Genomic DNA, 525,566 nt, shown 5'->3' with positions numbered 1-525,566 from the left:
CTATTTTACCATGAAGGCCTGCTGCACAAAGTCTCTTAACAGTTGTTGTAGAGATGTGTCTGCTGCTAGAACTCTGTGTGGCATTGACCTGGTCTCTAATCTGAGCTGCTGTTATCCTGCGATTTCTGAGGCTGGTGACTCGGATAAACTTATCCTCAGAAGCAGAGGTGACTCTTGGTCTTCCTTTCCTGGGGTGGTCCTCATGTGAGCCAGTTTCTTTGTAGCACTTGATGGTTTTTGCCACTGCACTTGGGGACACTTTCAAAGTTTTCCAAATTTTTCACACTGACTGACCTTCATTTCTTAAAGTAGTGATGGCCACTCGTTTTTCTTTACTTAGCTGCTTTTTTCTTGCCATAATACAAATTCTAACAGTCTATTCAGTAGGACTATCAGCTGTGTATCCACCAGACTTCTGCACAACAGAACTGATGGCCCCAACCCCATTCATAAGGCAAGAAATCCCACTTATTAAACCTGACAGGGCACATCTGTGAAGTGAAAACCATTCCCGGTGACTACCTCTTGAAGCTCATCAAGAGAATGCCAAGAGTGTGCAAAGCAGTCATCAAAGCAAATGGTGGCTACTTTGAAGAACCTAGAATATGACAATTTCAGTTGTTTCACACTTTTTTGTTAGTATGTATTAATTCATAGTTCTGATGCCTTCAGTGTGATTGTACAATTTTCATAGTCATGAAAATACAGAAAAATCTTTAAATGAGGTGTGTCCAAACTTTTGGTCTGTACTGTGTGTGTGTGTGTGTGTGTGTGTGTGTGTGTATATATATATATATTACATAGTCTCCTATATTATGTATATTGCTGTCCCTTATACAGTGCCATCTCTTATTATGTACAGTACTGTCTCTTACATACTGGATTATATAGAGCCCTGATTTTTATTTCATACCGTCCTGTCTTGTAAGATGTATAATGCAATGATGGCTGATGGAGCATGGGAAAGCTTTTCTAATGGAGGAGCTGATGGACTGGTCGTCTGGTCACCGGCTGCTCCATCAGCAGTCATTTTATATCTAAAAAGAGAGGGGACTATGTAATAAAAGAGGGCACTGTGAATAACAAAAATAACAAGAATACACTATGTAAAAGACAGTACTGTACATAACAGCAGAGGAAGCTATATAATAAGGGATGGCACCATATATAAAGAGGATGGTATGTAATATAGGGATTTTTGTGTACTCACCGTAAAATCCTTTTCTCCGAGCCATTCATTGGGGGACACAGACCATGGGTGTATGCTGCTGCCACCAGGAGGCTGACACTAATACAAAGAAAAAGTTAGCTCCTCCCCTGCAGTATACACCCTCCTGCTGGCTCCTAGCTAACCAGTTCGGTGCAAAAGCAGTAGGAGATCAATAACGACATATAAGCGTAAAGCATGTCACATTATATATGAGTATAACATATCAAAAGATAAAAACAAAGCATAAGCCAATAACAGGGTGGGAGCTGTGTCCCCCAATGAATGGCTCGGAGAAAAGGATTTTACGGTGAGTACACAAAAATCCCTATTTCTCCTTCGCCTCATTGGGGGACACAGACCATGGGACGTCCCAAAGCAGTCCCTGGGTGGGGGCAACATCACTTCAGGCCGTGTAGCCGCTACTTACAAGTGCGCCACCGCGGCCTGCAAAGTCTACCTGCCCAGACTCACATCTGTGGAAGTGAGTGAATTATAGTGCTTCAAGAATGCATGCGGCCTGGAGGAATTCGCAAGCCTGCGGTCGTGCTTGCCGACGTCTGGCGCCTAGAGCCCTCAGACAGGGAGATAGGCTGGCATCTAGCGCGAAAGGACTCCTGGATGGAGAAAAGAATCCACCAGGCTAACGTGGCCGAAGAAAAAACGGCTAAACCCTTCCTGCAACCGTCAGGAAGCCTACTTACCATCGAAAAACCCGAGTAAAATATCCAACCTTTGGAAGTACGTCGTCCTCGATACGTACCCACTCGGAGCACTCGCTTCTTCCAGATTATGGAGAACCCATTCCGCTTTGTGGACTAGAGCCGAAGGAGATGAGAGGACGATGCCCCTGCAACAGTGGAGATATAATACCCCTTGGCAACGAGGGAAGGGGATGGCTAGAGGGCAACCTTGCCTTGAAGGTAATAAGGAAAAAAGATAAAGAACAGAGCGTCGAGATCTGAAGACTCATCAGGAGGACAAGAACGCAGAGAAAGAAGGGGAGAGACCCTCCCTGATAGAAAAGTCTATCCGGATCAGAAAAGGAGTCCACTGTAAGATGCCCAGGACCATTAAGGTCCCACGGATTTAACGGTACGCGGTAGGGAAGAATTACAGGTTGAGGCCTGCAAGAAAGACCATATTTCCAGCTTGAGACAATAAGCCGGAAAAATACTAGTACCGCAAGCGAGAAAAAAAAACCTGACATGGTCAGTGCGGGTCTCCCGGGATCACTGGGGCCCTACCCACTTCCGAAAAGGTTTCAGACGTAGTGGAAGAGGGGTTATGGAAATTGGTACTATGGAAGAATAGATCATGCACTGCAATGGTCTTGGATCGCGAGGCCAAACCATGAACTGGAGTACATTGGTGTTCAGCTTGGACGCCATCCGAACTACCTCTGGAGTACTCCAGTGAAGGCAGGTCCGATGGAAGATTTCCGAGTGAAGTTCCCACTCAGCTGAGGAAAAACCCGGACGGCTGAATGTCTGCCGCCCAGTGTTCTACTCCAGGGAATGTACTGTTGAGATCACCGAAGATAGAACTCGGCCCATCAGAGAGTGCGAGGTACCTTAGCCATGGCGCTTGACTGAGGGTACTTGCTAGATGGCTAACTTGGGGCACAGCCGAGGCATTATCCAACTGAAGACCCGCCAGAAGGCAGAGGGCCTGCTGAAGGAATAGCCGTACCGTTCGGATCTACAGAGAGATGATCGGGAGAAGAAAACTGGCAATGGTATCTCCCAATAGCCCTTGGGCCAGGAGAAGGCTCTGGAAGAGAAAGGAGCTCAGAGACTACCCCTTGAGAGCCTGATTGACTTGCAGAAAACGAGCGCAGCGAAGGAAACTGCTTCCGTAGACGTCCTTTCCCTCAGAACCCTCCTAGCGAATTGAAAGAACCGAGGGAATGAGAGCTTGAGTGCGCAAGCTCCCTGTAGAAGGGCCACGACCTAGACCCGAGAGAGAATAACCATCCTCCTTGGGCAGGATCATCCTCAAAGAGGATCTGCTGGGCTGAGAATGAGGGAAAAAAACTTGTCTAAGTTTAGCTGCTAGCCCAATAGAGAGGTAATTGCAAGTGATATGGACGACTCAGCGTAGTCCTAGGAGAGCGGCTACAAAGTCGACCAAATAGGGCAGGACGACCATGCTTCTAAGGTGCAAGAAGAACATGACAACCGTCATGACCCTTGCGACCACTCTGGTGTGGTAGCCAGGCAGAAGGGCCAGGTCGTGAAAATACTGTTCGCGAATGGAAAGGCGAAGAGATTATAGTAGAGAGGAGAAATAGGTATGTGAGGGTAAGAATCCCGAATGACGATGGATGCCAGAAAACAACCACGTTTCTCTGTTGAAGTAGTGGCTGAGCGGAGGAACTCCATCCGAAAAAAGAAAGGGCCCTGTCAAAGGTTGTTAGAAGTTTGGGGTCCAGGAATGGAGATACTTTTCATTCCCTCCATTTTGGAACCAAGATCCCTTAGATCTAGACTGTCCTGGCCAATGCTTCCACTGCTGGTTGAGCCTGAAGAAGAGATACGATCCCTTGCTAGTCTCCCGCTCAGAAGATTTGATTGGCCAGCTATACTGTGGAACGAAGTAGATAAGGTCTGGGACCCGGAGACTTTCATTCTCTCCCTTTGGTCAAGCAACCCATGTGGCGGCTAAGGAAGGGTAGAGCGCTGAACCCGAAAACACAAGACGGAACGAACTAGATTTGCTATCCGACCGTCTGTGGAATCTTAATTGATGATACACCGGCCAGGATACTGGTAGGAATACCGCAAGAAATTCTGCCCAGCGAGTCTGCCAAGTGACAGAATGCGGGACTGTAACCAGCAGGTCTCTGCCATCGTCGTGCAGAGAAGAAAATAAGGAAAAACCTCGATCCACCATCTTCTTAACAGGGAAGTGGAGAGGAATCGTCCACTTTCTTGCATCTGATACAAAGGGGGGAAAACCTCCTGGTTGGGACGCCACAAATGTGGACGCCACATCCCCAGAATTGAGGTTTCCGAGTGGACAGGGCAGGTTGTGGCGATAGACCTGGATGCAGAAGAAGATACATGGAGGCGACACTCCGTGTGCTCGTCTGTTGAAGGTGTGGGGGGAAATCGGAGCCCTTTAAGGGACCCGTCGCCCATAAAATTCCGACCAGGTATGGTATCCTACTTAGAGGTCTTCCAGTGCATCACCGTCAAATGTTGATGGAGATTTTCTAGAACCTGTACGTTTTTCTAGAATACTTGCGGCCCCTGCTAGCCGACGGCTCCCATTGTAGGAGAGGGAGCATGTGAGTGCTCCAGAGCTCAGTTAGGGTGACCAGGGAATGAGTCATGAGAGCTTTATTGCTGGGAACGCACAGCTCTCTGTTTGCAAGCCTGCACACTGTACTATACATTCTGTAGTGTGCAGGAGCACCAGAGATTGCAGCCTTAAGTATATAAAAAACAGGGAAAGCTAGTCCCTTAATGCTGCCGGGATGCGTGCCGGGGGGGGGGGAGATATTGGGGCGATTCACCTTACTCAGATTCTGAGTCCCCCGTCTGGAATAGCGCTGACTTCAGCGCTGAAAAACCGCCGGCCGCAGCCCCCTCCAGAAGAAATAGTGACCGCAATGGAGGAGGAAGAAGATGGCCGCCGAGATCTCGTCTGGAACGAGAAGCGCCTGAATAGGGGGGCGGAGCCGCTAGAAGGGAGCAAGCGGTGGGTGGGGCTTCCCGGGATGCGGCCTAAACAGGGCCGAAGCCGGGGACTAAATTTATGGCTTCGGCCAGCGCGCACCCGCAGACTGAGGGGAAAAGTGCCGCAAAGCTCTGTGGGGACCCAGTCGCTATTGAGCCCTCCTCTGACCGCCGGAAAAACCCAAATCTCACGGAGCACTTACCCCAATATGGAGGGGGTGGCAGATGCTGCAGGTAGGAGCTGTGCCCGGGTAGATAGGACGGTGCAGGGTTGGGGAGCCTCCATCCACCCTCCCTGCAGAAGAGGGGTGGAGAGGAACCGTCTGCCTCCTTCCATCATCCGCTTTTTCAGTGGTGATGCAGTGGGGGCTGCTTGGACGCCACGCTGGAAGGTGCCTCTGTACAGCCGAGGGTAAAACCTGGTGGACAGGGCTGAATGTCCGGCAATAGGCCTGGCTGCAGAAGAGGATACTGAAGGAGAAACTCCAGTGCTCGTCTGATAAGGGAGAGGGGAGATCGGTGCCCTTGAAGGGGCCCGTCGCCCCTAAAATCAGCTCAGGCAGTGGCTTCCCACGTCGCAGGAGAGGATACGGAGAGGTAAAACTCCCGTGCTCGCCTGTTGATGGTTCGAGGAGATCGGAACATGAAAGAATCCGTCGCCCCATTCGACCGTAGTAAAAAGTAAAAAACGGTAAAAAAGAGTTCTTTGGGTCTGAATAGCAGACCCGTCCGTGTGCCTCCTACGGACACTAAGCAAGAACTGGTTAGCTAGGAGCCAGCAGGAGGGTGTATACTGCAGGGGAGGAGCTAACTTTTTCTTTGTATTACTCCCCCCCGCATCCTATTATTGTCCTCCCACTCCATCATTGCCCTTTTCACCACCTCCATCATTGCCTTCACCACCACTATCATTGCCCATTCCACCACCTCCATCATTTCTTTTCCCCCACTACCCCATCATTGCCCATTCCACTTGCGTAAAACTAGGATGAGTCTCGCATGTTAATACTCGGTGCTGCTGCCGGCACTCAGATCAGCGTGCGGCTGCATAGAAATACATGCAGCCGCACACTCCATACCTCTGTGCCAGGGGCAGTGCTGGGTATTGCCGTGCGAGACTCATCCGAGTTTCGCGCAAGTGAGTATGAGCCCTTAGATGCAGGTCCTGAAGTCTGCTTCCAGGCTGTAGACCAGTAATCTGCAGGTCCTGAAGCAGTCTTCAGGACCTGTAGATTACTGGTCTATAGCCTGGAAGCAGACCATAGGACCTGCATCTTACTGTGAGTAGCTCTGCTCTGCAGACTGACACTCTCTCCTCAGCATATATCTTTCTGTCCCCTAACCTTCTGGCATTAGTTAGCAGAGGTCCCCAACTCCAGTCCTCAAGGCCCACCAACAGGTCATGTTTTCAGGATTTCCTTAGTCTTGCCCAGGTAATAATTGCATCACCTGTGCAATGCAAAGGAAATCCTGAAAACACGACCTGTTGGTGGGCCTTGAGGACTGGAGTTGGGGACCTCTGAGTTAGTGGGTCTGCTGTCTATCATGAAGGCTGTAGAAGAGAAACAAGCAGGGCGATTGTAGGAGGAGATAAGAATTCCCTGCAGAGAGCTGCCACCTTCTGGGTCCAGATGTTGGCAAATGGTGATCAGAGGGAGGAAAAGGAGAGCCAACAAAGAAAGAAAGAGTACAGAATACATGCCACGATGTAGAAAGAAGGGCATGACCCAAAGCGACCCGCTCAATTAGGCTGGGTGTGGGGGCTAAACTAACCGCCGGAGCAAAGAGGAGGGGGCATGACAGCGGAGGCGGGAGAAAAATGCACACAAAATTGCCGGGAGGAGGCGGAGCTAACTGCCAGAAAAGCCCATTGAAGATCTCTGGAAAAGGGGGCACAGCTAATGGCCGGAGACAAGAGGAGGTGGGCCAGAGATTGGGCGGGAGAAAAGTCCGCTGATGTTTGGAAGAGGGGGCGGAGTTAACCACAGAATAGCCGGGGCCTAGATTTAGAAAAGGTGGCCGCCGAGGCAGAGGATGGAAGTGCAGAGGCCCAAAAAATACCTGTAAGGTAACCCTGCACACCCAATGTAGCTAGAAATAAGAGGTAAACGGGCCCCATATAGATCAAAAAAGTGTAGTTACTCACCGATAACGGTGTTTCTCAGAGCCCATGACAGCACTACCAGAGAGAGAGGGGATCCGCCCTTCAGGGACAGGAAACCTACAGGATAAAAAGGGCGGTACCTCTCCCCTGCATCAGTTTTGTTTACAGAGCATCGGAGGTCCTCCAGGTTAGTCACAACAACATAAAATATGCAATTTAATCATAATGCTTAACAAGTGAACACCGTGTCTATATGGAAAAACTACTTCACACAAATAATGTGCTCACCGCACACGTGATGAGGGGGGGAATAAGCAGGTGCTGTCATGGGCTCTGAGAAACACCGTTATCGGTGAGTAACTACACTTTTCTCAGTCGCCCATGACAGCACTACCAGAGAGAATTACAGAGATCATTGCTTAGGGAGGGACCACAGCCTGCAGAACCCTTCTCCCAAAGGTTAGGTCAGACGAAGAGGCTAGGTCTAAGCGGTAGTGTCTGAAGAAGGTTGAAGGTGAAGACCAGGTGGCCGCCTTACAAATCTGAACTAATGGTACCTCTGACCTTTCGGCCCAGGAGGTCGCCATAGCTCTTGAAGAATGTGCCTTCAGTCCTTGCGGAACGGCGTTCCCGGAGGATGAGTATGCCAAGGCTATTGCGTCTGTGACCCATCGAGCTATAGTGCCCTTAGAAGCTTTAAGTCCTTTTCTGGGCCCCTGGAAGCAGATAAAAAGAGACCCTTCCTTCCTATACTGCTGGGTGGTTTTAATGTATTGGACCAGGCACCTTTTAACGTCTAGTGTATGGAATTTCTCTTCCTTCTTATTTTTAGGGTTTTGACAGATGGAAGGAAGGATTATTTCCTGAGATCTATGGAATGTAGACGCAACTTTTGGTAGATAGGCAGGGTCTGTTTTAAGTATAACCTTATCATCCAGAATCTGTGTAAATGGAGGGTTTGCAGACAGGGCTTGGAGGTCACTTATTCTACGGGCCGAAGTCAGGGCTATTAGGAGGGTCGTTTTAAGAGAAAGAATCCTAAGGGGTACCGGATCTATAGGCTCAAACGGGGATTCTGTTAGGGCTGACAAAACCAAGTTCAGATCCCAGGTTGGCAATCTACTTATAGATACAGGTTTAGATCTTGCGGCTGCTCTGATGAACCGTATAACCCAAGGATTGGCCGCTATGTTCTCACAATATAATGCTCCTAGAGCTGCTATCTGTACCTTTAAGGTACTTACTGAGAGACCTAAGTCTAAGCCCTTCTGTAGGAATTCCAGTATTTGAGACACTGGAACCCCATCTTGCAATCTTACCCCTGAGGAGGACAGAAATTTTTTCCATGTTTTACCGTATATTTTTGTGGTCACAGGTTTCCTACTTTTCATTAGTGTGGACACCAGTTTGTCAGAAAACCCTCTTTCCCTCAATAGTGACCTTTCAAATGCCACGCTGTCAGATGGAGGTTCTCTGACTGAGGGTGGAACACCGGTCCCTGAGACAGGAGGTCCGGAAGATCCGGAAGTACCCAGGGATCGGTGGTCGATAGCATCCTCAGCCACGAAAACCAGGCTCTCTTGGGTCAGAAGGGAGCTATTAAGATGAGTCTGAATTTGTCCTGCCTGATCTTCCTCAGAACTGCTGGAATGAGAATAGTAGGGGGAAATGCATACGCTAGGGTCTGTGTCCAGGGTATTGTGAACGCATCCACGGCCTGAGGGTTCCCCCTGGGATCTAGGGAACAGAAAATTTCCACTTTCTTGTGCATATTTGCAAAGAGGTCTATTACAGGGGTTCCCCATAGATCTGTAATTCTGTTGAATATGTCCTGATTTAGAGACCACTCCCCCTGCTTTAGTTGGGTACGACTTAGGAAGTCCGCTTTCTGGTTTTCTACCCCCTTTATGTGTAGGGCTGATAGGGACAGGAAGTTGTTTTGTACCAGGCTGAAAATTTCGAAGGTGGTTTCCATTAATGATTGAGACCTGGTTCCCCCCTGGTGGTTTAAGTAAGCTACTACTACTTTGTTGTCCGAGAATATTCGGACATGATGGCCCTGTAGTTGGTCTAAGAAGTACAGTAGTGCGTGATTTACTGCCCTCAACTCTTTTTGATTTGAGGAAGATCTGAGCTCCTGAAATGTCCATATCCCCTTTGTTGTCCAGGTGAGCCCCCCACCCTGTGGGACTTGCGTCTGTGGTGACTATCTGAGACGCCTCTATCACCCAGGGAATCCCTTTTGATAAGTTGCTGGGATCTAACCACCAGACTAGGGAATGAATAGTGGGTAAACTTAGTCATTCGACTTTCTAACCGCCCCCCTAGTATTTTTTGGTTTCTTAAAATATCCCACTGAAGTGTCCTCGTGTGGAGCTGTGCCCACTGGACCGCTGGGAGACAGGCAGAGAGGGACCCCAATAATGACATTGCCTTCCTTAGAGTCATGGTAGGGTTTGCACGCGCTTCTGACACTAAGTGGATTATATTTTGTTTCTTCTTGTCTGGTAGGTAACAGACCTGAGAATTTGAGTCCAAGGTGAGACCCAAGAATTCTTGAACCTTGGTTGGTTCCAGTTTTGATTTTTGGAGGTTCACCAGCCAGCCCAATTCTGTTAAGGTGTCTATCACTCTGTCGCATTGTTGACGGCAGAGTTCGGCCGAGTTGCTCACAATCAGAAAGTCGTCTAGATATGGAATAATCAAGATACGATACGATACGATACGATACACTTTATTGATCCCGTGGGAAATTATGGTATCACAGCAGCACAACTTAAATCATAAAAATCATAAAGGAATTCCATAGTTGACGTCTTCCTCTCTCAGATGTGCCATCATCTCCGCTATCAACTTCGTGAAGACGCGGGGAGCAATTGATATGCCAAAGGGAAGAGCCCTGTATTGGTATTCCCTTATCTGTCCTTTTATGACTACTGCCAGTCTGAGGAATTTCTGAGAGGTCTTGTGAATGGGGACGTGATAATATGCGTCGCTGAGATCTAGAACTATCATAAAACAGTTGGGAAACAGATTTTTTACCGTTGACTTTATTGACTCCATTTTGAATCGGTGATTTTTTACATAAGTATTCAACTTCCGTAAGTTTATTATAGTTCGGAAGGTTCCGTCCGGTTTGGGAACCAGGAACAATGGAGAGTAGAAACCCTTTCCTCTCTCTAGAGGGGGGACTTCTTGGATGACAGACTTGTTTACTAGTTTTACGATTTCTAGTTCTAGAGCTTCTTGTTGATGAGGAGATTATCTCAGCGGTGTTACCACATAATTCCGTGGGGGTAGGGATAAAAATTCTATGCGAAGCCCTTCTCCTATTAATTTCAATATCCAAGGGCTGGTTGAAATTTTCTCCCAGGCCGGGAGGAATTGAGTCAATCTCCCTCCCACCCTGGGGAAGATGTCACTTGGGGGGGGGGGGGGTTTCTATCTCGAGGGGAGTTACCAAAGAGGAAACCTCTGTCTTTCCTTCTCCCGTCATCCCATCGGTTTTGCTCCCTCGGTGGTCTCCTTCTAAAAAATTTTCTGTTCCGAAAGGGCCGTTTATTATATGATGGGGCTAGGATGGGAAAACCTTTCTTTTTATCACCCGCTTTTTGCAGGATATCGTCCAAAGTCTCTCCAAAGAGAAATTTACCTTCACAGGGGATTGAGCACAGTTTTTGTTTGGTTTGTAAATCCCCCGGCCAGCTCTTTAACCATAAGGTTCTACGTGCCGCATTTCAGAGAGCTGCAGATTTGGATGTTAATTTAATGGAGTCGGCCGATGAGTCTGCCAAGAATGCCGCGGCTCCTCTAATCATAGGGATGGACTCTAAAATTTTATCCCTAGGGACCCCATCTCTAAGCTGTTTCTCTAGGTTATCAACCCAAATCATTAAGGAACGTGACGTACAGGTCGCTGCTATAGTTGGCCTTAAGCATCCTCCTGCTGACTCCCAGGCCCCTTTAAGAAAAGTGTCTGCTCTTTTGTCAAGAGGATCTTTCAAGGTTTCCATATCTTCGAATGGCAATGCGAACTTTTTTGAGGCCTTAGCTACCGCGACTTCTAGTTTGGGGGCTTTATCCCACGAGACCGAAGCCTCTTCATCAAAGGGGTATTTCCTTTTAATAGAGGGAACCGATGCATTTTTCCTTTCAGGTTTCTCCCACTCCTTTTTAATTAATGTTTGAATATTTTCATTAAGGGGAAACACTTTACGCTTTTTTTGGGATAGCCCGCCAAACATAATGTCCTGCACCGTTTTATCAGGACGAGGATCCAACACCCCCATCGTTGATCTAACAGCCTTTACAAGGCCGTCAACCTCATCTAGGGGGAAGCAATGATGACCTCCACTTTCACTGTCTGAAGAGGAGAGGGATGAATCTTGCGTATCCGAGTTTTTACTCTCGGAGCTGGAAGAGTCGGAATTCCTATCAGGAACTGATTTCTTAGTAGATTTCCTTTCACCTTTAAGGGAGTTAAATACCGTCTCAACCACCGCTTTAATTACAGAACGTAACTCAGAGGCGAAGTTCGGGGTCTCCTCACAGAGGATTCGCTCAATACAGGAGTCACATAATCTCTTCTCCCAGGACTGTGGTAATGCTTTCTCACATAAGGGGCAGGTCCTATTTTTCATCTTCCCCGTTCTCTTCCTTGCCTAAGATAAGGGAGAAGGGGAACCCCGATTACAAAAAATGAGCTTTCACGAAGATCACTCACCAATCTGACGCAGCCATAGGTACCGGCTCTGGAGGAGGGGTCGGATCCTGAGGCGTAAGATCCGTGGCCGGCCGCAGGTTTACCACACTGGAATCCTTACTCCGTTGTGTGGAATGGCTACTGGATCGAGAACTCCGGTTGCTTGCAGAAGTTTTCTTCCCTTGGCCATCTGTCTTCTGGCGTGGACGATGGCGCTGCTGCTGCTGCGGTGGCGGCGGTGGCTGGAGCTGCTGATCGCTGTCTTCCATGGCCTTTGGAACAGCATGCAGCAAGAGTTCTGCTAAGCGCTCCTTCTTTTAAGGATGGCGCTTATCCCCTCCCCTCGTGGCTGCGTTGTTTGGAGGAAGCGCTTACTTTTTTTTTCCTTTTCAGTCACTGCGCATGCGCACGCAGCTGTTGACCCGGAAATGAAGGATTCCGGTTCCGGGGCAGCGCCATCTTGGTGTAGTCATTCACCTCACTGCCCCCGAACCAGAAATTCCTCCACTGCTTCCGGTGCGGCGCCATCTTGGAATCCCTGGCGTCCTGCGGCAGTGTGCTAGAGCGCTCCAACCCCTATCCGGAGTGGCGGCGGCGCTTCCCCCCCGCTCACGCTTACAGACCCTTCGGTCGAAGTCGTGGCGGCTTCAGATACCGGACCAGCCGTGGCAGGGGCCTCCCCGCTGCCAGAACCCGGACTGGCCGGCTCCGGATCTTCACCAGGTAGTCTTTTCGTTCCGGTCGGTCATGACAGGTACCGTCCGAGAAGGTTCCCCGTCAGGGACAGGAAACCAAACTGATGCAGGGGAGAGGTACCGCCCTTTTTATCCTGTAGGTTTCCTGTCCCTGAAGGGCGGATCCCCTCTCTCTCTGGTAGTGCTGTCATGGGCGACTGAGAAAGGGTCTATACCCAGAATAAAGCCATAGGGATAACGCCCATACACAATTCAAGAAAGATTTTTAAGGGGGGCAGAAAGATCTCATCCTTCCATTCTCCGTCTTCGTTTCCTCTGTATCGGAGTCTTCTCCTCTGTCACCTCTGGACCAGAAACGTGTTGGATAGAAGAAAGGAGATGTACCTTGCCATCCTAAAGAGACCTTACTTAGACTCCCGATATTCTTGTGAGACATACGTGCCTCCTGAAACCGACAGGCTCTGGTGGGCGAGTGGGTAGGAGAGGGGGGCCAGGACCAATGATCAGATCACATAAACACACTTCATGTGTTAGGGGGTTAGGGTCCTGCCGGATAGACGTATGAGGATATGGGGAGGCAGTACACACCGTACTCAGTCTCTACATGGGAGTACAGTATGACTGTTCACATTGTATTCCTCCAGAGGTAAGAAGATTCATCTGAAAAAGACATTACAGGAAACGAAAATGAGGTAGATATGGGTCTAGTGAAAGGCCCGTGTCCACCTTTTACTGACCCTAAGCTAAAATGATTAACCTAGCGCCAGTCGGTGGGGCGCACACTGCTGAGGAGCTAACTTTTTATGCATAGTGTCAGCCTCGTGGTGGCAGAAGCATACACCCATGGTTTCCTATGTCCCTCAATGAAGGGATAAACAAAACCCCACTGCCTAGGATGGGCAAATGTGTCAGGAGGGGTTGGAAGAGATTTCATCTTTTGGTCTTGTGCTTTACTTTCAATTAGGGCTTGATGCTGGTCAGATTTGACTTAAGTCATATGTGACATCATTTGAAGTGACATCTTTTAAGTGTATTGTCAGAAATATGCCAGAATGGTAACCCATGGCATACTCTCCTTCACACTGTTATGCCCTGACCCATCTGCTTCCATCCACAGGTACGTTTGAACTGTCTGCTAACCTGGAATACCCACTGCACCCCTGAATCCATGCACCTCTCTCCCCGGTACGCTGTTACTTTTTCCCTGACTTTAATTCCACGAATCATACTTCTAATTTATTGCATGCTGATTGATATATCCATGCCTTTCACACCTAACACTATCCTCCTGTCTTATCCGGACTGCTCTCCTTCACCCACCTGCTTTCCCTTTTTATTTTTGCCTCATTATCACTACTGGCGACATATCTCCCAATCCTGCGCCCCCCCCCTCCTCATACATGAAACTACCACAATCCCTCACACTTAAAACCTGTGCAACTGAACCCCACCCCACTGCTTCCTCTCTCTGGGGCACTTTGGAATGCCCGCTCTATCTGCAACAAGATCCACAATCTCTTTACTTCCCGCAACCTTTCCTTCCTGGCCCTGAGACCTGGCTGACGCCCCCTGACCCGGCCTCCCCTGCTGCACTGAGTTATGGTGGCCTCCACTTTACCCACACTCCTCGCTCTGGCAACCGACATGGTGGGAGAGTGGGTTTCCTTTCCAAAAACTGATAATTCAACCCTATCCAACCCCCACCCTCACTTATCCTCCCTTCTTTTGAGGTTCACTCTGTCCGTATCTACTCTCCCTCTAATCTCCAAATGGCTGTCATATACCGACCACCGGGCTCAGCTACTGCCTTCATTGACCAATTCTCCACCTGGCTTCTTCACTTTCTGCTGACATCCCCACCATCATAATGGGTGACTTTAATATCCCTACTGACACCCGCCAGCAAGCCGCCTCCAGGCCCTTACCTCATCCTTTGGACTTACTCAGTGGTCCTCCACAGCCACCCACACAGACGGACATACACTAGACCTCATCTTCACCAGCCTCTGTTGCTTATCTAATCTCACAACCTCTCCCTTCCCCCTATCTGACCACCATCTAACTTCCCTCTCCAACATGACTGAAAGAGAACTTACTCGCCTCCTTTCCAAAATCACACTCGCCTGTGCACTTGACCCCATCCCTTCCCACCTGCTCCCCAACCTCACTAGCACGCTCATTCCAGCCCTAACCCATCTCTTCAACCTATCGCTATCTTCTGGTACTTTCCCCTCTGCCTTTAAACATGCCACCATCACACCCATCCTCAAAAAAAGCTAACCTTGACCCAACTGCTATGCCCAGCTATCGCCCCATATCACTGCTCCCGTTTGCTTCCAAACTCCTTGAGCAGCATGTCCATGGTCAACTTTCCTCATACCTCTCATCTAACTCTCTCCTTGACAACCTCCAATCTGTCTTCCGCCCCCACCACTCCACCGAAACGGCTTTGACCAAAATTACTAATGACTTACGGCCAAAGCTAAGAGACAGTTCTCCATCCTTCTCGACCTGTCCTCTGCTTTCGACACAGTTGACCACTGCCTACTGCTACAGATTCTTCCCTCGGCATCAAAGGCCTTGCCCTGTCCTAGATTGCCTCATACCTTTCCGACCACACATTTAGCTTTTCCCACTCCCACACTAGCTCCTCACCCCACCCCCTCTCTGTTGGAGTCCCTCAAGGCTCTGTCCTAGGGCCTCTACTTTTTTCCCATCTATACCCTTGGCCTAGGAAAACTCAAAGTCCCATGGCTTCCAGTACCACCTGTATGCGGACGACACTCAGAGCTACTTCTCTGGCCCAGATGTCGCCTCTCTTCTGTCCAGAATCCCGGAGTGTCTGTCAGCCATATCCTCCTTCTTGAACTCTCGCTTCCTATAACTCAATGTAGACGAAACCGCACTCATCATCTTTCCCTCATCTTGCGTATCCCCCCTACCTGATCTATCTATTAACGGCATCACGCTCTCTCCCACACCTGAAATCTGCTGCCTCAGGGTACCTCTCTATTCTGCCCTGTCCTTCAAACCGCACATCCAAACTCTTGCCACCTCCTGTCGCCTCCAACTCAAAAATATTGCCAGAATCCATCCCTTCCTCAGCCCACAATCTACTAAAACTCTTGTGCATGCCCTCATCATCTCCTGCCTCTATTACTGCAACACCCTCCTCTGTAGTCTCCCTAACTCCCTTGCACCACTCCAGTCTCCTCAACTCTGCTGCTCGGCTAATCCACCTCCTCGCTACTCCCCTGCTTCACCCCTCTGCAAATCCCTCCACTGGCTCCTAATTCCCCAACGAATCCAGCTCAAACTACTAACACTGATCTACAAAGCCATCCACAACCTGTCCCCTCCCTATATCTTTGAATTAATCTCCCAATATCTTCCCTCACGTAATCTCCGATCCTCCCAAGATCTCCTACTCTCCTCCACACTTATTCGTTCCTCACACAACTGCCTCCAAGATTTCTCCCGAATGTCCCCCATTCTCTGGCATTCCACGCCTCAACGTCCGATTATCCACGACCCTCGGATCCTTCAGACGGAACCTGAAAACCCAACTCTTCAGGAAAGCCTACAATAACCGTTCTACCGCCTCACCAACCACCCGAGCCGCTGCCACCCCACCAACCACCTAGCTAACGCGTCACCACAGCCAGAGCTGCCGCCTCGCCAACCACCAGAGCTGCAGCACACCGACTTCCTGTATCTTCCCCTTTATCCCAAAGAATGTAAGTCTGCAAGGACAGGGTTCTCTCCCCTCTGTACCAGTGTCATTGTAAATTTGTTTACTGTTAACGATGTCTACAACCCTGTAACCCCCTTTTCACATGTACAGCACTATGAAATTAATGGTGCTATATAAATAATAATAATGGGCTTGAGAAGCAGCAAAAAACGGTAATTAGACCTACCGTTAATTGCGTTTCCAGGAATCCATCCTGACATCACCATGGAGGATGTCCTTCTTATCCACAGTGGGGCAGGAAACCACTTAAAAGGACCCTCCCCCTACCACCCTTCAGTGATTTTCCAAAGTAACACATCTGGATGGATGCAAGAAGAGAATTTTATTTAAATAAATTGTCATACAAATGTTACATCACATTAGGATGAGGTGCTTTGCAATAGGGAACTAATAGTGCTGTCAGGACGGATTCCTGGAAACACAATTACTGGTAGGTCTAATTACGGCTTTCCAGGTCACCACCTGACAGCACCATGAAGAAGTACCAAAAGAATAATGGTCCTAGGGTGGGACTACTGCATGAAGCACCTTTCTGCCAAACGCTAATTGTGTCGACACCACATCTAGTATATAATACTTGGAAAAGGTACTGAGACTGGACCAGGATGTAGCCCTGCAGATCTGTTCTGCTGAAGCCCCCCTTTTTCTGCCCAAGAAGCGGCCATAGCCCTAGTTGAATGGGCCCCGAGACCCCCTGGGGGCTCTTACCTTGTGCATCATAGGCTAAGCTTACTGTGGTTCTGATCCATCTAGCAATAGTGGACTTTGATGCCTTCTTCCCCTTATTTGGACCCCTGTACTGAATAAATAATTATTACCCTGCCTTCAGGCCCTGGTCGCTTCCAGGTACCTGAGTAATGTCTCCCTGACATCTAAATTATGGTAGGATCTTTCCTTTTGGTTTTTAGGGAGTTGGCAAAATGAAGGAAGCATCACCTCCTGATTCATATTTGAATCTGAGATGACCTTTGGGAGAAAAGCTGGATCTAGTCTCAAGACTAATCAATCGAACACCTGGAGATAAGGGTTCTGAATAGATAGGGCCTTAAGTTCTAGCCTTTTTGCTGATGTGATGGCCACGAGAAACACTGTCTTAAGCGAAAGTTTACTGATCTCTCGGTCTTCTGCCAGATCGTATGGGTGCCTGTATAACATGTTAAGTACTAAAGTAAAGGTCCCAAGGAGGGATGTTTTTCCGTATTAAGGGTCTTAGCCTCTGAACAGCTTTGGAGAAATGGGCTATCCTAGGGTGTGATAAGGAGGAGTCGTAATATACACTGAGGGCTACAATCTGCACCCTTAGGGTACTAGGTCTAAGCCCTTTTTTGAACCCTGACTGTAGGAACTCAAGAATCTTGGGGTAATCTGTGTGGTCAGTATGAATTGTCGCCTCTCCACAGTAACTGCAGAATCTGTTCCAAATTTTCTTATAAATTGTGGAAGTCACTGGCTTTCCGCTTGCTTGTAGAGTAGAGATAACCTCATCTGACAGGCCCTTAGATCTTAGGAATTGACGCTCAGGATACAGGCCCGTGCCCTCCGCTCCGCTAATGACCTCAGGTTAGCATCCTCAATAATCAGAACCTCCCACTCCCGTCTCCAAGACTTTACACGTGCTGCGCCGATTCTTTGGAATGCACTACCTAGGTTAATACGATTAATCCCCAATCCCCACAGTTTTAAGCGTGCCCTAAAAACTCATTTGTTCAGACTGGCCTACCGCCTCAATGCATTAACCTAACGATCCCTGTGTGGCCTATTTATAATAAAAAAAAAAAAAAAAAAAGGTTCCTCGCATCATGTTCTCATACACTTTATGCAGTATTAGCCCTCTGTGTCTGTACTGCTACATACTTAGGCAGGTAACTGGTTCATGCAGCTTTACATGAACACCTGAGCCTTACACTATAGCTGGTCCGAATAACTAAAGCAATTGTTACCATCCACCTCTCGTGTCTCCCCTTTTCCCCATAGTTTGTAAGCTTGCGAGCAGGGCCCTCACTCCTCCTGGTATCTGTTTTGAACTGTATTTCTGTTATGATGTAATGTTTATTGTCTGTACAAGTCCCCTCTATAATTTGTAAAGCGCTGCGGAATATGTTGGCGCTATATAAATAAAATTATTATTATTATTTATTACAGGCTGATAGCTGGAGGGTTTTCGGGTTGGGGTGCAGAACTGGACCCTGGTGAAGGTCCTTTCTTTTTGATAGCAACACTGGTTGTTCTTCTGACATCTTCCTTAGTAAGGGGAACCAGCTCCTCTTCGGCCAGTAAGGTACAACCAGTATGACCGTGCCCCTGTCGTCGTATATTTTTCTGAGCGTCCTTGGGATCAGTGAGAGGTGGGAATGCATACAACAGACCCATGCTTCATGATTGGGAAAGGGTTCGATCCCCGCTGGACCTCCCAGAGGGTTCAGGGAGAAGGTTCTGACCTTTGCGTTTTCCCTGACCGCAAACAGATCTACGTTTGGTTTTCCCCATTGTTGGCATAGTATGCTGAACACTTCATTGTTCAATTCCCACTCTGTTGCTGCTACCTTCTTCCTGCTTAGGAAATCTGCGACCTGGTTCTTGGTACCTTCCAGATGTACCGCCAAGATCGATTGAACAGATCTCTTGGCCCATCCGAAGATTTGTCCTGCTAGTTGTTGCAATGCTGGATGTCTTGGACCACTCTGATGACTGAGGAAGGCCACTGTCATTGTGTTGTCTGACAGTACCTTCACGTGTTTGTTTCTCACCAGGGACTGGGAGTAAGATAGAACTTTCCAAACCCCGTGCAATTCTCTGGAGTTGGATGATTCCCTGCTCTCTTCTAGACTCCAATGCCCCTGGAAGTATCTTCCTTGCACGTGTCCGCCCCATCCTTGCTGATTCGCATCCGTGGTGACCACGACACACGGGGACTAAACACACAAGACACCTGTCTGGAGATTCCTGGGAATGGTCCAATATAGGGATCTTTTGACTCGAGGGGACAGCTTCATCTCTCTGTCTAGTGAGCTCTGCTATCTGTCCCAGGATGCTAGGGCTGCCTGCTGTAGATCTCGAGAATGAAACTGGCTCCAGTTCACACAGGGAATGCAGGATATCATTAGTCCTAGGATCTTCATTGCATCTCTGATGGAGACCCGGCTTCCTGTAAATTGACAAATCCTCTCTTTTATGCTGGCTTGCTTCTCTTCTGGTAGGAAGGACATTCTTGCCACTGAGTCTAACATGACTCACAAAAATTTTACTTTTGGTTTGGGAACTAGATCTGATTTTCCCCAGTTTATGATGCAACCCAACCTCTGCAGTGTGGAGATCAGCGACTGACAGTCGATTCTGAGTTCTACAGAATCTGCTACTACTAAAAAATAGTCTAGGTAGGGGATTACAGTGATGTTGTTTTCTCAGGTAGGCTACCACCTCTACCATTAGCTTCGTAAAAACTCTGGGAGCTGATGCTAGGCCGAAGAGGAGGCAGCGAAACTGATAGTGGTAGATCCTGCCTTCCCTTTCTACGGCAAACCTTAGATATTTTTGGTGGCCTGCGTGGATCGGTACGTGGTAATATGCACTCTTTAGGTCCAGAGTGCACATAACCACATCCTTGCCTAAGAGGGGTACTGTGGATCGTATATACTCCATCTTGAACCTCTTGTACCTTATCCATTTGTTTAGGGGTCTGAGGTTTACTATTCTTCTGGATTCCCCTGATGGTTTTTTTAATCCAGAAGAGACTCGAGTAATGACCTCTGCCTTCTTTTTGAACGGGTAGCGGAACAATTGCTGCTATTTTTAAGAGGTCCTGAATATCTGACCACATAGGGGAGGTTTAAACAAGCCTGGGGCTTGTTACGAGAAATTTTTCTGGAGGTAAATCCTTGAATTCTATCCTGTATCCCTGAGAGATAACCTGTAGAATCCAAGGACCTCTGGAAATCTTTTGCCAATTCTCCAGGAACCCCATCAGACGCCCCGCTACCCTGATAGCGTTATTTCCTTCGAGAGGCAGATCCTGAGAAGATGGAATCTCTATTCCTACCCCCTTTAGGATAGCTCCACCTTCCCTTTTTCCTTATAGTCTGTTTTTTGACTGAAGAGGGACCTACGAAAGGGCTGATATTTCCTGAGGAAACCCCTTCTTTTCATCTGAGGCTCTCTAAAATGTCATCCAGGACGGGCCCAAATACCTTCCCCCCTGAAAAAGGAATAGAGCAAAGCTTGTTTTTTGATTGCGTGTCCCCCGACCAGCTCTTTAGCCAGATGGCTCTTCGAGCTGCGCTGGACAGCGATTGATTTCTGGCCGCAAATCTGACAGACTCAGCAGAAGCATCTGCCAGGAATCCAGTTGCCAGCTTCAATAGGGGAAGATATTTTAGAATAGGTTCCCTAGGAGCTTTGGTTGGCAGGTGCTCCTCTAAATCATCTACTCATAAATGCATAGAACGCGCTACAGATGTTGCTGCTATGTTAGCGCGTATTATTACTGCTGAACTCACCCAGGCCCTTTTCAGGAGCCCATCAGCTTTTCGGTCCATCAGTTCCTTCAGATTAGAGGAGTCATCAAAAGGAATAGCCATTCTTTTGGACACCTTTGCTACCGGGATGGTTATTTTAGGGATGTCTTCCCAGACCCTGACCTCCTCAGGATCAAAGGGTAGTCGTAGCCTAAAGTCCCTGGGAATCGCAAGCCTCTTTTCTGCCTCTTCCCATTCCTCTAGGATCAGAGAACGTGTATGGGAGTTGACGGAAAAGACCTTTGAAGTCTGCGAACGTAGTCCCCCAAACATTTCATCCTGTACTGAGAGAATTGCCAGGGGCTCCTCTATCTGCATAGTGTGTCTTACAGCACCGAGGAATTCGTCCGTGTCTGCAGAGGAAAATAAATAACTCTTTCCCTTCTCTGGAGGATCCATGCTTGATCCTTCTTCCTCTATATCGGACTCGGAAAAACCCTCTTCCAAAAAAAAAAGTCAGTCTCTTACGGGACCCCTGGGGTCCGATTGTGTGGCCTGAGGGCATACTAGTCCTGATATTGAGGCCTGCACCGCTTTCCTTTTAATAGACCTCATGTTGGACATAAGTGCAGCTTGTTCTTCCCCGACTCTCATGGTGCATGCATCGTAGAGGGGTTTTTGCCAGGTCTCTGGTAGCCTTGAGGTGCAAATACTTCCTATTTTCCCACTGATCTTTTGCTGTCTTTTAGCCGCAGCCGAGGTGGAAGCTCCATGCACTTGGCTCTCAGAGCCGACCTCCATTTTTGCAGTCTCTTCCGTAGGCAGAAAATGAATAGAAAAAAAATCAAAAGGAAGAAGGCACAAGAGGGGAAAGTAGAGAGCCGTACAGGAATGAGTGCTACACATGTGGCTTGAGACAGCATGTTCCGAAAAAGAGATTGGGCTGAACAAAGTGCAAACTGGATCTAACGAAGGCCGAGACTGAACAGCAGAATGCTCCACGCAAAAAGCATGGCATATTCCAACATGTAGAGAAAGAGGAGCCAGCCCTGAAACCAATGTGAGATCTCGCAGAAATGCCGAGAAAAAAAACGGATAGGCCGATGGTCACCCCTGGGGGAGGGAGAGAATCAGTCTCTGCAATTCGGGAGAAAAGCAATGGGGCAATCTCAGGCAACCTGGATGAGGATGATCATAGGGACTATGGAAATAACGGTCCTGACGGCATTGTAAGGCACCTTAGGATGTGAGCCATCGAACCCGAACCGAGAGATAGATACCATACTACTCCAAACATGGAGAAATTACATGGAAAGTCCCTGAATAGTTGGAGTAAATCACTCCCTGGAAAGTTGGCCATAGGAAGGAGCACCTAGAATCTGGAAAGAAGGAACAACTTTTCCTATGATGTCTTGGATGATCTCAATCCATCCTGTACCATTTGGGATGGACCAAAGTGAGACGCCTGACACCAGTGACTGGGATAACTGGTGTAGGCTCGGTCAGCTTACCAGCACAACCGGCTGCCCCAGAAACCTGACCCTGTATACTAGGGGGTCAGATATAGCAAGGGATATCATAGATTCGATAGGGTCTTTCAGGTGAGACAAGAATACCTAGGAAAAAAAAAAAAAAAAGGATTCGATCCTTGTCGAAGGAAGAAACCTGTTTCTCCTATGTCAGATGTAGGCCTGGAGCAGTTTTCATTCCGTGATTGATGCTAATTGTGTGTGCAAAGAGTAAGATGATATCCGAACGGACTCGTGTCGGAGGGGAGACCTGTTCCGGTGATGTCCGGAAAATGAATCCCGGAGCTTATAGGCTCTTGCACTCAAGGACATATCAGGTGTCTGTAAGGAAAAAGGAGGCAAGTACTGATAAATAGGAAGGGAGCTCAGGTATTGGAACTAGCTCAAGGCTTCCTAACATCGCACTGCGAACAGTCATGAGAATCATGGTACCTATGAGTACTGACTCACTAAGAAATAGACAGAACACCTAAAATGCAATGGATGAATCATATATGTGGGTAGAGCACATGGACAGCACAGTAGACTGATCTACTGGTTAGTTTGCGGTAGGCCCGAATGACCAGATGGTGAAACAGGGCACTTGGGGAATACGCAATCAAGGAAAGGCAGGTGGCAGAATTAGAATCTGCTGGTCATCCAGTACAAGAAACCTGCGTGACTTGCCTATCTGGAAGTGAGCCGGGCACTTATATTGCCGCTGTAATCAACCATGTGGTACATAGTAAAACATCTGGCTCACCGCAGGTATGGGAGAAACAATGTGAACACTAGTACTTTCAACAACGAGTCATGAGGTGGCTGTACATGTGACTTACCCACTGTTGATATTAATCACGAGGCACATGATAGAAGGTGCGTCTAACTCACCTGAAAGCGGACTAGTACTGCTGCTGTGGTCAACCATAACTGATCAATACGAGGCACATCTGATTCACTGAATGGTGAATAGAAGGAAGCGCAGGCAGATGCTGCAAATGACCATGCGGTACATGTTAGAGGGTGCATCTGACTCATCTGAGTATGAGACAGAACACAAGTACCGCTGCTGTTATAGAACGGACATACGTAATAGCAGGTGGTTCTGACTCGCCTCAATATGGGACAGAGGTGAATACTACTGAGGAGGAGCCAACTTTTTTATTGCATAGTATCCGCCTTCTAGTGGCAGCAGCATACATCCATGGTTTCCTATATCCCTCACAATGAAGCGATAGAGAAAAGATTTTTTCTTCCCGCTCTGGAGCCACCATTGTGTGTCCACCTCAACATGGAAAACTTGGGTGAAAGGTTGGGGAGAAAATAAAAATATTGTCACAAAGTTAAAACTGGATTAGTTCAGAGGCTCCATTTCTTAAGGAAAATGAACAAACCCGAGATCGTCATTTCTGTTCCCCAAAAGCAAAGACAAGTTTGTTTGTTTTTCTCTAGTAATTTAATAAAATTTGGAGCATGATCATGCATTCTTACAGGTCTTTCAAAAGCACTGTACCAACACACAATATGTAGGCCAATTTCCTATCATACAAAAATATATACTGCTGATATTCACTAGGGTGACCTGTGAGACCTCGGATCCATCGGCTTGACCTCAAATAGAATATTTGACATTTAGTGCAATATTTGGAGGGAAAATAAATCCATTGAAATGCTAGACTTGAATCTTGTACCCATAGGACCCTTAAAATCAGAAATAGACAATATCTTGGTGCGGAGAGAGTTGACATTTTCTTGCCATCTTGGAACCAGTCTTATGAGGCTCCCAGTCTCCTCCTAAAGTTGGTTTTTCGTTAGTAACGTCACAATGTAAGTGATTAGCAGTTTTAATAAAACATTTACTGGATTAAAGCATCTAACATTAAATATCGTCCTCTATATTATATCAGATAGGAGGCTGCAAAATACACTATAATGCAATATTCCACATTGTGGAAATATACTGACAGTAGATGTGGCGAGGGGCCAAGATGAGAACTCATCTTTATATATGTACACGTCCTTTTATTTGCGGAGCAGCAGACGACCATCCTTTCTTATACAGCCTGCAATGTCCTGGCATTCTGAGTCCATGCGTGACATCGGTCTGTGAAAAGTTGTAACTGACTGATCAGCAGCACAGAGGATGTCAGCACAGGCCACCTGACTTGCAGTGATCCGATTGTATGAAAATACCAGAACGCCAATTCAGAGAACGATAAAAGGGAATGAGCAGAATCCACAATATCGGACGGTGACTGAATAAAAATATATAGAATAATCCAACACATAAAAGATGTTCCGTTGACTGGAGCAGATTTTTTGTGGTCCAGGGACCTCCGTACTGATGCACAATATCAAAGGAAACGTGAACTCTGGCAGCACAGCACAGAAACGGTGAAAGGACGGTCCTTCAAATAAAATATTCTACTGTACATTGTACTACTGGTAAAACACGAGGGTGGGCAGCCCTGCGGACACGTCCCTTTATATTATTAGCGGACAGAAAGGTGCAGTCAATAAGCTGGAGACAATTCCGTGGATCTTCAGTTAATGGGGCTGTACTCTGTATGCACAAACCAGCAGCTTCACCTAAAAGAAAAAAGGATCATTAGTGTCCAGCGCGGATCTGTACTGGGAATGCAATGCGGTATATAGAGGGATTTTTTTCGTAACAGTGAAATATAGTATTTCAATGGAGCTATCCGGGCTTGTGGATAAATTCTGTATTCACTATGAGATTGCAGACTTGTGACTCCTCACAGCTTGTACATTGCGAGCTGTCAGGATTTTCCACCGCTGGTAGCCGGTGGTTAGGTGACTGCTGTATGCAATTTACATACTTTTGGCCACATTCCGACTAGACATGCACGGCCTCACTCAGTTCACTTGTATTGAGTCTAGTGCGTGTCCTGTGAGGAATCCTCAAGTCTGCAGTCACAGAGTGATCGCAAACTTTAGCCCCGATCCTAGACAACCCCTTTAAGAAAGGGTTGTCCAAGTAGCAGTGACTATATATCAGAACAGTAGGAAAAGCTCAATGGTGATTGGTAGGTAGCTGAAAACCCCATCTCATTTCTAAGCAGTCCTAAAGGCATTTTCTGCATGTTTTCCCCAAGAGCAGGGCTCGCCTATCACAAGCAGCCATTATAACTGTTTGCAAAAGACTACAAGACTAGTTTCCCCGTTTTCTACAAACTATGACTATATACTAACTGCTTAAAGGAGAATATTCAACTAAATATGCACTTAAACGGCGTTGTACATCACTGGAGAACTTCTTTTCAAAGTCACTAACTTGCCTAGAAAATTAAAGCCATCCTTGCCTCCCGAATCGGCGCCGCTCCCTTTATCTGAGTCCTGTTCCCCCTCCCCAGCAATCCCATAATAATAATATTTATTTTTATATAGCGTAACATATTCCGCAGCAGCTTATCAGCCACTGATGGGCTGCAGCGCTCATGTGTCTAGAAAAAGGTCATGAGATCGCTGGGAAAAAGGGAAAGAGACAAAGATCTTACAAAAAAGGGAGCAGCGCCGATACCGGAGGCAAACAGGTTTACACTAGCGTTCGGCAGGGCTGTGGACGGCAGCCTTCTTCCTCCGTAAAGCCCCGCCCATTGCCGCACCTCTTCCTTCAGCTCCGCCTACGTCTGCATACATCCCCTATCTTCAACACTGGGTACGCAGGCCATGCGGATGCTTCCGCATGCGTCTTGAAGCTGCGCCGACTGCAAAATCCTAACATGTTGCATTTGACGTAGGTAAGCGCAGCATCAAGACGACGCATGCGGAGGCATCCAGATACATCCGCATGGCCTGCGTACCCAGTGTTAAAGATAGGGGATGCAGGACGCATGCAGACGTAGGCGGAGCTGAAGGAAGAGGCGCAGCAGTGGACGGGGCTTCACAGAGGAAGAAGGCTGTCGTCCACAGCCCTGCCGAACGCTAGTGTGAAGCACAATCACTGTTCAGACAACGAAAATGAGAAACTCAATGATGCAGTTGCTAAATTACCCAAAATATCATGTGACAGCAACTTACCTTTGCAGCGGGGACCTCAGATAGTCTTATAAAAAGCTTATTAGCTCCAGGGACAGGGCTGAAGGAATAAATAAAGTTTGCATCCTGGAAAACAAAAAAGACGACGACATCAGGCATAATGCTACTAAACAGTCAGCGCTATTATGCTAATCTGAAGGCGGCCCGTGACAAAAGCGCGAGATCCGGGATATATCGTTTTCTAAGATTTCATTTAGTATTTTCCAGAGTGAGCTATGGGAATAACAGGATTTTTGGTTGCTTACCGTAAAATCTGTTTCTTGGAGCCTCCATTGGGGGACACAGGAACCATGGGTGTATGCTGCTGCCACTAGGAGGCTGACACTATGCAAATAAAAAAGTTAGCTCCTCCTCTGCAGTGTACACCCCACCGACTGGCATTATACGCTTCAGTTAGTGAGAAAGCAGTAGGAAATAAACCACAAGGTTGAAAAATCATAACCACAAATTTGAGAACTGTAAACGTGAGAACAGTCATAGGACCTAGAACAACAGAAACTGAGAAACATTGGGAGGGAGCTGTGTCCCCCCAATGGAGGCTCCAAGAAACAGATTTTACGGTAAGCAACCAAAAATCCTGTTTTCTTTATCGCCTCTCATTGGGGGACACAGGAACCATGGGACGTCCCAAAGCAGTCCCTAGGGCGGGAAAACAGACTTCCATCAGGTCAGAAGACTCACCACTGCCGCCTGCAAGATCCTTCTGCCAAGGCTGGCGTCCGCCGAAGCGTAGGTATGGACCTCGTAAAATTTGGCGAACGTGTGGATGGAAGACCAAGTTGCCGCTTTGCAAAGCTGTAGGGCGGAAGCCCTGTGGTGCAAACCCAGGAGGCGCCAACTGCCCGGGTAGAGTGAGCCTTGATCCCAGGAGGGAGCACTCTGTTCTTGACCCGGTAAGCCTCCCGAATTGCCGTTCTGATCCAGCGAGCAACAGTCGCCTTAGAAGCCAGGTGGCCTCTGCGCGGGCCATCAGGAATGACGAAAAGAGAATCAGTCTTCCGGAAAGTGGACGTTCTATCCAGGTAGATCCTCACTGCCCTGGCAAGGTCCAGCTTGTTCAACGATCGCTCCCGAAGATGAGTGGGAGCTGGACAAAAGGAAGGTAGAACGATGTCCTTATTGAGGTGGAAGGTGGAAAACCACCTTAGGAAGGAAAGGCGAAGGCCTGAGGACCACCTTGTCCTGGTGGATGACCAAGAACGGAGGACGGCAAGACAGGGCCGTCAACTCGGCGGATAGAAGTGATGGCCACAAGAAAGGCCACCTTCCAAGAAAGGACTGACAGAGGAATCTCCCTGAGGGGCTCAAAGGGAGAAACCCTCAGAACGTCCAGTACCAGGTTTAAATCCCATGAATCCACAGGGGCCCTGTACGGAGGGACAGCGTGGGCCACTCCTGAAGGAAGATCTTAACCTGTGGTCGGGAAGCTAAAGACCTGAAAAAGGATGGAAAACGCAGAGACCTGGCCCTTCAGGAAGCTAAGAGCCAGGCCCGAATCCAGTCCTGCCTGAAGGAAGGCCAAAATGGAAGGCAGGGAAAAGGACATAGAAGAAATGCGGTTGGACTCGCACCAACGGAAGTAAGCTTTCCAGGTACGATAGTAGAACCTGGAAGACGAAGACTTCCGAGCCTGAATCATGGTGTGAATCACCCGGTCTGAAAGGCTGGACACTCTTAGAACTGTGCTCTCAACAGCCACGCTGCTAAACTGAGCGACCGAGAACTCAGGTGGCAGATCGGCCCCTGAGACAGCAGATCGGGCCTGTCTGGAAGGCGCCAGGGAGCGTCCGCATGAAGATTGACGAGCTCCGCGAACCAAGCTCTCCTGGGCCAATCCAGGGCGATCAGAATGACTGGCATCTCTTCCGCTATGATCTTCTTCAACAGTTTGGGGAGTAATGAAAGGTGTGGGAACAGGTAGGGAGGCCCGAACTGTGACCAAGGAAAGGCCAGATCGTAGACGCCCACTGCAAGAGGAACGCGAGACCTGGAGACGAACTGAGGGACCTTCCTGTTCGTAGGAGAGACCGTGAGGGCCACATCTGGAGTCCCCCATCGAAGACAAATCTGATGGAAGACTACGTGGTGCAAAGACCATTCTCCTGCCGCGAGGCCCTCGCGGCTGAGGAAGTCGGCGGCCCAATTGTCCACGCCGGGGATATGCACCACGGATATCACCGGAACTGTTGCTTCTGCCCAGAGGAGGATCCTGGATACCCCGGCCAGGGCCAAGGAGCTCAGAGTCCCCCTGAGAATCCTTTCCCAGAAACGGAGGGACAGAAAAATGGCCCGAATCCCGAGGAGATTGATCGGTAGAGATGACTCCTGCGCCGACCAATGGCCCTGAACAGTCAGGTGGCGAAATACCGCACCCCAGCCGAGCAGGCAGGCGTCCGTTGTCACCACCTGCCAGTGAACTGGAAGGAAGAACCTGCCCTGGGAGATGAGGGGTGACGTCGGGCACCACTTGAGAGACCGCTTGACCCGGAGAGAGTGTCGGATAGGACGATCCAGGGAGAAGACCGACCTGTCCCACTGAGACAGAATGACTTGCTGAAGGAATCGTGAATGAATTGGGCGAAGGGAGTCGCTTCCAATGTCACTACCATCCTCCCCATAACCTTCATGGCTGGACGGGAGGAGGGAGGCCGATGACCCTGGAGCAAGCGTATGTCCCAACGAAGGATGGATCTCTTGTCTTCGGGAAGAAAGACTTTGGTCTGACGAGTGTCGAAGAGCATGCCCAGAAAGATGATGCGCTGATAAGGAATAAGGCAGGACTTCAATCGGTTGACCAGTCACCCGAAACGGGCTAGGTGTGTCGAGAACGATGGATAGGCTCTCGTGAGAAAAGGATGGAGCCTTGATGAGGATGTCGTCGAGGTATGGAAACAGAACCAGGCCTCTGACCCCAAGAAAACCATCAGCGCTGCCATGATCTTCGTGAAAACTCTTGGAGCGGTTGCAAGATTGAACGGCAGGGCGACGAACTGAAAGTGGTCCTGGTGCACCGCAAAGCGCAGGAGTCGGTGATGTCCCGGGAATATCGGGACATGGAGGTAGGTGTCGTGAATATCTATGGGACACAGAAATTCCTGAGCCTCCATGGAAGCAATTACTGAATGAAGGGATTCCATCCTGAAGAGCTTCAGACGAACTCTCCTGTTCAGTAGTTTGAGATCCAGAATGGGACGCACCTTGCCGTTTTTTTTTTGGGTACCACAAAAAAAGGTTTGAATAGAAACCTGTGAACCGTTCTTTTTCTGGAACGGGAACGATTACCCCGGCTTTGAGGAGAGAAGCGATGGGCGCGAAGAAGCCCGGAACTAGAGCGGAGTCTCTTGGAGGTTGGGATTCGAAGAAGCGATCCCGGGGAAGTGAAACGAACTCTATCTTGTATCCCAAGGATACAACTTCCCTGACCCACTGAGGAGATCCAGACGTCCCTGAAGAAGAGGAGACGGCCGCCCAGCCTGGGAGGTGGGTTGGGGTCTTGCCGAGAGTCATGCCGAGGTGGACCTTCCAGTCCCGGGTCTGGAGGATCTCCCTGGGAGTAGCGAGGACACCAGGAAGGAGTGGGCCTAAAGGATACTGTCCTCTCCTGACGTGCCTGTGACCTCTGTCGTCTAGGGGGAGGACGACGAGGTTTGGCCTGGGGAAAAACAGAACTTGTGCCCCCCGGTGACGTTCTTGATGATTTGGTCGAGCTTAGAACCAAAGAAACGAGACCCCTGAAAAGGCAGGCTGCTAAGGGACTTTTTAGAAGACAAATCCGCCTGCCAGGCCTTAAGCCAAAACGGTCCGGCGGATGGCAACCGCGTTGCTGGATGCCTGAGCCGCACAAGACGCGGCATCCAGGGAGGCAGAGACCAGATATTCACCTGCGTGAGAAATCTGATTGGCAAGTTCCGCCAGCTGTCCGGGTGGAGCCCCGTCCAGAATGCCCTGACGGAGTTGTTTGGCCCACTTGGATGTGGATTTTGAAACCCAAGTGGAAGCAAAAGCCGGGCAAAGACTAGCTGAGGCCGCTTCAAATGCTGACTTCGCGAAAGATTCTATGACTATCGTTAGAATCCTTCAGAGATGCTCCGCTGGACAGTGGAAGGACTGTGCTGGTGGACAGTCTGTAAACCGGAGGATCCACCGAAGGGGAAACCGTCCGATTAGTGGTGAGCTCCGGGGAAAAGGGGGGTACAAAACGGCAAGTCGCTTTCCTCTCTGAAAGCGTCTGGTCGGGTTCTCCCTTTCTCTGGTCATAATCACCTCGAACTCCGGGTGAGGAGAGAAGAACTTGGAAGGTGGTTTAGCCAGTCTGAAGTAAACCGCCTGATCTGCGGGTTCCATAGCGGACTCCTTGATGCCACAGGTTTGATTTATTGCTCCAATGAGATTCTGAACCATATCCCTCATGGTAGCGATTTGGTTAGAATACAGCTCCGAAGTATCCTCTGAGGGCGCATCGGAGAACGCCTCGCCTGACTCAGGAGAGGAGGCCGGGGGGAGGTCGACCGCAGAGAAGGACCGTGTGGTGAGATGGAGCGTGAAGAGGACTCAGACCGGCGTTCCTGTCTGGACCTTTTGCGGCCTATAATGGAGGGCTCGGACGGAGCTTCCTGCGACCCGCTGGCTACTGCGGGGGTCTGCAGGGGTAAATCGGTCCAGCACGGACACCAGAGTGTGAGACACCCGTGTCAGATCCGCCACCGATTGTGACAGAGGAAAAACCCAGCCAGGGCGTCGCTCTCGAGCGGAGCAGCCGGGGGATCCAGGGCGGTGGACACAATCGGGTTGCTGCAGGAGTAGGAAGACGAGAGTGGCCCCCTTTTGCTCGAGTGGTTAGGGGACGGGGAGGTTCAGAGGGGAGTGACGGTCTGCAGTGCAGAGCTACTCACAGTAGATGAAAAACGGAATCCGGAGGACGCTGCTCGGCTTGATGATCGGCCTCCGGTAAGAAGAAGTCCTGTAGGCAGGAGGGCTCCTGCTGCAAATTGGACCGAACTGCGGATGTGACCGCGGTATGGGCTCCAGAGAAGAGAGGACTCGTGCATGTAAAGGAGTCCCAAGATGGCGCCGGTGGGCGGAGAGAAGGCGGGCCGTAGTGAAAATGTCGGGCGGGAGAAAAGCCCGCCCGATGAGAGAAGAAAGGGGGCGGAGTCCGGCACCGGAAGTAGGCCTGGGCAGAAGCCGGGGCCTAAATTAGATAGGTGACCGGAGAGGGAGCCTTACAGGTCGCGGAGTATGTAAGCGGCCGGCAGCTGAGCGGCCGCACACCGCAGCCGGAGCAGCGCCACCGAAGGTGACAGGATGAACGGCCGCAGACCGCGGCAGGAGGAGCACAGCTGCAGGGACCCGAAGCGATGCGGCGGCTTGGCAAAGCTGCCGCACTGAAGAAAAGAGTGAAGCGCCGCATACAGCGGCCGGAGCCGGGCAGCCGCAGGCGGTGCGGCGGCCAGAGAAGGCCGCGCTGGAGCAAGGTGGTCGCTGATAGAGCGGCCGGAACAGCGCGGACACATAGAAGAAGCGGCACGGTAGTTGTAAAGGAGTCCCTGGTTTTGCCCGTCTGCAGTCGCGCCGGAACAGGGGACAGGGCGGCCGCCGCCAGGGAAGCGGTGCGGCGGCCAGAGAGGGCCGCATTGGTGCAAAGTGGCCGCTGTTAGAGCGGCCGGAACAGCGCTGTCACGTAGTCAGAAAAGGCAGCCGCGCCGTGCGGCGGCTGAAAGAGATCCGAAGGGACCCAATGCTCGTCAAGGGAAAAAGCTTTACCTCTGCCTTGCAGGTAAGATGTGAAATAAGGCACCCCCGTTTGTGGATCTAGAAGGGAAAATACTCACCTCAAACATCCCACGTCGGTACTAACCTGCAAGGTATGAGACGTCCAGGGAGCTGATGGACGTCCTCGTCTCCGCAACCGACAGGCTCTGGTGGGCGAGTGGGTGGGGGACGGATGCAGGACCGGACTTCTGAGCACGCTTGTGTGCTAGGATCTTGGTCCTGCTGAGGGATCTATGAGGATACGGGGTGGCAGTACACACCGTACTCATAGTCCGCATGGTGGGACTACAGGTGTGACTGTTCACCCTGTATCCCTCCGGAAAACCTGAAAAGAAACGGCGCACATTGAGGTAGATAAGGGTCTAATGAAAGACCCGTGTCCACCTCCTACTGACACTAAGCTAAACTGAAGCGTATAATGCCAGTCGGTGGGGTGTACACTGCAGAGGAGGAGCTAACTTTTTTATTTGCATAGTGTCAGCAGCATACACCCATGGTTCCTGTGTCCCCCAATGAGAGGCGATAAAGAAATGCTTCCCACTGTCCTTCCCACAAGCAGCTTTTCCTATACACATGATGACAGCTCTTTAGATGGGCAATCACTTTGGGATAAATTTCTCCAGTCTTCAACAAAAACCCGGATGACACAGGATGCACCAAATTTATTAAGAGGCAGGCTCTTATTAATAAACTTGGCTTGTATCCGTGCACCAGAAAACACAATTTATGCCAGCAATAGGCTGATATACCCTTTTTGAGTTGCAATGTACGCTATGACTGGCATTATAGTAAATTTGTGTCATGGCGATTGGCCACGTCGCTTTTGACATGCTCAATATTTAGCAACGTGTCAAACAAAAAGAAGGTTTGCAGAACATTGCAACAAATTTAGAACATTTTTGACATAAAAGAGTGGCGCACAAAGAATGATAACATTCTACTTGTGTGGGGACAGGGAATACAGACCTCACAGCAGGATGACGAGTTCTGCACAAATTACAGAAAACTATATCCCCGCGCTCAGCCACTCCCCGACCTGGTTCCTCTTTAAAAAAAACACATCTAAAGCAAATACGATTCAGAGTTAGATTTTTTTGCATTCACCTACCAGAAACACCGGGAGCTGGAATTTGTCATTTAGCACCACAGCCTGGACGCTGCACGGCCCACAGAGCCGAACCACAACTTCCGTGCCAAAGAAGTTTGCATGGAAAACAAACAAAAGAATTCCAGATTCTGAAAAAAAAAAAAAACAAAACTAAATTGTTTTCAATCACAAGTACAAAAATCAAAGCTTTTACTGTATTACAGATACGTGTCTGTATGTAATGTCCTCCAACCCCCTGTGCTTCATCCCCTTAACCTCCCATTGTTATACATCCGAGGCCGAGTACAAATAACTCTGGGCTCCAGAAAGGTTGTGAAGCCGCAGAGTTAAAAAGGCAAATATGTGTATGCGCTCCTTCATATGCTCAGTGATGGCCGTGTATGTGCTCCTTTATGTGCTCCGTGATGGCCGTGTATGCGCTCCTTTATGTGCTCAGTGATGGCCGTGTATGCGCTCCTTTATGTGCTCAGTGATGGCCGTGTATGCGCTCCTTTATGTGCTCAGTGATGGCCGTGTATGAGATCCTTCATATGCTCCGTGATGGCCGTGTATGAGCTCCTTCGTATGCTCAGTAATGGCCGTGTATGAGCTCCGTGTGCTCAGTGATGGCCGTGTATGCGCTCCTTCGTGTGCTCAGTGATGGCCGTGTATGCGCTCCTTCATATGCTCAGTGATGGCCGTGTATGTGCTCCTTTATGTGCTCCGTGATGGCCGTGTATGCGCTCCTTTATGTGCTCAGTGATGGCCGTGTATGAGATCCTTTATGTGCTCAGTGATGGCAGTGTATGCGCTCCGTGTGCTCAGTGATGGCCGTGTATGAGCTCCTTCATATGCTCAGTGATGGCCGTGTATGAGCTCCGTGTGCTCAGTGATGGCCGTGTATGCGCTCCTTCGTGTGCTCAGTGATGGCCATGTATGAGCTTCTTCATATGCTCAGTGATGGCCGTGTATGAGCTCCGTGTGCTCAGTGATGGCCGTGTATGAGCTCCTTCGTATGCTCAGTGATGGCCGTGTATGAGCTCCGTGTGCTCAGTGATGGCCGTGTATGCGCTCCTTCGTGTGCTCAGTGATGGCCGTGTATGAGCTTCTTCATATGCTCAGTGATGGCCGTGTATGAGCTCCGTGTGCTCAGTGATGGCCGTGTATGAGCTCCTTCGTATGCTCCGTGATGGCCGTGTATGTGCTCCTTCGTATGCTCAGTGATGGCCATGTATGAGCTCTGAGATACAGCAACCACCTTTCAGGGCTGATATACAGCGTTCTATAATGCTGTATATCTGCTCCAAACCCAACCTGTAAGTGAAGAAAGAGCTTTTATTACGCTCACCTGCAGGGCGGTCCGGTCCGAGTGGTGTTGCTGGTCTTGGTCCAGTGCCTCCCTTCTTTTTTACGATCGCCGTCTTCCTCCTTCCTTCGAGTGGATGACGTGTCCCTATGTCATCCATACAGTCTCCACGGCATCACGCTCCTGCGCCGGCGTACTTCCCTGCCCCACTGAGTGCAGAGAAAAGTACTGCAGTGCGCAGGCGCCAGTAAAGGTCAAAGAGGCTCAACACATGCGCATTTTGCTCTGTTCTCAAAGGGCACAAGTGCGCCTGCGCAGAATCGTGATGCCGAGGAGACTGTGGAAGAAGCAGGGATGCGTCATCCACATGAAGGAAGGAGGACGGCAAACGTAAGAAGATGGGAAACGCCGGACCAAGAACATAAACACCAATTAGACAGGACCACCCCGCAGTATAATCATTATTTTTCTTCTCCTACAGGTTGGGGGCTTAAACACAACAATATAGAACGCTGCATATCAGCCCTGAAAGGTGGTGGTCTTATCTCACCTTGACCAAACCTGGTGACAGTTTCCCTTTAATATCTGCCTGACACCGTGCCACACTGAGTACTAGTCATACGGGCGGATCCCCGCGATTTCTCCCAGCCTGCTGACAATGATGAGCAAGCCTGTGCCTACATGAAGGCTCAGCATTCAGAGACCTGCTAGATCTGCAGCAGAGAAAACAGCGATTTTATCAAAACTTCATAAGCAGCCCAGTAAGTGACACATTGCTGGAATCAGGGTCTCTGCCCCTACGTTATAGAAGATGTCCACTACTTGGAAAACTTCTCATACCAGATGCTCGGCACCGATAAATTACTGTTGGCACCATTCCTCGCTCTCCCCGGGGCTCCTGTGCGGTTGTAACATGTGAGCCCGGCACCCTATCAGTGCTGGCGTCACTGTCCCCACCTCCTATCAAATTGAATATGAAGAGGAAGTGAGAAATCAGCTGCAGCCTGGACTACTACTTCATTTTTGATTTTTCAAAAGGTGGAGAGAGTGACGCCAGCGCTGATTGGGCGCTGGGCTCACGTGTTATAACAACCGCACCAGAGCCCGTGAGTGCTGACACCGCTGGGACAGCGACGGCACAGGAGGAGACAATAGTTTTTTTGTTTTTTTTTTAATTTTAAAATCAGGGCCAAACATTTTGATCAAGAAAGGGTTTTTCCAAGTTGTGGACAACCCGACAACCTGTTTAAGCTGCGCTCAGATGGGTTAGGAAAAACCTGGTGACTGATTCCCTTTAAGTAGCATGATTCTGGTGGAGTGTTCACTTGGTTGACCACTAGTGCCCCCCCCCATACTGCGAGACTGGGGTGTGATGGGTTACAATGGCAGCCAGGACCCTGGTGAAGGTCCCAGTCACTACCATCTTGCTGTCTTTACCACACAACAAACGCCTTAAAATCAAAACAAAAAAAAAAACAACCAATGTTGAAATTGTAGTTTTTTTTCACCTCCCTTGGAGTTTTTTTTCTTTCATCAAAATTACATACAGTAAAGTAACTGGTGCAATTCAAAACTAAAACGGGTCCCAGAAATATTCCGCTTGGTCAATGGAAAAATAAAAGGGAACAGGAGTTAGCACCGAATTGCTCAAAAGTGAGTAAAATAGTGGATACATTTGCCAAAATTAAACCAATGACATCTGATGGCAAATCACAAACTGACTCCATTGTGCAGTAATATAATAAAGGTAATACTAAGGATAGTAATGGTGGATGATGGGCGTCAATGCTCTATTGTGAGAACTATGTAAATTGCGTACACGCGGTGATCATCCACTTGCACTGCGAGTACAGTGGGATCCTGACTGTGGACGCATTGCACAAGGTCACCATTCATCAGTTTACACAGAGTGACTGCAAATTTTATTCTTCAGCCCGGAAAACCTCTTTAAAGCAATTCTACATACCATTATTACAATAGTGTGGGATTACATATAGGAAAGGATAATGAACGTTACCTTCTGGTATGTTAAACGGAGACTTGTAATTGAAATCTAAAGAAAAATCTGGTCCCTCACAAAGTCTGTGACAAGCAATTGGAAAAATGGGCTCGAGTAACACAAGACGGGCCTCAAAATAATCCTTTATCGCATCTTCTACCACTCTGGAGAGCCTGGAAAGAGAGGTTTTGACGTTAAGACCTAAATTTTATGTTAATCAGCCACAATATCCATCGGCATAAAATGTCAACTAAATCTGTTTATTGAAATGAACTGTACAAGATAAGACACAATTGTGGAAAATTCTATCACATATCCAGATGTAGTAAAAATATGACCATACAGGGGGCAAAACATGAGGGAGATTTATCAAGCGAAACGTGACAATATTCTGGTGCAACATGCGCCAAAAACCAGACGGTCCTGACTTACAACCCGATTTATTGTGTGTTTTAGACACTTTTGGTGCCTCATCCGATAAAGGAGTGTGGCCTCACCGAGAGGAACATGGCTTAGTTGAAAAGATTCATGGATTATTGTGTGACATCGTACCTTGAAATAATGTCCATAAAATATAAGACTTTATTGAAAAAACACATGATCTGTAGGAATACACTTATTTATTATAATGACGGCAGGATCCTACATGATGAGCACTTTTTTACCTTGTGTCTCCCCCATTTCCTCATAGTAACATAGTTAGTAAGGCCGAAAAAAGACATTTGTCCATCCAGTTCAGCCTATATTCCATCATAATAAATCCCCAGATCTACGTCCTTCTACAGAACCTAATTGTATGATACAATATTGTTCTGCTCCAGGAAGACATCCAGGCCTCTCTTGAACCCCTCGACTGAGTTCGCCATCACCACCTCCTCAGGCAAGCAATTCCAGATTCTTACTGCCCTAACAGTAAAGAATCCTCTTCTATGTTGGTGGAAAAACCTTCTCTCCTCCAGACGCAAAGAATGCCCCCTTGTGCCCGTCACCTTCCTTGGTATAAACAGATCCCCAGCGAGATATTTGTATTGTCCCCTTATATACTTATACATGGTTATTAGATCGCCCCTCAGTCGTCTTTTTTCTAGACTAAATAATCCTAATTTCGCTAATCTATCTGGGTATTGTAGTTCTCCCATCCCCTTTATTAATTTTGTTGCCCTCCTTTGTACTCTCTCTAGTTCCATTATATCCTTCCTGAGCACCGGTGCCCAAAACTGGACACAGTACTCCATGTGCGGTCTAACTAGGGATTTGTACAGAGGCAGTATAATGCTCTCATCATGTATATCCAGACCTCTTTTAATGCACCCCATGATCCTGTTTGCCTTGGCAGCTGCTGCCTGGCACTGGCTGCTCCAGGTAAGTTTATCATTAACTAGGATCCCCAAGTCCTTCTCCCTGTCAGATTTACCCAGTGGTTTCCCAGTGTGTAATGGTGATATTGATTCCTTCTTCCCATGTGTATAACCTTACATTTATCATTGTTAAACCTCATTTGCCACCTTTCAGCCCAAGTTTCCAACTTATCCAGATCCATCTGTAGCAGAATACTATCTTCTCTTGTATTAACTGCTTTACATAGTTTTGTATCATCTGCAAATATCGATATTTTACTGTGTAAACCTTCTACCAGATCATTAATGAATATGTTGAAGAGAACAGGTCCCAATACTGACCCCTGCGGTACCCCACTGGTCACAGCGACCCAGTTAGAGACTATACCATTTATAACCACCCTCTGCTTTCTATCACTAAGCCAGTTACTAACCCATTTACACACATTTTCCCCCAGACCAAGCATTCTCATTTTGTGTACCAACCTCTTGTGCGGCACGGTATCAAACGCTTTGGAAAAATCGAGATATACCACGTCCAATGACTCACCGTGGTCCAGCCTATAGCTTACCTCTTCATAAAAACTGATTAGATTGGTTTGACAGGAGCGATTTCTCATAAACCCATGCTGATATGGAGTTAAACAGTTATTCTCATTGAGATATTCCAGAATATCATCCCTCAGAAACCCTTCAAATATTTTACCAACAATAGAGGTTAGACTTACTGGCCTATAATTTCCAGGTTCACTTTTAGAGCCCTTTTTGAATATTGGCACCACATTTGCTATGCGCCAGTCCTGCGGAACAGACCCTGTCGCTATAGAGTCCCTAAAAATAAGAAATAATGGTTTATCTATTACATTACTTAGTTCTCTTAGTACTCGTGGGTGTATGCCATCCGGACCCGGAGATTTATCTATTTTAATCTTATTTAGCCGGTTTCGCACCTCTTCTTGGGTTAGATTGGTGACCCTTAATATAGGGATTTCATTGTTTCTTGGGATTTCACCTAGCATTTCATTTTCCACCGTGAATACCGTGGAGAAGGTGTTTAATATGTTAGCTTTTTCCTCGTCATCTACAACCATTCTTTCCTCACTATTTTTTAAGGGGCCTACATTTTCAGTTTTTATTCTTTTACTATTGATCTAGTTGAAGAACAGTTTGGGATTAGTTTTACTCTCCTTAGCAATGTGCTTCTCTGTTTCCTTTTTGGCAGCTTTAATTAGTTTTTTTAGATAAAGTATTTTTCTCCCTATAGTTTTTTAGAGCTTCAATGGTGCCATCCTGCTTTAGTAGTGCAAATGCTTTCTTTTTACTGTTAATTGCCTGTCTTACTTCTTTGTTTAGCCACATTGGGTTTTTCCTATTTCTAGTCCTTTTATTCCCACAAGGTATAAACCGCTTACACTGCCTATTTAGGATGTTCTTAAACATTTCCCATTTATTATCTGTATTCTTATTTCTGAGGATATTGTCCCAGTCTACCAGATTAAGGGCATCTCTAAGCTGGTCAAACTTTGCCTTCCTAAAGTTCAGTGTTTTTGTGACTCCCTGACAAGTCCCCCTAGTGAAAGACAGGTGAAACTGTACAATATTGTGGTCGCTATTTCCTAGATGCCCAACCACCTGCAGATTTGTTATTCTGTCAGGTCTATTAGATAGTATTAGGTCTAAAAGTGCTGCTCCTCTGGTTGGATTCTGCACCAATTGTGAAAGATAATTTTTCTTGGTTATTAGCAGAAACCTGTTAATATCCGGGTAGTTAAAGTCCCCCATAACCAGGACCTCATTATGGGTTGCAGCTTCATCTATCTGCTTTAGAAGTAGACTTTCCATGGTTTCTGTTATATTTGGGGGTTTGTAACAGACCCCAACGAGAATTTTGTTACCATTTTTCCCTCCATGAATTTCGACCCATATGGACTCGACATCCTCATTTCCTTCGCTAATATCCTCCCTTAAAGTGGACTTTAGACAAGACTTTACATAGAGACAAACCCCTCCTCCTCTCCGATTTTTACGATCCTTTCTAAACAGACTGTAACCCTGTAAGTTAACTGCCCAGTCATAGCTTTCATCTAACCATGTCTCGGTTATTCCCACTATGTCAAAGTTACCTGTAGATATTTCTGCTTCTAGTTCTTCCATCTTGTTTGTCTCATAAACCCTGCGAGCAGGGGTCGGACTGCTCTAGTTTAATTTTGTGAATGAGGTCTTACTCTGTAATTTAGGATAATCTCTGGAGGCAGATTCTCAGGGAGATCTATGTCCGGCCCATAGACCTTAACAGCTCAGGTACATACAACAAGAAAAACATGGATTTCTCTGGAATAAGACATCAGATCGCATATATCACTTTACTCAGCTTCCCATGACCTGCATGCCCATATAGACGGCTTAGGAGGGATGATCCTGACAGATTCCCTTTAAAGCTGTAACAGTGATCGGCCAACACCTTACCTTGTATGGTCAGCCTAAATCTCGGCGGAATCATGTGAACCACAGAATGTAATACTTACTTTTGCAAATGGCCATTTAGTAACTCAAAGACCATATTGTCACTTTGTTTCGCGAACTGTAATGCATTGTTCTGGTGCTTTGTCAGTACATTGCAATCAGCGCCATGCTCAATCAGGAGTCGCACGGTATCAACATTTCCTTTTTTACAGGCCTGAAGAGAAGAAAAGAATTCTATTGTGTTATAATTGGATATTCAGTACTAGGACACAGGGTCTCGTGTATACTCTTCATGGTTACAGCATTACACCAGGCACTTATCCAATGTTCACAGGTAGAAGACCAGAAAACATTACCTTGACACTTAATCATGGAGCATCTTTATTTAGAACTCTGCATTGCACTGTTGAAATGGAGCATCAAATAATTAAAGGTTCTGCAGGCTATTAACAATCAAGCCACGCTGTACTCGTCTTGTCCGGGTCCACCGGTGGGTCTCACCGCTGCTCCAGGTGTCTGGCTTTGGTGATGATGTCAAATCGGTGAACTCTGTGGCTCCAAGCATGGTGTTCCCATGTAGATGGAACGCTGCGCTCACAGATTGGCACCGCAGCCAAAGCCAGGCACTGGGAGCAGTGGCGAGAGTCACCAGTGGACCCGGGGAAGGAGATTACAGCACAGTTTATTTTGTTATGGCCTACAGTCACGGATTAACGTTTAATGTAAGAAACAACCCCTTTAACCCACAATTAAGAAGTGGTGAAATTATAAATGTAGTTCAGAATTTAGAGTCCTTAGTGGTTGATACCTTTTAATGGCTAACTGAAAAGGTGGTAACAAATTACAAGCTTTCGAGACTACTCAGGTCTGATGAAGAGACCTGTGTAAAAGGTAACAACCACTGAGGACTCTCAATTCTAAATATGTTTCTATCTACTGGCTAAGGGTACCGTCACACAGTGGCATTTTGATCGCTACGACGGCACAATCCGTGACGCTCCAGCATCGCACCATTATCGCTCCAGCGTCGTAGACTGCGGTCACACTTCGCAATGCACGACGCTGGAGCGATAATTTCATGACGTGTTTGCGATGTAGAAGCCGTTGGTTACTATGCGCACATCGTATACAATATCGTGCACACCTTTGTTACACGATGCGATCATGCCGCCACAGCGGGACATTAGACGACGAAAGAAAGTTTCAAACGATCTGCTACGACGTACGATTCTCAGCGGGGTCCCTGATCGCAGGAGTGTGTCAGACACAGCGAGATCGTAACTATATCGCTGGAACGTCACGAATCGTGCCGTCGTAGCGATCAAAATGCCACTGTGTGACGGTACCCTAACACGGTACCAAGATATATATCTTTCCTGTATCTAAATGTATTTCAGACATTTGCAGGAGGTAGAAAAAAAGAGCAATAGCATAATGCACAATTCTAAGAAAAGACGTTCCAGAATTGTTCCTTCCTCATTAGGAAACACAAGAACGTACTACTATAATAGTTGAGGGAATGGACAGGCAAGTGAAAAAAATAACAACTCATCTGATGAAAACACATCAGAGATCTACAGACTGGGAAAAGTGGATGACAGTAATGGGAACATTAAAAATAAATGATTCCTGGCTCAAGCCGTGGGAAAAACAAAAAAACTTATGTTAGGAATAGACGGTCTAAGATTTTTTTGAGTTACACTCTCTTCGTCATGAAAAGTTTACAAACACAAAGGCCTGTAGACCCAAGAGGTAGCAGGACCACAAACATCAGGAAAGGAGGACAAGAACCAGAATACTGGGGTCACGAGAGAAGCCTCCAGATACCTTCATGAGAGCGGTTTCCCCAGTCGTTTGTTGCATATTCACAAAAGCACCGGCTTCCAACAGCAGAGCCACGGTAGTCAGGTAATTCTACGGAAAGACAGAGGTAAGGGTTTCTTTATTACACGACCCTCAGGCTTCCCCCCCTTCTTCCTGGGGACTGGTGGTGCTTATTGAACTATATTTTTGGGGGGTGTTATTTATGCATATGTTCATTGACTTTCAATAAAAATGTAAAATGTTATAATTGGGATGCACATTTTTTTTGCATAGTTTGTCCTTAGTCATGGGCTTTTCTCAGCTGATACAGCAGCCCTATGTAAGAACAATCTTCAGTAGAAGCACACAGCAACGATGCTGCAGATATAAGGGTATGTTTGCACGGTCAATATTGGCTGCGGACTGGACGCTGCACACAGCCAAAGCTTCCAATCCGCAGCAGCCAGGTGTTACAGCATAGTCGATGGGATTTTATGAAATCCAATCTCCACTATGCGTTCAAAGACGCAGGTGGCAGACCTGCGTAACTGTACATGCGGTGTGTCTTTATAGACAGCAGCATGTCTATTTATCTTGCGGATACACTCAAGTCTCCTCAAGATAAATAGCACCATCCTATGTATAGGAGGCGGTGATTCCGCATGGTTCAATGAACACATGCGGAATCACCGCGCGGACTAAAGTCAGCAGCGCTTTGGAATAAGCGGGGTATCTGCTGCATCCAAAGCGCTGCCTTAACGGAACGTGGAAACATACTTTAAGAGCAGCAGCGATTGCTTGCTTATTAATGTGTCAATGCTAAACCGGTATATGACCGAACAGTACACACTTTTTCAGTTGCATGAATTAGAGCCGTTGTCCCGTTCCTCTGGCTGGCATTGATCTTGGCTCCCTTCTTTATCAGAAGCCTCAGAATGTCGTCCTGCCCTGAAGCCGCAGCCATCATGACTAGAGTCATCCCACTTGAATCCTGCAAGGAAAAGGCAATACAGAAATAAATTAGCCAATTCCCCCACTCTCAAAATCACACAGAGAAACATAAAAATAAAAAAAAAAGTGGAGGCATACAGAGGCACAAGCTGTGCCTACAAGCAAGTAATACAGATTTGTATCTACTCCGCATGTTGCCCTGGAAGCTCCGTGCACACAGATTTACCATGTACACAAGACTTGACTAAATTATTTCCAGCATCACACAAACCGTAAGTACACACATGGCCAAATAACTTTTTCTACTTGCCATGAAACCCCTTTAATGTCAAATATATTGGGGGAGACACACGAGAACGTGGGTATAGACGCTGCCACCAGGAAGCAGGCTGGATCCACTTAGTAGAATGCCCTCTTCTAGGACAGTAGGCAGCTCCGTTTAGTGCTGAAAGCAGGAGGAGAGCAACCCAAAAACTGGGGAAAAAACGCTAACAAGAAACAACCAGGCACCAAACATGACCTGAGCTCGAGAAAAATATTGGCCAGAGGCAACCAGTACTGACCCAGGAAAGGAATGTAATAGGGTGGGAGCTGTATCCCCCCAATGTATTCAATGAGAAACGGATATTATGCCAAGTACAATAGGTGTGCAGTGAGAAAAAATGAAAGACACAAAAAACAGCTCAGCAGGGGGGCCGCATATAAGAGGCCTTCAGCATTAAATGCCCAAAACTGACATCTGCAGAAGACAGCGTGAACTTATAGAATCGTACAAAAATGTAGACAGGAGTGGCAGATAGCCAAGAGCTACAAAGAGGCCAGTGAGCCACTGGTCATGGGCGGAGGTCCTCTGCGATCACAAATGTGCAGGACTGGCAGATAACCAAGAGCTACAAAGAAGGGGCTCGCAAGCCACTGGTCATGGGCGGAGGTCCTCTGCGCCAAGCGATAACAGTCACCCTACGATGTTTTTGAATGCTTGCTGGATTACCCCTTCTGTGACCTCTCACGATGGAGTGGTCACCGGCAGGCACACCGATGAAGCTTCAGGGGATTGGCAGAGATGTGGGGTCTGTAGGGAGGTGCATCACTGTGGAGTGCACAGTGTGTCCTCCCCAAGGTAAAGAGAAACATGGGGAACAACCACAAAACCTAAAAAAAAAAAAAAAAAACACGACCAGACACCAGTTGTGTCTTCCTCCTGTGAACATGATGCCAACGTTCAGCTGCCTAATGTCTGGGGACAGACAGTCAACACTTTGTTCACCTAGTGTCTCGCCCCCCTTGTGGCACTGCGTATACCCATGGTCCGATGCCCCCCCAAAGTTACTAACAATAAATCATTCTGACTACTGGTGATTAATAAAATTACTTTCGAAATTAATTTGTAACTTGGGATGCAAATTCGTGATGCACTAGACCTCGGAGACAGACTCCTCTATGCCGCGCATGGGTAGCGCCTCCTGATAGTAGGCATGAGGTCGGTTTTCATTTTAGCACAGGGTTACATGACAGCACAGGGCTTACGGCTACAGGACACTTGTGCCAACAGCACATTGATATATTGGCATTGGTCACGCGATTTAACATCACTGGGCGACTCTGAAGTTGTATGCATATCATAATGCCATTAACCCCTTCACAACATACAAAATCTACGTCATATGCCATGTTGCAGCCTTGGACGTGAGCTTGCAAGCAGAAATCACATTTTTCCCCGCACTTGATGGCAGATTTAATTATCGATTATGTGCCTCTATCAGCCACAGTAGGAGAAGAGCTTCGCCCGTGGCTGTTAACCTGTTAAATCCCGCAGTCAATCTATGACAATGGCACGAGTCATTTAATGCTCACAATCGATGAGCCCATTTCTGATTGCGGAGCACCGAGGGTGTGCGGAAGACTCCTGTGCCTGTCATTACCATCCTCCTCCGACAGCCATTCTGTGGCCTGTGTTCATAGGAGATCGTGATTTTAGCACGGCTATCTATAGCACCATCGACCGGGGCCATGCCTACCACGATAGGGATAAGGAGGCCATGCTATACCAGCATAGGGATGAGGACGCCATGTATACCAGGATAGGGATGAGGACGCCATGTATACCAGGATAGGGATGAGGGGGCCATATATACCAGGATAGGGATGAGGGGGCCATGTATACCAGGATAGGGATGAGGGGGCCATGTATACCAGGATAGGGATGAGGGGGCCATGTATACCAGGATAGGGATGAGGGGGCCATGTATACCAGGATAGGGATGAGGGGGCCATGAATACCAGGATAGGGATGAGGGGGCCATGTATACCAGGATAGGGATGAGGGGGCCATGTATACCAGGATAGGGATGAGGGGGCCATGTATACCAGGATAAGGATGAGGGGGCCATGCATACCAGGATGGGTATGGAGGGGCCATGCATACCAGGATGGGTATGGAGGGGCCATGCATACCAGGATGGGTATGGAGGGGCCATGTATACCAGAATGGGGATGAGGGGGCCATGTATAACAGGATAGGGATGAGGACGCCATGTATACCAGGATAAGGATGAGGGGGCCATGTATACCAAGATAGGTATGGAGGGGCCATGCATACCAGGATGGGTATGGAGGGGCCATGCATACCAGGATGGGTATGGAGGGGCCATGCATACCAGGATGGGTATGGAGGGGCCATGCATACCAGGATGGGTATGGAGGGGCCATGCATACCAGGATGGGTATGGAGGGGCCATGCATACCAGGATGGGTATGGAAGGGCCATGCATACCAGAATGGGGATGAGGGGACCATGTATAACAGGATAGGGATGAGGGGGCCATGTATAACAGGATAGGGATGAGGGGGGCCATGTATACCAGGATAGGGATGAGGGGGCCATGTATACCAGGATAGGGATGAGGACGCCATGTATAACAGGATAGGGATGAGGGGGCCATGTATACCAGGATAGGGATGAGGGGGCCATGTATACCAGGATAGGGATGAGGGGGCCATGTATACCAGGATAGGGATGAGGGGGCCATGTATACAAGGATAGGGATGAGGGGGCCATGTATACCAGGATAGGGTATATTAGTACAGAATTGACCACATGTTTTTGCTTCAATTTTTTTTCCTAATTTCCTCCTCTAAAACCTAGGTGCGTCTCATGGCCGAGGCGTCATAGTTTGAAAAATATAGTAAGCCCTCACACAGCCCCTTATACCAAAAAAATTAAAATGTTACTTGGTATTGGGAAATGGTGACAAAAGCGAAAATAATGTTCCTGTTACAAGTGTCCAAAATTTGTTTCACAACTTTCACAAAAAAAAAAAAAGCCAAAACACTATACATGTTTGGTATCTGCGTATTCACACTTACCTGGGGAATCATATTGCCAAGTCAGTTTTACCTATAGTGAATGTGGGAAATAAAAAACCTAAAAAACATTTGTGAAATTGTATTTTTTGATTTGCAATTTCAACGCATCTTCCAGTGCAATATGTGGTAAAATGAATGGCGTCATTCAAAAGTGCAAGTAATCTCGGCTCTAGGAAGAAGGGGAGGAGAAAAAAAAAAAAAAAGGGAAAGGAAAATGGCCGTAGCGTGAACGGGTTAATACAAATCATGATGCCCAGACCACCAAAAAAAATAGAACAAATTAAAAAAAATGGACGGATGTAAACAAGTACAAATAAAACTTTACCTCCTGGTCCAAGTTATACTCCTCATTGGATTTAAGTGCATATTTTACAGTCAAGTAGTCGCCATTTTTCACTGCTTCTTTCAATGCACCTTTGAATTAAATAGGAAAAAAAAAAAAATAATAAAAAGCTCATGAGAAGCCATTACCATACTCCTTCACTTATGCTGCTTGCACCAGGATGGAAATTCCCAGGTACAGACATCTCTGACCATGCAGAGCGCCGAAGTCCCTTTTGGGACATATTTTGAGACTCACAAAAAGAAACTTAAATGTGAATTTACATATAAAACACAAAAATTCCTTAGGTAAAACATACTATTTGATATTGGGTCTCTTGGGATGATTTCATCTGATCCATCAAGATGCCTCTGAAAATCCTCCAGGGTCATCCACTCCAACTGTAGGTCCATTCCCACACCCACAACCAGGGGCCTGCTGTCCAGCCCTCCTGCAATACACAGAATAGTACTGGTAGAGCCCATGTAATAGCGGGGGATGTAAAAACAATAGAACATAAGGGTGTGTGGACACTGGTTCATGCACAAATCCCAACAGCCTGTTTGCCTACCCGAGCCATCCTGCAGGTGACACACAGGATCCATGACCTCCTGATCTCCTTCCGATGTTCCGTATGTCCATGAGTCCGCCTCATCTTGTGTACTTCTCCGGTCTCTCATAGTTGATTTCATGTCCTTCATTCTATAATCTTCTGGAAGTCTGTAGTCAAAGGATGACTCTTCCTTCTTCTTTGTACTCTCCATTAACTCTTCCTTTTCTTCAGCAGATATTGTGAAGGCATCATGTGTGGTTTTCTGGTCCTTGATAACTAACGTGACAATCAAAAATGAGATTTGAATTTCACTTTTATAAACAATTCTGAGGAACTAAAATGCAATAGGTAAGATAGCCCATGGCCACCTGCCTCTAGGTGCCATTATAAATGCGTTTAAAGAGGACCCGTCACCAGACATTTTATTTCCATTTGGCCCATGAGTTTTCTGTGTTTTTTTTTTTTCTAATCCACTATACGGTTCTGGAGCTACGGGCCTTGTTTATTAACTGCTAATATTTAGAGTCTTTACTGTGGGGGAATCGCTCACAGGATCCTCTAGGGCGTGTCTTTAGGCTTCTCTGCATAATTACCTTGTGAGCCACACCCTTTTGCAAAAATTAGCAATAAATAAAAAAAGGCCCATATTCATGGAACCGTATGGTGGGCTAAAAAATAAAATAAATAATTTAGTCCCACTCCAGAACAGTAGCCTGATTATTCAGTTTCTGGGAACAGAACAGGATGTTGGTCACATGGCCTGAACTACTTACTAACAAAGTCAGGGGTCACTAGATATGTGGGCAATCACAAGACTAACTATGTCTTAGCACACGTGAGCATTGAGTGGCACTAATCCATTAGATGTACCATTGTACTGTGGAGGAACGGAGTACAAAAAAAAATGGATGGTGCATTCTATAAATTTAAAAAAACATAAGGCTCAAATAAAATGTGCAGAAGGATTTTGTTAATAGGTTCGTGGTTTGGTTCTGGCAGAGAGAGGATGCAGTAGACTAAAACTGTTCTATCCATTAAAGGGAACCTGTCACCCCGTTTTTTCAGATTGAGATAAAAATACTGTTAAATAGGGCCTGCGCTGTGCGTTACAATAGTGTATGTAGTGTACCCTGATGTACCCTAATGTATTTCGCAGCATAGGTGGGGAACACCTATGCAGCGAAATACATTACCAAAGTCGCCGTTTTCGCCTGTCAATCAGGCTGGTCAGGTCGGGTGGGCGTGGTGACATCGCTGTTTCTTCCCCAGCTTTCCGTTGGTGGCGTAGTGGTGTGCGCATGTCCAAGTGCCCGAATCCACTGCGCGCAGGTGAAGAAAAAGTGCGCGATCTGCGCTAGTACCATTGTCATCGGTGGGGGCAGCCATCTTCATGAGGCCGCGCGTGTGCAGATGGAGTGCTCTGCTGCACGGGGCTTCAGGAAAATGGCCGCGGGATGCCGCGCGTGCGCAGATGGAGATCGCGGCGGCCATTTTCCTGAAGCCGAGATGCAAACTCGGCACTCCATCTCCATCGCGCTCTTTTTCTTCACCTGCGCGCAGTGGATTCGGGCACTTGGACATGCGCACACCACTACGCCACCAACGGAAAGCTGGAGAAGAAACAGCGATGTCACCACGCCCACCTGACCAGCCTGATTGACAGGCGAAAACGGCGACTTTGGTAATGTATTTCGCAGCATAGGTGGGGAATCAGGGTACACTACATACACTATTGTAACGCACAGCGCAGGCCCTATTTAACAGTATTTTTATCTCAATCTGAAAAAACGGGGTGACAGGTTCCCTTTAAAAACCAAAATACAAAATATAGGGTGGGTTGATGGAATTTTCTTAAAGAGGGTTTCTGGGAGATGATGATGATGATGGTTTCACACATCCAACACATGATCCGATTCCAGACTGTGGGTCTTCTGAACCAAACTCAACACCCTGAAATATACCTATGTGGCTGTTGAGTTTGGGTAAGGAGACCCACGGAGAGTGACATCACAGTCCATACTTGGCCCGTGAATTTTGGAAATGGATGCGCGTCCCAATCCTGGCACCCCTACAGATCAGATGATTTAAGAGTCACTCAAGTGAATGGGACTGAGTGGCAGTACCATAATACATGGAGCAATGCCTGGTTAAAAAAAAAAAAAAAACACAAAACAAAAAAACAATGCCCTCTTCAATACCAAAATCCCAAGAATAAAAAAAAAAAAATATATATATATATATATATATATATATATATATATATATATATATATATATATATATATATATATATATATATATATATATATATATTATATTATATACACACACATACACACTCATCGTAAAATCCTTTTCTCCGAGCCATTCATTGGGGGACACAGACCATGAGGTAGTTCGGTGCAAAAGCAGTAGATCAATAACATATGAGCGTATATAGCATGACATATTATATATGAGAGTATAGCAAGTCAAATTATAAAACAAACACAAAATAACAGGGTGGGAGCTGTGTCCCCCAATGAATGGCTCGGAGAAAAGGATTTTACGGTGAGTACACAAAAATCCCTATTTCTCCTTCGCCTCATTTGGGGACACAGACCATGGGACGTCCCTAAGCAGTCCCTGGGTGGGGACAACATCAGATCAGGCCCTGTAAACCGCTACTTACAAATGCGCCACCGCAGCTTGCAGAGTCCGCCTGCCTAGACTCACATCTGTGGAAGTATGGGGATTATAGTGCTTCAAGAATGCATGCAGACTGGATGACTCCACAAGCTTGCAGGCGTGCTTTGCCGACACCTGGTGCCTATATCCCTCGATAGACAGGGAGATAGGTTGACATCACAACACGGAAGGACTCCTGGATGGTGAAATGAATCCACCAGGCTAACATGGCCGATGAAACGGCTAAACCCTTCCTGTAACCATCAGGAAGCCTTCTTATCATCAGGAAACCCAAATAAAGTGTCCGACTTTCGGAAGGACGCCGTCCTCGATACGTACCTACTCAGAGCACTCACGTCGTTGAGATTATAGGAAACCCATTCCGTTTTGTAGACTGGAGCAGAAAGAGATGAGGGAAGAACGATGCCCTCATAACAGTGCGAATACAATACCACCTTGGTAAGAAGGTACGGGAATGGCCTGAGGACAACCTTGCCTTGATGGTAATAAGGAAAAAAAGTCTGAAAGAACAGAGCGGCAAGCTCTGAAGACTCATCAGGATGACAAGATCGCAGAGAAAAAAAGGGCGACCTTCCCTGATAGAAAAGTCTGTCCGGATCAAAAGGAGTCTACTGTAAGACTCCCAGGACCATTAAGGTCCCAAAGATCTAATGGTATGCGATAGGGAAGAACTACATGTGAAAACTCCCTGTTGCAAGAAGACAGAAAGATACTAGCTCAACAAACAAAAAACTGACGTGGTCAGTGCAGATCCCCGAGGATCACTGGGGCCCTTTCTGCTTCGGAAAGGCTTTTGGAAGTAGTGGAAAAGGGGTTATGGAAACTGGTACCACGGAAGAACCAGAGCATGCACTGCGATGTCTCTTGGATCTCGAGGCCAAACCATGAACTCGAGTACATTGGCGTTCAGTCTGGACACCATCCGATCTACAACTGGAGAGCTCCAGTGAAGGCAGATCTGATGGAAGACTTCCCGGTGAAGTTCCCACTCACTTGAGGGGGAACCCTGACGGCTGAATATGTCTGCCGGCCAGAGTTCTACTCCTGGGATATGTACTGCCGAGATCACCGAATGATAGATCTCGGCCCATCAGAGAATGTGAGGTACCTCGGCCCTGGCGCCTGACCGTGGGTACCTGCTAGATTGACGCATGGCACAGCCGTGGCATTATCCAATTGAATTTGGATGGGGTGACCCGCCAAAAGGCAGTGGCCCTGCTGTAGGACTACCGTTCAGATCTCCAGAGCAATGATCGGGAGAAGACTGGTATTGGTAGTTACTAATAACCATTGAACCGGGAGAAAGGCCCTGGATGAAGAAGGAGCTCAGAGACTACCCTCTGAAGCCTGTTTGACTTGCTGAAAACGAGGGAAAGGAAGGAAACTGCTTCCATTGTCGTCACCATTTTTCCTCAGAACCTTCCTAGCAAATCGAATGAAATGAGGGGGATGAGTGATCAAGTGCGCAAACTCCCTGTTGAAGGGCCACGACCTTGTCGCAAGGGAGAATTAGCATCCTTCTGGAAGTGTGCAGGATCATCCTCAAAAAGGATCTACTGGGCTGGAAATGAGGAAAACTTGTCTAAGTTTAGCTGCCAGCCCAGGTGAGAGGGTATCGCAGGTGATATAGACGACTCAGCGTAGTCCCAGAAGAGCTGCTAAAAAGTCAATGAAATAGGGCAGGACGACCACGCCTCTAGGGTGCAAGAGGAACATGACATCCGCCATGACCCTTGCGAACACACTGGGTGTGGTAGCAAGGCCGAAAGGCAAGGTCGTAACTTGAAAATGCTGTTCGCGAATGGAAAAGCGAAGGAACATTGAAGAGGGGAAAAATAGGAACATGAGGGTAAGCATCCCGAATGTCGATGGATGCCAGAAACTCCACCTGTTTCTGTTGAAGTAATGGCTGAGCGGAGGAACTCCATCCGAAAAAGGAGGACCTTGTCAAAGGTTGTTAGAAGCTTGAGGTCCAGGATCGGTCTTACTTTCGTTGCCCTTTTTTGAACCAAGATCCCTTAGATCTAGACTGTCCTGGACAATCCTTCCACTAATGGTTGGATCTGTACAAACGATCCTTTGTTAGACTCCAGCTCAGAAGATTTGATTGGTCAGCTGTACTGTCTTCGGGAAAAGGTTACTAGTGTGAATCAAAGTAGTTAAGGTCTCCGACCAGGAGACCATTACTCTAGCAACCCATGCGGCGGCTAAGGAAGGGTAGAGCGCTGAACCAGAAGCCACGAGACAAAACGAACCAGATTTGCTATCTGACAGTCTGTGGTATTTTTAATTGATGATACAGCGGGTAGGGATACTGGTAGGTATACCAAGGAGATACCACCCGGTTAATCTGCCTAGTGGCAGAATGCTCGGCTACATCCGGCAGTTCGGGAAAAAGCTGTCTCTTGCCATCGCCGCTGTCTTTTGACAGTGCAGAGTTAAAAATTATGAACCCTCGGTCCACCATCCTCTTAACAGGGAAGTGGAGAGGGATCGTCCGCCTTCTTGCATCATCTGCTAAACAGTGGTGATGCAGAGGGGTGTGCTCGGACGCCAAAAAAGGGTGCCTCTGTACATCCACAGAGTTCAGGTCCCCGGGTGGACAGGGCAGGTTGTCCCTCGTCAACGTACAGAGATTGGTTGATGATATAAATAGGTGAATCCATCCTTTTCTGAAGCTCTGGCAAGTCCAGATCCAAGGCAATATCCGATCCATATTCCGAGCCTTGGTCTCAGCAAATCATTGGGGAGAAATATCAGGAAATGAAAACTTCCATTTTCTAGATGCCTGTACGTTTCTAGACGCCTGTACATTTCTAGAATACTTGCGGCCCCTGCTAGCCGACGTGGAGGCGACACTCCATGTGCTCGTCCGTTCAGGGTGCAGGGAGATCGGTGCCCTTGAAGGGACCCGTCGCCCCTAATAATCGGCCCAGGCCTGGCATCTCTCCAGCTGCCTGTCATGGCTGCCGCGACCAATCAGTGACGGGCACAGTCCGATTACTCCCTCCCTACTCCCCTGCAGTCAGTGCCCGGCGCTCGCATACTCCCCTCCAGTCATCGCTCACACAGGGTTAATGCCAGCGGTATCGGACCGCGTTATGCCGCGGGCAACGCACTCCGTAACCGCTTCTATTAACCCCGTGTGACCAAGTTTTTACTATTGATGCTGCATCAATAGTAAAAAGATTTAATGTTAAAAATAATAAAAAAAACCACCGGATTACGTACCGGTAATGCTCTTTTATAGAGCCACGACAGCACCCACTTGAGAGAGGGGATCCGCCCCTAGGAACAGGAAACCCTATGGAGAGAATAAAAGGGGCGGTCCCCCTCGCTCCCACAGTTGGGTTTACAGAGATCGCGAGGAACCGCCCACCAGACTTTAATAGGTCATTCAATATCATCATTTATAATTAGTTAACTTAAACATGGCTAACTATAAGAACCAAACACCCTTAACCGTGCTTATAAATAAAAACCTATAAGGGTGGGAAGTGAAGGGGTGCTGTCGTGGCTCTATAAAAGAGCATTACCGGTACGTAATCCGGTGTTTTCTCTTCGCCACGACAGCACCCACTTGAGAGACTTTCAGAGATAGTCATTTGGGAGGGATCACCGTGTTAAGGACTGATCTACCGAAGGACAAGTCAGATGAGGCAGATAGATCTAATCTATAGTGATTATAGAAGGTAGTAGGTGAAGACCAGGTTGCGGCCTTACATATCTGTTCTAACGGAACCTCCGCTCGTTCAGCCGAGGATGATGCAATCGCCCGGGTGGAATGTGCTCTTACGGCCTCAGGCGGATTCTCCCCTTTGGATGAATAGGCCAGACATATTGCATCTCGAATCCACCGAGATAAAGTACCCTTCGTAATTCCAGCTCCTTTTCTATGACCCTGGAACGAAACAAAGAGAGCCCTGCTCTTCCTCCAGGCGCTAGTCCTATCCAAATAGGCTAATATGGCTCTCCTCACATCTAATGTGTGGTATCTTTGTTCTTCCTGACTTGTAGGGTTATCATAGAAGGAGGGAAGGTAAATTTCTTGTGTTCTATGAAATTTAGTGCATACTTTGGGTAAGTATGAAGGGTCTGTTTTGAGGACAACTCTATCTGGGAAGACTGACATAAAGGGAGGATCTATCGATAATGCCTGTATGTCACTTACTCTTCTTGCTGACACTAAGGCGACGAGAAGAGCCGTCTTGAGGGAGACATGTTTTATGTGAGCTGAATGTAGAGGCTCAAAGGGGTGATCTGTAAGAGCTTCGAGAACTAAATTAACATCCCAAGGTGGTACATGGGGAGTTCGAACTGTTTCTGACCTCTGGCATGCTGCAACAAATCTGGCTACCCACTTATTACCTGCGATATCAAGACCATATAAAGCCCCCAGCGCAGAGATGTGTACTTTTAAGGTACTGACTGCCAGACCTAGATCGCGCCCTTTTTGAAGAAATTCTAGAATCATGGGAATGTGAATTTCGTTTGACAGGGCCGTTGGGTAGAGGTTTAGAAATTTTTTCCACACTCTTGCATAGATGGAGGTAGTGGACTTTTTCCTACTTAGTAGTAGAGTGTCAATCACTTTGTTTGAGAACCCCCTCATCTTTAGCAGCTGCCTCTCAAGTTCCAGGCAGTTAGTCGTAGACCCTTCACATGAGGGTGGTTGAAGGGGCCCTGGAAGAGAAGATCCCGATCCTCCGGGAGGATCCAAGGGTCTGAGATTGACATGGCTCTCAGCCAGGAAAACCATGGCCTCTTGGGCCAGAATGGAGCAATTAGGATCACGTTTGCTCTGTCCTCCCTTATCTTCCTGATCACTGTCGGAAGTAGTATCAGCGGGGGAAAGGCATATGCCTTCTTGAATACCCATGGTACCTGTAGGGCGTCGAAGATATCTGGATTGTCAGATCGGAACAATGATGCGAATTTTTTGACTTGCCCGTTTTGTCTTGTCGCAAAGAGATCTATTTCGGGAGTGCCCCACTTTTTTATTATCATACAAAAGATACGACGATTTAGAACCCACTCTCCTTGATGGAGAGTGTGGCGACTGAGGAAATCTGCTCTCGAATTGTCGATTCCTCTTACATGTAGCGCTGATATGGACAGGAGGTGTTCCTCTGCCATGGCTAGAATATCGTTGGCTATAGACATGAGTCCTTCCGATCTTGTTCCTCCTTGGTGGTTTATATAGGCTACTGCTGTCATGTTGTCTGAGAAGACTCTTGTATGTGTTCCGTGTAGCTGCGGAAGAAATTCAGATAAGGCATGATAAACAGCCTTCAGCTCTTTTTTATTAGAAGAATCATCTGATTCTGTAGGAGACCACAGACCTTGCACTATTTGATCTTCTAAATATGCTCCCCACCCACTAGGACTGGCGTCAGTGAAAACAGTTTTCGATGGTTTTACCACCCAGGGGACCCCACTGGAAAGATGGTTCGGATTTAACCACCAAGTGAGAGATTGCATCACGTCTGTCGTTAAGGAAATACGAGAATCTAATCGGCCAAGTAACCTTTCTTTCTCACGAAGTATTGTATACTGCAATTTCCTACTATGGAATTGGGCCCACGGAACAGCTGGAATACAGGAAGTGAAGGAACCAAGAAGGGACATACCTTCTCTCAGGGAAATTAGAGGGTGGTTAATCACTGATTGTACTTTGTTTATGATTGCTATTTGTTTTGACTCGGGAAGAAAGCACATTTGATTTGTAGAGTCTAGAATAATTCCTAAAAATCTTTGCTCAGTTGTGGGGGACAATCTAGATTTTTCCCAATTCACTAACCACCCTAACCCCTGTAAGGATGAAATTGAATCAGACACGCGTTGATGACATTGAGAAAGAGAGTTCCCGACTATCAATAGGTCATCCAAATAAGGTATTATGAGTGTATCTTTTAACCTCAAATATGACATTACCTCTGACATCAGTTTTGTGAAAACTCTAGGGGCTATTGATAGTCCAAAGGGCATTGATGTGTATTGATAATGCCGTATCTGACCTTTGACCATAACTGCCACCCGTAGATATTGTTGATGCTCTCTGAAGATTGGCAGATGATAGTATGCATCTTTAAGGTCAAGAACTGCCATGAAGCAATGGGGAAACAGAAGCTTGACAGCTGACCGAATGGATTCCATTTTAAACATTTGGTTCTCTAAGAAGACGTTTAGTCTTTTGAGGTTAATTATTGTTCTATATGATCCGTCAGGTTTTGAAATAAAAAATAAAGGGGAATAAAATCCCCTTCCTTTTTGATGAAAAGGGACTTCCACTAATACTCCTTTGGACAGGAGAGTTATTTCCTGTTCCAAGGCCTCTTGTTGTGAAGGTGAACCTAAGGAAGTCAAAGAAAACGAGTCCGGCGGAACTTGAGAAAATCTTAGTTTTAGGCCTGTAGTTATAAGGCTAGTTGCCCATGAATTAGAGGTTATTGCCAGCCATTGTGTGGAGAAGAAGGACAACCTACCACCAACAGGTAGATCTGTCCTAGCGGGGTTTATCTTCAGGTTTGAAGGGGCGTTTCCGAAGAAGGCTCCCTTCTGCTTAAAGTCCTTATTAGCCCAACGGTCCTGGTTTTTATAGTCCCGTCTTCTGTTGAACATGGGCTTTCGGAATGCTCTCCTATAAGATGGAAGATAAGAGTTATTGGGGAACCCTTTCTTCCTCTCACCCGCTTTGGTAAGAATGTCATCCAACTGAGCACCAAATAGGTACTCACCTTGGCAGGGCAGACCACATAACTTGGATTTTGTTTGTGGATCGCCTTTCCACCCCTTTAGCCACAAGGCGCGGCGAGCCGCGTTGGTTAGGCCTGCTGATTTGGCTGCCAGCCGGATGGAATCAGCCGAAGAATCTGCCAAAAAGGCAGTAGCTCCTCTAACGGAATGGATGACACGAGTTTATTGCGGGAAAGGCCACCTTTTAAGCCTTCTTCCAGACCATTCAACCAAACCATCAGGGACCTAGCAGTACATGTGGCCGAGATAGCTGGTTTAAAGGCTCCTGTACAGGATTCCCAAGCTCTTTTTAAAAGGGAATCTGCTTTCCGATCGAGCGGGTCTTGCAGGGATCCTGAATCTTCAACAGGCAATAAAGATTTCTTAGAAGTGGATGCCACTGCCGCATCTACTTTTGGGGCTTTTACCCATTTGGAGAAATCCTCGTCATTAAAGGGATAGCGACGTTTTGAGGAAGACGGCAACCCTCTTTGCCCCTGGCTTTCCCACTCTTTTTTAACTAACTCCTTTATTGCTGGAATAATAGGAAATGAAGGTCTCTTTTTCTCGGACAGGCCAGCAAACATCACGTCCTGTGGTGTTTTAAGGGTCTTAGCATCTTCTATACCCATGGTGTTACGTATTGATCTGACTAAATTGTCAATGCTTTCTGTAGGGAAACATGTATCCTGTTCACCCTCCGAGGATATAACCTCTTAGGAACTGTCCGACTCTTTATCCTCAACCTCAGATGACTGTTCAGATATAGGAGAGCTGTATTTCTTCCTACTTCCAGGAATTTTATCCGAGTTTCGAAAGGCTCGCAACTCCTCTCTTATCATACTACGTATATCATCCGACCTTACTGAAGACTCCTCTCGTAAGGTGGATTCGATGCAAGACTGGCATAACTTTTTTAAGTAGGTATCCGGGAGCGGCTGAGAGCATAAGGCACATTGCTTATGTTTTGATTTCCCTGTTCTTTTAACCTAGGGAATTAGACGAAAGAGGGAGTATAATCAGCTTAGAATAGGGTAGACATACACTCACCCCTGAAGCTGTCATAATACCGGCTGGAGAGGAGGAGGCGGAGGCACAGATGGAGGAACCGACCGGTCCGATCTCTTTTCCCTGGTGCTCTTGGAGGATGATCTGCGGCTGCTAGTCCGGCTTCCTGGTGTGACAGCGTTAACCTCAGAAGAAGGCAACGTTGTCTCTTGAGGAGATGCCATGATGGACGCCGGGAATCAGCGCCGGCGTCCTTTTGTTATGGGGGCCGCCATCTTCTTCCTGCCGCACCCGGAAGTGACCACTACATCCGGGTTGCGGCTCTGCTGTGCGCGCCTGCGCTCCCACCCAGCGATCGCGCAGGCGCCGTCCTCCTCCTCTATCACCCCGGAAGTTGTAGTAATACTTCCGGGGGAGAATTACTGGGCCCCATGCTGCCTGTGCGCCACCCGAGGCTGGCGTCACAGGATCTTACCCCAGCGGTCCGGCCCGCAGGTCTGCTGGATGCCTCTCCGTGAGCCAGGCGACTCCCCGATCCTGGCCTCACGGTACCTGCCAGCAGAGGGGGGAAGCTGAGACAGGACCCCCGACGCTGCTTCCAGCTCTGGAGCCCTTGCCGTCCCTATTCAGGTAAACCGCGCAAGCGGCGTCCAGGCTGGGAATCCTCTTCTCTCCAGGTCTCCCGTAGGAACAGGAAACCAACTGTGGGAGCGAGGGGGACCGCCCCTTTTATTCTCTCCATAGGGTTTCCTGTTCCTAGGGGCGGATCCCCTCTCTCAAGTGAGTGCTGTCGTGGCGAAGAGAAAAACCTGCTATTCTCACCTTCCGTAGTCCGACAATGCGCTCGTGCCTGCCGCCAGCTTCCATTCCCAGAGATGCATTGCGAAATTACCCAGAAGACTTAGCGGTCTTGCGAGACCGCTAAGTCATCTGGGTAAATTCGCAATGCATCCTGGGAACGAAAGATGGCGGCAGGCGCGCGTGCATCACCAGAGCTTCGCTGGATCCCGCTGGCGGGTGAGTATATAACTATTTTTTATTTTAATTATTTTTTTTTTTTAACAGGGATATGGTGCCCACACCGCTATATAATACGTAGGCTGCGTTATATACTACATGGCTGCTATATACTATGTGGGCAGTGTTATATACTGCGTGCTATATACTACGTGGCCACTGTTAGATACTATGTGGGCTGTGCTATATATTACATGGGCTGTGCTATATATTGCGTATCTGCTATATACTGTGTTATATACTATGTGGGCAGTGTTATTTACTGCGTGGCCATATTCACGCATCGGGTATGTATGTATGTATGTATGTATGTATGTATGTATGTATGTATGTATGTATGTATGTATGTATGTATGTATGTACATAGCAGCCACATGGTATATACCACAGGCCACGTAGTACTCCTATATACTACGTGGCCTGTGCTATATACTATGTGGCTGCTATATACATACATATTCTAGAATACCCGATGCGTTAGAATCGGGCCACTATCTAGTAAAATAATAAAGAGTTTGGGGTCTGAATAGCAGACCCGTCCGAGTGCCTCCTACGGACACTAAGCAAGAACTGGTTAGCTGAGAGCCAGCAGGAGGGGAGGAGCGAACTGTCTTTGTATCACTTAGTGTCAGCCTCCTAGTGGCAGCAGCAAACACCACGGTCTGTGTCCCCCAATGATGCGGAGAAAAAGACTTTCCAATTTTCTTTGTAATATTTATTTCCAAAATTAAAACACTGCGTGCTCAGAATACGTGTCTGGCTGCAAACTTACTTTTCGCCACCTTTGGCTCTTTTCGAGCATCTTTGTCAGCTTCATGCTTCTTTTTGGCTTTGTCTTTGGACATCTCTGATTTTTTCATTTCTTTATTCTAGTGGAGGTACAAAGTAAAAAGTAAGAACCCAAAAATGTGACAAAAGCACAGAACACGTAATTCAGTCCAGACTGCAAGAAAAAGTAGTTCATTCTGGCCACCAAAATATACAAGGAAGCCTTACTGGGTACATTAATGGGAGCAGCTTTACCAAAGACAGCCAACTGGGTCTGCATTACTAGATTAAGCAACAAAAAACCGGACCAGTAGGAGTAGCTGGCCGGAAGAGACCTACGCACCGATCATCCATCCGGAACCATCGGCGCATGACGCCATCCTCGCACACTCCAAGATGAAAGAGCATGTTCCAGCGACTACGATCCCGGAAGTGCTCTTTTATCTTGGAGTGTGAGGATGGAGTCATGCGCCGATGGTTCCGGATGTACGATCGGTTCCTCCCTTGGCAAGTCCTTTCTCTTATATTTCATTGGCTCCTGTTAGGTCCATCCCTCCTCACCTTGACACGCCCCTGGAAAAAGCTCAGGGCAAAACGCGCGTCGGGGTGAGGGGGAACACCCGGACTAGCCACCTTCACCAGTCCCAGTATTTACAAGGTATTGGTATTCATTCTTTATTTGGCTATTCATTTAAGCCTCAGATGGGGTCCATTACAGCCTCACCTTTTGTTTGAAGATGCAGACTTGTCAGGGGATGATATTTACACCTCTTATTCTATTTTGTTAGCTACTTACCTTGCATAATACATTCCACTGGCTGCACCTGTTCCCTATTCACAGCACTTTATTTTATGGACCCATATTTTTACCAGCTATTGTTATCTCCACGATTTGTGGCATATGTGATTTTTTCCTATTGCACAAACTACCTGTATCCATTCACTTAGGATTTTTATCCTGTAATAGGGTTCGGACACCTGATATATATAGTCTTTCTATTTTTGGTTGTATAGTGCTTGGGTTCCCCCTACAGGTTACTCTGTTTATAACTGCTTTGTGCTTATTTTTAATATTTTTTCAATTTTACCTTGTTTTATGTATTCATAATAAGCCTCTTCTTCCGTCCAGCTACTCCTACTGGTCTGTTTTTTTTTGTTTAGCCATTTGAAGTGTCAGAATTGTTATTTATGTACACTGATTTGCTTGATTTATTCATTACTAGATTAAGGTGGGACTGAGGAAAAATAAAAAAATAAATGCTTCTCTGCTGATGTGGGGAGTTTTGGCGACAGGAGGAGGATGAGAAAGGCATAAAAGAAGTCTTGGAAGAAATAATGCACAGTAAAACTGTAGTACTTAGGGCAGTGCCAAAACCAGTCAGCGGTTTGGGTGTAACCAAAGAAAACCTCCTGCTTTAAGCAAGAATAGGGGTAGGTCTTGATGTTACTGACTCTTGGAGCATTCAATGGATAGAAAGGCATGGTATGATATCGACTAAAGAGAATGAAAGTGGTAGCTGATGGCTCCCAAACATTGGTCAGGAACCTGTTGGGCATGTTTGGTTTCTCACATGGATATGGCCCATAAATGCCTCTATAGTTTCCCTTAAAATGGTTTTCTAACTCATCTGAGAGCAGCCTGATGTAGGCAAAGTGAAGCTGAATCCAACGATGTATCACTTACACTACTGAGTGCAGCCGTTCTGCCACCATCAGTTTTTAGATTTCAAATGAAGCAGAGCTGAGGAAGCTGCCCCCGCCCACATCACAGCTAATCCCACCCACACCAGGCTCTGTACATACAATGTCCGTAGACAGTGAGCTGCTTATCACAAGAGGGGGCGTTTCCGGAATAGTCTGGCACTGTTAGTCTCTTAGTTGTTTGTAAATAACAGCAGCACTTTGACAAGTGACACATCCCGGAATTCTATGTATCGGCCTCTATCTCCTGCTGTCTTCATACTGCATAGCAAAAACCTACTCACAGATTTTCTTTAAGAACGCTGGTAATTGTTACACATACCTCTTTCAAGGAGTCAACCGATTTCCGGGTCTTTTCTTCACTACTTGGTCTAGCGCTCTTTGGAATCGGAGCTGGCTCCTTCACCTTATCAACAGACTTTTGCTTCTTCAAACTCTTTTTCTCCACGTGGGTTTCATCAAACATTGCCTTTTTGCCATTGTCTTTTTCAGCTTTTCTCTTGTGTTTCTTTTTCTTTTTCTTCAATTTTATGTCATCTACATCCATGTCCATAGTCAATACAGTAGCTGGTTCCTCTGGAGCCTCCGCCACCATCACCTGGCTTTTCACAGCCTCATCTTGATCCGGCCTATCTCCATCATCTACGAGAACTTCACTACTTACGCTCTTGGCATTTACCTCTGGTTCTGGAGACCCCACTTTTTCAGTCTTCTCCAGTTCAGAAACCTTTTTCACTTTTTTCTCTTTAAGTTCATCTACAGCCTTCACTTTACCATCCTTATGGTCCTCCTTTTTGGATTTCTTCTCTTCCTTTTTGGGCTTCTTGCTACTCAAGTCCTCAGAGCTTTCCGACAACCTTTTCTTTGGCTTGGAGTCAACAAGTTGGTTTTCGGAAGGCTCTGCCTCAGTCCTTGACTTTTCCTTGCTTTTTCCAGATTTTGACTTCTTCTTTAAATCCTCCTGTAGCTTCTTATCTTCCTCATCCTTTGATTTTTTCTTCTTTTTCTGGATAGACTCATCAGTATTCCCCTGTTGAGAGTCACTGTCGGATTCTGCATCAAAAAGATCACTCAATTTCGGCTATAGAGTGTTAAGAAGGAAAAAAAAAAAAAGGATAAGTCAGGTCACACAGTATTAATGCCGACCATTAGCCGGTCACTTGATGACAGAACAAGCACCTCCAAAATCATTTACCTGTGCCAACATAAAAAAAAAAATAATGGCGTTTATGCGGGTTTGCACTGAATGAAAACATCAAGTAATCAAATAGAACATCTTCAAAGAGAAGACCGGTCAGTGTTACATTTCTGCAAATTAAAGGTTACTTTGGAGCAACCATTTATCTACCCCCAAGGACAAAGTTCGTCAACACACTGCAATTAAAGGGAGTCTGTCAGCTCCAAAATTCATATTAAGGCCTTGTAAGCTCATGCACTTTAATCGATAGGAGAGCTTTGTGCATATATAAATGGTGGGCTCAGCGCTCCTCAGCACGCTCCCTCCCACCAACTAGCTCCGCTCCTATGGCATGGATTGACAGGTCTAAGCTGAAGTTTCACCTCCTCCAAATAAAAAGTCCCTGACAAGGACCTGTGGCTGCTTTGACACAGTCGACAGACTCCCGTTCTATCACTATCATTTACCAGCGCCTCCTTCTTGGCAGCTTTCTGCTTAATTTCCGCCTGTTTCCGTCTAAACTCAAGAAGGACTTCTTTACAGTCATCCAGATGGGCCTCTGGTTCCCAGGTATCTCCCTCAGAATCATAGCCTTTCCAGCGAACACGGTACAACACTTCTCCCTGTAAGAAAAAAGTGGGTAAGAAAAAAAAAAAAAAAAAAGAATGAAAGCAATTCAGTAAAATAAACAAAAACAGTAAATTAAATGTTTGGGATAAAACGTCTTAATCAGAAGTTGTGGAATTGTAGAGAGGGAGACGACGCTCCAACCCTTACATAACACATACTATAAAGATCATCTATGGATGAAGCATTCAGACAGTGAATAAACTCTGAATCACACGGCGCACTGATCTGGCACCGCACCGGATGTTTTCCCTGTAGAGGAGGAGGAATAAATTAGGACATCTGCAGACAAAAATTGGACACACAAGGGATGAGGTATAAAAGCCGTAGAGAGGAGGGAGATGGAGGTAATGCACAATCGTGCTGAATCTGATGTAACGGGGGCGGTTGTTGGGCGGACGTTCTCGACACTGCAGGTTCCCGCCGGCTGCACGAGACTGACAGCAGCGCTGCATGTTAATCACCCAGCAGCTGGGTGACATAACAGTGCTCCTCTGTTTCCTGCGCCCCTCTCTGGCCCTTGTCACTACGGCCTGTCATTCTCTTTATCCAGTTCTCAAATGATGCGGATTCAAGGAGAACCATAAAACAATTAAATAAAAATCAAGCTTTGCATTTCCCCTTAGGGTATGTGCACACGATGCAGAAAACGCTGCGGATCCGCAGCAGTTTCCCATGAGTTTACATTACAATGTAAACCTATGGGAAACAAAAAACGCTGTGCACATGCTGTGGAAAAAAACGCGCGGAAACGCAGCGGTTTACATTCCGCAGCGGCTTTACACCTGCTCCAATAGAAAGCCACAGGTGTAAACCCGCAGTGAAATCCGCACTAAAACGGCGGTATATCTGCAGCAAAAACGCAGCATTTTTGCCCTGCAGATTTATCAATTCCGCTGCGGAAAAATCCGCAGAAGACCATTATACGTGTGCACATAGCCTTACGGTATATGTTTGCTTTGTGGGACAAGAAAGCCCCGGCACACGTGCTGAACATATGCATAGTCCCCCATAAGCCCAGCGTATGCCAAGAGTGGGCTGTGTCACCATATATTTTATTGTGCGGAAAGTCTGCTCCACTCATTTTCCTATACAGTTAAAAATGGTCAACATACACTGCTATATTCCGGAAGAATTCCAGAAAAAGTGTGAACAGAGCCTTACAACACAAAGGGCACAGTTGAAAAATTTGCCAGATTTTTTTTTTCGTCTCGAAGTGCTTATTGACTTTTTTTTCTTTTCTTTTTTTTACAACATTCTTTAAGCTAGGGCACATGGTTCATAAAAATGTTGCGATCTTTTACTAAGTTGCAACTGATGGATCGGCTGAAAACACCTTAACCCTCAAACTCTGCCCACAATGTCGAATATAACAATGAAATAGACTTTACAAAAAAAAAGGCTAAAAATAAATAAAATAATTAAATGTCAAAAAGGTGAAAACAATCCCCAAAACAATGGCGCAAACTAGTGATGAGCGAACGTGCTCAGGTAAGGCGTTATTCCAGCATGCCCGGGTGCTAATAGTGTCTTCGGCGTGCTCGAATAATATGCGAGTCCCCGTGGCTGCAGGTCTCGCAGCTGTTAGGCAATATCTGAACGTAGTGTACTGTAGCTGTCTAACAGGCAATCCTGCGTGTGTCGCTGATGTCTAACACCGTGAGACATGCAGCCGCGGGGACTTGACCATATTTTTCGAGCACGCCGAAGACACTGTTAGCACCTGAGCATGACACCTTATCGGGGGACGTTCACTCATCACTAGTGTAAATGCTATATAATGGATCGGACCCATACACTATCTGAGCGACATTATTTTGGCCCATAACGGTTCAGGGATTTTTTCGTATATCAGCTTTACATTGTTCCACCACAGCGACTGTCCACAATTACGGCCAGAACTGCAGAGTGACTATCCAGCCGGGCACAAGGCCCCATAGTAGGTCCTGCTGCTCCTCGGCAGAGGTCAGGACTTCATACACCCAGTGAACCTTCTCTTACCACAACTGCTTGTGTGATATGGAGTGTGTGAACTGCAAACACAAGTCATGCAGAGAAGAAAGCCGTCCTCGGACATTCATGGGAAACCAGATGCCTCCCGTGTCAATATTGGTGCATCACCAGAGAACCTAGAAAGGACGGCTGGGTTGTCAGCTGCCATCTCCAGAAGCCCTCCCCTCTGCTGACACAAGGGCCATAAATACACCAGAGGACAAGATCTGACAAAAGTAACCACTGGCCTAAGGGGAGGACTGTGCAACTACAACTCTCAGCATGCATTGACAACATATGGTTGCCAATGAGTACTAGGAAACACAAAAGAGCACAGTGAGGTCAAAAATACTCTCTTGTAAAAAATAAAAAAAAAAAAAAAAATAAAAAATCACAGTAATAAGGAAGTGCTAGTCAAAAGATGGAAAAAACAGGGTATTTAGTTGCTATGTTTTTTTTTTGCAAAAAAAGTTAGGACTGCTCTATATGGGTATACCTTGACGATTGGTGGGGCAACTTAGTATACTTTTTTTGCAAAAAAATGTATCAACTAAATACCCTTTTTTTTCCCATCTTTTGACTAGCACTTGCTTATTACTGTGATTTTTTTTACAACAGAGTATTTTTGACCTCACTGTGCTCTTTTGTGTCTTCAGGTTTCTTGGTGGTGTATGAACAGGTTCCCACAGACTTGTTCAATGTGCAAGTAGCCCATGTGTTTCTGGTTCAATGAGTACTAGGAGTAGTCGTTTCACCACTGGTTCTCTAGAATTTCCTACCGTCCAGTGGCGTGTGGACCTCCAGCAGGACATTATAGTCCCCCAAGCTTTCTATAACAGATCTCTTCCTGCAGATAAGCTGTACAACTACACCCAGTCTCCTGCACATTAGAGAGGACGCCAGGCTGACATGACCGCTTGCTCCTGTGTGTTTAGCTCACACATGTACACATTAGATGTTTGGTTGACATTTATGTAACGTGAACGAGATCCATCTGACTCCCCGACAGCAGATTTCACAGGAACAAAGCATAGAAAGGTTGGTTTTCAATGTTTCCATCTAAACCTTTTGTCCTTATGGGAGATAAGCCTCCACCAGAAAGGTCTAAGGGACGCAAACTCCCCATTGAGAAGACATGCATGCTCAGATGAACTGATCATGTGCCTAAGGAGGTGTAAGAAGGAAAAGCTTTCCGCCTAAGGCTACATTCACATAGCCATGTGACATCCTACTGCGGCCCTTTTTTCCCCCCCCACGGACCCATACAATTTAATGGATCCGTACACATACCAGTTTTAAATTAGGGTTGGTGAGACCCAGAGCAGGTCCTATACTCATTCCTTTTGTGGATCAGACCCGACCATTGAAGTCCGCAGGGATCTTCGAGACACGGATGACTGTGGGAGTCAATAGATCAAAAGTTCTCAGTCTCCTTGATCCAGTTATAACCCCCCTCAAAAAACAGATGAAAATCAGATGACGAGAGAGAGAGAGAAAAAAAAAAGGACCATTTAATATGGATGTAACGGATGTGTGAATGGAGCCTAAGGCTACTTTCACACTGGCGTTTTTTGCCAGACGTCGCAATGCGTCGTTTATGGCAAAAAAACGCATCCTGCAAAGTTGTTTGCAGGATGTGTTTTTGCCCCATAGATTAACATTAGCGACGCATTGCGACGCTTTGCCACACGTCGCAACCGTCGTGTGACAGTTGTGTTGTGGCGGACCGCCGGGAGCAAAAAATGTTACATGTAACATTTTTTTGCTCCTGACGGACCGTTTTTTCCGACCGCGCATGCGCGGCTGGAACTCCACCCCCACTTTACAATGGGGCAGCGGATGCACCGGAGAAATGCATCCGCTGCACCCGTTGTGCAGTGCGTCAAACGCTAGCGTCGGAATCTCTGCCCGACGCATTGCGACGGGGAGATTCCGACGCTAGTGTGAAAGTAGCCTTACAAGCCATGGCAGGCAGCTATGAAGTGGATACAATTGCAACAAATTCTTAGCTGGGAGCAGAACTATGTACTTGGATTTAAAGGGAACATGTCAGAAACTTCTAAAGGTAATGAGAACGTACAGTATACTGATCTGTGTGTACCCTGAGGACCCTTGCCTAGGTGTCTTAGCTTTAGGCAGCTTCATATTGTCACTGTGTGACTTGCGCCGAGGGCAGAGTCAGTTCCCGTCAGGTGGCAGCGGTGCAGTGTTTACACATCACACACAAAGGATTTGTATGGAAACAAGCCTCCGGGCAGCACGTCAGACCGCAAACTGATGGTCGCTGCAGAGTGCAGAGCTTGGGGGCAAGACCCGAGCATGGCCCCTCTGAAAAGTGCACGCTAGGCCTGGGCAAGCCCCCAATGGAAAGTTCCCGTCAGACCAGTGAAAAGAGCCTGCTAGAAAGTGGCCAATAGACCCTTCAGACCCTGCTAGAAAGTGGCCAACAGACTCATGCAAGCCCCAAAATAAAGTGCCCAATATACCTGCACAGGCCCCAATAGAAAGGGCCCAATATACTGTTCTGATACACCCACACAGATCACAACAGATCTGGCAGACCCCAATAGACTGTGCCCGCCAGACCAGCGCAGACCCTGCTATAAAGTGCCCGCCAGACCAGAGCAGACCCGGCTATAAAGTGCCCAACAGACCAGCGCAGATCCTGCTATAAAGTGCCCAACAGACCAGCGCAGATCCTGCTATAAAGTGCCCGACAGACCAGCGCAGATCCTGCTATAAAGTGCCCGACAGACCAGCGCAGACCCTGCTATAAAGTGCCCAGCAGACCAGCGCAGATCCTGCTATAAAGTGCCCAACAGACCAGCGCAGATCCTGCTATAAAGTGCCCAGCACAAACCAGCGCAGATCCTGCTATAAAGTGCCCAGCAGACCAGCACAGATCCTGCTATAAAGTGCCCGCCAGACCAGCGCAGACCCTGCTATAAAGTGCCCAACAGACCAGCGCAGATCCTGCTATAAAGTGCCCAGCAGACCAGCGCAGATCCTGCTATAAAGTGCCCAGCAGACCAGCACAGATCCTGCTATAAAGTGCCCGCCAGACCAGCGCAGACCCTGCTATAAAGTGCCCAACAGACCAGCGCAGATCCTGCTATAAAGTGCCCAGCAGACCAGCGCAGATCCTGCTATAAAGTGCCCAGCAGACCAGCACAGATCCTGCTATAAAGTGCCCGCCAGACCAGCGCAGACCCTGCTATAAAGTGCCCGCCAGACCAGCGCAGACCCTGCTATAAAGTGCCCAACAGACCAGCGCAGATCCTGCTATAAAGTGCCCAGCAGACCAGCACAGATCCTGCTATAAAGTGCCCGCCAGACCAGCGCAGACCCTGCTATAAAGTGCCCGCCAGACCAGCGCAGACCCTGCTATAAAGTGCCCAACAGACCAGCGCAGATCCTGCTATAAAGTGCCCAGCAGACCAGCGCAGATCCTGCTATAAAGTGCCCGACAGACCAGCGCAGATCCTGCTATAAAGTGCCCGACAGACCCCGCTATAGAGTGCCCAACAGACCCACGCAGACACCAACAGAAAGTGCCAACAGACCCGTAAAGACCCCAATTGAAGGTGCCCACATGTTCTGTCTGGGCGCAGGGTGGATGCTTTCCACACTATTGAAGCACTGCACCAGTAAAAAGTAAATGATCATGAGATAATAATAATAATAATAATTTTATTTATATAGCGCCAACATAATCCGCAGCGCTTTACAACTTATAGAGGGGACTTGAACAGACAATAGACATTACAGCATAACAGAAATCACAGTTCAAAATAGATACCAAGAGGAGTGAGGCCCTGCTCGCAAGCTACAAACTATGAGGAACTACATAGAGTAGACATTTGATATTTTATATTCCAATCAAAGCCATGTTTAAAAATAAATAAAATTATCTCCTCCATCTTGGGAGAGCAGACATGCTGGATGGAGAGTAGAGGCTTTCTTGCTTACATGGACACTAGCGGCAATCTGCTGACATGGCAGCGGTTCATGGTTTTGGACCTGTTGGGCCGAGGCTGCGCTGCGCCTTTTTGTACCTCTGCTGATGCAACCAACCCACTTGCATACACCTGAATATTTCGCTTTGCTCCGCAGCTGATAAATATTTAACATCAGCAGCGCTAGAAATGTTCCAGTGTCGCCCCCGAACCTGATGAATCGGTCCTGGGTGCCATCATCACATGCTTTCTGCAGGATCGTCTGTGTGTCTGCATACGATGCTATGTACGGGTCAGATAAAATGGAGGCAAAGTCCGAGGAGAAGACACAGATACACCGGGGGCAGTATGGCTTCACACTGCACTGTCACTGTCGTTCTGTGTGCCGCCATATAGTGCCTTCATGCAGCGCTTACCCAGAAGCAATGTTTCCAGCATCACCTCTGCGATACCACATGTAACATATAAGCAACAACTGGTGCAAGAGCGCCTCCTGCTGCTCAGACACACGAGCCGACAGTCTGCAGGATACATCACTGCCTACATTTCTACCTGCTGATCCCGGATACTCAGAGCGGACATGTTAAAGGGGTTGTCCAGCCACCTAATACAGATTTACAGAAGAAAAGGTTTCCAATGCAACAACATAATGACGGCAGTAATCCTCGCATTACCGGTCCCCCGCAGCTCCTGCTGTCACTTCCCGGGTGTCCATAGTCCAGAGAGGACTTGTTGACATGGTCATGTGACCTCTGCAGCCAATCACTCTGCAACACTGACAAATCATCACTAAAGCCAGCGATTGGCTGCAGTGATCCCATGTCGATGTTAATAAGTTTTTTGGGGAGCGAAAAACTAGAGGCAATGGAGGGGGAGGGTGTTACTTCTTATACAGTCGTCTGGGCAGTTTTAGGTGACAGGATAACTCCTTAGTGCCGTTGGTAAAGGAGATAAAGGGGCTCGAATAACCATGTGTTGCCCCTACATCCAGTGTGTCAGATCCTAGCACCAGATAGCGGTGGATAAGTGGCGCCCTCTTCAGGGTATACACTGGCACTGGAATGAATGTGACAGCACTGCCATACTCCGCACCATGAGAAGCCATCACCTGTAAAGCCTCTGCGGGAAGTATCTCACCAGCCAGCAGAAAGTGGGCAGACATAACCAATCTGCAGACGAGGAGCCCCCCACCCCGGGCAGACCCCACTACATCCAGAGCTCCCAGCTGACCTTATGGAGAGGGGCTCAGGGGTTGCGCTGCACCACGGGAACCAATCAGAGCCGTTTAACCTCTTACATGCCACGTCAATCACGAAAGCGGTATTTAAAGGGGTTGTCTGGTCTTACACTACCCTCTATGTGACTGCAGACTTGTGAACTCTCACATCGCGCACAATGCGAGGTAGGAAGATTGTTGCTACTAGCGAGAGGTCACATGACAAGTCTGCGATTTGCATATTCCAGGCCACATCAATACACTTGTACTGAGTTAAGTCAGCGTGTATGCAAATCACCTACTTGTGGCCACACCCCCGACAGAATCCTGACTGCACGCAAGTGCGCAATGCGAGGATTCACCAGTCTGCAGTCACAGTCACTGCAGACTTGTAGCTCAAGGCCAAACAACCCCTTTAAGAGCGCCGATGGGAAGCATTATACAACACACTGCAATACTGCCAGTCACCCAGACTAATAATGCAACAGTGACAAATATTTACATAACTTCATTATCAGTCACTCCCCCTTTTTTTTTTAGGAACAAAATCTAATTAAAAAAACAACAACAACATATTGGTTACAGATTTAGGATCCAAAAAAAAAAAAATCTGACAGAATCGCTGTTTTTAAAGGCGACTTTGGCCTCTAAAAAGAAAAAGAAAACAGGGATCAGAAATACACAGGAACCCAAAAATGGCGCAACCGCAGCTCGGACCCCAAAGCAGGAGACAAAAATATAGGAAAAAATATATAGTTTATTTTTTTATAAAAAAGTGATCACTTCTGGCTGTGAGGGAAAAAAACAAACCAAAGCAAAGATGGGTGGACAGGGCCCCCCCCCGAGCTCCAGCTGTGGCCATGGGCCCCCCGAGCTCCAGCTGTGGCCATGGGCCCCCCGAACCCCAGCTGTGGCCATGGGCCCCCCGAACCCCAGCTGTGGCCATGGGCCCCCCGAACCCCAGCTGTGGCCATGGGCCCCCCGAGCTCCAGCTGTGGCCATGGGCCCCCCGAACCCCAGCTGTGGCCATGGGCCCCCCGAACCCCAGCTGTGGCCATGGGCCCCCCGAACCCCAGCTGTGGCCATGGGCCCCCCGAGCTCCAGCTGTGGCCATGGGCCCCCCGAGCTCCAGCTGTGGCCATGGGCCCCCCGAGCTCCAGCTGTGGCCATGGGCCCCCCGAGCTCCAGCTGTGGCCATGGGCCCCCCGAGCTCCAGCTGTGGCCATGGGCCCCCCGAGCTCCAGCTGTGGCCATGGGCCCCCCGAACCCCAGCTGTGGCCATGGGCCCCCCGAACCCCAGCTGTGGCCATGGGCCCCCCGAACCCCAGCTGTGGCCATGGGCCCCCCGAGCTCCAGCTGTGGCCATGGGCCCCCCGAGCTCCAGCTGTGGCCATGGGCCCCCCGCACCCCGAGCTCCAGCTGTGGCCATGGGCCCCCCGAGCTCCAGCTGTGGCCATGGGCCCCCCGAGCTCCAGCTGTGGCCATGGGCCCCCCGCACCCGGGAACGCTGGGGGTCGCAGGGACAACGCTCCAGCCCCCGCTGCCTCTCCACACAGCCCGCTCCTCTCACCTCCTCAGTCTTGGAGTCCAGGATACTCTCCACCTCAAACACGTCCTCCTCGTCCTCCTGCTCGCTCTCCGCCCCCTCCATCTTGTCGGTCCCCGCTCCGGCATTTTCCAGCTCGCCTCCCTGGCTGGCACCACCATTGCCATCATGTCCCGCAAACTCCGCCATGATGGCTCGAGTTAGGTAGACGACAACAGGAAAATCCTCCTGCGCCACACACACCTCCCCGATACGTCCCGAAAGGGTGGCGCTCTGCACCAATCACAGCGCGCAATCAGGATAGGTGGGGTTTACCATTGGTATCCAATAGGATAGAGAGAAACAGTTTGCGGTCAAATATGGTGAAATTTGATTGGATACTGTAGACTCCTGATATGAAAGGAGTAGCCAATTGCTGCAGGGTATGGTGAGAGGGGCGGAGTCTATTGTAAGGTAACTTCAGGCAATGCCAGGGAGTCCTACAGCGCGCGTGACCGTCTGCTACCTTCTGCGCATGCGTTTGTTGCTACGGCCCTTAGTATTCCTGTAGGGTGGAGGGTCTTTCCGTCTCTATGGCTGCCCCCCGTCTGTACACACTGCACGTGGTGCATACACGAAGCCATGCATTGTAGCTTGATTCACTGTTGGAAAACTGCAGGCAGCTGCCCTACGCAGATGATACCAATGGCGCCCCCCATATGAATCCTCAGCCCCCATTTAACCCCTTTACACCCGGGGGTGGTTTGCACGTTAATGACCGGGACAATTTTTACAATTCTGACCACTGTCCCTTTATGAGGTTATAACTCTGGAACGCTTCAACGGATCCTGGTGATTCTGACACTGTTTTCTCGTGACATATTGTACTTCATGATAGTGGTAAAATTTCTTTGATATTACCTGCGTTTATTTGTGAAAAAAACGGAAATTTGGCGAAAATTATGAAAATTTCGCAATTTTCCAACTTTGAATTTTTATGCAATTAAATCACAGAGATATGTCACACAAAATACTTAATAAGTAACATTTCCCACATGTCTACTTTACATCAGCACAATTTTGGAACCAAATTTTTTTTTTTGTTAGGGAGTTATAAGGGTTAAAAGTTGACCAGCAATTTCTCATTTTTACAACACCATTTTTTTTTAGGGACCACATCACATTTGAAGTCATTTTGAGGGGTCTATATATGATAGAAAATACCCAAGTGTGACACCATTCTAAAAACTGCACCCCTCAAGGTGCTCAAAACCACATTCAAGAAGTTTATTAACCCTTCTGGTGCTTCACAGGAATTTTTGAAATGTTTAAAGGGACACTGTCACCTGAATTTGGAGGGAACAATCTTTAGCCATGGAGGCGGGGTTTTTGGGTGTTTGATTCACCCTTTCCTTACCCGCTGGCTGCAATATTGGATTGAAGTTCATTCTCTGTCCTCCGTAGTACACGCCTGCGCAAGGCAAGATTGCTTTGTACAGACATATACTACAGAGGACAGAGAATGAACTTCAATCCAATATTGCAGCCAGCATGCAGCCAGCGGGTAAGGAAAGGGTGAATCAAACACCCAAAAACCCCGCCTCCATGGCTAAAGATTGTTCCCTCCAAATTCAGGTGATAGTGTCCCTTTAAATAAAAATGAACATTTAACTTTTTTTCACAAAAAATTTACTTCAGCTCCAATTTGTTTTATTTTACAAAGGGTAACAAGAGAAAATGGACCCCAAACCTTGTTGTACAATTTGTCCTGAGTACGCCAATTCCCCACATGTGGGGGTAAACCACTGTTTGGGCGCATGGGAGAGCTCGGAAGGAAAGGAGCGCCATTTGACTTTTCAATGCAAAATTGACTGGAATCAAGATGGGACGCCATGTTGCATTTGGAGAGCCCCTAATGTACCTAAACATTGAAACCCCCCACAAGTGACACCATTTTGGAAACTAGACCCCCCAGGGAACTTATCTAGATGTGTTGTGAGAACTTTGAACCCCCAAGTGTTTAACTACAGTTTATAACGCAGAGCCTTGAAAATAAAAAGTCCTTTTTTTTCCCACAAAAATTATTTTTTAGCCCCCAGTTTTGTATTTTCCCAATGGTAAGAGAAGAAATTGGACCCCAAAAGTTGTTGTCCTGTTTGTCCTGAGTACACTGATACTGCATATGTTGGAGTAAACCCCTGTTTGGGCGCACGGGAGAGCTCGGAAGGAAAGGAGCACTGTTTTACTTTTTCAACGCAGAATTGGCTGGAATTGAGATCGGACGCCATGTCGCGTTTGAAGAGCCCCTGATGTGCCTAAACAGTGGAAACCCCCCAATTATAACTGAAACCCTAATCCAAACACACCCCTAACCCTAATCCCAACAGCAACCCTAACCACACCTCTAACCCAGACACACCCCTAACCCTAATCCCAACCGTAAATGTAATCCAAACCCTAACCGCAACTTTAGCCCCAACCCTAACTGTAGCCTTAACCCTAGCCCTAACCCAAACCCTAGCCCTAACCCTAGCCCTAACCCTAGCCCTAATGGGAAAATGGAAATAAATACATTTTTTTAATTTTTCCCTAACTAAGGGGGTGATGAAGGGGGGTTTGATTTACTTTTATAGCGTTTTTTAGCGGATTTTTATGATTGGCAGCTGTCACACACTGAAAGACGCTTTTTATTGCAAAAAATATTTTTTGCGTTACCACATTTTGAGAGCTGTAATTTTTCCATATTTTGGTCCACAGAGTCATGTGAGGTCTTGTTTTTTGCGGGACACGTTGACGTTTTTATTGGTAACATTTTCGGGCACGTGACATTTTTTGATCGCTTTTTATTCCGATTTTTGTGAGGCACAATGACCAAAAACCAGGTATACATGAATTTCTTTTGGGGGAGGCGTTTATACCGTTCCACGTTTGGTAAAATTGATAAAGCAGTTTTATTCTTCGGGTCAGTACGATTACAGCGACACCTCATTTATATCATTTTTTTATGTTTTGGCGCTTTTATACGATAAAAACTATTTTATAGAAAAAATAATTATTTTTGCATCGCTTTATTCTCAGGACTATAACTTTTTTATTTTTTTGCTGATGATGCTGTTTGGCGGCTCGTTTTTTGCGGGACAAGATGACGTTTTCAGCGGTACCATGGTTATTTATATCTGTCTTTTTGATCGCGTGTTATTCCACTTTTTGTTCGGCGGTATGATAATAAAGCGTTGTTTTTTGCCTCATTTTTTTTTTTTTCTTACAGTGTTTACTGAAGGGGTTAACTAGTGGGCCACTTTTATAGGTCGGGCCGTTACGGACGCGGCAATACTAAATATGTGTACTTTTATTGTTTTTTTTTTTTATTTAGATAAAGAAATGTATTTATGGGAATAATATTTTTTTTTTCATTATTTAGGAATATTTTTTTTATTTTTTTTTACACATTTGGAAATTTTTTTTAAACTTTTTTACTTTGTCCCAGGGGGAGACATCACAGATCGGTGATCTGACAGTTTGCACAGCACTCTGTCAGATCACCGATCTGACTTACAGCACTGCAGGCTTCACAGTGCCTACTCTGAGCAGGCTCTGTGAAGCCACCTCCCTCCCTACAGGACCCAGATGCCGCGGCCATCTTGGATCCGGGCCTGGAGCAGGGAGGGAGGGAGGTAAGACCCCCGCAGCAACGCGATCACATCGCGTTGCTGTGGGGGGCTCAGGGAAGCCCGCAGGGAGCCCCCTCCCTGCGCGATGCTTCCCTGCACCGCCGACACATCGCGATCATGTTTGATCGCGGTGTGCCGGGGGTTAATGTGCCGGGAGCGGTCCGTGACCGCTCCTGGCACATAGTGCCGGATGTCAGCTACGATAGGCAGCTGACACCCGGCCGCGATCGGCCGCGCTCCCCCCGTGAGCGCGGCCGATCGCGTATGACGCACTATCCCGTCGGCGGTCATAGGGGCCCACCCCACCTCGACGGGATAGTACGTCCGATGTCAGGAAGGGGTTAAAGGAATGGGTCACAAAATCAGGGAAAAATAGCGATAGTCAGCTCTGACAACCTATATATGTCAGACCCAAGGACAGTCATGGAAACTAATATTGCTGAAGTATAATGGGTGCCGTTTAGTTTCAGATTAGATGTGCAGGCAATACCCCAATGGAAGCTAAACAGACCCCATTATAAAGGGAGAAGAATGATGGTTTTTATAGCCGTCATGCAATAAATGCAGTTTGCTACAAAACCGATGCTGGTTCTGGTGCTATATTCCTGTACTGATGGTGGTTGTGGTGACATCTTCATGTACTGATGGTGGTTCTGGTGATGTATTCTTGTACTGATGGTGGTTTGGGTCTCATAATCCAGTACTGATGGTGGTTGTGGTGACATCGTCATGTAGACACTGAAGGCATCAAAACTATGACTTAACACATGTGGAATTATATACTTAATAAAAAATAGTGTGAAACGACTGAAAATATGTCTTATATTCTAGGTTCTTCAAAGTAGCCACCTTTTGCTTTGATGACTGCTTTGCACACTCTTGGCATTCTCTTGATGAGCTTCAAGAGGTAGTCACCGGGAATGGTTTTCCAACAATCTTGAAGGAGTTCCCAGAGATGCTTAGCACTTGTTGGCCCTTTTGCCTTCACTTCTTCACCAAAAATTTACATTTGGTATCTTTATGTTTGAAGCATGATATGTGGGGAAAGGTTGAAAAATTCCAGGGGGCCGAATACTTTCGCAAGGCACTGTAAATAGTGCTGTATAGAATTAGAGTCTCAGACAGCAAAAAAAGGGGTCCACCGGCCTACAGTGCCCAAAGTTGGAGCACGCAGATATATGAGGCCTTTTTCGGTGAATTTAACCCCTTCAAGACCCAGCCTATTTTGACCTTAAAGACCTTGCCGTTTTTTGCAATTCTGACCAGTGTCCCTTTATGAGGTAATAACTCAGGAACGCTTCAACGGATCCTAGCGGTTCTGAGATTGTTTTTTCGTGACATATTGGGCTTCATGTTAGTGGTAAATTTAGGTCAATAAATTCTGCATTTATTTGTGATAAACACGGAAATTTGGCGAAAATTTTGAAAATTTCGCAATTTTCACATTTTGAATTTTTATTCTGTTAAACCAGAGAGATATGTGACACAAAATAGTTAATAAATAACATTTCCCACATGTTTACTTTACATCAGCACAATTTTGGAAACAAAATTTTTTTTTGTTAGGAAGTTATAAGGGTTAAAATTTGACCAGCGATTTGTCATTTTTACAACGAAATTTACAAAACCATTTTTTTTAGGGACCACCTCACATTTGAAGTCAGTTTGAGGGGTCTATATGGCTGAAAATACCCAAAAGTGACACCATTCTAAAAACTGCACCCCTCAAGGTACTCAAAACCACATTCAAGAAGTTTATTAACCCTTCAGGTGCTTCACAGCAGCAGAAGCAACATGGAAGGAAAAAATGAACATTTAACTTTTTAGTCACAAAAATTATCTTTTAGCAACAATTTTTTTATTTTCCCAATGGTAAAAGGAGAAACTGAACCACGAAAGTTGTTGTCCAATTTGTCCTGAGTACGCTGATACCTCATATGTGGGGGTAAACCACTGTTTGGGCGCACGGCAGGGCTTGGAAGGGAAGGAGCGCCATTTGACTTTTTGAATCAAAAATTGGCTCCACTCTTTAGCGGACACCATGTCACGTTTGGAGAGCCCCCGTGTGCCTAAAAATTGGAGCTCCCCCACAAGTGACCCCATTTTGGAAACTAGACACCCCAAGGAACTTATCTAGATGCATAGTGAGCACTTTGAACCCCCAGGTGCTTCACAAATTGATCCGTAAAAATGAAAAAGTACTTTTTTTTCACAAAAACATTCTTTTAGCCTCAATTTTTTCATTTTCACATGGGCAACAGGATAAAATGGATCCTAAAATGTGTTGGGCAATTTCTCCTGAGTACACCAATACCTCACATGTGGGGGTAAACCACTGTTTGGGCACATGGTAAGGCTCGGAAGGGAAGGAGCGCCATTTGACTTTTTGAATGAAAAATTATTTCCATCGTTAGCGGACACCATGTCGCGTTTGGATAGCTCCTGTGTGCCTAAACATTGGCGCTCCCCCACAAGTGACCCCATTTTGGAAACTAGACCCCCCAAGGAACTTATTTAGATGCCTAGTGAGCACTTTAAACCCTCAGGTGCTTCACAAATTGATCTGTAAAAATGAAAAAGTACTTTTTTTTCACAAAAAAATTATTTTCGCCTCAATTTTTTCATTTTCACATGGGCAGTAGGATAAAATGGATCATAAAATTTGTTGGGCAATTTCTCCCGAGTACGCCGATACCTCATATGTGGGGGTAAACCACTGTTTGGGCACACGGCAGGGCTCGGAAGGGAAGGCGCGCCATTTGACTTTTTGAATGGAAAATTAGCTCCAATTGTTAGCGGACACCATGTCGCGTTTGGAGAGCCCCCTGTGTGCCTAAACATTGGAGCTCCCCCACAAGTGACCCCATTTTGGAAACTAGACCCCCCAAGGAACTTATCTAGATGCATATTGAGCACTTTAAACCCCCAGGTGCTTCACAGAAGTTTATAACGCAGAGCCATGAAAATAAAAAATAATTTTTCTTTCCTCAAAAATGATTTTTTAGCCTGGAATTTCCTATTTTGCCAAGGATAATGGGAGAAATTGGACCCCAAATATTGTTGTCCAGTTTGTCCTGAGTACGCTGATACCCCATATGTGGGGGTAAACCACTGTTTGGGCGCACGGCAGGGCTCGGAAGGGATGGCACGCCATTTGGCTTTTTAAATGGAAAATTAGCTCCAATCATTAGCGGACACCATGTCACGTTTGGAGAGCCCCTGTGTGCTTAAACATTGGAGATCCCCCAGAAATGACACCATTTTGGAAACTAGACCCCCAAAGGAACTAATCTAGATGTGTGGTGAGGACTTTGAACCCCCAAGTGCTTCACAGAAGTTTATAACGCAGAGCCATGAAAATAAAAAAAAAAATTATTTTCTCAAAAATGATCTTTTAGCCTGCAATTTTTTATTTTCCCAAGGGTAACAGGAGAAATTTGACCCCAAAAGTTGTTGTCCAGTTTCTCCTGAGTACGCTGATACCCCATATGTGGGGGTAAATCACTGTTTGGGCACATGCCGGGGCTCGGAAGTGAAGTAGTGACGTTTTGAAATGCAGACTTTGATGGAATGCTCTGTGGGCGTCACGTTGCGTTTGCAGAGCCCCTGATGTGGCTTAACAGTAGAAACCCCCCACAAGTGACCCCATTTTGGAAACTAGACCCCCAAAGGAACTTATCTAGATGTGTGGTGAGCACTTTGAACCCCCAAGTGCTTCATAGAAGTTTATAATGCAGAGCCGTGAAAATAATAAATACGTTTTCTTTCCTCAAAAATAATTATTTAGCCCAGAATTTTTTAATTTTCCCAAGGGTAACAGGAGAAATTTGACCCCAAAAGTTGTTGTCCAGTTTCTCCTGAGTACGGTGATACCCCATATGTGGGGGTAAACTACTGTTTGGGCACATGCCGGGGCTTGGAATTGAAGTAGTGACGTTTTGAAATGCAGACTTTGATGGAATGCTCTGCGGGCGTCACGTTGCGTTTGCAGAGCCCCTGATGTGCCTAAACAGTAGAAACCCCCCACAAGTGACCCCATTTTGGAAACTAGACCCTGAAAGGAACTTATCTAGATGTGTGGTGAGCACTTTGAACCCCCAAGTGCTTCATAGAAGTTTATAATGCAGAGCCGTGAAAATAATAAATACGTTTTCTTTCCTCAAAAATAATTATTTAGCCCAGAATTTTTTATTTTCCCAAGGGTTACAGGAGAAATTGGACCCCAAAAGTTGTTGTCCAGTTTCTCCTGAGTACGCTGATACCCCATATGTGGGGGTAAACCACTGTTTGGGCACACGTCGGGGCTCAGAAGGGAAGTAGTGACTTTTGAAATGCAGACTTTGATGGAATGGTCTGCGGGTGTCACGTTGCGTTTGCAGAGACCCTGGTGTGCCTAAACAGTAGAGACCCCCCACAAGTGACCCCATTTTAGAAACTAGACCCCCCAAGGAACTTATCTAGATATGTGGTGAGCACTTTGAACCCCCAAGTGCTTCACAGACGTTTACAACGCAGAGCCGTGAAAATAAAAAATCATTTTTCTTTCCTCAAAAATTATGTTTTAGCAAGCATTTTTTTAGATTCACAAGGGTAACAGGAGAAATTGGACCCCAGTAATTGTTGCGCAGTTTGTCCTGAGTATGCTGGTACCCCATATGTGGGGGTAAACCACTGTTTGGGCACACGTCAGGGCTCAGAAGTGAGGGAGCACCATTTGACTTTTTGAATACGAGATTGGCTGGAATCAATGGTGGCGCCATGTTGCGTTTGGAGACCCCTGATGTGCCTAAACAGTGGTAACCCCTCAATTCTAACTCCAACACTAACCCCAACACACCCCTAACCCTAATCCCAACTGTAGCCATAATCCTAATCACAACCCTAACCCCAACACACCCCTAACCACAACACTAACCCCAACACACCCCTAACCCTAACCACAACCCTAATTCCAACCCTAACCCTAAGGCTATGTGCCCACGTTGCGGATTCATGTGAGATATTTCCGCACCATTTTTGAAAAATCTGCGGGTAAAAGGCACTGTGTTTTACCTGCGGATTTTCCGCGGATTTCCAGTGTTTTTTGTGCGGATTTCACCTGCGGATTCCTATTGAGGAACAGGTGTAAAACGCTGCGGAATCCGCACAAAGAATTGACATGCTGCGGAAAATACAACGCAGCGTTCCCGCGCGGTATTTCCCGAACCATGGGCACAGCGGATTTGGTTTTTCATATGTTTACATGGTACTGTAAACGTGATGGAAAACTGCTACGAATCCTCAGCCAAATCCGCACCATGTGCACATAGCCTAATTCTAAAGGTATGTGCACACGCTGCGGATCCGCAGCAGTTTCCCATGAGTGTACAGTTCAATGTAAACCTATGGGAAACAAAAATCGCTGCACACATGCTGCGGAAAAACTGCACGGAAACGCAGCGGTTTACATTCCGCAGCATGTCACTTCTTTGTGCGGATTCCGCAGCGGTTTTACAACTGCTCCAATAGAAAATCGCAATTGTAAAACCGCAGTGAAATGCGCAGAAAAAAACGCGGTAAATCCGCCATAAATCCGCAGCGGTTTAGCACTGCGGATTTATCAAATCCGCAGCGGAAAAATCCGCAGAGGACCAGAATACGTGTGCACATTCCTAACCCTAACCCTAGCCCTAACCCTAGCCCTAACCCTACCCCTAACCCTACCCCTACCCCTAACCCTAACCCTACCCCTACCCCTAGCCCTAACCTTAACCCTAACCCTACCCCTAACCCTAACCCTACCCCTAACCCTAACCCTATTCTAACATTAGTGGAAAAAAAAAAATTCTTTATTTTTTTATTGTCCCTATGGGGGTGACAAAGGGGGGGGGGGGTCATTTATTATTTTTTTTATTTTGATCACTGAGATAGATTATATCTCAGTGATCAAAATGCACTTTGGAACGAATCTGCCGGCCGGCAGATTCGGCGGGCGCACTGCGCATGCGCCCGCCATTTTGGAAGATGGCGGCGCCCGGGAGAAGACGGACGGGACCACGGCTGGATCGGTAAGTATGATAGGGTGGGGGGGGACCACGGGGGGGGGATCGGAGCACGGGGGGGGGAATCGGAGCGCGGGAGGGGTGGAACGGAGCGCGGGGGGCGTGGAACGGAGCACGGGGGGGCTGGAATGGAGCACGGGGGGGTTGAACGGAGCACGGGGGGGGTGGATCGGAGTGCAGGGGGGGTGATTGGAGCACGGGGGGGTGATTGGAGCACGGGGGGAGCGGACACGAGCACGGGGGGGAGCGGAGCACTGGACGGAGGGGAGCCGGAGCAGTGTACCGGCCAGATCGGGGGGGTGGGGGGGCGATCGGAGGGGTGGGGTGGGGGCACACTAGTATTTCCAGCCATGGCCGATGATATTTCAGCATCGGCCATGGCTGGATTGTAATATTTCACCCGTTATAATGGGTGAAATATTACAAATCGCTCTGATTGGCAGTTTCACTTTCAACAGCCAATCAGAGCGATCGTAGCCACGAGGGGGTGAAGCCACCCCCCCCTGGGCTAAACTACCACACCCCCTGTCCCTGCAGATCGGGTGAAATGGGAGTTAACCCTTTCACCCGATCTGCAGGGACGCGATCTTTCCATGACGCCGCATAGGCGTCTGTTGTGAATTCTGTGGCTGAGTTCACTTCTGTGGTCACAAGTGGTATTGCAGTCTCTGGGCTTCCTCCCTCAGGTGTTTTGGTGAGCTCGTTGGCTGCCTTGCTATTTAGCTCCACCTGAGTCTGTCTTCCTTGCTCCTTGTCAATGTTCCAGTGTTGGATCTGAGCTACTGCATCTTTCCTTGGGCCTGCTGCTCTGCTAGATAAGTGCTTCTAGTTTGTTTTCTGTTTTTTTCTGTCCAGCTTGCTATTGTCTTTTGCTGGAAGCTCTGAGAAGCAGAGGGGTGCACCGCCGTGCTGTTAGTTCGGCACGGTGGGTCTTTTTGCCCCTTTGCGTGGTTTTCGTTTTAGGGTTTTTTGTAGACTGCATAGTTCTCTTTGCTATCCTCGCTCTGTCTAGAATATCGGGCCTCACTTTGCTGAATCTATTTCATTCCTACGTTTGTCTTTTCATCTTGCTAACAGTCATTATATGTGGGGGGCTGCCTATTCCTTTGGGGTATTTCTCTGAGGTAAGTCAGGCTTGTATTTCTATCTTCAGGCTAGTCAGCTCCTCAGGCAGTGCCGAGTTGCATAGGTAGTTGTTAGGCGCAATCCACTGCTGCTTATAGTTGTGTGAGGATAGATCAGGTACTGCAGTCTACAGAGATTCCACGTCTCAGAGCTCGTCCTATTGTTTTTGGTTATTGCCAGATCTCTGTATGTGCGCTGATTACTGCACGCTGTGTTGCCTGATTGCCAGCCATAACAGTACAAGGAGCCACACCAATGATTCCCAATAGAGGGAAAAAAGAAATCCTGACATCATTTTTTTTTCTTAGCTCTGTCTTCAGTCTTTTTTTCCCCCTAGACATTAGAGTGCTTCAGGACACAGCTGTGGACATGGATATTCAGGCTCTGTGCTCCTCAATGGATAATCTCGTTGTAAATGTACAAAAGATTCAAGATACTATTGATCAGAAATCGATGCTAGAACCAAGAATTCCGATTCCTGATTTGTTTTTTGGTGACAGAACTAAGTTCCTGAGCTTCAGAAATAATTGTAAGCTATTTTTGGCCTTGAAACCTCATTCTTCTGGTAATCCTATTCAACATGTTTTGATTATTATTTCTTTTTTGCGCGGCGACCCACAGGACTGGGCGTTTTCTCTTGCACCAGGAGATTCTGCATTGAGTAATGTTGATGCATTTTTCCTGGCGCTCGGATTGCTTTACGATGAGCCTAATTCAGTGGATCAGGCTGAGCAAAATCTGCTGGCTTTATGCCAGGGTCAGGATGATGTAGAAGTATATTGTCAGAAATTTAGGAAATGGTCAGTACTCACTCTGTGGAATGAATCTGCACTAGCGGCTTTGTTCAGAAAGGGTCTCTCTGAAGCTCTTAAGGATGTAATGGTGGGATTTCCTATGCCTGCTGGTTTGAATGAGTCTATGTCCTTGGCCATTCAGATCGGTCGTCGCTTGCGCGAGCGTAAATCTGTGCACCATCTGGCGGTACTGCCTGAGAGTAAACCTGAGCCTATGCAGTGCGACAGGACTATGACTAAAGTAGAACGGCAAGAACACAGACGTCTGAACAGACTGTGTTTCTATTGTGGTGATTCTACTCATGCTATTTCTAATTGTCCTAAACGCACTAGGCGGTTCGATAGCTCTGCCGTTATTGGTACTGTACAGTCCAAATTCCTTTTGTCCATTACCTTAATGTGCTCTTTGTCATCGTATTCTGTCATGGCGTTTGTGGATTCAGGCGCTGCCCTGAATCTGATGGATTTGGATTATGCTAAACGTTGTGGATTTTTCTTGGAGCCTTTGCGGTGTCCTATTCCGTTGAGAGGAATTGATGCTACACCTTTGGCCAAGAATAAGCCTCAGTACTGGGCCCAGCTGACCATGTGCATGGCTCCTGCACATCAGGAAGTTATTCGCTTTCTGGTACTGCATAATTTGCATGATGTGGTCGTGTTGGGGTTGCCATGGCTACAAACCCATAATCCAGTATTGGATTGGAACTCTATGTCGGTAACCAGCTGGGGTTGTCAGGGAGTACATGGTGATGTTCCATTTTTGTCTATTTCGTCATCCATTCCTTCTGACATCCCAGAGTTCTTGTCGGACTTTCAGGATGTATTTGAAGAGTCCAAGTCTGATGCCCTACCTCCGCATAGGAATTGTGATTGTGCTATCGATTTGATTCCTGGTAGTAAATTCCCTAAGGGTCGTTTATTTAATTTGTCCGTACCTGAACACACCGCTATGCGCAGTTATGTGAAGGAGTCCCTGGAGAAGGGACATATTCGCCCATCGTCGTCACCATTGGGAGCAGGGTTCTTTTTTGTAGCCAAGAAGGATGGTTCGCTAAGACCGTGTATTGATTACCGCCTTCTTAATAAGATCACTGTTAAGTTTCAGTATCCTTTGCCATTGATTTCTGACTTGTTTGCTCGGATTAAGGGGGCTAGTTGGTTTACTAAGATTGATCTTCGTGGTGCGTATAATCTGGTGAGAATCAGGCAGGGAGATGAATGGAAAACGGCATTTAATACGCCCGAGGGTCATTTTGAGTATCTGGTGATGCCGTTCGGACTTGCCAATGCTCCATCTGTTTTTCAGTCTTTTATGCATGACATTTTCCGTGAGTATCTGGATAAATTCTTGATTGTTTACTTGGATGACATTTTGATCTTCTCAGATGATTGGGAGTCTCATGTAAAGCAAGTCAGAATGGTTTTCCAGGTACTGCGTGCTAATTCCTTGTTCGTGAAGGGATCAAAGTGTCTCTTCGGTGTGCAGAAAGTTTCATTTTTGGGGTTCATCTTTTCCCCTTCTACTATCGAGATGGATCCGGTTAAGGTTCAGGCCATCCAGGATTGGACTCAGCCGACATCTCTAAAAAGTCTGCAGAAATTCCTGGGCTTTGCTAATTTTTATCGTCGCTTCATCTGTAATTTTTCTAGCATTGCCAGACCATTGACCGATTTGACCAAGAAGGGTGCTGATTTGGTTAATTGGTCTTCTGCTGCCGTGGAAGCTTTTCAGGAGTTGAAGCGTCGTTTTTGCTGTGCCCCTGTGTTGTGTCAACCTGATGTTTCTCTTCCGTTCCAGGTCGAGGTTGATGCTTCTGAGATTGGTGCAGGGGCGGTTTTGTCACAGAGAGGTTCTGGTTGCTCAGTGTTCAAACCATGTGCTTTCTTTTCCAGGAAATTTTCTGCTGCTGAGCGTAATTATGATGTGGGCAACCGAGAGTTGCTGGCCATGAAGTGGGCATTCGAGGAGTGGCGTCATTGGCTTGAGGGTGCTAAGCATCGCGTGGTGGTATTGACTGATCATAAGAACTTGACTTATCTCGAGTCTGCCAAGCGCTTGAATCCTAGACAGGCCCGTTGGTCGTTATTTTTTGCTCGTTTTGATTTTGTGATTTCATACCTTCCGGGCTCTAAAAATGTGAAGGCGAATGCTCTGTCTAGGAGTTTTGTGCCCGACTCTCCGGGGTTATCTGAGCCGGCGAGTATCCTCAAGGAAGGAGTCATTGTGTCTGCCATCTCCCCTGATTTGCGGAGAGTGTTGCAGAAATTTCAGGCTAATAAACCTGATCGTTGTCCGGCCGAGAAACTGTTCGTCCCTGATAGGTGGACTAGTAAAGTTATCTCTGAACTTCATTGTTCGGTGCTGGCCGGTCATCCAGGAATCTTTGGTACCAGGGAGTTGGTTGCTAGATCCTTCTGGTGGCCATCTCTGTCACGGGATGTGCGTGCTTTTGTGCAGTCCTGTGGAATTTGTGCTAGGGCTAAGCCCTGCTGTTCACGTGCCAGTGGGTTGCTTTTGCCCTTGCCGGTCCCGAAGAGGCCTTGGACACATATTTCGATGGATTTCATTTCTGACCTTCCCGTTTCTCAAAAAATGTCGGTCATTTGGGTGGTCTGTGATCGCTTTTCTAAAATGGTCCATCTGGTGCCCTTGGTTAAATTGCCTTCCTTCTCTGATTTGGTGCCTTTGTTCTTCCAGCATGTGGTTCGTTTACATGGCATTCCTGAGAATATTGTTTCTGACAGAGGTTCCCAGTTTGTCTCGAGGTTCTGGCGAGCCTTTTGTGGTAGGATGGGCATTGACCTATCTTTCTCCTCGGCCTTCCATCCTCAGACTAATGGCCAGACCGAACGAACCAATCAGACCTTGGAAACATATCTGAGATGTTTTGTTTCCGCTGACCAGGATGATTGGGTGTCATTTTTGCCGTTGGCTGAGTTCGCCCTTAATAATCGGGCCAGCTCGGCTACCTTGGTCTCTCCATTTTTCTGCAATTCTGGGTTCCATCCTCGTTTCTCTTCAGGACAGGTTGAGTCTTCGGACTGTCCTGGTGTGGATTCTGTGGTGGACAGGTTGCAGCAGATCTGGACTCAGGTAGTGGACAATTTGACCTTGTCCCAGGAGAAGGCTCAGCTTTTCGCTAATCGCAGACGCCGTGTGGGACCCCGACTTCGTGTTGGGGATTTGGTTTGGTTATCTTCTCGTCATATTCCTATGAAGGTTTCCTCTCCTAAATTTAAACCTCGTTTTATTGGTCCGTATAGGATTTCTGAGATTCTCAATCCGGTGTCTTTTCGTCTGACCCTCCCAGACTCCTTTTCCATACATAATGTATTCCATAGGTCGTTGTTGAGGAGATACGTGGCACCTATGGTTCCATCTGTGGAGCCTCCTGCCCCTGTTTTGGTGGAGGGGGAATTGGAGTATATTGTGGAGAAGATTTTGGATTCTCGTGTCTCTAGACGGAAACTCCAGTATCTGGTCAAATGGAAGGGTTATGCTCAGGAAGATAATTCCTGGGTTTTTGCCTCTGATGTCCATGCCCCAGATCTTGTTCGTGCCTTTCATGTGGCTCATCCTGGTCGGCCTGGGGGTTCTGGTGAGGGTTCGGTGACCCCTCCTCAAGGGGGGGGTACTGTTGTGAATTCTGTGGCTGAGTTCACTTCTGTGGTCACAAGTGGTATTGCAGTCTCTGGGCTTCCTCCCTCAGGTGTTTTGGTGAGCTCGTTGGCTGCCTTGCTATTTAGCTCCACCTGAGTCTGTCTTCCTTGCTCCTTGTCAATGTTCCAGTGTTGGATCTGAGCTACTGCATCTTTCCTTGGGCCTGCTGCTCTGCTAGATAAGTGCTTCTAGTTTGTTTTCTGTTTTTTTCTGTCCAGCTTGCTATTGTCTTTTGCTGGAAGCTCTGAGAAGCAGAGGGGTGCACCGCCGTGCTGTTAGTTCGGCACGGTGGGTCTTTTTGCCCCTTTGCGTGGTTTTCGTTTTAGGGTTTTTTGTAGACTGCATAGTTCTCTTTGCTATCCTCGCTCTGTCTAGAATATCGGGCCTCACTTTGCTGAATCTATTTCATTCCTACGTTTGTCTTTTCATCTTGCTAACAGTCATTATATGTGGGGGGCTGCCTATTCCTTTGGGGTATTTCTCTGAGGTAAGTCAGGCTTGTATTTCTATCTTCAGGCTAGTCAGCTCCTCAGGCAGTGCCGAGTTGCATAGGTAGTTGTTAGGCGCAATCCACTGCTGCTTATAGTTGTGTGAGGATAGATCAGGTACTGCAGTCTACAGAGATTCCACGTCTCAGAGCTCGTCCTATTGTTTTTGGTTATTGCCAGATCTCTGTATGTGCGCTGATTACTGCACGCTGTGTTGCCTGATTGCCAGCCATAACAGGCGTCATGGGTCGGAATGGCACCGACTTTCATGACGCCTACGTGGCGTCAAAGGTCGGGAAGGGGTTAAAACAAAAAAAGTGGCACAAGGCTATCACACACAGCTATGCTACGCATGCCTGACAAACTGTGATTTTTCAACAGGCCTCAGTCTGACAGAAAAGACTATATTTTTGTTTTTTTTGGGGTGAATTTTTGGAAAAATAAAATGCAACTAGGTATATAGTAAAGAAGCTGCAGCAGCAGCAGGCAGTTATGGAGCTTTGGGAAGGATGCAGTGGTAGCAATGGACACACATACAGTGCCTGCAGACCTTGCACTGATGTGGATATGCTGTGCCCTGCCTACCTTGCGCTGCAATATCGGGACCCACGAATTAGCCCTAAAAAGGACTTGTGGTTTCTGAGGAGTTGTGGAATTAAAAGTAACAGACCTACATTGACTCTAAAAACCACGATTCTGACCCTATCTCGGCACCAGCTCTCCATACTGTCACTGAATCAGGAACAGAATGCGGCGAGCAGGGCGGCGCCAGGTCTCTTATACTCGGGATGATGCTGTGCGGCCCAGCCAATCACTGCACGACCACAACAAAGATGGCTGCGGCGTTTCATGGCCTGGCAGACAATCTCTGCACCGTGATTGGGTCTCTAAAGTCCGCCAAAAAAGCTGGGTGGAGACACCAGTTACCACCAAATAATCCCGGAAATGCTCGCCGCTCGCCGAGTACACCGAGCATAGTGATACTCGGGCGAGTAACGAGTAGTGGCGAGCATGTTCACTCGTCACTAATAACATCATCTCCCAACATCTCATGTCCATTGTTAAGGACATTTTGGAAGTTGTAGGTTCATGTGATACAATTATATATAGGGCTGATCTAACATTGTTCAGGGGCCTTTCACAGCTGAAGCAGCCACACCATAGGAGATGCGTTCAGATATTGGCTGTAGTCTCCTATGACCCGGGGATGCCGTATTTGCAGTGTGAAAGTGACGTGCTCAGACATTTATTTTTTGAGCCATTTCACACGACCCCATAGGGGACATATTTTCTCATTCCTGGTCCACAGATTCCAGCCAGACCCAAACTGACAGCCTCATAGTGGTATATAATATGACGCTGTTTCTTCGGGTCGAGAAGTCCTGTTGTGCAGGGACTTGTGGCATATTTGTAGATGAGAAAATACATGTGAATTAGTACTTAGAATTTCATTATGGTTTTTACAAGTGTTCTTAGGTGGCTTGTTTTTAGTCAGTTTTTCATGCATGTTTCCAGCTTTATAGAGCAATCTTTAGGAAAATGCATGACAAAAACTTCAACACATGTAGAGCATGTAATTTCACAAAATTACCACTGACCCTAAAAGTAAAGAAAAACAATACAAAAATGTACTTTTTGTAATGCATTTAATGTTTTCCTGTTAACTTTAACATCTGGCTGCAGTGAAACCATCCTATCTGAAGGATAAACCAATCAGGTCGGTCTGGCCTTTTGCCTTAGGATAGGCCTAGCCTTCACAACATATGGGCCATAATGGGGAATTGAGGGACATTATGTGGCAGTGGGGGATATTAGCGGAAAATTTGGGACATTATGGGGCAATTAGGGAGGATTGTGAAAGGGTGCAAAGTATATCAAGGGCAGTGACTTGGAGGGGATTTTATGCAGAGATGCAATGTGGGGGAGATATGGAAAGTGGCAGTTTGAAGGCATATTATGTAGAGGGGCAGTGTCACGCCAAGGCAGGCGGAGCAAGGTTAGTGAACCCACTAGACCACAGAGGACTCTGTGGAAACTGAACCCTAGGAACCAGTCGGACAAGCATGTCAGATGAATCAGAAAAGCTTTATTCAGGTGATATAGGAGGAGAACCCCCTGGGCTGAAACACATAAGTCCCCCGAGGGAGCTCCAGCAAGTGAAACCCTCTACAGGGATAGTCCTGGCGCAGCCAAGGAAGCTCACATGCAACAGCCCCAGAGACCGGCGGGTCAGATCCAAATGGGACCAAGGTACTTGGAGAGGAGGAGCAAGAGATCCAGGGAACCATAGAATTAGAACCAGCAGAGCCCAAAGATACTGTCAGTGCCCGAAGGTAGATGGTAGGTATTCAGAACAACGGCACTAGGGAAAAACACTGGATATTAGACAAGACAAGCTTGCGCTGATCTGGGACCTGAGAACTGCAACAAAGAACAAAACACAAAGTTGCCCAGGCACCTCCCAAAGGAAGTGAGGACCTTAAGTATGCACAAACCATCACAGCACAGGCAGCCCTAATAGAGAACAGGTGCCCTGCTGCTTTAAGTATGTGCAGGAAGCAGGGCGCACCTCCTAAGAGCATTTTCCAGGAGACCTGCCAAGGGGTTGCAGGTTCCTAGCAGGGAACGGAACTGCCGATCGTGTGGAGCCGTGGACAGGGTGAGTGAGGCATATAGCGCCTCCTGAGGAGTGCTGGCCTTCCTGCCCATGAGAGACCAGGTCCATGGCTGAAGGCATGACAGGCAGGTTGTCAGGGATATTAAAAGAGGGGCAGTGTAGGAATATTATAGAGAGGGGCAGTGTGGGGGAATATTATAGAAAGGGGCTTGTTTTAGACAAAGGTAGGGAACTGGGCAAAAGTTTAAAGTGGGGTCCTAAATGCTCTCATATTTTACCATCACACAGGTTGTAGTTACATGTCCTGAGTTCAGGCCGTTAAATGAGGTGATCGACAATATTGAAGTCATTCGGCGCTGGTTTGCCGACCTCCTTACACAGGTGGAGGAAGAATGATGGGGACAAAATGATAACTAGTAGATCAGTCTGTCCCAATACAGTAATATGTTAACCGCAGCATATCTGCAGTTTACACCAGGGATAGCGGCTGCTGAGGACAATGATATTTGTTCAGCCATTGTTCCTTGGGTTATTACCTACATGTTTATGTAACACCCCAGGTAACCGGTTGTTACAGTGATGGTGCCTTCCTTTCGGGGAGGGTGATGCCATGCCTGGAAGCAAGGAAGATCCCTTTAACAGGTAGTACACCTACGTGCAGCACATTCTGATTCCATGCCAGAAAGGGGAGCTCTGATCCCGGTTTCAGGGGAGCTTCCCTAGATATAGATATATATATATTCTGGTCTGTAGGAGGAGTGAGTGAGTTGGAGTTAGGAGTTGGAGAAAGGAGTTGGTCCAGGGAGACCAGAGGAGTGTGAGTGGAGCGCCCCCAGACGCAGGACCGCGGGTTACTCAGTACCGGTCCTCTCTGGCTCAGTTCTGGGGTTGTCACGGTGGCTGGACCTGGTCCGTGACCCTGCTAAGGGCGTCCAATGAAAGGTGATGGTGCATGGTGCGAGGAATAACGAGGACACAGGGTTGCAGTCTCTTTACCTTTTACTGAAGGTTTCAGGATCCTCAATCCAGAGCACTGTCAACAGGGCTGTCTGAGACTGGCCGGTCCAAAGGCACACCCAGAGTAGCCTTTGCAGGTGGAAATCAGTGCCTACCACTAGCGCCTGTGTGTTGTAGTTCTTCCCTGCTGGGCATTCGGGATAGTCCTCACAACTTCTGTTCTCGTTCCTTCTAGATCTTTCTCTCTCTGTCCCCCAGGTTTGTTATGGCTAGGACACACCTTTATGACAGGTAGGCCTGGAGTTATTCTGGGACCCTAGAGACGCCCCTCTCCCACGATTGCCTCCTATGTCCTTCTTAGGTGATGTAAGGTAGACAGCCAACCTGTAATTAACTGTCCTGCCGCTGTTTGAAGTAATGTGTGGAGACTGTTACTTCCTCGGTGCTCCGGCCACCGGCTACGCGCCTCAGTAGGATGTTGCCAATCTCGGGGCACGAATCCTACAGGCTCTCCTTTTTACTTGATCTCTTTTCTCACTGTCCACAATATCCTTCGCTTCGTGTCCTTTCTTTAGATACCGCCGCAAGGTAGTGCAGGGGCGGTTCCGTAACAATCTGTCCTTTCGGCTAGGTACCTGCCAGATTCCCAGTTCTGACAGATCCTCCCTGGAGCTCTCCCAGGCTGCATTCTGACTAACTTCCTATCCAACCCCTAGTTTTACCAGTGTGAGGAGTGACCTAATAAATAGAACCTTTGCTCCCCCTAGTGGCCGGAGTGTGAAGTGTAACGTGTGCTGTGATACCTGGTCAGATGAACTCATTTATTGCAATCAGACATAACATTACCCTCCTTAGCGGCATAGCGACATTACTGCAACGTCCAGGTCTGTGGGGCGCTGCATGAGCAGAGCTGGGGCCGTGCAGCCACGTGTGGTGCTGCAGCTCCAGGCCAGAGAGGAAAAGCAGGAACATTGCATTGATAGCAAGTGCCTGAGGGGAGAAGCACAGGAGAACAAAGGAGCTGTAAGAGAGCTGTGGTTGTGCTCCTTCCAAGCTGAAGCGCAGGAACCGAGCATCGGGAGCCCGAGGCTATGTAGAACTTTATCTCCCACAGCAGAACCAGAGGACAGTAGATTTTAAGTCAACTGTCCGCACCCCAACCTGAACATACAGCAACATGCAGAGCCCGAGTCGTGATAGAGACTCTGTAAAAAGGCTCGAGTCTCCTACCATGCAGGTACTGTCCCAGGACAGGAGAGAGGACTTTGACAGAAGCCACAGGCAGCAAGAAACTCGCTTAAAAGTGCAAGACGGAAGGCTTACGAATCTCACCTGGGAAAGGGATCTGTAATTGCTTCCAGGCCAACCGGACCTCACCAACACCTGTTGCTGGTACTCTGGACTGTGGCTGTCTACCATCAGTAAACCAGAAAGAGAGAGAAAATTGTGCATGATTGTATGGAGAATGCATGGAAAACCAGATTCGGAGGCGGAATTCATCATTTCACATGTCAGTTTCATCCGTTTATCGCTGGAACAGTTGCTTGGCGTTTTTTCGCTGGACAGAAAAAACGTTCCTCTGTACGTTTTCTCCGTTAGCCAGAAGCAGCTTTTTTGACGGATCCTGGAAAAAACGGATAAAACGTGTGGCCATCATAATACAACTCTGACAAAAAAAGGATCTGGCGAAAAAAAAGCTGATCCGTTTTTTCAAAACTCGCCAGATTGTGCCTGACAGCAAAAACCTGATGTGTGAAAGTAGCCTAAATTAGAATATCATCAAAAACTTAATTTATTTTCAATACAAAAAAATTAAACTCATATTATATAGAGGAATCACAAACAGAGTGATCTATTTCATGTGTTTATTTCTGTTAATATTGATGATTATGGCTTACAGCCAATGAAAACCCTAAAGTCATTGTCTCAGTAAATTAGAATAATTAACAAAAAAAACACCTGCAAAGGCTTCCTAAGCAGTTTATAAGGTCCCTTAGTCTGTTTCTGTAGCCCCACAACCATGGGGAAGACTGCTGACTTGACAGATGTCCAAAAGGCAGTCACTGACACTCCACAAGGAGGGTAAGCCACAAAAGGTCATTGCTAAAGAAGCTGGCTGTTCGTGGAAAGGAAAAGTGTGGTAGAAAAAGGTGCACAAGCAACCGGGATAACCGCAGCCTTGAAAGGATTAAGAAAAGGCCATTCAAAAATTTGGGGGAGATTCACAAGGAGTGGACTGCTGCTGGAGTCATTGCTTCAAGAGCCATCACACACAGACGTATCCAGGACATGGGCTACAAGTGTCGCATTCCTTGTGTCAGGCCACTCATGACCTATAGACAACGCCAGAAGCGTCTTACCTGGGCCAAGGAGAAAAAGAACTGGACTGTTGCTCAGTGGTCCAAGGTGTTGGTTTTAGATGAGAGTAAATTTTGCATTTCATTGGAAATCAAGATTGCAGAGTCTGGAGGAAGAGTTGAGAGGAAACAATCCAAGCTGCTGGAGGTCTAGTGTGAAGTTTCCACAATCAGTAATAGTTTGGGGAGCCATGTCATCTGCTGGTGTAGGTCCACTGTGTTTTATCAAGATCAAAGTCAGCGCAGCTGTCTACCAGGAAATTTTACAGCACTTCATGCTTCCCTCTGCCAGCAAGCTTTTGGAGATGGAAATGTCATTCTCCAGCAGGACTTGGCACCTGTCCACACTGCCAAAAGTACCAATACCTGTTTACTCGCCTGACCTCAACCCCAACATAGAGAATCTATGGGGTATTGTGAAGAGGAAGATGAGAGACACCAGACCCAACAATGCAGACCAGCTGAAGGCTGCTATCAAAGCAACCTGGGCTTCCATAACACCTCAGCAGTGTCACAAGCTGATCGCCTCCATGCCACGCCACATTGATGCAGTAATTGATGCAAAAGGAGCCCCGACCAAGTATTGACTGCATTTACTGATCATACATTTCAGTAGACCAACATTTCAGATTTTAAAATAATTTTTACAATCTGGTGTTATAAAGTATTCTAATTTACTGAGATAATGACTTTTGGCTTTTCATTGGCTGTAAACCATAATCATCAACATTAACAGAAATAAACACTTGAAATAGATCACTGTTTGTAATGACTTTATAATATGAGTTTCACTTTTTGTATTCAAGAACTGAAATAAATTAACTTTTTGATGAAATTCTAATTTTATGAGAAGCAAATGTACCAAGAGCCGTACATTCTAGACTCAACCACACACACACAGGTGTCCATTCACATTATCGGGCTGTCTGTGTCATACAGGATTGGTCGTCCAGATAGAGACGCTCTTTGGAACAACTTATACATACTAGAAAACGGGAAAAAAAATCAACCCTGAAGCAGTGTGTGGGTTGAATATTATGGAGTGGGGCAGTGTGGGGGGATATTATAGAGAGGGGAAGTGTGGGGAGGATATTTGGATAGGGGCAGTGTTAGGGGGACATTATAATGATACTTTTATTTTTTTAGGGCACTGTTGCGGGAAGTGCTGCTAAAGATGTAAAAGAGGGAACTATGGAGAGACTTGAAATCTCAACTTGGCATCTGTACTACATGGAGACAAAAAGGATGGGAATGATTTTATTCAGAGAAAATGCCATCTATAAGGTACTGGGATGCAAATGTTTATTTGGAATATTGGCTGCGTCTCAGCATTACCGTGTTTCCTGCATGTTTTGCAGTCTGCTGCTGATGGCTGGTAACAACTCTCAGTATCTCCTTACCATTGTTAAGAAAATACTGGAAATTGTAGGCTCATATGAAACAATTGTATATGGGCTTGACCTGACATTCCAATTGATCATTTCACTAAGCATGGTGCTGTGTACATGTACTGATGTTGGTTGTGGCATTCCATTCATGTACTGATAGTGGTTCTGGTGCCGCATTCATGTACTGACAGTGTTTCTGCTGCTACATTCATTTACTGATGGTGGTTCTGGTTCTGCATTCTTGTACTGACAAAGTTTCTGGTGCTGCATTTATGTACTATTGGTCATTCTAGCCCTGAAATCTTGTACTGATGTGGGTCTGGTGCTGCATTCTTGTACTAATGGTGTTTCTTTCTGGTACTGTATTCATACACTGATTCTTTCTGATGCTGAATTAATGTACTGTTGGTAGTTCTAGTTCTGCATTCATGCAGTGACAGTGGTTCTGGAGCTGCACTTGTACAGACAGTGGTTCTGATATTGTACACATGTATCAATCCATAGCGTGCTTCATGGCTATATTAAAACTTAAAAACCCTAACATTTAGAGATTTTACATAATGACGAGGATTTAGCAAATTTCTGCTCCATAAACTTAACTCCAACACCGATATTTTTTTTAGCAGAAACTCTCTAAATCCTCGAAATAGGTGGGGAATAAAGGCTCCAAAAATACACTAATTTAAAGCACAGCTCTGCCCCTATTTAGCGCTATTTTTATATCATCTTGAAAAAACGGGGTGACAGGTTCCCTTTAAAGTGTATATTTGGCAGAAATATTAGTCTCCGTTATACACTGAACTACCAGCAGAGGGCTCCCAAGATCCAATAATAGTAGAGCTGCCAAATACAGCGGAGGTATATCCGTAATATCCATCTTTAGGCTGTGTGCACACGTTGCGTTTTTTTTCGCGTTTTTTTCCCAATAAAAACGCTATAAAACCGCAAAAAAAACGCATACAATAAGCATCCCATCATTTAGAATGAATTCCGCATGTTTTATGCACATGATGCGTTTTTTTTCTGCGAAAAAAAACGCATCGCGGCAAAAAACGCAGCATGTTCATTAATTTTCCGTTTTTTTTGCAGATTTTCCACTCCAAAATGCATTGGGAAGTGTCCGGAAAAAAACGCGGCAAAAACGCATGCGGTTTTCTTGCGGATTTCTTGCAGAAAATGTCCGGAATTCTCAGGAATTTTCTGCAAGAAATCATGAACGTGTGCACATAGCCTTAGGCTGCCGTCACACTAGCAGTATTTGGTCAGTATTTTACCTCAGTATTTATAAGCCAAAACCAGGAGTGGAACAAATAGAGGAAAAGTATAACAGAAACATATGCACCACTTCTGTATTTATCACCCACTCCTGGTTTTGGCTACAAATACTGAGGTAAAATACTGACCAAATACTGCTAGTGTGACACCGGCCTTAGGAATACTTGAGTAGTATTAGGTTAAAGGGCGCAATTACTTTTTCCATGTAAGTTTTTGCTAGTTTGTTCAAAGGTGGAGAATCAAATAAAAATATTTAGTCACGCTGTATACAATCATTTATATATTTGAAGAACAACATTGAATGTTATTATACACTGGAATACAAAATGTCAGGCTAAGTAGATGAATGTTTCCTTCTACAGATCGATATATGCAGAATTCATAATGAATAGCTCACACATGTAAGTCATTGAATTTAACATTATACAAGTCGCGCAGCCCACAGAGATCATCTCGCCAGTCCTCACAACGTGATTAAAGGGGGATGTAAAATTAGGACAGCCCCTTCTTGATCCAAATGTTTGGCCCTGATAACATAGAAAAGTATAAACTCACCTCCCGTACCGGCACTGTTCCAGCGGTGTCAGCACTCGCAGTCCCGGAACTCTCGTGTGGTTTTATGACATGTGATGCCCGGTGCCCAATCAGCGCTGGCGTCACTGTCTCCGCCTTCGTACAACCTGAACATGAACAGTCAGTCAAATCATCTGCAGCCTGGACTTCTTCTTCATGTTCAATTCGACAGAAGACGGAGACAGTGATGCCAGCGCTGATTGGGCACCTGGCATCACATGTCATAACAACAGCACAGGAACCTAGGGATAGCGAGTGCCGACATCGCTGGAATGGCGACATCACAGAAGTTAAGTATAAGATTTTTACTTTATCGGTGCCGAACATTTAGATCAAGAAGGGGTTGTCCTAATAGTGGACATCCCCTTCAACTTTCATTGTGGTCTCATACATTGACTGGTAGAACAAGTGTATTGTTATCGGCAAACTCACTCTCAAAATATTGACTAAGAAACAGATATTTATTGGCAGATCAAGCTGATATTGGTGGGATCTGATGACTGTAGTGGACTAATACTAGAGGCTACAAAGAGCCAATTGTTGCATGGAATCAACTCTTGTCAAATGTGATAAAAGTTTATTATAATATGCAAATGAAGACTAAACAGCTCAGTCTACCATTGCAACCTCAGTTATGTGATCACTGGCTCTGTGCAGTAGAGAGCACATAATTTGCTCTCTCCTCGCTGCTGACATCGCTTGTCTCATTTGCGATCAGTTCAACACAGGAGAGCACATAATTTGCTCTCTCCTCGCTGCTGACATCGCTTGTCTCCTTTGCGATCAGTTCAACACAGGAGAGCACATAATTTGCTCTCTCCTCGCTGCTGACATCGCTTGTCTCCTTTGCGATCAGTTCAGCACAGGAGAGCACATCATTTGCTCTCTCCTCTCTGCTGGCATCGCTTGTCTCATTTGCGATCAGTTCAACACATGAGAGCATATCATTCGCTCTCTCCTCGCTGCTGACATCGCTTGTCTCCTTTGTGATCAGTTCAGCACAGGAGAGCACATAATTTGCTCTCTCCTCTCTGCTGGCATCGCTTGTCTCATTTGTGATCAGTTCAACACATGAGAGCATATCATTCGCTCTCTCCTCGCTGCTGACATCGCTTGTCTCCTTTGCGATCAGTTCAACACAGGAGAGCACATAATTTGCTCTCTCCTCGCTGCTGACATCGCTTGTCTCCTTTGCGATCAGTTCAACACAGGAGAGCACATAATTTGCTCTCTCCTCGCTGCTGACATCGCTTGTCTCCTTTGCGATCAGTTCAGCACAGGAGAGCACATCATTTGCTCTCTCCTCTCTGCTGGCATCGCTTGTCTCATTTGTGATCAGTTCAACACATGAGAGCATATCATTCGCTCTCTCCTCGCTGCTGACATCGCTTGTCTCCTTTGCGATCAGTTCAACACAGGAGAGCACATAATTTGCTCTCTCCTCGCTGCTGACATCGCTTGTCTCCTTTGCGATCAGTTCAACACAGGAGAGCACATAATTTGCTCTCTCCTCGCTGCTGACATCGCTTGTCTCCTTTGCGATCAGTTCAGCACAGGAGAGCACATCATTTGCTCTCTCCTCTCTGCTGGCATCGCTTGTCTCATTTGCGATCAGTTCAACACATGAGAGCATATCATTCGCTCTCTCCTCGCTGCTGACATCGCTTGTCTCCTTTGTGATCAGTTCAGCACAGGAGAGCATATAATTTGCTCTCTCCTCGCTGCTGACATCGCTTGTCTCCTTTGCGATCAGTTCAGCACAGGAGAGCACATCATTCACTCTCTCCTCGGAATTGACATCACACGTCTCCTTTGCTGTCACTTCAGTGCAGGAGAGTTTGAATTCTAAATTTGGGGTCAGTCCCTTTAACAATGATAAGTAACTAAATCTTATAAAAAAGTTGTATAACGTTTCAATACCTATTGATTAAAATGTAATTTCAAAGCAAAAATTAGATAAAATCATGAAAGTGTATATGTACTGTAACTGATAGAGATCCCCTGCTGTCCCTCCACTACAGAAGAAGCCTGTGCTAGCCATAACAGAGAAACCACCCATGAAAAACACCTCTAGGTAACAAGCCTCAATGAACAGCAGGAATTGGCAATGCATTTACCAGAAACGCGCAAAGCAAATATAGAAAGAAATACAGATTTTTAGTAGGGCATAGATAAAGCCACCATTGAATAAAAGTATCATAAAACGGCACAAATGGAAAAAAAAAAGAGATAAAACTGCACAAAATAAGATAGGACAACCTGGATAAGCATACATGGGTTCTGCAGTACAGTGTGCGAGCACAAGGCGGCAGCAAAATATAATATGATAAATGCAGATGGAGCGGACGTGAAATCACAGAGAATTAAATGTAAAAAAAACAGAGAGATGGAATGTAAGGTTAGTAGTATCCAATTAAAGGGGTTGTCCGGGACATTTATATTCCTGGCGTATCCTTAGGAAGGTTCATTAATATCTGATCAGTGTGGGTGCGACACCCAGCACCCCTGCCGGCCGCCGATAATCTGTCCAGCGCCAGTGGCAGCTGGATGTGCTCAGTTGAGGAGCTGCACAGCACAGCTCCATCAACTGCATAGTGGCCGCAGTCAGGTACTGCACATCCGCCCCTTACTCGAATCAATAAAGGAAATGTAATGGTGTGCACTCAGCCTTGAAGAACGAGGTGCTGGTGTAATAGACCCAGAGGCGTAGCTAGAGCTTTTGCCGCCCGGGGCTGATCCCGAGTTTGGCGCCCACCCCCCCATCCCCCCCCCCAGCTCAATACACACAAAGGTTACCAAAAATGGTTTTCCTGTTTTGTAGAACTTAAACTGGGCCTAATGGTGTCACCCCCACATGCCACACCTGTGACTTAATACCACCACACCATGACCAGGCCACATAGTGACCGAATAATACTACATACAAGGGACAAATACCACCGCACCATTTCCAGACCACATATTACCACCACATAGTGACTGAATACTACAATACTGATCAGTAATAAAAAAAAACCCACAATACTATCACCATAAGTGCCAGTATTCACAGGAGATCTGTACTTAGTATGCAGTGTCTGTGTAGAGGTAATACAGAGATCACTGGTGACATTATACACAGGACCTCTATATAGTATACCGTGTATAGTGTCAGTGTATAGGTAACACTGACTCACCAGTGACGTCTCTAGGTGAAGTCCTTCATCTTTCATCCAGCACAGACCGCCATCATTCCTTCCAGCCAGGACTCGTTTCTGCAGGAAATAACACAGTTATCTCGAGCTCCGCTTGCAGAACACATTACTTAATTTTTCACAACTTCTACATTACACCACATGAAGAAAAAAAGGTGATATAGTGTCACTCTGCACAGTAACAGGACCGCCCCCCCATTTAAAACAGTATACTCAAAAAATAAAATAAATACATCACTGCAGTAACAATATCCCTTAATTATCCCCTATGGTAATAATATTCCCCACCCTGGCCCCGTTTATCTCATTCCTGGCTCCAGCCATATGTTGTCGTATCCTGCCCTCATGAGTATCCATTCTACCCCATATGATCTCCCCATCCTGCCCCACCAGCCTCCATCGTATCCGTCCTGCCCCATGATCCAATCCTGCCCCGTGTCTCCAATCATGCCCCGTATCTACATTCTGCCCATGCCTCAAGTCCTGCCCCCAGTGTGTCCAGCATATTACCCCCATGTTGTCCAGCAATCTGCCCCAGTGTGTCCAGCATATTACCCCCATGTTGTCCAGCAATCTGCCCCAGTGTGTCCAGCATATTACCCCCATGTTGTCCAGCAATCTGCCCCAGTGTGTCCAGCATATTACCCCCAGTGTGTCCAGCAATCTGCCCCAGTATGTCCAGCATATTACCCCCAGTGTGTCCAGCAATCTGCCCTCAGTGTGTCCAGCAATCTGCCCCAGTGTCCAGCCTTTCCCCAGTGTGTCCAGCAGTCTGCCCCAGTGTGTCCAGCATATTACCCCCAGTGTCCAGCATTGCCCCAGTGTGTCCAGTATATTACCCCCAGTGTGTCCAGCAATCTGCCCCAGTGTCCAGCATTGCCCCAGTGTGTCCAGAAGTCTGCCCCAGGGTCTCCAGCATTGCCTCAATGCGTCCAGAAATCTGCCCCAGGGTCTCCAGTATTGCCCCAGTGTGTCCAGCAATCTGCCCCAGGGTCTCCAGTATTGCCCCAGTGTGTCCAGCAATCTGCCCCATGGTCTCCTGTATTGCCCCAGTGTGTCCAGCATTCTGCCCCATGGTCTCCAGTATTGCCCCGGTGTGTCCAGCAATCTGCCCCATGGTCTCCAGTATTGCCCCAGTATGTCCAGAAGTCTGCCCCAGGGTCTCCAGCATTGCCTCAATGTGTCCTGAAATCTGCCCCATGGTCTCCAGTATTCAGTGTGTCCAGCATTCTGCCCCATAGTCTCCTGTACTGCCCCAGTGTGTCCAGCATTCTGCCCCATGGTCTCCAGTATTGCCCCAGTGTGTCCAGCAATCTGCCCCATGGTCTCCTGTATTGCCCCAGTGTGTCCAGCATTCTGCCCCATGGTCTCCAGTATTGCCCCGGTGTGTCCAGCAATCTGCCCCATGGTCTCCAGTATTGCCCCAGTATGTCCAGCATTCTGCCCCATGGTCTCCAGTATTGCCCCAGTGTGTCCAGCATTCTGCCCCATGGTCTCCAGTATTGCCCCAGTGTGTCCAGCATTCTGCCCCATGGTCTCCAGTATTGCCTCAGTGTGTCCAGCATTCTGCCCCATGGTCTCCAGTATTGCCCCAGTGTGTCCAGCAATCTGCCCCATAGTCTCCTGTATTGCCCCAGTGTGTCCAGCAATCTGCCCCATGGTCTCCTGTATTGCCCCAGTGTGTCCAGCAATCTGCCCCATGGTCTCCTGTATTGCCCCAGTGTGTCCAGCAATCTGCCCCATAGTCTCCTGTATTGCCCCAGTGTGTCCAGCATTCTGCCCCATGGTCTCCAGTACTGCCCCAGTGTGTCCAGCAATCTGCCCCATGGTCTCCAGCATTACCCCAGCCCCAGACAGTCAGACATAAAGAAAAAAAAAAAAAAGTAAAATCCTCACCTCTCCCGTTCCCAGCACAGGTCCGGTGCAGTCAGCGTCTCTCCGGCTCTGCGACGCTCAGGACAGAAAGGCAGAGCGGCGCGCACAGTAGTGACGTCATCGCGCCCTCTGCTCTGAGACGTCGCAGAGTCAGAGGACGCTGCAGCTGCCGGCGCCGCAGGAACCAGGAGAGGTGAGTATAGAGCGGGGGGCGGGGTCCGGTGGTGGGGGGAGCTGGCCCTGGTCGTGGCGGCGGACGGCGCCGCCCGAAGATTTAAAGGGGCGTCTTTTTTTTTTTTTTTTTTTTTAATCTTCTTCTCCTGCAGCGCTGGCCGCCCCCAGCATTGTGCCGCCCGGGGCGGACCGCCCCCCCCGCACCCCCCTTCCTACGCCACTGAATAGACCAGAGGTCTCAAATATGGTAAAATATAAGATTCACCGCACACTCTTTAATAACATAAAGTATAGTGTGAATTTATTGTACACACAATCTGGGAGCGGAACAGAATGTACAACTTATGCGATCTTTTTTATAACGTTTCGGCTAAACCAGAGCCTTTGTCACGTGATTGCTGTGAACAAAGAAAAAACACGCAGAACAAAACATAAATCAATAAATAAATAATAAATAATGGCGAAACACACATAACATATAATACATAAGCATCGGCGAAAAAGGTCATTCTGGTTCAACGATAGACTTAATGGGTCCACCCAAAGCTTCCGCCATATATCAATGCCAGTGGGAGAGGTAAATAGCAACAAACGAGAAATGGTGACACATGGTAACGTAACGATCCTGAGTGCCCTGTGGGTAAAAGTGACACTGTGAATAGTGCGTCAATCCAAAAGACAAATAGCCAGCAGGGCTAACAGAGGGGGTGCAACACATATGACTAGATCCATCTGCCACCCTAAACATATGATCTGTGAATACTCCCCATAATGATATGCTGAGGTGGCGTAGTAATTACCTTATTTCAGTATAAACAGTGATAGGTAGAAGGGGATTGTTCTAGTGGTATTAATCCTACACTGTAGAGAGAAGCAAATCAGCATAAAGAAACTAAAGAAAAAGAACGAAAAAGTGCCCATGGAAATGCATGTAGTACCTAATAGGGTATAAGTGTTCACATGAAGCAGCCAAAGGTCTGGATCTGTAGGGGTAAACAGCGTATGTAAGACCGGTCCTAATAGGAATAAACTGGGGGGTTGTCTGGGAAGCCCCATGTTACCTGCAATGTCCCGCGCCCTGCTGTGACCGGCGTCAGCATGTTCTGGCTATGATTCTATTTAAGGGGGAGCTCCCGGTCGCCGCACCGGAAGTGCGCGGTGAGAACCGGAAGTGACGTATCGCAACTGTGCGGTATGTATTGCGCATGTCAGTTGATTGCTATGACGACCGGAAAACACGCCGCAGATCCTGCTGCTAGTAATGGGCTTACCAAAATCAGTAATACTATGTGTGCAAGTAGAAAATGGAGGGCATAATGGACGATATATAAGGGTATTGAATAGATGGTATAAGATGCGTGGTGTATTGAAGGGGGGGGGGGAAGTATATGAGAACTATTAGGTATAGAGGAGGACCTGCATACATATACGTTTATGTATCAAAGATATATACACCTGCAGATAAAAACATATATGGTTGGATTATACACTGTCTGGATAATGCCATTATTAATAGGTATAGAGGAGGACCTGTCTACATATACAGTGGGGCAAAAAAGTATTTAGTCAGTCAGCAATAGTGCAAGTTCCACCACTTAAAAAGATGAGAGGCGTCTGTAATTTACATCATAGGTAGACCTCAACTATGGGAGACAAACTGAGAAAAAAAAATCCAGAAAATCACATTGTCTGTTTTTTTAACAATTTATTTGCATATTATGGTGGAAAACAAGTATTTGGTCAGAAACAAACAATCAAGATTTCTGGCTCACAGACCTGTAACTTCTTCTTTAAGAGTCTCCTCTTTCCTCCACTCATTACCTGTAGTAATGGCACCTGTTTAAACTTGTTATCAGTATAAAAAGACACCTGTGCACACCCTCAAACAGTCTGACTCCAAACTCCACTATGGTGAAGACCAAAGAGCTGTCAAAGGACACCAGAAACAAAATTGTAGCCCTGCACCAGGCTGGGAAGACTGAATCTGCAATAGCCAACCAGCTTGGAGTGAAGAAATCAACAGTGGGAGCAATAATTAGAAAATGGAAGACATACAAGACCACTGATAATCTCCCTCGATCTGGGGCTCCACGCAAAATCCCACCCCGTGGGGTCAGAACAGAGGCGTAGCTAGGGTTTCACCTTAGGGGGGGCGAAACACCTGAGTGGGCCCCTAACCATCTAACCCTGATTACAGCTACGGTTGCGCACTCTAATTGTGAATATAGTGGAACCTCAGAATATGACCGCGCTGTTATTGAAAATAAATCTATATACAAAAACAAACATTGATTTTACTGCCATATTGTGACCATATAGTGGTAGATACCAGTTCTGCAGACCATATAAGAGATTGCACTACAGTCATAGATGGAGACTTACAGCTGACGTTTTCTCTGATGGAGTCATTCACTTTCCCATCTTTTCCATCTGGCCCAACTAACATAACACATCTGACTCCTCACATTTCCTGCACTGTCCCCATCTTTCCCCAATCTGCACAAACTCCTCATCCTGCTGATATCCCAATACTGAGCCGCTGCTGCCATATGTCTCCCTATTACTGCACCTACTGTGTGGTACAATAACGGCTCCTCTTACCGCCCCACATAATAATGCCACCACTGTGCTCCTTACATAGTAATAATGACTCATTTTTGCCCACTAGAGAGTAAAATTGCCTCCTAGAAAATATTAATGCCCTTTGCTAGTGCCCTCCACATTTTTGACCTAGAAAGTAATAATACCCCATATGCAACTTTGATGGTCACAATACTCTGAGTGCCCCTATAACAATAATGCTTAAGTGCCCACTTAACATTTAATAATGTCCCCTAAGTTCCCTCATGTACTGCTCCATTATACACAGTATGGTGAGCTCAAAGCTTCCATATACACAGTATAAGGCCCCCACAGCTCCCCTATACAAATTATGATTCTACAACTCCCCTATACACCGTATAATGTTCCCACTGCTCCCCTTTACACAGTATGATGTTCCCACTGCTCCCGTATAGAAAGTATAGGCCCAATGCTCTCCTTTACACAGTATAATGCTGACAGAGCTCCACTATAGAAAGTATGACCCCCAGAGCCCCACTATATACAGTGTAATGAGCCAACAGCTCCCATATGCACAATTTAATGCCTTCACAGTTCACAATGCAAACTATGGTGGGTCGACAGCTCACTTATACACAGTATAATTGGCCAGCAGCTCCCTTATACACAGTATGATGGGCCCACAGCTCCCTTATACACAGTATGATCTGCCTGCAGCTCCCCAATACACAGTATGATTGGCCCACAGCTCCCTTATACACAGTATGATTGGCCCACAGCTCCCTTATACACAGTATGATCTGCCTGCAGCTCCCCAATACACAGTATGATTGGCCCACAGCTCCCTTATACACAGTATGATGGGCCCGCAGCTCCCTTATACACAGTATGATGGGCCTGCAGCTCCCGTATACACAGTATGATTGGCCCGCAGCTTCCTTATACACAGTATCATGGGCCCGCAGCTCCCTTATACACAGTATCATGGGCCCGCAGCTCCCTTATACACAATATGATGGGGCCACAGCTTCCTTATACACAGTATGATGGGGCCACAGCTTCCTTATACACAGTATGATGGGCCTGCAGCTCCCGTATACACAGTATGATTGGCCCGCAGCTTCCTTATACACAGTATCATGGGCCTGCAGCTCCCTTATACACAATATGATGGGGCCACAGCTTCCTTATACACAGTATGATGGGGCCACAGCTTCCTTATACACAGTATGATGGGCCTGCAGCTCCCGTATACACAGTATGATTGGCCCGCAGCTTCCTTATACACAGTATCATGGGCCCGCAGCTCCCTTATACACAATATGATGGGGCCACAGCTTCCTTATACACAGTATGATGGGGCCACAGCTTCCTTATACACAGTATGATGGGCCTGCAGCTCCCGTATACACAGTATGATTGGCCCGCAGCTTCCTTATACACAGTATCATGGGCCCGCAGCTACCTTATACACAATATGATGGGGCCACAGCTTCCTTATACACAATATGATGGGGCCACAGCTTCCTTATACACAGTATGATGGGGCCACAGCTCCCTTATACACAGTATGATGGGCCCGCAGCTCCCTTATACACAGTATGAAGGGCCCGCAGCTCCCTTATACACAATATGATGGGCCCACAGTTTCCTTATACACAGTATGATGGGGCCACAGCTTCCTTATACACAGTATGATGGGGCCACAGCTCCCTTATACACAGTATGATGGGCCCGCAGCTCCCTTATACACAGTATGATGGGCCCGCAGCTCCCTTATACACAGTATGATGGGCCCGCAGCTCCCTTATACATAGTATGATGGGTCCGCAGCTCCCCTATACACAGTATGATTGGCCCGCAGCTCCCCTATACACAGTATGATGGGCCCGCAGCTCCCTTATACACAGTATGATTGGCCCGCAGCTCCCTTACACACAGTATGAGGGGCCCGCAGCTCCCTTATACACAATATGATGGGCCCGCAGCTCACGATCATGATTTGGCAGTCTGCAGACATTTATTCCAAGCCTTTATCAACTTTATAGTAAAAAATTGCTTATTATTAAATTATTAAAGCACCTCTCTAGCTGGGTTTTTTTTTCTACCGCTGGAATGGTACTTTAAGCGCATTATTTTGTGGCACTGCTGCAGTGTGGCGGCTCAAACTTGTGAGCGCAGCTTCTGACTGGCCAGAAGTGAGAAGCTATGTCACAAGTGCTCAATGTAAGACTATGAGAGCGAGGAACATACCAGAATGAGGCTCCCATAGACTTACATGATTAGTGACCTCTGCACCGCTCCATGAAACACTGCAGGAGACGGAGCTGAGGTGAAAACCGATGAAAACCCCAGAAGGTGAGTATTAGACATGGGGCAGGGGACTTGGATTTTCAGCTCCGCTCCAGCAGTGAAATAAAAAAAAAAACTGGAGTGGTGCTGTAAATGTGATGCAGCTCTTGGTTACTGTATGGGGCTTCTTATACTAATACTCATAGAAGACCCAAGTGGTACGTATCAAAAGCCCCCAACCCCCCCCCAGACAGCAAATGTTACATGTAGAGTACATATAATAAAATAACATAACAAAACATAATATTCAGCCCCCAGTGCCCTGTCCCCCTCCCCCATTTCAGCCCCAACAATACCCCCATCATCTCACATCCACCCCCTCAGTGCCCTGTCCACACCTCACCCACAACACCCCCATGGTCTCACATTCACCCTCCAGTGCCCTGTCTCCCCTCCCCCACAATACCCCCGTGGTCTCACATTCACCCCCCAGTGCCCTGTCTCCCACAATACCCCCATAGTCACATTCACCCCCCAGTACCCTGTCTCCCCTCCCCCACAATACCCCCATTGCCTCACATTCACCCCCCAGTGGCCTGCCTCCCCTCTTCCACAATACCTCCATGGTCTCACATTCACCCCCCAGTACCCTGTCCTCCCTCACCTACTTTCAGCCCCTACAATACCCCCATTGCCTCACATTCACCCCCCAGTGCCCTGTCTCCCCTCTTCCAAAATACCTCCATGGTCTCACATTTCTACCCCCCCCCGAACCCTGTCCTCCCTCACCTACCTTCAGCGCCCACAATACCCCAATGGTCTCACATTCACCTCACAGTGACATACCTGAATTTAGTAAAGCTAATAAGTTCCATCCCCACTTACTGATGAAGTTTGCAGGCAGCACCAGGAAGTGTCTGTGTCAGTGAAATGGCACTAGGACCCAGCGTGCACACTGCACAGAGTCAAGATCCAGAGCGGCAGCCCAAGAAAAGACAGGCAATACCATTCACTGCAGGAGGGAGACTCTGCAGCCGGCCACTGTGCTAGCAGCTTGCAGAGTCTCCGTCAGACGGGAGCAGACATAGTGCTCTGCTCCTATGCTGTGATCTGCCTCCTCACAGAAGTGGGCTCGCCCTGGCTCCCAGTGGGCCCCTTCATGTGACAGGGCCCGGGGCGACGGCCCCCTCTGCCCCCCCAGTAGCTACGCTACTGGGTCAGAATGATCACAAGAACGGTGAGCAAAAATCCCAGAACCACGCGGGGGGACCTAGTGAATGAACTGCAGAGAGCTGGGACCAATGTAACAAGGCCTACCATAAGTAACACACTACGCCACCATGGACTCAGATCCTGCAGTGCCAGACGTGTCCCACTGCTTAAGCCAGTACATGTCCGGGCCCGTCTGAAGTTTGCTAGAGAGCATTTGGATGATCCAGAGGAGTTTTGGGAGAATGTCCTATGGTCTGATGAAACCAAACTGGAACTGTTTGGTAGAAACACAACTTGTTGTGTTTGGAGGAAAAAGAATACTGAGTTGCATCCATCAAACACCATACCTACTGTAAAGCATGGTGGTGGAAACATCATGCTTTGGGGCTGTTTCTCTGCAAAGGGGCCAGGACGACTGATCCGGGTACATGAAAGAATGAATGGGGCCATGTATCGTGAGATTTTGAGTGCAAACCTCCTTCCATCAGCAAGGGCATTGAAGATGAAATGTGGCTGGGTCTTTCAACATGACAATGATCCAAAGCACACCGCCAGGGCAACGAAGGAGTGGCTTCGTAAGAAGCATTTCAAGGTCCTGGAGTGGCCTAGCCAGTCTCCAGATCTCAACCCTATAGAAAACCTTTGGAGGGAGTTGAAAGTCCGTGTTGCCAAGCGAAAAGCCAAAAACATCACTGCTCTAGAGGAGATCTGCATGGAGGAATGGGCCAACATACCAACAACAGTGTGTGGCAACCTTGTGAAGACTTACAGAAAACGTTTGACCTCTGTCATTGCCAACAAAGGATATATTACAAAGTATTGAGATGAAATTTTGTTTCTGACCAAATACTTATTTTCCACCATAATATGCAAATAAAATGTTAAAAAAACAGACAATGTGATTTTCTGGATTTTTTTTTCTCAGTTTGTCTCCCATAGTTGAGGTCTACCTATGATGTAAATTACAGACGCCTCTCATCTTTTTAAGTGGTGGAACTTGCACTATTGCTGACTGACTAAATACTTTTTTGCCCCACTGTATGTGTACGTACCAAAGAAGTATATGTCTGCAAATGGACATAAATGATTGGAATGTATGCACTCCAAACGTAGATGAACAGCGCTCCAACCGGGTGTAATGGTATAAAAAAAGTAGTTTATTTTGCCATGAAACAGCAACGTTTCGACCAGAACCTGGTCTTTTTCAAGTTCCTGGACGCAGTTTTGGGTCTGTGTAGTTCAATTCCATAACGGAGCACATCCGACCGCTTATGGCACTGGGAAAAGCCCATTGGCAGGGTGCTGAGTGTCACCCTCCCACAATAATAGGCCATTAATACAAAAATCCCAAATAATCCCTTTAATATGTCACTTCAGAACTGACCAAACACAAAACAAAGGTGTGGCAATTAATACTGGACCACATCAACAAAAAACGCCAAATGTAGATAAAGGATACAGGCTCTAGACACTCACTGCACCCAGTACGTTTCACTTGAAATTCCTCCTCAGAGAAAACTGCTTTCTCCATTCATCACCCACCACTTCCTCTCCCCCATGCCTCCTGAACTTGTCATCCACTCTCAAAAGACATTTCAAATCCCTCTTGCTCAAGACAAGATGAGCCTGTGAGGTTACACTTCATATTAGAATCTATGGAGAGAGAAGAAGTGAGGAATAATGCAAAAAGATGGTGCTGCGCTTTCTAACAAGTCTTTTACCTCATTCTAGAACTGGATTCACATCTACACAGCTTAGTACTGTTGTATATTGTCATCCATGCTGCTGCTGCTTCTCTATGTGTGCTCACTAAGGATTGAAGAGCAGGAATCCATCTTTGTGTGTACTGTGTATGGGTATATCAAAGCAGAAACTCTCCTCCCACCAGCTCAGTCAATTGAAAATTAAGAGATAACGACTGCAGAGATGGAAACTAGATAAGATGGAGGATAGAAGTCATATTGATCAGAAATAACTCATTCACACACAAGAGCTTATTCTGAAAATGTACTAAAAATTGTTGTTACTTTATCTCCTTCATTGAATCATAGAATGGTAGAGTTGGAAGGGACCTCCAGGGTCATCATGTCCAACCCCCTGCTCAATGCAGGATTCACTAAACCATCTCAGACAGACGTCTGTCCAGCCTCTGTGAAGACTTCCATTGAAGGAGAGCTCCCCACCTCTCGTGGCAGCTTGTTCCACTCATTGATCTCCCTCAATGTCAAAGAGTATTTTTTCTAATATCTAATCTGTATCTTCTCCCTTTCAGTTTTATTCCATTGCTAGTTTCATTCTTGAAACTGTGCAGAATTTTACAACATTCAAGCTGTATAAGCCAAATAGTCTACAATGTTTAAAACCCAATTATCACTGCAATATGATTTTTGGCTACAAATACATGCATTTAAAGGGAAGGTGCCACCAGTTTTCTTGTAGTTTTTTTTTTGTGAAATTAAGCTTAAAATAGTAATTAAAATGTATTAATGCAATGTTTGCACTGTTTGCAAACATTTCTACATGAAAAATATTACATATTTTCTTACAAATATATATATTTACCACTAGGGGAAGCATTTTCCGTTTTAACACTGCTGCAAATCTACTCAGGCATTCATGCAGAGGAACAATTACACTGTTCTGGAATGGCCATCCCAGTCCCCAGACCTGAATATCATTGAACATCTGTGGGATCATTTGAAGAGGGCTGTCCATGCTCAGCGACCATCAAACTTAACTGAACTGGAATTGTTTTGTAAAGAGGAATGCTCAAAAATATCTTCATCCAGGATCCAGGAACACATTAAAAGCTACAGGAAGCGACTAGAGGCTGCTATTTTTGCAAAAGGAGGATCTACTAAATATTAATGTCACTTTTCTGGTGAGGTGCCCATACTTATGCACCTGTCAAATTTTGTTTGAATGCAGATTGCACATTTTCTGTTAGTACAATAAACCTCATTTCAAGGCAGAAACATTACTGTGTCCAACAGTTATTAGATATATGAAACTGAAATAGCTGTTGCCAAAAAAACAATTTTTAGAAAATATTAAGCTTAAGATTAATAGGGGTGCCCAAACTTTTTCATATAACTGTATCATGACTTTCAGCACTTTCCAACAAGAGAATATCAGCGACAGATCTTAGACCTAGGATTTCTATGAAAGCCTAGAATCTTTGTATAATACCAGGAATTCTTGAGCCGGGCTCATTGGGAGAAGGATGAAAAGTCATACCTTCTGGTCCTGTGTGTATAAAGGAGGGCACAGGATGTTATCTGCCTTCCTGTGTATTTGCTATTAATACACTGGAGAAGATTTACTAAGCTAAATGCACCTGATTTTTGTCTCAATTTGGCCCACAAAAAATGTCATACATGTTTAGTGGCATTTAACCCTTTCACCCCTTGTGCGATTTTCCGTTTTTTTCCTCCCCTTCTTCCAAGAGCCATACATTTTTTATTTTTTCGAGCCATATAGCCATGTGAGGGTTTGTTTTTCAAAGGACGAGTTGTACTTTTGAATGACACCATTCATTCTGTCACATAGCGCACTGGAAAACTGGGAAAAAAATTCAAAGTGCAATGAAATTGCAAAAAAAGTACAATTCAACAATGTTTTGGGGGGAGGTTTTATTTAAGTGGCGAAACAAATTTCAGAAATTTGTTAAGTTTTTTTGTTGCTTTTGTCACCATTTTCCGAGACCCATAATGTTCTCATTTTTTGGGATCTGTGGCTGGGTGAGGGCTTATTTTTTGCACCTTGAGCGGATGTTTTTATTAATACTGTTTTGGGGTAAATACGATGTTTTGATCGCCTGTTATTGGCCTAAATTGCAATGTTGCAGAATCCAAAAATCTGTAATTCTAGCGTTTTTATTTTTCTTGTTATGCTGTTTACTGATCAGATTAATTTGTTTTATATTTTGATATATCAGACATTCATGAAGCGATACCAAATATGTTTTTTTTTATTGTTTTATTTTTAGTTTGGCTAAAGGGGTGCCATTTGAACTTGTGGGGTATTTTTTTTACTGTATTCAATAGCCCCTTTAAGAGACTTGAAACTGCGATCGTCTGATCGCCTATGCTACACATAGCAGGGCATCATCACTATGTATAGCAGAAATAACGATCTCCTATGAATGCCAGCCATGAGCCGGCGTTTACAGGAGGATCATGATGGCAAGCACAGGGGTCTTCAATTGACCTCTGGCTGTCATGTCAACCCATCAGCACCCCGCGATTACGTGATGGGTGGGACCACTGACATGCTTCCTGTCTGCCCTTGTTAAATGTTACTGTCAGTGAATCTCGGATCCACTTACGGCTGTTAGACGCACTTGATGGCTGATTAAATCAGCCATCAAATGTGGGGAAAGATACAGGCTCAGCATGTGAGCCCGCACCAAAGGCAGGGACACGGCCATTGACTTTAATATAAGTCACCGGTCATGAAGAGGTTAAAGGTTGCTCGTTACCGGAAATGTGACACTGTGTGCCAAAATGTTAGCACAAACTATTGGAACAAAGTCAGGCAACTAATACAGTACATGGTACAAACTTATACTAGACGGTGTAAAGATGTTTGAAATGACTTTATTAGTAAATTGCCCTCATTATGTTTAGGTGACTTGATAAAATATATTGGTTTATACTGTGGATAAACACTGTTACATTATCATCATGACTGAGTTTTGCGAAAAACCTCATTAAAGCAAAGAAAAGGCAAAATATGATCATGGCAGAAATAAAAATTCAGAAACAGAGTAAAGATCTGAAGTTGTAGATATTGGATCCAAGCCCAATAATTGGCGTGTTGCCTGATCCCAGTCTTTCCCCAAACCAAGTCGCATACAGATTCCAGGGTACTGTCGGTCCGATTTTACCACCCATTCAATTGCCTTTTCAATGCCTGGATACAGCGAACTGTTTAAAGAAACAAACCCAGGTTAGTCAGACATTCAAGACAAGCAATCAATCACTAGTTCTTGAACAATAACTATCTTTGCCATGGTTCTTTACATTAAAATAATTGCTGCTAATTTTTGCTTTTTGTGAAATACCTCTGATCAAAAACTACAAAATGTGACACTGTAAAGGCATAAAGAGATATATTGCATTTTTTGTGCTATAAGATGCACTTTTTTCCTCCAAAATTTTGGAGGAAAGTATGTGTGTGTCATATAGTCCGGATATACCTTATCATATAGTGTGGATGGGGGAGAGGCAACGGCGGAGCAGCGGGTCACTGGAGGAAATTGTGGCTGCTGCAGCTAACAGCTTGCACCACTGCTGAAGAAAAGGAATATTCACTGCTCTCCATGCCCATAGTCCCTCCCACCTCTCTTTGCATTGAAGCCGACACTGAGATGGGCGTGGGGAGCAGTGGGGATTCATTCTGTTTAATAGCAGGCCCACTACTAGCCGCAGCCATTGGTTTCCTTCTACGGCTGGGCAATCATGTGTGCCACTAAAAATAGTATTGGATATTTTACTAAATGTTTAGTATGTTACAGTACAGTAGGGCCTGGCCAAAAGAGTCCAGTAGGGCGGATTAAAAAATCTTTTGGCCAAAACAAAAGCTGCTGGCTATGGATGTGATCTGGTGTTCGGTGGGAACTGTTAATGAGTGATTGGTGAGGACGTGGTGCAGAGGTGGAGATTTTCCAAGAGTGGGTGGTGGGACTGTGGAAGGTGCAAAGGGTGGAGCTGGGGTGGAGCCTGAGTGGAGTCTCGAGGGGGCCCAAAAATGTTGCCAGTATGGGGCCCTGTAATTCCTGGTGGCAGCCCTGTGTGCACTATGGATTTATGAAATAAAAATTAAAATGACGGCTACACTTTAAAAAAACAATCTTACACATTATTAATTATACAAAAAATGTATTAATTTAAAAATGGGTAGCTTGTTGCATATTATCTTTCATATGAATTATGAAAGTTTAGAATTTTAATAATTTAAATATGTGTTCTGTTCTATTAAAGGGAAGTTGTCAGCAAGTTTTTGCTATATAATCTGAGAGTAGCAAGATGTAGGGCAAGGAAGTCTGATTCCAGAGATCTGTCACTAAGGCTAGTTTCACACCAGCGTTCGGCAGGGCTGTGGATGGCAGTCTTCTTCCTCTGTTAAGCCCCACCCACTGCCGCACCTCTACCTTCAGCTCCGCCTACGTCTGCATGTGTCCTGCGTACCCTATCTTTAACCCCTTCACCCCCGAAGCTTTTTCATTTTCGTTTTTTGCTCCCCTCCTTCCCAGAGCCATAACTTTTTTTTATTTTTCCGTCAATATGGCCATGTGAGGGCTTATTTTTTGCGGGACGAGATGTACTTTTGAACGATACCATTGGTTTTACCATGCCTTGTAACAGAAAACGGGAAAAAAATTCCAAGTGTGATGAAATTGCAAAAAAAGTGCAATCTCACACTTGTTTTTAGTTTGGCTTTTTTGCTAGGTTCACCAAATGCTAAAACTAACCTGCCATTATGATTCTCTAGGTCATTACGAGTTACCTAACATGTCTAGGTTATTTTTTATCTAAGTGATGAAAAAAAATTCCAAAGTTTGCTTAAAAAAAAAAAAAATTGTGCGATTTTCCGATACCCGTAACGTCTCCAATTTTCGTGATCTGGGGTCGGGTGAGGGCTTATTTTTTGCATGCCGAGCTGGCGTTTTTAATGATACCATTTTGGTGCAGATACGTTCTTTTGATCGCCCGTTATTGCATTTTAATGCATTTTAACGTAATTTTGGCGTTTTGATTTTTTTTCTCACTACGCCATTTAGCGGTCAGGTTGATCCTTTGTTTTTATTGATAGATTGGGCGATTCTGAACACGGCGATACCAAATATGTGTAGATTTGATTTTTTTTTAATTGTTTTATTTTGATTGGGGCGAAAGAGGGGTGATTTGAACTTTTATGTATTTTTTATTTTTTTTATATTTTTAACCCCTTCACAACATGCGCCGTACTAGTACTGCGCATGCCGTGTCTCCCCCTTTGATGTGGACTCCGGCGGTGAGCCCACATCAAAGTCGCGACATGTTTGTACAGCTGACATGTGCGCACAATAGCGGCGGGTAAAATCGCTATTCACCCGCCGCTATTAACCTGTTAAATGCCGCTGTCAAACACAGACAGCGGCATTTAACTACCGCATCCGGCCGGGCGGCCGGATATGACGTCATCGCCGACCCCCGTCACATGATCGGGTGTCGGTGATGCATCAGGAAGGTAACCATAGAGGTCCTTGAGACCTCTATGGTTACTGATGCAGGTCTGCTGTGAGCGCCCCCCTGTGGTCGGCGCTCACAGCACACCTGCATTTCTGCTACATAGCAGCGATCTGATGATCGCTGCTATGTAGCAGAGCCGATCAGGCTATGCCAGCTTCTAGCCTCCCATGGAGGCTATTGAAGCATGGCACAAGTAAAAAAAAAATGTTTTTAAAAATATGAAAAAAATATAAAAAATATAAAAGTTTAAATCACCCCCCTTTCGCCCCATCCTAAATAAAACAATTAAAAAAAAAACAAACCTACACGTATTTGGTATCGCCGTGTTCAGAATCGCCCGATCTATCAACTAAAAAAAAATTTTAACCTGATCGCTAAACGGCGTAATGAGAAAAAAATCCGAAACGCCAGAATTACGTTTTTTTGGTCGCCGCGACATTGCATTAAAATGCAATAACGGGCGATCAAAAGAATGTATCTGCGCAAAAATGGTATAATTAAAAACATCAGCTCGGCACGCAAAAAATAAGCCCTCACCCGACCCCAGATCATGAAAAATGGAGACGCTATCGGAAAATGGCACTTTTTTTTTGTTTTTTTTTAGCAAAGTTTGGAATTTTTTTTCACCACTTAGATAAAAAATAACCTAGTCATGTTAGGTGTCTATGAACTCGTACTGACCTGGAGAATCATAATGGCGGGTCAGTTTTAGCATTTAGTGAACCTAGCAAAAAAGCCAAACAAAAAACAAGTGTGGGATTGCACTTTTTTTGCAATTTCACCGCACTTGGAATTTTTTTCCCGTTTTCTAGTAAAAGACATGGTAAAACCAATGGTGTCATTCAAAAGTACAACTTGTCCCGCAAAAAATAAGCCCTCACATGACCATATTGATGGAAAAATAAAAAAGTTATGGCTCAGGGAAGGAGGGAAGGGAAAAACGAAAACGCAAAAATGAAAAAGGGCCGCGACTTGAAGGGGTTAATCACTTTTTTTTTTAATTTTGGCATGCTTCAAAAGCCTCCATAGGAGGCTAGAAGAATGCACAACTCGATCGCCTCTGCTACATAGAGGTGAAGTACAGATCACCTCTATGTAGCAGAAATGCAGGGTTGCTTTGAACGCCGACCACAGGGTGGCGCTCAAAGCAATCGGGCATCAACAACCATAGAGGTCTCAAGGAGACCTCTGGTTGTTATGGCAATGCACTGCTGACCCCCGATCATGTGACGGGGGTCAGCAGTGCGAGCACCACCGGCCGCGCGGCCGGGAGCGCTAGTTAAATGCCGCTGTCAGCGCTTGACGGCGGCATTTAACTAGTTAATGGGCACGGGCGGATCGCGATTCCGCTCGCGCTCATTGCGCGCACATGTCAGCTGTACAAAACAGCTGACATGTCACGGCTTTGAGGTGGGCTCACCGCCGGAGCCCACCTCAAAGCGGGGGATCTGCCAGTTGACGTACTATTCCGTCAGCTGGCAGAAAAGGGTTAACATTGGGTACGCAGGCCATGCGGATGCCTCCGCATGCGTCGTTTTGACGCTGCGCCGACCGCAACAAAATGCAACATGTTGCGTTCGATGCAGCTCAGCACAGCGTCAAAACGACGCTTGCGTATGCAGGGTGCATGAAGACGTAGGTGGAGCTGAAGGAAGAGGTGTGGCAGTGGGTGGGCTTGACGGAGGAAGTCTGAAACCAGCCTGCTGATTGGTGTAGATTGATAGAATCCCTGTTTTGCCTGATGTAGATGTAGCAGAGCTAAGACTTCTGGGTTGTATATAATCCCGCTGACTGGCAGCTTCCTGTGTATACTGTCAGCAAGCTGCCAATAAGTCGTGGAGGTGGGGTTATACTGATTAGCCTGACTGCCAGGCACTTGACCTCTAGTCACACAGTGATAATCTCTTGCTTATAAAGCACTGATTGTATTGAAACTACAAAATACAGCTTAATAAGTTACACATCACTGGAATCAGGGTCTCTTGCCCTATATGATGTGGTTCTCAGATTAAACTGTGCATGACCGGGGGTGACATCATTAAGGATACCGTCAGTCACAAGCAGTGCTTCTCAAGCTCAGCGTGTTTTGGCTGGCTTGGTGAGAGGTTGCATCACTGATGTGGCCGCTCTCCCAACATTCTGGATCATTGTGGGACATGGGCATTAATGGATTATAGGCGGAAAGTTGAGTGTAACTTTGCTTTTTTATTTTTTGGTGAATAAATGGGTAAAAGACGGTCAGGGAGTGTTTATTTCAATTAAAGGAGTTTATTTGAAATAAACACAAAGTACTTTACTCTGTGTTTTAATTAAATTTGACTATGGGATTAGTAATGGGGACGTCTGATAGACAACTAACTCTCAATTACGGACCCCTGGGCTTCATGTCAGAGAATATAAAACAGCTGACATCAACCCCACAACTATTACCTCACCTGACACCGCATGAGAGCAAGTGGGAAGAGCAGAGGCTAAGCCCCAGACCTAGTGGATGTGCCATTTCTGTGGAGGATTATCTTCTTAGTCTGGGAGGGGGACAATTTCCATGGCCCCTTCCTAGGCTATTAACCCCTTCATGACCTTGGGATTTTTCATTTTTCCGTGTTCGTTTTTCACTCCCCTCCTTCCCAGAGCCATAACTTTTTTATTTTTCCGTCAATTTGGCCATGTGAGGGCTTATTTTTTGCGGGAAGAGTTGTACTTTTGAACGACATCATTGGTTTTAGCATGTCGTGTACTAGAAAACGGGAAAAAAATTCCAAGTGCGGTGAAATTGCAAAAAAAGTGCAATCCCACACTTGTTTTTTGTTTAACTTTTTTGCTAGGTTCACTAAATGCTAAAACTGACCCACCATTATGATTCTCCAGGTCAGTACGAGTTCATAGACACCAAACATGACTAGGTTATTTTTTATCTAAGTGGTGAAAAAAAATTCCAAACTTTGCTAAAAAATTTTTTTTCCATTTTTCGTGATCTGGGGTCGGTTGAGGGCTTATTTTTTGTGTGCCGAGATGACGTTTTTAATGATAGCATTTTGGTGCAGATAAGTTCTTTTGATCGCCCGTTATTGCATTTTAATGCAATGTCGCGGTGACCTAAAAAACGTAATTCTGGCGTTTCGAATTTTTTTCTCGCTACGCCGTTTAGCGATCAGGTTAATGCTTTTTTTTATTTGATAGATCGGGCGATTCTGAGCGCGGTGATACCAAATATGTGTAGATTTGATTTTTTTTTAATTGATTTATTTTGATTGGGGCGAAAGGGGGGTGATTTAAACTTTTATATTTTTTTTATTTTTTTCACATTTTTTTAACTTTTTTTTTTTACTTTTGCCATGCTTCAATAGCCTCCATGGGAGGCTAGAAGCAGGCACAACGCGATCGCCTCTGCTACATAGCAGCGATCTGCTGATCGCTGCTATGTAGCAGAAAATCAGGTGTGCTGTGAGCGCCGACCACAGGGTGGCGCTCACAGCCACCAGTGATCAGTAACCATAGAGGTCTCTAGGACCTCTATGGTTACCATCCTGACGCATCGCCGACCCCCGATCATGTGACGGGGGTCGGCGATGACGTCATTTCCGGCTGCCCAGCCGGAAGCGGTAGTTAAATGCCGCTGTCTGCGTTTGACAGCGGCATTTAACTAGTTAATAGGCAGGGCAGATCGCGATTCTGCTCGCGCCTATTACGGGCACATGTCAGCTGTTCAAAACAGCTGACATGTCCCAGCTTTGATGCGGGCTCACCGCGGAGCCCTGCATCAAAGCAGGGGATCTGACCTCGGACGTACTATCCTGTCCGAGGTCAGAAAGGGGTTAATATAAGCCTGCTGCTGTCTGTTTAGCCTTTGCTGGTTAGTAAATATAGGGGGGAACCCAAATTATTTTTTGGTGTAGTCTCCCGTATAATAATCTTTAAAGGTTAACCAAACAGCTGTGAGCTGATATTACTAGTCTGAGAACCTTTATGGCTATTGGGCCTTTCCCAGAATATTAACATTAGCACCCAGCTATCGGCTTTCCCTCAGCTGGTTAGGAAAATGAAAGAGAACCCCACTCATTATTTTTATTATACAATATACACAGACAGAGGGTCCTGACTTCAACTCCCATCAGCGTCGCCTGGTCTTGCTGATCGCAGGGATCAGAGTTGCATTCAACTCCCAGTGCCTGGGTCATTGTAGCGCTTTTCCCCGGCTCTGGTACGAGTCACACTGATGAGACACGAATATCATCCATGTGTCATTAGTGTGCACGTTTGTGGCACGCATTTCGTGGTGTGTGATTAAAAAAAAATACATCTGCGGGTTTGACGTACGGCGTGTCCCATGTGATAAACCTGAGATATGCGCACCACCATTGAACGTGCATGGGTTTGCGGGGGTTCCTTTTGCAGTCCTTAAAAATGGACATGTGAAGGCAAACTAATGCAAATATAGGATGATAGGAGGAGATGACAGGCTGCTCTCCAATGTTACAATTTAACTCATAGTAATCAACATGATTTCTCGTTTTCTGACATTTGTACCTTGTTGGGATGGATGGGTCCAACTTCATCAAAGTTTTAAATTTGATTTTGCGCAGTATATTTTGGGCATGGATTATCTGCAGCACCAAGAGTGTGGCAATCAGTTTTTGAATTGAATCTATCCCTCTGGCACCTGTAAAAGACAAATATATAAAGATTGGTCGCCTCACGTCTTGTAACATCTGTACGAGACAGAAACATGTCTTGGTGGGCTCATGTCAATTGGTATATTGGATCTCAACCCTGGAATAGCGGTCAGTTCCACTGTGACTCGGTCAGTCATACATAGCTTTTCAATACATCCTAATGTATACATATACCATACTTTTCTTCATCCAGTAATATAATGGAATTAATCAACAGTTATAGTAATTCTAGTAAGAAATTATAAAACACCAATTCCTATATTTAATAAAGGGGTTGTCCCTTTTCAGAAAATGATCTTACCTATGCTGCAATAGCTATAAAAATAACCAAACCAAGTATTGCTTATCCGCCACACATCCAGTGCCGGATCTCTGCTGCTGCCCAGTCTCTGTCTGCTGACATCACGTCCACAGCGCTGCAGCCAATCAAAGTGTTCAGAGACTTTGACTGTGTAGACAGTAAGAGCCATTGAGTTTACTAGTTTATCAATATCATTACATCCAATCAGTGAACTCAGCTGCTCATGTCATCTACACGGGCAAAGCCGCTGAGCTTCCTGATTGTCTGCATCTTGTCGACATCACCGAGTCAAACAGCAGTGACGGAGTGGCGGTGGAGAGTCAGCTCTAGAGCCGGGAAGGGTAAACAATATTCTTTTCTATAGCTATTGAGGACTATGAAATAAAGTTTTCTGAAAGGAGACAACACCTGTAAAGTATACAGAGTGACCATTCATTTATACAGGCTGCTTTCAAAGCAACCTGGGCTTCCATAACACCTCAGCAGTGCTACAGGCTGATCGCCTCCATGCCACTCCACATTGATGCAGTAATTGATGCAAAAGGACCAAGTATTGAATGCATTTACTGAACATATATTTCAGTAGGCCAGCATTTCAGATTTTAAAATCATTTTTCTAGCTGGTGTTATAACGTATTCTAATTTACTTAGATACTGACTTTGGGGTTTTCACTGGCTGTAAGCCATAATCATCAACATTAACAGAAATAAACACTTGATATAGATCACTCTGTTTCTAGTGACTCTATATAATATATCAGTTTCACTTTTTGTATTGAAGAACTAAAATAAATGAACTTTTTGATGATATTCTAATTTTGTGAGAAGCACCTGTATTCATGTTTTCACTTATGCTCAGAATACCAGAGGTACAACACTATTATAACCCATCAATCTTGGTTTCCCCAATGTTCTGATTTCTTTAAACTGCTGATACACAAAGTTGTAACATAGTAACATAGTAACATAGTTAGTAAGGCCGAAAAAAGACATTTGTCCATCCAGTTCAGCCTATATTCCATCATAATAAATCCCCAGATCTACGTCCTTCTACAGAACCTAATTGTATGATACAATATTGTTCTGCTCCAGGAAGACATCCAGGCCTCTCTTGAACCCCTCGACTGAGTTCGCCATCACCACCTCCTCAGGCAAGCAATTCCAGATTCTCACTGCCCTAACAGTAAAGAATCCTCTTCTATGTTGGTGGAAAAACCTTCTCTCCTCCAGACGCAAAGAATGCCCCCTTGTGCCCGTCACCTTCCTTGGTATAAACAGATCCTCAGCGAGATATTTGTATTGTCCCCTTATATACTTATACATGGTTATTAGATCGCCCCTCAGTCGTCTTTTTTCTAGACTAAATAATCCTAATTTCGCTAATCTATCTGGGTATTGTAGTTCTCCCATCCCCTTTATTAATTTTGTTGCCCTCCTTTGTACTCTCTCTAGTTCCATTATATCCTTCCTGAGCACCGGTGCCCAAAACTGGACACAGTACTCCATGTGCGGTCTAACTAGGGATTTGTACAGAGGCAGTATAATGCTCTCATCATGTGTATCCAGACCTCTTTTAATGCACCCCATGATCCTGTTTGCCTTGGCAGCTGCTGCCTGGCACTGGCTGCTCCAGGTAAGTTTATTGTCTTGACCATACCTGTTGATTTTAACTACAGAGCCAACCATCTGATGTGTATGGTTATTAGATCGCCCCTCAGTCGTCTTTTTTTTATTTAGTCTAGAAAAAAGACGACTGAGGGGTGATCTAATAACCATGTATAAGTATATAAGGGGACAATACAAATATCTCGCTGAGGATCTGTTTATACCAAGGAAGGTGACGGGCACAAGGGGGCATTCTTTGCGTCTGGAGGAGAGAAGGTTTTTCCACCAACATAGAAGAGGATTCTTTACTGTTAGGGCAGTGAGAATCTGAAATTGCTTGCCTGAGGAGGTGGTGATGGCAAACTCAGTCGAGGGGTTCAAGAGAGGTATGGATGTCTTCCTGGAGCAGAACAATATTGTATCATACAATTATTAGGTTCTGTAGAAGGACGTAGATCTGGGGATTTATTATGATGGAATATAGGCTGAACTGGATGGACAAATGTCTTTTTTCGGCCTTACTAACTATGTTACTATGTATAGGGGTATCTCGGGGAAAGATGGATTGGGCATGTTGGATTTAAACATGCCTAACCAATTCTTCCAGGAAAGATTCCTGATAGTGGCTTATTCTCCTCTCCCTATTAAAGACACTTGAACGTTAGGCTCAACCAACCAACTATGTGCAATAAGAGGCTGGTAGAAATGGCTGTTTGCCAAACAAGCAACAGCTATTAAAGTGTGTAGAATCTTAAGTGAAACATTCATAAGATTTTTTATTCCCCCCATCCGAAAGCAGTATAAAGTAGCAAGAGAGACCCTAATTCCAGCAGTGAGCCACTTACGGGGCTTCCTACTGTAGTTTTGAAAAACACAATTTTGTATGCTGCAGCTTTGCTGGCTATCTCTGTGATGAGCTTCTGCTATGCAGTTCTTGATACTCCTACCTCCTTCTAACCCTGTCACACTGATTAAGATAAAAGGTGATTTTATCAAAAGTACAGCAAGAAGCCCATTAAATAATACAACACTGAAATCATGGTCTGTCCCTATTTTATCAGATTAAGAAGCATGAACCTGCTGACACTTAAGTCATCATGCATAGAGATGGTGTCATGGTATTGTTGCAGGATTTTGCGGGAAAGAGGCTTCTTTATCTATCCCTCACGCTAGCCGGCGCCCTAGTCTATCCCTGTTCCCCGGATAAACCTGGAATATGGAGACGCCAGGATCACATGCTTTGCTATGCTCCTAGATGGTGTGAGGCCAAAGTGTATAGGATTACACTAACCAGACAGACAAGGTTAGACAAACAGAGATAAATTAAAACTGCAATCATTAAAAATACATGCACCAAACAACAAAGTGGAACACAGGGGAGGGTAAGGTAGGCGAAACCAACTAGGAGAAGATGAGGATGAAAACACAAACACTCCACACAGAAATTGCCAACTCCAAACAATGAATAGCTCCTCCAACTCCAAACCAGGCAGAATGAACTATCACTGGCAATTCCCAAATGCCAGTGGCAATGATATATACCAGAGGGGAGTGTCCAACACAGAACAGCAATCCATGATGGAGAGCTCCCGGAGATCAAATTAACTAATTACCCTAGCAATGCCAGAGCAAAGAAAACTAGCACTGTTTGGTCTGATGGTGAAGCAGTTCTAGCCAGTGCAGGATGCAGTTTGGGTAACCAGATGCCACCATTTTCTGGCCCCTCCCTGTCACGGTATCCCCGTGACAAATGGGCTGCATCCTAACTGTAACTTACCCAGAGATGTGATGCCTTTCTTAACCAGAAAATCTGTTGTAAAGTAACTGACATTGATTTTTAACAATGTGCCAAGTTCTTGGTTGAGTAGCCAGAAACCCTCCTGGAATACAGAAATACAACCAGTGAGTCTGCTTCTTTACATGATTTTTCATTTTAACCTTTATGGAGGATGCAAAAATATGGAGACAAAATAGATTACCTGACTCTGAAGAGAGGACAAGGACAACCAAGAAGGACGAGCCGCTTCTATTCTCTACAAAATACCAATATACAAATAATCATATTATGATAGAAATATTATTCATAGGGCAATGATCTGTCACCAATGTCTCCCTAAGAAAACCTGAGTGTGCATCAATGTCTCATCTACTGGGGTCCAACATCCGGCCCCCCCACAGATCAGCTGTTATCGGTGTCGGCGGCCACCGGCCTCAAGTCCTCACTTGTGGAGCTGGCTGCCTACTTGTATTGCTTCGTATTGCACATCCGCCTCAAATTTAAATCAATAGAAGGCGGATGTGTATTACCCTGCGGCAGCCACTACGAGTAGACTGCCAGCTCCACAAGTGAGTACTTCCAGCCGGCAGCCAACGCCACCAATAACAGCTGAACGGTGGGGTACCGGGTTGACAACCTCTTAACGTACAAAGTATTTAAAGGAATTTTCCATTATTATAGTTTTTAACAACATTGACGTTCTGTTGATCTAAACTCAGCTATACTTACTGGATCCATGTTGATGTTAAAAAATACAACAGCACTCTGAGCACGCTAAGATATAGGCAAACATGAACAAGCTCAATATTGTGCCAATTTCCTCTGTTTCTGCATATTTTCCCACATTTTCCGGCTTTATTGTACATGCACATTTAACAAAGCTATAAAATCGACGTTCAGATATTTAAAAAATTAACTTTTTTTCAACAATACATACGGCTTAGATTTTATGTAATTATATAAATTCCTCTTGTTGATATCAGAGGAAAATGAAAAAAAATGTTTTGCTCATTTTCTACCACTAATAAATTATTTAAAATTTAGCCTTCTGTAGAAATTATTTGAATGCATTGGACATAATTTTTTTCGATGGGGTAGGGCTAGAAATGGCGATTTGGACTGAATGTGTCTTTTTTTTATTGACGATTTCTTCTGTAACTAGGGCTGGTATTTTAGCTCCAATTACAGGGAAAATTCAACCTCATTCCTGTATAGCAAAGCCAACGGGATTTTCTGGGAATTAGCAGTTCCTGTTCCTTCCCTAGACCAAAGGATCATATGATCACTTGGTCTAAAGTAGGAAGCGTTATGTATATACATTAAGAAGGCAGAAATGGCAATAAACCCTGACTGCCTTCTCTATAGGAGGTTTGGCTGTGTCCGACATCCTGAACCCTGCCTGCACAATCTCGTAAAAGCAGCCAATTCTTCTTTAACATTTTAGAACATGAGCACAAAGTAAAGTGCAGACAGCCCAGATGTTAAAAGTCTATTGGCGGTCAGGAACTGGTTATAGGGCATGTACACCTACACAAAAAATTTTTAAATGTTTATTTCCGTCCTAAATACAAAATTAAGCAAAATACAAAATTAATATATTACAATCATCATATTATATAGCACTGTTTCTTACAATTGTTTATTTTGCCTTTTTACCCAGTAAATTATTCTCTTTTCCATTAGAGCAGAAGTCATGTGATTAAAAAGAGACTAGCCGAATCCTCCTAATCTCTATCCCTTCAGATTAGCCCCCCCCCCTCGCGACATCATCGCTAGGGCCTGGCCGTTGCCATTGTTGCCCAAGGTCGTCATAACAACATCTGAGTCACTCAGCCTCGGCATGCCTGTTAGACCATGCTGACTGTAATTGTAAAAATATTTTTTTAAACTCACAAGATAAAAAAAAGCTATGCTTTTTCGTTATACCACCGAAGAAAAAATGGAATAAAACATGATAAAAAATAAAAATGTAAATTAATATAGGATAGCTAAAAATGTCATCCTATCCCAGCTCTGCCAGCGAAGAAATAAAAAAAAATTATAGCTCTCAAAAAATGTTATGTGCCCAAAATTAGTTCCAATAAAAACGCCAACTTGTTATGCAAAAAACAAGCCCTCACATGACTCTGTCAGCAAAAATATAAAAAAATTGTAGCTCTTAGAATATGGTGATGCAAAAACTTGTTTTTGTAAAAAAAAAGTCTTAGTGTGTCACAGCAGCCAAATGTAAAAAAAAGCTATAAATTTGGTATCGCTGTAATCGCATTGGTCAAAGAATAAAGTTATCTAATCACTTTTACCAAACGAGTAATAACATAAAATAATAAATAAAACCAATTCTTCACCTGCTGTTGATTTGTTCATTCTGCCTCCCAAAGATCGCAGTAAAGCTCACATTTATCCTGTGCTCTGCACTGCATCGGGGTTTTCATGTAAATCTCTGAAATATGTGATTCAGACAGAACCCCCAGCAGAAGATTCCCTATAATGAGGTAAATGGAGATGTTGTGGATGCCATCTGGTCTTTGATCCGGTGGTGTCCATCTTTTTAAGCATGCAGAAAAGCACGGTCCGCCACAGTTTTGTGCATCTCTGAAAAGATAACACTAAACAGAGGCCAGATGGAGTCCAGAGTAACTCTGCTGCCTCATTACAGTGAATGGTTCCTTGGGAGGGCTAAATCGGAATCATGTCATTCGGAGATTTAAATAGAAATCACGACGTAAGTGCTTAGCGTAGAGCGCCGGATAAACGTGATCCAAAATTTTATGTCAAATGTTCCCAATAAAAGCTTCAACTCAATCCACAAAAAAAAGCAAGTGCCCACTCAGGTCTATCATCTGTCAATGTAAATATAGGGGGCTTTCATGTTAGTGGTAGCACAAAGGCTCTGGAAAAGCACTATGGCTCCTTGCTCCTCAAATAAATCTAAATGCCGCCGTTCCTTCTAAGCCCCAGTGTGCCTAAACCACATTAAGCGTCCACATGTTTAGCATTTCTGTAGCAATGAGAGTTTGCTTAACCGGGTCCATGTCTTCAGAAGCACGAGCTGGGCACAATGTACTGGTGATTACAATCTACTGGGCACTACAATGTAAACTACAATGTACAGGCACTGCAACATACTGGGCACTACAATATACTGGGCACTACAATGTACAGGCACTGCAACATACTGGGCACTAAAATAGCAGATTTGCAATTTTCACTCGGCAACATCTATTGCTGCTTGTTTCTCGAAAACACTCATGGAGTCAAAATCATCACTACACCTGTAGATAAATTCCTAGAGTGATGTAATTTGCAAAATGGGGTCACATAAGGGGGTTTCTGATTTTCTGGCACTTAGGGGATCTATATATGGAGTCCACAAACTACTCTACAATAATTTGTTCTCCCAAAGGTCAAATAGCGCTCCTCCCCACCGAGTCTTGCCGTGTGGTAAACATTGCTTTACAGCCACATATGGGGTATTGTTGTGAATTCCGCTCTTGGGCTCCCTCCGGTGGTTGTAAGTGGCACTTTTGTGAGTTCTGCTCTTGGGCTCCCTCTTGTGGTTTCTAGTGGTATGGCTGCTCCTTGGAGTTAGCTGTCATCAGCTGCCTCCACTTATCGTCTCTTCTGCTCGGCTATTTAAGTCTGGCTCTATCTTCAGCCAGTGCCACTTGTAAATGGTTCCTGGTTGGATTCACATCTCTTTGGAGTTCCCTGTTATCCTGACCAGTTCAGCTAAGCTAAGTTTTTGCTTGCCCTTTTCTGTCCATAGATTGTGGACTTATCCATTCTGTGCTTTCTATGTTTGTCCAGCTTATCAGTGTGAATTAATTCTGTCTTGCTGGAAGCTCTGGGAGGCAGCTTTGCCCTCCACACCTTTAGTCAGGTGTGGAGATTTTTTGTAAACTCTGCGTGGATTTTTGTAGTGTTTTATACCGACCGCACAGTATTCCATCCTGTCCTATCTATTTAGTTAGACTGGCCTCCTGTGCTCATCCTTTTGTCATTCTGTGTATGTCTTTTCCCTCTCCACTCACAGTCATTATTTGTGGGGGGCTAATTTATCCTTTGGGGATTTTCTCTGAGGCAAGATAGCTTTCCTGCTTCTATCTTTAGGGGTAGTTAGCTCTTAGGCTGTGACGAGATGCCTAGGGAGAGTTAGGAGCATTCCACGGCTACTTCTAGTGTTGTGTTGAGCTTAGGGACTGCGGTCAGTACAGTTACCACTTCCTTCAGAGCTCGTTCCATGTTGCTCCTAGACCACCGTATCATAACAGTACAAGTGGCCAAAAATGAATTAAATGCATCTCAAAAGAAGGAAAAGAAGGTTCTGAACCATTTTTTTTCTGTGCTCTAGTTTGTCTTTTTTTTTTTTTTCTTTTCCTCTTGATATCTGGGTGGTTCAGGATATATGCTTTGGCATGGATGTTCAGGGTTTGTTTTCTCGTGTGGATCAACTTGCTGCAAGAGTACAGTGTATCCAGGACTATGTTGTCCAGACTCCGGCTTTAGAGCCCAGAATTCCTACTCCTGATTTGTTTTTTGGAGACAGATCCAAGTTTTTGAACTTTAAAAACAACTGCAAATTGTTTTTTGCTTTGAAACCCCGTTCTTCTGGTGATCTCATTCAGCAAGTAAAAATCATCATATCCTTGCTGCGTGGTGACCCTCAAGACTGTGCTTTTTCTCTTGAAACAGGGGATCCGGCATTATTGAATGTAGATGCATTTTTTCAAGCGCTCGGATTATTGTATGACGAACCTAATTCTGTGGATCATGCGGAAAAAACCCTGTTGGCCTTGTGTCAAGGTCAGGAAGCGGCAGAGTTATACTGCCAGAAATTTAGAAAATGGTCTGTGCTCACTAAATGGAATGAAGAGGCTGTGGCTGCTATTTTCAGAAAAGGTCTTTCTGAAACCCTTAAAGATGTTATGGTGGGCTTTCCTACGCCTGCCGGTTTGAGCGAATCTATGTCTCTAGCCATTCCGATTGATCGGCGTCTGCGCAAGCGCAAAGCTGTGCACCATATGGCAGTATCCTCTGAGCAAAGTCCTGAACCTATGCAATGTGATAGGATTTTGACTAGAATAGAACGGCAGGAATTCAGACGTCAGAATAGGCTGTGTTTTTACTGTGGTGATTCGGCTCATGTTATCTCTGATTGCCCTAAGCGTACTAAGAGAGTCGCTAGGTCTGTTACCATTAGTACTATACAGCCTAAATTTCTCTTATCTGTGACCCTGATTTGCTCATTGTCGTCCTTTTCTGTCATGGCATTTGTGGATTCAGGCGCTGCCCTGAACTTAATGGACTTAGAATTCGCCAGGCGCTGTGGTTTTTCCTTGCAGCCTTTGCAGAGCCCTGTTCCTTTGAGGGGCATTGATGCTACACCCTTGGCCAAGGATAAACCTCAGTACTGGACACAGATGACCATGTACATGGCTCCTGCACATCAGGAAGATTGCCGTTTTCTGGTGTTGCATAACCTGTATGATGTTGTTGTACTGGGATTTCCATGGTTACAGGAACATAATCCGGTGCTGGATTGGAAAACTATGTCGGTGACTAGTTGGGGTTGTCGAGGAGTACATAGTGACGTTCCTTTGATGTCAATTTCCTCTTCCCCCTCTTCTGAGGTCCCTGAGTTTTTGTCGGATTTCCAGGATGTATTTGATGAGCCCAAGTCCAGTTCCCTTCCTCCGCACAGGGACTGTGATTGTGCTATTAACTTGATTCCTGGTTGTAAGTTCCCTAAGGGTCGACTTTTCAATCTGTCTGTGCCAGAGCATGCCGCCATGCGGAGCTATGTTAAGGAATCTTTGGAGAAAGGGCATATTTGGCCCTCTTCGTCACCATTGGGAGCGGGTTTCTTTTTTGTTGCTAAGAAGGATGGCTCCTTGAGACCCTGTATTGATTATCGTCTTCTTAATAAGATCACGGTCAAATTCCAATACCCCTTGCCTTTGCTTACTGATTTGTTTGCTCAGATTAAGGGGGCTAGTTGGTTTACTAAGATTGACCTCCGAGGGGCATATAATCTTGTTCGTATTAAACAGGGTGACGAATGGAAAACTGCATTTAATATGCCCGAAGGCCATTTTGAATACCTTGTGATGCCATTTGGGCTCTCTAATGCTCCATCTGTGTTTCAGTCTTTCATGCATGATATTTTCTGCAATTATCTTGATAAATTCATGGTCGTATATTTGGATGATATTTTGATTTTTTCCGATTGGGAGTCTCATGTGAAGCAGGTCAGGATGGTGTTCCAGATCCTTCGTGATAATGCTTTATTTGTGAAGGGGTCTAAGTGCCTATTCGGAGTTCAGAAGGTCTCTTTTTTGGGTTTTATTTTTTCTCCCTTGTCTATAGAAATGGATCCTGTTAAGGTCCAAGCTATTCATGACTGGATCCAACCCACATCTGTGAAGGGTCTTCAAAGATTTTTGGGTTTTGCTCATTTCTATTGCCGTTTCATTGCCAACTTTTCCAGTGTGGTTAAGCCCCTTCCTGATTTGACGAAGAAAGGCGCTGATGTGATGAATTGGTCCTCTGAGGCTGTTGAGGCCTTTCAGGAGCTTAAACGCCGATTTACTTCTGCCCCTGTGTTGCGTCAACCGGATGTTTCTCTTCCTTTTCAGGTTGAGGTCGACGCTTCTGAGATTGGGGCAGGGGCCGTTTTGTCTCAGAGGGAGTCTGATGGCTCTTTGATGTAACCGTGTGCTTTTTTTTCCAGAAAGTTTTCGCCTGCGGAACGCAATTATGATGTCGGCAATCGGGAGTTGTTGGCTATGAAGTGTGTGTTTGAGGAGTGGCGACATTGGCTTGAGGGAGCTAAACACCGTGTTGTGGTCCTGACCGATCATAAGAATCTGATTTACCTCGAGTCGGCCAAGCGGCTGAATCCTAGACAGGCTCGATGGTCCCTGTTTTTCTCCCGTTTTGATTTTGTGGTCTCGTATCTTCCGGGATCTAAGAACGTTAAGGCTGATGCCCTCTCTAAGAGTTTTTCGCCTGATTCTCCTGGAGTCCTTGAGCCGGTTGGCATTCTTAAGGAGGGGGTGATTCTTTCTGCCATCTCCCCTGATTTGCGGCGGGTGCTTCAGGAATTTCAGGCTGATAGGCCTGACCGCTGTCCAGTGGGGAAGCTGTTTGTTCCTGATAGATGGACAAGTAAGGTAATTTCTGAGGTTCATTGTTCAGTTTTGGCTGGGCATCCTGGGATTTTTGGTACCAGAGATTTGGTTGCTAGGTCCTTTTGGTGGCCTTCCTTGTCGCGCGATGTGCGTGCTTTTGTGCAGTCCTGTGGGACTTGCGCCCGGGCCAAGCCTTGCTGTTCCCGCGCTAGTGGGTTGCTTTTGCCTTTGCCGGTCCCTGAGAGGCCCTGGACGCATATTTCCATGGATTTTATTTCGGATCTTCCTGTTTCCCAGAAGATGTCTGTTATCTGGGTTGTTTGTGACCGGTTCTCTAAAATGGTCCATCTGGTACCTTTGCCTAAGTTGCCTTCCTCCTCAGATCTGGTTCCATTATTTTTTCAGCATGTGGTTCGTTTGCATGGCATTCCGGAGAATATTGTGTGTGACAGAGGTTCTCAGTTTGTCTCTAGATTTTGGCGGGCCTTTTGTGCTAGGATGGGCATTGATTTGTCTTTTTCTTCAGCGTTTCATCCTCAGACTAATGGCCAAACTGAGCGAACTAATCAGACCTTGGAGACCTATTTGAGATGCTTTGTGTCTGCTGATCAGGATGATTGGGTGTCTTTCTTGCCGTTGGCCGAGTTTGCCCTTAATAATCGGGCTAGTTCGGCTACTTTGGTTTCACCTTTCTTTTGTAATTTTGGTTTTCATCCTCGTTTTTCTTCTGGGCAGGTTGAGCCTTCTGATTGTCCTGGTGTTGATTCTGTGGTGGACAGGCTGCAGCAGATTTGGACTCATGTGGTGGACAATTTGACGTTGTCTCAGGAAAGGGCTCAACGTTTTGCCAACCGCCGTCGGTGTGTTGGTCCCCGGCTTCGTGTGGGGGATTTGGTTTGGTTGTCTTCTCGTCATGTTCCTATGAAGGTTTCTTCTCCTAAGTTTAAGCCTCGGTTTATTGGTCCTTATAAAATTTCTGAAATTATTAATCCGGTGTCTTTTCGTTTGGCTCTTCCTGCCTCTTTTGCCATTCATAATGTTTTCCATAGATCTTTGTTGCGGAGATATGTGGTGCCCGTTGTTCCCTCGGTTGACCCTCCTGCCCCGGTGTTGGTTGAAGGAGAGTTGGAATATGAGGTTGAGAAGATTTTGGATTCTCGTTTTTCGAGGCGGAGGCTTCAGTATCTTGTCAAGTGGAAGGGTTATGGCCAGGAGGATAATTCTTGGGTTGTTGCCTCCGATGTCCATGCCACCGATTTGGTTCGTCCTTTTCACTTGGCTCATCCTGATCGGCCTAGGGGCTCTGGTGAGGGTTCGGTGACCCCTCCTCAAGGGGGGGGTACTGTTGTGAATTCCGCTCTTGGGCTCCCTCCGGTGGTTGTAAGTGGCACTTTTGTGAGTTCTGCTCTTGGGCTCCCTCTTGTGGTTTCTAGTGGTATGGCTGCTCCTTGGAGTTAGCCGTCATCAGCTGCCTCCACTTATTGTCTCTTCTGCTCGGCTATTTAAGTCTGGCTCTATCTTCAGCCAGTGCCACTTGTAAATGGTTCCTGGTTGGATTCACATCTCTTTGGAGTTCCCTGTTATCCTGACCAGTTCAGCTAAGCTAAGTTTTTGCTTGCCCTTTTCTGTGCATAGATTGTGGACTTATCCATTCTGTGCTTTCTATGTTTGTCCAGCTTATCAGTGTGAATTAATTCTGTCTTGCTGGAAGCTCTGGGAGGCAGATTTGCCCTCCACACCTTTAGTCAGGTGTGGAGATTTTTTGTAAACTCTGCGTGGATTTTTGTAGTGTTTTATACTGACCGCACAGTATTCTATCCTGTCCTATCTATTTAGATAGACTGGCCTCCTGTGCTCATCCTGGTTTCATTCTGTGTATGTCTTTTCCCTCTCCACTCACAGTCATTATTTGTGGGGGCTAATCTATCCTTTGGGGATTTTCTCTGAGGCAAGATAGCTTTCCTGCTTCTATGTTTAGGGGTAGTTAGCTCTTAGGCTGTGACGAGATGCCTAGGGAGAGTTAGGAGCATTCCACGGCTACTTCTAGTGTTGTGTTGAGCTTAGGGACTGCGGTCAGTACAGTTACCACTTCCTTCAGAGCTCGTTCCATGTTGCTCCTAGACCACCGTATCATAACAGGGTATTGCCACATTTAACAGAAATTGTGTGACAAATTTTGTTACCATTTTTACCAATTTTCCTGTGTGACACTAACATCCGGAGCTAAAACAACATTTTTGTGGTAAAAATGTAGTTATTTTTTTCTTCACCCAATGGTATAAGATTCAATATTCAATAAGTTTAATATGATCACTGCACCCCTTGATGAATTAATTGGGGGGGTGTAGTTTATAAAATAAGGTTGCTGTTTTGCTACCTCATGGGCTATGCCGATGTGACATGGCACCCTGAAGTCATTGCCGCAAAAAATGCACTATAATGTGGCTCTCCTGCCCTTCTGAGCTGTTCACTGTGCCTGAAAAGTATTTCCCTATTACATGTAGGGTTTTGGCACACTCAGGAGAAATTGCACAACTTATTTTGTGGTCTATTTTCTCCCTCTTGAAAATTAAAAACTTGAGGTCAAAACAACATTTTAGAGGAAAAAATGTTTTTTTTCCATTGACTCAGTCCAAAGTTATACAATTCTATGAATCGCTTGAGAGTTCAAAATGTTCACTACACACCTAGATGAATTCCTCAAGAGCTGTAGTTTCCAAAATATGGCTAATTGTGGGGATTTCTGCTGTTTTGGCATGTCAGGAGCTCTTCAAATGTGACATGGCATTCACAATCTGTTCTTGCCAAGTTGCGCTCCAGAATTCAATTGGCACCGTTTCCCTTCCAAACCCTGCCGTATGCCCAAACAGTAGTTTTCCATCACATATGGGGTATCAGTGTACAAATTGCACAACAAATTGTATGGTTTATTTTCTCCTGTTACTGAATTTTTTCATTTGTATGGCTCAACCTTATAAAATTCTGTGAAGCACCTGTGGGTTCAAGATGCTCACCATAGATCTAGATAAGCTCCTTGATGGGTGTAGATTCCAAACTGGGGTCGCTTGGGGGGAGGGGAGGAGTTCCACTGTTTAGTCACATAAGAGGCTGGCTGGCAAATTTTGGTCTGGGGGACAAGCAGACAGCAGTGGCCCATCCTTATTGTGTTTATAGTATGATATTCACCACTGTACTTTCCAAAATGATGTCACTTGTGGGGGATTTCCACTATTTAGGCACATCAGGGCCTCTCCAAACTCAACATGGTGTCCGCCATCTATTCCAGCCAATTTTATGTTCCAAAAGTCAATTGGCACTCCTTCCCTTCCAAGCACTGCCATGCCCCCACACAGTAGTTTTCCTCCAAACATGGGGTATTTGCATACTCAGGAGAAATTGCACAAAATATTGTATGGGTATTTTCTCCTGTTTTCTTTGTAAACATGCAAAACTTGGGGTAAATGAACATTTTTGTGGGAAAAATTAAAAAGGTAATTTCTTCCTTCCACATTGCTTTAATTCCTGTGAAGCATCTAAAGGGTTAAAAAATGTCTTGAATGTGATTTTGAGCACTTTGAGGGGTGCAGTTTTTAGAATGGTGTAACAATTGGTTATTTTCTGTCATACAGGCCCCTCAAAGCCATTTTTAAGGTGATTTGGTCCCTAAAAAAACAGGTTTGTAAAATTTTATTGGCAAAATGAGAAATTGCTGATCAAATGTCCTCCCTTCTAACTTCCTAACAAAAAAAAATGTCTCAGAAATTATGCTGAAATGCTATTTATACATTACTTTGTACAGCATGACTAACTACAGTAGTTTAACCCCTTAATCCCATATGACGTACTATCCCGTCGAGGTGGGGTGGGCTTTAATTCCCACCGACGAGATAGTACGTCATAGGCGATCAGCCACGCTCACGAGGAGAGCGCGGCCGATCGCGGCCGTGTGTCAGCTGCCTATCGCAGCTGACATCCGGCACTATATGCCAGGAGCGGTCACGGACCGCCCTCGGCATATTAACCCCGGCACACCGCGATCAAACATGATCGCGATGTGCCGGCGGTATAGGGAAGCATCGCGCAGGGAGGGGGCTCCCTGCGGGCTTCCCTGAGCCCCCCACAGCAACGCGATGTGATCGCGTTGCTGCGAGGGTCTCCTACCTCCTTCCGCCTTGCTGGACCCGGATCCAAGATGGCCGCGGCATCCGGGTCCTGCAGGGAGGGAGGTGGCTTACCAAGTGCCTGCTCAGAGCAGGCACTTGGTAACGCTGCACTGCTCTCAGACAGATCGGTGATCTGTCAGAGTGCTGTGCAAACTGGCAGATCACCGATCTGTACTGTCCCCCCCTGGGACAAAGTAAAAAAGTTAAAAAAAATGTTTCCAAATGTGTAAAAAAAATTTAAAAAAATATTCCTACATAATGAAAAAATGTATATACAGTGGGGCAAAAAAGTATTTAGTCAGTCAGCAATAGTGCAAGTTCCACCACTTAAAAAGATGAGAGGCGTCTGTAATTTACATCATAGGTAGACCTCAACTATGGGAGACAAACTGAGAAAAAAAAATCCAGAAAATCACATTGTCTGTTTTTTTTTAACATTTTTTTTTGCATATTATGGTGGAAAATAAGTATTTGGTCAGAAACAAACAATCAAGATTTCTGGCTCTCACAGACCTGTAACTTCTTCTTTAAGAGTCTCCTCTTTCCTCCACTCATTACCTGTAGTAATGGCACCTGTTTAAACTTGTTATCAGTATAAAAAGACACCTGTGCACACCCTCAAACACCAGAAACAAAATTATAGCCCTGCACCAGGCTGGGAAGACTGAATCTGCAATAGCCAACCAGCTTGGAGTGAAGAAATCAACAGTGGGAGCAATAATTAGAAAATGGAAGACATACAAGACCACTGATAATCTCCCTTGATCTGGGGCTCCACGCAAAATCCCACCCCGTGGGGTCAGAATGATCACAAGAACGGTGAGCAAAAATCCCAGAACCACGCGGGGGGACCTAGTGAATGAACTGCAGAGAGCTGGGACCAATGTAACAAGGCCTACCATAAGTAACACACTACGCCACCATGGACTCAGATCCTGCAGTGCCAGACGTGTCCCACTGCTTAAGCCAGTATATGTCCGGGCCCGTCTGAAGTTTGCTAGAGAGCATTTGGATGATCCAGAGGAGTTTTGGGAGAATGTCCTATGGTCTGATGAAACCAAACTGGAACTGTTTGGTAGAAACACAACTTGTCGTGTTTGGAGGAAAAAGAAAACTGAGTTGCATCCATCAAACACCATACCTACTGTAAAGCATGGTGGTGGAAACATCATGCTTTGGGGCTGTTTCTCTGCAAAGGGGCCAGGACGACTGATCCGGGTACATGAAAGAATGAATGGGGCCATGTATCGTGAGATTTTGAGTGCAAACCTCCTTCCATCAGCAAGGGCATTGAAGATGAAACGTGGCTGGGTCTTTCAACATGACAATGATCCAAAGCACACCGCCAGGGCAATGAAGGAGTGGCTTCGTAAGAAGCATTTCAAGGTCCTGGAGTGGCCTAGCCAGTCTCCAGATCTCAACCCTATAGAAAACCTTTGGAGGGAGTTGAAAGTCCGTGTTGCCAAGCGAAAAGCCAAAAACATCACTGCTCTAGAGGAGATCTGCATGGATGAATGGGCCAACATACCAACAACAGTGTGTGGCAACCTTGTGAAGACTTACAGAAAACGTTTGACCTCTGTCATTGCCAACAAAGGATATATTACAAAGTATTGAGATGAAATTTTGTTTCTGACCAAATACTTATTTTCCACCATAATATGCAAATAAAATGTTAAAAAAAAACAGACAATGTGATTTTCTGGATTTTTTTTTCTCAGTTTGTCTCCCATAGTTGAGGTCTACCTATGATGTAAATTACAGACGCATCTCATCTTTTTAAGTGGTGGAACTTGCACTATTGCTGACTGACTAAATACTTTTTTGCCCCACTGTATATATTATTCCCATAAATACATTTCTTTATCTAAATAATAAAAAATAAACAATAAAAGTACACATATTTAGTATCGCCGCGTCCATAACGACCCGACCTATAAAACTGGCCCACTAGTTAACCCCTTCAGTAAACACCGTAAGAAAAAAAAAAACGAGGCAAAAAACAACGTTTTATTATCATACCGCCGAACAAAAAGTGGAATAACACGCGATCAAAAAGACAGATATAAATAACCATGGTACTGCTGAAAGCGTCATCTTGTCCCGCAAAAAACGAGCCACCATACAGCATCATCAGCGAAAAAATAAAAAAGTTATAGTCCTGAGAATAAAGCGATGCAAAAATAATTATTTTTTCTATAAAATAGTTTTTATCGTATAAAAGCGCCAAAACATAAAAAAATGATTTAAATGAGGTATCGCTGTAATCGTACTGACCCGAAGAATAAAACTGCTTTATAAATTTTACCAAACGCGGAACGGTATAAACGCCTTCCCCAAAAGAAATTCATGAATAGCTGGTTTTTGGTCATTCTGCCTCACAAAAATCGTAATAAAAAGCGATCTAAAAATGTCACGTGCCCGAAAATGTTACCAATAAAAACGTCAACTCCCGCAAAAAACAAGACCTCACATGACTGTGGACCAAAATATGGAAAAATTATAGCTCTCAAAATGTGGTAACGCAAAAAAATATTTTTTGCAATAAAAAACGTCTTTCAGTGTGTGACGGCTGCCAATCATAAAAATCCGCTAAAAAACCCGCTATAAAAGTAAATCAAACCCCCCTTCATTACCCCCCTAGTTAGGGAAAAATTAAAAAAATGTATTTATTTCCATTTTCCCATTAGGGTTAGGGCTAGGGTTAGGGCTAGGGTTAAGGCTAGGGTTAGGGTTAGGGCCAGGGTTAGGGCTAGGGTTAGGGCTAGGGTGAGGGCCACAGTTAGGGTTGGGGCTAAAGTTAGGGTTAGGGTTGGGGCTAAAGTTACGGTTAGGGTTTAGATTACATTTACAGTTGGGAATAGGGTTGGGATTAGGGTTAGGGGTGTGTCAGGGTTAGAGGTGTGGTTAGGGTTACTGTTGAGATTAGGGTTAGGGGTGTGTTTGGATTATGGTTTCAGTCATAATTGAGGGGTTTCCACTGTTTAGGCACATCAGGGGCTCTCCAAACGCGACATGGCGTCCGATCTCAATTCCAGCCAATTCTGCGTTGAAAAAGTAAAACAGTGCTCCTTCCCTTCCGAGCTCTCCCGTGTGCCCAAACAGGGGTTTACCCCAACATATGGGGTATCAGCGTACTCACGACAAATAGAACAACAACTTTTGGAGTCCAATTTCTCCTGTTACCCTTGGGAAAATACAAAACTGGGGGCTAAAAAATATTTTTTGTGGGAAAAAAAGATTTTTTATTTTCAAGGCTCTGCGTTATAAACTGTAGTGAAACACTTGGGGGTTCAAAGTTCTCAGAACACATCTAGATGAGTTCCCTAGGGGGTCTATTTTCCAATATGGGGTCACTTGTAGGGGGTTTCTACTGTTTAGATACATTAGGGGCTCTGCAAACGCAATGTGACACCTGCAGACCATTCCATCTAAGTCTGCTTTCCAAATGGCGCTTCTTCCCTTCCGAGCCCTCCCATGCGGCCAAACAGTGGTTTCCCCCACATATGGGGTATCAGCGCACTCAGGACAAATTGGACAACAACTTTTGGGGTCGAATTTCTCCTCTTACCCTTGGGAAAATACAAAACTGGGGGCTAAAAAATAATTTTGGGGGGAAAATTTTTATTTTTTATTTTCACGGCTCTGCGTTACAAACTGTAGTGAAACACTTGGGGGTTCAAAGCTCTCACAACACATCTAGATGAGTTCCTTAGGGGGTCTACTTTCCAAAATGGTGTCACTTGTGGGGGGTTTCTACTGTTTAGGTACATTAGGGGCTCTGCAAACGCAATGTGACACCTGCAGACCATTCCATCTAAGTCTGCATTCCAAATGGCGCTCCTTCCCTTCCGAACCCTCCCATGCGGCCAAACGGTGGTTCCCCCCCACATATGGGGTATCAGCGCACTCAGGACAAATTGGACAACAACTTTTGGGGTCGAATTTCTCTTCTTACCCTCGGGAAAATACAAAACTGGGGGCTAAAAAATAATTTTTGTGAGAAAAAATTTTTGTTTTATTTTTACGGCTCTGCATTATAAACTTCTGTGAAGCCCTTGGTGGGTCAAAGCGCTCAAAACCCATCTAGATAAATTCCTTAGGGGATCTACTTTCCAAAATGGTGTCACTTGTTGGGGGTTTCAATGTTTATTCACATCAGTGGCTCTCCAAAAGCAACATGGCGTCCCATCTCAATTCCTGTCAATTTTGCATTGAAAAGTCAAACGGTGCTCCTTCCCTTCTGAGCTCTCCCATGCGCCCAAACAGTGGTTTACCCCCACATATGGGGTATCAGCGTACTCAGGACAAATTGTACAACAACTTTTGGGGTCCAATTTCTTCTCTTACCCTTGGGAAAATAAAAAATTGGGGGCAAAAAGATAATTTTTGTGAAAAAATATGATTTTTTATTTTTACGGTTCTGCATTATAAACTTCTGTGAAACACTTGGTGGGTCAAAGTGCTCACCACACCTCTAGATAAGTTCCTTAGGGGGTCTACTTTCCAAAATGGTGTCACTTGTGGGGGGTTTCAATGTTTAGGCACATCAGTGGCTCTCCAAACGCAACATGGTGTCCCATCTCAATTCCTGTCAATTTTGCATTGAAAAGTCAAACAGCGCTCCTTCCCTTCTGAGCTCTCCCATTCGCCCAAACAGTGGTTTACCCCCACATATGGGGTATCAGCGTACTCAGGACAAATTGTACAACAACTTTTGGGGTCCAATTTCTTCTCTTACCCTTGGTAAAATAAAACAAATTGGAGCTGAAGTAAATTTTTTGTGAAAAAAAGTTAAATGTTCATTTTTATTTAAACATTCCAAAAATTCCTGTGAAGCACCAGAAGGGTTAATAAACTTCTTGAATATGGTTTTGAGCACCTTGAGGGGTGCAGTTTTTAGAATGGTGTCACACTTGGGTATTTTCTATCATATAGACCCCTCAAAATGACTTCAAATGAGATGTGGTCCCTAAAAAAAAATGGTGTTGTAAAAATGAGAAATTGCTGGTCAACTTTTAACCCTTATAACTCCCTAACAAAAAAAAAATTTGGTTCCAAAATTGTGCTGATGTAAAGTAAACATGTGGGAAATGTTACTTATTAAGTATTTTGTGTGACATATCTCTGTGATTTAATTGCATAAAAATTCAAAGTTGGAAAATTGCGAAATTTTCATAATTTTCGCCAAATTTCCGTTTTTTTTCCCAAACAAACGCAGGTACTATCAAAGAATTTTTACCACTATCATGAAGTACAATATGTCCTGAGAAAACATTGTCAGAATCACTGGGATCTGTTGAAGCGTTCCAGAGTTATAACCTCATAAAGGGACAGTGGTCAGAATTGTAAAAATTGGCCCGGTCATTAACGTGCAAACCACCCTCGGGGCTTAAGGTGTTAAAGATATAAAAATTGAAAGTTTGGAAATTGTGAAATTTTCACAAAATGTCCAATATTTTCACAAATAAAAACAAAAACATTTGACGTAAATTTACCACTAACAAAGTCCAATGTATAGTAGTAAAACTTGGCACTCAATAGGATGCTATGCAAGAATTGTGGATTTATTAATAATCAAGGACAGTCTGTTATAAACAGCCTAAATTGATGTTTCTGCCAATCATAGACCTTCATCAGAAATTTACTGTATTGCTGGGATGTGTAGTGAATGTATACGATTCATAACTGTAAAGCGGACTGTGCTAGCTATGTGGTTATCAGCTGTAAATGCAGCAGTATGGAGACATCGTCACTATCAAAAATGCATTTCTACTGTCCAGATCACATCTCACCCAGTCCCACCTCATCCTAAACCTCATCACAATCTTCTTCCCACCCCTTATCCATCTCTTTAACCAACCTTAACAACTAGTGTCTTCCGCTCATGCCTCAAACATACCATGATTACACCCATCTTCAGAAAGCCCTCCCATGACCCATTCTCTGTGTCTAGCTATCGCCCCATCTCACTTCTCCCCTATGCTTCGAAACTATTGGAACAACGCGTCTATCTTGAACTGTCTTCCCACCCCTCCTCCTGCTCCCTATTTGACCACTTACAATCTGGCCTCTGATTGCATCAGTCCACTAAAACTGCCCTGACTAAAGTCACCAATGACCTACTAACTAGCTTTCAGGATCACCTCTATGGTGATGACACAAATCTACCTCTCTGGACCCGATATCACCTCCTTACTAACCACAATCCCACAATATCTGTCTGATATTTCATTCTCTGCTGGATTTCTAAAACTTATCATGGACAAAACAGAATTGGTCATCTTTCTCCCATCTCACTCAACCCCTCCCCAAAAGCCCTCTCCATCAACATCAATGGCTGCTCACTCTCCCCAGTCCCGCAAGCTCTCTGCCTCTGGGTATCCCTTGACTCTAATCTCTCCTTCAAACCACATATCTGAGCCCTTTCCACTTCCTGCAGACTACAACTCAAAAATATTTCCCAGATCTGTTCATTCCATAATCAAGAATATGCAAAAACCCTCCTCTCTACACGGCAGGCCGCCTCTCATCTATCGTGTGCTTGGGAATAATGGATGTAGACTGGTTTGTGACATGTTGGCGGACAATCAGTGTCCTCTTACTTTGGAAGACATTGTGTTAGTAAAGTTATCTCCCGCCAGGATTGGGTATTTACAATTACTCATGTTAGACATTATGTAGGCTCAGTACTGCGGGATATACCGGACGACATTAGAGTTCACCCTCTAAACTTAATCTCCATTAAAGCTCACGTAGGGAATTAATCTTTGAGTTTTATATACAAGTCACTGAAATCTTCCATACAGTGGTCAGACTCTTCACCGGGCCCGTGGAGATGGGTGTTGTGAATTCTGTTGTCGAACTCCCTCCTGTGGTCGTGAATGGTACTTCGGCGAGTTCTGTCTATGGGCTCCGTCTGGTGGCTATGAGTGAAGCTGCTGCTTCTGAGGTTCCTTACACAGGTGACGTGGTTTATCCTTTGGTTGGCTGCTCTATTTAACTTCTCTCAGATCGTTACTCCACCCCAGCTGTCAATGTTTTTGCATTGGTTCAGTTCGCTCCTGGATCTCTCTGGTGACCTGCCTTCTCCTGCAGAAGCTAAGTTCCTGATAGTCATTTTTTGTTCACTGTTCTCTTGTCCAGCTGGTTATCATGATCTTGTCTTGCTAGCTGGAAGCTCTGGGATGCAGAGTTGCCCCTCCGCACCGTGAGTCGGTGCGGTGGTTTTTGCACACTCTGCGTGGTCTTTTGTAGGTTTTTGTGCTGATCGCAAAGTTACCTTTCCTATCCTCTGTCTATTTAGTAAGTCTGGCCTCCCTTTGCTGAAACCTGTTTCATTTCTGCGTTTGTGACTTTCATCTTTACTCACAGTCAATATATGTGGGGGGCTTCCTTTACCTTTGGGGAATTTCTCTGAGGCAAGGCAGGCTTTATTTTCTATCTCTAGGGCTAGATAGTTCTTAAGCTGTGATGAGGCGCCTAGGTCTGGTCAGGAGCGCTCCATGGCTATTTCTAGTGTGTGTGATAGGATTAGGGCTTGCGGTCAGCAGAGCTCCCACATCCCAGAGCTCGTCCTGTATGAGGTTTAACTATCAGGCCATTCTGGGTGCTCCTAACCACCAGGTCATAACAGTACAGCTGGCCCAAAGTATTAATGCATCTCAATAGAGGGATAAGAGAACTTCTGAGACCATTTTTTTTTCTTTGCACTGTGTTTTGTCTTTCTTTTCCCCTAGACCTTTGGGTGGTTCAGGACACAGGTGTAGATATGGACATTCAAGGTCTGTCCTCTTGTATGGATCATCTCTCTGCAAGGGTACAAAACATTCAAGATTTTGTGGTTCAGAATCCTATGTTAGAGCCTAAAATTCCTATTCCTGACTTATTTTCTGGGGATAGATCTAGGTTCTTGAATTTCAAAAATAATTGTAAACTGTTTCTAGCTTTGAAACCCTGCTCCTCTGGTGACCCCGTTCAACAGGTAAAAATTATTATTTCTTTGTTGCGTGGTGACCCTCAAGACTGGGCATTTTCCCTTGCGCCAGGAGATCCTGCATTGCGTGATGTTGATGCGTTTTTTCTGGCGATTGGATTGCTTTATGATGAACCAAATTCAGTGGATCAGGCAGAGAAAATCTTGCTGCCTTTGTGTCAGGGTCAGGATGAAGCGGAGGTGTACTGTCAGAAGTGTAGAAAGTGGTCTGTGCTTACTCAGTGGAATGAATGTGCCCTGGCGGCAATTTTCAGAAAGGGTCTTTCTGAAGCCCTTAAGGATCTCATGGTGGGATTTCCCACGCCTGCTGGTCTGAATGAGTCTATGTCTTTGGCCATTCAGATCGATCGGCGCATGCGTGAGCGCAAAGCTGTGCACCATCTGGCAGTATTCTCTGAGCATAGGCCTGAGCCTATGCAGTGTGATAGGACTTTGACCAGAGCTGAACGGCAAGAACACAGACGTCGGAATGGGCTGTGTTTTTACTGTGGTGAATCCACTCATGCTATCTCCGATTGTCCTAAGCGCAGTAAGCGGTTCGCTAGGTCTGCCACCATTGGTACGGTACAGTCTAAATTTCTTTTGTCCGTTACTCTGATTTGCTCTCTGTCGTCCTATTCTGTAATGGCATTTGTGGATTCAGGCGCTGCCCTGAATTTGATGGACTTGGAGTTTGCCAGGCGCTGTGGTTTTTTCTTGGAGCCCTTGCAGTATCCTATTCCATTGAGAGGAATTGATGCTACGCCTTTGGCCAAGAATAAGCCTCAGTACTGGACTCAATTGACCATGTGCATGGCTCCTGCACATCAGGAGGATATTCGCTTTTTGGTGTTGCATAATCTGCATGATGTGGTCGTTTTGGGGTTGCCATGGCTACAGGTTCATAATCCAGTGTTGGATTGGAAATCTATGTCTGTGTCCAGCTGGGGTTGTCAGGGGGTACATGGTGATGTTCCATTGCTGTCAATTTCGCCTTCCACTCCTTCTGAAGTCCCTGAGTTTTTATCAGATTACCGGGATGTATTTGAAGAGCCCAAATCTGGTGCCCTACCTCCTCATAGGGATTGCGACTGTGCTATTAATTTGATTCCTGGTAGTAAGTTTCCTAAGGGCCGTCTGTTTAATTTATCTGTGCCAGAGCACGCCGCTATGCGGAGTTATATAAAGGAATCCTTGGAGAAGGGTCATATTCGTCCGTCGTCGTCACCATTGGGAGCAGGGTTCTTTTTTGTGGCCAAGAAGGATGGTTCTTTGAGACCTTGTATTGATTACCGCCTTCTTAATAAGATCACAGTCAAATTTCAGTATCCTTTGCCGCTGCTGTCTGATTTATTTGCTCGGATTAAGGGGGCTAGTTGGTTCACCAAGATAGATCTTCGTCGTGCGTATAATCTTGTGCGAATTAAACAGGGTGATGAATGGAAAACGGCATTTAATTCGCCCAAGGGCCATTTTGAGTACCTGGTTATGCCATTCGGGCTTTCTAATGCTCCATCTGTGTTTCAGTCCTTTATGCATGACATCTTCCGAGAGTACCTGGATAGATTCATGATTGTATATTTGGATGACATTTTGGTCTTTTCGGATGATTGGGAGTCTCATGTGAAGCAGGTCAGAATGGTGTTCCAGGTCCTTCGTGCGAATTCCTTGTTTGTGAAGGGGTCAAAGTGTCTCTTTTGAGTTCAGAAGGTTTCATTTTTGGGGTTCATTTTTTCCCCTTCTACTATCGAGATGGACCCTGTTAAAGTTCAGGCCATTTACGATTGGACTCAGCCGACATCTGTGAAGAGCTTGCAGAAGTTCCTGGGCTTTGCTAATTTTTATCGTCGCTTCATCGCTAATTTTTCCAGTATTGCTAAACCGTTGACTGATTTGACCAAGAAAGGTGCTGATGTGGTCAATTGGTCCTCTGCGGCTGTAGAGGCTTTTCAGGAGTTGAAGTGTCGTTTTGCTTCTGCCCCTGTGTTGTGCCAGCCAGATGTTTCGCTCCCTTTTCAGGTTGAGGTTGATGCTTCTGAAATTGGAGCAGGGGCTGTTTTGTCACAAAGAAGTTCTGATGGCTCGGTGATGAAACCCTGTGCCTTCTTTTCTAGAAAATTCTCGCCTGCTGAGCGCAATTATGATGTGGGCAATCGGGAGTTGTTGGCCATGAAGTGGGCATTCGAGGAGTGGCGGCATTGACTTGAAGGAGCTAAACATCGCGTGGTGGTCTTGACGGATCACAAGAATTTGACTTATCTCGAGTCTGCCAAACGGTTGAATCCTAGACAGGCTCGATAGTCGCTCTTTTTCTCCCGTTTTGATTTTGTGGTTTCATACCTTCCGGGATCTAAGAATGTGAAGGCTGACGTCCTGTCAAGGAGTTTTGTGCCTGACTCTCCGGGTGTTCCGGAGCCGGCGGGTATTCTTAAAGAAGGGGTAATTTTGTCAGCCATTTCCACTGATTTGCGGCGTGTGCTGCAAAAGTTTCAGGCTCATAGACCTGACCGTTGTCCTACGGAGAAACTGTTTGTCCCTGATAGATGGACTAGTAGAGTTATCTCTGAGATTCATTGTTCAGTGTTGGCTGGTCATCCTGGAATCTTTGGTACCAGAGATTTGGTGGCTAGATCCTTTTGGTGGCCTTCTTTGTCACGGGATGTGCGTTCTTTTGTGCAGTCCTGTGGGACTTGTGCTCGGGCTAAGCCCTGCTGTTCTCGTGCCAGTGGGTTGCTTTTGCCCTTGCCGATCCCGAAGAGGCCCTGGACGCATATTTCCATGGATTTTATTTCTGATCTCCCTGTTTCTCAAAAGATGTCGGTCATTTGGGTGGTTTGTGATCGCTTCTCTAAGATGGTCCATTTGGTACCCTTATCTAAATTGCCTTCCTCCTCTGATTTGGTGCCATTGTTTTTCCAGCATGTGGTTCATTTGCATGGCATTCCAGAGAACATCGTCTCGGACAGAGGTTCCCAGTTTGTTTCGAGGTTTTGGCGGTCCTTTTGCGCTAAGATGGGCATTGATTTGTCTTTTTCTTCGGCTTTCCATCCACAGACTAATGGCCAAACCGAACGAACTAATCAGACTTTGGAGACATATCTGAGATGCTTTGTTTCTGCTGATCAGGATGATTGGGTGTCCTTCTTGCCTTTGGCTGAGTTCGCCCTTAATAATCGGGCCAGCTCGGCTACTTTAGTTTCTCCTTTTTTCTGTAATTCTGGTTTCCATCCTCGTTTCTCTTCAGGGCAGGTTGAGCCTTCGGACTGTCCTGGTGTGGATGCGGTGGTGGACAGGTTGCAGCAGATTTGGACTCATGTGGTGGACAATTTGACATTGTCCCAGGAGAAGGCTCAACGTTTCGCTAACCGCCGGCGTTGTGTTGGTCCCCGACTTCGTGTTGGGGATTTGGTTTGATTGTCATCTCGTCACGTTCCTATGAAGGTTTCCTCTCCTAAGTTTAAGCCTCGTTTCATTGGGCCATATAAGATTTCTGAAGTTCTTAATCCTGTGTCATTTCGTTTGGATCTTCCAGCTTCTTTTGCCATCCATAATGTGTTCCATAGGTCGTTGTTGCGGAGATACGTGGCGCCAATGGTTCCCTCCGTTGATCCTCCTGCCCCGGTGTTGGTCGAGGGGGAGTTGGAGTATGTGGTGGAGAAGATTTTGGATTCTCGTGTTTCGAGACGGAAACTCCAGTACCTGGTCAAGTGGAAGGGTTATGGTCAGGAAGATAATTCCTGGGTTTTTGCCTCTGATGTTCATGCTGCCGATCTTGTTCGTGCCTTTCATTTGGCTCATCCTGATCGGCCTGGGGGCTCTGGTGAGGGTTCGGTGACCCCTCCTCAAGGGGGGGGGGGTACTGTTGTGAATTCTCTTGTCGAACTCCCTCCTGTGGTCGTGAATGGTACTTCGGCGAGTTCTGTCTATGGGCTGCCTCTGGTGGCTATGAGTGAAGCTGCTGCTTCTGAGGTTCCTTACACAGGTGACGTGGTTTATCCTTTGGTTGGCTGCTCTATTTAACTTCTCTCAGATCGTTACTCTATGCCAGCTGTCAATGTTTTTGCATTGGTTCAGTTCGCTCCTGGATCTCTCTGGTGACCTGCCTTCTCCTGCAGAAGCTAAGTTCCTGATAGTCATTATTTGTTCACTGTTTTCTTGTCCAGCTGGTTATCATGATCTTGTCTTGCTAGCTGGAAGCTCTGGGATGCAGAGTTGCCCCTCCGCACCGTGAGTCGGTGCGGAGGTTTTTGCACACTCTGCGTGGTCTTTTGTAGGTTTTTGTGCTGATCGCAAAGTTACCTTTCCTATCCTCTGTCTATTTAGTAAGTCTGGCCTCCCTTTGCTGAAACCTGTTTCATTTCTGCGTTTGTGACTTTCATCTTTACTCACAGTCAATATATGTGGGGGGCTTCCTTTACCTTTGGGGAATTTCTCTGAGGCAAGGTAGGCTTTATTTTCTATCTCTAGGGCTAGATAGTTCTTAGGCTGTGACGAGGCGCCTAGGTCTGGTCAGGAGCGCTCCACGGCTATTTCTAGTGTGTGTGATAGGATTAGGGCTTGCGGTCAGCAGAGCTCCCACATCCCAGAGCTCGTCCTGTATGAGGTTTAACTATCAGGTCATTCTGGGTGCTCCTAACCACCAGGTCATAACAGATGGGTATCTCAACTAACTGACTGTCAGGTAAAAGACCTTTTCAAAGCCACATTACGTATTAACTCTATGTTACCGTATGACAGTTACACAACCATGACTCTCATAATATTCCATAGAGAATATATCTTCCCAGAGATTAAATCTAAAATGTCCCCCTCAGGTGATTTTCCCTGCCCTAAATGCCTACATTCTGCAGCTGATATTTTTCATTGTCTCTGGGACTGTCCAAAAATACGGGAGGTTTGGGATCCACTCTTGCAACATCTCACTAATATCTTCGGTGTAGCTATTTCTCTTTCTCCGGAGTGGGCCATAGTCAACATTCTCCCACAGGATCAGTTCGTGAGGCTTTCTTTTCAGCAGCGCCGCATTTTGTTAATCTGGGTGGCAGCCACCCACAAAAGTATTCTACAACTATGGGCACAGGATAATACTCCCTCTTTGACCTTTGGCTACCTTCGTAGTAATTATCTAATAATAATAATAATAATTTTTATTTATATAGCGCCAACATATTCCGCAGCGCTTTACAAATTATAGAGGGGACTTGTACAGACAATAGACATTACAGCATAACAGAAATACAGTTCAAAACAGATACCAGGAGGAATAAGGGCCCTGCTCGCAAGCTTACAGACTATGAGGAAAAGGGGAGACACGAGAGGTGGATGGTAACAATTTCTTTAGTTATTCGGACCGGCCATAGTGTAAGGCTCGGGTATTCATGTAAAGCTGCATGAACCAGTTAACTGCCTAAGTATGTAGCAGTACAGACACACAGGGCTATTAACTGCATAATGTGTATGAGAACATGATGCGAGGAACCTGTTTTTTTTTTTTATATAAATAGGCCACACAGGGATCGTTAGGTTAATGCATTGAGGCGGTAGGCCAGTCTGAACAAGTGAGTTTTTAGTTTACGCTTAAAACTGTGGGGATTGGGGATTAATCGTATTAACCTAGGTAGTGCATTCCAAAGAATCGGCGCAGCACGTGTAAAGTCTTGGAGACGGGAGTGGGAGGTTCTGATTATTGAGGATGCTAACCTGAGGTCATTAGCGGAGCGGAGGGCACGGGTAGGGTGGTAGACTGAGACTAGAGAGGAGATGTAGGGTGGTGCAGAGCCATGGAGTGCTTTGTGGATGAGGGTAGTAGTTTTGTACTGGATTCTGGAGTGGATGGGTAGCCAGTGTAATGACTGGCACAAGGTAGAGGCATCGGTGTAACGGTTGGTGAGGAATATGATCCTGGCAGCAGCATTCAGGACAGATTGGAGTGGGGAAAGTTTGGTAAGAGGGAGGCCGATTAGTAGAGAGTTACAATAGTCCAGACGAGAATGAATAAGTGAAACAGTAAGAGTTTTTGCAGAGTCGAAAGTAAGAAAAGGGCAAATTCTAGAAATGTTTTTGAGATGCAGGTAAGAAGAGCGAGCCAGTGATCGAATGTGGGGGGTGAATGAAAGGTCAGAATCAAGGATGACCCCAAGGCAGCGGGCATGTTGCTTTGGAGTAATGGTGGAACCGCACACGGAGATGGCAATGTCAGGCAAAGATAGGTTAGTAGAGGGAGAGAACACGAGGAGTTCAGTTTTTGACAGGTTTAGTTTCAGATAGAGGGAGGACATGATGTTAGAGACAGCGGTAAGACAATCACTGGTGTTTTCTAAAAAGGTCGGCGTGACAACAGGAGAAGAGGTGTATAATTGGGTGTCGTCAGCATAGAGATGGTACTGGAAACCAAATCTACTGATTGTTTGTCCAATAGGGGCAGTATACAACGAGAAGAGGAGGGGGCCTAGGACTGATCCTTGAGGAACCCCAACAGTAAGGGGAAGGTGAGAGGAGGAGGAACCAGCAAAACATACAGTGAAGGATCGGTCAGAGAGATAGGAGGAGAACCAGGAGAGAACGGTGTCCTTGAGGCCGATGGAGCGGAGCATAGTGAGGAGGAGCTGGTGATCCACAGTATCGAATACTGCATCTCTTTAAGATGGACTGGATAGAGTCCATACTGAATAAAGAAAAATACACTGAAGGGTTTTTCCTTACATGGTCTTCTTTTATTAATGCCCAGACATCATCTATACGCCAGGCGATTCATGGTTGCTTCCAATTTACAGACTGGTACATGAGAGCAAACTGAAGACAGAACTCCTGTTGGGCTTGATTGATGTTATGTTTTGAAGATGTAGATGTGTGCCCGGGGGAAAGTTGGTTATAGTTACAATATAGTGTCTAATGTTCAAAGTACTGTAAAAGTTTATTTTTTAGATCTTCTCTAATGCTTCTGAACAATTTATGTATCCTTTATTTATTGTTCAATAAAGACAGTTAAAAAAAGAAAAAGAATATGCAAAAACACTAGTGCATTCACTCATCATCTCCCACCTCGAATACTGCAACCTCCTGCACTTTGGCCTACCTTGCACCTCTTCAATCTATCCTAAACTCCTCTGCCCGACTATTCCACCTATCCCCCCCACTATTTCCCGGCTTCTCCACTCAGTCCATTCCCTGGTTCCCCATTGCCCAGAGACTGCAGTTCAAAACCTTAAGTATGGCATACAAAGCCATCCACAACCTGTCTCCTCCATACATCTGTGACCTCGTCTCACGGTACTTACCTGCACTCAACCTCCGATCCTCACAAGATCTCCTTCTTTACTCATCTATAATCTCCTATTCCCACAATCGCATACAAGATTTCTCCTGTATATCCCACCTACTCTGGAACTCTCTACCACAACACATCAGACTCTCGCCTACCGTGGAAACCTTGAAAAGGAACCTGAAGACCTACCTCTTCCGACAAGTCTACAACTTGCAGTAACCCTCTTTCCATTATACCGCTGTAAACAACAATAAAAAGCAAAATGCCGTCTAGAGGACGGCAGAAATATCTAATAGAAAATTCCCCACACATAATCAATAGTAAATAATAAATGCCAAAAATACCTTAATATCAACCAATTTGATGGTATATACTGTTGTTAAAATCTAACACCTAATTATGTAAAATCTTTCATAGCAATAGTAACCATTCAAAAGTCACAACCTATTGTACACATGTACAAAATGTACCCAGGCTCAATATCTCAAAGAGAAGATTATATTAATATTAATGATTATGTGTTAAAATTCACCAACAGGAAAACAGGAGACCGGGGGCGTAAGCAGCTGGCGGCGAAACGCGCATCGGGGTGAGGGGACACCAAGACTATCCACACATTAGGTAATTATTAACCTTATCTTATATTTATCTTATATTATACCACCCTAAACTACCATTGTATACCAGGGAAGGCAATTGACATGTATAATGGATAGAGACTATGTAGGGATTTATAGAGACAGGTCTCCTGTTTTCCTGTTGGTGAATTTTAACACAGAATCATTAATGTTAATATAATCTTCTCTTACGTGTGGGGAATTTTCTATTAGATATTTGTGGCATCTTCTAGACGGCATTTTGCTTTTTTATTATTGTTTACTGTCCTTTTTTGGCTTGAATAAAAATATTGATTTTAATACATTGTGTGGGATCTCTTCTTTGTCCCAAACATTTAATGATGTGGGATTTTGTGGTCGTGTTGTTTTTATTATGTAAACCCCTTTTCACATGGAATAAATGGTGCTATAATAATAATAATAATAATAATAAAAAATAATAATATGTAAAGTGCTGGATGGCATTTTTTTGCACTGTGTCTGTTGTCTACTTAACATATAATGTTTTGGTTGTATAACATCATTATTTTTGTTTTTACAATTTAGATTTTATAGGATATGTCAAAAGTCTGGAAAAAAGTTCACAGACTTCTGCTAACTCAACTGCAATAATTATGTCCCTTGTAGTTCATGTGAATGGCAGGGATTAAATAGGAGGCCACATTTTTTTCCATTTACCAGTACTTTACTGGTGTTGTAATTTTTTTTAGAACTGTGGAAAACCCCATTAAGAAGGGAATCTGTCAGCAGGTTTTTGCCACATAATGTGAGCTCAGAATAATGTAGCGACAGAGACCTGATTCCAAGATGTGTTTGTTACAAGACTGTTTGCTGTAATTTTGATAGAATCCCTATTTTATCAGCCAGAGATCATCACTAGAGAACTAGTAAACCTGCTGCCATGTAGTCCTCCATATTCATGAGATCCGTACAACCCCGTCCCCACCACCGATTGACAATTTTGTACCTATGCAGTGTACACAGAAAGCTGCCAATCATTGGTACGACAAAGGGGTGGATAGGCGGGGTTATAAAGAGCTCGCTATTCAGAGAACTGCTAGATCTGCAGCAGATACACTACCATTCAAAAGTTTAGGGTCACCCAGAAAATTTTTTGTTTTCCATGATAACTCATACTTTTATTAATCAAATGAGTTGCCAAAATACCGTATATACTCGAGTATAAGCCGACCAGAGTATAAGCCGACCCCCCTAATTTTGCCACAAAAAACTGGGAAAACTTATTGAGTATAAGCCTAGGGTGGGAAATGCAGCAGCAACCGGTGAATTTCAAAAATAAAAATAGATGCTCCATACCGTTCATTATTGCCCCATAGATGCTCCATAGAAAGCTGTGCCACATATAATGCTCTGCACCGTTCATTATGGCCCTATAGATGCTCTACATAAAGCTGTGCCCCACATATAATGCTCTGCAGCGTTCATTATTGCCCCATAGATGCTCCATAGAAATCTGTGCCATATAGAATGCTCTGCACCGTTTATTATTGCCCCATAGATGCTCCATAGAAATCTGTGCCATATAGAATGCTCTGCACCGTTCATTATGGCCCCATAGATGCTCCATAGAAATCTGTGCCATATAGAATGCTCTGCACCGTTCATTATGGCCCCATAGATGCTCCATAGAAAGCTGTGCCATATAGAATGCTCTGCACCGTTCATTATGGCCCCATAGATGCTCCATAGAAAGCTGTGCCCCACATATAATGCTCTGCACCATTCATTATGGCCCCATAGATGCTCCATAGAAATCTGTGCCATATAGAATGCTCTGCACCGTTCATTATGGCCCCATAGATGCTCCATAGAAAGCTGTGCCATATAGAATGCTCTGCACCGTTCATTATGGCCCCATAGATACTCCATAGAAAGCTGTGCCCCATATATATTGCTCTGCACCGTTCATTATGGCCCCATAGATGCTCCATAGAAAGCTGTGCCACATATAATGCTCTGCACCGTTCATTATGGCCCTATAGATGCTCTACATAAAGCTGTGCCCCACATATAATGCTCTGCACCGTTCATTATTGCCCCATAGATGCTCCATAGAAATCTGTGCCATATAGAATGCTCTGCACCGTTCATTATGGCCCCATAGATGCTCCATAGAAATCTGTGCCATATAGAATGCTCTGCACCGTTCATTATGGCCCCATAGATACTCCATAGAAAGCTGTGCCCCATATATATTGCTCTGCACCGTTGATTATTGCCCAATAGATGCTCCATATAAAGCTGTGCCATATAGAATGCTGCTGCTGCAATAAAAAAAAAATCACATACTCACCTCTCTTGCTCAGGACGCCGGCGCTTTCAATATTTACCTGCTCCTCGTGCGGCTCCGTCTCCAGCACTGACGCTCAGCAGAGGGCGCGCACTGACTACGTCACCGCGCCCTCTGACCTGAGCGTCACTGCTAGAGGACGCTGCAGATGGAGCCGCACCGGAGCGAGGAGCAGGTAAATATCGCGCAGCGCTCCCCTCCCCGTATACACACCTGCTCCCGGCGCGGTCCCTGCTTCTCCCGGCGCTGCATCTTCTTCCTGTATTGAGCGGTCACAGTTACCGCTCATTTGCAGCAATGAATATGCGGCTCCACCTCTATGGGAGGTGGAGCCGCATATTCATTGCTGTAATGAGCGGTACCATGTGACCACTCAGTACAGGAAGAAGCTGCAGCGCCGGGAGAAGCAGGGACCTCCAGGGACTGCGCCGGGAGTAGGTAAGTATAATTACACAGCCCCCGCTCCCCCTCCCCTGCCGACCCCCGGGTATGACTCGAGTACAAGCCGAGAGGGGGACTTTCAGCCCCCAAAAATGGGCTGAAAATCTCGGCTTATACTCGAGTATATATGCCGTATATACTCGAGTATAAGCCAACCCGAGTATAAGCCGACCCCCCTAATTTTGCCACAAAAAACTGGGAAAACTTATTGACTCGAGTATAAGCCTAGGGTGGAAAATGCAGCAGCTACCGGTTAATGTCAAAAATAAAAATAGATACCAATAAAAGTAAAATTAATTGAGACATCAGTAGGTTAAGTGTTTTTGAATATCCATATTGAATCAGGAGCCCCATATAATGCTCCATACAGTTCATGATGGGCCCATAAGATGCTCTATATAAAAATTTGCCACATATAATGCTCCATACAGTTCATTATTGCCCCATAGATGTTCCATATAAAGCTGTGCCCCATATACAATGCTCTGCACCGTTCATTATTGCCCCATAGCTGTGCCATATAGTGCTCTGCACCGTTCATTATTGCCCCATAGCTGTGCCATATAGTGCTCTGCACCGTTCATTTTTGTCCCATAGCTGTGCCATATAGTGCTCTGCACCGTTCATTATTGCCCCATAGCTCTGCCATATAGTGCTCTGCACCATTCATTATTGCCCCATAGCTGTGCCATATAGTGCTCTGCACCGTTCATTATTGTCCCATAGCTCTGCCATATAGTGCTCTGCACCGTTCATTATTGTCCCATAGCTGTGCCATATAGTGCTCTGCACCGTTCATTATTGTCCCATAGCTGTGCCATATAGTGCTCTGCACCGTTCATTATTGCCCCATAGCTCTGCCATATAGTGCTCTGCACCGTTCATTATTGCCCCACAGCTGTGCCATATAGTGCTCTGCACCGTTCATTATTGCCCCATAGCTGAGCCATATAGTGCTTTGCACCGTTCATTTTTGCCCCATAGTTGTGCCATAGTGCTCTGCACCGTTCATTATTGCCCCATAGCTGTGCCATATAGTGCTCTGCACCGTTCATTTTTGTCCCATAGCTGTGCCATATAGTGCTCTGCACCGTTCATTATTGCCCCATAGCTGTGCCATATAGTGCTCTGCACCGTTCATTATTGCCCCATAGCTCTGCCATATAGTGCTCTGCACCGTTCATTATTGCCCCATAGCTGTGCCATATAGTGCTCTGCACCGTTCATTATTGTCCCATAGCTGTGCCATAGTGCTCTGCACCGTTCATTATTGCCCCATAGCTGTGCCATATAGTGCTCTGCACCGTTCATTTTTGCCCCATAGCTGTGCCATAGTGCTCTGCACCGTTCATTTTTGCCCCATAGCTGTGCCATATAGTGCTCTGCACCGTTCATTTTTGTCCCATAGCTGTGCCATATAGTGCTCTGCACCGTTCATTATTGCCCCATAGCTGTGCCATATAGTGCTCTGCACCGTTCATTATTGCCCCATAGCTGTGCCATATAGTGCTCTGCACCGTTCATTTTTGTCCCATAGCTGTGCCATATAGTGCTCTGCACCGTTCATTATTGCCCTATAGCTGTGCCATATAGTGCTCTGCACCGTTCATTTTTGCCCCATAGCTGTGCCATATAGTGCTCTGCACCGTTCATTTTTGTCCCATAGCCGTGCCATATAGTGCTCTGCACCGTTCATTATTGCGCCATAGCTGTGCCATATAGTGCTCTGCACCGTTCATTATTGCCCCATAGCTGTGCCATATAGTGCTCTGCACCGTTCATTTTTGTCCCATAGCTGTGCCATATAGTGCTCTGCACCGTTCATTTTTGTCCCATAGCTGTGCCATATAGTGCTCTGCACCGTTCATTATTGCCCTATAGCTGTGCCATATAGTGCTCTGCACCGTTCATTATTGCCCCATAGCTGTGCCATATAGTGCTCTGCACCATTCATTATTGCCCCATAGCTGTGCCATATAGTGCTCTGCACCGTTCATTTTTGCCCCATAGATGCTCCATATAAAGCTCTGCCATTGCTGCTGCTGCAATAAAAAAAAAATGCCATACTCACCTCTCTTGCTTGCAGCTCCCAGTGTCCGGTCCCGGCGTCTCTCCGCACTGACTGATCAGGCAGAGGGCGGCGCGCACACTATATGCGTCATTGCGCCCTCTGACCTGCACAGTCAGAGCGGAGAGATGCCGGGAAGATGGAGCGACGCCCGGCGTGTGGAACGGGGATAGGTAAATATGACATACTTACCTGCACCCGGCGTCCCGCTCCTTCTCCCGGACAGCTGGTCTTCGGTGCCGCAGCCTCTTCCTCTATCAGCGGTCACCGTTACCGCTGATTAGAGAAATTAATATGTGACTCCACCCCTATGGGAGTGGAGTCCATATTCATTTTTCTAATGAGCGGTCCCACGTGACCGCTGTACAGGGTAAGAACTGCAGCACCCGAAGACCGTGGGACGGCAGGGGGAGCGCCAGGATCGCCGGGACTAGGTAAGTATGCCTCAGCGCCCTCTCCCCCTCACCCGCCGACCCTGCCACCCACTGTGACTCGAGTATAAGCCGAGAGGGGCACTTTCAGCCCAAAAATTTGGGCTGAAAATCTCGGCTTATACTCGAGTATATACGGTAAGTCTCTGTTAGGATTGTGTATGGACAGGTACAGAGGCAGGACAAGTCCATCAGGGTGCCAGAGGAGCTACAGGAGGTCCAGGCTCTGATACCATAGCGAGTTCCACAAGCCCAGAAAATGACTTGTCACCAGGGTCCATTTCTTATGAGATGATCACAAATACCAATTAGATCTTACTATGGTTTCCTGGTGTGAGGAGACACATGCTGGTCATCTATGAGATTCTATGTGGTATTGTCAAGAAGTAGATGAGACACCAGACCCAACAATGAAGACGAGCTGAAGGCTGCTGTCAAAGCAACCTGGGCTTCCATAACCCCTCAGCAGTGCCACAGACTGATCGCCTCAATGCCACGCTTCATTGATGCAGTACTGGGAACACAATTTTTTAAGAATTAGATCAGACAACTGTTCTTAATTAATTTTTGGATGCTGAATCCAGAAATGATCTCAGTTTTTCTCTATCACGTCAAGTTTTTGAACTATAGGATTTTTGTCTTCTCAAAACTATGTAAACTACTGTACCTAAAAAGTGTTTTTTTTTTTTTTAAATAGTACAAATATGAACAAAAAAGAAAGTATATAAGAAATAGGCATGACAAAGTTGTGACTACTCTTACAAGTTGCCACGTAGCTCTATATGAGTCGAATTGTAATCAGATAACAAGTCTTATTACAGATATCAGTGCAATTGTGCTTCTCTCTTTTACAAGAGTATCAGGAGAAAATGGACACAAAATTTGTTGTGCAATTTCTCTTGAGTGCGCCAATACCCCCTTTGTGAGGGAAAGACACTGTTTGGGCGCATGTTAGGGCTAAGAAGGGAGGGAGCAGTTTGACCTTTTGAACTCAAAATTGTCTGGAATCAATGGTGACCCCCTGATATACCTAAACAGTGGAACCCCCCAATTCTAGCTCCAACCTTAACCTCAACACGCCCCTAGTCCTAACCTTAACCACAACCCTAACCCCAACACACCCCTAACCCTAACCACAACCCTAACCCTATCCGAACCATAGCCACAATGCTAACTTTAGCCCATCCCTAACTTTAGCCCAATTCTAACCCTTATGGAAAAATGGAAATACATTTTTTTTAGTTTTATTATTTTTACCTAAGGAGGTGATAAAGGGGGGTTTGATTTCCTTTTTTTTTTTTTCAATTTTGATCACTGTGATAGGGTCTATCACAGTGATCAAAATGAACCAATAGGAAAAATTTCCTATTGTTGCCGGGTGCTGGCCAGCAGAACTCGGCGAGCGCACTGCACATGAGCCCGCCATTTTCTTTCGGAAGAAGATGGCGGTGGCCATCAGAGGAGAGAAAAATTAAATGGGAAATCAGCCTTTTTTTTTGCGGTAGCAGTTATTCCGTTAATAACGGCAACCGCAACACTGGGGTCGGTGAAAACCCCATGTTCTCTGGGGTCTCATGTTCTCTGGGGTCTCAGTTATCAGTTATCCCCAGTAGCCGAGACCCCGGAGAAATTCCGACGCTGCTGGGGCGCTATACACTTATTTCTCAGTGCCATTAAAAAGTGGCGCTAAGGAATAAGTACCCTTAATTGCCACTATTAAAAGGCGTATCGGCGGTCGTTAAGGGGTTAATCTTCCTATCAAGTCCCATTAGGGGACTTGAATATGCAATCCTTTCAAGCCCTGCTATGTGTAGCACAGGCAATCAGATGATCGCAGCCTCTATTCTCCTAAGAGGACTATTGAAGCAAGTATAAAGTAGAAAAAATGTTTGCAAAAACATATATAAGAGTTCAAATCACCCCCCTTTTTCCCCATTCAAGATAAGAACAAAAAAATATATACATATTTGGTATCGCTGCATTCGGAAACGGCCTATCAGAATACGGAAAGAATTAACATGGTCGGTAAATGGCGTAATGAGAAAAAAATAAAATAAAAAACCCAGAATTACGGGGGTTTTTTTGGTCGCCACAACAGGCGATCAAAACACTGTATCTACCCCAAAATGATAACAATGAAAACATCAGCCCAGATCACAAAAATGGAAATGCTATAGGTCTTGGAAAATGACGCCATTTATTTATTTCTTTTTTTACAAGCTTTGGATTTTTTTCAACATTTAAACAAAAAAAGGAACTTATACATACACGTTTGGTATCTATGAACTCGTAGTGACCTGGAGAATCATAATGGCAGGTCATTATTAGCATTTAGTGAACATGGTAAAAATAAAAAATAAATTGTGGAATTGCACTTTTTTTGTATTTTCACTGCAATTTTTTTTCCCATTTTCCAGTACACGATATGGTAAAACCAATGGTGTCGTTCAAATGTACAACTCGTCCTGCAAAAAACAAGCCCTCACATGGCCACATTGACCAAAAAAGAAAAAAGTTATGGCTCAGGAAAAAAGGTGAGCAACAAACAGAAATGCAGAAACCTAAGGTCCTGAAGGTGTTAAAGACAAAATGAAAGACTCTTTCTCTACTCTGTGCAAAATTCATGACACGTGTGTGTCATATCAAGAATTGGATGCAAAAAAAATCAACAAATACCATAAGACTTTTGTTTTTTTGAAAAGTGTCTTAATAAACTTGCAAATGATGAATGGTGGCCTTAGTGCTTAGCGTGTGAGTGCAAGCATTACATATCTCTTCAGCTCTAGCGCTTCTTGGAACTTGGGAATACTTACAGTTTTTTTGAGAAATCTTGCAGAAAAAGGGTCTTCAGATTCTGTTTCAGAAATCTTTAAATAAATATGAAAAATGAAGATTAATTCAAGAGTAAGAACTTTGTTATGTTTAGTAAGTGATGCATACATACACAAGAGCGGGTGCAAGAACACATGACCTATACTGCCATTCTGCTGCCATCCACCCATCACTTCCTTTCCACTTGGCTGCCAGACCCACCGCTATCACCAGCAGATGTGCAACCAATGTCAAAACTGACTAGGGACACAGAGAAAGGGTCAGTTGAGGACACGGCCACAGCTGGGGCAGCCTTCCTGTACAATGTATGCATGTCCCACACATTACACATAGGGGGACCATCGGCATAGCATGGGTATGGGCCTGAGAGCTGTTGTAATCTTTACATGAAGCAGCATTCAATTAAAGGAGATATCCGAGACTTTATAAAAAAAAAAAAGTGCCTTCGCACTAACAGGCAGGTAGCTGCAACTACCTGCATGTTGTGTACGGCACTGTTCTTCAAACAAAACAGTCACAGACCGCTCCTGCAGTTGATTCAGCTGCTTTTGTGGACATCATGTCGACATTGCGGCGGATTCTTTTTCCGGGATGTTATGTCGACGGGGCGTGACTTCTGGCATAATGCTGATTAACAGCCGACTCCCCCAGTTGGCCTGATGTTAGCAATCCTGCCCTGTCAACAGAGCAGAGCGGAAAAGAAGCCACCGCTCTGTCAACGTGATGTCAGCAGAAGCTGAATCGCCGGCAGGAGCAGTCGCTGACTTTTCTGTGCCAGCAGAGATTGGCACCAGACATAACAGGTAGGTAGGTACAGGTAGGTAACAACTACTAGTTGTACCTAGTTAGTGCTTAGGTACTTTTTTTTTTTACAAAGTCCTGGATATCCAATTTAAGTAGGTGCCATAGGGATAAACAGAGACATAATAGATGCACATAATACAGATATATCAAGTCCGCTAAGAGATTGACCCCCAGACAGGCTCGGTGGGCACTTTTTTTTCTTAATTTCATATTACTATTACGTTCCAACCAGGGTCTAAAAATGTAAAGGTGGATGCCTTATCCTGAAGTCTTGATTCTGTGTCCCCTCCAGAACCTCCTTCCTCCATTCTTCTATCGGGAGTGGTTATGGCAGAAGTCTCATCAGAGTTGCAGAGGGAGATTCTGGAAGCACAAGCACGAGCGCCCAGGAATAAACCCCTCAGTAAATTGTTTGTACCCTAACATTTCCGGCTCACACTCCTGCAGGAGTTTCATGATGCTGTGTTAAGTGCTCATCCTGGGATTGCAGCTACCCAGGGGGCAGTGGCTAGGGGTATTTGGTGGCCCTCTATGGTTGGTGATATCAAAAAGTCTGTGAATACATGTGGGGTATGTGCTCGCTCTAAAAGCTCTCAGGTCTGACCGGCCAGGGAATTGGTGCCTTTGCCAATTCCGGATAAGCCATGGACACATCTGTCTATGGACTATATCACTAATCTTCCATCTTTTAAGATTTTCCAAACAAGCCTATTTTGTACCGTTACCCGCCTTGCCGGCTGCTGAAACCTTGGCCCACTTATTTATACAGCACATAGTTCGGTTGCATGGGATACTGGTGAATGTGGTGTCTGACAGGGGTGTGCAATTTGTGGCCAGGTTTTGGAGAGCGTTCTGTAAGAAGTTGGGGGTCACATTATCATTCTCCTCTGCTTATCAACCAGAATCTAACGGACAGACTGAACGCACAAATCAGTCGTTGGAGCAAATTCTGAGATGCCTGGCCTCGTCCAGACAAGAAGACTGGTGTGAGGCATTACCCATGGCAGAATTTGTGTTCAACTGTCATATTAATCAGTCTACTGGAAAGTCTTCCTTTCAGATCAATTATGGATTTATTCCGCAGTTTTGGGAATTTTCCGGCATGGATTCAGGTTGTCCTGGTGCTGAGGCCATGGTACAACATTTGAGAACCCTTTTGGAGGGAAGTTCAAAGGAACATTTCTGATGCCCACAAAAGGTACAAACGATTTGCGGACAGGAGGATGGGGTCAGCTCTGGCACTGGCAGTGGGGGAGAAGGTGTGGTTATCCACCCGTAACATCAGGTTTAAGATACCCTCTATGAAGCTGGGCCCCAGGTTTATAGGTCCATACAAGATTGTGGAGGTGATCAACCCGGTGACCTATAGATTACAGTTGCCCACCTCCTTCAAAATATCTAATGTCTTCCACAGATCCCTATTAAAACCTGTGGGGACGGTTAGAGAAGACTCCTCATCCAATGTTCCACAAGTGTTGGTAGAGGGTCAGCTGGAGTATGAGGTAGGGCGCATAATTGATTCACGGTGGGTGCGCCGCAGGCTTCAGTACCTTATACAAGGGATATTCCCTTGAGGATCGGTCATGGGTTCCAGCCAGCTCTGTGCACGCTGATCGACTGGTGTAGACTTTTCATGCCAGATACCCTGAGAAACATGGGGGTCCAGTGGCCCCCCGTGAAGAGGGGTACTGTCACGGTTAGGACATGTTTCATGTCCTGCTCTCTCAGGGTTAATATTGCTGGCCTCTCTTTGGATCTGGGAGGGGTATTTATACACATTCCAGACTAGGATTCCCTTTCAGCTATACTTTTGTTTAGGCCGGTTTCAAACGTCAGTGGCTCCGGTACGTGTGGTGACAGTTTCCTCACGTACCGGAGACACTGACTCACGTAGACACATTAAAATCAATGTGTCTCTGCACATGTCAGCGTGTTTTCACGGACCATGTGTCCATTTGCAAAACACGGGGACATGCCAGTGTTTGTGGGAACGCACGGATCACACAGACCCATTAAAGTCAATGGGTCCGTGTAAACACGTACCGCACACGGATGCTGTCCATGTGCCGCCCGTGTGCCAGGAAACTGTTCATGTAGGAATGCTCGGACCTGACACCCATAATGTGGTGGTGCACTTGTCTATGTTGTGAAGATAAGAGATGTGCAACATCTGAAACAACGGATAGTGGAAGCCTGTGCTAGCATTTCTTCTGCCGTGTTGCTATCAGTGTGTCAAGCGTCAGAGAAGAAGATTGCATTGACAATCCAACACAATGGGCAGCACTTTAAACACATTTTATAAGTGGTCATATACTTGTAAATAAATCATGAAAGAATAAAGTTATGTTAAAAACCAAGCACAACATTGTTTTTCTTGTGAAATTCTCAATAAGTTTGATGTGTCACATGACCATCTTCCCATTGAAAAAATAAAGTTGGATCCAAAATGGCCAACTTCAAAATGGCTGCCATGGTCACCACCCATCTTGAAAAGTTTTCCTCCTCCCATATACTAATGTGCCACAAACAGGAAGTTGATATCAACAACCATTCCCATTTTATGCAGGAATATCGATATAAATGGCTCACCCCGTAGTTTTGAAAAAAAATCACTGGTCTATCTGCAGGAGATTTTCATTAGTGGACTAGTAAACCTGCTGCCATGTAGTCCTCCATATTCATGAGATGCATACAACCCTGCCCCCACCACCAATTGACAATTTTTTGCCTATGCAGTGTACACAGAAAACTGCCAATCATTGGTGCGACAAAGGGGTGGTTGGGTGGGATTATAAAGAGCTCACCATTCAGAGAACTGCTAGATCTGCAGCAGATAAATCAGTGTTTTTATACAAATCATAGCACACAAGACAGTAAGTGACACATCACTGGAATCAGGATCTCTACGTTTACATTAGGCTGCACTCACATAGGGTAGAAAAAACCTGGTGACAGATTCAATGTAACCAATTACAACACAAACCACAGATCATTAAGCCATCAGTAACCAAAAATAAAATACCTGCATTTGATTTGATTGTGCAAATCTTCTTGACTTTCTTATCTATAACGATATAGGATGTGAAACATAATCATAAAACTCTGGGACCAGACTGTTTGTCAATAGAAGATCCCATCACCAGGTAATGTTCCTTGCCTGAAACATTCATTTAGCCCCTTCACGACATGTGCCATACTAGTGGTACACATGTCGTGTCTACCCCTTTGATGTGGGCTCCGGCGGTGAGTCCACATCTTTCCCGCCACTTGGGCCACAGTACAGACCAAAAGTTTGGACACACCTTCTCATATAAAGATTTTTCTGTATTTTCATGATGAAGGCATCAAAACTATGAATTAACACATGTGGAATTATATACTTAACAAAAAAGTGTGAAACAACTGAAATTATGTCTTATATTCTAGGTTCTTCAAAGTAGCCACCTTTTGCTTTGATGACTGCTTTGCACACTCTTAGTAACATAGTTATTAAGGTTGAAGGAAGACTATAAGTCCATCTAGTTCAACCCATAGCCTAACCTAACATGCCCTAACATGTTGATCCAGAGGAAGGCAAAAAAAAACCACGTGGCAAATAGTAAGCTCCACATTGGGGAAAAAAATTCCTTCCCGACTCCACATACGGCAATCAGACTAGTTCCCTGGATCAACGCCCTATCAAGGAATCTAGTATATATACCCTGCAACACTATACTTTTCAAGAAAGGTATCCAGTCCCCTCTTAAATTTAAGTAATGAATCACTCATTACAACATCATACGGCAGAGAGTTCCATAGTCTCACTGCTCTTACAGTAAAGAGTCCGCGTCTGTTATTATGCCTAAACCTTTTTTCCTCCAGACGTAGAGGATGCCCCCTTGTCCCTGTCTTAGGTCTATGATTAAAAAGATCATCAGAAAGGTCTTTGCACTGTCCCCTCATGTATTTATACATTAAAATAAGATCACCCCTTAGTCTTCGTTTTTCCAAACTAAATAGCCCCAAGTCTAATAACCTATCTTGGTATTGCAGACCCCCCTGTCCTCTAATAACCTTGGTCGCTCTTCTCTGCACCCGCTCTAGTTCAGCTATGTCTTTCTTATACACCGGAGACCAGAACTGTACACAATATTCTAAGTGTGGTCGAACTAGTGACTTGTATAGAGATAAAATCATGTTCTCCTCATGTGCATCTATGCCTCTTTTAATGCATCCCATTATTTTATTTGCCTTTGTAGCAGCTGCCTGACACTGGCCACTGAACATGAGTTTGTCATCCACCCATTTTCCCAGGTCTTTTTCATTGATGGTTTTGCCCAGAGTTTTAGAATTAAGCGCATAGTTATACATCTTATTACTTCTACCCAAGTGCATGACCTTACATTTATCCCCATTAAAGCTCATTTGCCATTTATCAGCCCAAGCTTCTAATTTAAATAAATCATCCTGCGATATAAAATTTTCCTCCTCTGTATTGATTACCCTGCAGAGTTTAGTGTCATCAGCAAATATTGAAATTCAGCTCTGAATGTCCCCTAAAAGGGGGCATTCTCTTGATGAGCTTCAAGAGGTAGTTACCGGGAATGGTCTTCCAACAATCTTGAAGGAGTTCCCAGAGATGCTTAGCTCTTGTTGGCCCTTTTGCCTTCACTCTGAGGTCCAGCTCTCCCCAAACCATCTCGATTGGGTTCAGGTCTGGTGACTGTGGAGGCCAGGTCATCTGGCGTAGCACCCCATCACTCTCCTTCTTGGTCAAATAGCCCTTACACAGCCTGGAGGTGTGTTTGTGGTCATTGTTCTGTTGAAAAATAAATGATGGTCGAATTAAACGCAAACCGAATGGAATAGCATGCCGCTGCAAGATGCTGTGGTAGCCATGCTGGTTCAGTATGCCTTCAATTTTGAATAAATCCCCAACAGTGTCACCAGCAAAACACCCCCACACCATCACAACTCCTCCTCCATGCTTCACGATGGGAACCAGGCATATAGAGTCCATCCGTTCACCTTTTCTGCGTTGCACAAAGACACGGTGGTTAGAACCAAAGATCTCAAATTTGGAATCATCAGATCAAAGCGCAGATTTCCACTGGTCTAATGTCCATTCCTTCTGTTCTTTAGCCCAAACAAGTCTCTTCTGCTTGTTGCCGGTCCTTAGCAGTGGTTTCCTAGCAGCTATTTTACCATGAAGGCCTGCTGCACAAAGTCTCCTCTTAACAGTTGTTGTAGAGATGTGTCTACTGCTAGAACGCTGTGCGGCAATGACCTGGTCTCTAATCTGAGCCGCTGTTAACCTGCGATTTCTGAGGCTGGTGACTCGGATAAATTTATCCTCAGAAGCAGAGGTGACTCTTGGTCTTCCTTTCCTTGGGCGGTCCTCATGTGAGCCAGTTTCTTTGTAGCGCTTGATGGTTTTTGCCACTGCACTTGGGGACACTTTCAAAGTTTTCCCAATTTTTTCAGACTGACTGACCATCATTTCTTAAAGTAATGATGGCCACTCGTTTTTCTTTACTTAACTGTTTTTTTATTGCCATAATACAAATTCTAACAGTCTATTCAGTAGGACTATCAGCTGTGTATCCACCAGACTTCTGCACAACACAACTGAAGGTCCCAACCCCATTTATAAGGCAAGAAATCCCACTTATTAAACCTGACAGGGCACACCTGTGAAGTGAAAACCATTCCCGGTGACTACCTCTCGAAGCTAATCAAGAGAATGCCAAGAGTATGCAAAGCAGTCATCAAAGCAAAAGGTGGCTACTTTGAAGAACCTAGAATATAAGACATAATTTCAGTTGTTTCACACTTTTTTGTTAAGTATATAATTCCACATGTGTTAATTCATAGTTTTGATGCTTTCAGTGTGAATTTGCAATTTTCATAGTCATGAAAATACAGAAAAATCTTTAAATGAAAAAGTGTGTCCAAACTTTTGGTCTGTACTGTTCTTATTTTCCCCACTGTAAGACACATATGTGATGCCGTCCTTGATTGCCCACATTATTTGTGCTTTTATAGGACACAGAAAATCAGGGTAGCACAGGACTGCCTAATACACTGTGTGCAGAATTATTAGGCAAGTTGTATTTTGATCACATGATACTTTTTATACATGTTGTCCTACTTTAAGCTGTTCAGGCTTGAGAGCCAACTACCAATTAAGTAAATCAGGTGATGTGCATTTCTGTAATGAGGAGGGGTGTTGTCTAATGACATCAAAACCCTATATAAGGTGTGCTTAATTATTTAGCAACTTCCTTTCCTTTGGCAAAATGGGTCAGAAGAGAGATTTGACGGGCTCTGAAATGTCCCAAATTGTGAGATGTCTTGCAGAGGGATGCAGCAGTCTTGAAATTGACAAACTGTTGAAGCGTGATCACTGAACAATCAAGCGTTTCATGGCAAATAGCCAACAGGGTCGCAAGACGCAAAATAACTGCCCATGAATTGAGGAAAATCAATCGTGAAGCTGCCATGATGCCACTTGCCACCAGTTTTGCCATATTTCAGAGCTGCAACATTACTGGAGTAACAAAAAGCACAAGGTGTCCGATACTCAGGGACATGGCCAAGGTAAGGAAGGCTGAAAAACGACCACCTTTGAACAAGAAACATAAGATAAAATGTCAAGACTGGGCCAAGAAATATCTTAAGACTGACTTTTCAAAGGTTTTATGGACTGATGAAATGAAAGTGACTCTTGATGGCCCAGATGGATGGGCCAGAGGCTGGATCAGTAAAGGGCAGAGAGCTCCACTCCAACTCAGACGCAGCAAGGTGGAGGTGGGGTACCGGTATGGGCTGGTATCATCAAAGATGAACTTGTGGGACCTTTTCGGGTTGAGGATGGAGTGAAGCTCAACTCCCAGACCTACTGCCAGTTTCTGGAAGACAACTTCTTCAAGTAGTGGTATAGGAAGAAGTCGGTATCATTCAAGAAAAACATGATTTTCATGCAGGACAATGCTCCATCACATGCCTCCATCTACTCCACAGCGTGGCTGGCCAGTAAGGGCCTCAAAAAAGAAAAAATGATGACATGGCCCACTTGTTCACCTGATCTGAACCCCACAGAGAACCTGTGGTCCCTCATAAAATGTGAGATCTACAGGGAGGGAAAACAGTCCACCTCTCGGAACAGTGTCTGGGAGGCTGTGGTGGCTGCTGCCCGCAATGTTGATCCTAAACAGATCAAGCAACTGACAGAATCAATGGATGGAAGGCTGGTGAGCGTCATCATAAAGAAAGGTTGCTATATTGGTCACTAATTTTTTTGAGTTTTGTTTTTGCATGTCAGAAATGTTTATTTATAAATTTTGCGCAGTTATATTGGTTGACCTGGTGAAAATAAACAAGATGGGAATATATTTGGTTATTATTAAGTTGCCTAATAATTTTGCACAGTAATAGTTACCTGCACAAACAGATATCCTCCCAAGATAGCCAAATCTAAAAAAAAAAACCACTCCAACTTCCAAAACTATTAAGCTTTGATATTTATGAGTCTTTTGGGTTGATTGAGAACATAGTTGTTGATCAATAATAAAAATAATCCTCTAAAATACAACTTGCCTAATAATTCTGCACACAGTGTATATAATCTGCAACAGGCATTTATCATAGTGTGGAAATTAGAATAATGGCTTCTAAAGTGTACAGCTGGCAAAAGTGTGTATAAGAAGTGTAAGTGGCACAAATGAAAGACATTACACTGGGTTCCAAATAATGATACAAATGCTAAATTTGCAGCATTACGAGGTCATTTACTGAAATCAAAAGCTTTTTCAATCAAAAACATCCTAACAGGCCAAGTTACATGTTAACATAGGACCCTTTCTTTGATGTCACCTTCACAGTTCTTGCATCACTTGAACTTGGGAGTTTTTGGAGAGTTTCTGCTTGTATTTCTTAACAGGATGTCAGAATAGCCCCGAGAGCAGATGTTTTGGTGTGAACTGCCTCCCACCCTCATAGATATTATGGTTGAGGATACTCCAAAGGTTGGCAGTAGGGTTGAGGTCAGTGGGGGAGGATCGTGGCCACATCATGGGTTTATCTCCTTTTATGTCCATAGCAGCCAATGACTCAGGTATTCTTTGCAGCATTAGATGGAACATTGCATGAGGATAATTTTGATATGGATGGCACGGTTCGTCTTTTTGTACCATGGAAGTGGTCAGTCAGAAACTCTATATGCTTTGCCGAAGTAATTTAGGTAATTTTCGCACTTTCAAGGACTCTAAAGAGGACTACTAGCTGTTTCCCCATGATTCCGAACCAAAAACATGACTCCACCTCTGTGCTGACGTCGTAGCCTTGTTGGGATATGGTGGCCATCCACTACTACAGCCATCTGGACCATCCAAGATCGAGTAGTAGGTTTATGCAGAACTACAGCCTCTGAAGAATCCTACACCTTGATGTTTGCGGGACTAAAAAGGCATCAGCAGCTTCAAATACTTGTTTTCCACATTGTAATATTATTTTAAACAGATGCTCTTTTAGTCTGATGAATTTGTCTGGCAGAAACCTTCCTCATTATGCCTTTATCTGCATGAACCTATCTATGCTCTGTAATAGCCACAAATGTCTTCATAGTACGATGATCATGCTTAAGTTTTCTTTAAATATCTAATGTCTTCATACCTTGTGCAAGACATTACAATATTTGACCCTTTTTGGCAGCTAAGAGATCTTCTTTCCCATATTGCTTGTTGGAACCTGTGCACTGCTTAACGGGAATCTGTCACTACTTTTGAGCTACATAACCTATTAATATGGACATGCAGGTTATAGACTGCTGAAAAAAGTCCTACCTGTATGCTTCATATCAGATGCCATGTTATTGAGAAATCCACTTTCATCACTCTATGTAAACGAGTTCATCCAGGTTATGGTGAGGACGTTGCCCAAAAGATAACTCTGCTTCCGTGCTTCATTATCATGTGAATTGTGTGATGCAGTGACCCCTGTAACAGGTAGGGGGCCCTGCATGGTCTCCCCAGTATACGCACGGAGGCGTATTGAGGCCATAGGAATGCATGGCAATCGCAGGCATGACTGTGGTAATATGATAAAGTCCGACAGTATTGTGAATAGCCGATATGTGTGTCGAAGAGCAGAAGACTGCGCTGCCAGCCTGAAGTGATGTGGTGTTCTGGGACCTGTAGTCCCACAAGTGTTTGGTATGTCTATAATGGGAGGCTGGCAGGGCTAGTTATGTGAGATGGGCAGGACAAACTAGCCACACACACCCACTCCCACCCAAGGGAATGGTTAAAAGGTATGTAATGTGACCAGGGTGTGGGCCACATGTTCGCTGTGAGTTTCCTGTTTAAAGCCTGTGTTGGAAGACCTGGGAGGAGGCTTCACGAAGAGCACATGGTGGGGCTTCAGACCTGGTGGCCTGGGGTGTTGTACGAAGTCCTGTATAGCACCTGGACAGGCCGCATGCTGAAGTAACATATATATATATACATATATCAGTATATATCCAGTATATACAGTGGGGCAAAAAAGTATTTAGTCAGTCAGCAATAGTGCTAGTTCCACCACTTAAAAAGATGAGAGGCGTCTGTAATTTACATCATAGGTAGACCTCAACTATGGGAGACAAACTGAGAAAAAAAAAATCCAGAAAATCACATTGTCTGTTTTTTTAACATTTTATTTGCATATTATGGTGGAAAATAAGTATTTGGTCAGAAACAAAATTTCATCTCAATACTTTGTAATATATCCTTTGTTGGCAATGACAGAGGTCAAACATTTTCTGTAAGTCTTCACAAGGTTGCCACACACTGTTGTTGGTATGTTAGCCCATTCCTCCATGCAGATTTCCTCTAGAGCAGTGATGTTTTTGGCTTTTCGCTTGGCAACACGGACTTTCAACTCCCTCCAAAGGTTTTCTATAGGGTTGAGATCTGGAGACTGGCTAGGCCACTCCAGGACCTTGAAATGCTTCTTACGAAGCCACTCCTTCGTTGCCCTGGCGGTGTGCTTTGGATCATTGTCATGTTGAAAGACCCAGCCACGTTTCATCTTCAATGCCCTTGCTGATGGAAGGAGGTTTGCACTCAAAATCTCACGATACATGGCCCTATTCATTCTTTCATGTACCCGGATCAGTCGTCCTGGCCCCTTTGCAGAGAAACAGCCCCAAAGCATGATGTTTCCACCACCATGCTTTACAGTAGGTATGGTGTTTGATGGATGCAACTCAGTATTCTTTTTCCTCCAAACACGACAAGTTGTGTTTCTACCAAACAGTTCCAGTTTGGTTTCATCAGACCATACGACATTCTCCCAAAACTCCTCTGGATCATCCAAATGCTCTCTAGCAAACTTCAGACGGGCTCGGACATGTACTGGCTTAAGCAGTGGGACACGTCTGACACTGCAGGATCTGAGTCCATGGTGGCGTAGTGCGTTACTTATGGTAGGCCTTGTTACATTGGTTCCAGCTCTCTGCAGTTCATTCACTAGGTCCCCCCGCGTGGTTCTGGGATTTTTGCTCACCGTTCTTGTGATCATTCTGACCCCACGGGGTGGGATTTTGCGTGGAGCCCCAGATCGAAGGAGATTATCAGTGGTCTTGTATGTCTTCCATTTTCTAATTATTGCTCCCACTGTTGATTTCTTCACTCCAAGCTGGTTGGCTATTGCAGATTCAGTCTTCCCAGCCTGGTGCAGGGCTACAATTTTGTTTCTGGTGTCCTTTGACAGCTCTTTGGTCTTCACCATAGTGGAGTTTGGAGTCAGACTGTTTGAGGGTGTGCACAGGTGTCTTTTTATACTGATAACAAGTTTAAACAGGTGCCATTACTACAGGTAATGAGTGGAGGAAAGAGGAGACTCTTAAAGAAGAAGTTACAGGTCTGTGAGAGCCAGAAATCTTGATTGTTTGTTTCTGACCAAATACTTATTTTCCACCATAATATGCAAATAAAATGTTAAAAAAACAGACAATGTGATTTTCTGGATTTTTTTTTCTCAGTTTGTCTCCCATAGTTGAGGTCTACGTATGATGTAAATTACAGACGCCTCTCATCTTTTTAAGTGGTGGAACTTGCACTATTGCTGACTGACTAAATACTTTTTTGCCCCACTGTATATATATATATATATATATATATATATATATATAAATATTTTTTTTTTCTTCAGGTCGTGCAGACTCTTAAAGGGCCAGTACAAGCCCAGAGACTAAGTGGTGTACTATGCGAACTGGGGCCTGAGTGCCGTGAGGGAGTCCACGGGGTGTACCCCAGGGAAGGGGGTATCCTTAATAGTGGGCGGTGACTCAAACGGGGATGGTTGCCCAAAAGGGGGTGGAGTCCCATAAAGGGGCGGTAACCCGTAGAGGGGTAGTAGCCCAAAAAGAGGTGGAATCTCGGGAAATGGTGGTTTCCCAAAAGGGGGCGGAGCATCCCAAAGAGTTAACGCAGACAAATTGGTGCCCAGGGCCTGTAAGTTATGTGTGTCCGGTATGCTGTGTGAACTATCCACCTGGTAAAAGTTTACGGGGGTGTGCCCTACGGATGCATGATATGGGACTGTACGGACTGGTCGATTCTGGGGGCCCGGTGACTCTGGTGAGGGTTGCACCCGAGGGATTTGACATACCCGCTAGGAAGGTCAAGGTCACCTGCATCCATGGGCACACTATGGGCAATCCAGTGGCCAGGGTGGTCCTAGAGACGGCCAAGGACAGTGCAATCCATGATGTGGCCATAGTTTCAACCTTACCCTGCCCAGTGATAATTGGCCGGGACTCTGGGTTGTTCACAGAATTGTGGGAGAAGGGAGCTTCTTTACAACAGGAGAATGGAGGGCTCTCAGCTGGTGGGGTTGCATACCTTAAAGCATTTACCGTATTTTCTGCTGTATAAGACGACTGGGCGTATAAAACGACCCCCAACTTTTCCATATAAAATATGGAATTTGGGATATACCCGCCATATAAGACGGGGGTCATCTTATACGCCCAGTCATCTTATACGGCGTGTGCGGTGCGTATGGTTCCCAGGGTCTGGAGGAGATTAGACTATCCTTCAGGCCCTGGGATCCATATTCATGTAAAAAATAAAGAATAAAAATAAAAAATATGGATATACTCACCCTCGGACCGCCCCTGGTTCTCAGCGGTGCAAGCGGCAGCCTCCATTCCTAAGAATGCATTGAGCGTAGGACCTGCGCTGATGTTGGGGTCACGCGACCGGTCGCGTGACCGCGACATCATCGCAGGTCCTACGCTCAATGCATTCTTAGGAACGGAGGCTGCCGCTTGCACCGCTGAGAGCCAGGGGCCGTCCGAGGGTGAGTATATCCATATTTTTTATTCTTTATTTTTTACATGAATATGGATCCCAGGGCCTAAAGGGGAGTCTACTTTTCTCCTCTCCTTCAGACCCTGGGAACCATCCAGGATCGCTCCCTGCACACGCCGTACCCGGCGTATAAGACGACCCCCGACTTTTGAGACGATTTTCAGGGGTTAAATAGTCGTCTTATACGCCGGAAAATATGGTATATCTCCCAAAGTTGGTGGGTCAGACGACGGGTTGACCAGTGGGGAAGGTGCGTCTGCCCAACTTACGGACATGTCACATGATGTGTACACCAAGATGACTTTAAGTGACATGGTTAATAAAGCCTGTGAAGCTGACACCAGGTTTAAAGAGTGACTTGAGGGTTCACCATGTTATGGGGCGTGAGACCGACGGTGGTGGTGACTCCCATTCAGATGATGACGCCAGTGGGAAAGAGTGTAGTAAGGCCAACTCAGGTACAAATGGCAAGTCTACCTCCCGTCACTGGAGACGAAAAAAAGGCAAAGGGGCTGAATCAGTGTCACCTTGTGAAGGTTTGACGGAAGATGGTGAAGGCTCCAGAAAACCTGGTGCTGAGGACTTGGAGAGTCTAAAGTCCCAGGGAAAAGGGACAAACCTAAAGATGTCACTGCTGAGACCCAACAGAGGGCTGATGCTGACAGTGCAAAGTCTGAGGGTGCAGAAGTGGAGGAGGCCACTGGCATTGGCTTCACGTTCCTACTGCGCAGGTGCAGGTCAGTCACTGGTACTTTCTCCCAGCGTTCTCCGGAGCGCAGCTTTTTTCCTGCAGGTGTTCGCACCAAACGACTCAGTAACAATCTTCTCTGATTATTACGAGTTTTCTCCAATTTTTATGCACTTCCCACTTATTTGATGCACATTTGTGTTATGAAAGGTAATTCAGTACCACAATGGACATAGAGGTCAGTGCACATACAGTGACCTGGCAATAACCCAAAAAATAAGAACGAGCTCTGAGACGTGGGAACTCTGTTGACCGCAATCCCTGATCCTCTCTAACCACACTAGAGGCAGCCGTGGATTGCGCCTAACGCTGCCTATGCAACTCGGCATGGCCTGAGAAACTAGCTAGCCTGAAGATGGAAAATAAGCCTACCTTGCCTCAGAGAAAAACCCCAAAGGAAAAGGCAGCCCCCACATATAATGACTGTGAGTAAAGATGAAAAGACAAACGTAGAGATGAAATAGACTTAGCAAAGTGAGGCCCAACTTTCTGAACAGAGCGAGGATAGGAAAGATAACTTTGCGGTCAACACAAAACCCTACAAAAACCACGCAAAGGGGGCAAAAAGACCCTCCGTACCGAACTAACGGCACTGAGGTACACCCTCTGCGTCCCAGAGCTTCCAGCAAGCAGAAAAAACAAATTGACAAGCTGGACAGAAAAAAACAGCAAACAAAATAGCAAAGAAGAACTTAGCTATGCAGAGCAGCAGGCCACAGGAACGATCCAGGAGGAAACAGGTCCAACACTAGAACATTAACTGGAAGCCAGGATCAAAGCACTAGGTGGAGTTAAATAGGGTAGCACCTAACGACTTCACCATATCACCTGAGGAAGGAAACTCAGAAGCCGCAGTACCACTTTCCTCCACCAACAGAAGCTCACAGAGAGAATCAGCCGAAGTACCACTTGTGACCACAAGAGGGAGCTCTGCCACAGAATTCACAACACATTTGATGCAGCGTTTTTAATGCTTTTATGCTTTTTTTTTTAATAGTACAGACAAGCTTTGACTCTACACTTAAATATGCAACAATGTTTTTTATACATGCGTTTTTTTTCACACTCCTCATACAAGCTTATAAAGAAAAAAAAATTAACCAAAACTACACGGTTCAGCATCTTAGACGAACAAGTTTTCATTAAATCACATCCATTTTGCCTGGACATTTAGGCTGTGTTCACATGTAGTGTAAATGCTGTGTGGTTTTTTTTCACTGCAGTTTTTGCACAGAAATTCTGCTAAGTTTAACTGTGCAATCAAAGTTGATGGGATTTCATGAAAATTGCATCCTCCGTACATCTAAAGATGTTGCTGAACTGTGCGGTTTTGCTGCTTTTTTCCTCTGGAGGCTTCTATGTGGACCCTGAAAAATATGCAGTTACTTTATTAAGTGCAGAATCAAAGCTTTTCTGTCCTATAAAAAAACACATGAAAAACGCAGCTTTATATCTGCTTCAAATAAGGGGAAAACACATTAAAAAATTGCAGCAATCAGAGAAGATTGCTATTGCTTAGTTTGGTGTGGACACCTACAGAAAACAAAAAACACGTTATTTAGGCAACGGTCTTACACACAAAAAAGCCAGGTGTCACGTAGCATAATATAAGCTTACACAAAGATGAGAAAGTTATCGCTGCTACAACTCCTCTACATGAATGACTGAACCCCCCCCCCCCCCCCCCGAAAAAAAATCTACATGTCCTCCTAACTAGACATGGGCATTACGCACAGATGACGTCGTGCCGGCTCTGAGTGATAAAAAGCCGTGCTGGGGACACCGGAGGGTAAGAGATTTGCAGGCCTCCCATCCAGCCACCCAGTAGCACCGACATGGACACTGGATCAGAGTCCCGTGAATCGATTTGCCTATCTCTAGTGCCAACCGTCCCAGGTATCGCGTCACAGTCCCGGATTTTTGTCAGCACCCTGCTGAATGTCCCTCGCTGCCACCACCCCCTCTATGCGTGCAGCATGATTTGTCCCTGTTGCCATTTTGTAAAACTTAAGAGAAACGTAATCGAGAGAGAAATTTACCAATGTGAATACGAACATACGTACCATGGTGGGTAGAGGCGGAGGGAAGTCATCGTGGTCGTCTATGGTACGAAACACTATTGAAGCTTGTTTATATCCAAGTGCGCTCCTCTATAGAAGAATAATATCCATTATAAGTAGGTATAATAAATGCATGTTATACAGATCTGTTAGTATTTCCAGCAATCACACATAACAAAAGCACAGAAGGAGCTTGTATGGACATTGTATAGTCACTCTGGACATTTTGATGCCAAACCAGGTCTACAAACTCACAATCAGAGATGACGACATTTATTCCAGTAGAACTGAATTCTCATTGAATTTTACTAAAAATTCTGTTTCCCAGAGTACGGATTTCTTACAGTAATGTCCAAAGCATAAACAAGATGGAAGTCCTAGCCTGGAGTGAAGAGGCCAAAGAGATGGAGAACGATGAGGAGAGGGGAAAAGGAAGGTGCAGAGGACCAGACGGCGGCTGCGGGGATGGAGGGACAGGTGAGCGGTGAGGGGAATAGTATTTTTTTTATCCGATGTGAAAAAAACCCAGAGCATAACAAGGAACATTCAATTCACAGAGGATAACTTCAATGTAGGTGTTATTTTCCAGTAGAATTTCTTAGTAGCTTTTCATATCAGTTATAATTACAGTCTGCACAAACACGGACAACTGGGCACCAAAAACACCGAGATCCCCAACAACACTGAGATAACCAACAACACTGAGATCCCCAACAACACTGAGATCCCCAACAACACTGAGATCCCCAACAATACTGAGATCCCCAACAACACGGAGATCCCCAACAATACTGAGATCCCCAACAACACTGAGATCCCCAACAACACTGAGATCCCCAACAACACGGAGATACCCAACAACACTAAGATCCCCAACCATACTGAGATCCCCAACCATACTGAGATCCCCAACAACACTGAGATCCCCAACAATACTGAGATCCCCAACAATACTGAGATCCCCAACAACACAGATCCCCAACAACACGGAGATCCCCAACAATACTGAGATCCCCAACAACACTGAGATCCCCAACAACACGGAGATCCCCAACAACACTGAGATCCCCAACAACACTGAGATCCCCAACCATACTGAGATCCCCAACAACACTGCGATCCCCAACAATACTGAGATCCCCAACAACACTGAGATCCCCAACAACACAGATCCCCAACACGGCCAATCCATGGGTGTGTGTGCCGGTAACGTCTAATGCTGCTACCAAGAAGTGCAATGTTAGCCTGTGATAGAAGAACTACTATATGAACCCTGGGTGATGTCTGCTACTAAAAGAGATAAAACATCACCTTTTCATCCCTGCACACCGGTAGCGAGCTCCCATTCTTTTCCAGGACCTTTAGTCACCAGTCATACATCCATGATGTCAGTTTTCTATTCTACTGAATGGAGTTGGCGCTCAGAAGTGCAGCAGGTAATGTCTGGACCTTCCTCATACAAGTGCTGAGACACTGATCATTTCTTTTGTGGGCAGATTATGGGATTCTCCTGTTCATGTGCCTCTGGTTTTAGCGTGCTGTTATTTGGGGGTCCAGGAAGTCTTCAATGTGCATTTTGGAGGTATGTGGGTTCTTGCGTGCATTTTAACGAACATTCAGTTTTAACAGTTTTTAAGGTTTAGTCAAGTGAGCGATGTTTGGGACTGTGAGCAGTCAGTGCTCTCTACACAGTGAGCGCACTGTAATCACCAATTCTTATCCTTGATTGGCATCCTGATCTGCAGCATATAATGTGTGAGATGTCACTCAAGGAGCAGAGATAGTAAATACAGTGCGCTCACTATAGCGAGCACTGACTGCTTACAGCACCAGGTGACGTGTACTAGACTGGAAGTGAGCAGCTGCAGGAGGAATAGAATTTAATTTTCTTCCTGCACCCAACTGTTCCCTTAGAATGGAATCTCCATGTCCATTGAGGTTTATATGCATTTTGCTTAACAAGTTACTCAGATCATAGATACATCAGTAATTAATTTGTTGGTTACTACATGTCCTACATTTAATCTGACTGATCAAGTGTGTGTATTTTCCATTTTTGGGTTTTTGGTTTTCCTCTTCTTATTCCAATTCCAGCTATAACTTTTTTGTATTTTTCCAACATGACATAGCCATTCTTTGCGACATTTTGAAAAAGATGCAACTTTTTGAACAAAAAGGCATAAAAATGGTTAATGAAAGGAGAAAAGCCCAAGTGTTATTTTAAACCTCAGCAAATACCACAAGGTGAAAAAGGGACTTTAAAAAAAAAAGAATCAAGACCTCGGTTTTCACTTTACTGGTTGCTGCAGTTTTGATTAGAACAGTTTTCTCTGCTACAGATTGAGTAGTGCTCAGAATGCTAAGCTCTGTATAACCCCACCCACACCACTGATTGGCAGGTTTCTGTGTACACTGTGCATAGGCAGAAAGCTGCCAATCTGTGAAGGGGCATGGTTGAATTTTACTAGCAGCAGGGTTACTAGTCCTTTAGTGATAACCTCCAGCTGATAACATAGCTAAACAGGTTTAAAAACTAAAGCAACAGAACTGCACTAGATCATAAATACAGTGTGAGAACTGGGGACGCCATCTCCTAGTTGGCAAAAAAAGATCTTTCATTGCAACACAATAGATAAGATAAAGAAAACACTGCAAAACCAAAAAACCTTACGTTTAGTGTCAATAGCTATTCCCAGTGCCCGGGAATCCCAAAACATATCACTGTCCATACCATTCTCCATGATGAGGATAAGGGCGGCTCCCACAGGCCTTGGCACAGTTGGCCTTAAGATGGTTTCCAATATGGGTAAGACCAGCCATGTTGAGGCCAAAATCTGCTGTAGCTGGTAGCTGTGACATTTTTTTTAAAAAATTGTTGAGGGGCACAAGATTTTTGTGGAACGGCTCATTCACCAGCAAAATCGAGGACATTTTTTTATGCTAAATCTTGTGCCCTTTGATGAAATTAATTAAAAAACCTCAGCAGCCACTGTCAGTTGTGCTTTACAGCTGTTGTGCGGCTGCAGCAATGCCACTCAGCTTGGTCTTACCCTTAGGAGCCCTCATAGATGTTGCTTAAAGAGGTCCACTCTGTCCTGAATGGAGTAGGATCTTCTCTGCTCGTTCCGCTCTAGCTAAATATCACCTTTTGTGTTATTTTTGTAGCTGTCCTGCTGCTATAAAATGTGAGAGAAACGTATCAAACTATGTGAGCACATACATACCATGGGGGGCGGAGGCGGGGGTAAACTACTTCGAGAACATGTAAAACTTGGGATCGAAGCTGCTGAACCAAACAGCGATGAACTTCCTCCTGCCTGTAATCCAATCAATACAATAATAACTATGATAAGTACCGTAGTTATAATAAATTCATGTTATACAGATCTGTCATTATTTACAGGAATCATACATATAACAAAAGTACGAACATTGTGTAGTCACTCTGGACATTTTGATGCCAAACCAGGTCTAAGCAGTCACAATCAGAGATGAGCACATTTATTTGAGTAGAACTGAATTCTCATTGGATTTTGCAAAAAAATTGTATTCTCCAGAGTATGGATTTCTTACAGTAATGTCCAAAGCATAGTCAAAATGGAAGTCCTACCCAGGGATATGCCTCCTAATTAGAGGTGGAGGACGAACCCGAATAGTAAAGTTTGGGGTTCGTCCACTTACTGTTCGGGCACGGAGGATCATGGACTTCACTAGGAAGTCCGTGTTACTGTTCAGGTTAGGAACCCTGAACACCGAGTGTTTCTCATGCTGTTGTCATCTGCATGACACTGCGAGAAACGCTGGCAGCTCTGATCAGCGGTAAAATCATTACCGCCAGTCAGAGCGCTGCGGTTTCCTTGCTGTCAGATGACAGCATGAGCGCCCAGTTTTACCAGGAGGTAAAAAGTTTACCTACGGTCACAGGTGTCGGCTGATGGGACTACTACTCCCATCAGCCTATGTCTGCTGTCGCTGATAACAGCGAGAGCAGGTGGCGGCTGATGGTAGTATTGCCTGCACTACAAAGAAATAAAAAAAAAATGATGTGGATTCCTCTATCTTTTTGATAACCAGCCAGTCAAAACTGACAGCTGCAGGCTGCAACCCTCAGCTGTCAGCTTTAGCAAGGCTGGATATCAAGAATAGAGGCGTCCCCAGGTTTTTTTTAAATAATTTATAAAAAACGGCGTGGTGAACCCTCTATTCTTGATAACCAGCCTTTCTAACGCTGACAGCTGAGGGCTGCAGTCCGCAACTGTCAGTCCTGGCTGGTTATCAAAAATACAGGGAAACCCAACAGTCTGTGACCGGAGGTAAACTTTTTTACCTGCGGTCACCATTGCCAGCTCACACTATCATCTGACAGCGAGGAAGCCGCAGTGCTTTGACTGGCTGTAATGATCTTACCGCCGATCAGAGGCGGTTTTTGCCACACTATAATGCACATGACAGCGTGGCAAACACTGGATGTTCGTACCTCCCATTCATGTGAATGAGTTCAAGTATTGTTCTGGTACCTGAACCAAACTTATTTTAACTGTTTGGCCGAACTTGCCAGTCACAAACATCCAGGGGTTCAGGTTCGCTCATCACTACTCCTGTGCATTTTGGAAGTCTGTTGGGTTTTACATTTTTGCAAACACTCAGTGGTGATAAAATAATTTATACAGTTATGACCTAGTGCGGATCTGTTGCTGTAGTTTTTATAAATACAGTGTGAGAACTGGGGAAGTCATCTCCGTGTTGGTACAAAAAGATCTTTCATTCCAACACAGATTAGAAAAAGAAAACATTGCAAAACCAAGAAACCTCACATTTAGTGTCCCTCGCTATCAGAGGCTCAGAGCCCAGTGCCCGGGAATCCCAAAACATATCACAGTCCATACCATTCTCCATGATAGCGAGGAGAAGGGTGGCTCCCACAGGCCTTGGCACAGCTGGCCCTTACCCAAATTGGAAACCATTTTAATGCTAGGGATAGTCATGGTGAGGTCAAAATCTGTTGTGGCTGGTAGCTGTGACATTTTTTAAATGAATTGTTGAGGGGCACAAGATTTTTGTGGAACGGCTCACTCACCAGCAAAATCGAGGAATTTGTTTTATACTAAATCTTGTACCCTTTGATGAAATTAATTAAAAAAACCTCAGCAGCCACTGTCCGTTGTGCTTTACAGCTGTTGTGCGGCTGCAGCAATGCCACTCAGCTTGGTCTTACCCTTAGCAGCCCTCATAGATGTTGCTTAAAGAGGTCCACTCTGTCCTGAATGGAGTAGGATCTTCTCTGCTTGTTCCGCTCTAGCTAAATATCACCTTTTGTGTTATTTTTGTAGCTGTCCTGCTGCTATAAAATGTGAGCGAAACGTATCAAACTATGTGAGCACATACATACCATGGGGGGCGGAGGCGGGGGGAAACCACTTTGAGAACTTGTAAAACTTGGGATCGGAGCTGCTGAACCAAACAGCGATGAACTTCCTCCTGCCTGTAATCCAATCAATACAATAATAACTATGATAAGTACCGTAGTTATAATAAATTCATTTTATACAGATCTGTCATTATTTACAGAAATCATACATATAGCAAAAGTACGAACATTGTGTAGTCACTCTGGACATTTTGATGCCAAACCAGGTCTAAGCAGTCACAATCAGAAATGAGCACATATACTATATTTGAGTAGAACTGAATTCTCATTGGATTTTACAAAAAAGTTGTATTCTCCAGAGTATGGATTTCTTACAGTAATGTCCAAAGCATAGTCAAAATGGAAGTCCTACCCAGGGATATGCCTCCTAATTAGAGGTGGAGGATGAACCCGAATAGTAAAGTTCGGGGTTCGCACACCTTCTGTTCGGGCACGGAGGATCATGGACTTCACTAGGAAGTCCGTGTTACTGTTCAGGTTAGGAACCCTGAACACCGAGTGCTTCTCATGCTGTTGTCATCTGCATGACAGTGCGAGAAACACTGGCAGCTCTCATCAGCGGCAAAATCATTACCGCCAGTCAGAGCGCTGCGGTTTCCTTGTTGTCAGATGACAGCATGAGCCCGCAGCTTTGACAGGAGGTAAAAAGTTTACCTACGGTCACAGGCGTCGGCTGATGGGACTACTACTCCCATCAGACTATGTCTGCTGTCGCTGATAACAGCGAGAGCAGGCGGCGGCTGATGGTAGTATTGCCTGCATTATAAAGAAATTAAAAAAAAAATGGTGTGGGTTCCTCTATCTTTTATAACCAGCGAGGCAAAACTGACAGCTGCGGGCTGCAACCCTCAGCTGTCAGCTTTATCAAGGCTGGATATCAAGAATAGAGGCATCCCCAGGCCTTTTTAAAATAATTTATAAAAAATGGCGTGTGAACCCTCTATTCTTGATAACCAGCCTTTCTAACGCTGACAGCTGCAGTCCGCAACTGTCAGTCCTAGCTGGTTATCAAAAATACAGGGAAATCCAACAGTCTGTGACCGGAGGTAAACTTTTTTACCTCTGGTCACCATTGTCAGCTCTGTTGTGAATTCTGTGGCAGAGCTCCCTCTTGTGGTCACAAGTGGTACTTCGGCTGATTCTCTCTGTGAGCTTCCGTTGGTGGAGGAAAGTGGTACTGCGGCTTCTGAGTTTCCTTCCTCAGGTGATATGGTGAAGTCGTTAGGTGCTACCTTATTTAACTCCACCTAGTGCTTTGATCCTGGCTTCCTGTCAATGTTCTAGTATTGGACCTGTTTCCTCCTGGATCGTTCCTGTGGCCTGCTGCTCTGCATAGCTGTTATGATCCCAATGGCAGGGGATCACTAAAGGACAAGCACAGATACAAACAAGCTCTAGGGCGATGGAACCTGAGCTGACCGCGACCCTGAACCTAACACACAAATAAAAGTAGCCGGGGAACGTGCCTACGATGATCCTAAACGTCTCGCTCCAGCCGAAGATCTAACTTCCCCTATTAGAAGAAACACAGACCTCTCTTGCCTCCAGAGAAATCCCCCACAGAAATAGCAGCCCCCCACATATAATGACGGTGAAATGAGAGGAAAGCACATACGCAGTATGAAAACAGTTTCAGCAAAATGAGGCCCGCTAAAGCTAGATAGCAGAGGATACAAAAGTGAACTGCGCGGTCAGCGAAAAACCCTTCAAAAAACCATCCTGAAATTACTTGAACTCATGTGCCAACTCATGGTACATGAGGAGCAATTTCAGCCCACTAGAGCAACCAGCAGCAAGAATCACATATCTGCAGGCTGGACTAAAAACCAAATAAAGCAAAACACCAAAACAGGAAAATCCAAACTTAGCTTGACCAGAAGGTTCTAGGAGCAGGGAGCAGAGGTAACAAGACACACTGGATACATTGATAACCGGCGAGGAACTGCCAGCAAAGCCAGGTTAAATAGGAAACTCCCATATCCTGATGGAACAGGTGGAACCCAGAGACCCAGGAAAGACAAGTCACCCAGTACCATCAGTAACCACCAGAGGGAGCCCAAAAACAGAACTCACAACAGTACCCCCCCCTTGAGGAGGGGTCACCGAACCCTCACGAGAACCACCAGGGCGACCAGGATGAGCCCTATGAAAAGCGCGAACCAAATCATCAGCATGATCATCCGAGGCAACCACCCAAGAATTATCCTCCTGACCATAACCCTTCCACTTGACCAAATACTGGAGTTTCCGTCTGGAAACACGAGAATCCAAGATCTTCTCCACAACATACTCCAATTCTCCCTCCACCAGCACAGGAGCAGGAGGCTCAAGCGAAGGAACAACAGGTACCTCATACTTCTGCAACAACGACCGATGGAACACATTATGAATAGCAAACGATGCCGGGAGATCCAAACGAAACGACACAGGGTTAAGAATTTCCAAGATCCTATAGGGACCGATGAACCGAGGCTTGAACTTAGGAGAAGAGACCTTCATAGGAACAAAACGAGAAGACAACCACACCAAGTCACCAACAAGAAGTCGAGGACCCACGCGGCGACGGCAATTAGCAAACTGCTGAGCCTTCTCCTGGGACAACTTCAAATTGTCCACCACATGACTCCAAATCCGATGCAACCTATCCACCACCATGTCCACTCCAGGACAATCAGAAGGTTCCACCTGACCAGAGGAAAAACGAGGATGAAACCCCGAATTACAAAAGAAAGGAGAAACCAAGGTAGCAGAACTAGCCCGATTATTAAGGGCAAACTCGGCCAGCGGCAAAAAGGTAACCCAGTCATCCTGATCAGCAGAAACAAAACACCTTAAATAAGTTTCCAAGGTCTGATTAGTTCGTTCAGTCTGGCCATTCGTCTGAGGATGGAATGCAGACGAAAAGGACAAATCAATGCCCATCTTAGCACAGAATGTCCGCCAAAATCTAGACACAAACTGGGATCCCCTGTCAGAAACGATGTTCTCAGGAATCCCATGCAAACGAACCACATTCTGAAAAAACAGAGGGACCAACTCAGAGGAGGAAGGCAACTTAGGCAAGGGTACCAGATGAACCATTTTAGAAAAGCGATCACACACAACCCAGATGACGGACATTTTTTGAGAGACAGGGAGATCCGAAATAAAGTCCATGGAAATGTGCGTCCAAGGCCTCTTCGGGATAGGCAAAGGTGACAACAATCCACTGGCCCGAGAACAGCAAGGCTTAGCCCGAGCACAAACCTCACAAGACTGCACAAAAGAACGCACATCCCTCGACAAGGAAGGCCACCAAAAAGACCTGGCCACCAAGTCTCTAGTACCAAATATTCCAGGATGACCTGCCAACGCAGAAGAATGGACCTCGGAGATGACTCTACTGGTCCAATTATCCGGAACAAACAGTCTCTCAGGCGGACAACGATCAGGTTTACCCGCCTGAAACTCCTGCAAAGCACGTCGCAAGTCTGGGGAGACAGCAGACAAAATCACCCCATCCCTAAGGATACCAGAGGGCTCAGAATTTCCAAGGGAGTCAGGCACAAAACTCCTAGAAAGAGCATCCGCCTTCACATTCTTTGAACCTGGCAGGTATGAAACCACAAAATTGAAACGAGAGAAAAACAGTGACCAACGAGCCTGTCTAGGATTCAGACGCCTGGCAGACTCAAGGTAAATCAAATTTTTGTGATCAGTCAAGACCACCACACGATGTCTAGCACCCTCTAGCCAATGACGCCACTCCTCAAATGCCCACTTCATGGCCAAAAGTTCCCGATTACCAACATCATAATTCCGCTCAGCCGGCGAAAACTTTCTAGAAAAAAACGCGCATGGCTTCATCACTGAGCCATCGGAGCTTCTCTGTGACAAAACCGCCCCCGCTCCAATCTCGGAAGCATCAACCTCAACCTGAAAAGGGAGCGAAACATCTGGCTGACGCAACACAGGAGCAGAAGAAAACCGGCGCTTAAGTTCCTGAAAGGCCTCCACAGCCGCAGGAGACCAATTAGCAACATCAGCACCCTTCTTAGTCAAATCCGTCAAAGGCTTAACAACACTAGAAAAATTAGTTATAAAACGACGATAGAAATTAGCAAAGCCCAAGAACTTCTGTAGACTCTTAAGAGATGTAGGCTGCGTCCAGTCACAAATAGCCTGAACCTTGACGGGATCCATCTCAATAGTAGAAGGGGAAAAAATATACCCCAAGAAAGAAATCTTCTGGACTCCAAAGAGACACTTTGAGCCTTTTACAAACAAGGAATTGGCCCGCAGGACCTGAAACACCTTCCTGACCTGCTGAACATGAGACTCCCAGTCATCAGAAAAAACCAAAATATCATCCAAATACACAATCATAAATTTATCCAGATATTCACGGAAAATATCGTGCATAAAGGACTGGAAGACTGAAGGAGCATTAGAAAGTCCAAAAGGCATTACCAAATACTCAAAATGGCCCTCAGGCGTATTAAATGCGGTTTTCCACTCATCACCTTGCTTTATTCGTATAAGATTATACGCACCCCGAAGATCAATGTTAGTGAACCATTTAGCCCCCTTAATGCGAGCAAACAAATCAGTCAACAATGGCAAAGGATACTGATATTTTACGGTAATCTTATTCAAAAGACAATAATCTATACAAGGCCTCAAGGAACCATCTTTTTTGGCCACGAAAAAAAAAACCTGCTCCCAAAGGGGACAAAGATGGACGGATATGTCCCTTTTCCAAGGACTCCTTAACATAATCCCGCATAGCAGTATGCTCTGGCACTGACAGATTGAACAAACGACCTTTAGGAAATTTACTGCCTGGAATTAAATTTATAGCACAATCGCAATCCCTGTGAGGAGGAAGCGAACTGAGCTTAGGCTCCTCAAAAACATCCCGATAGTCAGAAAAAAACACAGGAATCTCAGAAGGAGTAGATGAAGCGATAGAAATCGGAGGTGCATCATCATGAACCCCCTGACAACCCCAGCTTAACACAGACATTGATTTCCAGTCAAGGACTGGATTATGAGTTTGTAACCATGGCAGACCAAGTACTAGAACATCATGCAAATTATACAGTACCAGGAAGCGAATCACCTCCTGATGAACGGGAGTCATACGCATGGTCACTTGTGTCCAGTACTGAGGTTTATTCATAGCCAAAGGTGTAGAGTCAATTCCCTTCAAAGGAATAGGGACTTCCAGAGGCTCCAGACTAAACCCACAGCGATTGGCAAATGACCAATCCATAAGACTCAGGGCAGCGCCTGAATCCACATAGGCATCGACGGAAATGGATGATAATGAACAAATCAGAGTCACAGACAGAATGAACTTAGACTGTAAAGTACTAATGGCAACAGGCTTATCAACCTTTTTTGTGCGTTTAGAGCATGCTGATATAACATGAGCTGAATCACCACAATAAAAGCACAACCCTTTTTTCCGCCTATACTTTTGCCGTTCACTTCTGGACTGAATTCTATCACATTGCATTATCTCAGGTGACGGTTCAGACGACACCGCCAAATGATGCACAGGTTTGCGCTCCCGTAAACGCCGATCAATCTGAACAGCCATAGTCATAGACTCATTCAGACCAGCAGGCGCAGGGAACCCCACCATAACATCTTTAATGGCCTCAGAAAGGCCATCTCTGAACTTTGCAGCCAGAGCGCACTCATTCCACTGAGTAAGCACCGACCACTTCCGAAATTTTTGACAATAAATTTCTGCTTCATCTTGCCCCTGAGAGAGGGCCAACAAAGCTTTTTCAGCCTGAATCTCTTGGTTAGGTTCCTCATAGAGCAAACCCAATGCCAGAAAAAACGCATCCGCATTAAGCAACGCAGGGTCCCCTGGTGCCAATGCAAATGCCCAATCCTGAGGGTCACCCCGCAGGAAAGATATAATTATCTTGACTTGCTGAGCAGGGTCTCCAGAGGAGCGAGATTTCAAAGAAAGAAACAACTTGCAATTGTTCCTAAAATTCAGAAAACGAGATCTATCTCCAGAAAAAAACTCTGGGACAGGAATTCTAGGTTCAGACATAGGAGCATGTACAACAAAATCCTGTATATTTTGAACCTTAGTGGCAAGATTATTCAGGCTGGAAGCCAAACTCTGGACGTCCATGATAAACAGCTGGGATCAGAGCCATTCAAAGATTAAGAGGAGGAGGAAGTAGCCAGGCTGCCATAAGGCTAGGCAGCGAACTCTGAGGGAAAGAGAAAGAAAAAAAAAAAAAAAAAAAAAAAACTTCCTCAGACTACTTATCCTCCTACTTCAGCCAATACAATTAACACTTTGTGGGCCGGTTATACTGTCATGATCCCAATGGCAGGGGATCACTAAAGGACAAGCACAGATACAAACAAGCTCTAGGGCGATGGAACCTGAGCTGACCGCGACCCTGAACCTAACACACAAATAAAAGTAGCCGGGGAACGTGCCTACGATGATCCTAGACGTCTCGCTCCAGCCGAAGATCTAACTTCCCCTATTAGAAGAAACACAGACCTCTCTTGCCTCCAGAGAAATCCCCCACAGAAATAGCAGCCCCCCACATATAATGACGGTGAAATGAGAGGAAAGCACATACGCAGTATGAAAACAGTTTCAGCAAAATGAGGCCCGCTAAAGCTAGATAGCAGAGGATACAAAAGTGAACTGCGCGGTCAGCGAAAAACCCTTCAAAAAACCATCCTGAAATTACTTGAACTCATGTGCCAACTCATGGTACATGAGGAGCAATTTCAGCCCACTAGAGCAACCAGCAGCAAGAATCACATATCTGCAGGCTGGACTAAAAACCAAATAAAGCAAAACACCAAAACAGGAAAATCCAAACTTAGCTTGACCAGAAGGTTCTAGGAGCAGGGAGCAGAGGTAACAAGACACACTGGATACATTGATAACCGGCGAGGAACTGCCAGCAAAGCCAGGTTAAATAGGAAACTCCCATATCCTGATGGAACAGGTGGAACCCAGAGACCCAGGAAAGACAAGTCACCCAGTACCATCAGTAACCACCAGAGGGAGCCCAAAAACAGAACTCACAACACATAGCTAAGTTCCTCTTTGCTTTTTGTTTGCTGTTTTTTTTTCTGTCCAGCTTGTCTATTTGTTTTTTCTGCTTGCTGGAAGCTCTGGGACGCAGAGGGTGTACCTCCGTGTCGTTAGTTCGGTACGGAGGGTCTTTTTGCCCCCTTTGTGTGGTTTTTGTAGGGTTTTGTGTTGACCGCAAAGTTACCTTTCCTATCCTCGCTCTGTTCAGAAAGTTGGGCCTCACTTTGCTAAGTCTATTTCATCTCTACGTTTGTCTTTTCATCTTTACTCACAGTCATTATATGTGGGGGCTGCCTTTTCCTTTGGGGTATTTCTCTGAGGCAAGGTAGGCTTATTTTCTATCTTCAGGCTAGCCAGTTTCTCAGGCCGTGCCGAGTTGCATAGGTAGCGTTATGTGCAATCCACGGCTGCCTCTAGTGTGGTTGGTTAGGATAAGGGAATGCGGTCAACAGAGTTCCCACGTCTCAGAGCTCGTTCTTGTTTTTTGGGTTATTGCCAGGTCACTGTATGTGCACTGACCTCTATGTCCATTGTGGTACTGAATTACCTTTCATAACAGTAGTGGAAGCCAAAAGTACTAATGATTCTCAATAGAGGGAAAAAAGAAGTTCTGAGACCATTTTTTTTTCTTTGCACTGTGTTTTGCCTTTTTTTTCCCCTAGACATTTGGGTAGTTCAGGACACAGGTGTGGACATGGATATTCAGGGTCTGTGCTCTTCATTGGATAATCTCGTTATAAATGTACAAAAGATTCAAGATTTGGTGGTTCAGAAGCCTATGTTAGAACCAAGAATTCCTATTCCTGATTTGTTTAATGGTGATAGAGCGAAGTTTGAGAATTTCAAAAATAATTGCAAACTGTTTCTGGCCTTGAAACCTCGCTCCTCTGGTGATCCAGTTCAACAAGTGAGAATTGTTATTTCTTTTTTGCGTGGCGATCCTCAGGACTGGGCATTTTCCCTTGCGCCAGGGGATCCTGCATTGAGTAATGTTGATGCGTTTTTTCTGGCGCTCGGATTGCTGTACGATGAGCCTAATTCAGTGGATCAGGCAGAGAAGAATTTGCTGGCTCTGTGTCAGGGTCAGGATGAGATAGAGGTATATTGTTAGAAATTTAGAAAGTGGTCTGTACTCACTCAGTGGAATGAAGGTGCGCTCGCAGCTATTTTCAGAAGAGGTCTCTCTGAAGCCCTTAAGGATGTCATGGTGGGATTTCCTATGCCTGCTGGTCTGAATGAGTCTATGTCTTTGGCCATTCAGATCGGTCGATGCTTGCGAGAGCGTAAATCTGTGCACCATTTGGCGGTATTACCTGAGCTTAAATCTGAGCCTATGCAGTGCGATAGGACTTGGACCAGAGTTGCACGGCAAGAACATAGACGTCTGAATGGGCTGTGTTTCTACTGTGGTGATTCCACTCATGCTATCTCTGATTGTCCTAAGCGCACTAAGCGGTTCGCTAGGTCTGCCACCATTGGTATGGTACAGTCAAAATTTCTTCTGTCCATTACCTTGATCTGCTCTTTGTCATCGTATTCTGTCATGGCATTTGTGGACTCAGGCGCTGCTCTGAATTTGATGGACTTGGAGTATGCTAGGCGTTGTGGGTTTTTCTTGGAGCCCTTGCAGTGTCCTATTCCATTGAGAGGAATTGATGCTACGCCTTTGGCCAAGAATAAGCCTCAGTACTGGACCCAGCTGACCATGTGCATGGCTCCTGCACATCAGGAGGTTATTCGCTTTCTGGTGTTGCATAATTTGCATGATGTGGTCGTGTTGGGGTTGCCATGGCTACAAGTCCATAATCCAGTATTAGATTGGAAATCCATGTCTGTGTCCAGCTGGGGTTGTCAGGGGGTACATGGTGATGTCTCATTTCTGACTATTTCGTCATCCACCCCTTCTGAGGTTCCTGAGTTCTTGTCTGATTACCGGGATATATTTGATGAGCCCAAGTCCGATACCCTACCTCCGCATAGGGATTGTGATTGTGCTATCGATTTGATTCCTGGTAGTAAATTCCCAAAAGGTCGACTGTTTAATTTATCTGTGCCTGAGCACACCGCTATGCGGAGTTATGTGAAGGAGTCTTTGGAGAAGGGGCATATTCGCCAGTCATCGTCGCCATTAGGAGCAGGGTTCTTTTTTGTAGCCAAGAAGGATGGTTCACTGAGACCTTGTATAGATTACCGCCTTCTAAATAAGATTACGGTTAAATTTCAGTACCCTTTGCCATTATTATCTGATTTGTTTGCTCGCATTAAGGGGGCTAGTTGGTTCACCAAGATAGATCTTCGTGGTGCGTATAATCTTGTGCGTATTAAGCGAGGCGATGAGTGGAAAACTGCATTTAATACGCCCGAGGGCCATTTTGAGTATCTTGTAATGCCATTCGGACTTGCCAATGCTCCATCAGTGTTTCAGTCCTTTATGCATGACATCTTCCGAGAGTACCTGGATAAATTCCTGATTGTGTACTTAGATGACATTTTGATCTTCTCGGATGATTGGGAGTCTCATGTGAAGCAGGTCAGAACGGTGTTTCAGGTCCTGCGTGCTAATTCTTTGTTTGTGAAGGGATCAAAGTGTCTCTTTGGTGTCCAGAAGGTTTCATTTTTGGGGTTCATCTTTTCCCCTTCTACTATCGAGATGGACCCTGTTAAGGTCCAAGCCATCCATAATTGGACTCAGCCGACATCTCTGAAAAGTCTGCAAAAGTTCCTGGGCTTTGCTAATTTTTATCGTCGCTTCATCTGTAATTTTTCTAGTATTGCTAAACCATTGACCGATTTGACCAAGAAAGGTGCTGATGTGGTCAATTGGTCTTCTGCTGCTGTGGAAGCTTTTCAAGAGTTGAAGCGTCGTTTTTCTTCTGCCCCTGTGTTGTGTCAACCAGATGTTTCGCTTCCGTTCCAGGTCGAGGTTAATGCTTCTGAGATTGGAGCAGGGGCCGTTTTGTCGCAGAGAAGTTCTGATTGCTCGGTGATGAAACCATGCGCCTTCTTTTCCAGGAAGTTTTCGCCTGCTGAGCGAAATTATGATGTGGGCAATCGAGAGTTGCTGGCCATGAAGTGGGCATTCGAGGAGTGGCGTCATTGGCTTGAAGGAGCTAAGCATCGCGTGGTGGTCTTGACTGATCATAAGAACTTGACTTATCTCGAATCCGCCAAGCGCTTAAATCCTAGACAAGCTCGTTGGTCGTTGTTTTTTGCCCGTTTTGACTTTGTTATTTCATATCTTCCGGGCTCTAAAAATGTGAAGGCGGATGCCCTGTCTAGGAGTTTTGTGCCCGACTCTCCGGGTGTATCTGAGCCGGTGGGTATCCTCAAGGAGGGAGTAATTGTGTCTGCTATCTCCCCTGATTTGCGGTGGGTGCTGCAAAAATTTCAGGCTGATAAACCTGATCGTTGCCCAGTGGAGAAACTGTTTGTCCCTGATAGGTGGACGAATAAAGTTATCTCTGAGGTTCATTGTTCGGTGTTGGCTGGTCATCCTGGAATCTTTGGTACCAGAGAGTTAGTGGCTAGATCCTTTTGGTGGCCATCTCTGTCGCGGGATGTGCGTACTTTTGTGCAGTCCTGTGGGATTTGTGCTCGGGCAAAGCCCTGCTGTTCTCGTGCCAGTGGGTTGCTTTTGCCCTTGCCGGTCCCGAAGAGACCTTGGACACATATCTCTATGGATTTTATTTCAGATCTTCCCGTCTCTCAAAAGATGTCAGTCATTTGGGTGGTCTGTGATCGCTTCTCTAAGATGGTCCATTTGGTACCCTTGTCTAAATTGCCTTCCTCCTCTGATTTTGTGCCATTGTTTTTCCAGCATGTGGTTCATTTACATGGCATTCCAGAGAATATCGTTTCTGACAGAGGTTCCCAGTTTGTTTCGAGGTTTTGGCGAGCCTTTTGTGGTAGGATGGGCATTGACTTGTCTTTTTCCTCGGCGTTCCATCCTCAGACTAACGGCCAGACCGAACGAACCAATCAGACCTTGGAAACATATCTGAGATGCTTTGTTTCTGCTGATCAGGATGACTGGGTGTCCTTTTTGCCTTTGGCTGAGTTCGCCCTTAATAATCGGGCCAGCTCGGCTACCTTGGTTTCACCATTTTTCTGCAACTCTGGGTTCCATCCTCGTTTCTCATCAGGGCAGGTTGAGTCTTCGGACTGTCCTGGTGTGGATACTGTGGTGGACAGGTTGCAGCAGATTTGGACTCATGTAGTGGACAATTTGACCTTGTCCCAGGAGAAGGCTCAACGTTTCGCTAATCGCAGACGCTGTGTGGGTCCCCGACTTCGGGTTGGGGACTTGGTTTGGTTATCTTCTCGTCATATTCCTATGAAGGTTTCCTCTCCTAAGTTTAAACCTCGTTTTATTGGTCCATATAGGATTTCTGAGGTTCTTAATCCTGTGTCTTTTCGTCTGACCCTTCCAGATTCTTTTTCCATACATAACGTATTCCATAGGTCATTGTTGCGGAGATACGTGGCACCCGTGATTCCATCTGTTGATCCTCCTGCCCCGGTTTTGGTGGAGGGGGAGTTGGAGTATATTGTGGAGAAGATTTTGGATTCTCGTGTTTCTAGACGGAAACTCCAGTATCTGGTTAAGTGGAAGGGTTATGCTCAGGAAGATAATTCCTGGGTCTTTGCCTCTGATGTCCATGCTCCCGATCTTGTTCGTGCCTTTCATATGGCTCATCCTGGCCGTCCTGGGAGCTCTGGTGAGGGTTCGGTGACCCCTCCTCAAGGGGGGGTACTATTGTGAATTCTGTGGCAGAGCCCCCTCTTGTGGTCACAAGTGGTACTTCGGCTGATTCTCTCTGTGAGCTTCCGTTGGTGGAGGAAAGTGGTACTGCGGCTTCTGAGTTTCCTTCCTCAGGTGATATGGTGAAGTCGTTAGGTGCTACCTTATTTAACTCCACCTAGTGCTTTGATCCTGGCTTCCAGTCAATGTTCTAGTATTGGACCTGTTTCCTCCTGGATCGTTCCTGTGGCCTGCTGCTCTGCATAGCTAAGTTCCTCTTTGCTTTTTGTTTGCTGTTTTTTTTTCTGTCCAGCTTGTCTATTTGTTTTTTCTGCTTGCTGGAAGCTCTGGGACGCAGAGGGTGTACCTCCGTGCCATTAGTTCGGTACGGAGGGTCTTTTTGCCCCCTTTGCGTGGTTTTTGTAGGGTTTTGTGTTGACCGCAAAGTTACCTTTCCTATCCTCGCTCTGTTCAGAAAGTTGGGCCTCACTTTGCTAAGTCTATTTCATCTCTACGTTTGTCTTTTCATCTTTACTCACAGTCATTATATGTGGGGGCTGCCTTTTCCTTTGGGGTATTTCTCTGAGGCAAGGTAGGCTTATTTTCTATCTTCAGGCTAGCCAGTTTCTCAGGCCGTGCCGAGTTGCATAGGTAGCGTTAGGCGCAATCCACGGCTGCCTCTAGTGTGGTTGGTTAGGATTAGGGATTGCGGTCAACAGAGTTCCCACGTCTCAGAGCTCGTTCTTGTTTTTTGGGTTATTGCCAGGTCACTGTATGTGCACTGACCTCTATGTCCATTGTGGTACTGAATTACCTTTCATAACACAGCTCACACTATCATCTGACAGCGAGGGAGCCGCAGAACTTTGACTAGCTATAATGATCTTACCGCCGATCAGAGGCGGTCTTTGCCACACTATCATGCACATGACAGCGTGGCAAACACTGGATGTCCGTACCTCCCATTCATGTGAATGGAGTTCAAGTATTGTTCTGGTACCTGAACCAAACTTATTTCAACTGTTCGGCCGAACTTGCCAGACCCAAACATCCAGGGGTTCAGGTTCGCCCATCACTACGCCTGTGCATTTTGGAAATCTGTTGGGTTTTACATTTTTGCAAACATTCAGTGGTGATAAAATAATTTATACAGATATGACCTAGGGCAGTTCTGTTGCTGTAGTTTTTATAAATACAGTGTGAGAACTGGGGACGTCATCTCCTGGGTGGTACAAAAAGATCTTTCATTCCAACACAGATTAGAGAAAGAAAACATTGCAAAACCAAGAAACCTCACATTTAGTGTCCCTCGCTATCAGAGGCTCGGAGCCCAGTACCCGGGAATCCCAAAACATATCACAGTCCATACCATTCTCCATGATAGCGAGGAGAAGGGTGGCTCCCACAGGCCTTGGCACAGCTGGCCCTTACCCAAATTGGAAACCATTTTAAGGCTAAGGATAGTCATGGTGAGGTCAAAATCTGCTGTAGCCGATAGCTGCGGCATTTTTTAAAATGAATTGTTGAAGGGGCACAACATTTTGCAGAACGGCTCATTCACCAGCAAAATCGAGGAATATTTTTTTACGCTAAATCTTATGCCCTTTGATGAAATGAATGAAAAAAAAACCTCAGCAGCCACTGTTGTGCTTTTCAGCTGTTTTGCGGGTGCACTGATGCCGCTCAGTTTGGTCTTACCCTTAGGAGCCCTCATAGATGTTGATTAGAGACCCACTATGGAGCCGATTCTCTGACCTGTTCTGAATGGAGTGGGGTCTTCTCTGCTTCTTCCTCTCTAGATCAATATGTCACTTTTTGTGTTATTTTAGTAGCTGTCCTGCTACTGGAAAATGTGATAGAAATGTATCAAACAATGTGAGCACAAATATACATACCATGGGGGGCGGAGGCGGGGGGAAACTTGGCAATATTGGTGTCGGAATTCCTCCTACCTGTAATCCAATTAATACAATGATAACTATGATAAGTAGGTATAATAAATGCATGTTATACAGATCAGATCCGTTAGTATTTACAGAAATCACACATAAAAGCACAGAAGGAGCTTGTATGGAAATTGTGTAGTCACTCAATATTTTAATGCCAAACCAGGTCTACAAAATCACAATCAGATGAGCAAATTTATTCCATTAGAATTGAATTATCATTGAATTTTACAAAAATTTGTGTTTTCCAGAATACGGATTTCTTACAGTAATGAAGAAATGCATGGAGTTGGCGCTCAGAAGTGCAGCAGGTAATGTCTGGACCTTCCTCATACAAGTGATGAGACACTGATCATTTCTATGGTGGGAATATTGTAGGGTTCTCCTGTCCATGTGCCTCTGGTTTTAGCATGCTGTTACTTGTGGTTTTCCTTGAGTCCAGGAAGTCTACTATGTGCAATTAGAAGGTCTGTGGGATTTTGTGTGCTTTTTGGCGAACATTCAGTTTAAAAAGTTTTTCAGATTTAGTCAAGTAGGCTTTGCTTGGGACAGTGAGCAGTCAGTGCTCTCTACACAGTGAGCGCACTGTAATCACCAACCCTGATCCTTCACTCATGTCCTGATCTGCAGCGCATGATGTGTAAGATGTCACTCAAGAAGCAGAAATAGTGAATACGACGTGCGCTGACTTTTCACAGCCGCAGGTGACGTTTACTAGACTGGAAGCGAGCAGCTGCAGGAGGAATAGAACTTCATTTTCTTCCTGCACCCAACTGTTCCCTCAGAGCTTGATCACCATGTGCACTGCAGTTTATATGCATTTTGCTTAGAGAGTAATTTGGCAGTTAGTATACATTGTACATGACATATATTTAACCTGACTGATTATGTGCACGCTTTTAACTATTTAACCCATTCTCAACATGAATATTTTCCATTTTTGCATTTTCATCCCCTCTTCTGTAAAAGCCATATATCTTTTCTTTCATTTTTTTGTTCATATAGCCATATGAGGGCTTGTTTGTTTTGGGAGACTGAACTTTTGAATGACGCCATTAATTTTATCATGTGATGCACTGGAAAGCAGGAAGAAAAATTCCAAGTGCGTCAAAATTGCAAAAAAAAAGGGAAATTCCAAAATTGTTTTTAGTTTTTCATTTTATTTTCCATGTTCACTATACGGTAAAAACAACCTGGCGGTAAAAACAACCTGGCAGTATGATTCTCCAGGTCAGTAAAATTACTGAGAGACCAAACATACATAGTTTTTTTTTCTTAATTAAAAGTTACAAAAATTGGAAATTTGTAAAAAACAAACAAACAAAACAATGTTACTTGTGTAGCCATTTTCCAAGACCTGTGACATTTTAAATTTTTGGTCAATAGGGCTACATAAGGGCTTGTTAAATGCTCCTTGAGCCAATGTTTTTTTTTATTTATACCATTTTGGTCGTTTATTGATCAGGTTAATTCATTTTAAATATCTATAGATTGGACTTTTATGGAAGTAACAATACTAAACATGTGTATTTTTAATTTTTACTCCTTTATTTTTAATGGGGGGAAAATAGGGCATGATTTTAACTTTTCTTTATTTTTACATTTTGAAAAACTTTTTTTTTCCACTTTTCACTGTACTTTGTTAGCCCCCTTAAGTGACTTGAACCTACGATCATCAAATCACTTGGCTCTACCTATTGAAACAATTGGGTTCACTAGCATAGTAATTATGACTAATATGAAAAGCTACTAAGGAATCAGTAAAGTGAGGACAACAATCAGCAGTGAACAGCCCTTTTAAAGGGAACCTATCACCTGAATTTGTCGGGACCGTTTTCAGTCATATGGGCGGAGCTTTTGGATGTTTGATTCACCCTTTCCTTACCCGCTGGCTGCATGCTGGCCGCAATATTGGATTGAAGTTCATTCTATGTCCTCCGTAGTACACGCCTGCGCAAGGCAATCTGTGTCCTTGCTCATCCAAATCTGTCTGTGTCTCTGTCTGTGTCTCTTTATATGTTAAAGGATTTTGATCTATACCCTGTTATCTGAGGCCTTGTCATGGTATGTGTACTGAAGCCTTCAGGCCAAATAGATAAATGTAAAGTGTACTCAAAATGTAAATTGCTGGGTCATTTACATTCACTTTGCTTAGATTGACCATTTGGACAATTAACATGTGGCTGGACAAGTTTTCAATTAGCTTTCTGTGGACTCCATTGGAAAATACATATATATATATATATATATATATATATATATATATATATATCTCTATCATTTGTATTAATTAATTGGAGTGTTGAAATCATATAAAAAAAATATAACATACTACAAAGTGTGAGGCGAGAAACTCACGCGAGTCTCTCACATCAGATGGAGATCTTGAATTGTTATGCATACCCTCTTTTCATTGCACTGGCGTATTAGTATCCTTCCTGCATTTATTGCTTTATACCTGCACAAGCATTAACCATTAGGTAACTTACCACACTATGTGTTAATAATATGTAGCACAGGTATTTATCATTATTCTATGTGCAATTATTTGGCATTTCTCTTGGCTATACCTTCATTTTATCGCCCAACATTTTGTCCTGCATTTTTGGTAGTGCTACTTTGTTCAAACAATTTTTAATTCTATTAATAAAAGAATGTTTTATATGGTTTAATATACTCTTTTGTCCCTCTCATTAATTTAATATATTGGGTTGGGGCCCAAGGTGTTGAATATATTGATAGAGTTTTGACCTTGTATTTACTAGTGCAACATCCTTTTCGGAAACCCTTGTGTTTAATGGAAACTATTTTAAGGCTAAGGCCAGCCATGGTGAGGCCAAAATCTGCTGTGGCGGGTAGATGCGGCGTTTTTTTAAAATGAACTGTTGAATGGGCACAAGATTTCGTAGAACGGCTCATTCACCAGCAAAATTGAGGAATCATTTTTTTCTGCTAAATCTTGTACCACTTGATAAAATCAATGAAAAAAACCTCAGCAGCCGCCGTCCGTTGTGCTTTTCAGCTGTTTCTCTGAGCTGTCCTGAATGGAGTGGGGTCTTCTCTGCTCTTCTGCTCTAGCTAAATATGTGCTTTTGTGTAATTTTTGTAGCTGTTCTGCTACTGAAAAATGTAAGAGAAATGTATGAAATAATGTGAGCACACACATACATACCATGGGGGGCGCAGGTGGGAGGATACCAATTTGAAAACCCGGCAATCTTGGGATATCTGCATGGGCAGCGGTGGAACCAAACAATGATGAACTTCTTTGTTCTGTCTGAAATCCAATTAGGTAATACAATATTATCTATTATGATTAGGTATAATAAATTCATGTTCTACAGATCTCTTAGTATTTGCAGAAATCATACACATAACAAAAGCTCGCACAGACTCTCTATAGCTTTTCATAAAAACTTTGTGCCTGAAGTGCTGAGTTCCTCTATAGACCCAGATGGTAGATACGTGTTTTTAAAAATTTCCTGTGATACACGTCAATTGGTCTTAGCTAATGTCTATTTTCCGAATCAAGGTCAGCAGAGCTTCAGTGCGGAGTGTGGGAGGCGACTCGGGGAATTTGCTGGCTCCTCTCCTGTGATACTGGGGGGCGATTTCAACATTCCCATGAATCCGGTGGTAGACGTCTCTTCGGGTAAGACTTCATACTCGCTTTCTTCAATTGCTCGGATTAGGAAACAAATACGCGACATGAGATTAGTTGACATATGGAGGATACTTCACCCGGATACAAAGGACTACAGTTTTTTCTCACAAGTGCATAACACCTACAGCAGAATTGACTACTTTTTTATATCACACAACCTGCTGGATCTCCCAGTGGAAGCAGAGGTGGGTTCGATTTTGTGGTCGGACCATGCCCCGATATTTTTTTCAATTCTGTTCCATTCTAATACAAAATCGGGCTTTTCGTGGCGCCTGAACGAGAACTTGCTCCAGGACGCACAATGCAAAACCGATGTAGAAAAGACGATATCCAATTTCGTAGCAGACCATGGGGGGGACACCACATCTTCTCCCATGAAGTGGGAGGCCCTGAAAAGCGTGATACGGGGAGTTCTTATTTCACATGGTGCACGTCTGAAGAGGGAGAGGGTCGCAGAAATAATTAAACTCTCAGACCAAATTCACAAATTAGAAACACAACACAAAAAAGATCTTAACGAGGTTACATTCGCACACTTGTCCACAACCAGGCAAAAGATGCTCGCCTTACTGGACCAAAAATCACGCTACCTCAGAGAAAGGCTCCGAAATCGCTTTTACCAATATGGAAACAAAAGTGGCAAGATCTTGGCTAGATACATTAACCCACGGGGCCCAAATACATTTATCCCCTTCATTAAAAATGGGAAAGGGGAAAAGTTACATAGTACCAGAGACATCATCTCGAGCTTCAGTGACTACTACAAAGACTTATACAACATAGATGGCCACTACAAAGATCTGTCCATATCCGCTCTCCATAACAAAATCAATACGTATTTACATCAAAACAATATACCCCTTCTACCGGAGGACAGGATTCAGGGCCTAGAGGGGGAATTCACACTGGAGGAGGTCTTGGAAACTATTAAAGGTCTGAAACAAGGGAAAAGTCCAGGTCCAGACGGGTACTCAGCTGGTTTTTATAAATCATTCTCCTCATTATTGAGCCCGATTTTTCTTGAAGTGTGTAATTCAGTCTCCTCGGGTGGTTCCTTTCCCCCTCAGGCTTTGGCCGCTCATATCACGGTCATACCAAAACCAGATAAAGACCCCTCGTTATGTAATAATTACCGTCCGATATCTCTTATAAATTTAGACATTAAAATCTACGCGAAGATGATTGCAAATAGATTGAGCCCTCTCTTTCCACACGTGATAAACCAAGACCAGGTGGGTTTTGTCCCGGGTAGAGAGGCGCGCGACAATACCATTAGGACCATCTCTTTAATAGACAGGGCGGGACGGGAGGGGGGCGATCCCATGTGTATCCTGTCGATCGATGCTGAGAAGGCCTTCGACAGGGTGCACTGGGAGTTTTTGTTCCGGGCCCTGGCGGGGATTGGTCTGGGAGAAAATATGATGCACAGAATAAAGGCCTTGTATACCTCCCCCAACGCCCAGGTGAAGGTGAATGGCACCCTTTCGGACGCGTTCGAGATACGAAATGGTACGAGGCAGGGGTGCCCGCTTTCCCCTCTCCTGTATATCCTGTCAATGGAATACCTGGCCACCGCCATACGCAATAACCCCTCCATAAGAGGAGTTAAATTAAGATCGGAGGAACACAAGTTGGCGCTTTTTGCCGATGATATCCTCTTATATGTTACCTCCCCCATAACTAGCTTACCCAATATTATACTAGAATTATCGAAATTCGGTCACCTAAGCAATTTTAAAATTAATTCCCATAAATCCATGGCATTAAATATATCCCTACCACCATCTGAGGTGAGTAGGCTTCGAGCCTCTTTCCCGTTTGGTTGGCGCTTTGATTCACTTCCATATCTGGGGATTAGAATAACAGCCAAAACATCTGGTTTGTACGATGCAAACTTTAAAAAGGCGTTGCAAAAAGCGGAGCTGGACTTAGAGAAGTGGCATAAATTACAACTGTCCTGGTTTGGTAGAGTTAATGTAATTAAAATGGACTTGTTGCCTCGCCTTTTATATTATTTCCAGACAATCCCATTATATCTTCCCACGTCCTTTTTCTCACGACTCAAGAAAGCGGTCATCCGATTGGTCTGGTCTCATGCTAGATCAAGAATATCTCACTTTGTATTAAGCAGGTCCAAGAGGAGGGGGGAATTGGCCTACCAGACTTCCTAGTATATAGTCGTGCCTCAATAGGTACTTGCATATTAGACCTATATCATAGCAGTAACAACAAGAAATGGGTGGGCTTGGAAGGCGATCTCGTTGGCGGGGATCCTCAGACGATATTGTGGAACACAGGAGGGGGGGGTGAGGTCGAACCTTCCATTCATGACTAGAAACATGCTTCTACTTGTTTGACAGAGTGGCAGAAATACTATAACTTCTACAGCCCCGGGTCCACTAACCCCAATCTACGACAATCCTCACTTCCCCGCAGGACTCCGTAGGGAAAATTTCCTGAGTAAAAACAGAGCTTCAAAACCCATTATATTTGACTTCATAAATCAGACAGGTATTAAGTCCCTATACGAAGTATACCAGGGGGGGGGAACCTCCTGAGGGCTCTTGGTTCTTTTACGAACAACTAAAGAGCTTCATAGGCACATCATTTAAACTCAACAAGTCCATGGGGGTGTTGACCCCTTTCGAGAAAATCTGTCTCGCGGAGGAGCCCCCGTCTCGTAAGGTGTCCCTCTTATATAATCTTTTCCAGGAGAGTCAAACTCCAACACATGACTTCCCAACATTTTTCTCAAGATGAGAGAGTGACTTGGGGATTTCATTATCCCAAGAGGAAAGGGATACGATTTTGCTGTTCACCTTTAGGACTTCGCTGTCGGCCGTATCACAGGAGAGGAGTTACAAGGTTCTGTCGAGGTGGTATAGATGCCCCTGCCAGGTTCACACCATGTTCCCGGTGATACCGGATACTTGTTGGAGATGCTCATCAGAAAAAGGGACTTATGTCCATATCTGGTGGGAATGTCCACCCATAAAGAAATTCTGGATGCTGGTTTTCGATCTCCATAACAAATTATCCTTTCGCAAAATACAACCCACAGTGGAACTAGCCCTCTTGTCTCTGTGTGACATGTCGATATCTGGTTTTAAGAGGAGTCTTCTCAGACATTTTCTTACGGCTGCCAGGAATTTAATTCCTAGATACTGGAAGCAAGATCGTTACCCCTCAGGCTCCGACTTTGTTGTGGAGCTTAACAACATTTTCAGAATGGAACAATTGATAAGTGAATCCATGGGGGACTCGATGAAATTTTTTAACACTTGGGCTTCATGGATTATATTCAGGGAGACCCCGGAATTGGATGCATGGTTGTCCAGGTCCTAATTCATATCTGGAGCCGATCTGGGAGCGCTCGTGTAACGGTAGTGACCCATATCCTCAGACTTGCTGTTGTGGCCTAGAGCCAATGTTGATGACTCAATGTTCTTCTCTCCTCTACGTGGGGCTTGGGATCGGTCCGGGAGGGGTGTCGCACTCCTCACACCTAGTGTACCCTCTTACCTTCACCCGCTTTCCTTTCCCCTCCTCTCCCTCCCCCCCCCTCTTTTTTTTTTCTCTTCTTTCTTTCCTCCTCTTTCCGTTTCTTTAATTCTTTCTACTTTTGCTTACTTTTTATATCTAGTGACATTATACACTAATACAAAGGATTAATATAGCTAGTAATGCTTGATTGCCTTTGATGCTGCTTATTAGTTTCAACTGTGAAGAATATCATTACTAATTTGAAAGTGTTATCGTTGGCAGTGGCCAACTACATTTAATACCTGCTGAGACTCTCTCTTTTTATACGATCTACGGGCTGTAACCCGCTGAGTTTAACAATTGTTTCAGCATTGTACTATTGTTTGTATTGTTTATTTGCTTCAATAAACCTGATTTATACAAAAGCTCGCACAGACATTGTCTGGTCACTTTGGACATTTTGATGCCAAACAATGTCTAAGGAGTCACAATCAGAGATGAGCAAATTTATTCTAATGGAATGTAATTGTCATAGAATTCTAAAAGAAAGTTTGTGTTCTCCAGAATGTGGATTTTTTTGCAACTCAGAAAAAGGAAGTACTGGCCCCGCGAGCAGTAATGTCCGAAGCATCGACAAGCCAGAATTCTTGGACTGGAGTGATGAGGCTGAAAAGATTGGGGAAAAGAAGAGGTGTGGAGACCTGAACGGCGGGGACAGAGTGCCAGGTGAGCAGTGACATAAGAATTATTTTTTTTTCCTACAGTTATTAAGCTCTGGGGTCTAAACCTCCCCCACTCTAGAGCATAATAAGGTGCATTCAATTCGAAGAGAATAACTATAAAAAAAAGCTATTTGGATAATTTGATCTTGGCAGACTTCATCATCTCTAGTCACAATCAAACCAAATCTAACATCCAAGTCTGTTATCATATTATACAGAAACATATGAATATACAGTATACAGTATAGGGATCGCAGATGATAGGCTGTAAGTATTGACATTAAAGGTTTTAACACCTTAGAGGGGTCATAGGTGTATGTTCTAGTCTTCTCAGTGAGGAACTCAGTCTAGTCGCACCGCTGATGTTGATTGACAGTTTTCTGCATATATACATTGCATAGTCCAAAAACTGTCAAATAGTTATGGTAGGTTTGGCAAGGCAGAGCTTATAGATATGGAGGAGTACTACATAGCAGGAAATCATTGAGAATACTAGCAAGGCTCAAGCTGATAAGACTGTTTTATTAAAACTAAAGCAAGAATCCAAATAATTGATACAGCTCTGTCCTCAGATATGGAAGCATAAAACCGGAGACATATTTATTTTTACGAACAGACCTCAAAATGCCTTAATATCCAGACACCATTTTTTTTGTTTTTGCCCTTCCATATTTCAGAACTCGTAACTTTTTTTTTTTCACTGATGTGATTGTATGAGGTCTTTATTTTATAAGGGAAAAATTGTCAGGAAGCAGGGGAGCACCATCTATAGCGGCAGACCACCTGGCCGTTATCGCATCCGCGACATGTCATGGGGTGGTGCCAGGATTTTAACTCTAAAGTTCTTACTGCTGGAAGGACCAGCGCAAACTGCAAACAGGACCGATCTTTGGAGGTAGTAGTAAAGAGGAGTTTTATTATGACAGACAGCCGGAGAGAGTGCATAATCAGAATTTTTAGCTAACAATTACAGTGGCTCGCAAAAATATTCACCCCCCACCCCCTTAACATTTTTTGGGTTTTTTGTACCTCACAACCTGGAATTTCACAGTTTTTTTGAGGGTTTGCATCAGTTCATGTAAAGAAAATGCCTACAACTGTGAACATTTGGTTTTCTTTTTACTGTATAGTAAGCAACAAATATATAATAATAATATATATAATAAAATAGGACAAAATAGCTGTAAACTTCACTTCATAACTATTGACCGCCCCAAAGTCAGTACTTTGTAGAGCCTTCATTTGAGGCAATTACAGCTGCAAGTCCCTTTGGATAAGTCTTTATGCGCTTTCCACATCTTGCCACTGGAATTTTTGCCCATTCCTCAAGGCAAAACTGCTCCAGCACCATCAAGTTGGATGGTTTCCTCTGGTGAACAGCAATCTTCAAGTCTGACCACAGATTCTCAATTGGATTAAGGTCTTTGTTTTGACTAGGCCATTCCAAAACATTTACAAGTTTCCCCTTAAACCACTCGAGTGTTGCTTTCGCAGTATGGTTTGGGTCATTGCCTTGTTGGAAGGTGAACCTCTGTCCCAGTCTGAAATCACTGACCGACTGTAACAGGTTTTGCTCAAGAATATCTCTGGATTTTGCACCATCCATCTTCCCTTCAACTCAGACAATTTTCCCGATCCCTGCTGCTGAAAAACATTCCACAGCATGATGCTGTCATCACCATTTTTCAGTGTGGGTATGGTGTTCTTGGGGAGATGATCTGTGTTAATTTGGCGCCCGAGACATAGCGTTTACCTTTGTGGACAAAAAGTTAAATTTTGGTCACATCTTACCACAGCACCTTCCTCCATACATTTGGGGAGTCTCACATATGTATTTTGGCAAAACGAGCCTTACAATTTTTGTGCATAAGTAAAAGCTTTTTTTCTACCTACTCTTCCATAAAAGCCACCTCTATGGAGTGTACAGCTTATTGTGGTCGTATTGACAGATATGCCTGTCTCCATGCTTGGGAACTCTGCAGCTCCTTCAGGCTTATCTTTTGGTCTCTTTGCTACCTCTCTGATTAATGCCCTCCTTGCCCGGGTTCAGAGTTCTGATGGGCGGCCCTCTCTTGGCAGGTTTGATTTGGTACCATGTTCTTTCCATTTGATGATAACAGATTTGATGGTGGTCTAGGGGATCATCTGAGATTGGGATATATTTTTTTTTAATAACCAAACCCTGACTTGTCCTTGTCAACAACTTTGTCCTTGACTTGTCTGGAGATCTTCTTCGTTTTCATGGCGATATTTGGTTAGTGGTGCCTCTTGATTAATCCCTTAAGGACTGAGCCACTTTCTACTTTAAGGACCGAGCTTCATTTTGTAAATCTGACCAGTGTCACTTTATGAGGTAATAACTTTGGAATGCTTCAACGGATCTCATATTGTACTTCATGGCCATGGTAATATTTGTTCAATATTACTTGTGCTTATTTGTGAAAATATTGAAAATTTGATGAAAATTTAGAAAATTTCACAATTTTAAAAATTCTAATTCTTGTGTCCTTAAACCAGACAGTTATGTCACAAAAAAATAGTCAATAAATAACATTTACCACATGTCTAGTTTACATCAGCACAATTTTTTAAACATAATTTCTAATTTTTTTTTTGTCAGGAAGTTAGAGGGGTTAAAAGTTGATCAGAAATTTCTTATTTCTACAACAAAATGTACAGAACCATTTTTTAGGGACCACATCACATTTGAAGTGACTTTGGGGGGTCTATATGACAGAAAATACTAAAAAGTACCATCATTATTAAAACCGCACCCCTCAAACTCCTCAAAACCACATTCAAAAAGTTTATTAACCTTTCAAGTGCTTCACAGGAATTAATGGAATGTGGAAGGAAAAAATGAACATTTCATTTATGCCACAAAAAAAATTTTTCTTTAGCCCTAATTTTTTATTTTCACATGGGTAACAGGAAAAAAAATAACCTAAAAATTTGTTGTGCAATTGCTACTGAGTACGCCGATACCCCATATGTGTGAAAACTACATTTTGGGTGCATGGCAGGGCTTGTAAGGGAAATCAAGTTGTTGCAATACCATATTCTTAGAGCTATAATTTTTATATATTTCTGCAATTTTTATTGGTACCATTTTAGGGCACATGACATTATTTTGTTATCGCTTTTTATTACGATTTTTGGTAAGCAGAATGAACAAAAAACAGCAGTATCACTTTATGAGGTAATAGCTCTGGAACACTTCAAAGAGGATCCCAGTAATTCTGAGAATGTTTTTTTCGTGACATATTGTACTTCATGTTACTGATAAAATTTCTTCGATATGACTTGCATTTATTTGTGAAAAAAAGGAAATTTAGTGAAAATTTGGAAAATTTTGCAATTTTGAAACTTTGAATTCTCATGCCCTTAAGTCAGAGAGTGGTGTCGCACAAAATAGTTAAAAAAATAACATTTCCCACATGTTTACTTTACATCAGCACTAGAGATGGGTGCACACCTGGATGTTTGGGTCCGGCCGAACAGTTAGGCTGTGTGCCCACGTTGCATTTTTTTTAGTTTTTTCGCTGAGGAAAAGCTTAAAAAACACTTACTAAACGCATCCCATTATTTTTAATGGAATTCCACATTTTTGCGCTGGGAAAAAAAAGCATCACAGAAAAAAACGCAGCATGTTCATTAATTTTGCGGAATTTCGGCAATTTTGCCGCTATATTATTGTATTGGGATGCTCTGGAAAAAAACTTCTGTCAGCCGCTCCTGCTCTCACTGTTATTAGCTGCAGCAGGCGCCAACTGATAAGCAGTAAACCCCATCAGCTGACACCACTGTTCTGCACACTCAAATGAACATTTAACTTTTTTCCCAAAAATTTCACTTCAGACCCATTTTTTTATTTTCACAAGGGTAACAGGAGAAAATGGATCACAAAATTTGACTTTTTGAATGCAAAATTGGCTGGAATCGTGTCGGTTTTGGAGAGCCCCTGATATGCCTAAACAGTGGAAACCTCCCACAAGTAACCCCACTTTGGAAACTACACCCCTTAAGGATTTTATCCAGGGGTATAGTGAGCATTTTAAACCCACATTTATGACATAGAATTTGATAACATTTGGTCATCTTATTGAAAAAGTTCATTTTTTTACAAAAATCTTGGTTTAGCCCCAAATTTTTCATTTTTGCCAGCGATAACACCAAAAAGTGGACTCGACAATTTGTTACCCACTTTCTTACGAATGCAGCGATGCCACACATCTAGTCTAAAAGTTCGGTTTGGATGTGGGAGGAAAATGGGCATGGGAACGGGAACTTGGGGAATCTTTATCTCAGTCAGAGTGGGAGAAAGGATTTCTATTTTACACATAAACTATCAATCGCTTGCCCTGCCCAGGAAAAAAAACTATAAAATTACTACAAGATGGTATCATTATTAGTGATGAGCGAATATACTCGTTACTCGAGATTTCTCGAGCATACTCGGGGGTCCTCCGAGTATTTTTTAGTGCTCGGAGATTTAGTTTTTCTTGCCGCAGCTGAATGGTTTACATCTGTTAGCCAGCATAAGTACATGTGGGGGTTGCCTGGTTGCTAGGGAATCCCCACATGTACTTATGCTGGCTAACAGATGTAAATCATTCAGCTGCGGCAAGAAAAACTAAATCTCTGAGCACTAAAAATACTCGGAGGACCCCCGAGCATGCTCGGGAAATCTCGAGTAATGAGTATATTCGCTCATCACCAATTCATTATCCCTCAAAATTTCATGCTATTTTTCCATCTGATCCTGACACATGTTGGCGATGTGAGAGAGATAGAGGTAATATGATACACATATGGTGGGATTGCAGTAGAATCAAGCCATTCTGGGAGAAGTTTTTTTTTTTTTTAAATTACTCTTTGGTTACGGGTAGAAGTTTGGAGTTCAGCCCTAAGATTGCTCTTCTTTCTATTTTTCCCTCTTCAATTTGGTTCCCAAAAGAAAAATACTTTCCTTTTTTATTTAACTGCAGCGCGGTCAGCGATTCCAAGACATTGGAAAACAACTCATACTTCCCTATTGCCGGAATGGTTTTGCCGAGATGGTTAATATTTGTAGGATGGAAGAACTCACAGCCGAAAGCTCTGGACGCGGTGACATATTTAGGAGATTGTGGAGCGACTGTATTCTGTTTCAAGACTCAGTGGATTTTTATAAACTATTCCAATAGATGGGTCGTTCTCACATGAAGTGTTTCTGGCTTGGTCCTTTGTGCTTGCCTCAAGATTGTCACCTCATTTTCCTCATCTTTCCCTCCCTCCCTTTTTCCATACCCCTTCTCCCTGTTAACCCCCCCTTTCTTTCATCCCTCTTCTCCCTTCTAATCCTCCAACCCTCCCTACATTTTTTTAAATTATTGTTTTTTTTTTTTTCTCTTTCCTTCTTTCTCTTTCTAACTTCTGTGTTGGAATTTTCAAAATAATCTTTCATTTGCTGATATGAAAGGCCGTTTTTTTTTTTTGCAGCTGCAATGTTGAGCGACCTGTTTATCTTTCCGCATGAATATTGTTATCATTACAAGTTTTGTTAAATCCTGTGTGACTTATTTGATCATAATATATTTGGCCGTATGTTACTTTTTTGTATTCTCAATATTGATTAATAAAAACAAATTGAGCATAAAAGTTCTATCTGGACAAACGGCAGGAGCAATATTTGAATTTTGGAACACCAATTTGGCTGAAAGATGACAGGCACCATGTCCCATTTGCAATGCCCCTAAGGTGCCTAAACAGCAGAAACCCTCCACAACTGACCCCTTTTGGAAACTACACCCCTCAAGGATCTTATCCGGGGATATATTGAACATTTTGAACCCACAGTTACGACATGGAATTTGATAACATCAGGTCGTCATATTGAAAAAGTTCATTTTCCTTACAAAAATTTTGCTTTAGCGCCGAATTTCACAATGTTGCCTGATATAACACCAAAAAGTGGACCCCAAAATTTGTTACCAATTTTTTTATGACCACAGCGATGCTCCACATCTAGTCACAAAGTTCTGTTTGGACAAACATCAGAGCTCAGAATGGAAGGAGCACAATGTAAATTTTGGAACACAAATTTGGCTCTGTTTAGAATAGATTGTCATATTTGCAGAGCATGTGTGGTTCAAGAGCAACAGAAATCCCCCATAAATGTGTTTTTTTTTTTTTGTAAATTATACCCTCTAATGTATTTATCTAGGGAGGTAGTGAGTAGTTTGATACCACCATTTTGCAACATTAGTTTGAAAATGTACAATTTGCTCTTTTTTTATCTCTTATGAATCTTTTTTGTACATTCTGAGGAACAAACCTCAAATTTTATTGCACTAGTTTGTCAATGTTCAAAAATACATCCAATATGGCACCAATGTGAGTACTAGACACACGACTTTGCCTATAATTACAGGGTCTGCCTATGGGGGGGCTGCCTTATTACAGGGTTTGCCTATGGGGGGGCTGCCTTATTACAGGGTCTGCCTATAGGGGTGCTGCCTTATTACAGGGTCTGACTATGGGGGCTGCCTTATTACAGGGTCTGCCTATAGGGGTGCTGCCTTATTACAGGGTCTAACTATGGGGGCTGCCTAATTGCAGGGTCTGACTATGGAGGTGCTGCCTTATTACAGGGTCTGCCTATGGGGGTGCTGCCTTACACTACAGAGTCTGCCTATGAGGGTACTGCCTTATTACAGGGTCTGCCTTAAAGGGGGTGCTGCCTTATTACAGTGTCTGCCTATGGGGGCTGCCTTATGCTATAGAGTCTGCCTATGGGGAGTGCATTATACTGTATTGTGGACTATTTGGTGCATTATGCTACTGTATATGGAGGCTATCTAGGGGGCCATCATACAGTATGGAGATTACATTGTGGGGGTCATTATACATTGTTGGAGCCATCAAACAGTTTGGAGGCTACTAAGGGGCCAGTATACTGTGTGGGTGGTACTATACAGTGAGGGGGCATTATACTGTGTATAAGAGATCATCATACTGTGTATAGGGGAGCTGTACAGGGGGTGACTCGGGACATTATTAAATGTAAGTTGGGCACTTATTGTTATAGGGGAACTCAGGTTACTGTGGCTATAACAGGGGCAAACAGGGCGATATTACTTTCTAGGGGGCAAAATATGGGCACTGTTTTCTAGGGCACTTGCACCCGGCACTAATATATTATAGAGGGGTGCTTTAGAATTAAGAGGGCACAGAGAACCACACAGCAGGTGCAGTAATAGGGACACATACGGCAGCAGCGGCTCAGTATTGGGGTATCAGGGGCAGTAATAGGGACACATGTGGCAGCAGCAGCTCAGTATTGGGGTATCAGGGGCAGTAATAGGGACACATATGGCAGCAGCGGCTCAGTAATGGGGTATCAGGTGCAGTAATAGGGACACATATGGCAGCAGCGGCTCAGTATTGGAGTATCAGGTGCAGTAATAGGGACACATACGGCAGCAGCGGCTCAGTATTGGGGTATCAGGTGCAGTAATAGGGACACATACGGCAGCAGCGGCTCAGTATTGGGGTATCAGGTGCAGTAATAGGGACACATATGGCAGCAGCGGCTCAGTATTGGGGTATCAGGTGCAGTAATAGGGACACATATGGCAGCAGCGGCTCAGTATTGGAGTATCAGGTGCAGTAATAGGGACACATACGGCAGCAGCGGCTCAGTATTGGGGTATCAGGTGCAGTAATAGGGACACATACGGCAGCAGCGGCTCAGTATTGGGGTATCAGGTGCAGTAATAGGGACACATATGGCAGCAGCGGCTCAGTATTGGAGTATCAGGTACAGTAATAGGGACACATATGGCAGCAGCGGCTCAGTATTGGGGTATCAGGTGCAGTAATAGGGACACATATGGCAGCAGCGGCTCAGTATTGGGGTATCAGGTGCAGTAATAGGGACACATATGGCAGCAGCGGCTCAGTATTGGAGTATCAGGTGCAGTAATAGGGACACATACGGCAGCAGCGGCTCAGTATTGGGGTATCAGGTGCAGTAATAGGGACACATATGGCAGCAGCGGCTCAGTATTGGAGTATCAGGTGCAGTAATAGGGACACATACGGCAGCAGCGGCTCAGTATTGGGGTATCAGGTGCAGTAATAGGGACACATATGGCAGCAGCGGCTCAGTATTGGAGTATCAGGTACAGTAATAGGGACACATACGGCAGCAGCGGCTCAGTATTGGAGTATCAGGTGCAGTAATAGGGACACATATGGCAGCAGCGGCTCAGTATTGGGGTATCAGGTGGAGTAATAGGGACACATATGGCAGCAGCGGCTCAGTATTGGAGTATCAGGTGCAGTAATAGTGACACATACGGCAGCAGCGGCTCAGTATTGGGGTATCAGGTGCAGTAATAGGGACACTTACGGCAGCAGCGCTCATTATCGGGGTATCAGGGGCAGTAATAGGGACACATACGGCAGCAGCGGCTCAGTATTGGGGTATCAGGTGCAGTAATAGGGTCACATACGGCAGCAGCGGCTCAGTATTGGGATATCAGGTGCAGTAATAGGGTCACATACGGCAGCAGCGGCTCAGTATTGGGGTACCAGGGGCAGGAATAGGGACACATACAGCAGCAGTGCCTCAGTATTGGGGTATCAGGGGCAGTAATAGGGACACATACGGCAGCAGCGGCTCAGTATTGAGGTATCAGGGGCAGTAATAGGGACACATACGGCAGCAGCGGCTCAGTATTGGGGTATCAGGTGCAGTAATAGGGACACATACGTCAGCAGCGGCTCAGTATTGGGGTATCAGGTGGAGTAATAGGGTCACATACGGCAGCAGCAGCTCAGTATTGGGGTATCGGGTGCAGTAATAGGGACACATACGTCAGCAGCGGCTCAGTATTGGGGTATCAGGTGGAGTAATAGGGACACATACGTCAGCAGCGGCTCAGTATTGGGGTATCAGGTGGAGTAATAGGGTCACATACGGCAGCAGCGGCTCAGTATTGGGGTATCAGGTGGAGTAATAGGGTCACATACGGCAGCAGCGGCTCAGTATTGGGGTATCAGGTGCAGTAATAGGGTCACATACGGCAACAGCGGCTCAGTATTGGGGTATCAGGTGCAGTAATAGGGTCACATATGGCAGCAGCGGCTCAGTATTGCGTTATCAGGTGCAGTAATAGGAACACCTTACGGCAGCAGCGGCTCAGTACTGGGGTATCAGGTGGAGTAATAGGGTCACATACGGCAGCAGCGGCTCAGTATTGAGGTATCAGGGGCAGTGATAGGGACAGATATGGCAGCAGTGGCTCAGTATTGGGGTATCAGGGGCAGTAATAGGGACACATACTGCAGCAGTTGCTCAGTATTGGGGTATCAGGGGCAGTAATAGGGACACATACGGCAGCAGCAGCTCAGTATAGGGGTATCAGGGGCAGTGATAGGGAAACATATGGCAGCAGCGGCTCAGTATTGGGGTATCAGGTGTAGTAATAGGGACACATATGGCAGCAGTGGCTCAGTATTGGGGTATCAGGTGCAGTAATAGGGACACATACGGCAGCGGCTCAGTATTGGGATATCAGGGGCAGTAATAAGGACCCATACGGCAGCAGCGGCTCAGTATTGGGGTGTCAGGTGCAGTAATAGGGACACATACGGCAGCAGCGGCTCAGTATTGGGATATCAGGGGCAGTAATAAGGACCCATACGGCAGCAGCGGCTCAGTATTGGGGTATTAGGGGCAGTAATAGGGTCACATATGGCAGCAGCGGCTCAGTATTGGGGTATCAGCAGGATGAGGAGTTTGTGCAGGTTGGGAATAGATGGTGATGGGGCTGGAATATGAGAAGTGAAACGTGTCTTTGTTGTATTCTCTGGCTGGAAGAAGTTGTCTTGTCGGTCTGGGCCAGATGGAAAAGACGGGAAAAATGAACGATTCCATCAGAAGGACGTCAGCAGTAAGACATTATCTGTAACTGTGCTGTGATCAGTTATATGTCCTGTAGGGCCGGTATCTACCACTGACCATATGGCGGTAATATCCATGTTGGTCTTTATATAGAAATTATCTTCAGTAACAGAGCGGTCATCTGCTGAGGTTCTCCTCCAGTATTAGGGTGCGTCACCGAGATGTGTAATCAAGGTTACCTGGTTAGGGGCCCACTCAGAAGTTTCGCCCCCCTGAACCAAAGCCCTAGCTACGCCTCTGGTACAAACCCTTTAACACCCATATTAGAATGGCTCCATTTATTATTGGATGTAGTCAATGAGAAATTTAGGAATTTTTTTAATGTGGATTTTTGAAGTGGACCCATTTCAAAATCTTTGCAGAAAAAACCCCCGTGTAGACATACCCAAAGAGGTCAATACTTCCATTTTACACATTTATTTTTACATGAATTTTGGTGAGGATCTTGTTCTTATACACTTCTACTGATTAATGTGGGAATACACGTCTACAGTGCAAACGCTGCTTTTTTCTTACACTTGGAAAAAGAAACAACAGGTCAATTTCTGCTTGAAAAAAAAAAGCTCCAAATTTGATTATTTAATTGATTGAAGTAGATACAAAAAGTGACCTGTACACAAAAACAATGTCATAATATGGCATGAGATGAAAAAAAAAAAGATTCAAATTCTAATAACCCAAAATATGGTCACGTGACTACACAATGCAACCAATATTGGACAAGAAATGGGGAAACAAAGGAAAATGGGAAAAATATACAAGCTGCTTTATTAAAATTTTCAGTACAAGCAAGACTTAAAACTGTTTGGTTGGAGCTTTTTTTTTTCTAGTTGGCCAAACATTTTCCATAAAGGGGCAACGTGAATTTCCAGTTCTACTGACTTCAGATTCTGGCATATCAGAAAATATTCTGAAAATACATCATTTAGTTGTATTAATACATTTCTACAAGGTGATGGGATTCCGGTTATATTTTATAAGATTTTTTGGTGATAGCGTCTAATACTATAAGGCTGGAGTCACACTCAGCGTAAGACAATACGGTCCGTATATTCAGGGCCGCCATCAGGGCATTACAGCCGTGACTGGCGTATGGGGCCCGGTGAGCAGAGGGGGCCCGCATCGGGCCCCCTCTTACCTGCTCACCGGGCCCCTACCGGCAGCCGCAGGCTGAACAGGGCCCTTAGCGGCGGCCGGCGCTACAGCTGTTTAACGCTATTGACGTGCGGGCCCAGGCCCGCGCCCGCACGTCAATAGTTAACAGCCGCCAGCCGCAGCGTGCAGGTCGCCGGCGTCTGACGTCATTGTCAGTCGCCGGCTAGTGCACGCTGCAGCTGCGTGGAGAGAGCAGGAGCGCGGCAGGTAAACAGAACTTTTTTTTTTTATTATTGAGAGCATCCGGGGTAGGGGGGGGGGGGGCAGAAAGCTGGGCAGAAAGCTGGACACAGGGGGGGGCAGAAAGCTGGGCAGAGAGCTGGACACAGGGGGGGGGGCAGAAAGCTGGACACAGGGGGGGCAGAAAGCTGGACACAGGGGGTGCAGAAAGCTGGACACAGGGGGTGGCAGAAAGCTGAGCAGAAAGCTGGACACAGGGGGGCAGTAAAGCTGGACACAGGGGGGGGCAGAAAGCTGGACACAGGGGGGGCAGAAAGCTGGACACGGGGGGCAGAGAGCTGAACACAGGGGGGGGGCAGAAAGCTGGACACAGGGGGGGGCAGAAAGCTGGACACGGGGGGGGGCGGAAAGCTGGACACAGGGGGGGCAGAAAGATGGACACGGGGGGGCAGAAAGCTGGGCAGAGAGCTGGACACAGGGGGGGGCAGAAAACTGGACACAGGGGGGGGCAGAAAGCTGGACACGGGGAGGGCAGAAAGCTGGACACAGGGGGGGGCAGAAAGCTGGACACAGATGGGGCAGAGTGCTGGACACAGATGGGGCAGAGTGCTGGACACAGATGGGGCAGAGTGCTGGATGCAGATGGGGCAGAGTGCTGGACGCAGATGAGGCAGGATTGGAAACAGATGGGGCAGAGTGCTGGACACAGATGGGGCAGGATTGGACACAGATGGGGCAGAGTGCTGGACACAGATGGGGCAGGATTGGACACAGATGGGGCAGAGTGCTGGACAGATGGGGCAGGATTGGACACAGATGGGGAAGAGTGCTGGACACAGATGGGGCAGAGTGCTGGACACAGATGGGGCAGAGTGCTGGACACAGATGGGGAAGAGTGCTGGACACAGATGGGGCAGAGTGCTGGACACAGATGGGGCAGAGTGCTGGACACAGATGGGGCAGGATTGGACACAGATGGGGCAGAGTGCTGGACACAGATGGGGCAGGATTGGACACAGATGGGGCAGAGTGCTGGACACAGATGGGGCAGAATGCTGGACACAGATGGGGCAGAGTGCTGGACACGGATGGGTCAGAATTGGACACAGATGGGGCAGAGTGCTGGACACAGATGGGGCAGAGTGCTGGACACAGATGGGGCAGAGTGCTGGACACAGATGGGGCAGGATTGGACACAGATGGGGCAGAGTGCTGGACACAGATGGGGCAGGATTGGACACAGATGGGGCAGAGTGCTGGACACAGATGGGGCAGGATTGGACACAGATGGGGCAGAGTGCTGGACACAGATGGGGCAGAGCGCTGGACACAGATGGGGCAGAGTGCTGGACACAGATGGGGCAGGATTGGACACAGATGGGGCAGAGTGCTGGACACAGATGGGGCAGAGCGCTGGACACAGATGGGGCAGAGTGCTGGACACAGATGGGGCAGGATTGGACACAGATGGGGCAGAGTGCTGGACACAGATGCGGCAGGATTGGACACAGATGGGGCAGAGTGCTGGACACAGATGGGGCAGAGCGCTGGACACAGATGGGGCAGAGTGCTGGACACAGATGGGGCAGGATTGGACACAGATGGGGCAGAGTGCTGGACACAGATGGGGCAGGATTGGACACAGATGGGGCAGAGTGCTGGACACAGATGGGGCAGAGCGCTGGACACAGATGGGGCAGAGTGCTGGACACAGATGCGGCAGGAGTGTACACAGATGGGGCAGAGTGCTGGACACAGATGGGGCAGAGTGCTGGACACAGATGGGGCAGAGTGCTGGACACAGATGGGGCAGGATTGGACACAGATGGGGCAGAGTGCTGGACACAGATGGGGCAGGATTGGACACAGATGGGGCAGAGTGCTTGACACAGATGGGGCAGGATTGGACACAGATGGGGCAGAGTGCTGGACACAGATGGGGCAGAGTGCTGGACACAGATGGGGCAGAGTGCTGGACACAGATGGGGCAGAGTGCTGGACACAGATGGGGCAGGATTGGACACAGATGGGGCAGAGTGCTGGATACAGATGGGGCAGGATTGGACACAGATGGGGCAGAGTGCTGAACACAGATGGGGCAGAGTGCTGGACACAGATGCGGCAGGAGTGTACACAGATGGGGCAGAGTGCTGGACACAGATGGGGCAGAGTGCTGGACACAGATGGGGCAGAGTGCTGGACACAGATGGGGCAGGATTGGACACAGATGGGGCAGAGTGCTGGACACAGATGGGGCAGGATTGGACACAGATGGGGCAGAGTGCTTGACACAGATGGGGCAGGATTGGACACAGATGGGGCAGAGTGCTGGACACAGATGGGGCAGGATTGGACACAGATGGGGCAGAGTGCTTGACACAGATGGGGCAGGATTGGACACAGATGGGGCAGAGTGCTGGACACAGATGGGGCAGAGTGCTGGACACAGATGGGGCAGAGTGCTGGACACAGATGGGGCAGAGTGCTGGACACAGATGGGGCAGGATTGGACACAGATGGGGCAGAGTGCTGGATACAGATGGGGCAGGATTGGACACAGATGGGGCAGAGTGCTGAACACAGATGGGGCAGAGTGCTGGACACAGATGCGGCAGGAGTGTACACAGATGGGGCAGAGTGCTGGACACAGATGGGGCAGAGTGCTGGACACAGATGGGGCAGAGTGCTGGACACAGATGGGGCAGGATTGGACACAGATGGGGCAGAGTGCTGGACACAGATGGGGCAGGATTGGACACAGATGGGGCAGAGTGCTTGACACAGATGGGGCAGGATTGGACACAGATGGGGCAGAGTGCTGGACACAGATGGGGCAGAGTGCTGGACACAGATGGGGCAGAGTGCTGGACACAGATGGGGCAGGATTGGACACAGATGGGGCAGAGTGCTGGACACAGATGCGGCAGGAGTGTACACAGATGGGGCAGAGTGCTGGACACAGATGGGGCAGAGTGCTGGACACAGATGGGGCAGAGTGCTGGACACAGATGGGGCAGGATTGGACACAGATGGGGCAGAGTGCTGGACACAGATGGGGCAGGATTGGACACAGATGGGGCAGAGTGCTTGACACAGATGGGGCAGGATTGGACACAGATGGGGCAGAGTGCTGGACACAGATGGGGCAGAGTGCTGGACACAGATGGGGCAGAGTGCTGGACACAGATGGGGCAGAGTGCTGGACACAGATGGGGCAGGATTGGACACAGATGGGGCAGAGTGCTGGATACAGATGGGGCAGGATTGGACACAGATGGGGCAGAGTGCTGAACACAGATGGGGCAGAGTGCTGGACACAGATGGGGCAGAGTGCTGGACACAGATGGGGCAGAGTGCTGGACACAGATGGGGCAGGATTGGAAACAGATGGGGCAGAATGGAGACAGATGGGGCAAGATTGGAGACAGATGGGACAGGATGGATACGATGGAGACAGATGGGGCAGGATGGGGAGATCATATGGGGCAGAATGGATACTCATGAGGGCAGGATGGGAGAACATATGGCTGGAGCCTGGAATGAGACACACGAGGGCTAGGATGGCGAATATTACCATAGGGGCTAATTAAGGGATATTATTATTGCAGTGATGTATTTATTTTATTTTTTGAGTATACTGTTTTAAATGGGGGGGCGGTCTTGTTACTGTGTAGTGATACTATGTTACCTTCTTCATGTGGTGTAATGTAGAAGTTGGGAAAATTAAGTAATGTGTTCTACAAGCGGAACTCAAGATAACTGTTTTATTTCCTGCAGAGACGAGTCCTGGCTGGATGAAGTGAAGGCGGTCTGTGCTGGATGAAAGATGAAGGACTTCACCTAGAGACGTCAATGGTGAGTCAGTGTTACCTATACACTGACACTATACACTGTATACTATATACAGAGGTCCTGTGTACAATGTCACCAGTGATCACTGTATTACCTATACATTATATACAGAGCTCCTGTGTGTAATGTCACCGGTGATCACTGTATTACCTGTACACGGACACTGCTTACTAATTACAGATCTCCTGTGCATAATGGCACTGATGGTGATAGTATTGTGGGGTTTTTTTTTTATTACTGATCAGTATTGTAGTATTCAGTCATTGGTGGTAATATGCGGTCTGGTCATGGTGTAGCGGTATTTGTTCCTTGTATTTTATATTATTCGATCACTGTGGTGGTAATATGTCATCTGGTCATAGTGCTGTGGTATTTGTTCCTTGTATGTAGTATTATAGGTCATTTTAAAAATTGAAAAATAAATAAAAATATACCTAAATTGTATTGCATATTTTAACAAATATTTAATAGGTTACAGCAGAGTAGGGCCCGGCCAAAAGTGTCTACCGTGTTATGGTGGCGGCTTAAAAAATATTTTGGCCAAAACAAAAGCTGCCGGCTATATGTGTGATCTGGTGATGGGAACTGTTAATGTGTGATAGGTGAGAAGTGGAGATTTTCCAAGAGAGAGCGGTGGGACTGTGGACAGTTCGTGGGGTGGAGCCTGGAGGCGGGGCTGACTTGGAGCCTGGGCGGAGTTTCAAGGGGGCACCGAAAATTTTGCCAGTATGGGGCCCCAAAATTTCTAGTAGCAGCCCTGCTCACAGAGAGAGGCATACCCTTAAAAAACACATTTGCTGATTATAAAACTTGGTCTTGCCAACAAAACAGGTGTCTCGCAATTGTGTATATTGTAGCATGAAGAAGAAGATGTACTGGAATGAAGGGAAAAATGTGGAGTAAAATGCAACCAACTATGTGGCAAAGCAGAGTTTGTTCCAAAGATGAAAGCACACCAGCAAGGCGAGAATGACAGATGGGTAGTACAATGTCCGTTTATTTAGCTCCATCAATCCCTATATGAGAGACGAAGATACCAATAGACGTGGTACACCATAGCAAGCTCCCACCCGCCAAAATAGGAAACACTATGTGCACAAAACAACCAATCCCCTACAGAATCCTCAAAGTATTGCCTGGTACAGGAGGTTCAGCAAGAACCAAGAAGTAGAGCCCATCTATATATATATATAATCGTCTATGGGGCACTTCCGTCTGTCTGTCTGTCTCGGAAATCCCGCGTCGCTGTGCCAGCCGCGACCAATCAGCGACGGGCACAGTCCGTCCGCGAATTCGCCCCTTCCTACTCTCCATCAGTGCCCCCTCCATACTCCCCTCCAGTCAGAGCTCACACAGGGATAATGGCTGCGTTACACCGCGTTATGCTGAGGTGTAACGCAGTCCTATGCAGCATCAATAGTAAAAAGATCTAATCTTAAAAATAATAAACATTTAAAAAAAAAAATCATTATATACTCACCTTTCCCGCTCCTCACGACGCTCCGGGCCATGCATTGCGGTCTCGCGAGATGATGACGTAGCGGTCTTGTGAGACTGCTACGTCATCATCTCGCGAGACCGCAATGCATTCTTGGTACCAGCGCGTCGCAAGAGCATCGCTAAACGTCTCGCCTGGATCCAGGGCCCGCCGGAAGGTGAGTATATAACTATTTTTTATTTTACCGTAATTCTTTTTATTAACAGGGATATGATGCCCACGTGGGCTGTGTTATATACTACATGGGCTGTGTTATATACTGCGTGAGCTGTGTTATATACTATGTCTCTGTGCTATATACTACGTGGGCTGTGCTATATATGAGATACTCAACAATTTTCTCCCGGAACTGGAGGAAAGTGAGCATTCCTTGGGATTTTTTTGTACAGGACAAAACTGTTCTCGCACATTTTGTACAGTTTGATGCCGTATTTGGCTCGCTTCTTGGACGGGATAAATTGGCAGAATGACAGACGGCCCTTGAAACTCATCAAGGACTCGTAGACTAACATTTTGCTCTGGGGTATATGAATTTAGAAATAAATGTTGTAGGAAGGAAATTAGGGGGTCTCAATTTGTGTAGGAGATTATAGTTTGGGTCAGTTCCTGGGGGGGGGGGGCCTGGGAATTATCACTAAAAATGGAGGAATCTCATTAGGGCTTCATAACAGGTTCATGACAACTGCAAATACAGGCTGTGGACAGATTTTGTTGCCCAGTAGGAATGGAGAGTGTTTTTTTTTACTAACCCTATGTTTTTGATTTCAGGGACATTTGTTGGCATCCAGGAACGGGGATGAAAGGCAGTGGGTTTTTGAGAAATGTATGGTCGGGCATATAAATTGGTTTGGTGGTCTATCAATGGTAGGACTTCTGGGATAAAAAAAATTGGAAAAAATCAAAGGGTAAAGGTAAAATTGGTGATATCTAATTATATTCCAGTGGCTGAGGGAATTTGAGAAAATGAATACCACAGCAGTGTGTGTGTGTGTGTGTGTGTGTGTGGGGGGGGGGGTTGTATGCTGGGGGGGGCTTGGATACTTGGTCCTGCCTCTGAAGCTTCAGCAGTGACGACCGACTCCACTACCATCAGTCTGTGGGATCCCATGCAGCAAGAGTCATCGTCACTTGCTGAAAATTGCTGCGCAAAGCAGGCTGTACGTTTTCTCCGCGCTCTATGTTCTACGGACCATTGCTTTATTTTATACACCTGCCTAACAAAAAAACTAACCCTAATCTAACACTATTTTTTATAAATATATTTTTTTACTTTTGAAAAACTAAGCCTATCCTTAACCCTAATAAGTGTAACCCTAACAGTAACTGAAAAGAATTGAAAAAATAAAAATTCTAGAAAAACATGTAACCTGACAAGGGGGATGACACAGAATCAATTAGGTTTAGGTGATTTACAGAGACAGAGGCAGAAATTAGATTTTTTTTCTTTTGTTTGTGTAGCCTTGTTTGTCGGGTTGGTGAACTGCGGTGCACAATAGTGCCCCTCTTCCCTGGGTCGGTAAAGAGAATAGACGGAGGACTAACTCAGGAGATAAGGCAAGGGTGGTGGCCCCGGCATCTTCACCTTCAGAAGTATCCTGGGGAATAGGGCGAGCTAAGGTGCCTCCTAGTGATAGGGACAGGGAAGGAGCCCCTGGTCACGGGTCACCTGACAGCTGTGTTGTGACACCACCATTATATGCAGCTGCATATGAGGACACAGTTGAGCTAAAATTGGGACATGTCCCTGGAAAATCAGGGGCTCTGTAAAAAAAAACCACGGTCAGGCAGATCAACAAAAATTTCGGCTACAACTGCCAGGAAAATTGTTCGGGATGCAATGAAAAACCCACAAATAACATCAGCTGAAATAAAGGACTATCTTAAGGCACTTGAAGAAAAATGGGCAGCATGGTCGAGTTTCCTGAAGATAGCCATTACTGCGCAAATGCCACAAAGTATCTCGCCTACAATACACTAAACAGCACAGAAACAAGCCTCAAAACTTCTTGAACAAGGTAATTTGGAGTGATGAGACCAAAATTGAACTTTTTGGCCACAACCATAAATGTCACATTTGGAGACAGGTCAAGAAAGCCTTTCATGAAGGAACACCATTCCTACTGTAAAGCACGGAGGTGGATCGCTGATGTTTTGGGGATGTGTGAGCTACAAAGGCACAGGAAACTTGGTCAAACTTGAAGGAAAGATGAATACAGCACGTTATCAGCAAATACTGGAGGCAAATTTGCACTCATCAGCCCGGAAGCTGCGCATGGAACGTACTTGGGCGTTCCCATATGACAACGGTCCAAAACACAAGGTCAAGTTGACCTGTCATTGACTACAGCAGAACAAAATGAAGGTTCTGGAGTGGCCATATCAGTCTCCTGACCTCAATATCATTGACCCACTCTGGGGAGATCTCAAGCACGCAGTTCATGTTAGACAGCCAAGGAATTTACAGGAACTGGAAGCTTTTTGCCAAGAAGAGTGGACAGCTTTACCATCTGAGAAAATAAAGAACCTCATCCACAACTACCACAAAAGACTTCAAGCTGTCATTGATGTTAAAGGGGGCAATAAACGGTATTAAGAAATGGGGTTTGTGAACTTTTGATCAGGGTCATTTGGATGTTTTGGGTTGTCATTATAATTTAAAAAGAGAAAACACAGTAGTTTGACAATAAATGGCTTCACCCAACCACTAAACAAGAGGCGAGAAAAATGTTTAGTGTTATCGCCATCATTAATTTTTTTTTTTTTTTAAAAGTCCAAAACCAAAAATCCTGCCGGGGTATGTAAACTTTTGAGCACAACTGTACATAGCTGCAATAATGCAGTTAGTGTCCTTTTCAGTGGTGCTATCAGCATGAATCTCTCATTAGGTTCCCGGTTAAAATTAATATTTCCATATGCATGCTTTCTCCTCATATAAACAATACCAACATTGCAAAAGAAAGAGATTACCTATTATAAACACAAAAGTATACATACCATGTGCAATGGTGCATGCAGATCTTCAAGAAAACTCTGTGCACTTTCCTTCTGTTGTACAATATCCATAGAGGAGGACTTATCAGATACTCCAAATCCAAACATGTGCTTTCTCGGGGCCGCTATAGGAATCTGAGTAAAATAAAACCGTGATTAATTTGATTCCTTTTTAGGTAATCTAGGCAAGCTGAGCAAATGCTGCACAAAAGAACATTAACGATAATTCAGAATCAATTATTCTTATCATAAATGCATTTTATGTACCGTATTTGTATACACAGCAGCCATTTTTTTTCATCCCTCCTTTCCAAGACTCATATCTTTTTCTGTTTTTTTAACCATAGCCAGATGAGGTTTGTAGGGAGAAAGTTTTTTTTCTTTCATACCCCCATTTAGTTTACCATATAAAGCATTTAAAATATATATACATTACGTTTGACAATGGAAAAAAACAGCAATTCCGCTGGTGCTTTTTGGGTTCTGTTTTTCATTATTTTATGAGTCAATATGATTATAGCGATACTTTTGTTAGAAGCAACCCTCTACCAAGGTTCATATACTAGTTCTATCAGAGATAGTTAAGGAGGACCCGTCACTTTAAGTTAAATATCTTGTAAAAATCCAGGAGCTACCATTAAAGTGCCGCTCTTTTCACTCTATTGTAGAGATATTCACATTTGTTTCTTCTTAAGAGAAGTATGTGAAATCTCTGCTTTGCAGTCCAACTGGGTGTTTCTTATCTAGGTGTGTGCGCTTTCACACCTCTCTCCCAGATGCTGGCACATGATCAAGCAGTCTATCAGTGCCTGATGCTGCCATGCCCTGATTGGCAGTGTCTGGGAAAAAGAAGTAAAAGCACATGCCCCCAGAGAAGACTAAAGAAACACCCAGTTGGTCTGCAAAGCAGAGATTTCACATACTGTGCTCCAAAAGCAACAAATTGTATGATTGTACTGCTTTATTGGTCACCCTGTCGGGTCCTGCAAGTCCTTTAGTATTTTAATTACCGTATCTGTGTGTGCTCTATGGTTGTTGCATATCTCCCATGTTTTGTTGTATAATAAAGATGTTATTTTCTATATATAAAAATATATCAAGCGGCGCCGGTGGTGTAGGGTATAAAAATACCTGCAGCAGATTTAAACAATCACCACAAAATTGTAGAAAAAAAGCATAAAATACAAAAGAAAATTGCGCTGGTAAAACCCAAGATACGTCTTTGAGCCAAAAAAAACAATATTAAGAGGGAAGGCACAGAGACCAGTGTATGTAGGTGTAATGCCTACCACACAGTACGTGCTCAAATAATAAGATGTATCGCAGCACCAGATACACACTTGTACCTTCTCTATATATAAAGCTAGAGTGAGCCACTAATGTTACTGCGTAACGTGAACTAAATGAGCTAAAGTTAAATACCTATATGAGTCCAGATGAATCGCCCGTAGTTCTGTCTGGAAATCTTCAGTGACGCTGTGTGGTACAGATGGAGTCTTTAGAATCTGTGACGGTAAGTATTCCGGAGAGCTGCCCCGGCCGGTGGCAGCTGCTCCGAGTACCGAAATCCAAGAGGGGACAGAGATGCACCGTCTCAGGACAGTAGCGCCGTGTGTGCGATCAGAGTGCACGGCGCGTCTAGGACCTGTGTGACGTGGTGAATCAGGTGACCGTCCCACGTGACTAAGGAATTCAGTACGGATCGCGGTAAGGACCAGAAAAAACCGACGCGTTTCGAAAACAACTGTTTTCTTCCTCAGGGCTGGTCCTTCCCTTGTTTCCAGGTCCTTTATATGCCTTCCGCGGTCCACTTATGCTAATGAAAACCGAACAGTTCCACTCCACAGTTCAATCCTCTAGGGGTCAGTGTGTCTATTATGAAGTCATTTATCTTATAGTTGGAATCCCCCTTTTCTATACTCATGGTGTTGTGAGTGCTGATTTGCTTGCACGTGTTGCATCTGCGACATGGAAAAAAGCCTCTTAGTGTGTTATGGAAAAAGGAGATATTAGCGGGAGGAGATTTGTTCTGAATTGTAGGGGCAACCATATTTCCCAGGTTCACTGCCTTCTTGTATATAAATCTAGGACCAGTAGATATCTTATCTCCAATAATTTTATCGTCCTTTAGGAGATGCCAATGTTTATTAACTATTTTGCGTAACAAGTGCGAGTTAGTATTGTATTGCGTAATTATGGGGATGGCTTCATTATTTGCCCTCTGTGCTCCAGTAGGATCAATCAAATCCTGGCGTGATTTAATAAGGGCATTATTTTTAGCTGTATTCAAAATATCCTGTTTATAACCCTTCTGCACGAATTTGTTTGTCAATGCTTCAGCCTCAATGCTGAAGTCTTCAATTCTTGAGCAGTACCTATGTATACGCATAAATTGGCTTTTAGGTATATTAAGTAGCCATATAGGGAGATGGCAGCTGTCCAGGGGGATAAAACTATTAGTGTCAGTAGGTTTATAAAAAGTACGAGTTTGTATTGCACCATTTTCAATAAAAATTTGTAAATCTAAAAAATTAATGACCTTGATACTAATATTCGCGGTAAATTTTAAAAAGAATTCATTTTTATTTAAATTACTTAAAAAACTATTGAGAGAATTGGGTCCATCTGACCAAATAAAAACAATATCGTCGATAAAACGCTGCCAGAGGACCAGGTCCGCCCTAAGTCGCCCCCCGGGGTAGATGGTACTCTCTTCCCACCTACCCACATAGAGGTTAGCGTAACTCGGTGCGAACCTGGTCCCCATAGCAGTACCCCACTGCTGGGAGTAGTAGTCCTTATTATATATAAAATAATTATGGCTTAAAATAAATTGCATAGAATCATATAAAAATTCAATTTGTTCACTAGGAATCATAGAAGACTGATTCAAAAAATGTTTAGCAGCATTACACCCTTTGTTATGATCTATAATAGTGTATAGAGAAGTAATGTCCAACGTGCCAAGTATAAAATGGTCTTGCCACTGTATATTCTGCAATAATTTTAAAATATGGGCACTATCTTTTAGGTAAGATGGTAATGCTGGTACAATTTTTTGCAGGTGGCAGTCCACATATCTGGACAAATTTGCAGTTAGACACTGAATGCCGGATATGATAGGTCTACCTGGTGGGTTGATCTGGTTTTTGTGCACTTTAGGTAGATAGTAGAACACAGCAAGTCTCGGGGTGGGGTTATTGATAAACTCATATTCCTGTTTATTTAGTATTCCCCTATCAAACCCTACTAAATAAACAGGAATATGAGTTTATCAATAACCCCACCCCGAGACTTGCTGTGTTCTACTATCTACCTAAAGTGCACAAAAACCAGATCAACCCACCAGGTAGACCTATCATATCCGGCATTCAGTGTCTAACTGCAAATTTGTCCAGATATGTGGACTGCCACCTGCAAAAAATTGTACCAGCATTACCATCTTACCTAAAAGATAGTGCCCATATTTTAAAATTATTGCAGAATATACAGTGGCAAGACCATTTTATACTTGGCACGTTGGACATTACTTCTCTATACACTATTATAGATCATAACAAAGGGTGTAATGCTGCTAAACATTTTTTTGAATCAGTCTTCTATGATTCCTAGTGAACAAATTGAATTTTTATATGATTCTATGCAATTTATTTTAAGCCATAATTATTTTATATATAATAAGGACTACTACTCCCAGCAGTGGGGTACTGCTATGGGGACCAGGTTCGCACCGAGTTACGCTAACCTCTATGTGGGTAGGTAGGAAGAGAGTACCATCTACCCCGGGGGGGCGAGTTAGGGCGGACCTGGTCCTCTGGCAGCGTTTTATCGACGATATTGTTTTTATTTGGTCAGATGGACCCAATTCTCTTAATAGTTTTTAAAGTAATTTAAATAAAAATGAATTCTTTTTAAAATTTACCGCGAATATTAGTACCAAGGTCATTAATTTTTTAGATTTACAAATTTTTATTGAAAATGGTGCAATACAAACTCGTACTTTTTATAAACCTACTGACACTAATAGTTTTATCCCCCTTGACAGCTGCCATCTCCCTATATGGCTACTTAATATACCTAAAAGCCAATTTATGCGTATACATCGGAACTGCTCAAGAATTGAAGACTTCAGCATTGAGGCTGAAGCATTGACAAACAAATTCGTGCAGAAGGGTTATAAACAGGATATTTTGAATACAGCTAAAAATAATGCCCTTATTAAATCACACCAGGATTTGATTGATCCTACTGGAGCACAGAGAGCAAATAATGAAGCCATCCCCATAATTACGCAATACAATACTAACTCGCACTTGTTACGCAAAATAGTTAATAAACATTGGCATCTCCTAAAGGACGATAAAATTATTGGAGATAAGATATCTACTGGTCCTAGATTTATATACAAGAAGGCGGTGAACCTGGGAAATATGGTTGCCCCTACAATTCAGAACAAATCTCCTCCCGCTAATATCTCCTTTTTCCATAACACACTAAGAGGCTTTTTTCCATGTCGCAGATGCAACACGTGCAAGCAAATCAGCACTCACAACACCATGAGTATAGAAAAGGGGGATTCCAACTATAAGATAAATGACTTCATAATAGACACACTGACCCCTAGAGGATTGAACTGTGGAGTGGAACTGTTCGGTTTTCATTAGCATAAGTGGACCGCGGAAGGCATATAAAGGACCTGGAAACAAGGGAAGGACCAGCCCTGAGGAAGAAAACAGTTGTTTTCGAAACGCGTCGGTTTTTTCTGGTCCTTACCGCGATCCGTACTGAATTCCTTAGTCACGTGGGACGGTCACCTGATTCACCACGTCACACAGGTCCTAGACGCGCCATGCACTGATTGCACACACGGCGCTACTGTCCTGAGACGGTGCATCTCCGTCCCCTCTTGGATTTCGGTACTCGGAGCAGCTGCCACCGGCCGGGGCAGCTCTCCGGAATACTTACCGTCACAGATTCTAAAGACTCCATCTGTACCACACAGCGTCACTGAAGATTTCCAGACAGAACTACGGGCGATTCATCTGGACTCATATAGGTATTTAACTTTAGCTCATTTAGTTCACGTTACGCAGTAACATTAGTGGCTCACTCTAGCTTTATATATAGAGAAGGTACAAGTGTGTATCTGGTGCTGCGATACATCTTATTATTTGAGCACGTACTGTGTGGTAGGCATTACACCTACATACACTGGTCTCTGTGCCTTCCCTCTTAATATTGTTTTTTTGGCTCAAAGACGTATCTTGGGTTTTACCAGCGCGATTTTCTTTTGTATTTTATTTTCTATATATATTGAACTTTGTTGATTGTTTTTTTTCCCTTGTTTCTTTGTATAAGTTGACGATTTGTCCATATTAAGTCCAACTTTCAAATTGGTATTATTTTTTACAAATTACGTACTTTATATTTATTTTTCTACGTATAACCAATGTCATTCATAAGCTATCTTTAGGTTAATAACTTGTAGAGTATAAATACAGAGTAAGGGGCTCACTCAAATGCCATACAGTATAGCATAGAATTTTGACAGATACATTACAATTCTGTAGCATAGGAAAAAATTATTAATAGCTGCTGAGTAAAAAAAAAAAACAGATTGCACTCGGATGACAAGTGAGAAAATAATCCTCCTTTTTTCTGGATGGAAATCAGACCAATTTTTTTGCATGCTCATGTGACCTTAGCCTAAAAATTGAGATCATCATTACTGGGTGGCACAGTTATCACAAGGTGTTCTTTCAGTTCATCCAAACAATGAAACTTCTCATGTCCCTCGGAATCAGAGGCTATATTCCTAGAAACTCAGGTCCTCAAAATCTGACAGTCCAAATCGTTCTCTAGGGTGATAATAATCAAGGTAACTCTCACAGAGATGAGACGGACGACGGCCGTTTCGCTTCAACGGGTCCAGTGAGACCCGTTGAAGCGCTTATGCAGGGAAACGTCCGTCGTCCGTCTCGTCTCTGCACGCTCCCTCACCGCTCCCTCCTCATGTCTTAGCCTGTCTTGTCCCAAGTTTGGAACGTTGTGCCATGGTCATTAAAGGACAATTACACTATTGAAGACTGTGGGTGAGTGCTGCATTCATTTATCTCTTCGTTTGCTGGTGATTCATCTGTTCTTATTGCACGCACCTCCCTATCTTCAGAAGAAGCTTGGTCCGTCTAGTCCCCTGGGTGTGGACTGCAGCTGTTTGATTTTGGGAGAGCTCGTTCAGTGCCGGTCGGCTGGTTTCTCTACTGTGACTGTGTTTACTTATCCATGTTTGAAATGACTTTAGGGGTCTCATATATTGGGAAACCCCCAAACATGATACCATTTTAAAAACAGCACCCCCAGACATATTGAAAACTGCAGTCAGGTAGTTTATTAACTCTTCAGGTGCTTTACAGGAATTAATGCAAAGTGGCATGATAGGAATGAAAATGTGTATTTTTATCACCTAAATGTCTCTAACTTCTGAACAGATTACTACAGCAATCAGACTGCAAAGCCACTATTTGGTCATGAATTACCATGGCAAACATCAGGACCACAAAATCAAGATCTGAGGGCACCAATTTGGTTAAATAGGAAGCCCCCACACTCTGTTAACCTATTATAATGATGTAGTCGCTATTGACAGCAGCATCTAAGGGGTTAAACAGAGTTGGACGGTGCAAACACTGATCGTGGCTGATGCAGCAAGTTGTCAGCTATAGTGTACAACCAACAGATGCTGGATTGTCACCTGTATGGGGATGATATTCTCTTATATCTCAGGTCAGTTAAAAGACGTATTGGCAGTTATTAAGGGATTAAAGATTTTTCTGTATTTTCATGACTATGCAAATTTTAAAGGGAACCTGTCACCCCGTTTTTTCAGTAGGAGCTAAAAATACCGTTAAATAGGGCCTGAGCTGTGCTTTACAATAGGGTATTTTTTGTCCCCTGATTCCCTACCTATGCTGCCGAAATACCTTACAAAAGTGGCCTTTTTCGCCTGTCAATCAGGCCGGTCAGGTCGGATGGGCGTGGTCACAGCGCTGTTTCTCCCCCACATCTTGCTTATGTTCCCGTTGGTGGCGTAGTGCTTCTCGCATGCGCAAGTGCCGAATGCACTGCGCAGCTGTAGAAAAAGAGCGCGCTCACCGCTATTCAGCGGTTTCTCGGTGGGCGCGGCCATCTTCCTGAGGCCACGCGTGCGCAGATGGAGTCTCCTGCTTCCCGAGGCTTCAGGAAAATGGCCGCGGGATGCCGCGCGTGCGCAGATGGACATCGCGGCGGCCATTTTCCTGAAGCCGAGATCGAACTCGGCTTCAGGAAAATGGCCGCCGCGATGTCCATCTACGCACGCGCGGCATCCCGCGGCCATTTTCCTGAAGCCCCGGGAAGCAGGAGACTCCATCTGCGCACGCGCGGCCTCAGGAAGATGGCCGCGCCCACCGAGAAACCGCTGAATAGCGGCGAGCGCGCTCTTTTTCTACAGCTGCGCAGTGCATTCGGCACTTGCGCATGCGAGAAGCACTACGCCACCAACGGGAACATAAGCAAGATGTGGGGGAGAAACAGCGCTGTGACCACGCCCATCCGACCTGACCAGCCTGATTGACAGGCGAAAAAGGCCACTTTTGTAAGGTATTTCGGCAGCATAGGTAGGGAATCAGGGGACAAAACATACCCTATTGTAAAGCACAGCTCAGGCCCTATTTAACGGTATTTTTAGCTCCTACTGAAAAAACAGGGGGACAGGTTCCCTTTAAAGATTTTTCTGTATTTTCATGACTATGCAAATTGTACATTCACATTGAAGGCATCAAAACTATAAATTAACACATGTGGAATTATATTAGTAAAACAGGATGATACCGCGCTAAAGGGAAATGTCTGTGCTGAGGAATCTATATACCAATAGGTGGAGTATACAAAAGTTGCCCCTATTAATAAACTCCCCGCTGAGTCCCTGCTACATGTGATGGGAAAAAAGTGGAAGGATAAGTGCACTGTGATAAATACTATGCTGAGCACAACGTGGTACCAGAGGTGTTGGCAATAAAAAAAAAAAAAATTTCAATCTATTATTCTGAAACACTGGGCCATCCTGCGGAGAGACAAGGTTATAGGTGAATATCTACCAATTGCCCCAAGATTTGTATTCAGGAAGGCCCATTCCTTGGGCAACTTGGTTGCTCCAACCCTTAAGAGCCGAAAGGCAGATGTCGATATACCTAGGAACATTGCTCCTGGATTTACCCCGTGTGGTACTTGTTATTGTTGCAAAAACACAATCCACAACAAACTAAAACAAGTTACGTTTACTGATTCTGACGCCACGAACACCTTTAGTATTAAAAGCAGTATTACCTGCTACACTACAAGGGTCATCTATCTAATTGAATGCCCTTGCAAAAAATTGTACGTAGGCCGCACTAAAAGACGGCTCATGGTACGCATCAAAGAGCACCTGATAAACATTAAGAAAGGGCATATAGGCCATCCCCTCTCACGCCATTTCTCTGAGAAGCATAACAAATGTATTAAAGGTGTCCGCTTTATGGGTATCCAAAAAATTCAGCAGAATGTCAGAGGGGGCAACCTTATAGAGACGATGTCAAGAGCGGAATCCAAGTGGATTTTTTCTCTGGATTGTTTGGCCCCAAAGGGCCTGAATTTTGGGCTAGAACGCTATGCATTTTAGGGTGTGGCGATCCAACGACCTGTTGGGGCCCCTCCTTATTGACCCTATGTGTACCCAGTCAGTTTCCCCATTTAGTAAGACATTATGAAACATATGGGGTTGGTACAGAGTAACTCCTATGTTGTAGCAAGTTCTAGTGTTTTATGGTTTTTATACATATCTTTTATTGTTTTTTATATAGGAAATCACATCCCCTTTTTTAACCCCCATTCATTATTGCTGCCGCATACATATTGTGGGTACCCTTGATTTTATTCCATTTTATTATGTGTCTAAAACTATTTACTGCTATTTTTATTGAATTAATAAAGCATCATGCAATTTTTTAATTATTAATTATATTAAAAGATATTCACACACACATATACAGTTAGGTCCATATATATTTGGACAGAGACAACATTTTTCTAATTTTGGTTATAGACATTGCCACAATGAATTTTAAACAAAACAATTCAGATGCAGTTGAAAGTCAGACTTTCAGCTTTCATTTGAGGGTATCCACATTAAAATTGGATGAAGGGTTTAGGAGTTTCAGCTCCATAACATCTGCCACCCTGTTTTGAAAAGGACCAAAAGTAATTGGACAGGTTCAATAATTTTAAATAAAATGTTCATTCAGTACTTGGTTGAAAACCCTTTGTTGGCAATGACTGCCTGAAGTCTTGAACTCATGGACATCACCAGACACTGTGTTTCCTCCTTTTTGATGCTCTGCCAGGCCTTCACTGCGGTGGTTTTCAGTTGCTGTTTGTTTGTGGGCCTTTCTGTCTGAAGTTTCGTCTTTAACAAGTGAAATGCGTGCTCAATTGGGTTGAGATCAGGTGACTGACTTGGCCATTCAAGGATATTCCACTTCTTTGCTTTAATAAACTCCTGGGTTGCTTTGGCTTTATGTTTTGGGTCATTGTCCATTTGTAGTATGAAACGAGGACCAATCAGTTTGGCTTCATTTGGCTGGATCTGAGCACACAGTATGGCTCTGAATACCTCAGAATTAATTTGGCTGCTTCTGTCCTGTGTCAGATCATCAATAAACACTAGTGATCCAGTGCCACTGGCAGCCATGCATGCCCAAGCCATCACACTGACTGCGCCGTGTTTTACAGATGATGTGGTATGCTTTGGATCATGAGCTGTACCACGTCTTCGCCATACTTTTCTCTTTCCATCATTCTGGTAGAGGTTGATCTTGGTTTTATCTGTCCAAAGAATGTTCTTCCAGAACTGTGCTGGCTTTTTTAGATGTTTTTTAGCAAAGTCCAGTCTAGCCTTTTTATTTTTGATGCTTATGAGTGACTTGCACCGTGCAGTGAACCCTCTGTATTTACTTTCATGCAGTCTTCTCTTTATGGTAGATTTGGATATTGATACGCCTACCTCCTGGAGAGTGTTGTTCACTTGGTTGGCTGTTGTGAAGCGGTTTCTCTTCACCTTGGAGATTATTCTTCGATCATCCACCACTGTTGTCTTCCGTGCGTGCCCAGGTCTTTTTGCATTGATGAGTTTACCAGTGCTTTCTTTCTTTCTCAGGATGTATCAAACTGTAGATTTTGCCACTCCTAATATTGTAGCAATTTCTCGGATGGGTTTTTTTGTTTTTTCGCAGCTTAAGGATGGCTTGTTTCACCTGCATGGAGAGCTCCTTTGACCGCATGTTTAAGTCACAGCAAAACCTTCCAAATGCAATCACCACACCTCAAATTAACTCCAGGCCTTTTATCTGCTTAATTGAGAATTACATAACGAAGGGATTGCCCACACCTGTCCATGAAATAGCCTTGGAGTCAATTGTCCAATTACTTTTGGTCCCTTTAAAAACAGGGTGGCACATGTTAAGGAGCTGAAACTCCTAAACCCTTCAGCCAATTTTAATGTGGATACCCTCTAATGAAAGCTGACAGTCTGAATTTCAACTGCATCTGAATTGTTTTGTTTAAAATTCATTGTGGTAATGTCTATAACCAAAATTAGAAAAATGTTGTCTCTGTCCAAATATATATGGACCTAACTGTATATATTTTAATGTTTGAAGTCCTCTCCCACTGGGTTCGAACCTGTGTCAGGCACGCATGGTTTTCTCCCATCAGTGTACAGGTGCATTAGCCCTGAGTGCCACCTCTCTCACATCAGGCTACACAATAACAGCAGTGAGGCACACTAAATTTCAGTATCAGCCCTATGGGCGGGGCTAGGAGTGGGGGGACACTAGTGGCTATAATAGTCGGGTTTCCCAAGCAGATGGTAACCCTGATGAAGAAGGACTGCGTTCCTTCGAAACGTGTCGGTTGTCTGCTTGGTCCCAGTGTTGCTCCACACTTTTTGTGACGTCACACAGTGAGCGCTCCCGTCGGCCACTTTTTTTTTTTTCTGTTTTGCTTCACTGTCTCCAGGGACGCCACCGGCCGGGGCGTTCCTGGTTTCCACGCCGACTCACCGCCTTCCTGTTTGGCTGCTGCCACCTGGCGCTGGCTTCCTCGCCTGGTACCTGTTCCTCAGGAGCAGCGTCTCATGTGCTGGACTCACGCTCCAGGCGCTCGGATCCTTGGTACCTCTGGCACTACGTCTATCATCAGACCTCGGTGAGTCAGACTCGTATTGTGTAGTGCCAACATCTCTGCTACCACGTTGTGCTCAGCATAGTATTTATCACAGTGCACTTATCCTTCCACTTTTTTCCCATCACATGTAGCAGGGACTCAGCGGGGAGTTTATTAATAGGGGCAACTTTTGTATACTCCACCTATTGGTATATAGATTCCTCAGCACAGACATTTCCCTTTAGCGCGGTATCATCCTGTTTTACTAATATTGTTCACTTTCATTGACAGCCCTGGCATCTGGCTGTTTTGATACCAGCAGCAAAGGGTATCTTTTCTATTGGTAGCGCTGGTGTTTTCCTTTGTTGTATACATGTGGAATTATATACTTAACAAAAAAGTGTGAAACAACTGAAGTTATGTCTTATATTCTAGGTTCTTCAAAGTAGCCACCATTTGCTTTGATGACTGCTTTGCACACTCTTGGCATTCTCTTGATGAGCTTCAAGAGGTAGTCACCGGAAATGGTCTTCCAACAATCTTGAAGGAGTTCCCAGAGATGCTTAGCACTTGTTGGCCCTTTTGCCTTCACTCTGCAGTCCAGATGACCCCAAACCATCTCGACTGGGTTCAGGTCTGGTGACTGTGGAGGCCAGGTCATCTGGCGTAGCACCCCATCACTCTCCTTCTTGGTCAAATAGCCCTTGCACAGCCTGGAGGTGTGTTTGGGGTCATTGTCCTGTTGAAAAATAAATGATGGTCCAACTAAACGCAAACTGGATGGAATAGCATGCCGCTGCAAGATGCTGTGGTAGCCATGCTGGTTCAGTATTCCTCCAATTTTTGATAAATCCCCAACAGTGTCACCAGCAAAGGACGTCCACACCATCACACCTCCTCCTCCATGCTTCACGGTGGGAACCAGGCATGTAGAGTCCATCCGTTCACCTTTTCTGAGTCGCACAAAGACACTGTGGTTGGAACCAAAGATCTCAAATTTGGACTCATCAGACCAAAGCACAGATTTCCACTGGCCTAATGTCCATTCCTTGTCTTTTCTGCTTGTTGCCTGTCCTTAGCAGTGGTTTCCTAGCAGCTATTTTACCATGAAGGCCTGCTGCACAAAGTCTCCTCTTAACAGTTGTTGTAGAGATGTGTCTGCTGCTAGAAATCTGTGTGGCATTGACCTGGTCTCTAATCTGAGCTGCTGTTAACCTGCGATTTCTGAGGCTGGTGACTCGGATAAACTTATCCTCACAAGCAGAGGTGACTCTTTGTCTTCCTTTCCTGGGGCGGTCCTCATGTGAGCCAGTTTCTTTGTAGCGCTTGATGGTTTTTGCCACTGCACTTGGGGACACTTTCAAAGTTTTCCCAATTTTTCAGACTGACTGAACTTCATTTCTTAAAGTAATGATGGCCACTCATTTTTCTTTACTTAGCTGCTTTTTTCTTGCCATAATACAAATTCTAACAGTCTATTCAGTAGGACTATCAGCTGTGTATCCACCAGACTTCTGCACAACACAACTGATGGTCCCAACACCATTTATAAGGCAAGAAATCCCACTTATTAAGCCTGACAGGGCACACCTGTGAACTGAAAACCATTCCCGGTGACTACCTCTTGAAGCTCATCAAGAGCATGCCAAGAGTGTGCAAAGCAGTCATCAAAGCAAAAGGTGGCTACTTTGAAGAACCTAGAATAACATAGTAACATAGTTAGTAAGGCCGAAAAAAGACATTTGTCCATCCAGTTCAGCCTATATTCCATCATAATAAATCCCCAGATCTACGTCCTTCTACAGAACCTAATAATTGTATGATACAATATTGTTCTGCTCTAGGAAGACATCCAGGCCTCTCTTGAACCCCTCGACTGAGTTCGCCATCACCACCTCCTCAGGCAAGCAATTCCAGATTCTCACTGCCCTAACAGTAAAGAATCCTCTTCTATGTTGGTGGAAAAACCTTCTCTCCTCCAGACGCAAAGAATGCCCCCTTGTGCCCGTCACCTTCCTTGGCATAAACAGATCCTCAGCGAGATATTTGTATTGTCCCCTTATATACTTATACATGGTTATTAGATCGCCCCTCAGTCGTCTTTTTTCTAGACTAAATAATCCTAATTTCGCTAATCTATCTGGGTATTGTAGTTCTCCCATCCCCTTTATTAATTTTGTTGCCCTCCTTTGTACTCTCTCTAGTTCCATTATATCCTTCCTGAGCACCGGTGCCCAAAACTGGACACAGTACTCCATGTGCGGTCTAACTAGGGATTTGTACAGAGGCAGTATAATGCTCTCATCATGTGTATCCAGACCTCTTTTAATGCACCCCATGATCCTGTTTGCCTTGGCAGCTGCTGTCTGGCACTGGCTGCTCCAGGTAAGTTTATCATTAACTAGGATCCCCAAGTCCTTCTCCCTGTCAGATTTACCCAGTGGTTTCCCGTTCAGTGTGTAATGGTGATATTGATTCCTTCTTCCCATGTGTATAACCTTACATTTATCATTGTTAAACCTTATCTGCCACCTTTCAGCCCAAGTTTCCAACTTATCCAGATCCATCTGTAGCAGAATACTATCTTCTCTTGTATTAACTGCTTTACATAGTTTTGTATCATCTGCAAATATAGATATTTTACTGTGTAAACCTTCTACCAAATCATTAATGAATATGTTGAAGAGAACAGGTCCCAATACCGACCCCTGCGGTACCCCACTGGTAAGACATATTTTCAGTTGTTTGTCAAGTATACAATTCCACATGTGTTAATTCATAGTTTTGATGCCTTCAGTGTGAATGTACAATTTCCATAGTCATGAAAATACAGAAAAATCTTTAAATGAGAAGGTGTGTCCAAACTTTTGGTCTGTACTGTACATATATATATACAGTACAGACCAAAAGTATGGGTATGACTCGAGTATAAGCTGAGAGGGGGACTTTCAGCCCAAAAAACTTGGCTGAAAATCTCGGCTTATACTATATATATATATATATACAGTGGGGCAAAAAAGTATTTAGTCAGTCAGCAATAGTGCAAGTTCCACCACTTAAAAAGATGAGAGGTGTCTGTAATTTACATCATAGGTAGACCTCAACTATGGGAGACAAACTAAGAAAAAAAAATCCAGAAAATCACATTGTCTGTTTTTTTTATCATTTTATTTGCATATTATGGTGGAAAATAAGTATTTGGTCAGAAACAAACAATCAAGATTTCTGGCTCTCACAGACCTGTAACTTCTTCTTTAAGAGTCTCCTCTTTCCTCCACTCATTACCTGTAGTAATGGCACCTGTTTAAACTTGTTATCAGTATAAAAAGACACCTGTGCACACCCTCAAACAGTCTGACTCCAAACTCCACTATGGTGAAGACCAAAGAGCTGTCAAAGGACACCAGAAACAAAATTGTAGCCCTGCACCAGGCTGGGAAGACTGAATCTGCAATAGCCAACCAGCTTGGAGTGAAGAAATCAACAGTGGGAGCAATAATTATAAAATGGAAGACATACAAGACCACTGATAATCTCCCTCGATCTGGGGCTCCACGCAAAATCCCACCCCGTGGGGTCAGAATGATCACAAGAACGGTGAGCAAAAATCCCAGAACCACGCGGGGGGACCTAGTGAATGAACTGCAGAGAGCTGGGACCAATGTAACAAGGCCTACCATAAGTAACACACTACGCCACCATGGACTCAGATCCTGCAGTGCCAGACGTGTCCCACTGCTTAAGCCAGTACATGTCCGGGCCCGTCTGAAGTTTGCTAGAGAGCATTTGGATGATCCAGAGGAGTTTTGGGAGAATGTCCTATGGTCTGATGAAACCCAACTGGAACTGTTTGGTAGAAACACAACTTGTCGTGTTTGGAGGAAAAAGAATACTGAGTTGCATCCATCAAACACCATACCTACTGTAAAGCATGGTGGTGGAAACATCATGCTTTGGGGCTGTTTCTCTGCAAAGGGGCCAGGACGACTGATCCGGGTACATGAAAGAATGAATGGGGCCATGTATCGTGAGATTTTGAGTGCAAACCTCCTTCCATCAGCAAGGGCATTGAAGATGAAACGTGGCTGGGTCTTTCAACATGACAATGATCCAAAGCACACCGCCAGGGCAATGAAGGAGTGGCTTCGTAAGAAGCATTTCAAGGACCTGGAGTGGCCTAGCCAGTCTCCAGATCTCAACCCTATAGAAAACCTTTGGAGGGAGTTGAAAGTCCGTGTTGCCAAGCGAAAAGCCAAAAACATCACTGCTCTAGAGGAGATCTGCATGGAGGAATGGGCCAACATACCAACAACAGTGTGTGGCAACCTTGTGAAGACTTACAGAAAACGTTTGACCTCTGTCATTGCCAACAAAGGATATATTACAAAGTATTGAGATGAAATTTTGTTTCTGACCAAATACTTATTTTCCACCATAATATGCAAATAAAATGATAAAAAAACAGACAATGTGATTTTCTGGATTTTTTTTTCTCAGTTTGTCTCCCATAGTTGAGGTCTACCTATGATGTAAATTACAGACGCCTCTCATCTTTTTAAGTGGTGGAACTTGCACTATTGCTGACTGACTAAATACTTTTTTGCCCCACTGTATATATATATATATATATATAGTATAAGCCGAGATTTTCAGCCAAGTTTTTTGGGCTGAAAGTCCCCCTCTCAGCTTATACTCGAGTCATACCCAGGGGTCGGCTGGGGATGGGAAGCGGGGGCTGTCTAATTATACTCACCTACTCCTGGCGCGGTCCCTGCAGGTCCCTGGCTCACCGGCGCCCCAGCTTCTTCCTGTACTGAGCAGTCACATGGCACCGCTCATTACAGTAATGAATATGCTGTTCCACCTCCCATAGAGGTGGAGCCGCATATTTATTACTATAATGAGCGGTAAAGGTGACCGCTCAGTACAGGAAGAAGCTGCCACCGGGAAGCAGGGACTGCACAGTGCCAGGAGCAGGTGAGTATAACGGGGAGCACTGCACGATATTCACCTGCTCACCATTCCGGGCGCCACTCCGTCTTCAGCGTCTTCTGCAGTGACGCTCAGGTCAGAGGGCGCGATGACGTGGTTAGTGCGCGCCCTCTGCCTGAATGTCAGTGCAGAAGATGCTGAAGATGGAGCGGCGCCGGAACGAGGAGCAGGTGAATATTGAAAGTGTCGGGGGCCTGAGCAACGGAGAGGTGAGTATGTGGTTTTTTTTTTATTGCAGCAACAGAAAATGGGGCAAGTGTCTGTATGGAGCATCTATGGGGCCATAACGTTTGTGCAGCACTATATGAGCCAAATATCTTTATGGAGCATCTTATGGGGCCATAATCAGAATTTGTGCAGCATTATATGGGGCAAATGTGTCTATGGAGCATCTTATGGGGCCATTATTAACCTTTATGCAGGATTATATGGGGCATATTTTAATATGGAGCATCTTATGGGGCCATCATAAACTTTATGGAGGATTATAGGGGGCTCCTGATTCAATATGGATATTTAAAAACACTTAACCTACTGATGTCTCAATTAATTTTACTTTTATTGGTATCTATTTTTACTTTTGACATTTACCGTTAGCTGGCGCATTTCCCACCCTAGGCTTATACTCGAGTCATTAAGTTTTCCCAGTTTTTTGTGGCAAAATTAGGGCGGTCGGCTTATACTCGGGTCGGCTTATACTCAAGTATATACGGTATATATATATATATATATATATATATATATATATATATACACATACATATACACGCACAGTAATGGCCGAAAGTGTTGGCACTCTTGAAATTGTTCCAGAAATGAAGTATTTCTCCCGGAGAATTATTGTAATTAGACATTTTTTGCTATACACGTTTATTTCCTTTGTGTGTATTGGAACAACACACAAAAATAGAGACAAAAGGAAAATTGGACATCATTTCACACAAAACCCCAGAAATGGGCAGGACAAAATTGTTGGCACCTTTCCAAAATTATGGATAAACAGCTTTGTTTCAAGCATGTAATACTCGTTCAAACTCACCTGTGGCAAGTAACAGCTGTGGGCAATATGATAATCACACTTGAAACGAGATAAAGGGGGGAGAAGTTGACTTAATAATAATAATAATAATAATAATCTTTATTTACTGTATATAGCACCAACATATTCCGCAGCGCTTTACAGCTTAACAGTTTCAAATACAACAGTGATAAGTAATAACATTAGCAATACAATAATTAAAGCAAAATAAGATGACCCTGCTCGTGAGAGCTTACAATCTACAATGAGGTGGGGGAGATACAAAGTACAGGTGTGTATTTACAATGATGTATTTACAATGATGGTCCAGCCATCTTCAGGGGGTGGGGGATAGTGAATGGGTTACACACACACACACACACACACACACACACACACACACACATAAACTCAATCTTTGCATTGTGTGTGCCACACTAAGCATGGAGAACAGAAAGAGAAGAGAAATGTCTGAGGACTTGAGAACCAAAATTGTTGACAAATATCAACAATCTCAAGGTTACAAATCCATCTCAAGAGATCTTGATGTCCCTTTGTCCATGATGTGCAACATAATCTAGAAGTTTACAACTCATGGCACTGTAGCTAATAACCCTGGAAATAGACAGCAGAGAAAAATTGATGAAAGGTTGTGATGCAGGATAGTCTATCTGGTGGATAAGCAGCCAGAATCAAGTTCCAAAGAAATTCATGTTGCAGGCTCAGGGTGCATCAGTGCCAGTGTGAATATATCTGTCAATATTTGATTGAAATGAAATACTATGACAGGAGACCCAGAAGGACCTCAATGCTGATACAGACATAAAAAAGCTAGACTGCAGTTAGCCAAAATGTACATAAGTAAGCCAAAATCCTTCTGGAAAAGAATCTTGTGGACAGATGAGACCAAGGTAGACCTTTTTGGTAAAGCACATCATTCTTCTGTTTACTGAAAACAGAATGAGGCCTACAAAGAAAAGAACACAGTACCTACAGTCAAATATGGTGGGGGATCAAAGATGTTTTGTGATTGTTTTGCTGCCTCTTGCACTGAGTTTTATGAATGTGTGCAAAGCATCATGAAATCTGAAGATTACCAATGGATTTTGGGTTGCAATGCAATGTAGTGCTCAGTGTTAGAAAGCTGGGTTTGCGTCCTAGGTCATGGGTTTTCTAGCAGGACAATGACCCCAAACAAACTTGAAGAAGCACCCAGAAATGGATGGAAACAAAGAGCTGGAGAGTTCTGAAGTTGCCAGCAATGAGTCTGGATGTAAATCCCATTGATCATCTGTGAAGAGATTTTAAAATGGATGTTGGGAGAAGGTACCCTTCAAAAATGAGAGATCTGGTGTCACAACTCTGTTGTAGGGTATCCCAGGGCCAGGGGCTCCTTCCCTGTCCCTAACGCTAAGGGTGGCCTAGCTATCCCTGTTCCCCGGATTACTTCTAATGGTGAAGACGCCGGGGTAAAGTACCTTGCTGACCTCCGGAATTCGGCGTCAGTATGTTCCCTTTTCCCACCCAGGGAAGAGGAGAGTAGTAGTATGGCTATACACCAACCAGACTAACAGACCAACAAGGTAATACGAATACAATTTTGTTCGGCCCATTTTTGGGGTTTGGTGTGAAATGATGTCCACTTTGCCTTTTTTTCAGTTGTGTTGTTCCAATACACACAAAGGAAATAAACATGTGTATAACAAAACATGTGTAATTGTAATCATTTTCTGGGAGAAAAATTTCATTTTTTGGAACAATTTCAAGGTGCCAACACTTTCGGCCATAACTGTGTGTATTTACTTGTACTGTATGGATTAGCATAGTATATTAATAGGATTAGTATAGTACTCAATGCAGAGGCACATGTGTACCACCAATATACAGTTTTTATAAAAAAGGACCTAATGTACATACTGAAAAGCCTTGAAGATTACGTGGAGCAGATAATGTAGGTAAACTATCCAAAGCAGGAGAACTTGAAACTCCTCCAAATCCAGCCGCAGCTTGTGGTGACACTGGCATCTGGGGATTATTGAAAAATTATTTATTTGATTAATTTTTTGTAATCCAAGCAAACTGAGCAAATACTACACAAAAGAATATTAAAGGTAACCTGTCAGCAGTAACCTACACACAGTGTCAGGTCGGCGCCGTTATACTGATTATTATGATTCCTGGTGATGAAATCCATCTTGGCGTTGTTGTTTAATCTTTATTTTGAGTTTTGAGTCAATGATATGCTCGTGCTCCAGGGCGGGACTGTGGGAAGTGGCATGTGGTGCTCTGATTAGGTATTCATACAGAAGTCTGCTGACAGGTCACTGACCCCTCACTGAACCGTCCCCTATTTTACATAATGAATACTATATATATATATTGAAGAAAAAAAAATCATCTGCAGCAGGTTGGCGCTGGCGGCGGCGCCTGCAATGCAGCATGATCGCATGCCTAAAAAAAGTGTCTCAAAATGGTGCTGGCCGTGCCTGCGCAGTAGCAGCCATCGGCAATCCAAAAGCTGTTACTGAGCAGCCGCCATCGTCTTGCTAAAGAAAAAAAATTCCTTCTCCAAGACGGCGCTGCTAGCATCAGCATCGGCTATCAGCGATCGCCGATAGATGCTAATACACAGGCGGCGTCATTTTGCTGGAGAAAAAAAAAATCCTCCTCCAAGATGGCGCAGTCAGTGCCTGCGTAGTACCATCTATCGGAGATTGCTGATATCTGCTACTATGCAGGCGTCGGCGGCGCCATCTTGGAGGAGGAAATTTTTATTTCCCTAGCCTGCGCCATTTTCAGACACATTTTTTTTTCCTGATGCATTTATTTACAGCATGATATAAAAGAACTGCACATTACATATGTGATCGTGCAGCAGCACAGGTGCCGCCGCCGGCCTCTGCCTGCTGCAGGTGGTTTTTTGTTTTTTTATTATATATATACAGTGGGGCAAAAAAGTATTTAGTCAGTCAGCAATAGTGCAAGTTCCACCACTTAAAAAGATGAGAGGCGTCTGTAATTTACATCATAGGTAGACCTCAACTATGGGAGACAAACTGAGAAAAAAAAATCCAGAAAATCACATTGTCTGTTTTTTTAACATTTTATTTGCATATTATGGTGGAAAATAAGTATTTGGTCAGAAACAAACAATCAAGATTTCTGGCTCTCACAGACCTGTATCTTCTTCTTTAAGAGTCTCCTCTTTCCTCCACTCATTACCTGTAGTAATGGCACCTGTTTAAACTTGTTATCAGTATAAAAAGACACCTGTGCACACCCTCAAACAGTCTGACTCCAAACTCCACTATGGTGAAGACCAAAGAGCTGTCAAAGGACACCAGAAACAAAATTGTAGCCCTGCACCAGGCTGGGAAGACTGAATCTGCAATAGCCAACCAGCTTGGAGTGAAGAAATCAACAGTGGGAGCAATAATTAGAAAATGGAAGACATACAAGACCACTGATAATCTCCTTCGATCTGGGGCTCCACGCAAAATCCCACCCCGTGGGGTCAGACTGATCACAAGAACGGTGAGCAAAAATCCCATAACCATGCGGGGGGACCTAGTGAATGAACTGCAGAGAGCTGGGACCAATGTAACAAGGCCTACCATAAGTAACACACTACGCCACCATGGACTCAGATCCTGCAGTGCCAGACGTGTCCCACTGCTTAAGCCAGTACATGTCCGGGCCCGTCTGAAGTTTGCTAGAGAGCATTTGGATGATCCAGAGGAGTTTTGGGAGAATGTCCTATGGTCTGATGAAGCCAAACTGGAACTGTTTGGTAGAAACACAACTTGTCGTGTTTGGAGGAAAAAGAATACTGAGTTGCATCCATCAAACACCATACCTACTGTAAAGCATGGTGGTGGAAACATCATGCTTTGGGGCTGTTTCTCTGCAAAGGGGCCAGGACGACTGATCCGGGTACATGAAAGAATGAATGGGGCCATGTATCGTGAGATTTTGAGTGCAAACCTCCTTCCATCAGCAAGGGCATTGAAGATGAAACGTGGCTGGGTCTTTCAACATGACAATGATCCAAAGCACACCGCCAGGGCAACGAAGGAGTGGCTTCGTAAGAAGCATTTCAAGGTCCTGGAGTGCCCTAGCCAGTCTCCAGATCTCAACCCTATAGAAAACCTTTGGAGGGAGTTGAAAGTCCGTGTTGCCAAGCGAAAAGCCCAAAACCTCACTGCTCTAGAGGAGATCTGCATGGAGGAATGGGCCAACATACCAACAACAGTGTGTGGCAACCTTGTGAAGACTTACAGAAAACGTTTGACCTCTGTCATTGCCAACAAAGGATATATTACAAAGTATTGAGATGAAATTTTGTTTCTGACCAAATACTTATTTTCCACCATAATATGCAAATAAAATGTTAAAAAAACAGGCAATGTGATTTTCTGGATTTTTTTTTCTCAGTTTGTCTCCCATAGTTGAGGTCTACCTATGATGTAAATTACAGACGCCTCTCATCTTTTTAAGTGGTGGAACTTGCACTATTGCTGACTGACTAAATACTTTTTTGCCCCACTGTATATAATATTCATTATGCCGAATAAGGGGGAGCCCGAGCAAATTCTCTCATCTCTAATAATGAGTGCAGAGTAGGAGGCTTCTTACAGAAAAACTAACAGGTCTGTGAGAGACAGAATTCTTGCTAGTTCTTGCTGGGTGATCAAATACTTATTTCATGCAATAAAATGCAAAATAATTATGTAAAAACCATACAATGTGGTTTTCTGGTTCTCATTTTTAGATTCTGCCTCTCATAGGTGAATTGTACCTACGATAAAAATTACAGATCTCTCCATTCTTTGTAGGTGGAGAAACTTGCAAAATCAGCAGTGAATCAAATATTTATTTTCCCCACCGTATGTACCTGTAGAATGAACTGTTAATTTGCTGTGATGCCTTTGAATCTCTTGGAGTTTTATGAAAGCAATAAAACTGCACAATTGGGTCAAACCTCATTGCGAGTGTGAATGCAACATAATGCCCACCTGAGAGCATCCCTACACCTGTACAAACAGGGCTGCCATCAGGGCATTACTGCCCTGAATGGCATATGGGGCCCGGTGGGCAGAGGGGGCCCGCATCGGGGGCCCCTACCCTACCGCTGCTGCGGCAGTTTAACGCTATTGACGCGCGGGTTCACGCCGCACGTCAATAGTTAACAGCCGCCAGCCAATCGGAGGCTGGCAGCTGACGTGAGCCGCAGTGCGCACTTCGCCGGCGTCTGACGTCATTGTCAGCTGCCGGCAAGTGCGCCCTTCACCTGCGTGAAGGGAGCTTCTTCGCCCCCCGCCGCAGGAGTGAGGCCAGGTAAGAACTCGTGTTTTTTTTTTTTTTTTTTTTTAGAGTGACGATCCAGGGGGCCCCAGGGTAGAATGCTGGACACTCTGGGGGCAGAATGCCGGACACGCTGGGGGCGGAATGCTGGATACGCTGGGGCAGAATGCTGGATACTCTGGGGGCAGAACTGCTGGACACACTGGGGGCAGAAATGCCAGACACACTGGGCAGAATGCTGGACACGCTGGGGGCAGAATGCTGGACACACTGGGGGCAGAATGCTGGACACACTGGGGGCAGAACTGCTGGACACACTGGGGGCAGAATGCTGGACACACTGGGGGCAGAATGCTGGACACACTGGGGTAGAACTGCTGGACACACTGGGGGCAGAAATGCCGGACACACTGGGGCAGAGATGCCGGACACACTGGGGCAGAGATGCTGGACACCCTGGGGCAGAGATGCTGGACACACTGGGGCAGAGATGCCGGACACACTGAAGCAGAGATGCTGGACACCCTGGGGCAGAGATGCTGGACACACTGGGGCAGAGATGCTGGACACACTGGGGGCAGAATGCTGGAGCACCGGGGGCAGAGATGCTGGATACAGTGGGGCAGAGATGCTGGACACCCTGGGGCAGAGATGCTGGACACACTGGGGCAGAGATGCTGGATACACTGGGGCAGAGATGCTGGACACACTGGGGCAGAGATGCTGGACACACTGGGGCAGAGATGCTGGACACACTGGGGGCAGAGATGCTGGACACACTGGGGGCAGAGATGCTGGACACACTGGGGGCAGAAATGCTGGACACACTGGGGGCAGAATGCTGGACACGCTGGGGACAGAAATGCTGGACACCCTGGGGTCAGAAATGCTGGACACACTGGGGGCAGAAATGCTGGACACACTGGGGGCAGAAATGCTGGACACACTGGGGGCAGAAATGCTGGACACACTGGGGGCAGAAATGCTGGACACACTGGGGGCAGAAATGCTGGACACACTGGGGGCAGAAATGCTGGACACACTGGGGGCAGAATGCTGGACACACTGGGGGCAGAATGTGGAGACACTGGGGGCAGAATGGAGATACGGGCAGAATAGAGACATGGGGCAGATGAAAGACATGGGGGCATGATTTGAGACACTGGGGGCAGGATTGGAGACAGATCGTGCAGGATCATGGGGCAGGATGGATACGATGGAGATAGATGGGGCAGTATGGGGATATCATATGGGGCAGAATGGATACTCATGAGGGCAGGATGGGAGAACATATGACAGGAGCCAGGAATGAGATACACGGGGCCTGGATGGGGGATATTATTACCATAGAGGCTAATTGAGGGATATTATTACTGCAGTGACGTATTTATTTTATTTTTTGAGGATACTGTTTTAAATGGGGGGGGGGGGGGGGCGGTCCTGTTACTGTGTAGAGTGATACTATGTCGCCTTTTTTTCTTCATGTGGTGTAATGTAGAAGTTGGGAAAAATTAAGTAATGTGTTCTGCAAGCGGAGCTCGAGATAACTGTGTTATTTCCTGTAGAGACAAGTCCTGGCTGGAAGAAGGACTTCACCTAGAGACGTCACTGGTGAGTTAGTGTGTTACCTATACACTGACACTATACACTCTATACAATATACAGAGCTCTTGTGTATAATGTCACCAGTGATCACTGTATTACCTGTACACTGACACTGCATACTAAGTACAGATCTCCTGTGTATAATGGCCCTTATGGTGATAGTATTGTGGTTTTTTTTTATTACTGATCAGTATTGTAGTATTCAATCACTATGTGGTGGTAATATGTGGTCTGGACATGGTGTTGTGGTATTTTTCCCTTGTATGTGCTATTTGGTCTCTTTGTGGTGGTAATATGTGGTCTGGTCATGGTGCGGTGGTATTTGTTCCTTGTATGTGATATTATTCGGTCACTGGTGGTACTATGTGGTCTGGACATGGTGCGGTGGTATTTGTCCCTTGTATATGCTATTAGGTCCAAAGGGACAATTCACCAGAATTCGACGCAATTGCACTAATCTGGGGGATTTTGATTCAGAAGCAGTACATCTTACTCAACAATTTCTGGAAAAAGGTTATCCAATGCCATTGGTGGAACAAGCGGCTAATGAAGTTAGAATTATACCAAGAAGTACTTTGATTCACAAACCCGAATCCGTACCCCAGGGTATTTTACCCATTTCTGATCAAATCAAACAACTGCCCATCATAACGCAGTTCCATGCTGGGTATAGGCAGTTCCAGGGGATCATTCGGAAACATTGGGCAATCCTCCAGAGGGATAGGATTATAGGGGATCATCTACCTGTGCATCCCAGATTTGTGTACAGAAAAGCTCGTACGTTGACTAATTTGCTAGCTCCCACAGCCAAATTGGCTTTTAGTGCTCAGGGCCCATTGGCAAGTCAGAAATCTAAACCTGAGGGGGGTTTTAGGCCGTGTGGAGGTTGCTATTGCTGCACACAAACAGGTATTGAGAGGAGGTGCCAAACCACATTCGGAGACTCTGCTGGAACAGAGATATTTACTATTCGGGATAAAATCACTTGTTACTCTACAGGTATCATTTATTTGATTTTATGCCCGTGCAACAAACTGTATGTGGGTAGAACCAAGAGGAGACTCATGGTACGAATTAAAGAGCACCTTAAGAATATTCAGAAGGGGTTTCTGGGCCACCCCCTATCCCGTCACTTTAAGGAGCAACATAATGGTAATATGAAGGATGTCCGGTTTTGTGGGATTCAAAAAGTCCATCAAAGTAGGAGGGGGGGCAATTTCCTGAAACAAATGTCCAAAGTCGAGTCAGAATGGATATTCAGGCTGGATTGCCTTACCCCTAGGGGCCTCAACCATGATTTTGAATTACACGCATTTTAATGGCGGGAGTGGTAACCAGACATGTCATGTAGCACTACAATGCACTTTAGATTATTTATTATGCATATGATTAGCCTCACTAGATGTAATTAGGTGGGGTTCACCTATTAGTTTGAATTCACCTTTCTTATGCATTTTGAATGGAGTAGTGACAGGGTATTGTATAATCTGCAATAGAGAAATAGGCCTATGTTTGTTTTTATTTTATGGATTTTAGTGTATTTAATTAGGCTAGGACCATTTCATTGTAGGGTAATATCTACAGTTTTTAAGTTTTATTATTAGATGTTTTAATAATAAAGTTTTTACTTTTAGCAGCAATAAAAATTTTTAGTCAATAAATTGGATGAATTTACTACACTTTTTATTTATTTATTATTAGATATTTTTTATATGCTTTTTTGATTATTTTCTCCTAGTATGCAGCATGCACATGTCATGTATATTTGTGGGGCATGGACCCTAATGACTAATAATACCTTGCCATTCAGGACGAGTGTAACGAGCACTGGATGTGGATAGGTTGCAAAGGGCCACTGGTCATCTCAGGGACTGGGGCGGGCAATGTATCTCAGTGGGCGGGGACACAGGATGAGAGAAGGTATATAGTTAAGTGAAGTTCCCCTGTAGGGCCATAACCCTGATGAAGAAGGGCGTTCTCCCTTCGAAACGCGTCGGTTCACCTTTTTGGTCCTTGGGTGCTTCCGTAGGCCCGTGACGTCACACGCTGCGTGTCAGCGTCGGCCATCTTTGTTTTTCCAGTGTAACCAGGGACGCCTCCGGCCAAAACGTTCCCTGGCTCTGCACTTGGTAGCGGCGTTCTATACCGCTCTCGTCCGCATGTGCTCCTGCACGCCCACCCTCCGGTCATTGCCATTTGCACGTCTTGTGTTATGGCTGGCAATCAGGCAACACAGCGTGCAGTAATCAGCGCACATACAGAGATCTGGCAATAACCCAAAACAATAGGACGAGCTCTGAGACGTGGAATCTCTGTAGACTGCAGTACCTGATCTATCCTCACACAACTGGAAGCAGCAGTGGATTGCGCCTATCAACTACCTATGCAACTCGGCACTGCCTGAGGAGCTGACTAGCCTGAAGATAGAAATACAAGCCTAACTTACCTCAGAGAAATACCCCAAAGGAATAGGCAGCCCCCACATATAATGACTGTTAGCAAGATGAAAAGACAAACGTAGGAATGAAATAGATTCAGCAAAGTGAGGCCCGATATTCTAGACAGAGCGAGGATAGCAAAGAGAACTATGCAGTCTACAAAAAACCCTAAAACGAAAACCACACAAAGGGGCAAAAAGACCCACCGTGCCGAACTAACAGCACGGCGGTGCACCCCTTTGCTTCTCAGAGCTTCCAGCAAAAGATAATAACAAGCTGGACAGAAAAAACAGAAAACAAACTAGAAGCACTTATCTAGCAGAGCAGCAGGCCCAAGGAAAGATGCAGTAGCTCAGATCCAACACTGGAACATTGACAAGGAGCAAGGAAGACAGACTCAGGTGGAGCTAAATAGCAAGGCAGCCAACGAGCTCACCAAAACACCTGAGGGAGGAAGCCCAGAGACTGCAATACCACTTGTGACCACAGAAGTGAACTCAGCCACAGAATTCACAACAGTACCCCCCCCTTGAGGAGGGGTCACCGAACCCTCACCAGAACCCCCAGGCCGACCAGGATGAGCCACATGAAAGGCACGAACAAGATCTGGGGCATGGACATCAGAGGCAAAAACCCAGGAATTATCTTCCTGAGCATAACCCTTCCATTTGACCAGATACTGGAGTTTCCGTCTAGAGACACGAGAATCCAAAATCTTCTCCACAATATACTCCAATTCCCCCTCCACCAAAACAGGGGCAGGAGGCTCCACAGATGGAACCATAGGTGCCACGTATCTCCTCAACAACGACCTATGGAATACATTATGTATGGAAAAGGAGTCTGGGAGGGTCAGACGAAAAGACACCGGATTGAGAATCTCAGAAATCCTATACGGACCAATAAAACGAGGTTTAAATTTAGGAGAGGAAACCTTCATAGGTATATGACGAGAAGATAACCAAACCAGATCCCCAACACGAAGTCGGGGTCCCACACGGCGTCTGCGATTAGCGAAAAGCTGAGCCTTCTCCTGGGACAAGGTCAAATTGTCCACTACCTGAGTCCAGATCTGCTGCAACCTGTCCACCACATAATCCACACCAGGACAGTCCGAAGACTCAACCTGTCCTGAAGAGAAACGAGGATGGAACCCAGAATTGCAGAAAAATGGAGAGACCAAGGTAGCCGAGCTGGCCCGATTATTAAGGGCGAACTCAGCCAACGGCAGAAATGACACCCAATCATCCTGGTCAGCGGAAACAAAATATCTCAGATATGTTTCCAAGGTCTGATTGGTTCGTTCGGTCTGGCCATTAGTCTGAGGATGGAAGGCCGAGGAAAAAGATAGGTCAATGCCCATCCTACCACAAAAGGCTCGCCAGAACCTCGAGACAAACTGGGAACCTCTGTCAGAAACAATATTCTCAGGAATGCCATGTAAACGAACCACATGCTGGAAGAACAAAGGCACCAAATCAGAGGAGGAAGGCAATTTAACCAAGGGCACCAGATGGACCATTTTAGAAAAGCGATCACAGACCACCCAAATGACAGACATCTTTTGAGAAACGGGAAGGTCAGAAATGAAATCCATCGAAATATGTGTCCAAGGCCTCTTCGGGACCGGCAAGGGCAAAAGCAACCCACTGGCACGTGAACAGCAGGGCTTAGCCCTAGCACAAATTCCACAGGACTGCACAAAAGCACGCACATCCCGTGACAGAGATGGCCACCAGAAGGATCTAGCAACCAACTCCCTGGTACCAAAGATTCCTGGATGACCGGCCAGCACCGAACAATGAAGTTCAGAGATAACTTTACTAGTCCACCTATCAGGGACGAACAGTTTCTCGGCCGGACAACGATCAGGTTTATTAGCCTGAAATTTCTGCAACACTCTCCGCAAATCAGGGGAGATGGCAGACACAATGACTCCTTCCTTGAGGATACTCGCCGGCTCAGATAACCCCGGAGAGTCGGGCACAAAACTCCTAGACAGAGCATCCGCCTTCACATTTTTAGAGCCCGGAAGGTATGAAATCACAAAATCAAAACGAGCAAAAAATAACGACCAACGGGCCTGTCTAGGATTCAAGCGCTTGGCAGACTCAAGATAAGTAAGGTTCTTATGATCAGTCAAAACCACCACGCGATGCTTAGCACCCTCAAGCCAATGACGCCACTCCTCGAATGCCCACTTCATGGCCAGCAACTCTCGGTTGCCCACATCATAATTACGCTCAGCAGCAGAAAATTTCCTGGAAAAGAAAGCACATGGTTTGAACACTGAGCAACCAGAACCTCTCTGTGACAAAACCGCCCCTGCACCAATCTCAGAAGCATCAACCTCGACCTGGAACGGAAGAGAAACATCAGGTTGACACAACACAGGGGCACAGCAAAAACGACGCTTCAACTCCTGAAAAGCTTCCACGGCAGCAGAAGACCAATTAACCAAATCAGCACCCTTCTTGGTCAAATCGGTCAATGGTCTGGCAATGCTAGAAAAATTACAGATGAAGCGACGATAAAAATTAGCAAAGCCCAGGAATTTCTGCAAACTTTTTAGAGATGTCGGCTGAGTCCAATCCTGGATGGCCTGAACCTTAACCGGATCCATCTCGATAGTAGAAGGGGAAAAGATGAACCCCAAAAATGAAACTTTCTGCACACCGAAGAGACACTTTGATCCCTTCACGAACAAGGAATTAGCACGCAGTACCTGGAAAACCATTCTGACTTGCTTCACATGAGACTCCCAATCATCTGAGAAGATCAAAATGTCATCCAAGTAAACAATCAAGAATTTATCCAGATACTCACGGAAAATGTCATGCATAAAAGACTGAAAAACAGATGGAGCATTGGCAAGTCCGAACGGCATCACCAGATACTCAAAATGACCCTCGGGCGTATTAAATGCCGTTTTCCATTCATCTCCCTGCCTGATTCTCACCAGATTATACGCACCACGAAGATCAATCTTAGTAAACCAACTAGCCCCCTTAATCCGAGCAAACAAGTCAGAAATCAATGGCAAGGGATACTGAAACTTAACAGTGATCTTATTAAGAAGGCGGTAATCAATACACGGTCTTAGCGAACCATCCTTTTTGGCTACAAAAAAGAACCCTGCTCCCAATGGTGACGACGATGGGCGAATATGTCCCTTCTCCAGGGACTCCTTCACATAACTGCGCATAGCGGTGTGTTCAGGTACGGACAAATTAAATAAACGACCCTTAGGGAATTTACTACCAGGAATCAAATCGATAGCACAATCACAATTCCTATGCGGAGGTAGGGCATCAGACTTGGACTCTTCAAATACATCCTGAAAGTCCGACAAGAACTCTGGGATGTCAGAAGGAATGGATGACGAAATAGACAAAAATGGAACATCACCATGTACTCCCTGACAACCCCAGCTGGTTACCGACATAGAGTTCCAATCCAATACTGGATTATGGGTTTGTAGCCATGGCAACCCCAACACGACCACATCATGCAAATTATGCAGTACCAAAAAGCGAATAACTTCCTGATGTGCAGGAGCCATGCACATGGTCAGCTGGGCCCAGTACTGAGGCTTATTCTTGGCCAGAGGTGTAGCATCAATTCCTCTCAACGGAATAGGACACCGCAAAGGCTCCAAGAAAAATCCACAACGTTTAGCATAATCCAAATCCATCAGATTCAGGGCAGCGCCTGAATCCACAAACGCCATGACAGAATATGATGACAAAGAGCACATTAAGGTAATGGACAAAAGGAATTTGGACTGTACAGTACCAATAACGGCAGAGCTATCGAACCGCCTAGTGCGTTTAGGACAATTAGAAATAGCATGAGTAGAATCACCACAATAGAAACACAGTCTGTTCAGACGTCTGTGTTCGTGCCGTTCTACTTTAGTCATAGTCCTGTCGCACTGCATAGGCTCAGGCTTACTCTCAGACAATACCGCCAGATGGTGCACAGATTTACGCTCGCGCAAGCGACGACCGATCTGAATGGCCAAGGACATAGACTCATTCAAACCAGCAGGCACAGGAAATCCCACCATTACATCCTTAAGAGCTTCAGAGAGACCCTTTCTGAACAAAGCCGCTAGTGCAGATTCATTCCACAGAGTGAGTACTGACCATTTTCTAAATTTCTGACAATATACTTCTACATCATCCTGACCCTGGCATAAAGCCAGCAGATTTTTCTCAGCTTGATCCACTGAATTAGGCTCATCGTAAAGCAATCCCAGCGCCTGGAAAAATGCATCAACATTACTCAATGCAGAATCTCCTGGTGCAAGAGAAAACGCCCAGTCCTGTGGGTCGCCGCGCAAAAAAGAAATAATAATCAAAACCTGTTGAATAGGATTACCAGAAGAATGAGGTTTCAAGGCCAAAAATAGCTTACAATTATTTCTGAAGCTCAGGAACTTAGTTCTGTCACCAAAAAACAAATCAGGAATCGGAATTCTTGGTTCTAGCATCGATTTCTGATCAATAGTATCTTGAATCTTTTGTACATTTACAACGAGATTATCCATTGAGGAGCACAGAGCCTGAATATCCATGTCCACAGCTGTGTCCTGAAGCACTCTAATGTCTAGGGGAAAAAAAAGACTGAAGACAGAGCTAAGAAAAAAAAATGATGTCAGGATTTCTTTTTTCCCTCTATTGGAAATCATAGAATGGCTCCTTGTACTGTTATGGCTGGCAATCAGGCAACACAGCGTGCAGTAATCAGCGCACATACAGAGATCTGGCAATAACCCAAAACAATAGGACGAGCTCTGAGACGTGGAATCTCTGTAGACTGCAGTACCTGATCTATCCTCACACAACTGGAAGCAGCAGTGGATTGCGCCTATCAACTACCTATGCAACTCGGCACTGCCTGAGGAGCTGACTAGCCTGAAGATAGAAATACAAGCCTAACTTACCTCAGAGAAATACCCCAAAGGAATAGGCAGCCCCCACATATAATGACTGTTAGCAAGATGAAAAGACAAACGTAGGAATGAAATAGATTCAGCAAAGTGAGGCCCGATATTCTAGACAGAGCGAGGATAGCAAAGAGAACTATGCAGTCTACAAAAAACCCTAAAACGAAAACCACACAAAGGGGCAAAAAGACCCACCGTGCCGAACTAACAGCACGGCGGTGCACCCCTTTGCTTCTCAGAGCTTCCAGCAAAAGATAATAACAAGCTGGACAGAAAAAACAGAAAACAAACTAGAAGCACTTATCTAGCAGAGCAGCAGGCCCAAGGAAAGATGCAGTAGCTCAGATCCAACACTGGAACATTGACAAGGAGCAAGGAAGACAGACTCAGGTGGAGCTAAATAGCAAGGCAGCCAACGAGCTCACCAAAACACCTGAGGGAGGAAGCCCAGAGACTGCAATACCACTTGTGACCACAGAAGTGAACTCAGCCACAGAATTCACAACAGTCTTGGATCACAGCCGCACGTACGTCCATCAGCAGCGGAGGGTCTCTTTTTCATTACCCACGGTAAGAGATCCACTTTCTTTATTTAGGTTCGTAGTATTGTTTCTTAGGGGCAAACATTTCTGGCACATACCAGTGCAGCGCCTCACTAATAGCGCGACTCCCGGCGCTTTGTTTTCAGTGTGACATACGTGTCCATCAGTTTACTCGAGACTATTGCGCCCCTGCTATCAGGGGAGGTCATTTTAGCAACCCAAGCGCGGTGCCGTTTGTATGCATATTGTTTTGGTCTTTACAGAAAGTGGCACATGTTCTGTGGCTACCAGCAGCGGGGTTACTATATAGGTTATCCCCACTTCTTGTAGTGGGTTTAGGTGCTGAGCGCCGGTGATAGTCTGTTTTATACCTGTATTTGTGTTTGTGCATTTGGTCATCTGGCAGCCACACCATGGCTATTCACGCGTTACGCGAGGATAGGGAATATCGCTTCATGACTATGAAGGATAGGTTTTCATTTAAACCTCCTGCTTTATCTGAATCTGGTGCTATCACTAGGCACTTGAAGGATCTACAGAAATTATTGTTTGTTGAATTGAGGGATATGTGGGAGGTATCATCTCTAGAAAGGTACGCACAAGCCGGAATAACACCTAAAGGCTTGGTTATTTACAAAACGTTAGCAGGGGATTTTGGGGATCCTAACATTAAGAGGGAATGGGACAACATGTTTAGTCAGTTTTCCTCCACAGCGTTACAATTTATTATAGACAAACGCTTGACAAACTTGAAACGCACTAGTCTCCAGATTGCGGAGATTTTTGAGAAATTACAAAAGTGTACCATTACGGAGGACATAGAGGAACTGGCAACAAATATCCTACATAGAGTTAAAAATAAAGAAAAAGAGATCATTGATAAGAAAATTAGAAAGTTCAAGAGGGACAGCATACCAGAACAAATATTCAGTACTGATCTAACATGGCGTGTCAGGGAACACGAATCCAGCAGAGATCATCAACTGAGTTTTAGCCAGCTGATGGTTCTGGACGAGTACACTTCAGGGCGACAAGGTTTGGGGACAGAAAGTGTCACGAATTTATCATCATATGCCGATTCCAACTCAACCCAGTATACACCAGTACGAAGTAGAGGACATATCCCAGTATCCAGCGCTCAGAATTGGGTTGATAATTCATCCAGGACCCCCCTTGATCCCATTGACCCGGATAAAACCTTAGAAATTTCGATTTATCCTGATACACCATCGGTTAGGGAGATTAGTCCACCACCTAACCATAACGATCAGATTACCCCTGTTCCGGTTCCAATCGCTTTACCCCTTTAACAACATATAGGGATGAGGACCATGTTACCTCATCTCCGACGGGAGAGGGAGGCTCAAGCAATGTTCGGCCTAGGACGATAGACAATGTAGGGGCGGGCCGGGGAATAGGGAGAGTATCCGACCTCCCCAGAAAAACCACGTCCACTAAATTAAGGACATATACTTTAAAAAACACAATCAGTAAAAGCTTTAAGTCCAATACAAAGGGGAAAGGCCCTGCCCCAACATTTAAAGGTACGAAGGGAACAGGGGGGTATATACCACTCAGTAAGGATTTTTTTCGGGCAAGACCTTCAAAACCAAAAGAGGCAAAAGGGGAGGGAAATTCACCAAAAAGAAAATAGGGGGTGTGGTTTCTAACTCCCAAAAAATATACAACTTGAGTTCATACCAGCTAACGGACAATGACATATCCCTCCTACAAAAAGGTCTAAAATTTGCCCCATCCACCTCTGCCAAACCATTCGATTTATATATTGGAATGGAAAAATTTCTACGCAATCTGGCTCTAAAGAAATATTTTCTGAAAAGAGAACGTAGTGCTACTGTGGCCGGTACCCTGGAAACACCCAAATTTATCCATACTACATTATCTAATCCGTCTTCCTTTAATCCCATACAGGAATACTCGAATGTATTCCACACTTTCGACACCTTAGTGACTGCAGATATTAGAAAATTACAGAAAGGGAAAAGAATATATACATCTAGTAATTTAAATTCTCGAGAGAGGACATCCCTAAAAAATCTGCAAACGAACAATGATATTATTGTCCGCCCGGCAGACAAGGGTGGCGGAATTGTGATTCTTGATAGGACGAAGTATCAAGAGGAAGCGGAACGACTTCTGGGTGACACAATTACATATAGAAGGTTATGCGGGGACCCCACGCCACAGTATGTGAGGAAACTGAACCTCTTAGGACAAAAGGGGAAATCATTGGGCATCCTCAACAAAAAAGAATGGATGTTTATTACCAATCCCAATCCGAATGTGGCCTTCTTCTACCACATACCCAAGGTACACAAAAGCCTGGTGGACCCTCAAGGGAGGCCCATCATCTCGGGCATTGGCAGTCTTACGGCCAATTTGTCTAAATACGTGGACACCCATTTACAAAAATGTATGTCCCTTATCCCGACATATTTGAAAGATACGGGTCATACCCTGGAGATATTAGAGACAATAGAGTGGAACCCCAGATACATTTTAGTAGCTTTGGACATTAAATCCTTATACACTGTTATTAATCAGGAGATGGGTTGCCAGGCGTCCGGTTATTTTCTTGACAAATTGGGCATGTACTCCAAAGTCCAAATCGAGTATATACAGGAGTGCATTATGTTCATCGCCCAACATAATTATTTCATGTTCGAGGGCCGTTTTTTTCTGCAACAATGGGGAACGGCAATGGGGACGCGTTTTGCTCCTGCATTTGCTAACCTATATGTAGCCAAGTGGGAGGAGTCAGCCATCTAGGATAAAGGCCAGCTTCGTATGGGGGTGGCATTATGGCGTCGATTTATTGACGACGTCATTCTGATTTGGGAGGGGTCTAGGGCAGATTTGGACTCATTTATTTGTGGCCTGAACATTAATAACTTCGGCTTAGAGTTTACACCCACCATAAGTGACAGCACTATTAACTTCCTGGATCTGACTATTTTTATTGAAGATGGCCATCTTCGCACTAAATGTTACCGGAAAGAGGTGGATTCTAATAGTTTCATTCATACCAGCAGCTGCCACCTTCCGGTATGGCTCACCAACATTCCAAAGGGACAATTCACCAGAATTCGACGCAATTGCACTAATCTGGGGGATTTTGATTCAGAAGCAGTACATCTTACTCAACAATTTCTGGAAAAAGGTTATCCAATGCCATTGGTGGAACAAGCGGCTAATGAAGTTAGAATTATACCAAGAAGTACTTTGATTCACAAACCCGAATCCGTACCCCAGGGTATTTTACCCATTTCTGATCAAATCAAACAACTGCCCATCATAACGCAGTTCCATGCTGGGTATAGGCAGTTCCAGGGGATCATTCGGAAACATTGGGCAATCCTCCAGAGGGATAGGATTATAGGGGATCATCTACCTGTGCATCCCAGATTTGTGTACAGAAAAGCTCGTACGTTGACTAATTTGCTAGCTCCCACAGCCAAATTGGCTTTTAGTGCTCAGGGCCCATTGGCAAGTCAGAAATCTAAACCTGAGGGGGGTTTTAGGCCGTGTGGAGGTTGCTATTGCTGCACACAAACAGGTATTGAGAGGAGGTGCCAAACCACATTCGGAGACTCTGCTGGAACAGAGATATTTACTATTCGGGATAAAATCACTTGTTACTCTACAGGTATCATTTATTTGATTTTATGCCCGTGCAACAAACTGTATGTGGGTAGAACCAAGAGGAGACTCATGGTACGAATTAAAGAGCACCTTAAGAATATTCAGAAGGGGTTTCTGGGCCACCCCCTATCCCGTCACTTTAAGGAGCAACATAATGGTAATATGAAGGATGTCCAGTTTTGTGGGATTCAAAAAGTCCATCAAAGTAGGAGGGGGGGCAATTTCCTGAAACAAATGTCCAAAGTCGAGTCAGAATGGATATTCAGGCTGGATTGCCTTACCCCTAGGGGCCTCAACCATGATTTTGAATTACACGCATTTTAATGGCGGGAGTGGTAACCAGACATGTCATGTAGCACTACAATGCACTTTAGATTATTTATTATGCATATGATTAGCCTCACTAGATGTAATTAGGTGGGGTTCACCTATTAGTTTGAATTCACCTTTCTTATGCATTTTGAATGGAGTAGTGACAGGGTATTGTATAATCTGCAATAGAGAAATAGGCCTACGTTTGTTTTTATTTTATGGATTTTAGTGTATTTAATTAGGCTAGGACCATTTCATTGTAGGGTAATATCTACAGTTTTTAAGTTTTATTATTAGATGTTTTAATAATAAAGTTTTTACTTTTAGCAGCAATAAAATTTTTTAGTCAATAAATTGGATGAATTTACTACACTTTTTATTTATTTATTATTAGATATTTTTTATATGCTTTTTTGATTATTTTCTCCTAGTATGCAGCATGCACATGTCATGTATATTTGTGGGGCATGGACCCTAATGACTAATAATACCTTGCCATTCAGGACGAGTGTAACGAGCACTGGATGTGGATAGGTTGCAAAGGGCCACTGGTCATCTCAGGGACTGGGGCGGGCAATGTATCTCAGTGGGCGGGGACACAGGATGAGAGAAGGTATATAGTTAAGTGAAGTTCCCCTGTAGGGCCATAACCCTGATGAAGAAGGGCGTTCTCCCTTCGAAACGCGTCGGTTCACCTTTTTGGTCCTTGGGTGCTTCCGTAGGCCCGTGACGTCACACGCTGCGTGTCAGCGTCGGCCATCTTTGTTTTTCCAGTGTAACCAGGGACGCCTCCGGCCAAAACGTTCCCTGTCTCTGCACTTGGTAGCGGCGTTCTATACCGCTCTCGTCCGCATGTGCTCCTGCACGCCCACCCTCCGGTCATTGCCATTTGCACGTCTTGAATCACAGCCGCACGTACGTCCATCAGCAGCGGAGGGTCTCTTTTTCATTACCCACGGTAAGAGATCCACTTTCTTTATTTAGGTTCGTAGTATTGTTTCTTAGGGGCAAACATTTCTGGCACATACCAGTGCAGCGCCTCACTAATAGCGCGACTCCCGGCGCTTTGTTTTCAGTGTGACATACGTGTCCATCAGTTTACTCGGGACTATTGCGCCCCTGCTATCAGGGGAGGTCATTTTAGCAACCCAAGCGCGGTGCCGTTTGTATGCAACTATGTGGTAGTAATATGTGGTCTGGACATGGTGTAGCGGTATTTGTTCCTTGTATGTGGTATAATTGGTCATTTTAAAAATTGAAAAATAAATAATAAATATACCTAAATTTAACTGCATATTTTAACAAATATTTAGTAGGTTACAGCAGAGTAGGGCCTGGCCAAAAGTGTCTACTGTGTTATGGTGGCGGTTTAAAAAATCTTTTGGCCAAAACAAAAGCTGCTGGCTATATGTGTGATCTGGTGATGGGAACTGTTAATGTGTGATAGGTGAGAAGTGGGGTTTTTCCAAGAGAGAGCGGTGGAACTATTGGACATTTCGAGGGGTGGAGCATGGAGGCGGGGCTGGGGTGGAGCCGAGGCGGAGTCTCAAGGGGCCCCGAAAAATTTGCCGGTATGGGGCCCCGAAATTTCTAGTTGCAGCCCTGTGTACAAAGATGGCAGACACATGGAATCTTGATTTTGATTTAAAATAAAGAATTTACCTGCACACATTGGGGAGGTCCAGTATGTGCGAGTATATGTGGTATTCAGTTTTATACTTTATATCTATATAGGAAGAGCAGGAGAACTTCCTAACCTATATGTGTTATATAGCTGGAAACATGGCGCGGCCTTATGCATCCGTTCTCCTTCTGTACACTCTGGGAACTGTATGTTACAAAATATATATTAACTAATGTGAACCCAAGACTTACATAAGAGGGGGCCCAGATTCGTGCAGAAAAATCCGTTGCAGTTTTGTAGGATTCAGCATGAGTTCCAATTTTCTTGAAAGATAAGCTGTCCGCAGAAGGAGAACTCTGCAAGCGTCCCAATCTAGATTTAGACATTCCTGGGGATCCCTGTCAGATCCAGAGACAAATAAACAATAAGGAATTGATAAACTGAGCAAATACTACACAAAAGAATATTAACCCCCTTCACCCCCGAGCCTGTTTTCACCTCTTCCTGACCAAGCCAAATTTTACAGTTCTGACCAGTGTCACTATATGAAGTCTGGAACGCTCCAACGGATCCCGCTGATTCTGAGACTGTTTTTTTCGGGACACACTGTACCTCATGTTAGTGGTAAATGGACGCAGATATTTTTTGCGTTTATTTGTGAAAATAATCGGAATTGTGATGAAAATTTCGCAATTTTCAACCTTTTAATTTTTATGCCCTTAAACCAGATAGTTATGTCACACAAAATAGTTAATAAATGACATTTATCAAATGTCTACATTACATGAACAGGATTTTTTAAACATCATTTTTTTTTGTTAAAAGTTGACCAGCAATTTCTCAATTTTCCAACAATACTTCACAAAACCTTTTTTTTTTAGCGACCACATCACATTTGAAGTGACTTTGGGGTGCCTTTATGACCGGAAATACCCAAAAAGAGACACCATTCTAAAAACAGCACCCCTCAAGGTGCTCCAGAACACATTCAATGTGTTTATTAACAGTTCAGGTGCTTCTCAGGAATTGAAGCAATATGGAAGGAAAAAATGAAAATTTAACTTTCCTCATAAAAACGTTGCTTTAGCTGCAAATTTAGCATTTTCATAAGGGTAGAAGGAGAAAATGGACTGTAAAATGTGTTGTGCAATTTCTCCTGAGTATGTCTATACCCCATATGTGGTGGAAATCTACTGTTTAGGGCACGGCAGGGCTTGGAAGGGAAGGAGCACCATTTGACTTTTGGAACGCAAAATTATCGGGAATTGATAGCGAATGTCATGGCATGTTTGCAGGGCCCCTGATGTGCCTAAACAATTGATAACTTCCACAAGTGACACCATTTTGGAAACTACACCTCTCAAGGAACTTGTCTAAAGGTGTGGCGAACACCTTAATATGTTGGTTTTGCCCCAAATATTTAATTTTCACAAGGGTAATAGGAAAAACGGACCATACAAAATGTGCAATTTCACCTGAGTACACTGATACCCCATAAGTGGTGAGAAACTACTGTGTAGGCGCACGGCGGGACTCAGAAGGGAAGGAGCGCCGATGCACAGCAGGGCTCAGAAGAGGAGCGCCAACTGAATTCTGGAGCTCAGTTTTGGCTAGAATAGACTGCAGATGACATGTAACATTTGAACAGTACCTGACATCTTTTCAGAGCTCCAGTCTGAGATGCAGGTAGCTGCCAGGCACCACTCCAGGGAAGATCCCTGTACTGCAGCTGCTAACCCCAGGGGTCAGGTTCACTGACACAGACTAGGCCTATGTTCAGACACACCAGTCTAGGATACTGGATCAGGGACTGGCCGAACATGGACTGGGGGACAATGTTCAGGCAATGGCCGCACTGGGACTAGGGGACTTTGGATACAGGACTGGTCACACCAGGGAACAACATTCAGGTATTGGCCATACCGGGACCAGGCAACTACAATGCAGTTTCTGGATTTTAAGTTATGTCTGAAAAACGGTTTAGTGACTATAGAATTTGCATGAATCTTTAAAAGTACAGCAATGACTGGGAGTCTGCATAGCCAATTAATCTCACATCTAAAAAGCATTAGCACTGGTTTCAGAAATTGCTCAAGATCTGATAAGACAGCTTAGTGCCCGTGGTTCACCTACATGTAAGCAGATATAGGACAAAAAAGTGAGACTAATTACAACATTGAACAAGCAGTGGAATGAGGTTTGGACTATCACTGAGACATATTGGGGATGGATTCACACATCTGCACATCTGTGAATAGTAAATATATTACTGATAAACCACAACTGGTGGCAAGGTACACTAGAGGAGAGTGTCTCTTATTGGGACATATTGTTTTCCAGGATGTTTCTAACGGTAGTAAAAGAACACGTCACTCCTGTGTATAGGTGTACAAGTAGGAGCTCAATCCATAGCAATACATCTAGGAAGAACTTGGCACTCAATCATAAAATGTCAAGGGTATTAAATCACCTTGACATTCTATATTTGAGTGCCAAGTTCTTCCTACACATATGTTTCTAACTGTAGACACAAAGGAAATTCCAGTCTGGAAGCTGTGTTATTTGGAGATCCAAGTCACATGAAATGACATGAAAGTATGGATGAATGTTGTAGAATGTGGCGTCTTTTATGGCTGTGAGATGTAACTGGAATCCCCAAAACTAAAGAATATTGCAGTCCTAGAGCTATGTGAGAAGAAGTTGAATGGCTTTTTGGTGTTGGAGAATGAGCCATAGAAGGTTTTGTAACAATTGTATATGATTCATACGGCAGAATTTATCCATTTACTTTTATAAAGTAAAGTCATCAATGCAATTTATTAGAACAACTCCTAACAAGCTTTGAGCAACAGGTACAGTGGGCTCTGTCCATCTTGTTAGGAGTTGCAGGCAAATTGACTAGGATACGGTTAAAGATGGTTTGATCAGTTTAACGTTTTCATGGACTTCCTGGACTCTGATGTTGTGAGGTCTTCCTTTGTTGTCAAGGTTTACACATGAGATTGTATGTGACTTATCATAGCCCTTTGAGGTGAGGTAGTGGACTGTAAGTGGCAAAACACTGCACTGGTTTTGTTATGGTCTTCCATTAATTGGTCAGCTCTGTGTCCTACTCGTCTAACATATTGGTGTAGAGTAATGATCCTAGCTTTGCTTTCTTATTGGATTTCAGGGTCAAGGCTATTGTCTAAGGCAGAAGGAGAAATTGACAATTTCATAGCAGAGTAATTCAGGGGTGACCCACTATGTATGGAGTATGTGGGAGAAAAATAGTTTGCTACATCTGTAGGGTATGTTTCCAGAGCTAAAGGCAGTGCAGAAGGCGAAGCAATAGTCTCCTGCCATGAGGAATATAGGTTCCTCAGACTCCATTGGAAGAGAGTCTGTGTGGAGATGGGAAAGGCTCATAATGCACTCTGGACTTAGCAAGTGCTTGGGATGAGAGGACACCATTCCATGAAATGTTAGACTTTAGAAAGTGAAGTAGCTGCAGATATAAGTTGTGGCAGTAGGGTAGGGATATCATGGTGGAATGGTTCAGAGGAAGATTGTAAGGAAGTAATTTTGGAGGTAACAGTGGTGGTTTCATGGTAGACATGGCAATCACTGGGAAAGGCAAGAGTCTAAAAGATTAACTTGGAAGAGTCATCAAAGTAGTAGTAGCAGGATTAATAGGTTTTTTTTTAGCCCCATTACAGAATTAGACGTTGTAAGCTTTTTTAGATTAACTGGAAATAACCAGCCTCCAACGGCAGACTTCACACTTCTTTTATTAGCGCTTAGTCATTTCCCTCCTCCCAGTGTCATTTTTGCATATGATTAGGTCTTGTTCTGCGCCATGATCACCACTATCTCGCTGCACACACGACTCGGATTGAACTGTAAAGGAGGACTCCACTTCTCACACTCACTCATCCACTCACCTATCCCACAGCCAATTCACACATCCACACCACATTTATTGCAGCCTCCACTTTCCGTTTTGTTAGACCAGCGTGATGTCTGTAACACAACTCATGCACACCCAGTTATGGGTATGGGCAAAAGTAACAGACTGCAAATTATTATTATTATTGTAGAGCATAATAAACATAATATATTAAAATTAAAAAAAATAGTTTTACTTACCTCACCACTAACCACTCCGACCCCTCTGCTACTCACGCCATCTGTCGATTCCTTGCCACATCTATTGATTCACCATCGCTTGTGTTGGAATCTTTGGTCGTCTTGCACGCCACTATACTTTTATGTGTCATGGCGGTAGGGAAAGCTGTGCGCAGGCATGCAGGAGGTCAATGGCGTCATGAGTAGAGTTGAGTGAATTTGTTCAGGTCCCTGCTTATTCGGTAAGCTATAGCACTTACTGAATAAGCTGCAGAGGGAACCCGGATACATGGAGAGCGCCGGATGATCGGCGCCGCAGCTGCATGTGTCGCGGCTGTATGACAGTCACAACACATGAATGGAGAGAGCCTGTGTGTTGGGCTCTCCATGCAAGAATGTATTCTGATGTGTGGTGATCACCTTGAACCCCCAGGTTCTTCACAGGAGTTTCTAATGTTGAGCCGTGAAAATAATGAAATCAAATTTTCCTCACAACAATGTTATTTTGGCCCCAAATTTTGCATTTTCATAAGGGTAACAGGAGAAATTGCACCATACAGTTTGTTGTGCAATTTCTCCTGAGTACACCGATAACCCATATGTAGGGAATACAACTTTTGAGGCACAATGCAAAGCTCAGAAGGGAAGAGGCGCCATATTGGAGGTTAGATTTTGCTGGAATAGTTTGAGGGTGCCATGTCACATTGGCAGAGCCCGAGGTGCCAGAACAACAGAAACCCCTATATGTGAACTCATTTTACAAACTACAATCCCCAATAAATTCATCTAGTGGTGCAGTGATCATATTGAAACCACATGCGCCTCACAGAATTTTATACCACTGAGCGGTGAAGAAAGAATAAATTACATTTTTACCACTATAATGTTGTTTTAGAGCCACGTTTTAAATTTTTCTAAGGGCTAATAGGATTTTTTTTTTTTTTACAATAAACTAAGGTCCATTTTTTCCAATGTGCGCCAGTACACTACATGCAATCTGGAAATATTTTTCGGGCACAGTGCAAAGCTCCGAAGGCAAGGAGTGCCAGATTTTACTGTTATGGTTTGCAGGTGCCAGAACATCAGAACCCCCCATACGTGACCCCCTTTTTCCATACCACACATCTCAATGAATTCATCTAGGGGTGCAGTGATCATATTGATACCACAGGTGTGTCACAGAATTTTACACCATTGGGCAGCGAAGACAAAATAACTAAATTTTTACCACCAAAATTTTGTTTAAGTCCCAAATTTTAAATTTTTACACATTTTTTCATTACATTTTCACACCAAAATTTGTCCCACAATTTCTACTGAACGTAGCAATACCCCATATGTGGCTGTACAGTACAACTTAGCCATACGGAGAGACTCGGGAGGAACGGAGCGCTATTTGCCTCCTGGATCGCAGATTTTCCTAGAACAGTTTGCAGAATCCAAATACAGAGCCTTTAATTGCTAGAAGAGCAGAATCCCCCCTCAAGTGACCCCATTTTGGAAACTATACTCCTATACAGGTGTAGTGACGATTTTGACTCCATGGGTATTTTCCAGAAACAAGCAGCAATGAATGTTGCTGAGTGAAAATTGCAAACTGACGTTATAGCGACCAGTGCGTTGCTGTCACCACTACGTTATGCCCAACCCGTGCTTCTGCAGGCATGCACACGTAAGTTAGGCAGGCTCTCGTTGCTTCAGAAATGCCAAACGTGGAAGCAATATGTGGTTTAGGTACACTATGGGGCTCAGAAGGGAGAGAGGCATTTGGATTTGGGAGCAAAGAATTTGCTGAATTTTGGCGGGTGAGGAGCCAATTCGCTTTTCCAGAGTCTTTGTACTACTAGTAACATGGAAGCCCCCTATATTTCCGTTAATAGATTACGGACCAGAATGAGGGCATGTTCTTTTTGTGGTTTGAGTTGAAGCTTTTATTCGGAACATTTTACATAACATTTATGATCACATTTTTCCGGTGCTCAACGCTGACCATTTACTTTGTGGTTTCCATCTAAATCTCCGAGTGACGTGATGAAACACCTGAAGGAGCCATTCACAATAATGAGGCAGCAGAGTTACTCTGGACTCCATCTGGCCTCTGTTCTGCGGTGTCCTTTTCAGAAGTGCACAAAACTGTGGCCGATGGCACTTTTATGCAATCCTAAAAAGACGGACACCGCCGGATCACAGGTCAGATGGCGTCCACAGTAACATAGTAACATACATAGTAACATAGTTATTAAGGTTGACGGAAGACTAAGTCCATCTAGTTCAACCCATAGCCTAACTTAACATGCCCTAACATGTTGATCCAGAGGAAGGCAAAAAACAACCCATGTGCCTCCATCTGCCTCAATATAGGGAATCTTCTCCTGGGGGTTCTGTCTGAATCACGTATTTCAGAGGTCTATATGGAAATGGCGGTGCAAGAGCGCAGAATAAATGTGCGCAGTGCCTTACTGCGATATTTGGGAAGCAGAATGACATAATCAACAGCATGTGAAGAATTGGGTTTATTTACTTTTTACTCCATTCCTCGTGCGGTTTAAGTAATTAGGTGACTTTATTCTTCGGGTCAGTGCGATTACAGCGATACCAGATTTATATCGGGTTTTTATGTTTGGCTTCTGTCATACATTAAAAGACTCTTTTTATTGCAAAAAATAGCTTTTGTATCATCCCTTTTTAAGAGCTATAATTTTTCCATATCTTGGCCCACAGAGTCAGATGAGTTCTTGTTTTGTGCTGAACAACTGACGTTTTCATTGGTATCACGTTCGGGCACATTAAATTTTTTGATCGCTTTCTATTCTCTTTTTTGGGAGGTAGAATGAACAAAAATCAGCAATTCAGGAATTTCTTTTGGGGTTAGGGGTGTTTATGCTGTTCCATGTGTGGTAAAATTCATAAGGCAGTTTTATTCTTCGGGTCAGTACGATTACAGCGATACCTCATTTATAATTTTTTTACTATGTTGGCGCTTTTATACAACAAAAACTATTTCATAGAAAAAATAATTATTTTTGCATCGCTTTATTCTGAGAGCTATAACTTTTTTACTTTTCTGCTGATGGAGCTGTATGTTGGCTTGTTTTTTTGCTGGACAAGAAGACGTTTTCAGCTGTACCATATTTATTTACATTCATCTTTTTTATCACGTGTTCTTCCACTTTTTGTTCAGCTGTATGATGATAAAGCATTGCCTTTTGCCTTGTTTTTTTTATGGTGTTCACTAAAGGGGTTAACTAGTGGGATAGTTTTATAGGTCGGGTCGTTGCGGACACGGTGATATCAAATATGTGTACTTTTATTGGTTTTTGTTTCCATTCAAATATTTATTTTGAGATAAAATATCTTTTGATTTTTTTTATTATTTTTAAAATATTTTTACAATTATTTAAAAATTTTTTTTTACTTTTTTCAATCTTTATTACTTTGTCCTACTATGGGACTATCATTCTTTGCAGGCTGATTGCTTCTGCAGTATAGAGATGCAGCAGCATCCCCATGCTGCAGAAACTGTCAGCTCTGCACTGACAGACAATCTTGCTCATCATGCATTTAGCAAGGTTGCTAGCTCTGGTGACCCGGATGTCGTCATGACAACATCAAGTCACCATGGCAACAATTGGGAGCCCGCATCATGCCGCGGGGTCCCTGATCCAAAGGCAGAGAGGCTGTCAGCCCTCTGCTGGCTCCAGAATGCTGCAATTGTGTTCCATCTTAGCATTTTGGGGGTTAAAGTGCCAGAAGTGGTCTGTGACCCCTCATGGCACTTAGTGACTGGTGTCAGCTGTCAGAATCAGCTGACATCCGGCGGCGATCGCCCGCACACTTGTGTTTCTGGAGACATGCCCCTTGTAAATTGTTAATTGGGCTCTACCTGCTACAGTAATGCCAAACTTGTGGTCACTTACTGCATTTATGCACACTGTGGGGCTCAGATGCCCACCGTGTTCAAGGGGGTCTTTTAACCACCTTTTAACCATTTAGATGCCAATGTCGCGATTGACATCAGAATCAAAATTTGTATTCTCTTAATATATTGCAGTCATCATATTATACAGCACTGTGTACTTACAATTGCTCATTTTGCCTTTCTACTCCTATAATTCTTCTCTTTTACATTAGGTCTATTACATCACGTGATTAAAAACTGACTAGATAAACCCTTCTAAGCTCTATGTAGAAACAAGAGGTCAATTTTCCCTGCACAAGTCATGAGTCATCACTGAAAAAGTCTATGGCAGGGGGAGGATCAGAGGAGCTTGGTCTAAAGAAACGGGTTTTGTAAATTTCTTGGAAAATTGCTATTAAACTTTAAATTTTTCTAACATCCTAACAAAATAAAATAACATTTTACACATGATACATATGTCAAGCAGACATACCGAAAGTGTTATTTATTAATTTTCTATAACAAGACTAACTGGTGTAAGGATATAAAAATTGAAAGTATGAAAATTGCTAATTTTTCTAAATTTTTATCAAAATTATGATATTTTCATAAATAAATGTAGATTGACCCAAACTTACAGCTAACATGAAATACAATATGTCATGAGAAAACAATCTCAGAATCACTGAGATACATTGAAGTGTTCCAGAGTTATCACCACATAACGTGACACTGGTCAGATTTCAAAAATTGAGCCTGGTCATTTAGGTCAAAATTGGCTCCGGCACTAAGGGGTTAAATATTTATCTCACACAATAACCACTAACAGCATACATAAAGAACAGGAGAAGAAAATCAACTAGTCTCAAGGAGCGTACAGATATCTATATACATAATTGTCTAAGGGTCACTTCCGTCTGTCTGTCTGTCCTTCTGTCACGGTTATTCGTTCGCTGATTGGTCTCGGCAGCTGCCTGTCATGGCTGCCGCGACCAATCAGCGACGCGCAGAGTCCAGAAGAAAATGGCCGCTCCTTACTCCCTGCACTGACTACCCGGCGCCCGCATACACCCCTCCGCTCACCGCTCACACAGGGTTAATGGCAGCGGTAACGGACCGCGTTATGCCGCGTGTAACGCACTCGGTTACCTCTGCTATTAACCCTATGTGACCAAGTTTTTTACTATTGACGCGGCCTATGCAGCGCCAATAGTAAAAACATCTAATGTTAAAAATAATAAAAAAAATAAAAAACGATTAGATACTCACCTACCCTGCCTTTCCCGCTCCGCGAGATACAACCGCCACGTTCCGTTGGCACAGATCTTCTGGCAGAAGGACCTGCCGTGACGTCACGGTCATGTGACCGCGACGTAATCATAGGCCCTGCGTGCCTGCGCGAGCAGGCTGGGACCGGAAGCTGCCGCCTGTACCTCACACAGGCGACAGAACTACAAGGGGCCCTCGGATCGGAAGGTGAGTATGTTTATTTTTTATTTTTTCACCGGTGACATACGTGGCTAGGCAATATACTATGTGGCTGGGCAATATACTACGTGGCTCTGTGCTGTATACTACGTGGCTGGGCAATTTACTACGTGGCTCTGTGCTGTATACTACGTGGCTGGGCAATATACTACGTGGCTGGGCAATATACTACGTGGCTGGGCAATATACTACATGACTGGGCAATATACTACATGGCTGGGCAATATACTACGTGGCTGGGCAATATACTACGTGGCTGGGCAATATACTACGTGACTGGGCAATATACTACATGGCTGGGCAATATACTACGTGGCTGGGCAATATACTACGTGGCTCTGTGCTGTATACTACGTGGCTGGGCAATGTACTACGTGGCTCTGTGCTGTATACTACGTGGCTGGGCAATATACTACGTGGCTGGGCAATATACTACGTGGCTGGGCAATATACTACGTGGCTGGGCAATATACTACGTGGCTGGGCAATATACTACATGACTGGGCAATATACTACGTGGCTGGGCAATATACTACGTGGCTGGGCAATATACTACGTGACTGGGCAATATACTACGTGACTGGGCAATATACTACATGGCTGGGCAATATACTACGTGGCTGGGCAATATACTACGTGGCTGGGCAATATACTACGTGGCTGGGCAATATACTATGTGGCTGGGCAATATACTACGTGGCTAGGCAATATACTACGTGGCTGGGCAATATACTACGTGACTGCGCAATATACTATGTGGCTGGGCAATATACTACGTGGCTAGGCAATATACTACGTGGCTAGGCAATATACTACGTGACTGGACAATATACTATGTGGCTGGGCAATATACTACGTGGCTGGGCAATAGACTACGTGGGCTGGGCAATAGACTACGTGGGCTGGGCAATAGACTACGTGGGCTGGGCAATACACTACGTTGCTGGGCAATATACTACGTGGCTGGGCAATATACCACGTGGCTGGGCAATATACTATGTGGCTGGGCAATATAGTATGTGACTGGGCAATATACTACGTGGTTGGGCAATATACTACGTGGCTGGGCAATGTACTATGTGGCTGGGCAATATAGTTTGTGACTGGGCAATATACTACGTGGTTGAGCAATATACTACGTGGCTGGGCAATATACTACGTGACTGGGCAATATACTACGTGGCTGGGCAATATACTACGAGGCCATGCATATTCTAGAATACCCGATGCGTTAGAATTGGGCCACCATCTAGTAGTATATAATTATATAATGCACTAATGCCTTCCTCGTGAACTTTAGTTACATAATTAAGTGCTCTTCTCAATTGAGATTTTAGCTACTAGATACTTTAAAGCATTTTGTCTACTTCGAGCCATACAACTGACACCAATCAAAAGGGAGGTCTTTTTTTGAGGTTTTCCTCCTGGTGAGTATTATCAAATACTATATATAATCATTTTCACTATTCTGGTTAGTGTATGCAACTGCTTTTTTGAGCCAATGCTTCCGTTTAGTAGGAGTCCAAACTGATTAAATGTGGTATATATACTATGGGCTCGATTCATTAATGCTGGCGTTGTTCATGCTGGTCTTTATGAGGGGATGTGCAGAAGTCAGAAGCTTCTGATTCATGAAGAAGTCCACGCCTCTTCATAAATCCAGTCTAGTACCTCTCCTGCCAGTGACCCAGTTCTTCCAGAAGCTGTTACTGACCATCCAGTCCGAACTGGGTCCTATCCGTTCCTGTATTTCAATCGTACCAGCCACTATCTGCCTTCCTGTATATCAGCCGTGCCCGCCTGTATATCAGCTGTGCCCACCAGTACCTGCCTGCCTGTATATCGGCAGTGTCTACCAGTACCTGCCTATCTGTTTATCAACCGTGCCCACCAATACCGGCCTGTCTGTGTGCCAGCCATGCTTGCCAGTACCTGCCTGCTTGTATATCATCTGTACTCGCCAGCACCAGTCTGTATGCCAGTCTTGCTTGACAGTACCTGCCTACCTGTGAATCAGCCATGCCAGCCAGTTTACCTGCTCCACCTGCCGTGCCTACCTGTACACCAGCCTGCAGCTGCCGTGATCTTTTGTATATCAACAGTACCTGCCTGCACTTGTCATGCTATGCTGTATCCCTGCCGGTCCTGCCAGCACCTGTTGTTACAGCTTTCTGTGCCTTTGGGGGTCAGCTGCCATGCGTCCAAGGTTTGTCATGGAGTAGCATTTGGCGTCCATCCGAAGCCAATTCTAACCCCACCACCATGGTCTCTAGCGAAGAGACCATGGTGGTGCCATGCCGCCCCGGGCTCTCCTCGGTCAACGGCACAGTGGGTCCAAGATCCACGTGCGCATAACATCTTTCTTGGTTCACTCCTCTCCAAGTGTTTTCCATTTTCCCGTTTTGGACTGCCCTATCACATTCTGGGTTGGGTTTTATATATTCACACTTCACTGCACTTCTTGCTGTCCATACCTTGTAAGATTGCACTTACTGAGTGTATTGGGGGACACTAATTTGGCAGCGGATTAACGTAGTCAGGCACGGGTTTTCACTTAACAGTCCATGTGGTTTATTATGGAGTCATAAGCCACAGAAATATGAACAACAAGCAAACAGTCTTTACATCAATCTTCACATCACAGTATACGGCTTTGATACGAGGTCACTAAACACGCCGAACGTATGTGTCCAGTTATCGTGGGTGACCACACGCCATACAGTTCATTAATATCCATGGAGCACAACAGGCACCAACATACGACATTACGGTTGCAGCTTCTAATCATGCTGGACCTTACTCCGTCCAGTTACCATGGGTGACTACACGGTTCCCCATACGCTGGGTTACCTTCCAGGAGCTCCTACTCCATACGCTAACTCCTGTCAGTACTCTTTCTTTCAGGGAAGCTGCTGAACTGGTATCACCCTCCTGGGCAATGCCTTGCTCACCAGGCCACCTGACAGTCCAGATCCTCAGATAGGCTGTGTCATCACGCAGTGCCCTCACGGACTCTGCACACGCGTCCTCTCTGTTCGCTATTCAGGACATCCATCCCCATCTGGGACCGTCCAACACACAGGCCTCCCCCATGTGCTCTTCAGGGATCTAGTCCTACTCCCAGGACCTCCCAAAACAGAGGCCCTCCAGGACCTGGCACACAGGCACACTCCGGTCCATCCATTTTTCCTCATGTGACCCACATGGTCACATTATATACTTGTAGCCACTCCCATAGGTGGGAGGGGTGTTGTGGCCTCCCCTCTAGTTCCTCAGGAGGTATAAGAAACCCCTTGATGACCTTTCAAGAAGCCAGGTCTGAGGTGGTGTTTGTGAGTTGTGTGTCTAGGGTCTTTTTAGTCTATACAGGGACCAGTTGGGTGTGGGTGCGGCGTCTCCCTGTAGTAGTTCTTCCAATTTTCTGTTACCCGTGAGTGTGTGTTACGTTCATAACAGTGAGCACAAAAGTATACATACCAAAATGCCCTGTGTTATGAAAGGCAATTCAATATCACAATGGACATGGAGGTCAGAGCACATACAGTGATCTGACAATAACCCAAAATAATAGAACGAGCTCTGAGACGTGGGAACTCTGCAGACCGCAATCCCTGATCCTCTCCAAACACAACTAGAGGCAGCCGTGGATTGCGCCTAAAGCTCCCTATGCAACTCGGCACAGCCTGAGAAACTAACTAGCCTGAAGATAGAAAAAATAAGCCTACCTTGCCTCAGAGAAATACCCCAAAGGAAAAGGCAGCCCCCCACATATAATGACTGTGAGTAAGATGAAAAGACAAACGTAGGGATGAAATAGATTCAGCAAAGTGAGGCCCGATATTCTAGACAGAACGAGGATAGGAAAGATAACTTTGCGGTCTACACAAAACCCTAAAGAAAACCACGCAAAGGGGCAAAAAGACCCTCCGTACCGAACTAACGGCACGGAGGTACACCCTTTGCGTCCCAGAGCTTCCAGCAAAACAAATAGACAAGCTGGACAGAAAAAATAGCAACAAATAGCAAAGAAGCACTTAGCTATGCAGAGCAGCAGGCCACAGGAATGATCCAGAGAAACACAACAAGTCCAACACTGGAACATTGACAGGAAGCATGAATCAAAGCATTAGGTGGGGTTAAGTAGAGAAGCACCTAACGACCTCACCAGATCACCTGAGGAAGGAAACTCAGAAGCAGCAGTACCAGTTTCCTCCACAAACGGAAGCTCCCAGAGAGAATCAGCCGAAATACCACTTGTGACCACAGGAGGGAGCTCTGCCACAGAATTCACAACAGTATCCCCCCCTTGAGGAGGGGTCACCGAACCCTCACCAGAGCCCCCAGGCCGACCAGGATGAGCCACATGAAAGGCACGAACAAGATCGGGAGCATGGACATCAGAGGCAAAAACCCAGGAATTATCCTCCTGAGCATAACCCTTCCATTTAACCAGATACTGGAGTTTCCGTCTTGAAACACGAGAATCCAAAATCTTCTCCACAATATACTCCAATTCTCCCTCCACCAAAACCGGGGCAGGAGGGTCAACAGATGGAACCATAGGTGCCACGTATCTCCGCAACAATGACCTATGGAAGACGTTATGTATGAAAAAAGAATCTGGGAGGGTCAGACGAAAAGACACAGGATTAATAACCTCAGAAATCCTATAAGGACCAATGAAACAAGGTTTAAACTTCGGAGAGGAAACCTTCATAGGAATATGACGAGAAGATAACCAAACCAGATCCCCAACACGAAGTCGGGGACCCACACGGCGTCTGCGATTAGCGAAACGTTGAGCCTTCTCCTGGGACAAGGTCAAATTGTCCACTACATGAGTCCAAATCTGCTGCAACCTGTCCACCACAGTATCCACACCAGGACAGTCCGAAGACTCAACCTGTCCTGAAGAGAAACGAGGATGGAACCCAGAATTGCAGAAAAATGGCGAAACCAAGGTAGCCGAGCTGGCCCGATTATTAAGGGCGAACTCAGCCAAAGGCAAAAAGGACACCCAGTCATCCTGATCGGCAGAAACAAAGCATCTCAGATAGGTTTCCAAGGTCTGATTGGTTCGTTCGGTCTGGCCATTAGTCTGAGGATGAAAAGCCGAGGAAAAAGACAAGTCAATGCCCATCCTACCACAAAAGGCTCGCCAAAACCTCGAAACAAACTGGGAACCTCTGTCAGAAACGATATTCTCTGGAATGCCATGCAAACGAACCACATGCTGGAAGAACAATGGCACCAAATCAGAGGAGGAAGGCAACTTGGACAAGGGTACCAGATGGACCATCTTAGAAAAGCGATCACAGACCACCCACATGACTGACATCTTTTGAGAGACGGGAAGATCTGAAATAAAATCCATAAAGATATGTGTCCAAGTTCTCTTCGGGACCGGCAAGGGCAAAAGCAACCCACTGGCACGAGAACAGCAGGGCTTAGCCCGAGCACAAATCCCACAGGACTGCACAAAAGAACGCACATCCCGCGACAGAGATGGCCACCAAAAGGATCTAGCCACTAACTCTCTGGTACCAAAGATTCCAGGATGACCAGCCAACACCGAACAATGAACCTCAGAGATCACTTTATTTGTCCACCTATCCGGGACAAACAGTTTCTCCGCTGGACAACGATCAGGTTTATTAGCCTGAAATTTTTGCAGCACCCGCCGCAAATCAGGGGAGATAGCAGACACAATTACTCCTTCCTTGAGAATACCCGCCGGCTCAGATAAACCCGGAGAGTCGGGCACAAAACTCCTAGACAGAGCATCCGCCTTCACATTTTTAGAGCCCGGAAGGTACGAAATCACAAAGTCAAAACGGGCGAAAAACAGCGACCAACGAGCCTGTCTAGGATTCAAACGCTTAGCAGACTCGAGATAAGTCAGGTTCTTATGATCAGTCAATACCACCACGCGATGCTTAGCTCCTTCAAGCCAATGACGCCACTCCTCGAATGCCCACTTCATGGCCAGCAACTCTCGGTTGCCCACATCATAATTCCGCTCAGCAGGCGAAAACTTCCTGGAAAAAAAAAGCGCATGGTTTCATCACTGAACAATCAGAACCTTTCTGCGACAAAAAAGCCCCTGCTCCAATCTCAAAAGCATCAACCTCGACCTGGAACGGAAGAGAAACATCAGGTTGACACAACACAGGGGCAGAAGAAAAACGACGCTTCAACTCTTGAAAAGCTTCCACAGCAGCAGAAGACCAATTGACCAAATCAGCACCCTTCTTGGTCAAATCGGACAATGGTTTGGCAATACTAGAAAAATTGCAGATGAAGCGACGATAACGGGCGAATATGCCCCTTCTCCAGGGATTCCTTCACATAACTGCGCATAGCGGTGTGCTCCGGCACGGATAAATTAAACAGTCGACCTTTTGGGAATTTACCACCAGGAGTCAAATTGATAGCACAATCACAATCCCTATGCGGAGGTAGGGCATTGGACTTGGGCTCATCAAATACATCCCGGTAATCAGACAAGAACTCTGGAACCTCAGAAGGGGTGGATGACGAAATTGACAAAAATGGAACATCACCATGTACCCCCTGACAACCCCAGCTGGACACCGACATGGATTTCCAATCCAATACTGGATTATGGGCTTGTAGCCATGGCAACCCCAACACGACCACATCATGCAGATTATGCAACACCAGAAAGCGAATATCCTCCTGATGTGCAGGAGCCATGCACATGGTCAGCTGGGTCCAGTATTGAGGCTTATTCTTGGCCAAAGGCGTAGCATCAATACCTCTCAATGGAATAGGACACTGCAAGGGCTCCAAGAAAAACCCACAACGCTTAGCATATTCCAAGTCCATCAAATTCAGAGCAGCGCCTGAATCCACAAATGCCATGACAGAATATGATGACAAAGAGCAGATCAAGGTAACGGACAGAAGAAATTTTGACTGTACCGTACCAATGGTGGCAGACCTAGCGAACCGCTTAGTGCGCTTAGGACAATCAGAGATAGCATGAGTGGAATCACCACAGTAGAAACACAGCCCATTCAGACGTCTGTGTTCTTGCCGTTCAACTCTGGTCAAAGTCCTATCGCACTGCATAGGCTCAGGTTTAAGCTCAGGTAATACCGCCAAATGGTGCAGAGATTTACGCTCACGCAAGCGTCGACCGATCTGAATAGCCAAAGACATAGACTCATTCAAACCAGCAGGCATAGGAAATCCCACCATGACATCCTTAAGGGCTTCAGAGAGACCCTTTCTGAACATAGCTGCCAGCGCAGATTCATTCCATTGAGTGAGCACTGACCATTTTCTAAATTTCTGGCAATATACCTCTATCTCATCCTGACCCTGACAAAGAGCCAGCAAATTCTTTTCTGCCTGATCCACTGAATTAGGCTCATCGTACAGCAATCCGAGCGCCAGGAAAAACGCATTGATATTACTTAATGCAGGATCTCCTGGCGCAAGAGAAAATGCCCAGTCCTGAGGGTCGCCGCGCAAAAAAGAAATAATAATCAAAACCTGTTGAACTGGATCACCAGAGGAACGAGGTTTCAAGGCCAGAAATAACTTACAATTATTTTTGAAACTCAGAAACTTAGTTCTATCTCCAAAAAACAAATCAGGAATAGGAATTCTTGGTTCTAACATAGATTTCTGATCAATAGTGTCTTGAATCTTTTGTACTCTTGCCGAGAGCTGATCCACAAATGAAGACAGACTTCTAATGTCCATCGCTACACCTGTGTACTGAACCACCCAAATGTCTAGGGGAAAAAAAAGACAAAACACAAAGCCAAGAAAAAAAAATGGTCTCAGAACTTCTTTTTTCCCTCTATTGAGGATCATTAGTACTTTTGGCTTCCTGTACTGTTATGAAAGGCAATTCAGTATCACAACGGACATGGAGGTCAGAGCACATACAGTGATCTGACAATAACCCAAAATAATAGAACGAGCTCTGAGACGTGGGAACTCTGCAGACCGCAATCCCTGATCCTCTCCAAACACAACTAGAGGCAGCCGTGGATTGCGCCTAAAGCTCCCTATGCAACTCGGCACAGCCTGAGAAACTAACTAGCCTGAAGATAGAAAAAATAAGCCTACCTTGCCTCAGAGAAATACCCCAAAGGAAAAGGCAGCCCCCCACATATAATGACTGTGAGTAAGATGAAAAGACAAACGTAGGGATGAAATAGATTCAGCAAAGTGAGGCCCGATATTCTAGACAGAACGAGGATAGGAAAGATAACTTTGCGGTCTACACAAAACCCTAAAGAAAACCACGCAAAGGGGCAAAAAGACCCTCCGTACCGAACTAACGGCACGGAGGTACACCCTTTGCGTCCCAGAGCTTCCAGCAAAACAAATAGACAAGCTGGACAGAAAAAATAGCAACAAATAGCAAAGAAGCACTTAGCTATGCAGAGCAGCAGGCCACAGGAATGATCCAGAGAAACACAAGTCCAACACTGGAACATTGACAGGAAGCATGAATCAAAGCATTAGGTGGGGTTAAGTAGAGAAGCACCTAACGACCTCACCAGATCACCTGAGGAAGGAAACTCAGAAGCAGCAGTACCACTTTCCTCCACAAACGGAAGCTCCCAGAGAGAATCAGCCGAAGTACCACTTGTGACCACAGGAGGGAGCTCTGCCACAGAATTCACAACAGCCCTGGTCCGAAAATATGTCAAATGGAAACGAATGATGTTCATCTAGCGCCTGAGCGTGTATAGAGTCTATCGGTGGTGCAGCTTTTACTCCTGGAGGTTTTTGTATAAAAAGTCCATGACCCTCAAATGGGGCTGATGTTGATTCCTGTAATTTGTTATTGAAAGCGATAGACAACGTGATTTCTATAATTTAGACAAGCTGAGCACGTATTATACAATAGAATAATACCCGTGATTAATTATTCTCATAACTGCAATAATTTGGCATGAAACTGAATGTCTGCAGAGTTTAGAGACTGATAAATATGACCTATCCCTAAAAATTTGTTTAGAACATTTTTTTTTTTTAGGTATACTGTCTTTTCAAAACATTTCTTGTCATCTTTGCGGCAAAATGTGGTATTGGGAAAAATAGACGCAAATAATGCAATTTGACAACACCGTGTGAATGGAACCTTAAAGGGATTTTCCACTTTCAGAAAACTGAGGCACAAACAATACATCTTGGAATAATAATAGGTTCCACAATTGGATGTATTTAAAAAAAAAATGTTCCTGTGCTGAGATAATCTTATAAATGTGCCCCTGCTGTGTACTGTGTAATGGCTGTGTCTGACAGTACAGGAACATGGCCTGATCATACCACATCTCCTGGGCAGGGGAGGATGCATACTCTTTTGCTTCCTCCCCTGCCCAGGAGATGTGGTATGATCAGGCCATGTTCCTGCACGGTCAGAACCGGCCATCACACAGTAAACCACAGGGACACATAAGATTATCTCAGCACAGGAACATCCAATTGTGGAAATTATTATTATTCCAAGATCTATTGATTAAAATCAACTTTCGTTAGCGGGAAAGCCCCTTTTAATAAGCACTAAAAGAATTGCACACTGTGTGGTATGCAATTATTTAAATAATGGGAGCCTATAAAAGAGGCATTCCTTTGTATACAGTGACATTACAGGTGTATACCAGGAGTATTTCTCGACAAATACCCTACTTTTAATGTGGCCTTATGCAGTGATTCACCCCAGGTACACCTAAAAATTTGCCATACATTGTAGCAAAAATATTAAGTAATGCGAACACAAAAATATACATACTGGCGACGTCTGGCTTGTGGATTTTGCACTTGTCTTCTGTGCTAAACCATTGTCAGCTATTGATGCTTCTTCAAATAATGCACCTTTTGGGGCTCTTTGGGGGGAACTCACTTCTGCCCGCATTTTCTAAAGCAAAACATTGGTGAATTTAATGATTATTTCTGTAATCCAGGCAAGATGGGCATATGCTTTACTAAAGAATAATAACTGTGATTTATAACTATTTGCATGACAAATACATTTTGTGTCAAAACTTAAAAGAGGTTAAGACAAAAGGACTTTAAGGGGACGTTTCACGCCCAGAAACACCATCTACCTGCATATATTAGAGTTAATCTGTAGGTAAATGTCACTTAAATCCTGTGTAGTCAGCTTACTGTAAGAAAATGAATGCTGCAAGGAGAAAATGAAGTTAGATTCTCCCTGCAGCCGCTTGCTTTCAGTCATTTGGGGGTGGGGTGCAGGGAGAGGTTACAGTCACTGCTCACTATATAGTAAATGTGGCCGTAATCACTCACCCGCACATTGATTGACAGCTTTCTCTGCACACACATGCTCTACATACATGCTGCAGAGCAAACTGTGAGTCAATGTCCTGGGAAGTGTTTAGAACAGGGCTCAATAGTATAGTGAGAGGTGAATGTCACAGCTCCCTGCACTGCAAGATGTCTGGAAGCAAGCGGCTGCAGGGAGGATATAACTTCATTTTCTCCCTGCAGCTGCTGCTCCAAAAAGTTGTTACACAGACTTAAATGCTATTTACCTGCAGATTACACCTATATCTTCAGATAAATTGCATTTCTGGATGTGACAGGTTCCCTTTAATTGGTTGGGGCTGAACTGTAATATTAGAGACATTTCATGCACAGATGTAGTGCTGCTTCTGGAAGAGAAAAAAAAATCCCACACATACAGAGACACACTGAGACACACAGGCATAGACACACAGATAAGAGACACACAGATAAGAGACACACAGATAAGAGACACAAGGAGAGAGACACAGACACACATATACAGAGACACACACCGCCAGAGACACACAGGCATAGACATACAGATAAAGGTACCTTCACATTTAGCGATGCTGCAGCGATCCAGACAACGATCCCGATCGCTGCAGCGTCGCTGTTTGGTCGCTGGAGAGCTGTCACACAGACAGCTCTCCAGCGACCAACGATGCTGGTTCCCTGGTAACCAGGGTAAACATCGGGTTACTAAGCGCAGGGCCGCGCTTAGTAACCCGATGTTTACCCTGGTTACCAGCGTAAAAGTAAAAATAAAAAAAACACTACATACTTACCTTCCGCTGTCTGTTCTCCGGCGCTGTGCTTCTCTGCACTGTGTAAGCACAGCGGCCGGAAAGCACAGCGGTGACGTCACCGCTGTGCTCTGCTTTCCGGCTGGCCGGTGCTGGCAGTGCAGAGAAGCACAGCGCCGGGGACAGACAGCGGAAGTTAAGTATGTAGTGTTTTTTTTTTTTTTACTTTTACGCTGGTAACCAGGGTAAACATCAGGTTACTAAGCGCAGCCCTGCGCTTAGTAACCCGATGTTTACCCTGGTTACCAGTGAAGACATCGCTGGATCGGCGTCACACACGCCGATTCAGCGATGTCTGCGGGTGATCCAGCGACGAAATAAAGTTCTGGCCTTCTAGCTCCGACCAGCGATCTCCCAGCAGGATCCAGATCGCTGCTGCGTGTCAAACACAACGATATCGCTATCCAGGACGCTGCAACGTCACGGATCGCTAGCGATATCGTTGTGAAGTGTTTTAGTGTGAAGGTACCTTAAGAGACACACAGGTAAGAGACACACACCGCCAGAGACACACAGACTGAGACACACAGATAAGGGACATACAGACACACATACAGATGCATACAGCCAGAAACACATGGACACACAAACATAAACACACACAGAGACATAGAGACACACAGACACAGGGACAGAGACAGAGACACACAGACACATACACAGACTCAGACATACAGACAAGAGATATACAGATAGAGGCCGGCGTCACACACAGCGTAAAACAATACGGTCCGTATATTACGGCCGTAATACGCTGAAAAGTCCCGAAAAAAGTGGTCCGTAGCTCCTCCGTAGGCAGGGTGTGTCAGCGTTTTTTGCGCATGGCATCCTCCGTATGTAATCCGTATGGCATCCGTACTGCGTGGTTTTCTCGCAGGCTAGCAAAACCAACATACCGCTATAGAAGTGATCCATGTGTCCCAAAAAGAAAAGAAAATATATATATATACTGTCTATATATATATATATATATATATATATATATATATATATGTCAGTAGACACATATATTAGAGAGAAAAGCCGGTAATTCAGTGCGGTGTACAGTAAAATCACACTGACAGCTTACAGTAGAATAGGTAGAATAAATGTGTACACGTAGAATAGGTATATATATATATATATATATGTCAGTGAGACACATATATGTATATATATTAATATTTTTTCCAGCGCTATACAGCTTGAAAGCCGGTAATTCAATTACCGGCTTTTTCTTTCTCCTTCCTAAAACCCGACATGATTTGAGACATGGTTTACATACAGTAAACCATGTCTTCTCTCCATTTTTTTTGCAGATTCCACACTACTAATGTCAGTAGTGTGTATCTGCAAAATTTGGCCGTTCTAGCTCTTAAAATAAAGGGTTAAATGGCGGAAAAAATTGGCGTGGGCTCCCGCGCAATTTTCTCCGCCAGAGTAGTAAAGCCAGTGACTGAGGGCAGATATTAATAGCCTGGAGAGGGTCCACGGTTATTGGCCCCCCCCTGGCTAAAAATATCTGCCCCCAGCCACCCCAGAACAGGCACATCTGGAAGATGCGCCTATTCTGGCACTTGGCCACTCTCTTCCCATTCCCGTGTAGCGGTGGGATATGGGGTAATGAAGGGTTAATGCCACCTTGCTATTGTAAGGTGACATTAAGCCAGATTAATAATGGAGAGGCGTCAATTATGACACCTATCCATTATTAATCCAATTGTAGTGAAGGGTTAAATAAAACACAAACACATTATTTAAAATTATTTTAATGAAATAAAAACAATGGTTGTTGCAGTATTTTATTCAACGCCCAATCCAGTCACTGAAGACCCTCGTTCTGTGAGTAAAAAAACATAATAAACCAACAATATACTTACCCTCCGCAGATCTGTAACGTCCAACGATGTAAATCCTTCTGAAGGGGTTAAAACATTTTGCAGCAAGGAGCTGTGCTAATGCAATGCTGCTCCTCGCTGCAAAACCCCAGGGAATGAGGCTAAAAATAGATCAATGATCTATATTTAGCTTTATTTGCGGTGAGGCGCCCTCTGCTGGCTGTTCATAGATCGTGGGAAATTACCTAGAAAGCTCCCTGGCTCTCCCTCTACTAACCTACCTTTGCCTGACATTGCCATCTCCGTGTGCGGTTCCACCATTACTCCAAAGCAACATGCCCGCTGCCTTGGGGTCATCCTTGATTCTGACCTTTCATTCACCCCCTACATCCGATCACTGGCTCGCTCTTCTTACCTGCATCTCAAAAACATTTCTAGAATTCGCCCTTTTCTTAATTTCGACTCTGCAAAAACTCTGACTGTTTCACTTATTCATTCTCGTCTGGACTATTGTAACTCTCTACTAATCGGTCTCCCTCTTGCAAAACTCTCCCCGCTCCAATCTGTCCTGAATGCTGCAGCCAGGATCATATTCCTCACCAACCGTTACACCGATGCCTCTACCCTGTGCCAGTCATTACACTGGCTACCCATCCACTCCAGAATCCAGTACAAAACTACTACCAAATCTGCATCCTGTGCACATACCCAAATAGTTTTCAAAGTGGTTACATTTTCTAGTTTAGGAAAATATTTCCAGGAACCTTGGCTCAGTGGCCTACCCGCATTTTCCCTGGTGCCTCGTCCCATTAAGAATATAATTAACAATTTGCCAAACGGCAACAAATCCCTTAACTAAAGATCTAAAAATTAACTTTTATTATTAACTACTAAAGGAAACAAAACCATTACGCATATGAACACCCTCGTCATATATTCTTGATACTGGTTTGTGACTATAAGGCCGGGATCACACATAAGCGAGATATGGGCGAGTCTCGCAGGTGAAAACTCAGCTCTGGCGCCGGCACTTGGGAGCAGAGCGTGCGGCTCCATGTGTTGCTGTGCGGCTGCACGCTCCACTCCGGAGTGCCGGTGCCAGAGCTTGGTTTTCACCTAGGAGACTCGGCCGTATCTCGCGTATGTGTGATCCTGGCCTTATACCAATATCTGTATCTTATTATCACAATGTAATAAGAACTATGATTGGCTTATGATTGGCACTACACGATTGGTTGACCCCCTATGACATCAGACCCCAGGTTTTTAAAGGTCCTGCAACCTCTTTTTGGCTCAGTCCCCTGATGACGCCAGTGGTACTGGTGAAACATGTTGGGGAGGCATAGGGCAGCTTTTAATAGCACAGGTCAGTGAACTGGTATTGGGGCAATAGATGTGGCATATAGGTAGCGGCCGCACCTTGATCCACATGCCTGAATGAAATTATATAAATATATACTGTAGGTCGGACTATTAGCACTATATATAGGACGAAGTTTATTCAATTATTAGCACGCTAGTGTCCACTAAGTGAAACTGACTTGTGCAAGTTTTAATTGATTTTTTTCCTTTAGTAGTTAACCCCTTCATGACCGGGGGATTTTTCGTTTTTCCGTGTTCGTTTTTCGCTCCCCTCCTTCCCAGAGCCATAACTTTTTTATTTTTCCGTCAATTTGGCCATGTGAGGGCTTATTTTTTGCGGGATGAGTTGTACTTTTGAACGACATCATTGGTTTTAGCATGTCGTGTACTAGAAAACGGGAAAAAAATTCCAAGTGCGGTGAAATTGCAAAAAAAGTGCAATCCCACATTGGTTTTTTGTTTGGCTTTTTTGCTAGGTTCACTAAATGCTAAAAATGACCTGCCATTATGATTCTCCAGGTCATTACGAGTTCATAGACACCAAACATGACCAGGTTATTTTTTATCTAAGTGGTGAAAAAAAATTCCAAACTTTGCTAAAAAAAAAAAAAATTGCGCCATTTTCCGATACCCGTAGCGTCTCCATTTTTCGTGATCTGGGGTCGGTTGAGGGCTTATTTTTTGCGTGCCGAGATGACGTTTTTAATGATAGCATTTCGGTGCAGATACGTTCTTTTGATCGCCCGTTATTGCATTTTAATGCAATGTCGCGGCGACCAAAAAAACATAATTCTGGCGTTTCGAGTTTTTTTCCCGCTACGCTGTTAAGCGATCAGGTTAATACTTTTTTTTATTTGATAGATCGGGCAATTCTGAGCGCGGCGATACCAAATATGCGTAGATTTGATATTTTTTTTATTGATTTATTTTGATTGGGGCGAAAGGGGGGTGATTTAAACTTTTATGTTTTTTTTATTTTTTTCACATTTTTTTAAACTTTTTTTTTTAACTTTTGCCATGCTTCAATAGCCTCCATGGGAGGCTAGAAGCAGGCACAGCACGATCGGCTCTGCTACATAGCAGCGATCTGCTGATCGCTGCTATGTAGCAGAATTGCACGTGTGCTGTGAGCGCCGACCACAGGGTGGCGCTCACAGCGACGGGCAATCAGTAACCATAGAGGTCTCAAGGACCTCTATGGCTACAATGGAGACGCATCGCCGACCCCCGGACATGTGACGGGGGTCGGCGATGACGTCATTTCCGGCCGCCCGGCCGGAAGCGGTAGTTAAATGCCGCTGTCTGCGTTTGACAGCGGCATTTAACTAGTTAATAGGTGCGGGCAGATCGCGATTCTGCCCGCGCCTATTACGGGCACATGTCAGCTGTTCAAAACAGCTGACATGTCCCGGCTTTGGTGCGGGCTCACCGCGGAGCCCTGCATCAAAGCAGGGGAGCCGGCATCGGACGGTATAGTACGTCCGATGCCGGTAAGGGGTTAATAATAAAAATAAAATTTTAAGTCTTTAGTTAAGGGATTCGTTGCCTTTTGGCAAATTGTTAATTATATTTGTTACCATACGCTGACCATGGACATTAGTTTATGTGTTAATGTCTTCCCATCAGAAGGCTCAGTGTGACATCATTATTGTGGTGCGACATACACAAGCTTACTGATCAGGAGATTATGAGTAGGCTTTATATAGGAATGGCTTCAGAGATTTGGGCATTTTTATTTAGTGCTAATTTTTATGTTCTTAACGAAGGGGAGTGGCTCACAGGGTGCCCCCTTGATAAAGCATATACAAAATAGCACCAACTAAAAATGTACACATATAGGGAACTGTTATGAACTGGTGATTCAGAAACACAATGGACCTGGTGGTTAAGAGCACACAAAGTGACCTGATAGTTACTAATAACATAGGACGAGCTCTGAGACGTGGGAACTCTGCTGACCGCAATCCCTAATCCTATCACACCACACTAGAGGTAGCCGTGGAGCGCTCCTGACCAGACCTAGGCGCCTCGGGCACAGCCTGAGAAACTAGCTAGCCCTGAAGATAGAAAAATAAGCCTACCTTGCCTCAGAGAAATTCCCCAAAGGAAAAGGCAGCCCCCCACATATAATGACTGTGAGTAAAGATGAAAATACAAACACAGAGATGAAATAGGTTTTAGAAAAGTGAGGCCCGACTTACTGAATAGACCGATGATAGTAAAGATAGCTTTGCGGTCAGCACAAAAACCTACAAACAACCACGCAGAGGGCGCAAAAAGACCCTCCGTACTGACTAACGGCACAGAGGTGCTCCCTCTGCGTCCCAGAGCTTCCAGCAAGCAAGAAAAACCAATATAGCAAGCTGGACAGAAAAAATAGCAAACAAAAGAAACACAAGCAGAACTTAGCTTATGCAGGGCAGACAGGCCACAAGACGATCCAGGAGAGAGCAAGACCAATACTGGAACATTGACTGGAGGCAAGGAACAAAGAACTAGGTGGAGTTAAATAGAGCAGCACCTAACGACTTAACCTCGTCACCTGAGGAAGGAAACTCAGAAGCCGCAGCCCCACTCACATCCACCAGAGGAAGCTCATAGACAGAACCAGCCGAAGTACCACTCATGACCACAGGAGGGAGCTCGACCACAGAATTCACAACAGTACCCCCCCCCTTGAGGAGGGGTCACCGAACCCTCACTAGAGCCCCCAGGCCGACCAGGATGAGCCAAATGAAAGGCACGAACCAGATCGGCAGCATGAACATCAGAGGCAAAGACCCAGGAATTATCTTCCTGACCATAACCCTTCCACTTAACCAGGTACTGGAGTTTCCGTCTCGAAATACGAGAATCCAAAATCTTCTCCACTATATACTCCAACTCCCCCTCAACCAAAACCGGGGCAGGAGGATCAACGGATGAAACCACAGGTGCCACGTATCTCCGCAACAATGACCTATGGAATACATTATGGATGGAAAAAGAAGCTGGAAGGGTCAAACGAAAAGACACAGGATTAAGAACCTCAGAAATCCTATACGGACCAATGAAACGAGGCTTAAACTTAGGAGAGGAAACTTTCATAGGAATAAAACGAGACGACAACCAAACCAAATCCCCAACACGAAGTCGGGGACCCACACAGCGCCTACGGTTAGCGAAACGTTGAGCCTTCTCCTGCGACAATGTCAAATTGTCCACTACATGAGTCCAAATCTGCTGCAACCTATCCACCACAGTATCCACACCAGTACAGTCCGAAGACTCAACCTGCCCTGAAGAGAAACGAGGATGGAAACCAGAATTGCAGAAAAACGGCGAAACCAAAGTAGCCGAGCTGGCCCGATTATTAAGGGCGACCTCAGCCAAAGGCAAAAAGGACACCCAATCATCCTGACCAGCAGAAACAAAACATCTCAGATATGTTTCCAAGGTCTGATTGGTTCATTCAGTTTGGCCATTTGTCTGAGGATGGAAAGCCGAGGAAAAAGACAAATCAATGCCCATCCTAGCACAAAAGGCTCGCCAAAACCTCGAAACAAACTGGGAACCTCTGTCAGAAACGATGTTCTCCGGAATGCCATGTAAACGAACCACATGCTGGAAAAACAATGGCACCAAATCAGAGGAGGAAGGCAATTTAGACAAGGGTACCAAATGGATCATCTTAGAGAAGCGATCACAAACCACCCAAATGACCGACATCTTTTGAGAGACGGGGAGATCCGAAATAAAATCCATAGAGATATGTGTCCAGGGCCTCTTCGGGACTGGCAAGGGCAAAAGCAACCCACTGGCATGAGAACAGCAGGGCTTAGCCCGAGCACAAATCCCACAGGACTGCACAAACGAACGCACATCCCCCGACAGAGACGGCCACCAAAAGGATCTAGCCACCAAATCTCTGGTACCAAAGATTCCAGGATGACCAGCCAACACCGAACAATGAACCTCAGAGATAACTCTACTCGTAAATTTATCAGGGACAAACAGTTTCTCCGCTGGGCAACGGTCAGGTCTATTAGCCTGAAATTTTTGCAGCACCCGCCGCAAATCAGGGGAGATGGGGAGATGGCAGACAAAATTACCCCCTCTTTGAGAATACCCGCCGGCTCAGGCAAACCCGGAGAGTCGGGCACAAAACTCCTAGACAGGGCATCCGCCTTCACATTCTTAGAGCCTGGAAGGTACGAAACCACAAAGTCAAAACGGGAGAAAAACAGCGACCAACGAGCCTGTCTAGGATTCAACCGTTTGGCAGACTCGAGATAAGTCAAGTTCTTGTGATCAGTCAAGACCACCACGCGATGCTTAGCTCCTTCAAGCCAATGACGCCACTCCTCGAATGCCCACTTCATGGCCAACAACTCTCGATTGCCAACATCATAATTACGCTCAGCAGGCAAAAACTTCCTGGAAAAGAAGGCACATGGTTTCATCACCGAGCCATCAGAACTTCTTTGCGACAAAACAGCCCCTGCTCCAATCTCAGAAGCATCAACCTCGACCTGGAACGGGAGCGAAACATCTGGCTGGCACAACACAGGGGCAGAAGAAAAACGACGCTTCAACTCCTGAAAAGCTTCTACAGCAGCAGAAGACCAATTGACCACATCAGCACCCTTCTTGGTCAAATCAGTCAACGGTTTAGCAATACTAGAAAAATTATTGATGAAGCAACGATAAAAATTAGCAAAGCCCAGGATCTTTTGCAGACTCTTCAGAGATGTCGGCTGAGTCCAATCATAAATGGCCTGAACTTTAACAGGGTCCATCTCGATAGTAGAAGGGGAAAAAATGAAACCCAAAAATGAAACCTTCTGAACACCAAAGAGACACTTTGACCCCTTCACAAACAAAGAATTCGCACGCAGGACCTGGAACACCATTCTAACCTGCTTCACGTGAGACTCCCAATCATCCGAGAAGACCAAAATATCATCCAAGTATACAATCAGGAATTTATCCAGGTACTCTCGGAAGATGTCATGCATAAAGGACTGAAATACTGATGGAGCATTGGAAAGCCCGAATGGCATAACCAGGTACTCAAAATGGCCCTCGGGCGTATTAAATGCTGTTTTCCATTCATCGCCCTGTTTAATACGCACAAGATTATACGCACCACAAAGATCTATCTTGGTGAACCAACTAGCCCCCTTAATCCGAGCAAACAAATCAGACAGCAGCGGCAAGGGGTACTGAAATTTGACTGTGATTTTATTTAGAAGGCGGTAATCAATACAAGGTCTCAACGAACCATCCTTCTTGGCCACAAAAAAGAACCCTGCTCCCAATGGCGACGACGACGGGCGAATATGACCCTTCTCCAAGGATTCCTTTACGTAACTCCGCATAGCGGCGTGCTCAGGCACAGACAAATTAAACAGTCGACCTTTAGGAAACTTACTACCAGGAATCAAATCGATAGCACAATCGCAATCCCTATGCGGAGGTAGGGCACTGGACTTGGGCTCATCAAATACATCCCGGTAATCCGACAAGAACTCTGGGACCTCAGAAGGGGTGGATGATGAAATAGACAGAACTGGAACATCACCATGTACCCCCTGACAACCCCAGCTGGACACAGACATAGATTTCCAATCCAATACTGGGTTATGGACCTGTAGCCATGGCAACCCCAACACGACCACATCATGCAGATTATGCAACACCAAAAAGCGAATATCCTCCTGATGCGCAGGAGCCATGCACATGGTCAGTTGGGTCCAGTACTGAGGCTTATTCTTGGCCAAAGGCGTAGCATCAATTCCTCTCAATGGAATAGGATACTGCAAGGGCTCCAAGAAAAACCCACAGCGCCTAGCAAAGTCCAAGTCCATCAAATTCAGGGCAGCGCCTGAATCCACAAATGCCATGACAGAATAGGATGACAAAGAGCAGATCAAAGTAACGGACAAAAGAAATTTCGACTGTACCGTACCAATGGTGGCAGACCTAGCGAACCGCTTAGTGCGCTTAGGACAATCGGAGATAGCATGAGTGGAATCACCACAATAAAAACACAGCCCATTCCGACGTCTGTGTTCTTGCCGTTCAGCTCTGGTCAAAGTCCTATCACATTGCATAGGCTCAGGTTTATGCTCAGATAATACCGCCAAATGGTGCACATTTTTACGCTCACGTAAGCGTCGATTGATCTGAATGGCCAAAGACATAGACTCATTCAGACCAGCAAGCATAGGAAATCCCACCATGACATCCTTAAGGGCTTCAGAGAGACCCTTTCTGAAAATTGCTGTCAGCGCACATTCATTCCATTGAGTGAGCACAGACCACTTCCTAAACTTCTGACAATATATCTCTACCTCATCCTGACCCTGACACAGAGCCAGCAAATTTTTCTCTGCCTGATCCACTGAATTAGGTTCATCATACAGCAATCCGAGCGCCAGAAAAAACGCATCAATATCGCATAATGCAGGATCTCCTGGCGCAAGGGAAAATGCCCAGTCTTGAGGGTCGCCACGTAATAAAGAAATAATGATCTTAACTTGTTGAACTGGGTCACCAGAGGAGCGGGGTTTCAAAGCCAGAAACAGTTTACAATTATTTTTGAAATTCAGAAACTTAGCTCTATCTCCAGAAAATAAGTCAGGAATAGGAATTCTAGGTTCTAACATAGATTTCTGAACCACAATGTCTTGAATATTTTGTACTCTTGCAGCGAGATGATCCACACAAGAAAACAGACCTTTAATGTCCATCACTACACCTGTGTCCTGAACCACCCAAATGTCTAGGGGAAAAGAAAGACAAAACACAGTGCAGAGAAAAAAAAATGGTCTCAGAACTTCTCTTTTCCCTCTATTGAGAAGCATTAGTACTTTGGGCCTCCAATACTGTTATGAACTGGTGATTCAGAAACACAATGGACCTGGTGGTTAAGAGCACACAAAGTGACCTGATAGTTACTAATAACATAGGACGAGCTCTGAGACGTGGGAACTCTGCTGACCGCAATCCCTAATCCTATCACACCACACTAGAGGTAGCCGTGGAGCGCTCCTGACCAGACCTAGGCGCCTCGGACACAGCCTGAGAAACTAGCTAGCCCTGAAGATAGAAAAATAAGCCTACATTGCCTCAGAGAAATTCCCCAAAGGAAAAGGCAGCCCCCCACATATAATGACTGTGAGTAAAGATGAAAATACAAACACAGAGATGAAATAGGTTTTAGCAAAGTGAGGCCCGACTTACTGAATAGACCGAGGATAGGAAAGATAGCTTTGCGGTCAGCACAAAAACCAACAAACAACCACGCAGAGGGCGCAAAAAGACCCTCCGCACCGACTAACGGCTTCTGCGTCCCAGAGCTTCCAGCAAGCAAGAAAAACCAATATAGCAAGCTGGACAGAAAAAATAGCAAACAAAAGAAACACAAGCAGAACTTAGCTTATGCAGGGCAGACAGGCCACAAGACGATCCAGGAGAGAGCAAGACCAATACTGGAACATTGACTGGAGGCAAGGAACAAAGAACTAGGTGGAGTTAAATAGAGCAGCACCTAACGACTTAACCTCGTCACCTGAGGAAGGAAACTCAGAAGCCGCAGCCCCACTCACATCCACCAGAGGAAGCTCATAGACAGAACCAGCCGAAGTACCACTCATGACCACAGGAGGGAGCTCGACCACAGAATTCACAACAGGGAACCATTTGACATATTGGAAGAAAACAAAAAGTGAGGAGCAGAGGGAATAAAATAAGTGCAAACATATTAGGAATATCCAACAGCTACTAGCATATGCTATAGAGGGACTGTGTTGAGCAGTCTGAGTTTGTTAATTATGTGCTGTGTGATCTTTTTGGTTTGTTTGTGTCAGTTCTCTTCTGGTAATGTTGTGGTTATGAAAATTGAGGTTGCATTATACAGATACTTGCAAAAGAATTCACCCCCCTCGGCTTTTTACCTACTGTATATTGCTATATTACAACCTGTGTATAAATATTTTTGTAATCCGATTTGTGTGTGATGCCTCAATGCTAAATTCTCTAAGTTGGTGAAGTAAGAAAAATATAGGCAGAAATTAAATTTCTAGGATCAAATAACTATAAATTGGCATGTGCATATGTATTCACCCTTTCCGTGAAAGAAGCCCCTAAAAATTTCTGGTGAACCAATTACCTTCATAAGTCACATGCCTTGTGAAAGAAAGTTCACCTGTGTGCAATCTAATTGTCACACGTCTGTTAGTATGTACATTTTACCTTTTCTGAAAGGCCAGAGAGGCTGCAACACCATTAACAAGAGTCATCACTAACCAAACACCCTGAAGACCAAGGAGATCTCTGAACAAGTCAGGGACAAAGTTGTTGCGAACAACAAGTCAGGGTTGGGTTATTAAAAAAAAAAAATCCTAATCTCTGATGTTTCCCTGGAGCACCATCAAATCCATTATCATTAAATGGAAAGAATATGGTACCACAAAAAAACTGCCAAGAGAGGGCCACCCACCAAAACTCTCAGCCCGGGCAATAAGAGCATTAATGAGAGAGGCAGCACAGAGACCAAAGGTCCTGAAGGAACTGCAAAGTTCCCAAGCAGAGACTAGGGTATCTATCCATATGACCACAATAAGGCATACACTTATTAGAGGTGGCTTTTATGGAAGAGCGGGCAGAAAAAAAGCCTTTACTTACACACAAAAATTATAAAGCTTGTTTTGAGTTTGCCAAAAGACATGTAGGAGAGTCCTCCAAATGTATGGAGGAAGGTGCTGTGGTCAGATAAGACTAAAATTGAAGTTTTTGGCCACCAAGCTGAATACTATGTCTGGCGCCAAACCAACACAGCTCATCACCACAAGAACACCATACCCACAGTGAAACACAATGGTGGCAGCATCATGCTATGGGGATGTTTTTACAGCAACAAGGACAGAGAAAATGGTCCCGAGGGGAAGATGGATGGTGCAAAATACAGGGATATTCTTGAGCAAAACCTCTTTTAGTCGGTCAGTGATTTGAGACTGGGATGGAGGTTCAGCTTCCAACAATACAATGACTCAAAGCATACTGCTAAAGCAACACTTGAGTGGTTTAAGGGAAAATGTGTAAATGTTTCAGAGTGGCCTAGTCAAAGCCCAGACCTTAATCCAACTAAGAATCTGTGGTCAGACATGAAGATTACTGTTCACAAGAGGAAACCATCAAGCTCGAAGGAGTAGGAGCAGTTTTGCCTTGAGGAATGGACAAAAATGCTAGTGGCAAGATGTGGAAAGCTCAGAGATTTATTCAAAGCGACTTGCAGCTGTAATTGCCGCAAAAGGAGGCTCTATAAAGTACTGACTTTAGGGGGTGAATACATATGCACATGCCAATTTTTCGTTATTTCATCCTGGGAAGCACGGTGGCGCAGTGGTTAGCACAGCAGCCTTGCAGCGCTGGAGTCCTGGGTTCAAATCTCACCAAGGACAACATCTGCAAAGAGTTTGTATGTTCTCTCCGTGTTTTAATGGGTTTCCTCCGGGCACTCCGGTTTCCTCCCACATTCCAAAGACATACTGATAGGGAATTTAGATTGTGAGCCCCAACGGGGACAGCAATGATAATGTGTGCAAACTGTAAAGCGCTGCGGAATATGTTAGCGCTATATAAAGATTATTATTATAAATTTCATTTTTGCCTATATTTTTCTCACTTCACTTTACTAACGTAGACTATTTAGTGCTGATGCATCACACACAAATCGGATTACAACAATATTTATATACACATTTTAATGTAATAAAATAGGTAAAAATACAAGGGGATGAATACTTTCACAAGCCACTGTATCCCAAGAAAAACAGTTTGTTCTCCCATAATGTTCAAATGCTAATAATTCTGCTGACAGAAAGTTGAAATCTGCAACATAAAATACCTACATTTGCTAGACTGTTTTCATCTGCTATTTTGCCCTCCTGGAACATTGTGTGTGGGGGCATATTTGTGGGCAATATACTCTGATAGGGGTATCATAATCAGTGAGAACACTAAGGGGCTTCAATAGGAGCAAAATGACTGTGTAGTGCTGCAATACATGCTCCTTTCCCTGTCTTTAAAGGTTGGAAGGTATGTCCCTCTGTGATTGCACCTATGTACTGTGACCCCAACACATTTTTTTTTAATTGAAAGGGGGGCTCAATTAGGACATTTGCTATTGCATTGCATTAATGTCAATGTGCTATTGCTTTATGTTATTACATTACCTCTATCTTTATACACTGTTTAAATGATGAAATATTGATATACACTGTCATGTCGAGTCACTTCTCATGGGCAAGCAGTGAGGAGGGAAGTCAAGGAGTCAGAGTTTAAAACCAAGGACAAAGGGATAAACCAAGGAGGGTACCTCAAGGACAAAGGGATAAGACAAACAACAACAAAAAAAAGAGAAGGGTCTTTGTCATCTTGGAACAGCAACCTGAGAGTTAAAAAATCCTAGGGAGAAGTTTCTTGGGTACACAAGGTCTTAAAGGGAACCTGTCATCATGTTTTACCAATATAAAGTATTGGCAAAACCTTTACCGCCTATTTACAGTATTCCAGGAAGATGACTGAGTTTCCAACCCCTTCTGCATAGCTTCAAAAACATCTGTTATAAATTTCCCTATTCAGCGCGGTCCAGTCCGATGGGTGTCTCTTGTCTTGATCTGATGCCTCCGCTCTGGTCACAATTGCCATCTTCCTGTCCTACGTCATCCACTCAGTGTCCCCAGTCGTGTTCTCACGCAGGTGTACTTAGCTCTGCTGAGGATAGAGCAAAAGAACAGTGTACTTTAATGCACATGCGTCGGCTTTACTTCTAGGTCATCGGTGCTCCTTGGCCTTCCCCGACACATGTGCATTACAGTACTTTGATCTGCCCTGCTGAGCGGCAGTGAAAAGTGCGCCTGTGCAGGTGCATGATGGGGGACACTGTGTGGATGATGTAGGACGCAACATCCACATGAAGCAAGAAAGGAGGACGGGGGTTGCGACCAGAGAGGAGGTGTCAGATCAAGACCAGAGATGCCCATAGAACAGGATCATGCCATATGGAGTCATTATAAAGGATATTTTGGGGGCTATCCTTAGGGACTAATATACAACTTCCTAGAATACTGTAAAACAAGCAGTAAAGGCGGTGGCAGGACTTTATATTGGGAAAAACTGATGACAGGTTGCATTTAATCAAGTCAAGAAAATATAATTGGGAGTTGTATCTATATGGTTTCATGCAGCTTACATGCACACCGGCAATGTTCTAAATAAAAAAAACGAGGATGAGAACTCCTGCCTGTGCTAGAGGTGTGGGCTCTGGCCTATTACACCACAAATTCCCTTCAGAGCTCACTGATTGGCTGTTGAGGTGACATCAGCGCCACGGCCAATTAGTTATAGAACACCAGAAGCAGCGCCAGAGGCTCACCGGTGGACCTGGGGAAGATGAGTTCAATGCGGTTTGTTATGTTTTCACAAATTGTAGCTAGGCCAAACATCATCTAAAAGGAAACAACCCCTATAATGAATACGAACAAGTCCTTTTCCACAGTACGCTCACCAGATAGTGATCCATTCAATGTATACACAGCATATACAGTACACAGTTTGATTTCACTTCTCAATATTGAACGTAAAGGTTTTTTTTTCAACATAATAAATGGATAAAACGACAAAAGAGCTTGTACAAAAACAAGCAACTTTGCAATTTACTTGTTATAAATACTCTGTTTTCAACAACAGATTATGGTTAGTTTAGCTGTGTACTGCTCCTTGCCTATCAGCAGTGGCCGGACTACTAGGCAAGGAGCGAAGTGTTTACAAGTTCTTTGCTAGAGGGCTTGTAAGTCCTGCTCTGAAGCTGGAAGGATCAATGGTCCCTCCAATGATGCAGAGGCAAAGTTGCACAGTTGGGGCCAAGAGACAGACTATGAAGATGATCTAACCTGTCAAGCAACCTTGAGTGTACCGTACCACCACCCCTCCACCAACAAGCAGGAGACACGGGAGTGATACGCTCCTTAACAATTATGTTGACAACCCCTTTAATTTACTCAAAAACTCTAGAAATTTGTTTAACTCAGCTTCAGCCCATACGTACATGACCATTGTGGAAGACCAGCTCACTCAGCTAGCTGTACACGGAGGTAGACATGGGAACACTGTCTCATTAAGTCCTTCACAGGTTTAGGTACATGCAGCATAAACCATGGTGAAGTAAAAATAAACACGGCCCTTTGGGCAAAACAGGAAAAAAAGTGGTATATCACAGTCCATACTTGTGCGGGGATCTGCCCATTCAGGGTTAGCAAAACACACATGGTTCAGTTTATCACCAACACGAGCGCCTACAGGACAAATCGGGACAGGAAACCTGGAACTACTGCTAATTATAAAAAAAAAAAACACCCCGCCAAGCTGGTAGAATTGATAGGGGCACGGTGCTGTTGCCCATTGCATTGCAAAGTTCATATCTGACATACAAATATATGTTGTGCATGTTAGAGCCCCCTTTACGGATGCTTGGGCCACTGGCCGCCCTCTTGTTTATGAACTGGGATAGAGGAGAATGTGCTGATCACGGGGGGATCCAACCACCGGGACCTCTGAAGCCCCATCCATAAATGGGGCTCTGCAGCCCTATCCAGAATGGAGCAGAGCGATGGTTCATATTCATGGCTGCCGCTCAATTCATTGTTAGTAGCACTGCCAGAGAAAGCAAGATTTTCTCTGACTATAGACCATGAATTGTGCATGCTCCCAGCAGTCAGACACCAAGTTATCCGCTATTCTATGCATAAGGGAGTCCTTGATTTCTGGGAATAACCCTTTACTTAAACCTCCATTTACATTAATCCGGCTTACGTAAATTATATTGTACATCCAGACCCTGGTGATTTTTTTTTTTTAGATCTATCTTCTAAGAAATTGTTTAGTATGCTTACATTTTGGCATTTCAAATTTGATGCAAATATTAAATACGAAAATGAAAGGATTTAAGCATGAATATTAATAAAGTAAAATAACAATATACATGTGAAGATGACAAATAAAAGTAAGAGATGCAATGTATTTGACATTACCGTACGTCTCTTTTTCCGGCGTGTAACAAGTTTCAGGATATCGGGGGAAGCTACATTTGCTGAATATTCAGATTCATCCGGTACAGATACCTGTGATTGTTCAGGCTTAAGAGTCTGTAAACAAGAAGAAAAACAATCTAGCCATTTTGGAAACCATATTTTTTTAGTTTAGGAAAATATTTCCAGGAAGCCTGGCTCAGTGGCCACCTCAGTAATCCCTGGCCACAGACCAAAGGCCTGCAAATCTTCTACCTGCGTCATCCTTGACACCTCTTCCAATTAGTCGGTCCAGAAAGTCAAGCCTACTAATCAGGAGATTATGGGTATGCCACAAGTAGTTCACTGGGTGGGCTCTAGTCCAGTGGTCATGGACTACCAACGCGTCTACTGGACCAAGTTCCTGCAAATCCTTTTGCTCAACTATTATTCTATTGTCTAAGACAAATGCAAAGAGTTCATATAGCTGGGAATACTATTTTATTTATAACCTAATAGTACATAACTGCCAACTTTTTAAGAAAAGAGGAATACATTGTGTGATGCGCGTATTATAGCCACCACCCAATCCACGCCCATCTACCATTTCTTTCTCCTCTGGTAGGAGGAGATGTCAGAGGGGCAGTGACCGTGAAGGACATTCAGCAGACGCCTGAGACTGCAGACCCAAATCTAGGACTGTCTGCTGTATCCAGGACTATTAGGACTAGAGATGAGAGGATTGATTCATGGGACTAAGCTCCAGTGTCCAGATCAGTACTACTTGGTGGCTCAGCGGGAGGCAGCAAATCTCTTACCTTCCGATGTTCTCGTCACAGCTTTTGATTAGCCAGAGCTGCCGGGACGTCATTTGTTTGTCCTACTCATCTCTAGTTGGGACCTATGGATTTATTTTTTGTTCCATCAATCACAGTTGAAGCCGCCAGAACTTTCTCATCTTTATGTAGCTTCACCATATGACATCTGGCTTTTTGGTGTCTGTAAAGCAGTGTTCACACGTTGCATAGGTTATGGAAATTTGGGTTGGATAAATCTATCCTTATGTGTGTGCTGCGGCCGTTCCCAATAAGACTGAGTATTTTGAGCGCTCAAGGAATGAGACTGCACAACATTGTAACAATAACACTCCACCAATACTGATGATTTATTGCACATACATGGATTTATAATTGCATATAGAAAGGGGTGGTTAGGGGTGGTTAGTTAATTACCATATTGTTTAGCTCCTCTGTTATTGGTTATCTAAATATATATAGAATATTGTGATTAATGCACATATAAATGCTGATTAAGCAACTAAAATGTAGCTCTCTGCATCTTTCTGCATCTAGGACAAAGTTGAGACATCTGATCATCACTTAATACATCTGGTGCTGTTCCGCTTTCTGCTGGAAATTACCGAACAATCTGTCTGGCTTATAACAGTTTATATCAGCATTTTAAGCAATTGATTATAGTGTATATATGATTATAAAGGAGTATACATGCAAGTGAGATCTACATGATATATATATTTCCATCACACATGAATTCTGTGTTTTTTTGTTTTCTGCAGGATCCACACCAAAATACTCAATAACAATCTTCTCTGATTATTGAACTTTAGCTGTATTTGTATGCGTTTTCCCCCTTATATGATGCGTCTCTGGTGCAGAGTTGAAGCTCTGTTTTTAATGTGTTTTTTTAAATTTAAGAAAAGTTTTGATTCTGCTCAACATAGAAGGCTCCCGACAAAAAACATTACGAACACTGCACAGTTCAGTCACGTCTTTAGATGCACGGGGAAGGGGGTGAAGCAGAATTTATGTGCAAAAAAGCAGCAGAAAATACGCAGTATTTACCCTACATGTGAACACGGACTTAATGTCTAATCAAAGTGGTAGTGATTCCACGAAATCTCCGTCCTCGGTGCGTCTAAAGACGCTGCTGAACCCTGCAGTTTGGGTGCTTTTTTTTTCTAAAGGTTTCTATATGGAGTCTGAAAAAAAGAATTAAAAAAAAAAAACACTGTTGCATTTCTAAGTGCAAAATCAAAACTTTTCTGCATGATTAAAAAAGGATTAAAAACGCAGATTCACATCGGTTCCAAAAACTCATCAAATATGGGGGAACACGCATAAAAGAAACACAGCAAACACACAGCAATCAGAGAAGATTGTTATTGTGTCATGTGGTGTGGACACCTGCATAAAAAAAGCAGTAGAAAAAATGTATCATTTACACTACGCGTGAACACTTCCTCCGCTTTACATTTTTTATGTGTTTAATAGAGAAAAAATATCAATCACGCCATTTTTTACGCCATTTACTGATCCCCAGAAATAATCCGATCATTGTGTTGTGTGGGTTGTTATGATTATAGGAACACCAAATATGTCATTTGCTGATTTGTCATGTTTATATTTTTTAAAAAGCGCCGTAAAAATTACATTTATGTAATTGTTTTTCAGAATTTTTTAATAATTTTATAGGAAGAAAAAAAAAATCTCTGATTTATTCTCCCCTCTAGAATACAGAGACATAGAAATACACTGTTATACACAATGTATCTCTATGTCTCAATATAATCTGCCGGTGGGGTTGGTGGCTGACTACAGATCAAGTAGAAAAAAATTCTCCCAGTGACAACACCAGAGCCTGTGGTTCAGTATCCCTAGCTACTGCCTGCAATTATTGAGGCTGTTGGCTCAAGTCCCTGGAAGACTCACAAAAAAAAGAGAAAATTACATTTTTGTAACGGATTTTCATAAATTTTAGTAGTATTAAAGGAACAAAAAAAATCTGACAGTTTCTTTGCCTATAGAATACAAATACATAGAAATACACCGCTATATACAACTTATCTCTATGTATAAAATAGTATAATCTGCTTCCGGTTTCACTGACTGTTAGGGTACCGTCACACTATACGATTTACCTACGATCACGACCAGCGATATGACCTGGCCGTGATCGTAGGTAAATCGTAGTGTGGTCGCTGGGGAGCTGTCACACAGACAGCTCTCCAGCGACCAACGATGCCGAGGTACCCGGGTAACCAGGGTAAACATCAGGTTACTAAGCGCAGCACCGCGCTTAGTAACCCGATGTTTACCCTGGTTACCAGCGTAAAAAAAAAACAAACAGCACATACTTACATTCTGGTGTCCGTCAGGTCCCTTGCCGTCTGCTTCCCGCACTCACTGACTGCCGGCCGTAAAGTGAAAGTGAAAGCACGTCACCGCTGTGCTCTGCTTTCACTTTACGGCCGGCAGTCACTGAGTTCGGGAAGCAGACGGCAAGGGACCTGACGGACACCAGAATGTAAGTATGTGCTGTTTGTTTTTTTTTAGTTTTACGCTTGTAACCAGGGTAAACATCGGGTTACTAAGTGCGGTCCTGCGCTTAGTAACCCGATGTTTACCCTGGTTACAAGCAAACGCATCGCTAGATCGCATCGCTAGATCGGTGTCACACACACTGATCTAGCGATGCCAGCGGGAGATCCAGCGACAAAAGAAAGTTCTAAACGATCTGCTACGACGTACGATTCTCAGCAGGATCCCTGATCGCTGCTGCGTGTCAGACACAGCGATATCGTAACGATATCGCTGGAACGTCACGAATCGTACCGTCGTAGCGATCAAAATGGCAGTGTGTGACGGTACCCTAATACAGCTCAAGATTACCAAATTCTCCTCTGTACATTATTCTGGGCTGTGGTTCATTGCTAGAGCTGCTGCCTTCAAACATGAGAGCGTCACTTTGCGTCTTGAGAAAAGCAGATCACAAGACAAGAAGGGAATAATTGAATTTAATTTATGCGCTGAGCAGAGATATGCGACCCTGAGCTACGGAAGACGTCGGAGAATGGTGCAATGCTGATGATATCCTACTCTTACTTATGTAAAGGTGGAGAATATGGCGTAACACCCCTGTGAAGACCCCTGTTTTAATGTGTGCAAAATGTACTGTATTGCATGTTTTTTTTCTTCCTGGAAGCTGCAGTTCCTGTTAGTCAGTGGCGACAAGTGTGAGGAGGTGGACCAATTGTCAGGTTTCTCATCCTGAAGATATCAATGAGTTTAATGTAAATGTGTGAAATATGGTTTCTTGTGGTAACAATTGTTAATTTCCCTGTGGGCTGCAGTACTAACCAGCAGACACAAGATGTCACTGTTCTCCTTTTCACTCTTGTATAGAGTATAGGTGAAAGGTTATGTCTTCCCAGCGACAGACAGCAAGGACAGTGTGGAGTCAACCTTAAGGCTGGTCCATAGTGGGGAGGAGATTTGGGAATCTCTTTTTAGTGTGAAATTTAAGAAATTAGTGAAGGAAGAGAAGATGGGAGAGTGTGGAGAGAGCTAGATAATTAGTGTGGAGCTGGAAGGCACAAAGCAGCAACAATCAGAAAGGAACTTTAGAGGCGACTGAGATCCAGTTCAGCAGGCACATGGGTGAAAGCCATTAGTGGGAGAATGAAAGTAAGGCGTGAGTTCAGTGTTGACCAGACGTGGGATGCCCTGTAGAGAAAGGTCTTGTCCAGCTGAGGACATGGTAGAGGGATGCAGCTCTAAGAGAGGCCCTCATTAATGGATCACAAAATGATGTTTGGGTGTAAGGTTCACAGCGTAACATATCGACCTGTGTGTCCCTGCATCGGGAAGATGAAGGTGAAGGTGAAGATGAAGACTTGCTCTGCTTGTCTACCATCCACATGTAAGAATCCACCTCGCATTAAACAGAAGAAGTTGTAAAGTGTACTCTACTAGGGTACAGTGGTCACAGCAAAACACATTGACCCGTGTGGCCTTGTACCAGGAAGATACAATTGACCAACTTGTCCTGTTGTTCTTCAGCAACATTCACAAGTATTGTGCCACTGCCCATAACCACTAAGTTTTAGGTCTCTGTATTATGGAGATTAAAATAGCAAGCTTTATTCCTGCTATCCTCTGTACAAAAATGTTATCGTCAGTAAAACGGACTCAATTTTTGCAAACTTGTCTGGTTTCTTCACTTAGTTTAAAGGGGTCCGATGCCGCACAATTTGTGGCAGGACTGAGCCTGAAGATATCCGCAATAGCAACACAAACCTGTGTAAGGTGTTTCGATGTCTTCCGTTTTCCCCCTTACACTTAAGATAACTCAATGCTTAATTAACACTTTTAATTGGAAAGATGGCATCCCATGTGCAAATAGGGTCACATTATATTGTCACTGCCTTAAAGTTGGACTGGGTTTCATAACTTCGCTAAATGCTATCAGGTGGCATAACTGGCCTAACTACCTCTATATCACGCATCCTTTGAGCCCCCTCTCCTTCTCAACTTGAAAGCCCCAGAATGTCATCCATTAAATACCCTACTATGGTTCCCTCCTACCCAATGTAAACACATTTTAAATTCCGTAATGTCCTACTACCTTAAAATTTGGGACTGTGAAATATTTCCTCTGATCTCATATCTTCTTTTTTATTTCTAGAACCTCTTTAGGGTAATCACCAATTTCCCGTAGGCACTAAGTCCCCTGTAGTGTCCACAAATGGACCACAGCAGGAATCACCAAGCTTCATCAGCAATAATGATCCCTCTTCCACTTTTCAGAGAAAAATGTAATCTTCCTCCCAAAGAAATATTCAGATACTATTAACTCAAGCACTTCATTACTTTTCTAATGCAACCCCACGATACTGTTTCACCCCATGTGAACTGAGATGTTGTCTAAACCCTCATGTATCAGGCAACATTGCAGTCCTCTATACCCATCTAAGACATACCTCTCACAGACACCACCTCATCTATACCTCTCGCTGGGAAGCCAATATTGGCTCCACACTGTCTAATGAAGACTGGACCCAAATTTGGTCCTCTACCATGAGTTGTCTAGTTAACACCTTGAAGCTAAAGACTAATTACAAAGTCATGATGAGTTGTTACTTGTCTCCAGCTAGAGGAACCAAAGCCATTCCTAACTATTCCTCCTAATGCTTTAGAGGATTGCAATCTACAGGTGAAATGCTCGATATACGTATACTACTATTATGGCAATGTTTTGGATATCACATTGCCACTTTATTATGATTATATATGCACTTCAGTACTTACATTTCACAGGATTTACAGTGAATGAAATAAGTATTTGATCCCTTGCAGATTTTGCAAGTTTTCCCACTGACAAAGACATGAACAGTCTATAATTTTAAGGGTAAGTTAATTTTAACATTGAGAGATAGAATATGAAAAAATAAAATCCAGAAAATCCACATTGTATTAATTATATAAATTTATTTACATTTTGCAGTGAGAAATAAGTATTTGATCACCTACCAACTATTAAGAGTTCTGGCTCCTACAGACCAGTTAGACGCTCCTAATCAACTCATTACCTGCATTAAAGACATCTGTCTTACAGTCACCTTTATAAAAGTCTCCTGACCACAGACTCAATTATTCAGTCTCTACAACATGGGCAAGACCAAAGAGCCTTATAAGGATGTAAGGGACAAGGTTATAGACCTGCACAAAGCTGGAATGGGCTACAAAACCATAAGTAAGACGCTGGGTGAGTAGGAGACAACTGTTGATGCAATAGCAAGAAAAAGGAAGAAATACAAAATGACTGTCAATCGACATTGATCTGGGGCACAATGCAAAATCTCACATCGTGGGGTATCCTTGATCATGAAGAAGGTGAGAGTTCAGCCTAAAATTACACGGGGGGAACTTGTTAATGATCTCAAGGCAGCTGGGATCACAGTCACCAAGAAAACCATTGGTAACACATTACGCCGTAAAGGTTTAAAAATCCTGCAGTGCCCGCTAGGTCCCCCTGCTCAAGAAGGCTCATGTGCAGGCCCGTCCGAAGTTTGTCAATTAACACCTGGATGATTCTGTGAGTTATTGGGAGAAGGTGCTATGGTCAGATGAGACAAAAATTGAGCTCTTTGGCATGATCTCAACTTGCCATGTTTAGAGGAAGCGAAATGCTGCCTATGACCCAAAGAACACCGTCCCCACTGTCAAGCATGGAGGCGGAAACATTATGTTTTGGGGGTGTTTCTCTGCTAAGGGCACAGGACTATTTCACCGCATCAATGGGAGAATGGATGGAGCCAAGTACCATAAAATCCTGAGTGACAACCTCCTTCCCTCCGCCAGGACATTAAAAATGGGTCGTGGCTGGGTCTTTCAGCAATACAGTGTCCCAAAGCATACAGCCAAGGCAACAAAAGAGCGGCTCAAAAAGAAGCACATTAAGGTCATGGAGTGGTCTAGCCAGTCTCCAGACCTTAATCCCATAGATAACTATGAGTTGAAGCTCTGAGTTGCCAAGCGAACGCCTCAAAATCTTAATGATTTAGAGATGATCTGCAAAGAGGAGTGGACAAAAAACCCCTCCTGACATGTGCACAAACTTCATCATCAACTACAAAAAACGTCTGACTGCTGTGCTTGCCAACAAGTATTAAGTCTTGTTTGCCAGAGAGATCAAATACTTATTTCTCACTGTAAAATTTTGTTATTCCATCTCTCAATGTTAAAATTAACCTACCTTTAAAATTATAGACTGTTCATGCCTTTGTCAGTGGGCAAACTTACAAAATCAGGAAGAGATCAAATAATTATTTCCTTCACTCTATATATACGGTATATATATATACAAGACCACTGCTCCTCCCCATAACCACCCTCCCCAATATCACTGAAGGAGCGCTCACTCAACTCCTCTCCAAATCACAACTCACCACTTGTGCACTTGACCCTTTCCCATCCCACCTCCTTCCTAATCTCACCACCAGGCAGCGTATCACAGCCCTAATCCATATTTTGAACCTATTGCTAACCTCTGGTACCTTCCCTTCTGGTTTCAAACATGGCACGATCACACCTATCCTAAAGAAGCCATCATTCGACCGGACCTCTATATCCAGCTATTGCCCCATATCGCTGCTTCCAAACTCCTGAAACAGCATGTCCATGCTGAACTTTCTTCTCTTCGCTCATCTAACTAACTCGTTGACAACCTACAATCTAGTTCTGTCCCCACCATTCCACCGAAACCGCCATGACCAAAATTACTTACGACTTACTTACTGTCACAGAAACAAACAACTCTCTATACTCCTTCTTTTAGATCTGTCCTCTGCCTTCGACAGACTCTGCTGTCCAAAATCCCTGAGTAGCTATAAGCCATATCCTTCTCCTCACGCTTCCTAAAGCTCAATGTGGACAAAACTGAACTCATCATCTTTCCTCCATCTCACCCAACTCCTCTACCTGATCTACGACAATAAATAATATCACACTTTCCTTTGTACAGCAAGTCCACTGCATCGGAACCTCAACTCTGCCCTGTCCTGCCACCTCCAAAAAATAGGGCATGCCCTTATTTCCTGCCTCGACTACTGCAATATCCCCCTCTCTCCTAACAGTCGCACCTCTTCTGTCAGTTTTTAAAGGGGTATTCCCATCTTTAAGACCTTATCACAATATGTAGTAGGTGTAATAATAATAGTAGCAAATACGTCCAATTAAAAATGTAGTATAGTTTTTCAGATTCACTGTCTCACGTGGTGTCGCTCATTAAAGTAATGAATATGGATGCATATTCATTACTTTAATGAGCAGTACGTGACCGCTGAAGATAGGAAGAAGCAGCCGGCTCCCGGAAACCATCTGACAGTGAGACGCTGCCAGGGACCCCGCCGGGAGCAGGTGAGTATAACTGGGGAGGGTGAGCATTCCAATATTCCCCTGACCCCGTTCCACCATTGGGTGCCGCTCCGTCTTCCGCGTCCTCTGCCTGTGACTACTCAGGTCAGAGGGCGCGATGACGTGTTTAGTGCGCCCTCTGCCTGAACAGTCAGATAGCCAGAAGACAGAGCGGCGCTCAGCGGTGGAATGGGACAGGTGAATATCGCAAATGCCGGGGGCCTGAGCGACGAGAGGTGAGTATGTGATTTTTTATTATTTTAATCGCAGCAACAGCATATGGGGCATAATCTATGGAGCATTTTATGGGGCCATAATGTATAGAGCATTTTATGGGGCATAATCTATGAAGCATCTTATGGGGCATAATCTATGGAGCATCTCATGGGGCATAATCTATGGGGCATTTTATGGGGCATAATCTATGTGGCATTTTATTGGGCATAATGTATGGAGCATTTTATGGGGCATAATCTATGGAGCATCTTATTGGGCATAATGTATGGAGCATCTTATGGGGCATAATCTATGGAGCATCTTATGGGGCATAATCTATGGAGCATCTTATGGGGCCATCAACCTTTATACAGCATTGCATGGGGCATAATCTATGGAGCATCTTATGGGGGATAATCTATGGAGCATGTTATGGGGCATAATCTATGGAGCATCTTATGGGGAATAATCTATGGAGCATTTTATGGGGCATAGTCTATGGAGCATCTTATGGGGCCATCAACCTTTACACAGCATTGTATGGGGCATATTCTATGGAGCATTTTATGGGGCATAATCTATGGAGCATCTTATGGGGCATAATCTATGGAGCATTTTATGGGGCCATCAACCTTTATACAGCATTGTATGGGGCATAATCTATGGAGCATGTTATGGGGCATAATCTATGGATCACCTTATGGGTCACCCCCTGACGAAGGATTTGGAAATCCGAAACGCGCGTCGGGGTGCGCATAGTTTGGATCGGTGGCACGATTAAGGTATTGGCATTCCTCCTATTTAACCCTTTACTACTGTACTTTGGATCGTTAGCACATAGCACTTTTGGTTCTTCTTTGCATATTGCACATTGCACATTTTGCACTAGTATAAAGCCCACGGCTTATTTTTTGGGGGTAATATATTTTAACCCCATATTTTATACCTATACACTTCTACTATTTTTTACTTGTGTTACTTAGTACTCTATATAAAGTTTTTTTAGGAGCCCTGAGATTTATTCTCCCTTATATGGTACACCCCATGCCAATTCTGGTTTTTATATATTGGTGATCATTTTGTATACATATATGTCACCTACTATATTATTGTTTTTATTTTCCAACATGTGCACATGAACTTATTATGTTGTTACCATTTTCAATTTAATAAAATAATATTCTATATAACGTATATCCGTGCCACTAATTTCTTGGTAGGCGGTCTATGACTCTGGTGGTTGGCATTCTGTCCTAATCTATGGAGCATTTTATGGGGCCATCTACCTTTATACAGCATTGTATGGGGCATAATCTATGGAGCACCTTATGGGGCCATCCACCTTTATGCCGAATTGTATGGGGCATAATCAACCTTTACACAGCATTGTATGGGGCAAATGTTTCCATGGAGCATCTTATGGGGCCATTAATAACCTTTGTGCAGCATTATATGGGGCATATTTTAATATGGAGCATCTTATGGGGCCATCATGAACTGTATGGAGCATTATATGGGGCATATTTTAATATGGAGCATCTTATGGGGCCCATCATAAACTTTAAATGGGGCTCCTGATTCAATATGGATATTCAAAAACACTTAACCTACTGATGTCTCTATTAATTTTACTTTTATTGGTATCTATTTTTATTTTTGAAATTTACCAGTAGCTGCTGCATTTCCCACCCTAGGCTTACACTCGAGTCATTAAGTTTTCCCATTTTTTTGTGGCAAAATTAGGGGTACTCAGGTCGGCTTATACTCAAGTATATACGGTACATCTTTATGCACTACAGAACTGTGAGTAGTTACTGCATTTGACTTTCCCTGAGCATACCCATGAGGACCCCAATATATCACATCTGCACGAACGAGGGAAGTCATCATCTGGGTTGGGACAGAAGAGTCAGCCAGACTTTACATTTTTGCTGAACGAAAATATGTAGATCAAAATCTCTAACAAAATAATAAAAAATATTAAATATAGGGGAATAATAAGAAAAGAGCTTACCATTGGGAGAGCCTCATATACTTTCTCACCCTCCTGAAAATAGATAAGAGGACAAATCATATCCTGGAAACTTACGCATAATCATAAAAATTAATTACGGTAACTGATACTTTTTTTCAACCTATTTTTTTATTGACCTGGCTGAAAAATAAAAAAGAACATAACATATAATTTAATTGTACAGTAGGGAAAATAAGTATTTGATACACTTCCAATTTTTCTTGAAGGTACAGTACATTTCAACAGTGAGAGCCAGAATTCTTGCTGGTTGGTAGGAGATCAAATACTTAATTCATGCAATGAAATGCAATTTAGTTATGTAAAAATCATACAATGTGATTTTCTGGTTTTTATTTTTTGATTTAATATTATATTTATATATATTTTATTTTTAGATTTATATTAAATTAATACACCGATATATATGAAAACATTTGGGCCCTTTCACACAAAGCTTTCTTAAAAATGTTCTGCAGAATGTCTCAGCTAAACATCACATCTGCTGTCAGAGCAAAGACAATAGAAGTAGCTGGTCGGCGCAAAAACCACTGAGCCGATCTCCAGGTATAAGAACTTTAGTGAGGGTGCGGGATAGACAACGAGTTTCAAAGACAAACTATCTTCTTCATCAAGTAATAATTAATATCAACTGGTGCTACCTGGTGAAGAAGACAGGTCTGTGCCTTCAAATCTGTGGCTGAATATGCACAACCTAGCTGGGGGGGGTAAATTTCTTTATAGGTTCTATAATTTAGATAGCTGCGGTTACAGCACCATGGAGCACTCTGTTTATTAATGTTGACTGTGGGGGAGGGAAAGCTAGTGAGTGATCACTACACAATACTTACACGCAGAGTTGCTCAGGGCCTAGTACTGTCACAATAGCAATGTTTTTCACAAAGCAGAGCATCGGCAAGACTATTGTTAACATGCAGACTAAGGCCAACATAAAGTGTATTTATTGCATTTTTGTGTCTTTTTTCATCTTTTTTTCTCCTCTACGCCTATGTGCAGCCAGCTTGATACAGTGGAAAGAGCCGTCATTTTCTTACTCTTATCTGCTAAAACTACATTTCCCAGCAGCACACTGCTTCTCCGCAATGCTGCAGGCCGCTCCATTTTCTCTCTTGTGTGCTTCGTCTCTCTGAGTTTAGCAGTTGAGACCAGCACAATACCCCAGTGCCTTACTCCGAACAAAGCGTGAGACTGGGCTCACGCTACGGCACCTGTGTGGACGTGTCATTCTCAGACACTTCTCAACTGGTGTACTTTTTTTAACATAGATTTCAAACATTTTTTCTTCACTGGGGATCCTGTTGCAGCTCCAGTCTGTGCAATTTGACTTGCTTCTACTCCATATGTAGCAGTGCCTAATCCCTTCTTCTGTTTGTAGTGGATCATGTCCAGCCTTCTATAACACCGTGCCTTGAAAGTTGAGTGATTAAACAAAAAAAGTAACTTACCGACATTTCAGCCTCTTCATAGGCTATTGGCTAAAAGAGAAATTTTAAAGATGCTCATTAGTAAACAAAGCTTTAAGAAATAATTTTCAGAATTCATTTAGAAATACATCTTTGTAATTGTCCAGTCACCACCTTACTTTATACCCATATCTTTAGCGCTACGTGAAGCAGTGACCAGTATAGACCATATTTATAAAGACTGAATAATAGGAAGTGCTGCATATCAGCAGATCTGTACTTCAGGAACCTAAGGAAAATTTATGTCTACAATGTTCCGCGCCAGAAGGCACAGTGATCACTGTAAAATATAGTGGAGAAGGGATAATATTTTTCATGAAGGAAAATTATGCTAATGTATTGTGGCTTTCAATATTCTCTCAACGATGTACAGTGAGGAAAATGAGCATTTTGACAGACGATTTTGCAAGTTTTCCCACCTACAAAGAATGGAGAGGTCTGTAATTTTTATCGAACGTACACTTCAACTGTGAGAGACAATCTAAAAAAATTCCAGAAAATCACATTGTATGATTTTTACATAATTAATTTGCATTTTATTGCATGAAATAAGTATTTGATCACCTAAAAACCAGAGAGAATTCTGTCTCTCACCGACCTGTTAGTTTTTATTTAAGAAGCTTTCCTACTCTGCACGTATTACCTGTATTAATTGCACCTGTTTGTCCACACACTCAATCAATTACACTCCGACCTATCCACCATGGCCAAGACCAAAGAGCTGTCTAAGGACACCAGAGACAAAATTGTAGACCTGCACAAGCCTGGGATGGGCTACAGGACAACAGGCAAGCAGCATGGTGATAAGGCAACAACAGTTGGCACAATTATTAGAAAATGGAAGAAACACAAGATCACTGTCAATTTTCCCCAGTCTGGGGCTCCATGTAAGATCTCGCTTTGTGGGGTAAGGATGATTCTGAGAACGGTCAGGATAATGCCCAGAATTACAGGGGAGGACGGTTATTAACACACTATGCCATCATGGATTAAAATCCTGCAGGGCACACAAGGTCTCCCTGCTCACACCAGCACATATCCAGGCCCGTTTAAAGTTCGCCAATGAGCATCTGGATGATCCAGAGGAGGCATGGGAGAAGGTCTTGTCATGAGATGAGACTAAAATAGAACTTTTTTATATCAAGTTCGCTCACCGTATTTCGAGGAAGATGAAGGCTGAGTACAATCCCAAGAACACCGTCCGAACCGTGCAGCATGGTGGGGGAAACATTAGATTTTGAGGTTGGTTTTCTGTAAAAGGGAACAGGACAACTGCACCGTATTGAAGGGGGGTTGAAAGGGATCATATATCGCAAGATTTTGGCCAACAACCTCCTTCCCTCAGTAAGAGCATTGAAGATGGGTCGTGGCTGGTCATGACTGCAACTAAGTAGTGACTCCATGTAGGGCCGGTGTAAGCACCCGGGCAAGTGCCAGGGCCCTTAGCAGATAGCGGGGCCAACTAACCATCAGGGACACCGGTGTGCTATGATGGGAGCCCGATGACTGTGCCAGCATCAGCACCCGCGAGTGGGCCCCCCCGCTTGCTCAGGGCACTGGTACTTGTAATATTTACCTCTCCACGTTCCACCACTACGGTGTCTTCAGCATCTCCTGACTGTGACGTTTCAGGTCAGAGGGCGCGATGACGTGACTAGTGTATGCTGTCTGCCTAAACCGTCACAGTGCAATAAGCCGGAAGCTGAGTCCGCAGCACAGCAGCGGCCACCGAGTAGAGATGAGTATTTAATTTTTTTTTATGTTTGGAGCAATATATGGGGACCATCATATGAGGCCCATTATACATGGAGCATTACATGGGGCCAATCGTACACTGGAGGATCATACACACCAGAGTATCATATATGGGGCCCATTATATATGGAGCATTATATGGGGCCCATCATACACTGGAGCATCATATATGGAGACCCACCTACACATTCACAGACTCTCAGACTCTCTTCTACCTCTGTCCTCCATATAATAATAATAATAATAATATACATACAATACAATAAAATACATATACACATGCCTGCCTTCAATGATTTCAAACAAGCTACACTTGCCTTCAAATTAGCCGTCACGTCTGCTAAACCTTGTATATTCATTATCCTATATCCCTAAACAACTGTTCAACTCTCTCCTGCGCCCACCACTGCCTCCTCCAACTCCTCTAATCCCTGCCGAGGACTTTGCCACCTACTTCAAAAATAAGATCGACCAAACAAGGCAAACCTTTACTGTTCCACCACCCCATATACCAGACCTGTGCCCTTCCCTAATAACCTCCCTCTCCAACTCCAACATCACTGAAGGATAGCTTACGCACCTCCTTTCCAAATCATACCTCACCACTTAACCCCATCCCTTCCCACCTGTTCCCCAACCTTACTAACACGCTCATTCCAGCCCTAACCCATGTCTTCAACCTATCTTCTGGTACCTTCCCTCTGCCTTCAAACATGCCACCATCACACCCATCCTCAAAAAACCTAACCTTGACCCAACTGCTATGCCCAGCTATCGCCCCATATCACTGCTCCCGCTTGCTTCCAAACTCCTTGAGCAGCATGTCTATGCTCAACTTTCCTCCCACGTCTCATCTAACTCCTTGACAACCTCCAATCTGGCTTCTGCCCCCACCACTCCACAGAAACTGCCCTGACCAAAATTACTAATGACTTACAGCCAAAGCTAACAGACAGTTCTTCATCCTCCTCCTTATCGACCTGTCCTCTGCCTTCGACACAGTTGACCACTGCCTACTGCTACAGATTCTTTCTTCCCTTGGCTGTTATGAAAGGCAATTCAGTATAACAATGGACATGGAGGTCAGAGCACACACAGTGATCTGACAATAACCCAAAATAACAGAACGAGCTCTGAGACGTGGAAACTCTGCAGACCGCAATCCCTGATCCTCTCCAAACACAACTAGAGGCAGCCGTGGATTGCGCCTAACGCTCCCTATGCAACTCGGCACAGCCTGAGAAACTAACTAGCCTGAAGATAGAAAAATAAGCCTACCTTGCCTCAGAGAAATACCCCAAAGGAAAAGGCAGCCCCCCACATATAATGACTGTGAGTAAGATGAAAAGACAAACGTAGGGATGAAATAGATTCAGCAAAGTGAGGCCCGATATTCTAGACAGAACGAGGATAGGAAAGATAACTTTGCGGTCTACACAAAACCCTAAAGAAAACCACGCAAAGGGGCAAAAGACCCTCCGTACCGAACTAACGGCACGGAGGTACACCCTTTGCGTCCCAGAGCTTCCAGCAAAACAAATAGACAAGCTGGACAGAAAAAATAGCAACAAATAGCAAAGAAGCACTTAGCTATGCAGAGCAGCAGGCCACAGGAATGATCCAGAGAAACACAAGTCCAACACTGGAACATTGACAGGAAGCATGAATCAAAGCATTAGGTGGGGTTAAGTAGAGAAGCACCTAACGACCTCACCAGATCACCTGAGGGAGGAAACTCAGAAGCAGCAGTACCAGTTTCCTCCACAAACGGAAGCTCCCAGAGAGAATCAGCCGAAGTACCCCTTGTGACCACAGGAGGGAACTCTGCCACAGAATTCACAACACTTGGCATCAAAGACCTTGCCCTCTCATCGATTGCCTCATACCTTTCCGACCACACATTTAGCGTTTCTCACTCCCACACTACCTCCTCATCCCGCCTTCTCTCTGTAGGAGTCCCTCAAGGCTCTGTCATGGAGCCCCTACTCTTTTCCATCTATATCCTTGGCCTAGGACAACTCAAAGTCCCATGGCTTCCAGTAGCACCTGTATGCGGACGACACTCAGAGCTACCTCTCTGGCCCAGATGTCACCTCTCTGCTGTCCAGAATCCCGGAGTGTCTATCAGCCATATCCTCCTTCTTCACCTCTCGCTTCCTAAAACTCAATGTAGACAAAACCGAACTCATCATCTTCCCTCCATCTCGTGTATCTCCCCTACCTGACCTATCTATTATGGTAAACGGCATCACGCTCTCTCCGGCACCTGAAATCCGCTGCCTCGGAGTAACTCTCGACTACCCTGTCCTTCAAACCTCACGTCCAAACTCTTGCCACCTCCTGTCCCCATCAACTCACAAATATTTCCAGAATCCATCCCTTCCTTAGCCCTCAATCTATTGTGCATGCCCTTATCATTTCCCACCTTGATTACTGCAACACCCTTCTCTGTGGTCTCCCCACTAACTCTCTTGCACCACTCCAGTCTGTCTTCAACTCTGCTGCCCGACTAATCCACCTTTCTCCTCGCTACTCCCGTTTCTCCCCTCTGCAAATCCCTCCACTGGCTCCCAATTCCCCAACGAATCAAGTTCAAACTACTAACACTGACCTACAAAGCCTTCCACAACCTGTCCACTCCCTATATCTCTGAACTAATCTCCCAATATCTTCCCTCATGTAATCTTCGATCCTCCCAAGACCTCCTACTTTCCCCCACACTTATTTGTTCCTCACACAACCGCCTCCAAGATTTCTCCCGAATATCCCCCATACTTTGGAATTCCACGCCTCAGCACGTCCGATTATCCATCAACCTCGCATCTTTCAGATGGAACCTGAAAACCCATCTCTTTAGGAAAGCGTACAGCCTGCAATAACCATTCTGACGCCTCCCCACCACCCTAGCTGCCGCCTTACCACCACCAGAGCTGCTGCACCCCCGACCTTCCCCATTATCCTATAAAATGTAAGTCTGCAAGGACAGGGTCCTCTCCCCTCTGTACCAGTCTGTAAATTTGTAAATTTGTTTACTATAAACGACATCTATAACTTTGTATGTAACCCCTTCTCATGTACAGCACCATGGAATTAATGGTGCTATGTAAATAAATAATAATAATAATATGGGGCTCATCATACGCTGGAGCATCATATAGGGCCCATTATATATGGAGCATTATATGTGGGCCATTCTGCTTGGAGCAATATATGGGGCCCATCATATACTAGAGCATTATATGGGGCCCTTCATACTGTATGGAACATTATATGGGCCCATTATGTATAGAACAATATATGGGGCTCATTACACAGGATGTATGCACAAATTCCTCATCCTGCTGATACCCCAATGCTGGCCCTTTGATTACATACAGTATGTGTCTCTATTGCTGCACCTACTGTGTGCCATTCAGATGGTAAAACAAGCCTCTAGATTACAGTAATGCTGGGTGTAAGTACCCTAGAAAACAGTGCACACATTTTCCCCCCCAGAAAGTAATAATGCACTCTGTGTGCCCCTTTGACAGTCACAATAACCTGAGTTCACCTATAACAATAACTGTCCACCTTACATGTAATAATGTCCCGAGTCTCCCCTATACAGCCCCCTTGTACATGGAATGATGCTCTCTTATACACAAAATACTTATACACAGTATAATGCCCCCTCACTGTATACTACCACCCACACAGTATACTGACCCCTTAGTAGCCCTCAAACTGTTTGATGGCTCCAACACTGTATGATGGCCCCACTCACTGTAATCTCCACACTGTATGATGGTCCCCTAAATAGTCGTCAATATAGTATTAAGCACTCCTAATAGGCCTCTATAGTATAATGCATTACCAATAGGCAGACTCTATATATTATAATGCACTCCCCATAGAAAGTCTCTATAGTATAATGCACCTCCATAGACAGACTCTATAGTATAATGCACCCCCCATAGGCACACTCTATATAGTATAATGCATCCCCCATAGGCATACTCTATTTAGTATAATGCACTCCCCATAGGCAGACTCTATAGTATAATGCAGACTTCATATAGTATAGTATAATGCACCCCCCATAGGCAGACTCTATAGTATAATGCACACCATAGGCAGACTCTATACTGTATAATGCACTCTCCATAAAAAAATAAAATACTAATAATAATTTTTATTTATATAGCGCCAACATATTCCGCAGCGCTTTACAAATTATAGAGGGGACTTGTACAGACAATAGACATTACAGCATAACAGAAATACAGTTCAAACAGATACCAGGAGGAGTGAGGGCCCTGCTCGCAAGCTTACAAACTATGAGGAAAAGGGGAGACACGAGAGGTGGATGGTAACAATTGCTTTAGTTATTCGGACCAGCCATAGTGTAAGGCTCGGGTGTTCATGTAAAGCTGCATGAACCATTTAATTGCCTAAGTATGTAGCAGTAACGACACAGAGGGCTATTAACTGCATAAAGTGAATGAGAACATGATGCGAGGAACCTGATTGTTTTTTTTTTGTTTTTTTTTTTAAATAGGCCACACAGGGATCGTTAGGTTAATGCATTGAGGCGGTAGGCCAGTCTGAACAAATGAGTTTTTAGGGTACGCTTAAAACTGTGGGGATTGGGGATTAATCGTATTAACCTAGGTAGTGCATTCCAAAGAATCGGCGCAGCACGTGTAAAGTCTTGGAGACGGGAGTGGGAGGTTCTGATTATTGAGGATGCTAACCTGAGGTCATTAGCGGAGCGGAGGGCACGGGTAGGGTGGTAGACTGAGACCAGAGAGGAGATGTAGGATGGTGCTGAGCCATGGAGTGCTTTGTGGATGAGGGTAGTAGTTTTGTACTGGATTCTGGAGTGGATGGGTAGCCAGTGTAATGACTGGCACAAGGTAGAGGCATCGGTGTAACGGTTGGTGAGGAATATGATCCTGGCAGCAGCATTCAGGACAGATTGGAGCGGGGAAAGTTTGGTAAGAGGGAGGCCGATTAGTAGAGAGTTACAATAGTCCAGACGAGAATGAATAAGTGAAACAGTAAGAGTTTTTGCAGAGTCGAAAGTAAGAAAATGGCGAATACTCACCTCTCCTCCTCGTTCCCCTGCTGCTTTGAGTGCCGGCACATCTCCGGACAGCGGGCGCCAGGTAATGACGTCATTGTGTTCGCTGTCAGTGTCTGCATCAGGGACAGATACTGAGAAGGGGATGATGGGAGAGGGAGCATAATGCTCCCACTCTCATCAATGCGGTCAACTGTATCGGCATCTAGCTGTTGCAATAATGGGGTGGGTGTGAGGACCCACTGCCAGCACTGGGCCCCCCTCCTGTTTAGGGACCACATAGCAGCCGGGTGGCAGAGCAGGGAGATCAATTCTCCCTGTTCTGCCACAGAGTGCAACTGTATGGACGCGCTGTGCACACCGATACAGTTACCGTAGCATAGCTACTGGTGGGCCCTCTCAGAGCGAAGGGCCTGGTGTGATCGCCCCTTCCAGTAGCTACGCTACTGGTAATATATGCTAAAGGGGCCCACTGAGACTCTTTAGCCTGGGGCCCACGAAAACCTGGAGCCAGTCCTGGCTCCATGAGAAGAATTTCTAGGTCCTGGAGTGGCCTATCTAGTCTCCAGACCTGAAAAAAATAGAAAATCTTTGAAGGGAGCTGAAACTCAATGCTGCCCAGTGATAGCCCAGAAACCTGAAAGATCTGGAGAAGATCTGTATGGAGGAGTGGGCCAAAATCCCTGCTGCAGTGTGTGCAAACTTGATCAAGAACTACAGGAAACGTCTGACCTCTGCAATTGCAAACAAAGGTTTCTGTACAAAATATTAAGGTATGTTTTCTATTGTGTGAAAAACTTATTTCATGCAATAAAATGCAAATTAATTATGTAAAAATCCTACAATGTGATTTTCTGTTTTTTTATTTTTAGATTCTGTCTCTCACAGTAGAAGTGTACCTACGATAAAAATTATACCTTTCCTTTCTTTGTAGGTGTGAAAACTTGCAAAATCGGCAGTGTATCAAATACTTATATATATATATATATACACAGTGGGGAAAAAGTCACAGGTCACAGGTAGGGGTCGCTGTGCGTTCTCCCCAGGATGTGCACTGAGGCATATGGAGGCCATGAGAGTGCATTGCAGGCACAGGCATAGCTGTGATTGCAATGCAGACTAAAAATAAGTGCTAGTCTTGGGCATGTTAGTGTCCAAGACAGAGTTGGGAAAACCTGCTCTGTGTTTTGCATTTTGAAACAGACTGCAGGATGATAGTCATGCAGTCCGTTCATTCCAGGCCCGGAATTCCATGTGGCTGAAGGCCACATATCCCAGTTAAAATCCCTGCAGTAAAGGGTTTGGGTGTATCAGTGTCAGGGCCAGAGTCAGTTGGTGCTTGATAGTGTGCACAGCATTCGGCATTGCAGAGCTCCACCTGTGTGATTCAATATGCGTAGCCAATATGGTCAAGGCAGCTGAATAGCCTGGCACCCACAGCTTACACAGCTGGGCAGTCGTCCACGGTCACTGGTCTCAGATGGATGGTCTTGTGCCCAGAGGTGGACTGGAGGTAGACTGTCCTGTGCCCGAAGGAGAACTAGAGTATGTAATGACTACAAACTGAGGGATATCATGTACTGTGGAAAATCTGTGAGTAAAGAGCCATTGACACGGTGATGCAGTCGCCCGCGGTAACAGGGCATGAAGGTAGACCGGTGTGTGTAGTGACTGTGTAACCCAGAGTATATGGGCCCAGCTGCTATCCAGAGGATACTGGGTACTATGTAGTGCTATGAATTGGACATTAAGGATATGCACTGGTGTGAACTGAACATTAATTGCTATGCACTTGTGTGAATTGGACATTTAATGCTGTGACATAACGCAATAAAGAGACTTTTGTGTTGGAACTCTGTTGGGTCACTGCCTCATCACTGAACAGCGTGCTACCGCGACACTACAATATATATTGTAGTGCGGCGGTGTTCACACTGTGCAGTAATGGGGAAGTGATCTAGTAAAGTTCAAAGCAAATGTCTTTAATGTCCAAAAAAAACAAAAAAGCATATGGTATCTTCCGGATTGCAGCCGGGGCGCCAAAGCAGTCCGTATCCGAGACTGGTTGCTGTGGACGACTGCACCACCGTGTCATGCTGAGGGATGCCAGGCGTTTGCTTCCCTTGGCTCTATATTACCTCACACAAACTGGGCTTTGCAGAGCTACCTAATCTGCAGCTTGCAAAACAACACTGACACACCCAACTCTTTGCTGTAGGGTTTTAAATGAGATCTGTGGCCATGGGCCACTTATAAGACCTGGCTGGAGGGAGTGAACCGCCCCACTGCCATCCTGTAGTTCCTTCCAAAAATAAAAACCCATGCCGGGATTTCATAAATCTGCTTTTGCCAAATAGCTTAACTAAGTCCATACTTTTATTTACTGCAACCACAGTTATGACTGTGACTGCAATGCACTCCAGCAGCGTCAATACGCTTCTGTGTGCATCTTGGGGGATACATACCGTCCCTCGCATATAATTAACCTCACTGCCTCACAAAATATATACAGTATATATACAGTGGGGCAAAAAAGTATTTAGTCAGTCAGCAATAGTGCAAGTTCCACCACTTAAAAAGATGAGAGGCGTCTGTAATTTACATCATAGGTAGACCTCAACTATGGGAGACAAACTGAGAAAAAAAATCCAGAAAATCACATTGTCTGTTTTTTTAACATTTTATTTGCATATTATGGTGGAAAATAAGTATTTGGTCAGAAACAAAATTTCATCTCAATACTTTGTAATATATCCTTTGTTGGCAATGACAGAGGTCAAACGTTTTCTGTAAGTCTTCACAAGGTTGCCACACGCTGTTGTTGGCATGTTGGCCCATTCCTCCATGCAGATCTCTTCTAGAGCAGTGATGTTTTTGGCTTTTCGCTTGGCAACACGGACTTTCAACTCCCTCCAAAGGTTTTCTATAGGGTTGAGATCTGGAGACTGGCTAGGCCACTCCAGGACCTTGAAATGCTTCTTACGAAGCCATTCCTTCGTTGCCCTGGCGGTGTGCTTTGGATCATTGTCATGTTGAAAGACCCAGCCACGTTTCATCTTCAATGCCCTTGCTGATGGAAGGAGGTTTGCACTCAAAATCTCACGATACATGGCCCCATTCATTCTTTCATGTACCCGGATCAGTCGTCCTGGCCACTTTGCAGAGAAACAGCCCAAAAGCATGATGTTTCCACCACCATGCTTTACAGTAGGTATGGTGTTTGATGGATGCAACTCAGTATTCTTTTTCCTCCAAACATGACAAGTTGTGTTTCTACCAAACAGTTCCAGTTTGGTTTCATCAGACCATAGGACATTCTCCCAAAACTCCTCTGGATCATCCAAATGCTCTCTAGCAAACTTCAGACGGACCCGGACATGTACTGGCTTAAGCAGTGGGACACGTCTGGCACTGTAGGATCTGAGTCCATGGTGGCATAGTGTGTTACTTATGGTAGGCCTTGTTACATTGGTCCCAGCTCTCTGCAGTTCATTCACTAGGCCCCCCCGCGTGGTTCTGGGATTTTTGCTCACCGTTCTTGTGATCATTCTGACCCCACGGGGTGGGATTTTGCATGGAGCCCCAGATCGAGGGAGATTATCAGTGGTCTTGTATGTCTTCCATTTTCTAATTATTGCTCCCACTGTTGATTTCCTCACTCCAAGCTGGTTGGCTATTGCAGATTCAGTCTTCCCAGCCTGGTGCAGGGCTACAATTTTGTTTTTGGTGTCCTTTAACAGCTCTTTGGTCTTCACCGTAGTGGAGTTTGGAGTCAGACTGTTTGAGGGTGTGCACAGGTGTCTTTTTATACTGATAACAAGTTTAAACAGGTGCCATTACTACAGGTAATGAGTGGAGGAAAGAGGAGACTCTTAAAGAAGAAGTTACAGGTCTGTGAGAGCCAGAAATCTTGATTGTTTATTTCTGACCAAATACTTATTTTCCACCATAATATGCAAATAAAATGTTAAAAAAACCGACAATGTGATTTTCTGGATTTTTTTTTCTCAGTTTGTCTCCCATAGTTGAGGTCTACCTATGATGTAAATTACAGACGCCTCTCATCTTTTTAAGTGGTGGAACTTGCACTATTGCTGACTGACTAAATACTTTTTTGCCCCACTGTATAACCCCTTTTAAAACAGAAAGTTTGGAAAAATTGGTACACTGTGCTATGTCTGAAGGGTCTGACACAGATTTTCTTTTTTCTACTTAAGTGATCTCAAAGAACTTGCAGCCCCTGCACCATCGGCTTAAGGTACTACATGAGGAAGGGCTACTAGGAGTAATTTTCCTATTTATAGAAAAAAGAAAATTGTGCCTTCCCTCCTAAAAGGATCCGTAAGTGGCCATTTACTCCTCATTCAATAAATATAGTTTGACATGCAGCTTACCATCTCTGCTAATGACCTCTTATAGATCATCAGGAGGCACGACTTGGGGACACATGTAATGTATAGATCTCAGCGTTCCCATGGAATCTACTCCAGTATACATATCTTTGCAAAATATATCTTCATGCACTACAGAACTGTGAGTAGTTACTGCATTTGACTTTCCCTGAGCATACCCGATGAGGACCCCGATATATCACATCTGCGTGAACGAGGGAAGTCATCGTCTGGGTTGCGACAGAAGAGTCAGCCAGACTTGACATTTTGTTGAAGGAAAATATGTAGATCAAAACCTCTAACAAAATAATCCAAAATATTAAATACAGGGGAATAATAAGAAAAGAGCTTACAATTGCGAGAGCCTCAGATACACCGTCCTGAAAATAGATAAGAGGACAAATCAAATTGTGGAAACTTACACATAGCCATAAAAATGAATTAACGGATAATTTTTTTTACTATATATTTTTTTTTTTAATGACCAGACTAGTACTGAATTAGAAGAGTGGTGTGCACTGCGCCAAACACAAGCACCGGCACATTATAGCACAGCTGAGCTGTGCTGGAAGCCAGTGCACAGATTAATGGGTAAAACCATGCATGTGCCGATTACTTACTGGGTGAGAGAGCATGCAGTGGAGGCGATCAGCTCACTGTATATACTTGGCCAGGACGGCACTGATACAGCAGCCTATAAGGGACAGATGAACTGACCCGGTACCTTGCGTACCAATGGCAGAGGAGGGAAAATATAGCCAGCAGCCAGCAAATTAGGGGTGATATCTGTAAAAACAGCCCTGATTTTAAAATTATTTTTATTGGCACACTTGAAAGAATCTCCCAGTAAAATATTATGAAACCACATTATAGTTTTGGAAATGACGCTTAAGGCCACGTTCCCACGATCAGTATTTGACGTTGCAGAATTTCAGCACCATTTAGCTTTATGCACCTATTATGGAAATTAGGTTACTTGCGTTTTTATGTGGGATTTTTTTTTAGAATGCGTTTTTGATGCTGCATTTTTTTTCTCTGTTTGATGTGTCATGCTTTAAATAAAGCTGCTTTGTTTTTTTATTTTACTTCTTGGTATTTATGGAGAATAGGGAAAACTCAGCGTACTCGCAGGAGAAAGAGACATGTTGTGGATTGGAAATATGTCAAGCAGGTAAATTTACACAGGGTAAAAAAGAAGTGCCGTCGACATGAGATCTCTATAAATCCCATCCACTTCGCTGGTACTGTAAAAAGCTGCATTTGTGCTGCAGCAAAAATATGCAGTGTCAAAAACGGGATAAAAGCTCATGGTGGGAATGTTGCCTTAAAGAGGTATTCCCATTTCCGAAATTCTAGCCCAATATACAATAATGATATTGGAAAATACCTCCAATTAGAAATATAGAATAATTCTTCTGAATCACTATGTCGCTTACCTAATGTGCAGGACATTGCAGTAGCTTGGGTATTCATAGTTACGACCACTAACAACTAACTGTCCCTGTATCAGTGGTCGTAACCATGGCTACCTAAGCTATTGCAATGCCCTGCACATGGGGTTTAGAGACATATCGAATTGGAAGAACTATATTACAGTTCTAACTGGAAGTATTTGCTCATATCATTATTATTACACCTACTACATATTGGGAGAGGATCTTGGAGATGGGAATACCCCTTTAAAAGTCTTTATGTAGAATAAATATACAAAAAAAACTGACACTAAATACATCAGTAGGATGTGTAGGCAGATTCCATCAGGAGTGTAACACAGATTATACCAGAGATGTACACTGCAAAGAGCCTAACGCAATCAAACAGAGTGTATATTTCCAAAAACCTAAAAATGATCCATGATCATCCATTTTGACAGTTCTGCTACGTTCACTTAAAGAGTAATCATTCAAAAATCAAAATTACACATAAAAAGAAGCAACTCTGCATTATATTTCTTCAGAGAATTCCACTTCTCTCTCCTCCTGGACTGATCCTTCACTCTCAATTCATGGGGAAAATCTGTATTCAATGAAGAGAGACTTTGTCATTACTTGATCGCTGATGGAGTTGGTGCTTTTAAAATTCTATGGAAAGCGGAGAAGGGAGGAGCTGGAGACACAGACAGACATTCTGCTGCAAATTCTCCATATATCGTAAGTTGCGGATTATAAGACGCACCCCAAATTGTGGGAAGGAAAATAGTTTTTTTTTTTAATATAAAATGGTGGTGCGTCTTATAATCTGCTTTTACAGTAACTTACCTGGGGGGCGGCACTGGTGAAGCGGGGTCCCAGGTGGCAGGGTCGCAGCTACAGATGCTCCGGACCCCAGAATGGTAGGAGGTGGTGTTCGATTTACGAGTATTGTGGAGTGAGGTGATGCTGCAGGCCCCAGACTGGTAGGAGGTTGTGTCCGGTGGTGAGTGGGCTCCACCAATAGTTTGTGAAAACCCAGAGCCCCCGCAGTTTCAATGCTTTTCAATGAGGTGGACTCAGGGCAAATGGCTGCCACAGGGGGTGCATGAGCTCTTGAGATCTCAGGAGATGAGATATTGGTGCTGTTATCTCAGTCTGCGAATACACCACCTCCGGTGCCCATTTTCGCAGAGTCCACCGCATTATGAAGAATGGAAAGTGCAGGGACTCCGGGCATTCACAAAAATGTCGGCCTGGGACCTGAAGCACACCCCACCTCTGCCGATGCCAGAAGCTTCCTGTAGCAGCAACCCTGGGACCCCGCTCCACCACAGCTGGTAAGCTACATTCGGATTTGGGGGGGGCGAGTATGATAATATAAATAGTATAAATAGTATAATTGAAAAAAATATGGTAACTTTTTGAGTTATGTCATCTCCTGTCTCAGTAATGAAACCATCTGCCTTCACTGAATACAGATTTTACCCGTGAATTGAGAATTTTGAAATGTAATGATTAGTCCAGGAGGAGAAAAAAGCAGATTTTTGTGATAAGATCTATTAGAACGTTTCTTATTTGCATGTGTACTATTGCTTTATGGGGAAAAAATAAAAATAACTTACTTTTTACCGAATTCTATACCCGTAGGACCTGGAGTATCCTGACATGACTGAATAATAAAGTGGTCTCTATTCATTTACTCTTAGGGAAGTCTTGAGAATAGAAAAATATACGTGTTCATATAGAATCAAATGGAATGGGGGACCTAAAGATAGGTATGGAACCCATAGGTGGGACCAGGAGCTATCAAAAAAGTGATGATATATCCTGTAGACATGCTATAAATGTCTGACATGCTATAAATGTCTGTTTAACTTGGTCATCTTATAAATTGGACAACTCCTTTTACCGATCATATGTTTTTGGAATGTGGGAACAAACACAGGGAGAACGTACAAACCCTACACTGACACCTGGTCAGAATTAATACCAGGACTCAAATACTGGGAAAAAAAAACAAAAAACAATCACTTAAATTAATAAGAGAAATGAAAAGAACTCACGAATAAGCCAAACCCCATATCATTTTCTTCTTCCTCATCTTGGCAAGAACCAAAACTTCTACTGCCAAGCTGGAAGCAAAACATTAAAGTTACTTACACATAATGGCAAAATATATTTTTAAGGTTATAGTTTTTTTTTCCCCAAAGCTTCTAATTGTATTTAGATAAAAAATTCACATGTAGAGAAATGTTTGAGAATGACCTTTCTAAAGTAGCCCTCATCCTCCTCCCATCAAAGTTTTTATCCTCTTAGGCATCTTTTACACTTGCCGTGGTTTTGCGTCCCCAATAGATTTCTATGGAGCCACAAAAATGGGTCGCAATAATTCCACTGTGCCCCGTATGCCGTATGGCCGTGAAAAAATATCGAGCCTGCTCGATCTTTTTCACGGCTTACGGATACGGCCCCCATTTTGGAAACCCGAAAAACGGCGATTCACAAGTTTTTTGTGGTCCTTTGTTGCAGCAGACCGTGAAAATTGCGGCAATACGGCCCGCAAAAAAACCCGGTAAGTGTAGAAGAAGCCTTAATATATTGCAGTCATCATATTATATAGCACTGTGTACTTACAATTGCTCATTTTGTTTTCTACCCACTTAATTCTTCTCTTTTCCATTAGGTCTATGACATCACGTGATTTAAAAACTAACTAGCTGAATCCTTCTAAGCTTTATGTAAGGGAATGAAAGATTGAAGAGACACACACAATAGTGTTTAAAAAAGTGGGTAGTAATAATTGAGTCCCCCACTACCAGCACCTGTCTGGCCTGCCCTGCGCTCCTATTTCCCTCCTTACTGGAGCAGTCACTCCTCCGGCTTTCAGAGGACATGCCTGGCTGCAGCAGTGCTACCCCTGTACTGGCACCCCCCTCATCTGCCAACTTAGCAAACTTATTGGGGTGTGCCAGATCAGGACTAGCCTCCCTGGCACTCTTCCCTCTACCCCGCTTCCTGTCACCCAGCTTGCTACTTCACCGTCCTGCAGCTCCATCCTACCATCCCCCGCCTCATCTATCCCATTGAGTGATATCCGTTGTAAATTCTACAATACCTTAGAAATCGGCGAATCCTTGCAGCACAAAGAGTGACTGCAGACTTATCATTTTATACCAGACAGTACAGTCCTCCATACAGTTTTATGGGCACCACATAGTTCTCTATACAGTATTTTGGGCCTCACATGGTCCAACATACAGTATCATGGTCTCTCTCTCTCTCCCCCTCTCCCCCCCCCAGGTGAAAAACAAAACGGATCCCGCAGAAAAAAAGGATCCGTCGCATCAATTTGTCACTATTTGCAACGGATCCGTTTTTTAAAAAATTGGCCGGATTGTGCCTGAAACAAAAAAACCTGATGTGTGAAAGTAGCCTTTCTCTGAAGAGAACAGAGGGAATACCCTTTTAAAAGTCTTTATGTAGAATAAATATACAAAAAAAACTGACACTAAATACATCACATTACTTATTTTATAGTAGGATGTGTAGGCAGATTCCATCAGGAGTGTAACACAGATTATACCAGAGATGTACACTGCAAAGAGCCTAACGCAATCAAACAGAGTGTATATTTCCAAAAACCTAAAAATGATCCATGATCATCCATTTTGACAGTTCTGCTACGTTCACTTAAAGAGTAATCATTCAAAAATCAAAATTACACATAAAAAGAAGCAACTCTGCATTATATTTCTTCAGAGAATTCCACTTCTCTCTCCTCCTGGACTGATCCTTCACTCTCAATTCATGGGGAAAATCTGTATTCAATGAAGAGAGACTTTGTCATTACTTGATCGCTGATGGAGTTGGTGCTTTTAAAATTCTATGGAAAGCGGAGAAGGGAGGAGCTGGAGACACAGACAGACATTCTGCTGCAAATTCTCCATATATCGTAAGTTGCGGATTATAAGACGCACCCCAAATTGTGGGAAGAAAAATAGTATTTTTTTTTAATATAAAATGGTGGTGCGTCTTATAATCTGCTTTTACAGTAACTTACCTAGGGGGCGGCACTGGTGAAGCGGGGTCCCAGGTGGCAGGGTCGCAGCTACAGGAAGATGCTCCGGACCCCAGAATGGTAGGAGGTGGTGTTCGATTTACGAGTATTGTGGAGTGAGGTGATGCTGCAGGCCCCAGACTGGTAGGAGGTTGTGTCCGGTGGTGAGTGGGCTCCACCAATATTTTGTGAAAACCCAGAGCCCCCGCAGTTTCAATGCTTTTCAATGAGGTGGACTCAGGGCAAATGGCTGCCACAGGGGGTGCATGAGCTATTGAGATCTCAGGAGATGAGATCTTGGTGATGTTATCTCAGTCTGCGAATACACCACCTCCGGTGGCCATTTTCCCAGAGTCCACCGCATTATGAAGAATGGAAAGTGCAGAGACTCCGGGCTTTCACAAAAATGTTGGCCTGGGACCTGAAGCACACCCCACTTCTGCCGATGCCAGAAGCTTCCTGTAGCAGCAACCCTGGGACCCCGCTCCACTACAGCCGGTAAGCTACATCTGGATTGGGGGGGGGGGGGGGAGTATGATAATATAAATAGTATAAAGAGTATAATTGAAAAAACATGGTAACTTTTTGAGTTTCGTCATCTCCTGTCTCAGTAATGAAACCACCTGCCTTCACTGAATAGAAATTTTACCTGTGAATTGAGAATTTTGAAATGTAATGATCAGTCCAGGAGCAGAAAAAAAGCAGATTTCTGTGATAAGATCTATTAGAACGTTTCTTATTTGCATGTGAAAAAAAAAAAACTTACTTTTTACCGATTATTATACCCGTAGGACCTGGAGTATCCTGACATGATGAATAAAAAAGTGGTCTCTATTCATTTACTTTCAGGGAAGTCTTGAAAATAGACAAATATACGAGTTCATATAGAATTAAATGGAATGGGGACCTAAAGATAGGTATGGAACCCATAGGTGGGACCAGGAGCTATCAAAAAAGTGATGATATATCCTGTAGACATGCTATAAATGTCTGACATGCTATAAATGTCTGTTTAACTTGGTCATCTTATAAATTGGACAACTCCTTTTACCGATCATATGTTTTTGGACTGTGGGAACAAACACAGGGAGAACACACAAACCCTACACTGACACCTGGTCAGAATTAATACCAGGACCCAAATACTGGGAAAAAACAAACAAAAAACAATCACTTAAATTAATAAGAGAAATGAAAAGAACTCACGAATAAGCCAAACCCCATATCATTTTCTTCATCATCTTGGCAAGAATCAAGACTTCTACTGTCAAGCTGGAAGCAAAACATTAAAGTTAGTTACACATAATGGCAAAATATATTTTTAAGGTTATAGTTTTTTTTTCCCCAAAGCTTCTAATTGTGTTTAGATAAAAGATTCACATGTAGAGAAATGTTTGAGAATGACCTTTCTAAAGTAGCCCTCATCCTCCTCCCATCAAAGTTTTTATCCTCTTAGGCATCTTTTACACTTGCCGTGGTTTTGCGTCCCCAATAGATTTCTATGGAGCCACAAAAATGGGTCGCAATAATTCCACTGTGCCCCGTATGCCGTATGGCCGTGAAAAAATATCGAGCCTGCTCGATCTTTTTCACGGCCTACGGATACGGCCCCCATTTTGGAAACCCGAAAAACGGCGATTCACAAGTTTTTTGTGGTCCTTTGTTGCAGCAGACCGTGAAAATTGCGGCAATACGGCCCGCAAAAAAACCCGGTAAGTGTAAAAGAAGCCTTAATATATTGCAGTCATCATATTATATAGCACCGTGTACTTACAATTGCTCATTTTGTTTTCTACCCACTTAATTCTTCTCTTTTCCATTAGGTCTATGACATCACGTGATTAAAAGCTGACTAGCTGAATCCTTCTAAGCTTTATGTAAGGGAATGAAAGAGTAAAGAGACACACACAATAGTGTTTAAAAAAGTGGGTAGTCCGGGTCTGGGCCGGCTCCAGGTTTTCTTATCCCAGGGCAAAAGAGTCTCAGTGGACCCCTGTAACACATACCACAATTCATGATGCACAGATAATAAATATAGGTATAGTACAATGACAAAGATTTCACTTCTTACATTACATAGTTACACAGTTATTAAGGTTGAAGGAAGACTTTAAGTTCATCTAGTTCAACCAATAGCCTAAGCTAACATGCCCTAACATGTTGATCCAGAGGAAGGCAAAAAAACCCATGTGGCAAAGAGTAAGCTCCACATTGGGGAAAAAAATTCCTTCCGGACTCCACATACGGCAATCAGACTAGTTCCCTGGATCAACGCCCTATCAAGGAATCTAGTGTATATATCCTGTAACATTATACTTTTCCAGAAAGGTATCCAGTCCCCTCTTAAATTTAAGCAACATCATACGGCAGAGAGTTCCATAGTCTCACTGCTCTTACAGTAAAGAACCCACGTCTGTTATTATGCTAAAACCTACTTTCCTCCAGACGTAGAGGATGCCATCTTGTCCCTGTCTCGTGTCTATGATTAAAAAGATCATCAGAAAGGTCTTTGTACTGTCCCCTCATATATTTATACATTAACATAAGATCACCCCTTAGTCTTCGTTTTTCCAAACTAAATAGCCCCAAGTGTAATAACCTATCCTGGTATTGCAGACCCCCCAGTCCTCTAATAACGTTGGTCGTTCTTCTCTGCACCTGCTCCAGTTCAGCTATGTCTTTCTTATACACCGGAGACCAGAACTGTGCACAGTATTCTAAGTGTGGTCGAACAAGTGACTTGTATAGAGGTAAAATTATGTTCTCCTCATGAGCATCTATGCCTCTTTTAATGCATCCCATTATTTTATTTGCCTTAGTAGCAGCTGCCTGACACTGGCCACTGAATATGAGTTTGTCATCCACCCAAACACCCAGGTCTTTTTCATTGACGGTTTTGCCCAGAGTTTTAGAATTAAGCACATAGTTATACATCTTATTACTTCTACCCAAGTGCATGACCTAACATTTATCCCCATTAAAGCTCATTTGCCATTTATCAGCCCAAGCTTCTAGTTTACATAAATCATCCTGCAATATAAAATTGTCCTCTCCAGTATGGATTACCCTGCAGAGTTTAGTGTCATCTGCAAATATTGAAATTCTACTCTGAATGCCCCCTACAAGGTCATTAATAAATATGTTAAAAAGAAGAGGGCCCAATACTGACCCCTGTGGTACCCCACTGCTAACTGCGACCCAGTCCGAGTGTGTTCCATTAATAACCACCCTTTGTTTCCTATCCTTGAGCCAGCTCTCAACCCACTTACACATATTTTCCCCTATCCCCATTATTCTGATTTTATGTATTAACCTTTTGTGTGGCACCGTATCAAAAGCTTTTGAAAAGTCCATATACACTACATCTACTGGGTTCCCTTGGTCCAGTCCGGAACATACCTCTTCATAGAAGCTGATCAAATTAGTTTGACATGAACGGTCCCTAGTAAACCCGTGCTGATACTAGGTCATGAGGTTATTCCTCTTCAGTTACTCCAGTATAGCATCCCTTAGAATGCCCTCCAGGATTTTACCCACAGTAGAGGTTAAGCTTACTGGCCTATAATTACCGACTTCAGTTTTTGTCCCCTTTTTGAATATTGGCACCACATTTGCTATACGCCAGTCCTGTGGTACAGACCCTGTTATTATGGACTCTTTAAAGATTAAAAATAATGGTCTATCAATGAATGTACTTAATTCCTGCAGTACTCGGGGGTGTATCCCATCCGGGCCCAGAGTTTTGTCAATTTTAGTGATTTTTAGATGCCGCCGTACTTCCTGCTGGGTTAAGCAGGTGACACTTAATGTGGAATTTTTGTTATCACTGATCATATTGTCTGCCATGGGATTTTCTTTTGAAAATACTGATGAAAAAAAGTCATTTAGCATACTGGCTTTTTCCTCATCCTCATCCACCATTTCACCCAGACTATTTTTAAGGGGGCCAACACTATCATTTTTTAGTTTCTTACTATTTACATAGTTAAAAAATATTTTGGGATTATTTTTACTCTCTCTGGCAATGAGTCTCTCTGTCTCAATCTTTGCTGACTTGATTTGCTTTTTACAGACTGTGGTGGAATATGTGTATATATATTATATATATCTATATGTGTGTAGTGACCTCTGACATCTGTCTAGTGATAATGTAGCATCTGTCCTGAAGGCCAGTGGCACCTAGGTGTTAATATGTACTTCCTTGGGAAGAGTAGGAATTCTGTCTCCATATCTCACCAGGGGGTCTAGCTAGAGCCAAGAACAAAGGGACACTTGACACCTCTGAGGTCTTGGAGGGGAGATGCTAAATGCTGCTTGAGGGAAGGTATCCCTGGGAACCATTTCACACATGTCTCCAGAGGAAAATAATATATATTCATTAGTAGCGCGGCCATGGCCCAATCAGACAGGCAGCAGTTATGATATTGGCCTGAGGGGCCGGTCTAGAAACCTGACCTCAGACCAAAGTTATAAATTTAGGCTGCAGACAGAGAATGGTGTTCACATGTGAGGGCAGCCTGAAAAGCAGATGTGTTCCACAACTACATTCACCCCCCTCAGGGAGCAGAAAGCAGACTACAAGTTAGATGATTTCTGTAAGTTTCCTCCTCTTTATTTTATACTGTTTTGCATAAGTTGTATGTCTTTTTATTATCATATTTTTATACCTTTTCTTGTAAGCATTTAACCTTTTTCTATTAAAGTATAAACTTTAATAAGTTGAACCTTGAATGTTCTAAAGAATCCATAGCCTAGAGGTGTGTGAGCCTTATGAGTGATAGACATATTTTGATTAGTTATTTCTGGGACTCATCGCCCGTGTATTCGATGAGTGGTGGCAGCGTGTATGAGCGGGTGTGTGGCCTGGGTCGGTGTGTGATTTATGCTCCCATTACAGCATAGGACAGAGGTTGAATGCTGGACGGAGAGTGGGGAGATAGATTAACCCTTGCAGGCACAACCCAAAGTCACGTGTGAGAGCAGGCACGTGACGAATAAGTAACACCACGGAGCAGCGATCCGTGACAATTGGTGGCAGAGCGGTGGGATAGAATTATTTCTATTAGAGCATTAGTGCATGGTTTAAGCAATTATTCCCTGTACTAAAGAATTGGTATCCTTGCGAGGAGTGCACCAGTTCTTCAAGGTTCAACTCAGTGCTTACTTAGACATACTTGCAAACAGTTTCCCCTCCCCGTTTTTCTTTTCTATCTTTTATTTGGCAAAGGCTGTTCATCGATATGGCAGCCCAGTACAAGAAGCAGAGCAAGGAAGCTCTGACCGACCTCTGTGAGCAGAGAGGAATAGAGACAGCCGACAGATCCAAGGAACTGCTGATACGCGCCCTGGTCGAGCAGGACATAGAGCAAAGTGCTGGAACATCAGGGCAAGGAGAGGGCCCACCTCAGAGAGACCCAGCAATGCCAGCTCTTGCACCGGAGATGCCTGATGGAGATGTCAGCAATGCCAGTGCTGAGGAGCCTATGGACTGTACTTTGCAAATGGACTTACAACGGCTGGGAACAAGTGATCCCAATCTGTGCATGCAGCTGATTCTACAGTACCGACAGGCTGCAGACCGACAGGCCGAGAGAGAGGCTGCGGAACGCCGGGAGGAGAGAGCTTTCCAGCTTCAGATGGCTCAACTAGAGCGGGGTATCAGTCCTCAGATAACCCCCTCCCAGGACATAAATCCAAGGAGGCCAAGTCTTGAAAACTTCCCTGTGATGGAGAAGGATACGAACTTAGATACTTTCCTGCGGGGGTTTGAAAAAACCTGCAGGCAGTACCATCTACCCCGTGAGCAGTGGGCACAGTATCTAACCCCAGGGTTGAGAGGCAAAGCCCTGGAAGTTTTTGCTGGCCTCCCACCAGAGCTAGATGCGAATTATGAGGCCATAAAGGAGGCCCTGATCAGGAAATACAACCTGACACCAGAAGTGTATCGTAGAAAGTTCCGGAACCTACAACGTGGATCAACTGACAGCTATGTGGATGTTGTGGGCACCTTGAGGACCACGTTCCACCAATGGATTAGGGGACTTTCTGTCAACAGTTTTGAGGACTTAACAGATCTTATGGTGAAGGATCAATTTCTTCACATGTGCCCCACGGATGTACGACAATTTGTGTGTGATCGGGAGCCACAAACTGCAGATCAGGCTGCAAGGATTGCGGACAGCTATGTGGCTAACAGGATGCCTGAGGTGCGGAAGCCATCGGGATTCAGCTGGAGGGGAGGTAAGCCAAATGGGGACCCTTCTCCCTCTGCCGGCCGATCACCAGTGCTGTCCAACCCCACCTCCTATGGGGCCCCGGGAAATAGACATTCTCTAGGCGATGCACGCCGGTGCTTCTCCTGCAACAAAGTGGGACATGTTAGCGCTGTCTGCCCTGATAGGGAGAAACGCCCAACTACCACCACAAAGCCGACTGTGCCCCCACCGTCTGTCCTCTTTGTAGCTGGCTCTGATGTGAGGGCAAATGAGAACTGTCAATCTGTCACTGTTGGCAATAAAGTCACCATTGGTCTCAGAGACACTGGGGCAGAGGTGACCCTGGTGCATCCAGCCATGATAACCCCCTGCCGATATCATACCAGGAAAGACGATGTCTATAACCGGGATTGGAGGGGTCAGCCCCGCCGTGCCCATGGCCCGTGTGTACCTGGACTGGGGAGCAGGGAAAGGACTGAGAGAAGTGGGAGTATCAGAAGCTATTCCCACCAATGTGTTGCTAGGCACGGACCTGGGGAGGAAGAAAGTGACCCACCTGAGATCCCGTGCGAGGAGGGAAAATGTCCCAATGCACAGGACTGTAAATATGTGGCAGCTGTGACCCGGAGTCAGGCTGCCGCTCAGACTCAGGCCCAGAGATTAGAGGATGAGTCTCAGACAGAACTGCCAGAACAGGAGGCCCATACTGTGGTCCCGGAGCCTCCATACATGGCAGACCCACCACGGTCCCTGATAACAGACACTGGAAACTCAGCTTCAGACCAGGGCCTGGCAGTCACACTAGGCCGGGGCCTGCAGGCTCACCGTCAGAGCTTCCAGGAGGCCCTGCAGACAGATGCCAGTCTGCAGGAGCTCAGATGTCTTGCAGACCAACCCCCTGCTGCTTCTGGCAAAGAGAGAGTATACTGGGACCAGGGCAGACTGTATACAGAGACTATCCCCACGGATACTACAGAATCTTGGGACTATGAACGGCGGCTGATCGTCCCTTATCCATTTAGGGAACAATTATTGAGGATTGCCCATGAAGTTCCTTTGGCCGGACACCTTGGAATCCAAAAGACTAAAGCTCGCCTGACACATAACTTCTATTGGCCCAAGATGGGGACAGATATTGCCAATTACTGCCGATCGTGCGTAGTTTGTCAGCGAGTTGGAAAGTCCGGGAATATACAGAAAGCTCCATTGATACCACTGCCTGTGATCGATGAACCTTTCCAGCGAGTGGCTGTGGATATCATAGGGCCACTTGCAATCCCTAGCAGCTCTGGCAAAAAGTACATCCTCACAGTGGTGGACTATGCTACACGATACCCGGAAGCTGTGGCACTATCCTCCATCCGAGCAGACAAAGTGGCGGATGCTTTACTGACTGTGTTCTCTCGTGTGGGTTTCCCCAGGGAAATGTTGACCGATCAGGGAACCCAGTTCATGTCTGATCTGATGGAAAGCCTCTGTGAAAGAATACAAGTACAGCATCTTGTGGCCAGCGCCTATCATCCCCAAACCAACGGACTCTGCGAGCGCTTCAATGGAACATTAAAGCAAATGCTCAAAATGTTGGTGGAGACTGAAGGGAGAGACTGGGAGCGGTACCTTCCCCATCTGCTGTTTGCCTACAGAGAGGTACCCCAGGCGTCTACTGGATTCTCCCCCTTTGAACTGGTCTACGGAAGGAGGGTCAGGGGGCCACTTGATTTGATTAAGGACTGTTGGGAGGACGACCCCAGCACTACTGGAGTCTCAGTGGTCGAATATGTACTGCGGCTCAGAGAGAGAATGCAAAAACTGAGCAACCTGGCCCATGAGAATGTGGCCCAGGCCCAAACCAACCAGAAGGTCTGGTACGACCGTAATGCCAGACTAAGGGCCTACGAGGAAGGGCAGAAAGTTTGGGTGTTGGTCCCTATGTTACAGAACAAATTGCAGACCGCATGGGAGGGACCATATACTGTACATAAGCGGCTGAATGATGTTAATTATGTGGTGACACTAGATGAGCATGCAAAGCGTCAGAAAGTGTTTCATGTAAATATGTTGAAGGCTCATCATGGCAGGGAGGCCTGTGTCTTACCTGTCTGTAGCCTGCCTGAAGAGGGGGAGGCTGATCTGTTATTAGATGTGGGGGCTGGGACTCAGTGCATGGAGTCCCTGGAGTCAGCAGAGTTTAACCCTGAGCTATCCCACAGTCAGAGGTCTGAGCTGATGGGGGCGCTCAGCGAGTTCACCGAAGTCTTCACAGGGGAGCCTGGGAGGACACACTTAGCAGTTCACCATGTGGACACTGGTACTAATCCCCCAGTACGACAGTCGGCGTACCGTGTGTCAGCAGAGGTGAAGGCACACATGAGGGAACAGGTAGAGGAGATGCTGAAACTCACGGTGATACAAAAATCCCAGAGTGCCTGGGCCTCGCCTGTGGTTCTTGTCCCAAAAAAGGACCGTACTACACGGTTCTGTGTAGACTACAGAAAATTAAATGTACTGACTGCATGTGAGGTCTACCCCATGCCGAGGATAGATGAGCTGTTAGAGCAGCTAGCTAAAGCATCGTACCTCACCATCATGGACCTGAGTAGGGGATACTGGCAGATACCCCTGACCAAAGAAGCTCAGGAGAGGTCTGCCTTTATAACGCCATTCGGGCTGTTTGAGTTTCTGGTGATGCCCTTTGGTATGAAGAATGCCCCTGCGACCTTCCAGAGGTTGGTCAATCACTTACTGGAAGGATGTGATGGTTTTGCCGTCGCTTATCTTGACGATATAGCCATCTTTAGTGATTCTTGGGAGGAACACCTCGTACATCTTTCGCAGGTGTTGCAAAAGCTTAAAACTGCAGGCCTTACTGTTAAGCCAGGGAAGTGTCAGGTAGCCATGCTGGAAGTTCAATACCTGGGACACCGGGTGGGGGGAGGACTGCTAAAACCTGAGCCAGGGATGGTAGAAGCCATTACAGCCTGGGCCACCCCACGAACCAAGAAGCAGGTACTGTCCTTCCTGGGTACGGCTGGCTACTATAGGAGGTTTGTACCAAACTACAGTGCTCTGGCCAAACCGTTAACTGATCTGACCAGGAAGAGACTTCCTAAAATTGTCTCCTGGAGTCCTCAGTTTGAGGAATCATTTTCTGCCCTAAAGTCGGCATTGGTTAGTTCACCCGTCCTGCAGGCTCCAGATTTCACTCGCCGGTTTGTAGTGCAGACAGATGCCAGCACCTATGGGCTAGGTGCAGTTCTCAGCCAGGTGAACCAACAAGGAGAGGAACACCCAATTCTGTACCTAAGCAGGAAACTCCTGCCCAGAGAAGTGGCTTATGCCACCATTGAAAATGAATGTTTGGCAATTGTGTGGGCTCTGCAGAAGCTGCAACCATACCTTTATGGGCGCAACTTCACCGTGATCACAGATCATAACCCACTGAGTTGGCTCAACCGAGTAGTTGGGGACAATGGGAAATTGCTTAGATGGAGTTTGATACTTCAGCAATATGATTTCACAATTCAGCACAAGAAGGGAGTTGATCATGGCAATGCCGATGGCCTTTCTCGCCAAGATGGCACAGAACCAGATACGGGAGCTGACCTGTAAGTCAACCCCCATGCACGTTCATAAGGAGGGAGGTGTGGTGGAATATGTGTATATATATTATATATATCTATATGTGTGTAGTGACCTCTGACATCTGTCTAGTGATAATGTAGCATCTGTCCTGAAGGCCAGTGGCACCTAGGTGTTAATATGTACTTCCTTGGGAAGAGTAGGAATTCTGTCTCCATATCTCACCAGGGGGTCTAGCTAGAGCCAAGAACAAAGGGACACTTGACACCTCTGAGGTCTTGGAGGGGAGATGCTAAATGCTGCTTGAGGGAAGGTGTTGTGGATTCTGTTTTTGGGCTCCCTCTGGTGGTTACAGATGGTACTGGGTGACTTGTGTTCTCTGCGGTCTCTGGTGTCCACCTGTTCTATCAGGATATGGGAGTTTCCTATTTAACCTGGCTTTCTTGTCATTTCCTCGCCGGCGATCAATGTAATCAGTGTGTCTTGTTACCTCTGCTTCCCGCTTCTGTAATCTTCAGGACAAGCTAAGTTTTTGATTTTCCTGTTCCACGTTTTGCTTTATTTTTGTTTTAGTCCAGCTTGCAGTTATGTGATTCCTTGTTGCTGGTTGCTCTAGTGGGCTGATATTACTCCTCATGTTCCATGAGTTGGCACATGAGTTCAGGTAATTTCAGGATGGTTTTTTGTAGGGTTTTTCGCTGACCGCGCAGTTCACTTTTGTATCCTCTGCTATCTAGTTTTAGCGGGCCTCATTTTGCTGAATCTGTTTTCATTACTACGTATGTGCTTTCCTCTCATTTCACCGTCATTACATGTGGGGGGCTGCTATTTCTGTGGGGTGTTTCTCTGGAGGCAAGAGAGGTCTTTGTTTCTTCTAATAGGGGAAGCTAGTCCTTCGGCTGGCGCGAGACGTCTAGAATCATCGTAGGCACATTCCCCGGCTACTGCTAGTGTTGTGAATTAGGTTCAGGATCGCGGTCAGCTCAGTTTCCATCACCCTAGAGCTTGTTCTGTTTTTTGTGTGCTTGTCCTTTTGTGATCCCCTGCCATTGGGATCATGACAGGAAGGTATCCCTGGGAACCATTTCACACATGTCTCCAGAGGAAAATAATATATATTCATTAGTAGCGCGGCCATGGCCCAATCAGACAGGCAGCAGTTATGATATTGGCCTGAGGGGCCGGTCTAGAAACCTGACCTCAGACCAAAGTTATAAATTTAGGCTGCAGACAGAGAATGGTGTTCACATGTGAGGGCAGCCTGAAAAGCTGATGTGTTCCACAACTACATTCACCCCCCCTCAGAGAGCAGAAAGCAGACTACAAGTTAGATGATTTCTGTAAGTTTCCTCCTCTTTATTTTATACTGTTTTGCATAAGTTGTATGTCTTTTTATTATCATATTTTTATACCTTTTCTTGTAAGCATTTAACCTTTTTCTATTAAAGTATAAACTTTAATAAGTTGAACCTTGAATGTTCTAAAGAATCCATAGCCTAGAGGTGTGTGAGCCTTATGAGTGATAGACATATTTTGATTAGTTATTTCTGGGACTCATCGCCCGTGTATTCGATGAGTGGTGGCAGCGTGTATGAGCGGGTGTGTGGCCTGGGTCGGTGTGTGATTTATGCTCCCATTACAGCATAGGACAGAGGTTGAATGCTGGACGGAGAGTGGGGAGATAGATTAACCCTTGCAGGCACAACCCAAAGTCACGTGTGAGAGCAGGCACGTGACGAATAAGTAACACCACGGAGCAGCGATCCGTGACACAGACTTTATTTAATTTTCTGTATTTATTTAATGCCTCATCACTACCTACTTCCTTTAATTCTCTAAATGCTTTCTTTTTGTCGCTTATTGCGCACATTACAGCTCTATTTAGCCATATTGGTTTCCTCCTATTTCTGGTATGTTTATTCCCATACGGTATATACTGTGCACAGGTCCTATCCAGGATGCTAATAAACGTCTCCCATTTTCTTTGTATATTTTTATGTCTCAGGATATCGTCCCAGTTAATTGCACCAAGATCATCTCTCATCCGTTGGAAATTTGCCCTCCTGAAGTTTAGTGTCCGTGTAACCCCTCTACTACACATCTTATTAAAGGATACATGAAAACTTATTTTGTGATCAGTATTCCCCAAGTGACCCCTAACCCTTATATTTGATATGCGGTCTGGCCTGTTGGTTAATAGGTCTAGCAGTGCCCCCCTTCTTGTTGGGTCCTGAACCAGTTGTACAAGGTAATTGTCTCTCATAGTTGTCAAAAAACGATTACCTTTGCTGGAACTGCAGGTTTCTGTTCCCCAATCTATTTCAGGGTAGTTGAAGTCCCCCATAATAATGACTTCCCCTTGAGTCGCAGCTTCATCTATTTGCTTTACTAGGATATTCTCCATTGCTTCCATTATTTTTGAAGATTTATAACAAACCCCTATCAGTAATTTATTATTTTTTCCCCCTCCCCTTATCTCCACCCACAGGGACTCTACATTTTCATTAAGGTACCTTCACACATAACGATATTGTTAACGATATCGTTGCTTTTTGTGACGTAGCAACGATATCGTTAATAAAATCGTTATGTGTGACAGCGACCAACGATCAGGCCCCTGCTGGGAGATCGTTGGTCGCTGAAGAAAGTCCAGAACTTTATTTCGTCGCTGGACTCCCTGCTGACATCACTGGATCGGCGTGTGTGACACCGATCCAGCGATGTCTTCACTGGTAACCAGGGTAAACATCGGGTAACTAAGCGCAGGGCCGCGCTTAGTAACCCGATGTTTACCCTGGTTACCATCCTAAAAGTAAAAAAAACAAACAGTACATACTTACCTACCGCTGTCTGTCCTCCAGCGCTGTGCTCTGCACTCCTCCTGTACTGGCTGTGAGCGTCGGTCAGCCGGAAAGCAGAGCGGTGACGTCACCGCTCTGCTTTCCGGCCGCTGTGCTCACAGCCAGTACAGGAGGAGTGCAGAGAAGCAGAGCGCCGGGGACAGACAGCGGTAGGTAAGTATGTAGTGTTTGTTTTTTTTACTTTTAGGATGGTAACCAGGGTAAACATCGGGTTACTAAGCGCGGCCCTGCGCTTAGTTACCCGATGTTTACCCTGGTTACCGGCATCGTTGGTCGCTGGAGAGCGGTCTGTGTGACAGCTCTCCAGCGACCAAACAGCGACGCTGCAGCGATCCGGATCGTTGTCGGTATCGCTGCAGCGTCGCTTAATGTGAAGGGGCCTTTAGATTCACCTATATTATCACGCAGGATGGGTTTTAAGGACGATTTTACATATAGACACACCCCTCCCCCTCGCTTATCTGTACGGTCATTTCTGAAAAGGCTATAGCCTTGCAAGTTAACAGCCCAGTCATGGCTCTCATCCAGCCACGTTTCAGATATCCCCACCATGTTATAATTATGCTCCAACAACATTAATTCTAATTCGTCCATTTTGTTGGCGAGGCTTCTGGCATTAGTATACATACATTTTATGTATCTCTCTGCACCTCTATTCTTTCTTAAATTATTAACTGTTCTAACCCCACCCCCCATGCCGCCGCCACCCCCAACTTCCTTATTTGTGCCCAGGTCTCTATCTGCACTATCTTCCCCTCCTATAAAATGAATACCCTCCCCCCCCCCCAATTCCTAGTTTAAACACTCCTCCAACCTTCTAGCCATTTTCTCCCCCAGCACGGCTGCACCTTCCCCATTGAGATGCAGCCCGTCCCTAGCGTAGAGCCTGTAGCCAACTTAGAAGTCGGCCCAGTTCTGCAGGAACCCAAACCCCTCCTTCCTACACAAATTCTTGAGCCATTTATTAACCTCCCTAATCTCCCGTTGCCTCCCTGCATGGCACGTGGTACAGGCAGTATTTCGGAAAATACCACGTTGGAGGTCCTTGCTTTCAGCTTGCAGCCTAATTCCCTGAAATCGTCTTTAAGGACCTACCACCTACCTCTAACTTTATCATTTGTGCCAATGTGCACCATGACCGCTGGGTCCTCACCAGCCCCTCCCAGTAATCTGTCCACCCGATCAGCGATGTGTCGGACTCGAGCGCCAGGTAGGCAGCACACCATTCGACGATCCCTGTCTTTGTGACAGATTGCCCTATCTGTTCCCCTAATAATTGAGTCGCCCACTACCAGCACCTGTCTGGCCTGCCCTGCGCTCCTATTTCCCTCCTTACTGGAGCGGTCACTCCTCCGGCTTTCAGAGGACATGCCTGGCTGCAGCAGTGCTACCCCTGTACTGGCACCCCCCTCATCTGCCAACTTAGCAAACTTATTGGGGTGTTCCAGATCAGGACTAGCCTCCCTGGCACTCTTCCCTCTACCCCGCTTCCTAACTGTCACCCAGCTTGCTACTTCACCGTCCTGCAGCTCCATCCTACCATCCCCCGCCTCATCTATCCCATTGAGTGATATCCGTTGTAAATTCTACAATACCTTAGAAATCGGTGAATCCTTGCAGCACACAGAGTGACTGCAGACTTATCATTTTATACCAGACAGTACAGTCCTCCATACAGTTTTATGGGCACCACATAGTTCTCTATACAGTATTTTGGGCCTCACATGGTCCAACATACAGTATCATGGTCTCTCTCTCTCTCTCCTCCTCTCCCCCCCCAGGTGAAAAACAAAACGGATCCAGCAGAAAAAAAGGATCCGTCGCATCAGTTTGTCACTATTTGCGACGGATCCGTTTTTTAAAAAATTGGCCGGATTGTGCCTGAAACAAAAAACCTGATGTGTGAAAGTAGCCTTTCTCTGAAGAGAACAGAGGGCATAGCCATGCCCCCTCTTCTCTCACTGGCAGTTACTCACAGGGGGAAGCTGCACTGCACACTGCTGTGTGACATACTGTCCCATGTAAATCTTGTAGAAAACTTTCCACTCAGGTAAATGTGGTAAGAAGAGAATGTTATTGTGTGCAGGCAATTCAAAAGTAAAGAAACCATTTCGTTCATACGATGACCTTCATCAGTTGACAGATTGCAGTGTGCACGGGGTTATAGGCAATAACGAACGCTTAGGATCAGCAGCACATGCTGCAGCAGTGTGTGGCATTCTATTGTCCCAGACAGGAGGGGGTATCAGTGAGGAGCAGCTGCTTTCACAAGGAATTACAAGTGTTATAAAGACCATATAACTGCACTGGGCATCGCATCTTTATAGTTTATGAGGACAGGGACAGTACAAACATTTTTATCTTCCAGACCTACCCCTTTAAGCCGAATGTCTGCTAGCAAACATCACCATCAGCTGACCTTAGATTATAAGAATAGAGAAAGAGGAGAGAATGAAGATAGTAGGAACTGAAGAGTGGAGCATATGTAACCTGAGGAAAAAGACTAGAGGAAACATCAGGTCAGGTGACAGATGTGGCGCAGTTATTAATTACAAAAAAAATAAACTTGGGAAGGCAAAGAAGGGGAGGATTCTGTGCCTGCATATGTAACAGGATGGACATGTGGTGGAGCGGAGTTACCTTATAGCCTCCATTATGACTAACCAGATTACCGAGTAACCAGATGCGAGTGAAGGACCGAGTAACCAAATTCAGATGACCAGAGAAAGAGACAAAAGACCAGAGCTGAGAGATCCAAGCCGAGTGGACCAAGCCAGAGCCAAGACAGACGACCAGGCCTTAGAGAGAGACATTCGTGTGAGCCATTCATTCCAGCATAGACGTACGGCGCAGAATATGAGCCGGGGCCGTGCTTCAGGCAACAGAGACGGCCAGTGTGAAGAGTGTACTGTGTACCAAGTAACTCACCAATCAGAGACTGGCAACCTAGTGGGCAATATCGTTGACCTCTGTTAGGGCATGTGTGACATTTTGAGTTGCCTAGAGAAAAAATTATGGTGACGGACCAAGTAGTGAGAGTGACCCCCCTTAGGATGGGGCATTAGAACTAGGCATTACTGGTAACAGTTCTTTAATTGTAAATATAGAAGACAGTGTATATATAAATACGATAATGCAAAATAGGATATCTACACAATGAGATATACTGTACCGTGTTCTGATTGTGCCATAACTAACTATACTGTTATTTTTCGAGAAGACGAGTATAGTTGACTAGATGGTGGCCCGATTCTAACGCATCGGGTATTCTAGAATATGCATGTCCACGTAGTATATTGCCCAGTGACGTAGTGTATTGCCCAGTCACGTAGTATATTGCCCAGTGACGTAGTATACAACACAGAGCCACGTAGTATACTGCCCAGCTACGTAGTATATTGCCCAGCTACGTATGTCACAGGTTAAAAAATAAAAAATAAACATATACTCACCTTCCGAGGGCCCCTTGTAGTTCTGTCGCCTGTGTGCGGTGCAGGCGGCAGCTTCCGGTCCCAGGGTGTGATGACGTCGCAGTCACATGACCGTGACGCGATGGCAGGTTCTTCTCGCGCAGGACCTGTGATGACGTCACGGTCACATGACTGTGACGTCATGGCAGGTCCTTCTCGCATACCATGCTTGCCACCGGAACCTGCCGCTTGCATTGAGCGGTCACCGGAGCATCGCGAGGAGCGGGAAAGGCAGCGGAAGGTGAGTATATAATGATTTTTTATTTTTTTAAATTATTTTTAACATTAGATCTTTTTACTATTGACGTTGCATAGGCAGCATCAATAGTAAAAACTTGGTCACACAGGGTTACACGTGGCATAACGCGGTCCGTTACCACTGACATTAACCCTGTGTGAGCGGTGACTGCGGGGAGTATGGAGCGGGCGCCGAGCACTGACTGCAGGGGAGTAGGGAGGGACTAATCGGACTGTGGCCGTCGCTGATTGGTCGCGGCAGCCATGACAGGCAGCTGGCGAGACCAATCAGCGACTTGGATTCCAAGACAGACAGAGGCCAGGACCAATGAATATTCATGACAGACAGAAAGAAAGAAAGACGGAAGTACCCCTTAGGCTACGTTCACATTGTGTTAGGGCAATCCATTTAGCGCATACGCTAGCGGATTGCGCTAACTGTTATGTTTGCTAATGACAGGTGTTATGAAGGCAATCCAGAAACACAGTGTGCTTAGCGATCAGAGCGCACACAGTGATCTGACAAATACCCAAAAATACAAGAACGAGCTCTGAGACGTGGAAACTCTGTAGACTGCACACCTGATCCTATCCTAAACACAACTAAAAGCGGCTGTGGATTGCGCCTAACAACTACCTAGGCAACTCGGCACAGCCTAAGAAACTAGCTAGCCTGAAGATAGAAAAATAGGCCTGACTTGCCCCAGAGAAATTCCCCAAAGGAAAAGGCAGCCCCCCACATATAATGACTGTGAGTAAGATGAAAAGACAAAACGTAGGGATGAAATAGATTCAGCAAAGTGGGGCCCGATATTCTAGGACAGAGCGAGGACAGTAAAGCGAACTTTGCAGTCTACAAAAAACCCTAAAGCAAAACCACGCAAAGGGGGCAAAAAAAACCCACCGTGCCGAACTAACGGCACGGCGGTACACCCTTTGCGTCTCAGAGCTTCCAGCAAAACAAAAGACAAGCTGGACAGAAAAAAAGCAACAAAAAAAGCAAAAAGCACTTAGCTATACAGAGCAGCAGGTCACAGGAACAATCAGGAGAAGCTCAGATCCAACACTGAAACATTGACAAGGAGCAAGGATAGCAGCATCAGGCGGAGTTAAGTAATGAAGCAGTTAACGAGCTCACCAGAACACCTGAGGGAGGAAGCTCAGAAGCTGCAGTACCACTTGTGACCACAGGAGTGAATTCAGCCACAGAATTCACAACAGTACCCCCCCCTTGAGGAGGGGTCACCGAACCCTCACCAGAGCCCCCAGGCCGACCAGGATGAGCCGCATGAAAGGCACGAACAAAATCGGAAGCATGAACATCAGAGGCAAAAACCCAGGAATTATCTTCCTGAGCATAACCCTTCCATTTAACCAGATACTGGAGTTTCCATCTAGAAACACGAGAATCCAAAATCTTCTCCACAATATACTCCAATTCCCCCTCCACCAAAACCGGGGCAGGAGGCTCAACAGATGGAACCATAGGTGCCACGTATCTCCGCAACAACGACCTATGGAATACATTATGTATGGAAAAGGAGTCTGGGAGGGTCAAACGAAAAGACACAGGATTGAGAACCTCAGAAATCCTATACGGACCAATAAAACGAGGTTTAAATTTAGGAGTGGAAACCTTCATAGGAATATGACGAGAAGATAACCAAACCAGATCCCCAACACGAAGTCGGGGACCCACACGGCGTCTGCGATTAGCGAAAAGTTGAGCTTTCTCCTGGGACAAGATCAAATTGTCCACTACCTGAGTCCAGATCTGGTGCAACCTATCCACCACAGAATCCACACCAGGACAGTCCGAAGACTCAACCTGTCCTGAAGAGAAACGAGGATGGAACCCAGAATTGCAAAAAAATGGAGAAACCAAGGTAGCCGAGCTGGCCCGATTATTAAGGGCGAACTCAGCCAACGGCAAAAAGGACACCCAATCATCCTGGTCTGCAGAAACAAAACATCTCAGATATGTTTCCAAGGTCTGATTGGTTCGTTCGGTCTGGCCATTAGTCTGAGGATGGAAAGCCGAGGAAAAGGATAGGTCAATGCCCATCCTACCACAAAAGGCTCGCCAAAACCTTGAAACAAACTGGGAACCTCTGTCAGAAACAATATTCTCAGGAATGCCATGCAACCGAACCACATGCTGAAAGAACAAAGGTACCAAATCAGAGGAGGAAGGCAATTTAGCCAAGGGCACCAGATGGACCATTTTAGAAAAGTGATCACAGACCACCCAAATGACTGACATCTTTTGAGAAACGGGAAGGTCAGAAATGAAATCCATCGAAATATGTGTCCAAGGCCTCTTTGGGACCGGCAAGGGCAAAAGCAACCCACTGGCACGAGAACAGCAGGGCTTAGCCCTAGCACAAATCCCACAGGACTGCACAAAAGTACGTACATCCCGTGACAGAGATGGCCACCAGAAGGATCTAGCCACTAACTCTCTGGTACCAAAGATTCCAGGATGACCAGCCAACACCGAACAATGAAGTTCAGAGATAAGTTTATTAGTCCACCTATCAGGGACGAACAGTTTCTCTGCTGGACAACGATCAGGTTTATTCGCCTGAAATTTTTGCAGCACCCGCCGCAAATAAGGGGAGATGGCAGACCCAATGACTCCTTCCTTGAGGATACCCGCTGGCTCAGATAAACCCGGAGAGTCGGGCACAAAACTCCTAGACAGAGCATCCGCCTTCACATTTTTAGAGCCCGGAAGGTACGAAATCACAAAGTCGAAGCGGGCAAAAAATAACGACCAACGGGCCTGTCTAGGATTCAAGCGCTTGGCAGACTCGAGATAAGTCAAGTTCTTATGATCAGTCAATACCACCACGCGATGATTAGCTCCTTCAAGCCAATGACGCCACTCCTCGAATGCCCACTTCATGGCCAGCAACTCTCGATTGCCCACATCATAATTACGCTCAGCGGGCGAAAACTTCCTGGAAAAGAAAGCACATGGTTTCATCACTGAGCAATCAGAACCTCTCTGTGACAAAACCGCCCCTGCTCCAATCTCAGAAGCATCAACCTCGACCTGGAACGGAAGAGAAACATCTGGCTGACACAACACAGGGGCAGAACAAAAACGACGCTTCAACTCCTGAAAAGCTTCCACAGCAGCAGAAGACCAATTAACCAAATCAGCACCCTTCTTGGTCAAATCGGTCAATGGTTTGGCAATGCTAGAAAAATTACAGATGAAGCGACGATAAAAATTAGCAAAGCCCAGGAACTTTTGCAGACTTTTCAGAGATGTCGGCTGAATCCAATCCTGGATGGCTTGGACCTTAACAGGATCCATCTCGATAGTAGAAGGGGTAAAGATGAACCCCAAAAATGAAACTTTCTGCACACCGAAGAGACACTTTGATCCCTTCACAAACAAAGAGTTAGCACGCAGGACCTGAAAAACCATTCTGACCTGCTTCACATGAGACTCCCAATCATCTGAGAAGATCAAAATGTCATCCAAGTAAACAATCAGGAATTTATCCAGATACTCACGGAAGATGTCATGCATAAAAGACTGAAACACAGATGGAGCATTGGCAAGTCCGAACGGCATCACTAGATACTCAAAATGACCCTCGGGCGTATTGAATGCAGTTTTCCATTCATCTCCTTGCCTGATTCTCACCAGATTATACGCACCACGAAGATCTATCTTAGTGAACCAACTAGCCCCCTTAATCCGAGCAAACAAGTCAGATAACAATGGCAAGGGATACTGAAATTTAACAGTGATCTTATTAAGAAGGCGGTAATCAATACACGGTCTCAGCGAACCATCCTTCTTGGCTACAAAGAAGAACCCTGCTCCCAGTGGTGATGACGATGGGCGAATATGTCCCTTCTCCAGGGATTCCTTCACATAACTGCGCATAGCGGCGTGTTCGGGCACGGATAAATTAAATAATCGACCTTTAGGGAATTTACTACCAGGAATCAAATTGATAGCACAATCACAATCCCTATGCGGAGGTAGAGCATCGGACTTGGGCTCTTCAAATACATCCTGATAATCAGACAAGAACTCTGGGACCTCAGAAGGGGTGGATGACGAAATCGACAAAAATGGAACATCACCATGTACCCCCTGACAACCCCAGCTGGATACCGACATGGAATTCCAATCCAATACTGAATTATGGGTTTGTAGCCATGGCAACCCCAACACGACCACATCATGCAGATTATGCAACACCAGAAAGCGAATAACTTCCTGATGTGCAGGAGCCATGCACATGGTCAGCTGGGCCCAGTATTGAGGTTTATTCTTGGCCAAAGGTGTAGAATCAATTCCTCTCAATGGAATAGGACACCGCAAAGGCTCCAAGAAAAACCCACAACGTTTAGCATAATCCAAATCCATCAGATTCAGGGCAGCGCCCGAATCCACAAACGCCATGACAGAAAACGACGACAAAGAGCATATCAAGGTAATGGACAGAAGGAATTTGGACTGTACAGTACCAATGACGGCAGACCTAGCGGACCGCTTAGTGCGCTTAGGACAATCAGAAATAGCATGAGTGGAATCACCACAGTAGAAACACAGACCATTCAGACGTCTGTATTCCTGCCGTTCAACTCTAGTCATAGTCCTATCGCACTGCATAGGCTCAGGTTTAACCTCAGGCAGTACCGCCAAATGGTGCACAGATTTACGCTCGCGCAAGCGGCGACCGATCTGAATGGCCAAAGACAAAGACTCATTCAAACCAGCAGGCATAGGAAATCCCACCATGACATCCTTAAGAGCCTCAGAGAGACCCTTTCTGAACAAAGCTGCCAGCGCAGATTCATTCCACTGAGTGAGTACTGACCATTTCCTAAATTTCTGACAATATACTTCTATATCATCCTGACCCTGGCACAAAGCCAGCAAATTTTTCTCAGCCTGATCCACTAAATTAGGCTCATCGTACAGCAATCCGAGCGCCAGGAAAAACGCATCGACACTACTCAATGCAGGGTCTCCTGGCGCAAGAGAAAATGCCCAGTCTTGAGGGTCGCCGCGCAAAAAAGAAATAATAATCAAAACCTGTTGAATAGGATTACCAGAAGAATGAGGTTTCAAGGCCAGAAATAGCTTACAATTATTTTTGAAACTTAGAAACTTAGTTCTATCTCCAAAAAACAAATCAGGAATAGGAATTCTTGGTTCTAACATAGATTTCTGATCAATAGTATCTTGAATTTTTTGTACATTTATAACGAGATTATCCATTGAAGAGCACAGACCCTGAATATCCATTTCCACACCTGTGTCCAGAATCACCCAAATGTCTAGGGGGAAAAAAAAAGTGAACACAGAGCAGAAAAAAAAAAAAAAATGATGTCAGAACTTTTTCTTTCCCTCTATTGAGAATCATTAGTTTTGGCTCCTTGTACTGTTATGTTTGCTAATGACAGGTGTTATGAAGGCAATCCAGAAACACAGTGTGCTTAGCGATCAGAGCGCACACAGTGATCTGACAAATACCCAAAAATACAAGAACGAGCTCTGAGACGTGGAAACTCTGTAGACTGCACACCTGATCCTATCCTAAACACAACTAAAAGCGGCTGTGGATTGCGCCTAACAACTACCTAGGCAACTCGGCACAGCCTAAGAAACTAGCTAGCCTGAAGATAGAAAAATAGGCCTGACATGCCCCAGAGAAATTCCCCAAAGGAAAAGGCAGCCCCCCACATATAATGACTGTGAGTAAGATGAAAAGACAAAACGTAGGGATGAAATAGATTCAGCAAAGTGGGGCCCGATATTCTAGGACAGAGCGAGGACAGTAAAGCGAACTTTGCAGTCTACAAAAAACCCTAAAGCAAAACCACGCAAAGGGGGCAAAAAAAACCCCACCGTGCCGAACTAACGGCACGGCGGTACACCCTTTGCGTCTCAGAGCTTCCAGCAAAACAAAAGACAAGCTGGACAGAAAAAAAGCAACAAAAAAAGCAAAAAGCACTTAGCTATACAGAGCAGCAGGTCACAGGAACAATCAGGAGAAGCTCAGATCCAACACTGAAACATTGACAAGGAGCAAGGATAGCAGCATCAGGCGGAGTTAAGTAATGAAGCAGTTAACGAGCTCACCAGAACACCTGAGGGAGGAAGCTCAGAAGCTGCAGTACCACTTGTGACCACAGGAGTGAATTCAGCCACAGAATTCACAACAGCTAACGCAATGTGCCAAAAGGGATCGCATTTGGCGATCCCGCTAGCGCAGATGCCCGATCTGCGCTAGCGAGGAACGGACCTCGGACGCTGGAAGCAGCGTTCGAGGTGCGTCCAAAACTAGCGGGACATCCCTAGCGCGTGCCGAAAATGGCATGCGCTAGCGATGCACTAGAGATCCGTTAGCACATTGCAGTCAATGGGTGCGCTAACGGATCCGTTGCATGGCGTTAATTGCAACAATTTCGCCATGTAACGGAGTCCGCTAGCGGACACCCATTAACGCAATGTGAACCTAGCCTTAGACAATTATATAGTACATGCCTAGCTGAGTAACTGCAAGTGAACACTGCCATCTGCTGGTCAAAGGCGGAAGTGAAAGTAAAAAGAGAATTACAATTGTAGGAACCTATATTCCCACATGAAGAGATTATAGACGAAACCAGGTCAGGTGACATGTGTATCGCAGTAACTAATTATAAAAGGTTGGGACGGAAATGGAGGAGTTGGCACCAGAACCTGTACCAGGACAGGTCGAGTGGCTGCTAGGTAGGCTTACAACCACTATCACCACAGAAGGGCCTGGTAGCGGTCAGATGACGGAGAAGGTCTGAACTGAGAGAAAGATTGGTGACCTTAGCTGATAGGAAGATCTGTGACCGTAAGCAGCTCCAATAGAAGATCCGTATCCCGTGCCAGTAGAAGATCTGTGTCCCACGCCAGAAGATGTTTCCTGCACAAACAGAAGATCTGTATCCAGCACCAGTAGAAGATCTGTATCCCGCAACAGTAGAAGATCCGTATCCAGCACCAGTAGAAGATCCGTATCCTGCGCCAGTAGAAGATCCGTATCCTGCGCCAGTAGAAGATCCATACCCCGCGTCAGTAGAAGATCCATACCCCGCGTCAGTAGAAGATCCATACCCCGCGTCAGTAGAAGATCCATACCCCGCGTCAGTAGAAGATCCATACCCCGCGCCAGTAAAGATCCATACACTGCGCCAGTATAAGATCCATACCGCCCGCCAGTAGAACATCTTCATCCCGCGCCAGTAGAAGATCTGTATCCAGCACCAGCAGAATATCCCTATCCCACACCAGTAGAAGACTCGCACCCCGCACCAGAAGACCGTGACTAGATCGGGACCAGGCTCAGGAGATGATTCAGCTGTAGCAGAGGAGCGTCCCTGTGGGCCGTTACTTCCAGCATAGACGTACGTACAGGGTGTGGGCTAGGGCCATGCTACAGGGAATGGAGACAGCCAGTGCGACTAGCACACTGTATACACATCGACTCGCATATCTAGTACTTGCGGCCTAGCGAGAAATACCGGTGACTCCCCCCCCTGCTAGGGCCAGGGTAACAATCAGAGGTATGTAAATAGACTACAATGGGCATAGGCCTAGTACTGAGAGTGACGAACGTGAAGTTGAGACATGAAGGCATTAACAGTCATTTATCTGCTAGATAACAAGAACAGTATGTAAAAGAACATTGCACAGATATTGTGTTTAGTCATATTACTGTGTTATAATACACTGTATTGACACTTCCACTGTTACCCCCAACGTACTTTTCGCTTGTCTGCGCCGTTGCATCCAAGTAACCTGCTTTCAGTATAAACAGAAGGTCAGATTTCTCTGCACAAGTAATAAATCATGGCAAATGTCCCTGGAAGGGAGAGCAGCTGGGTCAGACATTGAAGAGGGGAATGATAAATGCAGAGACAAGAGACTTCTTGTTTTTACATAGAGCAGAGAAAAGAGAAGAATTATCTGGGTAGAAAGGCAAAATGAGCAATTGTAAGTACACAGTGCTATATATTCGGATGATATTAAATAGGACAAAAACTTTGATGGGAGTGCTTCTTTAATGTTGAATGTAAGGTCCATCCATATATTTAAATATTAAAACTGACCGTCATTTCCAACAAAGAACAGGTGTGAACAGGTGTATACGAAGAGTACCCATCTCCATATATAACCAACAAACAAAACTGCACTCTAACACTATAGCATGTAAACATGAAGTATACGAAATTGGAATAGCATTATTGTCTTCCTCTCAGCCTCCTCTGCTTCTTGCGCAGGTCACAGATTATTCAGTGACCTGCCTCTTTTTTAAAATTCAGCGCTGCCACCATCATTGTGTGGGTGGAGCATGTGCAGTGGGAGATGGTGTCCTGTGAACAAGACTTAAATAAAATGGTGCCGGAGGCGACGCATGCGCAGATCAAGATTTTGGCTCAGTTCAGAGTCGAAATCTTGATATTTGCATACATAGGCTCTCTGACTGAGCACTCCACCCATCAGCTTATGGTGGTTTTAATCATAGCAGGATCCTACATTCCCGTATAAATTAAAACCTACAAGAGAAAAAGTAAGCAAAAACCCTGATGTAACTAAGTAAAAAAGCAAAAGTGCATTTAAATAACACCGAGTTTTTAGTAATACTGTTTTTGATCAAAAAATAGCACAAAAGCCATCCCACCGTGTCAAGGTAACTCTGATCGGGACAGTCCTACACTGTCTAATATTAAAACCTTACCATGTGTCAATGATTACCTCAGTGTGAATAAGGGCAGACAAAAGGACTGGGCCCAACCAGGGAACACCTGACTGGGGAAGACATATATAAACTCTAGATCAGAAACAGGGAGGCCACACCCCGGCTTGCACAGAATACAACAATACAAAGAAAAAACACAAACATTTTGCTTAACTTGAGTTGGTACACATGCAGAAGTTAAACGCATGTTCACATTGGCCACAAAACATTAAAACCTACAAGAGGACTGTCCCGATCAGAGTTACCTTGACGTGGTGGGATGGCTTTTGTGCTATTTTTTTTTTATCAGAAAACAGTATTACTAAAAACTCTTATTTAAATGCACTTTTGCTTTTTTTATTTAGTTACATCAGGGTTTTTGCTTACTTTTTCTCTTGTAGGTTTTAATGTTTTGTGACCAATGTGAACATGCGTTTAACTTCTGCATGTGTACCAACTCAAGTTAAGCTCAATTTTTGCGTTTTTTTCTTCCCATATAAATGTAGGCTATCAGCCTATCGCCTTGTCGGTGGCCACTGGGCACACATGAATTGGCCAATTTATGCGCTAAGTAGCTTCATTTTAACTTTTTTCTAGAGTAGTAATGCTATTCCAATTTCATATATTTCATGTTTGCACACTATAGCTGTAGCGTTACAGAGTAACTTTATTTGTTAGTCATCCATATATTTAGTGGCTGGTTTGCTGATGATTCGCTGCAACATCCCCCCGATGTGGCTTATTAAAGGCCTGTTGCATAACTGGTATTCACCATTTGCTATGAGAATTTCAAATACATTGTATTATTATTTTTATTTTCACAGATATTTATCATTATACATCCATACCCATTGAAGATCTATCCCTATGAACTGAGGGGTCTTTGTGCAGGATTGAGGAGGCCACTGAAGATTTTCAGATCTGTGACCATGTCTTGTTTAAATTCAAATGTTGGGCATCATTTTGAATGGCTGTGTTTGAATATATTTTTGAAATTGTGCTTTATGTGTTTGTCTTTAGCTATTTGGGGATATATTTCCTTTTTTTCACCTCGATTTTGAGTAGTATTTTTAGGTCTACATATGTGGTATTTTGTGAATTGTGCAACTTTGGCTTAACCTTATCAGGGTGAAGATGAAGCTATAAATGGGTCATCCAGGCATATGGTGTTGATGACCTTTCTGCAAGATGATCAGTAACAGATCATAGGAGTTCAACACCCAGGGCCCGCTCCCACCAATCAGTTTTTATTTGCTCTGGCAGTTGCTAGGTGGAGTCTGGGTGAGACAGCATTATAACAAATAGTGGGCGGGTGGTGGGAGAGGAAATTATAAAGAGTAGGGGGGTGTGATGGGGGGGCATTATATTTCTCTGATCACATATATTACAAAGTTACTTCTTTTGATGGGTACTATTGATTCATGAATTAAAATATGAAATGATTACATATTAAATTTGTTGTCACTTTGCCTACATCAGGAATATACAACTGATGGCCAAGGGGCCACATGTGAGCATAAAATATTAGAGTTCTTAGACATACACAGGACTAATTACTGCTAAGAAAGCGGATATTTGCACAAACTTAAAAATAATTTCCCCCGATGAACAAACGTCTTGCTCGTACATCGGGTGATTGACACCTGCTTAGAGAGGACAATAATTTGCTGGTTCCCTAGAATTTGGGGAGGTTTTTTTTTTAATATGTTTTAGGCCCTTTAATTCTAAGCAGATCAGTGGAGGACCGAGTACTTAGACCGTCACCTGGGTCTAATAAGTATTGTGGTTTCTGTCTGCGGTCTGATAATGACTGGTAACAGACAACTTCTCCCATCAATTCCTTACCATTGTTAAGGACATACTGGGAGTTGCAGGGTTATGCAAAACAATTGTAAATTAACCTGACAGTCCAATTGGTTGCTGTCCTAAGCTTGGTGCTGTATCCATGTACTGATGATTATTTTGGTGCAGTCTTCATGTACTATTTATGTATTCATGTACTGATGGTAGTTATGGTGCTGTATTAATGTACTGATGTTGGTTCTGGTACTGTATTCATATACTGATGGTGATTCTGGTGCTGTATATAAATAGTGATGAAGGTTCTTTTGACATACACTCACTACATCTTCTTCTTTATAAGCTGTAGATGACCAGTCCATATACGGCAGAATATCCACATCCTCTGCAGATATAATTTCAAGAACATTTGGTTCAATGTCTATGTCTTCTTCTGCACTCTAAAATATAAAGGAGTAACCTTTATTTTTCAAGTCATATTATCACAATTTCAAAAATCTACAAATGACGTAGAATACTGTTTCTCAATGGTGTGGCTACTGCAGTTCTTCTACGTATGTATAAATTGGCCATGAAATATGTGCAGCTGCACATTAAAGGGGCTGTTCAGGTCTGGGGAAAAAAAGCCTGCAATCACTCTGTGACTGCAGACTGCCGAATCCTGAAAGTGTTTGGTGCGTCACAATTCCTCATATTACCAGTGCGCGTAGGCAGTCCTGTGACCACAAGTATCCGATTTGCATACTTGCAGTCACATTCCAACTAGAAGTGTTTGACTTCTCTCAAAACAAGTGAAATTACTGAAGCTAGATGAGACTATTTGGCACGTCATCATAAGAAAATTGCATACACGCGGTCACGTGAACACATGCTCGTACTGGAAATACTGAGAAATTATCACAGTGTGCCCACTGTCACTCTATCATAATTCGGTAGTCTGCAGACTTTTGTCCCAAGCACAGACAACCCCTTTAAAATAATCTATAGGAGTGCTGGCCTTGTCCTATGTTTCCTGCTTTGTTTCTCAATGGGACAGATTTACTAACCCTATTTTTTTTACAGTGCCAGCCAGGACTTGCCTGTCTAAAACTCCACCAAATGTACTTAAAGGGGTTGTCCAGTCTTGGTGTTCAAGTCTGCACTCACTCACTCTGCAGACTTGTGAATTCTCACAGCACGCACGGTGTGCGCTGTGAGGATTCTCTGGTGTCGGGAGAGGGCAGTCATGTGACCGCATGTACGTGATTTGCATACTTCCGGCCACATTCCGACTAGACATGTCCAGCCTTGCTCAATTCACTTATATTGAGTGAGGCTGGACGCGCCTAGTCGGCATGTGACCACATGAACACAAATCGTAAAACTTATGATCACGCGCCTGCCTATTCTTGGTGCCGGAAAATTCTGACAGCTCGCAGTGAGCGCACTGGGAGGATTTTCAAGTCTGCAGTCTTGTGACTGCAGACTTGAGCCTCAAGATTGGACAAACCTTTGAAGTCGCTCAGTTTGTATTTTTTTGACTAATCTAAACTTACTACACTTTTTTTTGCTGACGTTGACTTACTTATGACCTGTAATTTCTGCTAGATTGATTTTCAGCTGGATCAGGCCCCTTATTGAGCAAGTCAAAGTGTCTAAAATACATACAATGCATGTAGCGCAGAGCTTGATGTGTGCATGGACCAATTCACACAAGTTTTCTTATCACTTTGCTGCCTTTTCATTTTTTTTTTTGTAAACGGACAGCGCACAGCAACATAGGGGATCTGTTCATACATCTGTTTTTTACAACAAATCCGTGTGTCTGTACTGTTGAAACTAAACTGTGGAGATCACAATCGGCCATTCAAGTCTTCAGGGAACCATTAAAGAAACGGGTGAGAATATGGAAAATTTCAGCTTTTTCCCACCTGTCTTTTTTAAAAGATCCATTTCTAGCTGAAAAATAAGCTCAGACAGTAAAAAAACAAAACAAACGCAAAACGTGCGCAACGCTACACCTCTTAAAGGGGTTGTCTACTACTCGTTCACCCATTTTGAATGTCCCCAACAAGCTAAATTAAAAAAAAAAAAACCATACCGTACTTACCTCTTCTTCCAGTCTGAAGTTGAAGTGACTGCTGCACCGAACAACTCAGGCCCGGGATGGCAACACATAGCAAGCACCCGGGATGCAGTTGCCAGGAGAATGATTGCTTTGAATACTATAAACTTGTTTTTTTTTATTATTAAAGGGGCTGACCAGGATTAGAAAAACATGAAACAGCGCCACCCCTGACCATGGGTTAAGTTTGGCATTGCACCTCAACCCCATTCATGTGAATTGAGCTGCACTACGATATTACGTACAAGCCATGGTCAAGGGATGGCGCTGTTTCTTAAATAAAAAAGCCATGTTTTTCTATTCCTAGACAACCCCTGTAATAATGGATTTTGCATGGTGTCTTTTCATAAACTTGGAAACCCCACTGTACAAGAACTTACGTTTTTTCTATGTTACATACTCACCCTTTTTTCCACGGCCACAAAACTTGTGAATTGAGTCACTATTGAGTATTCTATACTGAGCTGAATGATGGACGACTTCATCTCTTGTTTCTTCATCTGCATCAGGTAGAAAAGAAAAAAAAAATCACAAAAACATAATATATCGATCTGAAGAACTAATATGGGTAAATTATGATAAGAGAGCAACATGTAATCTTGTGTCCCACTCTCCACGTCACCATCTTCCTCTGAAACACCTTTGTAAATTTGGTAAAGTCTTGGTCTGTCATTACCAAAAGACCGTCATTCTGTCCCACCATTCTGACCTGATAAGACTCAGAAGGCCAACCCTTCCTAATCCTGACACTGTACAGGGGATCAGAGGTTAGCACTGTATGGTGGCTCAGTGGTTAGCACTGCAGTGCTGGGGTCCTGGGTTCAAATCCCACCAAGGACAATATCTGCAAGGAGTTTGTATGTTCTCCCCCTTTTTGCTGGGTTTCCTCTGGGTTCTCCAGTTTCCTCCCATACTCCAAAGACCATACTGATAATGAATGTAGATTGTGAGCCTCATTGGGAACAGTGATGATGAGGTCTGTAAAGCTCTGTGAAATATGATGGCGCTATATAAGTGAGTAAAATAAATATCTGTTTAAAAAATTTTTATTTGATCGAATGATGCCCTTGGTACAGGGCAAATAAAAGTGGATAAACCAAAAGAGAAAAACGCCCTAAACATATCTTTAATATATCATAATTAAAAAATGTAATAATAAATGAATTACTACGAACACCATAACCCTAGGGCCTGGGCGGGGTATTACTACAGCCGGAGTGCAACAGGAACTCTTTAGCTAAAGGGTTATATTCCTGACTAAATCCCTATCTAACTCCCTAAGGCCAGTCTCACACGTCCAGATAATTCAGGTACCGGAAAAATTGGTACCGGAATTATCCGTGTCCGTGTGTCCGTGTGCTTACGTTGAACATCAGTGTGGCACATGTGCGGCAGCCGTGTGCCGCCCGTGTGCCGACTGAGGACCACACGGACCGTGCAGGAGACAGCGCTAGAGTTAAGCGCTGTCCCCTGCGTGCGGTGCTGAAGCCGGTATTCATCCCTTCTTCCCAGCAGCATTTGCTGGCAAGAAGGAATGAATAATCTTTTTTTAAAATTTATTTTTGTTTTTAAAATAAAGTTCCCGGTAATCTGCCCCCTCCCAACCCCTGTGCGCTTCCCCGCTGGCATTAAAATACTTACCCAGCTCCCTTGGCGCTTACATCCTCTCAGCGTCGCAGCTCTTCCTGTATGAGCGGTCACGTGGTGCCGCTTATTACAGTAATGAATATGCGGCTCCACCCCTATGGGAGGTGGAGCCGCATATTCATCACTGTAACGTGCGGCACCACGTGACCGCTCATACAGGACAAGCAGCGACGCTGAGAGGATGTAAGCGCCGAGGGAGCTGGGTAAGTATTTTAATGCCAGCGGGGGGTGAAAACACGCTGACATATGCAGAGACACATTGATTTTAATGTGTCTACGTGAGTCAGTGTCTCCGGTACGTGAGGAAACTGTCACCTCACGTACCGGAGCCACTGACGTGTGAAACCGGCCTAATAGACTCAAACCTTTCTGGCAGCGGAGGTTGGCACCCTAGGATACGATGTGGCGCCCCCACTCAACGTCGGCTGTCCCATCTGGCCCTAGTCAGACCCTAATATCTACCCTGTTGTGTCCTGGTGGTTAGGAGCACCAGGAATGACCTGATAGTTAAACCTCATACAGGACGAGCTCTGGGATGTGGGAGCTCTGCTGACCGCAAGCCCTAATCCTATCACACACACTAAAAATAGCCGTGGAGAGCTCCTGACCAGACTGTTGTGAATTCTGTGGCTGAATTCACTCCTGTGGTCACAAGTGGTACTGCAGCTTCTGAGCTTCCTCCCTCAGGTGTTCTGGTGAGCTCGTTAACTGCTTCATTACTTAACTCCGCCTGATGCTGCTATCCTTGCTCCTTGTCAATGTTTCAGTGTTGGATCTGAGCTTCTCCTGATTGTTCCTGTGACCTGCTGCTCTGTATAGCTAAGTGCTTTTTGCTTTTTTGTTGCTTTTTTTCTGTCCAGCTTGTCTTTTGTTTTGCTGGAAGCTCTGAGACGCAAAGGGTGTACCGCCGTGCCGTTAGTTCGGCACGGTGGGTTTTTTTTGCCCCCTTTGCGTGGTTTTGCTTTAGGGTTTTTTGTAGACTGCAAAGTTCGCTTTACTGTCCTCGCTCTGTCCTAGAATATCGGGCCCCACTTTGCTGAATCTATTTCATCCCTACGTTTTGTCTTTTCATCTTACTCACAGTCATTATATGTGGGGGGCTGCCTTTTCCTTTGGGGAATTTCTCTGGGGCAAGTCAGGCCTATTTTTCTATCTTCAGGCTAGCTAGTTTCTTAGGCTGTGCCGAGTTGCCTAGGTAGTTGTTAGGCGCAATCCACAGCCGCTTTTAGTTGTGTTTAGGATAGGATCAGGTGTGCAGTCTACAGAGTTTCCACGTCTCAGAGCTCGTTCTTGTATTTTTGGGTATTTGTCAGATCACTGTGTGCGCTCTGATCGCTAAGCACACTGTGTTTCTGGATTGCCTTCATAACACCTGTCATTAGCAAACATAACAGTACAAGGAGCCAAACTAATGATTCTCAATAGAGGGAAAGAAAAAGTTCTGACATCATTTTTTTTTTTTTTTTTTCTGCTCTGTGTTCACTTTTTTTTTTCCCCTAGACATTTGGGTGATTCTGGACACAGGTGTGGACATGGATATTCAGGGTCTGTGCTCTTCAATGGATAATCTCGTTATAAATGTACAAAAAATTCAAGATACTATTGATCAGAAATCTATGTTAGAACCAAGAATTCCTATTCCTGATTTGTTTTTTGGAGATAGAACTAAGTTTCTAAGTTTCAAAAATAATTGTAAGCTATTTCTGGCCTTGAAACCTCATTCTTCTGGTAATCCTATTCAACAGGTTTTGATTATTATTTCTTATTTGCGCGGCGACCCTCAAGACTGGGCATTTTCTCTTGCGCCAGGAGACCCTGCATTGAGTAGTGTCGATGCGTTTTTCCTGGCGCTCGGATTGCTGTACGATGAGCCTAATTCAGTGGATCAGGCTGAGAAAAATTTGCTGGCTTTGTGCCAGGGTCAGGATGATATAGAAGTATATTGTCAGAAATTTAGGAAATGGTCAGTACTCACTCAGTGGAATGAATCTGCGCTGGCAGCTTTGTTCAGAAAGGGTCTCTCTGAGGCTCTTAAGGATGTCATGGTGGGATTTCCTATGCCTGCTGGTTTGAATGAGTCTTTGTCTTTGGCCATTCAGATCGGTCGACGCTTGCGCGAGCGTAAATCTGTGCACCATTTGGCGGTACTGCCTGAGGTTAAACCTGAGCCTATGCTGTGCGATAGGACTATGACTAGAGTTGAACGGCAGGAATACAGACGTCTGAATGGTCTGTGTTTCTACTGTGGTGATTCCACTCATGCTATTTCTGATTGTCCTAAGCGCACTAAGCGGTCCGCTAGGTCTGCCGTCATTGGTACTGTACAGTCCAAATTCCTTCTGTCCATTATCTTGATATGCTCTTTGTCGTCGTTTTCTGTCATGGCGTTTGTGGATTCGGGCGCTGCCCTGAATCTGATGGATTTGGATTATGCTAAACGTTGTGGGTTTTTCTTGGAGCCTTTGCGGTGTCCTATTCCATTGAGAGGAATTGATGCTACACCTTTGGCCAAGAATAAACCTCAATACTGGGCCCAGCTGACCATGTGCATGGCTCCTGCACATCAGGAAGTTATTCGCTTTCTGGTGTTGCATAATCTGCATGATGTGGTCGTGTTGGGGTTGCCATGGCTACAAACCCATAATCCAGTATTGGATTGGAATTCCATGTCGGTATCCAGCTGGGGTTGTCAGGGGGTACATGGTGATGTTCCATTTTTGTCGATTTCGTCATCCACCCCTTCTGAGGTCCCAGAGTTCTTGTCTGATTATCAGGATGTATTTGAAGAGCCCAAGTCCGATGCTCTACCTCCGCATAGGGATTGTGATTGTGCTATCAATTTGATTCCTGGTAGTAAATTCCCTAAAGGTCGATTATTTAATTTATCCGTGCCCGAACACGCCGCTATGCGCAGTTATGTGAAGGAATCCCTGGAGAAGGGACATATTCGCCCATCGTCATCACCACTGGGAGCAGGGTTCTTCTTTGTAGCCAAGAAGGATGGTTCGCTGAGACCGTGTATTGATTACCGCCTTCTTAATAAGATCACTGTTAAATTTCAGTATCCCTTGCCATTGTTATCTGACTTGTTTGCTCGGATTAAGGGGGCTAGTTGGTTCACTAAGATAGATCTTCGTGGTGCGTATAATCTGGTGAGAATCAGGCAAGGAGATGAATGGAAAACTGCATTCAATACGCCCGAGGGTCATTTTGAGTATCTAGTGATGCCGTTCGGACTTGCCAATGCTCCATCTGTGTTTCAGTCTTTTATGCATGACATCTTCCGTGAGTATCTGGATAAATTCCTGATTGTTTACTTGGATGACATTTTGATCTTCTCAGATGATTGTGAGTCTCATGTGAAGCAGGTCAGAATGGTTTTTCAGGTCCTGCGTGCTAACTCTTTGTTTGTGAAGGGATCAAAGTGTCTCTTCGGTGTGCAGAAAGTTTCATTTTTGGGGTTCATCTTTACCCCTTCTACTATCGAGATGGATCCAGTTAAGGTCCAAGCCATCCAGGATTGGATTCAGCCGACATCTCTGAAAAGTCTGCAAAAGTTCCTGGGCTTTGCTAATTTTTATCGTCGCTTCATCTGTAATTTTTCTAGCATTGCCAAACCATTGACCGATTTGACCAAGAAGGGTGCTGATTTGGTTAATTGGTCTTCTGCTGCTGTGGAAGCTTTTCAGGAGTTGAAGCGTCGTTTTTGTTCTGCCCCTGTGTTGTGTCAGCCAGATGTTTCTCTTCCGTTCCAGGTCGAGGTTGATGCTTCTGAGATTGGAGCAGGGGCGGTTTTGTCACAGAGAGGTTCTGATTGCTCAGTGATGAAACCATGTGCTTTCTTTTCCAGGAAGTTTTCGCCCGCTGAGCGTAATTATGATGTGGGCAATCGAGAGTTGCTGGCCATGAAGTGGGCATTCGAGGAGTGGCGTCATTGGCTTGAAGGAGCTAAGCATCGCGTGGTGGTATTGACTGATCATAAGAACTTGACTTATCTCGAGTCTGCCAAGCGCTTGAATCCTAGACAGGCCCGTTGGTCGTTATTTTTTGCCCGCTTCGACTTTGTGATTTCGTACCTTCCGGGCTCTAAAAATGTGAAGGCGGATGCTCTGTCTAGGAGTTTTGTGCCCGACTCTCCGGGTTTATCTGAGCCAGCGGGTATCCTCAAGGAAGGAGTCATTGTGTCTGCCATCTCCCCTGATTTGCGGCGGGTGCTGCAAAAATTTCAGGCGAATAAACCTGATCGTTGTCCAGCAGAGAAACTGTTCGTCCCTGATAGGTGGACTAATAAACTTATCTCTGAACTTCATTGTTCGGTGTTGGCTGGTCATCCTGGAATCTTTGGTACCAGAGAGTTAGTGGCTAGATCCTTCTGGTGGCCATCTCTGTCACGGGATGTACGTACTTTTGTGCAGTCCTGTGGGATTTGTGCTAGGGCTAAGCCCTGCTGTTCTCGTGCCAGTGGGTTGCTTTTGCCCTTGCCGGTCCCAAAGAGGCCTTGGACACATATTTCGATGGATTTCATTTCTGACCTTCCCGTTTCTCAAAAGATGTCAGTCATTTGGGTGGTCTGTGATCGCTTTTCTAAAATGGTCCATCTGGTGCCCTTGGCTAAATTGCCTTCCTCCTCTGATTTGGTACCTTTGTTCTTTCAGCATGTGGTTCGGTTGCATGGCATTCCTGAGAATATTGTTTCTGACAGAGGTTCCCAGTTTGTTTCAAGGTTCAGGCGAGCCTTTTGTGGTAGGATGGGCATTGACCTATCCTTTTCCTCGGCTTTCCATCCTCAGACTAATGGCCAGACCGAACGAACCAATCAGACCTTGGAAACATATCTGAGATGTTTTGTTTCTGCAGACCAGGATGATTGGGTGTCCTTTTTGCCGTTGGCTGAGTTCGCCCTTAATAATCGGGCCAGCTCGGCTACCTTGGTTTCTCCATTTTTTGCAATTCTGGGTTCCATCCTCGTTTCTCTTCAGGACAGGTTGAGTCTTCGGACTGTCCTGGTGTGGATTCTGTGGTGGATAGGTTGCAGCAGATCTGGACTCAGGTAGTGGACAATTTGATCTTGTCCCAGGAGAAAGCTCAACTTTTCGCTAATCGCAGACGCCGTGTGGGTCCCCGACTTCGTGTTGGGGATCTGGTTTGGTTATCTTCTCGTCATATTCCTATGAAGGTTTCCTCGCCTAAATTTAAACCTCGTTTTATTGGTCCGTATAGGATTTCTGAGGTTCTCAATCCTGTGTCTTTTCGTTTGACCCTCCCAGACTCCTTTTCCATACATAATGTATTCCATAGGTCGTTGTTGCGGAGATACGTGGCACCTATGGTTCCATCTGTTGAGCCTCCTGCCCCGGTTTTGGTGGAGGGGGAATTGGAGTATATTGTGGAGAAGATTTTGGATTCTCGTGTTTCTAGACGGAAACTCCAGTATCTGGTTAAATGGAAGGGTTATGCTCAGGAAGATAATTCCTGGGTTTTTGCCTCTGATGTTCATGCTTCCGATCTTGTTCGTGCCTTTCATGCGGCTCATCCTGGTCGGCCTGGGGGCTCTGGTGAGGGTTCGGTGACCCCTCCTCAAGGGGGGGGTACTGTTGTGAATTCTGTGGCTGAATTCACTCCTGTGGTCACAAGTGGTACTGCAGCTTCTGAGCTTCCTCCCTCAGGTGTTCTGGTGAGCTCGTTAACTGCTTCATTACTTAACTCCGCCTGATGCTGCTATCCTTGCTCCTTGTCAATGTTTCAGTGTTGGATCTGAGCTTCTCCTGATTGTTCCTGTGACCTGCTGCTCTGTATAGCTAAGTGCTTTTTGCTTTTTTGTTGCTTTTTTTCTGTCCAGCTTGTCTTTTGTTTTGCTGGAAGCTCTGAGACGCAAAGGGTGTACCGCCGTGCCGTTAGTTCGGCACGGTGGGGTTTTTTTGCCCCCTTTGCGTGGTTTTGCTTTAGGGTTTTTTGTAGACTGCAAAGTTCGCTTTACTGTCCTCGCTCTGTCCTAGAATATCGGGCCCCACTTTGCTGAATCTATTTCATCCCTACGTTTTGTCTTTTCATCTTACTCACAGTCATTATATGTGGGGGGCTGCCTTTTCCTTTGGGGAATTTCTCTGGGGCAAGTCAGGCCTATTTTTCTATCTTCAGGCTAGCTAGTTTCTTAGGCTGTGCCGAGTTGCCTAGGTAGTTGTTAGGCGCAATCCACAGCCGCTTTTAGTTGTGTTTAGGATAGGATCAGGTGTGCAGTCTACAGAGTTTCCACGTCTCAGAGCTCGTTCTTGTATTTTTGGGTATTTGTCAGATCACTGTGTGCGCTCTGATCGCTAAGCACACTGTGTTTCTGGATTGCCTTCATAACACCTGTCATTAGCAAACATAACACCAGACCTAGGCGCCTCGTCACAGCCTAAGAGCTATCTAGCCCTAGAGATAGAAAATAAAGCCTACCTTGCCTCAGAGAAATTCCCCAAAGGTAAAGGAAGCCCCCCACATATATTGACTGTGAGTAAAGATGGAAGTCACAAACGCAGAGATGAAACAGGTTTCAGCAAAGGGAGGCCAGACTTACTAAATAGACAGAGGATAGGAAAGGTAACTTTGCGATCAGCACAAAAACCTACAAAAGACCACGCAGAGTGTGCAAAAAAGACCTCCGCACCGACTCACGGTGCGGAGGGGCCACTCTGCATCCCAGAGCTTCCAGCTAGCAAGACAAAATCATGATAACCAGCTGGACAAGAAAACAGTGAACAAATAATGACTATCAGGAACTTAGCTTCTGCAGGAGAAGGCAGGTCACCAGAGAGATCCAGGAGCGAACTGAACCAATGCAAAAACATTGACAGCTGGCATGGAGTAACGATCTGAGAGGAGTTAAATAGAGCAGCCAACCAAAGGATAAACCACGTCACCTGTGTAAGGAACCTCAGAAGCAGCAGCTTCACTCATAGCCACCAGAGGGAGCCCATAGACAGAACTCGCCGAAGTACCATTCACGACCACAGGAGGGAGTTCGACAACAGAATTCACAACAGTACCCCCCCTTGAGGAGGAGTCACCGAACCCTCACCAGAGCCCCTAGGCCGATCAGGATGAGCCAAATGAAAGGCACGAACAAGATCGGCAGCATGAACATCAGAGGCAAAAACCCAGGAATTATCTTCCTGACCATAACCCTTCCATTTGACCAGGTACTGGAGTTTCCGTCTCGAAACACGAGAATCCAAAATCTTCTCCACCACATACTCCAACTCCCCCTCGACCAACACCGGGGCAGGAGGATCAACGGAGGGAACCATAGGCGCCACGTATCTCCGCAACAACAACCTATGGAACACATTATGGATGGCAAAAGAAGCTGGAAGGTCCAAACGAAATGACACAGGATTAAGAACTTCAGAAATCTTATATGGCCCAATGAAACGAGGCTTAAACTTAGGAGAGGAAACCTTCATAGGAACGTGACGAGATGACAACCAAACCAAATCCCCAACACGAAGTCGGGGACCAACACAACGCCGGCGGTTAGCGAAACGTTGAGCCTTCTCCTGGGACAATGTCAAATTGTCCACCACATGAGTCCAAATCTGCTGCAACCTGTCCACCACCGCATCCACACCAGGACAGTCCGAAGGCTCAACCTGCCCTGAAGAGAAACGAGGATGGAAACCAGAATTACAGAAAAAAGGAGAAACTAAAGTAGCCGAGCTGGCCCGATTATTAAGGGCGAACTCAGCCAAAGGCAAGAAGGACACCCAATCATCCTGATCAGCAGAAACAAAGCATCTCAGATATGTCTCCAAAGTCTGATTAGTTCGTTCGGTTTGGCCATTAGTCTGAGGATGGAAAGCCGAAGAAAAAGACATCAATGCCCATCTTAGCGCAAAAGGACCGCCAAAACCTCGAAACAAACTGGGAACCTCTGTCCGAGACGATGTTCTCTGGAATGCCATGCAAACGAACCACATGCTGGAAAAACAATGGCACCAAATCAGAGGAGGAAGGCAATTTAGACAAGGGTACCAAATGGACCATCTTAGAGAAGCGATCACAAACCACCCAAATGACCGACATCTTTTGAGAAACAGGGAGATCAGAAATAAAATCCATGGAAATATGCGTCCAGGGCCTCTTCGGGATCGGCAAGGGCAAAGGCAACCCACTGGCACGAGAACAGCAGGGCTTAGCCCGAGCACAAGTCCCACAGGACTGCACAAAAGAACGCACATCCCGTGACAAAGAAGGCCACCAAAAGGATCTAGCCACCAAATCTCTGGTACCAAAGATTCCAGGATGACCAGCCAACACCGAACAATGAACCTCAGAGATAACTTTACTAGTCCATCTATCAGGGACAAACAGTTTCTCCGTAGGACAACGGTCAGGTCTATCAGCCTGAAACTTCTGCAGCACCCGCCGCAAATCAGAGGAGATGGCAGACAAAATTACCCCCTCTTTAAGAATACCCGCCGGCTCCGGAACACCCAGAGAATCAGGCACAAAACTCCTTGACAGGGCGTCAGCCTTCACATTCTTAGATCCCAGAAGGTATGAAACCACAAAATCAAAACGGGAGAAAAAGAGCGACCATCGAGCCTGTCTAGGATTCAACCGTTTGGCAGACTCGAGATAAGTCAAATTCTTGTGATCCGTCAAGACCATCACACGATGTTTAGCTCCTTCAAGCCAATGTCGCCACTCCTCGAATGCCCACTTCATGGCCAACAACTCCCGATTGCCCACATCATAATTGCGCTCAGCAGGCGAGAATTTTCTAGAAAAGAAGGCACAGGGTTTCATCACCGAGCCATCAGAACTTCTTTGCGACAAAACAGCCCCTGCTCCAATTTCAGAAGCATCAACCTCAACCTGAAAAGGGAGCGAAACATCTGGCTGGCACAACACAGGGGCAGAAGCAAAACGACGCTTCAATTCCTGAAAAGCCTCTACAGCCGCAGAGGACCAATTGACCACATCAGCACCCTTCTTGGTCAAATCAGTCAACGGTTTAGCAATACTGGAAAAATTAGCGATGAAGCGACGATAAAAATTAGCAAAGCCCAGGAATTTCTGCAAGCTCTTCACAGATGTCGGCTGAGTCCAATCGTAAATGGCCTGAACTTTAACAGGGTCCATCTCGATAGTAGAAGGGGAAAAAATGAAACCCAAAAATGAAACCTTCTGAACTCCAAAGAGACACTTTGACCCCTTCACAAACAAAGAATTCGCACGAAGGACCTGGAACACCATTCTGACCTGCTTCACATGAGACTCCCAATCATCCGAAAAGACCAAAATGTCACCCAAGTATACAATCATGAATCTATCCAGGTACTCTCGGAAGATGTCATGCATAAAGGACTGAAACACAGATGGAGCATTAGAAAGCCCGAATGGCATAACCAGGTACTCAAAATGGCCCTTGGGCATATTAAATGCCGTTTTCCATTCATCACCCTGTTTAATTCGCACAAGATTATACGCACCACGAAGATCTGTCTTGGTGAACCAACTAGCCCCCTTAATCCGAGCAAATAAATCAGACAGCGGCGGCAAAGGATACTGAAATTTGACTGTGATCTTATTAAGAAGGCGGTAATCAATACAAGGTCTCAAAGAACCATCCTTCTTGGCCACAAAAAAGAGCCCTGCTCCCAATGGTGACGACGACGGACGAATATGACCCTTCTCCAAGAATTCCTTTATATAACTCTGCATAGCGGCGTGCTCTGGTACAGATAAATTAAACAGACGACCCTTAGGAAACTTACTACCAGGAATCAAATTAATAGCACAGTCGCAATCCCTATGAGGAGGTAGGGCACCAGACTTGGGCTCTTCAAATACATCCCGGTAATCTGATAAAAACTCAGGGACTTCAGAAGGAGTGGAAGGCGAAATTGACAGCAATGGAACATCACCATGTACCCCCTGACAACCCCAGCTGGACACAGACATAGATTTCCAATCCAACACTGGATTATGGACCTGTAGCCATGGCAACCCCAAAACGACCACATCATGCAGATTATGCAACACCAAAAAGCGAATATCCTCCTGATGTGCAGGAGCCATGCACATGGTCAATTGAGTCCAGTACTGAGGTTTATTCTTGGCCAAAGGCGTAGCATCAATTCCTCTCAATGGAATAGGATACTGCAAGGGCTCCAAGAAAAAACCACAGCGCCTGGCAAACTCCAAGTCCATCAAATTCAGGGCAGCGCCTGAATCCACAAATGCCATTACAGAATAGGACGACAGAGAGCAAATCAGAGTAATGGACAAAAGAAATTTAGACTGTACCGTACCAATGGTGGCAGACCTAGCGAACCGCTTAGTGCGCTTAGGACAATCGGAGATAGCATGAGTGGATTCACCACAGTAAAAGCACAGCCCATTCCGACGTCTGTGTTCTTGCCGTTCAGCTCTGGTCAAAGTCCTATCACACTGCATAGGCTCAGGCCTATGCTCAGAGAATACCGCCAGATGGTGCACAGCTTTGCGCTCACGCATGCGCCGATCGATCTGAATGGCCAAAGACATAGACTCATTCAGACCAGCAGGCGTGGGAAATCCCACCATGACATCCTTAAGGGCTTCAGAAAGACCCTTTCCGAAAATTGCCGCCAGGGCACATTCATTCTACTGAGTAAGCACAGGCCACTTTCTAAACTTCTGACAGTACACCTCCGCTTCATCCTGACCCTGACACAAAGCCAGCAAGATTTTCTCTGCCTGATCCACTGAATTTGGTTCATCATAAAGCAATCCAAGCGCCAGAAAAAACGCATCAACATCACGCAATGCAGGATCTCCTGGCGCAAGGGAAAATGCCCAGTCTTGAGGGTCACCACGCAACAAAGAAATAATGATTTTTACCTGTTGAACGGGGTCACCAGAGGAGCGGGGTTTCAAAGCTAGAAACAGTTTACAATTATTTTTGAAATTCAAGAACCTAGATCTATCCCCAGAAAATAAGTCAGGAATAGGAATTCTAGGCTCTAACATAGGATTCTGAACCACAAAATCTTGAATGTTTTGCACCTTTGCAGTGAGATGATCCACACAAGAGGACAGACCTTGAATGTCTGAATGTCCATATCTACACCTGTGTCCTGAACCACCCAAAGGTCTAGGGGAAAAGAAAGACAAAACACAGTGCAAAGAAAAAAAAATGGTCTCAGAAGTTCTCTTATCCCTCTATTGAGATGCATTAATACTTTGTGGCCAGCTGTACTGTTGTGACCTGGTTGTTAGGAGCACCAGGAATGACCTGATAGTTAAACCTCATACAGGACGAGCTCTGGGATGTGGGAGCTCTGCTGACCGCAAGCCCTAATCCTATCACACACACTAAAAATAGCCGTGGAGCACTCCTGACCAGACCTAGGCGCCTCATCACAGCCTAAGAGCTATCTAGCCCTAGAGATAGAAAATAAAGCCTACCTTGCCTCAGAGAAATTCCCCAAAGGTAAAGGAAGCCCCCCACATATATTGACTGTGAGTAAAGATGGAAGTCACAAACGCAGAGATGAAACAGGTTTCAGCAAAGGGAGGCCAGACTTACTAAATAGACAGAGGATAGGAAAGGTAACTTTGCGATCAGCACAAAAACCTACAAAAGACCACGCAGAGTGTGCAAAAAAGACCTCCGCACCGACTCACGGTGCGGAGGGGCCACTCTGCATCCCAGAGCTTCCAGCTAGCAAGACAAAATCATGATAACCAGCTGGACAAGAAAACAGTGAACAAATAATGACTATCAGGAACTTAGCTTCTGCAGGAGAAGGCAGGTCACCAGAGAGATCCAGGAGCGAACTGAACCAATGCAAAAACATTGACAGCTGGCATGGAGTAACGATCTGAGAGGAGTTAAATAGAGCAGCCAACCAAAGGATAAACCACGTCACCTGTGTAAGGAACCTCAGAAGCAGCAGCTTCACTCATAGCCACCAGAGGGAGCCCATAGACAGAACTCGCCGAAGTACCATTCACGACCACAGGAGGGAGTTCGACAACAGAATTCACAACACTACCCACACCCAAACCCAAACACCATACACACAACCAGACCTAGGTCACGCTAAAAATGAGAAAAATGGCACAAATGAAAAAAGTTTTTGGAAAAAATATATTAAATAAGATTAAGATATGGCACAAGATATATTGCTGCACTAGCTATGATATTTGCGCAGAATATTGCACAGCAAAAAAAGTGCCCTATGTCTCCCTTCTATGCACTTGGAGACCAAAAATATGATTTCAACTGTTCTTGTATGTTTTCATAAATATATATACACGTCTGTAAAGCACAGAATAGAGGGGAGCAGAGGCCTCCCAGAACATTAAAAGTTGGAGACCACGATAATAATATATAAGGTGCTCTTGTGCATATTAAGCTATTTTACTGCCATAATTAGCTTATAAAATAGATTTGCCATGACCTGGTCAAAAACATAGCAGACATGGACAGAAGCTTCACATAAATGAGGAATTTCAATAATTGCTCATAGCCGCTGCCTATGCAGCATCAATAGTAAAAAGATTTAATGTTAAAAAAAATAAAAAAATCATTATATTCTCACCTTCCGTCGCCTTTCCTGCTCCTCGAGACGCTCCGTGCCCAGCCACGTAGTATATAGCACAGACACATAGTATATAACACAGACACGTAGTATATTGCCCAGCCACGTAATATATTGCCCAGCCACGTAGTATATTGCCCAGCCACGTAATATATTGCACAGCCAAGTAGTATATTGCATAGCCACGTAGTATATTGCATAGCCACGTAGTATGTAGCACAGAGACGTAGTATATAACACTGCCCATGCAGTATATAACACAGGCCACGTAGTATAGAGCACAGCGATGTAGTATATTGCCCAGCCACGTAAAATATACCACAGCCACGTAATATATAGTACAGCCCACATAGTATATAGCACAGAGATGTAGTATACTGCCCAGCCCACGTAGTATATAACACAGCCCAAGTAGTATATAGCAATGTGGCACCATATCCCTGTTAAAAAAAGAATTAAAATAAAAAATAGTTATATAGTCATCTTCCGTCGGCCCCTGGATCCAGCCCAGGCGTTTACCGACGCTCCTCGCGATGCTCCGGTCCCAAGAGTGCATTGTGGTCTGGCGAGATGATGACGTAGCGGTCTCGTGAGACCGCTACGTCACCATCTCGCGAGACTGCAATGCATGGACCGGTCACCGGAGGGTCGCGAGGAGCGGGAAAGGGAACAGAAGGTGAGAATATAATGATTTTTAATTTTTTAAAATTATTTTTAACATTAGATCTTTTTACTATTGATGCTGCATACGCAGCATCAATAGTAAAAAGTTGGTCACACAGGGTTAATAGCAGCGTTAACGGAGTGAGTTACACCGCGGCATAACGCGGTCCGTTAACGCTGCCATTAACCCTGTGTGAGGGATGACTGGAGGAGAGTATGGAGCGGGCACTGACGGCAGGGGAGTAGGGAGCGGCCATTTTGCCGCCGGACTGTGCCCGTCACTGATTGGTCGCGGCAAAACGGCCACGACCAATCAGCGACTTGGCATTTCCGTGACAGACAGACAGACAGAAAGACAGACAGAAAGATGGAAGTGACCCTTAGACAATTATACAGTAGATTCTGTGACCAACAAGGATCTGCTAAAGGATCAATAACCTGAATAAGTCTCGAAAGAAGAGAAAGTAAGGCTATGTCAAACTCTTTTTTTTAAATGATAAAAAACTAAGATTTTTTTTTTTCAAGTGGAAATCACTTTAGGAAACGTTCCTTTTTTCGCAAAGTTTTTGGAGGAGTTTCTTTCTTTCCTAAAGTGGTTTTGAAGAGTTTTGGGAGAATATTTTTTCCTATTTTTTTTTTTTTTGTAAGTTTCTAATTTGGAGCAAATTGCAAATTTCACTTTTTTCCCAAACTGTAGGAAAAAAAAGCTGAAAGTTCTTCACATGAACAGCAAAGTGGATTTCTGCTGAAATCAATAGGAAGAGTTTTTCTAGTGTTTTTCAAGTGTTTTGAGGAGGATTTTGGAGTGGATTCGCTACACTAAACTTCCAAAAAAAATGTGTAATGTTTTGAGCCTGTTTTGATGAAAGTATATGTTGGGAAAAGCTTCCAATATTTACCGCTAATGTCTAGGTGTACGGTGGCATCACTGCAAAAGAAAAAAAAAGTATTTCCCCTTTTATGGGGAATTCGTAGACGCCACACAATGAATCCGATGACGCCTGTCATTGTCAGTTATTGCACTGACCTCATTCTCATTTTCCTTTTCCAGCAGAATTCCATCCTCGTAGTCTTTTACTAGAGCGCGAGCTGTAAGGGTGTGCAGCATCTGGACACAAGGAGATCAAAGTAATGTTAGCTAAAATATGTAAAGGAAATTGAATTTTTCTGTTATTAAATGCATGTATTCTGAATTACGGTAATAACGGTAATAATACATTTTACAACCACACAATCAGTAATCCGCAGACATGAGACCTGTATCTTCCATTATAAGGAATCTGTTACCAGGTTTTTACCACCTAATCTGAGTGCAGCATAATGAAGGGGATTCTCTCAAAAAGACAGCAAGCAACTCAGTAAGTGACACATCACTGGAATCAGGCTCTCTGCCTCTATATCATGCTGCTCTCAGATGGGATAGCAAAAACCTGCTGACATTCCCTTTAATGTTGATGTTTGATTTACACATTTGTTCTGTTCCATTTTACACATACTGCATGCATTTAAGAATGTAAATGAAGCAAAGGATTGTGCTAATAATGTCCTGCCTTACCTTCATTTTTTTTTTGTTTGGCAACTGTAACAATTCTGTGCTTTTACTATTGTTCGATAAAACAAGTTTTACGAAAATAAAAATATTTGGAATTGGGTCTCATTAAAAATGTTCAGCTTGTAATGCTGATTGTTTCCTTAACTGATTGCCGGCTACGGAATGAGATTAAAGGGAACCTGTCAGCAGGTTTGTAGACCCCAAATTAAATTTCTCTATGTAAAGTTCCTGTAATCTTGATAAAGTCTGTACCTTTTGTATTATAAGTCATTGCCTCCATTTTCTAGAAATCGATCTCCAAACTTTCAAGCAAATAAGCTGCAAGTGCAGGGCACCTGGTCTACATTAACAGCTCTCTGGCCGCTCTCCCGCCTGCCGCCGGCCTCCATTCAGTGGCTGATGGGTCACTCCGCTCCGTCATCCGCTCCTCCGCCCAAGATCTTGCACAAACGTCGTCATTCCCGGGAGCATACGGAGCATGGTCCTCATGACATTCAAAAGTAGGGGCTACATGCGCCGCCGCCCCTGGGAATAATGTGTGAGATCTCATGCGAGGGAGCAGAACACAGAGAAGAGTGACCCATCAGTCACTGACAGGAGGTCGGCAGCAGGTGGGGAGCGAAGGAGATCGGCCAGAGAGCTGGAAGTGCAGAACGGGCCCCCTGCACCCGCATCTCATTTGCATAAAAATTTGCCAATGGATTTCTAGAAAACGGAGAAAAGGCCTTCTAAAACAAAAGGTATGGACTTCATCAATATTACAGGGACCTCACATGGAGGACATTAGTTTGGGGTCTAAAAACTTGCTCGACAGATTCCCTTTAATTGACTGAGCTGGTTGTATTTGTAACTCTAAGGCTACTTTCACACTAGCGTCGGAATCTCCCCGTCGCAATGCGTCGGGGAGAGATTCCGACGCTAGCGTTTAACGCATTGCACAACGGAGGCAGCGGATGCATTTCTCCGGCGCATCCGCTGCCCAATTGTAAGGTGCGGGGAGGTGGGGGCGTAGTTCCGGCCGCGCATGCGCGGTCGGAAAAAGCGGTCCGTCAGGAGCAAAAAACGTTACATGTAGCGTTTTTTGCTCCCGACGGTCCGCAGAAGCATGACGCATCCGTCGCACGACGGATGCGACGTGTGGCAATCCGTCGCAATGCGTCGTCAATACAAGTCTATGGGGAAAAAACGCATCCTGCAAGCACTTTTGCAGGATGCGTTTTTTCTGCAAAACGACGCATTGCGGCGGATTGCAGTTAACGCTAGTGTGAAAGTAGCCTAAAACCAGGAGTGGGTGATAAATACAAAAGTGGTGCATATGTTTCTGTTATACTTTTCCTCTATTTGTTCCACTCCTGGTTTTGGCTTACAAATACTGATGTAAAATACTGACCAAATACTGCAAGTGTGACGGCAGCCTAATCGGTCGCTTACTGAGGTCCTCTCCACTGAGGAATCACCACATCAAAGGAGAGCTGAACTTTCATGTGATCATTAATCAGCTGCTAGGAGCTCATTGAAAGACATAAAAAAGTTACAAACTCCACATGGAAAGGAGCTCACTGATGGATCCTTAATGAACTCATTCTGCAGCCAGCAAAAGGCAGTGCAACACGGAGGCTATAGAAGACACACCATGCAACATTTTTACTTAACGTAAACATCATTCTAACCATAATACAAATGCATTTAATTAAAAAGTAGAAAAAAATGCCCTTGGAGGTGTTCAACTTTATAGGCTTTAAAATAATGTACTTCAAAGAAATATATTCTACAAAGAACAGATTACACAACAGTGAAAAAATCTGCCCCACCCTGAATCACATCTTTACTGAGAGCACAGGTCACAACTTGATGGACTTAAGGTCTCCATACACATAAGCCAACGTCGATGGCACCTGCTGGTTCGAAACGCGTTGCCTTTTCCCCCATGCAATATGGAAACTATTTTAATGTATCCCAATAAAGGATTATTTTTAAAGGAGCTGGAACCAAGTCTTCTTCATAACTTGAACCTGCCAATATCGGCATGTTGGGCCAAGAGTCTAATATGTCTGGAGTCCTCCCAACTCTCAACCCAACAGATGTTGTCAGGGGATATAAGGATCCGGCAGGTGCGATTTTGGACCATCGATCCTTTTGTTCTCCGAGATAAGCCACCTCCAGAAGAGTCTGCCAGCGACTCTCCCATAGAGAACACAATAAAATCCTTACAGTGTCACAGCTTATATTCTAGGGCAAAAAAAAACTTTATTCAGGACATAATGTCAATAAATGGAAAAATAGGGAGTAACATACTGTTCCAGTCGTCTTCTGCAGCTCAGTGGTGGAAACCATGTTCTCAAGCTCCTCATTATCAACTAATGCCTTTAGTGTTGCCTGTAGTTTGAAAAAAGAAAATTTATTTGGATATTTTACACTTTTAGTCCATGGAAAACGATGAAGCAAGGTGACGCTGGAAAAGCTGGCAGTCATTGCATGAGCAGGAGACGTAGGACTTGCAGGTTTTTCTTTAAGTCCTGGTAGAAAGTCTTAACCTACGATACCCTCAGATAGTGCAGCATAGAAAATGTAAAAGGGTCCTGCACCAACGACTTAAAAAGAGAAAAAAAAAAGCAAACACAGGTAGTACTCACCCTACCCAGGTCCAGTACCGGCTCTCTGGCATTGCACAGATCTCTTTGGTTGGGCTGAAGGAGTGACATCACGACTACAGTGCAAATCAAGAGTGCAGGCAATCAGGGAGCTCTACAGCTCGTGCTGTCTACGTCAGTAGAGCCTTGAGTTCAGTGATTGGCTGCAGCGATGATGTGCTCTCTATAGGTAACATCACAGGCTGCAGCCAATACACAGAGCCCAGGGCAGTTGTGGAGAGCCAGGGCTGGACCCAGGAGAGGTGGGGAGGGCGAGTACTAACAGTGTTTTTTGTTTTACAAGAATGAGATCATTTCGGCAACCGGTGTTTTCAAAGTGGAAAATTCCTTTAACACACATTTCTTTAAATCCTAATCCTAAGAGTGGTGCAGAAGAAGCCGCCAAGGATCTGCCTTGGACTCATCATCCGAAACATATAATACCCAGACGGCTTTTCAACGTGTGTGTTCTCTGAAACAACGCAGTATTTCAGAGCAAAACTTATATGGCCGCAATACCACAGCCAGTGTCCGATGTACGAATCTCATGTCAGGTTCCTTTCAAATTTCCATAATCCCCTACCCAGTAGATGTAGGCAAAACGCGTGTTCGGACCAGTATGTGTCAGCACACCATCTGGAAAGTGCATCAGACTGCGCTCTTTTACCAACATGGTATACCGTATACTTTTTGCAATCGGTCCCTATCACTGATGGATGCCTCAGAAGCCATCCTGACTGTGGCCACGATCGGCCATGTATCTCCTGAATGTATGCCGACCTACATTTCCATCCTTCTACACACAAAACTTCAAAAATTTCCATAATGTAAAAACTTTATGTTCAAATTTTTGATAGAACCACACAGAAAGTGGAAGAGACTCCTCACTGGGGTGACGATGACATTCCTTGTATGTGCATTGGATCTTTATATTTTCTGTATTAACAAGGAGGTCCTTCACGTAACACCAAAATTACTTGGAGTACTGACCCATTTTTATTTTTAATCTATACATAGAATCATAGACTGTTAGAGTTGGAAGGGACCTCCAGGGTCATCGTGTCCAACCCCCTGCTCAATGCAGGATTCACCAAACCATCTCAGACAGATGTCTGTCCAGCCTCTATTTGAAGACGTCCATTGAGGGAGAATTCACCATGTACACGCTTAGGTGGCCCAAGGATGTACATTTTTCTACTGTGAATAAAACATTCAGGGCTTCATTAATGCCACAAGATTTGGGCCCAGAATTGTATTAAGTTTACAACCATGATTGGTTTTGGAGATGCAATAAAAAAAGAAAATCGGAACCCTCTAGCTTCATCCAGGGTTTTTATATTTGCCAGACATGCAATATTTTACCACAAAGGTCTATGTCAAGCTTGATAAAGATCTTTGTGGCTGAAACGTTGCATGATAAAACATCTTGGATGACGCTTGGGTGCTCTGGTTTTCCTTCTTTATTGGATCTTAAGTGTGTCTCTCGACCGTGATGCACATATTGAGACCGGAAAGCGTGCGGCTTCTTTTTTTTCTAATGGTTTTGCAAATGGTCAAGGTACTGAGGGAGCAAGTTTCATCTTTTCATTAATGGTGAGTATTGTGTTGCATCATCGAGAACTGCATGAAGAAAACTGCACACGGTCCTTCGCTATGTGCACACAGTTTTTCAAAGAGTTTTTGAAGCAGAAACTAAGTGGAAACTCTCCAAATCTCAAAGCTCCTCAAAATGTTGAGTTTGTGTTCAGTTTTTGCTCTAAGGCTACGTTCACATTTGCGTTGGCGACGCAACGCACAACACATGCAAAACGCATGCAAAAACGCATTGTTTTGTGATGCATGCGTACATTTTTGGCCGATTTTGGACGCAAAAAAAATGCAACTTGCTGCGTCCTCTGCGCCCTGACGCTTGCGCCAAAAAAGACGCATGCGTCACAAAACGCAAGACAACGCATGTCCATGCGCCCCCATGTTAAATATAGGGGTGCATGACGCATGCGTTGCCGCGGTTGCGCCCGACGCACCGCAAATGTGAACGTAGCCTAAGAATTCAACAAAAAGTCTCAGTGTGCACATGGCTTTACTATGATTTGCTTAACTTCCTAAAAATGCAGTGACTTGCGGTAAAACCTGACCATGTTGGACGTTGCTGCCGCATGCATAGTCGCCCTCACCGTGCCACCCCTGCACCATAAAATACACACCTGAGTGCAATAAGGCACAAAGCCATACACAAAAAGACTATCATTAGAGAATATGGCTTGTATGTTTGCAGGCGCTTGCAGGAGCTCAGAAGGGTTCTCATTAAACTGCCTCCATTTCACTGAAACAGCTGTACACGCTGAGGAGTTCAGCCGATTACTTTGTTTCTCCATCTGCAAGAGAAAATGTAAAGCAGAAACTTATTGTTACAATGCTGAAAATGGACAATCACAAATTTCTCTTTTCTTATTACAATGTTGGATCTGATGTGAGAGAACATTGAGGGCCACTGATATAAAACTAATAAAAGGAAAAAGTTAAGGAATTGCCAACTGCAGTCAACTAGACTTTAGCTCTCAATTCTGAAAGCATTATGCTGTCTGCCAGGGAAAAATGAATTAACGATGTATGGTACAGCAGCTGCGGCGCCCCTGCACGTGTCCCCTTTCTCCCCTGCAGGGACGCCGTCTCTCCTCGCAGGGCTTGAGCTCTGCAGGAAGGTCTCCTGGGAGAGTGCTTAGGGCGCGTGTGCTCCCTCCTTTTTAAAGGGGCTGCGTGTGCGCTTCTGAAAATGTCCACAGCCAATGGCTGTGAACCACTAGGTATTTAAGGCACCTTTCCCAAAGGGGAGGTGCCTTAGCAACTTCAGTAATCAGTATAATTCCTGCTGCCTAATTGCAAGGTTGCTGTACCTGTGCGCTCTGAATCTGATCCTCTCTGTCCCATTTACCTGACCCTGTCTGCTCAGTCTGCACCTGCCTATCCTCCTGTACCTACACCTGAACCCAGGGCCGGACTGGCCATTTGGCAGTTCTAGCAAATGCCAGAAGGGCCAGTCTGGTTGTGGGCTGCCTTGTGTGCTACGTTGTTAACAGAATCAATGTTCTCAAGGCACCCATACTGTTAACAGTTGTGACGGAGTACAAAGCCGGTCACTCTGTCACTTACCTCAGCATGCCATGGGTATAATTAGAAATATTGGTCTTGTAGTAAATCTTCCTTTCCTCCATCCAGGATAATATTAGTAATATATCCCATCAGGTTATTGGGGACAGGGACACCATGGGCCTGTGTGATTTCAAATGCCAGGGCTGAATTTCATCCCCAGTCCGTACCTGCCTGAACCTGTCCTGCCTGTGCCTAGTCCGGTTCCTGATCTGTTTGAACCAGCATCTGTGATCCCATACCTGTGGTCGTACCATGTTCCTGTACCTGTTCTGCCTATGCCTGTATCTACATCTGTCTACTAGCCGTATGCCTTCTGTTAATCCAGTTGCTGGCGGTCCTGTTTCCCTGCTCCTTTGGGGGTCAGCTGCTGCGACTCTGGGATCTGTCCTGGAGTAGCACCTTGCGTCCAAGTCTAACCACACCATCAGGGGCCAGGGTGGATAAAAATCAATGTTTTTTTTTTAAAATAAAAAAAAATCGGATTTTTTTGATTTAAATCGGATTTTTTTCAATAAACTGCTTTTTGAGGAAAATATTTTACCATCCAAAGGTTCTTCCATCATGAGATAAAGCTGAGTTGTTTAACTCAGTAGAATAAAGGCTGTATATGTGTAACATTCACAATGCCATGCTCTTCCAGAGGTTTCTGTAGGATTAGTGGGCAGTTTATCTCCTATATTATCACAGACGCTCGCTTTACTTACGCAGTTCTCAAAACTGAATTTGACTCCGCAGAGGTCCCAGCCTCTTCTTCACGGCAAAAATGTTACAACATGAACAGAGTTGAGAAAAAGACCTTAATCCTATTGTTCTACAAACCTATGAATACAGAATCAACCCCTTCAGTGCCAAGTCCAAGAAGTTAGACAATATGTTTCTGATTGTTTGGAGTGGAATAGATCTGCACAACACAAGAAGAATGTGAATCTAAGTGTGAGGAGGAGGAAGGGCAAGCAGACAAGAAAATGAAAGTGAAACTTTGAGCACAATACTGCAGCATAGCCACAGACAGACAAGTCTGGATGTGTTTGTGTGTACGATCTGAGGTTTATTACATTCTTTCCTTATAATGGCAGCAGGCCATAAAAGAGACCCAGTTTGGGAATATTTTAATGAAGCTCCTTCGCCTATCGGTAAGGCAGGCATGCGTGCAAAATGCAAACGATGCAACAAAGAGATGCAAGGCCTGGTGGCGCGAATGAGGCAACATCATGAGAAGTGCGGTGATGAAGATGACCAAAGAAACACTTCTGAACAGGCAGGATCTTCAGGTTGGTAAACATTTTTATTGAATCCTATTTCTAAAGACTGAACTGTCATGTGTGAGAAAAATTATATTTCTTATTATTACTGCATGTTACTGTCATTTGGTACAGTTATGAAGAAAAACAAATATTCCTTTTGGGGCAGGGGCAGTGATGTGTTGTGTACAATAAGCAGAAATTGTATAAACAATAAAATAACAGCATTGACTTTTTTTGTTTAGGGGAATTCATGGATTCTGGAAACTATCCACCTCCAAGATCACCATCATCCTGTTCTACAGTTTCAGAGTTATCCATCCAGGATAGTGCTTCATTAGCAGCAGCATCATCATCAGACACCCACAACCACATATCACCATCACCCAAAAGGAAGAAAAAAACTTTACCTCCTGGAACCACCATAGATAGGTTTGTGATAAGAACTAGCAGATTAGAAAAAGAGTTGATTGATGAAAAAATTGCCCAGTTTATTTATGCAACGAACTCTTATTTCCGTCTGACTGAGAACCCACATTTCATTAATATGGTTCAGTCACTGAGACCAGGATACAGTCCACCCAGCAGAGTTGATGTTGCAGGGAAACTGCTGGATCAAGTGTATGACAGAGAAATGGAGCAATGTGCAACAGCTCTGGAGGGTAAAATTGTTAACCTAAGTATTGATGGGTGGAGTAATGTCCACAATGATCCTATTGTATGTGCTTGTATAACAACAGAAGAAGGTAAAGTCTTCCTTGCACAAACAACTGATACGTCAGGAAATGCACACACAGCAGAATACTTACAAGAAGTGGCAGTAAAAGCTATAACGACATGTGAACAAAAATTCAAATGTCTAGTAAGCAGTTTGGTCACTGACAATGCTGCAAACGTATCCAAGATGAGAAGAGATTTAGAAGAGCAGGGAGGGAATACAAAGCTGCTAATAACATATGGTTGCAGTGCTCATTTGCTGCACCTCTTAGCCAAAGACTTAAGTGTTCCAGAAATAAAGGCTAATGTTGTTGAAATTGCTAAATACTTCCATAATAATCATTTTGCTGCAGCAGCTCTGAAAAGGATGGGTGGAACCAAGCTAACGCTCCCACAAGATGTTAGATGGAACTCTGTGGTGGACTGTTTTGAGCAGTATATCAAAAACTGGCCTATTCTGATGACACTTTGTGAAGAAAATCGAGATAAAATAGATGGCACTGTCACGGCCAAAATCCTCAACATTGGGCTTAAGAGAAATGTTGAACATATGCTGAGCTTCCTGAAACCCATCTCTCAAGCTTTAAACAAAATACAGAAAAATAGCTGTTTTATTGCGGATGCTGTTGAAATTTGGAAGGAACTGAGTGAACACTTAAAAACAGAACTACACATGGACAGAATTAAATTACAAGCAGTAAACAAACGAATGGGACAAGCACTGACTCCAGCTCATTTTTTGGCAAATATTGTCAATATCCAATATCAGGGTCAAAACCTAAGTGCTGAGGAAGAGGAGTTAGCTATGACATGGGTATCCAGCAATCATCCATCTTTAATGCCAACTATAATAAACTTCAGAGCTAAGGGGGAACCATTCAAGAAATATATGTTTGCTGAAGATATTTTAAGGAAGGTCACACCAGTAAACTGGTGGAAGTCACTTAAGCGCTTGGATTTAGAGACTGTTCAAGTAATGATTTCACTTTTAACAGCAGTAGCTTCTTCTGCAGGCGTTGAAAGAATATTCTCTTCCTTTGGACTCATTCATTCTAAATTGAGAAATCGGTTGGGACCCAATAAAGCAGGAAAGCTTGTTTTTCTTTTCCAGATTATGAATAGGAACAAAGAAGATGATGATGAAGATGACGACAAGTGAGCTACAGAGGACAGCAGGGACAGTAGTATTTAAGTTTTTCATGTGTCGGCTGGGCTGACAGTCTAAGTTTCTTAAAATATATATATATTTCGTTTAGCCAAATTAGTTAACAAACATGGATGTTTGTTTAAGCAAATAACTTATGCTGTAATTTTGTTATTGTTTCAGTTGAATAAATCTATTTAAATTGTTATTAAGGTCAGGATTATTTTTCTCCTTCCTAAGTACAACAGAACAGTGGTGTCCAAATATGAATGATTAACCCATTAAACTGGGGAGAAAAAAGTAATATAAAAAATGATTCTAAAAATCTTCATCTACTTGCATGTTAAAGTAGCAAGAACTAGTTTAGGTAGAAACTTTAATTTAAATCACTGATTTAAATCAAGCCTTACTGACTAGTGATTTAAATCGTGATTTAAATTGTGATTTAAATCAGTTAGATTTAAATCAAATCCACCCTGTCAGGGGCTCTAGTGAAGAACCAGGTGTCCACTTAGTTACGCCCCTGCAAGCTCTCTCCGGCCCGCGTCACAGTGGTTCCACAACCACGTGCGTAACAACGTAAGCACGTCTCCATGAAGGGCAGCTATGCTGGAGAAACCTGTAGTTTCAATATCTGCTTCACATTGATGTTTACGGTAATATGCAAAATGAGTGCACCGTGAGCCATCTATCAGTCAGTCTAGCTGCCAGTCCCTCCTGTAGACCAACCATTATAGTGACCTTCCAATTCCCTCACTTTAACTCTGACTAGAGAAGAAAAGCCGCTAACAGCGTCTTATTTTACCCACCACATAAAGTCGGGAGAGATAACTGTTGGCCAAATGGCAGCTATCAAATAAATTATTTTATTTACTGTATATTGGGCCATAATATTCCACCTCACTTTACAATCATCATCACTGTTCTCATTGGGGCTCACAATCTAAACTCCCTGTTAGTATGTCTTTGGAGTGTGGGAGAAAACCGGAGAACCCAGAGGAAATCCACGTAAACCCAGGCAGAACACATACATGGCTTGCAAAAGTATTCACCCCTTCAATGGCATTTTCTGTGTTTACTACCTCACAACTTGAACTTGTAATTTTTTTTTTTTTTTAGTGTTTGCATCAGTTCATGTAGAGAACATGTTTACAACTGGGAAGATTTATTTTTATGGTGAAGCAAACAACAAATGGGACAAAATAATTGAAAACTTCAGTGTGCATAACTATTCACCCCCTTTGTAGAGCCTACTTTTGTGGCAATTACAGGTACAAGTCGCTTTGGATGAGTCTCTGTGAACTTTCCACATCTTACCACTGGGATTTTTGCCCATTCCTCAAGGCAAAACTGATCCAACTCCTTTAAGGTAGATGGCTTCCTCTGGTGAACAGCAATCTTTAAGTTTGACCACAGATTCTAAATTGGATTAAGGTCTAGGCTTTGTCTGGGCCACTCCAAAACGTTTACACGTTTCCCCTTAAACCATTTGAGTGTTTAGCAGTATGCTTTGAGTCACTCTGCTGTTAGAAGGTGAACCGCTGTTCCAGTCTCAAATAACTGACAGACTGAAACAGGTTTTGCTCAAGAATATCACTGTATTTTGCACCATTCATCTTTCCTTGACTTGGACTATTTTCCCTGTCACCGAAAAACATTCTCACGGCATGAAGCTGCCACCACTATGTTTCACTGTGGGGATGGTGTTCTTGCTGTGATGAGGTGTGTTGGTTTGGGGACAGACATAGCATTTACTTTGAGGCCAAAAGGCAAAAGGTTAACTTTTGGTCTCAACTGACCACACCACCTTCCTTCATACACTTGGGGACTCTCCCACATGTCTTTTGGCAAACTCAAAACGAGCCTTGCAATTTTTGTGTGTAAGTAAAGGCTTTTTTTCTGCCCGCTCTTCCATAAAGGCCACATCTATGGAGTGAACAGCTTATTCTGGTCATATGAACAGATACTCCAGGAATTCTGCAGCTCCTTCAGGGTTACCTTTGGTCTTTGTGCTGCCTCTCTGATTAATATTCTTTTTGCCCATGCTGAGAGTTTTGATGGGCGGCCCACTCTTAGCAAGTTTGTTGTGGTATCATGTTCTTTACATTTGATAATAATGAATCTGATTCTACTCCGGGGAATCATCAGAGATTGGAATATTTTTTTTTATAACCCAACCCTGACTTGTCCTTCTCAACAACTTTTCCCCTGATATGTTTGAGATCTCCTTGGTCTTCATGGTGTTTGGCTAATGGTGTTGTAGCCTCTGTCTTTCAGAAAAGGTAACATGTATATACTGACCGACATGTGACACTTAGATTGCACACAGGAGGACTTCCTCTAACTAAGCATGTGACTTATGAAGGTAATTTCTTGCGCATGAAATTTTTAAGGGCTTCATAACAAAAGGGGTGAATGCATATGTGCATGTCAATTTTTAGTTATTTGATCCTATAAATTTAATTTATGCCTATTTTTCTCACTTCACCAACTTAGACTATTTAGTGCTGATGCATCTCACACAAATCAGATTGCAAAAATAATTAAACACGGGTTGTAATGTAACAAAATATGCAAAAAGCCAAGGGGTGGTGGGGTGGTGAATAGTTTCATAAATCACTGGAAACTCCTTGGAGATGTTGTCCCTGGTGGGATTTTAACCCAAGACCCCAGGGCTGCAAGGCTACAGTTCTAACCACTGCATACTACCCTACAGTACATGGTTCTCTTAGACACCCTGCATGTGGCACCCAATATGTAGATGACAACCACCCAAATGACATTTAAGCCATAATTCAGTATGTAGTATGTGTTGGCAGATATGCAACAGATATACAGACTTATTTGTGGGCAGGAGGAGTTTATACTTTTCTGACAGTAGATGGCGATGTTGTTACTGTATGCTTAGCTGAATGTAATGCATATACTTGTTGCACTTTGGTTTCACTTTCTCTCTGGTAAAAGATCCTTCAGACTTCCTGTTATGCTGTATTAAGAAGCTGATGCATGTACCTCATGTTCTGTGTAGATAAAAGTTGAATTACCCCATATAATCTACTCTCAAAGGTTTCTTCTGCGAGCAAACTATGCAACAGTATCTTTGTTAGAAGAAGTATGGAAACCTTTGAAAAAAAAATAACTGAAAGAACTCAGATGCTTAATATTAATATGTAGCAGCCCTGTATAGTGTATTATAAAATCTGGAAAATGCGCTCCATGATGTAAAACCCTTTGATAAAGATTAGACGATGCACAATACTGTTACACACAAATGACAGGACTCGCTCTCCTGCAGAACCAAACTTTGCCCAATACACAAACTTTATCATGTGTGCGATTAAAAAGGCAGGGTGCTGCCAATATCAAAGACAGCCATTGTCCTTTCATAAAAACCAAGTATTTATTCTATTCCAATAAGTATCCAAATACAACGCGTTTTGGAACCGATCAGGTGAAGAAAGATCCAGATCGGCTCAAAAATGCATTCTGTTGGAATACAAGATATAAAATTATTTTATGAAACAGCAAGTGCTATCCTCGATGTTGGCATTGCCTGACTGCATTCCTGCTTTTTGAATGGCACACACACAGAAGCATAGTGGAAGAAGGCACATTGCTTTTAAACAAAGAGGATGACAACAACATGACATCTTACCTGATCTTTCCATCTGCTCTTAGATTTGTCAGCAAAATATTCAAAGGTTCCAGATCCATACTGTGCAAAGCACCGGAGCATGTGTTTATTTGCTGTTGTCCTGCAGTAAAGTAACACATCCACTTGGGTTAGATTGTGTTTTGTGTGCAATGTAATCATACATCATAGTCCATATTTTTTTTTATTAACAACTCCATAGTCAGTGTGCACAAGCAGCGCCGTGGTTAGGGTTTAGGCAGCGCTCGCTCTGGCCGAGCGAGTGCTGTCACCCAAAGTCAGGGGAACTGTTCAATATGTAAACTGAAGGGTCATAAAGGTCTTGGCCATGCCAAGGCTGCACCAAAGCCTCTTCACAGTCACAAAGTTAATAAAGTCCAAAAAAGATAAACGTTCATCAAGTTCAACCATAACAACTGAACCAGTCCAAACCAAAAGGGCTAATCTTTCCCTCCTGATCCCAACTGTCGATCAAGTGGACTAAACAATCAGAAAAGAACATTACAGATGTACAAAATTATTTTATTTATCTTCTAAAAAAGCATCAAAGCCTTTTTTTAAAACCATCAATGGTTCTTACTATGACTAGATCTTTAGGTAGACTATTCCCCAGTTTAATTTTCCTCTGGAATAAAACGAGTTTCCAAAAGTAAGTACAGTAACGAAATATATTTCTGCTTGTAGTATTACTATAGGGGCCAAGGACGGGGGCGCAGGATGGGAGCAGCACATGACAGAACGGGGGAGCAGGATGGGAGCAGCACGTGACAGAATAGGGCAGCACATGACAGAACGGGGGCGCAGGATGGGAGCAGCACATGTCAGAATGGGGGCGCAGGATGGGAGCAGCACATGACAGGATGGGGACGCAGGATGGGAGCAGCACATGACAGGATGGGGACGCAGGATGGGTGCAGCACATGTCAGAATGGGGGCGCAGGATGGGAGCAGCACATGACAGGATGGGGACGCAGGATGGGAGCAGCACATGACAGGATGGGGACGCAGCATGGGTGCAGCACATGTCAGAATGGAGGCGCAGGATGGGAGCAGCACATGACAGAATGGGGGCGCAGGATGGGAGCAGCACATGTCAGAATGGGGGCGCAGGATGGGAGCAGCACATGACAGGATGGGGACGCAGGATGGGAGCAGCACATACCAGGATGGAGACCATATACCAATATAAATGCTTGCCACCCGGGCATAGAACGGGTTCAATAGCTAGTAAAATGAATAATCAGAAATACCATTTGTCTAATAATTGTGCACGTGGTGTGAACACGTGTGTTCCCCTTTGAAATAACAATTTTGGAGCATCTTTTCTTATAGCTATTCTTATATAGATATCCCACAACTGTTGGTGAGTACAAACATGTACTAAAATAGATGTCAGGAGATCTGCCAGGTCTTCAATCGAACAAACAAGATGTCCAAGGTGATGAATGTTTGTCATTAGGGGTCACCTATTGATCACAAGAATGGGAGTCTCAAAGTCCTCTGTGGGAATGGAGCAGTAGTGAGCATGTGCAGCCGCTGCTCCATGTACTCACCGCACATGCTCACTACTCTCCAGTCAAACAGGAGATTTGGGGCTTCTGATTCTCAGATGAGTGGGTGGTCTCCAAGCCCCCAGCAATCATACATTTCTCACCTATCCATAGTTGTTATGGTATAACCCCTTGAGTCATATAGCCAGATTTCCACTAATCTTCAGAAAGGCCAACAAAAAACATTTGATTGTCACATATAACAACAAGCTATCCTATAAATCATTAAGTGTTACGGCTTACCCTACACCCCCAGTGAACAGCTGAATATCGTTCTTATGTTTGCTTAGAATCTGAAAGACCAAGTGTTCATTTTGGACATGTCCATCACTGATCAGGAAAACTTTTTGAAGTCCCTTTTTAGGTTTGAGTAAACACAAGCATTGCAGAACCTTCCAGAACTCAGTGCCACCCCTGGCCCCGTTCCACCGCTGCGCACCGCCATCTTCCCGGCCCTCGGCCTGTGACCTTCAGTTCAGAGGGCGCGATGACGCGCTTAATGCGGCGCGCAGCGGTGGAACGGGGCCAGGTGAATATAGTAAGTGCTGGGGGGCCTGAGCTGGCAGCGATACCGGCACCTGACCCCCACAGCGCGCCGGTGTCCCCGCCTGCTCAGGCCCCCCAGCACTCGGCGCCCAGCAACCATAGGTGAGTATGGTATTTTTTTTTTTTATATATTGCAGCAGCATACGGGGCATATACAATGGAGCCTGTTATGGGGCCATAAACCATAATGGAGCATCTTATGGGGCCATAAAAACCATAATGGAGCAGTGTACGGGGGCATATAGTATGGAGCATCTTATGAGGGCCATAAACCTTTATGGAACAGCGTACGGGACATATACTATGGAGCATCTTATGGGGGCCATAAACCATAATGGAGCAGTGTACGGGGGCATATACCATGGAGCATCTTATGGGGGCCATAAACCTTTATGGAACAGCGTACGGGGGCATACACTATGGAGCATCTTATGGGGGCCATAAACCATAATGGAGCAGTGTATGGGGCATATACTATGCAGCATCTTATGGGGGCCATAAACCTTTATGGAACATGGTATGGGGGCATATACTATGGAGCATCTTATGGGGGCCATCAACCTTTATGGAGCAGTGTACGGGGCATATACTATGGAGCATTTTATGGGGGCCATAAACCTTTATGGAGCAGCGTATGGGGCATATGGATGGGAGCAGCAAATTAAAGGATGGGGGAGCGGGATGGGAGCAGCACGTGACAGAATAGGGCAGCACATGACAGAACGGGGGCGCAGGATGGGAGCAGCACATGTCAGAATGGGGGCGCAGGATGGGAGCAGCACATGACAGGATGGGGACGCAGGATGGGAGCAGCACATGACAGGATGGGGACGCAGCATGGGTGCAGCACATGTCAGAATGGAGGCGCAGCATGGGTGCAGCACATGTCAGAATGGAGGCGCAGGATGGGAGCAGCACATGTCAGAATGGGGGCGCAGGATGGGAGCAGCACATGTCAGAATGGGGGCGCAGGATGGGAGCAGCACATGACAGGATGGGGACGCAGGATGGGAGCAGCACATACCAGGATGGAGACCATATACCAATATAAATGCTTGCCACCCGGGCATAGAACGGGTTCAATAGCTAGTAAAATGAATAATCAGAAATACCATTTGTCTAATAATTGTGCACGTGGTGTGAACACGTGTGTTCCCCTTTGAAATAACAATTTTGGAGCATCTTTTCTTATAGCTATTCTTATATAGATATCCCACAACTGTTGGTGAGTACAAACATGTACTAAAATAGATGTCAGGAGATCTGCCAGGTCTTCAATCGAACAAACAAGATGTCCAAGGTGATGAATGTTTGTCATTAGGGGTCACCTATTGATCACAAGAATGGGAGTCTCAAAGTTCTCTGTGGGAATGGAGCAGTAGTGAGCATGTGCAGCCGCTGCTCCATGTACTCACCGCACATGCTCACTACTCTCCAGTCAAACAGGAGATTTGGGGCTTCTGATTCTCAGATGAGTGGGGGGTCTCCAAGCCCCCAGCAATCATACATTTCTCACCTATCCATAGTTGTTATGGTATAACCCCTTGAGTCATATAGCCAGATTTCCACTAATCTTCAGAAAGGTCAACAAAAAACATTTGATTGTCACATATAACAACAAGCTATCCTATAAATCATTAAGTATTACGGCTTACCCTACACCCCCAGTGAACAGCTGAATATCGTTCTTATGTTTGCTTAGAATCTGAAAGACCAAGTGTTCATTTTGGACATGTCCATCACTGATCAGGAAAACTTTCTGAAGTCCCTTTTTAGGTTTGAGTAAACACAAGCATTGCAGAACCTTCCAGAACTCAGTGCCACCCATGGTGGGCTTTGCTTTCTATGAATAGATGAAAACCTTATAGTAAGTCAAGGCAAAATACATGCAAAGGACCAAAGTAAAATCTGAAAACAATGAAAATATACAACATATGCACATATACTAAAAGAAAAAACAAGGTTAAAGGGGTATTACCATCTCCAAGATCCTATCCCAATATCTAGTGGGTGTGATAATAATAACATTAGCAAATACTTCCAATTAGAAATGTAGTGTATTTTTTCTGATTCGCTATGTCTCTTTCCTCATATACAGGTATTGCAGGACCTTAGGTATCCATGGTTACGACCACTGAAATAGTGACTGTTAGCTAGCTGCTAGTGGTCGTAACCATGGATATTTAAGGTCCTGCAATGCCTGCACATAATGAAAGAGAGCTAGCAAATCTGAAAAACGATACTACATTTCTAATTGGAAGTATTTGCTAATATTATTACTACAATGACTACATCATACTGGATAGAATCTTGGAGATATGAATACCCCTATAAGTTCGGGGAAGAAAACAACGTAGCTCCTTACTTTTATAAATGTCTCCATATCTTCTCCAAGGTTTAGCTTTGGAAACATATAAAACTCTTTAGAACCTGCCAAAATAATATGTACACTTAGATTTTCTCTGTGAATATTCATTATGGTGCTTCATGTAAAAAAAATCATTTGTGCCCCATTTAGTGAATAGAATGATAGTTACCAAAATGCTGTTTTTGTTAAGTCTACGGACTAATTGTTGTATGGTCATGTAAATGGAATCTGTCAGCAGGTAATTGCTATGTAATCTGACAGTAGAATGATGGAGGGACAGAGACACTGATCCCAACGATGTGTCACTTAGCTTACTGGGTGCAGCAGTTGTGATACAATCATAGTTCTCTTTGCTGCAGATCTAGCAGAGATCTAAATGCTGAACTGTGCATAACCCTGCCCACATCACTGATTGACAGCTTTCTGTGTACATTGTGCATAGGCAGAAAACTCCTAGTCAGTAGTGGGGACGGGGTTGGACTAGGAGGCACCAGATATCTAGCCCTGTAGTGATAATCTCCTGCAGATAAAACATTTATTTTAATACAACACCAAAAGTAAGGCTGGGTTCCCATTGCGTTATGGGAACGCGCTTAACGGACAGCGTTGCACGGCAAAATTAACGCCATGCAACGCGTCCGTTAGCGCGCCCATTCACGGCAATGGGAACGCGCAGCACTAGCGCGTGCCATGTTTGGCACGCGCTAGCGACGCGCCAGTGTTTCCTGGCGCGCCGCGGACGCTGCTTGCAGCGTCCGAGGCGCGCCCGTGGTCCGTTCCCCACTCTCGCAGATCGGGGATCTGCGAGAGCGGGGACGTTACCGCGACCCCAGGACGCGGCCCCATTAAAAACATTGCGTTAGCGCAACCCGCTAGCGCTAGCGCTAAACGGGTTGCACTAACGCAATGTGACCCTAGCCTAAGTGACGCAACCCTGGAATTAGGTTTTTTGCCTCTACATCAGGCTGCTCTCAGATTATGTAGGAAAAAACTGCTGACAGATTCCCTTTAATAAATATCGCTTCTTCCAATAACTTACACTGGAAATGTCTTAGGCTCTGTTCACATGTCTAGTAGTTAGTTCCATTTTTGGATCATAAAAATGGAAATAAAACATTTGACAGGAAACAAAAGTGTCACATCAGACATTAAAGAGACGCTGTCAGCACAATGACTGTTCAAAATAAGTCCGGCCGCTCGGTGCTTCACGGCGGGGCCAATTATTTATATTCACCTTCCCACCTGCTTGGTTTCCCTCCTCCTCCACCCCCTCTTATTTGATTGACAGCTCTGGCTTCATAGAGCCAGAGAAGGGTGGAGATAGATGGAAACCAAGCAGGTGGGAAGATGTATATAAATGACTGAACCCGCCGTGATGCACCGAGCGGCAGGACTTGGTTCACACAGTCATTCTGCGCTGACAGAGACCCTGTAAAACTCACACAAGACAGATGAGAACCTAGGAAGAGTCAGAGATAGCACAGAAGATAAAATATGGGTTTCTCTATAGACTTACTTGACCCAAAAAGGACAACGTTCACATATCTGCAGCTCAGAGAACGAAGTGCGAGCAGTGCCACCTGTTTAGCACTCTGAAAACAGGACGCCATGGAGTTGGAACAGTCGAGGCATATCGTCAGAAATACATCGTCACAATTGTATGGAATGTCAGGTTGAAAGATCAGCATGCAGGCCTATAAGAAAGTATGGAGTAATCAGCGTAAGCAGAGACTTACAGCGCTTTATGAAAAATGAAAAAGGGATAGGAAGCAAATATCTGTCCTGAAACATTTGATCTGTTGTTACATTAGGACGGCTAATTCACAAGGAAATGTCTAAGTCTGCGTGAAAGAGCCAGGCAGGAGTGGGTTAATTTCTAGCATTGCAGGTCTAGAGAGCCAGGCTGGGTGTTCACTTGTCAGGTCGGCTGGGGAGCTGAGCAGTCTGTGATGTTACAGCGGTAAAAAGACCGTGGAATGGTGGATAGTCTACCAGAACCTGAGGGGTGTTGGAGCTGGTGAGTACCCAGCGAATGTGACGTACACTGAGTTTGGTGTGGAACCTGATCTGCTGTCTGGGAAAGACTCTGCGTTTCTTAGCCTGCAATGAGAGAAGGACTGGGTAGGGTGACCCTACTCTGTTAGGCTAGAAACAGACCAGTGTATGAAATATGCTAATGACCCTGCGAGCGTGAGCCGAGTATCAGTGCTCTGTGCTCCGATCCTATTGCATGCGAGAAACGCAGCACAGGTGCGAAGAAGACTGAGATATTAATTTCTCCATCTCCATGGGCTGTGAGGTCTCACACACACCCATAGAATTGTATGGGTGCGAGGGAGCTGAGACTCGCTGATTGTTCTCACTTGCCGATTCGACATGAGAAAATAAACACAGATATGAGCTGCACCGTAGCATAACACTGGGCTGAGTGCTATGCGATCATAGAATCACAGAAGGTTAGAGATGGAAGGGACCTCCAGGGTCATCTGGTCCAAAGCCCCACTAAATGCAGGATTCATTAAATCATCTCAGACAGATGTCTGTCTAGCCTCTGTTTTAAGAATTCAATTGAAGGAGAACTCACCACCTCTCATGGCAGCCTGTTCCACTCATTGATCACCCTCACTGTCAAAAACTTTTTTTCTAATATCTAATCTGTATCTTCTCCCTTTCAGTTTCATTCCATTGGTTCTTGTATTTCCATGTGCAAATGAGAATAATGGTGATCCCTCTACACTGTGACAGCCCTTCAGATATTTGTAGACAGCTATTAAGTCTCCTCTTAGCCTTCTTTTTTGCAAGCTAAACATTCCCAGATCTATTAACCGTTCCTTGTAGGACATAGTTTGCAGTCTGCTCACCATCCTCACAGCTCTTCTCTGAACTTGATCCAGTTTTTCAATGACACAGATGTCTGTCCAGCCTCTGTTTGAAGACTTCCATTGAAGGAGAACTCACCACCTCTCGTGCAGATGTCCCACTTATTGATCACCCTCAGTGTCAACAAAATTTTTTTCTAATATCTAATTTGTATCTTCTCCCTTTCAGTTTCATTCCATTGCTTCTCATGTTTCCATGTGCAAATGAGAATTAGGATGATCCCTCTACACTGTGACAGCCCTTTACCTTCTTTTTTGCAAGCTAAAACATTCCTAGATCCTTTAGCCATTGCTTTGCAGTTCTCTCACCATCCTGGTAGCTCTACTCTGAACTTGCACCAGTTTTTCAATGTCTTTTTTTTAAATGTGGTGCCCAGAACTGGACACAGTATTCCAGATGAGGTCTGACCAAAGTGGAGTAGAGGGAGATAATTGCTTCACGTGATCTAGACTTTGCTTCTCTTAATACATCCTAGAACTGTGTTTGCCTTTTTTTGCTGCTGCATCACACTGTTGACTCAATGCAGTCTGTGATCTATTAGTATACCCAAGTCTTTTTCACAGATCAGCACTGCCTCATTGAATAACATTGGTCTGAGCAATACCTTTTGTTCCACATTACACTCGTCTTTTTTATACGCTAGCGTGAGCGAAGCCTTAGTGATGTTTTCCTGCTTTATCTGAGCCTCAAGCAGCATCATACAGCCATCATTGGTTTTCCTGCCCTCTACTGACCCTACACAGCAGAGCTGACCCGTGAACTGCAAAAAATCTGGGAGCTACAGCTGACCTGACTGTGTCAGCTCTAATGTGAAAATCGTCATATTTCCACGGTTTTCAAGCCAGATTTAAAAAACAAACAAACAAACAAACAAACAACAGAACACAAAAAATTGACAATGCCATTTTTGTGCAGATTCCACACCAAAATCCTAACAAAGTCCACTGACAACCTACTGCCAAGGCAAATAACTGTCATGAGTCCTCTGCTCAGAATGTCTGGGACTCTGTGATGGTCAGCTCTGCCATCCTATCCTGTGCTGGGGCGCGCTGAGCTGCCGATGCTTTGATTGACAGCTCGGTTGACCTACCTAGCTGGCAAGTGCAGAGATTTCCACAGATGCTCCATGTTCTTGGTAATTGCCCTGTTTAGGTGAGCTGTCTGGCCCAGATCATTGCCGGTCAAAAGCTTGTTCTAAGCTTGTGCTCTCTGGTGTATTTGCCTGTACCCTGTGCTGTAAGGCTAGTTTCACACTAGCGATGGGCAGAGCTGCGCATGGCAGCCTTCTTCCTCCGTTAAGCCCAGCCCACTGCCACACCTCTTCCTTCTGCTCCGCCTACATCTGCATGCGTCCTGCTTACCCTATCTTTAACATTGGGTACGCAGGCCATGCGGATGTATCCGCATGCGTCTTTTTGACGCTGCACCGTCAGCAACAAAATGCAACATGTTGCGTTCGACGCAGGTCAGCGCATCGTCAAAACGACGCATGTGGAGGCATCCGTATACATCCGCATGGCCTGCGTACCCAATGTTAAAGATAGGGTACGCAGAACGCATGCAGACTTAGGCGGAGCTGAAGGAAGAGGCGCAGCAGTGGGTGGGGCTTAACTGAGGAAGAAGGCTTTCATCCGCAGCCCTGCCAAATGCAAGTCTGAAACCAGCCTAAGTTCTGATCCTCTTCTGCTGCTGACCTTTGGACCGTGTTCAGACTACCCGTTTGTTATTGCCCCTTTGCATCCGATATTCTGCTGCTGACCTTTGGACCGTGTTCAGACTGTGTGTGTTATTACCCCTTTGCTTATCTGCTATTTCTCTGGTATTCGGACCCTGGAATATGACCTGACGTACGACTTTGTATTTTCCCCTGGTTTACTACGTGATCTTTTGGTATTGACCCCGGAACATCTGACTGCGCTGATTCACAGCCTCTCCGTGGGGTGTGACTAGCGTCACAGAATTGTGTATTTTACACCAACTTTGCAAGCTCCTGAAAAAATAAAGGCATGGAATCATTCACACCATTAGAGAGCCACAGTATTAGGGTATGTGCACACGTCAGGATTTTTTCCTGACAAAATCCTGAGAATTCTGCCAGAAATCCGCGTGCTTTTTTCGCGCGGATTTCTCGTGGAAATTGCACGTTTTTTACGCGGATTTTTTGCGTTTTTTTTTTATTATAGGAAATCCGCAAAAAATCCGGAAAAAGATAGAGCATGTCCGGATTTTTTGCGGTATGCGGTTTTTTTTCGGAAAAAAACGCTAACATCTGCACAAAAAATGCGGAATGCATTCTAAAAGATAGGATGCATAATGTTAGCGTTTTTTTACCGGATTTATAGCGTTTTTATAGCGATTTTCCGCAAAAAAAACGCTAAAAATCCTGACGTGTGCACATACCCTTAAAGTACACACTGAGCTCATGAACACGTCAATCTGTAGTTAAAGGGAACCTGGCATCTGACATTAAAGTCAAAGCCTGACAGCACACTTGCAGCCAGGTATGTTTTCAATTAAATGCTCCGGCATTCCAGAGAAATTACAATGAAAATGCATTCCGTGATTACCTTTTGGTAAGTTTTTTGACGCTGCAGAATTTCTGCACCTAATTATTAAATTAGGTTACACTACTTACATTTTTATCACATTTTTGCTGCTGCAATTTTTGTCTCTTGTTAATGTGTTATGCTTTAAATAAAGCATTTGTTTTAGATACTTCCAGGTATTTGGCTTTGACAAAACTTTGTTGATAAATTTGCTTATTGACCCCGTCTACATAAAATCTTATCATTAGTATCTGCCAATACTGCGCCCCATCTAGTGAAGTAGCCAACGATAGGTTGCGGTCTCATTCCAAACAAGCGTACGGAAGGGAGGCCGTGCCCACTGGCCAGGAGTATGTATGTAACTCATATATACCCTCCAGTCCTGGGTTTAAAACTGGAGAATCTCCCCAGCGCACAGTGTATGCACTGGGGGGATTCATAAGTCTGCAGTAATACAGACTACTTGCACTGGGGACAGGAGATTTTTTGCTTCTGTGAGGCGAATGGGGTCTGTGCATTGGTTCGATGTGGTTCACGAGTCACAAAAATGAGATGTGAGCTGTGTTTTTTTTTTGTTTGTTTTTTGAGAACTCAAAAATTTCAAGTGCAAACTTTTTGTATAGCTATTGTGGATGGGTAACTAAAAAGACAGCTGAATTCTAGTAAACTAGAAGAATAGAGAAAAGAAAGTGACTGTATTGTACCTCGCTGTCTTGATCTGGGTGTCTCTCAACCCACATTCTTGGAATATAAGAATTTTCCAGTGATATAACCATAATAAAACCTTGATCATCGAAAGAACTCGCTTCTTTGGTTTGAACGACAGCTTTGCACTCCGTCCTCTGCAATAAAGACAATAGACTGATAGTTTCCGAATTGACTGATCTATTGTGCAGCGGGTTCTTATGGAAAACACGTACCTTTATTTTGATTTCATGTGTATAACTGGAAATATTATCTATTTTCCTTGGCATCTCAATGGACATGTCCAAACAAAAAGATCTGAAAGAAATTAAAAATGGAAAAATGTGCACAATGTGAGCAAAATGTGTGAAAGACGGGGGCAATGAGTACAGTTTCTGCATATACAGACCCCACAATCCTATGAATATAGAGCTTGGGCCAGTTTCTCATTTATATCCCCTCATAATAGGGAATATTTATTTATAACAAATAAAAAAGACAAATTACTTTACATGTTAGCTCTGTATATACTGTATAACCAAGTATAGTAATAAACAAATATAATATTAAAAGGAAAAGTATTGAAGTACATAATATATATATATATATATATATATATATATATATAGACATATATAACTACCAGTATATTTATATCATATGTATGGTACATACAATCCCTGGCAAAAATTATGGAACCACCGGCCTTGGAGGATGTTAAGGATGTTAATTCAGTTTAATATTGTAGAAAAAAAAAAGCAGATCACAGACATGGCACAAAACTAAAGTCATTTCAAATTATTTCTTTTAGTGTTTATTAAAGCCAGAAAGTTGCCAAGAACAAAACATGTGGTAGTCAGTAATGGTTACTTTTTTTCGAACAAGAAGAGGGAAAAAATTATGGACTCACTCAATTATGTGGGAAAAAAATTATGGAATCATGAAAAACAAACAAACAAAAAAACACTCCAACACAATGTTAGGGCTAGCAGAACGCACCAAATTATAAGAGAGATGGTATAAGGTGCGTTCGCAGCCCGGGGTCCACCGTGCAGAGATGGAACCTGCTGCTGAGTAATGACGGACTATATGGCGGTACAATGTGGATACACACACGGGTTAACTTCACCCTATGTGAAGGATGCTAACCCTGTTGCGTCACAAAGCCGCGGTACCGCACAAAGAGCGCAAGCAAGGAGTCTCAGGACTCTATCCCAATACACAGGGTTAGAGTACGTTCAGACCACTTGCGCTCGACACCGCAACTGGGGTGTCAAAGTAACAGAAAATATAACTTAAAGCACAAGAGTGCATGCTGTGCCACATTGGCGGACGCCAGTAACCACCCAGACTTGGGATAGGAAAGTGCTCTTTAAGCGCACGGCGCCGCACTGGCGGTTACAGCAATAGACGCTGTATCATGTGTCTTTATGTTGACAGCTTAGTCGGGCGCTAGACAGCAAGCATCCACCTTTTGCGAACAGTCATACACAAGGGAGGGGATTTTAAAGAACGACTTGCACTCATCAACACACACACGATTCCAAATGTATACTAGCGCATGGCCATGCAAACCTGTTATAGCTGCAGCATGTACAGGACCTTCCCAGAAGGACCAATGAGAGTCAGCCACTGAAGAAGAACACCTTCAGGACCTTCCTAAAGGACCAATGGGATTTGCTGCAGTATCTAAGCATGTGACCCTTGATCGCCAACGAGAGATCAAGGTGCTCAGGAAGGATATAATGGAACTAGAGAGAGTACAAAGGAGGGCAACAAAATTAATAAAGGGGATGGGAGAACTACAATACCCAGATAGATTAGCGAAATTAGGATTATTTAGTCTAGAAAAAAGACGACTGAGGGGCGATCTAATAACCATGTATAAGTATATAAGGGGACAATACAAATATCTCGCTGAGGATCTGTTTATACCAAGGAAAGTGACGGGCACAAGGGGGCATTCTTTGCGTCTGGAGGAGAGAAGGTTTTTCCACCAACATAGAAGAGGATTCTTTACTGTTAGGGCAGTGAGAATCTGGAATTGCTTGCCTGAGGAGGTGGTGATGGCGAACTCAGTCAAGGGGTTCAAGAGAGGCCTGGATGTCTTCCTGGAGCAGAACAATATTGTATCATACAATTATTAGGTTCTGTAGAAGGACGTAGATCTGGGTATTTATTATGATGGAATATAGGCTGAACTGGATGGACAAATGTCTTTTTTCGGCCTTACTAACTATGTTACTATGTTACTATGTTACTAGATCTTGCCCTGGGCATGTTCAGAAAGGGAAGAGCAGGACTTAGTCCCAAACACGTCTGCTCGCCGCTGCCCAGTACTGGCTACAATGGCAGAAGCTGGAAAGGCAGCTGTAACAAGTGGTCCAGTATCAGCCTGAGCTAGACACTGGGACCGATGTCTCCGCTGAGCAGACTCCACTGCGGCTGGAGAAGAATGGGAAACCGCAGCGGAGATGGTTCGAGATTGCCCCTGTGCAGAGGCAGAATGGCAATGATAGGTATCACTTATTTATATAGATAACACAGGATCTGCTATCCCCAACAGGTGATGGTGACTTTCTCCTCTCTGCACAGGGACCTCTGTACAGGTTACTGAGCATGAACAGAAGTCAATAGGTCATTTTTTAACTGACAACGCTAGTAGTTGCTCAATGCTCATGCACAGGAAAAGAAGAAGAAAAAAAGTGCATTCAGAAAATAAAGATTAGACAAAAATATGTTTATTTTTAGGCCATATTTTACTGTGGCCTATCCTGGCTATGGTGCTGGGAGTTATGTACCCACATTGGGCACATGTGGACTGATTTAACCTGTTGGTGCCATACTTTGCTACCTTACTGGCTCCAGACAGCTCTTAGGCTTTGTGAAACTGGGCTGCTCCTGTTTTCTTGCTGTCAGCACTGGAGAACCGTGAGCCTCATACTACCCAGTTAAGCAGATGTAAATTCAAAATGAATATACACTGCTCCCCATGCCCATCTCTGGTTGGCATGGGGAGCAGTGAATATTAATTTTGAATATGCACTGGTTGCACCTCTTTCAACATTTTATAAACTGTTGTTTTGCATCTCGTCTGATGAATGATGAATGAGCTACATGCTCAGGCTCTGTTCATGGTAAGTTATCAAGCTGGAGCAGATTTATTGTCTATCAGAATCAGTCACAAAAACTCTATGCACTTTCATGGGTCTGCTGAGGTTACTTTCATTTTTCATGGCAAGAATAGTGATGCATGCTGCTGAAACCCTAAGGGAGTGCCTAATGGAGTCTCTCAGCCGCAGCGTAAACGTGAACACTGACTTAGAAACTTCTTTATAAAGAAAATCCATTGTAATGTGATCCATTAGGATACATAGAAAACTTCTGCACAGCATATTGAATACACAGCTACATTATACTGATCAGAGACAAAATTGTAATTTAGAACACTTACCCGCCTGGTGTCTTGTCACTTCCAATGCCCACTTTTGTTACAGTATCCTATGAAAATAAAATGGTTTCAATCAACATAACTATTGTACTAATATCGATACCTCCAATCACGGTTTGTTTTTTTTTGTTTTTGTTTTTTACCTGTGTGTTTTCCTTTAATGCTTTGTCTTGTTGCCATTCAGCTACATTTCCAGGAATTGAGAATTCAATAGAATCATACTTATAGCTGAGTTCCATAACGTAGGTGATTTTTATGACAACCGTTGCCTTGGATGGTAAATTTCCAACACTCACTGTGAAGACGTCCTAAAACAGCAAGAGCAAGTCTAAGGCCGGGGCCACACTTGCGAGTGCAATGCGAGAAACTCGCATCGATACCCGGCACTGCCTCCGGCACACGGGGCCAGAGTGTGCGGCTGCATGTATTTTTATGCAGTTGAACGCTCCGGTGAGAACCGCCGGCGGCAGTGCCGGGTATTGATGCGAGTGACTCCATAAAAAGAGGTTTGCAAAACATTAACATTTTAAAACGGGCATGAATCCAGACTCATACAATGCCAATTTCATATTAAGATTATAAATCTATTGTGGATTATCATAGTCAACGCACCAGCCTCATTAGGTCTAAGGGATCTATCCAATTCTTCACCATTGTAGGGTGTGTAATGATGAGTCAAGCATATGCTTTGATTTACCTCTCTAGGTTACAAGCAAAATTATCCTACAAAAAATTAAACATTAGTGGGCTTATAGACTACTAGGACAGCCGCTGGAACGGCATCGGCACCAGAGGAGGGTACAGATGTTTTTATTTTAATGGGGCCAAACACTCTGATTCAGAAGCTGTTGTCCTAGTATTAGACAACCATTTAATGTAATAGCATAGAAACATACAGGAGCATCTTGGTCCATGAGATAAGCGCCATGTCCTTCACTGATGGCGGTCCTGTATTCTTGATGTGCCTTCTGCTTTTCCTTCACCTGAACACAATGATTTACATCAGAGACAAATCTAAATAATAAAAATATTGTTACTGTAACAAAACCAAGCCCTATACCTCTCCTATGATGTGTTTCCCATTGATAAAAGCTTCAAACCCACATACAGCTGCTGTGCTGTCCAGGGGGAAAACATACTTTGCCTCAATCGGGAAGGTGGAATTATTCTTATAGGTCTGGAATATCACCACCTGTTGTAAGAAAAACATGTATTAGATGATTTATCTGAGAAACTCCAGGCCTTTCTGGTGGCATAATATTTTAATATCACATGTACCTGAGCTGCAAGATCCATTAACCGAGCTTTGACATGTATGCTTTCGAGAGGAATCTGCTGCCCATCACTGCCTTTTAGACCACCTTTTGTGACCTGTTGCTCAGGTAGATCGTCTACTGAAACATCTGTTAAAATAGGAAAATTCATTCATGGAGTGTTCACGTTGTCCAATGTTGTGGGCAATCCCCACTTTTTAGATAGATCCTTTGGCAAAAAAATAGATCCAAAAATGTCCTCCTACGAGAACACAGCTCCTGATTGGGTCCACCTTGTCGTGGTGGGATGGCGTTTATGTTTTTTTTTAATCAAAATAGTGTTAACTATGGACCCTGTGTTATTTACATGTACTATTACTATTTACTTACTACGGGTATTTTCTCAATTTGCTTTTTTCTTTGGTTTTGTCTGATATACAGTACAGACCAAAAGTTTGGACACACCTTCTCATTTAAATATTTTTCTGTATTTTCATGACTATGAAAATTGTACATTCACACTGAAGGCATCAAAACTATGAATTAACACATGTGGAATTATATACTTAAAGTGTGAAACAACTGAAAATATGTCTTATATTCTAGGTTCTTCAAAGTAGCCACCTTTTTTTGTTAAGTACGGTATATAATTCCACATGTGTTAATTCATAGTTTTGATTACTTCAGTGTGAATGTACAATATTCATAGTCATGAAAATACAGAAAAATCTTTAAATGAGGTGTGTCCAAACTTTTGGTCTGTACTGTAGCCACAGTGTGAACGTGCTCCTACACACTGCCCCTTTACCATCTTATGTTCCGACTCATTTCTTTGGTTAGAACGCAGCTGAAAAATGCCACCATAAGAGAAGATACTCATTACACAGTGCCTATTTTAATCAGTTTATGCGTGTAATGCTGGACAGGACAGGTTCCCCACAGTGAGGGACTATCTTTATAACAGCCCTCCATTCAGGCAAAGAGATGAAGATCCTGAACTGAGAACCCCCTAATATAATCTGAGAATTACCCAACATATCTGAAACTTGGTTTCCTAAACTCCAAAACTCATTTACAAACATCCCTTACCTTCTGATGCTTCAGGCAGGCTCTTACAATGATCCAGTGCTTGATCAATTGATATATACAAAGATTCTTTCTGTAGGTCGACGTAGTCCCCATCCGTGGAAAACTGCACAACGTATCTCATTTGTACTTGATTGACGTCATACACCACATACTCATCATCCTAAAAAGTACCACCAGAGTATCAGGCAGGATGATCCACCTTATTTCCCAGATATGGTGCAATTACTGATCATTGTGAATAATGCAAGGGATGCAGGATGTGGGATAGAGGATCCCTGATGGGTGAGGCAAGAGCGTGTTGCTGAATTCAGAGCTCCATTCCAAGTTTATTCTATGGCTTCTAATGATTATTTATGCTCCACATTTTCTGTTAAATATTCTAACTTTGAAGTTTGCTTTACATCTATAATATAACGCTGGGAGCGTCACTCTGTCCGAAGCCTTTATAGACTGCGCAAGCGCAAGCGCCGGCGCAGTCTGGACCCCGCTGAGTAACGCTCCCAGGAGATCGCGGTATGCGTAAACACTGAACGCACACCGCGATCTCCAACGGAGAAGCAGGGACGCGCCAGGAGGGTGAGTATTATATTCACCTGTCCCGTTCCAGCGGTGCGTGTGGCTCCGTGTTCCGGGTCCTCTGCGTGTGACATTCACAGTTCAGAGGGCGCGATGACGCGCTTAATGCGCGTCGCCCTCTGACTGAACAGTCACAGCAGAGGAAGACGGAGCGGCACGCAGCGCTGGATCACGGCCAGGTGAATATAGCAAGTGCTGGGGGGCCTGAGCTAACGGCGATAACGGCACCTGACCCTCACAGCGCGCCGGTGTCCCCACCTGCTCAGGCCCCCCAGCACTCGGCGCCCAGCGATGATAGGTGAGTACGGTATTTTTTTTTAATATATCGCAGCAGCATACGGGGCATATACTATGGAGCATCTTATGGGGGCCATCAACCATAATGGAGCAGTGTACGGGGGCATATACAATGGAGCATCTTATGGGGGCCATCAACCATACTGGAGCAGTGTACGGGGGCATATACAATGGAGCATCTTATGGGGGCCATAAACCATAATGGAGCAGTGTACGGGGGCATATAATATGGAGCATCTTATGGGGGCCATCAACCATACTGGAGCAGTGTACGGGGGCATATACAATGGAGCATCTTATGGGGGCCATAAACCATAATGGAGCAGTGTACGGGGGCATATAATATGGAGCATCTTATGGGGGCCATCAACCATAATGGAGCAGTGTACGGGGGCATATACAATGGAGCATCTTATGGGGGCCATAAACCATAATGGAGCAGTGTACGGGGGCATATAATATGGAGCACCTTATGGGGGCCATCAACCATACTGGAGCAGTGTACAGGGGCATATAAAATGGAGCATCTTATGGGGGCCATCAACCATAATGGAGCAGTGTACGGGGGCATATACAATGGAGCATCTTATGGGGGCCATCAACCATAATGGAGCAGTGTACGGGGGCATATACTATGGAGCATCTTATGGGGGCCACAAACCATAATGGAGCAGTGTACGGGGGCATATAATATGGAGCATCTTATGGGGGCCATCAACCATAATGGAGCAGTGTACGGGGGCATATACTATGGAGCATCTTATGGGGGCCATCAACCATAATGGAGCAGTGTACGGGGGCATATACAATGGAGCATCTTATGGGGGTCATCAACCATAATGGAGCAGTGTACGGGGGCATATAATATGGAGCATCTTATGGGGGCCATCAACCATACTGGAGCAGTGTACGGGGGCATATACAATGGAGCATCTTATGGGGGCCATAAACCATAATGGAGCAGTGTACGGGGGCATATAATATGGAGCATCTTATGGGGGCCATCAACCATAATGGAGCAGTGTACGGGGGCATATACAATGGAGCATCTTATGGGGGCCATAAACCTTTATGGAGCAGTGTACGGTGCATATACTATGGAGCATCTTATGGGGGTCATCAACCATAATGGAGCAGTGTACAGGGGGCATATAATATGGAGCATCTTATGGGGGTCATCAACCATAATGGAGCAGTGTACGGGGGGCATATACTATGGAGCATCTTATGGGGGCCATAAACCTTTATGGAGCAGTGTACGGGGCATATACTATGGAGCATCTTATGGGGGCCATAAACCTTTATGGAGCAGTGTACGGGGCATATACTATGGAGCATCTTATGGGGCCATAAACCTTTATGGAGCAGCGTATGGGGCATATGGATGGGAGCAGTAAATTACAGAACGGTGGCGCAGGATGGGAGCAGCACATGACAGAACGGGGGCGCAGGATGGGAGCAGCACATGATAGAATAGGGCAGCACATGACAGAACGGGGGTGCAGGATGGCAGCAGCACATGACAGAACGGGGGCGCAGGATGGCAGCAGCACATGACAGAACGGGGGTGCAGGATGGGAGCAGCACATGAAAGAACGGGGGCGCAGGATGGGAGCAGCACATGACAGATCGGGGACGCAGGATGGAAGCAGCACATGACAGAACGGGGGCGCAGGATGGGAGCAGCACATGACAGGATGGGGCGCAGGATGGGAGCAGCAAATGACAGAATGGAGGCGCAGGATGGGTGCAGCACATGTCAGAATAGAGGAGCAGGATGGATGTAGCACATGTCAGAATGGAGGCGCAGGATGGGTGTAGCACATGTCAGAATGGGGACGCAGGATGGGAGCAGCACATGACAGGATGGGGGCGCAGGATGGGAGCAGCACATGACAGAATGGGGACGCAGGATGGAGCAGCACATGACAGGATGGGGACGCAGGATGGAGCAGCACATGACAGGATGGGGACGCAGGATGGAGCAGCACATGACAGGATGGGGACGCAGGATGGAGCAGCACATACCAGGATGGAGACCATATACCAATATAAATGCCACCCGGGCGTAGAACGGGTTCAATAGCTAGTTACAATATAAGGCTATGTGCACATGTATGGATTCTTTGCAGAAATTTCCTGACCGGTCTTTTTCTGCACAAAATCCACTTGCCTTTTTTGCATGTTTTTAGTGTGGATTTTTTGCGTTTTTTTTCCGGTGCTTCCCCAATTGAATAATATAGTGGCAAAACGCAAAAAATCTGCAAAATTAAGGAACATGCTGTGTTTTTTTTCCGCGATGCATTTTTTTTCGCAGAAAAAAACACAACATGTGCACAAAAATTGCAGATTGCATTCTATTAATACGATACTTAATGTAAGCCTTTTTTTCACGGTTTTATCACGTTTTTATAACGGAAAACTGCGGAAAAAACCCGAAAAATCCTGAACGTGTGCATACAGCCTAATTCTATAAGAATGGAGATATTTTACACTGCTAAAAAAATAAAAGGAACACTTAAACAACAGAATATAACTCCAAGTAAATCAAACTTTTGTGAAATCAAACTGTCCACTTAGGAAGCAACACTGATTGACAATTTCACATGCTGTTGTGCAAATGGAATAGACAACAGATGGAAATTATCGGCAATTATCAAGACACACTCAATAAAGGAATGGTTCTGCAGGTGGGGACCACAGACCACATCTCAGTACCAATGCTTTCTGGCTGATGTTTTGGTCACTTTTGAATGTTGGTTGTGCTTTCACGCTCATGGTAGCATGAGACGGACTCTACAACCCACACAAGTAGCTCAGGTAGTGCAGCTCATCCAGGATGGCACATCAATGCGAGCTGTGGCAAGAAGGTTTGCTGTGTCTGTCAGCGTAGTGTCCAGAGGCTGGAGGTGCTACCAGGAGACAGGCCAGTACACCAGGAGATGTGGAGGGGGCCATAGGAGGGCAACAACCCAGCAGCAGGACCGCTATCTCAGCCTTTGTGCAAGGAGGAACAGGAGAAGCACTGCCAGAGCCCTGCAAAATGACCTCAAGCAGGCCACAAAAGTGCATGTGTCTGCACAAACGGATAGAAACCAACTCCATGAGGATGGTCTGAGTGCCTGACTTCCGCAGATGGGGGTTTTGCTCACAGCCCAACACCGTGCAGGATGCTTGGCATTTGCCACATAACACCAGGATTGGCAAATTCGCGACTGGTGCCTTGTGCTCTTCACAGATGAAAGCAGGTTCACACTGAGCACATGTGACAGACGTGACAGAGTCTGGAGACACCGTGGAGAGTGATCTGCTGCCTGCAACATTCTTGAGCATGACCGGTTTGGCAGTGGGTCAGTAATGGTGTGGGGTGGCATTTCTTTGGAGGGCTGCATAGCCCTCCATGTGCTCGCCAGAGGTAGCCCGATTGCCATTAGGTACCGAGATGAAATCCTCAGACCCCTTGTGAGACCATATGCTGGTGCGGTTGGCCCTGGATTCCTCCTAATGCAGGACAATGCCAGACCTTATGTGGCTGGAGTGTTTCAGCAGTTCCTGCAAGATGAAGACATTGAAGCTATGGACTGGCCCGCCCTTTCCCCAGACCTGAATCAGATTGAACACATCTGGGACATCATGTCTCGCACCATCCACCAATGTCACGTTGCACCAGACTGTCCAGGAGTTGGCAGATGCTTTAGTCCAGGTCTGGGAGGAGTTCCCTCAGGAGACCATCCGCTGCCTCATCAGGAGCATGCCCAGGTGTTGTAGGGAGGTCATACTGGCACGTGGAGGCCACACACACTACTAAGCATCATTTCCTTGTCTTGAGGCATTTCCACTGAAGTTGGATCAGCCTATAACTTAATTTTACACTTTGATTTTGAGCATCATTCCAACTCCAGACCTCCATGGGATATTAGTTGTGATTTACGTTGATCATTTTTAGGCTTTATTGTTCTCAACACATTCTACTATGTAATGAATAAAGATTTACAACTGGAATGTTTCATTCTGTGATATCTAGGATGTGGGATTTTAGTGTTCCCTTTATTTTTTTGAGCAGTGTATATTTTCTACACACAACTTAGAAAGACCAGAAGTTTTTAAGGACTTTAGTATTAGACACAGGCTCTTCAGAGGAGTGAGGATGCCCAACTAAAAAAAAACATAAAAATCAACCTCTATATTTAATAATAAATAAACCATGGAGATACAACTTACAGGGGTTGTCTAGGCTACAAAACGACCCTGAGATGTGCTTAAAGAAGAACTATCACTTGCCATAAGCATGTAATTTTTTTACCTGGTGGAAATGCTGCTGTTCTCCTTAATCTGAATCTGGAGTAGTTTTTCTTTTGTTCCTGTGCCTCTCGATTCCTAATATATGGCTCCCTTTTTCCTTGATGGAAGTCTTGTCTTTTAGCCTACTGTGAGTGGTCTTCAACTTTTCTCTATTGATGTCTTCATGAGGCCCACGCCCAATTTGCACAAATGAAGGAAGGGACCATATCTCAGGAACAGAGAGGTCCAGGAACAAAAGGAAAACTACTCCAGATTCAGGAGAACAGTGGGATTTACACAAGGTAAGAAAAATTACATATTTATGGAATGTGACAGATGTCTTTAAAATAGCAAGATATACCACTTAGTCGTATGTCTCTATTAAAGGTATTACCCAATTTTCAGCACCAGGAGGGAGCTGAGGGTAGGTTGGCATCATATTGTCAGAGCGTTATGTAAAGGACTGGATGACTGGCACATTTCAATATCTAAGCCCTGTTTTCAGCTTATGCACTGGCTGTGACCCAGAAGAAGGCTCGCTCAGCTATAGAAATGAGCACTGGTCATGAGCAGAAATAAAAACTTCTCTTAATTTTGTAATCTAAGCCATAATTGGTGCTGCTGGATAAAGTACAAAGTGATATCTTCTGATTGGGACACTTTGTTAACTGCAGTATATATCGCTATTTTAAGCACGTTTAAGAACAATTTATTTTTTTAGATTGGCTACCTGAGCCACAGGATCCACAGCACTTAGAAAGAGAAGTAAAGAAAGGAAATGATAGAATCAAAACAAAGATAGAATTAAAAAGGAGTAACAATCAGTCCAAGAGAGAACAAAACAGAAAGTGGAATCAGAAGCAAAGTCAGAACAAAGCCAAGATTGGAACGGGCACCGGCTTCCAGAAAGAACGAGCAATACGACAAGACGCAACTGATTACACAGTCAGCGCATCACTAGCCTAAGCCAGACATCTGTTATATAGGATTCATTATATTTGCATGTTTTTTTATTGCATACAGGATACAGCACACGGCTAATGGTGATAAAGGATAAAAACAATATTCTATCGATATAGATGGCATGGCTGTACATTTTCATGTTTCAATATTTTATTTTATTCTATGTTTCAACATACAAAGATAGAAATAATAAACCATGATTTGTGTCCATTTTTATTTGTAAATCATTTTAAGTATTGTTTTATTTCTGGGATATGGATTAGCCACACTTTGTAATATCACTCTATACATACTTCCATGCTGCATTTTGATTTTTTTTTCTCTATCTGTTTTATGTCTATTATGCTTGAATTTGGGGTCTTTGCATCCCACATGAAGCTCTTAGAGTCTTTATTCCATTTCTAATATGTGAGAGCCCAAGTTTTTTCTTACCATTCTTTCTCTTAGGCTGGAGTCACACCTATCGTATAAAAATATGGTCCGTTTTTCACGGCCGAGATACGCAGAACTGTTCATGAACAGTTATCGGTATGACAACTGTATTCAATGCGAGGATGCGATTTTTTTTCTCAAAAAAGTATCCGTGTGTCATCCGTATGGCGAGATTTTCTCGCTGGCTTGCAAAATGGACATATAATGGATCCATGGGCTCAAATATTCGTGAAAACATATATACAGCGTGTATATATATATATATATATATATATATGTATGTATGTATGTATATACAGTTAGGGCCAGAAATATTTGGACAGTGACACAATTTTCGCGAGTTGGGCTCTGCATGCCACCACATTGGATTTGAAATGAAACCTCTACAACAGAATTCAAGTGCAGATTGTAACGTTTAATTTGAAGGGTTGAACAAAAATATCTGATAGAAAATGTAGGAATTGTACACATTTCTTTACAAACACTCCACATTTTAGGAGGTCAAAAGTAATTGGACAAATAAACATAACCCAAACAAAATATTTTTATTTTCAATATTTTGTTGCAAATCCTTTGGAGGCAATCACTGCCTTAAGTCTGGAACCCATGGACATCACCAAACGCTGGGTTTCCTCCTTCTTAATGCTTTGCCAGGCCTTTACAGCCGCAGCCTTCAGGTCTTGCTTGTTTGTGGGTCTTTCCGTCTTAAGTCTGGATTTGAGCAAGTGAAATGCATGCTCAATTGGGTTTAGATCTGGAGATTGACTTGGCCATTGCAGAATGTTCCACTTTTTGGCACTCATGAACTCCTGGGTAGCTTTGGCTGTATGCTTGGGGTCATTGTCCATCTGTACTATGAAGCGCCGTCCAATCAACTTTGCAGCATTTGGCTGAATCTGGGCTGAAAGTATATCCCGGTACACTTCAGAATTCATCCGGCTACTCTTGTCTGCTCTTATGTCATCAATAAACACAAGTGACCCAGTGCCATTGAAAGCCATGCATGCCCATGCCATCACGTTGCCTCCACCATGTTTTACAGAGGATGTGGTGTGCCTTGAATCATGTGCTGTTCCCTTTCTTCTCCAAACTTTTTTCTTCCCATCATTCTGGTACAGGTTGATCTTTGTCTCATCTGTCCATAGAATACTTTTCCAGAACTGAGCTGGCTTCTTGAGGTGTTTTTCTGCAAATTTAACTCTGGCCTGTCTATTTTTGGTATTGATGAATGGTTTGCATCTAGATGTGAACCCTTTGTATTTACTGTCATGGAGTCTTCTCTTTACTGTTGACTTAGAGACAGATACACCTACTTCACTGAGAGTGTTCTGGACTTCAGTTGATGTTGTGAACGGGTTCTTCTTCACCAAATTAAGTATGCGGCGATCATCCACCACTGTTGTCATCCGTGGACGCCCAGGCCTTTTTGAGTTCCCAAGCTCACCAGTCAATTCCTTTTTTCTCAGAATGTACCCAACTGTTGATTTTGCTACTCCAAGCATGTCTGCTATCTCTCTGATGGATTTTTTCTTTTTTTTCAGCCTCAGGATGTTCTGCTTCACCTCAATTGAGAGTTCCTTTGACCGCATGTTGTCTGCTCACAGCAACAGCTTCCAAATGCAAAACCACACACCTGGAATCCACCCCTGACCTTTTAACTACTTCATTGATTACAGGTTAACGAGGGAGACGCCTTCAGAGTTAATTGCAGCCCTTAGAGTCCATTGTCCAATTACTTTTGGTCCCTTGAAAAAGAGGACGCTATGCATTACAGAGCTATGATTCCTAAACCCTTTCTCCGATTTGGATGTGGAAACTATCATATTGCAGCTGGGAGTGTGCACTTTCAGCCCATATTATATATATAATTGTATTTCTGAACATGTTTTTGTAAACAGCTAAAATAACAAAACTTGTGTCACTGTCCAAATATTTCTGGCCCTAACTGTATATATATATATATATATATATATATATAGTCAGTGAGACAGATATATATTTATATTTCATGCAGAACTAGATAGCAGAATAGCCGGTAATTCAATTGTCAGCTTTTGCTAAATCATTACCGAACCCGACAGGATATGAGACATGGTTTACATACAGTAAACCATTGCATATCCATTATATTTTTATATATCCCTCCCTAATAATGATAGTAGTGTGTGTGTGTGTGTGTGTGTGTGTGTGTGTGTAAAATTTGGGAGCTGTAGGTGTTAAATTAAAGGAGTAATTCACGGAAAAAACTGGCGTGGGCTCCCGCTCAATTTTCTCCGCCAGAGAGGGAAAGCCAGTGATTGAGGACAGATATTAATAGCCTAGAGAGGGACCACGGTTATTGGCCCCCCCTGGCTAAAAACATCTGCCCCCAGCCACCCCAGAAAAGGCACATCTGTAAGATGTGCCTATTCCGGCACTTAGCCTCTCTCTTCCCACTGCCCTGTAGCATTGGCATATGGGGTAATAAGGGGTTAATGTCACCTTGCTATTGTAAGGTGACATTAAGCCTGGTTAATAATGGAGAGGTTTCAATAAGACACCTATCCATTATTAATCCAATATTTTGAAAGGGTTAAAAATACACACACACACACACATTAAGAATAAAGTATTTTAATGAAATAATGAAACAGAGGTTTTAATATCTTTATTGTACTCTCAATCGAAGCGAAGCCCTCGTTCTTCTGTACAAAATTCCAAAATAAAAAAAAGCAACAATATCCTATACCTGTCCGCCGTACAGTCAAGTCCCACGCGGTAATCCATATCTGGGGGCATTTACATTTTACAATCGGGAGCGCTGCTAATGCCTGCCTAACAAGACCTGCACACACACACACAGCCCCGCACACACACAGCCCTGCAGACCCCCGCACACACACACAGACACATACAAACACCCGCACACAGACACGCACATCATCTCCGCACACACACAGTCTCCGCCCACATACATATTCTCCACCCACACACTCTTCCTCCTCCCGATCTACAGCGTTTCTCGCACCCAACTCCGCAGCAAAACCGCAGATCTTTTTAGACCTACGGTTTTGCTGCGGATTTGACTGACTCATTGGTAGTCAATGGGTGCAAAGACACTGCAGATCCTCAAAAAGAAGTACACACCAATTCTAGATTTCCGATTGACTAACAATGCTTGTGCACTACACTGCGGATTTGATGCAATTCCGCGCATCCAAAAACACTGTGGAAACGCATCAAAATCCGCAACGTGTGTACATAGCCTTAATGTCCAAACAGATCCATTACATAACTGATGAAAATTAAAGTAAAAGGGCGCTGTCGATGTTAAGGGGTCCATCTGGGTGCCGGTATTTGTCATTTTTAGAACAGAACGAAAAAGTTCTGTATGGTGCCCCTTTTTTTCCTGCTTTATAAATAGACACATAACAGAACCCATAAGGACCCAATAATAATGGACAATGGACTGCGTTTGCATCAGTTCCTACAAACAGAAGGCACAAGTGGAATATCTAAACGTAGATGTGAATGAAACCTTACATCTGAAAACAAGCCCTTATAAATTGAATATTTACAGTGAGTCCCCTTTTTATAGATATTTTGATGCATATGAAAAATATAATACTACTTACTGTAAAGTCAGATTTCACCCCCTCCTTCTGTTGGACACCATGCACACTGTCAAAACCATTGGGAGCTTCGGTGATTGTGTAATTTCTGTGAAACACATCTGTACATTTACCTAAAGCCACGTCACAGATCACCAAGAGACGCGATCCAGTGGTGTCACTTGGCTGAGAATACTTTACACTTGTGCTATTGAAAAAAAACAAAACAAAAACAGAAATGCTTTATAATACACTGCGCAAATTAACATTTTGAATTTAATATACAGAAACCCCAAAAGATATAATTCTTAAATATCGTTGTTGAGACTAGCCAACCACACACCCTATTCCTCAAGCTGCTGGCTTGCCGTCCAGCCAATGCCTAGCTTACCTTAGGACCATCAGTCATATTACTACTATTTATATGCTTACTTACTGCAGGGTAGCTACAAATTGTTTTTATTCTAGGTTTTGAAAGTGATTACAGTGTAGACTCAGAACAAGCACTAACAGGCGCTAATGTGCTGGAGCAGGACAAAGCTCCTGGCCAGAACTGTCACTCAAGGAGGAGAACCTGCCCCCCGCCAAGTCACCAGGAAGTGCAGAAAAACTCAATGGCTCTGAGCTGCTCATGAGACCACTTGAGGATATACCTTTAATAAATCCTGCTTTTCTCTATTCTGGGAGAATAACAACAAAAAATGTACCAATTGTCTAAACCAGGGGTCTCCAAACTACGGCCCACGGGCCACATGTGGCCTGCCGAGGACATTCATTCGGCCCCTGGGACCGGCCGACATTGAACTTCACTACAGTTCAATGCCGACGGGTCCTGTAATCATGGGCGGAACGACGAAGCGGCGAGGAAAGGCAATGCACGGCCCTCTGTATGCAGCACAGACCACGTGATTGTCATCATGCCGCCTACGTGGCCTGATGACTTCACGCTGCCTGTGCCAGAAGAAGACGGAGTCGAGAGGGTGCCTCTTCAGAGCAGCGGGGGACATAGGTGAGTACTGGTATTTTTAATGCCGTGTCCGGTCCATCATACCAATTGGGGACTATGCTTCCTATTGGGGACAATTACCTGCTTATTGGGGACTATGCTGCCTACTGGAGGCTATGCTGTCTATTGGGGACATTTACCTGCCCTTCGGGGACATTTATCTGCTTATTGGGGACCTATACTGTCTATTGGGGACATTTACCTGCCTACTGGGGACCACGTTGCCTATTGGGGACATTCACCTGCCTATTGGGAAATTTACCTGCTTATTGGGACATTTACCTGCCTATTGGGGACGAATGCTGCCTATTGAGGACATTTACCTGCCTATTGAGGACCAATGCTGCCTATTGAGGACATTTACCTGCCTATTGAGGACCAATGCTGCCTATTGAGGACATTTACCTGCCTATTGGGGATCAATGCTGCCTATTGAGGACCGATACTGCCTATTGGGGACATTTACCTGCCTATTGAGGACATTTACCTGCCTATTGGGGATCAATGCTGCCTATTGAGGACCGATACTGCCTATTGGGGACATTTACCTGCCTATTGGGGACATTTACCTGCCTATTTGGGACCTATACTGCCTATTGGGGACATTTCCCTACCTATTGGGGACCTATGCTGCCTATTGGGGACCTATGCTACCTATTGGAGACATTTAGGTGCCTATTGGCGACCAATGCTGCCTATTGGGGACCTATGCTGCCTATTGGGGACATTTATCTGCCTTTTGGGGACTTTCGCACCACACCAGTCTGAGGTAAAAGCGGAGTTCCACCAATAAGGGCACTGGTGAGGATGAAAGTATATGGACTGGTAAGGCTGCATTGATGGGCACTGATCAGACCGCATTAATGGGCAGTGCAGTCTGTATGTCTCTGTGTGGGCAGTTTTATTGGTGGTATATTGTTTTTGTAGCGCTGTATATATATTGGTATTTTACTAATAGCAATTTAGAATTCCTAGGAAACCATGATATCAAGAAAGAGAACAATTGCTTCACTTGTTACGACTAGCAGTGACAAATATGGAACCGGACATTGGCCATCTCATTAGCCAAAAGCAGGCCCATAGTTACCATTGAAATACCGATAAGTTTGTTGATTTAACTTTACTTGTTCTTCATTTTGAATATTGTATTTGTTCCTGTTTTGTTTTTTTTACTTCAAAATAAGATATGTGCATTGTGCATAGGAATTTCTTCATAGGGTTTTTTTTTAACCTATATTCTGGCCCTTCAATGATCTGAGGTACCAAGAACTGGCCCCTGTTTAAAAAGTTTGAGGACCCCGGGTCTAAACCCTCCTCTTGGTTTTACTTCTACGTTCTACTAGCCCCATCTACCCTACCTCTGACCAGTAAGCTTTCTCACCCTTCCCAGTATGAATCCCCTGCCGATGTCTACACTACCTACTATAGATGAGCGGATTGATTTGCAGGCCTCCGATCCAGCGTCCAGGTGTCTCCGGCGTCGCACAGGAGAGGCGCAACGTCGTCTGTGAATAACGTCGAACAGATGATGTTGTGCCAGTTCTGACAAATCAAATTCTGCCCTGGGAATGCTGGAATGTAAGAGATTTGGGGGCCTCACCTGTAGCCGACAGGTATCATTGACCTTGATGCTGGACCAGAGTCTCGCAAATCAATCTGTTCATCTCTACAGCCTACCACTCACTCCAGCTCCAAGAATGTGATCGGCAGTCCAATATCAGAGATATCCGGAGATCGACATCTTTCCAAACCATCAGATGGCCGGCACCTCCATAAACATTAGACCGTTGGCCGAACCAGTTGATATTGGCGGGTTCAGCCGACATTAGCCTAAAGTTTATGGGGCCTTTAGACTTCCTCCGAACCACAGACTCCAAAACCTACAACCTCACATGCGATGGGAAAGATTTGGAAGATTTCAATAGCTCTCCTTATGTCTCTTTGACATAAATTATCAAGACTTGTTGCACTTCAAGAATTCAGCAGTGAGAAGAAAAAAAAAACAAAACTTTAATTCTGTAAGTTTGACAGAGTATTTCTGGACAGCTGCCTCACTGCGAGAGGTATTTCTACAACAGCCCCCAGAACTTTTCTGTGTCACTTACTGGTAAATGTGATGTTCAGTTTGTATCTCTACGACCTGGATGCACTAAAGCAATATAATTATTAAAAAAAAGCCTAGAACTGGATGAGTGATTTGGTGTATAATGTTGCACCCTTCAAATTTCAATATTAATAAAGATTTTAAGGATATTATCACATTTTCTTACAAACCTTATTGAGTCACTGAAATAAATGCCGCTTCCAAGGTTTCCAATATCCGTCCTTTCACCACCAAATTCTTCAACAATAATCTTTGGCATCATCAGACCACTTTAGGGAACACAAAAGAGATAATAAAAAAGAATAAATAAATACCAAGAATAAATCATAACCAACGTTATCCATAATAATATGGGTAACAAGAATTACAGGACCTTATAGCACAGACTGGAATAGGCCCCTTCTAAGTTATTAAGGTCGCTTGCGTTTTGAAGACTATGGGCGATTGACTTTGTATATCGCTCTTATTCATATTCCACCTCTCCCTTCTCTGTATACTGTGCATCTTTGCATAGTCTCTGTCCTTTTCTTTCAGATCTACCCATCTTTCTTCTAGGCTCTCAGTCTTCTAACCTAGCCCCTTCTTCTACAAGCATCTGCCATGTTCGAGGAATAGCCCCTTGCCCAATAATTTTTTAAGAATAAATGTAGGGCATCTCAGCTTATGGCCCCCATAACAGCTGTGTGGCTTAGACTATTTACTTGTACAGAACAATGAATTAGAAAAAAAAAAGGAAATGTGCAAACTTACCGAGAGAAGATCCCAACAAAATTGCATGGAGAAGAAGCATGCAGCAAGGGCCGGACGTTTCCTATGTCAGACTTAAAGTTATTGGCCTCACTCATTCTCCCAACTCGAAAAACTCTTAGGATATTAAATTCTCTATTGCTGTACGAAGAAACAAAATATGTCACATAACACAAAAATGGATCCTACTCACGCTGTCAAAAACAAACTCACAATATGAATATATAAAAGAACAAGAGAAAAAATTGAGCACGGCTGCTTAGTTACTCGGAACAAGTATACCCAATGTCAAGCAGCAGCTGCAAAAGCCAAAAGATTTTAAAGTATATAAAAAGAGGGGAATAAACCCAATATTACCCCGCCATAAATCACTTATCACATGTATGGGACTCTATTTTGGTTTCCACGTTGTAAAAAAATGTATATATAGTTCCTGGGATGGGACAATACTAAATAGTGTGTGAGGTGTCTTACATAACTAGGAGCTAGAAGTATTCGGCTAGTTCAGGTAGGAAAAAAATCCTTAGAGGTAATATTATTAACATATATGAATACGTACAGTACAGACCAAAAGTTTGGACACACCTTCTCATTTAAAGATTTTTCTGTATTTTCATGACTATTAAAATTGTAAATTCACAGTGAAGGCATCAAAACTATGAATTAACACATGTGGAATTATATACTTAACAAAAAAGTGTGAAACAACTGAAATTATGTCTTATATTCTAGGTTCTTCAAGGTAGCCACCTTTTGCTTTGATGACTGCTTTGCACACTCTTGGCATTCTCTTGATGCACTTCAAGAGGTAGTCACCGGAAATGGTTTTCACTTCACAGGTGTGCCCTGTCAGGTTTAATAAGTGGGATTTCTTGCCTTATAAATGGGGTTGGGACCATCAGTTGTGTTGAGCAGATGTCTGGTGGATACACAGCTGATAGTCCAACTGAATAGACTGTTAGAATTTGTATTATGGCAAGAAAAAAGCAGCTAAGTAAAGAAAAACGAGTGGCCATCATTACTTTAAGAAATGAAGGTCAATCAGTCCGAAAAATTGGGAAAACTTTGAAAGTGTCCCCAAGTGCAGTTGCAAAAACCATCAAGCGATACAAAGAAACTGGCTCACATGAGGTCTGCCCCAGGAAAGGAAGACCAAGAGTCACCTCTGCTTCTGAGGATAAGTTCATCCGAGTCACCAGCCTCAGAAATCGCAGGTTATCAGCAGCTCAGATTAGAGACCAGGTCAATGCCACGCAGAGTTCTAGCAGCAGACACATCTCTACAACAACTGTTAAGAGGAGACTTTGTGCAGCAGGCCTTCATGGTAAAATAGCTGCTAGGAAACCACTGCTAAGGACAGGCAACAAGCAGAAGAGACTTGTTTGGGCTAAAGAACACAAGGAATGGACATTAGACCAGTGGAAATCTGTGCTTTGGTCTGATGAGTCCAAATTTGAGTTCTTTTGTTCAAACCACTGTGTCTTTGTGTGACGCAGAAAAGGTGAACGGATGGACTCTACATGCCTGGTTCCCACCGTGAAGCATGGAGGAGGAGGTGTGATGGTGTGGGGGTGCTTTGCTGGTGACACTGTTGGGGATTTACTCAAAATTGAAGGCATACTGAACCAGCATGGCTACCACAGCATCTTGCAGCGGCATGCTATTCCATCCAGTTTGCGTTTAGTTGGACCATCATTTATTTTTCAACAGGACAATGACCCCAAACACCTCCAGGCTGTGTAAGGACTATTTGACCAAGAAGGAGTGAGTGATGGGGTGCTTCGCCAGATGACCTGGCGTCCACAGTCACCAGACCTGAACCCAACCGAGATGGTTTGGGGTGAGCTGGACCGCAGGGTGAAGGCAAAAGGGCCAACAAGTGCTAAGCATCTCTAGGAACTCCTTCAAGATTGTTGGAAGACCATTCCTGGTGACTACCTCTTGAAGCTCATCAAGAGAATGCCAAGAGTGTGCAAAGCAGCCATCAAAGCAAAAGGTGGCTACTTTGAATAACCTAGAATTTAAAACATATTTTCAGTTGTTTCACACTTTTTTGTAAAGTATCTAATTCCACATGTGTTAATTCATAGTTTTGATGCCTTCAGTGTGAATGTACAATTTTCATAGTCCTGAAAATACAGAAAAATGTTTAAATGAGAAGGTGTGGCCAAACTTTTGGTCTGTACTGTACATGGTTAAAGGTGTTGTCGCAATTCAAAATTTTATTTTTTCTCGTTCTTGTAGCCATAAGAACAACAAACCAAGCATTATTCATTCTACCCGGGTCCAGTGCCGAGTCTTGGCCGCTGTTGATTAGCTGCAGCGCTGTCATCATGTCAACAGCTCTGCAGACAATCAATAAACTTGACGACTTTGCTAGTTTAACGGTATGTGTACACGTTGCGGATTCCATTGCATATTTTTCCGTGTGAATTCTGCAGAATCCACAAGTAAAATGACCGGCGTTTTACCTGCGGATTCCCTGCGGGTTTTCTGCGGATTTTGTGCAGATTTTGTGCAGCACGGTGGCGCAGTAGTTAGCACAGCAGCCTTGCAGCGTTGGAGCCCTGCATTCAAACCCCACCAAGGACAACATCTGCAAAGAGTTTGTATGTTCTCCCCGTGTTTGCATGGGTTTCCTCCGGGCACTCCAGTTTCCTCCCACATTCCAAAGACATACTGATAGGGAATTTAGATTGTGAGCCTCAACGGGGACAGCGATGATAATGTGTGCAAACTGCAAAGCGCTGCGGAATATGTTAGTGCTATATAAAAATAAAGATTATTTATTTATTATTTCGCCTGCGCTTTTACACCTGCGTATTCCTATAATGGAATAGGTGTAAAAACGCTGCGGATTCTGCATGAAGAATTGACATGCTGCTGAAAATAATTTGCTGTGTTTCTGCTCGGAATTTTCCACAGCATGTGCACAGCGGATTTGATTTTCCATAGGTTTTCATGGCACTGTAAAACGCATGGAAAACTGCTGCGGATCCGCAGCCAAATCTGCAACGTGTGCACATACCCTAATCTGGCATTTTGATGGTTGGTTGGTTGGATGGTTTGTCTGAGCGATTAATCGGCTGCATTCTGGCCGATGGTAAATTTAGGTGTATGGCAGCTTTAGGATAGTCAAACTGTAGAATGCCCTCCCCCAAGAGCGGACACAGACAGAATAGGGCCCTTGTACAAGAACAACATATGGGCCCTTTGCAGTCCAATAGCTCATCATAATGCACAATTCCACCTATTTTGGTGGTGGTTGTGGTCTTTTTACATCTTGGGGCCCTGTGAGTTGCCGAGGTTGAACCAATGGTATGTTATGTCTGCCCCTGTCCTATCCCAAAAGGTAGTAGTGACTGATACTAAAAGATAAAAAAAAAATAGAATATCACTTTAAGTGACATGTTTTTCTTTCTTCGTTTTTTTTTCTTTGTAGAGTAAGTATGGAAAGAGGCAAAGGGAAATCTTGTAGGTTGATAGATAATTAAGCTCTACTTTTCTTCTAGGTGAAGCTAAAAAGTATGTAAAAAAAGGGATTTACTAAGTAAAATGCATTAGCAAAATGGAGCAGACATCAGGTACATTATGTATAAAACTGTTAAGGTAGAAATGATAAGTCATCAAAAATAAAGTGCCAAGAAAAGGTGTTTTACAAATCCTGAACATGGTTCCCACAGGAATCTTTTTCTATATGAATAAAGCTTAAAGGGGACTTGCTCAAAAGTGGCCATTTCTAGCTCTTATTTTATTGCCACTGCTCATCGAGTATTCATCTTTTGTGTGGTTTTTTAAGTCCTGCAAACAGAGGTATGGACTTTTTATTCAGTGTAAATTTTTATGGTTTATACCAAGAGGGTGTGGCTCATATGGTAATTATGTAAAACAGGCTAAAGACATACCCCCCCAAAATCCTGTAAGCCACGCCTCATTGATAAATACGATAAAAATTTGCACTAAATAAAAATGCCTATATCTATGGGACTGTATGGCTGAATTAAAAAACAAAAAAAAACAAGAATACTCAAAGGAGCAACAGGAAATGTATGAACAAAAACTGGTAGCTTTTGACCTGACGTCTTTGTCATTTACCTGTGATTGTGATCCAGAATGTCCTGCTTCACCTGGTGAAACTCTTCAGAGTTTGGGTCCACGTGTTCTATTCTGCACCTCAGGGCTTGGTATTTGGCCGTAGAGGAAGGAGTGTTTCGAGATAAGCTAGTTTCGCAGACGTTAATCATGTCCCTAATTACCTAGAGATGGTCAGCAAAAGATGAAAGATGAGTCTAAATACTTTCAGACAAGTCTGCAGAAGAATATGTGACCTGATCGGTGGAAGGTGTAGTCACCTGTAGATGTAGAAGATGGTGAACAAAGGTTGTTAACTGGTGATGAAAGGTTGAACTTGATGGACCCGAGTCCGTAACTATAGATCTGAATATGGACTAATTGTCTCACATACCGTACTTACAAGTTATAATGAATTTCTTTTACATCTTTGAATGTCACTTTTCACCTTTCATCTATGGCCTATGCCTCAATTTGGCAGGCGTATCCCAATTCATGAACCAAAGACTCATACACCCATGTAAAAAAGGTAAGACAAATGATACCAAAATTGGTGCCTGCAGACAAAAAAGAGAAAAAGGTATATACTGTACCTGGCACAAGTCCTGTTTAACTGTCAAGAACTTCATATTGATGTTATTCTGTCTCTTTTCCTTGTGTGGGATACATCGGTAGAACTCTTGCATCATCTGAGAAATGTCTTCTTCTCTGTCTTTCTTGACTAACGCATTTCGGACCTGACACAGAATTCCTTCAGCTTTACTAAGCTTCAGAGGGAAAAGAACAATAAAAGTTATAGTTATTCATTACAAAATGTCATAAATATACAGTATATTAGCAAATACTATTTACGGTAGAGTTTTATTGCACCAAAACATAAAATGTAGGCTATCTAACAGGTTTTAAGAAGAACTTGTCACTTACCATAAACACGTTTGTTTGCTTTTTTACCTGGTGCATATGCCACTATTTTCCTGAATTCGGCATTGTTTTTCTTTTGCTGCTGAGCCTCTCCATTCTTGAGATATGCCCCCCTCTTTCCTACATGTAAATCTAGTTTAATTGGCCAAGTGGGTGTAATAATGTTAAATATGAATTATTAATTGAATTATTCTTATTTTCAATTCTGTACTGAGCACATTGCTTTTTGCTGACATTACCAAAAGCTATTTCTGTGTATGTAGCTCAGAGTATAAGTTAATGCCATATACAGGGAACACGTGGTCTGTGGGACATATAAATAACGTCTCTTAGGAGGGTGTGGGGGCTTTTGTCACGTGGGGTCTGTCACCTCCTGCCTTCACCATCATTCTCCATGGACATCAGACAAGTCACACAAGGAAGCAACAGCTGGTAGCCATGATGATTTCAGACTTCACACAGACAGACGGTTTTACCATTCAGAACTTTGGGAAAGATGAGTAACAAACGCTGATATTTACACATGAACAATCTGTTCGTAACTATTTCACCTATTTTTATGTTTTGCTGCAATTTGTTTTTTTCTGTGGACAATTCAATAAACCACTATATTTTTTCATTAAGAATAAAGCACCTGGTAAAGTCTTGATTAAATAAATGTGCAAAATAAGCATATTTAACCCTTGTCAGGCTGCATAATTTTACAACCTTAACAGGCTGCATAGGTACAATTGTACCTTCACATATACCTCCACTGTGGGAAGACTTTACTTGGTTTCAGAAACTAAAGTTCATTCAGCTACAAATGTTATGCTGATATCTATTGTTCAGTGTTGTTACTGGTCACTTATGTTGCTGTCAATTAAGTTAATTCAAACTGGGAGTGGCTTCTACTTGTCTTCCTGCCTCCCTCCTCTCATTAGCCATTTTGCTGTTCATCTCATTGCTGTGAGCACACATTTCTAGGCTTGTGAAGTCTTCAATTTCTTGGAAACGAAGGTAGGAAAGTCTCACAGCATCTAACAGCCAGTTATACCTTTATTCTCATTATGTGGGGACAGAACAGTCAAATTGTCTTTCAGCCTGGACTTGGCTTACATATATTTTGTATGAAACTTATCACTATAGGTATAATTTTTATACGAAAAATGGATAATAATTAGTATCTACATATTGTTTTACGATGTTTTATTTATATTCAGCACAAAATACGAAGCCAAAATTCATCTAGCAAGTCATCATGAGTGATAGTAATGCTGGATCTAGTTTCCGCCATAATCCAAGAAAACGTGTTTGCAGGTTAGTATAATTTTGTGAAAAGCCAATAATGTAGTATTTCGGAAAATTATTTATTTTACATTTTTTCATATTTACAGATTTACGTCTGACGAAATAATGCAAATGCTAGAAGAATCTGATTCTGAGCATGAGGATGAACCATATGTTCCATCTGATGATGAAAACTATGTACCACAAGTGGATGTTACTGAAGAAGATTCAGACATTGAACAAGAAATGGTCATAGAGCATGAAAATGAATACGAATCAGACGAAAGTGTTGAGGATGATTCTGTGCCTCAAAGTGCAGGCGACATTTGGACTGCTAAGGATGAAACTCAATGGTGCAGTAATCCACTGCCAAATGCACAAACAAAATCTCGTAATGTCCTACGACAAAGAGGTGGCCCTGCAGCAATCAGCAACCTATATACAGCAAAAGAGCTATTCAAGTCCATCATGACTCCCAAGATGTGTGACATCATATTACGGGAAACGAATCGAAAGGCCAAGAGAGTTTGTGATGCTTACAACAACGAACTGGTACAACGTTTTCCTGATTCTTCCAAACGGCCACCACAAAAAACATTCAAGCAATTTACTGAAACTGAACTTCATGCATTTTTGGGCATACTGATTGCTGCTGGTGTGCACAGAGCCAACAAAGAGAATCTGGAGGAAATGTGGAATGTTGCTGCTCTGCCTCTTATACGTGCAGCCATGTCTCGTGACCGCTTCAAGATGATACTCAGATTTATCAGGTTTGACAACGAAAATACACGTGCAGAACGTGTGCAAACAGATAAAGCTGCACCAATACGGGACATCTGGACAATGCTGAACAGTAATCTGGAGAGAGCCTACAAGCCATATCATTGTATCACCGTCGACGAGCAATTATTTCCATTTAGAGGTCATACTAAATTTACCCAGTATATACCTTCAAAACCAGCTAAATATGGCATAAAGATTTTCTGGGCTTGTGACTCATCAAATGCCTACCCTTTACAAGGTCAGCTCTACACTGGGAAACCAACTGATGGTCCTCGACAAGTAAACATTGGAGAACGAACAGTATTGGACCTAGTGAGCTCGTATAAAGGCTCTGGAAGAAATGTCACCACCGATAACTTCTTTACAACCATGGAACTAGCTAAGGTATTGAACTCCTGGAACATGACACTAGTTGGTACAGTGAGAAAAAAACAAAAGGTTCCTACCTAACAACATGCAGCCTGCCAAAGAAAGGCCTGTATACTCGACAAATTTTGCCTACAATCATGATGCAACAGTCTGTTCATATGTACCAAAGAAGAACAAATCAGTCGTGCTTCTATCATCTATGCACATGACGGGAGAAGTTGAAGAGACACTAGCAGCCAAGCCAGAGATAATAAAATACTACAACATAACAAAAGGTGGCGTTGATGTTATGGATAAAATGTTGGGAGAGTACACTGTGAAACGACGAACATCACGTTGGACTTTGGCATTTTTCTACAATATGATTGATGTCAGTGGGTTAGCATCCTACATCATCTACAGAGAACACAATCCAAGCTTCAGGGCAAAGGATCAACGAAGAAAGTTCCTGAAAGATCTCGCAAATCAGCTGTGTATGATTGCAATTGAAGATCGTAGTACAAACAAAATGATAATGAGAAACCATTTTCTTCGAGGTGCAGTAGAAATGGTGCTTGGACGATGCATTGTGGTAGCATCGCAGCCAGCAGCTGGCCCCAAAATACCTCATGGTAGTCGTGGACCCTCCCCTGTTGTTGGTAGTTGCTATGTCTGCAGAGACCTGAGGCGAAAACAACGCAAGACTAGAAAGTCTTGTGTGGTTTGTGTGAAACCCATTTGCGATGAACACTCTGTAGCAAAGCCAACATGCATTACTTGCAAAGAAAATCAATAAAAAAAAGTTTCTTACATTTTCTTTTATAATGTAAATGAACAGTTTTTTACTTGTTTATAATAGTTAAATAGCATTATCATTAAAAAAAAATGTATGCTTTTTCCCTTGCATTATCTTCATTCAAAATATATGAGGTACATTTGTACCTATGCAGCTTGTTATGGATGCAAAAAGATCTCGACCCCTTATCTCGGAAGCGGGTGGAGATATTTTATTGAAATTTGGCCAATATATTCTGGACCAAAAATGTAGAGATGTCACGAAATTTCAGCCCTCTACGTCTTTTCAAAAAAAAGTTATTGCAATTTTAAAACGGAATAGTTACAATTGTACCTATTCAGCCGGATAAGGGTTAACAAATAAATCAATTCTCTATGGTTGTGTTCTTGAGGAACATGTCTACTTGGCTTAAAAGACTACATTTATATAGAAAAATATTTAGAATTGAGAGTCCTCAGTGGTTGATACCTTTTAATGGCTAACTGAAAAGATGGTAACAAATTGCAAGCTTTGGAGACTACACAGGTCTCTTCATCAGGCAAAGACTAAAAGAAATTCTGAAGAATCACATATTTATGCACAACATAGCACAGAAAAAAACAAAAAAACAACAATGGATAAGACACGTGACATGAAGCAGAATTACCATGAGTGATAACCAGTTATGTCCATAAATATTGGACCAGTTCTTAGATAAGGAATGTTTTATTGTCCTCTGATTGGGGTCTGGTTCTGTTGTGATGACCCCTCATAGTCTGAGGGGCAAGTTCCTTAGTTGATGTAAAAAGACATAAATCCATGCGACACATTCATTCCTGCACTAAGAGTGTCAATCTTTCCTGCACATTTATATAGAGAGATGAGGAGCTATAGCTCAGGAACAAAGAGGCGTGGGAGCAAAAGAAAAACAATGCCAGATTCAGGAAAACAGGAGTATTTACACCGGGTGAAAGAAATACGTATTTAGGGCAAGTGACCGGTCCTATTTAACAGCAGGCAACTGAAATATGGGATTGTTTTTCCCTTCAAAACAGGCAATTTGAAGCAAATGCTTGTTAGGCACTTTAAAGGGGTTGTCCAGGAGTGTTATATTGATGGTCTTATCCTTACCCTAGAATAGGTCATCAATATCTGATTGGTGGGCATACCCATCGATCAACTGTTCCCGGTGTCAGCAGCAGCCAGACGTGATCAGTTACGGGCATGCACAAGCCAGGGACTGCACCTCAACCCATATTCACATCAATAGGTGGCGGATGTGCAGTACTCCACTGTGATCACTATGACGTTCCACTCCACTACTTAGCACATCTGGCTGCTGCCGGCACCCCCACCGATCAGATATTGATGACCTATCCTAAGGACAGGACACCAATATAAAAAGTCCCACTGAACCCTCTGAATATTTTGCTTCAGTATTTTTTTTTATGCCCAGTCGTTATATTACTTACATCATTCAGACTGATATTTTCCACAGGGCACAAAAGTATAGCGTCCAAATGTCCAACCGCATCCACCCACATTGACTCCACCAACCCAGCGACTTCTGGGGACAATTCTGTGATGTTAATGGCTTCACCGAGAAGAACCTTTTCATTGAAGACAAAATGTGTTTAACAAATGAACATTTTCTCGGCATTAAGTATGAAAGAACAACGTGCACTTGTTGAAATAAAAACCCAACATTCTATTCTTTATTAAATAATTATTTATTTTATGTTATTTCTTTAATGAATGTGGGTAAATTCGCTTCCCTTGTTCCTGTCTCGCAATAATAAGTACTCGACTCAATAATAATTACTGAGAAAACTGAAAAGGGGCCGCGGTTTCTACGAAAACAGGGTCGCTCATTGTAGTTTGTGGTTTCCATAACTCCAATTTATTTAGTATCTCTCGGAATAAGTAAGGATCATTCCTGTCCCAGCATTAAAAGGATTAGATCGGAATAATGCATTCATGTAGAAAAAGATACACGGCACTGCTACTAATATCTGCCCAATGCCACCACATTTATTTATTAACGCTGCTACGCCATATAAGCCTAAAAAGGACACTCGGGTGCACACTCAAAGTCCATGATGATCCAAGTAAAACAGAAAAAAATAGAAGTGCACTCACCGGTCCAAATAATGAAAACCCTTTATTCAGAACATATGCAGGTGACTAGAGGGGAACGTGGAATGGAAGGACGACGGCCGTTTTGCGCAACTGCTCTTCTACGGGTCCTAATTAGAAGCGCAGTTGCGCGAAACGGCCTTCGTCCTTCCATTCCACATTCCCCTCTAGTCACCTGCATATGTTCTGAATAAAGGATTTTCATTTTTTGGACCGGTGAGTGCACTTCTATTTTTTTCTGTTTTACTTAGATCGGAATAATGCTTTCATTCTTCTGCCCCTTTTAAGTTTTTGGAGACACAAAAAGTTGGGGGTTTTTGTGTAAATTGTCTATTTGACTATGAGTAGGCAAACTGGGAAGAATTTATGAAGCAAAATGCGCAAGAATTCTATTGTGTCTTGCACCATATTTACTAGGTTTTAGAGACTTTTTGTGCCTTGTTTGACAAGTGTGTGTGGCCTCACTGAGAAGCGGCATGGCCTAATGGTCCAAGCTGCAACACTGTGCACCAATTAAGTGGTGGGTGTAAATTCAACACCCATATACACATTACATGATCATCAACCAATCATACCAAGCGTGGGTTTGATGGCATTGGCTGACCATCTAATTTGTATAGGACCCTCCCGACTGTCGGGGGAACATAACCACCACCGAGTGGTTGGGACTCAATGCCTGATCCTTTTCTATTCCCTGGAGATAAGCTGCTGCCAGCAGTGGCTTTCTCATAGAGAACACCGTGTATGGTCGGGTTTAGACTAGACACTCTGAAAATAAACCAGATTTATCAAACAGCATGAAGCCTTATGACAAACCAGGGACAATTTAAGACTGACTCGTCTGAATTTGCACCTGAGCATCAGACAGCAATAATTCTGCCCCAATAATTCTCATCAGGCCGGTAAAAGACTGAAATGGAGAACATAATTAAATGCAATTCTTGTAATGCTTCGCACATATCCTGTACGTATCGACAATGGAAGGTTTTCTGCAATCAAACTGAACATATGTCATCAACATGAAACCGATTGTTGGTGCCAAGTGCTCAGACGAGTCATTGAGAAAGGTGAATGCGCTAATAAAGGTACTTCTCGATATCACCTTCTGCAGTGCCTTGGAAGCCAAGTTCTCAGCGTGCGATGGGATCTCGTCGATTTGAGTGAATCCTTTGTTTTTCATGTCGTTAATGTAATGCTCATATTTCTCACAAGCCTTCTTTGTAGTGTCCACCAGGTGAAAGGTGAGCTCTTTCTGCATAGGGACAAGATTGATATAAAAAAGGTATTGTTAAATATGTGTTTTTATTTAATTTTACTCACTTACATAGCACCATTAATTCCACAGCGCTTTACACACATAATCATCATCACTGTCCCCATTGGGACTCACAATTTACATTCACTATCAGTATGGTCTTTGGAGTGTGGGAGAAAACCGGAGAACCCAGAGGAAACCCAGCAAACACATGGAGAACATACAAACTCCTTGCAGATGTTTTCCTTGGTGGGATTAGAACCCAGGACCCCAGCGCTGCAAAACAGCAATGCTACATGCCATATATTTTTTTTTCTGAAAACAAACAGCATATGGACCTATAGAAATCAATGGATCCCTTCACACTTGATCCATTCCATTTGTTTCTTTAACAGATCTATGTGTCCGCTCTTTCAAATTCAGCGCTTGTCCTATTTTGAGCCGTCTTTACCCATAATGAACCTGCAGTACAGTGGCAATATACATAGGGAAATCCTCTTCGTGCCGCACTGTATAGTTTACTTCTGCATTGTGTTTATTCACATATTCATCATTATTGGCCAATCAGTTGTAGCTGTGCTCACTCAGAAGGGAGGATGAGGCTCCATGGTTAAATGCGCCAAATAAGGCGCATAGGAAATAAGACACATTATTGGGGTATAGACAAGTTTTGACACTCATGTTGCCCATTGGCGGGTTGCGACTTGGAGGAATGCTCTCCTAGAAAATTTACACCTCATCTATTGGAAGAAAAAAAAACATCCTGCTGACTGCTCTGGGTTCCAGTCTGGTAATCACTTTGGTGTTCCTGCCCTTGGGGAAGGAGGGGGTGCCGAAAGAAATTTAATTAGAATGTAGCTGACTGGTGACCGGGACGTAATTGTTCCACTAGGCCTCCTTTTCTGCTTAATGGTACAACAGGCAACAGTGAGGTGAAGTGCTCTTTTCTCCCTCCTCGAAATGGTGTGGTCATCCTCAAATTCACAGCCTGCCTCCTATGGACATTATGTAAAATTGATTTACCTCAGCATCTATAAATTGGGGATTGAAGCTAAGAGGAGCCAATACATTTAGTCTAGAATTTATTTCCTCGTGGCGGCTATACCCAAGGTCATCATATGTTTCACCCAATAACAAAGACTCCAGCAGGGTGGCCAATCCTGACATAGTAACATAGTAACATAGTTAGTAAGGCCGAAAAAAGACATTTGTCCATCCAGTTCAGCCTATATTCCATCATAATAAATCCCCAGATCTACGTCCTTCTACAGAACCTAATTGTATGATACAATATTGTTCTGCTCCAGGAAGACATCCAGGCCTCTCTTGAACCCCTCGACTGAGTTCGCCATCACCACCTCCTCAGGCAAGCAATTCCAGATTCTCACTGCCCTAACAGTAAAGAATCCTTCCATACTGTTCCATATGCCATCCAAGGAAGACATACTTCCTTGGAAGAAAAAGTGGATGACCCTACGGCTCCAAAGACACAGAGGAGGTGCTCTACTGGGCCTTCTTTTCATCTTGAGAGTAGGGAAGGCATCGTTGAGGTCATTTTTCTTTAGCTCCATGTCCGCAGGAGAGGTAGAGTGCCCAGGAGAAGATAACACTTTACTTGAGGTGTATTTACATTGCATGATTATCGTTAACGAGAATTTCTCAATGAGTTAAACACAGATCATGGGTGGTTTACTGTGTCAAGGCAGGTAGTGTCATCCTGGTTTGTCAGGAGCAGGTTTGGTTGGGGGACAGAGGGGCAGATGCCCACTCCCGGCCACTCTCCCAGCAGCTGTTGCTTTATCGGACAGGCTGGCCTTGTATTCTATGGGTGTTGGGCTCACTGACGCCATTTCAGCCTGAGGATTGGCAAAATAAAAATTTGATCTATCTAGATTTTGGAATGCCAAGTATCTCTATATTTTTGGTCTAACGGACTGGAACCCTTCTTTATCATCCGATCCTTTCTACAAGAGTGCCGTATACCCATTAGATTATATGCATCAGCCACCATTATTTTTAAAGCCTGTTCCCTCTGCAGCTTTAATGCAGCGGCCAGAGATAAGCAGGCTAAAGATGGGCCGCTGCAACCCGTGGGCCACTGCATTGTGTCTGCCCCTCAGGGGCAACCCCTAGCCAACCCCTAGCTATACCCAATGCATCATCTATGTCCCCCAGTGACCAGAACGACAATATCTCAGTTTATCCTAACACCTATTTACTATTAGACATTTAATCACTCAGCTTTGTTCAGTTTGGAAGAATTGTAATGTAATGACCCGTGTAAAGACGCAAACAGATTTGTGATCAATTATTCTTGCTTTTTTGATCATTCATAGATACAAATCACACCAATGTTGCCAGGAAGTTCTGCTCACACTTACATTTATATATACAGTATATTATAAAAGTGAGTACACCCCTGGATACAGGTTTGTTGCGGACAGTAAGTATTGTTATGATGAAAATGTTGACCAGACAATGAAAAATTATTTTTCACACCATAAAAAGTTGTAGGTGTCTTAAAAAAATATTCTAAGCAATCAGACCTTTCCTAATGTAGCACCATTTACCTGAGATGTGTTGGGAAACCCACAAACTGTAGATATCCTAAATGGAAAAGGATCTTGTTTGCTAAAGCAAAGAAGCTCAACAATTGCATATTCTTTATCCTGGAAAATAAAGATATGAATATTAAGGCAACTCATCAAAGAATTCTAGATATATTCACCATATAATCTGCATTGGGCTGAGATACGTTGCTTTCTACAGGAATGTATTCTGAGGACCTAAACACAAATACGTCTGCACTAGTGATGGGCAAACCCGTGGATGTTCAGGGCAGAACAGTACCCGAACCCGGAACCCACTCACATGAATGGAGGGCCCGAATGTCCAGTGCTTGCCATGTGCATAACAGCGCGGCAAACACTGCTTCTGATCGGAGATAAGATCATTACCGCCCCTCAGAGAGCCACGGCTCCGAGGCTGTCAAATGACAGTGTGAAACCGCAGGTAAAAAGTTTACCTACAATCACAGGCGTTGGCTGATGGAACTACTACTCCCATCAGCCTACGCTTGCTGCCGCTAATAACAGTGATAGCATGTGGCGGCTGATGAGTATTCATGTTGGGCTGAGTATTCATCAGCCAGCGCCTATGCTATAAATAAATAAATGAAAAATAAATTTTACAAAAAATTACGTGGGTTCCCCTGTATCTTTAATAACCAGCCAGGCAAAACTAACAGCTGCGGGCAGCAACTCTCAGCTATCAGCTTTAGCAAGGCTGGTTATCAAGAATAGAAGGGTCCTCTTTGTTTTAAAAATTAATATAATTTAAAAAAAAAAACGTTGTGCGGTCCCCCATTTCTTGACAACCAGCCAAGCTAAAGCAAACAGCTGATGGCTAGTATTCTCAGTCTGGTAAGGGGCCATGGATATTGGCACCTCAGCCTAAAATTAGCAGCCCGCAGTCACCCCAGAAAAGGCACATCTATTAGAAGATCAGCTGCCCATTTTGCCTGGCTGGTTATCAAAAATACACGGGAACCCACAATATTTGGTAAAATTTTAATAGGTTATTTCTAGTTTCATAAATGGATATTGTCAGATAGTGTTTGTAAAATCAAGCACTTTTGCAATTAACTGCTTATTAAGCTTTCTATCCTTTCTTGAGATATTACAACTTTTCTTTTGTCTACAGGTCATTGCCTAGGAGTCAAGCACTATCCGACAATACCCATTTATGAAGATGGGAACAATCCTTTAAAGGGTACTTATCTATTTTTTAATTTAATAACTTTTCCATGTCCTGAAGATTAGTGGAGACAAGTCCAGGGACCCCAACAAATTGCCTCAAAATGCTCTGAAGAGTGCTCAGCAGGTAGAAGCGCTGAGCTCCTGGGGTGTACGGGCTCACAGACATTCTGTCGAGCCCGAACACCGTTCTGTGTGCACGCTCATGCAGAAGAAGCTCAGCACTTCTGCCTGTTAAGTAGGACTTTTAAGAACTTTTTTTTCAGCATTTAGTGGGGGTCAGCCTAACGACCAACGGCCAATGCTCCCTTCATGCACATACATATACAGAATATGCTCGGCCAAGCGTTCACATGTGTTCTATGGTGATAGAAGAGTGAACTTGGCCACACACAGGAGAATGCTGCAGACAGTCCCACGTGTCCAGGACGAACATATGTGATAGGAAGATAAACACCAGTAATTACAATCTAAAGAAAACACAGTAGATAGTAGAATGTCTTGAATTGTGCTGATCTTTTAATCATTTTTGGGGAAAAGAGAAGGAATGATCATATTAAGAATATACATTTTCAGTGACAATGCAGTTTAAAGGGGTTTTCTGGTCTTAAGATACAAGTCTGCATTCACTCTATGTGACTGCAGACTTGTGAATCCTCACATTGCGCACTGAGCACGGTGAGGATTCTCCGGTGTCACTGCTGGGAGCGGCAGGCACATGACCACAAGTATGTGATTTGCATTCATGCAGTCATGTGTCGACTAGACGTGCGCAGCCTCGCTAGTCAGAATGTGGCTGCTAGTATGCCCAGTCCCAGCGCTGGAGAATCCTCACGTCACAGCGTGCAGTGCACACAATGTGAGGATTCACAAGTCTGCAGTCACAGAGAGACTGGCAGACTCGTAGCTTAAGACTGGACAACCCCTTTAAGGATACATTCCCACATGGAAAAAATATGCAATGGATTGTGTGCTGCATATTTGCTTGCAGAAGATCTGCCGCATTTCTTAACATGTCATGCCCAAGCTACAAAAAATATTTGCAATATCTGTAGCTGTATTCTGCACGTCAATTTATCCCGCTGATGTCATTGCATTAATCAAAGTTTTCAGTGTGTAATTAAATTGTGCAAGCTTGACAAATAATACAAATAAATATTTTACTTTTTTAAAACAGCAGTATTTTGCCACTTCGGTGTCATCTGGAATACTATCATTTTCACTGTCTTCAATTTCCATATCCTCTTCTAAATCACTAAAGATAGAAAAAAATACTTGTTTACTGCAGAGTTATACAGTCTAATTGTAAAAAAATCTATGGGAAGTGAGGAATCATTTGAGTGTTTTAGGCTACGTTCCCACGATGAGTTTTTAGTGAGTTTTTAATGTTGAAGATTATAGAGAAAATGCCAGTAACATTTCTTACTTAACAGGTGCAGAAAATCTGCATCATCGAAAACTCACCAAAAAGCTCATTGTGGGAATGTAGCCTTAGATGCCAAAAAAATTCTTGTTAAAGTGCCATTTCATATTTTTCTCAAACATGTGCAACTCTTTTGCTATTTACTGACCCCCCAGCCTTTTTTGAAAATTGGGTTGGAAAGTGGGAATGGTAAATTAGTATAGGGTGTCGCTGTCACACACAGTGTAGGACAGACTATGTGCAACATAAAGGGATAAAGGAAGGGGAACCAAACGCTAGGGAAGGGGGGAGTGGAGACCACTAGACTGCTCTAACGTCACCCTGTCTCTCCTATCATCCCTATATAGGTTCCGCATCTATCGCTGAGCAGGAAACCTAATCCCTGCCTCACCCTGGCGATGAGCCCTGCAGCGGGGAGGACAGGATGAACGCTAGTCAATCCTCACTACCACTAAAGACAACTGGGATAGACAAATGAAGCATGGGAACAATTAACTTGAGAAAACTCAGCTCCATGCCTCAAAAGGGAAATGCAAATGGAAATAACACCCTCAACTCACAACAGGAAGTTGGGAGTTATTAACACCCAGATCCAGGTGACAACTTTAAGGCCGGGGGAGGTGGCCTCTAGTCTGCAAGGTCAACCGCTGAGACCTTCTGCAGCCAGATGCAGTGCGACTGTCTGCAGCCTCTGACACACTCGAGACAGTCGCAACTGTGAGGACCTTTATCCTGGGTTGTGAGCTTGTGTATTTTAGCCAAAATATCAACCAATAACTCATGTATTTTATGCATAACTTGTCGTCTTTTCATTTTTATGCATTGTGTAGCTGAGCTCTTTCGGCTGGTTGGGTGAATTGGGGTGTCTCTCCTTTGTGGGGAGCATTGATATAGTGAGCAGCACACCTGATCTAATAGCATAGGCATCATCAATATGCTGTAAGCCAGACACTGTGTATCACATGTACCTGTATGACTAGCGTCCTATGCAAGTTTTATCTGTGTGCAGTTTTAATACTAGGCGACCACCCCCTCCATGAATTGGTAGGGTTGTGAGTGGTGGTTTCATCAGTGTTTTGCACCTGTGCTGCCCCCACATTTATCATGGGGCTAACAGAATCATAGAATGTTAGCGTTGGAAGGGACCTCCAGGGTCATCGTGTCCAACCCCCTGCTCAATGCAGGATTCACTAAGCCATCTCAGACAGATGTTTTGTCCAGCCTCTGTTTGAAGACTTTCATTGAAAGAGAACTCACCACCTCTCATGGCAGCCTGTCCCTCTCATTGATCACCCTCACTGGCAAAAAGTTTTTTCTAATATCTAATCTGTATCTTCTCCCTTTCAGTTTCATTCCGTTGCGTCTCGTGTTTCCATGTGCAAATGAGAATAATGATGATCCCTCTACACTGTGACAGCCCTTCAGATATTTGTAGACAGCTATTAAGTCTCCTCTTAGCCTCTCTTTTGCAAGCTAAACATTCCCAGATCCTTCACCATCATGGTAGCTCTTCTCTGAACTTGCTCCAGTTGTTTCTCAATGTCTTTTTTTTAAATGTGGTGCCCAGAACTGGACACAGTATTCCGGATGAGGCCTGACAGAGGATAAGTAGAGGGGATAATTACTTCATGAGATCTTGAGATCTAGATTTTGTGTTTCTCTTAATACATCCTAGAACTGTGTTTGCCTTTTTTGCTTCTGCATCACACTGTTGACTCTTGTGCAGTCTGTGATCTATTATTATTACCCAAGTCTTTTTCACACGTGCTGTTGCTTAATTCTTTTCCTCCCATTCTATAGATGTAATTATCATTTTTCTTGCCCAGATGTAGAATCTTGCATTTCTCCCTGTTAAATACTATTCTATTAGTCGCTGCCCATTGTTCAAGCTTCGCTAGATCCTTCTGAATCCTTTGTCCGTCTTCTCTAATGTTAGCTATCCCTTCTAGTTTTGCATCGTCTGCAAATTTGATTAGTTTACCTTCAGTTCCCTTATCTACTGTAGATCATTTATAAAAATGTTGAACTACACTGGGGCCAGGACACAGCCTTGAAACACTCTTCCTACTGGATGTGCTACCATTTGTTACCACTGCATCCTGTTAGGGTACCGTCACACAGTGCAATTTTGATCTCTACGACGGCACGATTCGTGACGTTCGAGCGATATAGTTACGAGATCGCAGTGTCTGACACGCTCCTGCGATCAGGGACCCCGCTGAGAATCGTACGTCGTAGCAGATCGTTTGAAACTTTCTTTCGTCATCTAGTGTCCCGCTGTGGCGGCATGATTGCATGGTGTAACATATATCGTATACGATGTGCGCATAGTAACCAACAGCTTCTACATCGCACATACGTCATGAAATTATCGCTCCAGCGTCGTAGATTGCAAAGTGTGACAGCAGTCTACGACGCTGGAGCGATATTGTTACGACGCTGGAGCGTCACGGATCGTACCGTCGTAGCGATGAAAATTGCACTGTGTGACGGTACCCTTAGTTCATTGGTAATCTGACCTTGTGTTGGTAAGGCTGTATGCTTTTCTGTGATGTTTTTTGAATGCTAAAGCTGTAAGCCAAACTATGAATTTCTAAATGGCGCTTTTAAACATTTACAATTTTATGACATTTACAACCTTTAGGCCACATTTTTCTTCATCCAAGAAAACCCCTTTAGAACATTTCCCTATTGATATGCATAAGTTTTCCTAAAATGTATCAACTTTATTTGCAATTCTTTGAAATATTTCCATTCAATCTCACAAATGTTTTTGGATTATTTTCTCCCTTTCTTTACATAAGGGCTTCACCAGGACTTTAGACACAATAAATATTTGTATATTACCTATGCAGTGTATCTTTAGTGTTCAGTTTTTGTCTTCTTTCTTGAAATTGATTTTTCTTACAATCTGAAAAAAAATCCAAAGAAAAAATATTATTAACGTATTATTTTTGTTTACATTTTGACTGAATTCCAGACACAATACCAAACCTACTTGATGATATTCTTTAACTGTAAAAGCGCTGCGGAATATGTTAGCGCTATATAAAAATAAAGATTATTATTATTATTATTATTTACACAATTGTTTAGTTAGGTATGTAAATTGTCTCTTCAGAGAGGAAGAGGACTAGAACTCTAGTGCCACCTATTGGAAGTAGCGATCCTAACAGTCAATGTCGACCCTTTAACGAGCCTTGTCACATGACGTAGAATAATAGCCAAACCAGAATCTCAATTTGCAGACACTGTGTTTCGGGGTACTGCCCCTCGTCAGTGCAAAGTGGAGATCTGGTTTGGCTGATTGAGAGGCGTCTGACCGGGATCCAAGAAGTATCGTTTCTCCTTGCGGAGAGTGACATGATAAGCATGTCGAGGTGAGGAGACTTAATGCTGCAATACTCCTCTAGGAAATATGCAAATTGTCTCTTCAGAGAGGAAGAGGACTAGAACTCTAGTGCCACCTATTGGAAGTAGCAATGTAAATGTCGAAGTCTGTTTTTGTTGTTTTTGTGCTGTATTATGTTTTGCATTCAATTCTCAAGTTTCATGGGCGTGGGGAGCAGTGAATATTCATTTGTCTTTAGCAGCGGGCACAGGCTTTAGCCACAGCAGCCGGCTCCTGCCTCCTACCACCTGTTGACCCCTAACACGTGCCAAATGCAACTGTATTGGCATAATAGATGCCGATACAGTTGAAAGCAATGAAGGAGGAGAGCGCGTCAGATGACGCTCCCTCCCCCACCATTCCCTGCGCAAATGCCATCACTTCATGGTGCACCATGCCGTGTGTGCCGGGCAGACAACAGGGCAACTGCTGAGACCGGAGCAGAACCTGGATCAGCGGTTGAACAAGAAGAGGTGAGCATTGTGGTTTTTTTATGTTTTTTTTTTTATATATATGTCAGTGAGTGAGTACTGATGGCTGTAATACTGTGGGGCTGGATTATATGCTATGCAGGGGGCTACATTATACTCTATGATGGTCTACATTATATTCTATGGGGGAGCTGCATGATACTATATGAGGGGCGGCTGCAGGGTCTACATTATATTCTATGGGGAGGCTGCATTATACCCTATGAGGGGGCTGCATTATACTCTGAGTTGGCTACATTATATTCTATGAGGGAGGCTGCATTATACCCTATGAAGGGGCTGCATTATATTCTATGGGGGCTTCATTATACCCTCTAAGGGGGCTGCATTATACCCTATGAGTGTGGTGCATTATACCATATGAGGGGGCTGCATTATACCCTATTAGGGGGTTATATTATATTCTATGGGAGGGCTGCATTATACCCTATGAGGGGAATGCATTATACCCTATGAGGGGGCTGCATTATACTCTATGAGGGGGCTGCATTATACCCTATGAGGGGAATGCGTTATACCCTATGAGGGGAATGCATTATACCCTATAAGGGGGCTGCATTATACTCTGAAGGGGCTACAGTATATTCTATGAGGGGCTGCATTATACTCTATGAGGGGGCTACATTATATTCTATGGGGGCTGCATTGTACTCTATGATGGGGCTACATTATATTCTATGGGGGGCTGTTTTGCATTCTATGAGGGGGCTGCATTATACTATATGAGGGGGCTATATTATATTTTATGGAAGGGTTGCATTATACCATATGAGGGGGCTGCATTATACTGTATGGGGAGGGCTGAATTATATTATTATATTCTATGGGGGGTTGCATTATATTCTATGAGGGTATTACATTATATTCTATGGGGGGCTGCATTGTACTCTATGATGGGGCTACATTATATTCTATAAGGGGCTACTTTGTACTCTATGAGGGGGCTGCATTATACTATATGAGGGGGCTATATTATATTCTATGGAAGGGTTGCATTATACCCTATGAGGGGGCTGCATTATACTGTATGGGGAGGGCTGCATTATATTATATGGGGGGCTGCTTTATACTGTATTGGGGGGCTACAATATATTCTATGAGGGGGTTACATTATATTCTATGAGGTGAGCTAAATTATATTCTATGAGTGGCTACCCTAACCCCTGCTACATAATTAAGATGTGTACTACCTTATATTATACCCTGATATTAGCGTGTTTTACCACACAATTGGTGGTCTTGTATTTATTTCTATGTAGCTACATAGTGGGCCCAAGAATGATTTTCTCTGGGGGGCCCAAGGTGCTCCAGTCCGATGTTGTTCACGATTGCAGCCAGGAATATTTTTCTCTGAAATGCTCTGGTGTCAATCACCTGCAGTGGTGGCACTGAATTAGTTTGGTCTCTGATAACGGACCCTGGCTGGATCCATAAAGGATATTTCCTCTGAAACACTGGAACATTTCAGAGAAAAGTATAACCGCTGAAATGAAGCCTTCCTCCCTCTGTTTAACTGCTGAGATGCAATGGTCACTCTTGGCTGCAGCAATCTAGTGTTAAACATCCAGGAGTGGAGTTCTCTCTGTTCTTGGCTGTTGCATCAGGTGCTCTGCTGTAACTTAAGCGTCTGCTACACATAGAGCAAGCTCAGTTTCTGACCCTGCTTTCATATAATTCTTTTCGACTTCTGCCGTAAATATACAGCCAATTTCAGGAAGAGGTTAAATGGGTTGTCCATGATGATGATGAGAAAACACCTTTACATCATCTAGAACCATCACCCCTTTAATTCATCAATATAAAGCTAAATGCGTCCTTTTGTCCAAAGCCGCAGTGCAGCCACAGTGAAAAGGACGCATTCAGTGTTAATACACCAGTGATCCAGTGCCTCAAGGTGACAGGGAGGAGGACGAGAAGGGAGGAGGAATGTAATGCCGGAATCAGTGCCTATCTCCAGCACAATGAGGACGAGTGTGGCGCCGGAGGCAGCGATCTCAGGTGGACGAGGCTGGAGGAAAAGTGTGGCGCCGGAATCAGCACCTGTGCAAATTGCGATCTCTGGCGCCATTTTATTGTAAATAATTTGCACACACTGTCTTCAACAAAATGGCGCCAGATAGCACGGTATGCGAATGCGCTGACTCTGGCGCCATTTTATTTAAATATTTAAAGCAAACGACGCATTGCAGGTGAATAGAAGTATTTTTTTGCATGTATGTATTGAACAACAGCAGCGCAGGCAGGCTTGGGGGCAAATACCAGGCTGGAGGAGTATATAATAGGATGGAGGACCAGGCTGGAGGAGTATATAATAGGATGGAGGACCAGGCTGGAGGAGTATATAATAGGATGGAGGACCAAGCTGGAGGAGTATATAATAGGATGGAGGACCAAGCTGGAGGAGTATATAATAGGATGGAGGACCAGGCTGGAGGAGTATATAATAGGATGGAGGACCAAGCTGGAGGAGTATATAATAGGATGGAGGACCAAGCTGGAGGAGTATATAATAGGATGGAGGACCAAGCTGGAGGAGTATATAATAGGATGGAGGACCAGGCTGTAGGAGTATATAATAGGATGGAGGACCAGGCTGGAGGAGTATATAATAGGATGGAGGACCAGGCTGGAGGAGTATATAATAGGATGGAGGACCAAGCTGGAGGAGTATATAATAGGATGGAGGACCAGGCTGGAGGAGTATATAATAGGATGGAGGACCAGGCTGGAGGAGTATATAATAGGATGGAGGACCAGGCTGGAGGAGTATATAATAGGATGGAGGACCAGGCTGGAGGAGTATATAATAGGATGGAGGACCAAGCTGGAGGAGTATATAATAGGATGGAGGACCAGGCTGGAGGAGTATATAATAGGATGGAGGACCAGGCTGGAGGAGTATATAATAGGATGGAGGACCAGGCTGGAGGAGTATATAATAGGATGGAGGACCAGGCTGTAGGAGTATATAACAGGATGGAGGACCAGGCTGGAGGAGTATATAATAGGATGGAGGACCAGGCTGGAGGAGTATATAATAGGATGGAGGACCAGGCTGGAGGAGTATATAATAGGATGGAGGACCAGGCTGTAGGAGTATATAATAGGATGGAGGACCAGGCTGGAGGAGTATATAATAGGATGGAGGACCAAGCTGGAGGAGTATATAATAGGATGGAGGACCAAGCTGGAGGAGTATATAATAGGATGGAGGACCAGGCTGTAGGAGTATATAATAGGATGGAGGACCAGGCTGGAGGAGTATATAATAGGATGGAGGACCAGGCTGGAGGAGTATATAATAGGATGGAGGACCAAGCTGGAGGAGTATATAATAGGATGGAGGACCAGGCTGGAGGAGTATATAATAGGATGGAGGACCAGGCTGGAGGAGTATATAATAGGATGGAGGACCAGGCTGGAGGAGTATATAATAGGATGGAGGACCAGGCTGGAGGAGTATATAATAGGATGGAGGACCAAGCTGGAGGAGTATATAATAGGATGGAGGACCAGGCTGGAGGAGTATATAATAGGATGGAGGACCAGGCTGGAGGAGTATATAATCGGATGGAGGACCAGGCTGGAGGAGTATATAATAGGATGGAGGACCAGGCTGTAGGAGTATATAACAGGATGGAGGACCAGGCTGGAGGAGTATATAATAGGATGGAGGACCAGGCTGGAGGAGTATATAATAGGATGGAGGACCAGGCTGGAGGAGTATATAATAGGATGGAGGACCAGGCTGTAGGAGTATATAATAGGATGGAGGACCAGGCTGTAGGAGTATATAATAGGATGGAGGACCAAGCTGGAGGAGTATATAATAGGATGGAGGACCAAGCTGGAGGAGTATATAATAGGATGGAGGACCAGGCTGGAGGAGTATATAATAGAATGGAGGACCAGGCTGGAGGAGTATATAATAGGATGGAGGACCAAGCTGGAGGAGTATATAATAGGATGGAGGACCAAGCTGGAGGAGTATATAATAGGATGGAGGACCAGGCTGGAGGAGTATATAATAGAATGGAGGACCAGGCTGGAGGAGTATATAATAGGATGGAGGACCAGGCTGGAGGAGTATATAATAGAATGGAGGACCAGGCTGGAGGAGTATATAATAAAATGGGGGACCATATACAAGGATGCGGGAATGTATACCAGGACGAGGGAGCACATAATAAGATGGTGGAACATATACCAGGATGTGGGGGCATATGCCATGCTGGCGAAGCATATTCCAGCCAGGGGGCGAATATAATAGGATGGTGGAGCATATAATAGTTTTTTGGTGTAGTGAACCACTGACTTCTGGGGTCACAATTTTTGTAGAGGCCGCCAACCAATCAGAGTTTGGCAGCTGACATCACTGCCATGCAGCGCCTGCCCGACCCAGCGTTGGCTGTGGTTGAGGAAGAGGGCACTGCTCGCCACGGGAGCGAGGAAAGCCAGGAATAATCAGGTTTTTCGTGTGTTTATATGTGTCAGAGGAAAGCGCCAGGAGGGAGAACATTATTACAGGATTGGGGAAGGATGGAAAACATTATTACAGAGGTCAATATATTTGACCAAAATGCTGGTGGGGGCCCCGGTCTAAAATTTTGCATCGGGGCCCATGGGACTCTAGTTGCGCCACTGATGGGAGCCTGGATTTCTTAGTTCTAAGAATAAACAGAAGTGGAATACCCATCCATCACAACGTACAGAATTCTGGATCTTATCAAAATGATCTTTTGTTTACAATAATTGAACATAAATGTAAACAATTAGGAGCAATAATACTCAGTAGATCTGGTACATAGAGGTCGTTACCTTGCTTTCCATCTCCGATGATTTCCAATGTTTTGTTATCGTCTAGACGTTCCTCCAGAACTCCAAGTCGCTCTTCCTGCACGGATTTCCATATGAAGTCAGGATTTACTAGAGAAATGAGATATTTCTCTATTTTCTTCTGCTGGGAGCTGTTTAGTATGTCCGGATTACTGACAACAGCGTGCGTGCACTACAACACAAAGAACTGTTTAGTTTTCAATGATATTAAATATGGAAAGGAAAATAAAGATTTCTTTTGAATATATATATGCAAATGCACGCAGTCTTACATTTAGAGGAACAATCCCTACTTTTGACCTATATTCCTCTTTTCCTTGTTCACACGTTCAGGAATTGCAGATTTGCGCTACAGATTTTGCAGCAATTTGTAATACAATACAAGTGAGTATGGTGCGCAAAAACGATCTGATAAATTCTCTTTAAGACCGGGGTCATACCTGCGTGTTCAATGTGAGAAACTGGCACATCAATACCCGGCACTCGGGACCGGAGCATCAGGCTGCATAGAAATACATGCAGCCACGCGCCTTCCGGTCCCGAGTGTTGATGCGCAAGTTTCTCGCATTCGACTCGCATGTGTGACCCCGGCCGCAGGCAAATTCACAAGCAGCAAATTTGCTGCAAATACCGTCTCATTAATCTGAGATTTTCAGTTGAAGAAATCTGGCCACTTGTGAATAACCCACTGTAGAATATCGGCCTTGGTCTCTCTCTAGTATCACCAACCTTCTCCACCCTCCATAGACTTTTATGAGCAGCACCTGTAATCTGAAAATCTGTCTTCACTGAAGACAGCATTGATCAGAGAATTCTGAGAGGTGGAATCGGATAACTAAGCATTCTTTTTTTATTACGATATACAGGTCCTTCTCAAAAAATTAGCATATAGTGTTAAATTTCATTATTTACCATAATGTAATGATTACAATTAAACTTTCATATATTATAGATTCATTATCCACCAACTGAAATTTGTCAGGTCTTTTATTGTTTTAATACTGATGATTTTGGCATACAACTCCTGATAACCCAAAAAACCTGTCTCAATAAATTAGCATATCAAGAAAAGGTTCTCTAAACGACCTATTACCCTAATCTTCTGAATCAACTAATTAACTCTAAACACATGCAAAAGATACCTGAGGCTTTTATAAACTCCCTGCCTGGTTCATTACTCAAAACCCCCATCATGGGTAAGACTAGAGACCTGACAGATGTCAAGAAGGCCATCATTGACACCCTCAAGCAAGAGGGTAAGACCCAGAAAGAAATTTCTCAACAAATAGGCTGTTCCCAGAGTGCTGTATCAAGGCACCTCAATGGTAAGTCTGTTGGAAGGAAACAATGTGGCAGAAAACGCTGTACAACGAGAAGAGGAGACCGGACCCTGAGGAAGATTGTGGAGAAGGACCGATTCCAGACCTTGGGGAACCTGAGGAAGCCGTGGACTGAGTCTGGTGTGGAAACATCCAGAGCCACCGTGCACAGGCGTGTGCAGGAAATGGGCTACAGGTGCCGCATTCCCCAGGTAAAGCCACTTTTGAACCATAAACAGCAGCAGAGGCGCCTGACCTGGGCTACAGAGAAGCAGCACTGGACTGTTGCTAAGTGGTCCCAAGTACTTTTTTCTGATGAAAGCAAATTTTGCATGTCATTCGGAAATCAAGGTGCCAGAGTCTGGAGGAAGACTGGGGAGAAGGAAATGCCAAAATGCCTGAAGTCCAGTGTCAAGTACCCACAGTCAGTGATGGTGTGGGGTGCCATGTCAGCTGCTGGTGTTGGTCCACTGTGTTTCATCAAGGGCAGGGTCAATGCAGCTAGCTATCAGGAGATTTTGGAGCACTTCATGCTTCCATCGGCTGAAATGCTTTATGGAGATGAAGATTTCATTTTTCAGCACGACCTGGCACCTGCTCACAGTGCCAAAACCACTGGTAAATGGTTTACTGACCATGGTATTACTGTGCTCAATTGGCCTGCCAACTCTCCTGACCTGAACCCCATAGAGAATCTGTGGGATATTGTGAAGAGAAAGTTGAGAGACGCAAGACCCAACACTCTGGATGAGCTTAAGGCCGCTATTGAAGCATCCTGGGCCTCCATAACATCTCAGCAGTGTCACAGGCTGATTGCCTCCATGCCACGCCGCATTGAAGCAGTCATTTCTGCCAAAGGATTCCCGACCAAGTATTGAGTGCATAACTGAACATTATTATTTGTTGGTTTTTTTGTTTGTTATTAAAAAACACTTTTATTTGATTGGATGGGTGAAATATGCTAATTTATTGAGACAGGTTTTTTGGGTTATCAGGAGTTGTATGCCAAAATCATCAGTATTTAAACAATAAAAGACCTGACAAATTTCAGTTGGTGGATAATGAATCTATAATATATGAAAGTTTAATTGTAATCATTACATTATGGTAAATAATGAAATTTAACACTATATGCTAATTTTTTGAGAAGGACCTGTATTACAAAGTTTTTTTTTATCTTTAATTTAAGTATTTATTTATTAAAAACAAATTAAAAAAAATAGTACTCTTTAAAGGGAATCTGTCAGCAGTTTTTGCTATCTCATATGTGATGAATACCAACACAAAAGACTGAGCAAACAGGAGAAAAATATTAAAGACACACAATCTGAAACTAATCTACCAACCGACATCTGAAAATGAGTGCAGACAAAGGTCTCATAAAAACTAACAGTTTATTAAATATACTTAAAAAAAGATTTAATTACACCCAGTTAGCACCGAGCATGCTCAGATAACACTGGATAACAGCGGGTACATTCGCTCATCACCAGATGTGACCCATTTAGGACAATTGGTCTTCCTTGCATTTGAGCCTTGTAGACCACACGGCAGGAATATTCTTATGCGTTCCAACATGTTAAAATACAAATCTGAATATTCTATGAAATTTCTGCTGGAATATTCTTGGTTGCAATGGCCAACACTGAAACACTTTATAATCACTAATATTGGTCCTCCACAAATATACAAACCTTATTATTCAGCACAAATGAAACTTCTCCTCCATTCAAAGTAATGCTGTTTTTCAGCTTCTTCTTTTCTTTAAGGGATAAGGAATTCACTTTGAGGAAGAATATGCAGTCTGAAAAAATGCCCACCCCCATCCTAAAGAGGAAAGAGACATTATTAAACGCAGTGATAATGAGGAAATAAAACAGACAATTTCAACGTGTTTTCTTAAAATCAACAATTATCCCCCTTTGACAGTATAGTTCCTAAATGCACAGTGATGGGAAAGGGCCTGAATGTGGAGGTGGTCGAGCTTCTGTCCTGCTGCTCCACAGAACGTCTATGGAGCTAAAGAAAATTCCCACAGATGAGAAATGTCGATTGTGGAAAAACTCCCTTAGGCCAGTCTCACACGTCCAGATAATTCCGGTACCGGAAAAATCGGTACCGGAATTATCCGTGTCCGTGTGTCCGTGTGCTCACATGGCACATCAGTGTGGCACACGTACGATACCGTGTGCCGCCCGTGTGCCGACTGGGTACCGCACGCACCGTGCAGGAGACAGCGCTACAGTTAAGCGCTGTCCCCTGCATCTGGTGCTGAAGCCGCCATTCATTTCTTCTCTCCAGCAGCGTTCGCTGGAGAGAAGATATGAAAAATCTTTTTTTTTTTTTTGGTGTTTAAAAAAAAGATCCCTGTCCCCAATCCCCTCCCACCCCCTGTGCGCAGCTTCTCCTGTATGAGCGGTCACGTGGTGCCTCTTATTACAGTGATGAATATGCGGCTCTATGGGAGGTGGAGCCGCATATTCATCACTGTAATGGGCGGCACCACGTGACCGCTCATACAGGAGAAGCTGCGGCGAGGAGAGGAAGCAGCGAGGAAGCCGGGTAAGTATTTTATTAACAGCGGGGGGCGCACAGGGGGTGGGAGGGGGTTGGGGACAGGGATCTTTTTTTTAAACACCAAAAAAAAAAAGATTCTTCATATCTTCTCTCCAGCGAACGCTGCTGGAGAGAAGAAATGAATGGCGGCTTCAGCACCACGCTGGGGGGACAGCGCTTACTGTAGTGCTGTCTCCTGCATGGCACACGGACTGCGCACAGACAGCATCCGTGTGCGGTACGTGTTTTACACGGACCCATTGACTTTAATGGGTCCGTGTAATACGTGCGCTCCCACGAACACTGACATGTCTCCGTGTTTTTCAAACGGACACACGGTCCGTGAAAACACGCTGACATGTGCATAGACACATTGATTTTAATGTGTCTACGTGAGTCAGTGTCTCCGGTACGTGAGGAAACTGTCACCTCACGTACCGGAGCCACTGACGTGTGAAACCGGCCTTAGGCTGGAGTCACGCTAGTGATTTTAACCCCTCTGAGACGGAGCACTTTTTATCAAAGGGGTTAAATTTCCCACAGCGCTCACACTGACATCAGATAGGTGAAGTGAGCTCATCAGCCGTGAACTCGCAGGACCTGTCAGACGGCACCGCGAGCAGGAGAACTTTCTCACGCTCACAGTGCCCTCAGACAGGGAATAACAGTTCACAGGCAGACACTGAGCACACTGTGCTCAGTGTCTACTGGATGACAGGCTGCATGGTCGCATCATGCAACCATGCATCCTGCCATCTAGATGTAGCAGAGCTAGACCCGTCAAGGTACAAATGGATTAGCAGCATCTCTGCGGAAAGGTAAGCAATATTGTTGTTTTTATTTTAACCTCTTTTGCAGATGATGAGGGCATCGCAGGAATGGGTGAGGTCGTTAGTATGGTTTTATTAAGAAGTAGATGGTGGCCCGATTCTAACGCATTGGGTATTCTAGAAAATGTACGTAGTTTATTTATGAAGATTTTAGAATAATACAATGAATACACAGAATTCGGTTGGCCAGGCGTGACCAATTAGCGAAGCGTGGTTCAAATCCCGCGCCAATTCGCGGCCGGAGTACACCTGTCGCTGATTGTTCGCGGCCGGCCATGTAGCCTATAGCACAGCCATGTAGTATATAACACAGCCACGTAGTATATAGCAGCCCACATAGCATATAACACAGCCACGTAGTATATACCATAGCTCACGTAGTATATAACAGCCCACGCAGTGTATAACACAGCCCACGTAGTGTATAATACAGCCACGCAGTATATAACACAGCTCACGTAGTATATTGCACAGCCACGTAGTATGTAGCACAGCCCACGTAGTATATTGCACAACCCACGTAGTATATTGCACAGCCCACGTAGTATATTGCACAGCGACGTAGTATATTGCACAGCCACGTAGTATATTGCACAGCCACGTAGTATATTGCACAGCCACGTAGTATATTGCACAGCCCACGTAGTATATAGCACAGCCACGTAGTATATAGCACAGCCATGTAGTATATTGCACAGCCCACGCAGTATATTACACAGCCACGTAGTATGTTACACAGCCACGTAGTATATAGCACAGCGACATAGTATATAACAGCCCACGCAGTATATAACACAGCCCACGTAGTGTATAACACAGCCCACGTAGTGTATAACACACTCACATAGTATATAACACAACCCATGTAGTATATTGCACAGCCAAGTAGTATGTAGCACAGCCCGCGTAGTATATTGCACAGCCCACGTAGTATATTGCACAGCCCACGTAGTATATTGCACAGCCACGTAGTATATTGCACAGCCACGTAGTATATAGCACAGCCACGTAGTATATAGTACAGCCACGCAGTATATTACACAGCCACGTAGTATATTACACAGCCCACATAGTATATAGCACAGCGACGTAGTATATAAAACAGCCCATGCAGTATATAACACAGCCATGTAGTGCCACATAGTATATAGCATAGCCAAGTAGTATGTAGCACAGCCACATAGTATATTGCACAGCCACGTAGTATATTGCACAGTCCACGTAGTATATTGCACAGTCAACGTAGTATATAGCACAGCCCACGTAGTATATAACACAGCCATGTAGTATATTACACAGCCCACGTAGTATATAGCACAGCCACGTAGTATATTGCACAGCCGACGCAGTATATAAAATAGCCCACGCAGTATATAGCACAGCCCACGCAGTATATTACAGCTACGTAATATATTACACAGCCGACGTAGTATATAGCACAGCGATGTAGTATATAACACAGCCCAAGCAGTATATAACACAGCCCACTTAGTCCCACATAGTATATAGCACAGCCACGAAGTATACTGCACAGCCACGTAGTATATTGCACAGCCGACGCAGTATATAACACAGTCCCGCAGTATATAGCACAACCCACGCAGTATATCACACAGCCATGTACTATATTACACAGCCCACGTAGTATATAGCACAGCCACGTATTATATTGCACAGCCGACGTAGTATATAACACAGCCCACGCAGTATATAAGACAGCCCACGCAGAATATTACACAGCCACGTACTATATTACATAGCCCACGCAGTATATAGGCACAGCCCACGCAGTATATTACACAGCCACGTACTATATTACACAGCCCACGTAGTATATTGCACAACCAACGTAGTATATAGCACAGCGACGTAGTATATAACGCAGCCTATGCAGAATATTACACAGGCCATGCATTATATAGCACAGCCCACGCAGTATATTACACAGCCACGTACTATATTACACAGCCCACATAGTATATTGCACAGCCGACGTAGTATATAGCACAGCGACGTAGTATATAACACAGTCCATGCAGTATATTACACAGCCCACACAGTATATAGCACAGCCCACGCAGTATATTACACAGCCACGTACTATATTACACAGCCCACGTAGTATATAGCACAGCCAGGTATTATATTGCACAGCCGACGTAGTATATAACACAGCCCACGCAGTATATAACACAGCCCACGCAGTATATTACACAGCCATGTACTATATTACACAGCCCACGCAGTATATAGCACAGCCCACGCAGTATATTACACAGCCCACGTACTATATAACACTGCCCACGCAGTATATAGCCATGTGGGCACCATATCCCTGTTAAAAAAAAAGAATTAAAATAAAAAATAGTTATATACTCACCCTCCGACGGCCCCTGGATCCATCCCAGGCCTTTCCCGCTCCTCGCGCGAGGAGCGGGAAAGGCCTGGGCTGGATCCGGGGGGCGATCGGAGGGTGAGTATATAATGATTTTTTAATTTTTTTTATCATTTTTAACATTATATGTTTTTACTATTGATGCTGCATAGGCAGCATCAATAGTAAAAAGTTGGTCACACAGAGGGTTAATGTCAGCGTTAACGGACTGCCTTACACCGCGTTATGCCGCAGTGTAAAGCAGTCTGGTTAACGCTATGTGGGCGCTGACTGGGGGGGAGTAGGGAGGGGGCACTGACTGCAGGGGAGGAGGGAGGGGCCGCGACCAATCAGCGACGCGGGATTTCCGTGACAGACAGACAAACAGACGGACGTGACCCTTAGACAATTATATAGTAGATATTAAAGGAGTCTGTATCATTCTTTCAACTAAAGGACTTTTTTTTGAGTGTCTAGATTTTCTTACAGTGTGATGTGATTATGGGGTTAGTAATGGGGGCATATTATGGACACCTCTCCATTACTAACCTCTAGGCTTGATGTCACCTGACAATAGAAAGGTGACATCAACCCCCCAACTATCACCAGTCACCACACTTGCCACCACTACAGGGTAAGTGGGAAGAGCGAGGCTAAGTGCCAAAATTGGCGCATCTTAGAAATGGGCCTTTTATGGGGGGCGGGTGAGAGCTGATGTTTTTAGCCTGGGGGGCAGTATCCATGGCCCCTTCCTAGGCTATTAATATCAGCCCGCAGCTGACTGCATAGCCTTTGCTGGTCATTAATTATAGGGGGACCCCACGTCATTTTTGTTTTAGGGTCCCCCATTTTAATAGCCAGTAAAGGCTAAGTATACAGTTGTGAGCTGATATTAATAGCCTGGGAAGCTCCATAAGTATTACCCTTTCCCGTGCTATAAACATCAGCCCTCAGCAGTGAGCTTTCCTTCTGCTGGTTACAAAAATTGGCAAGAGCACACACCATTTTTTTCAGAAAAATAATCTTTTATTAATTAAATACATGTCCATTAATTTGCACACACACTGCACTAATTGCATTTGTCACAGATATCTGTATATCTACCTATTCTATTTGTATTTACTGTATGTAATCCATCTCTTCTATCCTGTCGGCTCCTGCTGTGATTTTACAGAACACGATAGAAGAATTGCCAGCTTTTCATCTATCTATGTAATCTACAGCTCTGGCAAAAAATTAAGAGACCACTGCAAAATTTGCAGTTTCTCTCATTTTTCTCTTTATAGGTACTGTATATTTTTGAGTAAAATGTAAATTGTTCTCTTATTCTATAAACTACTGAAAACATGTCTCCGAACTTCCAAGCAATAAATTTTGTAGTTATTTTCTGAAAATGAGAAATGGTCAAAATAACAAAAAAAGCATTGCTTGCAGACCTCAAATAATGCAAAAGACAAGTTCATAATCATTTAGAAACAAAAATACTAATGTTTTCTCAGGAAGAGTTCAGAAATCAATATTTTGTGGAATAACCATGATTTCTAATCACAGCTTTCATGCGTCTTGGCATGCTTTCCACCAGTCTTTCACACTGCTTTTTGGGTGACCTTATGCCACTCTTGGTACAAAAATGTAAGCAGTTCTTCTTTGTTTGATGGCTTGTGACTATCCATCTTCCTCTTGATTACTTTCCAGAAGTTTTTAATGGGGTTCAGATCTGGAGATTGGGCTGGCCATGACAGGGATTTGATGTGGTGGTCCTTCATCCACACCTTGACTGACCTAGCTGGGTGGCATGGCGCATTGTTCTGCATCAGAGCTGGGGAACATTGCCTGAGCAGAAGGAATCAACTGTTTTTCCAGGATAGCCTTGTATGGAGCTTGATTCATACGTCCTTCGCAAAGAACAACCTGCCCAATTCCAGCCTTGCTGAAGAATCCCCAGATCATCACCGATCCTCCACCAAATTTCACAGTGAGTGCAAGACACTGTGGATTGTACGCCTCTCCAGATCTCCGTCTAACCATTAGACGACCAGGTGATGATCTGGGGATTCTTTAACAAGGCGACGATGATGTCATAAAGGTTGCCTCGACCAATCAGCGACGGGCACAGTCTGCCGCGAATTCTGGAATCATCATTGTCCATTGTTGTGAATTCTGTGGCAGAGCTCCCTCCTGTGGTCACAAGTGGTACTTCGGCTGATTCTCTCTGTGAGCTTCTGTTGGTGGAGGTAAGTGGTACTGCGGCTTCTGAGTTTCCTCCCTCAGGTGATCTGGTGAGGTCGTTAGGTGCTTCTCTACTTAACTCCACCTAATGCTTTGATCCTGGCTTCCTGTCAATGTTCCAGTGTTGGACTTGCTTTTCCCTGGATCATTCCTCTGGCCTGCTGCTCTGCATAGCTACGTTCTTCTTTGCTATTTGTTTGCTATTTTTTCTGTCCAGCTTGTCTAATTTGTTGCTGGAAGCTCTGGGACGCAAAGGGTGTACCTCCGTGCCGTTAGTTCGGTACGGAGGGTCTTTTTGCCCCCTTTGCGTGGTTTTCTTTAGGGTTTTGTGTAGACCGCAAAGTTACCTTTTCTATCCTCGATCCGTTAAGAAAGTCGGGCCTCACTTTGCTGAATCTATTTCATCTCTACGTTTGTCTTTTCATCTTAACTCACAGTCATTATATGTGGGGGGCTGCCTTTTCCTTTGGGGTATTTCTCTGAGGCAAGGTAGGCTTATTTTCTATCTTCAGGCTAGTTAGTTTCTCAGGCTGTGCCGAGTTGCATAGGCAGAGTTAGGCGCAATCCACGGCTGCCTCTAGTGTTGTTTGGAGAGGATTAGGGATTGCGGTCTGCAGAGTTCCCACGTCTCAGAGCTCGTTCTATGATTTTGGGTTATTGTCAGATCACTGTATGTGCTCTGACCGCTATGTCCATTGTGGTACTGAATTGCCTTTCATAACAGTACAGGAAGCCAAAAGTACTAATGATTCTCAATAGAGGGAAAAAATAAGTTCTGAGACCATTTTTTTTTCTTTGCACTGTGTTTTGCCTTTTTTTTCCCCTAGACATTTGGGTGGTTCAGTACACAGGTGTAGCGATGGACATTAGAAGTCTGTCTTCATTTGTGGATCAGCTCTCGGCAAGAGTACAAAAGATTCAAGACACTATTGATCAGAAAGCTATGTTGGAACCAAGAATTCCTATTCCTGATTTGTTTTTTGGAGATAGAACTAAGTTTCTGAGTTTCAAAAATAATTGTAAATTATTTCTGGACTTGAAACCTCGCTCCTCTGGTGATCCAGTTCAACAGGTTTTGATTGTTATTTCTTTTTTGCGCGGCGACCCTCAGGACTGGGCATTTTCTCTTGCGCCAGGAGATCCTGCATTGAGTAATATCGATGCGTTTTTCCTGGCGCTCGGATTGCTGTACGATGAACCTAATTCAGTGGATCAGGCAGAGAAAAATTTGCTGGCTCTTTGTCAGGGTCAGGATGAGATAGAGGTATATTGTCAGAAATTTAGAAAGTGGTCCGTGCTCACTCAATGGAATGAATCTGCGCTGGCAGCTATGTTCAGAAAGGGTCTCTCTGAAGCCCTTAAGGATGTCATGGTGGGATTTCCTATGCCTGCTGGTTTGAATGAGTCTATGTCTTTGGCCATTCAGATCGGTCGACGCTTGCGTGAGCGTAAATCTGTGCACCATTTGGCGGTATTACCTGAGCTTAAACCTGAGCCTATGCAGTGCGATAGGACTTTGACCAGAGTTGAACGGCAAGAACACAGACGTCTGAATGGGCTGTGTTTCTACTGTGGTGATTCCACTCATGCTATTTCTGATTGTCCTAAGCGCACTAAGCGGTTCGCTAGGTCTGCCACCATTGGTATGGTACAGTCAAAATTTCTTCTGTCCGTTACCTTGATCTGCTCTTTGTCATCGTATTCTGTCATGGCATTTGTGGATTCAGGCGCTGCCCTGAATTTGATGGACTTGGAGTATGCTAAGCGTTGTGGGTTTCTCTTAGAGCCCTTGCAGTGTCCTATTCCATTGAGAGGAATTGATGCCACGCCTTTGGCCAAGAATAAGCCTCAATACTGGACCCAGCTGACCATGTACATGGCTCCTGCACATCAGGAGGTTATTCGCTTTCTGGTGTTGCATAATCTGCATGATGTGGTCGTGTTGGGGTTGCCATGGCTACAAGCCCATAATCCAGTATTAGATTGGAAATCCATATCGGTGTCCAGCTGGGGTTGTCAGGGGGTACATGGTGATGTTCCATTTCTGTCAATTTCGTCATCCACCCCTTCTGAGGTTCCAGAGTTCTTGTCTGATTACCGGGATGTATTTGATGAGCCCAAGTCCGATGCCCTACCTCCGCATAGGGATTGTGATTGTGCTATCAATTTGATTCCTGGTAGTAAATTCCCAAAAGGTCGACTGTTTAATTTATCTGTGCCTGAGCACGCCGCTATGCGCAGTTATGTGAAGGAATCCCTGGAGAAGGGGCATATTCGCCCGTCATTGTCACCATTAGGAGCAGGGTTCTTTTTTGTAGCCAAGAAGGATGGTTTGCTGAGACCTTGTATAGATTACCGCCTTCTAAATAAGATCACGGTTAAATTTCAGTACCCCTTGCCATTGTTATCTGATTTGTTTGCTCGGATTAAGGGGGCTAGTTGGTTCACCAAGATAGATCTTCGTGGTGCGTATAATCTGGTGCGAATCAGGCGAGGAGATGAATGGAAAACTGCATTTAATACGCTCGAGGGTCATTTTGAGTATCTAGTAATGCCATTCGGACTTGCCAATGCTCCATCAGTGTTTCAGTCCTTTATGCATGACATCTTCCGAGAGTACCTGGATAAATTCCTGATTGTGTACTTGGATGACATTTTGATCTTCTCGGATGATTGGGAGTCTCATGTGAAGCAGGTCAGAACAGTTTTTCAGGTCCTGCGTGCTAATTCTTTGTTTGTGAAGGGATCAAAGTGTCTCTTTGGTGTGCAGAAGGTTTCATTTTTGGGGTTCATCTTTTCACCTTCTACTATCGAGATGGATCCTGTTAAGGTCCAAGCCATCCATGATTGGACTCAGCCGACATCTCTGAAAAGTCTGCAAAAGTTCCAGGGCTTTGCTAATTTTTATCGTCGCTTCATCTGCAATTTTTCTAGTATTGCCAAACCATTGACCGATTTGACCAAGAAGGGTGCTGATTTGGTCAATTGGTCTTCTGCTGCTGTGGAAGCTTTTCAAGACTTGAAGCGTCGTTTTTCTTCTGCCCCTGTGTTGTGTCAACCAGATGTTTCTCTTCCGTTCCATGTCGAGGTTGATGCTTCTGAGATTGGAGCAGGGGCTGTTTTGTCGCAGAGAGGTTCTGATTGCTCAGTGATGAAACCATGCGCTTTTTTTTCCAGGAAGTTTTCGCCTGCTGAGCGAAATTATGATGTGGGCAACCGAGAGTTGCTGGCCATGAAGTGGGCATTCGAGGAGTGGCGTCATTGGCTTGAAGGAGCTAAGCATCGCGTGGTGGTATTGACTGATCATAAGAACTTGACTTATCTTGAGTCTGCTAAGCGGTTGAGTCCTAGACAGGCTCGTTGGTCGCTGTTTTTTGCCCGTTTTGACTTTGTGATTTCGTACCTTCCGGGCTCTAAAAATGTGAAGGCGGATGCTCTGTCTAGGAGTTTTGTGCCCGACTCTCCGGGTTTGTCTGAGCCGGCGGGTATCCTCAAGGAAGGAGTAATTGTGTCTGCCATCTCCCCTGATTTGCGGCGGATGCTGCAAAAATTTCAGGCTAATAAACCTGATCGTTGTCCAGCGGAGAGACTGTTTGTCCCTGATAGGTGGACCAATAAAGTTATCTCTGAGGTTCATTGCTCGGTGTTGGCTGGTCATCCTGGAATCTTTGGTACCAGAGAGTTGGTGGCTAGATCCTTTTGGTGGCCGTCTCTGTCGCGGGATGTGCGTGTTTTTGTGCAGTCCTGTGGGATTTGTGCTCGGGCTAAGCCCTGCTGTTCTCGTGCCAGTGGGTTGCTTTTGCCCTTGCCGGTCCCGAAGAGGCCTTGGACACATATCTCTATGGATTTTATTTCTGATCTTCCCGTTTCTCAAAAGATGTCAGTCATTTGGGTGGTCTGTGATCGCTTTTCTAAGATGGTCCATCTGGTACCCTTGTCTAAATTGCCTTCCTCCTCTGATTTGGTGCCATTGTTCTTCCAGCATGTGGTTCGTTTACATGGCATTCCAGAGAATATCGTTTCTGACAGAGGTTCCCAGTTTGTTTCAAGGTTTTGGCGAGCCTTTTGTGGTAGGATGGGCATTGACTTGTCTTTTTCCTCGGCTTTCCATCCTCAGACTAATTGCCAGACCGAACGAACCAATCAGACCTTGGAAACATATCTGAGATGCTTTGTTTCTGCCGATCAGGATGACTGGGTGTCCTTTTTGCCTTTGGCTGAGTTCGCCCTTAATAATCGGGCCAGCTCGGCTACCTTGGTTTCGCCATTTTTCTGCAATTCTGGGTTCCATCCTCGTTTCTCTTCAGGACAGGTTGAGTCTTCGGACTGTCCTGGTGTGAATACTGTGGTGGACAGGTTGCAGCAGATTTGGACTCATGTAGTGGACAATTTGACCTTGTCCCAGGAGAAGGCTCAATGTTTCGCTAATCGCAGACGCCGTGTGGGTCCCCGACTTCGTGTTGGGGATCTGGTTTGGTTATCTTCTCGTCATATTCCTATGAAGGTTTCCTCTCCTAAGTTTAAACCTCGTTTCATTGGTCCGTATAGGATTTCTGAGGTTCTTAATCCTGTGTCTTTTCGTCTGACCCTTCCAGATTCTTTTTCCATACATAACGTATTCCATAGGTCATTGTTGCGGAGATACGTGGCACCTATGGTTCCATCTGTTGATCCTCCTGCCCCGGTTTTGGTGGAGGGGGAATTGGAGTATATTGTGGAGAAGATTTTGGATTCTCGTGTTTCTAGACGGAAACTCCAGTATCTGGTTAAATGGAAGGGTTATGCTCAGGAAGATAATTCCTGGGTTTTTGCCTCTGATGTCCATGCTCCCGATCTTGTTCGTGCCTTTCATGTGGCTCATCCTGGTCGGCCTGGGGGCTCTGGTGAGGGTTCGGTGACTCCTCCTCAAGGGGGGGGGTACTGTTGTGAATTCTGTGGCAGAGCTCCCTCCTGTGGTCACAAGTGGTACTTCGGCTGATTCTCTCTGTGAGCTTCTGTTGGTGGAGGGAAGTGGTACTGCGGCTTCTGAGTTTCCTCCCTCAGGTGATCTGGTGAGGTCGTTAGGTGCTTCTCTACTTAACTCCACCTAATGCTTTGATCCTGGCTTCCTGTCAATGTTCCAGTGTTGGACTTGCTTTTCCTTGGATCATTCCTGTGGCCTGCTGCTCTGCATAGCTAAGTTCTTCTTTGCTATTTGTTTGCTATTTTTTCTGTCCAGCTTGTCTAATTTGTTGCTGGAAGCTCTGGGACGCAAAGGGTGTACCTCCGTGCCGTTAGTTCGGTACGGAGGGTCTTTTTGCCCCCTTTGCGTGGTTTTCTTTAGGGTTTGTGTAGACCGCAAAGTTACCTTTTCTATCCTCGATCTGTTAAGAAAGTCGGGCCTCACTTTGCTGAATCTATTTCATCTCTACGTTTGTCTTTTCATCTTAACTCACAGTCATTATATGTGGGGGGCTGCCTTTTCCTTTGGGGTATTTCTCTGAGGCAAGGTAGGCTTATTTTCTATCATCAGGCTAGTTAGTTTCTCAGGCTGTGCCGAGTTGCATAGGCAGAGTTAGGCGCAATCCACGGCTGCCTCTAGTGTTGTTTGGAGAGGATTAGGGATTGCGGTCTGCAGAGTTCCCACGTCTCAGAGCTCGTTCTATGATTTTGGGTTATTGTCAGATCACTGTATGTGCTCTGACCGCTATGTCAATTGTGGTACTGAATTGCCTTTCATAACAGTCCATATACTACGGGGACATGCATATTCTAGAATACCTGATGCATTAGAATCGGGCCACAATCTAGTCTATATATATAATTGTCTAAGGGTTTTTCCGTCTGTCTGTCTTTCTGTCTGTCTGTCTGTCTTTCTGTCTGTCTGTCGGTCCTGGAAATCCCGCGTCTCTGATTGGTCAAGGCCGCCAGGCCTCGACCAATCAGAGACCGGCACAGCATCGACGTAGAAATCCCGCGTCTCTGATTGGTCGAGGCCGCCAGGCCTCGACCAATCAGCAACGGGCACAGCGACGATGATGTCATAAAGGACGTAGACATCCCGCGGTTATCCTGGAAAAACAGTTGATTCCTTCTGCTCAGACAATGTTCCCCAACTCTGAGGACTGTTTTTTTCCAGCAGGACAATGTGCCATGCCACAGGTGTGGATGAAGGACCACCACAACAAATCCCTGTCATGGGCAGCCCAATCTCCAGACCTGAACCCCATTGAAAACCTCTGGAGTGTAATCAGAGGAAGATGGATCGTCACAAGCCATCAAACAAAGAAGAACTGATTACATTTTTGTACCAGGAGTGGCCCAAAAGCAGTGTGAAAGAACAAATGAAAGCTGTGATTAAAAATCATGGTTATTCCACAAAATATTGATTTCTGAACTCTTCCTGAGTTAAAACATTAGTATTGTTGTTTCTAAATGATTATGAACTTGTTTTATTTGCGTTATTTGAGGTCTGAAAGCACTGTTGTTGTTTTTTTAATTTTGACCATTTTTCTTTGTCAGAAAATAAATACAAAATGTATTGCTTGGAAATTCGGAGATATCGTGTGAGAGGTTTATGGAATAAAAGAAAAATTTACATTTTACTCAAAAATATACTTATAAAAGAGAAAAATCAGACAAACTGAACATTTTATAGTGGTGTCTTAATTTTTGCCAGAGCTGTATATACATGCTCTGGACACTTCAACATGCCACTAGAAAGAACTGGAGGAATAAATGCTGCCGCCATCTAAAAAGCCTCAGATTAAAATAATCTTTTATTAATAGGAATCTGACACAAGCTTTTGCTACCCCATGTGAGAGCAGCATGATGTCAGGGCAGTGACTCTGATTTTTTACTAAAAACTGTTTTATCTGCTGCTGATCTAGCATTGCTCTGAATGCTGAGCTCTGTAGAACCCCGCTGCTGCTTTCTGCGTACTCCGTGCATAGGCAGAAAGCTGGAGGTATGGGTGGGGTTATACAGAGCTCATGAATATGGATAATCTCCTGCTGATAAAACAGTGATTTTATCTAACTACACGAAGCAGCCTAGCAAGTGACACTTCACTGGAATCAGGGTCTCTGTCTCCACATCATGCTGCTCTCAGATTAAGTTGTAAAAACCTTGTGACAGATTCCCTTTAACAACCCCTTTAAGTAGTTTTGGTGAACTTACTTTTTAATCCTCACATTGTGCGGCCAAAGATGAGTCATGTTTATTCATGTGCAGCCGCTCCCCGCACACTGCTCTGCTGATTAACAGCTTGCTCCCTGCGTAAAGAGACTGTTCACTCCGGCAGTTTGTCGCTCACTCATGGAGGGCAGCATTATTTTAGTTAGTTACATAGCACCATTATATTCCCCAGCGCTTTACACACATTATCATCCCATTGGGGCTCACAATCTACATTCCCTATCTGTATGGTCTTTAGAGTGTGGGAGGAAACTGGAGAACATGGGGAAACTCCTACCGATGTTATCATTGGTGGCACTTAAACCTAGGATCCCAGCACTGCAAGGAAACCGTGCTAACCACTGAGCCACCGTGCCACAATTTGTTGAAATCAAACTTTTATACTAAGTGGGGTTTGTTTTCCTTCAATATTCCCCATCACTATGCAGAATTCCTGCAATTTTCACACTGGCTACGAAGCCTTATACTAGATTCAAACTGTGCTTCTGCACAGTTGACTTTTCAGCAGTCTCAGTATCACCACAGACAGGATTACAAGGGCTGATAACACATAGTCCAAGTTATATCACAGCACGCCTCCTTTCCCTCCCTTTACAATGATCTCTGCCCCAATTAGAGGATGCTCAGATAATGCTTCTATACAAACAAATAGGGTCTAACTGCCTTTACTACTGGTAAAATCTAGGTTTTAAACAGGACGGAGTATTGCAATGTACATATATTTATTTAAAAACATATATTTGACGTGACTTATAGAGAATTGATCTCTAGGCTTTGCTACCTTATGTGAGAGCTGCGTAATATATGGGCAGAGACCCTTATTCCAGTGCTGAATCAATTACTGGGCTGCTTGTTATAGTTTTAGGGAAGAGTCAGAGGATAGCAAACGCAATGCTCAGAATGACTGTCGGTTGCATAGAAATAGTTGTTTTGGGTCAGGATAACAGACAGCCAGTCTGAGTTTTGAGTTGCAATCCTCATCCGAGTTATACGTCTTACGTTAGTAAAACACTTTTATCAGCAGGAGATTATCACTAGAGGACTATAAAACTTGCAGCAATGTAGTATTCGATATTCATTATTTCTGTACCAATTGGCAGTTTTCTGCCTATGCACAGTATTGACAGAAAAATGACAATGAATAGAGTGTGAGCAGTTATACAGGAGCAGAGAGTAGGATAGAAAGTGACACATTGCTTGCATTAGGGTCTCTGCCCCTACATTATGCTACTCTCAGTTTGTGCAGGAAAAAGCTGGTGACATTCACAAGGAAATAGGATGCAAGGGACCTTCAAAGATCAAAAGACCGGGTGTCCCCTGTTGTGATGGAGCAACGTGCATGTTTGACCGCTGTTCTTTTAAATTTTGGCACTCCGGACCCCGATTCCTGCAATCAGTTGAACCCCAATGATCAGCAACATATTAACCATATTGTGGATCGGTAATAAGTTGCATTTTTCTGGTTCCATCTTATAGTCTGAATCTCTCAACAGAAACTTATGAGTGCGGATAATAATAATAATTTTTATTTATATAGCGCCAACATATTCCGCAGCACTTTACAATTAAGCAGGGACATGTACAGACAATAAATTCAGTACAAGTTAAGACACAATAGGTGAAAAGTGCTTGTTATTTCAGCTCTGGCAATTATAATAAATAGGGATTTTCATATAAAGCTGCATGATCCGGTCATCAGCCCGTGTGTTTAAGTGCAATAGTCAAGTATCAAGTGCAGTTATCGTGTGCATGGAGGGTGTGGAGACAGAAGAATAGTAGGGTGCACATTCAGAATAATATTTGGAAGGAGGGAACAGGGCAAAGTTAGTCTACTGAGTAGTTGATGTGGTAGGCTTGTTTGAAGAGATGGGTTTTTAAAGCGCGCTTGATTAGAGCGGGGCTAGGTATCAGTCTGATCGTCTGGGGAAGTGCATTCCAGAGACCTGGTGCAGCATGAGAGAAGTCTTGAAGACGGATGTGCGAGGTTCGGATTACGGGGGATGTTAGTCTTAGGTCATTTGTAGAATGAATCACGTGTAGGGTGATAGACAGGGATGAGAGAGGAGATATAAGGCGGTGCAGAACTGTGGAGAGCTTTGTGGGTGAGAGAGATGAGTTTATACTGGACCCTGTAGCGAATGGGTAGCCAGTGCAATGACTGGCACAAGATGGAGGCATCGGTGAAGCGGCTGGACAGAAATATGACCCTGGCTGCCGCATTCAAGATGGATTGGAGAGGAGAAAGTTTGGAAAGAGGGAGACCGATCAGAAGAAAGTTGCAGTAGTCCAGACAAGAATGAATAAGAGCATCTGTAAGAGTCTTAGCAGTTTCAAAGGTGAGAAAAGGTCGGATTCTGGAGATGTTTTTAAGATGCAGGAGCGAGTGAGTGATCGGATATAGGGAGTAAAGGAAAGTTCGGTGTCGAATATGACCCCAAGACAGCGGGCATGCTGCTTGGGAGTTATGGTTGAACCCTCCAGGGTAATTTCGATGTTGGGTAGAGTGAGGTTAGTAGAAGGGAGAAACACAAGTAGTTCAGTTTTGGAGAGATTTAGTTTCAGATAGAGGGAGGACATGATGTTAGAGACAGCAGACAGACAATCCTTGGTATTGTGAATTAGGGTAGGGGTGATGTCGGGGGAAGAAGTGTATAATTGGGTGTCGTCAGCATAGAGATGGTACTGGAACCCAAATCTGCTGATTGTTTATCCAATAGGGGCAGTGTATAGAGAGAAGAGGAGGGGGCCCAGGACTGAGCCCTGCGGAACCCCGATAGTAAGGGGACAAGGAGAGGAAGAGGAGCTGGCAAAAGATACAGTGAAGGAGCGGTCAGAGAGGTAGGAGGAGAACCAGGAGAAGGCTGTGTCCTTGAGGCCTATGGAGCAGAGCATAGTGAGGAGGAGCTGGTGATCCACAGTGTCAAATGCGGCAGATAGATCCAGGAGAATCAGCAAAGAGCAATGACCTTTAGATTTAGCTGTTATTAGATCATTAGAGACTTTAGTGAGGGCAGTTTCAGTGGAGTGTAAAGAGTGGAAACCAGATTGTAAGGGGTCAAAAAGAGAGTTATCCGAGAGATAGTGGATTAGACGGGAGTGGACCAAGCGTTCCAGGAGTTTAGAGATGAAGGAAAGGTTAGAGACAGGTCTGTAGTTAGCCGTGCAGTTCTGGTCCTGGGATGGCTTTTTAAGTAAAGGGGTAATGATGGCATGTTTAAATGAGGAGGGAAAGATACCTGAAGAAAGAGAGAGGTTAAATATTTTAGTCAGGTGATTGGTGACCACTGGTGAGAGAGACTGAAGGAGAGGTGAAGGAATGGGGTCACTATTGCAGGTTGTAGGCCGAGCAGAAGTGAGGAGCTTGGAAAATTCTTCTTCTGAAACAGGCTCAAAGATGTCTAGTGAGCTTGAGGTGCGGCAGGGAAGGGGATCCAGGCACTGATGAGATTGGGCTGAGATATCCTGATGGATGTGGTTGATTTTTTTGTAGGAAATAAGTGGCCAGATCCTCACCACTGAGATTGGAGATGGAGGCCTGTACTTTAGGTTTCAGGAGGGAGTTTATGGTTTCAAAAAGTCATTTTGGGTTGTTGGATAGTGAGGTGATGAGTGTGGTGAAGTAGGATTGTTTGGCCAGATAAAGGGCAGAGTTATAGGTTTTGAGCATGAACTTATAGTGGAGTCTTCTGCTACGAGTGATTTTCTCCACTCCGGCTCTGCACACCTTGAGCAGCGCTGAAGAAAGCGTGTTTGCATAGTGTGCCACGGCTGCCGTTGTCTGTGTCGGGTCTTTCTGCGTGTAGAAGGTGCTGCTTCATCCAGGGCATTCTTCAGTGTAATATTGAAGTGTGACAATGCTAAGTCTGGACAAGACAGTGAGGAGATGGGGGCTAAAGATGTGTGGAGGTTGTCCATAAGCTGCTGGGTATTAATGGTACATGTATTCCGATAAGTGTGGTAAGTGGGGGTGTCCCGGGTGAGGAGACAATTCTTGACAGAGAAGGAAAGAAGGTTGTGGTCCGAGAGCAGGAGAGTGGAGGTAGTAAAGTCGTGCAGCGATCCGGGACGGGAGAAAACCAGGTCCAGAGTATTCCCCTCCTCATGCGTGGGAGAATTAGTAAACTGTGAGAGGTTGAATGAAGAAGTTAGAGAGAGAAGATGAGAGGCAGATTGGGAGAGGGGATCATTGATGGGGATGTTAAAGTCTCCCATGATGAGGGTGGGGATGTCACAGGATAGAAAGTGAGTAAGCCAGGTGGCAAAGTGGTCTAGAAACAGGCAGGAGGAGCATGGAGGGCAATAAACAACCGCCACCCGCAAGGGGAAGGGCTTAAAGAGTCTGACGGTGTGGACTTCAAAGGAAGGAAATGTAAGTGAGGGAACCCGGGGGATGACCTGGAAAGCACATTGTGATGAAAGGAATAAACCAACACCTCCACCCTGTCTGTTCTCAGGTCTGGTAGTATGTGATAATTTCAGCCCACCAAATGAGAGAGCGGCAGCGGCAGTGGTGTCTGAGTGCTGGATCCAGGTTTCTGTAATAGCCAGAAGGTTAAGGGAATTAGAGAGGAAAAAATCGTGAATGTAAGTTAGTTTGTTACACACAGACCGTGCATTCCAGAGAGCACAGTGGAAAGCAATAGGAGAAGGCATGCACTGAATGTTAATAAGATGAGCAGGGTTTCTATATGTAGCTGGAGGAGAGTAATGTATGCTGGTGGAGGGAGGTCCAGGGTTTGGGGAGATGTCACCTGCAACTAGTAGAAGGAGAAAAAACAGAAAGAGCAGGTGGTGGGATGATTTGTATGAACGTTTTGAGTGCTGCATGGCGGTAGTGGCTGGTTTGGAGTGGGTAAGAAATGTCAGTAGAGCCTCAGAGTTATACATGGGAGAGGGGAGAAGGGAGGGGTGGATATAGAGAGAGTTCCCAGAATGTGTTAAAGGGCGGGCGAGTTGTGAGTAAGCAGAAGTAAAAACAAATAAGAAGCAGATTGATATGATCAATGCATAATGTAGTACGACTGACCAAGAAGTATGATTATTTGAAAAACTTATGCACCTTACCTGTCTCCTGCCCTGTCCAACTGCTATAGTCTAACTGCAAAGCACTTTAAACTGTCGCACTTAAAATCTGCTGCACATGCGAACCCGCAAGCGTCCTATCCCAGCCAGACTAAATATATATTAAATGGAGTGACTGCTAGCATCAGAAACCAAATGATCCCAATCAGCAATCAACCAATTAGCATAAGGCCAGAGCAGGCATTACTATGGAGGGTAAACAACCAATGCTGAACAAAGCCATAAAACAGTGAGAAAGAGGAAGAAAGAAAAAAAAATAGCTTTGAACACTTTAACCCCTTTCTGTCATTGGACGTGCTATTCCGTCCATGTGGGGTGGGCCTTAATTCCCAAGGTCGGAATAGTACGTCCAGCGCGATCGGCCGCGCTCACAGGGGGAGCGAGGCCGATCGCGGCCGGGTGTCAGCTGCCTATCGCAGCTGACATCCGGCACTATGTGCCAGGAGCGGTCACGGACCGCCCCCGGCACAATAACCCCCGGCACACCACGATCAAACATGATCGCGGTGTGCCGGCGGTATAGGGAAGCATCGCGCAGGGAGGGGGCTCCCTGCGTGCTTCCCTGAGACCCCCAGAGCAACGCGATGTGATCGCGTTGCTGCAAGGGTCTCCTTACCTCCCTCCCTGCAGCAGCCCCGGATCCAAAATGGCCGCGGCATCCGGGTCCTGCAGGGAGGGAGGTGGCTTACCAAGTGCCTGCTCAGAGCAGGCTAGGGTTAGGGTTGGGGCTAGGGTTAAGGCTACAGTTAGGGTTGGGGTTTGGATTACATATTACGGTTGGGAATAGGGTTGGAATTAGGGTTAGGGGTGTGTCTGGGTTAGAGGTGTGGTTAGGGTTACCGTTGGGATTTGGGTTAGGGGTGTGTTTGGATTAGGGTTTCAGTTATAGTTGGGGGGTTTCCACTGTTTAGGCACATCAGGGGCTCTCCAAACGCGACATGGCGTCCGATCTCAATTCCAGCCAATTCTGTGTTGAAAAAGTAAAACAGTGCTCCTTCCCTTCCGAGCTCTCCCGTGTGCCCAAACAGGGGTTTACCCCAACATATGGGGTATCAGCGTACTCAGGACAAATTGGAAAACAACTTTTGGGGTCCAATTTCTCCTGTTACCCTTGGAAAAATACAAAACTGGGGGCTAAAAAATAATTTTTGTGGAAAAAAAAAGATTTTTTATTTTCACGGCTCTGCGTTATAAACTGTAGTGAAACACTTGGGGGTTCAAAGCTCTCACAACACATCTAGATGAGTTCCTTGTGGGGTCTAGTTTCCAATATGGGGTCACTTGTGGGGGGTTTCTACTGTTTAGGTACATTAGGGGCTCTGCAAATGCAATGTGATGCGGATCGTTCTGGCGTTACTGTGTTTGACGTCTCTACAGCGACCTAAACAGCGACACTCCAGCGATTTACTTTAGGTCGGATCGTTGTCTATATCGCTGCAGCGTCACTGAGTGTGACGGTACCTTAAGTCTGTATTCCAAATGATGCCCGAGCTCTGCCATGTGCTCAAACGGTGGTTCCCCCCCCCCCCCACATATCGGGTATCAGCGTACTCAGGACAAATTGGACAACAATATTTAGGGTCCAATTTCTCCTGTTTCCCTTGGAAAAACACAAAACTGGGGGCTAAAAAATATTTTTTGTGGAAAAAAATATTTTTTATTTGCACGGCTCTGAGTTATAAACTGTAGTGAAACACTTGGGGGTTCAAAGCTCTCACAACTAGTGTTGAGCGATACCGTCCGATACTTGAAAGTATCGGTATCGGATAGTATCGGCCGATACCCGAAAAATATCGGATATCGCCGATACCGATATCCGATACCAATACAAGTCAATGGGACATCAAGTATCGGAATGTATCCTCATGGATCCCAGGGTCTGAAGGAGAGGAAACTCTCCTTCAGGCCCTGGGATCCATATTAAAGTGTAAAATAAAGAATTAAAATAAAAAATATTGTTATATTCACCTCTCCGGCGGCCCCTGGACATCAGCGGGAGGATCCGGCGTCCGGCACGGCTTCTTTCTTCAAAATGCGCGCCTTCAGGACCTGTGGAATGACGTCCCGGCTTCTGATTGGTCGCGTGCCGCCCATGTGACCGCCACGCGACCAATCAGAAGCCGCGACGTCATTCCTCAGGTCCTAGAAGGCGCTCATTCTAGGACTTTAGCTGAGGAATGACGTCGCGGCTTCTGATTGGTCGCGTGGCGGTCACATGGGCGGCACGCGACCAATCAGAAGCCGGGACGTCATTCCACAGGTCCTGAAGGCGCGCATTTTGAAGAAAGAAGCCGTGCCGGACGCCGGATCCTCCCGCTGATGTCCAGGGGCCGCCGGAGAGGTGAATATAACAATATTTTTTATTTTAATTCTTTATTTTACACTTCCGATACCGATACCCGATATCACAAAAATATCGGATCTCGGTATCGGAATTCCGATACCGCAAGTATCGGCCGATACCCGATACTTGCGGTATCGGAATGCTCAACACTACTCACAACACATCTAGATGAGTTCCTAAGGGGGTCTACTTTCCAATATGGTGTCACTTGTGGGGGGTTTCTACTGTTTAGGTAAATTAGTGGCTCTGCAAACGCAATGTGACGCCTGCAGACCATTCCATCTAAGACTGCATTCCAAATGGCACTCCTTCCCTTCCGAGCCCTCCCATGCGCCCAGTTAGAATTGGGGGTTTCCACTGTTTAGGCACATCAGGGGCTCTCCAAACGCGACATGGCGTCCGATCTCAATTCCAGCCAATTCTGCGTTGAAAAAGTAAAACAGTGCTCCTTCCCTTCCGAGCTCTCCCGTGAACCAACCCCACACATGGGGTATCAGCGTACTCAGGACAAATTGGACAACAACTTTTGGGGTCCAATTTCTCCTGCTACCCTCGGGAAAATACAAAACTGGGGGCTAAAAAATAATTTTGGTGGGAAAAATTTTTGTTTTATTTTTACGGCTCTGCATTATAAGCTTCTGTGAAACACTTGGTGGGTCAAAGTGCTCACCACACCTCTAGATAAGTTCCTTAGGGGGTCTACTTTCCAAAATGGTGTCACTTGTGGGGGGTTTCAATGTTTAGGCACATCAGGGGCTCTCCAAACGCAACATGGCGTCCCATCTCAATTCCTGTCAATTTTGCATTGAAAAGTCAAACGGCGCTCCTTCCCTTCCGAGCTCTCCCATGCGCCCAAACAGTGGTTTACCCCCACATATGGGGTATCAGCGTACTCAGGACAAATTGTACAACAACTTTGGGGTCCAATTTCTACTCTTACCCTTGGGAAAATAAAAAATTGGGGGCGAAAAGATAATTTTTGTGAAAAAAATATGATTTTTTATTTTTACAGTTCTGCATTATAAACTTCTGTGAAGCACTTGGTGGGTCAAAGTGCTCACCACACTCTAGATAAGTTCCTTAGGGGGTCTACTTTTCAAAATGGTGTCACTTGTGGGGGGTTTCAATGTTTAGGCACATGAGTGGCTTTCCAAACGTAACATGGCGTCCCATCTCAATTCCAGTCAATTTTGCATTGAAAAGTCAAATGGCGCTGCTTTGCTTCCGAGCTCTGTCTTGTGCCCAAACAGTGGTTTACCCCCACATATGGGGTATCGGCGTACTCAGGACAAATTGTACAACAACTTTCGGGTCCATTTTCTCCTGTAACCGTTGGTAAAATAAAACAAATTGGAGCTGAAGTAAATTTTTTAAACATTCCAAAAATTCCTGTGAAACACCTGAAGGGTTAATAAACTTCTTGAATGTGGTTTTGAGCACCTTGAGGGGTGCAGTTTTTAGAATGGTGTCACACTTGGGTATCATATAGACCCCACAAAATGACTTCAAATGAGATGTGGTCCCTAAAAAAAAATGGTGTTGTAAAAATGAGAAATTGCTGGTCAAGTTTTAACCCTTATAACTCCCTAACGAAAAAAAATTTTGGTTCCAAAATTGTGCTGATGTAAAGTAGACATGTGGGAGATGTTGTTTATTAAGTATTTTGTGTGACATATCTCTGTGATTTAATTGCATAAAAATTCAAAGTTGGAAAATTGCGAAATTTTCAAAATTTTCGCCAAATTTCCGTTTTTTTTCACAAACAAACGCAGGTAACATGAAAGACATTTTACCACTATCATGAAGTACAATATGTGATGAGAAAACAATGTCAGAATCACTGGGATCCGTTGAAGCGTTCCAGAGTTATAACCTCATAAAGGGACAGTGGTCAGAATTGTAAAAATTGGCCCGGTCATTGACGTGCAAACCACGCTTGGGGGTAAAGGGGTTAAATCAGAAACCAAAAACAGAGGGAAAAAATAAAAAATAAAAACAACACAGGAGTGATGGATTAAAATACCCTGAGCAAAGCTTGCTAGATATGAATCTGTTCACACTTGCAGTCAGCACACAAATGGATGGATGGATAAAATACCTGTGTGAAGAAGAGAAGAGAGGAAAAGAGAGGAATGGAAGGATGGAACCCACGCAGAATTTACCATTAATTATTTTTGACACAATGTGGGAGGATCAATAAGAATAAGGCTCTCGTGGACCTGGCATTTTCCGTGTAGGGTCACTGATTCCCGCCCTGATCTTTTCTGCTGTGCAGGAGTTACTGAGTGACAGGTGACTGTAAGGAGCAGGGTGTGTAGTGACAATGTACAATCTGACAGTGGCTACATTACGGGAAGTGATTGCTGTTTACACAAATAAGGGAGAATCTGCAACAATGTAACTTTCCCTCTGTATATGGCAACACCATGGTGAGCATAGAAGCACCCACCTGTCTGCAGACACTAATCACCAGGGCCTGTGTCTTCTGTGTCACCAGGGCCTGTGTCTTTTGTGTCACCAGGGTCTGTGTCCTCTGTGTCACCAGCAATGTTCAGCTGCACATGAGCAGGAATATGTTCTTTCTGTATATAATGCAATGCAAAGTTCCTGGTTGGGCGGAGAGACTGCTGGGAGAAAAAAAGAAACCCAATCACTTCCTGACTCTTATTAAAGGGGCAGTTGACATTTACAGCCCAGATCTACGTTATGCTGCTGGCTAATAAGGCTCAGGCTGTGTCCACTCCTGGCAGACTTTTTCCCTGGAGATTTTGCAACAAGGTTGGGCCAGGTAGTGCGAAATGCATGGATTTTTCAGCAAATATAGATTGGATTCTACCCTATGCAACAGGAAAAAATGAAATCTTCTGTTTCTCTATAACGTAACATGGATCTGGATTTGTACATCTGCCTTTTTATGTTTTCGCTCTGAATTTTTCTTCTGCATTGTAACTGGGCTTTAAAAATGGCTGCATATTCGGAGCATATAGGGGCACATTTACTCAAACTGTCCAACTTTAAGACAATGCCTCATTCAGACGCAGGGGTGGATTAAAGAGAAACTGTCACCCCCAAAATCGAAGGTGAGCTAAGCCCACCGGCATCAGGGGCTTATCTACAGCATTCTGTAATGCTGTAGATAAGCCCCCGATGTATCCTGAAAGACGAGAATAAGGGGTTAGATTATACTAACCCAGGGGAGATCCCGCTGCGGTGGGCGTTGCGGTCCGGCCCGGGGCCTCCCATCTTCTTACGATGACGTCCTCTTCTTGTCTTCACGCTGCTGCTCCGGCGCAGGCGTACTTTGTCTGCTCTGTTGAGGGCAGAGTAAAGTACTGCAGTGCGCAGGCGCTGGGAAAGGTCAGAGAGGCCCGGTGCACTGCAGTACTTTGCTCTGCCCTCAAAAGGGCAGACAAAGTATGCCTGTGCCGGAGCCACAGCGTGAAGACAAGAAGAGGACGTCATCCTATGAAGATAGGAGTCCCAGGACTGCGATGCCCATCGGACCGGACCGCACTGGGACCGCCCCTAGGTGAGTATAATCTAACCTCTTTTTCTCATCTTTCAGGTTACATCGGGGGCTTATCTACAGCATTACAGAATGCTGTAGATAAGCCCCTGATGCTGGTGGGCTTAGCTCACCTTCCATTTTGGGGGTGACATCTTCCTTTTAAGGGTAGCCAGGGCCCAGGACTGTTCAGATACCTGAACCAGATTATTCCAGGAAATTTTCGGGGCCCCCTTGAGACTCCGCCCACGCTCCACCCCTCGAACTGTCCACAGTCCCACCGATCTCTCTTGGAAAAACTCCACTTCTCACCTATCACACATTAACAGTTCCCATCACCAGATTACACATATAGCCGGTAGCTTTCGTTTTCGCCAAAAGATTTTTTAAGCCGCCACCATAAAACGATAGACACTTTTGGCCAGGCCTACCCTATTGTAAACTATTAAACATTTGTTAAATTATGCAATACAATTGAGATATATTTTTATTTCTTTTTCAATTTTTTAAATGACCAATAATATCACATACAAGGAAAAAAAAACGCTACACCATGACCAGACCACATATTACCATCACATAGTGACTGAATACTACAATAATGATCAGTAATAAAAAAACCCCACAATACTATCACCATAAATGCCATTACATACAGGAGATCTGTACTTAGTATGCAGTGTCAGTGTAAAGGTAATACAGTGATCACTGGTGACATTATACACAGGACCTCTGTATATAGTATACAGTGTATAGTGTCAGTGTATAGGTAACACACTGACCTACCAGTGACGTCTCTAGGTGAAGTCCTTCATCTTTCATCAAGCACAGACCGCCATCACTTCGTCCAGCGAGGGCTCGCCTCTGTAGGAAATAACACAGTTATCTCACGCTCCGCTTGCAGAACACATTACTTAATTTTTCCCAACTTCTACATACATTACACCACATGAAGAAAAAAAGGCGTTATAGTATCACTCTACACAGTAACAGGACTGCCCCCCCCCCATTTAAAACAGTGTACTCAAAAAATAAATACATCACTGCAGTAATAATATCCCTTAATTAGCCCCTATGGTAATAATATTCCCCATCCTAGCCCCCGTGTATCTCATTCCTGGCTTCAGCCATATGTTCCCCCATCCTGCCCTCATGAGTATCCATTCTGCCCCATATGATCTCCCCATCCTGCCCCATCTGTCTCCATCGTATCCATCCTTCCCCATGATCCTGCACGATCTGTCTCCAACCCTGACCCATCTGTCTCCAATCCTGCCCCCAGTGTCTACAATCATGCCCCCATGTCTTTCATCCTGCCCCGTGTCTCCAATCATGCCCGTATCTCCATTCTACCCCTATGTCTCCAATCATGCCCTCATGTCTGCAATCCTGCCCCATGTCTCCAATCATGCCCCGTGTCTCCATTCTGCCCATCTGTCTCCAATCCTGCCCCATCTGTCGCCAATCCTGCCCCCAGTGTCTCCAATCCTGCCCCCAGAGTCTCCAGTCATGCCCCCATGTCTTTCATCCTGCTCCCTGTGTCTCCAATCATGCCCCGTATCTCCATTCTGCCCCCTGTGTCTCACATTCTGCCCCCATGTCCAGCATTCTGCCCCTGTGTCCAGCATTCTGTCCCCATGTCCAGCGTTCTGTCCCCATGCCCAGCATTCTGCCCCCGTGTCCAGCATTCTGCCCCCCATGTCCACCATTCTGCCCCGCACTCTGTTCCCGTGTCCAGCATTCTGCCCCCAATGTGTCCAGCATTCTGCCCCAGTGTCTCCAGCATTCTGCCCCCAGTGTCTCCAGCATTGTGCCCCAGTGTGTCCGGCATTCTGCCCCCATGTCCAGCATTCTCTCCCCGTGTCCAGCATTCTGCCTTGCATTCTGCCCCCCGTGTCCAGCATTCTGCCCCCCATGTCCACCATTCTGCCCCGCATTCTGTCCCCGTGTCCAGCATTCTGCCCCCAATGTGTCCAGCATTCTGCCCCAGTGTCTCCTCTCCAGCATTCTGCCCCGAGTGTCTCCAGGATTCTGCCCCCAGTGTATCCAGCATTGTGCCCCAGTGTGTCCAGCATTCTGTCCCCATGTCCAGCATTCTGCCCCCATGTCCAGCATTCTGCCCCCCATGTCCAGCATTCTGCCCTGCATTCTGTCCCCGTGTCCAGCATTCTGACCCATGTCCAGCATTCTGCCCCCGTGTCCAGCATTCTGTCCCCATAACCATGCATCTGGCCACGTAGCTTATAACACAGCTCACGCAGTACATAGCACAGTCACGTAGTATATAGTACAGCAGCGTAGCATATAGCACAGCCCACGTAGCATATAACACAGCCCACGTAGTATACAACACAACCACGTAGTATATAACAGCCCACATAGCATATAACACAGCCCACGTAGTATATAACACAGCCCACATAGCATATAGTACAGCCACGTAGTATATAGCACAGCCATGTAGTATATAGCACAGCCCACGTAGTATAAAGCACAGCCACATAGTATATAACACAGCCCACGTAGCATATAGCACAGCCATGTAGTATATAACACAGCCCACGTAGCATATAGCACAGCCACGTAATAAATAGCACAGCCCACATAATATATAGCACAGCCACGTAGCATATAACAGCCCACGTAGCATATAGCAGCCACATAGTATATAGCACAGCCACGTAGCATATAACACAGCCCACGTAGCATTTACAGTTAGGTCCATATATATTTGGACAGAGACAACATTTTTTTAATTTTGGTTATAGACATCACCACAATGAATTTTAAACAAAACAAATCAGATGCAGTTGAAGTTCAGACTTTCAGCTTTCATTTGAGGGTATCCACATTAAAATTGGATGAATGGTTTAGAAGTTTCAGCTCCTTAACATGTGCCACCCTGTTTTTAAATGGACCAAAAGTAATTGGACAATTGACTCCAAGGCTATTTCATGGACAGGTGTGGGCAATCCCTTCGTTATGTCATTCTCAATTAAGCAGATAAAAGGCCTGGAGTTGATTTGAGGTGTGGTGCTTGCATTTGGAAGGTTTTGCTGTGAAGTAAACATGCGGTCAAAGGAGCTCTCCATGCAGGTGAAACAAGCCATCCTTATGCTGCGAAAACAGAAAAAAACCCATCCGAGAAATTGATACAATATTAGGAGTGGCTAAATCTACAGTTTGGTACATCCTGAGAAAGAAAGCACTGGTGAACTCCTCAATGCAAAAAGACCTGGGCGCCCAGGGAAGACAACAGTGGTGGATGATCGCAGAATAATCTCCATGGTGAAGAGAAACCCCTTCACAACAGCCAACCAAGTGACCAACACTCTCCAGGAGGTCGGCGTATCAATATCCAAATCTACCATAAAGAGAAGACTGCATGAAAGTAAATACAGAGGGTTCACTGCACGGTGCAGCCACTCATAAGCATCAAGAATTAAAAGGCTAGACTGGACTTTGCTAAAAAACATCTAAAAAAGCCAGCACAGTTCTGGAAGATTATTCTTTGGACCGATGAAACAAAGATCAACCTCTACCAGAATGATGGAAAGAGAAAAGTATGATGAAGGAGTGGTACAGCTCATGATCCAAAGCATACCACATCATCTGTAAAACACGGCGGAGGCAGTGTGATGGCTTGGGCATGCATGGCTGCCAGTGGCACTGGGTCACTAGTGTTTATTGATGATGTGACACAGGACAGAAGCAGCCGAATAAATTCTGAGGTATTCAGAGACATACTGTGTGCTCAGATCCAGCCAAATGCAGCCAAACTGATTGGTCATCGTTTCATACTACAGACGGACAATGACCCAAAACATAAAGTCAAAACAACCCAGGAGTTTATTAAAGCAAAGAAGTGGAATATTCTTCATTGGCCAAGTCAGTCACCTGATCTCAACTCAATTGAGCAGCATTTCACTTGTTAAAAACTAAACTTCAGACAGAAAGGCCCACAAACAAACAGCAACTGAAAACCACCGCAGTGAAGGCCTGGCAGAGCATCAAAAAGGAGGAAACACAGCGTCTGGTGATGTCCATGAGTTCAAGACTTCAGGCAGTCATTGCCAACAAAGGGTTTTCAACCAAGTACTAAAAATGAACATTTTATTTAAAATTATTGAATCTGTCCAATTACTTTTGATCCCTTTAAAAACAGGGTGGCACATGTTAAGGAGCTGAAACTCCTAAACCCTTCATCCAATTTTAATGTGGATACCCTCAAATGAAAGCTGAAAGTCTAAACTTCAACTGCATCTGAATGGTTTTGTTTAAAATTCATTGTGGTAATGTCTATAACCAAAATTAGAAAAATTTTGTCTCTGTCCAAATATATATGGACCTAACTGTAGCAGCCACGTAGTATATAGCAAAGCCCACATAGAATATAGCCCAGCCGACGTAGTATATACCACAGCCACGTAGTATATACCACAGCCACGTAGTATATAGCACAGCCACGTAGTATATAACACAGCCACGTAGTATATAGCAGTGTGGGCACCATATCCCTGTTTAAAAAAATAATTAAACTAAAAAAATAGTTAAATACTCACCTTCTGACAGCCCCCGGATCCAGCAAGGCCTTAGCGATGCTCCCGGCAGCTCCCGTTCCCAGTGATGCTTTGGACAATGACCTGTGATGATGTAGCGGTCTCGCATGATCCTGCGTCATCTGGGGTCATTTCCCAAGGCTTCGCTGAGAGGATCTGGAAGGCTGCGGAGGCCGTCGGAAGGTGAGAATAGCACGATTGTTTATTTTTTAAATTATTTTTAACATTATATCTTTTTACTATTGATGCTGCATAGGCAGCGTCAATAGTAAAAAGTTGGTTACACTTGTCAAAATGGGCCCCCCGTCTCGCTAGGGCCCCGGTACGTGCCCGGGTGCTGATGCCGGCCCTGATGGTGGCCCTGTGGTGGGCCCCCCCACACCACTGGGCCCTGGGCTACAGCCCAGATTGACCTCATTATAATCCGCCACTGTTCAGACGTCTGTTTTTGACAGGTAGGACAATGCCTGTTAGGGTAGGGTTATGAGGCGCACCAGGGTCCTGGTCATCACAGTAGCATTGTTTTCCTTACGGGGAGAGTGATGTTACGCTTGATGGCAAGAAGGGATAACTGCAACCAGGTACCACAAACATGCAACACATTCACACTCCAGGCCACCAGGGGGAGCTTTTGATCCTACTTGCTAGGTGACTCCCCTTATAAATATAACTGGTAGTTCTCATTTTTCATATTTCTAGTGCAGTAATGCATTCGTGTTTTCAAGTTTGCAGGTTTTAGCGCTGCAGTGTGCTGCCTTATTTACTTAACTATATACGAGTTGGCGACTCTAGGTTCAGCACCTGTTCACACTTAGTCTATGTTTGGATGTGCCGGTCAGGTTTTTGAAATGTATTCTTTAGCCTTCTGATCGTGCACTCCGCCTCCTAGCTTCAGGTGTTTTAATTACAGCAGGTCCAATACCCCTCCACAGAGAGAGAGAATTTTAGTCTAGGAAGAGGTTTCACATGTACCCATTCAGATGGAGACGTTTATTCTCAGCGAGGTAAGGCAAGTTTAGGACCTGGTATAAGAGAGATGCCATAAAGGGGCTACCAGGTACACATAAAATTGGCCATTTTTATGCGCTAAACGCTCTCATTTTTCATATTTCTAGTGCAGTAATGCAGTTCAAATTTCGTGTTTTCAAGTTTACATGTTTTAGCGCTGCAGTGTGCTGCCTTATTTACTTAACTATATACGAGTTGGCGACTCTAGGTTCAGCACCTGTTCACACTTAGTCTATGTTTGGATGTGCCGGTCAGGTTTTTGAAATGTATTCTTTAGCCTTCTGATCGTGCACTCCGCCTCCTAGCTTCAGGTGTTTTAATTACAGCAGGTCCAATACCCCTCCACAGAGAGAGAGAATTTTAGTCTAGGAAGAGGTTTCACATGTACCCATTCAGATGGAGACGTTTATTCTCAGCGAGGTAAGGCAAGTTTAGGACCTGGTATAAGAGAGATGCCATAAAGGGGCTACCAGGTACACATAAAATTGGCCATTTTTATGCGCTAAACGCTCTCATTTTTCATATTTCTAGTGCAGTAATGCAGTTCAAATTTCGTGTTTTCAAGTTTACATGTTTTAGCGCTGCAGTGTGCTGCCTTATTTACTTAACTATATACGAGTTGGCGACTCTAGGTTCAGCACCTGTTCACACTTAGTCTATGTTTGGATGTGCCGGTCAGGTTTTTGAAATGTATTCTTTGGCCTTCTGATCGTGCACTGCGCCTCCTAGCTTCAGGTGTTTTAATTACAGCAGGTCCAATACCCCTCCACAGAGAGAGAGAATTTTAGTCTAGGAAGAGGTTTCACATGCACCCATTCAGATGGAGACGTTTATTCTCAGCGAGGTAAGGCAAGTTTAGGACCTGGTATAAGAGAGATGCCGTAAAGGGGCTACCAGGTACACATAAAATTGGCCATTTTTATGCGCTAAACTCTCTCATTTTTCATTTTTCTACTGCAGTAATGCAGCTCAAATTTCGTGTTTTCAAGTTTACATGTTTTAGCGCTGCAGTGTGCTGCCTTATTTACTTAACTATATACGAGTTGGCGACTCTAGGTTCAGCACCTATTCACACTTAGTCTATGTTTGGATGTGCCGGTCAGGTTTTTGAAATGTCCCCTTATAAATATAACTGGTAGTCTGTAGGGAAAGTTAGTCAGTTTTCCAGAGGGTTCCTGCCTGGAAGCAGACAGGAGCTATCTGAGGGAGGCAAAGGTTTTACGGAGCTGTGTAACCCCAGTGCAGCAGTTCCTGGAAAGAGACATATAGAAAGCCGAATTGATTGCAGAGAACGTTCAGGAGAGCAAAGCACAGAAGTGGATATCAGAGGGAGACCAGCTCCGAGCAGGCTGCCTCCTTCTGAGGCGCAGGACCGGTAGCCGGAACACAGAGGGTGTAAAGACCTCTATGGCTTACATCAGAGACCAGCAGGACAGCTGAACTTTATGTTACCTGTCCGACCTAACACCCAGGAGGCACGGTGGCACCCCCAGAGGCTGGGGTGTGCTAGAGTCCCTATAAACCGCCTCAAGTCACCAGTCATACGGGTTATGTCCTATCCTACCCGGGGGACAGAGAGAGAGACAACATCTGTGAGGACCTTATGTGAGCTTTTAGCAGTAAGGGACTACAACACTACAGCGCCAAAGGAAGGCTTTTGATTTCCACCTGGGTAAGGGGAGTCCTAACTTGCCTTCAAGCCGGCTGGACCTTGCCTGCCCTGTGATCTGGTGCTCTGGACTGTGGATGCTGAAGTCTTCAGTAAACCAAGGTAAAGAGACTGCAAACCTGTGTCCTCATTCTTTGCTGCACTCCTCATCATCTTCCACCTACACCAGATGAGCCCTGGGGACATACTTCACCTGTGGGAAGTTATACCATCTAGCTGCCAAAACATCACCCCAGAGGACCCCTTAAAGCAGCGTCGGTCCCCACTGACCGAATGCCACAGGTGGCGTCACGAACACAAACTTTATTCCCTTTAAAGACCTTTTACATGGACGCTCCAGGGCCATGGACCGGGTCGCCGCCGTGACATCCCCCTGTGTACTCAGGACCCGGTACTGAGTACCCCGCTGCCCTGACGGGGAGATTCAGTTACACAAAAATTGTTAATGGAGTTTCATCCAGAAATGACTTGGTTGATTTTTTTTCTCACTTGTCATCTGTCCATATTTTACTGCAGCAGCTATTAATCACTTACAGGACCATTTACAGTTCGGATACATTACTGTAGCTCTGTATGGCATCTGTTTTTTTTTTCCTGCACCCATAGACTTGAATGGGTGAGTCTCATCCGATTTACAGAAGAAACTCGTGCATGCTGCATTCAGTCCGTGGAAAAAACACTAATCTGCACTGCCTCATTGAATAGCATTGGGCCAAGTAACATAGTAACATAGTAACATAGTTAGTAAGGCCGAAAAAAGACATTTGTCCATCCAGTTCAGCCTATATTCCATCATAATAAATACCCAGATCTACGTCCAAGAGCAGTACAGCCTGTTCTTTTCACTTGGACCAAAACTACGGACGCGTGACCGAGCACTTATAGTTCATGTGGCTGCTCACAGGGCAGATCGATTGTCTGCAAAAAGAGCAGAAAAATGTCAGTTTTAGATCCAATTTGTGAATCAAACTCACCATATTAAGTGAATGGGTCCTAGGAAGAAACCGGTCACACTCAGATGCCATCAGGGCGTTATCCCAATGCCGCCTGTTATGAAATATCCAGAAAACGGCAGAAAAAAAGGCAGAGATGTTTACCTGCCCAGGCCTCCAAACAAATGCACTAAAAGGATGCAGTGGACCCATTTAACATAGGTGCAAAAATACCGATGAGACAACCACTCACAGCCTGCCAATCCATGGAGGGGGTGGTTGCTTGGCATATTGATGATACAGACCTTTTTTGCATCAGGGATCAGTAACCTGTCATAAGCCCATACATCTGAGCACTACATGAAGCCCCGCCCACAGGACCTCCCACGGGCCCACGTACAGCCCCGCCCTGGAGCACCAAACTCTTATAATTGAAAACTACAAATACAGATTACACAACAACCAGAAGACGGATTTCATCACCCAGGTATCATTTTAATCACTATAACGGCGCCGACCTGATACTGTCTGTCCTTTATTTATTATTATTTTATTATACATTTTTATAGCGCCATTTATTCCATGGCGCTTTACATGTGAATACGAGGCAAATATAGACAAATACATTAAACAAGAGCAGATAACAGGCACACGGGTACATAAGGAGGGAGGACCCTGCCCGCGAGGGCTCACAGTCTGCAGGGGATGGGTGATGAAACACTAGGAGAGGGTAGGGCAAGTTGCGCGGCGGTTCAGTAACTTCAGGATCACTGCAGGCTGTAGGCTTGTCGGAAGAGGTGGGTCTTCAGGTTCTTTTTGAAGGTTTCTATGGTAGGCGAGAGTCTGATGTGTTGGGGTAGAGAGTTCCAGAGTATGGGGCAAGCACGGGAGAAGTCTTGGATGCGGTTGTGGGAAGAAGAGATGAGAGGGGAGTAGAGAAGGAGATCTTGAGAGGATCGGAGGTTGCGTGTAGGTAGGTACCGGGAGACCATGTCACAGATGTATGGAGGAGAAAGGTTGTGGATGGCTTTGTATGTCATTGTGAGGGTTTTGAACTGGAGTCTCTGGGTGATAGGAAGCCAGTGAAGGGCTTCACATAGGGGAGAGGCTGTGGAATAGCGGGGAGACAGGTAGATTAGTCGGGCAGCAGAGTGTAGGATGGATTGGAGCGGTGCCAGAGTGCTAGAGGGGAGTCCAGAGAGTAGGAGGTTGCAGTAGTCGAGGCGGGAGATGATAAGGGCATGCACTAGCGTTTTTGCGGTGTCGCGGTCAAGGTTATTACTATTATTATTATCATTATTATTATTTATTTATATAGCACCATTGATTCCATGGTACATGAGAAGGGGTTACATACAAATTACAGATATCACTATAATAATCACTATAACAATTACAGACTGATACAGAGGGACCCTGCTCTTGCGGGCTTACATTCTACAGGATTATGAGGAAGGAGACAATAGGTTGAGGGTTGCAGCAGCTCCGGTGTTGGTGAGGCGGCAGCGGGGTCAGTGCAGGCTGTAGGCTTTCCTGAAGAGGTGGGTTTTCAGGTTCCGTCTGAAGGATCCGAATGTGGTTGATAGTCGGATGTGTTGGGGCAAAGAATTCTGGAGGATGGGGGATATTCGGGAGAAGTCTTGGAGGTGGTTGGGTGTTATGATCTGGTGGTTTAGGAACAACATGAGACAAGCTCTGAAGGAGGTGGTATCTGTACTGACCGCAAACCCTGAACCTAGCAGCGCAACTAAAAATAGCCGTGGGGGGTACCTGACGCTCCCTAGACCCCTCGGCACAGCCTAAGATCTAACTTCCCCTAAAGATGGAAACAGGAAACCTATCTTGCCTCAGAGAAAATCCCCAAAGGAAAGATAGCCCCCCACAAATATTGACGGTGAGAGGAGGGGAAGATAACATACGCAGAAATGAAATCAGATTTTAGCATAGGAGGCCAGTCTAGCTTGATAGATAGGACAGGAAAGGATACTGTGCGGTCAGTATAAAAACTACAAAACAATCCACACAGAGTTTACAAAATCTCCACACCTGACTAAAGGTGTGGAGGGTAAATCTGCTTCCCAGAGCTTCCAGCTAACAGAAAAAAATCCATACTGACAAGCTGGACAAATATAGAATGCACAGAACAATAAGTCCACAACATGTGGACTGAAATGAGCAAAGCCAGAACTTATCTTTGCAGAACTGGTCAGGAAACCAGGAGAATCCAAGCAGAGATGTGAATCCAGCCAGGAACATTGACAAGTGGCACAGGCTGAAGAAAGAGCCAGACTTAAATAGCGGACAATAAGTGAATGCAGCTGATGACAGCTAACTCCAAGGAGCAGCCATACCACTAGAAACCACAAGAGGGAGTCCAAGAGCAGAACTCACAAAAGTGCCACTTACAACCACCGGAGGGAGCCCAAGAGCGGAATTCACAAAAGTTGGGTGAGGAGCGGAGGAGTGTGGAGGAGAGAAGGAGATCTTGGGAGGACTTGGGAGATTTGTTCAGAGATATATGGAGGAGACAGGTTATGGATGGCTTTGTAGGTCAGTATTAGTAATTTGAACTGGATATGCTGAGGGAATGGGAGCCAGTGAAGAGATTTGCAGAGGGGGGAAGCAGAGAAGTAGCGAGGAGAGAGATTAATTAGTGCAGCAGAGTTAAGGATGGACTGGAGAGGTGCAAGGGTGTTAACAGGGAGGCCACAGAAAAGGATGTTGCAGCAGTCAAGGTGGGAGATGAGGGCATGCACAAGCATTTTGGTAGAGTGAGGGTTGAGGAAAGGACGGATTCTGGAGATATTTTTGAGCTGGAGGCGAGAGGAGAAGTAAAGAGCTTGGATGTGCGGATTGAATGACAGGGCATAGTCAAGGGTTACTCCGAGGCAGTGGACTTCCGTTACGGGGGAAAGCGTGATATCATTAAAAGTGATAGATAGGTCAGGTAAGGAAGATCTATGGGATGGAGGAAAGATGATGAGTTCAGATTTGTCCACATTGAGTTTGATGAAGCGAGAGGAGAAGAAGGATAATATGGCTGATAGAGACTCCGGGATTCTGGACAGCAGAGCGGTGACGTCTGGGCCAGAGAGGTAGATCTGAGTGTCATCAGCATAAAGGTGGTACTGGAAGCCATGGGATTTTATGAATTGTCCCAAGCCAAGTGTACTGTGCACAATCCGCTGACAGGTTCCCTTTAAATCTAAAGTTTAATAAGTTTGTTGTTTTCTGCTCTAGACATACCCTCAAACCCTGAGGAGGGCACCTATCAGGTGCTGAGAAAAGCTGAGTGGCATGTGTGCTAGTGTGTGACCCAGTGCAGGCGTCTCGCTGTCTTATCAAAATGGTGAGAGATAGAAGCAATAAGTGTGATGTGGATGTGAGAACTGTCTGTGGGGTGCGCTTAGGTGAGTGGACGAGTGAGTGCGGGAAGTTCCCCTGTATAGCAGCATCCCAGGCAGGTGTGTCGTGAGCAAGTGGTGTTCAAGAAACATTGGTGGCAGCGGTTGTGGCTTATCCTGACACATAATGTACTGGGAATTGGGAAAATTGTGAAAAAATAAACAATTCTGACATTGTTTTTTGTGAATTATGTTTACGGCGTACATTATGTGGTAAAAATGACCTTGCACTATGATTCTCCACATCAGTATGATTACAGCGATACTAAACTCGATCAGTTTTTTTATTATTTTAGTGGTGGAAAAAAAATCAGGACTTTGAAATAAAAAATTGAGAGATTGTGTTGCCATTTTCAGAGACCCCTTGTTTTAATTTTTCAGTCAATAAAGCTTTGTGAGGAGTTATTTTTTTTTCAGGTGAGACAATGTTTTATTGATATTACTTTGGTATAGATATGACATTTTAACTGCTTCTGACAGCATTTTTAATGGTATGGCAGCGACCAAACAATACCGCCATGTTGGCATTTTAAAAATTTCTACTGTTTACGGTGTTTACCAGTTGGGTTAATTACCTTTATATTTTGATGCGGTGATATCATTTGACTATTTTTTTATTATTATGTTCATTTTTTTATCGCTCCCTAAGCTGTACTACATACAGGGGTTAATGATGCAACAGAACAGTGAACTTTTTGATCCTTTTTTTTTTAAATTGCCATTATAGTATATGGAGAGCATAAAAAACGCATGCAAAATTCCAATGAAATCTCCAATTGTGGAACTGAAGCATTCCTCTAATAAAAAAAAATGCATTGTAAAAGGCTGCAACAAAAATACAATAAAAAGTTTTGATTATTTTGGTGCAAATACGTATGGAAACAATTCAGCACTTCTGCACGTGTGAACATGGCCCAGGAAAGACTCTGGACAATTTGTACGTTCTACACCAGGGTCACACTTGTGGTTATTTATTTTTTGATCACTACTTGGAATCACAGACAAATTTAATTTCCTGGAAGGAGCTGACAATATATAGATCACATTGCTCACATATGAGGCTACAGAATTAAACAGGTTTGAAAATATGAAATAAACAGGTAAAAAAACAACAACAAAAAACAGTAACTTAACCCCTTAGTGACAAAGCCAATTTGGTACTTAATGACCGAGCCAATTTTTGCAATTCTGACCACTGTCACTTTATGAGGTTATAACTCTGGAACGCTTCAACGGATCCCGCTGATTCTGAGACTGTTTTTTCGTGACATATTGTACTTCATGTTAGTGCAATTTTGCAATTTTCAAACTTTGTATTTGTATGCCCTTAAATCAGAGAGATAGTTAATAAATAACATTTCCCACATGTCTACTTTACATCAGCACAATTTTGGAAACAAAATTTTTTTTTGTTAGGGAGTTATAAGGGTTAAAAGTTGACCAGCAATTTCTCATTTTTACAACACCTTTTTTTTTTAGGGACCACATCAAATTTGAAGTCATTTTGAGGGGTCTATATGATAGAAAATAACCAAGTGTGACACCATTCTAAAAACTACACCCCTCAAGGTTCTCAAAACCACATTCGAGAAGTTTATTAACCCTTTACGGGCTTCACAGGAACTGAAACAATGTGGAAGGAAAAAATGAACATTTAACTTTTTTTTGCAAACATTTTAATTCAGAACCATTTTTTTTATTTTCACAAGTGTAAAAACAGAAATGTAACCATAAATTTTGTTATGCAATTTCTCCTGAATACGCCAATACCCCATATGTGGGGGTAAACCACTGTTTGGGCGCACCGCAGAACTTGGAAGTGAAGGAGCGCCGTTTGACTTTTTCAATGCAGAATTGGCTGGAATTGAGATCAGACGCCATGTCGCGTTTAGAGAGCCCCTGATGTGCCTAAACAGTGGAAACCCCCCACAAGTGACACCATTTTGTAAACTAGACCCCTTAAGGAACTTATCTAGATGTGTGGTGAGCACTTTGAACCCCCAAGAGCTTCACAGAAGTTTATAACGTAGAGCCGTGAAAATAAAAAATCGCATTTGTTTACACAAAAATGATCTTTTCGCCCACAAATTCTTATTTTCACAAGGGTAACAGGAGAAATTAGACCATAAAAGTTGTTGTGCGATTTCTCCTGAATACGTTGATACCCAATATGTGGGGGTAAACCACTGTTTGGGCGCACTGCAGAGCTTGGAAGAGAAGGAGTGCCGTTTTACTTTTTCAATGTAGAATTGTCTGGAATTGAGATTGGACGCCATGTCGCGTTTGGAGAGCCCCTGATGTGCCTAAACAGTGGAAACCCCCCACAAGTGACCCCATTTTGGAAACTAGACCCCCCATGGAACTTATCTAGATGTGTGGTGAGAACTTTGAATGCCCAAGTGCTTCACAGAAGTTTAGAATGCAGAGTCGTGAAAATAAAAAATATTTTCTTTTTCCACAAAAAAGATTTTTTAGCCCCCATGTTTTTATTTTCGCAAGGGTAACAAGAGAAATCGGACACCAAAAGTTGTTGTCCAATTTGTCCTGAGTAGGCTGGTACCCCATATGTGGGGGTAAACCACTGTTTGGGCGCACGGCAGACCTCGGAAGGGAAGGAGCGCCGTTTTGGAATGCAGACTTAGATAGAATGGTCTGTGGGCGTTATGTTGCGTTTGCAGAGCCCCTGATGTACCTAAACAGTAGTAACCCCCCACAAGTGACCCCATTTTGGAAACTAGACCCCCCAAGGAACATATCTAGATGTGTGGTGAGAACTTTGAATGCCCAAGTGCTTCACAGAAGTTTAGAATGCAGAGTTGTGAAAATAAAAAAATATTTTTTTTTTCCACAAAAAAGATTTTTTAGCCCCCAAGTTTTTATTTTCACAAGGGTAACAGGAGAAATTGGACCCCAAAAGTTTTTGTCCAATTTATCCCGAGTACGCTGATGCCCCATATGTGGGGGTAACCCACTGTTTGGGCGCACGGCAGAGCTCAGAAGGGAGGGAGCACCATTTGACTTTTTGAGCGCAAAATTGGCTGTCGTGTTTGGAGACCCCCTGATGTAACTAAACAGTGGAAACCCCCTAATTCTAGCTCCAACCCTAACCCCAACACACCCCTAACCCTAATCCCAACCCAATCCATAATCCTAATCACTAACCCTAACAATAATCACAACCCTTACCCCAAAACAACCCTAATGTCAACCCTAACCATAACCCTAATCAAAACCCTAAATCCAACACAACCCTAATCCTAATCTCAACCCTAACCTCAAACCTAACCCTAATCCCAATACACCCCTAATCACAACCCTAACCTTAACCCTAATCCCAAACCTAACCCTAATCCCAAGCGTAACCCTAATGCCAACCCTAACCCTAATACCAACTCTAATCCAAACCCTAACCCTAATCCCAAATCTAACCCTAACTTTAGCCCCAACCCTAGCCCTAACTTTAGCCCCAACCCTAACCCTAAAGCTACTTTCACACTTGCGTCGTTTGGCATCCGTCGCTTTGGACAAAAAACGGATCCTCCAAATGTGCCCGCAGGATGCGTTTTTTGCCCATAGACTTGTATTGCCGACGGATCGTGACGGATGGCCACACGTTGCGTCTGTCGTGCACTGGATCAGTTGTGTTTTGGCGGACCGTCGGCACAAAAAACGTTCAATGTAACGTTTTTTTGTATGTCGTGTCCGCCAATTCTGACCGCACATGCGTGGCCGTAACTCCGCCCCCTCCTCCCCAGGACATAGATTGGGCAGCGGATGCATTGAAAAACTACATCCGCTGCCCACGTTGTGCACAATTTTCACAACGTGCGTCGGTATGTCGGGCCGACGCATTGCGACGGCCCCGTACCGACGTAAGTGTGAAAGAACTCTAACCCTGAATTTAGCCCCAACCCTAACCCTAGCCCTAACCCTAACCCTAGCCTTAGCCCTAACCCTAGCACTAGCCCTAACCCTAACCCTAGCCCTAACCCTAGCCCTAACCCTAGCCCTAACCCTAACCCTAGCCCTAACCCTAACCCTAGCTCTAACCCTAGCCCTAACCCTAACCCTAGCCCTAACCCTAATTTTAGCCCCAACTGCTGTTCTCCTGCTGGCTGGCAGATGGAGACAGATGGCGGGCGCACTGCGCATGCGCCCGCCATTTTCCTTTGCCGGCGGCCAGGAGGAGCAGCAGGAGGACCCAGGGACACAGGTGAGTATGGCAGGGTCCCCGAGTCCCCCTATTTCTCTGTCCTCTGATGTGCGATCACATCAGAGGACAGAGAATTACACTTTGACTTTTTTTTTTTACGGTCGCCGGTAAACAGTTAATTACCGGCGATCGAAAACAGGGGTCGGTAAAACCGACCCAGATCATGCTCTTTGGGGTCTCGGCTACCCCCGGCAGCCGAGACCCCAAAGATTCTCCCGGGGCCGGCAGGCGGGCTCCCACCGGGAGCCACGAGGAGCACAGGGGGAGATAGGTGAGTATCGGAAGGCTATCTGGGACCCTCTTTCTCTGTCCTCTGATGTGCGATCACATCGGAGGACAGAGAAATTAAAAAGAGATCGCGTGTTTGTTTGTTTTTTTGCGATCGCCGGTAAACGGTTAATTACTGGCGATCGCAAATGCGGGGTCGGTACAAAACCCCCCGAATCATGTTCTCTGGGGTCACGGCTACCCCCGGCAGCCGAGACCCCGGAGAAAATCCGACTCTGGGGGGCGCTATTCACTTTTTCCACAGCGCCGTTAATTAACGGCGCTGTGGTTTAAGTACCATTAGCGGCCGCCGTTAAAAGGCGTATCGGCGGTCGCTAAGGGGTTAAAGCAATGACTTGTGCTCTAGTAAGTTTTTATACATCTCATCACAATCCAGCTAACCCCTATCCGTACAGTGACAGCTGGTATTGGATTGTCTGCCATGGGTGACATACCTAGTTCTCCTATATTACACCCGTTGCCATGTTCGGCTTTATGACATCACAGAAGTGTTGTCCACGAGTCATGGAATGTTCCGCAAGAACGGTCAGTGCGAGGCAATCAGAGGTAGAGAGGAGAGCTGAACACTAACCCAGAGCGACTTGTATACTACTTGTTTACTTTATTGTATTTTTTTTCTTTTTTTGGGAGTGTTTTCTACCATCCACACACACTTTTGTGTGTGTGGAGGGGAAAGCAGCCTAATGGCTGCACCCGTAGCTGGAGGAAAGTTCCAGCCACGCAGACATCTCCCATATGCCAGAACATCCCCATACAGCCAGAGGCCTGAACACCACCAAAGGCAAACTGGCTTCACTGGGTATGTGATGGCAGCACTTAGTCACATCGTGCCATTTATTACCTCCCTGTTCAAAAGACCGGAAAAGGCATCGGACCGATATTTGAGAATGAGAAGACCACAACCATATCCTACAATACCTGAAATTGGCCGATATGTACAACCTGCAGCAAACATCAGCGCAGAGCCAGAGGTTAAGAAACGCCTGATAATCACAAGAACAGTAGATGAGGTAGAGCCAATAGCCACACCGCCCAGGAGCCCGTCCCCCTGGAAGGCCCTAACTACCTCTCAAATACTTAAACTCTTAGGTATGCCTTACGCCTATCAACCGCGTATTAAGGTGACTGCTAGACAAGGCTACAATCCTATACCACCCATGCCAGTCAGCTACGCTGCAAGAAAGATCATGCAAGCAATGCTGAAGAGCCCACAGGATGTACGCCGAACCTACATGAGAGATGGGGGCTACCTTCCAAGTGCCAGGAAACTCATTCTCCCGAGAAGAGAATTCCACAGGACACTATCCTTTAGCCGGAGGAAAATGTAGTGGCGAGTGGCTTGCAGCATGCCCATAACATCTTCTGCACAGCTGTTTCTCGGACAGATTTTCTGGTTTTGACTATGGCTTGCTCAATGGATTATGTTTCTACACTGCTGCCTGTCCCGACCTCTGATTGTTTACGGTTATGTTTCTACACTGCCGCCTGCCCCGACCTCTGCTTGTTTCCGGTTATGTTTCTGCACTGCCGCCTGCCTCGACCTCTGCTTGTTTCCGGTTATGTTTCTACACTGCCGCCTGCCCCAACCTCTGCTTGTTTCCGGTTATGTTTCTGCACTGCCGCCTGCCCTGACCTCTGCTTGCTCATTGGATTATGCTTCTGAACTGCCGCCTGCCCTGACCTCTGCTTGCTCAATGGATTATGTTTCTGAACTGCCGCCTGCCCTGACTTCTGCTTGCTCAATGGATTATGTTTCTGAACTGCCGCCTGCCCTGACCTCTGCGTGCTCAATGGATTATGTTTCTGAACTGCCGCCTGCCCTGACCTCTGCGTGCTCAATGGATTATGTTTCTGAACTGTCGCCTGCCCCGACCTTTGCTTGTTCAATGGATTATGTTTCTGAACTGCCGCCTGCCCTGACCTCTGCTTGCTCAATGGATTATGTTTCTGAACTGCCGCCTGCCCTGACCTCTGCTTGCTCAATGGATTATGTTTCTGAACTGCCGCCTGCCCTGACCTCTGCGTGCTCAATGGATTATGTTTCTGAACTGCCGCCTGCCCTGACCTCTGCGTGCTCAATGGATTATGTTTCTGAACTGCCGCCTGCCCTGATCTCTGCTTGCTCAATGGATTATGTTTCTGAACTTCCGCCTGCCCTGACCTCTGCGTGCTCAATGGATTATGTTTCTGTGTAAATCATGTTTATTAAAGCGAATAAACAATACAAAAACAAAGTAGAATAACAACATAATCACTCTAATTAATAGAATCATACCTATATTTCTAGCATAAGGTTAATGACCTATCATTTTCCCGATTTTTATTGGCCAGAGCCAAGATTATCTCTTCTGTTTAATAACGTTGCTTGTTATTATTATTATTATTATTATTATTATTATAATAAATCAATAAGAAAACCAATCATAACTCCAAAAACTAAGTTACATATATTGGTATAAATCAAAATATGCAAAGTAAGGACATTTTTAGGAAAAGAAAGAAGGAGATGAGTGAAGAGAGGAGAGAAGGGGAAGAGAAAAGGAGAGAGATAAGGACAAGAAGGTATATTGTATGAAATTGGGTATGAGGGGACTGGGTTCCCTCCCCCCCCCGAGCGGGTTGACATCCCCGACCGACAATGGGGAAGATAATACATTAATTAAATCAGTTCCAAATCATGAAGGCAAGTTAAATCACGTGAGCAGTGTTCAGAGTACATAAACATCTGAAGCCACTTCAAATGTAAGTCAGATAACCAGAAGTCTAATTCTGGGGTTTCCCTAAATGCGATCCAGGGAGCCCAAGTATTGTAATTTTTTTCAGGATCCCCGGTAGCCTGGTTTATCAATCGTTCCATTCTGTAAATATCATTAAGTTCCGCAACAAATTCAGAATGTGAGGGAAATTTCTCTTGTTTCCAATACCAAGGGATCAAGTTCCTAGCAGCCGTGAGGAAGAGTCTGAGGAGATTCTTCTTAAACCTAAATATCGACAAGTCACATAAGGACAGAAAAGCTAGTTCTACTGTGGGTCGGACTTTACAAATAGATAGTTTATTATAGAGATCAAAAATTGACATCCATAATTTCTTTATAGGCGGGGAATCCTACCAGATATGGACATATGTTCCCTTTTTTTCTACGCATCTCCAACATGTATCTGGGATGTGCCTAAGTTTATTAACCCTTCAGGTGTTTCACAGGAATTTTTGGAATGTTTAAATAAAAATGAACATTTAACTTTTTTTCACAAAAAAATTTACTTCAGCTCCAATTTGTTTTATTTTACCAAGGGTAACAGGAGAAAATGGACCCCAAAAGTTGAAAGCATGACAGAGCTCGGAAGTGAAGGAACGCCATTTGACTTTTCAATGCAAAATTGACTGGAATTGAGATGGGACGCCATGCTACGTTTGGAGAGCCACTGATGTGCCTAAACATTGAAACCCCCCACAAGTGACACCATTTTGGAAAGTAGACCCCCTAAGGAACTTATCTAGAGGTGTGGTGAGCACTTTGACCCACCAAGTGCTTCACAGAAGTTTATAATGCAGAACCGTAAAAATAAAAAATCATATTTTTTCACAAAAATTATCTTTTCGCCCCCAATTTTTTATTTTCCCAAGGGTAACAGAAGAAATTGGACCCCAAAAGTTGTTGTACAATTTGTCCTGAGTACGCTGATACCCCATATGTGGGGGTAAACCACTGTTTGGGCGCATGGGAGAGCTCGGCAGGGAAGGAGCACCGTTTGACTTTTCAATGCAAAATTGACAGGAATTGAGATGGGATGCCATGTTGCGTTTGGAGAGCCACTGATGTGCCTAAACATTGAAACCCCCCACAAGTGATACCATTTTGGGAAGTAGACCTCCCATGGAACTTATCTAGATGTGTTGTGAGAACTTTGAACCCTCAAGTGTTTCACTACAGTTTATAACGCAGAGCAGTGAAAATAAAAGATCTTTTTTTTCCACAAAAATTATTTTTTAGCCCCCAGTTTTGTATTTTCCCAAGAGAAACAGGAGAAATTGGACCCCAAAAGTTGTTGTTCAATTTGTCCTGAGTACGCTGATACCCCATATGTTGGGGTAAACCCCTGTTTGGGTGTGCAGGAGAGCTCGGAAGGGAAGGAGCACTGTTTTACTTTTTCAATGCAGAATTGGCTGGAATTGAGATCAGATGCCATGTTGCATTTGGAGAGCCCCTGATGTGCCTAAACAGTGGAAACCCCCCAATTCTAGCTGAAACTCTAACCCTAATCCCATCCATAACCCTAACCACACTCCTAACCTTAATCCCAACCCTAATTCCAACCGTAAATGTAATCCAGACCCTAACTTTAGCCCCAACCCTAACCCTAACTTTAGCCCCAACCTTAACCCTAACTTTAGCCCCAACTCTAACTTTAGCCCCAACCCTAACACTAATGGTTAAATGGAAATACTTTTTTTTTTTTATTTTATTATTTTTCCCTGACTAAGGGGGTGATGAAGGGGGGTTTGATTTACTTTTATAGCGGGTTTTTTAGCGGATTTTTATAATTGGCAGCCGTCACACACTAAAAGACGCTTTTTATTGAAAAACATAGTTTTTGCGTCTCCACATTTTGAGAGCTATAATTTTTCCATATTTTGGTCCACAGAGTCATATGAGGTTTTGTTTTTTTGTGGGATGAGTTGACATTTTATTGGTACCATTTTCGGGCATGTGACATTTTTTGATTGCATTTATTCCGCTTTTTGTGAGGCAGAATGACCAAAAACCAGCTATTCATGAATTTCTTTTAGGGGGGGAGGGCATTTATACCATTCCACATTTGGTAAAATTTATGAAGCAGTTTTATTCTTCGGGTCAGTACGATTACAGTGATACCTCATTTATATTTTTTTATGTTTTGGCGCTTTTATACAAAAAAAACTATTTTATATAAAAAATAATTATTGTTGCATTGCTTTATTCTGAGGACTATAACTTTTTTAGTTTTTTCGCTGATGATGCTGTATGGCAGCTAGTTTTTTGCGGGACAAGATGATGTTTTCATGGTTAATTATATCCGTCTTTTTGATCGCGTGTTATTCCACTTTTTGTTCGGTGGTATGATTATAAAGCGTTGCTTTTTGCCACTTTTTTTTTTTTACGGTGTTCACTGAAGGGGTTAACTAGCGGGACAGTTTTATAGGTCGGGTTGTTACGGACGTGGCAATACTAAATATGTGTACTGTTATTGTGTTTTTATTTAGATAAAGAAATGTAGTTGGAGCGCCCCCAGGCACAAGGCCGCAGGGTACTCGGTACCGGTCCTCTCTGTCTCGGTCCCGGGGTTGTCACGGTGGCTGGACCCGGTCCGTGACCCTGCCAAGGGGCGTCCAATGAAAGGTGATGCAAGTTTGTCAAGGTTTCGTGACGCCACCTGTGGTATTCGGTCAGGGTGACCGACGCTGCTTGGGGCCCACTGGGGTGGTGTTATGGCAGCTGGATGGTATACCTTCCCACAGGTGAAGTATATCCCCAGGGCTTCCCAGTAGTGTAGGTGGTGATGATGTGAGGTGCGGTTAATAACGAGGACACAGGGTTGCAGTCTCTTTACCTTTTTACTGAAGGCTTCGGGATCCGCAATCCAGAGCACTGTTAACAGGGCTGGCTGAGACCGGCCGGTCCGAAGGCACATCCAGAGTTCCCTTTGCAGGTGGAAATCAGTGCCTACCAACTAGCACCTTTATGTTGTAGTCCTTCCCTGCTGAGCACCACGGGATAGTCCTCACAACTCTCGTATCAGTTCTTTCTCTTCTCCGTCCCCCAAGTTTATCTGGCTAGGACGCACCCGTATGACAGGTAGGCTCGGAGCTATTCTGGGACACAAGAGACGCCCCTCTCCACGTTTGCCCCCTATGTCTGCTTAGGTGATTTAAGGTAGACAGCCAACCTGTAATCAACTGTCCTGCCGCTGTTTGAAGTAATGCTTGGAGTCAGTTACTTCTTCGGCGGTCCGGCCACCAGCTACGCGCCTCAGTAGGATGTTGCCGATCACGGGGCACGACTCCTACTGGATCTATCTCCTTGTGCTGTGATTTCGTTTCTCACTTCTCCACAAAATACTTTGCTTCGTGTCTTTCCTTAGGATGCCGCCGCAAGTTAGTGCAGGTGCGGCTCCGTCACGTTCTGTCCTTTCTGCTAGGTACCTGCCAGGAACCCACCCCTGACAGGTCCTCCCTGGAGCTCTCCCAGGCTGCGTTCTGACTAACTTCCTATCCAACCCCCAGTTTTACCAGAGTTTGAGGAGTGGCCTAATACATAGTGCCTTTTGCTCCCCCTGGTGGCCGGAGTGTGAAGTGTAATGTGTGACTGTGATGATACCTGGTCAGGTGAACTCCTTTAGTGCAATCAAACGTAACATCTCTCCCCTTAGTGGCAGAGCAACATTACTGCAATGACCAGGACTCTGGGGCGCTGCACTCCCCCCCGGTTAAATCCAGTACTCCCGGACTGGGAAAACAAGAACAACAATAGATGTTAGAAAAAAGACATAGAAAATTTTGAAATGCTTTGAACATTGTAAATATTACAATGCTTCCCTTTATGGGAGGTGAGGTCACTTGAACGTTACAAACAGAAACATGTTGAAATCTTTTATATAACATTGTAATCTACTGACTATAATTAATTTCTATTACCGAGTAGTATTCTACTAAGTGCAAATTTTGGAACAATAATTTAACTTTTCCTTTAAGGGCGTATAAGCTGAACCCACTAAAGGCTTACTATAAAACGCTATAGTACAAATCTAACTTTTTCTTTATTTCTCTGACTTCACATATGCAGGACCGCCTAGCTACTTGTCTGGGCCTACTGCATCTCTTCTTCTCGGTTCACAACATGAGACCTATCAACCATTTCTCTATGGCTTTCAGGAGGACTCACTAACCCCTATGGGTTCACTTTCTAGCTTTCTAGCTACATGTTATCCGCTAAGTAAACATTATTGCTATCTTACTACTTAAGGCAACATTATCACAAGGCAACAAGAAACATTCCCTTTAAGAGAGAAAATCAGTCTTCTCTGAGGTAGTGCAAACAATCACCAAGTCACTAATAAACTTTAAAGGCTCCTTCACATTAAGCGACGCTGCAGCGATACCGACAACGATCCGGATCGCTGCAGCGTCGCTGTTTGGTCGCTGGAGAGCTGTTACACATACCGCTCTCCAGCGACCAACGATGCCGGTAACCAGGGTAAACATCGGGTAACTAAGCGCAGGGCCGCGCTTAGTAACCCGATGTTTACCCTGGTTACCATCCTAAAAGTAAAAAAAACCAAACAGTACATACTTACCTACCGCTGTCTGTCCCCGGCGCTCTGCTTCTCTGTACTCCTCCTGTACTGGCTGTGATCACAGCGGCCGGAAAGCAGAGCGGTGACGTCACCGCTCTGCTTTCCGGCTGACCGACGCTCACAGCCAGTGCAGGAGGAGTGCAGAGCACAGCGCCGGGGACAGACAGCGGTAGGTAAGTATGTAGTGTTTGTTTTTTTTACTTTTAGGATGGTAACCAGGGTAAACATCGGGTTACTAAGCGAGGCCCTGTGCTTAGTTACCCGATGTTTACCCTGGTTACCAGTGAAGACATCGCTGGATCGGTGTCACACACGCCGATCCAGCGATGTCCATGGGAGATCCAGCGACGAAATAAAGTTCTGGACTTTGTTCAGCGACCAACGATCTCCCAGCAGGAGCCTGATCGTTGGTCGCTGTCACACATAACGATTTCATTAACGATATCGTTGCTACGTCACAAAATGCAACGATATCGTTAACAATATCGTTATGTGTGAAGGTACCTTAAGACACAAGAAACTTTCACGTCGTCATCAGGAATAGTTTCTTTGCAAAGTCTTCTTTCCTTGTAAAACCAGTAGAGAGCACCTTTAAGAAGGTGCGAACTATTTACAAAACCAGTTTGTGAATCATTCACCGTCCATGATTCGGCAGTCTCTTGAAACAATGATAAACTTGTGCAAAAACATAAAACAATAGGGATCCCGGGTCAACAAAGGGATCCCCTTAAGGATTAACCCTAAACGGGATGAAGCAGCAAAAGAGCAGGAAACAAACAGTTAACTGTTTACAGTTTCGGTTCTCCGAGGCTTACTCCTGCTCCTGCGGTCTCCACCAGGGCCTGACCGGGCAGGTAGGCCTCTGTGGCTTGGGAAGGCTTGCATCCAAGTCTACTCCCGGCGCCAGGTGCACCTGATGAGTCTGGTGGACAATTCCAGGGACGGCAGTGGTGGCTGCTGCCGCTTCAGCAAGTTCCTCCTCTAAGGTCTTGGAGACGGCTAATACAGCGGTACATCGTTGGATATCTCGGGCCCACCAGCCGTGGCCCTTTGGTATCGACGATAACTTATGGCATCCCCCGGCGTCAGGACGGGACCTTTACTGTCGCCACTCAGGCAGGACTCTACCTCTTCCCGGGTGATGTGGACCCTTACCGATGACCCGATCTCCTGGACGAAACCGTTTCCTCTCTGGGACTGGTAAACGATCACCACTCCCAATTTCGGTAAGGAACCATCCAGCAGCTCACCGTGAGCCTCCCATTCCACCTCTCTAGCATATTCCGCAATTAGGTGCCTCCGATAGTCCCTCCAGGGGAAGGGTCCAAGATCCCGCCCACACAATTCCGGGCCTGATTGTGGGGGCTCCGGAGCTCTGTCAGCCACGGTGAAGGTCGGGTCAAAGGCAGGAGGAACACAGCATACCGGTCTGTCGGGGCACCGAGCTCTCACACAGGTGGGGGCTCCGTCGACGCTACACCACTCCTCTGGGGCTGCCGCCAGGGCTAGCGCAGGCAGCTGAGGCTCCGCGGACAGCTCCCATTGATTGATCCTTTCCAGCGGTGGCATGCCGGTGTAATCCTCCGGTGATGAGGATCTATGCAGGGCCATTCTCTTTTGTAGGCCTTCTCTGATCCCCATCTGAGTCATAGTTTCGTTTCTTCGGCCTCCGCCCGCCATAGAGAATTAGGAGGCGGGTCTCAGCTGCTGACGGACATGTCCTCAGGATACAGAAATATTTAGACTGGGCGGCCATTAGCTTTCGCGCTTCTCAGTTCGCTCACGCCCACAACTCCACGCCCTTCTTCTTCTCCTGCGCTCCTCGTGGCGCTATAATAGCAGCAGTTTTGGCGGGAATCTTGGCGGCAAATAGCAATACACAGTCTTTGCAATAAGTCACAGTTCAAGCACAACTCTAACACAGTTCCAAGGCACACATGACCCGATTCTTCAGGCTTAAATAGATCCTGTTCGTGACGCCAAGTTGGAGCTCCCCCAGACACAGGGCCGCGGGTGTTATGGACCTGGTGGTTAGGAGCACCCGGAACGACCTGATGGTTAAACTCACACAGGACAAGCTCTGGGAAGTGGGAGCTCTGCTGACCGCAATCCCTAATCCTATCACACAACTAGAAATAGCCATGGAGCGTACCTAACATTGCCTAGACGCCTCTTCACAGCCTAAGAGCTAACTAGCCCTAGAGATTGAAAATAAAGCCTACCTTGCCTCAGAGAAATTCCCCAAAGGAAAAGGCAGCCCCCCACATATATTGACTGTGAGTTAAGATGAAAGTCACAAACACAGAAGTGAAACAGGTTTCAGCAAAGGGAGGCCAGACTTACTAAACAGACTGAGGATAGGAAAGGTAACTTTGCGGTCAGCACAAAAAACTACAAAAGACCACGCAGAGTGTGCAAAAAGACCTCCGCACCGACTCACGGTGCGGAGGTGCCACTCTGCATCCCAGAGCTTCCAGCTAGCAAGACAAAATCATGAAAGCAAGCTGGACAAGGAAACAATGAACAAATAATTAACTAGCAGGGACTTAGCTTCTGCTGGAGTAGACAGGTCACCAGAAAGATCCAAGAGCGAACTGAACCAGTACAAGAACATTGACAGCTGGCATGGAGTAACGATCTGAGTGGAGTTAAATAGAGCAGCCAGCCAAGGAATAAACTACGTCACCTGTGGAAGGAACCTCAGAAGCAGCAGTTCCACTCACAGCCAACAGAGGGAGTCCATGGACAGAACTCGCCGAAGAACCATTCATGACCACAGGAGGGAGTTCGATAACAGAATTCACAACACGTGGGGTACTCGGTACCGGTCCTCTCTGTCTCGGTCCCGGGGTTGTCACAGTGGCTGGACCCGGTCCGTGATCCTGCCAAGGGGCGTCCAATGAAAGGTGATGCAAGTTTGTCAAGGTTTCGTGACGCCACCTGTGGTATTCGGTCAGGGTGACCGATGCTGCTTGGGGTCTACTGGGGTGGTGTTATGGCAGCTAGATTATATACCTTCCCACAGGTGAAGTATATCCCCAGGGCTTCCCAGTAGTGTAGGTGGTGATGATGTGAGGCGCGGTTAATAACAAGGACACAGGGTTGCAGTCTCTTTACCTTTTTACTGAAGGCTTCGGGATCCGCAATCCAGAGCACATTTAACAGGGCTGGCTGAGACCGGCCGGTCCGAAGGCACATCCAGAGTTCCCTTTGCAGGTGGAAATCGTTGCCTACCAACTAGCGCCTGTATGTTGTAGTCCTTCCCTGCTGAGCATCACGGGATAGTCCTCACAACTCTCATATTAGTTCTTTCTCTTCTCCGTCCTCCAAGTTTATCTGGCTAGGACGCACCCGTATGACAGGTAGGCTCAGAGCTATTCTGGGACCCTAGAGACGCCCCTCTCCACGTTTGCCTTCTATGTCTGCTTAGGTGATTTAAGGTAGACAGCCAACCTGTAGTCAACTGTCCTGCCGCTGTTTGAAGTAATGCTTGGAGTCAGTTACTTCCTCGGCGTTCCGGCCACCGGCTACGCGCCTCAGTAGGATGTTGCCGATCACGGGGCACGACTCCTACTGGTTCTATCTCCTTGTGCTGTGATTTCGTTTCTCACTTCTCCACAAAATACTTTGCTTCATGTCCTTCCTTAAGATGCCGCCGCAAGGTAGTGCAGGTGCGGCTCCGTCACGTTCTGTCCTTTCTGCTAGGTACCTGCCAGGAACCCACCCCTGACAGGTCCTCCCTGGAGCTCTCCCAGGCTGCGATCTGACTAACTTCCTATCCAACCCCCAGTTTTACCAGAGTGTGAGGAGTGGCCTAATACATAGTGCTTTTTGCTCCCCCTGGTGGCCGGAGTGTGAAGTGTAATGTGTGACTGTGATACCTGGTCAGGTGAACTCCTTTAGTGCAATCAGACGTAACATCTCTCCCCTTAGTGGCAGAGTGACATTACTGCAACGACCAGGACTCTGGGGTGCTGCATATCCATTGGAACAATATTTTTTTTTCTTTATTTTGGAATTATTTTTTTTTTACACATGTAATTTATTTTTTACTTTTTTACTTTGTCCCAGGGGGGGACATCATACTTTAGTGTCAGATTGCTGATCTGATACTTTGCAAAGCAGTGTGTCAGATCAGCAATCTGACAGGCACTGCAGGGGGCCTTCCCGGCGTCTGCTCTGAGCAGGAGCTTGAAAGCCACCTCCCTGCAGGACCCAAAAGGAGCGCCGCAGCCATTTTGGATCCGGGGCCTGCAGGGAGGAGGAGGTAGGAGACCCTCAGAGCAACGCGTTCACATCGCATTGCTCCGAGGGTCTCAGGGAAGCAAGCAGGGAGCCCCCTCCCTGCGTGATGCTTCCCTATGCCGCCGGAACACTGCGATCATGGTTGATCGCAGTGTTCCGGGGGTTAATGTGCCGGGATTGGTCCATGACCGCTCCTGGCACATAACGCCGGATGTCAGCTGTAATAATTAGCTGACACCCGGTGGCGATCGGCCGTGCTCCCCCCGTGAGCGCAGCCGATTGCCTATGACGTACTATCCCGTCACTGGGAATTAAGTCCCAGTTCACCTCGACGGGATAGTACGTCATTTGGGATAACGGGGTTAAACTCAGCTGTTTCATGCCTGACCATACCTCCATGGAATTGATGTGTGACATTTTATTTTCTAATTTAATTCTGAACGCCTCACAGGCATTCTTAATTTTCACCTTTTAAATCCCTTTGTATCAATTTCAGTTTCTTTGTATTCTTCATTTTAAATGCCAGTTTTTTCTTGTTTAGTGTTTCAATTCTTTTGTAATCCAAGGCTTGTTATTTGTGTAGCATTGAATCTTTTTAGCTGGTACAGCAGTGTCAGTACAAAAATTTATATAATCAGTTACTCGCTGGTCAATATAATTTACATTATCATGCTCTCCCCTGTCGCATATCACCTCCCAGTCTGTGAGGTCAAAGCAGTCTTGTAGAGCCTCCTCTGCTGCTGGAGTCCACTTCCTGATTAGTTTTATTGTTGCTGGTTATTTGCTAACAACAGGTTGGTATGATGGAGACAATAGTATGAGGTTGTGGTCTGATTTCCCCAGGGGGGCAGTGCAGACGAAGAATAGGCATCTTTAACATTCGCATAGAGGAGATCCAATATACTGTTGTCCCTTGTGGTACATTTTACATATTGATTGAACTTTGCAAGAGCCTTTGAGATCATGGCTCTGTTAAAGTCCCCAGAGATTACAGTTAACGAGTTTGGGTGCTTCGTCTGGAGGCAATCTAACACCCCTAACAATACTTCCCCAGCTGCCTCTTGGTTTGCGGATGGAGGTATACAGTATACATGAGTACTGTAATGCAAATGGAGAATTCTCTAGGTAGATAGTAGGGCCTGAGGCCAACTGCTAAGAGTTCAATGTTTTGACAGCAATGACTTTCCTTCACAGCTGTGCCGCTGATTGCACCATCTGGTATTAATGTATAGTACCACCCCACGACCCTTCAGTTTACCACACTTAGCTTTGTCACTATCAGCCCGAACCATGTGAAACCCTGGAATCGAGACACTTGAATCAGGGACCTCCCCGTGTAACCAGGTTTCTGTAGAGCACATGAAACTGCATTCCTTGAACTCCATCTGGGTTTTCCACTTCACCTTGTTTGCTGCTCTGCAGCCTCTGAAAGGTTTCCACAATTCACGGGGAACAAGTGGTATGGCCACCGCTGGAGTAGCCTTCATCCTGCTTAGCTCCAGAAGTCGATCCTTTGAATACACAACACGTTTAGTGACAGACTTAGGGGCAACCAGCAGATCAGTGTCGCTGTCCTTTGCTCCAGTCTGCGCCGTATCTGACTGTTTCCAGTGTTCTCCTCTGTACACGGATGGCTGCATCAGTAACCAACAAGGTAGAAGCTGTGAGTATTGTGGAACTGTGGCTGGTATTGGTTGCACTAGATTCATGTCCATGGGTGCGTCGCATCACTGGTATCCATTTAGGAGTTGCATGTATCTGTAGAAGGGAATGTACGTAGTAGTGGCAGATCCCGGTGCTGATCCAGCACTTTGTGTCCAGAGGCAGTTGCTTGTATGGGTAATTGGTTTCCGCCTTCCCACAATGGTCCGTCATACAGGAACAGTGCGATCCACAGAGTATAAATCCATCAATCCGCGGTAACAAATTAGGAGTCCATAAAGGTACCAAAGCCAGTAGAAAGTCCAAAAGAACAGACAACATACAGAGACAAAAGAAATAAAAGAGTAGCTGCTGCTGCAATGGGCTGCCAGTAGCACGGCACCTTGTTATGTCCTCTTCACTTCCTGGTATAACTGTGGGGGAATTTGACATTGACATTCTCTTATGGGCACGGTGCTCCCAGTCGGTATTTCGTGCATAATAGCCGTGGTGCAGCCAAAATCATCTTTGTGAATAGCAAAGACTTCTTTATACCTCCCCAGCAGAGATTCTACATGCTGCACCTGAGTGGGTACGAGTTCGGCCAGCTCAGCCCGCATTTGTTAATATATGGGTCGGCCCTCTTTGATGTAATGAGGTTCTGACACTGAAATGGAGTTTACTGATAGCATCCAGGGATCTCCAGGTTGTATCTCCAGCTGTACTGTTTGGGGGGGCATTATTTCTTCTGGTAGGTTCATTATTCGGGCCACCACTCTTCTGAGAACAACAGTAATGTCCTTATCTCCTAAGTTAATGCAGTGTACAGTGTTGTGGATTCTGTTTTTGGGCTCCCTCTGGTGGTTACAGATGGTACTGGGTGACTTGTGTTCTCTGCGGTCTCTGGTGTCCACCTGTTCTATCAGGATATGGGAGTTTCCTATTTAACCTGGCTTTCTTGTCATTTCCTCGCCGGCGATCAATGTAATCAGTGTGTCTTGTTACCTCTGCTTTCCGCTTCAGTAATCTTCAGGACAAGCTAAGTTTTTGATTTTCCTGTTCCACGTTTTGCTTTATTTTTGTTTTAGTCCAGCTTGCAGTTATGTGATTCCTTGTTGCTGGTTGCTCTAGTGGGCTGATATTACTCCTCATGTTCCATGAGTTGGCACATGAGTTCAGGTAATTTCAGGATGGTTTTTTGTAGGGTTTTTCGCTGACCGCGCAGTTCACTTTTGTATCCTCTGCTATCTAGTTTTAGCGGGCCTCATTTTGCTGAATCTGTTTTCATTACTACGTATGTGCTTTCCTCTCATTTCACCGTCATTACATGTGGGGGGCTGCTATTTCTGTGGGGTGTTTCTCTGGAGGCAAGAGAGGTCTTTGTTTCTTCTAATAGGGGAAGCTAGTCCTTCGGCTGGCGCGAGACGTCTAGAATCATCGTAGGCACGTTCCCCGGCTACTGCTAGTGTTGTGAATTAGGTTCAGGATCGCGGTCAGCTCAGTTTCCAGCTGTCAGCTTGTTCTGTTTTTTGTGTGCTTGTCCTTTTGTGATCCCCTGCCATTGGGATCATGACAGTATCGCCGGCCCGAAAAGTGGTAATCATATTGGCTGAAGTAGGAGGAAAAGTAGTCTGAGGAAGTTTTTTTTTTTTTTTTTCCTTCCCTCAGTGTTTGCTGCGTCTTACCTCCTCTTAATCCTTGAATGGCTCTGACCTCAGCTGTTTATCATGGACGTCCAGAGTTTGGCTTCCAGCCTGAATAATCTTGCTGCTAAGGTTCAAAATATACAAGATTTTGTTGTACATGCTCCTATGTCTGAACCTAGAATTCCTATCCCAGAGTTTTTTTCTGGAGATAGATCTAGTTTTCTGAATTTTAGGAACAATTGCAAGTTGTTTCTTTCTTTGAAATCTCGCTCCTCTGGAGACCCTGCTCAGCAAGTCAAGATTGTGATATCTTTCCTGCGGGGTGACCCTCAGAATTGGGCATTTGCATTGGCACCAGGGGATCCTGCGTTGCTCAATGTGGATGCGTTTTTTCTGGCATTGGGTTTGCTCTATGAGGAACCTAACCTAGAGATTCAGGCTGAAAAAGCTTTATTGGCTCTCTCTCAGGGGCAAGATGAAGCAGAATTATATTGTCAGAAATTTCGGAAATGGTCGGTGCTTACTCAGTGGAATGAGTGCGCCTTGGCTGCAAGATTCAGAGATGGCCTTTCTGAGGCCATTAAAGATGTTATGGTGGGGTTCCCTGCGCCTGCAGGTCTGAATGAGTCTATGACTATGGCTATTCAGATTGATCGGCGTTTACGGGAGCGCAAACCTGTGCACCATTTGGCGGTGTCTTTTGAACAGGCACCTGAGACAATGCAATGTGATAGAATTCAGTCCAGAAGTGAACGGCAAAACTATAGGCGGAAAAATGGGTTGTGTTTTTATTGTGGTGATTCAGCTCATGTTATATCAGCATGCTCTAAACGCACAAAAAAGGTTGATAAGTCTGTTGCCATTAGTACTTTGCAGTCTAAGTTTATTCTGTCTGTGACTCTGATTTGTTCATTATCTGCCATTTCCGTCGATGCCTATGTGGATTCAGGCGCTGCCCTGAGTCTTATGGATTGGTCATTTGCCAACCGCTGTGGGTTTAGTCTGGAGCCTCTGGAAGTCCCTATTCCTTTGAAAGGAATTGACTCTACACCTTTGGCTATGAATAAACCTCAGTACTGGACACACGTGACCATGCGTATGACTCCCGTTCATCAGGAGGTGATTCGCTTCCTGGTATTGTATAATTTACATGATGTCTTAGTGCTTGGTCTGCCATGGTTACAAACTCATAACCCAGTCTTGGACTGCAAAACGATGTCTGTGTTAAGCTGGGGATGTCAGGGGGTTCATGATGATGCACCTCCGATTTCTATCGCTTCATCTACTCCTTCTGAGGTTCCTGTATTTTTGTCTGATTATCGGGATGTTTTTGAGGAGCCTAAGCTCAATTCGCTTCCTCCTCACAGGGATTGCGATTGTGCTATAGATTTGATTCCTGGCAGTAAATTTCCTAAAGGTCGTTTGTTCAATCTGTCAGTGCCAGAGCATACTGCTATGCGGGATTGTGTTAAGGAGTCCTTGGAAAAGGGACATATCCGTCCATCTTCGTCTCCTTTGGGAGGAGGTTTTTTTTTCGTGGCCAAGAAGGATGGTTCCTTGAGGCCTTGTATAGATTACCGTCTTTTGAATAAGATTACGGTCAAATATCAGTATCCTTTGCCATTGTTGACTGATTTGTTCGCTCGCATTAAGGGGGCTAAATGGTTCACTAAGATTGATCTTCGGGGTGCGTATAATCTTGTGCGGATTAAGCAGGGTGATGAGTGGAAAACCGCATTTAATACGCCTGAGGGCCATTTTGAGTATTTGGTGATGCCTTTTGGACTTTCTAATGCTCCTTCTGTCTTCCAGTCCTTTATGCACGATATTTTCTGTGAATATCTGGATAAATTTATGATTGTGTATTTGGATGATGTTTTGGTTTTCTCTGATGACTGGGAGTCCCATGTTCAGAAGGTCAGGAAGGTGTTTCAGGTCCTGCGGGCCAATTCTTTGTTTGTAAAAGGTTCAAAGTGTCTCTTTGGAGTCCAGAAGATTTCTTTTTTGGGGTATATTTTTTCCCCTTCTACTATTGAGATGGATCCCGTCAAGGTTCAAGCTATTTGTGACTGGACGCAGCCTACATCTCTTAAGAGTCTACAGAAGTTCTTGGGCTTTGCTAATTTTTATCGTCGTTTCATAACTAATTTTTCTAGTGTTGTTAAACCTTTGACGGATCTGACTAAGAAGGGTGCTGATGTTGCTGATTGGTGTCCTGCGGCTGTGGAGGCCTTTCAGGAACTTAAGCGCCGGTTTTCTTCTGCTCCTGTGTTGCGTCAGCCAGATGTTTCGCTTCCTTTTCAGGTTGAGGTTGATGCTTCTGAGATTGGAGCGGGGGCGGTTTTGTCACAGAGAAGCTCCGATTGCTCGGTGATGAAGCCATGTGCGTTCTTTTCTAGAAAGTTTTCGCCCACTGAGCGGAATTATGATGTTGGTAATCGGGAGCTTTTGGCCATGAAGTGGGCATTTGAGGAGTGGCGTCATTGGCTTGAGGGTGCTAGACATCGTGTGGTGGTCTTGACTGATCACAAAAATCTGATTTACCTTGAGTCTGCCAAGCGTCTGAATCCTAGACAGGCTCGTTGGTCACTGTTTTTCTCCCGTTTCGATTTTGTGGTTTCATACCTGCCAGGTTCAAAGAATGTGAAGGCGGATGCTCTTTCTAGGAGTTTTGTGCCTGATTCCCTGGAAATTCTGAGCCCACTGGTATCCTTAGGGATGGGGTGATTTTGTCGGCTGTCTTCCCAGACTTGCGACGTGCTTTGCAGGAGTTTCAGGCGGATAATCCTGATCGTTGTCCGCCTGAAAGACTGTTTGTTCCGGATAATTGGACCAGTAGAGTCATCTCTGAGGTCCATTCTTCTGCGTTGGCAGGTCATCCTGGAATATTTGGTACTAGAGACTTGGTGGCCAGGTCTTTTTGGTGGCCTTCCTTGTCGAGGGATGTGCGTTCTTTTGTGCAATCTTGTGAAGTTTGCGCTCGGGCTAAGCCTTGCTGTTCTCGGGCCAGTGGATTGTTGTCACCTTTGCCTATCCCGAAGAGGCCTTGGACGCACATTTCCATGGACTTTATTTCGGATCTCCCTGTCTCTCAAAAAATGTCCGTCATCTGAGTTGTGTGTGGCCGCTTTTCTAAGATGGTTCATCTGGTACCCTTGCCTAAGTTACCTTCCTCCTCTGAGTTGGTCCCTCTGTTTTTTCAGAACGTGGTTCGTTTGCATGGGATTCCGGAGAACATTGTTTCTGACAGGGGATCCCAGTTTGTGTCTAGATTTTGGCGGACGTTCTGTGCTAAGATGGGCATTGATTTGTCCTTTTCGTCTGCATTCCATCCTCAGACGAATGGCCAGACGGAACGAACTAATCAGACCTTGGAAACTTATTTAAGGTGTTTTGTTTCTGCTGATCAAGATGACTGGGTTACCTTTTTGCCGCTTGCCGAATTTGCCCTTAATAATCGGGCTAGTTCTGCTACCTTGGTTTCTCCTTTCTTTTGTAATTCGGGGTTTCATCCTCGTTTTTCCTCTGGTCAGGTGTAGCCTTCTGATTGTCCTGGAGTGGACATGGTGGTGGATAGGTTGCATCAGATTTGGAGTCATGTGGTGGACAATTTGAAGTTGTCCCAGGAGAGGGCTCAGCAGTTTGCTAATCGCCGTCGCCGCGTGGGTCCTCGACTTCGTGTTGGGGACTTGGTGTGGTTGTCTTCTCGTTTTGTTCCTATGAAGGTCTCTTCTCCTAAGTTCAAGCCTCGGTTCATCGGTCCCTATAGGATCTTGGAAATTCTGGCGCGAGACGTCTAGAATCATCGTAGGCACGTTCCCCGGCTACTGCTAGTGTTGTGAATTAGGTTCAGGATCGCGGTCAGCTCAGTTTCCATCACCCTAGAGCTTGTTCTGTTTTTTGTGTGCTTGTCCTTTTGTGATCCCCTGCCATTGGGATCATGACAGTACAGGACTGTTCCATCCTGTACAATGGCTAATGTGTGCGCCACTAAGAGTCCCGTGGGTAATTGTTCTGAAGAAAATGGTTCAATTTGGACCTCAACCCCCTCTAAGCACGAACGGACAGGGACAGTACTGTTTGTCCGCGTGGAAGAACAATATTGGTGGAGACCGGGACAATTACTTTACCTAACACTCCTTCCTCACAGCTAGACTCCTGCACATGTGCCACTCTGTTGTGAATTCTGTGGCAGAGCTCCCTCCTGTGGTCACAAGTCGTACTTCGGCTGATTCTCTCTGTGAGCTTCCGTTGGTGGAGGAGAGTGGTACTGCGGCTTCTGAGTTTTCTTCCTCAGGTGATGTGGTGAAGTCGTTAGGTGCTGCTCTATTTAACTCCACCTAGTGCTTTGATCCTGGCCTTCAGTCAATGTTCTAGTATTGGACCTGTTTCCTCCTGGATCGTTCCTGTGGCCTGCTGCTCTGCATAGCTAAGTTCCGCTTTTGCTATTTTGTTTGCTGTTTTTTTCTATCCAGCTTGCTTTGTTGTTGTTTTCTGCTTGCTGGTAGCTCTGGGACGCAGAGGGTGTACCTCCGTGCCGTTAGTTCGGTACGGAGAGTCTTTTTGCCCCCTTTGCGTGGTTTTTTGTAGGGTTTTGTGTTGACCGCAAAGTTACCTTTCCTATCCTCGCTCTGTTCAGAAAGTCGGGCCTCACTTTGCTAAATCTATTTCATCTCTACGTTTGTCTTTTCATCTTATCTCACAGTCATTATATGTGGGGGCTGCCTTTTCCTTTGGGGTATTTCTCTGAGGCAAGGTAGGCTTATTTTCTATCTTCAGGCTAGCTAGTTTCTCAGGCTGTGCCGAGTTGCATAGGGAGCGTTAGGCGCAATCCACGGCTGCCTCTAGTGTGGTTGGAGAGGATTAGGGATTGCGGTCAGCAGAGTTCCCACGTCTCAGAGCTCGTTCTATGTTTTTGGGTTATTGTCAGATCACTGTATGTGCTCTGACTTCTATGTCCATTGTGGTACTGAATTACCTTATCATAACAGTACTGAAGGCCAAAAGTACTAATGATTCTCAATAGAGGGAAAAAAGAAGTTCTGAGACCATTTTTTTTTTCTCTGCACTGTGTTTTGCCTTTTTTTTCCCCTAGACATTTGGGTGGTTCAGGACACAGGTGTAGCGATGGACATTAAAGGTCTGTCTTCATGTGTGGATCAGCTCACGGCAAGAGTACAAAATATTCAAGACTTTGTGGTTCAGAATTCTATGTTAGAACCAAAAATTCCTATTCCTGATTTGTTTTTTGGAGATAGAACTAAATTTCTGAGTTTCAAAAATAATTGTAAACTATTTCTGGCTTTGAAACCTCGCTCCTCTGGTGACCCAGTTCAACAAGTTAGGATCATTATTTCATTTTTACGTGGCGACCCACAGGACTGGGCATTTTCTCTTGCGTCAGGAGATCCTGCATTAAGTAATATCGATGCGTTTTTTCAGGCGCTCGGATTGCTGTACGATGAACCTAGGCAGAGAAAAATTTGCTGACTCTGTGTCAGGGTCAGGATGAGATAGAGGTACCGTATATACTCGAGTATAAGCCGAGATTTTCAGCCCAAATTTTTGGGCTGAAAGTGCCCCTCTCGGCTTATACTCGAGTCACGGTAGCGGTGGGGTCGGCGGGTGAGGGCGCTGAGGCATACTTACCTAGTCCCAGCGATCCTCGCGCTGTCCCTGCCGTCCCACGGTCTTCTGTGCTGCAGCTTCTTCCCCTCTTCAGCAGTCACGTGGGACCGCTCATTAGAGAAATGAATATGCGGCTCCACCTCCCATAGGGGTGGAGCCGCCTATTCATTTCTCTAATCAGCAGTAACGGTGACCGCTGATAGAGAAAGAAGCTGCGGCACCGAAGACAGCTGTGACAGGCGGGGAGCGCCAGGATCGCTGGGACTAGGTAAGTATGTCATATTCACCTGTCCGCATTCCAGCCGCCGGGCGCCGCTCCATCTTCCCAGCGTCTCCACTCTGACTGTGCAGGTCAGAGGGCGCGATGACGGATATAGTGTGCGCGGCGCCCTCTGCCTGATCAGTCAGTGCAGTGACGCCGGGACCGGACGCTGGGAGCTGCAAGCAAGAGAGGTGAGTATGGCATTTTTTTTTTTATTGCAGCAGCAGCGGCACAGATTTATGTGGAGCATCTATGGGGATATATGAACGCTGCAGGGCACTGTATGGGGCACAGCTATGGGGAGATATGAACGCTGCAGAGCACTGTATGGGGCACAGTTATGGGGAGATATGAACGCTGCAGAGCACTATATGGCACAGCCAAGGGGGAATATGAACAGTGCAGAGCACTATATGGGGCACAGCTATGGGGAGATATGAACGGCGCAGAGCACTATATGGCACAGCTATGGGGAAATAATGATCTATTTTTATTTTTGAAATTCACCGGTAGCTGCTGCATTTCCACCCTAGGCTTATACTCGAGTCAATAGGTTTTCCCAGTTTTTTGTGGCAAAATTAGTGGGGTCGGCTTATACTCGGGTCGGCTTATACTCGAGTATATACGGTATATTGTCAGAAATTTAGAAAGTGGTCCGTACTCACTCAATGGAATGAAGGTGCGCTTGCAGCTATTTTCAGAAAGGGTCTCTCTGAAGCCCTTAAGGATGTCATGGTGGGATTTCCTATGCCTGCTGGTCTGAATGAGTCTATGTCTTTGGCCATTCAGATCGGTCGACGCTTGCGTGAGCGTAAATCTGTGCACCATTTGGCGGTATTATCTGAGCATAAACCTGAGCATATGCAGTGCGATAGGACTTTGACCAGAGTTGAACGGCAAGAACACAGACGTCTGAATGGGTTGTGTTTCTACTGTGGTGATTCCACTCATGCCATCTCTGATTGTCCTAAGCGCACTAAGCGGTTCGCTAGGTCTGCCACCATTGGTACGGTACAGTCAAAATTTCTTTTGTCCGTTACCTTGATCTGCTCTTTGTCATCTTATTCTGTCATGGCATTTGTGGATTCAGGCGCTGCCCTGAATTTGATGGACTTGGAGTATGCTAGGCATTGTGGGTTTTTCTTGGAGCTTTTGCAGTGTCCTATTCTATTGAGAAGAATTGATGCTACGCCTTTGGCCAAGAATAAGCCTCAGTACTGGACCCAGCTGACCATGTGCATGGCTCCTGCACATCAGGAGGTTATTCGCTTTCTGGTGTTGCATAATCTGCATGATGTGGTCGTGTTGGGGTTGCCATGGCTACAAGTCCATAATCCAGTATTAGATTGGAAATCCATGTCTGTGTCCAGCTGGGGTTGTCAGGGGGTACATGGTGATGTCCCATTTCTGTCTATTTCGTCATCCACCCCTTCTGAGGTTCCAGAGTTCTTGTCTGATTACCAGGATGTATTTCATGAGCCCAAGTCCGATACCCTACCTCCGCACAGGGATTGTGATTGTGCTATCGATTTGATTCCTGGTAGTAAATTTCCAAAAGTTCGACTGTTTAATTTATCTGTGCCTGAGCACGCCGCTATGCGGAGTTATGTGAAGGAGTCCTTGGAGAAGGGGTATATTCGCCCGTCATCGTCGCCATTAGGAGCAGGGTTCTTTTTTGTGGCCAAGAAGGATGGTTCGCTGAGACCTTGTATAGATTACCGCCTTCTAAATAAGATCACGGTTAAATTTCAGTACCCCTTGCCGTTGTTATCTGATTTGTTTGCTCGGATTAAGGGGGCTAGTTGGTTCACCAAGATAGATCTTCGTGGTGCGTATAATCTTGTGCGTATTAAGCGAGGCGATGAATGGAAAACTGCATTTAATACGCCCGAGGGTCATTTTGAGTATCTAGTAATGCCTTTCGGACTTGCCAATGCTCCATCAGTGTTTCAGTCCTTTATGCATGACATCTTCCGAGAGTACCTGGATAAATTCCTGATTGTGTACTTGGATGACATTTTGATCTTCTCGGATGATTGGGAGTCTCATGTGAAGCAGGTCAGAACGGTGTTTCAGGTCCTGCGTGCTAATTCTTTGATTGTGAAGGGATCAAAGTGTCTCTTTGGTGTTCAGAAGGTTTCATTTTTGGGGTTCATCTTTTCCCCTTCTACTATCGAGATGGACCCTGTTAAGGTCCAAGCCATCCATGATTGGACTCAGCCGACATCTCTGAAAAGTCTGCAAAAGTTCCTGGGCTTTGCTAATTTTTATCGTCGCTTCATCTGCAATTTTTCTAGTATTGCTAAACCATTGACCGATTTGACCAAGAAGGGTGCTGATGTGGTCAATTGGTCTTCTGCTGCTGTGGAAGCTTTTCAAGAGTTGAAGCGTCGTTTTTCCTCTGCCCCTGTGTTGTGTCAACCAGATGTTTCGCTTCCGTTCCAGGTCGAGGTTGATGCTTCTGAGATTGGAGCAGGGGCTGTTTTGTCGCAGAGAAGTTCTGATTGCTTGGTGATGAAATCATGCGCCTTCTTTTCCAGGAAGTTTTCGCCTGCTGAGCGAAATTATGATGTTGGCAATCGAGAGTTGCTGGCCATGAAGTGGGCATTCGAGGAGTGGCGTCATTGGCTTGAAGGAGCTAAGCATCGCGTGGTGGTCTTGACTGATCATAAGAACTTGACTTATCTCGAGTCTGCCAAGCGGTTGAATCCTAGACAGGCTCGTTGGTCGCTGTTTTTTGCCCGTTTTGACTTTGTGATTTCGTACCTTCCGGGCTCTAAAAATGTGAAGGCGGATGCTCTGTCTAGGAGTTTTGTGCCCGACTCTCCGGGTTTATCTGAGCCGGCGGGTATTCTCAAAGAGGGAGTAATTGTGTCTGCCATCTCCCCTGATTTGCGACGGGTGCTGCAAAAATTTCAGGCTAATAAACCTGATCGTTGCCCAGCGGAGAAACTGTTTGTCCCTGATGGGTGGACGAATAAAGTTATCTCTGAGGTTCATTGTTCGGTGTTGGCTGGTCATCCTGGAATCTTTGGTACCAGAGAGTTAGTGGCTAGATCCTTTTGGTGGCCATCTCTGTCGCGGGATGTGCGTTCTTTTGTGCAGTCCTGTGGGATTTGTGCTCGGGCTAAGCCCTGCTGTTCTCGTGCCAGTGGGTTGCTTTTGCCCTTGCCGGTCCCGAAGAGGCCTTGGACACATATCTCTATGGATTTTATTTCAGATCTTCCCGTCTCTCAAAAGATGTCAGTCATTTGGGTGGTCTGTGATTGCTTCTCTAAGATGGTCCATTTGGTACCCTTGTCTAAATTGCCGTCCTCCTCTGATTTGGTTCCATTGTTCTTCCAGCATGTGGTTCATTTACATGGCATTCCAGAGAATATCGTTTCTGACAGAGGTTCCCAGTTTGTTTCGAGGTTTTGGCGAGCCTTTTGTGCTAGGATGGGCATTGACTTGTCTTTTTCCTCGGCTTTCCATCCTCAGACTAATGGCCAGACCGAACGAACCAATCAGACCTTGGAAACATCTGAGATGCTTTGTTTCTGCTGATCAGGATGACTGGGTTTCCTTTTTGCCTTTGGCTGAGTTCGCCCTTAATAATCGGGCCAGCTCGGCTACCTTGGTTTCACCGTTTTTCTGCAACTCTGGGTTCCATCCTCGTTTCTCTTCAGGGCAGGTTGAGTCTTCGGACTGTCCTGGTGTGGATACTGTGGTGGACAGGTTGCAGCAGATTTGGACTCATGTAGTGGACAATTTGACCTTGTCCCAGGAGAAGGCTCAACGTTTCGCTAATCGCAGACGCTGTGTGGGTCCCCGACTTCGTGTTGGGGATTTGGTTTGGTTATCTTCTCGTCATATTCCTATGAAGGTTTCCTCTCCTAAGTTTAAACCTCGTTTCATTGGTCCGTATAGGATTTCTGAGGTTCTTAACCCTGTGTCTTTTCGTCTGACCCTTCCTGATTCTTTTTCCATACATAACGTATTCCATAGGTCATTGTTGCGGAGATACGTGGCACCTATGGTTCCATCTGTTGATCCTCCTGCCCCGGTTTTGGTGGAGGGGGAGTTGGAGTATATTGTGGAGAAGATTTTGGATTCTCGTGTTTGAAGACGGAAACTCCAGTATCTGGTTAAGTGGAAGGGTTATGCTCAGGAAGATAATTCCTGGGTCTTTGCCTCTGATGTCCATGCTCTCGATCTTGTTCGTGCCTTTCATATGGCTCATCCTGGTCGTCCTGGGGGCTCTGGTGAGGGTTCGGTGACCCCTCCTCAAGGGGGGGGGGTACTGTTGTGAATTCTGTGGCAGAGCTCCCTCCTGTGGTCACAAGTGGTACTTCGGCTTATTCTCTCTGTGAGCTTCCGTTGGTGGAGGAGAGTGGTACTGCGGCTTCTGAGTTTTCTTCCTCAGGTGATGTGGTGAAGTCGTTAGGTGCTGCTCTATTTAACTCCACCTAGTGCTTGATCCTGGCCTTCAGTCAATGTTCTAGTATTGGACCTGTTTCCTCCTGGATCGTCCTGTGGCCTGCTGCTCTGCATAGCTAAGTTCCGCTTTTGCTATTTTGTTTGCTGTTTTTTTCTGTCCAGCTTGCTTTGTTGTTGTTTTCTGCTTGCTGGTAGCTCTGGGACGCAGAGGGTGTACCTCCGTGCCGTTAGTTCGGTACGGAGGGTCTTTTTGCCCCCTTTGCGTGGTTTTTTTTAGGGTTCAGTGTTGACCGCAAAGTTACCTTTCCTATCCTCGCTCTGTTCAGAAAGTCGGGCCTCACTTTGCTAAATCTATTTCATCTCTACGTTTGTCTTTTCATCTTATCTCACAGTCATTATATGTGGGGGCTGCCTTTTCCTTTGGGGTATTTCTCTGAGGCAAGGTAGGCTTATTTTCTATCTTCAGGCTAGCTAGTTTCTCAGGCTGTGCCGAGTTGCATAGGGAGCGTTAGGCGCAATCCACGGCTGCCTCTAGTGTGGTTGGAGAGGATTAGGGATTGCGGTCAGCAGAGTTCCCACGTCTCAGAGCTCGTTCTATGTTTTTGGGTTATTGTCAGATCACTGTATGTGCTCTGACTTCTATGTCCATTGTGGTACTGAATTACCTTATCATAACATCACTCGTGCCAGTTGTTGAAAAAACTCTTCTCTGTGGTGTATGTGGGCCCCAGTGTTTCAGAGTCTCGTTAGAGGGGTCTCTGATGAGGAGGCTTCCAAACTCCTTCAGTACATTCATTCCCAAGGTGACAGTGGGTCCATAACTCACTTCTCCCTGTGTAAGTACCACGCCTTTCTGTCCCAGGTCTTTCCCACAGATAGACATTTGCATCCATACCACCCCTGCGACCGGGATGGGTAGCTGGTTGGCCAGCATCAACTTTATCTCAGAGCCCCATTCAGTGCGTTTTACTCAAGGAAAATGTTGTTGGTAGTAATCCTCTAGCATTACTGTCACCTGCGAGCCCATGTCCACCAGGCATCGCACTGCACGTCCGTCCATTTCTGCCCATATCGGGGGGCATGTAGACACTAAATTTGCGGGTCTTCCACTACTCTTCTTCACTGTTCTGGCTCTGGGCGGCGTCCCCCCACCTCGGAGCCCTCTAGTTTAACGGGCGGCGAGATGTCACTCTTCCTCGGCGGGTACACTCCCAATGTGTCCGCTCTCTCCGCAGTTGAAACAAGTGATGAGTCTAGGCCGGCGAAGTATTCTGGAGTAGCGGCGAGGTTCCGGGCCTTGCCCACTCTCTGCTGAATTGTTAGTAGTCTCCGCTTTCTTCTTTAGGTCGGCCAGTTCTTCCTCCACATTCACTAGTTCTCTCCTACGCTCTGGACCTTCCCCACTGGGACTGTCACCCCTTGCTCTTGTTCACGCATGCGTGCCTCACTCCCTACCTCAGGAAAAGTCATTTGTGGGTTTACTTGCAGACGCTCTCGCAGGGTCTGATTTGTCATCACGTTGTCTCATAGGCCAGTCACTAGGAGGTCTCGCAACATTACCGTATATTGGTGGGACCTACCCCAATGCCGTCCTTTCTAGAAATTGCTGTTTGTAACTCCTGCAGTGCATTCATATAGTGGATTACGGCCTACCCATCCCTCTGCATTCTGCTAAAAAGACAGCTCCTCAGTTCTCCTATGTCAGTGGCGTCTCCGTGGATTTCCCCTAATATTTGCAACACCTTATTAAAGGTATCTCGATCTCTGGGGGTCCGCAACATCACTGAGTCCCTGGCTTCCCAGTCTAATGCCATAATAGCCAACAAATCCTCCAGCGCATGGGTCATGGGGTGCTTTTGAGTCACCCGCCAGGGCAGTGGGGTACTCGGTAACGATTCCGGTCGCAGTTAAAGGGGTGGTCACGGTGACAGCGACCTTGTCCATGGCCCTGGGCACTCATGTAAAAGGGGTTTAATAAAGTTTGCATTCGTGATGCCACCTGTGGTTCTCGGTCAGAGGGGACCGACACTCCTTAAAGGGGTCCTCTGGGGTGATGCTACTGCAGCATAAATGGTGACGCTTCCTACAGGTGAAGTAGGGTCCCCAGCGCTCTCAGTGTATGTTGGCACGGATGGTGGATGCCGACAAATAAATGGAGGACACAAGGTTGTAATGTCTTTACCTGGTATACTGATGGTAGTAGGCCACAGTCCAGGGTACCAGGAACAGGTGATGATATAGTCTAGATGGCCTGGAGGCAAAGGTGGATCCCTCTCCCAGGTGAGGTCCGTAAGCCTTCCTACTCGCGCTCGTATGCGATTTCCCTGCTGCCTGTAGCTTGCTGGCAAAGTCCTCTCTCTCCTGTCCTGGGACAGTTACCCGTATGGTGGGCAGTGTGAGTCTTTTTATAGGGTCTCTATCATGACCCGGGCTCTTCAGGTACTGCTTCACCTCCAGGTGTGGGTGCGGGCAAATTACATAAAGTCCTATGCCCTCTGGTTCTGCTGTGCGACCTGGAGTACAGCACAGCCTTGGGCTCCCGGTGCCCGGTTCCTGCGCTTCGGCTCAGAGGGTGCCCAGTCACAGTTCCCCTCTAAGCCCCTTTCCTCCTCCTGTGCTTCTTTTCTCTGATGCTTCACTGACATTCAACCCCTTGGGTTCACTTCCTTTCCTGGAGCTGCAGCACAGTCCTGGCTGCACGGCTCCGCTCTCTCCTCTCCTTCCTCTCTCCTCACTGTCTGCTCCAGACTAACCTAACTCCTCCTCCAGACCACAATACTTAAAGCTGGGGAAGCTCCCCTGGATCCGGGTTCAGAATTGTAGAATGTAGGTGCTTACCTGGTAAAGAGAATCCTCCTTGCCTCCAAGCATGATATTGCCTTCCCCGAAAGGAAGGCAACATCACTGTAACAACCGGTTACCTGGGGTGTTACACATTCTCATCATGCCTCTAAGGCCTTCAGTTCAGCTCCACAGCATGGTATTGCTCCCCATAAATTTTGGCAGATTATTCAGCATGCTCCCAGTGAAATTCTGGTTCTGGGGCCACCCCCAACTGCTTGATCTGTCGCCTGCATGCTATTGGACTGCATCCTGCCGACTACACCAAGTGTAGGATTCTAGCAGGTGCATAGGATGCAGTGACACACAGGAGACAGATCAAGGGTTAACAAGGTCTTTATGTAAACAGTATAAGCAGGGGGATGAAAGATTAAAATTTGCAGATGGGGAAAGGAAAATACAGAAGATAACAAAGGGTTAACTTATCAGTCTCTGTGTGCTGGAGGAAGGTGGCTGAAAGATCCCTTGATGGCGGCGCGAGATGTCTCTGATCCGATCCTGCAGAAGGACGATGTACTGTCTCCTTGCGGTGATAAATCCTCCAGGTCCTTGGGCACGTGGCCTCTGGTTCTGGGTACGCAATGGAGTAGAGATGAGGGTAAGCGGCACAGTGGATGAAGCAGGAAGTTCAGTAGACAAGGCCGCAGTAGAAGCACACAGTCCAGCAGACACAGTCACAGGCGTGGCCTGGTTCTGAACGGGCAGCGCAAGGATGGGACTAAGCGGTACCTCTGCGGTGAAGAGCAGAGCGCAGATATGCACTCTATCCTGGATACTACACGGTGCGGATGTCTTGCTGGGCTCAGGGTAGTCTGTATCAGAAGTCTTACTAGCTGGGTGCGCAGGCACAGCTAGTTGGCGTGGGTCCATCAAGAGGGAGTCAACCGTCTCTCTGCTCACAAGCTCGTTCCCCACCAAGTGTCCCGTCTTCCCGATCACACTGCTATATTTGTCGTACCCGCCCCCATAAGTCAGGTGTTCAGAAATGTTGTAGTCAGAAACGACTTCCCCCTGAAATAGTGGTGACAGTCCCGACAGTTCCGGCCCAGACACGCAAGATGGACTGCAGACGTGGTACACCTCCCTACAACAGCAGTCTAATCGCTCACCTGGTGGACCATGCAACAGTTTAAACCAAAAAGTACAACAGATGGTACTGTCCCTTTACGAATCAATATCCAATGAGTGGTGCAAAAAAAATTTTCTCATGAAGCCTCACCACCACATTGTAATGAGACATTCATCGGGATATACCTATTGTCATGGTCAGCTGCAGCCGCTGATGCGGCCCAGCCCATAAATGCCCCCAAGCCGACCAACCTCAGAAGGCGCGGGGCGCGTGTCCCCCGGGGACGAAATACGGACCCTTTAAACCGCAGAGGGGGACCTGGACCTACTCGAACTAAGGGAGGGCAGAGACCGGGGTTCTGTGGCAGCTGAGCATGTGGACAAAGAGACACGTAGGACTTGATTACACCGCACAACTTCAGGTATAGAGAAAATAAAGTTTACTAAAGTAAAGTCACACAGTACATAAACAAAACATGACGATGTCAGGCTCCTGGCGTGGAAGCCCAGGTCATCAGCTGGGACACTGGCGTGGAAGCCCAGGTAATCAGGTTACATCAGGACAGGACATTGAACACAGGAAGGACATCAGGACATCTGGGAACACGAGGTCATCAGGATGCAGATAAGACATCAGGACACCCAAGAACATCAGGACATTGGATAGACATCTGGGACACTGACGTGGCAGCCCAGGTCATCAGCTGGGACACTGGCGTGGCAGCCAAGGTCATCAATTACTTCAGGACATCGAACACAGGAAGGACATCAGGACATCCGGGAACACGAGGTCATCAGGATGCAGATAAGACATCAGGACACACAAGAACATCAGAACATAAGGGTCCATGAGGTCATCATGACACAGGCAGGACATCAGAGTACAGACAGGACATCAGGACATCTGGACCCAGGGTCACCGGCAGACATCAGACAGGAGTCGTTTGGTTCTGGACATCCAACACGACCTACAGGCACCACCAGTCATCAGGCTCCAAGCTCCAGGCAGCGGTAATCAGGTTCCAAACTGCGGTCGTCAGGCTCCGGGCATCGGACCTAGGAAGGAACTCAAGCGTGATGGTGCAAGCACCACCATACTGGACGTGAGCTAGACGGGGTTAACACCACATGGTAGTCAGAGCACAGAGTAGTAGATGCTCAGTAGAAACACCGGTTTCAAGAGACTCAAAGTCACTGGGAGTGAGGCTCCAGATGCAGAGGGATTCCAGGAACATAATCACAGCAGACAGTTCAGACAGGTTCAGGTACAGGACAGGTACAGGATCAAGGATTCAGGCCTCGATATACTGCCTCCAGGACAGGCACCAGAACAGGACAAAACAGGAATCAAGGCAAGGACTTTGGTACCAAAACATCGACAGGAGAGGTGCAGGAACACAAACACACATAACAAAGTTCAAGAGCTTTGTGAGTAGCTCAGGCCCCGCCCATAGGGCAGGGGAACATTATATAGGAGCTGCCCCTCAGCAATTGGCTGGGGACAGCATTTCAAGTACACACCCTAACCCTGATAAAAGCAGGGGAGGTGTGGCCGCACACGCCCTTAGCACAAACAGAAACCATTAGCACAATCAGTGCAGGATCTGAGGCTCAGGGCACCTGACTGAAACTGCATGCACTGACCCACGTGGAAAGTCATGCACCAGCTGCAAATGACCTCACAACCCACGGACAGCTTCCACAGCAGCAACCAGGGACCGCACATGCAGATGGTCCTACAGCAGAAAAGACCTAACCACCATGTACAGCTGCTCAGCAGAGCAGGGAACTGAGAAGGCTCCATCCAGGTAACAGCCAACAGTATCCCAGCTCAAATTAAGGGGAAAAGAGTAAAGGGTTAAAGCAAACATATGCATTGTAATGCCGAAAACCAGAAACAGACAGAACGGCATGACACCTATGCATTGTTCCTTCTTCTCCCCTTGCTCTTCTGCCCCTCAGTCCGTCACCCACGTGCCTGGTTACTGCTTGCTTCTTCCCTTCACACAGCTCCTGAGTGTTGGCCATATCGCAGCACCTTTTCTGGTATATCCCTATGGTTGTCTCATTACAATGTGGTTGGTTGGTGCAACGTCTCAGGCTTCATGAAAAATTTTTTTTTTTTTGCACCACTCATTGGATATTGATTCTTAAAGGGACAGTACCATATGCTGTACTTTTTGGTTTAAACGATTGCATGGTCCACCAGGTGAGCGGTTAGACTGCTGTGTACCTTTTTCGTGATACTGATTTTTTAAGGGATTAGCATTGTTTGTTACATCATTGGCATCCAGGCCTTCCAGGTGCCCCTAGGACGATTCCATGTACAGATTGTGATTGTGCATCTTTACTTTATGTTGTGGGTTACTCATGCCCTGGGCTTACTGTGAGCTCCTCTGTGTTTTATGATTGCACATGACGTGCTTATGTTTCAAGGGCTTTTGGGGTTGTGTTGATCCTCATTTTTTGTCCTTGCGATGATCATATTTATATTGTGCGTGTGGGGGAACATTATTTGATTTTATGCATTGTTAACAAAGTTTTTCCTATTATACATTATTATGGTGTGCATTCCTCCCAGTGGTGCTTTTCCCTTGTTGTTGTTCATTGCCTTACCACTGTTGTTGCACCCAATTATTTGGTAGATTGACTGTTATTTGTAGTGCGCCTATGTTCCACAAGTTGGTCTCAAGCAAAAATCATAGAGATGTGCGGTTTTTTATCAGCATCACAAATGGAAAAGTAGCAATATAAGTCTATGGCTCGGTGAAAATGTTATGCTCCCGCCTGCCTCGCCGCATGTGTCTCTTCCTTACCACGCTGCGGCGTCCCGGCGCATCCCTGCTCGTTTCCGGTCTTCTGCTCTTCCTGCGCGCTCGGCCCCTGGACCTCCTCGGGTGCGCATGCGCACTGGGTGCACTGGATTCTGTGGCGCACGCGCACATTCTCCTCGCTGATCCCGGCCGCTCTTTCTGTTACGCTCTGTGCTCTGGAGCACTTTCACCCAGAAGGTATTCCTCTGTCCTCCTTATCAGGCCGCCTCTTCCTCCTGGCGTTGCCTGATTGTCATTTGTGTTTTTCATGTGACTCTGGCCCCATGTAGTCTGGTTGCTCTGTTCTCTGTCTGCTTTCATTAGCTGCCTTGTTTTACCTTCAGTCACTTGTGTTTTCCCTTCCAGTACCTGCCTACCTGTGTCTCCTGTTTAGTTCCTTACTGCCTTTCCTTCGTCGTGTCTACCAGTCTGCGTCACGTATCCCGCCTGTCTGGTTCCCAGTGGCTTCTGTTACTCTCTGGCCCGGGTTCCCTTCATTCCATGCTGCCTGCATTTAGTATCACTCCCTGTGTCTGATATTCCTGCCTTCTTTTATGTCTGCATCTCAGTCCCGCCGGTCTTCCTGGTGTTCCTTCTGATTTCACCTGTTTCCCTGTCCGTTTTTCTGTGCTCCTGCCGTTTTACTCTCTCTTCTACACTTCTCCTTCAGGTACTAGCTGCCGCGACAGTAGTCTCCCTTGAGCCTGCCCCGAACGCTTCCTGTCCACCGGGTCCACTCGCCCTTGGAGGATTCGCTGTCGTGGTCTAGCGGGTCCACCTTTTGGAGTTCCTCTAGAGTTCTCACAGAAAATCACAGAATCACTGATTACACAGGTCTACAAAAAAAAATTTCTGGCATGAACTTTAAGAACAGTTTTAGACGGTGCTGAATTAAAATCTGATCGTATAATTTCTCTATCACATCACGTTTTTGCGCCACAGGTATATAGCCCATTTTCAAGAATTGCATGATAAATATAAGTAGTGTATGAAAAGTGCCGGTTTATACGGTTCACTAAGGTAAATTTAGTTTTCATGTAGTCTCCCAATAAATGTGAGAATATCTTTGTTTTCTTTGAACATGCATAATTCCCATTTGTTATGATAACACCCTTGTTTTCTGTGCTACTGGGACAGTAGAGCTACAGCAGAGCATTGGGTGAAAACTGAATGGCCTCAGCGACAGAGTTTGGCATCTGGCGATAATAATGTCATCCATGATGCTCTAGTGGATAGGAATGACATTGTCTTTCCTCCCTTACACATAAATCTTGGATTGATGAAGCAGTTCATCAAAGCTCTCAATCACAGTGGAGAATGCTTTAACTATGTATGTTCAACTTTTCCTGGTCTTAGTGAAGAGAAGAAAAAGGCTGGAATATTTGATGGACCTCAAATAAGAACACTTATGAGAGACACAAATTTTATCACATCAATGAATGAGACAGAAGAAAGAGCTTGGAATGCATTTTGTAATGTGGTGCAGAATTTTCTAGGGAATAAGAAAGCAGACAACTATGAAGAGATTGTGGAAGAGCTACGAGTCTGCGAAATCTTGGATGGAGAATGAGTATCAAGATTCACTATTTACACAGCCATTTGGACTTTTTTCTAGGGAACCTTGGGGATGTGAGCGAGGAACAAGGGGAGCGTTTTCATCAGGACATTAAAACAATGGAAGAACGGTATCAAGGCCGGTGGGACTCACATATGATGGCTGACTATTGCTGGAGCTTGAAGAGAGACAATCCAGAAACCGTACATCACAGATCAGCCAAGAAAAGAAAGTTCAAATAACTGCCATTTGCCATTCATCTGTGTGCCATATATATGTGTTTTTATATTTTGTAGTTTAATTCTGTAAGTATATTTGATTTGCTGTACATAGACTTTGTAATCTTTGTTATTCCTTGATTAAAAATATACAATGTAGTATCGAAAATCATGAGGTTTTATCATAAAACATTAGATTGGAGTAATTTTCATCAAAAATTGAAAATATCTCGAAATCCTGATGTGATAGCCAAAAACGGAGTTCATATTCGTAATCAGCAGCCAAAATTGACTTAAAATATGTTTTAAAACCTTTTGCCAGAAAAATTGCGTTGACCAGTGTTATTGTAGAATAACACAACACTCAAATAGTCCAATGGATCTACGGTAGATTTATTTGAAGAAAATGCAGCAGTACGTCTGTATAACAGAAAAGGGGCCAACGTTTCGTCCACAGACCTTGGTCACGGCCTATAAAATACAGTATATACGATAAGGCCGCATTCACACGTTCAGGATTTTACATCAGTATTTGTAAGAAAAAGCCAGGAGAGGAACAATCAGAGGAAAAGTATAATAGAAACTCGTCACCACTTCTGTATTTATCAGCCAATCCTCATTTTGGCTTAAAAATACTGAGCTAAAATACTGACCAAATACTGAACGTGTGAAGGTGGCCTAACAGAAACTAAGCAACATGATGCTAATTTGCATAAAGAACAAAGTAAATAAAATAAATATGTACAAAATTAATACTGTCATGACTGTAAAAATAAGACAAAATCAACATAATATGATAGATGTCTAAATACAGAGTAAATAAATAAAAAAGATAAAAAATCCATTTACCGTGTGTACACTCATGTAAGTCAATATATAACAAGGTGAAAACCAAGGCAAAAGGAATGCATGACAACAATAGGGAGAATACATATGTGCCTAAGGCCGGGGTCACACTAGCGTAGAATACGGACGAGTGCTATGTGAGAAAACATCGCATAGCACTCAGACCAATGTTAATCTATGGGGCAGCTCACATCACCGTTTTTTTTCCTCGGGCGTATTCAGCGTGCGAGTGCAATCGCCGCATGCTGCAATTGTACGCGTATGTCGCCCAAGTCTCGCCAATGCAAATCTATGGGTGCGAGAAAAAAATCAGACACCACACGGACCATCAGTCTAGCTTGCGACAAATATGCACACATTTTTCTCATTTCAGCCCATTGAGCCATTAAATTCAATGGGGAAAAGCAATGAGAAATGTAAAGCCATACGTATGTCATACGGATGTAATACGGACACATAGGTGCGAGAAAATTGCATCATCGCATTGCAAACGGATTACACACGGATGACCATACGGAGAACACTTGTGCGACTCTCAGCAGGGAGATTCCTGGACGAAAGGAGGGACCACTCGCTTTTGGGGACACCAGCACGCTATGAGGTTCATGAGTCAGGAAAGCCCGATGCCAGCGTTGGCACCCTCTTATAAAACTCACCTCTCCTCATTCCTTACTGCTCCGGTCTCTTCAGAGTCTTCTGACTCTCTATGAGATGTGTCAGGGCAGAGAGCTATGAGGTGTCAATAGTGCATCCTCCTCAAAAGACGTTAAGGAGACTGCAGCAGTGTGAAAAAAGGAGAGGTGATTATTTGATATGTTTTTATGTATGTAGCAATAAATTGCTACATATGGCAATATATGGGGCCATTATATAGTGTATGGTGCAATATATGGGGCCCATTATATTGTATGGAGCAATATATGGGCCCATTATACTGTATGGAATAATATATGGGCTACCACATTATTCTGTGTAGAGCACCTCAAGGGGCCCATTATACTGTATGGAGCAATATATGGGGCCCATTATACTGTATGGAGCAATATATGGGGCCCATTATACTGTATGGAACATTATATGGGGCCCATTATACTGCATGGAGTAATACATAAGGTCCATTATACATAATGGAGCAATATATAGGGCTCATTATTCTTTATGAAGCAATATATGATGTCCATAAAACTGTATTGAGGACTATGTGGTGCCCATAATACTGTATGGAGGACTATGTGGTGCCCATAATACTGTATGGAGGACTATGTGGTGCACATAATATTGTATGGAGGACTGTGTGGTGCCCATAATACTGTATGGAGGACTGTGTGGTGCCCATAATACTGTATGGAGGACTATGTGGTGCACATAATATTGTATGGAGGACTGTGTGGTGCCCATAATACTGTATGGAGGACTGTGTGGTGCCCATAATACTGTATGGAGGACTATGTGGTGCACTGTGTGCTGCAAGGATTTGCCGGTTTCTGAGCTATTGTAGAATTTACAATAGATATCACTCATGTAATGTAAGAAGTGAAATCTTTGAAATTCTACTATCTCTATATTTCTTACCTGTGCATCATGAATTGTGGTGATAAAGGGGCCCACTGAGACTCTTTTGCCCGGAGTTCACGAGAACCTGGAGCCAGCCCTGCTAATAGTGAGAATAAAATAATGTTAAGGCTGTTAGCAAATAGGATAAGATAGGGAAAGGTAAGTATAAAGGGGGTGTGACATAAATAAATACTCTACAGGAATGAGCGATAGGACCAACAAATAAGATATTCATCAAAGGAATCAAAGTGGGGATAAAAGTACTGATGCTACAAAGTCATAAATGTGTGTAGAGGAGCATTAAGTAGAACTGGCCTGCAGTATAGACATGAATGCTAACCAGACGGGAGGTACAGCCACGTATGTGCTGCTATGAAGTGTGGCATATACAGTCAGCAAATATAGTTTAAATAGACTGCACGGACTGGAAGTGATGTGTAAGAGGGGGAGTGCGGCTAACACAGGACAGGTGGCAGGTGGAGACACAGAAAAGGACGGAAGTGTGGCAAAAGGATGGAAATGGGGCAAGTAAAGACAAATTTTTCTGTATTAGAACAACAGGACATGGTTTTGGCCATTCTCCCTGATCCTTTATCCAGTATTCCTTTAGGCTTACCCTTAAATATAGTTCCAGATCCCTACCCAATTTACACGGAGCTGAGGCCTATACTCACACAGTCTCACAAGGCATTGACGAGGTCATTAAGTCCTACAAATTGGGACATTTAACTCACAGGTCCAATATGACTATTGAAGAAACTATAGTGTAACACACCAGGGTCCTGGTTGTTACAGTGGCATTGCTTTCCTCACAGGGAGAGTGATGTCACTCTTGGAGGCAAGGAAGGATATCTTTCAACAAGTAACCAGAAAGCACACAACTTGTTCACACTCCAGGCCAGAAGGGGGAGCTCTGATCCAGCTTGTGGGTGGTTCCCCTATATATATTCTGGCTGGAGGGGAGGTTAGTGAGCAGTCTGTCAAAGGACAGAGAAGAGAGTAGTCAAACAGTGAGTGTCGGAAGGCCTGAAGGGGCCGTGCAGCCTGAGGTGCTGCAGCTCCTGGAGAGAGAGAATTTGATAGGATGAACAGCTTGTAGCAAACGTGCAGGAGAGTGGAGCACAGGAGAGTGACAACAAGGGAGGACAGCTGCGACTGGGTTACCTCCCTGGTAGAGCACAGATTCCGGTAGCCGGAAGACGGAAATTGTGTCGGACTCTAGGAGACACAGCAGAAACCGGCAGGACAGCTGGACTATAAGTAACCTGTCCGCCCTAATACCCAGGAGACACAGTGGCGCATACAGCCCAGGTCATGATAGGGACCCTATAAAAAAACTCGAGCCAGCTGTCATACGGGTTTGTGTCCCACCTTTATGGAGGACAGAGAGAACTGTGAGGACTTTGCTAGAAGCCATAGGCAGTAAGGGACTACTACACCAAAGCGCTGGTAGGAAGGCTTTCATCTCCACCTGGTAAAGGGGACTCCCAACTTGCGTCCAAGCCGGCCAGACCCTACCTGTACCCGTGATCTGTTGCCCTGCACTGCGGTTGCCTGAAGCCTACAGTAAACCAGGTAGAGACTGCAAACCTGTGTCCTCCGTTTCTTACCGCACCACTCACCATCTTCACCTACACACCGGGAGCCCTGGGGACCTACTTCACCTGTGGGAAGTTATACCATCTAGCTGCCATAACATCACCCGAGGACTGCTTTAAGCAGCGTCGATCCCCACTGACCGAATACCACAGGTGGCGTCATGAACACAAACTTTATTACAAAAACCCCTTCCCTTTAACATGGGCACCCAGGTCCACAGACCGGGTCGCCGCCATCATGACATCGCCCTTTGAGCTGACCGGACTCGGTACCGAGTACCCCACGGCCCTGGCGGGCAATCCAATAGCATTTAATGCACTCAACAATGACAATTGCTACATAATAAAACCATATGATAAAGGTGGATCTCTAGTGATAATGGACAAATCCTACCATATCTCTAAAATTCTACTGTACTTGTCTAATTGTGATAACTATACACCAATTCCATATAATGCTGCTGCTTTTATCACAAATAAGATTAACAACATCTTAGATCGATATTTACACTTACAGGCAGGGTCAGCCTTAGCCTGAATGGTGCCCTGTGTTCACAGCCGGACTGACCATCTGACAATTCTGACAAATACCAGATGGGCCGGTCCGGCAGTGGGTACGTTTACGCCAAGTACGTTTAGTCCGAATGTGGCCAGAGGTGTGGAAATTGCATTCTCGCAGTCACATAACAGCCCGCTTCCAATAATCAGGAGAATCCTGGACAACCCCTTTAATGATCAGTATGGTGGTATTAATAGCGTTTATTCTGGTAATATTTGGTTATGGTTAGTTGGTATATGTTATATTGCAATATTATTATTTCTGAGCATTAAGTTCCTTTTATGGGGTGCTTTTGATGTACTTTAAAAAGTCATATGTAAAAAATACAAAGAAATCCTACTCATCACCTTACCGCTAGGAATGAGCGAATATTTCAATACGTGGTTCGGATTATGATCGCCGTATTTGCAATATACGCCAAACATAGCCGAACGCCAATGGAGTCAATGGGAGTACAGATGAGCAAATATGTTTGCAAACAATCATCAAACATAAAATCGGCACGAATATGGTACGAATATGGCAAATTCAGAATCGGCGATTGTTTTCTGAACATATTTGTTCACCACTACAGCCTGGGGAGTTCAATACTGGTGGAAGGAATCAGAAAATGCAAAGAGGACTGTACAGGTGATGTTGAGGAGCAAAGGAGCTGGATAACTCAGTGGTGAGTATTTAAATTTTTTACATATTCCGTTTATTATGTTCTGTAGTCTAGAGAGGCACAACAGTGTTATAAAATAAGATAGAGAATAACTTCAGTCCAAATCGAATTTCCAGTTAAAATCCATGTGAAAAGGTAAATTGCAACTCTACTTGATCCACTCAACTCTAGAGATGACACTTGCTCAGGAGTCCTCTACAGTTTCACAGGAGCTGACCTTCCCAAGATGGTGCAGATCACACTAGTAGATGAGCAATACGTACAAGATACTGAGAATGTTTCAAACTCCGCTCCCTCCCTTTGGTGCTATGGCTGCCACCTTTTGCCATGCTTCACATCTACCCTGGCCTGGTGTTCTTCAGTGACATAATCCCCCAAGTCTTTTTAGAGACAGTAATGTATTCAGTCTTTATTTGTGCCCATGATTCCTCGGGTTTTCTGTCATCCATTTCATCCACAATTAAAGACTACTATTAAACACTAGATGGTGGCCCGATTCTAACGCATTAGGTATTCTAGAATATGGATGTAGTTTATTTATGAAGATTTCAGAATAATGCAATGAATACACAGGATTCGGCCGGCTGGGCGCGAACAATTAGCAAAGCGTGGTTCAAATCCTGCGCCAATTCGCGGCCGGACTGTGTTTGTCGCTGATTGTTCGCGGACGGCTGGGCGAGACCAATCAGTGAAGCCAGGGCGAGCTCCAGGTTTTTGAGGGCCCCAGGTGAAAGAGTCTCACAGCCCATGTAGCATATAACACAGCCCATGTAGTATATTGCAGAGCCCACGTAGTATATAACAGCCACGTAGTATATGGCACAGCTACGTAGTATATAACATAGCCACGTAGTATATAGCACAGCCACGTAGCATATAATACAACCACGTAGTATATAGCACAGCCACGTAGTATATAGCACAGCCCACATAGTATATAGCACAGCCCACGTAGTACATAGCACAGCGACGTAGTATATAGCACAGCCCACGTAGTGTATAGCACAGCCCACATAGTATATAACACAGCCCACGTAGTATATAACACAGCCCACGTAGTATATAACACAGCCCACATAGTATATAGCAATGTGGGCACTATATCCCTGTTAAAAGAAGAATTAAAATAATAAATAGTTATATACTCACCTTCCGGCGGCCCCCGGATCTAGACCAGGCCTTTAGCGATGCTCCTCGCGACGCTCCATTCCCAGTAATGCCTTGCGGCAATAACCCATGATGTTGTAGCGGTCTCAAGAGACCGCTACATCATCTGGGGTCATTGTCGCAATGCATTCTTGGGACCAGAGCGTCGCGAGGAGCGGGAAAGGCTGCCGCGGATGCCGGAAAGTGAGAATATAATGATTTTTTTAAAATTGCATAGGCAGCATCAATAGTAAAAAGTTGGTCACACTTACAGGGTTAATGGCAGCGTTAATGGACTGCGTTACACCACGTTATGCCGCGGTGTAACGCAGTCCATTTAATGGACTGCTAAAACGCTATGTGGGCGCTGACTGGAGGGAAGTATGGAGGGGGCACTGACTGGAGGGGAGTAGGGAGGGTGTTGTGAATTCCGCTCTTGGGCTCCCTCCGGTGGTTGTAAGTGGCACTTTTGTGAGTTCTGCTCTTGGGCTCCCTCCGGTGGTTTTAAGTGGAATGGCTGCTCCTTGGATTTAGCAGTCTGCAGCTGCTTCCACTGATTGTCTTTCTGCTCGGCTATTTATGCCTGGCTCTTCTCTTCAAACAGTGCCACTTGTCAATGGTTCCTGGTTGGATTCACATCTTGGATTTCCCTGATATCCTGACCAGTTCAGCAAAGATAAGTCCTTGCTTGCTCTTTTCTGTCCACATGTTGTGGACTTATTCGTTCTGTGCATTCTATGTTTTGTCCAGCTTGTCAGTATGGATTAATTCAGTTAAGCTGGAAGCTGTGGGAAGCAGATTTACCCTCCACACCTTTAGTCAGGTGTGGAGATTTTTGTAAACTCTGTGTGGATTTTTGTAGTTTTTTATACTGACCGCACAGTATTCTATCCTGTCCTATCTATCAAGCTAGACTGGCCTCCTGTGCTACATCCTGGTTTCATTCTGTGTATGTCTTTTCCCTCTCCACTCACAGTCATTACGTGTGGGGGGCTATCTATCCTTTGGGGATTTTCTCTGAGGCAAGATAGTTTTCCTGTTTCTATCTTTAGGGGTAGTTAGTTCTCAGGCTGTGACTAGGTGCCTAGGGAGTGACAGGAGCATCCCACGGCTACTTCTAGTGTTGTGTTGAGCTTAGGGACTGCGGTCAGTACAGGTACCACCTCCTTCAGAGCTCGTCCCATGTTGCTCCTAAACCACCGGTTCATAACAGTACAAGTGGCCAAGAATGAATTAGATGCATCTCAAAAGAAGGGGAAAAAAAAGTTCTGAGCCATTTTTTTTTCTGTGCTCTGTTTTGTCTTTTTTTTCCTCTTGATCTCTGGGTGGTTCAGGATTTATGCTCTGGCATGGATGTTCAGGGTTTGTTTTCTCGTGTGGATCAACTTGCTGCAAGAGTACAGAGTATCCAAGATTATGTTGTCCAGACTCCGGCTTTGGAGCCTAAAATTCCTACTCCTGATTTGTTTTTTGGGGACAGATCCAAGTTTTTGAACTTTAAAAATAACTGCAAATTGTTTTTTGCTTTGAAACCCCGTTCTTCTGGTGATCCCATTCAGTAAGTTAAAATCATCATATCCTTGCTGCGTGCTGCCTCAGGACTGGGCATTCTCCCTTGAATCAGGGGATCCGGCATTGCTGAATGTAGACGCATTTTTTCAAGCACTCGGATTATTGTATGACGAACCTAATTCTGTGGATCATGCAGAAAAAACCCTGTTGGCCTTGTGTCAAGGTCAGGAAGCGGCAGAATTATACTGCCAGAAATTTAGGAAATGGTCTGTGCTCACTAAATGGAATGAGGATGCTCTGGCTGCTATTTTCAGAAAAGGTCTTTCTGACGCCCTTAAAGATGTTATGGTGGGCTTCCCTACGCCTGCTGGTTTGAGCAAATCTATGTCTATAGCCATTCAGATTGATCGGCGTCTGCGCGAGCGCAAAGCTGTGCACCATATGGCAGTGTCCTCTGAGCAGAGTCCTGAGCCTATGCAATGTGATAGGATTTTGATTAGAACAGAACGGCAGGAATTCAGACGTCAGAATAGGCTGTGTTTTTACTGTGGTGATTCTGCTCATGTTATTTCTGATTGCCCTAAGCGTATTAGGAGGGTCGCTAGGTCTGTTACCATCAGTACTGTACAGCCTAAATTTCTTTTATCTGTGACCCTGATTTGCTCATTTTCGTCCTTTTCTGTCATGGCATTTGTGGATTCAGGCGCTGCCCTGAACTTAATGGACTTAGAATTCGCCAGGCGCTGTGGTTTTTCCTTGCAGCCTTTGCAGAGCCCTATTCCTTTGAAGGGCATTGATGCTACACCATTGGCCAAGGATAAACCTCAGTACTGGACGCAGATGACCATGTACATGGCTCCAGCACATCATGAAGATTGCCGTTTTCTGGTGTTGCATAACCTGCATGATGTTGTTGTACTGGGATTTCCATGGTTACAGGAACATAATCCGGTGCTGGATTGGAAAACTATGTCTGTGACTAGTTGGGGTTGTCAAGGGGTACATAGTGACGTTCCTTTGATGTCAATTTCCTCTTCCCCCTCTTCTGAGGTCCCTGAGTTTTTGTCGGATTTCCAGGATGTATTTGATGAGCCCAAGTCCAGTTCCCTTCCTCCACATAGGGACTGTGATTGTGCTATTAACTTGATTCCAGGTTGTAAGTTCCCTAAGGGCCGACTTTTCAATCTGTCTGTGCCAGAGCATGCCGCCATGCGGAGTTATGTTAAGGAATCTTTGGAGAAGGGGCATATTCGGCCGTCTTCGTCACCATTGGGAGCGGGTTTCTTTTTTGTTGCTAAGAAGGATGGCTCCTTGAGACCCTGTATAGATTATCATCTTCTTAATAAGATCACGGTCAAATTCCAATACCCCTTGCCTTTGCTTTCTGATATGTTTGCTCAGATTAAGGGGGCTAGTTGGTTTACTAAGATTGACCTTCGAGAGGCATATAATCTTGTTCGTATTAAACAGGGTGACGAATGGAAAACTGCATTTAATACGCCGAAGGCCATTTTGAATACCTCGTGATGCCATTCGGGCTCTCTAATGCTCCATCTGTGTTCCAATCTTTCATGCATGATATTTTCCGCAATTATCTTGATAAATTCATGGTTGTATATTTGGATGATATTTTGATTTTTTCCGATGAATGGGAGTCTCATGTGAAGCAGGTCAGGATGGTATTCCAGATCCTTCGTGATAATGCTTTATTTGTGAAGGGGTCTAAGTGCCTATTCGGAGTTCAGAAGGTCTCTTTTTTGGGTTTTATTTTTTCTACCTCGTCTATGGAAATGGATCCTGTTAAGGTCCAAGATATTCATGACTGGATTCAACCCACATCTGTGAATAGCTTTCAAAAATTTTTGGGCTTTG

At 44.8% G+C, this 525,566-nt stretch overlaps 2 protein-coding genes across 5 annotated transcripts; both read right to left on the bottom strand.

Moving 5' to 3' along the window:
- Positions 1–23,932: 23,932 nt before the first annotated feature.
- On the bottom strand, positions 23,933–71,829 carry MPHOSPH8 (M-phase phosphoprotein 8). The gene is made up of 14 exons (XM_069759090.1): positions 71,578–71,829; positions 62,684–62,839; positions 61,362–62,120; positions 59,343–59,439; positions 47,141–47,398; positions 46,889–47,020; positions 46,573–46,661; positions 42,781–42,921; positions 41,955–42,041; positions 40,190–40,341; positions 36,346–36,500; positions 33,044–33,171; positions 26,146–26,229; positions 23,933–24,693 (listed from the first exon to the last, which is right to left on the bottom strand). The coding sequence occupies exons 1-14, from the start codon at positions 71,740–71,742 to the stop codon at positions 24,652–24,654; spliced, it is 2,445 nt and encodes an 814-aa protein (XP_069615191.1). The 5' UTR covers positions 71,743–71,829; the 3' UTR covers positions 23,933–24,651.
- Positions 71,830–112,370: 40,541 nt separating this feature from the next.
- On the bottom strand, positions 112,371–465,169 carry PARP4 (poly(ADP-ribose) polymerase family member 4). 4 transcript variants are annotated; one of them, XM_069759086.1, is made up of 52 exons: positions 465,019–465,159; positions 441,672–441,804; positions 438,641–438,830; positions 432,788–432,851; positions 429,682–429,772; positions 427,333–427,431; positions 424,610–424,759; positions 422,844–422,981; positions 417,869–418,042; positions 417,300–417,460; positions 413,208–413,345; positions 412,628–412,726; positions 409,372–409,555; positions 399,209–399,368; positions 398,145–398,269; positions 397,927–398,058; positions 397,763–397,849; positions 397,010–397,174; positions 396,870–396,916; positions 393,652–393,733; positions 393,436–393,573; positions 388,822–388,999; positions 387,303–387,367; positions 386,593–386,780; positions 382,845–382,944; positions 375,142–375,312; positions 372,603–372,683; positions 369,783–369,863; positions 354,275–354,370; positions 352,084–352,206; positions 326,064–326,129; positions 322,864–322,932; positions 319,742–319,768; positions 308,163–308,192; positions 306,700–306,732; positions 295,780–295,893; positions 278,204–278,329; positions 259,181–259,327; positions 240,408–240,515; positions 238,512–238,550; positions 221,246–221,377; positions 196,918–197,022; positions 193,695–193,751; positions 179,948–180,040; positions 177,783–177,875; positions 174,562–174,648; positions 162,438–162,479; positions 158,593–158,646; positions 123,582–123,635; positions 123,380–123,482; positions 119,551–119,683; positions 112,371–112,716 (listed from the first exon to the last, which is right to left on the bottom strand). In XM_069759086.1, the coding sequence occupies exons 2-52, from the start codon at positions 441,801–441,803 to the stop codon at positions 112,527–112,529; spliced, it is 5,541 nt and encodes a 1,846-aa protein (XP_069615187.1). In that variant the 5' UTR covers position 441,804; positions 465,019–465,159; the 3' UTR covers positions 112,371–112,526. The 4 variants fall into 4 exon arrangements, with proteins under 4 accessions (XP_069615187.1, XP_069615188.1, XP_069615189.1 ...); XM_069759087.1 differs by lacking the exon at positions 465,019–465,159 and adding an exon at positions 464,593–464,612; XM_069759088.1 differs by lacking the exon at positions 238,512–238,550 and having other exon boundaries at positions 465,019–465,169.
- Between the last annotated feature and the right edge of the window lie 60,397 nt (positions 465,170–525,566).

The sequence above is a fragment of the Ranitomeya imitator genome, chromosome 3, assembly GCF_032444005.1.
Source record: "Ranitomeya imitator isolate aRanImi1 chromosome 3, aRanImi1.pri, whole genome shotgun sequence".
In the NCBI taxonomy this organism is placed as follows: Eukaryota; Metazoa; Chordata; class Amphibia; order Anura; family Dendrobatidae; genus Ranitomeya; species Ranitomeya imitator.
This window is presented reverse-complemented; position numbering and strand designations above follow the sequence as displayed.

Bases quoted from the DNA above. Each gene is read 5' to 3' on its own strand.
- MPHOSPH8 (XM_069759090.1), bottom strand. From the start codon at position 71,742: ATGGCGGAGTTTGCGGGACATGATGGCAATGGTGGTGCCAGCCAGGGA. The intron at 47,021-47,140 runs GTAGGCAAACAG...TGTGTATTGCAG, and splicing joins TCACCTGCAGGATGGCTCGG to GAGGGCTGGACAGCAGGCCC. The intron at 42,042-42,780 runs GTGTGTACTGTT...GTCTTTCCGTAG, and splicing joins TAATTCATGCAACTGAAAAA to AATTACCTGACTACCGTGGC.
- PARP4 (XM_069759086.1), bottom strand. From the start codon at position 441,803: ATGGGGGTGGGCATTTTTTCAGACTGCATATTCTTCCTCAAAGTGAAT. The intron at 398,270-399,208 runs GTAAGGGATGTT...CTATTTTAACAG, and splicing joins CCTGCCTGAAGCATCAGAAG to ATGTTTCAGTAGACGATCTA. The intron at 197,023-221,245 runs GTATGTATACTT...ATTGGATTTCAG, and splicing joins TGCATGCACCATTGCACATG to ACAGAACAAAGAAGTTCATC.